Source organism: Lepidochelys kempii, chromosome 14, assembly GCF_965140285.1.
Source record: "Lepidochelys kempii isolate rLepKem1 chromosome 14, rLepKem1.hap1, whole genome shotgun sequence".
NCBI lineage: Eukaryota > Metazoa > Chordata > Testudines > Cheloniidae > Lepidochelys > Lepidochelys kempii.
This window is the reverse complement of record NC_136393.1, coordinates 1,300,375-1,865,060: the sequence shown is the minus strand read 5'-3', so window position 1 is coordinate 1,865,060 and position 564,686 is coordinate 1,300,375. Positions and strand designations below refer to the sequence as shown.

The 564,686-nt window shown below is 52.7% G+C and overlaps 8 protein-coding genes across 32 annotated transcripts; 4 read left to right on the top strand and 4 right to left on the bottom strand.

Annotated features, from left to right (window-relative positions):
* Window positions 1-3,230: 3,230 nt before the first annotated feature.
* Window positions 3,231-7,737, top strand: CBX8 (chromobox 8). The gene is made up of 5 exons (XM_073310291.1): window positions 3,231-3,384; window positions 3,852-3,895; window positions 4,100-4,165; window positions 4,264-4,330; window positions 4,540-7,737. Exons 1-5 carry the CDS (start codon window positions 3,316-3,318, stop codon window positions 5,371-5,373), a joined length of 1,080 nt encoding a protein of 359 aa, XP_073166392.1. The 5' UTR covers window positions 3,231-3,315; the 3' UTR covers window positions 5,374-7,737.
* A 9,332-nt stretch (window positions 7,738-17,069) lies between these two features.
* On the bottom strand, window positions 17,070-23,564 carry CBX2 (chromobox 2). The gene is made up of 5 exons (XM_073310722.2): window positions 23,379-23,564; window positions 23,235-23,278; window positions 22,251-22,316; window positions 20,739-20,808; window positions 17,070-20,185 (listed from the first exon to the last, which is right to left on the bottom strand). Exons 1-5 carry the CDS (start codon window positions 23,562-23,564, stop codon window positions 18,818-18,820), a joined length of 1,734 nt encoding a protein of 577 aa, XP_073166823.1. The 3' UTR covers window positions 17,070-18,817.
* Window positions 23,565-43,438: 19,874 nt separating this feature from the next.
* ENPP7 (ectonucleotide pyrophosphatase/phosphodiesterase 7) lies at window positions 43,439-56,240 on the bottom strand. The gene is made up of 7 exons (XM_078848682.1): window positions 56,194-56,240; window positions 52,589-52,608; window positions 51,227-51,424; window positions 49,082-49,227; window positions 46,170-46,790; window positions 45,666-45,882; window positions 43,439-43,560 (listed from the first exon to the last, which is right to left on the bottom strand). Exons 1-7 carry the CDS (start codon window positions 56,238-56,240, stop codon window positions 43,439-43,441), a joined length of 1,371 nt encoding a protein of 456 aa, XP_078704808.1.
* A 54,235-nt stretch (window positions 56,241-110,475) lies between these two features.
* On the top strand, window positions 110,476-462,985 carry RBFOX3 (RNA binding fox-1 homolog 3). 15 transcript variants are annotated; one of them, XM_073311008.2, is made up of 17 exons: window positions 110,476-110,618; window positions 205,806-205,932; window positions 247,964-248,004; window positions 309,698-309,819; window positions 375,679-375,723; window positions 382,114-382,594; window positions 445,592-445,894; window positions 448,221-448,358; window positions 449,015-449,068; window positions 450,018-450,110; window positions 452,143-452,203; window positions 452,898-452,951; window positions 454,672-454,804; window positions 456,336-456,375; window positions 457,446-457,504; window positions 458,307-458,385; window positions 459,670-462,985. In XM_073311008.2, the coding sequence occupies exons 6-17, from the start codon at window positions 382,577-382,579 to the stop codon at window positions 459,712-459,714; spliced, it is 1,077 nt and encodes a 358-aa protein (XP_073167109.1). In that variant the 5' UTR covers window positions 110,476-110,618; window positions 205,806-205,932; window positions 247,964-248,004; window positions 309,698-309,819; window positions 375,679-375,723; window positions 382,114-382,576; the 3' UTR covers window positions 459,715-462,985. The 15 variants fall into 15 exon arrangements, with proteins under 15 accessions (XP_073167109.1, XP_073167105.1, XP_073167104.1 ...); XM_073311004.2 differs by having other exon boundaries at window positions 379,165-382,594; XM_073311003.2 differs by lacking the exon at window positions 309,698-309,819 and having other exon boundaries at window positions 379,165-382,594.
* Window positions 462,986-465,495: 2,510 nt separating this feature from the next.
* Window positions 465,496-475,213, bottom strand: ENGASE (endo-beta-N-acetylglucosaminidase). 6 transcript variants are annotated; one of them, XM_073310988.2, is made up of 14 exons: window positions 475,053-475,213; window positions 472,379-472,455; window positions 472,027-472,228; window positions 470,376-470,524; window positions 469,897-470,054; window positions 469,584-469,732; window positions 468,933-469,098; window positions 468,368-468,471; window positions 467,581-467,716; window positions 467,234-467,424; window positions 466,712-466,854; window positions 466,441-466,546; window positions 466,221-466,335; window positions 465,496-465,920 (listed from the first exon to the last, which is right to left on the bottom strand). In XM_073310988.2, exons 1-14 carry the CDS (start codon window positions 475,139-475,141, stop codon window positions 465,516-465,518), a joined length of 2,190 nt encoding a protein of 729 aa, XP_073167089.2. In that variant the 5' UTR covers window positions 475,142-475,213; the 3' UTR covers window positions 465,496-465,515. The 6 variants fall into 6 exon arrangements, with proteins under 6 accessions (XP_073167089.2, XP_073167091.2, XP_073167093.2 ...); XM_073310990.2 differs by having other exon boundaries at window positions 467,581-467,689; XM_073310992.2 differs by lacking the exon at window positions 472,379-472,455 and having other exon boundaries at window positions 475,053-475,133.
* An 8,720-nt stretch (window positions 475,214-483,933) lies between these two features.
* C1QTNF1 (C1q and TNF related 1) lies at window positions 483,934-496,064 on the bottom strand. 4 transcript variants are annotated; one of them, XM_073311013.2, is made up of 6 exons: window positions 495,965-496,064; window positions 494,784-495,096; window positions 490,614-490,753; window positions 488,648-488,788; window positions 488,158-488,288; window positions 483,934-486,937 (listed from the first exon to the last, which is right to left on the bottom strand). In XM_073311013.2, exons 4-6 carry the CDS (start codon window positions 488,782-488,784, stop codon window positions 486,387-486,389), a joined length of 819 nt encoding a protein of 272 aa, XP_073167114.1. In that variant the 5' UTR covers window positions 488,785-488,788; window positions 490,614-490,753; window positions 494,784-495,096; window positions 495,965-496,064; the 3' UTR covers window positions 483,934-486,386. The 4 variants fall into 4 exon arrangements, with proteins under 4 accessions (XP_073167114.1, XP_073167116.1, XP_073167115.1 ...); XM_073311015.2 differs by having other exon boundaries at window positions 488,648-488,785; XM_073311014.2 differs by lacking the exon at window positions 494,784-495,096.
* A 214-nt stretch (window positions 496,065-496,278) lies between these two features.
* On the top strand, window positions 496,279-506,211 carry CANT1 (calcium activated nucleotidase 1). Of its 3 annotated transcripts, none has more exons than XM_073310993.2 (4): window positions 496,279-496,761; window positions 503,267-503,920; window positions 504,236-504,439; window positions 505,110-506,211. In XM_073310993.2, the coding sequence occupies exons 1-4, from the start codon at window positions 496,359-496,361 to the stop codon at window positions 505,478-505,480; spliced, it is 1,632 nt and encodes a 543-aa protein (XP_073167094.1). In that variant the 5' UTR covers window positions 496,279-496,358; the 3' UTR covers window positions 505,481-506,211. The 3 variants fall into 3 exon arrangements, with proteins under 3 accessions (XP_073167094.1, XP_073167095.1, XP_073167096.1); XM_073310994.2 differs by lacking the exon at window positions 496,279-496,761 and adding an exon at window positions 497,739-497,818; XM_073310995.2 differs by lacking the exon at window positions 496,279-496,761 and adding an exon at window positions 502,060-502,435.
* A 23,473-nt stretch (window positions 506,212-529,684) lies between these two features.
* On the top strand, window positions 529,685-560,734 carry TIMP2 (TIMP metallopeptidase inhibitor 2). The gene is made up of 5 exons (XM_073310150.2): window positions 529,685-530,033; window positions 552,987-553,087; window positions 553,397-553,505; window positions 555,861-555,985; window positions 557,912-560,734. The coding sequence occupies exons 1-5, from the start codon at window positions 529,898-529,900 to the stop codon at window positions 558,107-558,109; spliced, it is 669 nt and encodes a 222-aa protein (XP_073166251.1). The 5' UTR covers window positions 529,685-529,897; the 3' UTR covers window positions 558,110-560,734.
* Window positions 560,735-564,686: the final 3,952 nt, after the last annotated feature.

Here is a 564,686-nt window from a genome sequence, read left to right as displayed (position 1 = left end):
TCTGGGAGACAGTCAAATTGCAGCCATATGGGAACCTAGGTAATAGGAAGCAGCTACCTTATTTACTGAAGAGGAGACGCACACGAATCCGCCCAGGACCTTTCCTCCGTCGGGGGCTTTCGCCGGGGCTTCCGCAGGCGGTGGTTGCTGGAAGAGCGGCTGAAGCGTGACGTCGGTCAGGCGTTTTGCGGTTCCGCTCTCCACTCCAGCATCCACTGTATGGCTGGAAGGGGAGGGACCATCCAACCGAGGGGAGACACCAGAGCGCCCCAGTTGTGCCGGGGTGGAGGCAGGGGAGCGGGAAGCCGGAATCCGCTCCCGTCGGAACGTGCAGGAACCGAGGCAGCGTTTGGGGGGTGCTGGCGCGTCTCTTCTCCCCACAGTGCACATGGGGGCGCAGCCCCTGCTCCCGCGTGGGTCTGCCGCTGCTGCCTGGCGCTCGGGTCCGAATAGCCCCCGGGCAGGGGGCCGGTGAGAGCGGGCGCCCAGACCAGGCGATGCTGAGCCTAGGCGAGAGGTTGGGACGCTCCCGCCAGAGGAGGGAGAAATTTAAATTCCGTGTCTGGGGAGGTTTGAGTGGTTTGTTGTTTTATTTATTCCCACCCCCCCCCCCGGCTCCATCTGGAATTAACCCCACATTTGTTCATAAGAGATCAGACACCTTTGCACCTCCATGCTTCCCAAGAACTTGTTGAATTTCTCTCTTGCCCTACGCAGACGTAGGCAGGGAGATAAAAGAAACTCACAACTTGATATCTAAATAAAATCGGAGCGAATCTGTTTCTTCTGCTGTGATTTAATTTCGCTTTAACAGACACATGGTAGTGACTTGAGAAAGAAAATCTTTCCTATCGGCATCTCCCCAGCTCAGCAGCGTCGACAGTTCCGGCTTTTTTTTAGAAAGCACCTAAAGTAAACATACTTATGGGAGTAAGTGGCAGTAAAGTCACTGAGGGATGAAATACAGAGAAATACTATCTTAAAACAAATAACAAAACTCTTAAACAGCCATTAGTGATTTAAGGGGCTGGGGGCAGGAGAGAGGGAGAATTCTGCGGCAGATTTCGGTAACAGCAATCACCCGGTGATGAGCAATGCAATAATTACCTTGCCGCTCTGTTTACTGATAACCCTGCCACGGCGGCACCCACAAGAAGTTCATCTGGCGCTCCAGGAACCAGTGAAACCCAAGTCACATCTTCACCTCTGTCCTGAGACACCCCATCCCCCACCCCACATCCCTTTCGCCCGCCTGCTTGAGCAAACTTGGGGAAATCAAGCCCATAGGTTCCTGGAGGAAGGAAACCAGAAACTCATATTATAGGCTGTTGAAGTCTACTTTATTTTCACTACCCAAACTGTTGGAAAGTATTTAAACTTAAGCAGAAACAGCTGTACTCCTGGCACCATTCTACCAAACTATTTGTTACTGTGAATGACTTTTTATGATTATGAACTTTGCTGTTTTGCTGGCTTCCAAACGAACGGCTTTCTTGGCAGATATTGTCTAATGAGGTGATTTTTACGTAATCTTCAAGTACTTCGTTAATAAGATACAATTTCTCTTTGTTATATTAACCCACAATAGAGTTTTCTCCCTCTTTTCCCAACCCTCCGTCTCTGCACCTAACAAATCCATCTGTTTCATACAGTCTTTGATAGTCCAGTAACTAAGGAGCAGATCAGTAACAAAGACCAGGAAGAGGTAACAGGGTCATTTGCCATTATTTTATTTTTTTTACAATCGGCAAATTTTGCACGTATTCCTTTCCATCTTATTTCAAAGACAGTCCTGTCTGCATCTGGCGTGGAAGTGAAGCCCCCTCGTGCAGACACTTCGCCGAAGTCAAAGTTCGCAGTTTTGCTGCATTTGTAATAAAACGTGATTTTTTGTTTGTTTGTTTGTTTGCTTTTAATCAGCCGCCAGGCGAGAGCATGTTAAATCCCATGTCCTCTGCTCGAGTCTGAGCCATGTAGTAATTCCAAATCCAATGAAATCGCCGTCCTGCGCAGCGTTACACACGCGCTGTCCGACCCAGGGGGCTCAGAAGCGCGCGCTTTGACGCCGCTGTCAGCAGCCTGGACGCGGGGCTAAACTCGCACCAGGGCACCAGGGGGCTGGGACCCGGTGCGCCAGCCCGTGTGGCTAGAACAGTCCCCGCAACGCCGCGAGCGCCAAGCCGCCAGCCAGAAGACCTGAGACGAGACTCTGCGGCTGATTCAGCTCCTTCAGCCCTTTGTGCTTTTAAATTTCCTCTCTCTGCACAAACGTTGCCGAAGCTTTTCAGGAAACGCAGCCGCGGCGCGCACAGCCGGCGTGCTGGGGGTTGTCACAGAGCCTCCCCCCGCGGGGAAAATGGGCCGCCGAGTGGGTTGGAAAGCACGCACTGGCCTGCACCAGCCCGGAGAGCAAGTCTACCCACTGGGAACGGAAAGAAACCGGAGCAAGAACGCGCGGTCCGGCCCCGGGTTTGACAGACCCCCCGACCCCCCAAGAACACAGTCCCCGCTTCATTTGCAGCGGGCAGCATCCGCTGGGCTTGGGGGGACCTAGAGTCTCCCCTAGCCCCCAGGCCTGGGGGTCACGGCATCCCTTGGGCCGGGGGTGGCAGTGACTCCCGATGGGCGGCGCGCTGGGGCCGGGGGGTGACAGCGACTCCCGATGTCGCAGAAGTTGGTCTGAACTGGGGTTTGCTTCTTGCCCCTTCGCTCCAGCGGGGCGGGGCCGCGGCTCCGGGCTGGGGTCGAGCCTGGGCTGGAGCTGGCAGGTTGCTGGAGCAGGGGCTGGCGGTGGGTGCCTGGCACGGGGGAGTGGGGGGGGGGGGCAGCGATTTAGAAAGATGGGGCTGGATGGAGAGGCCGCGCGTGGGGGAGGGGGGAGGGACAGGTATGCCGCCCCTCCCCCCCCAGCCAGGCAGCTGGGCCCCGGCCCCTGGGGGCTCGCTCTGCCCCCCAGCTCCGATGGCCCCCGCCTCCCTCCCTCCGCCCCCCGCCGGTCTCTCGCCGCTCCGCTGGCTCCGCCCCCTGGCTATTGAAAGGCGGGTCACGTAGCAGGGAGGCGGGGAGGGGAGGGGGGCGGCTGGGGGAGGGGAGAAGGGGGCGGAGGCAGCGGGGGGGGAGGCGGGGCCGGGGCCGGGGCCTGGCCAATGCGGTGCAGGCGGAATATTCCACCGGCTCCGCCAGCAACAAGTGCGGGGGGAGGGACGCGAGCGGGGGGAGGGGGGGGCGCACGGGAAGGGCTGACGTCAGCGGGCGGAGTATTATGGTCTGGGCTGCGCTGGCTGCTGCTTTTCTGCTGCCAGCGGCCGAGTAAACATGGAGCTTTCAGCCGTCGGGGAGCGGGTGTTCGCGGCCGAGGCCCTGCTCAAGCGCCGCATCCGCAAAGTAGGTGTCTCGCGGGCCCCCCAGCCCCCGTGCATGCGGCCCCCCAGGCCTGCGGGAGGCCGGGATCGCCTCGGAGAGCAGCCCTGCTCCCTCCCCCAGCTGCTCCTCTTTGCAGCAGCAGTTCAAAGCTGCCTCTTCCCCGGGACTTGCACTGCACACCCTGCGTCTGGTTATTTTTTTGTCCTGCATGCCCATTTCTATACAAATGCTGCAGGCATGCTTTGCTGCATGCGTTTTGCTGCATGCATGTTTTTGCCAGATGCATTTTGCTGCATCCCTGTTTGGGTGCATGGATTTGCTGCACGCATATTTTTTGTTCCATGCATTTGGCCGTTTGCATATATTTGACACATGCCTATTGGTGCAGGCTTATTTGGTTGCATGCATATTGCTACATGCATATCTTTATTGTATGCATCTATCTCGATTCCCCCATGCTTATTTGTTTTCTCTCTGTGCAACTGCAGGGGCGCATGGAATATCTCGTGAAATGGAAGGGCTGGTCTCAGAAGTAAGTAGGTTATATGTACAATTATGCAGCCTAGCAAATACTCAGAAGATGGTGGTTATTGTCTATTTTATTTATTTTGCATTGTAATAGAAAGGAAAGGCAGATCCTGTTTTCTTTTAATTTTATAAGAAATTAAAATCCCCCCCTCACCCCCCCCCACTCACAACTGACACTGTTTTTCAATCTCTATGCGTGTCCTAATAGGTACAGCACCTGGGAACCCGAGGAAAACATTCTGGATGCCCGGCTGCTTGCAGCCTTTGAGGAAAGGTACAAGATCTTTGCTAGTCATATACATCACTCTTATAAACACGTTGCTCTGTTTTGTAGCAATGCTGAATTGAAACTGTTTTTTTTAATACCTCTAGGGAACGAGAAATGGAGCTATACGGCCCCAAAAAGCGAGGCCCCAAACCCAAAACCTTCCTGTTAAAGGTAAGGAGGCACTGACATTGTTTAGTTGGTGAGTGGAGAGGGCTGCATGCTGCAATGGGGAGCATCCGAACCAGCATGCTAATAGCAGGATCCCGCTCCAGTACTGATGGGGAATGCTTGTGGAAAGGCCAGTCCTTATCTGGGAAGTTGTAATTATGGAGCCGAATGGCAGGATAACAAAGTCACCAGTTGATTTATCTTCTTTGCAGGCACAGGCAAAAGCAAAAGCCAAAACGTATGAATTCCGCAGTGACTCTGCCAGGGGGATCCGGGTGCCATATCCTGGTAGATCACCCCAGGAGCTGGGCTCCACTTCCCGGGCTAGGGAAGGACTGAGAAACATAGCTCTGCCCGCCCAGGGCAGTCCCAGCACCTTGAAGGGTGAGAGCATCCGGGACCGGGTTGGGAGAATGGAAGATAAACCTGGGGAGATCCCTAAAAAGAGAGGCCCAAAGCCTAGGAAAGAGCATTACAAGGACTTGCCAGAGGCTCTGGATGTCTCCAAGAGGAAATTATGTGAGCCAGGGGACAAGATGGGGGACTACCTCAAAACCAGGAAAATAGAGGAGGCCGTTCCTGGGGTGCCGAAGTTTGGCTCAGGACACAGTGTGATCCAGCTGGCCAGGAGGCAGGAGCCTGATCTCTCTGGTGCCATGTCCAGCCCCAATAGAGCAGAGGCTGGCATGAAGCTGGGAGCTTCAGAGACTTACCCACCCAGGGTCACCAAGCACAGGTCAGACTTTTTGGACCCCAAGGGGCAAGATGGATTGGACCCTGGTGGCCCTAAGATCATGCACAGCTCCATAAACCAGGGCTCTGTGGGAAGCTTGTATCGAGGCAGTGTGGGGACTCAGTCTGGGAGGCCCTCCCTCATTGCCAGAATCCCTGTCTCCAGGATTCTGGGGGACCCAGAAGAGGAGTCCTGGAGCCCATCTCTCAACAACCTGGAGAAAGTGGTGGTGACTGATGTGACATCTAACTTTTTGACCGTCACAATTAAAGAGAGCAGCACGGACCAAGGATTCTTTAAGGAAAAGCGATGAGTGTTTGCAGGATAGATCCAGAGAGATAAAGGCTTGGTTAGAGCTTGGTGGTTATTTTTTTTCCAGGACAGGACCTAGAAACTGTCTTAATTCTTTCTGCTTGCATTCTTTTATTTCTCTCTAGTTTTATGTTTCATTGGAAAGATTATCTCTAGAGTTATATTTTCTATTAGATGTAAATATGTTATTTAAGAAAAAATACCTATATATATATATCTATATATATATATATATATTTCAACTCTAAGTTGTTTTATTTAAATGGAGACTGAACAGTGACTGCTCAGTTGCTCTTAGAAAGGACAATAAAACTGAGAACTAAGGAGTTCATGTATCTGTTGCAGGAGCCAGTGTATATAATGAATGATGTTTGTAGCTAATTATGTTCTGGGATTTTATTAATTATGTTTTTTTCATAAGATGCTCTGGATGATGAGTGGAGAAGTTGTATCCCTTTAGGGCAAAATGTCCTGATTTCTTGATTGTGATATAAGGTGTTGCTTGTACAATCAAGTGTGCTGTATCCAGACCTGTCAGTCTGGACAGCTGAAATAAGCACTTGAATTTACAGTATTGTTGGGTTTTGTTTCCAATTAAAAAAAAATTGGTATAAAATCAAAAAAAAGCAGAAGTCCATAAAAAGGCTGAAAGTTGTTCTAGGGAAGTATTAACTTGAATGAACTCTTCTTGCAAATGAAGAGGAGGCTTGTATGTTTAAGATTCCTAAAAGGAGTGATACTGAAATGCACTTTAATAGAATTGTCATAGCAGTTATGGGAGACAGAACTGAGCTGAGAAGCTGTTTTCATTTTGTCTGTTTGCTTGATTCTTTCCCCCACCCACTTAAAAAAATCTGTTTACATTCCTGAAATGCCAGAAAAGTTTGGGAGGATAAAGTGTCACTGCCCATATTTAGATGCTCATTCTATTATCGAAAGTGTTGCTTTTTCTCCAGGGTACAGTTCCCTTTGGACTGCTGGGAGACTCCAGATACAGTGTTCTGTAATATTTACATCTCCCCCCAACAAATTCCAGAGTCACTTTTTGGGGTTAGAGAAAATAAATATTCTCCCTGTCTTATGCCAGTTTCACAGTGGCTGAGAGGAGATCTGCTACTAGGCACAAAGTAGGTGCTGCTGACACAGGTGGCCGTTAGTATTTGTTCACACCCTTCTCTTTGGAAGGCATATGTGAATGTTTTGGTTTGGTTTTGCTCCAGGCTTAGTGGGATTTAATGACTGAACAAAATGCAGTGGCTTCCATCCACTAGCGTAGACCAGAAATCTTTTGCTACCTTGCAGAAAGCATGTGGGGATTCTAGAAGTGTGTTTTCTCTCTCTCTCTCGCTCTGAACTGCATACTCCAACTTTACCTAGTTGAGGGAGAGGTTGATTTTTTGAGCCTGTTATGAGAGAAGGGAGTAGGTATTGGGGTTGTTTTTCAAGGTGTAACAGGAGCTCTCCTCTTCTAACATATATTGGTTTAAGCACCTTTGTTGGTTCAAAAGCACAAAACTGTCCAGCAGCCCTGAAGGACCCGGGCCAGAGGAGCCTGGCCTTTCCCATCTTGTCGGATTGGCTCAGTGAAGGTCTTAAATGCTTCTTAATGTGGGGACTGCACATAAGATGAAAGCACATGGGGCCTGATGGGAAGAGGAAGGGGAAGGAGTACAAGGAGTAGCCTTTGCTACTCTTAGGCCCATTCTGGATAATTTTACCTCCTACCTCTTTAGACCCCTCTCCCTTCCATCCTTGGGACTATTGCTTTCATCCCATAAAATAAACAAGGGGACTCTGTTTAGGCTGTACATGGGGAGCTGCTTGTGTGTTTTTTAACTTAATATTTTGTAAAACCAAGATTTTAAACTTAGTTTGTACAAAGAATGGAAGCAAGAAATGTAACAATATGGATACTATTTTCAGGTCAAACCTACATGGGACATGTCTGTTACCATGTGTATGATAATGAGGATTTATCTGCCCCTCCTCCAACCTATGTACCTGAAGCCTGGAAAATACTTCCCCTTGTTAAACAGATCACAATGCAGCTCCCACCTCATTCTAAAGAGTCAGGGTGTGATCTTAGTTTGGCGTTCTTCACTCCAGACCTGTATAAATATATATGTGTCTAGATACGCACATATATACATATATAAAGCTAGACATACCTGTGTGTATGTACATATCTACATATATATTGGATGTGTGTGTGTGTGTGTTATTTAATTCTAAGACTTGTAAAAACAAATCTGGCTAAATCTCAGTCTCAGAAGTGAAGCTTAACTACGTGTCTTCTGCCAACCGTGAATGTCTACATAATTCCTGCTTTTTATGTGAGTTTAAATATATACTTTGTAAATAGAAACGTGTGGTTCTTACGTCCCCCCCTGCAATCTCCACGTTGCTTTGTTTATAGCTGGCTCATCTCTCTCTCCGCGTGATTCCCGGCCCCGTCCGCCTGCCGCTGAGTGGGGGGCTCGCCCCTGCATGTGGGCTCGCCTCCCCTCTGCCCGAAGCCCCCAGTACTGGGCGGGAGGAGACACAGGAACTTGCCCTAATGGGAAGCGCTGTTGAACAACGAGGAGCCTGCCCTGCCCTGCCCTGCCTCCCGCTTTTGCAGGGAAGGTGCCCGGGGCGGAGCCGAGCTCCGTACCCTTCTCCCGGCTCCCTGGATGCCGCGATCCCAGGCGCTGGCGTCCGAACGAGCCCCGCGTCTCTCTCGCCCTTTGTCTGCCAGGGCTCCGGAGGCCCCTTGCACCCGCCGGACCGGGACAGCTCTAGCTCTTGGAGGCCGGGGACAGCGTGACTCCCCCGCCGCGGGGAGGGTCCGCTTCCCTCCCCTGACGCCAGCGGCTGCTTCTCGGCTTCGCATCTAGAAGACAAAACCCAGCCCGGCACCTCGCAGCTCTGGCTGGAACGGGCCGGCTCCAGCCCGGCCCTGGAACCGGTTCCCTCCGCACGGGGACCCCTGGGTCTCCTGCTCCAGCCGCGCTTGATGGAAACCCAGCCTGCAGCCGCTTCCATGAACAGTCTCTGCAAATCATCTAGCTGCCAGGCATTAAAATGCACGAATCGATTTAGGAAATTAATGTCCAGATTGCTAGGCGGCTCCTGGTGGAGGGGGTGGCTGGATTAGTTACGCGGAGCCCACCACAGGTGATTCAAATGCCCAGCCATGGATCCTCCGCCCCCACCACTTGGCCTGCCCGCTACTGAATAGAGCACCCGGCTGGTCGGTGTTTCACGCTTACACCTCCGGAGGGGCAGCTGGTTTTGCCTTCGCTTGCTCGGTGTGATGGGACTGAATGAAAGCAGCCAGACACGACCCCGGCCCCCAGGAGCAAGCAAGGGGTGGATCTTGTCCAGGCTGCCCCAGGCCTCCCCAGAACATCCTGCCCCCTTGGGTGCTGGGGGTGTGTTGGTGCGCAACCGGCGCTGCACCGTCTGAGCGGGGCTGAGCTGCGTGTAAATGGCAGCTAGGAGCGGGCCGGACTCAGAACCGGAACAAAGCTGCACCCCGGGCCCTGCATTGCCCTGCCCCCAGCAGCCCCCCGCTTCTCTCGGCTGCGGAGTGGAGCTGGGGAATGAATGCGGGCATTTAAACCGAGATGGTTTGCTGCCCCCTGCCGGTGTCTGCGGCCCCCTGCGGCCCCGTGCTGCGCTCCCTGGCTGCTGAATCCCCTCCCTGCGCGCTGCGACCCATCCCGAGAGCGCGTTTGCTTGGTTTTACCGCACTGTAACTGCCTACAAGCGCAACCCTGTGCTAGCGAACCGGAGCCGGAGCCAGCCCAGCCCAGCCGCACGGTCCTGGCCATGCAGCAGCTGCTTGTTCCCAGGGCTGAGCACGGGCAGCCTCTGGGGTGGCCTGATTTACACCATCGCGTGTGTTGATCGCAAGGCTGTGAACGGTGCAAACAGCCCCGGGCCAGCTTCCCCGCGTGGCGTGGCGTGGCGGGGGCGATGCTCCAGCCGGTTCCGCCTGCAGGTGAGGACTGCCAGGGGCTGGGGCGCTGCTTTGTCTTACCAAGCCCCACGTTTCGGGCTCTGTTTGGACGGGAAGCGGCTCCGTTTGCCGGAGCCTGCGAAGTGCGCGCCGGTTCATTAATGTTCTGGGGCAGGTTTGCGTTCTGGTGTGTGTTACCCACACGCCTTTAAGAAGGGCTATCAGGGTGGGGCTGCCGGGCTGCCTAATTACTGCGCACCCGTTGCCACCACCTCGGTATGGTGCGTGGCTGGCGTTGCAAAGACCCTGCTGCGGAAGCCTGGCGTGGGACCTGAGAGCAGGACTTTGCACCTCAGCGGTATTTTAAGGCTCCTCCTCTGAATTCCGGCAGCAGGTTCTGCGCCCGGCGGCCTTGCGGGGGAGATGGAGGCTGCCCGAGCTGGGGGTCGCTCCATAATCTCGCTGTGGCGCTTTTGGTCAGGAGTCCAATAAGATCCAGCGGTGCCCCCCCCCCCGTCTAACCATCACCTCATTGGGCGCCTGGCGAGCATTTGTCTGCCTCCCTGGGTGCCCCGTAAACCCGCCGGGGGAGGCAGCCAAAGGGGCTGGCTGGGGGCCCGGCAAACCCAAAGAAACGCCTTTCCCATGGGGCTTTCGGGTCTCCCCTCGCAGGCAACGCAGGCCCGAGGCTGGAGACCAGCGGGGTTTCCCCTCAGTAAGAGCTGGGAGCCCGCGGCACACGGCTCATGGAGGGTGGAGGCCTCCACACGGAGGGCGGAGGCCTCCACACGGAAAGCGGACAGTGCCAGCAGGGCCACGAACGCCTCACCGGGCGCCTTTGCGGGGATCAGCGGCCCCCGTTTGCCAGGGCACTGACACGGGACGCAGCCTGGTGAAAGACCCTGGGACTCGCTCAGACCCGGTTTGTATCCCAGCCCGCGCCTTTCGCGGGGGGTGGTGTCTGGCTTTGCACGTCCCAAGTCTGGGTCCCGGAACGCACCAGAAAGACTGAAAACCTGCCCCGCGAGCTTCCCGCAGGGCGCCCAGAAATCTGTCCTTTGGATTCAAACCTTCCTTTACCGCAGAGCCGAAGAAAAGCAGGGGCTGGGCTTTTTAGCCGTGTCCTCATTAACCTCCCTTTGCTGCCCCGCTGAGTGTAGCTGTCCGCATCTGTGCGCGGCACGCTGGTGGCGAGGCGGAGAGGTAGAAAGGGCCGCACAATGCGGCTTTTCTCCTGGAGGTCCCAGCAGGAGACTCGCCTTTCACACGCGTTTACTTGCCTTCCACAGAAAAGGCTGGGAAGCAGGGCGCTTGGGGACAAGTGACGCTGAGGGGTTAGATCTGGGCACGGGAAGAGAGGGGCACCGCCCGGGGAGGGGACAGGAGGGGGAGACGGCAAAGAACCGAGAAGGGGGCCGTGGTCCTGCCGGAGCGCTCACGTGCAAAGGTGAACTGCAAAGGGTTCCACGCAGGGAACGTGACTCGAAGCCTTCAGCCAGCTCGGGTGGGCCCCGGGACTTTCCTCCTCCGGAGTCTTCAGGCTGCGGGCCAGAGAGTCCAAAAACTGGAGCGACTGGGACTGTTTCCTTCCTGCCTGGCCGAGTGAAATCCTGGCCCTGAAAACGTCAAAGGAACAGCAAGAAACTGGACCTACCAACCCACTTCCCGCGTGGGAGCTCGCTGCGACTCCGAACACCCTCCCAGCAAAACAGCCCGGGCCCGGAGCTGCCCGCGGAGCCCCCGCCAGTCTGGAGGGGGAGGCCTCCCTGCCTTGCGCTTAGCCCCTCACTGCAAGAGGAGCTGAAGCGCCTTGGGGAGCGAACTCCGTCCCTACCGGCCCGCGAACGGGAGCCCAGGCTGCCTGCCCTGGGGAGGAGAGGTCACACCTCGGGCAGAGACCCCCCCCCGGCTTGTCACCCCCGCCCGGACAGTCTCTTTGCGCAGGCCAGAGGGAGCAGCCGCGGGCCCCAGGCTCTTGGTGCTGCTGACCCGGGCTCCCGGCTCTGGAGGGCTCCCGGCTGGTTTCATTTTCGCTTGGCTGCTGCGCCCGGTGCAAGGTCCACGCTGCCCCGGGCAGGGTATTTTAAGAGGTGTTCTGGCGCAGCGCGTGCAAGAGAAGGGCGAGTCTGGGCCCGGTGCCTCTCGGGGCAGCCCCCGGCTCCCACCAGGGTTACCCCCACTCCGGGGGCGCAGCGGGCTCTCTCCGCCTGTGCGGTGCATTAGCGTCTCTTCTCCGGCAGCCGCGCCCTCCCCGGGCAGCCAAGCGCCCGCCCGCCCCCGGGGGCAGCCGGCTCCTGCCCCATTGCCCAGCTCCGCCTGCCCCCGGCTGGGCAGATAGGGCTGAGCCGCCCGTGCCCAGGCTGCAGGAAGGCGCATGCGGGGCGCGCTCCTCGGGCTGCTCCGCAGGTGGGAGATGCGCAGGCCCGGCTCCCGCAACGCCCCGCAGAGGGAAAGACACTTGGGGGAGCCGCGGAATCCCGCGGTACTGCGCGGCCCAGGGCTGGGCAGCGGGGTGCTGCTCGCCCTCCCTCGGCCCCGGAGCACTGTCCAGTGCCGCTCAGAGCCTGGCCCGGGGCCCAGCGCTTTGCGCCGCCAGCGCAGCGCACGCGGGGCCAGGCGCAGGAGCGGCCAGGCGAGGGGGGCTCCGAGACCAGCCCCTTCCTCCCGCGGGGCGAGAGGAGGGATTAAGCCCAGGCCCCGCCAGTTGAGCGAACCGGCCGCGTTTGCCGCGGCTGGAAAAGGAGCCGGGGCGGCCCGGCCCCCACCCCCCAGCGCGGCGTTGTGCTTTTTAACAGCTGAGGAGTAATATCAAGAAGGCCTCTGCCCCAGAACTGCTGGGAACGGCGAGGGCAAAGGGCCTTGTTGCTCCAGAAAGCTTCCCCGCTCAGGTGAGCTAACAGATCCTGCAGGAAGAGCCTAGCGAAGCTTTAAGCAGGCTGTCTGCACCCCCTGCTCCTGGCAGGTTTGGGCCCCGCGAGATTAGTTCTCCCCTGCTCCAGCAAAAACAGGGTTTGATACTTGTAAGTATCCTTGGAAGAGGGAAACACCTTCCAGGAGCAAAGCTTCCGGTTCCAGCCCCCTTCCTGCACCTGCTCGCTCACCTTTCTTTTCAGGGCCCCTTGAGGAGCACACCGGGTCCTGGGAGGCAGTTTGGGGTCTGAGTCTCCCTTGCTCTCCTAAGACGCCCCAAAGCACTGCAGCTGCCCCAAGGCAGGGCTGGTAAAAGAGAAGGGCAAAGGTGGGCCAAAATCATGGACAAAGAGGCCTCTTCTGCATTAGGTACCTTGACTAACTGAGGGTGGACAGGGTGTTCCAAGGGAATTCATGGCAAAGGCCATACTCATGGGGCTAAACATTGCTGACAGAATGATGTAAAGCTATAAATTGGTCAGAAAGTGGCGAGAGCCTGACTTGCACCCCTCCTTTGGTTTACGAAGCACGTGTCGCTGATCCCTTCTATTGGGCAGGGGCCAAGCCAACCTTTGTGGCCCCTCCCGCTGAACTCAAGAGAGGGCTGTGCGAGCTTAGACCAGGTCCAGATTTTAGCCCCAGATGCACTAGGGAGGATGCAGTGAGAGTAAGAGGGTGGTGGAAGGTGCTTTGTCACTTGCTTTTCTTGCTTCCACCTTTCCCCGCCTCCCCCTCATAATATCACCTCTGGTGCACAGTGACCCAACAGGGATTCACTGGCAGCTAAGCTACAGGAAAGCTGATTTCCCCCTTCCCTCTCATTGCAGAACTCTTTCTCTTGGGGAGCTGTCACACTTTCTCCGCATCCTAATCATGGTGGTTTGTTCCCCACTAAATACAGGCACAGGGTATAATGCTTAGCTAAGTCAGGGGGATTTGCCTGGTAGAAGTTGGAGCAAGGTGACTGAATTCCCATTCTCGTGTTCTAGTCCTAGGTCTGCGACTGACACAGTCTGTCACCGGGACAGGGAAAGGTCCACGTCACATGGTGTCTCTTGGCTGTGCCATGAAGCCTAATGTCCGGGAAAGGTTGTGAGACAGTCACCTGGAAAGTACAGTTACGCAGCCCATCACCCCATGCTGCACAGCAGTCTGAAAAGTTTAAAAAAATATTTATTGATATACTAACATGAATAAAAACATTATACAAAGTTGTCTGACATACCAACTTCTAGTGTTTTCCTGCAAAATAAATTAAAAGCAGCCTAGAGGTCTGGAGTCTACACTAGCATTAGTGTCCAAAAATACTAGAAAACATCACAAAATGCAAGGAAGCCAACTCTAGGGTCACCAAAGGAACCCCAACCACTGACGTGAACACACTGCAAGCTCAATGGGCAGCCAATGTCTTCAGGTAGGCAGCCCTTATTTAACCTCTGGGCTGGGCTGCGGTCTTGTTTCCAACAAAGAACTCAAGCTTTCCCCGGGGTTATAACATATCCAACGCTTGTTCTCTAAAAAGCAAACACATTGTAGTAGTTTAAAGCAATCAGAAGTGGCATACAGGAATGATTTGGCTTTTTTAATAATAAAAAATAATAAATGCAAATCAGGCAGTAATTGGCACTGTGAGAAGAACAATTGTTTTCACACACACACCTCCTCAGTTTCTTTTAGTAGAACCTTTTCTTTTTGGGTCCAGAGTCCTTCACATCTAGGTCAGCCTCAGAACCAAAACAAAAAGAATCAGCTCCCAAGAACTCCAGTTTTTTGGTACAATATATATATATAAAAATATACTAAACTCCTAAGGAAGATGACTGAATTGTCCACTTTTTCCAGTCCAATGAAAAACCCCTTTACTTCACCAGATTATGCCAGGATAAAATACCGATTCAATATACAAATACTGCAGTACTATTCCCGGGGAAACCCCTTAAGACTAAAAATAGTGACAAACCTCTAATTGGTTTTTTTGACATGCAACTAAAACACAAACTCATAGCAGCAAATTTTATAAAAGGTAGACTTTGAAGACTAATTTTATTGGTAAACACAATTAGCACCAGCTTTTTAAACTTCAGTCCACAAAAGATTAAATTAAAATGCACAATTTGCCTTTGAGAGGCTGACTTCAAAGTTAAACTTTCACTCAGACACACACACACACACACACTCACTCACATTGTTAAGGGGAGTCAACACATTTAATGCCAGATTAAAGGGGGGAGGAAGAATGAGATGAAAGCAAGGTGTTTCCAGATTATCACTTTCACAGTCTTTATAACTTTGGGATTGAAACAGCTGGTTAACAGAAAGGCACAATGTTAGCATTGGCAAAGCAGGTTCCCACTGCTACAGGAGGGGGGAAAACCCAGTTTTATAAGTGGCTGGTGCTAAAAGAAAGCCAGTTTCCATTTGTATTACAAGTTTCCAGGGCAAAAATTAAGAATCCCAAGAAAACATCACCCAGACTCTGAAAGGTCTTTGAGTGGGACCAAGCCATCAAATGTGAATACAATTTAATTTAGCACTGGAATTCTGAATGGGGACATCTTACGTAGAGCCCGTCTAGGCTGGAGGACTCTGCACCGCAAGTACGCAGATGTGGTTTGCACTGTTTGTAAAGGAAGGCAGGCATGCAGCATCAGTGCAAACCGGTACCCACCATGATTAGTCACACCCGTCCAAGCCCTGTCCTCCGCCAGTGCAGCCCTCTTGACACCCCAGAGTAAAACCACAGGCACTGACATTACACGAGTAGGGACGGAGAAGCAGGTTTCTATCATCTTGATACAGTCTCATCAACTGGCCCCTCTCCAGACCAGCGTCAAATGCCATTTTTCAATGGCCACCCCAGCAGGTTGTTTACACAGACCCATCACCAGCCTTATTCTCAGGATTTCTGGGTTCATCCCTGTTGAAGCAGCTTCTTCCCTCTCTGTGTTCAGATGCCAACCTCAGAAAGGATGGTGCAGTTCCCTTTGGACACACACCAGCTGCTATCATCACCAAAGCAGGTGTACCTGGGGATCCACATAAATGCTGGGTGCCACACTGCTGAGGAGGGTCCTCTCCCCTGCCCCTCACCTACGTCCTTGCTTTTCACAGGACCCTGGACTAACCCAGCTTTGCATAAGCACAAGACAGCTGTCAGTGACCTGTCCCATGGGCAAGGCTGGGACAGCACATTCCAAAAGGCACATTGTAAGTTACTTTCATTTGGATTTGCAAAGGCCAAGTAGTAAATATTTGGTGTGTGAGGAAGACAGCCAGCCACAGCCTTTGAGATGTCCAGACCCCTCTTGTTCATTACTGAAGGAAAGGATCTGCCAGCATCCCCATGTCTGGGGCTTCAGAACACATGTGGCAAAGGCCACCGCAGGGGTAAAGGCTTCTGAACCCACAAGCTATTTTTTTCTTGACGTTCTCAAAGTCGCAGTAGTTAGTTTGGCTGCATGTGAATTATGAGGTCAACTGAATAACAGACGTTACTTTTTGGCACCAGGGAGCTCCAAAGCAAACCCTCCTCACGGACAAAACTGGTCTGACCCACCTGACCCTTGTCCCACGCACTTGAGGAGGACAGCTCTTATGCTGGATAGTGCAGCCAGCCACACCACCGACAATCCCTGGGCTGGCAGAGGCTGCGGGAGCTCTGCTGCAGCAAATCTGAAGTGAGCTCCTTGCCCCTAGGTTGACTGTTAGAGCATCAATTACTTTGGGAGGGAGCCACAGCGAAGGCCGTCTGGCTGGCAGAAAGGTCACTGACTACAAGGGGGTGGAAACCCCCACCCCACAAATCCACCTGGTAATGTTCAAGGCAGGAACCATTCCATAAGATTAAGGTCTTGTCAACTCAAACTGGACCCAATCTTAGGTTTGTTAAAAACGAAACCTAAATCCATTAAGGTTTGTGAATTAAATACAAAACCCAGTGGAACCTTCCCTGGCAACCCAGACACCGCAGAACCAACAGTAATAGATTATAAACCTCCCTGACCTGAGAGAACAGTAGAACAGCCCGTCCAGGCCCAAAGGAACTCGCATTTTAAATGCCTGGCCACATCAGAGCAGTAAACCAGAATCTAAGAAATATACGTGCGCCTATATTCACCTAAGGGGCCTGCAGCCTTTGGCTCTTTACGAGTTGACAGCATCCCTTTGGTAGCCCAGCTGCTCCTGACACTGCAGGTGCTCCATACTGTGGCCGAGGAAGATGCACGTCACTGGGGCAGGGATGTAGCAGGTGAATCCACCCACTTTGAAGCGGCACCTAAACACACTGACCCGACAGCCCAGTCGTTGGCCACCCTGCTGCAGGGATCTTTCAAGGGCTGCCTTTTGCAGGCATGTTCTTATAGCACATGAAGGTACCAGGCTGCCCCTGCCACACACCCAGGAGAGTTCCAGATCACTACAATCGCAAAGGCTGCATTCAAACAGAGTTCAGCATGAGCCTCCTTGTCTGCCTGAAGCAGGCTCCATCCAGAGCCTGCCAAAGGCTGTCCCTGGGGAACTGCTGCTTGAGAGGCAGTGAGGTGTGTGCTCTCCTCACCCCAGTGACGTTGGGCCCCACCCTAGGAGGCTTTGAGCACCCGGAGTTTCCACTGACATCAATGTGAATTGAAGGCACTTGGCAGCACCCAGCTTGAGCCCTGCGTGCAATGCCTCCACCACGCTCATGAAGCCTGCTAGCAACAGGAGCTCGGCAGGAATTCTGATCCCACAAACGCTGTGTTTTAACCGGTTCCAGAGCCGCAGCCGTGTTAGTCTGTATTCGCAAAAAGAACAGGAAGACTTGTGGCACCTTAGAGACTAACCAATTTATTTGAGCATGAGCTTTCGTGAGCTACAGCTCACTTCATCGGATGCATACTGTGGAAACTGCAGAAGATCTTTTATACACACACAGCATAAAAAAAAAGGGTGTTTACTACAATCTCTCCCCCCACCCCACTCTTCTGCTGGTAATAGCTTATCTAAAGTGATCACTCTCCTTACAATGTGTATGATAATCAAGGTGGGCCATTTCCATCATACACATTGCATCCGATGAAGTGAGCTGTAGCTCACGCAAGCTTATGCTCTAATAAATTGGTTAGTCTCTAAGGTGCCACAAGTACTCCTTTTCCTTTTGTGTTTTAAGCCTCACTCATTCCTAGTGGTAGCATCAAGACAAGGCTAATGGCAAGTCAGAGCCCCAAGCTGCCCGCTATCCCCTGCCTCATGGCATCTACAAACCTCAGACCTAGTAGAAAAGGTTTCTCCATTGTGCTTGAGCCTCATAGTGGGTCTCCAAGTAGCAGGTGGCTTTAGGCCCAGGGCTGCAAAACCTACGCACAGTCCTGAAGGACCAGCAAGTTAAATCCTGCCACAAGTATTTGCATGTAGCATGTGAAGTGTTAAAGATACTGGGACAAAGAAAAGGCCTGGATTTGGAGAGCACTGGGCTGCCCAGCACTAAATTGTCCAGACTGGTTCCCAACCCTGACTTCTCTTCTTTCAGGCACACAGAGACATTCACAGCAGCAGCTCATACTGCTTGCAGCCCTGGCCAACCGCTGATCAGCCACCAGCTCACGCTGTGCACCTCAAACGTGCCACGTGTGGTGTGAATGCAGGCTGTGACGCCCATTCCCACCACAGCGGGTCTGGGTTTGCCAGCGACAGTAACAGGTTTAGTCTGAAGGCCCCTTGCCCCCCACCTCCCTTCTGAACAAGGGAGGATTTTGTATAAAAATGTAAACAATATTTCCACTTCATTTGCAAAACATCACAAGAGAACGAGCAGTCACTTCACGCTCATCACTGGGAGCAACCTAGCCCAGGAGGGTAGCTGGGCTTAAACTAATGTTCCCTGAAAACCCCCACATCTACAGGCAACTCCCCCTGCCCCGCAGCATGCAGAACCCTGTGGAAGTTGGCTGTCTGATTTGGATTGAGTCTGACTGTCCCAGGAGATAGTGGGCAGATTTGTGCTAATGCCTAGAAGGAAAAAAAACCCTCACTTTTTCTTAAGGAAAAGCTTTAGCCTGTTACATTGCATGACCCCATAGCCCTCTCCCCACCTGTCCAGGTACTTGTACACGTGGTGTTCTGACATTTCAAGAGGTACAGCAAAGAAACCCAAGCACAGAGAAACCTGGTTTACCAGTCACTTGCTAACCACTTTTTAGCAGCCAGCTAGCCAGTCTTAATCCCCACCAGAGAACCACTGCATTAACCTTACTCTGTGCCGCCTGCTATAGTGGTCAGAAAACCAGAAGGGCCTTTGGCAGCTGTTAACAGGTTTCACTGCATCCTACTCCTCCCAGCCTTCAGAAAAAAATCTCGACTGGCTCCAGGAGGCCTCCAGAGATACAATGACCCTCCAAGAACAATGTTGACCGGCAATGGCAGAATGCTTTGTTGGGGGAGGCCGGGGTCTTGTTCAATAGCCAATTGCTTATAGGGGCAGAGACACCTGATTTTTGCCTCCCCAAATCTCATTGCCATCTGGCATTCACTTGAAGAAAAACCAATGAAACAATGGGAAAGAGGCATCAGAAGGGGCTATGGGAACCCATCTCCCCACCTCGCACCTCCTGGTTCAGTAATGTCTAAGATTGAAGAACCCAACACTGGTGGGAGACTCCTTGACGGTCACTGTAATCAGGTTGGCTGTCACGTCTGTGACAAAGACGTGTTCAATCAGGCTGCGGGTGGGTTTCCAGTCCTGGCTGGTCTGGATGGAGACTGACATGTTCTGGCCCATACCAGGAAACGAGGCAGAATCCCGATCCGAATCGGAGCTGGTCTCCTCTTCGCCGGTGCTCATTTCAGACAGGGCTGCCGGCTTGCGGTTCTCCGTTGTGGGGTGCCCCTCTGGCGTACATGGGACTCCACTTTTTGTCACCTCTCTTTCCCCAGCAGCTGCTCTTTGCATGGGTTTCTCGTTTTTGCAGGTATCCACGCCTGGCGGCAGCCCAGCATTTTGGGCATGCAGCCCTGTGCCCACCCTGTTGCCCTTGGCAGCGGCTGCCCCCACATTCACAGCCTCGGCACCAGCACTTTTGGCCAGAGTCCCACAGACATGACGAGGGAGGCTGCTGCCAGCGGCTGAATTCGGCCCATTTTTGACACTCTGTAAGTTTAAAGCTTGAAGGTTCAGCTCCTGATGGGACGTCAGCTGGCTTCCTGGGGCAGGGGAATTCCCAGGTGCCTTGCTGCCATTGTGCAGGGTCTGAGCCCCAGCAGTGAAGCCGGATTTCTGATCCCCCCCAGCACCACTGCCGAGTGCCTTGGCTGTTTTGGACCCTGGCACATTCAACCCAGGCTCCCCAGGTCCTTTCTGGTTTCTCATTTTTAAGTCCAGTCCTAGGCTACTCTTGGTGGCTGCCTGTGACTTGAGTGCCAGCCTCCCTGGGAGCGGAGCCTCTGCAGAGCTCTGGTTTTGGGACATCCTGTTCATGTAGTGCACAATAGAACTCTGCCAGCTGATCCCGTGGTTTGGGCTCCCAGAGGAGCCCTTCAGTATATTGGGCAGGTTCTCAGCAGATAAGCCCCCTGGACCAAGCCCACTCAGTGCACTTTGGGGCTCTTTCACATTAGATTTAAGCACAGCAATACCTGAGCCCTGAGCATTGTGTTGGGGCTGTAATTTCCCCATTAATTTAGAACCTCCCCCCGTCTCCTTTCGGGTGGTTTTCAGCACCTTGGCCACATTCATGGTCCTTCTGGCTGCCTTCTGCTCCGGAGGCAGAGGTTTCCGCCCACGCTTCTTCCTGACAGGGTCTTTTATTTCCGGCTTCGCAACCAGAATCTGAGCTTTCTTCTGTGGCACTGGGTGAGTCTCTCTGCTCCGGGGACCTCTCTTTGCCTCCAGGTCACTCTCATCCTCTTCATCAGAGGAGGAGGAAGATGAAGAGGTAGAGGATGAGGAGCTACTTGACTTGATTTTTGGAGGCACCTCTGGTTCCTTTAAAACAAAAATAAAGAGGGAGCAGGGAGAACATTAGCTTGAATTAAGATAGCTGGCAGAACTGAGTGTGGCTACGTTCTTCAGCAAGATACGAATTTGTTCCTGGTGACCCCATGGATCACTGCATTACATGCACCAGTCCCTGACTGTGCGCAGGCCTCTACTCTGCAAAGGGTTAAAGAGCCCCCACTGCACACAGGCCAGATCTAATATATTGCCCTCAAATTCCATGTGACTCCCACTTTTCCGTCCCCATCATTGCTGATGAGCAATTACCAAAGTATCTGGATAAAGAGAAGCTCCCCCTATCCCTGCCCCTTATATGCAACCTCAGAGACACATTCCTGGGTACATTCTGCTCTCAGAACAGCGTCTCCTGGCAGCTCTGTGCCCTCCCATTCTCCAGTGGAAATCCAAGACGTAGGATCCATTTCAGCAACATTGAACACTCCACATTATGACACAAGAGGTTGTAAGGGACCTTTCAGACAAAGACTGTCCCAAGAACGGCCATTACCCCACCACTCCACACATCACCACTGTTACTTACCACATGTTTCCTGGGCCTGCCTCTGGGTCGTTTGCCCCTCTTCCGATTCTGCACCTCTTTCTCATGTTCCCTGCAAACACACCAATTGAGGACAATGCTGCACCCAGGAGCCAGTCTACTTCCTCTCTTATCAGCAGAGACCTTTTGTTTGAAATGCTGCACGACTCAGTTCTAATCCAAGCAGCAACAGATACTCGGGAGCATTATACTTGTGACAAACACACAGCAACCTTTCCTGGAGAGCTCTAAGCCTACAGAGTTCACACTGGCCCAGGCTGTTTGTTGTGGGTTTGGGAAAGCACCCAGCTCATTTTGTAAGTGCAGTGGGGGGAAGGAATTCTGCTGCGGTCTCTGGGAGTCACAGAATAGCTCTTCCAGCAGAGCAATATGTAGACTATTTACCCCATGGCAACAGATGCTGGTTACTGGAATAGAAAGTCTGCTATTGTAGACTGTGTGTGAAGTTCTTATAGCAGCCAAGCTGGCAGCATCGCAGCAGTTGCCAAGCTCTGCACTGCCAGTGTGATGAAGGAAAGAGACCTCCTGGAAACAGGATCACAGCGAGGTGGTGCTGGCGAAGAGGCATCGCTGTCCTCTGCTAGATGATTCCCTATGACAATAAGAGGCCACAAAAGGGCCCTCTGACTGTGAGGCAAGATGCCATATAGGAATGGGAATTATGGGATGGAGAAGAGGTTATAAGAACAGTGTCTCCAGAGCAAAGTGATGGCTGACTGAACACCAGAGTCCCTTGCTCACTTTTTAACTGCGGCAACCTATTAAACAGGTCACTGTGCCACCCACAATAATACCTAGTTTTTTTAAAAACAAAGGGGATTTAGAAACCCGCTATAATTAAGGCCAATCATGAAGTTCAGTGTTTTTATATTAGTGCAAAGGCAAAAGCTTTGCCAGCACTGCGACGAACGTAGCCAGGGGGCTCTGTCTGCACACGGCGTTCTAGTTCCCTTAGCTAATCATGCAATCCGACTGCAGAGCTGCACTCCCGGTACAAGCACTGAACATTATAGACAGCCCCTTGCCTCTAGCCCCGCCAGCCCGCCCAGTCACTGCCAGGGGACACCTATCACATTCCCCCGACAAGTATGTTTTCAGTGCATTTTTAAAATAAGTTTGTTTCTGTAATTCTGGAAACTGCCTCTGTCTGTGCATGCAGCCGGCAGGGAAGGACAACCAATGCCCAGACCTTCAGATCACAGGTCAAGTGCATTCAGCTCCCAGTGCTCCTTTCCAAGTTACATGTGGGAATGGCCTGCTAGGGCAGTCACATTGCACAGTCTATGTAAAATGCACTCTGATCTGGCCCCAGATTAACCACATTTATAACACTTGGTAGCCGTCTATGAACCTGAACTGTTAGTTTAGATTGTCACCATATTTTAGCCCAATGAGCTCTTCAGTATGCCCTTTGCAGGACTTCCAAAGACCGAATGATGGATCAGACATTGTTCATCCAACAACAACAACCAGAAGTATTTATAGTTTGCTCACTTCTTTTGGAAGGCAAGGAGCAGCCTTGGATCAAGAATATTCTCTTCAGGTTCCCAGCTGTTGTGTCTGGAAAAGAAGAGTAAACACACCATAGAGACCAGCAACATGAAAGCATTTTTTTAAAGTTTGGATGAATAGATGGAATATCATCGGCCCAAAAGCAGCTCACACGACAGCCTGAGAACAGTGAAGCTGAGAACAGTGCGCAGGCTCCAACCAAAGCCCCATCTTTGAATAACCCCGAAGTAATAATCCCGCAGGGGAAGTCGGGGTTCTGCTGCAAACGCTGCAGAAATGGCAACGCCCCTACGGAGGATGCAAACCCCATGCTCATGAGAGTGCTCTGAAGAAGATGCTCTGGAGAGCAGAAGTGACTCTGGAAAGGGGGTGCTGGATTTTGGGGGGGAAATAGCCTCCCCTCCCTTGCCCTGGGGTCAGAAAACTGCGACGGTGTAGAAAACGCGAAGCGTATTGACTGACAGGGGGCAAACCCTGGATGAGCAGAAGGATTAAGGACAACAATGTGTGCGCTGCGGGGAGGGGGCTGAAAGGCGAAGCGGAGCGAAAACCCGGAGAGGAGCCTGGGCTCCCAGGAGCAGCCGGCGGGAGGAGTGAACAGAAAGGGTCCCCGCCAGGCTGCCAAATCCCTCCCGTCCGGGGCACGGCGCAGCCCCACAGGCATCAATGGGAAGCTCAGGTTTCATTCAGCGGGCGAAGCACGGACACCCAGGCAGCGCCCCCGGCCCGTCCCCGCCGGAGCGGGGGCCGCTCGGAGCCGCCTGCGCCAGCCCGGGGGCCGGGGCCGCAGCACCAAGCGGGGGCCGGGGCCGGGGCCGGGGCCGGGCGGACACTCCTTGGTAAACAAAAGGGACCCGGGGCCGGGACGCGGCGCCTCCCGAACAAAAGCAGCGAGGAAGGGGCCGCAGCAAGTTGCCGCCCCGCGGCCCCCCGCCCCGCAGCCGCCCCGCGCCGCCCCGCACTCACTTGGAGGACCAGCCCCGCCACTTCACCAGATACTCCAGCTTGCCCTGCGGGGGGAGAGAGAAGCGGTTAGCGCCGGGCCTGGCGGGGAGGGTGCCCGGGAGCTGGGGGGGCGGGGGCCGGGGATGCGCGGGGCCGGGCGCCCACCTTGCGGAGCCGCTTGCTCAGGATGCACTCGGCGGCGAAGACCTGCTCGCCCACGCTGCTCAGCTCCTCCATGGCGCCGGCCGGCTCCGCTCCCCGCCCCGCCGCCCCCAGCGAGCCAGCGACACACAAGGGGACTCGCCGGACGGAGCCCTGAGGCGCGCCCCCGACCGCCGCGTGCACCCGCATCCCCCCCCCCCGCGCGGCGCGCTCCCGCGGCGGGGCACACAATGCAGCGCGCGCGCGCGCGCGCCCGGCTCCTCCCCCACCCCTAGCTCCGAGGCTCCCCAAATTCCCAGGGAGCCAATGGGGAGGGGAGGGCGGAGACCGGCAGCCGGGGCCGGGGCCAGGCTGCTGCGGAAAGGAGAGTGATTGTCTCCGCGCGACCCCTCCCCTTCCTGCCCCGCCGAGGGGACTCGCTCCCCTTGCCCCTCGCGTGGACCCGGGGGCAGGGGCCTTTGGCCCTGGCCATAATCCCAGGCATGAGAAGTGGGGCGCCCCTCGGTTTCCGCAGGGCCCCAAGGACCCTCATGCCGCACCCGCAGACCCTGCGTTCCTGCCGCACAGGGGCCGGCGAGGAGGGGCAGACGGGAAGCTCCGACTCCGGGAGCCCCGACAGCTGAGGCCCCCACACGCAGCGTGAGCCCGGGGCGCTCCCGGCCAGTGGCTGCTGGCTGCTCCCATCATTTTTCCTAAAATACGTAGTTAACTTTAGGGAAAACAAATAAGTATGCGCAGGCACATGTCCAAATCCTTGGAATTTATCTGCCTAGTTTCTTTTTTGCGGCAGACTCAATAATAACAATAAGGTACAGTGGTCTCTCTTCTTTACTGGACCCAAGCGGAATAGAAACAGGAATAAGGGACGTTGAGCATTCTTGTCCTTTTTCTTGTTGTTTCTTTTGCTTTTTTAAAAAGACATGCTAGCTACAGTGTGTGCTGTGAAGAGTGATATTAACAAACATACAAATCTCGCTTTCACAGCAGACTTACCGAGCCCTGGAGGGTGAGGTGGTAATGGGAACCAGGGGTAGTGGGGCAGCAGGGGGCCAGGGGTGAAGGAGGGTGAGCTCAGGGCCAGAGTCTGGCACCACATAGCCAGGGGACAGGGCCTGGGGATGAAGCCCTAATCCCCTCGGCGAGAGCCTGCCACCCGCCATCCCAGGGCTGAAGCCCAACCCCACCACCCCCAGGAAGGTGGGAAACTCACTGGCTGCCTCCTCCAGCTTGTGTGTCTCCAGAGGGGGGCAGGGTCCAACACTGGTTGTGGCCCATGGGGAGGGGCTGCTGCTTTGCTCCCCCATCACCGCCCAGGAGGCTGTGGCCGCAAGAAAAGCCCCTGGTGGCTGCATATGGCTGCAGTGGACGCATTTGAGAGAAGCTGGTATAAACTGAGTTATACCCTCAGCCGAGCTGATTGGAAAATGCAAAAGAAATCAATTCCGCAAACGTTTTTGACATTTTAAAGTAGTGTTTGTTTTTCAGGGTTTGAAATGGGCCTAGTCTTCATCTCTCTCTATTTTTTGCATATCTTTAATTGAAATTGTTTTCAAAATGGGTATCAAAACTTTTCATTTATCAAACCCAATTTTGATAATCATTTTGATTTAAAAAAATATTAAAAATGATGAAAAACCCAAAACACTAGATAATATTGGGCTACTTTTTGATAAAAAGACCTTTAGTTCAAAAATGTTTGTCTAGCTCTAACCATAAGCAATGGTTTATTAAAAAATTAAAATATTATATAACAAACAAGGAAAGAGGAAATTAATTGATAGTAATGAATTTAAATCAGGAATTATGAAAAAATGATAAGAGAAGCAAAGGTACATAAGGAGAAATCTATGGCCAGTAGAGTTAAGAACAAGGAGTTTTAAAAAATATTTTAGGAACAAAAAGCATTCTGACAATGGTACTGAGCCACTACTGGATGGACACAGTAGAATTATTAATAATAATGCAGAAAAGGCAGAAGTGTTCAATAACTATTTCTGTTCTGTACCTGGGGAAAAACAGATGATATAGTTTCATTATATCATGATGATAACTTTCTTTCCATTCCACAAGAATCCCAGGAGAATATTAAACAGCAGCTACTTAAGTCAGACATTTTAAAATCAGCAGGTCCAGTTAACTTGCATTCCAAAAATTTTAAAAGAGCTGGCCGAGGAGCTCGCTGGACCATTAATGTTGATTTTTCAATAAGTCTTCGGGCACAGGGGAAGTTCCCAGTACTGGAAGAAAGCTAATGCTGTGCCAGTTTTTAAAAAGGGTAAACGGGATGTCTTGGGTAATTATAGGCCTGTCAACCTGACTCTCATCCTGAGAAAGCTAATGGAGCAGCTGAAAATGGGACTTAATTCATAAAGAACTAAAGGAGAATAATTTAATTAATGCAAATCAACATGGATTTATGAAATATAGAGCCTGTCAAACTAACTTGATATCTTTTTTTAATGAGATTACATGTTTGGTTGATAGAGGTAATAGTGTTGTTGTAACTTCTGTAAAGTGTTTGATTTGGTACCCTGTGACATTTTGATTAAAAAACTAGAACAATAAATGGATTCAAAACTGACTCTCTGGTAGGTCTCAAAATGTAATTTTAAATGAGGAATCATCAATGAGCAGGCATGTTTCTAGTGGGGTCCCACAGAGTCTGGTTCTTAGCTGTACTCTTATTAACATTTTTATCAGTGACCTGGAAGAAAACATAATATAATCACTGACAAAGTTTGCAGATAACACAAAACTGGGGGAGTGGTAAATAATGAAAAGAACAGGTCACTGCATTAGAGCAATCTAGATCACTTGTTAAACTGGGTGCGAGCTAACAATAAGCATTTTAATACATCTAAATATAAATATGTACATCTAGGAACAAAGAACATCAGCCATACTTACATGATGAAGGATGCTATCCTGGGAAGCTGTGACTGTGAAAAAGATTTGCGAGTCATGGTGGATAATCAGCTGACCATGAGCTACCAGTGTGATGCTGTGGCCAAAAAAGCTAATTCAATCCTGGGATGTATAAACAAGGGACTCTCTAGTAGGAGTAGAGAGGTTATTTTACCTCTATGTTTGGCACTGGTGTGACCATTGCTGGAATTCTATGTCCAGATTTGGTGCCCACAATTCAAGAAGGATGTTAATAAATTGGAGGAGTCAGAGATGAGCTACAAGAATGACTAAATGATTAGAAAACTCTTCTTCAGGTCAGCTCTGTTTAAGGTTGAAAACTTGTCTCTCTCACCAACAGAAGTTGGTCCAATAAAAGATATTACCTTACCCAGGTTGTCGCTCTATTGTCTGGGACCAACCCGGCTACAACACTGCATTTAATAGATTATGGACCAGATTCTTATCTCAGTTACACCAGTGCAGATGAAAAAAACAATGAGGAATCCTTGTGGCACCTTAGAGACTAACAAATTTAGCTCACGAAAGCTTATGCCCAAATAAATTTGTTAATCTCTTAAAGTGCCACAAGGAATCCTCCTTGTTTTTTCTGATACAGACTAACACTGCTACCCGTCTGAAACCTGTCACAGTCAGATGGAGTTATTCTGGATTTACAACAGTGTAGATCAGATCAGACTGACCATATGTGTACTGTTTTCTCCCAAACACAGAACATGCCATATCCATAAGGCTATTTTCCGTTTAGGGCATTTTTTGGAGCATAGAGCGGTTAGCTCTGAGACTAGAATCTAACATGATCAGGATCAGAATTCTTGGAGAATCCCTGAAAGCAGGAAGAGGAAAACAATCATCTTTATTTATGTGCTGTGGTTTGTGGGCAGATTCTGAAGCTCTCTGTTCTTATAACAATAATATGTAATTCTCCTGCTTTGAATGTTATCACATTTTTTTGGTATTTGGTTTTTACAAATTATTTAATTTGTTAAGGTTAAGACAGCTCAAAAGAGCAGCCAGAAGCATGTTGGTATCCAACATACGATGCATGAACAGAGAGGGTCCAAAATCTAATAGAATTCATTTCTTTTTTGTTCCTTTCGTAAAGTAAGATGCATGGGCAATGCATCTTAGTATTTACCAATATGCAGAGGGAAAGAGCTCATACCCCTGCATGCATAGACTATGTGCTGGCACTGTGTAGTCTTCACACTGGAATATTATACATCAGCTCCAGTGACAAGCCAATCTGAATACTCAAGAGTGAGGAATGCATAGAAGTATAACAGCCTCCACCTGGGTGGCAGGCAATGTGAAAAATCCAGTCCTGGGACTACACACATACTCTTCGCCTTGCAAGGACTCTTTCCCTCTAATCTCAGTTATCTGTCTCTGTATTTGTACTGCACTCACCAGTGGAGTTTCTGAGCACTTCACAAGTATGTTAAGGTAGAAATAACAATCTTTTCTTTTGTCCTTCCCCTGTCGGAGAAAAGGCATGTTTGCATGCAGGTGTTTTGTTTGCTTATGTTTGCGAGTGTGTTTATTGAGACAAAGCTAACTCAAAGAGATGAGTTTTGTATTTAGTTCTGAACATGAGTGAAAGATCTGTGGTTTATCTTATCTCTTTCTGGGAGCGAAGGAGAGCACCCTGGGCTTGGGGGCTGACATCCAGATACCGAGACCTTTTTGTTCACTATCTCAGCTTTATCCCTCATGTCCAAAACGATGCCATCACTACAGGAATAACATACATCTCTATAATGCCTTTCACTCCAAAGTGCTTTACAGTTTTATCTGGCACTCTGCTCAGTCTCGGCATGGGGATTATTTTACCCATCTCTGGAGTGAAGTGCTGGCTCCTGGGCTGCTCTGTGTTCTTTCCTGAACTGAAGAGTTCTTCTGTGGCTTGAGAAGGGTTGGGACCAGATTCCCTGAGTCTGAAACTCCCTGCAGCCAGGCTGACATCTGTATATTATAGTTCTAGTTATTTTAGGGACTTGAGAAATCTCTTCTATGTTAATTTGCACAGTGATTAGGCTACACTCCATTGTGTCCACCCGTGCATCCCAGTGACACTGCTGGTCAGTTTGCCCAGCCTGGAAGCCAAAATGGTGATGGCTGAAGGCAGTGGCTATTTTATCAATCTACTTTCTATACAAGAGATTGCATGGAGGCCAGAGGGTTGTGGAGAGGACAGGGGGCCCTTCCCTGTGTTTTCAGCTGGAGGCCATAAAGAATCGCAGTGTCAATAACTCTCATGAGTTTATCATAAGGTTTGTGATATTTGGTGCTTTCTCTTAAAGCCCCAGCTCCTGGAGTCCTATGATTAGAAAAGAATCTCAGCTTCCAGAAAAAAGAACAAAAAGTTTCTAGCCCTCATGATTGCAAAGCCTGAAAAGATGACCCATGCCCCAAAAGGCTCATCAAAAGAATCCAACATTTATTATTATATTTTAAAATCTCAGCTTTGGGAGCGGGGCTGACTCTCAGTTTCGGAATGCTTGAGGCAGTATAACTTGCATGCTGGCAATATAAGTCTCTGCCCTTTCTGGACACTTGGAGTTTTCATTCAGCATTGTAATGGTTTCCCCTTGGAAATTAGCCACTTGAGGTTCAAAACAAGTTTTTTTAACGTGAGAAAAGTCAGAAATTGTCTGAGAGAACTCTTCCCCACATCTTTCCCACTGGGCTGTTACCTCCAGCTCCCTCAGGTATCTGGGGAATATACATGGAGGACGGAATCAAATATAGTCATAATGCATGTGGATGTTTTTCCAGCTGAACAGAGGAAGCACAGCAGAGAATTAAGGTCCATGCACAGTTGAATGTTGGCCTTCCTGTCGAGACAGTCAAAGGGTCCAACTGCAGTGGTAGTGGTGGGTTTTGTGCTGTAGGAATGGGACAGAGATCACCAAACTCATGTCACACAGGCCACCAATACTAATGCCTTTCCATCTCCTCTGCCCTTGTCAGGCCCAGAAACGGAGACGTACAGGAGAAAGGCTCAGCACCTTGCTGCCAAACTCTGGAACTCCCCAGCAGGCCTTGGGACATGGGTTGTAGCTGTGGTTTCCTTAGGAGTTCAATGCTGTTTTATACATTTGTGAGAAACTTTGAAAAATGTTGTTAATGACTGGCCTGTCACATTCCCCAGCTCCAGCAGAGCAAAGTGACAGTAAAGCCAATAAACTCAGCAGTCACTGAGAGAACTTTTGGCATCTTAAAAATGAGATTCAGACTCCTTGACTAATCCAGTGGAACATAATTTTATAGCCCTTCCCAAGTATGTCAGCAATCCCTGGAATGTTGTGTATCATGCTCCATGGCCGTAACGCAGGCCAATTATCTTATGGCTGGGCCAACGTGCATTTAGTGTCAGATGAAATCAATGTCTCTGAAGATCAGAACCTTCCTTGTAGAATTAATGACACTTCTCCTGGAGAGAGAGGAATACAGAGTAGACTTAACAAGCAAGGCCTGTTTAAACTAATTAAATAGTCTGAGTGGCAGCTTTGTTGGGAAGATATGTTTTACACAGAACAACTTTACCCTGAGTGGAATGGCAATTGGAACACTGACAGGTTTCAGGGGGTAGCCGTGTTAGTCTGTATCAGCAAAAACAACGAGGAGTCCTTGTGGCATCTTAGAAACTAGCAAATTTAGTTGGGTATAAGCTTTCATGGGCTAGAACCCACTTCATCGGATTGGAACATTGTGAAGCAGTAAAACAATGTGGGATTTTGCCCTACTTCATCCTATCTCCAGCCTCAATGCTGGATCCTATTGTAGTGCCCACAAATTAAAGCTGCAATTAAATTTTCAGCACTAAATGTTTAATAAGTTAATTTCATTTGTTACTTTATTTCTCAGCACCAGTACAGGTGGGAGACTCTCCTCTCCTTGCACCCTGTTACTTCATCAGGGTGACAAAATATTTTTTAGCTGATGAGTGGAGGGAAGAAACTCAAATTTACTTGTTTGCAACATAACCAGCTTTTGGAAAGGGGGAAAGCCTGTGGGAACAGACAGCTGTAAGATGGGGGAAAGGATCCTGCACACTGACAACCGCTGAGATTGAGGTAAGGTCATAAACGCTCTAGGATGGGGGAGAAGGAAATCTTACAGCACATACATGATTTTATGTTGATGTACTATCTGTTCCTGACAGCCCCCCCCCCCCCAAATATGCTTGGCCCTATACAGAAACAAGAGAAGGCTCTGTTCCTGCCTAGAGAGCTTACACTTTGGAAAAACCCAGCATGCAGACAGACATGATAGAGGGGAAAGTGGTACAACAAAGAAGTCAGGTTGGCAAGTGTGACACGTTGTTGGCCCCACACAAGAATAGAAAGGGTTAACCTCAGCAGGGAGCAGAGGAGGTGAGTCCTCCCAAAGGCTGTGTGAGGCACAGCCTATCAGAGAGAGGCTGCAAGGAGCAGCCAATCAGGGCCCAGCAGGCTCCCATAAAAGGAGCTGCAGAGCAGAACAGAAGTCAGTTTCTGTGGGAGCTGAAGGAGCTAGGACTGTGTCTCTAGCAGGCTGAGGGTCCTGTGGCACCGTGGACAGAGAAGTTGTTGGCAGGGATTGGGGGAGTGAGAGGGAGCTCCTGGCTGTTAGGACTGACAGGCTGAGGCCCTGAGGAAAGGATGAAGAAGGTGCTGGGGCCTATGGGGAAGTGGCCTAGGGAAACGCAATGAGCTGTTGGATGGGCCTGTGTGTCTCTGTCTCCCCCTCCCCACACCTCATCACTGGGGAAGAGACTGGACAGTTGGATTGCAGTATTGTCCCCTGGAAGTGGGGAGCACAGATGGTGATACAGCTGGATGGTTGTGTCCTGAAGAGGATGCTGTGGTCCTTGGAGTGATATGGATCTGAAAGCAGATGACAATGTGTGAGGCAATATCAGGAGAGGACATACCAAACTGTGGAGCTAATTCCCAAGATGGCCAGCAGGAGATACCCCCATGGTGAGCCATGCCCCACAGCAAGAGGCAACTGGCTATGCCCCAATAATAGTGTTTTAATAACACAATGTTTTTTACTTTTATTTTTTATAGAGACAATATCTCCATTATCAACCACCTCATTCCTTGTGTGCGTCAGTGTAGAAATGGGATTTCAGGAGGGAATTGAAGGAGGAGAGGGCAATTTAGTAGGAAAGTTGTGTTGGCACAATGGAAACATGGGTCTCTGGGAGGAAAATATTGGAGGGTCTGTGTAGTGTATAGGACTTGATCACTTTTCCTTTAAAGCAGGGGCAGGCAAACTTTTTGGCCTGAGGGCCACATTGGGTTTTGGAAATTGTATGGAGGGCAAGTTAGGGGAGGCTGTGGCAGGCTGTGCCTCTTCTCCCCCCCCCCAACAACCCCCCAGGACCCCTGCTCCATACACCCCCCCATCCCCTGACTGCTCCCTGCCACCCCATCCAACCCTTCCTCTCATTCCTGACTGCCCTACCAGGACCCCTGCCTCCATTTAAGTCCCCTGTTCCCTGCCCTCTGAACACCCCGACCCCTATCCACACCCCCTGACCACCACCCCAAACTCCCCTGCCCTCTGTCCAACTCTCCTGCCCCCTTACCGCGCTGCCTGGAGCACCAGTGGCTGACAGCGCTACAGCCAAGCCACCCAGCTGGAGCCAGCTGGCCCCCATGCCACACAGAGCACCGGGTCAGGCCGCCGGCCCCCGTGCTGCACAGGGCATTGCACCCGGTGTGCAGTGAGCTGAGGCTGTGGGGGAGGGGGAACAGCAGAGGAGGGGCTAGGGGCGAGCCTCCCGAGCCGGGAGCTCAGGGGCTGGGCAGGAGGGTCCCATGGGCCATTATTTGCCCACCTCTGCTTTAAAGAGTGTGTTAGCCCTTCAGTGGGCCCTTCCCACCTTTCCGTCTCTTACTGCAGAACGTAACAGAGCAGCAATGTCCATACATAGCTAGGCCTTGTGTGTTTGTATACAACTAGTAAACATGGTTATTTGAACCCCAAGGGTGTCTGGGGCATTCCCTTCTATTTGTAATCTTATGGAAAGAACAGGGAATCCACAGGATGCATCTTTTAACTCCTCCCTCGATTCTGTTCCTAAATTCAAGTGTGGACTTCAGCTTATGGCATCTGCCCTCCCCCTGGTTTTCACATTGAGATCTACTCTCAGTGGTGCTGGAAGCTGGGGGGCTGGGGGTACTGCCACATCCCTGGATTGAAGTAGTAATAACACCAAATACATGGTTTCCATCATCCACACCCCCCACTATAAAAACTGTTCCAGCCCCCCATCTCATCTCCTCTGATCACTGTTGTTACTGTTACGGTAGTGGCTAGGGATCAACCAAGAACAGGGCCCCCTTGTGCTAGAGTACGGGCCGGTCCCTGCCCCAAACACCTTTCCAGCTACACGGACTGGACCGCTGCAGCATGCGGGGACAGGGTAGAGCACGTACTATACTAGTGCCAGGATTTCCCCCCCTCCTTTTCACCGCAAGCATTTAGTTCCCATGGGAGTTAATGGGTGGGCGTGGAGTGGCACAGAAAGCACACACTTCAGCACGGCAAATGTGTGCAAGGAACTTGTTGCTATTGCCATGGATCCTGGTCTCCTCTTCTGCCCAGACGTTTGTTTTCAATAACACGGTGAGGGGCAAACTGGCATTTGGAATGAATGCCCACTCACACGGTGAAGATGCTTTGGCCTGGCATGGAAGGGGGGAGCATTGACAGCTGCCTCCGTGGCGGGGAGTCCATTCTATCCTTTCTGTATGTCGACTGAGTCAGGATTTTTGAGTAATCATCAGGTTAAAAACAATGGGATCCTAAGAGACGTGGGGCACCCGCAATAGCCTCCACTTCAAAGGGAGCTGCAAGTGCTCAGCTGCTCTCAGGATCAATCCCTGTGCTCGTTCTGCATGAGGTGAGATGCCATGGCAGCCATGTTTGTTGTGGGCATAAGGTGACGCCTCTTTTCAAGGAACCAGCCAATCAGAATGCAGGGATTTGCATACTGCATTGTCCCTGAAACCCGCACTGCAGCTGTGATTGTGAAAGTTTAGTTTCCATGGCTCCAATGGCCAGAGCCCCTGGCATGTCTATAACTATGCAGCGCCTTGAGCTCAGATGGGCAGAGACCATGTCTCACCCTAGGGGCACTTGGAGCATGTCCCCAGGCTGGTCACTCTAGCAGGCAGCTATTCTGTGCACGGCAGAAGTTTCCCTGCAATATGGATATTTTTGTTATTACATTTCCGTCTTGGAGTGGTTTAGACCCCTGGGCAGCAAACATCTTCTCAGCACAAGAGAGAAAGAAAGCAAATGGAGTGGAAATGCATAGCAAACTGGGATGCAATACCCAACAGGTCTCTCTCTGCTGTGTGACTCTTGTCCCCCCCACCCCCCGCGCCGCCCCCACTTTGAAGAGGGAAGGGCAAATGGGGAACAAATTACTCTGTGATAGGAAGGCTGGGGGAAAAACAAGTCTCTCCAAAATTCCCAGTTGAATCAGGAATCTTAGCTGAGCCCACTGGGCTGCTGACACAGCCAGGCCTGCTGAGGACTCTGCACATTAGCCCAATGGAGTTTCACGCTCTCCAGCATGTCCAGTCAGGTTTTTGTGCTTGTCTGTTAAATGCTTTAGCTGAAGTGTCACTTAACAAAACCATAAACTACATGAGATCCAGCGTGGAATGAGGGGCCAGGCGAGTTGCCACAGCCCAGGCTGACAGCAGCTCTGGAGAAAGCCGCATTTCTCAAATGTGGCCACCAGAGGCTTTTCTTGCAGCCACAGCCTCCTGGGTAGTGATTGGAGAGGAGGAGCAGTGGACCCTCTCCCGGGGCTGCCAGAAGGGGTTGGGTCCTGTCCCCCTCTGGACCCAGAAATGCCAAAGGAGCAAGCAGTCGGTATGAGTTCCCCACTTCCCTGAGGGTGGTGGGGATCAGGCTTCTGCCCTGGGGTGGCGGACAAAAGGCTCCAGCCGTGGGGCTTCATGCTCCAGCTGTGCGGTGGCAGGTTCTGTCCCGAAGCCCTGGGCTCACAACTGCCCCCATTGCCCGTGGCTGCTGCTGCTGCCTTGTCTGGCCCCCCATCCATCGCCCCTGGCCCCCACTGCCTCCTTATCTACCTCCCCATCCAGGGCTTAATTTGTTCCCCAGCTTGCCGGGGCTGAGTAAGTCTGCTGTGAAAAGTGATACTTGTATGTTTGTTAATATCACTTTTCACTGCCTCCCTGCTAGCTAGCAAGTCTTATTCTGGTGATCATTTTTCACAAACATAAATATCGCTTTTCACAGCAGCAGACTTACTAGCTAGCAAGTCTAAAAAAAAAAAAAAAAAAGCAAAAGAAACAACACAAGACAAGAACATGCAAAGGACCTCGTTTTTTGTTTCTAGTCTGTTTAGGTCCAGTAAAGAATAGAGACAGCTGTATGTTGTTGAGTTTGCCAAAGGAATAAAATAAATGATGACGATTTGGACATGTGCGAGTGCATATTTATTTGTTTTTCCTAAAGTTAATTAAGTATCTCAGGAAAAATTGTCAGAGTGGCCACCAGCAAGAGTTGGTGGCCACTTTCTGAGGCCATGAAAAGAATAGTTGAGAACACCCCTCTGGTGTAAAGTGTCATAATGTCATTGACATCAGTGGACTCTCGAAGCTATGTGAACCAGCTGTGGGTCTGCCCATGTCTTCATCTCTGCACTGTGAAATATGCCAGGTTCGCAGTGCACTGCTTCTCAAGCATCTCAGCCCTGGGATGTCCTCAGGAGGGCTGCGCGCAAGCTCTGAAGTTCAGCTTGGATGTGAATATGTCCAGGGCATTGTGGGTTTGTTGCATGTGTTGGTGCAGCCAAAGCCAGGCAGTCTGAATCTGGGTCTCCGTCCACACAGCCTCAAAGGTCAGGAGTAGCAGGATTTCAGATCCTGTCTGGTTTAGCTCCGTTTAAAGCTGCTGCATTTCATTTGTTACTGACTAGCATTGGGAGCACAGGGAATGCCTTCCAATGTAAATCCATCCTTTCAATCTCAAACCCGAGAGCAGCTTATTACCGACAACCCAGCATTATCACCCAAGAACCCAAGGTAACTCCGAGTTCCATAGCAACCAAACCTACAAGTTTTAACGTTCAGGGAAAAGTTCCTGGATGTGGTTTTATTATAAGTTTCTCCCCTGCCTTCTGACCCTGCAGCGGCTTCCTGCAGGGTTTGAAACCTTGTCCCAGTTGTTGACATCAGCACAGCTTGGGAGCCATCGCCTGTCTGCAAACAGTATTGCAGCACATTTGAAGGGCTGCAGCGCAACCCACACCAGTGTGTCTCTGAGCATGGAACCCCACGCAGCAGAAATCCTTGGCACCCCACATGGGTTTCCCCAGCTGGGCCTTGTTTGGCCCTGCTTATAGCACCCCCCCCACCTTCCCCAAGCTGCTGCAGCTTAATGCATTTCTTTTCCCCTCCAATCCCTGTATTCTTATTTATTATCCCTTTATTTATTATCAAGTTGCATCCGATGAAGTGGGCTGTAGCCCACAAAAGCTTATGCTCAGATTTGTTAGTCTCTAAGGTGCCACAAGCACTCCTTGTTCTTTATTCTTCCAGTCTCTTTCCAGAGGGATCTGTTCTGCTGGAAGGTATTAATGGCAGCCATCAATCACAGACCTGGTAACAAATTGATGGGTGCACTAACCAACTTCATTCAGGCTAAATGAGGAGCAGTTAGATGCCCCTTCGTTTAGTGATAGTTAAACAATACAAGCCATTGCCCACAGCATGGACCAGCATAGCAAGGCCTGGGTAGACACTTAGCCATGTAACCCGAGGGGTTTTCCTCGAAACTCATTGCAAATGCAAGTGATGGCGCATTTATTTACTTGCATGCAGCTGTATGTATCTGTGGGAAACCAGAAGGCGGGGAGAAAGCAAGCTGAGGAGGAGAGAAGCAGGGTAAGGGTGGCCCTGGGAGGAAGCCAACAGAGAAACATCTCATGTCTGAGGCTCTGGATTCCACTCACTCTTCAACCATAGGGGTCTCTGCCTTCAGGGTGTGTCTGGTACACTTGAGGGTTCCCTTGCAAAGTCCCTATCACCTTGTCTAAGAGTAAGCAGTGTCAGGATGAGCTCCACCCTGACATCTGGTGGTGAGGTGTGGCAAGTTGTGGAAAAGAACTTCAGGGGCTGATCTCATTTGCATAGGCACACCCACCACGCCTAGAATGAGACCATAGCTGCCCAAATGGTCACTTTGGCTGCTGTGGGATCCCCAGTGTCTCTGTTATTGGGGCAGGAAGAATAAATTGTTATTACCCTGATTATGGGAACTGTGCTTGGAACTGTACGTGGCCTTTTGTTATGATGGAGGGATTCACCATCAACTAAGTAGCACTCGCTAGGCAAGGGTCATGGGTTCCAAAACTGTGTGAATGGAGAGAGGCTGGGGACAAGTATTAATACTTGGTGGCATGGGCCCCTTGGTGAGGGCCTTACATGCTAATTGCACTTCCTCCTCTCTCCACTGTGGAATATCAGAGCTAATTTTGATTTCATTAGAAGTCTAGTTATAGGCTGCTGAGCTCACTTTGGGCTGACAGTGCACCAGCACTGGGCCTCCCCTATTATAAGCTGAGTTCACCTAAGAGCTGAAATCACTGAGTGTTGTGTTAAATAGTGGGGGAGCCTGAAGATATATTGTGGAGCAGTTTGCGGGAGGTCTGGTGAAGCAGTTTGATGGGGAGCAGTGTGTGGATGGCAAGCGCTGCTTGTGGGCCGTGGAGCTGAGCGAAGGAGTTCGTGCGGCAGCTGGCGTAGCGGAGTGCAGCTGAGCGAAGGAGTTCGTGGGGCGGCTGGCGGGGCGGAGCACAGCTGAGCGAAGGAGTTTGTGGGGCGTGCAGCTGAGCCAAGGAGTTTGTGGGGTGGCTGGCTGGCGGAGCGGAGCGCTGCTATGGGGTGGTCAGCTTCAGATCATGTAAGGTGCCTCTTACCCCCATCCCATTTCCACCCAAGTTGGGAGGTAAAGCTCTGCAGATAAACTTTCGAACTCTGGGGCTGCCCTGACCAGGGACAGAGACTTTTGAGGCATTGGACTTTTGGGACTTTGGGTGATTTGGGGTTGCTGGACTCAAGAACCAAAGGGAAAAGGGCATGCCCCAATTTGCCTGGGGTGGGTTTTTTTTTGCTCATGGGTTGTGTTATGAATCCTGTGGGTGGTGTTTCCCCAACATAATGCCACATTGTTTCTCTCTGTTATTAAAAGGCTTTTGCTACACTCAGACTATGTGCTTGGGAGAGGGGAAGTATTGCCTCTTGGAGGCACCCAGCGGGGGTGGTGTATATTTGTCCCAGGTCACTGGGTGGGGGCTCGAGCCGGTTTGCATTGTGTTATTGGAATGGATCCCCTAGATATTGAACCCGGCCCTTGTTGCTGCCAACTCTGACGGGCAGAAGGGTTACATAAGTTTCCAATCCCACTTCGAATGGGCAAAAAGGAAACTTGTTTGAAAAGGATTTAGAAAATCAGGAAGTTGGTCACTATAAGAAGCTGCCCATATGAGCAGGGCCCTTCCGTTTTCATGGCCATGAAAAACATGTCACAGACCCCGGAATAAGCCTTGTCCTTTGAAATCTGATCTCCCCAAAATCAGCCGGGCTGGGAGGGACAGGACTTGTCCTTCCCCTGCATGGCTGTTATGGGGAGAGATCAGACCCACCTCCATAGGCAGCGCAGAAGAGAGGGTGGTACACCCACACTTTTGTGCTGCAACAGCCCCAGAGCTGGGCTCTGGACTGCTGCCCCTCCCCCACCACCACCTCGCAGCTCCTGCCTGGGTCCTAGTTCCGGGGCTTCCTGCCGGGGCTTGGGGTGCTTGAGCTCTGGAGCTTCTGCTCCCTCTCCCCATGGGCTCCTGCCTGGGGGGCTGCTCCCCTCCTGTGGTTCCTGCTGGGACTGGGGGCCACCTAGGGTCCATCCAAGGTTTGGGGCTTCCACCTCCTGCAGCTCCTGCCTGGGCTCAGGGACCTGGTCTGGGGGCTGCCACCTCTCCACTGCTCCAGGTCCTGCAGCTGCCTCCTGCCCGGCTCTGGGCTCCCCTCCCGCGGCTCCTGCCAGGGCTCGGGATGCCTGAGCTCCAGGGCTGCAACTGCCAGCCCCTCTTGGCTTCTGCCTGGGCTCCGGGTGCTCAAGCTTGGGGATGCTGCCTCCCCATATGGCTCATTCCAGGGCTGGGAGTCCCTGGGCTCCAGCCTGAACTCAGGGCCTCCGCTCCCTGTGGCTCCTGCTCACGCTCAGGGACCTGCCACCCACCACACCTCTAGCCCTCGTAGCTCCTGCCCGGCTCAGGGGGCACCTGTTGTCCCTGATGGCTCCTGCTTGGGCTCTGGGCCATCCAGGCTCGGGGCTTCTGTGCCCCCTCCCGCCACCCCCCATCCCAGCTCCTGCCAGGGCTCAGGGCTTCCACACTGTGGCTCCTGCTATGGCTGGGGCACCCATAGGCCCATGTGTTAATCCACCACTGGCCCTGACTTGCAGCTAGGAGCCCCTGGCTGGGGCGCTCCCGGCAGCACTGGGGAGATCAGACGTACCTCCAGGAGCTTCCTCCAGCTGCAGGAAACTCTGCTGGGCTCTGAAGGCAGCACAGAAGTGAGTACGGCAAATCCTGCAACCCCCCTGCAACAGCTTTGGGACACCCCTCCCCGCACAATCCCCTTTTGGATCAGGACCCCCATGGTAACAACACTTGACATTTCAGATGTAAATGTGAAATTGACGAACGTTAAGATCCTGTGGCCGTGAAACTGACGCAAGTGAAGGGAGAACTTGGTAGGGCCCAGCCCTACAGAGGAGATGGGAAGCTTGGCATGCACACCCGTGTGGCCACGGCCCATACTAACATTCCCTACTCTGTGCTCCCCTCATTCCTCGTCTCTCTCCCACTCCAGACAGCTAAATTAGCCATATACACCACCGCGACCAGCTAGCATGGACTACATTACACACACACACCCCCACACACCCCCAACTGCCACGCAACACTTCCACTCTGGAATCCCAGCAGACCAAGGCTCAGGACACCTGGGTTATATTCCTAGCTTTGCCACTGACTAACTGTGTGTGTGACCATGAGTCCATCAAATCACTTTTCCATGCCTCAGTTTCCCTATATATGTCAAATGGTGCTGATAATACTGTCCTGTGCAAAGCAGGAGAGTGACATTACTGTAGAAGCTGCTAAACTGTGTTATCACTCTTTGGTTTTAATATTTGTAGTATTCTTGGCTCTGGCCCACGTTGCTCCCCCAGCAGGAACCTCCGCGGCATTTGCATAACGGGCTATTTCCATTCCGCATTGCAAGCCCGCCCCCAGCACACTTTCTTCCTGTTGTGTGCGTGGCTGGCTTCACCCTGTTCGTGGGTGAAACCAACAGAGTGAAAGCAGCTCCGCCAGTCGCTATGGCAACAGATGTTCATCAAGCCCCTGAACTGAGGCATGGGCTAGGGAGAGGCAGTTTAGCATCTGGGCTGGGGCTTGGTGCAGCTGCTATGCAGCCAGCAATGCCACAGCTGGGGGTGCAGGGAAAGGGTGCGAGGTTTTCAAAATGCAGCAGAGATGTCCGGCTCCCTGTCTCCCCAGCCCGGCGACCCTGGTGATGGCGCAAGGAAGTGCGGTTTCCCAGAGGGGCTGTTCGTACTGAAGGTACCTCAACTGCGTGACACTAAGAAGTTTGTGACGGCTGCTGCTGGCAGGAGTGACGGAGCACGAGCGCAGGCCGGCATGTGTCCAGCATGGCCCTGTGCACTGGAACCTCTCTTGTTAAGAGCAGGGAAGTCTGCCAGTTCTCTGGGCTATCCCTGTTTCTCTCAGGCCATTGGTTCCTGCCAGAGCCCATGAGAAGGCATCATGGTTTGGCAGGCCCAGTACTGCACCCTTCTGGCCCTTCCACCTCTGCTGAACAGTCGCTGGGCCTGACTCCCTTTGGCTGATGCAAAGGGGTCCCAAGACCAGTCTATGACACTCTTCCCTCTGCCATGAGCACCCCCAGGGCAGTGAGCCCCCACCTTCCAGTGCAGAGCTACCCCACTTCCCCAGCAGCCCTAGGTGCATGGGGCACACTGTGGCAGGGCAGACGTGTGCCACGGCCATTCTCCTCTCCTGCAAAGCCCCACAAGAGCCACCAAAGCAGGAGTGCGATTTAGGGGAGCTGTAAGGGCTGCCCTAACCTGCATGGATTCCTGCAGCTTCTGACTGTGAGGGGCAAACTTCCTCCCATCTGTCAAATTGTCCCTCCATAGAGCCGTGCCTGGGGTCTGGCTGGTAATGAATATAGTCATAGCTCAGATTCCCTACAAGCTTTCCAAGCCAATGCTGCAAATTATCCTGGAATCACTTTGATTGCTCCCAAAATGCAGTCACTTCTTGGGTGGAATACAGCAACTGTTGATCAGCAACACCCCTCCCAATTTTAGGACAGAAAGCAAAGACCAGCTGACAAGCTGCCTGGTGATCTACATAAGGGGTTTCACCAGAATAGCCTTGCTGATGCAGTTATAATGGTCTGAATTTCCTTAACGATGACAGGGCTGTAGAAGAATCCTGCTGGAACCAATCTGGCCTGTAGCATGTGCTGGGAGGAAAATGGGGCAAAAACATGATATGTGCTCTGGGGGAGAGACAGAAGAAGAGATCTGAGGCTGTGAAAAAGATAATCAGTGGAGAGTGCAGGGGCAGAGGCTGATGGGGAAGGACACACACCTGTCTGTATTGCCAAAGAGAAGAATCTTGGGGTGCACCACCCAGGCCATCTGCAGCCCCAGGACTTTGTTGTTTCCTGCAGATTCTTCAGCTCTTTGGAAGTTCTCCGGCCACTGGGAATGCGGAAGGCAGGAGATTTCCGCCCACTTCAGTAAACTCCTTTCTCTTCCCTGAAAGGCAGGTCACGCAGAAATTAGGCCTCTGGGCTTGTGTTTATTGCTCCTTCATCTGGCTTCTGACTGAGCCAATGCACCAAACAACAAAGCTGAGTCCAGGAGTTAAGGAAGAACCCCCTCCAGTGCTGGCACAAAAATTACCTTCATTATCTTCCTTGTCATCTCAGCAGATGGCCTCAGGTGCAAGAGTCCAAGAGTCCAAAACAATTTCTAGGAGGGAAGGACTCTGACCACGATGGGGAAGGTTTGGGGTGGTATTTGCCTGGGCACCGAGAAGGAAAGGTGCTGGAAATGTAGCTGCAGTGTAAATATGGTGACTACAGTAGCGTCAACCTCAGGTATCTGGGAATCGAGCCTCAGAGTCAGGAGAGCGTCTCAAACATCATGAGATTTAAAAAAAAATCGTCACAGGCTGGCTGGCCCTGTAAGGCGAAAGTCCGCTCGGCCTTGCCTGTGACCTACTAGCAAGCCCCAGCTGATGGTGATATGGCAGTGATAACTAGCCATCCCAGCTGCCGGGAATCGGCAGGGCCCTTAAACAGAGCTGGGAGTGCAGCCTAGAAGGAAGGACTGCAGAGAAGGTAGGTTTCTCCTGCAGGGTCAGACTCCGGAGAGGGCTACTAAGGCTATTTCAGGGGCTGCTGAGAAGGGTGGAAGAATTATTATTTGGAGGTTTAGCTTGTGCTGTCAGTTGCCCCTGTTATTCCCCAGACAGGGACTGAACTTCACGTGACAGGGCCACAGGGCTGAGCCCAGGAAGGCCAGGTGAGAGGCAGATGGCCTATGGGAGGTGCCAGAGACAAGGGCCTCTTGTGGCATTGCACTCCGACGTAAGGGGTGCTCTGGATGATGAGTACACTACCTGACAAATGCGTTCTGGGGCCTTTTTATGTGTTGTCGGGCTTTTGAGCCTTTCAGGGTCACAGTTACACTCCTCCACAAGCATCCATGGGCTTTCGGTGTTCAGCACTTCCGTTTAGCGGCCACACTGCTTCATGTTCCTTCACTGTCCCGCATCCGCGTGGGGCCTGATGCGTGTCCCCCCGAAGGCCTGAGGCAGGGAGCTGGAGAGACGTGGCCAGAGCCAGACAGCAGGTCCCTGTCGTGATGCCCGTTCAATAAATAATAAAGTCCCGGAGCTAGGAAAGGGGTGGCTCTCTCTGGGTTGCAACTGTAGCTTGGGCAGATAGTTCTGTCGCTCGGGGCGGTGTCAGAGAGGGCTGCTCTGGAACCCTGTGTGGGACTATTTTTTAAATCCCACTCCCAGCGCGACCTGCAATACCCACCCCACCCACTCCTACATTGTTTCTTGCATTTTTATCCTGCTCCCAGCTGTAAAAACCTTAGAGCCCGCAAGAGAGACAGATTTTTCCCATGCTACTCAAAAAAAACAAAACCGGTGGGTTATACAAATGGAATTCAGACGTAATTTTACCACTAAAAGAATAAAACAAATCTTGCTTAAACCATTGAGTGTTTTACCACAAATTACTTCAGTCTGAGGTTTTTTTGCCCAGCCAGTCCCACGCACAATAAAGTACATTTTACCCAGCCCCCTATTATTGCACGATCCCAGTCCCGCTGCAGGTCTCTGACTTGCTCGACATCCTGCAGTGAAACCGGGATTGGCTGTCTTCTCAAGATGTTCTTCCCCAGCTCTATGCACAGGGATTTTCTTCCAGGGCCATGGGGGACTCACTGTAACTGCCAAAAGATGAAAATACAACAGCACTTTTACTTATTGCATGCCATGCAGAGACTGTGGCATGCAGCTCTGGAGTTGGGAATATCTGGGCTCAAAGAGTGTGAGATAGAAAATCTCCCTTCTGTTAACGTGACCTACAACACACACATTTCCTCCCAGCCCCACTCACACACACCCTGGCTCTGGTCAGGTCTGGCAAGGGAGTCTATCTGGAGGCAGGTTCAGCCCTAGCTCCTAAAGAGTGAATGAGCCGGGCAAGGCTCTCGGGATGGTGCAACACTGAGCAGGGCAGTAAACAACCATGGCAGAAAGTAACAACCTACAGGGCGACTCCACCGAGTGCAGCAACCGGCGATGGCATAGCCAGAGCTTTGTGGAGGGAGGAGAGGACTGGGGAGTTGTCCCTGTTAGAACCAGCTGGTCTATGGCAAAAGGGAGAGAAAGAGCAGGGCGCCCAGGGGGCTGGCCAGCCAGCTGTTCCACCACTTTTCTTGGCATCGTTAGAACGAGCTACTCACCTCTGCATAGCAGGGCATTAGTATATCCCGAACCAGAGTCCCAGCACCATGGCAATTCCCACCACCAGCTGCAGCTTCTTGGGGCAAGTGGAGAGAGCACCAGATCCTAGAAACTGCTGAGCCACCTGATCAACATCCTCTACAACAAACAGGGCAAGATAAAGAATGAGCTCTCAAAAATGGATACTCTCATAAAAAAACAGCCTTCCACACAAACTTCCTCGTGGCTGGACTTTACTAAAACTAGACAAGCCATTTACAACGCACACTTTGCTTCTCTACAAAAGAAAAAGGACACTAAACTTTCTAAATTACTACATGCTACAAGGGGCCACAGCAATGGTTCCCTCAACCCACCCAGCAATATTGTTAACCTATCCAACTATACTCTCAGCTGGGTGGGTTCCCTCAACCCACCCAGCAATATTGTTAACCTATCCAACTATACTCTCAGCTGGGTGGGTTCCCTCAACCCACCCAGCAATATTGTTAACCTATCCAACTATACTCTCAGCTTTCAATTTTTTTGCTTAACATAGGGGTTAACAACAGAAATTTTGAGACAACTAGTGCAGTAACCTCTCCCTAGGTCTGCAGCGAGCCAGGTACAATAGCACTGAGGGGTCTGAACTGCCCAGCCCGCTCAGTGGGATCACTCTGTGCCTTGAGTATGGCAGGGTATTTAATTATGGAGGTCCATATGCTATCTCAAATAACATGATTAAATATCATAGGGTTTTGGGCACCTGTAGTACAATGTGGTACACACGTTTCTGTCCTGGTGGTTCACTTCCTGCACTAATTTGATTGTCAGAATGGTCCAGGCTATCTTTACAGAGTGATGTAGACGTGTATATGAGAAATTCTCTTCCCTCTCAGGTATATATTTGAACTACTAATCAGCAGCCCATGTGCTATCCAGTTGCTTGCAGCCCTCAGTACAGCCGTCCTTAGGTGCAGTTCAGAGGCTGCAGTGGTTAACTATGAAGCTAACTTAGTTGCACAATTAGAGGGTCTACATAAGCCTGGCAATGTTCACTATGGCTCTGTTACGCTTGTTATGTAGGTATCATTGAGCTCTTCATAGGTCCGATTTTAATGAGTGTTTCTAGTTGGGGAAAATTCCAGAGTGTTTCTGTACCCGTGCAGCTGTGCTGGGGAGATCGGCAGTGGAAATACGAGTTTCATAAAGTCTAAGGCCAGAAGGGATTCCTAGCTCATCTAGTCTGACCTCCTGTATATCACAGGCCATTACATTGCACCCTGTTACCCCAGAGTTGAGCTCAATAACTTGTATTTGGCTAAAGCATCTTCCAGAAGGCATCCAGTTTGGATCTGAAATCTCCAAGAGATGGAGAATCCACCACTTCCCTAGAGTAGACTCCACATGTGGGTGTGTTTAACCACTGTGTCATGTCTAACCCTGCTCAGAGCACCTCTGCCCAAAAAATGGTGAATGTCTTTAGTGTAATCAAGGCCTGTTCGCCTGGCACGCGCAGAGGAATGCATGTACAGCACTGCAAGATGCCAGGTTTTCAGCCTGCTGCCTGTTTACCCATCATTCACACAAATGGGGGGAGCGTGCTCAGTTCCCAGAGGAAGGAATTCTGGCAAGTCCTTCCTGCTAATGAAAGGAGTGCCCAGGGCAGATTTCTCAGAGAGACACTTCTTGCCTGCGGGAGGAGAGATGCGGGTGGGGAATGAGAGAAGGAATAAGAAATGGCAATGAAGGTGTTTTGCCACTAGGTGTCAATGTTCCAACAAGAATCCAACAGTAGCTGGTTTCTCCAGCCCACAAACCAGGAGGTGCCTTGGAAAGCAGCTGGATAATGTGCCTTTGGAATGGCTTAATCTTACACAGTGCCTGCCCCTAAGAAACAGGGATGCAAGTGAGTCCCCCCACAGAGACAGGGGCACCCTCTGGTTACCCTGGAGAGCACTGGAACGCTGTAATAGTGGGGATGCTGAAAGCCAGCCCCCTTACACCTGTTCGCCCCTTACCCCTGAGCTGGGGCTGGAAGCAGGACTGTGTCTCTGGGAGGGGGGATCCGGACAGGGGTAAGGGGGCTGAGTCTGGGGCTGCAGCTGGGGGTGGGTGCGGGGCCAGCAGCCAGGACCCACATAAAACCAGGGGGTGCTGCAGCATCCCTGCACCTCTAGTCCCAGCGCCTATGAGCCCCAAGCTCCCCGAGCACCGTGCTGAATGCGAGAGGAGTTGGTCACCTGCCCCAGGATTGGACTAACCAGACAGCATGGGCTGCATGATGCTCAGGGACCCGTCATGTGGCTCAGGTGTGATCCCCAGCAGGTTGCAGAGGAGGGCATAGATATTCACGCTCTCAAACGGCTCCACCTCCAACCCCTTCTTGAAGGCTGGTCCCACAGCCCGGAAGATGGTTTTCATGTTCATATCTTCATTGTCAAAGCCATGCTCCCCCTTGTTAAATTGGACCTTGAGTCTCTGCAGGGAAGAGAAGTGTCAGTGAGGACCCAAACCTTCAAGCCCCTTAATTTTTACTCAGGGAGAGGGACAGGGGAGAAGACAGGGAGAGAAGACTCTGCTTTCTAACACAGTGGGCAAGTTAATTTCACTAGAAGCTGGATTGTACATCTGTGTTCCTCTTTCTGTTTTCAGGGAGGGGAGCAGATCTGGAGCCACAAACAGGAGATCGATGCAGCTGCACAATAAGGAAAGAGGGTGAGAAAGGCAAGTCCAAGTTTAGACAATAGAATGAGTCTGCAGCTTACCCCATGGATCACATATCCTGGGTCACTGTACATCATCAGGGGAGTGATCCTGGTGTTGTTTGCATAGTGGAATCTCTTGGGGAACTCTTCCTTTTTGTAGACATGGAGCTTCGGGTGGGCGTTTTTCAGGACCTGGTACACCTGGTCTAGTTTACCTTCTTTTGGCACCAGTAGCCCATTTGGTCCGTAATCCAAGAGTTCAAACCGGATGTCCTGGAAGGAGAAGTTCTGCACTGTGCGGAGGTAAATTTCATTCTTCTTTATGACCGTGTCCATCCCGTGGTCAGATGTGATGATCAGATTGAGTGTCGACTCCAAGCCTTTATCCTTGATGCATTTCCTTAGGTAGCCGACAGCTCGATCCACCTGCCTGACCATGTTTTTCCTCTCTTGGGATTCAGGGCCATACTTGTGTCCCGTGGAGTCTGGCTCCCCAAAGTAGAGAGTGACTAAGTCTAGATTGTCTTCTACGAACCAGTTCATGACAGTGTCAATGTTCTGCATCCACTCAGTTTCATTGCTGTAATTGTGGAAAAGGGACTCCACTTTCTTCACATTCACCTGCTCACCTTGGTAGGTTGCTCTCCCCCCAGGGAAGAAGAGGGAGCCCGTCTTTAAGCCCTGTTAGCCAGAATGACATTTCAGGCCAGAAACTACCCCCAGTTACTCACTTCAGTCTGTCCAACCACCCGTGTATCCCTTCCTTCCCCCCAACCACCCACCTCCCCTTATGCCTCTCCCTGTGTCTCTAGTAAGGTTTTCCTTATTTGCCCTTTAGAAGAGTGATTAGTCTGAAACACTCCCATCCCAACATTCCTCTGCTCTGAGCTTTTCCCCACGGATGTTAGTAATACTATGCTGAAACTTGATAATTAGTGGTGTATTTGTGTACCCCCTGGGTTCTCTGGCCCCTCTCCAGTAAAGCACTTCAGCACGTGCATAACCACTGAGCCACATGGCTGGAGCTGGACAAGGTATACATGGTCGTACATGTCGGGGCGGAGTGGGGGACGGACTAGATGACTCCTTGTGGTCCCTTCTAGCCCGGTATGATTGTAGGAGTCTAAAAGGGCTCTTCTGAAGTAGAATATTTGAGCCCTGCCTTAGGTCTTGATCCAAAGTCCACTGAAGTCAGTGGGAATTTTTCCATGGATACAAGATCACATCCTAATGCTGCCACCCAAAAGTGGCTGGACAGGGCTCTGAGGAAATGAGGCCTGGCCTTTAAACACTATATTGCAGGCTTAAGGTATAGTTTCCAATTTTCATAATCCAGCTGCAGCTTCTTATATAAGATGTGGATAACCTGGAGAGCTGCATTAATGGGACAGAAATTTACCTCTTAAAGTGATTGACTTTTCTGCTATTTGTAACAGAAAGATCACAATTGTTGCAGCCACTTTGTTGGGGCGGGACGTGTGTGGTCTAACTGGCCTGGCAATGGCAGTGAGAGGTGCTAACGTGGCTGTGGCTGTGATGGGTCACAGATTGCTCTTTGCCTGCCACACACAATTGCAGCCAGGAAATGTCAAGTCATGTCTTGGGTTTTTATGTTGTTTGGATATTTTTAAAATCACACTAAATTGTGAGTTTACCTGTTATGCAATAACTAGAGGGGGCCCTGAGGGTGAAATGCTGTGGGCCACCACAATGTCTATGCACCAATTCCAGACGACTTAAGTCCCACTTGAGCCCTCAAACGGGATTTAAGTGGCCTTCTAGGGACTCAAGCGGGACTGAAATGGTGCATGGGCCTTGTGGTTTTAAGTGGTGCATAGACTTTTTGTGCTGTCTCTCTGCCAATGGTGAATTTCACCCAAGCCGTATGAGCATGCTTCACTTAAGCTGCAAAGGCACCCGGTGATGTTAGTAAAGTTTGGAAAAGCTTTGTTTAGGTGAGTTACTTGGATAATTCAGATGTCCCCCTTGTTGTCTAATTAGATGGATTTCCCTCTGCTTTCAACATTCTGGCATTTTTAACTCACATTTACTGTAGGATATTTGCAATGTGTTTAAAAAATACAACATCCATTGCTAAGTGGGGCTAAAAGCTTGGTGAGTAACATCAAGGATTCTGCCTTCCCTTCCTGAAATGTGACTGAACTAGACCCTGTGAAATCCCAAGTGAAAAACTGAGGTTCTCTCTTTGGATGTTGTTGCTGGGCATAGCACCAAGAATAACCATCTTCTGAAAACGGGGCAGCAGAGGGTTCACTGGAGTGAATGAAAGTGTTACAGTCCAGTGGAATATTATACACGTTGTGGCAATGCAAGCAGCACAAAACTGGAATAATGATTTCACTCATCTGGACTGGTGATGAAACTCAAACTTCTCGGGCCACATTTCCAAAGGGCTGCTGAACTGTGCTGGCAAGATGGCAGATATACCTGCCTGTATCCCTCAGACCTGTGCGTGTGTGCGTGCAAATTGGGTGGAACTGGACAGTTAGGCACATTTTGCCCTGGTGGTAAGCGCACAGATTTCTGAGCGTGCAAGCAGGCATGTTGGCACACATGCTGGGTGCATTTCTGGAGGCCTTTTCAAAAGGTGGCCACTAACATTCAGGAGCTGTGAAGTTCTCAAAGGTTCTAAGTAACTGTTTGGAGTCTCCCACTCCCTTGTGGGTCAGTAACAGTGTGAGTGTGTGTGTGGATGGTCTGATGGATGGTGCACAGGACTCTGAGTCTGGAGTCCTGGGTTCTAGTCCCGGCTCTGTCCCTAATTCACTGTGTGCCCCTGTTCCCAGTCTGTAGCCTGGGGATACTGCTTCCCTCCCTGTGCAGGGGGCTGTCTGAGGAGTGCCTCTGAGCCTCGTGCAGGGAAGGTGCAAGGGGAGGACAAAGTGCTGCTGGTTATTCTCAGGAATGCCAGGGAGGAGCGTGAGCCTGAGAAGGAGGCTGCAGCCACCGACCTGTCTCTGTGCTGTGATCCAGATGGGCAGGCTGCCGTTGTCCCACCACTTGGAGACCCCCTGTGTACTGTAAAAGGGTAACTTCTGGCCGGTGCTGGTGTTGTACCACATGTTGTGAATCACGCCGTGATTCTCTGTGTACCTCCCTGCCAGGAGAGAGACAGAGAGAGGTAGGGGTGGAGGCAGGTTCAGGGTAATTGCACCTGTATTCGCCTCCACCAGGGACACCCACTTAAAGGTTTCCATCTCCCAGTTGCCACCTCTCTTGGGTGGAGACCTGAATCTCTTTCCCTGCTGATCGGGATTTTTAAGGCCGTGCAATCTCCTGCCTCACCCTGCAACTCCCAGCAAGCCAGACTGCCTAGCGGCCAGCGCCTTCACTTTGCTGCCTCTCCAAAGGCGATGAAGTGTCTTACCAGCAGCTGCGAGTTACCCACGGTTCTAAGCAAGCACATTTATCCCCAAGGCGAAAGCATTACAGGGAACACATTAAACCCAAAGAAAGAACCTACGTGCATGCTAAAAAGCTTACCAGAGGTCACCTCAAGTCCAACCCTGGCTCTGGTAGGTGTCAGTCCTTCAAAACCCACAGCTGGCTTTTCCCCCTGGTCACAAATTTATCTCTGTTTCAGACTCAGAACCATAACCGCCACCTGGGCAGTTCATCCATTTCTTGATACAACTCAGTGCTTTGATCTCTGGGAACAGGTAATTAGCTGACACAGCCCTCTCCTCAGGGCGGAGCGCCAAAAGGCAGGGTTTTGCACAACCAGCGGTGGGGAATTTGTAGCGATCTCCCCCTAGGTCTTCCCCCCCTTCTGACTTACCTGTATTGTCCCCAAAGTCCTGTCTGATCCCGCCCATTTTTAATAGAGTCTTTGGAACTGCCATGCCTCCCGTCACATCTCTCCACCCTGAGCGGTTACATATAATCCCAGTCCGCAATTATACTTACATGTTGCTTTTAATGTAATGGACCCCCAAAGATACTGATACTTAGCTCAATAAGGGTTTTCAGGAATATTGCAGGAAATTGCCACATCTGGCACAGGTGGGAGGCCGGTGGCTACAGATGAGCAACTGGTCAATGCCAGGCTGATACCCCACCCCCTTCTGTCTCGCTCTCTCTGTCCTCCCACCCCTAAGCCTAGCAATTCACCAACCTGAAAGCAAACCTCACCAGGAGCAGAGGGTAGGCAGAGATATGCAGAGGGAGCTTCTCACAGGGAATGCCTCCCAGACCCCTCTGCCCTGCCCCAGACGCAGAAGGACTAGCCCAGGGCCCAGGGCCCTCCCCACCCACTACAGAGCAAACAGTAGCAGTGGGTGGAGCCTTCGGAGCCTCCTGCACCACCACTCTCGACCCCGCAGCTTGTTTGGCATTTGCTGTACTGCTGTTGGGTTTAATCCCCTTCACCTACCTCCTGCCACTGCTCCTCTTGGCTGCCCTGCATCCCCCTTCCCTCTCTCGTTACCACTCTGCTCTCCTGCTGTGATAATCCCTTCCTCTCCCTGACCTCAGCTCTGAGCGCACCCCCCACAAAAACTACAACTACATTTTTGCAATAAAAATAAAGCAAACCTATGGGAGATGGGAAAAACAAGCCCCATGCCTCCAGCATGCAGGTCCCTTTGCTTGCTCCCTTCCTTTTCCTTCAGCGGCTTGGCCTTGGACTGGAAGGCCTTGACGGCACGGGTCAGGTCTCCCGCTGTGTTTTGTACAGTCGCCATCCCCATGGGGCCTTTGGGGGTTTCTGCAATCAGATGCCACCCAGCGCACTGACATGGCCACAGAACTGGCGCGGCTGGGACACCAGGGCCACTGCAGTGGGAGCTGAGCAGCTACCTTGCCTTTAAGTGCAGTAAAATCCATCTTCCGTGTCCGCCCAAGAGGCCAGCAAAGAAACGTTGGGTGAGTGCAGTTAGGCCATTTGCTGAAGGCTGAACAAATAGGCAGGAGCAGCCTTGGGGATGCTGTGAAGTGGGGGCAGAGGTCACAGCAGGGGTGCCATTGGTGCAAGTTGGATGTGTCCTCAGTGCATGAGAAGGACAAAACAAAGGAATCCTTCTGTGCTGGGGGTTTTGATCATGCCCCTCCCCTAGCTGGCTCCCCATCTCTGCCTAAGGGGATTTAAAGGAGCTTACCAGTCACCAGGGTGAAGTGGCATGGGCTGGTCAAGGTGATGAAGGCAGGAGTCATGTAACGTGCCTTCACCCCATCTCTTGCCATGGCATCCAGATTGGGTGTCTCCACATCCTGGTCGTAGTTCCAGCGAAAGCCATCGAAGGAGACCAGCAGGAGTTTGTTGCGGTTTCCTCTGTCCTGCAGAGGGGCACAGGCTCCTAGCGAGAGGACAGCAAGCACCAGCCCCAAGGAAGTAAACATCTTCCTGCCCCTGCGTGGAGAGACTAAAACAAATTGCACGGAACCAGTGCTAATAAGGAGAAGCAGGGTGCTAAGTTCATAGCCCTATCTTATCCTGCAATTGTTGGGCTGCGTTCCTGGTGTCAGATGTCACCAGCGTGGTGCTCTGCTCTCTTCAACGTTGATAACAGTTGGCTGCGTGTGCGTGTTCTCTCTGCATGCTGCCCTGGCTCTGCGCAGATGGGGGACACAGCAGACCCCCAGAGAACCCCCAATGACCACAGACTCTGGTAGGGCACGAAGGCACCCGGCTAGGTTTATTGTCAAACGAAGCACAGTAATAGTTTCTGTTTTGGTGCCATCCTAGCACATGCGCATCCTCTTAGTTCTTGATACCCTTTGGAGATGTGTACAGGTGCAATTAGCAGCCGCCTTCTTGCCAACATGTGTGAGCAGGGCCTGCCTCTGGCTCACAGCTTAACTTTTGCTAAGCCCCTCCCCCATTTCAAGTCTCTTTCTTTCAGATCTTCGCTCAGGTGTTGAGCTGTGGAGGAGTGAAGCACCCCAGATGAGGTCATTCCTGGCCTTATAGAGTGTTCACATATAGCGGGAACCCTTTGTTACAGGTCCCAGAAAAATACAGGTACCCAAAATGGAGTCCAGAGTCCTAGCCCCATGCCCTTGGAGAGTCATAGCAGCCATTACTGACAGGCAGGCCGAAAGGTCCACAGGAAGCCTAAGCTACTTCACAGCCCATTGTCTTTGTTGATGAGCCATTAGCACTGTCTGGCTTCTGAACAGCCGGCTGGGGGTGTTTTCCAGAGTAAGCCCATCTGAAATACAGATCCACAGTCAATTTTAATGATACATGCATACAAATAGGATAATCATATTCAGCAAATCATAACTTTTCCAATGACACCTCACATGACTCATCTTATACAAAATGCATCATAATTATGCCATATTCATATCCTAATACTATTACTAGGATGAATATGGGGTGTAGTGTCACGCTGGGGTCTGAGACAGACAGGTCCTGAGCGAAGGAGTCAGACTTGGTGCATTGCAGTCCCTGTTGCTCTGGGGGTACCAAGTTCCTGCATGGCCAGGGGCCCTGGCTGTGAGTGTCTGCACTATACCTGGGGACAGTAAAGTGTGGCTGGAAGGGGTTCACCAGGCTGGAGCTGAGATAAACCAACAGGGAAGAGGAAGCTGTTCAGACCTGGACAGTCTGCCACCCCATGAGCTCTCCCACACTTGACCCAGAGGCCGGGGTGCCACATGGCTTTTAAAGGCATTTTTTCTCTCTTTTTGTGGGCTGTCCATCCACCCTCACCACACGGGGTGATCAGTGACTCAGAAACACCAGAAGAGGCAGAGTTTGTATTCCGACAGACTCCTTAATACTTCCCCTTGGAGCGATACACTGGTGAAGAGAAGGTCTTTCAGCCCAGGGACCCTGCAGTGCCATGGGCCCTTTACGTGGGCTCTAAATATCACACCCAGGATGAACTTAATTGTATCCATGTCCCGCTTTTAAAGACAAACTTTCCCTCTTGTCCAGTGTCTTGGTTCTGAAGAGCCCAGCTCTTGGCCCCTCGTCCCAGCTCCCCATGTGCACAGTTCAATAGCTTCCTATCCCATTTGCAGAGAGGGACCACGTCATCCTGTCTTGAAATACCCGTGCCTTGGAGCAGGAAACACACACTGAGCCCTGCTCTAATATGATGAGGAATCATCTCCCAGGGCACATGTCTCATGGGACCCTTAAAACTAGACTGCACATAGGAATGGCCAATGTGCTGCGGGCAGCAATCCCGCTTCCACCCTGAGGAGAGGAGTGGGGCTGGATGGCCTCAGGGGTCTTTTCCATCTCTTATTCCTATGATCTTCAAACTCCCCTGGTCCCCCCACTTCATTTCAGGATCTAGTTCAACACTGTCCCCTTGTTTTTGAACCATCCATGGCCTTGCCCAGCCGCTTCTCCTCTCTGCTTCCTCTGTTCATCTAGCACTGGCTGCTTCTCCGTCTCTCCACACAGTCCTCACTGCAGGTGCAAGAGCTTTCTCTGCAGCAGGTTCTGGCATCTGGGGCAACCTGCTGCTAACCAGCCACCTAACTTTACATCCCAGTTGAGAGTGTCGTTCTCTCTCCTGCACCTCCTTCAGCTTTCTCTCCCTCCACTATTTGTTTCACTTGCAAAACATCCTGGAGACATGCAGTGTGTCTGAAACACACTGCTCGATGTCACATGGGATTGCACGACCTGGTTCAGGAAAGGCCTGCTGGCTGTCCATGCACCAAACCCAGCAGAGCTGCAGCATGCCTGAGAATGGACCCTGGGAGAGACTGATGTGGACAGATTTGCTTTGCACCAAAGTGGGACATCCTGACCTGAGAATTAAACTATGACAGAGCCCTGGGAGCCTGTGCTGCTCCCCACTGTTGGGGGAAATGATGGAACCATGGTGGTGTGAGCATCGCTTCTGTTTCTCACTGCCCCACTGGCAACACCACAGCATGGCTTCCATTGTCTTTATCATCATCATGGGAATGTATCAAACAGCACAGTCTCTGAGCCTCCTCCCCGTTCCACCGCTGATAGCCATCAAGAGGATGATCCATCTGGTATCTGCTAATCCCTGACTGCAACCTTCAGCACTACTGAGCTTTATGATATCAAACCTCCACTTGGTCAATTGCATTGCATTTTATTACTGCTTTGGAGGATTATTGTTGTTGCTGACTCACTTTGCAGCAAACCAGGGATTAATGTTTTAACGGGATTACATAAAGTGGGTTTAACATCATGCAGTGTCCCTGGGGAGTTATCGACCTTTGTGTGTTTACCCCATCCCTCCTCATTCACTGGGTTCAGGTTCCTCCTGATTGCTTCACTTCTGGGCTGCTGAGTCTGGCTTTTCAGTTGCAGGCTAAAAGCAATTTGTCATGGCTCTCTGATTCCATGGTAGATTCTGGGTCCTGGGTTCTTCCCTTTGGTTTTCTCCCCTGTTGGTGAGTTATCCGCTCTCAGGGGGTTGTCTCTTTTCCATACCAGCGAGGTTCAGATCTATGGCTCCTAGCCCCCTTGCTGACACCAAGTATCCTATGAGATCATGTGTGGTAGGTATTGTATAAGTAATGTACCAGCATGAAACATGACTCAAACCCAGGGGCTTCCATTAATCCATGAGTTTATGATGCCTCCCTCCCTTCCCCTTACGTTTCCTCAGTTGCCGCCTGTACTGATGGAGTGATGCCTCTGAGACCTTCACAGCCATGATCTGTCCTTTCTAGCCCACAGTGATCTCATTCTCTTGTTTTGCAGACACCATCTAGTCTGCAGCTGCCTGGTCTCTCTTCACACCCTAATATGGATACATCCCTTGTATCCCAAAAGAACTCCGTGTCAGGACAAGAGGTGACCATATGCTATCTACCGCAGGGTTTGATATGGCCACCCATCACCCTACTATCGGAGCACCTCACTACTTAACATATGGAAGCAAAACCAACTGGCTCTGAACATATACATGCGGCGGGGGGTTGCTGGCCCCTCACTGACACTTAGCGGGGTTTCTTTAGGTTGGCCATCTCCCAGTACCAAAAGAAAGAGGAAGAGCACACAGAAATCAGGATCTTGAGATGGACAGGTCCCAGGGCCAATGGGGAGAGGCCATCGCTCCAGGTCAGCCCGATTGACAGGGCAGGCAAGTGGATGAGGGAGCCAGGAGCCTGGGGCAGAGCTAAGGGGAGAGCAGCATCCAGAGTCAGAGGGGCTGCAGAAGCAGTCCACAAGGCAGAGCTGGGCTAGAACCAAAGCAGCCGCACTGAGCCAGAGGAGTTGGAGCTGGAGCCAGAGCAGCACAGACCAGCTGCACCAACAGGGAGCCAGGGCTGAGCTGCAGGGGAGCTGCGGGCCCAGAGCTGGGGTAGCAGATGCCAGCCATGCCACACATAGTACTGGAGCTGCGAGTGACTGGGAGAGCGAGGAAGCTCTGGGCAGAGGGCCCGGCATAGGGAGATGGCGCCAGACAAGAGGGCCTGGAAGATGGCACTCGGAGCAGGGGGAACGTGACCCTGATGGGGCGCCGATGCTGGGGAGAAGGGTCCTGCCACCAACAGCCTGAGGGCGTGTGGCCACCGCCAGAGCAGGGGTCTGGTTTTGGAAGACAAATAAAGGGTTTGCTTTTTGTTAAGAAAGTTTATTGCTGTCACTGTGGCACACCTTTTACAGTGTGTGCTTTGAATAACAAAGACAAACACAACGGAAAGCACAAAGGGCAAGGTGTGTCCAAACAGCTTCTCATCTCTGTACATCAGTCAGCAATGGAAATGCCCAGTTCCCACTCCATTCCACTGCCATGGTATCCAAAATACCCTGCCCCCCAGTTCCTGGCATGGTGTGACCGTACCTCATTGACTGGCAGTGGGGCTCTACACCATTCATAGCTCTCCCTCTGCTGTGGGTCCCTGCAAGCCCATAATGTGGGAACATGCAGCATCCCTGAGTTCTGTTGCCTGGTGCATCCTGCTCCGGCTGTGATTGGTGCACGTTCCGATATGAACCCACGGACGGGTTCAGCAGGCCATTACTGTCATGTAGGTCAATGCACAAGCAAACGGCTCACCTCTGGTTTCACAAAGCTTGTGAAGAGCGCAGCAAGCCACAATAATGCAGACACCATTGATGTTGTAAACAGCACCCCTGGGATTTCAGTCTGCCAAATGCACATTCACTCACCATTCTGCTGAGAGTGCAATTAAACCTTTTGCCAGGTCCTTTGCCATCAGGATAGGTTTTCATAAGTGAGGAGCCTTCCAGAATAACAGTGGGGATTGTAACTGCAGTATGACAATGTCATTTGGTCTGAGTATTTTCCTAGCCTTTCCATGACTGTAGCCTCCCCACCAGTGGAAAACCCTGGCATAGTGTACTTAGCCAGTACAGCCCACGTTGGCATCCATAACTCAGCCTCTGTGGTCCACAAGGGCCTGCATAACCTTGGGGTAAACCACATGCCTGATTGCCTCAGAAACCACCCCCACCATTTCATCCACAGGTGGCTTTCCAACACCAAATGAATTGGCAATGGAGCTGTAACAGGCTGGGGTAGCCAGCATCCAGACCATTACAGCAGCTCGCTTCTGGACTAGCGTGGCTACCGTCTGTGTGTATTGTGGCACTGCAGGGGCATGGAAAGCTGCGTACAGAGCTTCAGGCATGCAGAAGTTGTAGACCCACTCTTGGTCAGCCCAGCTCTGCATGATACTGTGATCCCAGCGGCCTGTGCTTGTGGCCCTGCTTCAGAAATGCCTGGCTATACTGAGACTCACGCGTAGCATCAGTCTGTGTGAAACTTCCATGTCTGTATCGTCCTCATGTTCTGGCATTCGCTCCACCAGGTGCCGTGGGTGGGTCAGAAAACATGGCTGAAATGTCCACCGGCATCTCATGGAAGTTCTGCCCATTTCCTGAAAGAGGAGCAAAGCCCAAGCAGAGACGTTCTTCAAAGGTGACTCCTTCCTGCTGCTGGCTCCAGTTGCTGGGCGCATGCCGACCAAAATGATGGCTTGGCAAGAAATGTTGGCAGCTGCGAAAACTTCCTGTGTTGCGGGGGGTGGACAGTCACTTTCCCCACACTGTACCTGGACCAAAGGCCCAGAGAAGCCCCATTTCAGGACGGTGTCGGGTAGTCTGGAATACGGTTAGTTGGACATGGTCTGCACACTGCAGCGTGGACACTGGAGCACCAGGATGGGGCCTGGGCTCAAAAATTCTTAACTTAGGGTCACTGATGAGTGCAGATGCTTTCAAACCCAGGGTGCACAGACTCAAGCCCCCCAAATCCTGGGCTTGCGCTGTGCTGTAGACGTGCCCTCGGACAGTTTGTAAGTCGTTTTAATGACGCTTTCCTGTTCCTGGGCTTCCACCCTCAGCCATCAGAGATTTCACGCTGTTCTTGCCTATGAGCAAGCAGGAGCCTGGGTGGTACTAACAGCTTACTGGGACTCACATGCTACAGGGCAATATCGCTTATCAGCCTGAGAAAGAAGCCAAAATATTTGCAGCGCTATTGCGTGACTGAGCCAATGGGCAGCTGACAGCTGTCACCTGGGGGAATTCTAATCCCTTATCTTGGGGATTACAGCATCAGGGAAGGAGTGACCTGGGACCTCGGCCTTGGTGGGCTAGGGAGCATGTGATAATGGTGTTTTTCAAAAGCTTATTCAGAGATTCAATATCTGGGGAGCTTCAGGGGCAGATAAGGAATGCTACCTTTGGCCCACTCTAAATGGGGAAAGTCTGATTGATAAGGCTGAGGGGCAGAATTAACTCCAATTTATCTTGGCTAATCTTAAAGCCTGCAGGCCCAGATTGTGGGTGTATTAGGTTTATGGAGACCTCGGGGCCCATCCTCCCCCCACTCTGACCTTGAACACTCCAGTCCCACTGTGGATAGCAGGTTCTGCTCCCTGCTAGCACCATCCTGGCTGTCAGCTGCCTGAAAGGGGCGGGGGAGGGAGCATCTGTGCATCAACTCCCTTCCCCGTCCCAGCCATGGCCAATATTTAGTTCTAAAGTAATCAGAGAAGGAGTCAGTGTGGACGGAAGCGAAGACCTCTGGGAGTGATCATATGCCTCGGAAACATCGGGCATCAGCTGCAGGACAGCAGAATAGATGGGCCATTGAAGTAATCCAGTACAGTGGGAAGACAGCATCATTGAAGGGGGGCTGGGCACCAGGTGACCTGGGTCCTCGTCCAAATGCTTTCACTGACTTGCTGAGTGACCCTGGACAAATCGCTTCCCAACCTGTGCCTTTGTTTTCCCTCCCCGCTTTGTCTATTGTGATGGCAAGCCCTTCAGGGCGAGGCCTGTCTCTGGACCTGCATTTGTACACCACTCAGAACTACGGGACCTGGGTGAGCTACTACTGTCAAATGAATCATAACAATAATGATGGGCAAGCCAGGGGCCTCTCAGAACCCCCCTTGTCCAAAAGGTGCCTTTGCACTCGCTCTCAGGCCAAGCCCCTGTTTCCAGGCACTTAGAGATAGTTCAGGTTTCAGAGTAACAGCCGGGTTAGTCTGTATTCGCAAAAAGAACAGGAGGACTTGTGGCACCTTAGAGACTAACACATTTATTTGAGCGTAAGCCGATGAAGTGAGCTGTAGCTCACGAAAGCTTATGCTCAAATAAATTGGTTAGTCTCAGAGATAGTTCAGTAACTCTTGGGGCAGGAATGTGCTTGACTTGTTCTCAGCCCATAGGTTACCTTTTGGTTTTTATGTCCACCTGTGCGATAGCCAGGAGTTAAACCCCGGGGTTGCTTCTGAGCAAGTAGAGCCGAGCACTGTGCTGGGCATGGTCAGGCTGCTGTCTTCCCTCACAAGGTACCAGCATTTCCAAGGGGCAGAGAAACCCCTGCTGGACTAAGCTCAGCACTTACCCCGGGCTTGCTGAGGAATGGGGGTGTCAGAGGAAGCCCATTTATTCCAATGTGCTCTCAGTCAGATACAGTTTGGGGGCATGTTTCTTTTAGTGAAAAAGGACATTAAATGTAGACAAATATAGAGATGCAACGTGATGGTGCTATTTTAAGTACTTGAAAGATGGGAAACTCGAAATTGTGTCTCGCGGGCCCTTATTTCCCAGTCTTTGCTCTGACTGACGGCCCATGAAATACATGTGCTGAACGGCCCTCTCATTCCTCCCACTGTGGAACCCCGATAGACTTGCCCCATTTGTTCCAATGTGGGGTTAGTGGCTGCTGTGAAACCTCCATGCTTTGTTAGAGGACAGAAACAGGCTGCGTGTGCCCTGCCCCATAGTTTTCATGGCCCTAATGCTGCTTTAATACTTAGCCCTGCCACAAGTGCAGGCGACGGGACTAGAGGACCTCTCGAGGTCCCTTCCAGCCCTACGATTCTATGATTAATGTATCTCATTCTTTGCCTTTAGGAAGATAAAACTGAATGCAGCTGAGAAGTAGTTGGGCCAAGAGCAATGACTAATAGCAAATGGTTTTGCCTGACAAGGGGACAATAAACACAAAGGTGCCTCATCTGTCCCTAGGTGAGTTCAGGATGGCTCCCTGTGGTCCTGTGTCTCCAGGGCCTAGTACCCCTCCATGAAAGGACTCTAGCAATGGGGCTTCCACTGCTTCTCTTGGGAGAGGGTTCCACAGTTGGACAAATCTCAGCATTAGGGATTATTTACCTATTTGCCATGTCTCCCTCAGGCTACCCTAAGAAATCTCCTCCCCTCCCTTGGCTTCACCATGGAGTAATAACACCGAGGCAGAATAACCATACCATGCCACCCTGGACTTTGCAGAACCCTCCAAGCCAGACATGCTGGCACCAGACACTCTCACGAGGGTGGTTCTAAAGGGAACTAACTGGTTGTTCCCTTCCAGTTCCCCCCACTTTATCATCCAGAATCCCTCGATTCCATGGAGTGTGTCCTAACAGACAAAGAGGTGGAGCTGCCCAGCTCAGCAGAGAGCAGGGGAGAGGTGTCGGGGAATTGGGGGAAGAGAAGGTGACTGGGAGAGGGAAAAGGAGAATGAAATGAAGGAGGGAGGCAGAGTGAGCAGGACCAAAGGAAACAGAGAGGGAGAGATGTCCCGCTCTGCTCCCAAATGCATTTGCCTGAATCCCATCTCTTTCATCAACCAGCTACAGCTTGGACGTGGCGGGCAAACATCCGCAGTGCTCCTCTCGGCTCCTGCCACGTCATTAAGCCCCAGAGTACCACCGGTTTGGATAAGTTTGTGAATATGAGTGAAATTTAAATATCTCCAGCCCTGGAACACACAGACTCAAGCCCTAAACCTGCTTTATCTAGCTAAGACAGCTAAGAACCCTCCCCTGCCCAGCAGCACCTCCCACTGGGCTGCTTTGGGTTGGTGCTGGCATGGCCAGTGCTGAGTGCTGGGATTCCTCCTCCTGGTAGAGGGTGGGGAGTTGGGCACAGCTGATAGGAGCTGGGCAGAGCTACTGTGAATTGGGTGGGGCTGGTGGAAGCTGGGCGGAGCCAGTGGGAGCTGGTCAAATGGGCTGTCTGGAAGTTGCCCTTTGACATCAAACTTGTGCATGAAGATTGTACAGAATTTAAGTTTTGAAACTCAAATAACAAGGCCGAACAGACTCTCCTGCCCCAGGAGCCCAGGGGCTTGTGGTCTGGCAGAATGCAGGGAGGACAGGAAGCTGAAGGATGAGAGCAGCAAATCCTGCCACTTGTTGCTTGTCTGGGAGGCAGAGGTGAACTTGAACCCACAGTGTGTGCTGAGGCTGGCTGGAGGAATCTCTTATTAGAAGAGGCTGTTCTCAGGTGAAACACACGCCCCATTCTGTTCACAGCCACTGCTGCCCAGGGACCTTTATTACTGCTCTGTGGATGTTCAAGCTGCTTGTCTTCCCAGGGGAGGCCAAGGAATTGGGATGCAATTAAAGTAACTGCAGATGATGACCTCAAAGTCTACAGCAGAGCAGAGACAGTGCATGTAATGAAAAAGCAGGAGCAGCCCCAGACCCGGCCTGTACCCTGAGACTTGACGGGGGAGAGAGCAAGCCAAGCAGCCTTGGGGAGGTTTGGAGAGGAAGGAAAATCCCTGAAGAGGCAGGGCTTGGAGGCCTTTCTGCACAGGAGTCCCCGTCTGAAATACACAGGGACCAAGAGCTCCACTAAGCCCAGCAGAAATGCCATGAGAGGAACAGGAAGCATTTCAGAGAGCCTTTGTTCAGCTTCTTCCCAGTCAGCCACGGGAGCCACGGACTCGACTGCTAGCACCTGCAGGACAGAGTGCAGGCACGGATGCTGCCTCTCAGTGGCTGAAGCTCATCCTGGAAGGCAGGGGGTTGTGTCTTACCCCCCACAAAATGTGCCTTGGGCATTTGCAGAGCTGCAGCCGCTTTGAGAGTCCCAGGGTGAGCAAAGTTGCTTTCATTGCAAGCACTGAGCCTGTTTGCCAGCTCCTGCTCCTCGTCCCATCTAGAGACCAGGCCAAGGAGTGGGGAACCCTGACATGGGCAAGAAAATGGGCACTTGTGAAAGGTTTGGACTGGGCAGGTTTGCCCCACAAACCCACCCAAAGTGAGGCACAAACGGGCTAAGGACAGAGAGTGCACAAAAACAAACCTAGGGGCCTGATTCGCCATTGACTTGCAATCTTGCAGCGTCGTTGACACCTGTGCAAAGCGGGCGTGCCCCAGGGCCACACCCCTCTCACTTTGCACTGGGGTGAATGATCAGATGAGGTGCAGAGCAAGGGAGAATTGAGCCCAACAGGACGCTGTCGCTGTGCCCCAGCCTGCCCACCAGATGACACTGTTCAGCTACAGATCAGGCAGGCAGCCACCTTTCCTCCGGAGAGCACTCTGACTCCACGGTGGCTAGTGGGGGGCACACCAGTCTGAGCATGGTTCGCCCTTCGGGGGGGTGCCTGTTCCATGGCCCTGCTGAAGCCCAGCCTAGGCTGGAGTCATCCAGAGACAGTGAAGCAAAAGGACTTGCTCTGGGGAGATCCCAGGCCCTTGGGGTGCTGCAGGTGCAGAAGTGTTGGCAAAGGCGACATGACAAGTCCAACAGGAGGATGCAGCAGCCACCTTGGCTGTGTGGACATCCTGGCTACTCCAGCCCCAGCCTCTGCCAGCAGGAGGTGCTGTATGGAGTCAGGCAGGAGCACCCAGCTCCTCCAGCCCCAGATTTCGCCAGCAGCCTGTGCTACAGGACTGGTATTTTAGCCGGGTTCGCTAGTGACAAATCCCTGGGCTCAATGGAGAGCCCTGAGTTTTCAGGACCTTTCCTTTTCACAGGGCCTTTTTTCTTCCCCATGTGGCTGCTTGAGAAATCATCCATGAGGTGGTTGATTTCCAATCTGCAGCCTCCTCTGCCTCCCCGGGGCATTAACATTGGCTGGCTCTGACCTGGGAAAGACTTGGAGGGCAGGCATGTAATCTATGTGTGGAAGTAGCGGGGTGCATGTGTGAGGCCTGGGTGGAGCGGCTGGGCTGTTCTGCTAGTGAGACCTGCTGGTCTGACTTAACCCAGGGCCAGCACGGGAACAGGAAAGAGGACGGAAGTTGTAACACACTGGGAACAACTCCCCAGGGCAACACGGCGTGGGCTGGAGGCAAGTCAATGTCTCTGGTGAGCAGTGTACGGGGGGATGCACCTGAGCCCCAGTGTGTGTTGGGGGAGGGCACGGCCATTTCGGGAGGTGGGAGACCATCCCCACCCAAAGGGGCGGTCCGTTGCTGCACATTCTGCTACAGCCAAGAGGACTTGGTGGTGGATGCAGCTCCTGGCACGGCTTCATGAGCATGGCTGCCCGTAGGAGCAGGGTAACTGGGTCAGAAAAAGTCCCTCTCTCCCCTCATCTGGCCCTTTCCTTCTACCCTTCTGACACCTGTACCTGCCTCCCTTCTCCTCCTCTTTGCTCCCCTCCCCTGCCTCTTTCCCCTCCCACCCCAGCATCGTCCCTCTCCCCTCTAGCTCACATTCTGAGGTGCTCTCCCCCCTTCGCCCCCTGACCCACGCGCTCCCCTCCCTATCTCAGAGCTCTGCTGTCTGCCGTCCACTCTGGAAGGACAATCAAACCCCAGCAAAGCATCCAGTGTCCCCTGCGTGCTAAGGATGGATGCTCAGCTCACTGAGCCCGGGCCCATGTCTCCCCCACATTTGCACAACATAGGGAGGATTGCACGGCTTCACCCTCATAGGTCCTGAGCTCCTCTCCATTCGGATGGTGCCTCACTCACTGCCTGCCCCTCCCAGGGCTCCACAGCTCTGCAGGAGCCAGGCTGCAGATCCCCGGTCCGGTCTGGGCACCCCAGCCCTTCCTACAGCTCCGCTTCTGGGTTTGTTCTGGAGCATCTTGTCTGACTGGAAATGAGGTTCTCTGTGTAAAACTTCCTCTGAATGTTGCCTGCAGACTCTGCAGAGTCCCTGGGGAGTCGCCCCTGCTCACTGAAGCTTTCCTGGATTGGGTGCAAATGGGGCACTTTTCCTTGCCCTGGAGGAATGGGGGGCTGAAGCCAAATGGGGGGAGGAGGTGGGTGAGTATGTCAGCAAGTTTCATCCTTTCCAGACAAAACCAACCAGATCAAGCCCCTCCAAGGCCCGTGCAAAGGCAGCTCTGCAGTGTCACTGGGGGGTTTGTCAGCCCAATACGTGTTGTGACTCCCCACCACCCCAAACAGCCACTGCACAGTACACTGTTCATGAGGCCAGCAGCTTCCCTTTCCCCTCTTGCACATGAACCCTTTCACGCTTGACACCATGCACGCCACCTTCCATGTGCCTCACTCACCTCCCTTCAAGTCCCCGGCATGCATCATTCAAAAGCCATAACATTATTGGGCATAAAATATTTACTGAACTGCGCTTTTTGCAAATATTCCCCTCCAGTCTTTTCCCTTCTGTTGGGAGCAGACACTGCTCTGCCTGTGATCTCAAATGGCTTCTCTTAAATAATACAACGGGGAACATACGAACACCCAGTAGCCATTCCCCTTCTCCTGACATACTCATAAATATAATGGTGTCACCAACCCATTACAGCCACACTAGAGCCACTGCGGCGTGAGTGGCCATTAACACTAGTCCAGGCTGATAGTCAGCCACCTGGCAATTCTGAAAGGGACAGGAAGGACCCCTAGACATGCCTGAATGGCTCCATTGTTTAAGGCGATCAGAAATGGGACTGTTGTATAAACACATGAGGGCGTGCTAGAAATAACAAGCGAGTTTATCTTTCTAGTTATTAATTTTTTTCCTTCCTAAAGAGGCAGCAACAGCCTAGTGGAGGGAGTGCAGGGCTGGGAGCTCCAGTCCTGACTGCATGGGGCTCGGGCCCAGCTGCTCAGGTGAAAATTCTCCTAGGTGGCATGTAGCTTTAGGTGCCTCACATGTTGTTTGGGAGCCCAACTGGAGACACCGAGGGCCATACGCTCAGGGATGCTGAGCAAGCACAGCTCCAGCTGGCGTCAACGGATGGGCATGTGCTCAACCCCTCCTGAAAACAGGCCCAAGGTGTGTCTCTGGGCACCCAAACGGCATCGAAAATTAGAGGTCAGTTTTGAAAAACGTGGGCCCTAACCTGTGTGCGTGCGCTTGTGCATTATGCACCATTCTTCCCAGTGCTGACTTGCAGGCGTGTTTCTTCCCATACAGGCTGTGCGTGTCTGTTTCTGACTTCGTGGTTCATCTCACTGGGGCTGTGCATGCGGCCAGTATCCGCCCTGCACATTTCCCTTTGAAGCGATACTGTTCCCCACGTGGATTGTCTTGGGCTGAGAGCTCTTCTCTCCCGATTCAGATGTGGTGTTTGTCTGCACACTCTCTTGACCCCTCCTTTCCCAGCACTCTTTTCATGACTGACTGCCCTCCCATGCAGTATTTCCCCCCCAGCCCCCTCATGACCTTTGGAGAAACAGAGAAATGCCGACAAAACTTTGTCAAGAGCACTGGGATGTAAGTGTGGAGCACACAGGCTTTCAATCTCTCCTCTCTCTTTGCAGGGGCTGCTCTGTCCATGGTGCTGAAGTGGCTGGAGGTAACCCCATCCCTGCCAGCCTCACAGCCCTGCCGCAGACATGCCAAACCTGTGGAAAAAATACAGACATTGGGCTTGGTTTTGGCTTTATTGGCTTGTGAGTTGCTTGTTGGCTAGTTTTTGTCTTGTCGCTTGTTGCTTGGTGTAGCTTGTTGCTTCTTTTTTTGATCAGCTCCCGGCAAGCAGGGGCAAGGGGGGGCAAGCACAGGCAAGGGAGGGCAAGCAGGGGTAAGGGGAGAGAGAGTCAGGCATGCACAGCAGGCCCACCACAGTCCCAGATTGCACACCAGGGGGGAATCTAGTCCCACAGAGTGTTGGGGTTCTTAGGGACTGGCTTGTTTGGGCCTTGTTTTGAAATGGGATTAGCTTGATTTTTGGCTTATTGTGAAAGTTGGGGTGCTTATTTACTGTGTGAAAGTTGGCAACCATGCCCTGTGGTCCCCCCAAAATCATACCCCTCTCTAAATGACTACAGACTTGATGAACCTAAAAGAGAACCTGTGCAGTGCAGACTGCAGGGCCCCAGTGATGCATCCACGACCTTTAGAATGCAGACAAGCTCCGTCCCCTTTTGCGATTTCTCCTCGGTGAGTCAGACCCTTCGATAAAGTCTAAATGTGTTTGAATGGCATGTGCTGTCACTCACTATCGATTTGTCCATCTCTATCAATGTGTGCCCAGAGTCATAATCCATGATAATCCCCACTGTGGAAGGGGGAGGCAGGCCAGTGGAGGGCAGAGGGAGCAGCCTTTCCATAGGCCACAGGGGGACATTCATGTTTGGAAAGGATTGCTCCTCTCTGCAGTTCTGTCCAAACTTTCTGCAGGACGCCTGGACTTTTCTCCCTTCCTGGAGTCTCTGGAAGGGAGTCAGATCTGCTCAGAGAGCGAGAGAGCGAGAGAGCTGCAAACTGCACCAAAAAGAAATGCAAATAGAAAACCTCTGCAGTTAAAAATGATGCCATGTTCCCCTACTAATCCTGATGTGATCTCAGGAGCCAGGGTCATCTTCCTTGTAGGAGGATGTGATCTGAAATGGAAACCACGAATGGGCAACAGCAGCTGGAGTCACTCCTGCCTTGATGGGACTTGGCCCACAGGACTGTAAATCTAATATATTAAGTATCTACAGAAATATCCCCTTGGTAACAAACAATGTCACTCTGAGACAGGGTTGTCTAGGAAGGAGAACAGCTTGGAAAGCAATCATAAGGAAAACCCATTGCTTCTATTTATAAACTAGTTTCATTCAAATGAGGCCCATTTAGGCTCCTTTCTGCTTGAACTCCAGGCAAACTCAAGAGTTGTCAAACAGGCCAGATGAGTGGTCTGTCTAGTGTACTATCATAGCTCTTGCAATGGTCAATGCTGAAAACTATAGAGGGAAGGTAAAAGACCCTCCCTCCTCTATCTAATCTATCCACCTATCTAAGCACCTCGTGGGGTATTGTTATAGTGAGAACAGGTTTCTTCTCAGTCCTTTCTGGTGATCACTTAGGCTGCTTGCACCCGAAGAAGCATGAGGTTTGCTAGCCTTTGTCTGATCTAGTGTAACTCGGATGCCACTTGCCTCGATAATATCTTGTAGCGGTGAGAGCCGCAGCTTATTTATATGTTGCACAAAGAGTATGAAGAGTCTCTACTGCCCGCACTGCAAAGTCTCAGATGGATAATGCGCCCCTCAGCTGCCTATGGCTGGGGTGTACGGACTGTCCTCATGGCTGAGGAGGGGAGCTGAGGAGCAGGTTGCTCTGACACACAGCCCTGAAGAGGAGCCCGTGGATATGTACTGGGGCCAGTTCAGCACTGTGTCACACCCCATTTGTGTAGCAGGGCTGTAAAGCCAGCACACCCAGCCACCTTGGGGATTCGCCTGGCACAGAACTGGTGGCATGGCTCCCCCTGCACTCCCTCCTGTAAAGCAAATGTGTAGGGGATGTGGCTGCAGAAACAGAGTCTGCATGTGGCCCCGAAGGAGCTGTTCAGGCATCTGGGAATTGCTGGAGAAAAGAGGCAATTCCCTTGGGCCATGTAAAGCCTTGAGATTGCTCTGATTTACAGGCCGGGCTGGGTCAAGAATCAAGCAAAACAATACATAAAGCCACCTCTGCCTTCCCTTCCCCCCCTTCCTGCATTGAGCAGAGAAATGGGGATCATTGTCTATTTCCTCCATCCTTGTTTAGGATCCTCTCCCCTTCCCAGGATTGTGACTATTTGTGCTGTTTTTCCCTGTCCTGTTCCCATTCCTGCTCTGGGTTTCAGAGCGGGCTCTGGTGTCCAGGAGGGGCTGTGCCCACATTTCACTGAGTACAAAGGGAAGAGACCGGTCCTTGTAACAGAAGTAAATTCTCATTCCTTATGAATGGCTAATTGATTTCCCTTTTCATTGGTCTCATTCTCCCCAAGGGGGTGCTGACAGCTGGGCTGTCCAGAGATCTCTGCTCCTGAGCAGCGAGTCAGTGACTGTGACAGGCAGATCCTGAAATTATTGATAAACACTCATTGGGTGCTGGAGCTTGGTAAATTGCTATCAACCTCAGTGGATTTCTCTCTTGCCAGTATCATTTTTCTTGATGACAGCATGCTCAAGAAGTGGTTTGTTTTGCTGGATTTTTTTTTTGTGGGCGGTAACTTTTTCTTCTTGTTATGCATCAGTTGTTTTAAGAGATCCCTCCCGAAAGAAGAGACGAGAAGGAAAGCAATGTGGATTAGCTCCTGAAGCGCCCGCTGCTCTGGCCTCCCAAGGAGAGTTGTTGCTGCACTTAGGGCTGGGTTCACATCGGAGCTTTATCAGGAACTGCATCCTTCCCCGGCAGGCTGGCCCAGTGCTCTGCTGCCTGCTCAACAGCTTAGTGGGCTCAGCTCTCTTTGAACTGTCTGTAATGCTGACGTGGCCCATCACTGCTTGGTCCCTTCCTACCCCATGGCTTAGGGATGGCTACTCACACAACTGCATTCAAATATCCTTCTTCGAGAGGGTAACAAGACTTGTGGTTGGCAGGAGCAGCAGGTGTGATATATCTTGGCTTCTGATACTGTCTCACATGAGACATGTCTTTTCATAAGCAAACTAGGGAAATATACTGCACAACTGCTTGGAAAACCATACTCAGAAAGAGTAGGTATGAGTGAGTCACAATCCAGCTGGAAGGGCATAGCGAGTGGGATCTGGGTCTGGTTCTATTCAATATCTCCATACATGATTTGGATAATGGCATAGACAGCACACTTATAAAGTTTGTAGATAACACCAAGCTGGGAGGGGTTGCAAACACTTTGGAGGACAAGATTAGAGTTCAAAATGATCTTGACAAACTTGAGAAATGGTCTGAAATAAATAGGATGAAATTCAATAAGGACAAATGCAAAGTACTCCACTGAGGAAGGAATAATCAACTGCACAAATACAGAATGAATATGACTGCCTAGAAAGGGGTACTGCAGAAAAGAACCTGGGAGTCATAGTGGACCACAAACTAAATATGAGTCAACAATGTAACACTGTTGCAAAAAAGCGAACATCATTCTGGGATGTATTAGCGGGAGTGTTGTCAGCAAGACACAAGAAGTAAAAAATTCTTCCATTCCACACAGCATTGATAAAGCCTCAGCTGGAGTATTGTCCCCAGTTCTGGGCACCACACTTCGGGAAAGATGTGGACAAATTGGAGAAAGTCCAGGGCAGAGCAACAAAAACGATGAAAGGTCTAGAAAACATGAGCTATGCGGGAAGATTAAAAAAACTGGGTTTGTTTAGTTTGGAGAAGAGAGGACTAAGAGGGGACATGATAACAGTCTTCAAGTATGTAAAGGGTTGTTATAAAGAGGAGGGAGATCAAATGTTCTCCTGATCCACTGAGGACAGGACAAGAAGCAATGGTCTTAAATTGCAGCAAGGGAGATTTAGGTTGGACATTAGAAAAAACTTCCTAACTGTCAGAGTAATTAAGCACTGGAATATATTGCCTAAGGTGGATTCTCTGTCATTGGAGGTTTTTAAAAACAAGTTAGTCAAACACCCGTCAGGGATGGTCTAGATCAGTGGTTCTCAAAGCCGGTCCGCCGCTTGTTCAGGGAAAGCCCCTGGCATGCCGGACCGGTTTGTTTACTGGCCACGGGAAATAGCCACCCTTGCCTCTTTGGGGGATGAAAACACAAAGCACACGCTGTGTAGACATGCCCACACCCCCTAATCACAAGCAGAATCCTACACCAAACACACCCAGGAGACACAGCTCTGGCCTTGCTTACACCTGTGAAAATGAGGAGTGACTGCAGGGAAGTGAGTGGAGTTTCACATGAGTGGAAGCAGTGGGAGTGCAAAGACACTTGCACAAACAAGGAATGGGAGTGCAGCAGCAGCCCTGGTTCCAGTTGTGCACAAGCACCAGACACTCACTCCCCACCCCCTTCACACAGACCCACACAAGGTAGGATAGCAGCCCCCAGGCTTGTTTGGTGCTTAATGATCGCATTCCTGGACACATGGGCTCTCACCAACCCAGCAAATGCCCTAGTACAGTTGTCATGGAAATTCGAAAGCGTGTCTGTTTGAGTTTCCTCGGCACAGGGCTCCCTGTTCCCAGCAGTTTGTACATCAGAGAGCCTCTCACAGCCCTAATGCAGGAACAGCTCTCATTAGAGGGCTGGGAATCTCTGTGGGCAGCCGCCACTTCCCCCCGACAGGCTGGCACCGGGGCCTGAGTGCCACAATTGACCATGTCAGGCTTCTTTAAGCCGGAGAAGGTGAAGATGTTCACAGCAAACTGAAAGGTGCAATTAATCAGTGCAACTCCCCAGAGACCCTGGGCCTGTCAGGCACCAAAAAATCACCTGCCTCCCAGCAGGGGAGGGCTTTTTATTTCTCTTGTTTTATTTGGCCATTTTATTTCTGTGCAAGTGCCTGGGCTGTGGGAGGCTGAGCGGCAGCGGGCCATGAGCACAGGAAGCCAGTGCTGTGCACTGGGGAGCTTGGGGCCTGATAATGAGCCGCTGTGATTGATGGATGCAGCTTGGTGCTTTTCATGCGTTGTCTACACATCACGCTCCTTTGCTTTCTTTTTTGCTTCTTTTTTAGGGATGGGAGATTGAGCCGGGGCAAGTGTGAGGACGAGTCCCCTGCTTCCAACCCTAGGGGGAAGGACCCAGAACACAGAGTCCTCCTCACTTGGTCCACCCCCCAATAATAGCTATTTTGTGGTTTTCTTCTTTATAGCGTTTTCCCTTTTGTGATGTTTATGGGGCATGGGATTGGAGCTGAAGCATTTGCTTAATTGCTGTCAAGCAAGGAAATGGGTCATAAAATTGCCAGGGGAAAAAATACATCGTTTGGGGGAGAAGGGAGGGCAAGAGAGACGGGTAAGAAGAGGGAGCAAGAGGACGAATGGGAGAAAGGGTGGGGGGGGAAGAGTGAAAGGATCAGGGAGGAGCAGCTGGAGGGCTCTGGGACAGGGGAAGAGGCCAGAGGAGGCGCTGGATGAAGCGTTGGGAGATCTTTCTATCTCTGGTTCCAGCAGCACAGAGGAGGTGATGGGACCATCCACATTGCCCTGTTCAAACACACTGCCCTGGGGCGTGGGAGGGAGCTCAGGCTGTAAGTAGCCAAGCTGACTCACTGCTCTGTGTACTCCCCAGGTGAGCCAAAGGGGTGAGAGAACTGATTTTGGCCCAGGTGATTAACCAATCAACAAGGAAACCCAGCACATCAGTCCGGAGAGGTGAGAGTTCTCACCCATTCCTGTCCTGTGCCCAGGTAGCAGGTAAGGGCCCGGGGGGTGGGGGGGAGAGGCGGAATCTTCTCCTGTGGGGAACAAACACTTGCAAAGAGTGTTGTCGGTAAAACATGTTGTGCTGAACGTGCCCCTGGTGTGCATGAGATCTGTTCACAACAAGGAGGACTGAATGAGGGAACCCCGCCCCCCCCACACACATCCCCACCCCCGCATCTGCTACTGCAACCGGCTAGTCAAGCATTTCCTCTTGCTTGTGGCTGAGGTGGGACTAGCCCCTGTGCTTTCTAACATGATGCCTTTGGCGAGAGCCCTGCTCCAGGAGGAGGGGCTCCACCAGGCCGCGATTAACCCACGTTTTTGGTGCACTGCACAGGGCCTCATCTCAGGGAGGCCCTGACCACTGGATCTGGGGGGTACCATTGTGACCTGGTGCACGGGGTCATGCTGCTGCTCAGATGGGGCCCAGCCACCCCTCTGTCCTGATGTGGGGGTGGCCAGGCCAAACCTGAGTAAAGGTGGGGTGCCCCAATTTCCATAGTGCACAGGGCCCCAAGAGTCTCCATCTTGCTGACTGCCTGGAATCCTTGTCTCTCATCCACGAGAGTGTTTCACCTGTGGCGGCCCTGTGGGATGTACAGATTGTGATCCCAGTCCACAGGTGAGGAGGAGCAATGCACTTGGCGAAAGGCATTCTCCACAGACAGCCAAACCCTGCACTCATGGACAGCTCTGCACCCAACAGGAGAGCCTGGACTCACCAAGGAGTAAGCTCAGAGCAGGATTTAGGCCTGGCTGAAGGCTGTGCATTGACAGGCTGTACTTACTGGTGTCTCGTCTCCCTCTGGGCTGAGCGGGGTTCGTGGGGCAGTGCTGGGGGGCTCTGTGCTGACTTCGATTGGGAGGCTGTGAAGACAGCTGAGGTCTTAGCCTTGCAAATGGCTATGACTAGCTCTGTGCCTTACCCAGGCACTGCAGGCTAGCTAAACTTTATTCCTCGGGGCTAGCTGTTTATGGGGGGGGGTCAAAGGTCAGAGTTGTCAGCTGTAATCCCCTAGTATCTTGGGAGCTGGTGGGGCTGCTGACCTTCCTTGGAAGCCTTTTCTTTGCTTAATTAAAGCCACTGAGCTAAGGAGCTGCAGGAAGCTAAAGGCCAGTGTCAAATCTGCTGGTGAGAGGGCAGTCAGGTCAGGAGCCCTCCCAGGATCTGGTCACTGATTCCAACCCCTTAGTCTGTCCTTGCTTTGCCCTAATGCCTGGGGGCTGGGGGCATTGCAGTGACAGGAGCAGTGGTGATACAGGTGAGGTTCCAGCCTCACTCCCCTGCTGGGGCCTGGAGACGAAGGGAGGCCACCCCTTTCACCTTTGTCAATTTCTCTCTGGCATGAATTGTTGGAGATTTGTATATATCTGCTCCCGAGACCACGCGACCACACAGACCTTGTGACGTCACATCTTACCACAGTGATGAGGCTGATGTTTCCAACACATGCCCCATTACGGCTTTCAGGCCGAGAGCGAAGATCAACTGCAGAGCTCTGGGCTCGGGCTGGCTGACGAGACAAGAGGAGGCTTGAGACAAGAGGGGGCTTGAGTAGAGCCACAGACCTGGAGCTTGTGGGGGGGAAAATGTTTCCGAGGTCTCCTCTGCCTGCCCCACAGCCCCACAGCCACCATTATGTTGGATCCCGGAGTTTCAGCTACTTGTGCACAAGAGGCCAGGAGCCTAGCTGCCCTCTGGGGACAGGCAGAGAGTGCCACTAGACTGCAGCTCCAGAATCCCCGGTGGAGGGGAAGTTATAAACACTTGGGTTTTACTGTTAGGGTTGGGAGACATCTACTACTGTCAACAATGCGCCGACAGCTCTTGCTTTGATCTGTACGTCCTCTTGGTGGTGTGGGTTTGACGCTGGTTAAAGGGCCCATGCTGGAGCTCAAATCTTTCGCCTAGCGTCCAGGTGCCTGGCAGTCCTCGCATACACGGTGTCCCCCACCCCCACCCTCCTCAGTCCAGGTCTGGATTAGCCAACTCCAGTGGGGCAAGTCTCCCAGGGAGCCCCGATGGCCTAGCAAGTCCCCTGCCTTAGCTCCATCTTCTGACTGGCCATTGGGTCCATGGGCCTGGTATCTCTGGAGGCTTGGAGGGAGAGAGCTGTGGGGGGAAGCTGGTATCCAGAATGTGTCCTGTCCTGCCTCTTGCTGGGGGTTGGGAGTTCTGAGCCTTGGCTCCTTCTTTGGCCAGTTGGAGCCTCTAGTTAGCCTCCAGGCTGGTCCTGAGCATCTCTTCCCCTCAGAGCTGAGCCAGTTACAGGCCTGTAGCAAGAGGGGAGCAAATAGGCTGCAGTGGCTCCTGCTGGAGTGAGATCCGGGAGACAGTGACACCCCAGCTCGGAGGGTGTTAGCTTCCCTGTGGGGGCTTGACACACCCGAAGGCGTGAGGCCTAATGCCTGTCACCCGAGCAAATCGGGGTGCTCTGCTCACTCACACCAGATAGCCCAGGCAGCAAAGAATCATTCTCTCCTGCTGCCATTCAAGCCTGGTGGCCCATTTCTAGGACTCTTCACTTGCATCGCTCTCTTTATCTGCATCCCTTTCTTGTTTCTCTCATTATTTCCCCGAGTCTAACCTGCCACCATGTCACCCTCATTGGGCAGCTCCTCCCACTCCCCATTCACCACATTATTGCAGCCAGTACTCACTTTTCCCAGCTTTTAGTCTCAGTCCCGTACATAAAAGCGCTCTGATCACCACAGTGTGATAACAGCCAGAACTTCGTTGCATTTCCATGGAATACTCCATAAAACCGAGCACGTTTGCTGGAGTCCAAATCCATCTCATTATGCAGAGTCATTGAAAGAGAAGCTTTGAGATTCGGGGACTCGATGATCAGCTAGGGGATGATATAGAAGAGAAAAATAAGTAATTAGGTGCTGCTCTGTATCTTTGATCCTCCATTGCAAGGCATGTTAAATAAAACGCCTGGCTCATGAATAAATGCTGCTCCGAACCTTTATTTTTCAGCTCCACGCAGGCAATTCAAAATGAATCTTGGGGGGGAATCCCTACCCCAAACGTATCCCCTTTGCTTTGCTACAATATGCATGAAGGTCCTTGGGCGGAGCAGGGTAGGGGGCCCCAGGGCAGCACGGCAGTGGCTGGAAGAGCTGTGTGGGGAGAGGAATACAAGAGGGTGCTAGATGCACCCTGCTCTGCTTTAATGTCTCCTAATAAACTCCCCTGAGATCCCCTATTGGCCTGGCCAACCCCTGGGAGGGAAAGGAAAGGGAACCCTTCCTTGGTGCATCTCAGGCTGGCAGGGACAGCAGGTCCTGGTGCACGAAGCAGTGCTGGGCAGAGCCAGCCCAGAATGGCTAGTCTGGGACTGACACATTTAGGCAGAGAATGGGAACTTGGATGGGGGACAGGAGATTTTGTCTCTTCTAAACCAGACCCCGGTTATTCCCTCCCTATACACATCCCTACTCTGCCAGCTTTGCCTCCCCTCCTTTCTGTCACCACTCTGCTAGCCCCCCCGCTCCTCCCCCCACCCACCGAGGAGTAACATGTGTCCCACTGCACCTGTGCTAAGTGTTTAGCCAGGGGGTGAACTCTAGCCTGCAGAATCTCTCTGACACCTGCAACAGGGAGCTGCCTCGGAGTAAACGTTAGCCGGGTGAGCAAAGCCTGAGGGAGGGGTGCACACATGGGAGAGTAAGGAATCTTAAACCCTGAGCATCCATCCTGGGGATCCACCCCGGGACAGAGCCCCTCTTCCAAGGACTTGTCGCTGTTGCTGTGCTGCATACAGGTGTTTGTGTTTACAGTGACCATATGAATCGGTTTCTCGCAATAGCTCACACGTGGCCAGTTTCCAAGCCATTTTTAGAAGAGGGAACTGGACTGGGAATCGTCTGCCCTGTTGCCCATAGAGCTGAGGGGCCCTGCCCGGATCCCCTGAAACCTGCAATCTACATGTGGCAAGCAGCTGAGCAGTCTCCATCCAGCAAACCAGGATCTCTCTGGCGGCCTTGGCCATGGTTCTCTGATCACGTCCTGCAAGGGCCGGGGGCTTATCCCAGGGATGTTGACATGAAAATAGAACTGAGAGACTGGCAGACTAGCCAGCTTCTGGTGGTCTCACTTTCCTTAGTCTGAACTGTTCTTGACTAAGCCCCAGTCAGTGTGGGCTGGGCTTTCTGCAGGGATGCTCTGTGAATGAGGTCTCTTGGAAAGAGACCAGTAACCACATTCTTTAGCACTGCCAAGTAAAGACAAGGGGCACCTGATCTGCTGTGTTATAGGCAAATTCCTCCCCACATAGCTTTGCCAGTGCACCTTGAATCTCGCCTGCACCAGCCTTGCTATTCTAGCTTGGGGGCCCAAACTGTTAGTCCTTAGATGCCACCCCTCCTGCCAGCCCACTCCAGAGTATCTGGCAGATAGAAGCAGATTTAGGAGAGCGTTGGTGGTTTGCTCTCCCTGGGGACCAAGCGGAGATCACTGAGCTCATGACCTGTAGCCCGGTTTTCATTGTATCAGAGCGGGGGGTAAGGCAACCAGGGAATGCCAATGCTGGATTTCTAGACTGCCCCCCCAGAGCAGAGTTTGGGGAGCATCGCCTTAGGTATGGGACTGGACCCAGACAGATCTGCACCACTGTCTCCAAAGGTAAAATCTTTGGTATTAACCCCCCAAAAGGCTAAGATCCTAATTCTGCCATCCCCACTCAGGTAGAGGAATGAATGATGCCACTGAAATCCGTGTGATGTACAGGAGGAGTTGAGGACACTTGGCATTTTGCCACAGTGTTTGCAGGGGTCAGCTGGGCTGGTAGAGAGAGTCCATGGGGCTGGCACTGTTCTTTGCTGTCTCCTAAGAAAGCCACTTTCCCACGGGACGGCCTCCAGGGCTCAGAAGAGTCCAGAACTGCAGATTCCTATCCAGCCCCTCCCCCAAAGGAATGAATTCCCAGGGCTGCTTCTCAAGCTGTTAAAAGCTTGTTTCTGGTTGAACCATCCATTGTGGAAAGGACCCTACTTAAAGGGTGAGAAATCTTCCTGTATCCAGTATTGTTTTGCCTCTCCTGAGTCTCTAGCCCTTACAAGCAAGACAATCGGAAGGGGAAACCAAGTCAAGCAGCCCATGGAGTAAGTCAGGGAGGGGGGCGCACTGTGGCAGTTTCTAATGTGGATTGAAGCCACCAATGAGAAACAGGAGCTAAGAACCCTTGTGCCTTTCATCAGAGGTCTCTGAGCACTTTTCAAAGGTGGTGTTGTCTCACCCCCATTGTAGATATGGAGGAGCCAAGGCAATGGCAGAGCTGGGCAAGGACCAGGAGTTCTGGCTCTGAGTTCCATCTGCTGTGATCAATAGATGATGCTACCTCCCAAGTCACGTGGAAGTGAGGAAGCCGGCTGTCTTCTGGAGTCAGCTGGAGTGCAAGGTAGGTAGATTAAAAGTGTACAGGCAGAGCAATCCTGAGGAGGAGAGCACCTGCTTCCCCCAATAGAATTAATCAATCTCCAAGCCAATGGGGACACGCTCATCTGGTCTTTACTTAATCCATAACCCAAAAATCCTCGAATTATTGCATCTGTTCAGTACAGACGAAATTAATTACCCTGGGAAATAGGCAACAAGTTGCCTTTCTAATGCCCCTTATCACATAATCAAATCTACAAAGTGCTTTCGCAAGCAGCTACAGCAGCCGCCATGGGATTGTTCGTAGCAGTCGTTAAATAATAAGCTGCATCCCCCCATCAGTCTGGCATGAGGCTGGCAGTTACGGGAAACCCATGGCCAGGCCAGGCAAGGGACTGCAGAGCGGGAGGGGCTGTCAACCAGGAGCAGAAGAACTTCCACTGAACAGCCCGCAGAGCAGGGTGCCGCGAGCAGGGAGCACCTGTGGGTACGAGACGCGACTGGGACCAGGTGCAGTCCCCGCTTCTAATTCTGCAAACAGGCGTCTCTGAGGAAAGTTTCTGTCAAGCACATGTGTGATGCACTGCCCACCACTCTCCCTCCTTCACCAGTCCCACTGTAAGAAAGGGAGAAGCACAACACCCCTGACCTTGTGCTGGAGGATGAAGCACAGCCAAGTTGGAGGGGTAGCGATCAACGCCCCGCCTTGCATTAGGGGTGACAGCTGCACACGAGCAACACTTCTCGGTCTCTCCATTCATGCAGCATACAAAGGAGAAGGACCTGGACTGGATTTTGGCATGGACTCTGGGCTCAGCCCCCTAGCAGCAGGAAAGTTATTATTCTGGGCAGCACCCTTTCCCAAGTTAACTTTCTATGGTCCGAGACCCTGTTGCACTTGACACGGTCTCCCTTGTCCACCGATCCCTGGGGCTGGTGTTAGACAAGAGCAGCTGGGAGCGTTTTCTCTGCTTCCCCACCTCCTGGCTGTAGCTCTCTCCCTAGTGTAGACACAAGGCTCAGCCGTTGGCTTGTGAGAGCTGCACTCACTCCCATCAGACAGCACTGGAGCCTGGGAACCTTAAGCCTTGTCTACACAGGGAAATGTTAGTTACACCGATGTAACCCTGGTGTGGACTCTCCGATTCCAGTAGGAGTGGCTTTTTTCAGTTTAGCCTGAACCCCTTCCCAGTTGATATAAACTAAGCCAAACGAAGACCACTCTTATCCTGGAATCGGCACGTGACCCCGGGGGTTATACTGGTGTCACTAGATTGGTTTAAACTCACATGTTCGCTTGTACTGACCCCACCTAATGCGGCTTCATGTCGTACGTCATCCAGAAATGCTGTTGCAGAAGTTGGATGCTGTGCATTGGCACTGCGTTCCCATGGAGTCCACTCCCCTCTGCCACCCTGGGCCAGGCCCAGCCCTCCCACAGCATTGCTTATTAACTCCCTAGGGTTTTGCCAGCCTTAATGCAGAATTTAGAACAGTCCCTGGGAAACTTCAGTCCCCGTTGACACCAAGCGAGCGGACCCCTGTGATATTAGGCTCCTTTCACTGAAATGTCACAGAAAATCCAAGTCCCTCTGTTCCCAAAGGACCAGACACATACCACAGGTCCTCCTTAGATCTTCCCCTTTTACCCAGTGAGGAAGTATTCAGTCCAATCCTCTCGTAAATGTATTGAGGTTTTGGTAATTAAATGAAAATGAAGCAAGAGGTATTTGCACAATGATGGGAATACCAAAGACACAGACAGACAAAACCAAACCGAGCTTATTATCTTACAAAACTTCTGTCCAAAGTCCCAAAGTCCGATGGGTTCAGCTTCAGAGGCTTATCCCTGCTGGCGCAGCTGGGGGCCCTTTACCTGACAATGTCTTTGCCTCTTAGGATCCAGCCTGGTAAAAATAACCTTATTTCCTTCCACTCGGCAGCTTTTATCAGAAAACCCTGTTCCGACTGCAGGGCTCACAGACGAAAAAGGTGCTGGGGGGGCAGGGGAGGGAGCTGTAAACTGGTTTCTACCTACTGTAGTGAGAATCGAGGTGTTTCCTCTGGACGTGTTGCTTTTTAATGGGTGTCAGTTGACCACCCTCACCCCCTGGGGTGTAGCCGTTTCTATGGGCAAAACTCAGAATGGTTAATGGGTCGTTACCCTGGGCTGTGCCCCAGCTGAGTGAGAGTGACGTAACACACATGTACAGAGATTACGCTTAACATGAGAAATACAGAGATTCGCACATGAGTATTGCAGCCCTCCCTTCACCAGCATTTAGGAAAGTCCCCACACTACATAATTTACTGTGATTTCAATAACTTATTTTCAATACTGTCCCCCTAGCGTTAAGCCTGGCAGATTCTCAGTTGATACATGGGCCTAGAGTTGGCCTAACCCTCCAGCATCAGAAAGGCCGTGAGGTTTAGTGCCCAGAGGGCAACCCCCCCATGCTGGAGTTATTGCTCCAGGCTATGTCAGTCAGATGGGAGACACCAATTCTTGCTTTGTTACATGGTAACAAGGTTACCAAGGGAAGTTTCTAGGAAGAGGTGGATTAATACTGTTCCTCATTAATGTCCAGCATCTTGGAGAACCTGTGTTTCACACTGCCTGTCCCGCATGAGCCTATGTATCCTCTTCACTCTCCCTCCTTCAGATCTTGTACCACTTCTCCCCCATCACTCTGCCTTGGCCCACAGCAAAGCTGCCTTCCTTTAGATTTCATAGAAGTGCCCCTGGAGCAGGCTGCTGTACCCAGAACTGGGTCCTGCTTGCTATTGCTATTCCTGCCCTTGATTCTAATCTCACGTGGTAACCATTCTTTTTTTTTTTTTTTTTATGGCCTGGCTGGAAAACCACAGAGAGATCATAAAGCACTCCGGCAAGCAGCGATAATCTTATTCTGTGTGCCTGCTACCCCTTTGCCTCCTGCACATCTGTGTGCATCGCAGTGTCGGGCACCAGCAGGGGAAATGGGTTAGTGCTGCTAACATCCTGATGGACAGCTCTGTCTGCCCTGTTCCAGCAAAGTCATTTGCTCTGCCCCCCAAAGCAAATCTCCCTCCCACACATACCTCCCGTCTACAAGAGTATGGCCTAGAAATGTATGGTTAATTACCATTCCATGCTTGTGCTACCTGCCCTGTGCTGGCTAGTCCCTCTTTGAAGTGTCCTGGAATTTCCTTGTTAGCCTTCAGCATGGTGACTCACAGTCACAGCTGTGTTGTTGACTAAGAAGGTACCAGACAAACAAAATATTTAATTTAACAAGGAATCTGGGCCACCTAAAGCCAGGACACCTGTGAAATCTTGCTGATGACTGGAGGGGAATCAAACAAACAGACAAAAAAAGTCCTACAGAGTGACATCTCATAAATAAAAGCATTCAAGCTCAGCACTTGGATTCTCTCTCCCCTGCACTTACGCTGTAGCAGATAGTGCCCTCCAGTCTATACAGATCTTGGAAACATGGAAGCACCGAAACAGAAAAAGAGGAGGACTGGGGCACACTAGCAACCATCCATGTTCCTCTTGCCCTGCTGGATAGTCCAAGTTTGTAAGTTTCACCTTTGTTTACATTAATGTGGTTCAAGGGAAAAATTCCTTCCAAGATCCAGAGTAGTGAGCAGTTCGACCCTGTGCGTTTGAGTAGGAATTGCTTGCAAATCCCCCTGGAAATTCTTCCCTTCCATAGAGCTGGCCCAGGCCCTCTACTGGGATTGATGCTGCAACTTGTCACTTTCCCACGGTGCCCGCTGCACCCTGGCAGGCCCCGAAGTCCAGTTTTTTCTCTTAATTTCAAGCTAGTGACCACCTGAACAAGTCCCAGAAAACGCACTTCCTGCTTGTCTCTGGCAGGTTAATTGTGCCTCAAGTATCACACTGGCTGCTTTGCAGAAGAGCCAGTCATGCTGCTCCCCAAAGCAGTGGCAGGCAGGATGGCTCTTTGCGCCTGCCTATAACAGGTGCAAGCTCCTACCCGGCTGCCTGCAGCCATTTGGCTGCAGATTTTTGCCCAGACTCACCTTTTTTGTGAGTAGGAACTTTAAACTAGGGGACCCTGAAAGTGCTGCTGAGAAACTAGGACTGTCCCCTCTCTCAGCCAGACTGCCAGCCCCGGGGGCCTCTAGTTCTTACAAGGAAGAAGGAGCCCAGGGGCAAGGAAGGACAATACACTTTCTTCCATGCCTGAAGCCTCCTTTAATGGACTCATCACAGCAGGGATATTAGGGAAAGATCCAGGCTCTGGGGAGCTGGGAGTAATCATGCAAGAGAGGAATCTTCATGTGCATACAGTGCCTTCCCCACCCTGGCCACCAAAAGAAAAGAGAACTCCTGTTTTAGAGGATGCCAGCTGCCTAGCAGCCCAGATGGAGAAATGTGACCATTCCCAATAGCACAGCTGGGATGTCCTGGACCACAGGAATCGAAATGCACATCTAGGCACAAAGCAGGGTCTTCAGAGTCAGAGCCCCATATGTGGCAAAAAGAACCTCATTCACTCCCTGTGTCCACTGGACAGTTTCCCTCTTTAAATTTGGAGAGGTGGTGTTGCCTAGAGGTTAAAGCTTCATTAAAGTGAGTGAGTGATGGGGTATCTACCCCACACAGGACTGGAAGGGGTTAAAGTGGCCAGGTAGGCCTGTTAATGCCACAGGCTGCATCTGGAGGAAGACCCAGGAATTGATTGCAAGCAGGTTCAGCTGTGCAGTAAGAAGTGGGGTCTATAAAGCCAGGAAGCTGGCAACAGGGGCTGCCACTTCCTGGGAAGAGGGTTTGGTGCTGGTACTCCTGGAGAGAGGAGAATGAACCAGGTGTGGTGGGAAGGAGCAGTGAGGCCTGGGAGAGTAAAGCCCAGAACTGCTGGGTTGATGGTCTTTGGACTGGAAGCTGGAGTAGAGAGTGGGCCCGGTTCCCCTACCAGCCACTGAAGGAGTGGCCCCAGAGGCAGCGAACAGGAAGACTTTGATATACCCCAGAAGGGGGGAATACTGAGTGACCTGGCTGGAGGGTTGAGTCCTGAAGAGGACACTGCACTTTCTGGATTGAGAAAGGTGCTGCAGATCAGAGAGAGACAGAACAACCTAATGAGCTAATCCCCAGAGCAGCCAGGAGGAGGTGCTAGACTAGCAGTGAGTGGACCCCATTACAGCGTGTGTTGGGGGCGGGAGGGAAATGGGACCCAGGATGGCTGGGTTCTAGTCCTGGCTCTGCCATGGGCTTTTCTGACCTTGAGCACATTGTTCCACCTATAAGTGTCTCCGTTGCCACCTGTGTAAGTGGAGGACAATAACACTCTCCCACTCCCTGCAGTAGGACAGTGAAAACTAACAGCTGAGGTATTGAGAAATCTGGGGATGAAAGTGGCAGGCAAGAGTCTGAGAAGATCCTGCCTTTGAAGGAGGAGTGAAATCAAGACAAAAATCCTGGACCAGTGAGATTTCCAGAGCAATAACCCTCAGGCCAGAGCGGTGCGAGACCCTGCGCACTCCATTGGACAGCACCTCCATTCCAAACCAGGTAAACCGACCCTCTGCAGAAACGTCTCCCAGCTCAGATGCTGCAACCACAGGATCGTGAGGTATGGGACAAGTTCTCCAGTAATCGTTCTTAGTGTTTCTCCCTCCCAAAGGGAAACTGCTCCTGTTTTCACTGGCATGTGTCTCTTCAGACCCATAAATCACAGCTCAAGCTGGACTGTGACATTTTTGAGAAAGAGAGACCATGCCCAAGAGCAAAAGCTGCAGAGCCCCAAAATGCCTCCCTCCCTAAAACAGGGTCCATTGCAAATCGCCATAAATCAACCAAACTTCCTAGCAGGTTTCAACTGTAAACAGCACAAATCCCCATCAGCACTTTTAATTGAAGCCCCTTATCCAGAAACAAGTTTTCTGCAGCACAACAAGGCAGCTGCTCCAACAATGCTCAGGCAAGGAGGCCAAGGCCCCCCCTGGCTCTGCCATACCCAACAAGCTCCCAGCTGCTGGGGATTGCAGGGTATCTGTCTGATGCTGGTTGAAGGCTGTAAAATAACTTTTTCTGGAATGGTTTGGGTGGGTTAGTTTTCTGTAGGGAAAGATTTCCTGTAAGTGGTTAAGGCACATACCCGTATATGCATGGCTAACAAATTAAGAGCTGTTGTAACATAAAATCTATACTAGCTGTTTGCTAAAATGGCAATAATGAATTGAAAGAATTGCAATCTGATAAAAACAGATATTTCAGGGGCACGTTAGGGCCTTTAACCCAGCCCTTTAGCAGGCCTGAGTGACCAGACGGGGCAAAATCTATGGAGAGAAGATAGAAATGTAATTTCTCTGTGCCCTATCAATTTAAATAAATTAACTATTAGATTAACTGTGCTTAAAACAAAACAAGAAATCAATCCCGCCAGCCTTGGCTGCTATTAAACTAGGTTTTGCACCACTAAACCTATAATTGCTGAAAGTCCCCATGAAAGAAGAGCCGGCTGGCTGTGAGGGGCTGTAATTGGATTCAGTTTGTGTTCCCTGAATGTCCTCATAGTAGAGGGAGGTGGAGAGAGGATGCAGAGAGATCAGGGGGCATGGAGAAAGGGGACTGGGTTACTCCAAACCCTGCTCCCCTTCTCCCTCATTTGTTTGGTCTCCACTCTACCTTGGCTGTGCATGGGAGGGGAGAGGACTAGAAGGAGCTGGGAGATTCTCCTACAGTAAGCTCCCTCTAGCGCAGTGGTTCTCAGACTTTTGTACTGGTGACCCCTTTCACACAGCAAGCCTCTGAGTGCGACCCCCCCTTGTACATTAAAAACACTTTTTAAAATCTGTATGAACACCATTAGAAATGCTGGAGGCAAAGCAGGGTTTAGGGTGGAGGCTGATCACTCGCGACCCCCCCCCGTAATAACCTCGGGACCCCCTGAGTGGCTCCAACCCCCAGTCTGAGAACCCCTAACGCTTTTATCATATGACAAAGTGACAGGGAAGTTTACAAGTTTGAGAGTGTCCAATGTACAGGGGGCAGGACAGATAATGGAGGGACAGGGGTTTGATGAAGGAGGGGGCAGGTACAGAATAGAAGGATGTGCTCTGTAAACACAGCTGTCATTCCCGCAAGAAGCCCGCATGGCTGGGGGTGATGCTGATGGAGCTCCTTTAAAACTGGACCTTAGTGGAGTCTGCCTTTCGTCTGCTCCTCATTAGTGGGAAGGGCTAATCTCCAGCAGAAGGTGTCACGCTCTTCCCAACAGGAAAGGTCCATCCATACTAGACAGACTATTGTGGGACATGGCAACTGGAATTTCCCTGTGTCCTTATCTCCAGCTGCTTAGCCTGGGTTAGCCCTAAAGGACAAATATAAAGCTTGCTTATTACAAAAGCTTATATTATGTTTTGGAATTAAGATTGTAACCCATCTGTGTGTCTGTTTGCTCGCTTTAACATCGTAAATAACTTTCTTGTTTCCTTTTCAAATCTGTATAGTGTGTATTCTAGGATTGGCTACAAGCTTGTCTTTGGTGTGTGATCTGAGGTGCAATTGACCTGGAGTAAGTGACTGCCCCTTTGGGAATGGGAGGAACCTGAATACTGCTGTGATCCTTGCTGTAAGCGACCATGAATCACACAGGTAGGCTCACGTGGGTGGTGAGGCAGACTGGAGCGCCCAGCAGGGCAGTCTGTGACTGCACGCTAAGGCTGTTATTATGCCTGAGGAGTTGGTAAAATCCAAGTCTAGAACTCACAGCCAATGTGGGGTTTGGGCCCCGGTTATTAACAGTCTGTCCTGAGGTTGGTCCTCCTGCTCTTGCATCACCCTTGGGAGCACTGCACCCTCACTGGAGGGAGGTGGATCTACCTGGTGCCTGGACAGGACTGAATCTGCCTCCGTCTAAGTGCTGACCTTGTGCTGTAGCAGATGGGCATTTATGCCATGTCCAGGGCTGCATACCTTGCTTGGCACCTCCTGGCCTGGGGCATTCTCGTGACGTGGTAGAGCTGGCAGCCAGGAAGTGAATGCTTCCCCCAGAGCCTTTGTGCAGTTCTGGTCTGTTCCAGGGGCTTGCTGGGCAAAAACAGCCAGCAGGCCAGGCAGGGCCATACCCCGCTCTCCCCACCCCCGCCCCATGTGTCAGGAGGAGAGGGGCCGGCTGGCCGTGACTGGGGCTCTGGCTGCGCTGCCCTGGCACAAGGAGCTGTGCTGGCAAGGAGAGCTGGTGCAGATGCGTTCAGGCTGAGCTGGCATCACAACACCTGTGCATGGCTGGCGGGCCTGGCTCCCCCCTCACACCAGCTTTACGCTGTGGTAATGCCATTGACTTCACTGGCATCATTCTTGGCTCACGCCAGTGGGAGTTAAAATTTGGCCCTGCTGACCATGACCCGAGGAGAGTCCTCTGCAATCGCCCCAAAGGGGCGGGGCGGAGTTAGTGGTAGTGGGATGGGGGCAGGTGGAGAGGCTCCCTGCCGTCTAGCTCCAAACCCTGCCTTCCCCAAACCTCCCAGCCTAGGAGCCAATTCGTCCCTTTGCTGTCTGCCCCTCCCCCCCCATGTTTGCATTCTCCCATGCTAACTGTTTGGCCCTGCACCCTACCACTGTGATCCCGTTCGATGCCTGCCCCCAGCACCACCGGAGCGGGCTCAGTCGCTGATGCTCTCGGCTAGGCTGCAGTGACAGCATGGCAGTTCCCAACCCCCACCGCCTTTCGCAGCTGGGGGCTTGCTGCCCAGCTCCCAGGGCTCCCGGCACACCGGTCACTGGGCTGATGAAGAAAGCACGGCTCCTCTTCTGTTCAAATCGAGTTCTTATGCTGCCTACAACTGTCGTGTCTGAGCACCTAGGAGCTCCCAGGGGCTAGTTATTTAGGGTGGAGATTCCTACAATCCTGGAGTCAGGTTTTTAAAATTCCTCTGCCTAGTCGTCTCTATCCTGCTGGATTTCTCCCCAGCTCATCCCCACCTCCCTGGCCACAGCCAGCTGAGCTCAACCCTGACTGGCTTGGGCAGAGCCCCACAGGTCTCCAGGTAGAGCCCTGGGTGCTGAGAGGCACGCAGCCTGGCCAGCTGCCTCGTGGGCTGCACTGACTCCCTGCTCCACACAATGGGACACGAGCTGGTGGCTCTTTGCCTGGAGAAGGACAGTCCCAGGGAAAGAGGGAGAGTTTCAGCCAGTGCTGCTCCTTTTTCTCTGACTAAAGCTGCTGTAAACCTGCCCCAGCTCCTCAGATAAATGAGCATCCAGGGGAGCTTGCTCACCGCATTTTGTGCGACTGCACCAGGGGGAGGAACGCAGCAGTTCCAGCAGCAGATTGCTTTGTAGAAGAGCTTGGAACAGTGACAGACAGAGCTCCTGTCTTTGCCTGCTGCTCACAAATCTCACTCGGTTCAGCTGGATAATGGGCCTTTCTGGGGGAGGTGTTGAGTCTCTGCCACGTCTGGGAACATCTCTTGGGGGGGGGGGGGTGTGGGTTTGGTGAGCGCATGTGCAACTGTGACTAAGAGACCAGTGTGCGTTTGTGGGCAGTCAGGGCAGAGCTGCTCCCCACTCCCTGGCATCGCTGATCTGCGGCTCCCGGGGATTTTCAATTGGCAGAAATGCTTGGAGACATTAGAAAGCGAATAGCTGGGGATGACGCGGCCCAGAAGGAGGTGGTGCCACTTCTTGGAGGTGTTAAATCTCCGCTCACGGCTGATAGTTTGTGCGTGGCTCTTTCCTGCTGAAAGATGAAGAATCCCGAGGGGTCTCTTCTCAAAGGGGGAGGTCTGCTGCTTTATCTTTGCCATGCAAACCAGGCTCTGTGTGTGTGGGGGGGGGGGTGCACGTGGGGGCTTGGGGGGATTGCCGAGGCTTTGCAATAGATCCCATTCCCAGACAGAGAAGGTGGGTAGCACACACTCAGTTGCTGACCTAACCCCATTGATTTGTAGGATCCGAGTCTGAGATGTGTGAAACAATCAATATACCTGCAGTTCTGCAAGGAAACGTGGGTAGGAGGAGGCTGATGGCTGGAGATACAGTATTAACCCTTCCTGCTCCTCTACTGTATGTCCCAAGCTATCTTAAGGAATGCAAGGGTTATTCTCCTCCTGCGTTTTATTTAGGTTCCATTGATCTGGCTGTGCCTTGTACCTGGGAGACATGTGTCTAGCCTGATAGTGGATGGACGGGTGGTGAGTTGTGGCCACTGCTATTGACTGCTTCAGAATTGCACATGTCGTAGTATATTTGTTCCCTCTCCTGTCCTGCCCTACCCCATCCCACTTGGGTGCCCTGTCACAGACCCACAGGTTCGGTGCTATGCCTACAGTCACCAACAGTCCCTCGTTTCTTCATCTCTGTACGACAAGATCGGGAGCTGCTGAGTGCTGCAGGAGATATGGCTGGTGGATAGAGGGGGGTGCTGCTTAGTACTAACAATATCGGGAGGAGGGGTGCTAAGAAAACAGTCCCTTATTCTTGAACTACAATGGTGGCAACCCTCGCTATGCTCCAGCTTCTAGACGGTCTCTTGGAGGTGCCCTGTCAGTGAGCCAGACCCCAGAGGGCTTCCACACCCCTCCGCACCTCGGAGGTTGAGCCTCTGGGCTCCAGCACTCCTGTTTCTCCCCTGAATTCTGCTCCGTGAGGCCAGCTGAGCTAGACTCCTGGGAGGAGACTTTTTACCCCCCTCAGAAATTGGTGCATCTTACCAAGAATTGGCAGTGGCCCCAGGCAGCCTTTTCCAAACAGAGTGGGGTTTATCAGTCAGCTAGCACAGAACATTGGGAAGTCCTTAGGTTAGCCCAGAGAAGCAAAGGTTAAGACATGATCCATGCTGGCCATGCCAGGAATCCTGTGATTCGTGCTGCTGTGGGAACCATCCTGGTTTTCTTCTCTCTGTCCCTTTTTCTCAGTCCCATAAGACTCTGCATCTCTGTGCGTCCCACTTTCCCTATCACCACCTGTCACTTCTGCCTATTGTCCTCCTGCTGCAGAACGCTGCTGAGTTCACAGTGCTCCATCCAGCCAACCTGGGAGCCTACTGTTGACAGGTACCAAGTGTCCAGTCCTTTGGGTTCCTGTTTCTGTTTCCATTGATATGGGCTGGTCCCAGTCAGCCCTTAGCTGTCTGGGGCAATATGAATGGGTGGTTATGTGACAAAACACCTCACATTTCCTGGTCTCTACAATCGGTGCATAGCAGTACAAAGTACAGAGGGAAACTGAAGCATGCACTGGCATCACTAAAATATGAAAATTCCCAGATTCATCACAACTCCATCTACCAGTTACATCTGGTCTTTCAGATGGTAAGAGTTGGGGGACTGTTGTTTGTTTTTTTCCCCCATTTTGACCCAACCAGCTAGCCAAAAATTCAGTGTCTAGTAGCTTGCTCCAGTTAGGAGGAGAAACTGATGATGGAGTCAGGTATTTCTTTGATGCAATGTTCTTTGTTTATGAAGAATGGACAAAGTCTTCTTTCCCTGAACACAAGAGGAACCAAACAGGAGGCAGTGAACTTGTTCACAGTTCCAAGCCTCTTGTTGCTGGCACCCCGCCAAAGCCTTTCTCGAGGTTTCTCCCAAGGCCACACACCGTTCCAGGCTGCGCCTGCAGCTTCTCCATTCCTGCCTGCTTGGCTTCCTGGCCTCTTCTGGTTTTCTGTCTCGCACACCCCTAGCCAGGGAGACAAAACCAGTCCAACCAATCTAGGCTCTAGCCCTTGCATTTGAAAGCCCTTGGCCCACATGCTTCAGCATCCACTCAAGCTTTTTCTTGTGTCTGGGCTGGAGGCTGCTGATGTTGTTTCAATCATTTATGTACTTTTCTCCAGAATGCAGGCCAGCCACTGCACCCAACCCCTAACGCCGAGGCTCTGCCCTCCCCGCAGCACTGTTTGTACAGCACCCAGCACAATGGGCCTGGCCCATCTGAGCGCGTTCGGCAGAGCTGCAATTTCAGAGCTAAGTACTGCTGCTAGCAAGGTTCTGTGTGCCGTGAAGTCAGGCTCCCAGAGAAGGGGCAGCAGGCTCCTGGCCTGCTACAGGCTTTGTTCAGGTTTGTATACACACCACACTGGGAATTATAGAGCGGCCACCCACATTTCATAGTGAAACTTGCAGCCCCATTCTGGTTATCGGCCTTATTCCTGACCCCCTCCAAAGCCTGCCCCTAAAAGGGGGTGGGGGAGAAAGACCATTAACAAGAACAGAAGGTGTCGGTGGAGCTGCTGCCAGGGCCTGCCTGAGAGGGTGACCAAGAAACAGCAGCAGATGGCGGGCAGGGAATGCCCATGAGGATTTCACTCACTGCCTAGCACACACTAGGGGAATGTGTCAGCAGCAGCCCATGGCACCCATGCCTCCCTCACAAGGGAAATGACATAAGACCAGCCCTATAGTTTTCTGGGGACCTGAGCCCCTTTGCTCTACCACCCCCCATTGGGCATGGCAGCAGCGTTGCAGGAAGGGTTCTCAGCGGGCAGATGCGAGTGAGCGCACCAGGCTGTGGCTGCTATGGAGGAGTGTTCTGCCATAAGCACTTTAATAACTTTCACTTCCAGCTTTCCTGAGGCATAAGTAACACAGGTAAATAGGATTAGTGCACAAAAGGGAATGACAGGATAATAAACGTCTCCGTAATGGTGATGCCCTGCTAAATGCCACGAACTAGGGACAGTCAGCCTCCCGGCTTTTGCAGAGTCAGCAGAGAGGTTGGATACTCACCCAGTAACCACCCTAGGAAGGCATCGTTCATACAGCCTGCCCAGGGTGAGCTAGGCTTGGAATCCAGCATGTAGGAAAGCTACTTCTGCCCTTTAGCATATGGGGGATCATTCCAGGCCCCTGAGCTTGCATTTCTTGTCAATACAAAGGCAAGGGGAGACTTGGACTAGGGTTCTGCCTGGTGGTAGAAAAGGTGACAAGTAGGTGAATTAGTTTCAAGGAGCCCTACAGTAACACACCAGAGCGTTTGGCTCAGCTCTCGTGACCAGCCCTAGGTTCACGCACCAGGGCATGAGCTTGTGTTGGCAGAAAACCTAAAGAAGCAGGCTTCCATTCAAAGTTCCCAAAGTGATGTTACTCGCTAGAAGGGTGTGCAGCAGCCGAGCAGTGTCTGGTTACCTTCAGTGAGTGTCTGCCAGCTTTACCTGCCATCCCGGAGGGAGAAATGCACGCAAGCTTGGCTCAGGTGATTTTCTTTCTGAAGAGCAGTGTGTCTGCCCAAGAGTTGCCGGACCCGTGCCACTGTATCCCCAATGGCACGCTCAGTCTTCGCAGCATTTGGGGCCCTGGAACAGCGCATGTGTCTCCAGCCCCGGGTCAGACCCACGGTCTCCCAGCTCCAGCACTGAGGCAGAGCACTCTTGGAGCAGTAGGGAACAGGGGTGGCAGAACTGCAGGGATGGGGGGCTAGGGCCCCCACAATTGACATATTGGAGGGCACTGGGGGGGGATGTGTGTTTCCCCACACACCCCCCAATACCTGGGGAAGGTAAAAGAGGGACCTGACTATGTTTCTACCACCCCCGCACATGCCAGGAGAGGGCAGAGGTGGGAGCAGGGGCTGCTGCATCACAAAGATCAGGCCAAGGGGTGGGGAGCAGGCCGGAGGAGCTCTCCTTTTCCCACCTCCTTTCACTCAGCCGGCTTGAGTGGCCACCCGAAGTGGGGCTAGCATGCAGGGGCTGCACAGGGGTGTCTCGGTGTATGCCCCCAGCAGGCTGGAGGAGGGGGCCACTCGTGTGATTCCCCAGCCCTGCCCAGTCCTGCCCTCCAGCCACGGCAGGGCTGGTCAAAAACACCAGGTCCAGGGAAGTGGCAGGAGCTTGTGTGCCAGCTGCTGGGATAGGGCACCACCGTCTGGGCAGGGCACCAGCTGCCAGGGGTGTGGAGCGTGGGGCACCAGCCACTGAGAAACTGCCAGCAAAACAGCAACTGGAACTGTGGGGGTGCCCCTCCCCAGCCTGCAGCTAGCCACAGGAGCTCTCCCGCCTCTCTCCCCACCTCACCATTCATATTGGGCTCCCCCCGCGGGATGATTTGCCCATGGTGTGGGACAGCAGCCAGAGCCCTATGGGAGTGAAGCCAACGGTAAAGTCTGTGTCCCCCTGCTAGGGAGGTTCAGGCTGCAGGAACCCTCTCTTCCCAGGCAGTCAAATATTGCCTATTGTCTGTGCACTCCGAGATATTCCCATTGTACTTGACGTGTGTGTTCGTGCACACTAAACTCCCCCCAGATGACTTCATTATGGAGGCAGAGACTAATTCTTCTGCAAGTATGGAAAGGTTCTTTAGTTGAATTAACAAGGTGAAATCTGATGGAACAGTGAATAAACTCATCTTCCCTGCATCACTCACCTGAGACTCCATCAGACTCACCATGATTAGAAAAACTCACATTGAGGGCATCATTTATAATGGATCAAAATAATCAGAACCGTTTGGCCCAGAGGGAGGTGGAAATGGAATTTAGATCTGCCTCTAATCTTTCATTATTTGCCTTCACCCTCCCCTAACTTGGCAGCCCCAGTATTTTGCTTTGCCTCCTCCAGGTGACTAATCGTTAGACTAATTAGTGGCTAATCAATGTTTAATTAAAACGTTGCTGTTAATTACAGGAAGTGCTACTGTAATTTGGATATAAAATATTATTTAAGTGCATGTTTAAAGGACAGTTTCTATCTTGGAGACAAAGGAGTTTTAGCTGAATATGTTCCTTGCCTTGGGCCTGAGGGGAGGGGCATTAATTGGTCAGTGTCCTTTCACTAGTGAGAGTGGCCCATTAGGTGAGAAACTGGGACCTTTTCCTTCATTCTGACAGTGAGATCTGTCTCATCTCCTCAGTCTGTTTTCTGCAAGAGAGTGATTGCGTTTCATTCTTGCCCTCTCGCACCTCCAGCTCGTGCAATCCCAGGGTCTCCAGCCATGGCTCAACCAACGCATCTCAGGCCTGAGCTGCAGCACACCTGACATTCAGACTTGGGCGGTCAAGTCACTTCATCCCAATTTGGGGTACCCCCAGTATTCCCCCAATGTTATTGTTTGGTGCCTGCTCTTCAGTCTGGGATTGTATCTCAGGAAGGAGAGGGGTGTGGTGGGATGGTCGCTTTCACAAAGGACCCTGGCAGTTGGGATTAGAAAGGGAAAATTAGGAAGAAAGTGTCTAGGTAACTTGGGCAGTCAGCAGTGTAAGATGCTGGGAAGGTCCCTCCAGATTCTGACCCAAGACATGGAACAACCGAAGCAGGAAATCTCCTCTACCCAGTGATCCCAGCCCAGAGCCTGCAGGGACAGGGCTTTGGGAGCACCCTGCCTGAAAGGATGTGCTCAGTACGACTGTTAATTCTTTCTCTTCACATGGAGTTTTAGTCAGGTCATGGGAGATTCTCTGAAATCTGAGGCCAGCAAGTCGGGCTTTCCTCCAGAGCGTGAGGGTCGCTTTGCACCGTCCATTCTGCATGAAAGCCGAGAGAGTTTCAGTATATAACCCATAGTAACACAATTGTTAAATATCCCATCAATGGTGGATTTGTAGGTCACCCAGCTGTGCAGCTCCCTCCAGGTATCTGCTCATTCTGACCATGGCTGGGGTCCTGCTTTCACTCTGCTTAATTCTGTGGTTGCTTCACGCCCTACCCCGCTCCCATCCTAGTGTTATTTTGAGTTCAGGGTAAGTGGGCAGGGGCGTGATCGCTTTGCTCCCTTTGGGGCTCCAGAAGACAGGGCTGGGACACGTCAGTATCAGACGTTCTGATGTGATGGTGATGGGCGTGAGGGCAAAACCCTCCAAGAAAGAGAAAATACCCAATCGGTGCACTAGCAATTCACTGAAACCTGCTAAGGGAGTCCCTCCCCCTGACCTTTCACCCGCTTCCTTCTCTCTCATGTTTGTGAACGTTAAGGGGTTGCCATTTTTGGCAACGCCTGACTCCTCTAGCCCTGGGGCAATAGAGTTTGGGGGGTTCCCCTAGTACTATTTGCCCCAGTTCCCTAGACGTTTCCTTGGTCACCGAAAAAGCCAAGTCTCTCGGCTCTGTCCTGGGAATGACACCTGAGGGTGAGCCTCTTTCCCAAAACACCGGGTTCATGTGACTTTGCCTTTCATGCCCCAGAGCTGGTGGGAGGCGTGTGATGCTCCTGGCTGCGAGAAATGGGCTGCTGGAAGTTTGACAGGAGTCTGCACGGTGACTGGGGGGGGAAAGAATCTCACCATTGGAGTAGTTCGTCGGGAGGGAGTAGAAATCACAGGGCATGCTGATGACTAAGGGGATTAAGGATTCAATTGTGCAAGGTGCTGAGCACTCGCTGTCTCACTTGCTTAGAATGAAGCACATTCGTAAGTGCTACTGGACTGGAGCCAGCATGCTCCGCAACTTGCGGGATCAGGCCCTAAGATGTTACTCACCTTAACCCCTGGAGGCCTAGAGGTTACACTGCAAACGGATCAGATTTGACCCGTAACTGACTTTGCAGTGGACATTTACCGGCACCACAAAGCTGTTACAATTAGCCTTGGGCAAACCCAGAACTGGGGTTGTAGGGGGAGACACAGGGCAGGATCAAGGTATACCTGATCAGCTGTGTGCAGAGAGCCCAGCACTGGAATAACAGCAGGAGCTGCAGGGCAAAATCGAGGTGTATGTGAAGATGTATGTGTGCAGGGGCCAGGACTGGTGAATTGGAGAAACTGTGTGGTGGAGAGACCAGGCATGGAACAGGTCAGGACTGAGGTACCCTAGCAGAGAGGGGTGTCCGGGGGAAGCTAGGAAAGCCCTTGCCCACGCTACGTTTGGCTTCAGGCAGTGCTCATTCTCTTCGTTTTATGAACACTCAAGTCTCCGTTTGTTTACAAACCCAGCAGAATGTAGCCCACATTGCCGTCAGCACAAGGTTTCATCTGTCACTTTCCTAAGAGCACGAAGTGTTTTCAACCCCTCTGCTCCTCCATAAAGTGGGCACAAACTGGTAGCTTGGAAAGCGGGGTGACACCACACCCAGGGGGGATTTGCATACCAGAGCATGCTTCTGCTGCCAGAAGAGCCCCTTTGCCCTAGGGACTGTGTTGCTGAGAAAGTGGTGATCAGCCACTTTGCAAGTACATGGGAGTCACAGTTTGCTAATTACTTGATTTACATTCTTTCTGCTCTTTATGTTCCATATTCCATTTTCCTTGCCATTTTATTGCTATTTTAGTTCCTTTAAAGTGCACCACGGTATAATAATGTCTAGTGCTCTAGAGACTGCACAGGACACCCTGTGTATCCACTTGGGAATGAACGTACAATGTGTGGGGATGAAATGGTAAGAAAGTGCCATGTTATAATCATCTGGATAGAGTGCTAGAGCATTTTTTTGCTGAAGCAGATGAGCCCAGAAATTAAAGAGCAGCTGACACGTGGCCAGCTCTGAAAGTGCGCGGTTTAGGGAGAGCTCAGATTCCTGCCTATATTTTCTGTATTTCTCTTGCCTCTGCCTTCGTTCGGGTTTTGTGAATGCAGGATCTTTTGTTTTTTACAAGCTCACCAGCAGCTGCTGATTTCCTATCTAAGCCCCTCATCCTTTGTTTTGTGACATCACACTTGGTTGTTGTTGAGTTTGTTGTTGGGATGTCACAAGCGATGAAGGGAGAGTTATGAAGACCTTTGAATGGAAGTGCTGCAGAGGCCCATCTCTCCCTTCAGTGTTCACTGACGCTGTGCTTGTCTCTCTGATATTACAGTAAACATGAACCAGATGGGTCGTGCAATAATTGGACCCAACCATCTTCTCTCTCCTGGTCACATGGCTAAGAGCCCACAGAATTCTCACCCTGCTGCTGACCAAGTTCATTATTCACCTGAAGCAGGAATCATTTATGCATAAAGCAAGAGGCTGAAAATGGCTCCAAGCAGCACATGGTACAAATGTGGGTTCCATTGAGCCATTGCCAGGTGTACAACATCCTCCTCAGCCCAGATCTCACACTGACAGGGACTCTGTCTTCCACCCCACCCTCCGCGTCCTTCTGGAGAAATATGGAAAAGATCAGGAACCTTGTCTGGTTGTTCCCATGAAGTCTGAAACATGTGCCCCCCACCGCCACTCTGTCTAGCTCCTGCATCCATTCAGGCTGCTGCCAACCCAGTATAGCCACCCCTTGTCTCTAGTGGAGCTGCCCTTTCCATCTGGCTTAGACATTACTCTTTGGCCATTATCTTCACCTTCAGCAGGCCTATTGTAAGAGGGTGGCCTGCCCCTTTAAGAGCCAGAGGCCTGGGACCAGCCAGCCCTGGACAATTATCAGACCCAGCTAGGAAGGGAGTAAGCAATTATTAAAGCCAGCAAGTGACCCTGGTGAAGGGAACTGCAGGGAGAAGCTCCAGAAAGGGACAGGTCCTGCAGCAGTCCCAGCAGGAGGGAGACTCCAGGTTGTGAACCATGGCTGCTGTGATGGGGTAGAAAGCCCCAGATACAAGGTTTGCTTTACTTTTGTGAGTTTGTCACTTGGACAATAAATGGAGCCCAGAACGAAGGGCTAAAGCTTAATTTGGTGCAGCTGATCATTCCCCAGGCTCATGAGGAAGCCAGCATTTGGTACTGTCCTGATCACACCAAGCAATGCAGTGCCCTGTTCAGCCTTTGGAGTACTCTTCCTTTCCTACATGCATGCGGAGAAGGTGGGAATGAATCAAACAATGTGCTGTCTTTAAGATGTCTTTCTGTTGCATAACAGGAATGTATCCTGCTGGTCACAAAGGAATGGCTCTTCCTAGGCAGAGGAGATGGTAACATGCTAGAGGACAAAAAGAAAAGGAGTACTTATCCCAAATGGCCCTCACCTGCTGTCTGTATTTGAAAACAAACTCCAAAGCCCAAGGATTTCTTCCCACTGTGCTACTGTGTGGAACCTGCTTAAAGAAGGCCTGTTTCAGGAATGGACTAACCAAAGCATAGGACCCATGTGACTTGGACTTTCTCTTGCTACTGCTTAGCTTCCATGCCAAGTCTATCCAGAGAGTGGGAAGGGAGGTCTCGGCTTTCTTCTTCTCTTTCTCTTTTATCCCTTGCTAACAGGCAGCTGCTAATCTAAGTCCTTCTCTCCAGGCCATAGGTTTGCCCCCATTACCTGTAAGTGAAACACTACTTGGTCTGCATCCCCACTGAGCAGTTTTGTGATGTATTCAAACTCCAGAAACCTGGTGAACAGGGCTCTAGAGTTGCCTCTGAAATTGGGCTTCTGATAAGACTGGGGTATCTTTTTTTTTTTGTTTGTTTGCTTGATGCCATCAAATTAGTTTTCAGCAGTTCTTGCTCTCCTTCCCTGCTAGTTAGAGAGGGACCTTGACAATAGACCAGGGTTTCACCACATTAGACAGTGACAGGGTGGGGAACAGGAACTATGTTTAGAAATAATTACTTTGTCTTTTGCAGAGGTATTACTGCTTCCTCGCTGGCAGCTACAGGAATTAGCTGAAGGTATTGGTGACATAAGTAGCAGTAATTTTGCTTCTGTATTCATCATTGTCCTCATGTAGGAGAGACAGAGACAGTATCAGGGCAAAAGGGGGAGAGAGAAGCAGGTAGCCATAAAGGCAAAAAGCCCAAGATCACCATTGTAAGGTCTGTGCTTTTTGCAGGTTTTCTCTTGGGGTAGTTTGCAGCTCCTGAGGCTATGGGAGCGTTCCCAGATATACAGTATACTGCGTATGCTTCTGTTCTGTGCACGGTCAGTGCACGTGCCTCCAGTGTTATAGTGTGGACGCTCTAGGCCGGGGGTTCTCAAACTGGGGGTCGTGACCCCTCGGGGGGTCACGAGCTGTCAGCCTCCACCCCAAACCCCACTTTGCCTCCAGCATTCCTAATAGCGCTAAATGTAAAAAAGTGTTTTTAATGTATGGGGGGGTCGCACTCAGAGGCTAACTGTGTGAAAGGGGTCAGCAGTACAAAAGTTTGAGACCATGGCTCCATGCGCATGTAATATTGTGCTGGGCTCAAGGGACTTGGAGTCAGGGAATGTGGGTTCTGTCCCTAGCTTTCCCACAGACGGTGCGATCTGGGCAAGTCACTCCACTGTGTCATGGTTCAGTTTTCCCACCTATAAAATGGGGATGATAATATGTCTTGTCTCCTAGGGGAGACTGTGAGGCAAAGCACCTGGAGGCCCCCAGATGAAATGTGCTGTCCGTGCAAGGTGGCATAGATTCATAAGGCCAGAAGCGTAACACAGGCCATTGGGTTCCGTGCAGTGATTCATGTATCATTAGACTAGTTCAGGGGTGGGCAAACTGCGGGCTGGATCCGGCCCCTCAGGGCTTTGAATCCGGGCCGTGGGATTGCCACCCCCGTGGCACCGCGGGCCCTTGCCACTCCCAGAAGTGGCCGGCACCACGTCCCTGCAGCCTCTGGCAGGGGAGCAGAGGGCTCCGTGTGTGGCCCTTGCCTGTGGGTACCTCCCCCAAAGCTCCCTTGGGCTAGAGTGTATCTTTCAGAAAGTTCGCTATGTTATCACGGATCGGCTCTATAGTCGGGGTGGAAGTTCTCCTGGTCAGCATCCGGGTGGGCAGGAGAGTGACTTTGTTTTTAACAGCACAAGCGAAGAACCAGAAAAAAACCCCATCTTGTCACCTTCCCAGTCCTGCAGACTCCAAATGCAGCCTGAACCTGCAGCTGGGGGTTTTCTGCCACTAACGCCCTCACCAGTAATACAGGCCCTGTACGGACCAGTCAGCTGATGGTTCTGCCAACGGTGCACGAAGCAGGAGAGAATCCACCTGGCTGTGTCAGGGCTGCAAAGAGAGTTAATCCACCTGGGAGGCCCCTAGGGAGCATGGAATAATGACTTTTTCTATAGTAAATGTTATCACCTTACTGCACTTCTGAGAGAGGCCGCAAGACAGGTCACGGCAGATGCCTTATAGCACCAGAAACTGCTCTGCGTTTCTGCAGAGAAGAGCTGAAGTGGGTATTTTGTGCTAAAATGGTGAACAGTAAATTGCTCCTGCAAGTCAGTGGCAGCGTGAGGAGCTCGGAGCATTCCAGGCGGTCTCTGGGGGCGTAGGTGTGCTGTTCAGTGCTTTCAGCCCACGCAGATCCTAGTGACTGGCAGTGGAAGCAGCTCTTGGCCTTGGGAGAAGGTGGCAAGAAATGCAAGTAACTCGTGGGTGGGGGTAGGGAGGCAAGGTGACTGAACTCAGGGTGAAGAGGTAAAAGCTGAGGATCCCCATCTAGGCTGCCTCATAAAACCCATTAGTTACTGAGGAGGGCAGAAGTGCCCTGAAGTTTGTCCTTGTGGCGTGTAGGTTCAAGCTGGGAGGCGCCGCCTGGCAGAGCATGGTGGTATTTTGGCTGTACTGTCGAGGTTGGGGGAATAACCAATATTTAGGGGAGCAATCTAGGAAATCGCTAAAATTCAACAGCAAATATCAAGTGATACAAAGGCTGACGAATGATGTTGAGAAGCACAATCTGTCCTGTGCACGGAATTGGAACGTGCTGCTAATGAAAGGCGCACAAGGATTCAAATGAACGATGACATCGGGATGGGGATATATTGTTCAGCTGTATCAAAAGGATTATTATAAATGAGATGAGAGGTGACAACCTCATTGCACAGGCCATGAGGCTGGCCCCAGTTCTGGACACCTTAGCCCCATGAGGCTGCTGGAGAAGATCCAGAGAAGAGCAACAAAATCAGTCCCAGGGATAGGGTAGAGGGTCTCTGCTAGGATGACTATGTGAAGACCTGAAATCCTATGGCATTTGGAGAAGAGGTGGCTGTGGGACATCTAATTGTTGTGCAAATGGTACCTAGATCTGGGTAACTAGCAGCAACAGGGACACTGCTGGAAATTCAGTACCCAATGAGCAGACTAAATGTATGTAAGGGCTTTTGTTGTCTGAGGTTTGGTATTCTTTGATCCCAGAATCCACTTCTGATTCAATGCAAAAAAAGTGGACAATTGAACTGAACATCACCTGTATCTAGGGTCAGATGCTTTAATTATATAAGGCCAGATTGGGAACCTCTTAGCTGCACTGGTGAGTATTTACTCTTCTGAGTAATCCCATTGACCATAATGATCATACTAATGTGAATAGGTGCTCTCCAATGGGAGTAAGGGGGTCACAATCTGGTTCACAGTGATTCTCGAGCAATGCTCAGTGTGAAAGTAGTGATCTGAATTAGGACTGGGAAGGAATTTTCCCCTAGGAGAATTGGCAGAGACCATAAGAACTGCTCCCCTTCTAGATCATTAAGCTGGGATGATCCATTAGGAGTAGCTGGGGCATCCCACACAGTCAATCCCAGGTGCTTGCAAGAAGCTTGGTGGCATTGGAGCTCTGCCTTTCCCTGTTCTCCTCTGTATCTTTCTGTGATTCTGACAGCACTGGTCCTTTCAGACAGCAACCCCGCTTCCTGGCCCTCAGCAAGAGGTCTAGATATGAAATGTAAATCCAGCTGTTAGGAAGGAACAGATCTGTGATGAAACAAGGCCATTCATGCTTTCAGATATTAAATTCCATACAGAATATTAAATAATTTCCTCTTCAGTGATCCCAGTAAATTTAATTAGCTCTTGTTCCCCCAATAGAGTTGTCTCTCCATTCCTGAAAGGCTGCATTCAGAATGAAGGGGCCCTCAGCTCATCAGCTAAGTGCAGTCTTCCTGCAATGTGTACAGAGGGATTGCCACCTTCACTGCTCATCTCCATCCTACCACCATCTCCAGCCCAGGCCATTAGCTGCTGGGAATCACTGGATTCTGAAACAGGAGAGATTTATGCTTCCAAACTCTTGTTTTTTGGAGGTGACAGTTTATACCACGCCCACTGCCTACTAGGAAACTCTCCCAGAACAGGCAGCGGATTCTGCATGGAGGCCACAGGACAGTACCAGCCAGAGACCAAACCCAAGATGAGGGAGGAGTTTGCTTTCTGTGTTTGAGAGCAACGACTTGAGGAATCCAGGGCATGCTGGGGGTGGGAGGGGCTGTGTGGATGTTGGACTCATTTATTCCAGGCTGGGGACGGTGGCTAACTTTCTGAATCCAGGACCACTGGGGAATTGCAATGAGGATGGAGAGGCCCCTGGTCTCTGAGGCTGGAGTGAATAGGAATCTTGGGTAGGATATTTGGCCCTCTGGAGTACAGGACTGCTAGAGGTTCTGCTGGTGGACTTGACAAGTCCAGTGATTTGCGGAGCCTGAAGAATCCTGAAGCAACCATGTGGATCCCCTTAACAAAGTGCTTCATATTTGTTACACACACAAATAAATTCCAGAGAGGAGCACAACTGTGGAACTGCTGTCAAAGTGGCATGCTGTTCCCAGCCCCACGCTTAAATTAGTTAATTAAACAGAGATGGAAATTAGAACTGTATGTGCTACAATGTAACCTCTCTTGTCTGTTCCCAGCCCCTTCTAGTCAATAGGAATACAGCAGACACCTGGTCCTCCAGTTTGCCCAGGTTGTGTGCACTAGTTTGATGCATGTAGCCCTTTTGCTGCTGGATTATGCTTTATGCAAAGTGCACACCGAATAGGCAGGGCCCTCCTAAATTCACAGCCCATTTGGGTAAAAATCATGGTCATAGGATTTTTAGAATGGTAAATGTCATGATTTCAGCTATTGGAATCTGAAATGTCAGGATGTCGTAATTGCAGGGGTCCTGACCCAGGAAGGAGCTGTGGGGGAGAGGGTCCAGGAGGTTATTGTAGGGGGGTTGCGGTACGGCCACCCATACTTCTGCGCTGCTGCTGGGGGTGGTGCTGCCTCAGAGCTGGGCAGGTGGAGCGCAGCGGCTGCTGGCCGGGAGCCCAGCTCTGATGGCAGAGCCCCCGCCAGCAGCAGCAGCGCAGAAGTCAGCGTGGCCTGGTCTGGTGCTGTCTGCAGAGCTGGGCCCTCAGGCGGCAGCCGCCCCGCTCTGGCCGCCCCGCTCTGAAGGCTGCAGCGCAGAATCATAGAATCATAGAATATCAGGGTAGGAAGGGACCCCAGAAGGTCATCTAGTCCAACCCCCTGCTCGAAGCAGGACCAATTCCCAGTTAAATCATCCCAGCCAGGGCTTTGTCAAGCCTGACCTTAAAAACCTCTAAGGAAGGAGATTCTACCACCTCCCTAGGTAACGCATTCCAGTGTTTCACCACCCTCTTAGTGAAAAAGTTTTTCCTAATATCCAATCTAAACCTCCCCCACTGCAACTTGAGACCATTACTCCTCGTTCTGTCATCTGCTACCACTGAGAACAGTCTAGAGCCATCCTCTTTGGAACCCCCTTTCAGGTAGTTGAAAGCAGCTATCAAATCCCCCCTCATTCTTCTCTTCTGCAGGCTAAACAATCCCAGCTCCCTCAGCCTCTCCTCATAACTCATGTGTTCCAGTCCCCTAATCATTTTTGTTGCTCTTCGCTGGACTCTCTCCAATTTATCCACATCCTTCTTGAAGTGTGGGGCCCAAAACTGGACACAGTACTCCAGATGAGGCCTCACCAATGTCGAATAGAGGGGAACGATCACGTCCCTCGATCTGCTCGCTATGCCCCTACTTCTACATCCCAAAATGCCATTGGCCTTCTTGGCAACAAGGGCACACTGCTGACTCATATCCAGCTTCTCGTCCACTGTCACCCCTAGGTCCTTTTCCGCAGAACTGCTGCCGAGCCATTCGGTCCCTAGTCTGTAGCTGTGCATTGGGTGGGTAAGGGTGAGTAAGGGTGGCAATACCATGACCCTCCTAAAATAATCTTGTGACACCCCCCCGCCAACTCCCTTTTGGGTCAGGACCCCCAATTTCAGAAATGCTGGTTGCCCCATGAAGTCTGTGTAGTGTAGGCTTAAAGCACACAAGAGACCAGATTTCAGGGTCCATGATGCGTTTTTCATGGCCATGAATTTGGTAGGGCCCTGCTAATGTGACACATGGAAGAGGTGATGCTGAAGGCTTTCAAAACCAGAGTCCCTGAAGGGTGGGGATAACAGCTGGGCTTCCAACAATAGAAGATGTGCTCACCAGCAGTGGTTCCTGTTGCATGCCCTCCTAGCTGGCCAATAGTACCCCCAGCACAACCAAACAGTGGCTATGTCTACCTGCTTGCCCCTGTCACTGAAACAAACTCCTGCGGAGTAATGGTCTCTGCATCCTAGACTGTGTCTGGTAGCTGCCTTGAGCCCACTTTGAGCATCCCTGCCACGTTGGAATCCTGCACTCGTTGCAGAGGGAGCAACAGAACACTGGTGGTGTGAAACTGGGTAAAAGACCTCTCCCTATGTTGGCTTTGCAGCAGTCTTTAGACACAGTTCCCTACAGGGTTTGGCTGGCAAACCCCATTAAAGGCATGTTTTATAACGGGTGTTGGGTAGGAGCTTAGCTCAAGCCACGGCTTGGTTCCATCCACCTGAGTCAGCCCAGAGTGTGTTGGAAGCCAGGTTAGCTGAAGCCCTGCTGTGAGGACAGTGTCAGTGAGGCCAAAGAGACCACTCAGACTCAGGGAAAGCATACAGGGCGCGCGCGCTCTCTCTCTCCCCACTGCCACCTCTACCCTTGCCCATCCCCATGGTAGGGATTAAACCACAGCTTTCAGTAGATAGAACTGCTTGCTCGCGCTCTCTCTCTTTAAGTTTTAGAACTTCAATGCAAAGGAGAAAAAAATTCCTTTCCTGATGGAAAAGGCGAATAGAGGGTTATAAATGTGTCGCTGGCTTGGTTCATTAGCTGCAATGACACACTGAGAGCTATGAACGGTATGATACCAGCAAATCAATTTAAAATTTAATCTGAAAGAGAATGAGGGGAGGTTGGATCATGCAACGTGTTACTAAACATTTCTTATCAGAATAAATAGAGCAAATTCACAGCTTTCCTTACACAACACGTATTCTGCTGGGTTGCTATTTAAATAAATAAAAAGCTACCTGATTTACCAATGATTAATTTGCATAATTAGTCCTGTGTTGAACACACTTTGCTTTGAATGTTTGTGTGGTTGTGTTTGCAGGATCTCTGGAATTCTCACCCTCCTTGTTTACTGGTTTTAATAATTCTGCAAGAATGTCACATTAATGGTGCCTGCATTCAGCTGTGTCCGAATGGGAGATTTGAAGGGACTTTGTCAAGGCTGAGAGGTTTAGAGTCTGATAGCAGTAAAATCCATGTTGTTCTGTAGATGGGTGCAGTTTTGTTACCAAAACAAATACTTTTTTCACTTAAAGTCAGTGCCAGTCATTCAGTATTCATGAGCAACCATACAATAACAAAAAGTACACTAAGGCTTGGGCTTCAAATCTAGGTCTCCTGCAAGGCAGTGGAGAGCACTGATTTCTGGGCCCTTAGACCACCCTTCAGACTCTTCCCAGTGTGAAAACATCAAATCAGGGTCCCCTGCATGGTAAATCTGGATGTCTCCTTGCCCACACTTTAGGACTTGTTTGGGAAAGCTCATGAGTAGTGGACAATCAAGGGTAAATCTTTTGCCTTTAACATGCTCTCAGAGGGCTTCATCTGAGAACATTGCTGATGGTGATGTCTATAGTTAAGGATGACTAACACTTTCTATTATAAGACCCTGTTTTCAGTTGCTTAAAACTTTGGTAAACTTTGGTTAATTATTCAGACTGAAATTTTCCATGCTGGGTGTCTGCCTCAGGCTGGCTATTTTTGGAAAGTTGCAACTAAAATGGTTCTGCCATTTCCAAGAACAAGGCTAATGAAAAATGTATTTTTTTTCTTAGAACTGTTTCCTTGAGAAGCTTTCGTGTCTCCTTGTTTTGGGACAGGTACCTGAAATTTGGCAGGTTTCAGAGTAGCAGCCGTGTTAGTCTGTATCCGCAGAAAGAAAAGGAGGACTTGTGGCACCTTAGAGACTAACAAATTTATTTGAGCATAAGGTTTTGTGAGCTACAGCTCACTTCATCGGATGCATGCAGTGGAAAATACAGTGGGGAGATACAGGAGGGAGATTTTTTTTATACAGAGAGAACATGAAACAACGGGTGTTACTGTACACACTGTAAGGAGAGTGATCAGGTAAGGTGAGCTATTACCAGCAGGAGAAAGAGAGAGGGGAAAAAAACAAAAAACACCTTTTGTAGTGATAATCAAGGTGGGCTATTTCCAGCAGTTGACAAGAACATGTGAGGAACAGTGGGGGGGGGGGGGGAAGGGGATAAACATGGGGAAATAGTTTTACTTTGTGTAATGACCCATCAACTCCCAGTCTCTATTCAAGCCTAATTTAATGGCGTCCAGTTTGCAAATTAATTCCAATTCAGCAGTCTCTCTTTGGAGTCTGTTTTTTGAAGTGTGTGTTTGTTTGTTTTTTTTGTGTGAAGAATTGTGACTTTTAGGTCTGTAATCAAGTGACCAGAGAGATTGAAGTGTTCTCCAACTGGTTTTTGAATGTTATAATTCTTGGCGTCTGATTTGTGTTCCCATGTTTATTCCCCCCTCCCACACTGTTCCTCACACGTTCTTGTCAACTGCTGGAAATAGCCCACCTTGATTATCACTACAAAAGGTTGTTCCTCCTTGGGGGCACCAGGCATCTGAGATGAGAGCAGGCACCAGGCAGTGTGGAGAAAGGAGAAACAGTCCGAGTTGAGGGCTGTGGCAGCTGAAAGGAGGCAAGAGGCAGACAGGAACCTGGATTTGGAGGGATGGGGCCGGGGGGACAATGAATGTACACCATAAGTACATGATGGGGGGACTCTATCTTGGGAAGTGTAACTGAAAAAATGTGGGGGTCCTGATGGATAATCAGCTAAACATGAGCCCTCCATGTGACACTGTGGCCAAAAGAGCTAATGCAGCGGAATCTCGAGTAGGAGTAGAGAAGACACTTTACCTCTGTATTGGGCACTGGTGTGACTGCTGCTGATGCTGTGTCCAGTTCTGGTGCCCACAATTCAAGAAGGATGTGGCTAAATTGCAGGGAGTTCAGAGAAGAACCACGAGAATGATGAAAGGATTAGAAAACATGCCTTATACCAGTGGTTCTCAACCCGCATCCCATGGGCTGCTTGCGGCCCAATCAGCACAAGGCTGCGGTTCATGTGGCATCCTCAGGGCCATACAGGTGGTACGTATATAGGGTGGATATGGCCCACATAACACAGAGAGAGCTGAAAATACAGCCCACAATCAGTGGTGCAAGTGGAATTCATTTTTTACTGGTACGGCAGGGCACATGACCTCCTCATGTACCCCTCCACATGACTCCTCCCCGACTTGTCCCCAGCCCCCACACTCTCCCTGTCCCCTCCCCATGATTCACACCCCTTACCTGGGGAGGAGAGGGCTCTGTCCTCCTCCTGCTGCACCGGAGACTTCAGAACTGGAGCGGCGAAAGGAGCAGAACGTGGGTCCGCTGGGTGGCCCTACGCCCACAGCTCCTCCAGCACGGCTGTACCATGGCAGCTGGTTAGGGTGGATTCTCCATCGACAATTTTTAAATCAAGATTGTATGTTTCCTAAAAGGTCTTTTCTAGGGATTATTCTGGGGAAGTTCTAGGGCCTGTGCTAGACAGGAGGTCAGACTAGATGAGCCCAATGGTCCCTTCTAGCCCTTAAAATGTATGAATCTATGAGACGGGATGTGGGGGACAGAGGCAGAAAGGTTTATAACCACTTGAGCACGTGTCTCTGGAATCTGCAATTGAACTCAGGATTCTTCAGACACAACGTTCCTTTGCTGTCAGCAAAAAGCTATTAAACCTACTGGCAAAGTGTCTGTCTCTTCCCCTCCAGTGGCTGGTCCACATAGGATAGCAGCCTACTACAGCTATCAGTTACTCCATTAGTTAGAGTGCTAGAGGTCTGTGGTGTGGACCTAAAGGTCCCAACCCTGCTGGTGACCTATGTAGCAGATCAATATGGTTCCATGTGATGGAATTTTTTTTTCCATTTTCTTTTTTTAAAAAAATAGTATTTTTAATATAATTTTCTATATTAAAAGAATGTTTTCCTAACGTTTGAGTGCATTTAATACAGAAATGCCAGAATTAAGGTTGCCCATGCCCATATGTGATTATTTTGCCCCCTCCATCCCAGAAGTTTTGAGAACACACAATCTTTAAAAAAGGGAAGAAGGAAGATCCTGGGAACTACAGGCCAGTCAGCCTCACCTCAGTCCCTGGAAAAATCATGGAGCAGGTCCTCAAAGAATCAATCCTGAAGCACTTGCATGAGAGGAAAGTGATCAGGAACAGCCAGCATGGATTCACCAAGGGAAGGTCATGCCTGACTAATCTAATCGCCTTTTACGATGAGATTACTGGTTCTGTGGATGAAGGGAAAGCAGTGGATGTATTGTTTCTTGACTTTAGCAAAGCTTTTGACACGGTCTCCCACAGTATTCTTGTCAGCAAGTTAAGGAAGTATGGGCTGGATGAATGCACAATAAGGTGGGTAGAAAGCTGGCTAGATTGTCGGGCTCAACGGGTAGTGATCAATGGCTCCATGTCTAGTTGGCAGCCGGTATCAAGTGGAGTGCCCCAAGGGTCGGTCCTGGGGCCGGTTTTATTCAATATCTTCATAAATGATCTGGAGGATGGTGTGGATTGCACTCTCAGCAAATTTGCGGATGATACTAAACTGGGAGGAGTGGTAGATACGCTGGAGGGGAGGGATAGGATACAGAAGGACCTAGACCAATTGGAAGATTGGGCCAAAAGGAATCTGATGAGGTTCAATAAGGATAAGTGCAGGGTCCTGCACTTAGGACAGAAGAACCCAATGCACAGCTACAGACTAGGGACCGAATGGCTAGGCAGCAGTTCTGCGGAAAAGGACCTAGGGGTGACAGTGGACGAGAAGCTGGATATGAGTCAGCAGTGTGCCCTTGTTGCCAAGAAGGCCAATGGCATTTTGGGATGTATAAATAGGGGCATAGCGAGCAGATCGAGGGACGTGATCGTTCCCCTCTATTCGACATTGGTGAGGCCTCATCTGGAGTACTGTGTCCAGTTTTGGGCCCCACACTTCAAGAAGGATGTGGATAAATTGGAGAGAGTCCAGCGAAGAGCAACAAAAATGATTAGGGGACTGGAACACATGAGTTATGAGGAGAGGCTGAGGGAGCTGGGATTGTTTAGCCTGCAGAAGAGAAGAATGAGGGGGGATTTGATAGCTGCTTTCAACTACCTGAAAGGGGGTTCCAAAGAGGATGGCTCTAGACTGTTCTCAATGGTAGCAGATGACAGAACGAGGAGTAATGGTCTCAAGTTGCAGTGGGGGAGGTTTAGATTGGATATTAGGAAAAACTTTTTCACTAAGAGGGTGGTGAAACACTGGAATGCGTTACCTAGGGAGGTGGTAGAATCTCCTTCCTTAGAGGTTTTTAAGGTCAGGCTTGACAAAGCCCTGGCTGGGATGATTTAACTGGGAATTGGTCCTGCTTTGAGCAGGGGGTTGGACTAGATGACCTTCTGGGGTCCCTTCCAACCCTGATATTCTATGATTCTATGTGCACTTGACGTTCCTTCACTTGGACTGAAGCATGCTGAACAGCAGCAAAATACCCACCAAATTTTGCATTGTATCAAAAATGCAAATGCATTTAATGTTTTAATACATGTAGCAGCCATTGTGGGCAGCTCTGGTAGCTTGGTCTCTCTCTCTTTCCCTCTAATGGGTATCAGATTGTGCTAGTGATCTTGGCATTGTTTTAGTAATTGACTGATGCAATGCAGTGTTCACTGATTTAATAAGTTTGTTAGTATAATAGAGGTTCAGGATTTTGTTGTTAATGTGCAGCGACAATTACATTTTAGATTTGCTCATTATGTTGCATAACTTAACGACATAATCCATCATAAATTATACTTTAAAAAGCATTATTTCAAAGCACATTAGCATGACTCTGCTTTTGCCTCTCCAGTGCTTTGCAGGCTGGACTTACTCAAGACAAGGGATGGCTTGTTTGATGGTGTTCCTACAAACCCAAAGCTGAATGTGTCTAGGATCTCTCCCACCCCGTCCAAGGATCCTTGCCCCTGACACATCATGCCACGTTGTCCATGTTGGCAGAGGACTCTGAGGGCACAGGGAGTGTTCCTTTGGATATTATTATGGTGAGATGCTTCTAGTGCTGGTACAGAGAGGAGGCCCTGCACTGTCTGAAACGCTTACGAAATGGACCAGACTAACATCTAGTGCAGATATGACTGGGTGCAGCTCTTGTTGAAGTCAAAGGGAAGTTGCATCAACTTATGTCAGAGCTACATTTGGCTTCTAATGTTGGTATACATTCACTTTTCAGCCAAAAGGACCCTTTCTTTGCGTATCATTTGGCACGCTACCTCCTGACATAGGAAACTTTCTCTGTCTGAAAGATCGGGCTAAGACAGGGAGAGGGGTGAGTTGGTCCCTGAATGTAGAACTATAAGCCCCAGGAACTTCGGAGGTCTAGTCCAACTGTGGACACTTTTGCTTTTGGCAGGTCACTTCACCTCTCTCTGCCTTGGTTTTCCCATCTGTACACTGTGGATAGTTACCTCCCACGGTAAAGATTCAGGACTGGACTGTGTTGTAAGGCATTGTCCTGTGTTGCGTACAATGCATATCTGGCTGCCATGCCCCAGCAGGAACTCCAGGAGGAAACATCTCTATGACGATTATTCATTTATATTCCAGTAGTTCCCACAATGTGCAAGGTGCTTTCCAAGTACAGTTCACAGTCCTAAATCAGGTTTCAGAGTAACAGCCGTGTTAGTCTGTATTCGCAAAAAGAAAAGGAGTACTTGTGGCACCTTAGAGACTAACAAATTTATTTGAGCGTAAGCTTTCGTGAGCTACAGCTCACTTCATTGGATGCAACTAAATCAACAAGCAGCATATGATGGATGAATTAATTTAAAAATAGGAACAAATAGTCCCAGAAACTGTATCCTGCAGCTCTGTTCACAGGGGTCTAGATGAGGATAAATCTAATGCACAAACTTGGGTCCTGATCCTGCATGGCTCTGAAGGTGCAGGGGTCTGCCTGTGCAGAGCACCTTGCTCAATGGGGGAGTTAGTCTTCCCTGTATGTGCAGTGCTCCCACTCGCAGTAGCTAAATGGGTGAACACATGCACAGCTAGGGAAGATGAGGCAATTTACTACAGCATCTGCACAGGGGGAAGAGCCCTTGATGGATTTTGGAGCCATGGTTGTTTATTACCCTTTGATTTCTGCACCCCCACTTGCTAAGAGGAATTCCTTTCCAAAGTAAGCATATCACTCTTATGTTTGTTTTAAATAATGTAAAACCTATAAAAACCCCTCCTGGGATTGGAGGGGGGACCCTCTAAAGTGACAGACAGGCTGTGACACAAACTAAGAAAAACAAATGATTTTCCAGATGCTGGTCTGTATCACAATTTTAATGTTGCATAAAGCATGTTTTAGTTAGTTCATGTTTTTCTAGCTGCTTCCCCTTATCCAGCTGTCTCGCTCTCTGCTAATCTCTTCCTTTCTTTTCTCTCCCACTTCCCCTGGCTTGTGCTCCTTGAAATCCACAGATATTTTTAAAAATTTCCTCTGCATCTGTACTTCTCTTTCTCTGAAGCTCAGATGTGCATGTCCTGCAGGACACAAGCCCCGGTTCCATGGCACCAGCTCAGCACAGGCCTCTTTCCCACACTTAAGCAGGGGTTGCCTAGCAATCCCACACCATATCGCTGCAGCAGCTGCTAGCTTCTTCAGCTCCTGCACATGCACCGTCTGATTGGTAAGGTTTCTTCTGCGGGGTGGATATTATTTTGCAATCACATGCATAGATTTCAGTGGGGACCTACCCCGCAGGCTACTACAAGCTGAGCCATTTTCAGACCCTTCCCCAGGCTCCCAGCTTTCTCAGTTCTCCACGCCTGCTGCCTAAAGCAGCTTCAGTCCGAGGGAGCAGAGGGAGAACAAGCCATGTGGGACAGACCAAGAATTCATGTTGGCTGAGCTCTTCCATCATTTAGCTGCATTTGTGAGAAGTGTCATAAGAATGAACAAATCTTCTGCTTCCTTTCTTCACTCAGGAGGGAAATGGTGCTATCACCCAGCACTGACTCCAGGATGTACATTAAATATACATGTTGCTTGTGTAAAATGTGCATTGGGGAGGTGTAAGGTGTGTATTATAGTCCACAGGAGTGTGTTTAGTAGCACTGTGTGTTAGATGTAACCCCATCACCTTCAATGAAGAAACACCAGGAACAAATCTGGCTCTCAATTAAAAATCAGTGCTGGGATTGTGTGTTTGTGCCTAGAATCTTCTTCTCAAGAAAACTGAGGTACTGTGTCCCCTCTCTTGTTGTATGGTCTTTGGGCTCAAGCTGGTTATTGTGGTCTGGTGTCCTACAGCTTAGGGACATCCAGTTGAGAACACCTTAGCCTCTAGTTCCTATACCTGGACCTTGATTAGCATAGCACAGCATGGCATCTCTGACCAGCATAACTCTCCCCCTGGGTTATGGATGGGGTCTCTGAGGAAATCAGGCCAAGAAGAGCAACAGCAGGATCTCAGATTGGAGCAGTGAGAGGAATGAAATGGGATAGGCGGAGAAGGCAGAGACCGCTGTCCTGTCTGTCAGAAACATTCAAATCATTGCCTCGGTTCTGGGAAAGTCCTTTTCTTACTATTCTTGTAGTGCCAGAGTGCCTGGGAGCCCTTGGCACGGGCAGGAACCCATTATACCAGGTGCTGCAGAGCACAGCCAGTCCCTGCCCCACACAGGTTACAATCGGAGCAGAAGACAAGAGACAGCTGGTGACAGGCGGGACTACAAGGAGTACATCTTAGTCAGCACGATAGGAAATGGTCTTTTCCTGCTTTCTTCTTCGGGGGCGGGGGAATGGCCCCCACGTGCAGCCACAGGCCAGGGCGACCCCTGCCCAGGAGAAAGGAGGCCCAAGGCTCTGGGCTGCCCGCGGCTGGGGCGCTGGGGGGGGGGTGGGGAGGAAGCCCCCGGCAGCCCCGAAGTTCAGGGCGTGTCAGAGCCCGAGCCGCCTGCCCCCCAGCTCAGCCCGGAGCCCTGCCGGGAAGGAGCCCGTGGGCGGGGCCCGGGGCCGGCGGGGTGCGCGGTAAGCGGGGCGCGGCGCCGGGGGGGGGGCCCGGGCAGGGGGGCGCGGCGCGGGGCCCGGGCAGGGGGGCGCGGCGAGGCGCCGGGGGGGGTCTCTCTCTTCCCCCCCCCCCCGGCCCAGGCGGGGTCCGAGGCTCCGGGCGCCGCCGGCTCCGCTCCCTGCCCGCGCCGGGGCCCGCGCCGGGGCCGGGGGCGGGAGCAGGGGCCGGGGCACGTGTGGCCCGCGCCGCCCCCTGCGCTGCGCTGCGCTGCGCTCCCCTCCCCGGCGGCCGGGGGCGGGCGGCTCGGGCGCAGCCGCGTGCGCCGGGACCCAGCGCAGCCGGGTGGGCGCAGAGCAGCGCGGAGCCGCCGCCGCCTCCCTCGCCAGGCACCGACCCGCCGCCGCCGCCCGGTGCTGCCCGGGAGATGCCGCTCGGCACCCGGGGCTCGGCTGCGCTCCGGCCCCCGCCGCAGGGACCCGTGAGCAGGTGAGTGACCCGGGCCGGGGGCTCGGGGGGCGCCGCCGCCGCCGCGCTCGGGGCAGGGAGCAGCGGGGCCTGGGGGGCAGGGCGTGGGGAGGGGGTGCCGGGATGGGGGCAGGGCATTGGGGGGCCTGGGAGCCGGGCATAGGGGTCGGAGGGGGTGCCCGGAGGGGGGCAGGGTATGGGGGTGCCGGACGTGGGGGTGGGAGGGGGACAGGGGCTGGGAGCAGGAGGGGGTGCCGGGATGGGGGCAGGGTATGGGGGTGCCGGACGTGGGGGTGAGAGGGGGTGGTGGGAGGGGGACAGGGGATGGGAGCAGGAGGGGGTGCCGGGATGGGGGCAGGATATGGGGGTGCCAGACATGGGGGTGAGAGGGGGTGGTGGGAGGGGGACAGGGTATGGGAGCAGGAGGGGGTGCCCGGATGGGGGCAGGGTATGGGGGTGCCGGACATGGGGGTGAGAGGGGGTGGTGGGAGGGGGACAGGGTATGGGAGCAGGAGGGGGTGCCGGGATGGGGGCAGGGTATGGGGGTGCCGGACATGGGGGTGAGAGGGGGTGGTGGGAGGGGGACAGGGTATGGGAGCAGGAGGGGGTGCCGGGATGGGCGCAGGGTATGGGGGTGCCGGACGTGGGGGTGAGAGGGGGTGGTGGGTGGGGGACAGGGTATGGGAGTAGGAGGGGGTGCCGGGATGGGGGCAGGGTATGGGGGTGCCAGACATGGGGGTGAGAGGGGGTGGTGGGTGGGGGACAGGGTATGGGAGCAGGAGGGGGTGCCGGGATGGGGGCAGGGTATGGGGGTGCCAGACAGGGTGGGAGGGAGTGCCAGCTGGGGTCATTGGAGGGGATGCTGGGCAGGGCATGGGGGTGGAGGGGATGCCAGTCACCCTCAGATGAGTGGGAGCAGACTGTGAAGACAGGCGCTGGAAATGGTTCACTGGAGACACTGCGGGGGGAGGCACAGAGATACTCAGGCTCTCCCCCCACTCTGCTGTGCCCCCTAATAATAGTGTACATAGGTGGGTGGTGACCGGGATGCTGAGGTGGGATATAGGGTGCAAGTTTTGCTTCCTCTGCCTTGTTACTGTACCTCTGTTTGCATGTGGGTACCCTGCCTGCTTGTTAGCTAGGGGGCAGGAGAAGAAGGGTCAGCCTGTCCAGCTCCAGAGGTGAATGATGGATGCCTTGGGCAAGTGGAGAGCATGAAGTCTCTTCCCAGGGGTGATGCCTGGCATGCAGTTGTAAATCACAGGGGTGGGGAGAGAGGTGCCAGGTGTGAATTGCTCTGAAAGTGCTGGGGATGCATATGGAGTTAAGGTACCAGTGGTATCCTGTCCACGAGTTTCTGAAATGTGTTCAGGTGAAATACCTGTTAAAAATCCTGCTCCAGGAAACTGTCAGGCCTACCCTGGGCAGTGGAGTTCAGGTGGGACTGGGTCAGAGTAGCTGCAGTGGGGCGTAGGGGATTCTGCTTCCTAAGCTGATGAGTGGCTGAACTTTCTGTTCCTAAAGGGTCACTAAGGAAGCTTTTTGTAGGATGGAAGTTACTGTGTTCAGTGGATCCCCTCCTCCCTTCCCCTCTTTTTTCGTTGACATTGGGAGGTTACAGGCCGTAATAGGGGAGTGCAGTGCAAAGCCCTTTTTATTGTTTCTTCTGCAGCCTTCACAGAGAAGTTGGGTTGCTGTGCAGAATAACAATAGAGAGCAAAGCTCCCTCGGTGGCCCTGCAATACTATCCCAGGGTGTACTGCTTCGGAGGGGGTTGTGCCTCCAGCACCAGACCCCCACGGTTATCACACACTTTATTGCACCTCTGCAGGAAGCACACAATGAGTGTTTCCCTTGGAAATCATCCTAAAGGCAGTCTGGAGCAAAGTAGCTTCAGGGGAAATAGGTGATAACTTTAGCAAGCCCAGCTGCAGAGCCAAATACTAGCTGTGGTGGAAGATTACTGTACTGTGTGAATTTGTATCTTGTCTTTTTCTTTCTTTCTTTCCTTCCCAGATTTGATATGTAGTGTTTGCTGTCTTCCTGGTTTGTAAGATGTAATATCTCTGCATGGGTGGGATGGAGGAGAACGGGTTGAAGAAGATGGTTTAAAGTAGCTATTACCAGCAGGACAGTGGGGTGGGAGGAGGTATTGTTTCATATTCTCTGTGTATATATAAAGCCTGCTGCAGTTTCCACGATATGCATCTGATGAAGTGAGCTGTAGCTCACGAAAGCTTATGCTCTAATAAATTGGTTAGTCTCTAAGGTGCCACAAGTCCTCCTTTTCGGTTTAAAGATGGTTGAAGAAGATGGTTCTCCTAGTTGGAGAAGACATGGGTAGCTGAACCAGAAGAGTGCATGCTAGTTAAACCTGCCATGAACTGTAGTCTAGCAGCTCATGAGAGAGGAGCTTTGGGTTGGCGCCAGAAGTAGACGACGTCACAAATAAATCTCATAAAAATCTATAGCACTCTTGAGGATAATTCCCAATTATTTCTTCAAGCAGTGGAGTTGCTGTTGAGAAGTTCTACCAGGGGCAGGGAGTGATGATACTAGGTAGGCTTTTTCCTAAGTCCCTGTCAATTAATTCATTTAATATACCTATTAATAATTGTTTTTTAAAGTTCAAAGATGCAGCATTTTATTTGTTCACAAAAAAATCCCAGAAGAACTCCTCATTAAGTTTACATTATGGATTCTTAACGGATGTCTTAATTAGGCACTGTTGTTAACAGGAATATTACATTAATTAAAATCAGACCTTCCAGGTCAATGTAAATTATAAAGAAAAAGTTGCATGAAGTGCAGACTGATTAAAGAGGAGGGAAAAGTGGGTGGGGAGGGTGCCTGAGAACCCCGACCCCCTTCTGGCCTGCATACCTCTGATAACTGGGTGAAGCGGGTAAGGCAGAATACTACGGTTTGGAATAGAAATGTACAGTTTCTACAGTTTGCATGGGGGTGCAAATAAATCCAAGCTTGTGCAGCTTCCTTGGTTTTTCTTTTTTGCTGGAAGCATGCTCCTGTCTGTCGGAATTTCATTCTAAGCAAGGCTTGGCATGCTGCAGCGTTAATCTGAAACATTGCTTTTGGGAAAAAGAGGGTGCCTTTTTATTCACCTGCTTGATATATGCTGCAGATGTAAAAATATGGTGCACGTATTTAACCACTTGTATGACTGTGGGTCGATATTTACAGTACCAAAATAGAGAATGTTTCATCCAAAGCTTTTAATGTAGGCATTTGATGTGAAGAAATGTGCTTTAAGTGGTGAAGTGCATTAGAAAGAAGAGAACCCCTCCTGTTCCCTGTGGTGCTCTGTGCTGATGATGAAAGATGCTTGCCAAACCATGAGCAGCTGGGAGCTGAGGGTGCGTAAAATAATGCAGCTGTTCCAGTGGAAGGGAAAGGGGTGAAGTGCCCCTCACTCCAGCCCCCACCAAGTTGGGGCACCCAGGGTTTGCTAGCGTAGCACAACTCTTGCCTTGGGAAGAGCAGAAGAGACTTCATTAGTGTGTGTGGGGTGGGGGCAGGGATTTCTCTGCTTCTCGCTCCAGTAAGCATGACATTACTGACATTGACTGTTTTGAGTTGCTTTTGATAAAGGTTTGGAACGCACTTACTGCCTCTTTGAAAACCTGGCCTTGGGCAGGAGTGATTTTCTGCTGCTTCGTTTTGTCTCCCCCTCATTGATATGGTTGTGGTCTCTCGCTGGGGAATGAGGGATAAAAGGCTCTCGGGGTGGGGGTCAGAAGAGCCAGCGAGTACTTGTAGGTGGCTCCATATTTTGGGAGGCTCCTAACACTTAAGGAATGTCCTGTTCTTTCTCTTTGCACTCTGTAAAATCGGGATGGCATTTCCTCAGATGCCCCGGGGCTTGCGATTTATTTTACATCACATTGAAGGTGTATTATCATTTGTATTACAATTGTTCCCAGAGGTCCTAGTCAGTCCTGAGGTCTCAGGAGGCCTGCTGTTCAAACACCGATTAAGACAGTCCCTTCCCCAAAGAGCTTCCTGGTTTTTGGATGAAATGGTTGAGACATGATTAAACCACACAAAGCAAAAAATGGAGGCTATTGTTGTGTAGAATAGAAATGAACCTCAAGCATTATCTGTATGATTTTTGTAGGGTTAGGAGTTGTTTGCAAAGCATGTGGGGCTGGCTGGCAGGCCTGAAGGTTCTGCTGGTTGCTGGGAGCCCATTCCCAGGAGCATGGGGCATCAGAGGGGCTTTGTTTCTATACGATTCAGAGAAAATACAGAGCTGAGTTTTCCCCTGCATAAAATGATTCATAGTTTGTTTAAAATAAACTCTCCTCTCTGGGAAGTAGAAGCAGAAAGCCTTGGTAGAAAAAGGCACAGGAAGACTTGGCTGCAGGGTTCCAGCAGGTCCTTGCAGGGCGAGGGATAGATGGTTGCAGGGGTTTGCTGTGGGATGGGGTCACAGTGGGCCAACAGCAGTGCCATTAATCTCAAAGCATCAGAAATAGGTTTCATGAGTCTGCAGGTGGGTAAAGTCTGATAGTAACTCATTCAGAAGTTGGCTGATAGTGGCAGGACAGCCTTCCGTGACCCTGGGCTGGGGGGGCTCAGAGCTGCAGCTTGTATGTATTAATTTAAGGATCCGCAGGATAGGGAACAAAAACTTCCCTTCTAAAATGTTGGGATTTGAGGAGATAATAGGCGCATGCTGGAGGTGAAAATCCCCCCCTCCCCCGTTAGACTGGAGCAAAGCAATTGTAGCTGAAACAAAAGGTCTCCTGTCCCTTCATGGGGACTACCTTTCCTGGGGGTCTGCTGCAAGGCTGTGTGTCGTCCCCCACCCCCCGTAAAGACAAGAAGGAAACCGACAGAGTCCTGGATTTGGCAAGTGAGTTTTGGAAATAGGGCTGGTGGGCAGGGGAAAGCGTTTTCCATGAAGTCCCCACTCTTGGAAACCCAGTTTCCTTCGATCTCTCTTTGACCTATTCCTTCACAAGGAGCTTGGCTCTGTAAACATCCTGCCTGTCTGCATCTTAACACAGTTCTCCACTCCCCCCCCCCTTTTTTCCTTTTAAAAAACTCACTCTCTTTTGCATGTACTTCACAGGGCTTGTCAGCACTTAAAAGGCTGCAGTGAAGATGCTGCCTACACCGATGGGAGGGCTTCTCCCTTCAGCGTACGTACTCCACTTTCCTGAGAGGCAATAGCTGTGTTGATGGGAGAAGTCCTCCCGCTGACATACCGCTATTTATACCAGTGGTTAGATCGGTATAATGGCATCGCTCAGGAGTGTGGATTGTCCATGCCTCTGAGCAACGTAATTGCACCGACATACGTTTCTAGTGTAGATCAAGCCTCACCATGATACCTGAGCCCCAAGTATCACATTTATGTCACAGGCTTGTAGGATATTCAGGCAGAACAAACACAGCGTTGGCTCCTTCTCTGAAACATCCTCTCTAGGCTGCCATCATGACCACCTCTTTTATTATGCTTTCTCCCTCCAATATGTCTCGTAATAGCTTTTCTTCCGCATCCTGTCGATTAGGTCTCTTGTCTTCCTCGTTAGATGAAGTTTCTGGATGGAGCAGTTTAATGTGTTTGCCATTGTGTGCTAGGTGTGGGTGCCCAGGGTGTTTGCTAGCTTAGTGGTTGCATGGGCGCATGAGAACTAAACCCCTGATTGGATTTGCACAGACACACCACCCATGGGACTCCATTTGGGTGTCAGGGTCCTCATGCACAGAGAGGATTTTGGGATCAGGGCTGGATTGCTGCATCTGGCAGCACACGGATAAGTGTCCTCATTGAAGACATTTACCATGAGGTACCTCATTCAGTATGGGGTATATTCACTCATTCATTTACTTGCTTGCATTTACTAAATTAGTTTGTCATCACAGTTTCTCAGATGCGTCAGCTGATGGCAGATAAATGCCTTTGAAGGTTATTTGAGATAATACAAAACATGAAGGAAGTTCTTTAGTTTTGTTTTTTATTTAGCATGTCATGAGGTGAGTTTACAGCAAATAATTTCTCTTTAGATAACCATGGAAAGCAAGTAAGAAAATGATGGACAAGGTCTGAAGTTGTCACACAAAGGGAGATGCCCACCTATTGCCTAAAGTGGTGGTGCGGTGAGACATACGCACAGTGTAGGCGAAAGGAGCTTGGGGCTGTAGAGATTCGAGGGCCCATGAGTATCCTAGTGTAATGTTAGGTGTTTGGGAGATGACTATGTTGATGATACTTTGTACTGTGCACCTTTCATCTGAGTATCACAAAGCACCATACAAAGGTGGGGTGTGTGTGAAGAACAATAGAGGTCAACTCTCCCCGTAGCTTGTAGCTGGAGGAACTCCAGCCAAGGCCTCGTTGTCCTTCCTGCTAACATTTCTGGAGATGGCTGTGGTCTGTGTCCTCGCCTCCACCCCTTCTGACCCACAGAAAGGAGCCTTGAAAACTCCAGGATGTGGAGAGGAGACAGGCTGGTGAAAAGGCACAAATAAGTCCATTCACCTTCAGGAAGAGCCTGGTTTTTCCACTAGTTCAGGGAAGAACATATGGTTATGAACCAGAAACAGAACATTTTGCAAGAATCTCTACTTGGCTACAATTCCCAACTCTTTTCAGTGTACTCAAGGGGTATAGCTGCTGTTGGGAAGCCTGTCTCGTAAAAGTACACACTGCGTGCCTCTCTGTATGCTTTCAGAGTAACAGCCGTGTTAGTCTGTATTCGCAAAAAGAACAGGAGTACTTGTGGCACCTTAGAGACTAACCAATTTATTAGAGCATAAGCTTTCGTGAGCTACAGCTCACTTCATCGGATGCATCTGTACAAGTTTTTTCATGCAGTTGATAGATTTCCACTCCATACGGCTAAATGCAGTGCCTTGCATAATGACAGGTTTCAGAGTAACAGCCGTGTTAGTCTGTATTCGCAAAAAGAATCTGAGGAAGTGAGCTGTAGCTCACGAAAGCTTATGCTCTAATAAATTGGTTAGTCTCTAAGGTGCCACAAGTACTCCAGTTCTTTCTCTGTATGCTTTAATTTTCCCAGATACTAGCATAGGCCCCACTCCGATGTCTTGTCCATGTCTCAGTGAGGTCTTGTGGGGTTGGATTTGTTGGTACCCCTTTTTTCAGCTGGGGTAACTAAGTATTAGCAACTTAGGGACTTCCCTAAGGTTTCAGGGTGAGACAGTGTCTCAGCTAAAGGTGACCTGCAGGGGATTTTTTTTTAAAATGGCATGAGCTTCTTTGAGATGGATAAAAGAGAACATGAAGGGTGTGTGGGTGTTTTGTTTCTTTCTTTTTGTTTCTTTTTGTTTGTTTCTTTGTTTCTAAACATCTGATGAAGTGAGCTGTAGCTCACGAAAGCTCATGCTCAAATAAATTGGTTAGTCTCTAAGGTGCCACAAGTACTCCTTTTCTTTTTGCGAATACAGACTAACACGGCTGTTCCTCTGAAACCTGTTTCTTTTAAGAGTGTCTGAGCTGTTATGCCCTCTCACACTCATTCACAGTCCACAGTGACCCAGCTCATCCCCTTCCTGGAGTTTTGGGAATATTAATCGGCTCCGACCTTTTGTGGCTCCTTTTGTGGCTTGGCTGGCTCTGGATTCTTCACCCTGGGGACTGCTCAGCCCACACTCTAGTTCCTTGCTTCTCCAGGGAATGCCTCCCTCCCTTATCTCTGGGTGGGGTAATGAGCCACCTGCCTCAGTGAGTCAGCAGAGCCTTTTCCCACTGGATCTCCACTTGCTAGTAGGGTGTAATGTGGCAGGCCAGTGCTACCAGCCTTTACAGTTCCCTCTTCCCCTTGTTTCGTACCTTTGAAATAGCAGGCGTATCATAAGTGGTGTCCATTGGCTTTGCAGGATGATTTTTGTGTGTGTGTGGGGGTGTATTGTTGGCACTTGCGCTCTAGTTGAAGGGGCTGAGGTTGAATCTGTAACAAAGATTTTCCTTCTCTGAGACGTTTATTGGTCACTGGAGTTAAATTCGGTTTAATAAAAACAAAGTTTTAAATTGTCTGACTATGAATCTTTCCACACTCAACTCTCACGCTTTAGACTCCTGGCATGTCACCATTTCAGTAGCTCTCTAGGCAGCATAGTGTTTTCCAGGCTGGACAGGACCTAAATTTCTAATGCATAAAACAATCAGAAGGGAGGGAAGGGCCTCCCCTCCCCTCCCCCCCCGCCTTTTTTTCCATCCGTTCTTTATCCATCATAAAAAAACAAAACCAAAAGAAGGAGTCGCCGTCAAAGCCAGGAGTCTGCTAGTTCCTATTCTTTTCCTGTAGCTATTGATCCTCTTTGCCTTGTTGCATACCTCCCGACCCCTCCCCTCAATGCGGAACCATCTGTGTGGTGTCAGGAGGGAGAATTAGCAAATAAGTTTAAAGATGTAGGTTTAAAAACTCCTCTTCAGTCATTACTCCTGTCCCCAAAATACCCATGTGGATGCTGAGACCCTGTTAGCAAGAGCTGCCTTTCAGCCTGGGTTTTCCTTGCAGCACTCTAGCTGTGGCCATTGTGGGCAGAAGGGCACTTCTGTATTTACTTTGCTTACAGCTGTGGTATAAAGCCACTTGGCAGGCTGCTCTGCTAGGTACATGTAACACCACCACCACTCCCTGCTCAGGGGAACTGCTAGCAGGCTGCTAGCCACAACCAGTCTTGAAACCAAGCTGGCAGGAGGAAAGGAATAGGTTTGCTGGCTCGCTAGCCCCTTCAGCACAAGAGTGAGCAGGAATGTTCCTGAGCAAGGTGTGCTTCTTTTTATTTTCTCCTTGGACTTTTTCCTTAATTTGCTATTTGCCACTTGGATACAACACCTTTGCCATTTGGAAACAGAACCGCTAAAGTTTCCATGAGCTTACTGGTAGGAGATCCATGACTAGGGTCCCGATTTTATAGGGACACTCCCGAAATTTGGGGCTTTTTCTTATGTAGGCTCCTATTACCCCCCATCCCGTCCCGATCTTTCACACTTGCTGTCTGGTCACCCTATTCATGACTGCTACAGGGCATGCATCCATCCAGTTGTGCTAGAATGCTTTCAGCACTCAGCAGCAGCTTATTTGGTTTCTGTTGAAGATCGTGCAGGAGAATCCATCTTGCGTATACTTATAAAACCCAAACTGGTAGTGGTATTCAGACCTTGAAGCTCCCGCAACTACTTTGGCTTGGAGGAGGTGGAGGATGTGTGTGTGAGAGGAAGAGAAGAACTGAGATATCATGATGATAGGCACCATACAGGAAAGTATGTCCTGATCCTGTAATTAATTCTGCCTCGGGGAGCCCCACAGGGCCCTGCAAGGATGCGGGGGTCTGTCTGGGTGCAGTTCCTTGCAGGACTGGGGCTGGAGACCAGACTGACATTACACAGGTTTAATCACTTGGAAAGGCTGGCGAACTTTAAGTATGTTCCTTTTGCTTTTGCTCAAACTTGCCAAGACTGCACTCAGCTCCAATCCAAACTGGTTACAAGTAATTACTGGCACACTCTTGTTTTAAGAAAAAGGACTTTTTATTATCTGAAGTAATAACATTTGGTTACATAGACACATTACAGAAAACACTTATTGCAAAACACGTTTGAGAGCAGGGTGCTGGAACAATGTGACGGTGGCGGGGGCTGAGTGCCATTGACCCAAGCTGTAGACCCTGCATATGATGGAAACCACTTCAAACTCGGGGGTGCAGCAGCACCCCTGGTTCTAGCCCCTGTGTTTGACGGTGGATGAGAGTTAAAGAAGTATGGGCTGGATGAATGGACTATAAGGTGGATAGAAAGCTGGCTAGATTGTCGGGCTCAAAGGGTAGTGATCAATGGCTCCATGTCTAGTTGGCAGCCGGTATCAAGTGGAGTGCCCCAGGGGTCGGTCCTGGGGCCGGTTTTGTTCAATATCTTCATAAATGATCTGGAGGATGGTGTGGATTGCACCCTTAGCAAGTTTGCAGATGACACTAAACTGGGAGGAGTGGTAGATACGCTGGAGGGCAGGGATAGGATACAGAGGGACTTAGACAAATTGGAGGATTGGGCCAAAAGAAATCTGATGAGGTTCAATAAGGACAAGTACAGAGTCCTGCACTTAGGACGGAAGAATCCAATGCACCGCTACAGACTAGGGACCGAATGGCTCGGCAGCAGTTCTGCAGAAAAGGACCTAGGGGTTACAATGGACGAGAAGTTGGATATGAGTCAACAGTGTGCCCTTGTTGCCAAGAAGGCCAATGGCATTTTGGGCTGTATAAGTAGGGGCATTGCCAGCAGATCGAGGGACGTGATCGTTCCCCTCTATTCGACATTGGTGAGGCCCCATCTGGAGTACTGTGTCCAGTTTTGGGCCCCACACTATAAGAAGAATGTGGAAAAATTGGAGAGAGTCCAGCGGAGGGCAACAAAAATGATTAGGGGACTGGAACACATGACTTATGAGGAGAGGCTGAGGGAACTGGGGATGTTTAGTCTTCAGAAGAGAAGAATGAGGGGGGATTTGATAGCTGCTTCAGCTACCTGAAAGGGGGTTCCAAAGAGGATGGATCTAGACTGTTCTCAGTGGTAGCAGATGACAGAACAAAGAGTAATGGTCTCAAGTTGCAGTGGGGGAGGTTTAGGTTGGATATTAGGAAAAACTTTTTCACTAGGAGGGTGGTGAAACACTGGAATGCGTTACCTAGGGAGGTGGTGGAATCTCCTTCCTTAGACGTTTTTAAGATCAGGCTTGACAAAGCCCTGGCTGGGATGATTTAGTTGGGGGTTGGTCCTGCTTTGAGCAGGGGGTTGGACTAGATGACCTCCTGAGGTCCCTTCCAACCCTGATATTCTATGAGAGTCTGCCTGGAGCTGTGCCTACTGGGCAGGGTTCCAGATGTTCTGGTGCTAGGTGCTGTACCACAACCCTAGATAACTAGTGCCTTGGCTTCCCAGTTCCCTGTCTCAGATCCGTCATGCACCGTCAGAAGCCCGGCCTCTGTAGCGAGGGTTCATTTATTCGCGCACAGATTTGATAGTGCACCCGTGGCCAGCCCCCGGTGTAGCCCTGCCGGTACAGGCTGCGCTGCTCTTGGCCACGATTTGTTTGAAACTAGAGAGAACTCCATCAGCGCAAACAGCGCCTTTTCCTCTCTGCGCTCGGGGGCTGCACTACGGCTTGACAAAGCCCCAGTGCAGACAAGGCCTCGTCGGGTTACCGCGTGACTTGTGCGTGTAGAAAATTCCACCAGGCTTCTTCCCCCCATGAGAATTTCCCTGATACAGAGTGGACGGACTGCGAGGGGAGGTGTGGTCGCTCAGAGAGTGCAGCCTTGTGCTGTAGCTCCTAGAACACTGCAGATCTCTGCCACCCCTTTTCCCAGCTGCACTGATAAACCTCATCTGTGCAGCATTTCTCTGCAATGACCCCAGGGGTTGGGAGAGTCTAGTGATCTGTTTGCCAGGAGCCTTCCCTCCCACCGTCAAGCATGGGTGCAGGTGAATGGGATTGGCAAGTGGAGGTCAAGCGGTGTTTAGCTCCAAGGAACATGGAACAAAGATTTACAACTCTTTCCTGCTCCACTGATGGACAATTAAAGTACTGCATGGTTGGAAGAGAGCAATAGTCAGAATAAATCAGTCACCTTCACTTAAAGGTCTGAGCAGGTCTGCTTTAAAGGCACAGAGCATGCTCTGTTTGAAATTCATGCAAGTCTGAGTTACAGAAATTCTAATGCACTCAACTTATTTATTTTGGGGACTCAAATTCTTCTATCAAATTAGGATCAGGAGACCTTCCCATCTCACTCCTCCCAGGGCTGGAACTGTACAGAAGAGTAGGTGGGAGGGTAAATGGGAAGCACAGAAGAATTTTGTTGAAACATCAGTGTCTTGTGTTTATACAGCATCTCCAGGAATGAGCCCTGGACATCAGTTCTGATTGCACATGTGCAGTGCTATACAGGTAACTGCCTACCAGGAGGGAACAAAGTGATTGGAGATGCTGTCAGTGCTCTGAAATATGTGTAGGTTTATTTATAGTCTTCCTGTGGCTTTGTTTTCATAATTGATCCACATTGCACGTTTTAATTGAGCTTTATAAAATTCTGCTTTCAAATGATGGGGGGAGGGATAGCTCAGTGGTTTGAGCATTGGTTTGCTAAACCCAGGGTTGTGAGTTCAATCCTTGAGGGGGCCATGTAGGGATCTGGGGCAAAAATTGGGGATTGGTCCTGCTTTGAGCAGGGGGTTGGACTAGATGACCTCCTGAGGTCCCTTCCAATCCTGATATTCTGTGCTGCTCAGCCCCTAGAATGCTTTTCAGTCAAGCTCTCCAAGTGCTTTCCAAAGGAGGGCAAGTGTCCTCCCCATTTACAGACTGGAAATGTCTTTGCTTTCCTACCAGTTATTGGTTTGATCTCCGAAGGAAAAAAGTTTGGGTGTCTTTAACAGCATATGGTTTGATTTCAGGACAGTGGTGGAATTGCTTTTTGAGTGATAGTGGTGTGACATCAAGATCAGTGTGCACTGATTGGAGAAGTTGTCATTTAATTAACTGCTGCCTTATTGGCTGAGACACTATTAAATGTTCCAGGGTTTTCTGCTCTTTAAAAAGATGACCTCACACATCTGTGATGTCACAGTTGTAATGTTATAGCTATGGTTTGGCTAACGGGCAGCAGAATTGCAGTGCTTTTTGTATCTGTGGGTGTCCGTATGGATGGTGGACACATACCATTAAGAGCAATGGATCCTGGCCTCCCAATGCACAAGGTTCTAAACACCCTTTGTAGATCTACCGTTAGTGTGGAGTCATTGAATTCGAGGGCCTGCCTGAATTAACTCTGTGTCTGTGTGTGAACACGTTTTATATAATATGCGTATGTCCATGTATAAAGAGGGGTCCAACTGTATTTACAATCTACCTATATACAATGTACTGCAAAGGTAATTAGGAATCCTGAGCTAGCTGTGTCTTGATCTGTGTAGCAGTGTGGCTGATAAAGCGTGATTCAGGGACCTTGTTATCTTTTTTTTTTTAAAAAAGTAGTTTTTATTTAACTTTTGTGAAGTTGCCATGGTTACTCCCAGGCATGGCTTCCATGCCTGTCTTGCCTTAAGTGCAGCTGTTAGCATTAAGAATTAAAACATCTCCATTTGGAGCTTCCCTAGTCTAACTCAGTCGTAAATCCTGTTTGTGCTCTTGTGTGGAGGAAAGCTGCAGTTCAGAGATCATGGAAGGGGATATTCTAATGTAGTGTTTTGAGAGATTGGGGGTGGCAGAATTTCTCTCCCACTCTAAAATAATTATTTCTAGCCAAGAACAGAGAGAACTTAAAATGCAGTGTTCAGGTCCTGATGAACGGAGGGTGGACGGGGGTGGAGGAGAGAAGTTTCCTCTCTCCTCTCCTCCCAGCAGAGCTATCATACTGCCTTGTTGTCTTTGTAAATTCAATGCAAAATTGATGCACCATGCTCAGCTGGCACTTTTCTAATGCTGCTGCTCACACCCTGGTGTAGTTAATGGCATGCTGGTTTCCTTGCTTCACGTTAATGTCCATGCCAGCCATCAAATCCTTGCCCGACCCCCACCATATCCTGCCTTGATAACTGAAACCTCCTCCTTGGGCTTTGGAGACGCTTGCCTGGCCTTCTTCTTTCTGTCTGAGGTGTGTCCATGAGACTTGACTGTCTCACCCACTGCTATGGCTGTCCAGTCCTCTCACCAAATCCATCGGCCGACTTCTCACCTTCTGCATCAGGGTTAAGCTCCATATTGTAGCCTGCAAGGCCTTGCACTCTCCAGCTCCTGTTTGACCTGTCAGCAGCTCACCGCCCCGCTGTCCTCTTCCTGCCCCATCTCCAAGCCTAGTCCTGTGCCTAGGCCCCTATCTGATGGGACCTGTAATGCCTTTTCCAGAAAGCCTATGACACAGTCATGCCCACAGGGAGGGGTGAACATAACTCCTAGATTGACAGGACATATGAGCTAGCCTTGTAACTTGGGTGTCTTCGCACACTGCTCATTCTCACCTGCACTCCTGCTTTCCATCTGTTAGGTTTGGGGGAGCTCCTTGTTCTCACAGAGCCTAGTATTGGGACGTCAAATGCAGTGTGTTGCTGCTGGCTGAGCCTGTCGCCGTTTGACTGGATTTGGAATTCTTTTGGATGGGGCCTCCTGTGGAAAATGTGGGATGTACGGAGGGGAACAATAGCAGGTTGTGAGCTTGTTTGTGGGAGCTGGTGAGGGGAGAGGCTGCTTTGCAAATGGACTGGGACTCCTGTCCCAATAGCCCTTCTCACATGGGCACCAGGCATTCATTGAGGAGCTGCTCAGAGGATGGGCCTTAGGGGGCATACTTGAGAACTGGGGGTGGGGGTGGACACGGTCTGGCTGGAGCTGAGCAGGTGCAGTATTGTACAGATCCAGTGGGAGAAACTGGCACCCATTGGGTGCCATTCTCTGTGGGAGCAGAGCACCCCAGCCAGTGACCTAGCTGTCTGATTGCTCTGTGTTCATCGGGAGCATGGGGAGGGGCTGGCTATTACATTTCTTTAGCTGTAAGTAGTAGAGAAACACGCTGCCGTAACAAAGTTCCGTTGTTTGAGCCCCGTTCCCATACCGAGAGCACCTACTTTGGAGGAAGCTGAGTTCCAGTCTGTCCAGATAGATGGGGCTTCCTGCTGGGGACCTGGGGTTATGGAAATGGCTTCTTGCTTTCCCTGGGCCCTCTGGAGCAGGGGGGGCCAACCTGGGGCTCCGGAGTTAACGTGCGGCTCCTTGTCTAGGCACCGACTCTGGGGCTGGAGCTACGGGCGCCAACTTTCCAGTGTGCCGGGGGGTGCTCGCTGCTCAGCCCCCTGCTCTGCCCCAGGCCCTGTCCCCACTCCACCCCTTCCCACCCCCTCCCCTGAGCCTGCCATGCCCTCGCTTCTTCCCCCTTCCCCCCCAGAGCCTCCTGTACGCCGGGAAACAGCTCATGGGGAGGTGTGGGGAGGTGCTGATCGGTGCAGGGCCGGCTCCAGGCACCAGCGTTCCAAGCAGGTGGTTGGGGCTGCAGTCAGAAAGGGGCGGCAACGTTTCTGCAGTGGTGGCGATTCGGTGGCGGCTTCTCTCTTCCGCCGTCTGTGGTGGCGATTCGGCGGCGACGGTTTTTTTCATTGCTTGGGGCGGCAAAAACGATAGAGTCGGCCCTGGATCCGCCTGTGGGAAGGAGGTGCTGGGACCTAGGTCAGGGGATCTGATCCGGGGCTGCTGATGTATTACTGTGGCTCTTTGGCAACGTACATTGGTAAATTCTGGCTCCTTCTCAGGCTCAGGTTGGCCCCCCGTCCCCGCTCTGGAGTGTTGGGGCTCAGTGGAGTGGTTCGAAGGGATGGGCAGATTAGCCTGCTCTGTGAGTGCCTGTCTGACCATTGCTGTTGGTTTGTAGCTCACGTGCATGAATGTATTTGCATCAGCCTCCAGAATGTAAGTTAGCTTTTGCAGCATGTTGTTTATGCTGATTTCATACATGTGGCCTACTTAGATGCTGCAATTTGCTGCATGTTGCGAAGCTCCTTGCGTGCTGTGGTAGAATTTCACTCTGGCATGAATTGGGACGCGCTCTGCTGCAGTGGGCCTTGGCTCCTGTGTTGTCACTGCAGGGGTGCAGCATTAGAGGTGCAAAGTACTTCCAAAGTAACTTATTTCCAAGCTGTGGCTGTGGGCACCAGTCATCATTTATTGGCTCATACTGGGATATTCTCCTGTTCATGAAAAGACCCTTTCCTATCTGTGCAGGGGGAGGCTCTCCGCAGATCTGCCTTTCTGACCCCAGGAGGGAACATAGTTTGTTGTGCTCTGAAGAACAGAGGGAAACCAGAGGAGCAGCCTGCTTCTAAAACTGGAAAGAAAGCGGGGAGCTGCTGTTCTACACCAGGTTTTGCTCTGGCCCTCTGCTGGTGCAAGGAGGATACGGAGGAGGAAACGGTCCTGGCTGCTTCTGATAACCTGCTGCAGGAGACCCAATGCCTTTGGGGCCTGTTTTTAAAAAGTGGGGGCTGCTGGGTTCTGAGCACTTCTGAAAATCTAGTCCTTAAGCAGCGCAGCTGAGTGAGGACTTGAGTGGATGTTTGCTCTCCCCAGGAGTTAGTTTAATGGCTTCCATATGTATAGCCATCTGCAGAGCGTTCAGTCCCTTGTAAATTAGACTCATCGATCTTAAGGTCAGAAGGCACCACCATGATCATCAGTCTGACCACCTGCACATGGCAGGCCACAGAACCTCACCCACCCACTGCTGTAATAGACCCCTAACCTCTGGCTGAGTTACTGATGTCCTGAAATCATGGTTTAAAGACTTCAAATTCCTTCAAGACTTTCACTTGGCAAAGCTCACGCTTAATGTATCTGCTCGCTAACACATGGGCTCAAACCAGTGTGGAGTTCATAGCTTCTCGTATTCGTGGCCGTGTTCCTGTGGCTCACTGGCTCCTGTAGAGAGAGTGGCTGCCCTCCTCGAATATGCAGTGTGTGTGGTAATGTATTCCGTAACATTCCTCCCAAAGCCCAGGGTCTCTGAGTGCTTCACAAACTTCTAGGCCTGGCATCACTTCTGTCATATTAACCCCATTTTACAGATAGAGAAGCAGGGAGGTCACAGCAAGTTGGTTCCAGAGCTGAGTATAGAACCCAGGAGTCCTGGTTCAGACCTGCACAGAAGAGTGGTTCCCAAACATCCCATCCCCTCCTCCTCCCCTCCATGGCAGAAGAGGCTGTGTAGTATAACAATCTAGTTAAGGAGACGCAGGGAGATAGGGTATATCCGTGTTTCCATGGTGATGGCTGTGATGTAGGACAGCAGAGGATGGCTCCTCTGGAGAAGGAAGGGAAAGCAGTCCCCAGCTCCTGCCCAACACAGGAGATTTTTGGGATAACTTGTCCTGAGCCAGGCAAAACAATGTTGCAGTGCTATTCCAGGGCAGCAAACCCCTGCTTCTCTGAAATCTGTCTGACCAGGATCGTGTGTGTTGGTGAAGGGGGGTGGGGGACTTTAAAAACAAAAAATGGTGGGGATTGGATGATTTTCCTCCCTAATGGAAAACAAATTGTAAATCTTCCCCCCCCGCCACCCCCGAAAGTCCCAATCAATTTTGTGGGCTCTGGAAAACTGGCCTTGCCGGTGCGTCGAGCTGCTGCTTCCCCTGTGCTGCTTCCCTTCCCTGCTGCACCGGCCGGTGAATTCGCTCAGGTAATGTGGAGTGCACTGGACTAGTAATAACAGCCATCTGTCCAGGACAGAAGCTGAACTTTGTCCTCATTATGTCGATCAAAGTTTTGTCATGCTCCCTCTCCAGTTTCTCCTGTCACTTTTAAGCAGCAAAGGCAGGGGGAGGAGACCCTAACTAGAAATATTTCTAAGAATTTGGGTGTGTAATTGGAGCCCTGGGCAAACATCTCTCCCCTCTCACAGCCACACTGCTTGACCGTTCCCTTCTTTCACTATTTTAAAAATTTCCCCAGATTAAGCGAATGACTTGCTTTTATTTCTCTCTCCTTTAGCCCTCTTTCTTTATTTTTTATCCCTTTTCCTCTCTTGGTGAAATATTTTCTTGCAGTGTCAAGGCAATGTGACCTGGTTCTGTAATGAAGAGGAGGCTTATTAGAATTAAAGCCCAACAGTGTTAAAAAAGCAATCTTTGCAAGATTGAGGCCACAGGGGAATTGTAAATTCTTGGCAAAGATCTCCATTTAAAGACTGGAGTAAAAACACATGCGCATGCATGTGTTAAACCTTTGCAACACAAAAGTAGTTTAGCTTCTAAAAAGGTGGAAGAAGGGTAGAGAGAGAGAGAGAGAGAGCTAAGCAGCTAGCACATGCTGGAGGTGCACCTGTCCACCCCCCAAAGGTGTTGAGTTGGGGGTGCAGCTGCTTTGCTGAGACTGGGGTATCAATGTTAATTTTCTCTAGATTTTTTTTTTTTTTTTGCATCTGTCTCTCTCAGGCGACCCTCCTACCCCTCCTCTTCTCATATCTGCACAGCCGCCCACCCACTTTTATCACCGTGTGAGCCATGACAGCAGCCGCCAAACAAGCAGCCAGGCTGTTTAATATGCAGTCCTGTGAGACAGAATGTCAAGGAACCCAGTGTTAATTATCCGGCTTCTTGTGGCTCTGAGAGTAGTGATTAGATGCTGGAGGTGTTGGGGATCCTTCATCTCTTTGCTCAAGGTGCAGAGCAGGGAAGTTTCTAGTGAAGTTGGTGTTGTAAGCCCTTGGTTTGCACATTATGGTGGGGACCGGGGAGCGGGGACGGCAGGACTTGATCGCAGGGAGTGGGAAGTAGGCGTGTATGCAGCAGAGCTGGGTTCATGGTTTTGTCTGTCCTGCTTTCCCCTCTGCTGTGACCCATCCTCTAGCGAAGATGCCACAGGCTTATTGTCTCCAAGGTTACTCCCCTGGGGAGAGGGGTCCAGCTTTCTTATAAGCAAGCTCCTGAACTGCTGGCCAGCTGCAGCATATGTGGGTGGTGCCAGTTTGAGACTCTTTCCAGTGCCCTCCTCAGATGCCCTGCTCCAGGCCCCCCACCCCATGGCTCTTTGAGAAGCCCAGCCAGAGGACTGGTTCCGGCCCAGTGAGGAATTGCCTGAGCTAAGATCTCGGGGATGCAGGGTTTGAACAGGAAGGAGATAAAGTGGCCTCCTTTTCCCCCCTCTGAAGTGCTCCTCCCCGTCATTCTCCAGCTCTGGTCCCTGCTTTGGCAGGGTCCGTGGTGACAACTCCCGAGGGGGGGCAGATGAATGTGGAGTCTGTGTCCCTGGAGCAGCACCCCTCGGTGGTCTGTTATAATTGTTTCCTGGTAGCAGTCTCATTTAGAAAGTAAGCTCTTGCGGCAGGGAGCTTGTCTGCTCCTCTGCCTCTGATGTGCTGTGCGCACCTGTGGTTCAGTATAAATGATGGTATTGTAAATGAGCAGAAGAGGGAGCTGATTTATGAATGCTGCTGCCTAGGGGTGGGACCATGGGGAGCTGGTACTCCCCTGCCAGCAGGTGATGAGAGATGGAAATGAAACAAATGTGAACACTCCTCTGGCCTGCAGAGGATCCAGGAGAGCAAGGGCCGATTACACCCAAGGGCTCTTGTTCAGTGTTCACGTGGATGGCCTAAGCTTGGTCAGTAATTATCTCCATGTAGCAAATCCTTTAGGTTTTGGAACTAGAACAGATCTGGTCCTGAATCCAGTCAGCTCTGCCTTCCAAAGCTTTATAGCCATGGTGCCATGAGCGAACGCCAGCACCGATCATTTCAGTTATATTTGGTGCTGGAGTCAGACCAAACCTTCACAATACTTTCCCCAAGTGTTGTTACCGGTTTTGGTAAGAAAGTCGTTGTGATGGTGCCCAAGGAGAGGGTTGGGCTGAAGGGGCAAGTGAGTGGGGCACGCAGGGGGAGTAGGAATTGTTTGTTGGCTCTTGTTAACATGTGAGAGACATCAAAGCAGTCTTCCTGGGCCCCTTTAAAAATCTGTATACCAGGCTGTTGAGAATTCAGTGTGCGTGCGTCTATCTCTATATAATCTATAAAATGCAACTGACCTATAGCCCTTACTGTCACTCTTGGTCTTGCATATTTAGGTATTTATAGCTCTGTACACACGGGGTGTGTCATGTATAGGAGCGTGTTTATATGTGGTGTATACCTACCAATGCACATACTTGGGACACTGGAGTCTGAGTCCGGGCACAGAAGCGGCAAGGATTCTGGTCCAGGCTCGGAGTCACTTTGCTCAGATGGGATGTCTGTTCACACGAGCAGTGAGCTGAGCATCAAGGCTGTTTAGATCAGCTGTACCTTGAGGGATGGAACTTCAGTTGGAAAGTCCTGATGTGTCAGGGACAGGACCATTCAGAAACACACCTCTTTTCCTTCCTGTGCGCTGGAGAAGCAGCTGGAATGCAGAGTCCGTTGTGCAGGGGCTAATTGCACAACGCAGCAGGTTCTGTCTAGTGCTGTCGTCCAGGAGGGAGGTTCTCCATCGCTGGGACACATCCTGCTATTGGTACTGAAGCTTTCGTAGCTAGTGTCTTAGGCTCCCTTTTCCTGCTATAAGGGTGAACCTCTATGATGTGTGTGTGTGTGTAGGGGGATGCCACTCACTGCTGCTGCTTTCTCTTGCTCGAGTGCTGTAGCTAGCCACAGAGCGTGAGCTAAAAGCACTCTCCCATTGACCTGCAGGGACTGGAGGTGCCCGAGCCCTGTTGGAATGGGAGGTGGTGGATGCTGGCTGCTGCAGCCAGGGCTCAATAACCAAAACTTGTACGGTTGCATGTAGAGTTTGGGAGCCACTTAGCTAGAGGTCCACGAACCTGTTCCAGAGACAGGTGATCTCTTTGGCACGGTTTCTTGCATTCCATGGGCAGAAGAGTGTCTCTTGAATGCTGGTTGCCTTATGGTAGCCCAGGAAGAAATAGTGATTTGGAGTTGATGCCGTGACAAGCAAAAGGGTCTGCAGCTGCTGCAGCAAGAGCCTGAGCCAGTGAGAGAGAATTCTCCCTGCACAGTATTGAAGCCTTTATGGCGTGGCAGTTAGAAGGTGAAGGCTGCTCAGAAAGACCATTTTGCTTCACGGCGTATGGGGTGCTCCTGAGGGTCATAAATCTGTGGGTGTCCTTGACTTGTTATAGAGCAAGGGCTGTCTTCTGCAATGGCCTTGGTAAGCATTGTCTGTTATCCACCTGCAAATTGCTTGGTAGAGGAAGCAGCATCCTTATTCTAGGCTCTGAAATCTGCATGCTCTCTCCCTCTCCTGAGCCGCCACTTCACTTCTAGAAAGATGGGGAGGTGGGAGAGGGGAGAGCGTAAGGAACACTTTGGACTTTGCCTCAACATGTTCTTGATTCTCCCCAGGAGCTGGAAGATGGTATTCCCTTCAGCTCTGATCCTTGGGCAGGGAGTCAGATGAATTCTGGGATCTTATTTAGAATGAGCTGGAGACTGACTTGCGTAGCGGGTTTTTTGGGGGTATCCTGCCCGTCTCTTGACCTCTGTTATGTGTAGAAACATTTGACTGTGGCGACTTCCTGCCGGTTTCTGCCCAAAGCGGAACACGAGCAGCTTTTCACCCCACGTGAGAGGTGCTGGCCCAGGGCTAGGATGCGTCTGCTCCATCACCAGTCCCGCTGGGCTGGGAGCCTTTTGCTTTAGAATAAATGGATGATGGGAGGCCTTTCCCTGGTGGGTAGCAGGAGGGGCGTGACATTCTGTAGTTCAATAGACGTGAATGGTGGCGAGTAGGGTATTTGATTCCCTATTTTTGGGGCTGGGTGAGAGGCCGTATTTATATTGTGTTGCTGTTGGTTGTGCTTCCACTTACTTACTGTCAGGGAAAGGTAAATCGCTAGTCTCATGAGCTGGTGCAAAATGTGAATGTAAGAGCCAGATCCTCCTGCTTTGCTGTGTCGTGAAACTGGACTTTTACTGGCTTCTTGCCGCTGCTTTTCTTTGACTGCTGCCGGGTCAAGGAGCGGTTGCCCTTGACTGGACTGTCTCAGGGCAGCGTCCCTGCCAACCATGGAATTGCCGGGGGAGGCTCAGAGGGAGTGATTGGCATCTGCCTGTTCTTAAAACAAAACCAACTAGAACATGGTGTCTGCCTGCCTTTTCGGGATGGTTGGTTTGTGGGTTTCTGCCTCTGCATATACGCATACCCTCTGCAGGGAGACTCTCCTGCCTTCTGAAGAAAGGGCAGTTCCCTGCAATTCTCAGCCTTGCACGAAGGACTAGTTGGTGACCCGCCCACCCCCATCCTGAAAACTGGAGGGGGCAAACACATTGCAAAAAATGTTCTTGGATCTCTTGGCAACAGCGTTCTCCCTCCTGCAGCCACTCAGCATTCAGTGACAAGAGACTCGGTCAGTAAAACAAGGGGGAAGGAGACAAGGAATAGTTAAAGGGAAGCGGGGTGATTGAGTGAGGAGGGGGAGCATGAGTGTGAAGTCAAACCAGAGAAACCCGGGCGAGGGGGTTGGTGCAGCTGGGGAGATGCCTGCTGGAGCTATGTGCTCCCTGACTCCAGCCTCGTGACTGGGAGCTGCGTGCAGGCTGGCATGGAGCAGAAATCCATTTTGGACTCACTGAGCGGAAGCCTTCTCTTCGCTTTTGTTTGTACCTTTTTTTTTTGTCTGAGTGCTTCATTTTCCAGAAGCTGTCATTTTACATAAACCTCTCAGTGAGGTACATCCATTCCCACTGCCAAAATCTCCATATCAAACACTTGTAACATGCCGCTGAACTGACAGCCCTGACTATACACGCTCCATGGCTTTACAAAGGGATGCTGCGTCTGTGAAGGATATAAATACATGCATTGAAATGGCACACCGCGCACGCTCTCCATCTTGCGCTCTCCCCCATTCTCTCGCTGCCCGATGTATCGGCAGCCTCTGCATATGGATGCGAATGTCCCTCCCGCTCGCACCTCTGTGAAATGAACCATTGTGCAGTGGTGCTGGGGATGTATGGTGTCTGGACAGGAGGAGAGGCTGCAAAGGCATTCTCCTTCTGTGTCTGACTGTTGAATTCTCTAGGTGTCATGTGCGCCCATCAGCAGTGAGTGAGTTTCCTTTGGTAAATGAAGGGTGGCTGAGAGAGACCCCAGGGCAGCAGAGTCTACAGACTGCAGTCAAAAAATGCAAATTCTGGTGGCCTAGCTGCCCCTCTGATTGATGTTCCTTAGCACTGTGCTTTAGAGGGGAGCAGCAGGAGAGGTGGGCCTCCCCCTTGGGCTGGCTATGCAGAGGGCATAATAGGTTGCAGGTACCGGGGATGAAGTGGCTTGGTGGGCTCACGTGCTAGCCTTCTGACTGTAGATCGGGGTTAGGTTGCAGGGAGTGGAGCGTGGGCTCAGTCTGACCGCCACGAGGATGTGTGCCCACTATAGAAAAACCCACCCTGGAGCATGAGGCTGGTTGGACACGGGTGCGCACGTATGCTCAGAACTGGAATGCTGGGGGTCTCAGGGCAGTGCTGAGGTGCGTTAGCAGAGCCATGTAGAACTGGATAGGAAGTAGGCTCTGCAATGGGCTTGGTTCTCACCCTTTAACAGTCCCTCTCTTCCACGAATGTGAGACTTCTCTGCATGTGTTTCTAAACAGAGGAAGCAAATGCAATAATGATAAATCCCTAAACGTGGTAAGCGTCTGGAATCCAAGGTGGCAGTTTTGGGTCAGCCATGGTCAGGATTTAGTAATGGGTTCCCAGTCACTGCATAGTGAATAATGCCTCTGAGCTAGCTGTTTGTATGGTCCTGCGGTCCCCAGACTTCCCGGAGCTGCTAGGGAATCCTTTTCAGACTGGATACTGCTCTGTACACACCTTCTGCCTTGCAACATATGCATATTGGATAGCCTCCCAGCTTTGCTCTCTCCTGGATTCAGTTGATTAATACAGAAACGGTTGCTTTGGGACATGTCACATCTCTCTCTCCTCCAACACAGACTCCTTTCTGGTTTGGTTTTAAATGCGTTTCTCTTTCAGCGTGCAGTCAGGCTTCAAGGCTGGCTAAGAATCTCCTCGTCTCTGCGAGCTTTGGGGGATGAGCTGGCCTGGATTTTTTCCCATGGGGCAGGATTTCCAGCGCTCTGCCTCCCAACCAGGTGGTGATCCTCACATAGGATTTTCATGGCTGACTCATTTTTGAATGAGGTCCAAGCACTAAGGAGTTTCCACAAAGCAGTCCTGTGCTGTCCAGCTACGGAGTGGGAACGGGGTTCTCCACCGGCATGGAATTTACCATTGGATCAGAGTCTTTATTGAGGACAATCTTGCTGTTGCACAAAGTGTGTATCTCCTACGATGGAGCTTCATTGCTCTCCCTTCCCTTTCTGTTTCTGCTTATCCCCCTTCCCTTCTGCTGTGAAACATCACCTACTCTGCAGGCTGGTGCCCTCCACACAAGTCATGAATCCCAGGGCCTGTGTCCAGCCTGCACCTGACATAGGAGCATGGATAGTTGATGGTGGTCTCCCGTCTTCATAGCCCTTTCAATCCACATGCACCCCAAGGCACTGATGATTACAGTACATAGAAATAAACAGCGAATGAGGCATTTCTCCCACCCGTTGAAAGGATTGAAAACATGGCTGTGTCTGACAGCACGAGAGCTGGTTGGTTGGTTGGTTTTTCCACAAAAAATATTTTCATTGAATGAAATGCGGTCTCTTGATTAAAAAATGAAAAAAGTCACAAATTCAGTGTTCTTTGAATTTTTTCATTCTTTGATGAAATCTGAACACACAACCCCCACCCCCGTTTCGTCTCTTTCCGTTCCACGCTTTCAGTGGGGGGGAGGAGAGAGAAGTGTGTGTGTGGGGGAAGAGACCCAAAACCCTTAACATTTTCAGTTTAGAACAAATGAAAAGTCATTCTCTTTTGAAACCTGTGGAATGAAAATGACTTCAAAATTTTGGGGGAAAATTTGTTCCCACTTTCCAACCCTCTCTGAACAGAGCAGCGCCTGGGAGAGGCTGTGAGGAACACTGCTGCTGCATCCAGATGAAATGAATAGGGTTGTCCAAACGCGAGCGTGGCTGGGCGCTGGGGCTAAGACCCTGCCTTGGATGAATAGTATGGCAGGGTTTTAAAGGACTGTGAGGCACTGAGGCCTGGGTTTTGTCTTGTCCAAAAGCATTGTCTCCTAGTGGGCTGATTGGGAGGGGGGAGCGAGCACCTACTCAATGACCGAGGCCCACTGATTTCTGCAGCACCTGGATGCTCTACAGAAGTCTCCCTGCTAATACTGACCCATTCTGACCTTCCCTAGCTTGTGCATGCTGACAGGAGCACGGCCTGTGATATATGGCAGCAGGCCAGAGAAGGGCAGCAGAAATAATTAGAGGTCTGAGTGCAGGGGGATTTGGAGACCAGGACGGTGCAGCTGAAGAAGTGGTTTATACAGTAGCAAATGGCTTGGGGGAGCCATGCTCCTGCTCTCTGGTGCAGAAACGGGGGCTCTCCCGTTAAAAGCCAGCCGGCAGAAATGGATACAAGAAAGCTGTTTATGCACAGGATATAACGAGCCCGTGGCATTGCCCACCACAGAATGTCCTTGAGGCAAAGAGTTTCGTAATTCTTAAAGAAGCCAGATTGTGTTTGGATGAAGGGTTATGTCCTGACTTGGTGGGTGGCCTATGTCAGAGGCTTAGGAAGGTGTAAAATGCACCTATCTGAGCAGTCCTCCTCTGGAGGGGACTGCTGGTGGGGTCCTGTAGCGTGAGGATTGCAAGCTCTTGTAACTTTGTCCTAGCGAATCTAGAGCGGTTGCTGTTCTTATTGGCTTGCTCCAGTGAGGCAATTGTTACCTTCTCATGAAGGCCTTGTTCTCCTTCCCTTCTTGTTAACAGGCCTCGCTTCACTGCAGCCCTTCTGGTGTCAGGAGGGATGGAGGATGCTCCCTTCCATGCCTAGTAACTGCTGCACCTGAGTAGAGATGGAGTGCTGCTGAGCAGACCAAGGCAAAGTTAAATCTCCCTCTCTGGAGTGAGAGCACATGGGGCTCAGAACCTGAGCAGGGGCTTGTTCTCAGTGGATCAGGTTCAGAACGATAAACGTCTGGCTTGCCTTATAACCCAGTATATGAGGCACATAGACCTGCCTTGCATGGCTACAGAGAAGGACGTAAGAGGGTTTCTTCATCTTTAGGTTTTCTTGTCATAGGGGGAGGGAATGACTACAAGCCCAGGGAGCTGTTTTTTGGGTGCTCCTTGCATATGTGTGGGCACCCAGGAAGGGCTTGCCAAGCCCTGCTATTCCTGTACCGCCCGTACTGCAGGTTGGGAGTTTGTGATAGCTTTGAGCGTTGAGTGAGACCTGCACAACCAGCGGCGTGGATGTGATTGGGCATCCTTTGAATGCACTGGGGTTAATAAAACATATTGTGTGGAGTGGTGTTGGTCTCCTGTGTGTAGAATACAGTGTGTCCCTCACTTTTGTGTGTGTGGGAGAGGGGGAGGGGGTTCTCCCTTCACACACTGCGAAAGCTCACTCTTTGCATTTTGCTTTGGGAATAAAGGGAGTGGAGCGATAACTTCATCGACGCCTCTTTGGAAATAGGACACGTGGCAAGAAGCGTGCTGGCTGGTAATGGAGGCTTTAATTGGCAGAATATGTATCCATCACTTTTAATGCTGCAGTTGTGGGAATTTCTGCCTCTCTTATGCAGGGGAGCCTTGACACTAAAAATACAAGAGTTATTTTTTATGTAGTATCATTAAAATGGTTTTTAATTGAGTTCATTTCTGCAAGTTCGATGATAAATTTTTAAGCACTTCGACTCACAGAGACACTTTTGCAGTAAGCTGCTTTCCTCTTGTGTGCGGCTCTAATTGATTCTACTTGTGTATGGGAAGAGTTTAGTTCTTTCTCTCTGGCAGAATGCAGGGACTTTGTCTGCAGCTGTGCCAAGGAGGAAACAGACCCTTGAGAAGCCCAAGGACTTGAAATATATTTCTTGCTTGCTGTTGTCTTTATTCATAGCCAGAAATGCTTTGGGGACGCCTCAGTCAAGGGGCAAGGGGAGATCTAAGAGGGGAGGAAGGGGTGTGCAGGGGCCATCCTGTCCCCCATTCTTCCATGTTTTTTCTGTTCTGGCCCCATGTCAATGAGAGATTAGCTGGTGCTCTGGGTCAGTTGTTCACCTGAGACGCAAGTTTGAGTCTGTTTGCTTGCAGCCACAGGTTGCATTTGGGTTGTCTCAGTCTGGCCTGTGGCGAATGTCTGTCTGAAATGCTACTTCGTGGTTTGAGATAATACACTGCTTACAAGAGGTTCAGGCTTGGAACAAGCAAGGGAGGAGATGGTGGGGCAGCTGCATCTGCCAAACTATGGAGAGCTGAGGGCTGGAATAGTGTGGGGAGCCTTCAGGTCAGGATTGAGGTGCAGTTGGCAGAGTTGCAAGGATGAATTGCAGGTCAGGATGGAGGTGCCTGAGGAGAGCTGTACTTGGAAACCTTGCTCGTTGCCCACTCTGTGTTACCTCTGGCTCCAACCAGGGTGAATCAGTCTTTCGGTTACAAGCAATAATAATTGATCTATAATTTGCCCTCAGATTTTAACAAGAGAAATAACTCTCCCCAGGCTTTGTTTCTAAGCAGAGCCTGAGAGTTGTACAAACTAGGAATGGCCTTGGGTGCTCGGCGTGTAATGTTGTCTGCTGCCCTCTCTGGCAAATATCCACAGACCTCAAACCCCCCAAACCGTTTTATTTTTATTTTGTATTTGACTTGAAAGCTCTGTAGATGTGAATGGCTAATGACAGCCCTTCCCTAGCATGCACACGCCATCTCTGGTGAGGAAATGCCCGGCAGAAAGTGTGTGTCCTTTTCCTCATGTCTGTTTTCACCCGACTTGTGCCACTCAGCGCACATCACTGGGAAGCGACAGTCTGTGCCAAGTAAGGGCTGGGATTGCATCTACCCAGCCAAAACATGAATAAAAATAAAATAAGAACCCTGCTCTCTCTCAGTGTGAGTGGAGGGCTGTGTGCTGGGCTGCGGGGTGTGAGCGGCTGTGTGCGAGGGGAGGGCTGTGTGCTGGGCTGCGGGGTGTGAGCGGCTGTGTGCAAGGGGAGGGCTGCGGGGTGTGAGCGGCTGTGTGCAAGGGGAGGGCTGCGGGGTGTGAGCGGCTGTGTGCAAGGGGAGGGCTGCGGGGTGTGATCTGGGATGTGGATTGTGAGCTGCTGTGTGTGAGTGGAGGGTTGTGTGCTGGGCTGTGGGCTGGAGCAGGGGTAGGGGAGAAGTTACCGTTTAGGCTGATGTTGAAGATGGTTTATTGAAAGAAATGGTCTGATGAGCTAGAGGCCAATCCGGGGAGTCTGGCGTGACTGGAATATCCCAGATGCAATTCTCTCCGTGCTGATTCTCAAGGTTTGAGTGGCCACAGCTGTAAAACCAGAGATGGCTGTTGCTTAGCAGGGCAGTTCTCCGAGCAGATCCCTGGCTCATGTACTGCGATGTGAAAGGATGCTGGACCCAGCCAAGCACCAAAAATGTTTGCAGGAGGTGGGTGGAAGGCACTTGTCAGGAATTGGCTGCATATGAAAGATCCACATGTTTGCTGGGGACGTTCAGCTGGTCTCTGGTGTCCCGAGAGCATAAAGCCATATGGGAAGCCTTGGCTTGGTCACACAGGCCTGGCTGGGGATTTGTGTTCCCCACTATGACCTTGGTGTGGAAAGTGCATTGGGTGCAGACTGCGGAAGCCAACTGGGGTACAGCCCTTCTGGTCTGTGATTGCATTCCCCATGGCATAGCTCTCCCCAGCCCACCTGAGCCCCTGCTCCTGAGGGCCCTGCGGGTCAGAAAAGAGAAACTGAGGGCTCTTGCTGGGAAACTGAACCCAGATCCCAGAATGTGGCACCATCCGTTCCTCCCTTGCCTTTCAGTCCTGTCTCAGCCACATTCCCTTCTCCTTCTCCACTGCCTCTGTGTGGGCACCCGCCGCTTAACATCGGGCTGTATGTTGGGGTAACTTGTTTATCTGTGTTTTGGGTCTTGGGAGGGCTCTGTGTTTTGCAATAGCCCCAATCAGTTGTGCGTCTGCTAGCTTGACCCGTGGGATTCCGTCCCATTGCAGGGCCTGGCAGGGCTGATGCTCTGCTGTACTACAGGAAGAGAGTACGAATGGGGGATACTCCATTCTGGCGCTTTCCAGTCCTGATCTATCACTAAACTGTCCCCTGCCCCTGTGGGTGGCAGCAGCAGCCGCTGCTATTAAAACTAGACTAAAGAACAGTCCTCTGGTGTCAGCTGTCTTTTGCCTTTGTCCTCTGCATTTCGTCTGTCTCTTCGGAGTCCACTTCTTTTTTTTAATGCTGGTGACACGCTTGTGTTCCTGGCAGATTCCAAATGGGTGTTTCTGGAAGGTCAGGACAGAACCTGAATGGAAGAGGGGGTGGATTAAGCTGTGGTTCCCTGCGATGAGTGATGGGAGGAAGATAGTCTCTCCAGGCAAAGTTCATGAACGTTCATCATTGGCGATGGGAAGTTTTTGTACGTGCTGATTAACTGCCTCCCTCTGACGTGACGCGGCGAGATAAAATATGAGATGCTTCATTCTTTGACTTAAAACTTAATTAAAACTGTAGATCAAAAATGTAAGACTGCAGGCTTAATAAACCCTGATCAAGCTGTACTAATTCCCTTCACTTTCAATCCAGGGCTCCCTGATGGAAGCATGTGAGAGGCTGAACCCATAACTAGATTAGAAACTCCTCCTATGCCGTATTGATGGGGCTGTCCTGCATGAGATGCATGGCTTCTGAGGAGCCCTGGTACTGTGATGAAGAGTAGATGTCAGCCCTGCTTACATGTAAATAGGAAAAGGGACAAAAATAGGCAGACATCAGGGACTTGGCCTTGTTGTAGGCCCAGGTATCCTGTCTGCTTAGAGTGTTGGGTGGCCAGGTGGAAGGGGAAGCCGAGTTGCTAGGACAGTTTGACAGTTGTGGGTACGTTTCAGCTTTTCCATTGGGGGGCAGGGGGCGGGAAAAGGGATAAATGAATTTAAATTCCTGATCTTTTGCTTGTTGAATCCCAGCTGTATTTCTAGTGCCCCAGGAAGTTCCCTGTGTTTCTGGAGCGCTGATGTGGACCCCAGGCCGTCGCAGCTCCTGTCTGACACTGTGGCAGAACACCAGTGGCCATCAGAACAGTTGCATAACATTTTGAAGTGGCTAAATATTGATTAGGACCATAATTTGTCTGGTAAGACTCTGACTGTAGTCCAGTCGAAATCTCAGCACCAAGGATAATTGGGGAAAATATTTGGGGCTTGGAATTTGGCTCTTTCGAGCACCAAATAATTCCACAAAGTTACAGCTTCAGTCCTTTAAATTCCTTCTCCCAGTCTCCGTGCCTTTCTTGCTAGCACCATTTCATATGCTGCTTGCCCCACCCTCCTCTTCCATATTTCAGGTAGTTGCTTTTCCTGAGCATGTGGCTATGGCACTTCTTTTCTGGTCACACGGGTTCCGTAGCTTCCTCTTCCTCAACCGGTGTTAACTTTCCTGCATGGACAGAAATGAGGGTCATGCTGGTGCAAGGACTTATTGTTTGAACGTGGCAGTCATTTAATAAAATAGGCCAGTGGTTTTCAACCTTTTTCATTTGCTGACCCCTACAAAATTTCACATGGAGGTGCGGACCCTGTTGGAAATCTTAGACATAGTCTGTGCTCCCCCCCGCCCCTCCCCCCCGGGACCGTGGAGTACTGGTTGAAAACCACTGGAATAAGCAAAATATTAGAAAAACTACTGCAGGGAAATGTCCTGTCTGAGATGGCTGAGAATCTAGGAGCTGGATCAGTGGCTTGAGGCTCCATTTCCAATGTCTCCTGCATCACTGTGTGGTTTATGGATGACTCTGTGCCATGAACGACAAACTGTGGTTTGTAATCTATCATTTAAATCAGCTTCTGCACCAAATGACTGGAGAATAGGTAATGTGATGCCAATTTTTAAAAAGGGCGCCAGAGGTGATCCCGGGAATTACAGGCTGGTAAACCTGACTTCAGTACTGGGCAAAGTGGTTGAAACTAAAAACAGAATAGTCAGACACGGTGATGAATGTAATTTGTTGGGGAAGAGTCAACATGGTTTTTGTAAAGGGAAATCCTGCCTCACCAATCTACTAGAATTCTGTGAGGGGGTCAACAAGCATGTGGACAAAGGGGATCCAGTGGATATAGTGTACTTAGATTTTCAGAAAGTCTTTGACAAGGTCACTCACCAAAGGCTGTTAAGCAAGGTAAGCTGTCATGGGATAAGAAGGAAGGTCTTCTCATGGATCAGTGACTGGTTAATGGATAGGAAACAAAGGGTAGGAATAAATGGTCCGTTTTCAGAATGGAGAGAGGTAAATAGGGGTGTCCCCCAAAGGTCTGTACTGGGCCCAGTACCGTTAAACATATTCATAAATAATCTGGAAAAAGGAGTAAACAGTGAGGTGGCAAAATTTGCAGGTGATACAAAACTACTCAAGATAGTTAGTTCCAAAGCAGACTGTGAGGTGCTACAAAGGGATCTCTCAAAACTAGTGACTGGGCAACAAAATGGCAGATGAAATTCAATGCTGATAAATGCAAAGTAAAGCACATTGGAAAACATAATCCCAACTATACATATACAATGATGGGGTCTAAATTAGCTGTTACTGCTCAAGAGAGAGATCTTGTTGTCATTGTGATAGTGCTCTGAAAACATCCACTCAATGTGCAGCGGCAGTCAGAAAAACTAACAATGTGGGGAATCATTAAGAAAGGGATAGATAATAAGACAGAAAATATCTTATTGCCTCTATATAAATCCATGGTACACCCACATCTTGAAAACTGTGTGCAGATGTGGTCACCCCATCTCAAAAAAGATGTACTGGAATTGTAAAAGGTTCAGAAAAGGGCAACAAAAATGATGAGGGGTATGGAACCGTTTCCGTATGAGGTGAGAGTAATGAGACTGGGACTGTTCAACTTGGAAAAGAGATGACTAAGGGGGATATGATTGAGGTCCACACAATCATGATTGGTGTGGAGAAAGTAAATAAGGAAGTGTTATTTACTCCTTCTCATAGCACAAGAACTAGGGGTCACCCAATGAAATTAATAGGCAGCTGATTTAAAACAAACAAAAGGAAGTGTATTTTTCACACAGTCAACCTGTGGAACTCTTTGCCAGAGGAGGTTGTGAAGGCCAAGACTATAACAGGGTTCAAAAAAAGAACTAGATAAATTCATGGAGGATAGGTCCATCAATGGCTATTAGCCAGGATGGGCAGGGCTGGTGTCCCTAGCCTGTATTTGCTAGAAGCTGGGAATGAGTGACAGGGGATGGATCACTTGAGGATTCCCTGTTCTGTTCAATCCCTATGGGGCACCTGGGATTGGCCACTGTCGGACCAGAGGATACTGGGCTAGATGGACCTTTGGTCTGACCCAGTGTGGCCGTTCTTGTGAGGCTGCTGTCTGTCTAGGTTCCCACATTGGCTGTGTTTCAGGGAGGGAGGAAGAGTTCATAACCTGCTGTTGGCTTTGTCACTGTAAGGAAAGATCTCTGAGCAAGAGTCTCAGAATTTTTGCCGACAGGTTCTTGACAACAGCCTGTTGCCATTTGCTAGTTTGCCGTTGCTGGTGATTTACGAGTGAAGTGCAGGGTGCTGGATTAGGCTTTAGAGCTGGGGTCTCCTGACTAGGAACCGAGTGGAACAAGTTAGCCCGTTAGGTCACAGGGCAGGGCAGTTAGTGCACAGGCGCTGGAAGTAGAGGAGCTGGGGGGCTGCCTCACCCCCGGCTTGAAGTAGTGGATCCGCAACCCTCCCGCTCAGCCCCAGACCCTGCCCCACCCCCACTCCACCCCTTCCCCAAGGTCCCACCCCACCTCTTCCCGCCCCCGCTCCACCCCGTCCCTCCTCTTCCAGGTATCCTGGAGCTGCTCCTGGCACTGCTTTCATGGCTTTAGTGGAGGCAGAATCCTCTTTCTGCCCCCTCCTCCCTAAACAGTTAGAGAGGGAAAATAGTTTTCAGTGTAGCCCCTTGTTTTCACTTGGCGATGAACTTTCCAAAGCAGTCACCTTTGTCTGAACTCTCCCATGTTTAGCCTCTACCCAGAGGCAAGTCTTCGTATTTAGAAGATTTAAAATACCAGTTTTTTAGACTCTGGGAAACTTTTTTGTCTCCCACTTCCTATCTCTGGAAGTGAGGGAGAACTGCTCCTGAACAGTCATGAACTGTTTTCAGGGAGGGGAACAGGCGTGAAGATGCAGAAAGTTTGCATGTAAAATATAGCCAATATTTGAAAACCATCCCGGTCACATGTGCAGTTGCAGTATGTATCTGAGCTGTGCTTAGGGATGTAAAAGGAAGAGTATGTGTGGTTAATTAGCTAAGTGAATTCTGCAGGATCAGGTAGGCGAGCAAAGTGTGACAGAAGGGAAATCTCTCTGGGATTTCACTCTCTCCGCCTGGGTGGCATCTTGTCCTGTTCGCCAGTGGAGCTGTTGGTTGCTCTGGGAATAATTGGTGCCGTTGGTTTTCTCTGCTCACACTGAACCCACGTTGCATGGGCCTGGAGAGAGGGGCACTGTGATCGCTGTTGTGACGTCTACATGCTGAGAGTCAAGGCAGCCTCGGAAGCAATCCCTTTAACACGAGGATTAAACTTGCCAGGGATCCTCCTTCCTGAAAGGCCTTGCCAGGCTCCATGGCGCTGACCTGCTGACTTTGAGCCAAGTCTTTGCAGTGGCATTCCTTGGCTTATGGGTCTGTGAATTTGAACGATCTGTGTTAATGGGGTGGGCTTTGCTTCTGCCTCAGCCTCCGCCAAAACTGTGAAAGCAGCAGCTCCAGGACACCTGGGACTTTCAACACAGCTGCAACAGCAGAGCTTGCAGGCTTCCAAGGAGTGTCTTCTTGCACTGTTGGCACGAGAAAAGGCCTTGGCCGATTACTAATGTGCAGCATAAATCGTGGTGGAGACAGGGTAGGTCAGAGGAGGGAGACAGGATCAGTAAAGCATTACGGTCAATGAGAGACAGTCCTTAGAGAAGAAACAGCCTCTAATTATAAAGAGAAGGGAAAACATGATGAGATACATTACAAAGACAGAAAGGGCTTTGCAGTTGCTTTCCGACCTTCTCCCTACCATCCATCATGTCAGTGGAAGAGCAGCTCCTAAATCTGTGTGCTGGGTGAGTGAGAAGGTGCGATGCCCAGGCCCAGAGGCAGAGTGTGGCTCACACCTGCAGGCTGTCCCAGACATGCCCTTGGAAGGGAATGCCCTGACCGAACTTAAATCACCAATATACAAGGTGGGTAAAAGTGGATTTAAATTTTAGAAAGACCAGATATTTTAATTTAAATTAAATAATTTTCTTTTAAAAAACCAAACCTGTTTGAAGTTAAATTTGAAATTAAGACAAACCTATGTTAAGGCCTAAACTTACTACAGTAGACTATAGTCTACTAAAATGAAATTAAAAAAACATTGCATCAATGAGCCCTCTGCTAATTTTAATAAATTAAAGGATGCTACTTTTAAAATTATATACAGAATCATGGGGGAAACATCTTTAACTTTTGAGGTCAACTCAGGCTTTATAAATATGTTACGATGTCATGCTACGTTAAGTAAAATACATTGTCATCTTTAAAATAGAGATAATGCTGGTATTTACATCTTTCCACATGCAAGTAATTTTTAGTTGTGCAGAGAAGCTTTTGCCTTAATTTACTTTTGGTTTCAGTTTAACTAGCAAGTGCAGAAAGAATTTTTTTCCCCATTTGGATTATTTCATTCAAAGTTGAGAAGCTGGCTGGGAGTTGAAAAAGCAAGAAAGCTTGTTTTCCTCTTCCAGTCTATGAATTAAAACCAGGTGGGAGAGGATGAGACTTACTAGTTCTAAAAACCTGAAGAACATAGGGCCAGATTTTCAGAGATGCCTAAAGATGGAGATAGGTGTCTATGGGGATTTTCAAAAGCATCTAAGCAGATTACAGGTGACTAACTCCCATGAGCTAGGGACCTAATGTTCAGGTACTTTTGAAAAGCCCCCTCAGCACCTAGCTCATCTGCATCTTTGGGTGCATAAATGCCTTTGAAATCTGGCCTCTGGTAACAGTCAGTTCACAAACTACGTCTCATACCGCCTTTGTTTAATTAATCAGTTTTAAATGCAGAACATGGTTTTATAAACTTTTCTTATATATCCACGTTTAAGATAGCTTTATTTAACTAATAAAAATACCCTTTAAAATGCTGGTTTTTTGCATTTTTAACTAAATTCCAATTCCTATCCAAATGCAGCTTGACAGAAATCACAAGTAAAACCATCATAATCTGGTAAATAAGAAATGCAACATTTTTACATTTTTTTTACACAGAAAATAGTGAATTAAGAACTTCATTCAATTTATGCTAAGCTATATAATTGCTTAAATAAATGTATGTAGCTGTAGCATATCCTGGTTAGCAAAAAGAAATACCATACTAAGTGCAAACGCTTATATTTAATTGGAATTGACATGTTTGAGTGGTTCATTTTCATTAGTTTGATATAACGATTCTTTGGAAAGATAACTAAAAAAGAACAAATACAAAACCAGATTAAAATCAATTAATCAAATCAAGGTTTCCTGCTTGGTGATTTAAATCATGATTTAAATCAGTGATATAAGTCACTTTGATTTAAATCAATCCACCCTGCCAACATATCCCCAGGTATGGGGGGCCTAGGGGTGGCTTGCTGCGAAAGGGTGGATCACCTTGCTGTGTCTGGGATTGGAGTCCCCACAATTGATCTTTCCACAATCGGGCAACCGTAGTTTAACTCAGCCGAGGACTAGGAGTAGCTCCCTTGGGCCCAGAACTGAGGGCAAGTGGATTTAACTGGATGTAGGGGGCATGTCCTGTGTCCGTCCTTCCTCCTCCATGAGTCTGTGAGGAACAGTTACAGGAAGCAGAAAAAAACCTGCTGCCATCTCTTGAGGGTACAAAGCAAAGGCGATGGGTGGAGGAAAATGCGGGTCCCTTGCCTCCCCAGCCCCTTGCACCAGCCCCTTGCACTGATTTGCTGCTTGGCTTGTGCTGAGCGTGCTCACACGGGCTGAGGATGCTCAATAACTAGGGCCTATCAAATTCATGGGCCATTTTGGTCAATTTCATGGTTATTGGATTTAAAAAATCATAAATGTCATGATTGCAGCTATTTAAATCTGCGATTTCCCAGTGTTGGAGTTGTAGGGATCCTGACGCAGAAAGGAGGGGTGTGTGTGGGGCGGGTGGGGGATGTTGCAAGGTTATTGTAGGGGGGGTTGTGGTTCTGCTACTCTTACTTCTGGGCTGCTGCTGGCGGCGGTGCTGCCTCGGAGCTGGGATCCCGGCCAGCAGCCGCCACTCTTCGGCCGCCCAGCTCTGAAGGCAGCACAGAAGTCAGGGTGGCAATACTGTGACACCCCTAAAATAACCTTGGGCCCCCCTGCAACTCCCTTTTGGGTCAAGACCCCCGGTTTGAGAAACACTGGTCTGCCCCGAGAAATCGGTATAGTACAGAGTAAAAGCACACAAAAGACCAGATTTCACAGGGGGAGACCAGATTTCAGGGTCTGTGATGTGTTTTTCATGGCCGTGAATTTGGTAGAGCCCTACCAATAACACTGCTGAAGCCGGCTGCCCTCACTCTGCCCCCGGCTATCCAGAGGCATGGGTTGCCTCTGGTACAAAGTAAGACTTTTTCTTCTGACTCTAACTTGTTTGCTCTGTGAAAGACCCACTTTAACCTGTTTCAGAGTAACAGCCGTGTTAGTCTGTATTCGCAAAAAGAAAAGGAGGACTTGTGGCACCTTAGAGACTAACCAATGATGTTTGTCCTGCATCTCAGCTGCTTTAGCTTGGCCACTGCTGCTGCATTTGGTGTTGCTTTACAAAGAGTAGATTTCCGGGCACTGACTCTTATCTCCCAAGGGCCGTTCCTAGTTTAAACAAACACTCGGTATGTTTGTCCTTTACCAAGGGGAAGGCAACAGGGACTTCTCACACAATTAAAGATTTTTACAGATAGGTGTTAAAGTCCCATCAGTACTTGGCACTGTTGTTTTATTCTAAAGCTTGCCTCTGATGACAAAGGCTTTCCCCCTTTGCATCCAGGATGAGTCCACTTCCATTCCAGGGCCTGGGGATTAGTGTGGCTAGCAAGCCGTGCTTGCTTCACAGCTCCTGCACGATGTTGAAAATGCAGCGCATTGTGCAACGTTGGGATGTCGGCTTTGCTGTAGCTGATTGGACCTTTGTTGTATGCGGTAAGAGCAGAGTTGCTTCTTGCATTGGGTGATCTTTAAATACAGCGCCAAGAATGGAGAGGGTTGCAGTAAGCTAGTCTGGTGGCGCAAAAGCTGCGGGTTACTCTGGCACAGCCCATGCCTGATGGGAATGGGCCATAGTCATCTTGCTGGATAGATGGAAGAAGCACTCTTGCCTGCTGCTGCTCACTGGACATCCTGGAAGATTGGGGTTCCCGTGGGGAACACTTGACATAGTGGAGCTGACAGCTGCTCCTCCATCTTTTCCAGTTGCTTCCCGCCACCCAGCCCATTCCCATAACCTAGCTGTGGTCTTGGTTGAGTTTCAGCAAGCAAGCTGTTTTTCCAGCCCCACTCTTAACTTGGAGCTAGCCGTGCTGTCTGAACCCGAGGGGCAGAGGAGAGGGAGGAGTGTCAAGGTCACCGTGTGCCCCAGTACTCGCTCTCCGCTTGTGGCAGGGTAACCAGCAGGAGTGATGGAATAGGAGCTTGAGGGACCCTGCATGGCAGCCTTTGGAGCAGAAGAGCCAGTGGTCCGGTTTTGCCATCCAGCCCCTCTCTCTTATACATGACTGGAACCAGTCCAGCGCCCCGACTTTATCAGTTAATGATGTCAAAGGACAGCTGACAATTTTGAGAGTACTGGCTTGGACCCTTGGCCTTTTCTACATCACTGGAAGGAGTTTCAAGCCATCCTGAGGTGTAAAACCAGGCCTCAAAGGGTAAAGGAACTGAGGACTCCAGATGGTCCCAGAACTGCCCTGCTTCCCTGAAGAGAGGAAGAGCCTAATTGAGACGAGTGGACGCATGAAGGGTTGGTTTGGGAAAAATGGTTCTTTTGATGATAGAAGCCGTGTTGTGGCTTTTTGCGCATTGTGATGTTGAAGTGGAAGGGTTTGGATGTTCAGAGTGTTGTAGTTCCGTGGAATCCATCCCCTGCAGGCTGGCAGCAACACCTGTCTTTAAGCAAGTTTGTCTAGCAACATTGGTACTGAGCCGTGTTGTCCATCTCTCTGTGTCACTAGGTTCCCCTGTTCCCGTGCCAATGACCTTGTGATATCTAACCCTAAAATCTTTCTGTTCTGTGGGTCATGACCCTGGGGCTTGTCCGCACTGTGTAGCAGGGAAGGCTCCCAGGGAGTGAGGAAGGAAGCCACAGGCACAAAGGGTTAAGTGAAAAGATGCTCTGTTCGCTCTCCTGCCAAGTTTTACTTTAGGATTCACAGTAGAAACAGCGAAGACCTGGGACCATGGGGGAAAGGCGGGGGTGCCTCCCTGCCACTGGCAGATGGATGGGCAGGGAGCTGCTGATGCCACCGGATTTATTCCCTTTTTTCCACTATTTTCTTCGATCCTTTGTAGCCTCTCTTATGGCGAATGACAGGCTCTGCCTCCTGGACCTGCGGCTAAACAGGCCTGGCTTTGGGGGTAGGTGAGGCAGGCAGGCAGTGGGGAGGGGAAAGGGGTGGCTGTTGCTCAGACTCGTCACGTATCGTTACCCTCCGGTTGACTGTTTTAAATCGCCCCATGCGTGCACATGTCCCATGTGGGCTGGGAGACTGGAAATACTGTGAACTGGCTCCCTTCATTTTTAATCCCGCTGGGGATGAGGGCAGCTGCAGTGCAGCCCCCATTCCGCCTCTGCCCTAGAGTGCTCCCACCTGAAAGGCCACCCCATTTGCTACGGGGCCAGGACATCTTTGGGGTTGGGGGATGCTTCCATCCTGAGCTGGCAGCGGGGCCTTCCCTGCTTCTGCCTGGCAAGACGGCTTGGAGATTATGAAACCCTTTCCCCCCAACCTGTCTGTCAGGTTCTTGTCTCTCCCTTCTCCTTTCCTGGTGACAGGACTGTTCGTTTTCATGACTCTCTTGTACTTTGGGTATTTTTAAAGGGGAATGTCAGGCATTCATCTGCACTCCTCCCCGAAATTGCTAGGTTTGACCCCTAGCCCAGGGGGTAGGAGGAGGTGGAGAAAGGCTGCTGGCTCAGCCCTGCTGGGATTTAAGAACCATTCTGGGATTCCCTTTTTGCCAGGCAGATGGAGGCTTGGCGTGCAGCAGAGCCCTTCCCTGTGGAGAGCAGCTCTGCCATCTGAAATGCTTTCCTTGCTGGAGGAATCAAAGTGGAGCCTGTGGGGCTCTCCCTGCCCCTCTCTCCCCCTGCCTGCTGCCCACAGTGGCTGTGAGTAGAGGTTAAAGCAAATGGGGAAGAAAGTGCATGTTTGTAAATCAGTGCAAATCTCCTTCCTTCTCTGCCATGCTGGGATGTCTCCACCCAACCCTCCTTCCAGGTCTGTCCTAGGTTCCATTCTCCCTGGCCCATCCTGGGCCCCCAGAACCTTGCCCTGGGCCGTGTGGCTCGTTGTGCAGTATGTCTGTATTTTCAGAGGCTGGGGGGGATGTTGTGTGTGTAAAATTAGCATTGTCTTGTTAGTCCTTTTCAGGCTAATTTGGAGTGAAATGCTTTAGCAGCATTGGGCTGATTCTATCCGGAGAATAAGAACTAATTAAATTCACTCTGACCATCAAGCAGTACATTATTTATATCCAGACAGATGCAATCTAATCTGTAGCATCCAGCTCAACTGAACATGCATCCTACTTGAGTCTGAGACGGGGGAAAAAGTAGATTAAAGGCATAAGAGTAAAGGAGCGAGAGAGTGAGGGGAGAGAGCAAGAGAAGGGAAGAAACAGAGCAGCATCCGGGAAAGGGAGGATGGGGAGCTAGGCAGCCGGCAAATTGTTCTCTTCTTCTTTCTCATTGACATTCAGTTTCTAATCTTGCATGGAACCCTCCCAGCAAGGGCCTGTTTGCCGAAGCGGTGCAGGCTGCGTCTGGGAAGGGGTTTTCACTAAAGTGAGCATTATAGACGTTTGATGGTGCCTCTCCTCACTGCGCAGAGCTGTGGCTTGCTCGTTCACTCTTGCACACTCAGAGACAGAGGTGCTTTTGAATTTTGGCTGCTTGATTGGTCAGTTACCGCGGGCTGCTGTAGTGACCCTCTCGTCTGTGACTGGTGCCACATGGAGCCAGCAGCTCTCACTTGGGTCTTGCACTCCCTGTGTTGCAACCTTCTGTACCACAAACTTGGCCTCTAAAGCTGTAGGCAAAAATGGAGGTGACATTCTCAAACCAGCATCCTAGTGCTTTGCCCAGCACCTGCCTCCTCCCTGCTTCATCAGGAAGTGGTGCAAACAGTGGCTCTCAACCAGGGGTACGCAGAGGTTTTCCAGGGGGTACATCAACTCATCTAGAGATCTACCTAGTTTTACAACAGGCTACATATAAAGCATTAGCGAAGTCAGTACAAACTAAAATTTCATGCAGAGAATGAATTGTTTATACTGCTCTATGTTCTACACACTGAAAGGTAAGTACAATATTTATATCCCAGTTGATTTATTTTATGAGACGGTAAAAAGGAGAAAGTCAGCCATTTTTCAGTAATAGTGGGCTGTGACATTATTAATCGAGTCCTGTATCAGCCATTCCATTATCTCGCACAGGATCCATGTTAGGCTGGCAGGCCTGTTCCTGGGTCATCCCGTTTACCCTGTTTAAAAATTGATACTACTTACACTTTCTTCCAGTCTTCTGGAACTTCCCCAATGCTCCAAGACTTACTGAAAATCAACATTAATGGTCCAGCGAGTGCCTCAGCCAGCTCTTTCAAAATTCTTGTAGCATGTTATTTGGACCTGCTATTTAAAAATGTTTGACATTAGTAGGTTCCTTTTGACATCCTCCTGAGATACGTGTGGAATGCGAAGAGTGCTATCACCATACAATGAGACTGTATCCTCTGGTTTTCCCCCAAATGTCTTTGAAGCCCATCAAGGTTGGCTGGTGGAGTTCTTCGAAGCGCCCTTGCCCCCTCAGGAAGCTAATCGTGATCTTTGCAGAGCATGTGTGGCCCAGGAGGGAAGGGTGTTTTGCAGTGTCTGTAATGGATGGGCAGGTGGAAATATTCTTCCTGCTCTGGATAAAACCGTGTGAAAGTGAGTAGGTTACTGGTTCCCATTATTGCCTCGTGAATTTCTTGCCTCTTGCCATCGTAGCTGGCTCTCTATTTCTCTCTCTCTCACTAACTGCAGTGTGATCTCTCTCTTCCATGAGGCACCCCTCCACTTGTCACCCGGCATGGCCCCCCCAAAGTCTGTCTTTAGGATGCAGGCAGGTACAGCAGCCTAATCTCATAGCAGATACAAACTGTTATGATCTCTTTAAAGATTTTTTGGGGTTATCTGACCCCAGTGTCTGATTAGATCATTCTTGTGTCTCAGTGGTAACATGAGCTTCAACTGCTTAAAAGCTGCAGTTCACTCTAATTACTATTGAGCTGACATACCTCTCCTTCTCTCAAATCGAAGGGAAGAGTGAACAATCATTTGCTAATCCTTCAGGGGGTTGTGAAGGATTCCAGCAACCTCGGAGACTGCTTTCAGCTGGTAGCTGATTAGAATATTATGTTTAAAAATGATCTGGCTATTATTTAGATCAGACACATATAACCAAGTCAGTGCATTTCATTATTGTTTTGAAGTATAAAGGAGAGAGATCCTGAATGCACACAGCTTGGGGACCAGCAGTCCAGGTGTTGTAAAGTGCAGCACTAAACATAAATTGGGGAGCTAAGCTGGGCAGAGCTGCTGGGGTTGTGTCTCAGGTCATCAGGAGATCTTTGGGTAAAAGCACCAAGACTTGGTGTTGACGTACGTAACCTGATCATCAGCTTTGATGAACATGTCAGCACAACCCCGACCTACCCAGCCTGTACTGGGCCCTGTGTAAAAGCCAGGCTGGACTCTTTGGGGATGGTGAGTTGTTTCAAAGGCTTGATCAGAAATAATAATACCACCTAGCTCTTGTGTAGTGCTTTTGAGCTGTAGCTATCAAGGAGCCCCCCCAGGGAACAGGGGGGATGAGTGGGGGACAGAGAGAGAGAAGAGGGGTGTTGCTCACAGACCGTTTGGGAGCAGGAAGTTAATGGGGAAGGGGAGGGGGCCTGGTGGTGAGGAATTACAGCCTGAGAGTCTAGGGAAGGGTGGGGCATGAAGAGAGGCAGGTAGTCTGATGATGACTTTGAGGCTAGCTGCTCTGACTGCGTTTATTAAGGTCTCAGAGAATAAATCAGCTGTTAATCAGTCTGTGTCCTTTTATAGGCTGAATTCCTCAGGTCCCCCATGCAGAGAGCTGGAGCAGAGGTTTCTTCAAGGCTGCTCAATAATTCTTCCTCTTAAATAGAAAACGCCATCCAGCTCCAGGGCTTGCAACATGCTTGCATGCAGTGTTCAGTAGCTCCTGAACGGACGCTTTCTCCAGCAAATTCATTTTTCCATAATATTCAAGGTAAAGGTGCAGGCAAGAGGCTATGAAAACATTATGAGTAGCAAAAACTCTGCTATCAAAGCAAAGCCCTGTGGCAGGCAGGGAGAGGGGAGTCTCTAGGAAAAGCTTCCCGCCTCCTCCTCCAGTCATGGTGCCTTTTGGAAAGACTGAACGCAAGGGTCATTTACAATCGCACTGGTGATTGGTCTTTGTGGCAGGGAAGGGGAGCCCCCATTCTCCGTGCTGTTTAACTACATTAATAGTCACAGCTCCTGGGGCAGCGGGCCTGGGGGAGATGGAACACCTAGAGGTCCAAGTCACTCTCCTAGCCAGTATCCGAACTCAGGAGTTGCTGGAGCCTAGTCTCCAGCTCCCTCCTCTAGAACACATCTTCTCTCAGTGAATAAAAAGAAGGCAGACATTCTGCTCTGCCTTGTTCACTCCAGCTGCAGGCACCTGCGTGTTTGCTGGCAGCTCTGGTAACTGGTTTAGGGTTGGTCTGGCTGTGCTGGAGAAGCAGTACGTTGCCTGGGCCTAGCTGTGTGTGTTGGAAGAGGCCCCAGGAATATCTGACATCCTGCTAAATGCCCTTGGTAGCAGCAGAAGCTGATAAAGGGAAGAACCGGCACCAGGCAGGGATAACCTTCAAAAAGCTGCAAAACTCCTGTTCTAACCCCTGAGCATGTGTGTGTGCAGACACGGACAGAGCCGGCTGGTTTGATCCCCTCTCGGCTCACTGTGTGTGAGTTAGTGAGGTGAGGACGCACGACGCAGCTTCAGACAAGCAGAAAGGCTGAAAAAGTAACATGAAAAGCAAGCCACAGTTTCAACTTGTAGCCGAATTGGATAATAGGAGGTTGATTAAACAGCTTGTCTTGGAGGAAGGCATTAAGAATTTCCCTCTGGGTTTGATGAAATTGGTTGGAAGGAAACACTGGCAGAGAGCAAGAGTCAGCCAGCTGGAAGAAAGCGAACTTTGGAGTGTCAGTCAGTAGGGCTGGCAGTGTCTGATTCCACTGACCTCCTTTGCCCTGGAGTGTGACAGCCACGCAGTGGTGCGTGTGATCCCACCACAGAGGACACTTTAAATGCAGCCTTGTGGGTGAGGGTGAACTCCCAGAGAGCTCCAGGCTCTCTCTGCACTGCTCCCTCCAGAGCAGCAATGGCAGCAAGCCCTTTTCTGGTGAGTTAGTGTTACCATCTGCTCTCTGAAGGGGGGCTGAGACACAGGGAGGAAATGACTTGCCCAAGGCTGCAGTGGGAGGCAGTGTCAGGGTAGGGTTAGGATGGGCATTCTTGGCTCCGAGTGCTGTGCTCACACCTCTGCTCTGCCCCCTGGTGCTCACAGCACAGAATTTCAGCTTCTGATGACACTGACCTCACTTCAGAATGCAAAAATAAAAACAACTCCGACCCTGGAGCATTTCCCTGCTTGGGCCTGGCTCCCCTCCCCCTGTTTGGGGAAGGAGGAGCTATTTCTTTCCTCTTTGAACCTAGGTTAAAATGTCATTCCTTCCACCCAGCAGAGAAGCACAGGTAGCTTATCAGGACCTGGGAAAAGCAGAGACATTCCTGCATGGTAGCAAAAGAGATTAAAACATGGAGCTGCCAGCAGCTCCTTCCCTGCGCTCTGGCTCCAGGGAGGTTGCTTTTCTAGAGCAATGGGGCAAAGGATGTGTCGTCTATGGAGAATTTGCCCTGGGGGAGGGGGGGGTGTTTGCTCTAGGTGGGTGGGGAGGGGGCTGGTTTGTGAGTGAGCTCTTCTCAGAGTACTGAGAGCTAAGACTACATCCCAGCCTCTATGGAAAAAGTTTGTAGAGAAAAGGGGCTCTTCAGCGGAAGCTTGGTCTCGGGCTCTGCAGCAGGGTTGCGGGGCCTGTGGGGAACAGTGGGCTAAGCAGCAGGAACAATATACCGCTGTAAGGAAAAGAAGCAAAGCAATTCCTGCTCGTAGCGAGTGGAGAGAGGATCTCGCTACATGTGTACTTCATAGGCAAGTGGCTTTGCACTTTAACAGGCTTGTGGCCAAGAATTGCACTGGGCCCTTGAACTCCGTTCTGTCCCAGGAAGGCAAATTAATGGGTTTTATGCTAGGCTACAATGTTGGGCTAATGTTCAAAGTGGCTAATCCTCAGTGATCTTTATTCTCCGGATTCGTGTTCAGGGTTTGGGCAGAGGTGGTTCTGTTGGCTGTGGGCAGGGGAGGGAATGTTCGAGATGCTCTGTACCAGTGCTGGTGGCCGTTGGCGTGTCCTTTCCTGGAGTGGCTATGGAGCATTGAGCGTTAATGGTGACTCTGTTGCTTGGGAGACGGGGGGTTGGAATACATGCAGGTTCTCTCCATAAACCCTTGGGGTTGTTTGCTTCTGGCTGAGGAGTGGCATGGAAGGTGCCTTGGCAGAGAAAGGCAACGTGCTGGCTTCTGTGTACTTAAAGCTACTTTCCCTTATCTCAGGGGTGGGCAAACTTTTTGGCCCAGACGCTACATCTGGGTATGGAAATTGTGTGGTGGGCCATGAATGCTCATGAAATTGGGGTTGGGGTATAGGAGGGGGTGAGGGCTCCGGCTGGGGGAGCGGGCTCTGGTGTGGGGCCAGAAATGAGGAGTTTGGGTGCAGGAGGGGGCTGCAGGGTGCTGGGGTGCGGGTGGGGGGATGAGGGATCCCCTGAGGGTGCGGGCTCTGGGGTGTAGGAGGATGGGACCAAGGGGTTTGGAGGGCGGGAGGGGGATCAGGGCTGGGGTAGGGGGTTGGGATGCAGGGAGGGTCAGGGGTGCAGGCTCCGGGTGGCACTTACCTCAAGCAGCTTCTGGAAGCAGCGGCATGTCCCCACTCCGGCTCCTACACGGAGGCACGGCCAGGTAGCTCTGTGCATTGCACTGTCCACAGGCGCCGCCCCTGCAGCTCCCATTGGCCCGTTTGCTGGCTAATGGGAGCTGCGGGGGTGGTGCTTGGGGTGGGGGCAACGTGCAGAGCCCCCTGGTTGCCCCATGCGTAGGAGCCGGAGAGGGACGTGCCGCTGCTTCCGGGAGCTGTGCGGAGCAAGCCCCTGACCCCGCTCCCGGCAGGAACTCGAGGGCTGGATTAAAACGTCTGAAGGGCCGGATGCAGCCCCTGGGCGATAGTTTGCCCATCCCTGCCTTATCTAGTGTCAGTCCCTGTTCAAGTCCATAGCACCCAGAAAAACATGTTAGGAAGGTAAATATGAAGCTAGTGAACAGGAGCAGCAAACGGGAGTTTTGCAAGGGATTTTGGAGACTGAGAGGAAGATAACCCTTAATATACCTTCTGTCGAAACGTAGGGCAATAACCCCCTCACCCACAAAAGCAAACCAACCAAAACAGAAACCACACATAGAACAAACACCAGTACCCCCTGCAAGAGTGCAACTGATGCAGGCAGAAGTCCTGCAGCGAAGTGGGAGCTGTCCAGTGCATTGCACGGAATGCTGTATGTATGATTCCCTGCCTTTTGGGCAGGGGACGTGTGTGCGCGTTCAGTGCGAGCAGCTCATGGCCCTCGGTGACCGAGTATGGGCTGAACTGGAGGAGCTAAGGGAGACAGAGAGATGCACAGAGGAGGCTTTTCAGGTCACGGTAGAGTGAGTCCCAGCCCCAGTCTGCCAGCCTCTGTGCTGCGGAGGAGGATGAAAGTCTCGGGGAAGGAGAACATCAGGCTGGAGCGCAGGGAAATGATCCCATAGTTGGGACCCTCCTTCAAGATGATGTTATGTATCCTTTCGTACTGAGGATACCTCTCCAGGGGAGGCTACCCCAGTTACTAAGAAGAGACAGGTAGTAGTAATGGGGGGATTCAATTATTAGAAATATAGATAGGGTTTGTGATGACAGCAAAATCCGCAGGTAAATTTCCTGCAGCGTGCGAATCTCACAAGACAGCTAGACAGATTTATGTACAGTGCTGGGTGATCATGGTACATGTAGGTACCAATGCCATAGGGAAAGGTAAAAAAGAGGTATGGGGGCCAAATTTAGGCTGCTAGGTAAGAGATTAAAGTCCAGGACCTCCATGGTGGCATTCTCTGAAATGCTTCCAGTTTTGCACACAGAGCTAGTTAGACAGGCAGAGCTGCAGAGACTCAGTGCGTGGATGAGACAGTGGTATTCAGAGGAGGGATTTAGGTTTATTAGGAACTGGGGAACCTTCTGGGAAAGGAGGAGCCAATTTAGGAAGGAGGGGCTCCACCTATACCAAAACAGAACCAGATTGCTGGCATGGAAAATTAAAAAGATCATAGAGGAGTTTTTCAGCTAAGGGCTTGGAGAAAGGTGACAGGTGTGGAGGAGCGCGTGGTTCGGACAGACACATCCCTTAGGAAGGGATTTAGTAAAGGGGGTACTCTATAGCCTAGTAAAGAGGAGAGCATTGAAGTTGAGAAAGTACAGGTGCAAACTGAAGAGAAACAGTCAAATGAAAGAATCCCATTCAGTTACATCACATGAAGGCAGATAACTAAATATTGACACTTTTTTATAAGTGCTTGTATACAAATGCAAAAAGTCTAAATACTAAGATGGGTGAATTTGAGCGTTTGGTATTAAAAGAGAATATTTTTATAATAGGCATCACAGAAACTTGGGGGAACAATGTTAATCAACATGTCCCAGTAATACCAGGGTGCAAAATATATAGGAAGGACAGAGTAGTCACACTGCTGGGAATAGGCACTATATGTGAAAGAAGGCATAGAGTCAAATATAGTAAAAAATCTTAAATGAATCAAACTGTTCCATCAGATCTCTATGAATATAAACTCTGTGCTGGAATAATAAGAGTATAGCAGTAGGAATGTACTGCCAATCACCTGATTAGGATGGGGACAGTGACTGTGAAATGTTCAGGGAGATTAGAGATACTATAAAAACAGAAAACCCAATAAAAATGGGAGATTTCAACTATCTCCATGTTGACAGGGACCATGTTACCTCAGGACGGAAAGCAGGGAGAACATTTCTAGACACCATAATGGCTGATTCTTAGAGCAGCTAGTCCTGGAACCCGCAAGGGGAGAAGCAGTTCTTGAATTAGTCCTAAGTGGTGCACAGGATGTGGTCCAATATAGCTAAACTGCTCAGTGATAGCGACCATAATATAATTAAATTTAACATCCTTGTGGGGGAAAAATACCAAAGAAACCCACCACGGTAGCATTTAACTTCAAAAAGGGGAACTCACAAAAACAAGGAGGCTAGTTAAATGGAGATGAAAAGGAACAGTCACAAGAGTGAAATGCCTGCAAGCTGCATGGAAACTGTTTAGAAACACCACACTAGAGGCTCAAACTATAAGTATACCCCTAATAATAATAATAAAAAAAAAAAGCAAGAGGACCAAAATAATGCCACAGTTGCTAAACAGCACTGTAAAAGAGGCAATCAGAGGCAAAAAGACATCTTTTTAAAACTGGAAGTCAAATCCCGCTGAAGAAAATAGGAAGGAGCATAAACTCTGGTAAGTCAAATGTAAAAGTATAATTAGGCCAAAAAAGAATTTGAAAAGCAACTTGCAAAAAACTAACAAAACTAACAGCAAATTTTTTTAAGTACGTCAGAAGCAGGAAGTCTTTGAAACAATGAGGGGCCACTGGACAATCAAGGTGCTAAAAGAGCACTGAAGGAAAACAAGGCTGTTGCAGAGAAGCTAAATGAATTCTTTGCATCTGTCTTCGCTGCAGGGGCTATGGGGGAGATCCTCACCCTCGCCATTCTTTTTAGGTGACAAATTGGAGGATCCCAGATTGAGGTGTTAGTAGAGGAGGTTTTGGAACAAATTGATGAAAAAAACCAAACCAGCAATAAGTCACCAGGACCAGATGGTATCGCCCAAGAGTTCTGAAGGAACTCAAATATGAAATTGCAGAACTACTAACTGTGGTATGTAACCCGTTACTTAAATCAGTCTCTGAACCAGCTGACTGGAGGATAGTTAATATAATACTGATCTTTTTAAAAAAGGCTGCAGAGATGATCTTGACAATTACAGCCCAGTAAACCTAAGTTCAGTATCAGGCAAATTGGCTGAAACTGTAGTAAAGAATGGAATTATCAGACAAATCAACACAGTACGTTGGGGAAGAGTCAACAAGGCTTTTGTGCAGGGAAATCATGGCTCACCAATCCATTAAAATTCTTTGAGGTGGTGAACTAACATGTGGACTAGCATGATCCAGTGGATAGAGTGTACTTGGACTTTCAGGAAACCTTTGACACAGTCCCTCACCAAAGGGTCTTAAACAAAGTAAGGAGTCATGGGATCAGAGGGAAAGTCCTGTCATGGATCAGTAACTGGCTAAAAGCTAGGAAACAAAGGCTAGGAATAGATGGTCAGTTTTCACAGTGAAGAGAGGTAAATAGTGGCGTGCCCCAGGGATCTGTTCTGGGACCACTGCTGTGAAATGTATTTATAAATAGTGAGGTGCCACGGTTTGCAGATGGTACAAAATTACTCAAGATAGTGTGATAGGGTTGGGCCAGATAGCTATAGGAGAGTAATAGAAGGCAGATATATTAGCCCCAGGTTAAGTAGGTCCCTTTTCTCTGGCTAAGGTAACAGGGAAGGTTCCAGAACAGTCAGGAACTTTCTGGAAACAATTAAGGCAGGCTGATTAGAACACCTGCAGCCAATCAAGAAGCTGCTAGAATCAATTAAGGCATGCTAATCAGGGCACCTGGGTTTAAAAAGGAGCTCGCTTCAGTTTGTGGTGTGTGTGCGAGGAGCTGGGAGCAAGCAGTGCAAGAAGCTGAGAGTGAGAAGGCGTACTACTGGAAGACAGAAGTACAAGCATTATCAGACATCAGGAGGAAGGTCCTGTGGTGAGAATAAAGAAGGTGTTGGGAAGAGGCCATGGGGAAGTAGCCCAGGGAGTTGTAGTTGTCACGCAGCTGTTACAGGAGCCACTGTAGACAGCTGCAATTTACAGAGCCCTGGGCTGGAACCCGGGTTCCCCCATCCCTCCACCCCCTCCCAACTCCCTACGTGATGCCAAAGGAGTTGAACTGGACTGTGGGTTCTACACAAGGGGAAGGTCTTTGGCCTGTTCCCTGATCTACTAGGTGGATCAGCAGAGACTGCGGGGATTGTTCTTCTTCCTTTCCTGATGCTGGCCAGTGATGAGCCTAACTGAGTGAATGGCAGATTTGAGCCACGAAAGTGGCCAATCTGAGGGCTGCCGGGAACCTCTGAGGCGAGAAAATCCGCCAATAAGCGCAGGACCCACCAAGGCAGAGGAGGAACTTTGTCACAATAGTTAAATCCAAAGCAGACTGTGAAGAGTTACAAAGGGATCCAATTAAAGTGGGTGACTGGGCAACAAAATGGCAGATGAAATTCAATGTTGATGCATGCAAAGTAATGCATATTGAAAGAAATCACAACTATACACACAAAATGATGGGGTCTAAATTAGCTGTTACCACTCAAGAAGGAGATCTTGGAGTCACTATGGCTAGTTCTCTGAAAACATCTGCTCAATGTGCAGTGGCATTTGAAAAAATAAACAGGGTTAGGAACCATTTGGAAAGAGAGAGATAAGATGGAAAATATTATAATGCCACTGTATATATCCAGGGTACTCCCACACTTCAAATACTGCGTGCAGTTATGGTTGCCTCATCTCAAAACAGATATATTAGAATTGGAAAAACATTAAGGGTATTGAACAGCTTCCGTATGAGGAAAAATTAAAAAAGACTGAAGTGGTTCCTCTTAGAAAAGAGGTGACTAAGGGGGGATACAATAGAGGTCTATAAAATCATGACTGGTATGGAGAAAGTGAATAAGGAAATGTTATTTACCCCTTCACATAACACAAGAGGCCAGGGTCACCCAATGCCATTAATAATCAGCAGGTTTGAAACTAACACGTCTTCACACAACACACAGTCAACCTGTGGAACTCATTGCCTGGGAATGTTGTGAAGGCCAAAAGTATAACTGGCTTCAAAAAAGAATTCTCTCCAGACTCAAGCAGGAAGGCTATCGTGCTCTGCACTAGTTAGCCCCTCGGTTTGAGTTAGTTTAACATTTTTGAATCTTTTGGGAGCAGCCTGCAGACTATCCATATCATGGGAAAACCACAAACCCGCAGTAAAGAGTGACTTAAAACAACAGCGGTTTTTGGTTCCCCAAGTGGTAGCCAACACACACTGTACTGGCCTCAGTGGTACCAGCATATTACGGAGGAAGCTCAAACCAAGAGAGAGCCCGGTTGCTTTGAACTGCAGTGTTTGCCAGCTGGAGAACAGTTAAGCCTGCAGGGGAAGGAATGTAATTTTTAAACTTCTCAGAGCCAGTCATGGGCTGAAGAGTATAAAGAATGTGAAGGACTCTCAGTCTTGCCACAGTTTGTGAGCAGTGCAGAGCTCTGCATGCCTGGGGATGGAGGGAATCGCCATAGATCCCCGCTCAGCCCTCTGCTTCGATTTCTGTGTGCTCAGAATCCCTTCAGGCAATGGATTATTCCAGAGGTGGCCCCGCCGTGGCTGCTGGGGTTTCGGGGAGGAGGGAGTTGAGCCAAGCTCTGTGGCAGGCAGCAGTGCAGTTCAAAGAGCCAGTGTTTAACATTTTTATTCTTATTTTCCATTTTTGACATTGTTGCTCAGTCCCTCTTTCCCGGCCCTTCGTAAGCTGTTAAATCACTCCATTGATTTCGTGTGAGCATCGCTGAGAGCTCATTTTTATCTTGGTGAAAACCAGACTCGCTCATGGGCACATAATGAAATTGTATAAATATACCCTTAGCTGGGAATCTAATTTATTTTTCCTGTTCATTATGGGGTAGAAGGCCACTATGAAATGTCTAACATTTTTCCCCCCAGTGCTGGAATTGAAAGGCTGGTGCAGGCTCTTTTCATACTGATGATTTCGTCCTGATTCAATTTAAAGCTGGTTAGAGCTCAAATACTGTAGCATCATTGACAAAGATCAGTGTGGGTTGTAATGCTAATATCGTCTTGGCTGCGGCTTCAGCATCGCCAGAAGAACGCAGGTTAAAAACCGCTTCCATTGGAGAGCAGCTGGGCCTGTAGTGTCCACATGGGTCTATCTGGGCAGGACTGGGAGTAGAAAGGAGGTAAGTTGTTTGCAGCTGCCAGGCCAGTGTGCTGCACCGGAGATAGAAGGGTGACTGGGAGTGCTGGTCACCCCCTCACTTAGAAGCTAAATCTTCTTACCTGGCAGCATGTAGAGGACATCCAGGTTACCATCCTTGGCAGCAAGAAGCTGGGCTGAGTTGGAAAGAGGTGACTTCCTGCAGGAGACCTTGGCAGAGCCAGCTGGAGTGGAGGAGTTTCTGCAGTGGAGCAGAGGGAAGGAAGTGCCTGGGAAGAATGGTCCAGCTGGTGGGGTCAGCAAGATGCTAGGCCGTCCATTTGTCCGTCATTGGGGTTGATTTTTGACTGTATTGAAATTGCTTTAAAGTCATGTTTTTGAGCTATAATTAAGCGGGGCCATTTAGATGGCAGCGTTAAGTGCTAAGCAGAATTATGCAACTGCTCAGCCTTCCTCAGCGTGTTATTTCACCATGAAGTACACCAGGTTTGTGTGTGTTCTACAGTTGTATTTGTTTGGGAGTGATTAGTACAATGGGGGTTTCCAGGGTCGTGTTGCCAAGCTAAGGAAATGCCAGTTATATCCCTGCTGCAGTATCCGCTTAATTGCATTCCTTTGAGAAAGACACAAGTACTGGTGTACAAGAGCAGCTGGTAAGCTGAGCCAGTGATAGAGGCAGGGGAAGTGGGGTGGGCAATACGCTTAGCCAGCCAGGCCGCCCTGAGCCTCTCTGTTCCTAGTATAGTGTTGGGAGTTGCCTGTCATGCAACTTAGGTTGGGCAGGGTGAGCCGTTTTACCCTCACAATGGCTCCATCTCCCCGAATGGCTGTTCATGGAGTTTATGTGCTGTCAAAGGTACTGCCTCCGAGTCAACACTGGGGAGAGGCACATGCCATTAGCTTTCATCAAAGTGGCACAGCCTAGTGGACCATGCACAGAACTGGGAGCCAGGAGTCGCTGGGTTCTGATGGATTCTGTGAGCCTTGCTCTTTGTTCTTGCCTGAGTCTCAGTGGTCCTGTCTTCTGTATGACATTTCCTCATGCCAGTGTACACAGGGCAAATGGTAGCTAGCTGGCCAGGGACCCCCATCCAGGCTGTGTGGCGGCCAGCTAGCGCAGCTTCAAACCATTGCCCGAATCGTAACAGGGTTTCCTAATTGTGTTAACTTAAGCCAAGATAATTGATAAACACGCCCTTTTTCCCATCCAGGAAAGCCTGTGAGCTCTCTCCGCCGTACTCTGTGAAGCGGAGTACAGGTTTGCTTGCTTAGCTGGCAGGGCATTGAGGATTAATTATTGAAGACTGTGAAGTGCTTTCCCAGTGTAAGTGCCAGGCGTTGTTACCGTTTCGTCCCAGCCACACTTGAGAGGCAGAGCGCTGGGTGTCCGGACGTGCATGAGGAGATGTTACTCTGCAGAGCTTCCTGGGGTCCCTGGGAGCCAGTGAGCAAGAAGGGCTCAGCATCAGCTGTGTGGCTGCCGGCACAGTTGCTGTGCAGATGTTGGGGTAGGACTCGCCTTTGGAAGGCTCAGGACGAGTAGCCACCTTTCGCACAAATGAGTAAGGCATTCACCTGGACAAGCTCTGCCCCCTCTGCCAGCGTGCCCTCTCCCCGGGCTCTCTGCTGCCTTCCGCCCTGACACTGGTGGGTCCCCCAGGGGCACAGCTACACTGCATTCCACGGGCCGACTGCAGCACGGGTCGGCATCCCTGTGCCAGCTTTCACCTCGTTGGCGTGGCCAAAGAGCAGTGACGATGTGACCGCAGTGTCGTATGGGCTCGGGGTCCCAGGCGGGCCCAGGCTCTGCACTCTTGCGTCTCTGCTGCTGATTTTACTCATGCAAACTAGATGGAAGCTGGTGTGGGGGTGTAAACATGCCCTCGGCGTATCTCTGCACCGCCTGCCCAGCGAGCTTCCAGCCCGGGCCAGCAGACTCGGGCTCATGCTGCCACGCTACAGAGAGCTGTGGAGACGCTGCGGCTCAGGCGCTGAAGCCTAGAGCAGGGGGGATGGACCTCAGAGCCCAAGCTCCAGCCTGATCTGCAGCTTCCAAGTGCTGCTAACAGCTGTTTTCAGAGCAGTGGTGCAAGCCCCATCAGCTAGGGCTGGGGGCGGGCTGCTGCAGGCCGTGTGAGAGGGCAGCAAGCTGCGGCAGGACGGAATTGGGTGCCTGGGATACTAGAAGGGCCTCCCCCACTGAAGGCTTCTTGCGTGCGTTCGTTGCGCAGAATCTCGGCTTTCCACTTATCTCACTTTCTTCAGCGCTTTAGAGTGTCAAGAGTCATCTCTGCCTCGCCCCCAAGTGCTCAGATACAAGCACATGAGCCGCTTCCGCGCTGCATTCTGCTGTGCCCCCTTCTAACAGGCACAGAAGAGCCCAGCAATTCAGCTTTAAGGAACCAGCAAGGGGCACTTTTGTGGGCACAAATGAGGTAAATGGGACCCTGGCTCTTCCCAGGATCAGTGTCCGTTTTGGCACCTAGTGCTTTGCTTGAGCAGCTTTTGGGGCTGCTGGAGGCAAGGTTCTCTGGAGAGCTGTCAGGGGCCTCCTGTCTCCGGCCCCTTGGCTGCTCTGATGCTCCCCTGACTAGACTTGGGTTTGTTTCTGAAGAGCATCATGGAGCAGTAGGAGGGAGGATCTATGACCTGAATATTTACACTTCTGTCCTTCACCCTCCCTCCCACCGGAAAGCTGGGATAATTGGTGAGAGCTCCAAGCCCTGTGTGCCAGCGGACACATCATTCCAGCAAGAGCAGAAATTAAATATCTCGAGGGGAAGAGAGGGGAAATGAGCAGATTAGAGGGTTAAAGTGCCAGCAGTGAATTTGCAGCAGTGCAATTAGTGCTAACCTTCATGTGCACTTGTCAGCCTCTTCTTTGAACTCTCTCCCTGACGGCCTTCCTGAGATCCATAGATTTTCCAGCTAAGTCATTCACCATCTTGATAAGACTCGCTGAGGTTTCCGGGGTACAGTTTATCGCGGAAACCCAGTTAAGCTCTCACTCACTAGCCTGTAAAATTTCCTTTCTTGAACAGCAAGGGAACGTGTGTGTCCTTTAACAAGCATCTCCCACTCAGTAGCAAAACATGGGGAGCGAACGCAATGCAGGGGAGCCATCCAGGGACCTTCTTGTGACACCCACCCACCCCATGTGGGGGGTACAGAGTGGTGTCCACGTGCTGTGATTTCTCCTGCAGCACAGCTCTCTGGTGGATCCCTAAATCCAATTTGTTGAAAGATGAACAATTTTATGAGCCGGCTGTTCCCCTCACACCTTCCCAGCACTTCCATTCGCAGCAACTCTTCTCTGAGAGCAGAATTTATTTAGCACCTCCCCCCACCCCCGCCATTGTGCCTGTTCTCCTCTCTGAACACAATGTAAATCAATCGACCCTATAAACAGCCTTCCTGAGCCCAAAGGGCCTCCCCTAGGGGCACCTACCTCTGCCTTGAAGCCTGGCGAACAGGTGATTCCTACCCCAGGCTCCTGAAGGCCGGGCTGGTTCTCTCTGGCATCTTTCACACTCCAGGGATCATAGAACACTTTCCAAAGCAGTGAGTTAGGCCCCATCAGTTCATAGGCACAGGCAATGTGGAGACTGCTGTGTGCTTATGCTGGTGACGGGGTGAAGCGTTGATGACTTTTGTGAGGCAAACATTGGCTTGGATTCCAGGGTTCTTCCTGTCCTGCTCTGGAAGTTGCAGGATCTTTAACTGTCTGATGTGCCATCCAGGGAGTTTCGCTTGATGCCCTCTCTCTTGCAAAGGATGGTGCCTAGAAGGCTCGAGCTCCTTTGTGCCAGAGAGTGTGTTAGATGATGTGTCCTTGTGCATGACTCAAACGCTTGGCCTTCTGACCTAGTAGCAATAGTGTACCAAGTGAACCACATGGGTGCTTTTTGTGTGTTGTGTAAGAATGCAGCTCATGAGTAGCAGAGCCACAAGTGAATTAATCCTGTCTCTCTTCATGAATGAAGTTCAAGTCATAACAGATCAGTTGTCCTAGCTAGAGATGGGCAAATAACTGATTTCTTTGGTTTGCTGGCAGTTCAAAAAACAAACAAAAACCAGTCCAACCCAAACTGAAAATAAAATGTTTCAGAATTTTTGGTGAATCAGAAAAAATTTGTTTAATCTTGAACAAAATGTTTTGTTTGGGGCATTTTTAAACTTTTTTAATAAAGCAAATGAAATGAAAGGCTAGAGTCACAAAATGGAAGTGCGGGGAGTAGTCTTCAAATACGCGAAGGGCTCTTAGAAAGAAGATGATGATCAATTGCTCTCCATAGCCACTGAAGGTAGGACAAGATGTCATGGGCTTAATCTGCAGCAAGGGAGATTTGGGTTAGATAATAGGAAAAAGTTTCTAACTCTAAGGGTGGTTAAGCTCTGGAACAGGCTTCCAAGGGAGGTTGTAGGGTCCAATCAGTTTTAAAGAACAGATAGGAATTTATCCAATCAGGGATGGTCTCCATTTACTTGGTCCTGCCTCAGCATAGGGGGCTGGACTAGATGCTCTCTTGAGGTCTCTTCCAGCCTTACCTTTCTATGAATCTATGATACCCTCATACCCAAGGCATCCACCTGGGAGGGGAGATACCTAGGTTCAGTTTGCTGCTCCTAAGCCAGGGTTTGGAACCCACGTCTCCTCCATCCCAGCTGAGTGCCCTAACCACTGGGCTATAGGGCATCCTAGGATGGATTTGTCTGACTCTCCTATTGAAGCAGTTCCACTTTGGTCCACAGTGAGATTGTGAGAATAACTATTGTGGTGGTTAGGCGCTCATTCTGGAGTGGGGTGGCCCTGTTCCAGGCCTGGCTCCAGAGAAGGGATTCAAACCTGGATTTCCCACATCTGAAGTGAGTGCCCTAAGCATTGGGTTACTGTTGTTATAAAGGGGCGGGGGCTCCACCAGTGTTTTGTGAATGGTACCTAAAGCCTCTTGTGAATCTAGCCCACAAACTCAAAATGTTTCATTTTGATAATGTTGAAATGAATTGTTTGGATGTTTCTGAATTATTGCTTCTGTTTTCATTTCACTTGAAACAGTTTCCCAAAATTGACGTACATTCATGAACTGTTTTCATTGGCTAAATCTGCATTTTTTTGGCCTGGAAAAAGTTTTGGATGAAATATTTGTCTGAGCTCTATTCAGAGATCCTATTCCACTGCATGCATCCGACGAAGTGAGCTGTAGCTCACGAAAGCTTATGTTCAGATAAATTTGTTAGTCTCTAAGGTGCCACAAGTCCTCCTTTTCTTTTTGCGAATACAGGCTAACACGGCTGCTATTCTGAAACCTATCCACACACTGTGCGTTCTCCCATTTCTCATCAGGACTGGATTTACTTTTGATGAGTGTTGTTAAGTGATCAGTGCTCTAAGTACCTTTCTAGTTGTAATACCACTGCCATGAAACAGAAATGACTATAAATAAATTTAACATACCTATCCCACTGCCTTCCTGCAGCATCACAGAGCAAGGAAGCTGGCAGGTGACTTGTGTTAAAACTACAAGCACCAGCTCTGATTTTTATATCTGACAATTCTATGCAGCTTGTCCTGTTTGAGTGGGTGTTTCAGCCCCACCTCTCATATTGATTGGCCTCTGTGTATGTCTACCGATGAGCATTTAGTACTGCAGTGGTTGTTGGTTTTACGTTTACAAGAGAATTAACACCCTCTGTTTGGGTCCATCCCAGCTGGGGAAGTCCCTCTTATTCCCCAGGTGTGAAAGGCGTGATTCTCTGTGTCTCCTTGTTGGTGCTTGCTGGAGATGTCTTTGGTATGTCTTGTGATTCCCTCTCTGACGGATTATCTGGAGCTGTGTTGTTCTTCCAGTCCATGGTTCTGCTGATGTGAATCTGTAACAGCCACCCAGAAATGACAGAAAAGTCTGAATCATTTAACGGAGAAGCAGAAAACCTGCCTGACATGAAAGGGAAATAACAGGGGTATTTCCACATCAAAGGCTTCTGCTGCTTCCCTTCCCTCCCCTCCACAGATTCTCAGCTGGCTGGAGAGCGTCTGAGAGCACACATGCATGCCTGGCTGATCAGGGAGTATGTGGGGACTGCCAAGCAAAAGGGATGGTGCACCACTGCTCTTGTGAGGTGGCACTCCCAACCCTTAGCCACCATTAAGTGTAACTCACCTTCTGAGTTTTCTGTGCTTGGGAGGCAGGCTGGATAGACTAGATGGCAGTGGATAGGATGGATGCGGCTCAGATCCCACTATTTTTACATTGCATACAAGCAGTGAGCTCTTTGATTCTCTACCGTCACTTGCTGCTTATCCAGTGGAGTCACCTCTTTGAGGTGACCAGGTAGGGCAGAAACAAGGAAGGCCTCCTTTGGCTGCGGGGGTTGCTAGGAGGCCCCACCGTTTGCCAAGGATGAGGGCTTAGGCTCTGTGGCAAACACTTGGGTCACTGGCCTACTCCCTCTACATAGGCCAGTCAAAACATCCAGCTTGTATGATGTGGCAGCCAGAACTTTCTGGTTGGGACTAGCAGCTGAGAGCGCCACTCCCTGTGCATCCTGGTCCTAATCCTCAAAGCTCTCCGTGGTCTAGGACTGGGCTACTTAAGAGCACCCTCTGTCCCTGATCAGGCAAAACACAAACTAGAAGCGCCTGTGATGAGACTCTTGGGAGTCCTTGGTACAGCATCTTAGACCGTGCAATACCTGGCCCCAACGGGTAGAGTGAGCCTGTTCTCACAGCCTGATGCTACACCCACCTCCTTGCAGAAACTGACCAGAACTAGCAGAAAATTCAGGTTGAAATGAACAGACTCCAAATGGTGAACAGCAAATTCCATGTACAGGCTTTTTATGCTTCTCTTGAATTTGTATTTGTGCCTAGATTCCATGGTGATTGGAGCCCTATAAATACTTTAAACAGATGGATTTCCCACCAGATTATCATGAGTCTCAGGCATGTCAGACTGAGTTTGAACAGGCAAAGTGTAAGTGTGCGTGGTTATCACTTACAGAAAACACTGAAGATGGAGTTACAATTGCTAGCATGCCGCAGTGCCTTCTGCTCTTGAATCCCTTCCAGAAAACAAGGAAATGCTCAGTTAAGTTCTCCCCACATCTCTCTCTGCACCCCCCCTCCAAAAAAGGTGGCCCTCCAAACCCTTAGTCACCATTAAATGTAATTAACCTTCTGAGCCTTTTCTGCCTGGGAGGGAGGCAAGGCAGATTAGGCAGCCGTAGATTGGATGGATGCAGCTCAAATCCCACGATTTTTACCTTCCTACAAGCAGTGAGCTGTTGATCGGTTCTCTACTCTGTCACTTGCAGCTTATCCAATGGAGTCACCTCTTTGAGAACTTTTTTGTCACCAGGTAGTGACAAAAGCAAGAAAGGCTTCCTTTGACTGCTTTGACTAAAGGCTTTTGATACTGTCTCGCATGACCTCCTACTAAACAAACTAGGGAAATACAACCTAGCTACTATAAGGTGGGTGCATAACTGGTTGGAAAACCGTTCCAAGAGAGTAGTTGTCAGTGGTTCGCAGTCAAGTTGGAAAGGCAAGTCAAGTGGGGTCCTGCAGGGATCAGTTCTGGGTCTGGTTCTGTTCAATGTCTTCATCAATGATTTAGATAATGGCATAGAGAGTACTCTTATAAAGTTTGCGGCTGATACCAAGCTGGGAGGGGTTGCAAGTGCTTTGGAGGATAGGATTAAGATTCAAAATGATCTGGACAAACTGGAGAAATGGTCTGAAGTAAATAGGATGAAATTCAATCAGGAAATGCAAAGTACTCCACTTAGGAAGGAATAATCCGTTGTACACATACAAAATGGGAAATGACTGCCTAGGAAGGAGTACTTTGGAAAGGGGTCTGGGAGTCATAGATAGTGGATCACAAGCTAAATATGAGTCAATAGTGTAACACCGTTGCAAAAAAAAGAACATCATTCTGGGATGTATTAGCAGGAGTGTTGTAAGCAAGACAAGAGAAGTAATTCTTCCGCTTTACTCCACACTGATTAGGCCTCAACTGGAGTACTGTGTCCAGTTCTGGGTGCCACATTTCAGGAAAGATGTGATCAAATTGGAGAAAGTCCGGAGAAGAGCGACAAAAATGATTAAAGGTCAAGAAAACATGACCTATGAGGGAAGATTGAAAAAATTGGGTTTGTTTAGTCTGGAGAAGAGAAGACTGAGAGTGTACATAAGAGTTTTCAAGTACGTAACAGGTTGTTAAAAGGAGGAGAGAGAAAAAATGTTCTCCATAACCTCTGAGAATAGGACAAGAAGCAATGGGTTTAAATTGCAACAAGATCAGTTTAGGTTGGACATTAGGAAAAACTTCCTAACTGTCAGGGTGGTTAAGCACTGGAATAAATTTCCCAGGGAGGTTGTGGAATCTCCATCATTGGAGGTTTTTAAGAGCAGGTTAGACATTCATCTGTCAGGGATGTGTGATGGGGTAGTCAAGATCTGGAGGTCCCCAACTGGAGGCCATGTGGCCCTGCCCCAGAAAAGAGCAGAGGAGAAGTCTTTTAGGCAGCCAAGAGCGGCTGCAGGTGAAGCAGCCAATCAGAGGGGCTGCTGGAGCAGCCAATCAGGGGCCAGGAGAGCCATATAAAAAGAAGCAGCAGAGTGAGACAGAGCAGTCAGTTGCTGCCTGGAGCTGGAAGAGGGAGAACCGGGTTTTTTGATGGCTGGAAGAACAGCAGGACCACAGACAGCTCAGCGTGGGCAGGGTTGAGCCCAGGGAGGGCTGCTGAAGACTAGGGGAGTAAAGAAGGCTGGTTGAGAGGACCGAGCAAGGACTGAGCCCAGAACCTCGCCGGACCAAGCAAAAGGTACTGTTGGACTGGTATAGAGGGCAGTGTCTCCAGGGAGGAAGCCTTGGCGGAAGTCAAAACTGTATGCCCCGGAAGGGGTTTGTTCTTTCTGGTCCACCTATGGACAGTGTGAGAGACTCGGCTGAGTCACTGAAGACCCGCTAAAGCAACCATTGGCCCGGGGGCGAAGGAGGGCTCACCAAAGCGGCGTGCCATCCTGTTCCAAGAACTAAGAAACAGCAAGTAATGGCTGATGGGAGGTTTCCAGTGCTCTTGAGCTTGTGGAGATGGCATGGGAAGGGTGAGTGTGAGAGCCCTGGAGGTCTTTACCTGCCGAGCTGGCCGTTTAATATGGTCAGGGAACACCACGGGCTGTTGGTTCATTCCTTGTTAGGTTGCTGACTGTGCCTGATTGTTTGTAATGCCTTTTCTGGATTTCTCTGTGTGTTGCGGGGCAGGGGGACTTGTCCTGTTCTACCTGTCGCCTACCGGGACTGTTTGGGAAAAGCCTTGGGTGACGCAGAGAGGGGGGTCCCCTTCAGCCTGGGGCTGTATCTCTGCAATCACAGCTTGTTGCTGTTTTGGAGTTACCCCAATAGCTGCTGATCAGGTGAAATCCCCAGTGGGTGGGAGGGAATCAGTCGGTGTTGTTTGCTGCTTTTGCTGCTGTTTTCCTTCACCCAGCCTCCTCCACGCAGGCAGAATGAGGCTTATTTTAATGAGACCTCAAACTGCTTCTCCTGAAGCTGCAGAGAAGGGCTCCCGCGTTACTGTTGCGGCTGCTAGCGTTCCAGGCCAACTGGGTTTGTGAAAATAAAGTTCTGGCATCTGCTGCATGCTCTGCAGCCCTCAGCCAGGTGATTATGGGGACGTGGGGAACAGTGGTAGCAGATGGAGGAGTGCTTGATTAGCATAACGTGTCATTTTCATGGCTTGGGAGCCGCAGCAGCAGGAGCGATGCTATAGAAAGACACCCACCTAAAGTCTCCGTTAGGGGAGAGAGGAATGCTCACTAATCAGCTACTGACCTGGGGGTGGGAGGCTGTAGGCGGGGAGACAGCGCAGGGGAGGAGATTAAACAACCAAATCCACAGCCCTGGTGGATACAGCTGCAGAATTCTCTTCTCAATGTTCATTTTCCCATTTCTAGTCCTTCCCTTTGATTGATACGTGCAACCGCAGGGTGTTACCAAGTGCCTTTTTTCCCTGTCCTCTGAGGGGCGATTGAAAGTAGACTTTAAGGCTGCTAGAAAACTGCCTGGAGAAGGAGGTGATTTAACCTCTGAGCATTGCACCAGCTTCTTTTCTTAACAGCAGTACTGGGGAGAGAGTGGATTGCTTTATCTGCTGCTTCGAATGAACCTGGCACAAAGAGGCAAGAGCCTCATGTTATCTTTTCTGTGCTCCGAGGGGCAAGGGCAGGGAGGGGAGAGTGGGGTGATGTGTTCCGAGGGTAAGTGGGACCAGGCTTGTGCACATGGGATGGCAGCTGGGGTGTGGTGGGTTGGCGCGTGCGTGTAGGTGTGCTCTGGACCCATCCCCACCCGCTGTGACCAGTCAGCTGTCCAGGCTTGTGCACATGGGATGGCAGCTGGGGTGGGGTGGCGCGTGCGTGTAGGCGTGCTCTAGGCCCATCCCCACCCGCTGTGACCAGTCAGCTGTCCAGGCTTGCAGGCTGTAGGGATAAGAAGTGAGAAGAGGCTGGTTATGGTTGGTGCGCACTGATTTTTATTCCTGGACCCACCGGTTCTTTGTGCCCAGCTTGGCCTCCAGCAAAGAAAAGCATCCAAACCTCATGCCTTTCTGAAGGGAAACCTGCATTAAATTGGTCCTGAGCACAGTCTCTTTAAGGGAGGCCATTCCCCTCATGTCCTCTCTGGGGAGCAGGGAGAGCGGGCTGGACTCTCCACCTCTCCTTTCTGCTCCAGGCTGGAATCATTCAGGCCTCTCCCTGCACCTTCAGCTTGTAACCAGGCAATCCCCAGTGCTGCCACCTGCTTGGAACTCTACGGGCCAGTACTGACGAGAGCTGGCCAGCCTGGACCCCCACCAAGGCCATCCACCCTGCTGGGAGTGTGCTCCCCTAATGCATGTCAAGCTCTGCTTTGGGAGCGCCTGGTATTCACGGAGAGCTGCTCCAGTATGTGCTGCTGGGACATGCTTCAGACCCATCCCTGGAGGTAATCTCCTCCCACTGGATTTTGACAAGGAGAGCTTTCCAGTGTCCCAGGCCTGTAAGCTAGGAACCCCCCTTCAGCTGCTTCCCCTCTTTATCGGGGTAGGCTGAGTGAGGCATACGCATACTGCCTAAGATTTCCAGTGGCTAAAGCAGGACAGCTTCTGCCACAGGGGCCTAGGAGGCCCAGGGGAGTTGCACAGCGAGTCTACAGTGGTGCCTACCATCTCCCGTGGCTGTCTGGGCTTGGCTCCTTGCTCTGGGTATTGGGACCTGGCGCACAGGTTTGGCCTGGCCCCTATGATGGGACAGCCCTACAGAACTGAGGCCTCAGTGGGCTGAGCAAGACGATGGGAGCTCGGAACGCTGGCCTTCTCAATCCCATTTCTGCCACTGATTCACTCTGTGTCCTTGGGCAGATCACTTAAGGTCAGCCTGTGGCTTCTGGCGCTGGACCCAGGGGCAATAAGGGTTGTCTGGAGGCCAGAAGCAGCAGAATGCAGGAGAGCTCTCGTCCTAGAGGCCGTGCACATGTTGCCCCTAGCGCAGCCCCAGGGGGCCTTGCTAACACACAGGGTGGTTCCCGGCAGCGCTCTTTGCCCAGGAGCAGCCTTTCCCTGTGGCTGCGTTGCGGCAGCTCCCTGTGCCCTTCTCCTCTCTCAGCACAGCGCTGTGCCTGTAAAAGGGAGATGATGATTGCCAGCCTCCACTGGGCCCGTGTTTGTACAGCGTGTCTGGGGTACGAAGCGCTGTGCAAGTGCGGAGCATGATCTACATACCCAGCCTCCAGGGGGACCTGCGGGGGAGCAAAGCCCCTGGAAAGAACCAGTGCTGTGTCAGGCTATTTGCTCCTAGGCAGCCCGGCCCATGAGGGCCAGTTCTTCTGTCGCTCGCTGTGGGGCAGGAATCACCATTTGGAACAGCCAGGTCGCAGAGCTGCTCCTCGCTCGCCAGGTCACCACTACTCCTCGCTGGCCCCCTCTTCTGTGCTCCCGCTCCCTGGGCCTCAGTGGGAGCCTGCTGCCAAGCAAAGGGAAAAGCAGCTCTGGGGGAGGAAGGGGGCACTGCTGTGCCTGCCTGCCTGCCTTAGGTTGAACACTGTTCATGATGCTCTGGATCAGTACAGTGGAATAAGGGGCATGGGTGATGTCCCACAATTCAGGATGAAAGGAATTAATCACTAGAGAGAGCTGCCTCCTGACGGGCTGTTAGGCGGATCTGACGTGAAGGCAAGACTGCCTCCATGTTCCTTCCTCACCCAGGGTCTGTCTGACTGGGGCTTTTTGTCCTGGAATAACTATCCACATGTAGCTGACCCCCTGCTACTCCTAGTGTTGATGAGCCAGGCTCGTGTAAAATGGGGCAAGTATTGGGTTAGCTGCACCACTGCAGAGATGGCTACTGTGGAGAGGGCCGTAGACTGCCAGAAGGTTCTGTCTGGCAGGTTGGGAGCCTAAACTTTCCAGGATGTTGTGGTCTGTCGGAAGCTGTGCATGAGGGCAGACCTGAGGTTGTCTGCAGAGACTTCATTTCTGAGGTCTGGTGTGACAGAACACTTGGGCTGATGAGAGCAGGTTACAGTTCCTGGGGGCTAGGAGATTTAGGAAAGAGTGTTTTAGAAACAAGTCCAAAGGGAAACCACCCAACCCAAGTCCTCTGGAGCTTCGGCTCTGGAAATTCCCCCCATGCAGGGAGTGAGAAGGGAGTGCTTTCCCTGTGAATCTGATACATTTCTTGCCCTGCTCCATAGCTGGGAGCATCTACCTCTAGTTGCTGAGTCCCACGCTCATTTCCAGCTGCAGTGCATTCAACTTGAAGCAACAGACCTTGAACCATATTGTTCTGGCACATTGTTGGAGGAGCAAAAAAAACTCTTCACACTGTGGATTTATAACTTGAGGCTGACTTCCTGGGGAGTGAGGACATTTCTGCATGTATTCAAGGACATCCCTTGTCAATTAAATCCCTGCGTGGTACTAAACAAACTGGCTGCTGAGATCAAAGGGTTTTCTTTTACCTTTTTAAAACCATTGAAAGGATGCATCTGAGGGAGAGTGCTTTTGTTTCCATTAGCCTGGTGGGAAGGAGAAGCTTCCATTAAATTCACATAAAGGCATTTGCCTATGTTAATGTAGAAATGGAGTGTTTGTAAATATTGGTTCTAGGATAATGGCCTTGGAAGGCTGTGCTGTGTACATTCATAAACCTGCTGGTGTGTTGTTTCCTTTCATACGCTTACGGAGAAGTGGTATGAATCCATTATATACAATAAGGAGTCATTTTACTCTAACTTCAGTGACCTGGTGCAAAGGACAATGTGTTCAGTCCACTGTTACAGTGGAATCTTGGCTTTCCAGATTTTATTTCCCCAGTCGTAAAAGGTTAATAATTAACTGTCACATGACCTGTTTCATTCCCAAGCTCCTGTCTGTGTGTCTGTCGGTGTGTGAAATGCAGGCATCTTGGTGGTTGGGGGTGGGAGGGCAGCACTAAATGGGCCACAACCCAATAGTGAAGGCAGGAGAAACTTTCTCCCAGGGTAGTCTATGGGGAAATCCCACTGCTATATAAAGGGCTAATATTGGTGGAAGCAGGGCATGGTTTTAAAAGTCTCACCTGGAAAAGCCCCCAACACATATGCACAGAACTCAGAGTCTTGTTTGCGGGGTTCAGGAGCCAAGGCAGCCTGAGTCTCCAGAGACCATTGTGTGTGTTAAACCTGTGGGTTAAAGCAAGAACCTGTCCCCTCCTGAGTACCCTGCTGGCAGGCCTGTGACCGTATGGTGCTACTCTGCCCGAAGCCAGGAGGAGGCAGCTCTGCAGATCCTCAGGGATTGACGAAGTGTTTTACCTAAACCCACACGCTAACTATGGATCACAGCAGGAGGCTTTGTTAGTGGGTTGCGGGGGGAGGAGGGGTTCAATTTCGGTTCCTTTACATGGTCTGTTGCAAACGTGTGTGTGAGATCCCTCCCAAGGTGCTGGGATTGCCCAAAGCAGCTGTCTCCTTCCTTCACTGCGCTAAAAGGGCAGGACAAATGCCAGGCAGTTCCCTTCTTCAGAACGAGGAATGGCGCATTCACGCGTATGGAAGCATGTAAGGGGAGAGTGACATCATGTTTTGTGCCTCAGGCATGATGCTGTGGTCAGCTCTCTCTTTGGCCGGGGAGGCATTTCCAGGGGCTCACGAAGCATCCCAAACAGTACACCCAAACCTGAGGAGTCTCCCAGCCCTTGTGCTCCATGGGGCCATATCTCCCCAGCTGGGGGCTGAGCTGAGGGCTTCATTTTTAGCCATCAGTGGAGAAGTTTAGGGACACACTGCCCTAGCTTGATGTCCCTTAAGGGGCCCAGCACCCTCGTTCCAGTCCAGGGGCACCCTACTTTGGTGCAATGAGGAGGCAGGGCTGCCTTGGGAGTTACAAGGGAGAAGCAGTCCAAAGTTAAGGGTATTCTGGAGAGGAGAGAGAGAGTCAGAAGACCGCTCAGAGCAAGGCTGGGCTGGGCTGCCCTGAAGGAGGGAGTGGCGAGGGCCCCTGCTGAGCCGTGGAGTCAGGGGAGGCTGGTGAAAGCAGGAGGCAGCAAGGCAGTTGGGGGGGGTCACCCACAAACTTGCCCAGGCCAGAGCAGGCTGAAGGCTGAGAGCTGCAGAGGGAGGTACCTGCTGGCTCGTTGGGGCTGCAGAGGGCTGAAGGCTGGGGAATGATGGACAGGTGAGTGCGCTGATGTCTCTGGGCGAGAGCTAGGACCAGACCGGAGAATGAAATGGGCATAGGAGCAGCCCAGCTAGAGGGGCTGGGTGGGGTGTGAGAGAGGCCAGAGCTAGGCCAGAGAGCCTGGCTGTGGCGGGGGAGGCCAGAGCCATGCCGGGGAGCCTGGCGGTGGCGAGAGGGGATGGGGCTGAACTGGGTGAGTTGATGAGACTGTTGGGAGTTGAAAGGTTGAATGTACTTTGTGGACTGTGCTGGGGAATTCTGGATTAGGGTTGTGGGACGTTGGTGGTTATTTGTGTGTGACCCACGGTAGCCCTCACTGGAGATGCCAAGGTCAGGGCAGCCTGCAAAAAGGAGAGCAGATACTCCCAAGACTGGTGGGTAATACTGAAGTTAAACTCCCCAACCAGTCACAAACTGTGCTTCTGATCCCTCGGTTATCAAGAAGCAAAAAACAAACCAAAAAAAGGGGAATCGCACAGCCCCCTTATTGCATTCCAGTTCTCTGGCTCCCAGTCAGCACGTAGGTCCAGTACAGTGAGAAGTTATTTTAAAACGTTCTTCTGACCCCAAAGGGTCAGCCATGTTACCAGGTCAACATGAGTTTGGATCTTACCCCAAATACCAAGCTGCCAGCCAGTCCTTTAGTAATGAAAACTAAGGTTTTATTAGAAAAGAAAAGGAGGAGAGATGTTAAATGGTAAAGCAGTCACATACATACAGAGACTATCAAAGTCCATAGATCAGGTTCTTAGCGTTATTGGTGAGTTTGCTGGCTTGAAAGTCCCTCTGGAACAGATCCACAGCTTGTATGTGTCATTCAGTCCTTTGTTCAGAGCTTCAGTTTGTAGAGAAGTCACTCTAGGTAAATAGCAGGATTGAAGAGAAAATGGAGATGATGCAGCTGCCCTTTATATTCCTTTTGCCATGTGGCTTGTACTTTCTATGTTGGAAATACAATTTACAGCACATGGCTTGGAAAGCCATAGAGTTCTGTCCATAGGCCTGCCCCAGCATGCCTTGCTGAGTCATAAGGTGCAGCCCCTGGCCCTTTCAATGGGTTCGTTGTAGAAATGGGCCATCAAACTGGCTAGGCAGTGCTAACAATCTATCTAGGAGTGTCGCCCAGAAACACAGCACAAGTTTGGAGATACAGGTATACCCTACATATCCATAACTCATAATACAAAGGTAATACAAACATATAAACAAGATTATCATACTTGGCAAATCATAACATTTTCATAGATACCTCACACGGCATATCTGGTCAGATTCCTTGCAATTTTATAATATTGGTGTCAACAATATAATAAAGTGTCCAACGTATTCCATACAGTGTCACAATGTGCACAGGGCTTTTTGGTGACCAATTAACTGCGCAAGGGCTATTTATTCTTGGAAAGCTTGCAGGAGTCACTGGGGAATACAGAAGAGGGAAACTGAGGCCGCAGCCACTTGCAGGGCCACCTTGAGGTTACAAAATAACAAATGGGCGAATGGGTAGTAAGCCCCTGCCCCAGATGTTGCTGCTGAGGAGGGAGTCCTTCCCCTTTGAGTTGGGAGGGTTTCACGGTTTCATGTGCCAAATTCAGGCCTGGTGTATGGAGGAGTTGGGACCTGCACCTGCTTATGCAAGGACTGAACTATGCCTTGTACAGAGCGTTTCCATTGTGCCCCAACAACTGGCTGGCGATCGGATCCCAGGGAGGAGGGTACAAGATGTTTCTCTCTCTCTCTCTCTCTCCTCCATTGGAGGACGTGGCAGATCAGACATGAGTGGGGGACTAGCCAGAACTCCTCAGCATGCCCTCCCCTCTCGCTGGGCTTGGCAGTCCTAGTGCACACTCTCCCTTGCATTCCAGCCCCAGCAGCAGCAGGTTCCTCTGGAATTGATGATCTCGTTAAAGTGTCAGGCTGGCCAGGGACAGTGCCACCGTGAACTGGAATTTATGGCGGAGTCTGCCTCGGCAAAGGGTTTATCACAGGCTTTAAACAGAGCCGAGGGTGCGCTCCAGGGCCAGCGGTAGCAGGCAGCTTCTCCCTTACCCAGCCAGTCTGGCTGGGGGAGCTGCAGGGTGAGGAAGAGCCAGGGTTTTATTGGAGACGCAGTAATGTTCATTTGCAATTATCATGATTGATTGATTGGGGTCTGTAGCCCTGGCCACTGTGAACTGGAGTTTGGCTGAGGAGGCGGGGGGGGGGCTGGTGAGCTCTGTGATGCTGAATCCCCTGCTGAACACATGTCCTTTCTGCTCCCCACTCTGCTGCAGAGCTCTGGGGCTGGGACCGGAGGGGGAAAAGAGAGAACCATGGCCAGTATGGATCCAGGAACATTGTCTGTCCCAAAGCTTAGTCTCTCCAGCATCCTCTCCAGCTCTCAGTTCAGGGAGAGCTTGGGCCCTCCCCTTGGATTGTAGAACCACCAGAACCTGAGTGAACCACTTATGGGTCTTCCCCACCCTGTTGGCCCCCAGGGCTGGTTTAGGAGCAGGCCCAAGTAGGGTCGGAGACTTGGGCTGCAGGTGACAGTCTGCAGAGGTGCGAGATCCCTTCCCCTCCCTTCACCCCTACATAAGAACGGCCATACTGGGTCAGACCAAAGGTCCATCCAGCCCAGTATCCTGTCTGCTGACAGTGGCCAATGCCAGGTGTTCCAGAGGGAGTGAACCGACCAGGTAATGATCTAGTGATCTCTCTCCTGCCATCCATCTCCACCCTCTGGCAATCAGAGGCTAGGGGCACCATTCCTTACCCATCCTGGCTAATAGCCATTAATGGACTTAACCTCCATGAATTTATCCAGTTCTCTTTTAAACCCTTTAAAGTTTAAACCCGTTATAGTCCTAGCCTTCACAACCTCCTCTGGCAAGGAGTTCCACAGGTTGACTGTGCGCTGAGTGAAGAACTTCCTTTTATTTGTTTTAAACCTGCTGCACATTAATTTCATTGGGTGGTCCCTAGTTCTTATATTATGGGAACAAGTAAATAACTTTTCCTTATTCACTTTCTCCACACCACTCATGATTTTATAGACCTCAGTCATATCCCCCCTTAGTCTCCTCTTTTCCACGATGAAAAATCCTACCTCTTTAATCTCTCCTCATATGAGACCCGTTCCAAACCCCTAATCATTTTAGTTGCCCTTTTCTGAACCTTTTCTAATGCCAGTATATCTTTTTTGAGATGAGGGGACCATATCTGTACGCAGAATTCAAGATAAGAAAAGGAGTACTTGTGGCACCTTAGAGACTAACAAATTTATTTGAGCATGAGCTTTCGTGAGCTACAGCTCACTTCATCGGATGTATTCAGTGGTTTTCTAAGGTGCCACAAGTCCTCCTTTTCTTTTTGCGAATACAGACTAACACGGCTGCTACTCTGAAACCTGTCAGTATTCAAGATGTGGGCGTACCATGGGTTTATATAAGGGCAATAAGATATTCTCCATCTTATTCTCTATCCCTTTTTTAATGATTCCTAACATCCCATTTGCTTTTTTGACTGCCGCTGCACACTGCATGCATGTCTTCAGAGAGCTATCCACAATGACTCCAAGATCTTTCTCCTGATTAGTTGTACTAAATTAGCCCCCATCATATTGTATGTATAGTTGGGGTTATTTTTTCCATTGGGCATTACTTTACATTTATCCACATTAAATTTCATTTGCCATTTTGTTGCCCAATCACTTAGTTTTGTGAGATCTTTTTGAAGTTCTTCACAGTCTGCTTTGGTCTTAACTATCTTGAGCAGTTTAGTATCATCTGCAAACTTTGCCACCTCACTGTTTACCCCTTTCTCCAGATCATTTATGAATAAGTTGAATAGGATTGGTCCTAGGACTGACTCTTGGGGAACAAGAGTTACCCCTTTCCATTCTGAAAATTTACCATTTATTCCTACCCTTTGTTCCCTGTCTTTTAACCAGTTCTCAATCCATGAAAGGATCTTCCTTCTTATCCCATGACAACTTAATTTACGTAAGAGCCTTTGGTGAGGGACCTTGTCAAAGGCTTTCTGGAAATCTAAGTACACTATGTCCACTGGATCCCCCTTGTCCACTTGGTTGTTGACCCCCGCGAAGAACTCTAATAGATTAGTAAGACATGATCTCCCTTTACAGAAGCCATGTTGACTTTTGCGCAACATTTATGTTCTTCTGTGTGTCTGACAATTTTTACTATTGTTTCAACTAATTTGCCTGGTACTGATGTTAGATGTACCGGTCTGTAATTGCCAGGATCACCTCTAGAGCCCTTCTTAAATATTACATTAGGTATCTTCCAGTCATTGGGTACAGAAGCTGATTTGAAGGACAGGTTGCAAACTATAGTTAATAGTTCCGCAATTTCACATTTGAGTTCTTTCAGAACTCTTGGGTGAATGCCATCTGGTCCCGGTGACTTGTTACTGTTAAGTAACACCCCTCCGCCGTCACACTGCAGGCTTCACAGCAGCAGTAGAGCAAGCAGATGCTGCTGAAAACAAGGTGACAAAAGAAGCACAGGCCCCTTGTGCATCTGGTCTCTGCCGACAGAGATTGTTTTGTAGCTGGAGTGCATTAAAATCCAGCCTGGGAGCTGAGCAGGAACTGTCTGAGCTCTAACCCGCTGGCTCCAGAGGTCAGTTTCTGCACTCTGTGCTCCCCTTGCAGTGTGTAGCTCATGCTAAACCCTTGGCTTCCAGCCTACAGATCATGCCCAGCATGACAGTGGTTTGGTACCTTGGTGTCCCTTCCCTGTCTCCGTTAGGGGGTTCTTGGTGACAGGCAGGAGGCTCCCGGGTCTGCAGCTCAGAAGACATTAAGAAGGGACTGTGTGTACCTGGAGGGGATATGCTGTGGGATTCCTAGTGGGAGGGAAGGGAGTGCAAGCCTTTGACAAGACCAGTTAACCCCTGCATGTCTGCACCATGCGATAGGGACCTCACAGACTTTCAAGGTTCCCTCCCCACTCTGAACTCTAGGGTACAGATTTGGGGACCAGCATGAAAGACCCCCTAAGCTTATTTCTACCAGCTTAGGTTAAAAACTTCCCCAAGGTAAAAATCCTTCCTTGTCCTTGGTTGGGTACTGCTGCCACCACTAAGTGAGTTAGACAAAGATTCAGGAAAAGGACCACTTGGAGTTCCTGTTTCCCTAAAATATCCCCCCAGGCCCCTTCACCCCCTTTCCTGGGGAATCTTGAGAATAATCTACCAACAAAATAGGTAAACCAGGTGAGCACAGACCAGACCCTTGGTTTTCTAGGACACTAAAAACCAGTCATAGAATCATAGGGTTGGAAGGGACCTCAGGAGGTCATCTAGTCCAACCCCCTGCTCAAAGCAGGACCAATCTCCAATTTTTGTCCTGATCGCTAAATGGCCCCCTCAAGGATTGAGCTCACAACCCTGGGTTTAGCAGGCCAATGCTCAAACCACTGCGCTATCCCTCCCCTAGTCAGATTCTTAAAAAACAGAACTTTATAATAAAGAGAAAAAAAGTAGAAGAAAGACCTCTGTAAAATCAGGATGGAAGGTAATTTTACAGGGTAATAAGATTCAAAACACAGAGGATTCCCCTCTAGGCAAAACTTTTAAAGTTACAAAAACACGGATAAACCTCCCTCTTAGCACAGGGAAAATTCACAAGCTAAAACAAAAGATACTCTAGCGCATTTCCTTGCTATTACTTACTATTTCTGTAAATTGGGTGTATCATTCAGTAGGAGCTAGATTACTTGCTTGGTCTCTCTCTTTGTCTCAGAGAGAACACACACAAAGAGACAAAGCAAAAACCTTGCCCCCACAGATCTGAAAGTATCTTCTCCCCTTATTGGTCCTTTCGGTCAGGTGCCAACCAGGTTATCTGAGCTTCTTAACCCTTTACAGGTAAAGGAGGGATTTTGTGATACGCTTAGCTCTATGTTTATGACACGGACCTACACAGATGCCAGCTGTGCCACTGTATGCCGGGTGAGCTGACCCCATTACACAGAGTGGGGAGCTGAGGCGGCTTGCCGGAGGCAGTGGCAGGAGTAGCCCTGAGAGTGCTGGCTCCCAGTTGTGCATGCCATCCCATTGCCCTCCGTGGGGTGCTAGTGGGGTGGAGGGCTCTGGTTTTGGGGCAGCTCTCCCAGTCCCTGCTCTCACATGCGTATGGCTGAGCTCTGCTGACAAGTGCAGCCCAGCTAGACTCCACTGCTCTGGGGAGTCTCGCGGCCCCTGCCGGAGTGGCACAGTCGGCCATCAGAGAATCCCCTGCCCTGCCCGAGGCTCCGTACTTGGCCCTCTGTAGAGCATCAGCGTCAGTGCTTTGAACCTTCTCTGCTGGCTGCTGTGTCTCGGGCTCAGTCTCGTGGCCCATGTAACACAGTCCTTGCCCCCTGGGCCTGCTGGCTGTCTCAGTTAGGGCGGCTGATTTGCCGAGTGACAGTGTCTCTTCTGCTCCCTGGGAGCATCGTGGTTGCCAAGACGTTTGCTGTGGTCAGGACTGAGTCAGTGCCAAGCTGCCCCCTCCCATCCCACGGCTCTGAGTGGATGGAGCTTCCCTCTTGGGGATCTGGGGCTTCCCGTCGGAATGTTGCCCATGTGGAAGGCTGCCAGGCCCTGCTCGGTATTGTTTTTCAGCTGTGCTTGAGTTGGATGTGTGTTAACCTAGCCAAGGGGCTTATGAGTGCCCAGAACCAGGCACAGCGCAGGCAGTTGCAATCCTGGGCTCCCACACAGCTCTGATGTCCCTCACGCCTGACGCCCAGCCGTGGGCTCCTGCCACACCCAGCTGTGCCAATGCCCCTCAGACCTAACCTGCAGCCTCCTGCTATGACAGTGCTGCGCTGCTACCTCATGGATCTGCTGGTGTCCTTCAGTTTTGTCCTGTGGCACCTTTTGTTAATGCACAGGCTCCTCATGAACCGGGATTGCAAACTGGGGTGGTTTTGTTCCATGAACTGACTTCCCGGAGGACTGGCCACAGTCTCTCAAACTCTCTTACCCATGAATCTCTACATCCCAGCGAGACCAGTTCATCAACTCTGTGTGCTCCCCAGGTCTTTATTCAAGAATCTGTCAGTTAAGAAATCAATCCCCTTTGCTGCTAGCCCAGTCTCCCTCTTCCTTTTAAATGGTGTCACTCTTAAATTTCCTGGCCCCTCTAATAGATTTTTATATAATCACTTCAGTGCACTTTTAAAGAGAGATAGATCACGTTCATTGCTTTTCCCCATGATTAATTTCCCATAATAGTCCTCTAACACCAAGGCGAAGAGAGGAGAGAGAGAGAGGAAAAAACCCCACATTATCCACTTTGTGCTCAGAGTATAAATGAATTAGATTTAATTTTGTTTAATTGTTTCCATAGCTCAGCCCCTGCTAACTTTGCAGGATAATTTATTTTGCAGTCTTGGGGAAAAGAAGGAAGAAAGTCTCTGCAGCCAAGCGGTCTGCCTTGGGTAGTGGTTAATTACAGCTGATAGCCTTATCTCCTTGTAATTATTGGAGTCTCCTTGGCCTTGCTCCTGCTGGCTGCTCCCCCTCCCCATGGTGCAGATCGGGACAGGCAGACCTTGGACAGGCAGCCTGTGGGGAGGGTGGCTGTGTGGGGGAAAGGGATGGGATTGAAGGGTGGAAGGGAGTGTGAGGAGAATTGAGCATTTTGGAAGTGGGAAGTTCTGGCATACTTTTTTACCCAAAAAGGGAGGGAGGGAGGGAGTGTGTGTGTTGAGGGGGGGAGACAACCTTGGAATGACTGTAGAGATTTCTTGTTTCTTTTGCAATAATGGCCTGGCTCAGAGGCAGCAAATGTCCAGGGGCCTCAGACCTGCCCTGCCCCCCTTCTGGGGCCTGTATATTGGACAAAGACCCCCAGACTTACAAGGAAGTTATGACATGGGGAGGGGTGGCTCATGGCTACAGCAAAGGGAACGCTTTCTAGCCTCTGCCCCGCTCTCCCCTGGATGGAGAGAGAGCAGCTGCGTGGGGTATGTGTGTGTGGTGCGCATGAGTCCACCTCCTCATCAGAGCTGCTCTGGATTTCCTTCCCCCTTTTGACTCCATGTCCCACTTCCTGGGATGGATGGAGGGAGACCACAGGCAGCAAACAGGAGCAGCGCCCCTGGGCTGGAGTCAGGCTGGGGTGGGACCCCCTTATTCCTGTGGACCCCTCTGTGCATGCCGGCTCTCCCAGCTTCACTCCCATCAACCGGCCCAGAGTGTCTCTTTGCCGCAGCCGTGTCTGACTGAGAACAGCAGCTCCCAAACTGGATTGGCTCATGTACCATCTTAAAGAGCTGCTGTGAAGTGAATGGCTGGGTGGCCACGCTCGCATCCCACCAATGGGACGTGTGGCACTCTGTGGGCATGGGGTAGGTAGAGGGGGAGGACCAGCCCCAGAGCTCAGCTCAGTATGGCTGTGTTTGCAGCCAGCTCCTCAGGATGTGGATCTTGTGCCTTCTTTCAAAGGGAGCAGCCAGTTCTGCATCCCCATCCCTCCCTGTCCTCTGTGCGGAGGTTTGGTAGTGGGATTAGAGAGCAGAGCAGAGCTCCTTTTCTCTGCCTGTTAGTTGCCGTGGAAATGGCTGTGTATTCCCTGGGGAAGAATCTGGCTTCAGGATTGGAAGTGGAGCAGGCTGATCCCCCTATTTATGTGTGGGGGAGGAACAGAAGCAGGGCTGCTTTCAGCCAGGGTTTGCGGGAAGCTTCAGCAGGTCTCTGTGTGTCTCCTGAAGGGATTGGGGGCTGATCTTGCTCCTTCATGACATATGGGGAAGGCCTGAAAGGTGGTCTGGGGGGACATGCCTTCAGCCTTGCCTGCTCTGTGTGTCTGGGAAAGCTCGGTGAAAGGTAGGGGAGCTGGGAAGGGCTGACTCTCGTGAGAAAAGGAGCCTCACGTGGCTGAGAGGTGGGGGTGTATTCGGACTGTTGAGAATCACGTTGAAAGCACAGTTGAAGAACGCTATTTGAGCAGCAGCCCTTTGCCGCTGAGCTCTTTAGCGCGGGGACTGCTCTCGTAGCCTGTGACCATAGTGCTGAACAGTAAGTGGTTAATGACTTCAGGAATGACATGGAGTCACCAGCTTCGCCTCCTGCAGCCCTAGGGTTTTCTGGGTGGTCTCCTACTCACCAAGGCTCAGGAGACTTGATGGGATCCCAGGCCTGCATGTTCTGCAAATCTGCTCGCTGAGCACCATGGACTGGAGGAATAGATATAATCTCAGAGCTGCTTGAGTGCTGGAGCTCACGGACCAGAGAGCCGGGCTCTGGAGATCAGTCCCAATCCCGGGACTTGGTGCCAGCTGGAGAATGCGCTCTGCCTTCCATGACGCACTGCCCCGGTGTGACGTAACGGCATGTCTGGAGGAGCATGTAGGAGGCTAGTAGGAGTCCTGCATTGATTTCCTCATGCCCAGTGCATGGAGTGAGTGGGCTAGTCCCGCAAGAGTCCTTCCCTTCCAGCATGGCACGCTCAGTGTTAGAGGGAAAGAACCACTAGTCAGGGATCTTGCAGTGTGGCCTCCATCTCTGCCACTCGCCATCTGCATGGCGACCCTTCTCTGTCTCCAGGCCTCCGCATGATCGTCCCTCACACCCCATTCTTCCCAGGGGCCCAGGGCTCAGTCAGCTCCTCTGTTGTTGCTCATCTGTAATAGAAGGTGGACGACAAGCACAGGAGAGAGCAAACCAGGCCCCCGGTATATCCCATCCCTTCCACTGCACGGATCAGGGGTAGGCACTGGGGGTGGGGAGGTGTTGTGGTCCCTGAGCAAGAGCCCTGTGATGGGAGCACAGAGGTACCAGGGGAGTGGAGCTGGGATTGTGCCATGGGCAGAGCAGCAATGTCCCGACTTGCTGGCCACCTTCCCCGGGCCCTGAGCGTTGCCAGCCCCTTAGTGCTGATTTTTAGCCATTCTTCTGCCTTCTTCTGGAATTGGCCTTTGTTCACATAAACCCTGGCTGCCTGAGTGCATCCGCCCCCGCCACCTGAGCCAGAGGGGGAGCACCAAGAGGGGGCACCTGGGGGCAGATGCCACCGGCACATACTTACTCCTCAGCCTGCCCATTAATCACAGGCTGTCGGGGCATTGGGTCCCTGTTTAAAATGCATCGATGGTGCTGAGGTGAGAGTAGGAGCTGGAGGGCGCCTCTGTTAATCTGCTCCTTGGAGACAGGCTACCTTCAGCCTGTTAATCACTTGCAGTAATTACAACCCCCGCTTTACATGTGGAATGTTAATTAATGCATGGGATGCAGGGACCTGCAACCTGGCAGCGGGGCCTCTCAGTGACGTGACGGGGCAGGCCCGCCTTGGAGGGCTGCAGGGATTAGCCCTTCCAGGCTGTGTCTGCTCCGCCCTGGGACAGGCATCAGTCTGAGCAGAGTCCCACCCGGGGATGCAGAGCCCAGCATGCTGCTCCAGTCTCTGCCCAGGCTGCAGGTGCTGTTTGTAGTTCTGTGCTTCCCCCTTTGTTCCCAAAGGGCTGCTGGAGACCCTGCCCTGGGGCTGCAGTTCGATACCCTTTCCTCTGAAATGGCCATCGCTGGCCTGGGGACCAGGCATCTCAAGACTTGAGGGCAGCAGAGGAAACAAAATCCCTGCTTGCTGGCATTCTTTCACTTCTGTGACATTACCAAAGGGGGCTCAGATTCCTTCCCTGGCAGCAGCCTACCCCCAGCCTGCTTGCGGCTGTCTCTGCTGACAGCGTGCTGCCATGCCCGGCTTGCTGCTGGCCTGGGACTGGGTTGTTCAGGAGGCCTTGGAGTGCAGAGGCATCTGAACAAATGTTAGTGACCGCCCTGGGGCAGGGCTATGAGGACATCTGATCCTGGCATGGGTTTGTCAGCATTGTGTACAAGAGGGGCATGGGGGTTATTAGTGAGTTCCCGCAGCATTGGGGGAGGGGTGTCTTGAGATGAGTGGGGTGGGGGTCAGAGGCAGACCTGGGGGGATGTGCACGTTCCCCACAAAGGCAGGAGGAGTCATTAAGCCTCTGGTCAGCCCCGGCAGGGGATTGCTGCTGAGTGATCTGCAGGGGAGTTACCTACTGCCCAGGTGCTGGTGTGAGCTGAAAAAAATAACAAAGAGGGAGGGAAAAACACTGAAAGAGGAGAAGAAAGGGAGTCAGAAGCCACACTGTCTTCAGTGTGAGGTGGCCCAAGACTCCCCAGGATCTGCCTGGGCCCTGGTGAAAGATCTTCCTGTCTCAGTTTTGGGGGTAGACTGCCCCTCTCTTCCCCCTGTCACTTGCCTCTGGGCAAGGACCCTGATCCACTCCCATCTAACCCAGGTTTTCAGGCTGCACAGCTCCCTTCCATGCACTGCCTTGGGATTTTGCATGAATCACCCCATAGCAAATCCAGATTCTGCAGGAACACCCCAACCCCAGTGAGCCAGGGGGACACACCTGCACATCAGAGCTATGACTGTTGTACCGCTTGTACTGCCTGGGCCATCTCAGTGTAGTGGCCTTGGGAGGTTTTCATGCTTTAAATGATACAGTATGATCCTGACAGATACTGCATGTAGCTGCAATATCTGTTACATTTCCCTTCCACAGCCTCTCCTCTTCCCCTCGGCATTGGAGCGCAGCCTCTCCCTCCCAGCCCGGAAGTGCTGTTGGGCACCTTCTGCCTTTGCTATCTCAGCCAAGCCTCCCTCTCCTGTCCCCCCAGCACCCCCCTGCCTGTGCTTGGTGATCACCACTCTGGCGAATAGCCTCAGGCGCTGTGTTTAAGTCACACCTGTCTGTCCTCATTGAAATCCTCCCGACCCAGATCTCCCCTTCCCAAAGCCAGCTGTTTCCTAGCTCTTTCTGACTCCCTCCTAGAGACTAGGGTGTTACCTGGTCATGCCAATCCATCACTGTCTGTCTCTTTCCAATGAGTTTTTAAATAGATTCACTAATGCTTCTATGTTCTCCTCATCCACATTGGTCATAAATCTGGGGCTTGTCCCTTGGGCTCTGGACATTTGCCAGTCTCCAGATGAGCAGGCAATTGAGAAATCAGATCCTTGTGGTGATCTTAAGTCCTTTCCCCCTGTGCTGAAGGAGGTGGAAAGGATAAAAGGGATCTGTATTTGGCAGTGGGGCAGATGTCTCCAAGGAGGGGGAGGGGCAAGATAGAAATACGGGACTAGGAAACTGCTTTTAAATCCAGCAGTAAGGAGGTATAATAATGTGATGCTCTGTGTAGGGATGATAAATGACACTCAGATACTGACCTAGGAGGTCTAATGGTAAGAATATAAGAATGGCCATACTGGGTCAGACCAATGGCCCATCTAGCCCAGTATCCTGTGTCTGACCGTTCCTATGCCAGATACCCTGTTCTGTTCACTCCCTCTGAAGCAATTTCCAGTGATCCCTCCCCTGTTGTCCAGTCTCCGCGTCTGGCAGTTAGAGGTTTAGGGACGCCCAGAGCATGAGGTTGCATCCCTGACCATCTTGGCTAATAGCCATTGATGGACCTGTCCTCCGTGAACTTATCTAGTTCTTTTTTTAACCCTGTTATAGTCTTGGCCTTCATAACATACTCTGGCAAGGAGTTCTACAGGTTGACTGTGCGTTGTCTGAAGAAATACTTCCTTTCGTTTGTTTTAAACCTTCTGCCTCTTAATTTCATTTGGTGACCCCTAGTTCTTGTGTTACCCGTAGTTTGTGTTATGTGCAGGGATAAATAACCCTTCCTTATTCACTTTCTCCATACCGTTCATGATTTTACAGACCTCAATTGTACACCCTCTTAGTCTTCTCTTTTCTAAGGTTTACAGTCCCAGTCTTTTTAATCTGTCCTCATGGAAGCTGTTCCATACCCTTCATCGTGTTTGATGCCCTTCTCTGCATCTTTTCCAATTCTAACATATTTTTTGAGATTGGGTGACTGGAATGGCACTCGGTATTCAAGGCGTGGGCATACAATGGATTTATATAGTGGCAGTATGATATTTTCTGTCTTATCTATCCCTTTCCTAATGTTTCCTAACATTCTGTTTGCTTTTTTGACTGCCGCTGCACATTGAGCAGATGTTTCCAGAGAACTATCCACATTGACTCCAAGATCTTTCTTGAAGTGTAACAGCTAATTTAGACCCCTTAATTTTATATTTGTAGTTGGGATTTTTTATTCTAATATGCATTTTTTTGCATTTGTCAACATTTGAATTTCATCTGCCATTTTATTGCCCACTCACCCAGTTTAGTGAGATCCCTTTGTAACTCTTTGCAGTCAACTTTGGACTTAGCTATTTTGAGTAATTTTGTATTGTCTGCAAATTTTGCCACCTCACTGTTCCCCTACTGTTCCAGATCATTTATGAATATTTTGAACAGCACTGGTCCCAATACAGATCCTTGGGGGACCCTGCTGTTTACCTCTCCCTGTTGTGAAAACTTGACTGTTTATTCCTGCCCTTTGTTTACTATCTTTTAGCCAGCTATTGATCCATAATTGCTTCTTCCTCTTATCCTATGACTGCTTGCTTTGCTTGAAAGTCTTCGAAGGACCATGTTAAAGGCTTTTTGAAAGTCTAAGTACACTGTATCAATGGTTTCAACCTTTTTTCATTTGCATACCCCTAAAATTGTTTGATTGGAGATGCAGACCACTCTGGAAATCTTAGATATAGTCTTCGGACTCCCAGGGGTCTGTGGACAACAGGTTGAAAACCACTGTGCTATATCAATTGGATCACCTTTGTCCACATTCTTGCTGAGATTCTCAAAAATTCTATTAGATTAGTGAGGCATGATTTTCCTTTATGAAAGCTGTCCTGACTCTTCCCCAACAAATCATGTTCATCTATGTGTCCAATAATTTTGTTCCTTACTATAGTTTGTCAATTTGCTGGGACCTGAAGTTAGGCTTATCAGCCTGTAATTGCCAGGATCAGCTCTGGAGCCTTTTTTAAAAATTGGCATGATAATCAGTTATTCTCCACTCATCTGGTACAGAGACTGATTTAATTGATAGGTTGCATACCACAGTTTAGTACTTCTGCAATTTCACATTTGAGTTTCTTCAGAACTCTTGGGTGGACATCACCTGCTCTTGGTGAGTTAAATTAAACAGCAATATCCATTGGTTCCAAAATTTCCTGTGCTGGACATCTCAATTTGGGACCATTTCTCAGATTTCTTACCTAAAAACAATGACTGGGGTGGGAATCTCCCCCATATCCTCTGCAGTGAAGACTGATGTAAAGAATTCATTTAGTTTCTCCACAACAGCCTTGTCTTCTGTTGGGAAGGACAGCTGTATAAATGCTCCCTGATATACGGGGTTGAAGATAATTCGGTAAGAACTCCCTGGCTGAGCCAGGCATGACTTTAAAAGCCAACCTGAGCCTGCCGTGCTGGAAGAGGGGACAGAATATGAATGGGATCGACAGTCGGGCACGTGCTTGCCAGAGCTGACAGTCCCTGGGGTGCGGCCAGGGGTCAAGAGTCCATCCCGAGTCAGAATTATGAATTCTCCTCATTTCCAGCACCTGAATTGACGGGGTTTCTGGAGGGCTGATCAAAGGGAAGCTGTCACTTCCTTCTTTAAAATATTACTTGTGAATGGCAGATGGTGGCGAAAGAGTTTAAGCTCTAATAAGAGGAAGAGGAGTGAGAAGGATGTAATAAATACATCCCTGTATTTCCAAGGTGTCACCTTGAGAGACAGGTTGGGTATTTGTCAGAGGATGGGGAGTGGAGGTCCCTCTCCAGGCAGCATGCTGGCCGTCATCTGAATCTAGAATGAACACAGGGACCTGTTAGCAGGTGATATTTGCTTGGTGCACGTAAACGGGTGCATTCTGAGCGCTAACGTTCCCCAGCACTATACCACCCCCCCCCCCCCACTGCAGGGGGAAGCTGGTGGAGCTTGGGCTTTCCTGCCTCTTCTGGCAGGCTAGTGGCAGCATGGGCTGGGGCAGCGCTGTCTGTCTGGTGCTGTCCCTGACTATGTAGGAGAGCTGGGTTTGCTGGTGTGTGAAAGTCAGGAGATCTCCCATGCCCGGTGGCGGTGGGGGGTACTTAGCACAGAAACTCCCAGTGCTGTGGGGTTTTTGCAGCTGTGAGCAATTTCTGCCTTTTCAGCCTTTGTCTAGGCAGTCCAGTCCTGGGTGTGTCCTCCCCTCCCAGGATCCGCCTTAGGGCACTGCTGCTGCTCTGATCCCTGCTCTTTGAGAACGGGGTCTCCTGGGATCCCTGCAAGTTGGCCAGCGGCCGTGCCTGTCTGCCAAAGAACTGGAGCTTTGCCTTGGTGCTCAGCATCAGGAAATGCACCCCCCCAAAGCCGGGGGGACAAAGGCTGGTGGCTGGCTCAGCTGCCCTCTTTCCTTCGCCTCTGACCTCTTTCTCAGACTTGCTCATTTTTACGTCTTCAATCCCTCTGGTACCCCCTCTGCCAGCCCTCATGCCACAGGAGTAGGGCAGTGAGACAGGCATTTTCCATTGGCTCCAGGCTCTGTGCGCCCTGGCCTAGCAGAGCAAACTGTGTTGGGGGAAAGGCTGTGTCTTGGGTTCTGTGGCAGCACCTGGACCCTTTGTGTTAGTCACATTCAGCCTTCGGCGCTGTTGTGTTAAAGTGGGTACTCCACGCAGCCAGAGTTGTAGGGTTGCTGTGCTTCATGGTTCCGCATGTTCCCTCTCATTGCTTTTAGAGGGAGTGAGGAACTAATGAGCCTGGCTAGAACCAAGCATTGTGTGGGCAGGTGCAGACATTTATCCTGCACAGCTCTGTCAGAGTCGCTCCCCTGAGGGTCCAGTCCTGGGCTTACCCCCATCAGGTCTGCTGATGGCTCTCCCTCCTGACCCACGCCCCTCCTGCTATTCCGGTCCTCTCTCTCTTCCCCGCCTCACGCCCTCACCCCGGCTGATGGGCCTCCCCCCAGCTACTCCAGTTCTGGGCTTCTCATGCATGCAGCTCTGCCCATGGCCCTCCCTCTTGAGCTGCAGCCCCCACTTTTGGTGATACTTTTGGCTACCTCTCTCTGAAGGGCTTGTCGTTATTTCTCCTAAGGCCGTCTAGGAGGTGGATCTTGGGAAGGTGTATTGACAAACACTGCTAGGATATATGCAGCCTTCGACAGTAGAAAACGCTGGCATTTCTCCACACAGCTACTTCCTCGTGGCACATTGCCAGCAGGCTCATCAGGAAAAAATATAGGCTGAATATGCGTCTCCCTAATGTGTCATTTGGGTCCTGCTCATGGGTGATTTAAGCCTGCTGTTGCCATCTCTGGTGGCCATTTGATCATTTGATGTGGCAGACAGAGCTCATTATTTCACAGATATGCATGTTACATTATTACGCAAATGTGCATTTCCTTCTCCCCCACTCAGTGAGCCCTCTGCGCTCTTGGGGTGGGGATGGCGCCAAAGCAGCAGATCACACCTCCAGGCCAGCTTTCAATGGGAGTTGCTATGATCCATGCAACTTCTTGCTTTTTCTCCCCTCCCTCACCCACACGCTTTCATTGGCTGGGAATAAATCATCTACAGTCCTTCTGTCCTGTCAGCTGCTTCCCAGAGAGGGGAATAACAGGAGGCATCCCTGTTTTGAGCAGGCTGCTCGTTCCCAGTTCTGACTGGATCCCCCTTCTCCTAACGAGGGAGCTCTATGCTCCCAGTTGTTCTGACACATACCCCAGCATCCTGCCCTTCAGCACCTGTCTAGAGAGAGCACTGGGAAAATGCCCCTGGAAATGTGCTTGGCCGACCCCAACTCAAGCTTCTTGCTGGGGGATTCCGCTTCCAGGGGCAGCATAAGCTGAACCTTTCCTCAGCCCCTTGGCACTCTTTGGAGTTGCATCTGGCTGTCCCAGTGGGAAGTTGGAGTGCCCCGCAGGATGCAGGCAGGCAGCCAGCTTCCGAGAAAGCTGAGCCACCTCCCCTTTCAGTCCTCTTTGTAATCGATACAGGAATTCAGCAGTAATTCCATCAGAGAGACGCCAGGGTCCAACAGCAGGAGCAGCTCCCGGGGTGAGGTGACTGCTCCAGACCCAAAACCTTCGGGCTCCAGCCTTGCTATGTGTCGGCTCATGGTGGGAAACTGAGCTTTGAAATTGTTCCAGGCACCACAGCTGTGCCAGTTGGCACAGATGGACTGGGCATCGCTTTCTGAACGAAGCGTTTGTAATTCAGTAGTCTTGAGACTGAGGAACAGTTAGTCTGGTCCACTTTGCACTGAGGTCAAGGCATTTAAAGGAAACAGAGATGTTAGACAACTGATACACCCTTCAGCCCATGTCAGCTGCTAATGTCATTGTAAACAGATGCTTTTATTACAGTTCCATGGTGTTCCATCTTATTTCTTTCAGGGTTGTATAACATTAATTAAAATGTTTTTTTTCTTTGTTTACATAGCACGCATAAAACCTCACATGGATTTAAGGGCCACAGCTTTGTTTATGTCAGTGACATTTATATTAAGTGTTTATGTCCAAAAAAAATCCCATAAAGAATAAAGGTCCCATCCCCCACAACTCTTAGTGTTTGTATTGTGATGGTTGTGCTAGAATCAGGGCCCCAGCGGATGGACACTCATAGAATCATAGAATATCAGGGTTGGAAGGGACCTCAGGAGGTCATCTAGTCCAACCCCCTGCTCAAAGCAGGCACAATCCCCAATCTGTATAGACACGACAGAGCTTTCACTCCAAACCCTTCCTGTGCCCTGCAAACTGATAGAGGCTGCTTCTGTGTCCAGAAATAGCTGGATGCAGCATAATCCACTTCCTGAGATTCATCAGACCCCAAATGCCAGCGCTTCCTCCGATGTGAGTTGCTAGCAATAACTTGAAAAGGCAAGTTCATTTGGTGCTTTTGGATGAAGCCTTTAATGCTGTGTCAGGAGGTGAGTGGGTGGCCAGTGAAACGAATCAGTAGTTTCTAAAGAGAATAGTATGATGTGGAAATATATTAGAGTGAACCCCTGGGAGCTGGGCAAGTTTGTGAGCTTGTCTCTGGAAGCTGAGTTTCTTCTAAGTCTTTCTCTGCCTTGCTTACTGCCTGGGATTCTGCTCGGTTAATTCATTCTTATCGGGAGCTTGGGAAAGGGGGGAGTGAAAGAAGAAGGAAAAAAGAAGGAGGGGGAAGTATGATTTTTTTCAAATAGATTTCAGCTGCTGGATGCTTTTAAAGTTCTCTTTTTCTTACAACGGGTCAAGTGGGAAGCAGCCTGGCCTGGGGCTCTTTGAGTGCACCATTCTCCTTTGTCAGCATGTTTGCTGGGTTTGTTTTATTAGCTAGAATATGAAGACCTGGAACCTCAGATCTTGTGTGTGACTGGTGAGAGAAATAAGCAGAGCTGCCTTATCACGCTCATTTAACTGGTTAATACATCTTCAGAGCAAATAATGCAGTCCCTGGGTGAATTGCTTAACCAACCTCATTACTATTGTGCTTTTAGCAGCTTGGAGGAAGAGAATACCTTTCAGGTTTGACCCAGTTTTAGTTTTTGTTGTCATGACCATGGAAAATCGACCATCGGAGGCCCTCGGCAGTGAGCCTGAGCAGGAGGAGTTTTACAGCGAGTATGCTGTGGGAATACTCGATGCACTTGTGTAGAAAAATAGACTGTGACCATCGTCTTGGCCTCCATGGTCTCCTGTGAGCAGAGCTTCACCGCTGCCTCCCTCCGCGAAGGGCCCTGCTTCCCAGGGCGTGTTCTCATTGTGCTGTCCTGAGGCGTAGTGCTCTCCATGACACTTCTGCAGGAAATGGGCTTCCTGTTTCTGCAGCTCCTCTTCCTGCCTTCCGAGGTGGCGTCACTTCCTTTCTCGGGGAAGGGCACTCCAGGGTGGCTCCTGCCAGAACTGGCTGTGGAGGAAAATCTGCTGCACCCTCCCGTTCTCCTCTTTGAGATCTGATGGTTGCCCGAACATCTCTCCTAGCATTTGTTCCCACCCCCCAGGTGTGTGTGTCTGCCCTTCTTCTTCACCTGTGCTTGCATCACAGGCTCCTGCCATGTGATGGCAGCTACAGAGAGGACTCCTGCCTTCTACTTGGCCGCAGTGTTCCTCTTGGGGGGACGCCAGTCAGGCTGAATCCCTGGTGACTCCTTTACCTTTGCTCTGTCTGCAGTGGCAGCTGGGCATTTGCCATCTGCCAGGGTATGATGTGGCACCCTCCGTCTCCTTGGGGACAGGGAGGGGAATGAGGCATGGAGGTGGCAGGTGGTTCTGTGCTCTCTGATTTGATCCCTATCTCTGGCTCCATGTTCCTGTCTGAACATGGTGGTCCCCAGAGAAGTGTGTCTGGATGCTGCAGTGCTGACAGGCAGCTCTGGGCGGTCACGGAGGGTGGGCCAGGGTTAAAGGAGTCATGCTGCGAATCCCCAGCACGAGAGAGCATATGCAGTAGTGCTGGGCTCCAGTTCCCTCCTGCTCGGCTTCCAGCCCCACATTGCATTGCAGCCCCAACCCCACCTGGTGTTACGAGGGCCTGGCTTGGGCCTGAGCATTTCACCTCGGGAGCTCTGACTAGTGTTGGCAGGACTGTGGGCTTCAGGTAGAACTGGGCCGCAGACCAAGCTCTGGGCCCAAACACACTCAGACTCCCAACTGCCTAGCTCCCTGTGGGGGGGACACCCCCAATCTCTGGTCCTGGCTAGCAGCTTCGTGGCTCAGGCCCTTGTCCAGTCAGCGTGCCCTGCAGTGGGGTGACCCTTCACTCGTTGGGGTGTGAGTCCTCAGGCTGTTTTAAGAGAGACCTCACCAGACTAACAGCTGCCACAGAACTGATGGGCAGAGCCATCCAGGGGAGACCAGAGCCCGCTAGCATTAGCACTAGGATTTCAGGCCAGACACAAATGGGAGGGTACATCCCCAGAGAAGAGATAAAGGGTCTTTGCTCTGATACCTTGCTGAGTCCCTCGGGTGAGTGGGGTGAGGAAGCCCTGTCTGGATTTAATTTCTCCCAGGTGTGTGCTGTGGCATCGCTGCCCCCCGAGGTGGTGTTGTGTAGCTGGGTCTGAGACACCAGGACTCTGAGGGGCAATTGTAACACTGCTATCTAAGATAAATGGAGTAAAGCAATCTCGCTGCACTGGAGAGCCCAGCCACCTCTCAGTTCAGGAGCATTCCTCCCGAGGGCTGCTTGGGTGGCAATGGGCTACTGGAGATGGGGGTGAGCGGGTCTTGTTCCTGGGGTTTCTGTGTTACGCCCGTGCTTTGGGCATCCCTTGGAATGGGCTTATGGCAGGTGCTGTAGTCACGGCCCATAGTGTGGTATTGGAGTGTTTCCCCAAAGGTCAGCGAGGCGTGGGTCCGAGATGCAACCTCTAGAGCCCAGAAGCAGTTCTGGGGCCCCAGCGGGTGATGTGAAGGGGGCAAGGAGCAGTCCCACTATGGTGGAGAGGGGGTTGCTGGGATGAGCCTCCTCTAAGCAGGATCTGTAGCAGGGTTCCCATATGCTGTGCAGGAGCCTAGACTGTTGTGGAGGAGTGCAGACAATGATCTCCAGGAGCAGGGCTGCGGATGATACGGTGGTTGGGGGTAGCTGCGTGAGCCAGGAGAGTGGGGAGCTGTTTGGCCCCCATTAGGCCCATTTCACCCTTTGCACTGGGACAAGGGTGGTCCTGCAGCACCGGCACAGATGGGAGCTTGCTCTGGACTGGCAGTGGCCACTTGGTGTGCTCTGCCCACTTGTCCGGTTTTACTTTTGTAGCTGAGACTGAACCACCATGACTTAAAAACACCCATGCTTCCTCTCAGTGAAGCCCCGTGGCAGTGGTGTCGTGCATTGATAGCTGAGCTCCAGCCCTTTAGACGTGAGTGAGGGCAGGGAGTGGGAACTGATGGCCACCTATAGTGTCTCTGCAATCCCAGAACTGCAGCACTGCTGGTGAAGGATAAGGCAGCCAGCCTGCCAGGCGGCCGTGGGCTTCAGTTAGAAGAGAGGCTGGTGCTTGGATGTCCTTGTTGGATTACCAGCTGCACCTGCCATGGTGGAGAGGGGACATTGTGATGGGCAGCTTAAGGCTGAAATAAATATGTAATAGTTCTGCCAAGTTCACAATTAAATACAAAGTTATCCTCACTCCCCTCAAGTAAAAGTTCTAACTCTTTAGCATTCTTCGGTGGCACCTGATAGTCGTGGTTATTGTCGCATGTGACGTAAAGTGAGACTCAGGAAAGCATCTTCTCTTGAACATCAAAATCCCATTACCAAATGCCATGTTCGGTCGCACAGATACCAGGCTCAGAACAGATAAGTGGGAAATAGCTTCTGATCTCAGAGCAGGCGACCATATCTTGGGCTGCACACACTTAGAGTGCTACCTTCTGCTGAAAGGCCCCCTCCCTCCACTCTTTACTGCTGATGGCATTTGCCTTCACAGTCTGTTCACAACTGTCCCCTCCAGTGCCTGCCTAGCTCTAAAAAAGCTTTTCAATAGTACCATTGTGACGGTGAAATCCAAGCCACAGATTCCCATCCTCTGTCATCACCACCTCTTGTGAACCTTATCCCTACTCCTACGGCATGAGTGTGTGTGTATCTGTGTGTGTCGCAAAGATATCTCAAGTCAAACAAGCAAATAAAAAGGTAGCATTGGGCTGGGTTGGCAAAATATTATGAGCTGGGTGAAACCTCCTTATGGGTTGGCTTAAAACCCAGTTGAGGTTGATAGGTGTGAACTCACCTTTCAGTTAACATAACTGTAAGTATAAGCCCCTCCTAAGACAAAAGGTGAGCAGCCCAGGAGCTTTTGTGCTGCATATTGTTTTGGGCATGTGTGTGGGGAGTGTGAGTAAACGCACAGATACTGAGGTCACAGATGACAAGAACAGAAGGAAATAGAGGAATAGAGGCAAGAAAGGCCAAGCAGGAGCCTGTGAGCCGTGCAAACCTGGAAGAAGCTAGAGAAAGAACTTTGGGGGCAGGTGTAGACCAAAGAGGCTTGGGGCTGTAAGCTAAGAAACTGCTCTTTTTGTTCTTGGTTTCCTCTGAAATCAACTGTCTAATCACACAAACCCAACCCCCCTTGCCCCACCCTTGTCCCGCCCCTTCCACTAGGTCCCTGCTCTGCCCCTTGCCCGAGGCCCCGTCCCACTCACTCCATCTCCCCTCCCTCTGTCACTTGCTCTCTCCCATCCTCACTTTCACTGGGCTAGGGCAGGGGGTTGGGGTGCAGGGTGAAAGCTCTGTAGGGGAGTTTGGGTGCTGGAGGGGGCTCAGGGCTGGGGCAGGCGGTTGGAGTCTGGAATGCAGGCTCTGGGAGGGAGTTTGGGTGCAGGAGGAGGCTCAGGGCTGAGGGTTGGGGTGCAGGCTCTGGGAGGGGGCTCAGGGCTGGGGGTTTGGGGTGCGGGAGGCAGTGAGGGGTGCAGGCTCCGGCCAGGTGGAAACCAGGAGGGTTTGGCAACCCTAGTTCAGAAACCAGCGAAACCGGGAGGGTTGGCAACCCTAATTCAGAGATGCAGCACTTCATACATTCTTTGCAAATAAACAAAACTGCATCTGTCTACTTCCAACTGGAACATTCCCAGAGCACCAAACTTTGACTCACTGCTCGGGACAAAAGGGCGAGATATTTTCCTGGGAATGTTCCCTTTTTCTGTCCCTGGTGGGGCATGGTCTGTGTTAGAGAGAGACAGGCACAGCCGGACCAAACCCAGGCCATGCAGCACCTCCCAAATTCCCCTTTCTTACCTGCATCTGCTGGGTCAGTTTTGGGATTGCCAGTGCTGCAAGTGGCTTCCCTTATCTCTGTCCCTTCCTTGGGGTTCTGCTGGCTTTGGTTTGTAGAACTAATCACAATGTTTTATTGTGCAGTAAAAGTTTGTAGAGGGAGCTGCACCACCAGGCTTGGCAATGGGCTTCCAGCCCCACTGTGTTTGCACACTGTAGGCAGAGGCTTTCTGGTGGGTCTGAACACATTTCTGCATAGGGGAAGATTTGCTTCTTTTTAATGAGATGCTCTCCTGTTGGAAATAATAGACTCCCACTGCTCACAGGCTGGTGGTGCAGATCATCCCAGCCCCAATTCTCCACCCTCACTGCCCACACACAGGCTTGCATTAGAGCATGGAAGATACTGAAAAAATAATCCTATTGTATTTCATCCCGTTTTAAGGTTTGCAGCTTTATTGCACAGTAGGAGTGAAGCAGCAGTGCCTGGAACTTGGCCCTGCGTTAAACATGACCGGCATTAACAATGGTGTTTGTAGGTCTGTTCAGCACCACGAGTCTTTGGATAACTAATGAGAACCAATGTCTGGAACCTGAAGCTAGAAGCCAGATTAGAAATAAGGGCTACATTTTTAACAGGGAGGGTAATTAACTATTGGAACATTTTACCTAGGGATGTGTTGGGGTCTCTAGCTCTTGAAGATGAGGTGTTTCTAAGGCCTGGTCCACACGAGGAAATTAGGTTGGTATAACTTTGTTGCTCAGGGGTGTGAAATATCCACTCCCTTGAATGACACAGTTAAACCGACCTAACCCCCAGTGTGGACAGTGTTCGGTCGTTGGGAGAATTCTTCTGTCAGCCTAGTTTCTGCCTCTTGGGGAGATGGAGGAGCTCCGCTGATGGGAGAAGCCCTCCTGTCAGCATAGGTAGGGTGGTCTCCGAAGTGCTGCAGCTACACCACTATCATGTTTAAAATGTAGATGAGCCCTCAGACAGTGCCTTGAGCTCGGTCCATTGCAGCGTCCCACTATGGGCCATCGGGGAGGTGAGCTGTTGGTAGCGAGTCTCGGAGCTCTGATTAAAAACCCTGCACACCTTGTAGAGCAGTGGTCCCCAAACTGTGGAGTGTGTCATCCTAGGGCGCAGAGGAATGCGGGGCGGGGGGCACAGCAGGGCCCGGGCCAGCCCCCATAGGAGGCTGGGACAGAGCGCCATCCAGCCCCACTCTGTCCCCAGCTCCTCTCTGGGCCCGCTCCCCGTCGTGGCTTCCTGATCCCAGCCCAGGGTGTGTGTGCAGACACATTCCATTACTGGTAAGGGGGGTGGGAGAGGAAAAGTTTGGGCCGCACTGCTGTAGTCACCCCATATTTACCAGAGTTCTTTAACAGGCTCAGATGTTGTCCTTTGGTCCTTTACCTCCAACTGACAAGCGGCTGCGCTGGCTTTTTCAAATAGGGGTTAGGCGCCCATGCGCGTTCAGCTGAAATGGTCTCTGGGTGCCTTTCCCTGTGTCTGGAAGGCTGGGAAGTTCTGGGGAAGGCCCTCTTTATTTGCAATAGGACTTTGTTCAGCACGGGGTCCTCCCCCTTATTTATCAGCTGGCAGAATGTCTGGGAGAGCGGTTCTGTGCCGGCTCTCCCTAACCCTGCAGTTGCTGGTATGTGATGTGCATGGAACCTTCTTACCCTGGCGCTGTCAGTGAGCTCAGAGCCCAGCATATGGGTTTGTGGTTTTCTTGGTGATTAACAGCAGCTGTGTGAGATATTGACAAGAAAAGCTTGATGTGTGATCAAAAACCCCTCTAAAAATCTCAAACAATTGAATCCCCATTTAACCCTGAACTTGGAGCTAGTTTCTTGTAACTTAAAATTAATCAGAGGGAGAGGGAAGAGGAGCCACAAACAGATTAATTTAAGGGAGAACAGCAAATGGGCTTCTCTGCAGAGTGGTTTAGAAAACTGGGCCATGACAAATTGACTTCAAAGGTGGATCTGATGGAGGGGGCTGGATGAGAGGCATGGAGTGTGGGGGCGGAGGGAGGAGTGAGCTTTGGTGAAGCTGGAAGCTCTCACCAAGCTGCCACCTCGCTGTGCATGTTAATCAGGAGTAGGCAGACTAAGGAGGGGGTGTAGTTAGGTGAAGGGGAATTCCAGTGAGTTTGGGCAGGTCACAGCTTTTTGTTAGAACAAAGTTACTTCCCAGGTTTGTTCTTTCTCTGGGTTGTGTGTCATGTGTTCTGCAGTGGGATGGAAACATTAACACTTTCTGCAGTGGAGCTTGGCTTTGTACCTTGCAGTGCCGGAGAACTTCTTGAGGTTCTTCATTCCCGGGAGGGCAGCAGCCTACTCTGCCCAGTGTCCTTGTGCTGGGTGGTGAGTTTTGATTGGATGCTGTGGCAGGAATCTAGGTTCCCTGGTGCTAAATCCAGGAGTGGGGATTCCAGGGTCTGTGTTTGTATCTTTCAGTCCAACACCTCCCTCCCCTTCTCTCCCCTCCCCTCCCCCCGCCCCCATGTGTTATGTCATGGTCAGAACTCATGTGGGTTATTCAGTCTGTGATAGCACATTTAGGAGAGGACTGGTGCTGTTTAGTGCATTTGCCCCAAGTCCAGGGAAAAGAGGCTGCCTGGGTTCAGTGACAGTGGTGGATTCTGATGCTGCCAGGCAGGGATGGGTGACTGAGTTCAGCGTGTGATGAGCAGAAGATGGTTCTTAATTAGTGAGGGCTTGGAAAGGGCTATGAAGGGGAGCAGGGTTGGGAGTTCCTGCTGTAACCTTTCACCCTGGCTAATTAGTTATTGTAAAGCAGAGAATGGCTTCAGGATCAGGATAGATCCGTTCCCTCCACTGACAGGCTTAGCATCACCCTTCCGCCCAACAGGGCTTCCCTGCGGCCTCCCTCCTGTCTACAGGGCCCCGTGGGCACAGCTTCCTCCAGGAGCAATTTCCTGTTCATGTGAAGAGACTCTGTGACTGAATTGTGCGGCGGGATCGCAGGGCAGGGGACGTTCTGGGATTTGAACACTGAGAAGAAATACATGAATTTGCTGCTTTGTTCTCGTTCTTGGAAAGCACCTAAAAGTTTCCAAGTTTGCTGGCTTCTTCATTACAGCACATATTAAACCACTGTAGGGCTGGAGCAAGCTATGGGGAGAGAAAGAGCAGCCTGGCAGGTTGGTGGATAACCAATGCATGTAGCAGGGGGAGGGCTGGCTGCCATAGGCAGTGTTAACTAATGGTCAGAACAGGGAACAGAGAACCAGGACTCCTGGGTTCCATTCCAACCTCTGCTGGTGACTTTATAACCTCGGCCCAGTCACTTCCCCTCTCCATAGGCTCCTGTCTTTCAGTGGGAGGCCAGCTGTGTGTAAACTGCTTTAACCCCTCTGAAGAAGGATCCTCTTGTAGCAGGTACTGCCCATTGTTCCCTTCCCTGGCTGGTGAGGAGTGCAGGCCAGACAAGACAATGCTCTGTCTGGGAATGGGCAGATGGATTTTACTTGCTGATGACTTTGTAAACAGCTGTTCCTGGAGTGGCTGATGGGAATCTGCCTGTGACTGTCATGGCAGCTGATGAGCCATGCTGCGGGGGTAACAAGATGGGTGTCCGCCTTACCTTTGCTATTGCAGGCTCCTTGCTGCAGTCCTTGGGGGTGGGAATTCTAGAACTGCCCCCAGGTTGGTGGTTGCTGGAGGAGTGGGGCCTCGGGTGGTTGAGCTGTCTGGCCATCTTCTGCTGGAGTCACCATCTGAGCAGGCTCTTTCCAGTGGCCCTCCTGTTGGGCCTGGCCTGGTGTCTGGCCGAGTGCCAGCATCTCTGTCCAGGCTCCCCTCCGCTCCTGATGGTGTATCCCTGTTCTCGTTTTGCCTGTGCCTCCGGCTCTTCCTTCCAGGCTCCCTACAGGTCCAGGGCCCTCTCTCCTTGGCTCCTGGGGGCTGGGGAAGAGCCCCGGGGTACCAGCACCCTGTCTGCGTTCTTTCTTTGGATTTCTGGGTGTGTGTGGTGTGGAACGGGTCTGGGGGGGCCCATTGCTGCATGTGAGAGTGCATGGGGCAGGCAGCCTGGGGCGGTCCACCAGCAGCTTCTCACCACCCCCATGCAGCCAAGTAAGTGCCGTTTCCCAAGCCAGACCCCATCCTAGCTGGGGCGAGGAGGGCACAGAGCCTGGCAGTTGGGGATGGAGAGAAACATGAAGAGCAAAGCTGCCCCCACTTGGAGAGCGAGTTTGTTCCCTTCTGCTGCCCAGCACTTCCGTGTCCCACTGCCTCCTGCTGGGAGCTGGGCCGGCGCCGGTGCTGGGGGCTGCATTGCTTCGCTCCGGCCATATGGAACCTCCGCGGCCTGAGGTTACTTCAATTACCGAGCCCCTCCGGTTCCCAGTCAGAGGTTTAATTATTTAGCCAGGGAACACGATTGTGCATAGCAGGCCACACGCTGCCCTTCAAGACTGCGCCAGTCTCCCAGGAGGGGCTTCAGCCCAGGCCAATAGCTCAGCTGCTGCAGGAGGAAGAAGGGAAGAATCCCACCAGCCCCCCGCATGGTACAGCTGCTGGTTAGGGATTGGGTGCAGCACAGGCTTGCAGGCAGCAGCCCTACTGTTCCTACTCCTGTTATGGACCATGAGGGGTGAATCCCACAGAACTGGTCCCTGCCTGTTCCTGGGGGTGTGGGTTCTACTCTGGCAGCTGTGTCAGGGTCTTCTGGGGAAGGAGGGGTGGGCATGACCACTGAGGGAGGGATGCTGCCTTCTGTGCCATAGTCAGTGGGATCTGCCTTCTCCTGGGCCTGCTGAACAGCTGGTACTGTGTATGATGAACAATTTCCACCCAAGGCAACACCTGCTCCCATTATCCTGCCCTTCGCCCTTGCAACACTGGGGGCAGGAGAGCGAGCTGTGCAGCTCTGGGGAAGAAGGGAGCTGCTCTCCCAGCATCTCCTCCGAGATGGCAGAGGCGGTACTGTGCGTGGTGTGTGGATTCCACCTGCCCTGCTTTGCGTCTGCCCCCTGGCTAGAGTCCGAAGGGCTGCTTGGGCTACGAAATGGCTGTTCCCCTCTCTCTTCCCTTCCGCCAGTGCCACGGCAGGCAGTGCAAGATGGGGGCTGTCACGCTGCTGCACCAGATGGAGCGTGGCAGCCCCCATAGGAGCACTGATGGGGTCATTTCCTGGCTCCCTGATGAGATGGGTGCTCGGGGAGCTGTCCATTTCACAGCTTCTGCAGCCTAGGCTCTTTGCAGCACGGCCTCCCAGCAGGTGTTTCCACGGGTGAGCTCAGCTGGCGTTGCTGCAGAGCCCGTCCCAGGTGTGCCAGGCTCCCTTTCAGCTTTTCTTTTATTTGAAAGCTGGAGGGTTATTTGTGAGCTGCGCTACTGCGGGCATTTTTTTCTCCTTTCCTTGCTTTTTAATGAGCCAACCTTGGAGGACCTTGAGAGAGGCTCCTGCGGCTTTTCTGTGACTTATCTTCTGGCCTCTGCCCCCTATTCTGCCAAGGGGATAAATCTCTGCTTTCAGCTTGAAGCTGGAGCATTGAGCCTGTCCCACCGAGCGATGCGGTCTCCATAATTCACAGGTGGGGGGTGGGGGAACTGCATGGCTGAGGTCATGGGGTGAATGTATTCCATTCAGTGCTGTGATTGATGGTCTTCCTAGTGAGGAGTAAGGGAAAAAGTCCCATTATAATACGGGACAAGCTGTTAAATTATTTTCCATTCCATTGGGTCCCGAAAAACAAAACAAACTTGTCGCGATCAATGTGGGATGAAGCTGCAGCTTTCAAAGAAAGGAGGAGAAATGGGCAGGCAGAAGGATTTAAAGATGCTATGCCTTTCTCTGGTGTCCACAGCACAGCCAAGAATCCCCCAAACACTGCTCTGTGGGACACCCTCCACACATCCAGCCCAAGAGTGCCATCCATACCCTACAAAGGGAGGAATTGCCTTGGTACTTGCACTCCTGGGGCTGGCTGAGCTAGGGAGCAGGGCACTGCTTCTCCCTTTCAGACCTGGAGGCTGAGCCAGAGATGTTAACACAGGGAATGTTAAGCCCCCAGACTTATGCAGGCTTGTGCTTGGAATGAAGCGTCTGCTGTTAACCTGCTTTGTGCCCAGGGACAGCAGGGTAGGGGCGAAATGTGCTTCTCCAGGGCGGCCTATGTAGCAGGGTTGTATAGGGCATCATGTGTCTCTCTCCTTTCACTGATGTGACCACACGTGCCAGAGGTCCCCGACTCTTCCCATTCACAGTGGGAGCTTGGGTTCCTGGATTCTTAATGCTGTGTTGTAGCCAGGGGTGAGTGGCCAGGAGCAGCAAGTGGCCAGGGCTGCGGCAGAAGGCACCTGTGGTTTACATTTGGATCTTCTGAGATACAAGCTCAAAGATGATGCAGGGCTTTGCTTGGGACCATCCTGTAGGGCAAGAAAAGCGGATGGTAGGCCCACAATCTCAGGCGGTGGAAGTGTCCCTGGGTAGATGGGGCTGTTGCATTTCTGCTCACAGGCCAATGCAAGTGGGATTCAGAGCGGTTTGCCACCCATGAGGCACTCATATTCTAATAATAATAAAAGAGACTTAATTAAGTCTGTTGCCACATGGAAACTGTGCCATTTAGAAACAACTGAGCTTTTCTGCCGTCTGCATCCTCCTCCCTCCTTTATTACTGATGAGGACACTGGGATGGGAACAGGATCTGGAGTTTCCCTCTCTCTTTCTTTCAGGTTCAGAAGTTGCCACGGAGACCCTGACGGCTCTTGCCTCCGATTCTGAGGGCCAGCAAAGTTCGTGAATTAACGGCACCAGGCCCAGACCCACAGTGCCCTCAGTGAGAGGTGCCCCTCCTTGGAGGTGAGACTCTTCTGCGGAGCAGAATGGAGGTGGGGGAAACTGGGTGTTGTACAGCTGGGACATGAGATTTTACCTTCTAGGTGCTGTGGGGAGCAGGAGTGTGCGTGCTGCACTCCCCTGGGAAATCTTACACAGGTATTCCAGTAAAGGGGGGCTTCACATCCACGTTTATGCAGGTGCCCTGGTTCCAGCCCCTTGTGAAGGGAGCTGGACAGTGGGAACCTTCAGGGGAAAGACTGCAGGAAGGATCTGGCCCCATGAGACAGTGGTCAGGTCCTGGTGGGAGGATGAGACATGAGGGCACATCCAGGGGGCATTTATCCTGCTGGCTGCTGTCTCCCCAGCTGGTTGTAGATAGTTCTCAGCCTGGGGAGAAGCTTTGTTCCAAGTACAGACCTGGAAAATCTTACTGAGAAAGAGGAGGAATTACCAAGGTGCGTGCATGCACCCATGCGCAAACACCCCTGCACCGTCACGCACAAATGTGCATGTGCCATTACCTACATAATGCAAAACTAACGTTCTATGTCCACAGCCCCTCTGTGAGATCCACTGTCAAATACTGTCTCTGTTCCCTGTGGCATAGCTCCCCCCGCCCCCTTCCCCTGTGTGTCTGTGGAAGTACGTATATGGCCCCTTCTCACTGTGGTATCCCCCCTCCCCTTATTTCATCTCCCCTCTCCCGTTCGTTGCTCAGTTACACCAGTTTAACAAGATGGATTTACATTCACACCTTCGGTTACACTACTGCTACCTTCTCCCCTAGGCCAGCCCTCAGGATCTTTCCTTTCCAGACTTAAGCATAGCAGTGAAGTGCGCTGTGTCCTGGGAGGATTGTGGTGTGGCCAGGCAGAGCTGGGCTTCTGACCTACTGGTTGGGGTGGAGCAGGATCACAGATGGAGCAAGGCCGGGTAGAACGGTCTCTGGAAGTTGTGACTTTGAGAGCACTGACCTCAGCTGGTGGCGGATGGAAAAGATGCCTAATGCCAGCAAAAGGGGTTTTCTGTCCATTTTCATTACCTTTAGTGCAGCAGAATTGGTTGCCCCTCCCCTCTGCCCCCAGTTGCAAAGACCTGTTTCACAGTCCACCCCGAGTACTGATGCTGGGCCTGTGTCACGTCTTGGGTGGGTTTTCCAGAAATGTCTGAATTGTTTGCTTGGGGCGACCTATTGCACATGCAGAAGGACCCTTTTGCTCCACTGTGCCTGTTTGTCCAGGCAAACCACACATCCGGGTTTGGAAATGTGGCCTTTCCTTACAGGATCTGATCTGGAGAGCTGGCTGTAAGGGCCTCTTAGATGCTGAAGTGGCTATGTCTTTAGTGGCCCCTCCCCCCCCCAAAGTGTCTTTACTTGGAGATCGTGATCTCACTGTGAAATCCTAGCAGAGACCAGGTAATTTTTACATTGACATAGCTAGTCGCAGCCACCCCAGGTTAAAAAAAAAAAAAAAAATCTAGTGTAGACATCTCCTCAGAAGGGCCAAAGCCAGACCCAGTGGCTCTGTTCCATCACAGCCGTGTAACCTTTTGGCAGCAGGAGTTCGTGGTCCCTTTTGTTTTTGGGAGGTGGGAACAGCCTGGCCCTCCCCAGCTAGCCTGCTGCTGTGTATCCGAGGAGCACGAGGCTCGGCAGGCTGGCTTTTGTGCATCTCTCTGCCTTGCAGTGGCTGCTTTTTGCACGTTAATTTCTCCGTTCTTTTGTCAATCTTAAGTGCATGCTGTGAAATCGTAAAATAAGGAACGAGATTTTAAGAATCTTCATCCCTGTGCTGGGGGCAGAGGTCACCGTGAGAGACAGATTAAAGAGAAGCCTTGCCTCTGTGAAGAGGCTGCCCAGGCATATTTCCCTAGCTGCATTAATCAGTCTGAAGGGAGCAAAGGACGCTGAGCTCTGTATATCACCTTGAAGCTTTTTAGTCTCTTACCAAACTTTGGGTGGATGATGTTGCTCATGCAAGTGAGGTTCTGATCACGCTGGCTACAGGCAGGCGTCGTGTGGGCAGGCATTGTTATGCAAGCTTCCCACACACAACTCTGGCGGTGCACCTCGGTCCAGAACAGCAGCACTCGGCTATTCCTGCCCTAACCCCCACTCTTACTCTGCCAGTACACTGCAGTCCTCTCGTAGCCCCGCTAGCTATTGTGGTCCAAGGGCACCCCACACACAGCTCTGCTGATGCACCTCAGTCCTAGCTTGTATCCTGCATCCCTGTTCTTGCAGTCGTGAGTGTTTCCTGAGCAGAGGCTGCCAGTCATTCTGAATTGTACCAAAGCTTAGAGGTGTCTCAGTCACTGGGCAAAGGGAGTAGGCTCAGATCACCAGACTTGCATCCCATGGAGGTGGAAGCTTAGAGCAGGGGATGCTCAGACTTTTTCACCCAGGGAGCACATCTTAGGGCTGGTCTGCACACAACCTGGCACCACATAATAAATGGATTTTAGCTCGCACAACATGGTGTTTCCGTGCCAGACTCTTGCGGTTGGTCTTGGCCCAATATAAATCTCTTACGTTGACTTAACTTGTGTCGTTTTTTACCCACTTAAGCAACACTGAAATAGGTCACTTCTATTCCAGAGCAAGTTAGTGGCTGAGCTATTTTGGTTCCATCTGGTGTGTAGGGCAGCCTTTGATTGAGTGTCTTGTGGGCACCTCCCCTTCCATGGGCCATCCAATGGACCCCCCTCTCCTCCAGTTTACAGTCACATCATAACCCGGGGGAAGTGTTTGATGTACAGGTAGCGTCTCTTACTATGATTCAGGCTAGGTATTCACTGCAGCAATAGGTGCGTATTTGACATCCAGTGAGCTCTCCCCTAGTGGAGGCGAGGTTACCTCCAAGTAGGCAAGGTTAACACCCCAGGTGGGGAGTATAGGGTTGATCTCAACTACACTGAGGTAAAATCAACCTGTGTCTGGGCTTCTCTGGTTTTTCCCATTGAGTCAAAATGTCCCTGTTCTTGTGGTGAAGACCTAGCCTTAGCCACTGGAAACAAGGAGAAGGAGCTGGCTGCGTGTGGCCAGTCAGGCCTCCGTGGTCCACAGTCTGGAAACCTCTGGGCTCTAGAGCATTACACCCCATTACTCTCCAAACCCCTAGCATCTCCCCACCCACATTTTCGCTGTCTTGTTTTCCTTGCTATCCTTCAACCCCCTCTCACGTGGGGGGCGGAGGGGCTTGTTCTTGCTTGAGGCCTTGCAAGAGGGCATTGGTTTCTAAGCCACAAACTTCAAGTGAGGATGCTGGGTGCTTTGCATGAAGATCGGGTTAATGGGGTGGAGAAACGGCCTGGATCAAGGAGAGAACACAGTGTAACTTAGCTTTGGCAAATATACTCTCTGTCAGTCTGAAATGTGATGGAACCCCCTGGGAAGAAAGTGCTTCTTGAAGGAAAAAACATCTAAAAGGGGAGCCCTTGAGGTGCTTTTGTTCTGGTGAGTGGGAGTGCTAGATCCTCTTAGACATGAAAGGCTGTGCAGCTCCATCCCCAAAGTGGCTGGTGAGGCTGCAGAGAGGAGGAGGAGGGGGAGGAGGAAGGTGTGAGCAGCTGCAAAGAGAGGTCGTCTAGGTATTACTCCATCCCTCCCCCTCAGCTCCTCCCCCTTCTTCAAGAAAGTAAATTAGGTCACGCTTGAAAGTCAGTTTCTTGGCTGTGGATTTAATTTAGCTTTTCCAGGCTAGTTATCGTATAATAAATTCCAGGAGATTTATAGAAAACATGGCCAGGGAGGCTTAGCCCCTGTGTAACAAGACTTGAGTCTATTTCCTACTGCAGTGCAACTTCAGTGAACGCCCTGTGCTCCCAGGGTCGCAGAGGAGCCTGAGCTGGCAGCCTGGATAGCGGGCAGCTGCCTTCCGCCGCTGACCTGTCAGCCTGTAAGATGTAGTCGGGAGCCGTGCTGCTGCTAGTTCAGCATGTGCGGGTAAGAACAGCCGGTCCTGTGCACATGCAGGCCAGGCCTCCACACCCCCTCCAGACTCCCTGAGCCAAAGGGCCTGGCCTTGAGGGGCTGTCTGCTCAAGGGCATATCCCCCAACAGAATGATCTGCCAGCCCAACACCCTGGGATGAAATGTAATCGTGCAGAGTCATGCCCTATAATAAGGCTTTCTGCTGTAGGCTGTGGGTTTCTCAGTTGGAAACAACAGAGAAGGAGAAAGACCTGGGTGTACTTGTCAATCACAGGACGACTGATGCAGCTGTGAGGAAGGTAAGTGCGATCCGAAGATGCATTTCCAGTACAGACAGGGGAATACTAATGCCATTGTACAAGGCACTGGCAAGTTCTCACCTGCAAAACCGTGTGGACTTCTGGTCCGCCCACTTCCAGAAAGCTGAATTCAGAGTGGAGCAGGTGCAGAGAAGGGCTGCTAGGATGATTGGGGCAGTGGAGAGCTGAGCTGACCAGAGGAGACTAACGGAGCTTGGCTTGTTCAGCCTAGCAAAGGGAAGGCTCGGAGGGGATCGGATTGCTCTCTATAAACACGTTGGGGGTAAACCCCAGGGAGGGCGAGGAGCTATTGACGCTAAAGGACAATGCTGTCACCAGAACAAATGGGGACAAACTGTCCAGGAATACGTTTAGGCCACGTCTATAAGTACAGTGCTGCAGTGACTCAGCTGTGTTGATACTCTCTGCCGGTGCAACGCTGTACATATACACCTTCACCAGATGCTCTATCCGATGGGAGAGCTCTCCCCTTGCCGTAAAAACCCACCTCTGTGAGCAGCATAGCCCTGTGCACATGAGCGCTTACGTTGGTGTAACGTGTGTCACTCGGGGTGGGGATATTCACAGCCCTGAGTGACATCGGCTGTGGTGTAGGCAGAACCGTAGGCTGGAAATTAGAAGATTTCTCATTATTAGAGAAGGGAGGTTCTGGAACAACCTCCCACTAGGAAGAGTGGGGGCAAACAACCCAACTATTTTGAGGAAGGAACTTGATAAATGTATGAATAGGATTATATGGTGGGGTTGCCTGCCATAGCAGACGACTAGACCCAACCCAGGAGGTCCAGCCTTCCAGCCCTGTCTTGCTCTGTTCCCTGTTAGTTACATCTTAGGCTGGTCTGGAGCAGATAGTACCAGTTGTGCTAGCTAGTGTTGCACTCATGGGGTGTGCAATAATGATGATTATACTTAGCAAGCCCCTGGGAATCTCAAGATGCTTTGCAAAGATGGCTCCGTGGCATCCCCGTTTTACAGATGTGAAAACTGAGGCTCAGTGACACTAAGTGGCTCACCCAAGGTCACACAGCAAGTCTGTGGCAAACCTGGAATAGACCCCAACAGTTCTAACTCTTGGCCCTAAGCTCATAACTCACTAGACCACTGCAGCCCTATGCCAAATATCCACAAGTCCGTTCCAACTTCATAACCTGGTAGTAAAACCCTGAGCCCTTTTGTTACAACACATTTCTTCTTCCCCAGCAGTGCCATCCTGCTACCCATAAATCCTCTGAAAGTTACTGTGCCCCCTGTGCCCATCTATCACTTGTCTTCTTGTGTCTGCTTGAGGTCAGAAGGTTAAACCAGAACCCAACGCAGGGGGTACCCAGCATGTAAAAGTGGGTTGAGCAGGAGTGGAGCTTTGCCTGCATCAGCAGTAACGGTGAAGTGTGTGCTTCCCCAAATCCTGTGCTAAACGCCCCTGGAGAGAGGTCCTGTGCTGTGGGATGTTGTTGAGGGAGTGATGGAGAATGGCATGTTCTGGGCACAAAGGAGCCTTTTTCGGAAAGTTAGATTGTCGGGGGGGGGGGATCCAGTCAGGCTCTGTGTGGAAGCTGACTCTCACTTGTGGAGCTTCAATGACAGGTCCAGAATGCACAGCTCATAACTACCTGCAGTGGAACCAAACGTCCCTGAGCGAGTGGCTGCCGTGCGATGTGAGTCAGCGCTGTGATGGGATGGTTTTGAGGGGTGGCGTTGTGAATAAGGCTATTGTGATGGTTTTGGAAGTAATGAAAGTGGTCAGAGAAGCTGTCTGCTTCTGTCTCAAGTTGTCTTTGCTGCACTCAGGGTTCAGGCTCTGTGCCTCTCTTTGCAGAGGGACAACAGAGAGAATTAGTCTAGCTTTTTTTTTTTGCTGGTGATTTATGATGTTTGTAATGTGATGGCAGATATACGGCTGGGAGAATACCAGCTCGGCACAGAGGGCGCAGCCAGCCATGTTCCTTGCATGCTCTCACTGCTAAAGCCACCCAATTAGTGTCTATTAGTCACTCGGTGTGTTAAAGCATTAAGAACAATTAAGGGTGAGAAGAGTTTCCAGATGTAGCGTTAAGCACTAGAGCTGGGAGCTGGCGGCTCTGCTGGCTGCTCCCGTATGGAAACAATCTCGCAACACAACAATGGGACCACAAAGGCGAGTCCATGGGCTGGGGTGCCGGTGCAGGATTCCTGGGCTAGGAATATTCAGGGCACCACAGACCTGTGCAGGACACAGAGATGGGAGAATCCCTTGCCCTAGCGTTGCCAAAGCACTCTGTTCCACTGGATAAGACACAGGACTCCTGGGTTCTGTTCTCACCTCTAGTACTGATTCACCATGTCTCCTTGGGCAAATCACTTTCCCTCTGTGTACAATGGGGAGAATAGTGTGGTGATCTCTGGATGAAAAGTGCTAAGAACTGATTATTACTACTGCTCACAAAGAATAGCTAGGTTTCAGAGTAACAGCCGTGTTAGTCTGTATTCGCAAAAAGAAAAGGAGTACTTGTGGCACCTTAGAGACTAACCAATTTATTAGAGCATAAGCTTTCGTGAGCTACAGCTCACTTCATCAGATGCATATCGTGGAAACTGCAGCAGACTTTATATATACACAGAGAATATGAAACAATACCTCCTCCCACCCCACTGTCCTGCTGGTAATAGCTTATCTAAAGTGATCATCAGGTGGGCCATTTCCAGCACAAATCCAGGTTTTCTCACCCTCCACCCCCCCCCCCCCACACACACACAGGAGAGTGAATTTGTGTGGGGGGGTGGAGGGTGAGAAAACCTGGATTTGTGCTGGAAATGGCCCACCTGATGATCACGTTAGATAAGCTATTACCAGCAGGACAGTGGGGTGGGAGGAGGTATTGTTTCATATTCTCTGTGTATATATAAAGTCTGCTGCAGTTTCCACGATATGCATCTGATGAAGTGAGCTGTAGCTCACGAAAGCTTATGCTCTAATAAATTGGTTAGTCTCTAAGGTGCCACAAGTACTCCTTTTCTTTTTTTAAAGAATAGCTAGCGCTGCTGGTTCTCTCATCAGAAGGTGTACTTCACAACCGCGACACGTGAGAGTAGGGCTTTTTGGGAGACGTTGAACATTTCTGAATAGCTACACATCCCGTTGGCTTTAAATGGTATGTGTGCTCCTAAATCCATTAGGCACTCTTGAAGAACTTCCCTCAATAAGATGGCAACTAAACCAAAGTCAAACGCTTATTTCTTGACTGAGTTATCTCTGAGGTCACAGTTTGCCATCTCTTTGTTCAGAACTGGCTTGAACTCAAATTGTTAGTTTAGAAGAACCTAAAGCAACCCAGCCTGAAAGGTTTGTGTCCTGGCCAAGAGAACAGGAATGGTAGGGGGTGGGCAGCTAGTGGCTATGTGGGTGCAAATGGGGCAAAGAGGTGCTGTGTGCAAGGCTTTGTTAAAAATGGGTTTCTCATTGCGATATCCTTGGATATACATATGGCAACCCAGGAATGGTGAATATGGCTTAATACCCATTTCAGGGTGCAGGTGACTACAACTCCCCATAAATATCCCACTTCCCTGGCCTGTCCGGTAATGTGTTTCTGCCTGGGGGCAATGCCGAGGCAGCATGGCCAGAGATGCTGCTCCTGTGGTGTCTGTGAATGGTCAGGATGCCATGGGAGCTCACGCTGTGGCTTGCTTTGGGTGTGAGTTGAATTATAAATAATACGTGTGGAGTGGGCATGATGTCTGAGGTCATTCCTGCCCCCTCTCTGTGGCTCTGAAGGGCCTTATGACCATGGTTTGTGCAGGGGGAGGGGTGTGTTTCAGAGTTGGGGATGGACAGGGCAGGGCCAGTGTATCCCGCAAGGCTGCTCCGTTGCCCCTGCGAATGGGGTTGTGCAGGAGGCTGGAGAGTAGAGTGGTGGCTGCAGGGCACTGTTTCACTCGGCTGTTTCGGGGGGCAGTCCTCCCTCCCCAGCCTGGCGGAGCGGGCTGTGCATGAGAGCCAGAATTTTGGCTTTTGTGAATGTATTTTGTCTTTGGCAATGTGTAACGCTCATGGCAAGAGCTAAAGGATGGGTCTGAACAAGATGCTTGCCCTCCCCTCTTGGCCTGGAGCTTTTCCCAGCACCTGTCTGGCTGGAGCATTCATATTTAGAGGCAGCCTGTCTGCGTCCCAGCAGCTCTGCTCACTTGAAACACTTTCTCCTAGTGTTGTTTGTCAACCAAATGTGCTTCCTTTTGGGCAAGGGTGTGGGTAGGGGGCATGTGTTGATGTCAATGAGGTGGTCTCTCCAGCACCACAGTGGGCCTGGACTGCCTCTGTGGGTGGGCTATTGCTTGTAGAGTTGGGGTGGCTAGCTGCTGTGCACACTGTGGGTATATCTACACTGAAATATAAGTCTGGGCTTGAGCCTAACCCCCTTGTGTCTACACTGCAATTGTGCTAACCCAGGGCTCGGACCCAAGATCCCAGGACTCTGCAGGGCTGGGGGCTCTGAGCTCGAGTTAAGCCAGGACTCAAGGTCCAAGCCCTACTGCTTTGCAGTGTAGATGCAGCCCTGCTTGACACGGGTCCCGGGAGTCATCTGGAAGTATCCCACAATTCCACGGGACAATTTCCTTAGTCCTCTCTAGCCCAACAATCTGCGATCTGCTCTATTGAAAACAGAAGCCACCCCCACTTTGCAAACGGCAGCAGCTCAGGTCTGCATGAACCCATTCTGTTCTGATCACCAGTCGCAAGTACACAGTCAGAGAGCCTCCTGGGTTTGCAATGGAGAGCGAACCAATCAAGCCTTTTGCAAAGTGAGCTCACTTGAGTCCAAATAACCCTGGGTTTACATTGCAGTGTAGACGTACCCGAAGAGCCTCTCTGCTCCTTGGGGCTATGCTCAGCTGCATGGTAAAAGGGGGTTTTCCATCCCCTTTGTTTGATGTCTTGGGACTTTGTCGGGTGGAGGCTCCTGTGTTTATCCTTTGCCTGGAAGCAGCAGGGACTGGAGGGGAGGCTCTCAGGGTGGGCGTGAGGAGGCGAGACTGTGCACTCTCCTTCATGAGCACAGAGAGTAGCACCTGCCCTGTCCCAGGGCCAGAGGACTGTTATTTCTTCCGACTTTGTAATTGGGTGATGATGTAGGAGGGGGGGATCTCAGCACACCTAGTGCCAGAGGGCTATATGGGGAGTTGCAGATTGGCCAGGGGATGTTGTAGCTGCCTTAGGCTCAGCAGCTATCTTGGTGTCAAGATCCACAGGCTCTCCCCAGTCCGGACCAAGCTAGCACTCTGTAACTGCAGTTGGACTGACTTTGTGTTGGCTGCCTCTAGAATGGAGGGTGGGGGAAAGGGGAGGGTGGCCTTCAGCATATTGGAATAATTTCTCTCTCGCACACTCTCTGGGGGAGCGGCATGCAGTGCATGGACAGATGGTGTTTTTGAGTGACCTTGGAGCACGGAGTGATTCCCTCCCTTGCTGAGTAATGGTTGGAGCAGCGGGAAGCCATTGTGCTACAACCTGCTCTTACCAGTGGGAGTTAGTCAGGAAACCAATCCTGAGGAGGGATGTGGGGTGGACCAGGGGAAGGAGCCAAAGCCCGGTAACCATTACGTAATGGTTACAAGGGAATGAACTATATATTGTGTTTACCTGCCTCCCCCAACATGTTACAGTTCTATAATGAGAGCCAGATAATGCATGTGTGCTTAGGGTCTTCTTGGAAATGTCTTGAGAGCTCCCAAACATTGTACCACCACTTCCCCAGCCTGTGGGGCAATCTCTCTCTCTCTCAGGAGAAGTTCTGGGCCAGGCTGGGCTTTCTCTAAAGGCTAGAGATGGTGCTTCTGCAGTGTGTATGATTGGGCAAGACATCACCGTGGGACGTGACCTCATTGAACTGGCGCGGTGGATTCCACGGGGTGGTGCGGCTGGCTGAGCTGGAAGCCCCAAGTGAAGGGAGTGATGAAGAGGTAAGTTAAGATTATGGCAGCTGCAAGCACTGGCCCATGTTTCCTTGCTCACATGAGCTGTCTCACCAGAGCCAAAGGAGCAGGTTTGTGAGTCAGGTGGGCAGAGCCAGGCTCTGAATCAGTTGCGAAGATTTAAAATATATATATATATATCCCTCTGTAACTTCATTTTCTTAAAAAAGCACCCTTCTGTGGTACCAGGCGGAGGGCCCTGAAGACCAGGGTACACCCACCTGGTCTGTCCCCAGAGCAGGACAGGGCTGGCAATGGCTGGGCAAACTGCTCCCTGCCAGTGCATGTTGGCCCTGCCCGGCTAATGCTGACTGTGCTGACAGCTTTTGTGAAGAGGACCCTTGTGCCCTGGGAACTAGAATAAGGTCCCTACTTGCTTCGCACCAGACAGGAACTGGCTCTCGGATAGCGGCGCCTCTGTCTGACCAGCGTTTGAAGCATGGGGAAGCATGAATTCCCAGTGCCATATAGGGCTGTGAGGGTTACTATCACCTCCCACTTGTACAGCGCCAGCATCCTGCCAGGGACGTGCAACGGCTCGAGTGAGATGGTGCCCCGCTGTCCTGATAACCCACCCCTCTGAGCCGGGGGGCTCATTGTGAAGGCACTTCTCTCCTGTGCGGCGCGCAAGGCTGGCTAGGGAGTTCCAGTGGCGTGACGAGAGCAGAAGGATGCAGGGAGCAGTGATGGCTTGGGAGCAGATACGCGTGTTAAGCCCCCTTCCTCGCCCCTCTCCTGGATCAGCTCGGGAGCAGCACTGCGGCAGGTGGAACGTTGGCACCTGAAGGTTCCGTGGCAGTTGGAAGTGGCAGTTGGTCAGAGCGGGGGGGGAGGGGAGCCTCAGCCCTGGCCCAGTTTGGGGGAGGGGTAGCGTCAGAGACAAGGGCAGATGCGTGGGGGAAGCCAGGGCGAACCAGCGGGCCCATGAGCAGGGGGCAGAGAGAGCCCCGGCCTCCAGGAAATGGATGGGGAGGGGTCTAGAGCCTGCTGGAAGAGAGAGTGGTATTCTCCTTCGGCCCCCTCAGCACCTGCGGGGAGGGTCCCCTTGCACCCCCTTCCACAACCCCGTGGCGACAGGAGCGATTCTTTGCCCCAGAAGTGGAGGGATTTGCTCCTGGAAATGCAGGTGAAGAGAGAGAGGGGGATCTCTGCAGCCTCCGCAGTGTCGGGAGAGAAGGGGCCACATCTCGCTCTGCCCGGCGTACTCGGACAGCAGTGTGAACTCGGCACGCGCCGTTTCACCAGTTATCCCAGGGGCGGGGCAAGAGAACAGGAGTCACTGAGGTCTGACATGTAAGCCCTTGAACCCCGCATGGGGAGTGGAAGCTGCTTCACATGGTTTTCCTGCTGGAAATTAGGGGGTGTGGTGGGTGGCGATGCGGGCACGGTGCGGTAGCAGGTGAGGCCCTGGTTGCACAAAGGCTCAAGGGAGAGACCGTGTTTCCTCAGCAGTAGGCGTGCGCTGTAAGACTTGTGCAGCATGGATCTGTTTTGCCAGGGAGACCCAGAGCTCCTCTGCTCTTTGGGGTGAGAGATCCCATGGACTGGGAGCAGGAGCCAGTGCTGACAGGTGGGTTATAGTTCCATGGTCACCCAGTAATGGTGTGAAGGGGATTGCTGATGCTTTAACTTGTAAATTTCTTACCAGATGAGCTATTTTAACACCGATAACTTTCAAAGTAACTTGTTTATGATGTCTTCAAAAAGCTAATGCTGTGACTATCGAGTGACGCTTGTTTCGCATCGGGAAAGGTATTTGGCACTGTGCAAAGTGCACGATAACAAGTCCCTGCCCTGACGAGTTTACAAAAACTCAGAGGCAGGGCTGACTCCTGTGCCTAAGGGTCTGTCTACCCTGTGAGGTGGGAGGGTCCCAGAGCCCGGCCTCCAGACCAAGCCCAGAAGTCTACATAGCAATGAAACAGCCCCACAAGCCCAAGTCAGCTGGCCTGGGCCAGCTGTGGGGTTTTTCTCTGCTGTGTAGACATCCCCTTATAGGCCTCATGGGGGAGCTGGATTTTTTTTTTTACTGAATTGTTGATCCCTTGGGCTGGAGTTAGTGACACCAGGTAAATTGGGGCCTGTGTGGTTTCCACAACCAAGTGTGCTCACCAAATGGTACAAGTGGACTGAACTAACTAACTTCACTCCGGAACATACACATGTCTGCCTGCGCAAGAGCACGCTAAGTCTGGGATCAGCCGGTGCTGCTCAAAGGTGGTGGTGGTGGTGGAGTATTCCAGACTAGAGCATGGGTTTGATCACAGATTGATAGCTGATACCCTGTCCTAGGCAAATGCAGAGGATGCTGCTATTTCATATTTTAAGGTGGTGGGGTCCCCTTTCAGCTCCAGATGAATGCTGCACACTTACTGTACACTCCAAGCATTACCCTTCCTGAGATCTGGCTTGCAGAAAGCTACTTCCAAGCAAACACCTAAAATCTGCCCCCTTGCCTTGCATAAGCCTTTTCCTTAGGTGTGGCTGTGCCTTGGGTTCCTTCCCTGAGAAGCTGTCTGCCTCAAATCCTAGCTCCTTTGGCCAAAGGACTACTTCCACCTCCTTATGTTCCTGATGGAGTCCGATGTGCCACACCTGCTCCAGTGAGCCAGCAAGAGTTCAGCTGCAGTTCTCTGTGGGGTTCCCACCCTGCTAGCAGAGCTAAGGCCCCTCCCACATTACAGAGTATTAGGTCAGATATGACCCTTAATATAACTTCTGGGGACAGAGCTGATAAATCATGTTGGTGCCATTTTTGTTCTTTGATATGCTTTGCCAGAAGCTGGGAATGGGCAACAGGGGATGGATTCTGTTCTGTTCATTCCCTCTGGGGCACCTGGCACTGGCCACTGTTAGAAGACAGGACACTGGGCTGGATGGACCTTTGCTCTGACCCAGTGGGCCATTATGTTCTTATGTGTGCTCTCTGGAGATATAGTAACATTTTGCTGAGTCTCCTTGTTCCTATATTGTGGATAATGTAGAAGGAGCAGGACTAGGGGTGGGTGCTCTATATTCCAATAACTCTCAAATGAAATAGATCATCTCGATGTTATACACCGTTGACCCAAACCCATTAGTACAAGTGCCCCCCTTTTTAGAGGCTTTGGAGAGTTTTTGTCAGCCTCTGCTGAGGACACTCTGCTTTACAATAGCAAGAGGTACTGCAGGGAAGGACTATGGAGGATTAGCCGAAGGTGTTTGGAGATCTAATAAGCCTGGAAAAGCAGGGGTTGCCAAAGGTCAGGATTGAGTTGCATAAAAATATCTAGGGCCATTATTATCTGAGTGCCAACAATGTGCTTGACTCTCTATTGAACATAGAATATGAAATGGTCCCTGCCCCAAAGATCTTGCACTCAAAGATATGGCATACTAGACATTATTCCCTGGGACCCCTTGGCAGTAGGCAATAGAGCGCTTCTGAGGTAGCTTGAACTTGTGTTGCAGAGTCGTGTTGGAAAAATCTGATTTTTTAACCAAAAGGAGTTGGTGTGGGGAGGGAGAGAACCACACCAACAATAAACGTCTTAGAGTTCATGGACCAAATTGGCACGAGGGGGTGTAAATTCTAATAGGAATGTGCCCCTGCCCATTGCCAGGTGGGAGGGAAGCTGCAGAGGGGGGTTTTAATCAGACAACAGAGGAATACCCAGTTATCCTGAAGAGCTTGTAGAGAAGCTTTAGTATCTTCCCTCAATCTGCATTTTAGCAGGATTCGTTCCTCTGATGTGCACCGGATGCTGAAATTTAAAGAGACATGGCTCCTGCTTGCACTGGAAATTAAAGAGTGGGGCCAGTTGGTGTTGTGATTTCAAATCCCAGAAATACAGAAGGAGGAAAGGGGAGCAAGAGACTACCATTCCTTTCTAGCTCTCAAGCCATTTGCATTGCACTGGGTAAGCTGGGTAAGTCCAGCCTGGGCGTGGTACATCTGAACTGTAGCCACTCATAACAGGCTGGCTTGCAGCGTCTGAGTTGCTCCAGTTACTTAGCATGCAGTGAGTGTTGTGCTCAGAGAAATTTAGGCGTAATTTTTTTGTGCTTGCATGTAAATGTGGGTAGGTGCTGTCCTGATTGACGGCAATTAGCATTTTCTAACGGTAACAGATGTTCATATTGCCAGGAGGCTGGTACCTAACGCCCACACTGCCATCTGTTCCACTGGGCACTGCCTGAGGAAGCGATACCAGCGCTGCAGACCTGCGAGTCCTTGGTGGGGTGTAGTTAAGAGTATTGTGTAAGATTTTTCTGGGGGAAAAATAATAATAATAAAGACATTTTCAGGTTTATAAATAGTTCATGCTGTTTATTATGGGATGGAGGCTTTCTGTCTGAGTAGCAGCTCCGATTTCTGTGCCGAGCTAACGAAGAGCGATCTGAATGGAATACAGAGCACCAGCTTGTGGTGGCAGGTTCTCACGTCTAGGAGGGGGAAGGTGGCTTTTGGTGCGTTGTCATCACCATACAGTTTCAATGCACAACGAGGATGAGGAAATAACTTTGGGTAAATGGGAGACTCCGCATTCCCCCCTTTGAACTCTCGCCACCTTCTGGTAAATCCCTCTTGTCTGCTGACCCAGTGCCTGTACAAGAGTTGTAGGCCTGTGTGTTTGTGTAGTGCAGTGGTTCTCAACCTATTTACCATTGTGGTCTGCATGCAGTACTACCTCTGTGGCCCTGTGGATGTCACAATGGCTGCAGCTGTGTGCTGAGTGGGCTGCAAGTGGCCTGCAGGTTGAGAACCACTAGTGTAGTGTGACTTGCACAATGTGCATGGGCTACATGCTCCTTGGAGCTGTCTGCCCTGGCCAGCGGTGCATGGTGTCCCATTGGTAGTCACGAGGGACAGATTAACTTGCACTTTCCCTCTGTTCTCCCATCTTATTAAAACAAGGTGTCTGCCTAGCACCTCAGCCCCCTTCTACGGTTGGCAAGTGCACTGCGTTCAATTTTACTCAACTCATTTCAGAGTATCTACCGGAAATAAGAGCGGGCCAGCTGAGGGCTCCTGATTGTCATCTGTCATAATAGAAGAACAGTGAAATTGAAAAGCAACACATTTAAACTGGGATGAAGCAATGGTTTTTATAGCATAATTAGTCTGTGGAACTTGATGCCACAAGATACTATTGAAGCAAAGAGCTTAATGGGATTTCAAAAAGGATGAGCTATTTATATGGATGATCACAATATCCACAGTTATATTCATAGAATCATAGAATATCAGGGTTGGAAGGGACCTCAGGAGGTCATCTAGTCCAACCCCCTGCTCAAAGCAGGACCCATCCCCAATTAAATCATCCCAGCCAGGGCTTTGTCAAGTCTGACCTTAAAAACTTCTAAGGAAGGAGATTCTACCACCTCCCTAGGTAACACATTCCAGTGTTTCACCACCCTCCTAGTGAAAAAGTTTTTCCTAATATCCAGCCTAAACCTCCCCCACTGCAACTTGAGACCATTACTCCTTGTCCTGTCCTCTTCTACCACTGAGAATAGTCTAGAACCATCCTCTTTGGAACCACCTCTGAGGTAGTTGAAAGCAGCTATCAAATCCCCCCTCATTCTTCTCTTCTGCAAACTAAACAATCCCAGTTCCCTCAGCCTCTCCTCATAAGTCATGTGTTCCAGACCCCTAATCATTTTTGTTGACCTTCGCTGGACTCTCTCCAATTTTTCCACATCCTTCTTGTAGTGCGGGGCCCAAAACTGGACACAGTACTCCAGATGAGGCCTCACCAATGTAGAATAGAGGCAAACGATCACGTCCCTTGATCTGCTGGCTATGCCCCTACTTCTACATCCCAAAATGCCATTGGCCTTCTTGGCAACAAGGGCACACTGTTGACTCATATCCAGCTTCTCGTCCACTGTCACCCCTAGGTCCTTTTCCGCAGAACTGCTGCCTAGCCATTCGGTCCCTAGTCTGACTAGAATAAAATGAGCCTGTGATATTTACCATCCTGCTTCAGGACAAAAGGCAATCACTAACTGCCTGAGGATAAGGCGGAAGTTTGGGAAGAGTTCTGTCAGTATGTAGTTGCATAATTGCCCATTATAGGGTCTTACACCCTCCTCTAAACATCTGGTATTGGCCTTGGATGCTAGATGAATCATTGATCTAATCCCTTGACAGTTGCTGTGCTCCCTGTTGGTCCATGCAGCTCTAAGGAGTTTGATCACCAAACATTTAAGAGCTGGGAATTTGTCAGGCTGGTAAAAGCATGTTGAAGCTGTTGAGGTTTTCCCAGTGTTATGGGGGAAATTCATCCCTGGAGCTCTTGGATGGATGTAGTCAGTGAATTGCTAAGTAACCTAGTTAAATACCTGTGCCCACTCATACCCTCTGACACCTATGCCTGACCTATCGTAACTCCAGTTACGATGCTGTAGTAAAAGGAGACACACGTACTCCTGCCACCTGCTCCCCAGACTTATACGCACAGACCAAATGAGACATAGCTGCCCTGCCATGGGACTTTGATCATGTAGTGGTATGAGACTGGCACAAAATTTTGTCCGTGACACATAATTAGCTCTTCTCTGGGCATCATTAACATTTCTCTAAAAAGAAACTCTGGCATTTTCCCACTGCTTCATAAGCTCCTTCAGAGGAGAGGAAATCTCCTATCCTTGGCAGGGCAGAACAGATCAGGGAGGGAAAGTTTTCTGACTCAGGTTAGCGTTTAGTGAGGGGGAGCAAACAAGCATGCATTCCCTAGATTTCCCAGCATACAAGCCTGTGACCCAGCAATTCAATGGATCCTTGCTGCTGACATCACGGGGGTGTGATTAAATGACAAAAGGTGAATTACATAGAAAGCACTTTCCTCTTCCCCGTGGGGCTCCCCCACTTTCTCTGATGCTTGGTACGAAGGCATTTTTTCTGTCCCCGTCCCCCCCCAATTTTACTTTTAAAAGTGTGAGTCAGTTGTGGTGCATGTGAAAGCAAAACATCAAGAGCCCTTGCTAGAGGCAGGTACAATGTGGGCTGGTTCTCCTGGCTCTGCCCATGCTCTTCTCTCTGTCTGGGAAAAGGGGAGCCCAAACACAGAGAAATTCCTGAATCCTGGGGGAGCTGGAAGCTGGTTTAACAATGTTTTTCCTCTTTTGAGGCAGCCCCCTCTTCTGTTCTAGTCCTGGCAACCTCTCCCCCCCCGGCCAGCTCTGTCAGTGTGCCCGAGTCCTGGCATGCAGGCCCCCCCACCTGCTCTCCCAGTCCTGAGGAATCTCTTGAGCAAATTCTGCCTCTGTGTGAATTATTTGTCCCTGGTAGCATCCATGATGTGCAGTATTTAGATATTCAAAGAGGGGTGGTCTCTGCCATGAGGCACTCAGTTTATACTGTAGGCAGGTTTTGTGATGTAGGCATGTGTGTTGAAAAGAAAAGGAGTACTTGTGGCATCTTAGAGACTAACCAATTTATTTGAGCATAAGCTTTTGTGAGCTACAGCTCACTTCATCGGATGCATTCAGTGGAAAATACAGTGAGGAGATTTATATACACACAGAACGTGAAACAATGGGTGTTATCATACACACTGTAAGGAGAGTGATCACTTAAGATGAGCTATTACCAGCAGGACGGGGGGCGGGGGGGGGGAGAGAAAACCTTTTGTAGTGATAATCAAGGTGGGCCATTTCCAGCAGTTAACAAGAATGTCTGATTTCAGAGTAACAGCCGTGTTAGTCTGTCTTTGCAAAAAGAAAAGGAGGACTTGTGGCACCTTAGAGACTAACCAATTTATTTGAGCATGAGCTTTCGTGAGTAGTCTCTAAGGTGCCACAAGTACTCCTTTTCTTTTTGCAAAGAATGTCTGAGGAACAGTTGGGGGGGGGAAATAAACATGGAGAAATAGTTTTACTTTGTGTAATGACTCATCCACTCCCAGTCTCTGTTCAAGCCTGAGTTAATTGTATCCAGTTTGCAAATTAATTCCAATTCAGCAGTCTCTCGTTGGAGTCTGTTTTTTAAGTCTTTTTGCTGTAATATAGCGACTTTTAGGTCAGAGATCGAGTGACCAGAGAGATTGAAGTGTTCTCCGACTGGTTTATGAATGTTATAATTCTTGACATCTGATTTATGTCCATTTATTCTTTTACGTAGAGACTGTCCAGTTTGCCCAATGTACCTGGCAGAGGAGCATTGCTGGCACATGATGGCATATATCACATTGGTAGATGTGCAGGTGAACGAGCATCTGATAGTGTGGCTGATGTGATTAGGTCCTATGTGTTGAAATGGGAATGTTAAAAAAAATGTTTATGCCCCTATGTGTATGCGTCTGTTTCCGCCATATGTTGCATGCCTACCCAGTGGGGGAAAACAGATTAAGCTTGCTCTCAGGGCAGACTTGGAGAGACATATATGTGTGTCACCTTCTTGTCAGGGTAGAATGAAAAGTCATTAAGGAACTAGTTGAAATCAACCCAGAGAGACAATGCATGCTGTAATGACTCATGGATTTCCCCACCTCTCAGCAGGGAAGCTGAGCAAAGAAAGGCCCCACTTTGAGAATAATAGACTGAGGTGTGAGGTGGGGGTGATAGGTGTTGGCTTCTGGAGGAAGCTGGTTGCTCTATCAGCTGGGAACTGACTAAGGAGTTCAGACAGAAAGAGAGACAGGTCTGGTCTACACTACACCGTTAGGTCAACCTTGGCTGCCTTGCATCGATCTAGCTGTGGAAGCGTCTTCACTTAAATTCAGCTCTGTCCCTCTCCATGCTGATTTAGTAACACCACCTCCCCAAGCAGCATAGAGTAACAGTTAATGTAGTTAGGTCAACGCAGTGTCAGTATAGACATGCATTGCTTCCGTTGGCTGTTACTGGCATCCGAGAGCTGTCCCACGATGCCCCGGACTGGCAGTACAATTGATACAAGTGCCCTTGGTGAGAATGCGCACAGCTGACACAGGAGCCAAGGGTGCGCACACAAGCGATTTAATAACTGTGGTAGGTGTATGCTGACATGAGTTAGGTCGACATCATTTTGTAGTCTAGTCCTGGATTTGTGCTGGAAATGGCCCACCTGTTGATCACTTTAGATAAGCTATTACCAGCAGGACAGTGGGGTGGGAGGAGGTATTGTTTCATGATTTCTGTGTGTATATAAAGTCTGCTGCAGTTTCCACGGTAAACATCTGATGAAGTGAGCTGTAGCTCACGAAAGCTCATGCTCAAATAAATTGGTTAGTCTCTAAGGTGCCACAAGTACTCCTTTTCTTTTTGCGAATACAGACTAACACGGCTGTTCCTCTGAAACTAGTCCTGGCCAGAGACTTAAAATGGAGTTCCCTGCAGCTTGGCTGTGCTCTGGGCTGACCAGAATGGACTTTGCTGTAACCTTCATTTCTCTGTGCTAACCTGAAGATGTCCGGAACTGTGTGGCAGGTGACTAATAAACCTGACTGTTTTGAAAACACTGCTTGAGTGTCACTGTGAATAACTGGTGAGGTGCATTAATGCTGAAAGTACCCAAGTCTCTAAGCAGGTGTCTAGCTCAGTGGGAATTGCTGAATGGAACTCAGTGTGAAAAAGGAGGGCTGAAGCCAGAGGTTCAGTCTCAGGAGGCAATGCGGCTGCATGGCCTGCCTGAAGGAAGGGGCTGACACACTGTCGGGGTCCTCCAAGAGACTGTTCCAAAGCTGGGGGCGTGGCACCAACCCTGTGGATTCGTGACCGCATGTCTCCTAGCGCAAAGGCTGTCTGTCACTTAAGCTTGTGACCTATGACCAAGACAAATCCAGTCACATTAGTGTGCTGTGATTTTGGAGTGGGAGTGACTCATCTTAATGAGGTTGTTGGGACATTGTGCAAGGCCTTGTAGCCAATGACTTCTGCCTTGGCCCCCAGGGCCCATTTATTGGATTCTTCCTGTAGAGCTTAAGGGCAGGTTTCCTAGTGACGGGCTCAAACAGCCCTTTGCACCCCAGCAGCCCCTAGGAAGCTGCTTTGGAATTTCCATCTCCTCCTCTAGTTACAGTGATCCCCACAAGTCCAAGGTCCTTCGCAGCAGAAAGAACCTTGCCTGGTTGGGCCCTTGAAAAAGGTGAGAGCCTTGATCTGACCCTCCCAGCTGTTGTAATGGCACCTCCCTGGGGTGAGCAGGGCAACCAGGTAAAGGGGGAGAGACAGAGGCAGCATTTCCCAGGCCTTCTACAGCCCTTCCCTCCCACCTGGCGAGGGGAACAGCAGTGGGAGATCAGCTTCCTCCTCAGATATTTTCACAACCTGACAAAACAGATTTGGTGACCATGCTGCAAACTCAGTCAGCACTGAGGCAGCAGGGAGAAAATGGCTTGATGAACAGGGAGTGAGGGGAAGGTGAGTAGCAGCGATTTTCTAGTGGCATGTCCTGCATATGGATTCAGGCTCTGTTTCTTGTTCTCTTACTAATTCTTTCTGCTTTCCTTCCCCATGCAGCCCACCAAGAGTCTTTGGACACCAATCAATTGTTTTTTCTGTTCAACAGTCAGACGGTGCTGTTGAACCCCCATCTAGACAGAGCTGAGCCTCCCATTTAGCTGGTGCTGTCCCCAATCAATACGCCAATCTTGAGCTGTCTTTCTGTTTTTCTAAGTATGTATCCAGTATTCATGACAGCAGGAGCCGAGTGAGAGGAGCCTCGCCCAGAGAAAGGTGACCCCCACGCTGATTACTACTTAAGTTCTGGTGGAGCTGGAAACTGGTCTAGTAATCCCCCGCCCCCTTTGAGGCACGACTGCACGTTGGGATGTGGGGAGGGGGAAAGGAGGGTGAATGTGGTACAATAAATCAGCTGCCACATTCAGGGCCAAGTTGGAGAATTCTATAAAATCCTATCTCAAGGTGCTTTTCCCGCGGCAGCATCCTTCAGTGTGACGCACGCAGCATCGGTGGTGCTGAGCTGCCCTCCCACAGGATAAGCGCATGGACTGGTCATGGAAGATGGGCACACTGCATTCTGTGGATAGCATTGCTATTGGCTGGAGGTTTCAAGCTGGACCGGAGGGGCCCAGGGCACCCGCAGCTCCATCTGGTGACTCTGGTGAATTCAGAACCATTGGTCTAGGGCTTAGGTCATCAGACTGGATCAGTTCAAATATTAGAAGGTTTGGGAGGGGGAGCCCCATTGGGTGGTGGCCTGTGACGGTGTGTGGTACTACATGTATGCAGAGAAGTCCAATTAAAAGATCAGATTCCATAGTGATGTGGTGGTGTAAGAACCTGAACAAAGTGGGAAGCAATCAGCAGCTATTCTGACGTGGTGGTGAGAGATGGAGTACCTTCTCGTCACTTTTCTGTCAGTTAAGGCCATCAGGTTTGCTGTTGTGATACCTCTGCTTCCTGCCATATCTCTAGGTCTGAATCTGAGCACATGAAGCGCTTCTTTGGCCCCTCGGACCCTCCCACACCTTTGGGCTCAGGTAGGTCCTAGTGACCCGTCCTGATCAGTTTGGTTACAGTGCAGGGGGACTCAGACATGGGAAAGGGGGACAGAGGTGATGAGGAAAGGGATCTTGACTGTGAAGTGTGTGATGCCCTCTAGTGGTGCGTTTGTATACAGCAAAAAGCCATCTTAATTCTGGGCACAGGAATGTTTAGAGCTCTGTACCCACTCTTCCTTCCCACCTGCAGCCTAAGGAACCACTGTCCTCATGACATGAAATGTCCCTGTATTTTTTATCTCTGATGATCAAGGGTTTTAAGGAGCCTTCCCCATTTCTCCCCCACCCTACCCTCAAAAAAGGGGCTCCATATCCAAAGCCCTTTCAGGAGTGTGGGGCTTCCCTGATTAGCATTTCAAAGATAGGAAATAACAGCAAAATAAACAGATTGCCAGAAACACCAAGAACCCATTTTTAAGAAGCCTTTCTTGTGTGTTCTCTCCAGCCCTCGTTGCCTCCCCCATGAAATAGAAGGCATGTCCCGAGCCTTGGAGGACTTCCCCTGCCCAGCCAGTCGTGTGGTCTGCAGCAGAGTTGGGGGAACCCTAGAAACCACTCAGCTTGACATTTGAGGGTGACACGAGGTGGCATCAGCAACAGGAGCTTTGAGCACAAAAATGGAGCCGCCTTGCCCCTGGCTTGTCACTCTGCACTCAGTGCCCTTTAACCCTGTGCACAGCTGTAACCGCATCTTCCTCACCACACCCTCTTGCAGCCATGGAAGACTCCACTTCTAGCACTGGTCCTCAGGCTGTGGGCTGTGGAGCTGCTTTTGTATCCATGCTGAGGCACTTGCTGCAAGGTGAAGCATAAGCAGGACTTTGTTTCATGGTTTGTCTTGCCGTTCTGCCCACTGCTGTTTGCTTGGTGTCTTTTTGAAGTGTGTTCCTTTGGTAGGAGTTCAGCACCAACTCTGTGGGTGGGTGGTGCCCAAACTGTAAGGGACAGAGCCAACTGCAAAGTGGCCTGGAGAGGTCACAGTAGTGAGGGCTGCAGGTACTAAAGAGAACTGGAGGGGAAGTAGCAGGCACAGAGCATGGGGCCCAGCTAAGGAGCTTGTATGAGGAGTCCTTAACATACATGAACAAGTTGATTTTCACCATTTCTCGTTATAGAACCATAAAATAGAGATCTCTGGTGCTACAGGCAAAACGTGAGGGGATGTCTGAGAGAGATGCTCTCCTGAAAAATGGTGGTTGTGCTATCCTTCTCCATTCTTCTCCACACCGGCTTTACAAATACAGGCAGAAAAGTTTTCTCACAGGTGTCACCAGCCAAACACCTGAGGCGGCTGTAATAAAATGGCTCCATGGCAGAGCGTCTGATCTATTTTTGAAGTGAGCTAAGTGCAGTCTCTTGCCGTCCTCCCACTAGCAGGCTAAACTAAACCCGAAGGCTCTTGGGAGCAAAGCGCCAGAATGGCAGCTGCTCCCAGAGCCTTTATTCACAACAGGTGTTCCTTCTGGTAGCTGTACCAGTGTCTAGGGCAGCTTGCCCTTGCTCCTATGGGCATAAGGCTGAGAAATGCACCCGTGCATGTTAGGGCCAGAGATCACAGAGAAGGGCTCCTTGGGCTCTTTGTGGGATTGTTACCCACACGGGCAGCAATGAGGTGTATGCATTAGCATGCGAAGACATTTAAACTCAAACTTCCCAATGCATTTTTTTCCTTATTTGCTGTCCAGATGTTCAAATTTAGTTTCCAGCAAATATTGGCCCTTAAATATCATGTCATCCAGAACTGAGATGAGCTCCAGCATAGGGGCAATCCTTCTGCTTGGATCTCAACTGCCTGATAGTGTCGGTTATTCCTGGGGTAAATGGGTGTAAGATGCTACTATTTTGGTTTGGTAACTTCTTTACACTCACTCTGCACAGGGGTAAGTAAACACACAAAGTACAGGATGGTGGCAAATCAAGCCTAAGTCAGCACGAACCCTGACCATGCAATCCTGCTAGCCACTCAGTGGGCATCAACCCTCTCCTCCCAACGGCTTCTAGTCCTTACCCTGTGATCAGGACTGAGACAACTTGGCTTTGCAGCTGGGAAGGGCATTCTGTTCCCTTCACCTTTTCAGGCCGCATGCTCACTGCACAATGACACATCCCTCACTTCTCCCACCTATCACCCCCACGCAAGCCACTCCCCGAAAACATTCCTTGATGTCTGAGAATATTGATTTGTAAAACACTGATTGGTTATCTTTGCCAATTCAGAAGCTAAAACTAATTCTGAATGGCCTGTCAGTGTATGCTCTTACCATACATGTGTGTCTGGGTGTGATGTTGAGGTGTGAGTGCGCACACTTGCCTGCCTGGTGGTTGTGTGCACAGCTGATTGTGCCTTAGGCCCCATTGTGCTTGGTTCTGTACAGAGTTAGAGAGAAGACGCAGTTCCTGTCTCATAAGTTAATATTTATTAGACATGTATTGAGGTGCCCCATTGTGCTGGGTGCCACTCCAACATGGTAAATGACGGTCCCCGCCCCAAAGAGCTTTCAATCTGAAAGAAGAGACCTAACAGCTGGGTGAGACACACAGGCTGGGGTGGAAGGTAGGGAAGACTGGGGAACAGGTGGTTGCAGACTGCAGGCTCAGTGAGTTGAGATAGGATGCTAATTGGTGGAGTGGGGTGCACAAGAGGTGCACAAGGCATGTTTGTATTGTGAGGGGAAGAAACCTGGGGCAGGTGACTGGGGTTAGAAGAGGCAAGCTAGGAAGGTGTCTGACTGGGACGCGGGAGAAGGGGACAGGGCAGGGGAGGCTGCATCAGGTTTTGTAGATTTTTTCCAAAGAGTTTGTAGAAGACAAAAACCAGCAGGAGTGTTTGGGAACAGTACAGCAAATGGGCTGGGGAATTTCAGGTGAGCAGCTCACTAGTTCCACTTCCGAACAGCAGATTCTGGGTTTTCTCTGTTCGAAACATATCAGCGCATTGCCTTGCCCTTGCCTATTTTCCTCTGTGTCCCTTTGTCTCTAGGCATTTGCACCTTTACCTGCCACTATGCAGTGCCGGGAGAGGCGTAGGAGTACCCAGGCCTGGCGTTGGGAGGGGTCGGCACGACTGCTCCTGTGTGGTTGGGTTGGTACAGGAAATTTCCTGTCTCCCAGACTTTCAGTTGCGTTTTGAGCCTGACGTTCTGCTGTGCTGACATCTCTGCCCCCCTTCGCCCCCCAGTGGGAAATGAGAAAGCTGTGATTAGCCTAATGAGTGGTTAATTAATGAGCAGGCTGGTTGTACAGTAGAACCTCAGAGTTACGAATACCTCGGGAATGGAGGTTGTACGTAACTCTGAACAAAACATTATGGTGATTTCAAAAGTTTACAGGCTGCTGAACATTGACTTATTACAGCTCTGAAACTTTACTGTGCAGAAGAAAAATGCTACATTTAACCATCTCAATTTAAATGAAATAAGCACAGAAATGGTTTCCTTACCTTGTCAAATCTTTTTTTAAACTTTCCCTTTGTTTTTTTTAGTAGTTTTATGTTTAACACAGCACTGTGCTGTGCTGCTGATTGCATACTTCCGGTTCCAAATGGGGGGTGTGGTTGACAGGTCAGTTTGTAACTTTGAGGTTCTGCTGTGTGGTGGAAGTGTGCTGACCTTGCTAAATAATGGCAGGGTAACAGCCTGTCAGGGACAGGGCAAGTGTGTGCACTGATTTATGGCTTTAAACCTTCCGTTGCCTCTTTGTCATGGTTTCTCCTGACTCCACTCACTTGCTGCTCTTGTCTTAGTATTCACTGTTTATACTGACCTCTGCAGTTCTCCAGGGTTGGTTTATGGTCATTGATGTACCTCCTGCCCCCAGCCCTATGCTTTCCCACCGAGTGACCGCCCGTGGGGGGTGTAGGAGAGAGGCTGGGGTGTCTGCAATACAGGCAACTAGGTAGTCACATTTAACTAAAAAGAAAAGGAGGACTTGTGGCACCTTAGAGACTAATCAATTTCTTTGAGCATAAGCTTTCGTGAGCTACAGCTCACTTCATCGGATGCATAAGATTATGCTCAAATAAATTGGTTAGTCTCTAATGTGCCACAAGTACTCCTTTCTTTTTGCGAATACAGACTAACACGGCTGCTACTCTGAAACCTGACATTTAACTAAATGATGAATACTCAGCTAATTGCCAATTATGCAAAGTTTGCAAACTGTAGAGGAGGAAGCAGCTTGGGAGAGAGCCTGTGCTGGATGGTCTCAGGGAAGGGAGGAGGCATGGGAACAGGGCCTTTGGTATGGCCTTGCTTCCAGGAGGTGCAGCCGCAACTGAAACCTGGTATCTGGTATGGGATGGGGATGCGAATGTATTTGGCATGTGGGTGCCCCATTTCATTGCTGAGTGCCACCCTGTTAAGCGTGCTGGGAAAGTGATTTTTGAGTCCCATGGTCACATTGGTGAGGCTTCTCATTTACTCCTTTCCCAAAGGGCCCATGATGGAAAAAAATCAAGGCAGCAACTTTGCAATAGCTGTTTGAGTTAACATCCTTGTCCTGCCTGGGGGTGTGGGCACACGCTCAGTGTATGGATGAGGAAACATGCCCAGTACTACACTGGTTGTGTGTTTGCAAATGTATTTTTGATGATGATCGTTACGGTAGTGTGTAAGGACCAACCAAGAATGGGACCCCATTGTACTAGGCCTTGTACAAACACAGAGTAGCAGATGGTCCCTCTCCCAAGAAGCTTACAGTCTATATAGCCCAGACACAGGGTGGGAGAAGGGATGTGACATGTAACGGAGGGAGCACTGTAGCAGCACCAAAAGGTGTGTTAATGTAATTTAATGTATGTATTGGGATGTGTTGAGTTAGAAGGAGAGCAGCTAAATGGAAAGAAAAGTGAAGGTGGGGGGAACACTGAAGGGAATGGGAGTGGGTGTAGTGGACAGGGCAGGGGAGAAGAGATGAGGGGGACAGGTGTGGAGTGAATCTGAAGTGAAGAGACTGCAATGGAGGGCAAGGGTTGGAGCAGTCAATCATCACAGGGCAGAGACACAGTACAGTAAAAATTCTACAAAGTTCTCTGAATGTGTGAAGGTCCCTGCTTTGCTGCTTTGATGGGCTGCAGTCTCTGGCTCACTTCTCCTTGTAGTTCTTCCCCCAGACCTCAAAGGAGACACCACCTGTGTCAGTGTGTGGAACTGAGTTGTCTGCTCTCTTTTACCCCCACCCCAACAGGCAGACTGGCCTATGGATCAGATAAGTTAGTAAGTGCAGAGCAGCCTGGAAGGCTATTTGATGCCTTCATTCAGAGGTGTGAAATGCTGCATGAAATGTGTAAATAGAAGAGGCCCATGGGGGGGCCTCCTCTTCCAGCAATGCATCTTAATCTGTTTCTGCTTTGCACTGCAGCTGGGAGGAGCAAAAACTTTCTACTTCTGCTTTTGCTTGTTAGCCAGATCTCTCCCTTCCCTCTGGCTAAGAAGATGTCAGGGTTAGTTCAGGCCTATGAGATGCTTCCTGTCCTTTGCTATGGGTCTGGGAGCTTTCATCAGGGCATAGCTGGGCATGAGGAGTGAAGCTCTGTGAATGTTTGAAGGCCCATGAAAGAGGCAGATTTAGCAAGTCCTTTCTGAGACATGAATAGCTGGCAACATCTTTCCCTGACTGTACAAAGTTTCAATATCAGATCAAGATCAATCTGGATTTTGAACCACCATCAAAATGTGTCCCCAAGGAAAGGAGCATTTCTGGGATAATGGGGATCATCATTTTCACTCCCTGGGCTCCAAGGGACCTGTATTCCTTTCATGTTGGTTGTGAAGACCTGTCAGGAAGATGGCCCTTTGGTACATAGATCTCTAGTAACGATTGGAAAGAGTCTCTGTAGCGGGACTGCTACTTTGAGGATTAGGTCCCACTGTAACTGATGGATCAATTGTTTATTCTCCTCCCTTCCCCACCCCCAACATTTTTTATTTTTTTAGGAAATTGGGTTGGAAAGGTTGTTTTGATGAGGTCTAAGCACCTCATTCACCAACAACAGCTGGGTCACATTTCTGGGAGGAGACCAAACTCCCAAACAAATACATTCCATGGGGATAATGGCCTGTTTCTAAACCCTAGCCAGGTAAAAAACTGATCTGAGCAGCTTGTTCCCACCTCCTGTGGATATCTGCCCTGTTCTGGTGCCAGAATGCAGCCTGTTTACTGTGTTTTCTTTTGGAGGACATGGAACTGGTCATGCAGTGTGGCTGTAACACTCCCGGACAGAGCCTACATTTCACATTTAGCCTGCCTGCCCTTCCTTTGGGTGGTGATTTCTGCTGTCACTTGCTAACTGGCAGGGCTGTCTGAAGACTGCCTAGTCACCATTAGCATGTATGATGTTTTACTGTGTACTTAAATCCATATTGAGTTCAGGAAGTAGAATTCTCTGGCCTATGTTCTGCGGAAGGTGCCTTCTGGCCTGAAAACCTATGAATGGAGCAGTGCTAGGAAGGAGGCGGTGCCATGGAGCACATTGAACTAATGATCTAGTTTGTCACTGCTCAAGTCTTGGGCTTAAACCTTGACAGGAGTGAAATGAGTTGGCTAGTTCTGACCTTAGCTCTTGTGTGCATATCCTAGAACCGTCCCAGTTGACCCAGACTGCTTCCAAGTTGTTCTTGACTGGAACAACAGGGGATTAAGTAGGAAAGCACTGAAGTTAAGTGGCAAAGCTGTGGCTGGAAGGAGTCAAACAGGGGTGTAGGACATAATTGAGGTGGGTGGGCGAGTTGTGGGAGTTCAAGATTGCAATGTCAGGTGGGTTGAGGTGGAGGGGCATTGGCAGAGCTGTGTGTGGGGACCCCAGGGCTAGAATAGCAGCGGGGCTGTAGGTCAGGATTGACAGGGCATCACCAGAGGTTTGGTGGGGTGTTGAGGGATGGAATAGCAAAGGGAACTACAAGTTCAGACTGAGGGGCAGCAGCAGAGTGGCGGGGTGCAGAGTAGAAGCCATGCGGGACTGAACTAGGATAGCAGGGTTGCTGCACGGTAGGATTGAGAGATGTTGACAGAGCTAAATTGGGCCTGGGACTGGAACAGAAGAGTGCTCCAGGATGGGTTGGGGGGCAGGATAGGAGCTATGGGGTTCTCACCACAGCAATGTGTCCTTCAGTGTTGTGAGCACTAAACTACACCTGGAATTCGGTTGTGGGGGAGTGTCTCATTGCAACACTGAATGTTGGGCTGGAACATTTCAGCAGAGAAGCCCCTACATTATCTCCAGGTAGTTCTTGAGCTGCCTGCAAAAATGTTTTTTCGGATCCCCCGTCCACCTCTCTGGGAAGTCACTTGCTGTGGTTCAAAGTTTTCTTATCATGATTATTATTCCTTCTGGTTTGGCATCTGTTAAAATGACAGCAGCCAGGGAGAGTGAAGGGATTGGAACAAATTTCTCATAAAAAGTAGCGAAGTTGATGAAACCATTATGGTGCCTGCATTCTGCATTTAATCATTCTGACATATCAGTAGGGGAGGCGAGTGTGCATGTGCGCTCGCACACGTACACTGAGCTTTCCTTCAGGCAGTCTGGTCATCCCCTCATTTTTCTATTGCTGCCTCTCCCTCCATCCTTTTACACACACACTCACACACACACACTCACGCACGCGCGCCCCTACCTGTCTCAGGTCCCTGCATTTAATCTCATCCACAGACCTGTGTCTTATGCAACTCACTAGTGTAGTTGCTAACGTGTAATAATAAGGCCACACCAGCTGGCATTCAATCTTCATAACAGAGCAGGACACCTTTACCTGGCATCCTGACAGCAGGGAGAGAAGTGCCTGACAAATTCCTATTGCTGCCACAGTTATCACTTTGCAGAGGCTGCTCCAGCTCCCACCCTGATTCACCTTGCCTCTTTCTGCCATGATACCTGGCAGCTGGTCCATTTTGATCCTGGCTGTATTCCTTTGACATCATGCAAGCTGTGGGAAGAAAGGGGCAGTGTTTGCATATTGCACGTGGCTAGTGGATATGCAGGCTAACTTGCAGCAGTGAATTCAGGAGGAATAAAACAATAAAGAATTTATTTATCCATAAATTGTGGATAAATTGGAGAGAGTCCAGTGAAAGGCAACAAAAATGATTAGGGGTCTGGAACACATGACTTATGAGGAGAGGCTGAGGGAACTGGGATTGTTTAGTCTGCAGAAGAGAAGAATGAGGGGGGATTTGATAGCTGCTTTCAACTACCTGAGAGGTGGTTCCAGAGAGGATGGTTCTAGACTATTCTCAGTGGTAGAAGAGGACAGGACAAGGAGTAATGGTCTCAAGTTGCAGTGGGGGAGGTTTAGGCTGGATATTAGGAAAAACTTTTTCACTAGGAGAGTGGTGAAACACTGGAATGCGTTACCTAGGGAGGTGGTAGAATCTCCTTCCTTAGAAGTTTTTAAAGTCAGGCTTGACAAAGCCCTGGCTGGGATGATTTAATTGGGGATTGGTCCTGCTTTGAGCAGGGGGTTGGACTAGATGACCTCCTGAGGTCCCTTCCAACCCTGATATTCTATGATTCTATGATAACCCTGAAAGTGTTAGTCTATAAGGTGCCACTTTGCCGCTTTTACAGATCCAGACTAACATGGCTACCCCTCTGATACTTAACCCTGAAAGTGTTGGACTAACCCTGACCCCAGGCTCTTGGCCTGCCCCTGGTCTGACTGGCTGTCCTCAGCCCAGTGCCCTGGCCTTGCATTCAGTAGCGGTGTAGGCATGCAGGCAGCACTGGCAAAGGTATAAACAGTAATGACAATTTTCCCTTGTAGAGCCCCTTCGATTTCAGGCCAGCACTTAGATCCAATAGTGGGTAAGCTCTCAAAGCACTGTAATAGCTGTGAATTACGCCACACCAGCTTCCCTCTGAGGTAGGGAATGTTGCTCCATTTACAGAGGCACAGATTTAGTGACTGAGCTGGGAGTAGAAACCAAGGCTCAGTTTTAAAAAGTATTTAACAGTTGCTGTGTTTGGTGTTGCAATGCCTAACCGATTTAGGAGCCCAAAACTCATTTTCAGAAGGGATTTAGGCACATAGCCTAAATCCCATCAACAGTCAATAGGATTTTGGTTCCTAAGTGCTTAAATCCCTTTTGAAAATGAGATTTAGGCTCCAAAATCAGTTAGTTGTTGCAACGCTGAGCACAGCAACATCTAAATACCTTCAGAAATATGGGCCCAGAAGTCCTAACTGCCATTCCTTTGTTATAAAGACTAGACCATGTCCCCTGCCAGTGCGAATGCAGGCTGGGTAGGGTTAACACTGAGAGCCACGTGGCTGGCATTTCACCAGCACTTTCAGGAGTGATCAGTTTGTGCAGACTACTCTGGGCAGTGGTTCTGGTCTGTCAGGGTTTGAGGATGTGCTCTGCCTGAGAGAGAGAGACATGCTTTAGCCCCATCTTTGAGTAATTTGTTTTGAGTGTAGGGTGAGTGCTCTGTGCAAGAATGTGTGGCTGTCTGATACAAAAGAAAAGGGTAGTTCCCATGTAGGTCTAAATTCCTGAAGATACAAGACAGCGCTAGGCTGTCCAAGAGGAAATGCTTGTTTCAGGGGCAGAGCATCTCACTCAGCTTGTATTGTGTGCTTTCTACCATGAGGGAAAGCGTGAACGGGGACCGAGTTGTTGGACGCTATGCATGCACATATGTGCATGGGAAGGCAATTATATTCCCATTCTCCGGGGACATGCAGAGAGGGAAGAGTCCCACCACCCAGGAGCAGAGCAGCAGGTCATGTCTGTGTGGAGAAAGAAATATAGTTCTGCTGTGTATATGGGGGAGGGTGAATAGCCACTTAGGTCATGTCTACTCCAGACACCTTATGGAAGCACAGCTGTACCCATGCAGCTGCACTGCTGTAAGATCACTCCCGCTCTATGCCAATTGGAGAAGGCGGAGCAGGTTGGGGACAAAGGGGCGAGCCCAGGAAAAAAGGGAGGAGAAACCTGGTGTGTTAGATGTTCAGTCTGTTACCTGCTTTCATTAAAAATCAGTGGTGCATTCGCATACTTCCACTCTCTCTCTCTGGACTTCTACATAGAGTGCTTCCGCCGACGTGCACGGGCTGAAATTGTGGAAAAGCAGCATCACTTGCCCCATAACCTCAGCCATGCGGAACGCAATGCCATCCACAGCCTCAGAAACAACTCTGACATCATAATCAAAAAGGCTGACAAAGGAGGTGCAGTTGTCATCATGAATAGGTCGGAATATGAACAAGAGGCTGCTCGGCAGCTCTCCAACACGAGTTTCTACAAGCCATTACCCTATGATCCCACTGAGAGTTACCAAAAGCAACTACAGCATTTGCTCAAGAAACTTCCTGAAAAAGCACAAGATCAAATCCGCACAGACACACCCCTGGAACCCCGACCTGGGATATTCTATCTACTACCCAAGATCCATAAACCTGGAAATCCTGGGCGCCCCATCATCTCAGGCATTGGCACTCTGACAGCAGGATTGTCTGGCTATGTAGACTCCCTCCTCAGGCCCTACGCTACCAGCACTCCCAGCTACCTTCGAGACACCACTGACTTCTTGAGGAAACTTCAATCCATCGGTGATCTTCCTGATAACACCATCCTGGCCACTATGGATGTAGAAGCCCTCTACACCAACATTCCACACAAAGATGGACTACAAGCCATTAGGAACACTATCCCCGATAATGTCACGGCTAACCTGGTGGCTGAACTTTGTGACTTTGTCCTTACCCATAACTATTTCACATTTGGGGACAATGTATACCTTCAGATCTGCGGCACTGCTATGGGTACCCGCATGGCCCCACAGTATGCCAACATTTTTATGGCTGATTTAGAACAATGCTTCCTCAGCTCTCGTCCCCTAAAGCCCCTACTCTACTTGCGCTATATTGATGACATCTTCATCATCTGGACCCATGGAAAAGAAGCCCTTGAGGAATTCCACCATGATTTCAACAATTTCCATCCCACCACCAACCTCAGCCTGGTCCAGTCCACACAAGAGATCCACTTCCTGGACACTACAATGGTCTAATAAATAAATGGTCACATAAACACCACCCTATACCGGAAACCTACTGACCGCTATTCCTACCTGCATGCCTCCAGCTTTCACTCTGACCACACCACACGATCCATCGTCTACAGCCAAGCTCTGCGATACAACCGCATTTGCTCCAACCCCTCAGACAGAGACAAACACCTACAAGATCTCTGTCAAGCTTTCTTACAACTACAATACCCACCTGCAGAAGTAAAGAAACAGATTGATAGAGCCAGAAGAGTTCCCAGAAGTTACCTACTACAGGACAGGCCTAACAAAGAAAATAACAGAACGCCACTAGCCGTCACCTTCAGCCCCCAACTAAAACCCCTCCAACGCATTATTAAGGATCTACAACCTATCCTAAAGGATGACCCAACACTCTCACAAATCTTGGGAGACAGGCCAGTCCTTGCCTACAGACAGCCCCGCAACCTGAAGCAAATACTCACCAACAACCACATACCACACAACAGAACCACTAACCCAGGAACTTATCCTTGCAACAAAGCCCGTTGCCAATTGTGCCCACATATCTATTCAGGGGACACCATCACAGGGCCTAATAACATCAGCCACACTATCAGAGGCTCGTTCACCTGCACATCCACCAATGTGATATATGCCATCATGTGCCAGCAATGCCCCTCTGCCATGTACATTGGTCAAACTGGACAGTCTCTACGTAAAAGAATAAATGGACACAAATCAGATGTCAAGAATTATAACATTCATAAACCAGTCGGAGAACACTTCAATCTCTCTGGTCACGCGATCACAGACATGAAGGTCGCTATCTTAAAACAAAAAAACTTCAAATCCAGACTCCAGCGAGAAACTGCTGAATTGGAATTCATTTGCAAATTGGATACTATTAATTTAGGCTTAAATAGAGACTGGGAGTGGCTAAGTCATTATGCAAGGTAGCCTATTTCCTCTTGTTTTTTCCTACCCCCCCCCCCGATGCTCTGGTTTAACTTGGATTTAAACTTGGAGAGTGGTCAGTTTGGATGAGCTATTACCAGCAGGAGAGTGAGTTTGTGTGTGTATGGGGGTGGGGGGGATGTGAGAAAACCTGGATTTGTGCTGGAAATGGCCCACCTTAATTATCATGCACATTGTAGGGAGAATGGTCACTTTGGATGAGCTATTACCAGCAGGATAGTGAGTATGTGTGTGTGGTTTTTGGGAGGGGGGTGAGGGGGTGAGAGAACCTGGATTTGTGCAGGAAATGGTCCAACTTGATTATCATGCACATTGTGTAAAGAGTTGTCACTTTGGATGGGCTATCACCAGCAGGAGAGTGAATTTGTGTGGGGGGGTGGAGGGTGAGAAAACCTGGATTTGTGCTGGAAATGGCCCAACCTGATGATCACTTTAGATAAGCAATTACCAGCAGGACAGTGGGGTGGGAGGAGGTATTGTTTCATATTCTCTGTGTATATATAAAGTCTGCTGCAGTTTCCACGGTATGCATCCGATGAAGTGAGCTGTAGCTCACGAAAGCTCATGCTCAAATAAATTGGTTAGTCTCTAAGGTGCCACAAGTACTCCTTTTCTTTTTGCGAATACAGACCAACACGGCTGTTACTCTGAAATCTCTCTCTCTGCCAGCCAGGATCCTGCACCAGCTGCCGGGCAGGATCAGAAACCAGGCATCATTATTATTATCAGCTTATCCTCTCTGCTGCTTCCCCCACCCACCCATAAACTAACCAGCTCATCTCCGGCCCCATCAGAACCAAGATTTACAGACAGTCCCTGCCGATTGCCTGTCTCTTCCTTCTCTCAGCTTTATTCCTGCAATCTATCATGCCCGGCTCCCGTTTCACAGCCACTGGGACACTTCATCAGGCAAAATTTCTACCTTGGCAGCCCTGGCTTCAATGGAGGGAAAACGTGAGCAGTAATATTAAAATAATGGAAAGGCAGCAGGGTGGGCAGGATGGTGCAGGGACATGGAAGGTCAGGCCTCGCCCAGAACAGGGCTTGGCAGAACAAAGTGCTAGGGACAAGCACAAAACTGGATTCTGCCTCTACCTACTTGGAGGTGTGTCTCACTCCCAGCCCATACTCCTCCCTCCCTCATGTTTACTGGGGCGACATGCCCCTGTGCAAAGGGCCAGAACAAGGCCTAGGCACCACTGAAGTCCCACCTAAGCACGTAGGGCCTTGTGTTGAATTTCAAGTGCCCTACCTCACTTCTTTAAACCCCTTTGTATGATGCCCCCGTCTGCCACTTAGCCTTCAAATGCCAGTCTCTCCTCTGGCATGGTCAGCTTGCCCTGCTGTGTCTGGCTAGTCCACACTGTAATCTCTTTGGGGCAGAGATGTTATGCTCCTGCAGGTGTATAAAGCACCAGCTCCCGCATGGTACTGTGTAAAGAGACTGTGATGCTGGTGTGAACAACTTCCCCAGTTGTCTCCCATGGCTTCTGGGAAAAACTCTGCTGCATGTGTCAGAAGCAGCAGGTGCTGAAGCTGGTAGCATGGGGAGGAAGTGCAGCCTGGTGGGGTTTTATAAACAGTGCAGTCATTAAGATGAAGCTGGGTCCTTTCACTTGCTTTAGACCTCACTGAGGGTTCTGGCACCCAAGCAGGGAGAGTCCTATTTTGATCAGGTAGAAAATACAGTGAATTTAGGTTAAGTAAATAAATTCCTGCTTTGTTCAAACCCCAGGGGTTAGATCAGTGCCCTTTAAATAAGGGGAAACAACAATTCTCCAGCTTCTAAGAGGATGAAGCCAGAATGACACATGGTCCATTCTCTCTCGGGGGTGTGCATTGGTGGCCCCTACTTCCTGGTCTTGGAACAGTTGCCAATTCAAAACACATGGCCCCATCGTTTTGCCCGGATAACCCTAAGTCTCCTCTCTTTCTCTCTTGGGATATCTAATTTTTGCTTTTAATAAATAAATCATAGCTCCCACTGCCATTGCCATGACTGACTCCCTCCCACCCCCACCCCTCTCCCATGCCCTGCTTTGCTTTCTGGGGTAAGCTGAGTGCCTAGACAGACACATGCCCTCAGCTAGCTCTATTCCCTTGTGAAGTGGGGTGAGAGTTGATCAGCTGTCCCAAAGGTTCAAAGTCCTGCCCATGCCCCCCGTAGCAGGATCAAAGCTGAGCAAAAGACACTGCAGCTGTTGTCAGCTGAAGCTCTACTTCCCTCCCAGGCAAATCTTTGTGTGTCCCATAGCTGTGAGAGCGCATTGTTCTAAGGTAGTGCCAGCAGCCTGGCTAGGGCCTGCAGGTGCCTTCAGCCTGAGACTCCCTACCCAACCCATCAGACCTGCTCTGACCGTCTCCTTAGCCGAGGGCTGTGTCCCTTTGTTGGTGTATAGGGGCATTGGAAGGTAAGAGACAAAAGCTCTACCTGGTGGAGGAAGGGGGAAGGAAATGAGGATCAGATGGAGCGCTGGCATGGCTTTGCTTACTTGAGTACAGTGCACGAAAGAGCAGCCTTCCCAATCATCCTTGGGCCTGCGGGCCTGGGTTAACACCCAGTGCACACATGATTCAGGGTGATACTGATTGGCAGCTGCTGCTCACAGGAGCCTGAGGCTTTCCTGTCCCTCAGTTGTCTTTCCTACCGAACATTATTAATGTAATGGGCTCTTTGTGTTTCTGGAAGAGTGGGGAGAGGGAGTCACTCACATGGAACCTCTGCTTTAAAAGTATTTAGATGGACAGCTGTCACGTAAACATATTGGAGTTTTCCAAGCCCGCAGGTCAGTGACATGCTGCTCTTGCATGAGAGAGGAAGGGAAGGCAGCAGGCTTGGTGTTGGCCTGAAGGACCTGATTGGGCAGAGCACTAAGAAGGGTTTCACATACTGAATCTGGGGTGAAACAAATGGCTAGGTGTTCCCTGAGAGGATGGGCCCTTTGGGAAAGCACAAGTCCATGGCAGACCTTGGGCAGACCTCAGTATGCTGCATGCTTGTCTGTGCAGTGTACTAGAACAGGGGGTGGAGCTGTGCTGTCCTGGAGCGTGTAGCATCCCTGAACAATACTCTTTATGGAGATCCCTGTACACGCCCTGTGTGGTTCTGTGGATAGGGTTCATATATTGTCCAGGGAGGCCTGTGGATGCTGTAGTGAGGAGGGCCATAAGTAATTTAAATAGCCAAGCCATACCAGGGTATGCAGCATGCCTGTTTGTATGCTGTACCTCCATTATACAATATCCGTATGTGCGGCACATTTGTCTGTGTGACTCGTCTGGCTTGGCAGTGCTTTTCGGGTGCCTGAGCAGCCTGTGGGAGGCCAGACCAGGCTTACCTGGTGTGGTACATGCTGTAAGAGCTTGCTCAATAGATGAGAGCCCCTGTGGAACATGCAGTGCCAGGATTGCCTCCTTGGAATCACGACTTAGTCTCCAGAGGAGTTTTCAGAATTGTTTCAGTCCCATTCTCTCTCTGCATGCCACAGGCTGAAATGGTTCCTAAGCTCCGGATCCTAGCCCAGCTGCCTTTGTAGTGTAGCCAGGGTTTAAATTCAGCCGGAGCTGTCCAGAGCAGAGCTCCAGTAAATATTTTCAAACCCGTGGGGAGCCCTGGTACACCTCACAGGGCTGAAGCCCCACGCCTCGGTGCCAACCCCCTGTTAGGCTAAAGCACAGAGCCTTGGTGCTGCCTCCCCCACTGGGCTGAAGCCGTGAGCCCCAGTGCCCCACCCCGGGACTGAAGCCTGGAGCCCTTCCATGCCACCCCAGGGCAGAAGCCCCGAGCCTCCAATCCCCACAGTAGGCCCTGGCGGTTTTATAGCATGGCGGGGGCTGGAAATAATTTAAGAATTTAAGCCCTGAGTGTAGTCGAGGCCTCAGGGATACTGAGGGTGTTCCATTCCTCCTGAAAGCGTTGATCCATTCCTTGCTCTGGCCCACGTCAGTTGAGTGCTGGAAGGAGCTTCCTCAGGAAAAGCTGCTGTGGACACTGTGATATCTAGAGGTACATCTGCCCAGCAAGCAGAAACCCGCAGCCGTCAGAGCCCGGGTCTACAGACCAGCTCACGCTACGGTGCTAAAAATAGCTATGTAGATATTTGGGCTGTCTATATCAGTAGATATTTGGGCTCAAGCTAGTAGGGTTCGGCACCTGAGCGCCAGCTTGAGCCCAAATATCTACACAGCTGTTTTTAGCACTAGCCGGAGTCTGTAGGCCTGGGCTCTGAGACTTGCTGCTGCAGGTCTCTGCTCCGTGTGCAGCATACCTAGATAATGCAGGAACTTAGGTGGAGCAGCAAAGTGCAGAGCCCAACTCAGCAGAAGCCTTTTAGGGCCTGTTTACACTAGCTAAAAAGTGTTGCAATAGCCTGTTAGTTGGAGCACCTTGATCTTGCAGTGAGGAGTCGGTGGCACCTTAAAGACTAACATTTAATTGGGCTTAAGCTTTCGTGGGTAAAAAATCCCACTTCTTCATGCATCTGAAGAAGTGGGGTTTTTTACCCACAAAAGTTTATGCCCAAATAAATCTGTTAGTCTTTAAGGTGCCACCGGACTCCTCGTTGTTTTTGTGGATACAAATTAACATGGCTACCCTTCTGACACTTGATCTTGCAGTGCTGGTAGATGTAGGCATGGTCCCGTCCCTTTAGGGACGCAGGGAGGGAGCAGGCCCCTGAGTGCAGAGGGTGAGAGAGTGCATGAAGTGGGGTTAGAGAAGGCTCCTTGACCCCTTCCCCTCCCTGTTCCCATCCAAGGGCTGGGCAAACTGGCAAATCCGCAACAGACTGGGATCTGGAATGCCGATATATGAGCCCTCACACCTTGCCTTGTGCTTGTGGCTTTGTTGAGTTGCAGTCCATGTCATCTACTTCTGACTCGTCCATTTCGTCTGAAGAAAATAATGCACTCTGGGCTTCATGAAGTGGTTCAATACCAGAGGCTGTAAAGTTTCGCAACAGGTGTTGTGTTTCGCAATGACAAGCGCTGGGAGCTAGGGGGAGGAACAGGGACATGGCGCACTCAGGGGAGGAGGTGGAGGTGAGATGGGGTGGGGAGCTGCCAGTGGTACAGAGCACCCACCAGTTTTTCCCTGTGGGTGCTCCAGCCCCAGAGCACCCATGGAGTCAGTGCCTATGGGCTGCATCTACACTGCAAAGCAATAGGACTTAAACTGGGAGCCAGGATCCAACTCAAGCTCAGAGCCCCCAGCCCTGCAGGGTCTTGGGACCTTGGGTCCGAGCCCTGGGTTAGCGCATTTGCAGTGTAGGCACGAGGGGTGTTAGGCTCGAGCCTGGGCTGAAGCACAGGCTTACGTTGCAGTGTAGACATAGGCCTGATCTACACTACAGACCTATATCAGTGTAACTACATTGCTCAGGAGTGTGAAAAATCCATACGCCTGAGCAACATAGACTGACCGTACTGCACTGTGTAGGCAGCTGTGTGTCGGCGGGAGAGCTTTTCCAGCTGCCATAGCTACCGCCTCTCCAGAAGATGGATTAAATACACCGATGGGAAAGCTCTGTCCCAAAGGCAAAGAGAGTCTGTTAAAGTACTAAGTGGTGCAGCTGTGCTGCTCCAATGCTGTAAGTGTAAATAAGCTATTTAAAACCATTTTTGTGTGCATTGCAGTGCTGGTGAAAGGGGCTAGAGTCCTCTAGTTATCCCCAAAACAGGCAGGACATTTCACCACCAGCGCTCCCTGTCAGTGTGCTTCGGGTCTGCCCTGGCGCGAACAGTCTTCAGAGATGGGAGAGAATTCAGACTCCCAGTTCTTAGCACCTCTGTTCAGATTGCCAGCGGGCGACGGGAGGAGACAGTTAGAGCTGATGGCAATGGTGGGTTTGCACTGCGAACATCTGTCCATTTGAACAGTAACAATCTGTGACCCACTAACCCCTTTTAGTCCCATGACTACAGGGGTGTTAACGGGCCACTTCACTTTGCATGGGCCCTTGGAATATGCGCTAACTAGTTATGCTAAACTGTCCATCTTGTGTTTAGCTGTGAACAGTCTAAGTACATTTCCCAGACCTGAGGAGGAGCTCTGTGTCAGCTCAAAAAGCTAGTCTCTCTCACCAACAAGGGTGGGTCTAGTAAAAGATGTGATCTCCCCCACCTTGTCTCTCTAATATCCTGGGACCCATACGGCTACAGCAACGCTGCATACGACACTAGGGGCTGGACATTTTTCCCCTTAGTAGGGGAAAAGTAGCCCTGGGATGGGAAGAGCTAGGACTCACTGTTGTTCAAATTTGGCCTAATACTCCCTGTATGAGGGCACAAGCCCTGCCCTGAAATCTGCTTCTCTGCTCCAGGGCTGTGCCTTACCTTGGAGCCCTCACCCTAGCCTTGTGAGGAGCTTCCTGATTTCCTGTCTTCATCTTGGGGTTCCAGGAGGTCCCCAGGACAGAGTGCACATAGGGTATAGAAAGCAGCTTCTCTGCTTCCATCTTACTCGTGCTGGTGCTGCAGCAGCCCGGTGCTCCCGCCTGCTGTTTGGGGCTGGAAGTCAGCAGCCCCAGTCTGTGTCTTTTCTAACTTCATCTGGGTAATATTTTAATAAATCATTTTGGACAGTGCTGGGTCCATACATCACTTGTTCAGCTCCCTAAAGGCTTTCAGGTCGGTGATGGATACATTGCAAGCATGGGGGTTGGCTGAAATTGTATCCATCCAGCCAATCTCCCTCTCGCATCCTAGGGAGGGGGGAAGGAGACTGATAGGAAGCTGGCGAGAGATCCCTCTACCTGATATTTGACAACATAGTCATCTGTGGGACAACAGGGCCTAATGAAACTAGATTACATGGTTTTACTTTGGCAGATCAGTTTGAAGAATGTGGCGATTTCATTCGGTTTCTCTTATTTATCATTATTGTGGTGCTGCTGTGTGGACGGTGGAGCAGGAAGCAGCAATTCTGTACAGCTCAACTGACTCTCAATTGCAGAAGTGTCAGGTGGGTGGGAAGTGAGAATGTCTCTGGGGCCCAGGGATGGGCCATAGGGTGTCACCCTCCTCCCTGCCCACCATGGGACAAGGTGAAGGAGTGCTCTGGCTCCTCCTCCTCCAGGAATGCTTGTGACATCTGGCTTTGAAATCCCACTGCTGCACAATGTGAAAGCTGCTGTGTACTCAGGAGGGAAATAATTGAAGGAAGACAGCCAGGTCTGGTGGGCTAAGCCTTGGGCTAGGGGCCAGGACTCTCTTGGGTTCTTTTTCCAGCTCATTGTTTGCCCTTTGATGCAAGTCACTCCCCTGTTTTGTGCCTCAGTTTCCCCATTTGTAAATGGTGGTAAGACCTCCCTCCTCCTTGGGGTGTATGAAGAATAGTTAGTGTTTGTATTGTGTTTGGAGATATCAAGCACCATGTACATGATACTTGGTTCTGTCCCTATAATGCTTCCCTCTGCCCAGTACAGGGAGAAGACTGTGTCCCCCACAGCTTGCTCCAAGGACTTCTTCTGCCCCACACTAGACAGAAGCAGATTTGGCACCTCCTGTTCACAGTGGATTCACACAATTACTTTCCATCCTTCTCCACTTAGATTTAATAATGGCTAAAGGCTTCCCTCCCCCTCATCCTCTTGCCCCCATCCCTTTGCAGGTCCCAATCCTGCATTGTCTCGGCTTCATGCACATGATGTAATAAATGACTGCAGCCTTACCCCGCCCTTGAGCATGTGTGCATGGAGCCATCCCGCTCCTTGAGTTGTCAGGCCAGGCCGGGTCCTGTCAGGGTCCCTCCCCCCCTCGTATCAGAGCCTTCATCACGAACACTGCTGAGCACAACAGTTGCCACCAAAAAGTTGACGTTTTCATTTTTCGTTGCCATACAACAGATTGTTCCCCCCATTGATGATTTAGAGTCAAAAGTCTCTGGTCTGACACCGAGAGAGGGTTCCCAAGATAAAATAATCTCCACCAGCAGATGAAGTGACAGAAGCCCCATTAACAGCAGCATATGCCTGAACACACACACACACAGTGGGGGGGAGAGGGAGAATGCAGTAGCCCAGAGAAAGAGGAGAGAGTGAGGGGGGGAAATGAAATCGCTGGTAATTAGTCTGCTGCCCTGCTAATTTACAGCATTAGTGGAACTGGGATGTGCTTCTTCCTCCTGAGCCCGGGCAGGGCTGTCCCCTGACGCAGGCAGCCATAATTACCCACATTTAACTGAGGGCTTGTAAAATCTATTTGTCTAGTAGAATGCAAATATAATTGCTGTGAATTAAATAAGGCTGCAGTATTACCTGGGCTGTGGCCCCCATCTGATTGAGAGTGTAGAAAGTTCGGTCTCCCCCCTCCTCTCCTTGCCAGACACACCCAGAACTGAGAAGGATACTGCTTGCTTTCTCCCTCTCCTTTGGAGGTAAGGGAGGACTTGTGGGATTTCTGTGCCTCACAGCATTCCCAGCACAAACCTTTCCCCTCTCTCTTTTTCCAATGGCAGGTCTGATCGGAGTGGATTTGCTGTCTGGGTCCATCCCAACTGTGAGTATTGCCCCTGGATGTTAACAAAAACTCTGTCTCCTCATTCACTTGGTTTGCAGGCGAAGTATCAAATGGAACTGGTGTCTGTGCTAGTGTGGTGGGACTTGTATTAAATTGCTTGCCTTCGGTGTCTGCGGGGGTGAGAGAGAATCAAGTGTGGCCTGCTTGCCAGCAGCATCACCAAGAGCACATAGCTTAACATTGCTCTTACTCAGCTCTTCAGCGAATGCCCAGTTTGCTGTCCAGGAGCAACGGGGGTCCTATGAGAATGCAGACTTGTTGGAGACCAGAGGGAATTTAGCGCCTTTAAGGGCTGAGCTGGGGAGGCAGAGGATGCACATGATGTCTCTGGTGAACTCTTCAGCTACACAGTAGTACGAGTGCCACACACGTGCTTTCGGAGTGTTAGTGGGAGGTGTCTCCAGGGGGGACTTCCCGCCCCCCCCCCCGACTTCCTACACCTCCTGCCAGGCTGTTTGATGATTCTGAAAAGCTAAAACACACCAGAGATTCTTTCTGTATTAAAAAGCCCTGACAAACTCCTCCGTTCCTGTTGTTCTTTGGCTGCCAAGCTCCTGTGTAGATGAATTCCCAACATACTTTGCAGTAGTTTGGGGGTATTGCTTTTTCATTTCTGCTTTGTTTGGACAAGTTGCTTCTCCTATCTGCTCACAACAAAAATGCCTGATCTGTTGTTTGAGCAAGCTGAGGAGAGAGGAAGTCCTGCTGATGCCACAACTGCATCAGCTCAAGGGGATGGAGGACTTCTGCTCCCTTGCTCCCCATTCAATCACTAGCAAGGTGTGGTGTTTTGGGAGCTTGCTTCTATGAAACTGACACTGCCAGAGCAATTGGGGCAAGGGGGCTCCCTACTGATGCCTCTGGCTGCCCTCCAAACTCCTTGGGCCTGGATGCAAAGAACAAATCATGTGTCTGTCTTTGCTGTAGCTGCTGTTGAAATATTTTAATAGCCAATATTTTAAGCATAAAGGATTCAGAGCCTCCATCCACCAAGAGAGCAACATCTCTTCAGCCTCGGTGACTAAGTCCCGGACACATGCCCAGAGTGGGCTCCTTTTTCATATCCACTCAGGCCAGTAGGTTTTGACTCGGTGTCCTTGACTGTTAAAATGCTTCCCCTGGCAGCCCATACTCAGGATGAGTATAATGAATGTCCATGATAAGAATATGCAAGTAAGAGTAGAGAAGTGGCATGACTTCTGTATATGGCATTAGTGAGACCATTACTGGATGCTGTGTCCATACTTCAAAAAGGATGCTGACAAATTGGAAAGGGGTCAGAAAAGATCTACAAAAAATGAGGTCTGAAAAACCTGCCCCATAGGGAGTTTAGTTTACCCAAGAGAGGGCTAAGAAGCAACTTGGTGGTGGTTTAAAAGTATAACTACATTGGGAAGAGATTTCTAATAGTAGATGGTTCTTTAATTTAGTGGAAAAAGGCTTAATGAGATCCAATGGTTGGAAACTGCAGCTATTCAAATTCAGACAACAAATACAGTGAATGTTTATACTAGTGAGGGTAATTATACCCATTGGAACAAATTACCTAGGGACATGGTAAATTCTCCAACACTTGAAGCACACTGATATCTGTCCAAAAGATACACTGTGGCTCAAACAGGAATTCTGGGCTTGATGCAGAGATTATTGGGGAGGTTCTCTGGGCTGTGCTCTACAAGAGCTCAGACTGTGGTCCCTTCGGGCCTTATCAGCTCTGAATAATATTTCTACAGCATTTTTACTTGGGGGCCAAAGTTACGAGTCAGACCGTGACAGAGGAAACTGACCTCTGAACTGCCATTACTGAAACTAAAGGGGTTCCATGTTTCTGTTGGGGTGTATGGGGATTTGCGCAAGAAAGGGGGTGGTGTCACGGCGTCCCCGGGCGATGCTCTGGAACTGCTCCCTACGAAGCCAGGCAGGACTCTGAGGAAGTCTCCTTTCTGGGAGCAGACTGTCTGCAGGGCAAACAGCTCACACGGCTTCCCCCTTCCTGGGTCTGACCTCGGAGCATTCAGCATCCTCTGCCCCTCCGTGCGCTTCCCCCAGCGAGTCCACCCAGGTGGAGTCCTGGGGAAGCCAAAGGGCCCTGCACCCCAACTTCGCAGTCAGACATGACTCTCAGCCAGCCAGTAAAACAGATTTATTAGATGACAGGAACACGGTTTAGTACAGAGAACAGGACCCCTCAGCCGGGTCCATTTTGGGGGGCAGGGAGCCAGACAACCACGTTTGCACTTCACTCCATGTCCCCAGCCAGCCCCAAACTGAAACTTTCTCCAGCCCCTCCTCCTCTGGGCTTTCTCCTTTCCCGGGCCAGGAGCTCACCTGATTCCTTTGCTCTCCAACCATTTAGCTCTCACCTTGCAGGGGGGAAGGGCCAGGCCATCAGTTGCCAGAAAACAGGGTGTTGGCCATTCTCTGTGTCCAGACCCCTGCACACCCCTGCCCTCTAGGGCTCTGCAATGATCATACACCTTATTCCACCACCTAGATACTTCAGAACTGCCTAGGGGAAACTGAGGCACCCCCACACTATTCAGAGGAAACATTAAGAACAGTCCCGCTTCGTCACAGGTGGGTATCATGAGGCAGTGCACTAAAAATTGACCTAAGAGAAACAACAGGAGGTAATGAAATCATGTCCCCAACTCTTGTGAGAATCTTGCTTTACAACAGTGGCTCCCAAACTTTTAGTTCATGTACCACTTTCTTAAACAAATTATGAAGTGAAGGATTGGCTCGTCAAGCTCACGTACCACCAGTGGTACACACAGCCCCATTTGGACCCCCTCCTCTGGAAGGCACCAGAGCACTCCCTCCGTTCTCTAAAACTGGAGCTGGTTTGTAGAGGGCTTTGAGATTTGTGCAGTTCTTGAGCTTTGTAACTTGTTCTGTCATTCTGCCCATGCAGACAACTGTCTAGTGACTCCTGTGTGAGATCTCTTCATAATCTCAATCCAGTGGCTCGTGGACAGGTGCCCACCTTGTACAACCCACCTGCACAATCAGCACTTAACAGATTCAGCAGAGTTTAGGGACTGAATGGACTATGGAGACTGAATTCTCCTCTCATCCCTAGAGGTGGGCGAAGGGGAAACACAATGGCAGGGCAGTGTGTAGGAAGCTTGCCCTGCTGCTGCCTTTGCTTTGTCCTGGGGATAAAGAGTGTTGGTTACCAGTGTTTGTCCATCTGGCGCTCTTTGTCAGCATGAAATTCACTTAAATCTAAAATTAAAGCCTGGTAAATAATTTGCCACAGGGTAACCAAGCAGCTTTCATGATCTCACTCTTCCTTCACCCTTGGATAGAGCCTTGCACTTCCATTTGCTAGCAGACATGCTGCACTGGGGGATGTATACACATCACTTCCTGAATTCCTGGCTGTGCTGATGCTGGGCAACAGATGTTCCGTGTGCTCCAGTCCTTTGGCATCATTCCTGATTGGGAGAATTTCCTGTACGGAGACTTGCAGAGTGCAAACAATGGTTGGTTCAGTGGTTCCTCCAAGCTTTGGAACAGGTCTCTGGGCTGAGCCAGGCTAAAGCAGACATTTTATTGGGCTAGACTGAGTTCTGCATAGAAAGGGGTATGATAGGAAAGTGGAGGATTGCTGCAAACACCCACTCTGGTGTGTTGGGTTAAGGCTGAGAATCCCAATCCTCAGAAGAAAGCTCCAGGACAGAATGATTAAATAGGATTTTGTTGCTCCTCAGTAAGACAGGAGGATAGCAGCACCATTCCCATTGGGGCAGCCTGTCCCGCCTCTCTCTCTGCTTGGTCCTTGCCCTGTGGGTAGCTTAGTGCTGGGGACACTGGGTGGGTGGGTGTGAAGCCTTGAGCAACAGTGGTGGTGTTTCTTATTATATGAGCACCCGATATGCTGAGTGCCTCATAAACCAAGGGATGCAGGGTCCTTGGCCTGAAGAGCATACACACTAAATGTAACTGGACCTAGCGAGTAAGAGGTCATATCAGACAAACAGGAGTGGAGGGGAAGCGGGCAGGCAAGGGTGACCATAATACAATCATGCACAAACTCCACAGGGTTGAAGAGGGACTTATGTGGCGCTTGAGCCTTGTGCTGATCCCTTTGCGGAAAGGGGCTTCACCGTAAGTGTCATAGTTCCTGAGCAAACTTTGTTGAGGTACAGGTGAAAGCCAGCTAGCTTCCTGGATGGAGAAAAAGAGAAGCTTAGAGGAAGCATGGAATGAGAAGGGTTAATTGCAGAGAGATTTTTACCCTGTGGCATAAACACTACAGAATCTGGGCTTGCCTTCATTGGCATATTGAAATACATCCTAAAGGGGCTTCATGTGGAAAGTTCTGAGTTTTAATCCATCTTCCTATAGAAGGGAGGAAATTATTCATAATTAAAAAGTAATAATAATGTGGAATGAAGGAACCCAGCTGTATAAAACCCAGCACAAAGAGGGGAGTGTGGGGAATCTATTTTTAATGGTTTCCACAGCAACAGAGACTTTGTTTACAGTGATTTGCGTCCTGCTCTGAGAGGCTGTTCCCAATTTACATTTACCAGAAGTTCTCTGTGGAAGGGTTCCTCTTTGTCACTGGAGGGTACTGTGGGCTCTTGGGAATGATGCCCATTGTTGTTGGATTGGGTTCCTGAAATGATGACTGGTGCTCATGAAACAGAGTGACTAAAAGCACCACCTCAAGCCAGGCGTCTGCCAGCGCATCTCGATCCTGACTTCTGACACCCTTTGGCATCTTCCTGTTCTGGGCTGACACAGTTCTGCTAATGACATTGTGGTTGTGTGATGTGGAGAAATATCATTTTCTAAGGGGTAGCCTAAGACTTGCAAATTTATCACCACCTTCAGGATTTGAACCCAGGGTCCCAGTGGCTGGCATGTGAACCTCATGACACTTTGTGAACCCCTGATTGTGTACACCCTTTCGCCTTCCATTTGCAAAGCAAATGTCGGTTGGATTCATTTGCCAAGAACATCAAATGCAAATGCCTTGGTTGTTGCACAGATGGAGTAGCGGGTATTTGCACCTATGGGAAGGGAGCTGGGTAGCTGCTAAAATTCCAAAAGAACATTTACAGTTGGACTTCAGGGCCTGGCATCTCAGGCTGGGCAGAGTGAGGCTGCCAGTTGTGACTTGCTAGAGAATAGTGCTAAAGGAGTTGGCGGATGTGATTGCGGAGCCATTGGCCATTATCTTTGAAAACTCATGGCGATCGGGGGAGGTCCTGGACGACTGGAAAAAGGCTAATGTAGTGCCCATCTTTAAAAAAGCGAAGGAGGAGGATCCTGGGAACTACACACCAGTTAGCCTCATCTCAGTCCCTAGAAAAATCATGGAGCAGGTCCTCAAGGAATCAATTCTGAACCTCTTAGAGGAGAGGAAAGTGATCAGGAACAGTCAGCATGGATTCACCAAGGGCAAGTCATGCCTTACTAATCTAATTGCCTTCTATGACGAGATAACTGGCTCTGTGGATGAAGGGAAAGCAGTGGACATGTTGTTCCTTGACTTTAGCAAAGCTTTTGGCACGATCTCCCACACTATTCTTGCCAGCAAGTTAAAGAAGTATGGGCTGGATGAATGGACTATAAGGTGGATAGAAAGCTGGCTAGATTGTCGGACTCAACGGGTAGTGATCAATGGCTCCATGTCTAGTTGGCAGCCGGTATCAAGTGGAGTGCCCCAAGGGTCGGTCCTGGGGCCGGTTTTGTTCAGTATCTTCAAAAATGATCTGGAGGATGGTGTGGATTGCACCCTCAGCAAGTTCGCAGATGACACTAAACTGGGAGGAGTGGTAGATACACTGAAGGGTAGGGATAAGATACAGAGGGACCTAGACAAATTAGAGGATTGGGCCAAAAGAAATCTGATGAGGTTCAACAAGGGCAAGTGCAGAGTCCTGCCCTTAGGACAGAAGAATACAATGCACCGCTACAGACTAGGGACCAAATGGCTCGGCAGCAGTTCTGCAGAAAAGGACCTAGGGGTGACAGTGGACGAGAAGCTGGATATGAGACAACAGTGTGCCCTTGTTGCCAAGAAGGCCAATGGCATTTTGGGATGTATAAGTAGGGGCATTGCCAGCAGATCGAGGGACGTGATCGTTCCCCTCTATTCGACATTGGTGAGGCCTCATCTGGAGTACTGTGTCCAGTTTTGGGCCCCACACTACAAGAAGGATGTGGAAAAATTGGAGAGAGTCCAGCGAAGGGCAACAAAAATGATTAGGGGACTGGAACACATGACTTATGAGGAGAGGCTGCGGGAACTGGAATTGTTTAGTCTGTGGAAGAGAAGAATGAGGGGGGATTTGATAGCTGCTTTCAACTACCTGAAAGGGGATTTCAAAGAGGATGGATCTAGGCTGTTCTCAATGGTAGCAGATGACAGAATGAGGAGTAATGGTCTCAAGTTGCAGTGGGGGAAGTTTAGGCTGGATATTAGGAAAAACTTGTTCACTAGGAGGGTGGTGAAACACTGGAATGTGTTACCTAGGGATGTGGTGGAATCTCCTTCCTTAGAAGTTTTTAAGGTCAGGCTTGACAAAGCCCTGGCTGGGATGATTTAGTTAGGGGTTGGTCCTGCTTTGAGCAGGGGGTTGGACTAGATGACCTCCTGAGGTCCCTTCCAACCCTGATATTCTATGAATAGCTGTCAACATAGTAAAGTGGGCAGTGTCCCTGCCATCTTCTCTGTATTCTATTCCCATACAAGAAAGTTGTCCATGAGTGTTTTTAAAAAAGGCAGCTAGGTCAAGAATCATGCTTTGCTGGTCTCTGACTGGGTTTTCCTTGAGTAACTGGGAACCTTTGGGAACTCCACCTGGTCCCTGTGCTGGGAAGCAGGGAAGTTTGTTCCATGCTTCAGCAGGCCGCCTCCTTGCTGCCGATTGTGTTCCTCATTGGTGGGAGTGCACTCTGTCTTTGCTTTTCAGCACTCCCTCTGAGTGGAAACTTTAGGGATTCTCCATCGGATGGGTGCTTTACGTCAGGACTGGTTCGCTTCCTAAAAGAGATGGTGTAGCTCCATCACAAGTTGTTTGGATTGCTGCAGCAATCACTAGGTTCTCTGGTTGGGGATCCCTGGCCTGGGGTATGCAAGAGGTTGGATGAGATGGTCATAATGATCCCTTCTTGCCTTGGAAATCTATGAAATGATTCTGTGCCAGGGAAGCAAGGAAGCAGGCAGGTCCCTTTCTACCCTGGGGACCAGCCTCATTACTCCTGCTTTACTTTGTTCCCTCTTTCTCTCTGGAATTTCACTGATGGGCAGATTTCCCTTTCTGTGTGCCCTAGGGTTGCCAGGAATCTGTTTTTTGACCAGAACGCCTCGTCAAAAAGGGACCCTGGTGGTTCCGGTCGGCACCACTGACAGGGCCATCAAAAGTCTGGTTGGTGGCGCAGCGAGTGCCCAGAACTAAGGCAGGCTCTCTGCCTGCCCTAGCTCTGCACAGCTCCCAGAAGTTGCTGCCAGGTCCTTCTGGGCCCTAGGCTCATGGGCAGCCAGGGAGGCTCCACGGGCTGCCCCCACCCCTATTGCCAGACCCACAGCTCCCATTGGCCAGGAATTGCAACCAATGGAATCTGTGGGGCGTGGATGTGAGGGTGGTGTACAGAGCCTCCCTGGCCACCCATGCACCTAGGGGCTGCACTGAAGGGACCTGGCAGCCGCTTCCTGGGATCTGCAGTAAACGCTGCCAGGACCCCTCACCCCAATCCCCTGCCCCAACCAGGAGTCCCCTCCTGCACCCCCCCCAACACTCTGCCCCAGCCCTGAGCCCCCTCCTGCACCCCAAACCCCTCATCCTCAGCCCCACCCCAGAGCTCACACCCCTGCCCCAGCCCGGAGCCCTCTCCTGCCTCCCAACCCCCTCATCCCTGACCCCATCCCAAAGCCCACACCCCCAGCCTGACCCCTCCCCCACCCCTGCCCCAGCCCAGTGAAAGCGAGCGATGGAGGGAGGGGGATGGAGCAGGGGCGGGGCCTCAGAGAAGGGACAGGGCCTTGGCGTAGGGGGCAGGGCAGTGTGTTTGGTTTTGTGCGATTAGAAAGTTGGCAACCCTAGTGTGCCCCCATGTATTTCTGCCCTGCATGCCTCTGGCATGTGCTCAGCTGGAGGAGTCTTGGGTGTAGCAGGTTTGTCATGGTGTGACGAAGTGGGACAGTTCTTAATGTTTCCTCTGAATAGTGTGGGGGTGCCTCAGTTTCCCCTATGCAGTTCTTAAGTATCTAGGGGGTGGGGTAAGGGTGTATGATCATTGCAGAGCCCTAGAGGGCAGGGGTGTGCAGGGGTCTGGACACAGAGAATGGCCAACACCCTGTTTCCTGGCAACTGATGGCCTGGGCCCTTCCCCCCCTGCAAGGTGAGAGCTAAAGGGTTGGAGAACAAAGGAATTGGGTGAGCTCCTGGCCCGGGAAAGGGAGGAAGCCCAGAGGAGGAGGGGCTGGGAGTTTGTTTGGGGCTGGCTGGAGACATGGAGTGAAGTGCAGACGTGGTTGTCTGGCTCCCTGCCCCCCAAAATGGACCCAGCTGAGGGGTCCTGTTCACTGTACCTGCAAGCTCTGTGTTAGACCATGTTCCTGTTGTCTAATAAACCTCTGTTTTACTGGCTGGCTGAGAGACACGTCTGACTGCGGAGTTGAGGGACAGGACCCTCTGGCTTCCCCGAGACCCCGCCTGGGCGGACTCGCTGGGGGAAGTGCACGGAGTGGCAGAGGATGCTGAATGCTCCGAGGTCAGACCCAGGAAGGTGGAAGCTGTGTGAGCCGTGTGTCCTGCAGACCGGCTGCTCCCAGAAAGGAGACTTCCCCAGAGTCCTGCCTGGCTTCATGGGGAGCAGTTCCAGAGCATTGCCCAGGGACTCCGTGACACATGGTCTCCATGTATATGTGGGCCAACACCAGTTATCTGTTCTGCTTATACAGCACGTGGCCAAGGTACTTGGGAACCCTGCCCGTCAGAGACAGTGTTCCACTAATCTCTAAAAGAAAAGGAGTACTTGTGGCACCTTAGAGACTAACCAAGTTATTTGAGCATAAGCTTTCGTGAGCTACAGCTCACTTCTGGTGCTCACCTTGTTGCTTTAGTGGGTTTCATTCTAATTACAGGCTTAGTTTCTTGTTGACTGCGCAGGATGTGTGAGCTTGAACAATGAGCCCAGTTTTCTGGTGAGTCAGAACTTGAGTTTAAGCCACACAGCAGGATAAACCCAGAGTTTTCCCAACAGATATTTCCCATCTCGTCTTTAAGAGGAGTAAATTGGCTGCAAGATGAAGGATCTTGACCCCTTGTGAATGCCGGGCATGCTGTGGACTGCAGGGCAAGGATCTGACTGTCCTGTGATCAGCTTATTTTGTGAATCTATAAAAGAATGTTCTTATCACCTGCTACAGCTGATTTTCTGTGATTTGTAATGGCTTTGGGAAGCAGGTAATTGCAGCAACTGTATTACATGTGTAGGCATTAAACGGAATTGAGGGTACTTGTTTGTTAAGTAGCTGTGTTTGGGTAAAACCAGAAACATATAACTTGTATGTAATTCCAAACTCCTAGGGATGAGGAGGGGATTTAATGATGGGAGAAACAGAAAAACAAAAAGGCATTCAGGCTTTTTCTCCCAGCATTGCTGCCACTTCCAAATTGGAGAGAGAAGGGGTGAGAAACAGAGGAACAGCTACACAGGTGCAGTTCAGAAATTAGGGAAGGGAAGGCTGGGAGGGTAACTCTGTGTTGGCACCTGGGGGATGGCAGGAGAACTCTGGGTGGGTACCCATTGCTAGGATAGCAGCCCGGGCTATTACACACTAGCAGCAGCAGGAAGAGAGTGGGACTAAATATCCGCAAAAGGTTCTTGGGTCTGCCAGGGGCTAGTATAAATGTCTACAAAAAGAAAAGGAGGACTTGTGGCACCTTAGAGACTAACGCATTTATTTGAGCATAAGCTTTCGTGAGCGACAGCTCACTTCATCGGATGCATGCAGTGGAAGTGAGCTGTAGCTTACGAAAGCTTACGCTCAAATAAATGTGTTAGTCTCTAAGGTGCCACAAGTCCTCCTTTTCTTTTTGCGAATACAGACTAACACGGCTGCTACTCTGAAACCTATAAATGTCTAGCTCATTTGGTGGAACTATTCCTGGGTAGAGGAAAGACCAAGCAGAATTGCAGGGGCGACCCCATTTAACCTCCTACAGCTGATTTCCCCACATTTTTAGTTCTGCATCTTCTGGGCTTGGAAGCAGCTATCTAGTCACCTTTTCCCAGTGCCACAGTGATAGATGTGTGTGGCCGAGATGAGCTGTGGCCTTGCCTGGCTCTCTTCATGCAACTCTCTGTGAATGTAGAATGCTGAATATTCTCTATGGCTTTAAGGTCTGCTAAGCAATAGCATGGGGCAGCCAGGGATGTGCTAGCACAAGAGCTCATCAGAGTGACGGACAGCAAGCGCCTCCAAGCTGCTTATGCACCACAGAACTTCATTTGCCAGCCTGAGCAGGATGCTGCAGAGACTTTAATCAGCATCCCAAGCTCTGGGTGCTCTCTCTGGGCCTCTGAGAGAACCAGGGTTTTTCCTAATCCAGGACCACAAATGCTGAGAAAAATCTGCTCCCCAGAGCTGCCCTAGAGTTGAATCCCTGTGCCAAATGAACTAGGCTCAACATTTGTAGCCATGTAATTACAAGAGCGTCACCCCAGTGGCACCGTAGGCATGAGCTGAAACCTAGCCACCACCTGTCTTTCGGAGCAACGCCTCTCCCCTGGTCGAGTAGTTATGAGATGGGGTAGCTGCTGTCTGGTGAAAGTTGGAGCCAGTTTCCCATTATAGGTCTGTTTTTTCTTTAATTTCTCACCACACCTCATCACACCCTCCCCGCTGCCAAAAGAAACAGATAACAGATCTCCTTGAAATTCTGCATTTCCTCCCAGGGCAAGTTTTTTTTGGGAGTTTGTTAAAAATGAAGGAAGGGGGTGTAAAGTGCCGCTGCTCTGAATGTTTCCCTGAAAGCTGTTGTGGAAAGATTTTCACATTCTATTTGGCTCATGAAATCAGTGAACTGTTCCTCCGCGACAGGCAATTCAGAGTCCATATGGGGGAGAAGACGAGTGCTTGGAGACAACAGAGCAATGGGTTACCCCAGGGCTCTGTGCTTTCTCCAACCCTCTTCAACCTTTATATCAGTGACTTGCCAACCACAGAGTCACAAAAATTCATTTACACAGACGACTGTTGCAGTACCCAGGCCCTGTCGTTCCATGAGCTTGATGCCACCTTAAACTGGGACATGGTAAAGTTAGCTGGCTACTGTAAGACTTGGCACCTCCAGCCAAACATCATAAAAACAGTGTCCAGTTTGTTCCATCTTCATCACACCAGCGCAACCCGAGAACTGAATGGTCAGAAGGTGAAGCATGAAGTAGAACTGGTCTATCTAGGTGTGACCTTAGACCACACACTGAGTTACCATGCCCATCTGAAGAAGACAGCAACTAAAATTAAGACACGCAACAATCTTCTTAGCAAACAGGCAGGTTCATCATGGGGTGCTCGTGCTCCAACTCTGCGGACATCAGCTCTTGCCACCTTATATTCAGTGGCGGAGTACTGCACGCCAGTTTGGAGTTGATCATCACACACCAAACTGGTGGATACACAGTGTGACGGGGCAAGGCCAGATGGCTATAGAAAAGTAGTGGGAGATAGATATATTAGCTCCAGGCTAAACAAATCCCTGGTACCAGGATAAGTGAAATGGCAGCTGCCCCAGGTCACTTAAGACACCTGGGGCCAATTAAGAACTTTCCAGAAGGCAGGGAGAAGGCTAGGTTGATTGGGACACCTGAAGCCAGTCAGGGGCTGGCTGAAACTAGTTAAAAGCCTCCCAGTCAGTCAGATGGGGGTGCATGTCAGGAGCTGTGGGAGGAAGCTGTGCTGTTGGAGAGGCTGAGTAGTATACACCATATCAGGCACAAGGAAGGAGGCCCTGAGGTAAGGCGGAAGTGAGGGCTGCTGTGGGGGAAGTAGCCCAGGGAATTGTACATGTCATGTTTCTAAAAGGTCAGCTACCATAGCTGATACTATTAGGGACCCTGGGCTGGAGCCCGGAGTAGAGGGTGGGCCCAGCCCCCCCGCCCCCCTTTGCCCCCTGGTTAATCACTGAGACTGGGAGACAACAGAGACTGTGCAAGGAAGGATAACTTATCATAGAATATCAGGGTTGGAAGGGACCTCAGGAGGTCATCTAGTCCAACCCCCTGCTCAAAAGCAGGACCGATCCCCAATTAAATCATCCCAGCCAGGGCTTTGTCAAGCCTGACCTTAAAAACTTCTAAGGAAGAAGATTCCACCACCTCCCTAGGCAACGCATTCCAGTGTTTCACCACCCTCCTAGTGAAAAAGTTTTTCCTAATATCCAACCTAAACCTCCCCCACTGCAACATGAGACCATTACTCCTTGTCCTGTCCTCTTCCACCACTGAGAATAGTCTAGAACCATCCTCTCTGGAACTACTTCTGAGGTAGTTGAAAGCAGCTATCAAATCCCCCCTCATTCTTCTCTTCTGCAGACTAAACAATCCCAGTTCCCTCAGCCTCTCCTCATAAGTCATGTGTTCCAGACCCCTAATCATTTTTGTTGCCCTTCGCTGGACTCTCTCCAGTTTATCCACATCCTTCTTGTAGTGTGGAGCCCAAAACTGGACACAGTACTCCAGATGAGGCCTCACCAATGTCGAATAGAGGGGGACGATCGCGTCTCTCGATCTGCTCGCTATGCCCCAACTTATACATCCCAAAATGCCATTGGCCTTCTTGGCAACAAGGGCACAGTGCTGGCTCATATCCAGCTTCTCGTCCACTGTCACCCCTAGGTCCTTTTCCGCAGAACTGCTGCCTAGCCATTTGGTCCCTAGTCTGTAGCGGTGCATTGTATTCTTCCGTCCTAAGGGCAGGACTCTGCACTTGCCCTTGTTGAACCTCATCAGATTTCTTTTGGCCCAATCCTCCAATTTGTCTAGGTCCCTCTGTATCCTATCCCTGCCCTCCAGCGTATCTACCACTCCTCCCAGTTTAGTATCATCCGCAAATTTGCTGAGAGTGCAATCCACACCATCCTCCAGATCACTTATGAAGATATTGAACAAAACCGGCCCCAGGACCGACCCCTGGGGCACTCCACTTGACACCGGCTGCCAACTAGACATAGAGCCATTGATCACTATCCGTTGAGCCCGACAATCTAGCCAACTTTCTACCCATCTTATAGTGCATTCATCCAGCCCATACTTCCTTAACTTGCTGACAAGAATACTGTGGGAGACCGTGTCAAAAGCTTTGCTAAAGTCAAGATACAATACATCCACTGCTTCTCCTCACCTCCCTCGCTGGCTTATGATGAAATGGCTCAGTAGACTGTAACCCTTGTCTCTAGAGAGAGAAGGGTTACGTGGAGGGTCACAGCCTCTGAGTCTAGCAAAATCCTCCAGGAAACGCGGGACCCATGGAGGCAAGGACAGAGCTTTGTCACAACAGTTACATGCCACCATGTGCATCATCTCTGGCACCCTGCGTCTGACTCCACTCCCATGGCTTCCATTTCTGAGCAATATTGCTCCTCCTTATATCAGATGAGAGGTTGCCACTGGCAAGTTAGTTGAGAAGTTCGCGCCAACTCAATGCACTTGCTGCTGTACAATGACCTTTTTAAACCACGTTTGCCGTCACATCGCCCATCCGCCATGCCAGGATGTTAGGGCAGAAACACTCTGGCAAGAGGAACGGATATCTGTTATAATCCGCAGCCAGTCTCTTGTTGCCGACCCCACAATTTGCCCACCTGGTTTTGACCTGCCCCATCGCCAGTGGTCGCTGTTGAGCACATTCCGGACTGGGCAAGGTCTCTGTGCAACCAGCCAGTATCGCTGGGGCCTTCGTGATGCCCGTTTGTGCAGCTGCAGCACAGCACAGCCGATGACATGTTGTCAATGAATGCCTGCTGCCTAGGTTCAGTGGTGGCCTAGAAGAACTGCGTCACGCCACTGAAGGTGCCATCGCTTGGCTAGATGACTGTGCACATGCTAAATAAATAAATAAATTGCTACATAAAGGTTTTGGGGGGCCTGGGCAAAATCTGAGTGGCACGGCAGCCCTGTGTGCAGGGTTACAACACCACTCAATCTGGGGGGAGCTGGGCCAAACTGCACCTTTTGCCCCTGCTCTGGGCAGCCCTTCATGATATCCTAGAATGGGCAGGCCTAGAAACACCATGTTTGGTTTGGTTTGTTGCATTGGCTGAGGAGAAGGGCCTTTCAGTGGGAGTGAAGAGTACAACCGGGGAAATGGCAGAGATCTCCAAACATCCTGGGAGAGAGGGGTTATGGACAGCAGGCAGGCAGGCTTTGCTTTCTTTTTTTCTTTTCCTGTTCCCTATGGCTGTGGTCGAGCCAGCACTCGCAGAGCTGTCGCCCACGGATACAGAGCAAACTTCCAATTGCGTGTAAAAGTTTATTATAATCTGCTACCGACTCCAGGTATGGAATTGGGGGTCCAAAATGTGGGGGGAGGAAGAGTCTGAGAAAGAGTCTGCTGAGCATGCAGTGGAACGGATGGCATGGAACAGTGCTCCCTGGTCTTGAAAGGGGACTCTGGGGTGGGGAATCAGGAGAAGAGGGGATGCATGGAGTGTGTCAGGAGACAGTCAGGGCATTGTAATGGGGGGAGGGGGATGAAGAGGGATGCTGTGGAGGTGAGGGGATGGAGTCATTTATTTGTCTTTGGCATGTAATTTGCAAATGTTCTATAAAGCACAGCTAACCACGAGCAATGGGGGAGCGACTGCCGAGGGAGAGCCCTTTGCTGTCTATTTCCAGATGCCCTAAGATGTGGCCGTTAGCTGGACTCGATTGAAATCATTATATATAGTGCAGCTGTTTGATTGTGAATAATGGTCTAAGAGCAGAGCTCCTGGAGGGCAGGGAGCTGTGTGAGACCCGAAGGGAACACACAGCCAGCAGAGATGGGTGCCTCTGACACTGGGATTGGACACTGAGGAATCTATGGGGTGGACAAGGGAATCAGCATGGGGCCTCGTTGGACTGCCAGGGCAGGCAAAAGAACTGAACCCCCATATCACTCTAGGAAAGTGTAGATACAGTCCACTGTTTCTATGGCAACTGTTCAACATAAGCTCCCTTTTCTGATCATTGAGCTAACAAGATTCAGAATCAGCCTCAGGCTGCTTCCCCCACCCCCTCTTGGGAAAACCCTTAGGTGTTGGGTATGTCTTATGGTTCTGTATAGTAGGTGCTGTGACAATCTCTTGAAAAGTGTGTGTATATATAGACCTTGTTCTATCGTATTTAAACTGAATACTGCATCTGCATATGAAATAAGAGAGCCTAATTAAATACAGTCAGTACCATGAAGGAGACCATGGGGACGGGAGATCCAGAAGCCAGAGAGGGGTCCTGAAACCAGACAAAACCCTCTTTCCAGGGTAACAGAGGGGGGGCAGATTTTTTTTGTTGGATTCCACTGCTCAGTGGACTGGACAATCTGCAGACAGCTCCCAATAATTAGATGATACTTTCTTGTCTCGCTTAGGGGGCATCAGTTCTGAGCACAAGACCAGGAACCCCCAGTAAGATTCCTGGAGCCTGCGTATCTGGCTTTGCAGCCTGTTAATTGTTTCCTCCTTCCTTCAGCCCATGTAGGGCTGTGGATGATGCTTCTTCTGGAAAGAATCCTGGCTTTGTGTATGCACAGTAGTTGCACTTAGTTACTGTTGCAACACTTCCTGCACGATTGTCAAGGCCCAATGGGGGGGATGAACGCACTGAGGCGGCTCTAGTCTCCCGCTGGGAGCCCTGGTGTCTTCACCCGGAATTGTTAATATCCATCAGCATCGTGCAAACAAACGCCTCGCTCCATTTATTCCACTCGGCTCCCGATTTAATTAGGTTTTCCAGTTTTCCGCTTGTCCTGGGCCGATCGCTCCTCAAAACAGCGGAGAATTAATTTGCACCTGCTGCCAGAAAGCGTCTCTTCCCAGTTAGAAAAATAATTAAGCCATCATCACACATCAGGAATAATGAATCATTGCATTCCATTCCCTTCTCAGGTCGTTTGTTTCTTTCCAGAGTGGCAAAGTAGGTGCAAACTAAATGTGAGCAGCTAACAAGTCGATCCCACTCCCTTTTCATCCCTTCCTCCCTGTTCGCTTCCATCGTAGCTTCACCGTGGGGTTCCAGATAACCCAGGCTATGTCTACAGTACACACTTCTGCTGGCACAGCTACGTCTGTCTGAAGTGTGGAGAAGTGAGTCCTGACTCTGAGCTGTGAAGCTCAGTGCTTTGCACAAGTGGCTCAGTATTCTCAATCCTGAGGCACAGAAGGTGAGTGACCTGCCCAAAGGCACCCAGTGCATCAGGAGGGAACTGGGGCTGACTCCCAGCCCTCTACTCTAACCACTAGAGACATTGTATGTCATTTCCTGGGGTTGTTAAAAAGAGAGAAGGTTACAGAAAATCGGTTACTGTATGGGCAACTGTAACAGCATGTCCCATCTCATGCAACATCAGGACTTGGCCCCTGAACGTTCAACTACTAAATATATTTGCTGATATCGGGGTAAGATAGGGAATGGGCTACTAGTGCCATGTGTTGGGTCCAAGGGTAGTTGAGAGGAACCTGGCCTGGCCTGGGTGTCTCTATTCTTTCCCCCTCCCACTTCCAGCCCAGGAGGTTGGGTTCTCCTGCCTCATATGGTGCCCCTGGCCTGGTTCTCTTCTCTCCCTCACAGCTGCTATAGCTACTCTGATGGCTCCCAGGCTTTCCCAGTACTATAACTCAGTTAAACCTGAATGGAAAGGGACAAGTGACAGGCACATCTGGTCTCAGAGCTTTGTCCTGGCCACATTTCAAAGGGCAGTTGCAAAGAATGGAGATTTCAGAGTAACAGCCGTGTTAGTCTGTATTCGCAAAAAGAAAAGGAGGACTTGTGGCACCTTAGAGACTAACCAATTTATTAGAGCATAAGCTTTCGTGAGCATCTGAAGAAGTGAGCTGTAGCTCACGAAAGCTTATGCTCTAATAAATTGGTTAGTCTCTAAGGTGCCACAAGTCCTCCTTTTCTTTTTTTAAAGAATGGAGACTTGCACAAAAAAGGTCACAAGAATCTTTTGTGATAAAAAGTTTTGGGCAAGCTAAATTTAGGAGTCGGTTCTGTCTCCCCTGTAATACAAAGCCTCCCCATGCATGGGCTGTGTGCTACTGGGTGTAGGTCAGGCAGCATCCAGGAAAGTCCTGTGCAGAAGTGCTCAGTAAACCCTTCTGACAGAATACCCTGGAAGTGTAACAACATAGAGTGATAGCGAAAATCTGCTGGCTTCTGTACGGCACCAACCTGTACAGATAAGATAGCTTCATAGTTAACTGCCTCATCCCCTGAGCTGCACCTAAGGAATGTTTAGCTGATGGTTGAAATTAAAATGTGTCTAATACCTGGCTTCTGTCTAAATTATTAAAATGCATACTGAAGGGAGAATAATTTATCATGGAAAAAGTCAATAAAGATGGATTGGACCATTACCATTATGGCAATGAAGGTAGAATCGAAAAGACATTGAGGTGCTAGACCTGTGAGTTAGGATGCACCTACACTTGTTGTTAGTTGTGTGTTAACTCACATGATTGTGAAGTCTAGCATAGACAAGGCACAAATGTTGACAAGCAACAATGGTTTATGTCATGAAACAAACAATTGTGTGGAGCTTACGCTAGAATTTTCAATTGTGGAAGTGTAATACATGATAAAAGATTACTTAGAATTCAAGTGTGGACATACTCTAATGCTGGAGAGATACTGGTGTGATATTGTATTCTTTGAGTTTGTGTGGTCATTTAATCTAAGTATTCATTGCACTGTGTTCATGGTAGAGGGCAGAGTTAAGATTCTTGACTCTTCAGTGCTTACATTTGTCACCTTCATGTTCTCTCAGTGTAGTGTTTTTGTACATGCACGCATGCGAACAATCAGATTAGATACACACAGATCAATATGTGCATGTTTCTTAAAGCAACAGTTTTTCAAATCCTCCTTTCTTTGCTAGATACATTGCCATGTAATCTTGGATGGGGGCTACGCACATCAGGAGCATCGGTGATGCCAACCCTTTGGTGCCACTGAAGAGTTTTTATTCTTGTTTTTAAAAAATCATATTTATTAACAGATCCACTCTCTTATAACAGAAATCTTATAAAACATGTTTTATAACTTCAAGATAAATTTGGTATGTACACAATTATAAATTGATGAAGATATAGTCAGTTGTTGGCTGTGTGTGTTTCTGGTGTATGCTGTCCCAGCTCTGCGCAGATAGCTGACGCAGCAGACCTCGATCGAACTTTCCAATAAGACCACATGGCTTGGGTTAGCAGCGAAAGCACCTGGCCAGGTTTATTGTCAATGAAGCACCGTCCTAGTATCCCGTAGACTCTACAGGACCACTAACATTGTATGCCCGTTACAATGGACTAGCTCAGTGAATGGTGGGGGATTCCATTCTCCCCTAGGATAGACAAAGACACCCCTTCTGAGACCCTTCTTTATACACCAATACAAACAAGTTACATATTGCCCCTCTGATGTGGTTAGTTACCACCCTTTACCTTGTTGGTTCGATCAAAACATCTCTCTCCATCACCGTATCATCCTGACCTTATCTTTAAGAGAGGTGAACGTGTTCCTGTTATCTTTGGGGAGTGTGCTTGTACCATACTGGGTATCGGGGTGTTCTGCTACCACCCTTCTGGAATATGCTTTCATGAGTGTCCTGTGCCTCGTACTTCTCAGGAACGTGTGTGTTTTTGCAATACCAGCCCTGTTCTTGCTGGGTCTGTGAGCCTGCCTACAGACAGAGCCTGACCTCTGCTCACAGCCTGACTTGCTAACTTTGCTTTATATTAGCAGGGCTGACTACTACTTTAGCTCAGGCTTCATGTCTCAGGCTCTCTCTTTCTACTAGATAAGGAACTCCCTAAAGCTATATTGATGAGGCCGGTTACCAGTCGCTTTCTTCAGCTTTTGTGGTCTTGATCTTGATCACATATTGTGATGATCTTCTGCTCTTCTTCTTCTGTCTGGTCAATTGATAGTGTTGATTAAAGTCTTTGATTCTCTCACATTTAGGTCCAGACTTCTGTTTTTTCTTACATTTAGATGCCTAACCTGTTTGTTAGTTGTCCTATCGCAACTCTATGTGATAAGCTTTTCTCCTTTTTCCGCCTATCTGTTTTCTTTATTTTAATATCTTAATTTTGCATATGGTTGAAGGGGTTTCTCCCCTCCTTATTATTCAAAAAAAGCTCTCAAACTATGAGGTTTGGTGGCAATGACCCTCTTCCAGTAAACTCCAAAAAGTTCTGCCAGATTTCGAAGTAATCTTTTTTCCTCCTACCCAGTAGAACTGACTTGATGAGTTAATTTTTCTAGTATCGGAAATTTCCCAAACTTTTTGATACCAGTTAATAGTTCTAGGGGAGACGCTCTACTTCTACCACTTTGCTCTGATAATTCTAGCAGCAAATGGGAAATGACTGAGCATTTTCAGGACAATTTAATAAAAATATCAAGGGGTTACCTGACAGCTAACACTTTGCTGAAGAGTTTCTATTCTAACAGGATTAGAATAGAAACCAGGGTGGCAGTGAATAAAGCCCTTTCTTTCCCTGTGCTTGTCTCTCTTGCTGTCCCTTCTTCCAGGTGCCAGAGGCTGCAGTGTTTGCACCTTCTTACTTGCTATGGGGTGATGAGAAAAGCTCTGCAGTGGATGACTACTAGAAAAACTGTGTGATTGTGTCTTACTCTGGTGAATATCCCTGCAGAGAAGGGTTCATTTCCTGGCAGGGCTCTGGTTTCTGCATGTTGGGTTTGAATTGTTTTGCATCCCCTGAATTTGAGCCGAAGTCTGTGTGATGCATTTTCTTCAGAGATGGGCGAGGAGTTGGGTTAATGAAGAACTGACAGTGCTGTTTAGAGCCAAGCATAGTGCAGGCAGATGCTGTGTGTCTTTCCCCGGCACATAACTCTCGCAAAGCATATCAGTCCCAAGAGTGCCCCAGCCCCTGCTGGTCCAGACCTGGGCTCCCCTTACAGCTCTGATGCCTGCTATTTCAGTGGTGAGCCTCTCCGGAGCAGACACTGCCCATCAGTCAGAGTGGTTCCCAGTTTTGTACAGCCTAACAAAGACTATTTGATGTGATCAAGTGCTCACCACTTGAAACCAAAACCCCGTTTGGCCTGGCATCTCTGCAATGTCTTCTCTGCACATTGCTGATGAGTTACTTTCATGTGTGACATTGCTAAGCACCCTCCAGTAGGTGGCAGAGTGTTTGAGAGGTCCAGAGGGTCTCCTCATTACACTGGTGAGGGTTGCTGGTGAACACACCGCTTTTGCAGTGTGCATTATGCACTTGTGATGAATGGAGGTGAAATACTCTCCTCCTGCCTCACAGATTCCTCTTCAGGCCTGCACTCCGAAACCCAGTTCCAGCTAATTAAACTAAAGTCCTAGTGCGTTGAATTATTTTTCCCTGAAAAAAGTGGCAGATGGCTTCTGTTAGGCATCTGCTCCCAGCATCTGCCCAGATGTGATCGTCCCCTCCTTGAGAAACATATAAAAGGGGAGCGGAGCTGGAGAAACCTGGGGGAGGGAGACACTCCCTTTATCTGCAAAGATGAAGTCAAGTAGTTTGTAGCAACTCGTGTTGGAGAAACGGCTCCTGTGCTTCTCACCAGCCCCTCACTGTAGCTGCTGCTCATGCAGTGGCAGAAAGAATTCAGGATGGGATCAGAGTGCGGCGGCTTTACCAGCAGTGGCGATCCTGTCTGGTGGGTTACAGAGCAGAGTGCTCCATGCCATCCCATCATCTGCTCTCTCCTCCTAATAACCCTGTTCTGAGGTGAATCCCACACCAGAGCCTAACAGAGTGTGGTGGGAAGGGGGTCCCATTCTGAACTGTGGCTGTGGGGGAAATCAGGCCATGCCCCAGCTTCCAGCTGTTCTAATTGTTGAGTTGGCTGGAATGTTTCTACCAAGGGACCTGGGAGGCGGAGAGCCAGTGTGTGAGGTCTGTGTGATGGGAAGCACTCGGTGGTCTCCTTTCCAGGAACCCAGTTTCACCTGCAAGTTGGAGAGGAGTTCTCTAGTGGCACAAGCAAATAGGGCTTCCTCCCTGGCTGGTGCCTCTGGCTTCTGAACCTCAAGCCATAATCCCAGTTTCAGATGCATGCAAAACAAACTACAGGGAGTTCAGAGTGCTATATAACCCTAGAGGTGCAGTTTCTGCCCCATCCACCATTGGGCAGAGTTTAGGTGCAGATCCCCTAACCAGTCCTGCATGTTGTATGCAGTGAAGTGTTCGCAGGTAGGGGAATTGCTAGCAGTGTAGGAAGGGAAGGGGAATGGGAGTTCTTGGGCCAGTGGAAACCATGCCAGTGAGCAAAACAATTTTGTACTTAAGGGAGCAAAATGACTGAGTAGGAATAGCCCCAACCACCTTTCCACACACACACACTCCTTCAGGCTGTGGGGTAGCAGGGGATGTGTTTGTGTGAGCAGGCTAGCCACCTGCTGGTTGTGCTGAGCCCCCCAGATGGGAGGAGGCTGTATGGTAGACACCCTGATCATGCAGGCTCCGGTTTGAATCAGCATTGTAGGAAGTGTGTAACTGGGACGTCATACACCTTGAAATAACATCCCCACCTCTTTGCTCACCCAGCTGTCCCTGGGGCAAACACATACACAGGCATGCTCACTTTTCTTCGGCTACCTTGTGTGTTTCAAAACCTCCCCCCAGATGCGCGCTGTTCATGTAGTGATTTGTTTCCAAAGTGCTCCATACGATCATCAGCTTCTGGTGACACCCTCCCCCCAGGTGCTTCTGTATTGTAGGTACAGAGGGGAAGCAACTTGCCGCTAGCTGCAGCAGTCAGAGGGAGAACTGGGATCAGAACTGGGGAGCTTCTGGCTCTTAGTGTTGTGCTCCTCCCACTGGCCATGCTGGCTCTCAGCAGTCAAAGTCTGTCCCTGCTCCATTCAGCTGCCATGAACAGAGACTGGCCCAGCAGCAGGCCGGAGGTTCTGGCTGGTAGTGCATGCACTGTTCTGCTGTCCCTCCACTTTCAAAATAGTGGTGTTAAGGAGCTGCCAATGCAGCCTGAAGGCCAGTAGCTTCCACTGATTGCGCTGTGGCCTTAATGGCAAGTAGTGTAGTCATTTGTATCTGGTCACTGAGCGGCCAGTGGGAGGTTACTGGCTTGTAGCCATTTATAGGCACATTGCCCCACTGGCACTGGGGCCTCTCTAGTTTTTTTGTGATGGGTTCAGAGGCCTTGGGTGCCTCTGGGGTTCAGAGGCCTTGGGTGCCTCTGAATTCCAGTGCCTTTTATTTGTTAACCTTCTGCCTGGGTGCTGTACCGTGCAGCCTCAGTCCCCTAGATGGCAGTGCGGGGTGAGGAATGAACTGGGGCTACAGGGTGCCAGGTTCTCAGTCCCTTTCACTTGTTGCCTCTGGTAGTTTGCAGACAGGCTTCCTGCAATACCTCACCCAAGCAGAGGCTGAGAGGCAGGGCACAGTTCAGGTATCTAAGAACTTTTTTCCAGCTGCTTGCACCAAGCCAGGCCAGTCTCCCACCCATTATATTTGCAACAGGATAATAATATACCATGGGACTCTTTGGGCTTGTAGAAGAGATGCCAGGTAGCTATCTGCCCCCTGTAAGTGGTAATGGCAAGGCTCCTTCTTATCTTGCCCTACCCATGGTGTGGCACCGTTCTCTTTCCCTGATTACTTCTAAATTTACTGATAATAGCAAAACTTCATCACACATGTTCTGCCTTTGCTGCCACGTTACATGGAGTCTCAGCTGCAGAGGCACCTCTTCACCCAGGGTGCTAGGCAGAGGTGGGAGGAAGGGGTGTTAACATGAAAACCTTGGGAAGCCGAGGGTTCCTGTTAAAAATCCCTTCCCATTAGTTTTGAAATGGGAGCTGAGAACCTCTATACCATTCTCAGTAGGGGTATGTACATTGCAGTCGATAGGAAGTAGGGTAGCACCTATAAGCCCTGTAGTGTGGCACTTGCTGTTTTGTGTTGAAGAAGCTGCCTGACTCAAATCAGAGCAGCAGTTGTGTAACATGGTATGTCTATGTAGATGAATAAACACAGTTAAACTTGGGTCCCACCAGTGCCATGTGCTTCCTTCATATTATTTTTGTTGTGTAAAGCACAAAAGAGCAGCATGTGCATGTGGTGGGATTCCCAGGCTTTGATGCTGATCATCAGGAGTCTAGGGGGCCCTCCCTTCTGGCTGAGTTAAAGTACTAACTGCTTTGACGTCTCTGTTAAGTGAAGATACTCTAAATGCTGTGATCTGCATGGACTTTCTCATTTTATGTCTGGAATAAGCGTGGGCAGGGCAGTCGGGATCAGGGGTGAGATGAATTTGGAGGGGAGCAGAGAACGGGACTTGTGTTTACACGAAGGAGAGGGAGAATTTTAAGAGCATGTTGGGAACTGAAAAGGTGATTCAGTGTGGTGGTGGTGTATCCTCATTGGTCCCAGGATATATTAGAGAGACATGGCATGGATAGTGAAGTATATTATATTGGACCAGCTTCTGTTGGTGAAAGAGACCAGATTTTGAGCTGCACAGACCTGAGGAAGACCTTGTCTCTCAGTGGCCAATGGTTATTTTACTTCTTATAAAGACTTCCCCTAAGGCCACTGGTCTGGGCCAGCATTCTCTCCTGGTCTCTTGGATCACAGTTTGGAGAATAACAGAGAGACTGTTGGAAGGTGTAAGTTGGAGCAGAAACGCAAAGTCTCGCCTTTCTTCAGTATGTCTCAGTGATGGGAAGATAGGAGGAGTCCAGGGAGGTTTTTCCCAGTCAGTAGTCCTTTGTGGCCAGTAGATGGCAGCAGTTGTCTGTGCAGAATGCTCTGCGGGTCTCGGGACCCTGCTTAGGTGCAGAAAAGGCTTAGGGGGCGATAGCGAGTAGCAGATCAGCCGAAGCTGGCAGCGCAGCCGCAGCAAAGGCTCTTGCAAGCTGGGCTGTACCTGTGTGTCAGGCAAAGGAAGGGACAGTCCCATCACCAGCCTTGCTCCCCTGCCTGCACCGGGAGAGCTGCAGACGGCGCAGGGGGCTGGCTGTGAGGAGAGCCTGAGGAAAAGGGAGTGAAGGAGGGAGACGGCAGCAGCTTGAAACTTAACAAGGATGGGAATGAGCTGCCCAGTGAAGTGGCTGAGCACAAGCCCAGCACCCCTCTGAAGGATGCTGGGGTAGGGCATTCACAGGAGCAGGGCGTGACACCCGTCAAAAAGGGAGCAGGGCCTAATTCAGAGAAAGGTGTGAGGTACCTGTCTTTGTCCAGGCCTCTCTCAAACTGTGTGTAGCATGCACTGGCTGGGTTTCCTCCCTCTCAGCTTAGCCAGCTCAGTGCTGCATGCAGAGGCTGTGTGTGCTGGGGGGGAGCGGGGGTGTGTGGGGTCATGCACCCCCCAGATTTCTTCGATCATTTATATGCCCTGCCCTGAACCCCACTGCATACAACCAGAACCTTAAAATTGTGTGTCCCCCCCACCAACAGTTACGCATTGTCTCTGGCTAAGTGGGTTGTGGGCTTTATGTTCTCTTCTGGGCTGTGTTTGCTGTTGAACCTAACCTGGTGCAGTGCAGCCTGGAGGCAGTGGTGGTGGACACCTTCCATATGCTCACAATAACATTCATTTTTTGTAAGCAAAATGCACCTCTTCCATCCTCCCTCCAAAATGCAGGAGGTCCAAGTAGTCATGGTTAGCACAGCTCTGAGCCCTGCTGCTCTGTGCCTTGTAGAGATCATCTGGCTGAAAGGCCAAGGTACAGCTCTTGGGAAGGACCACTCTGCCCTGAGCACGGTACAAAAAGGGTTGGCCAACCCTAGCAGATCCTGTTCCCCTCCTGTCCACTGCACTGTGGTGGCTTGCTGCCCTGAGTGCTGAGGACAAGGCCCTTTAGCCACTAGGATGTGCTGCAGCACCATGGAGAAAGCCAGAGCCAACACACTGTTTAAATAAATGGAAAAGGAGTACTTGTGGCACCTTAGAGACTAACCAATTTATTTGAGCATAAGCTTTCGTGAGCTACAGCTCACTTCATCGGATGCTGAAGTTTTTCCACTGCATGCATCCGATGAAGTGAGCTGTAGCTCACGAAAGCTTATGCTCAAATAAATTGGTTAGTCTCTAAGGTGCCACAAGTACGCCTTTTCTTTTTGCAGACTAACACAGCTGCTACTCTGAAACCTGTCTTTAAATAAATGGTTACGCTTACTTTCCCCCTCTACCCGCCCCAGCCTGTGTGCTGGAGTGCAGCAGTAATTCCCTCTGTGGGAACAGTAGGAGTATACAGGAGAACTCTCCGGGAGCCCTCCCAGTCCCTTTAATGCAGCATATAGGACGTCTCGGGGGAGGAGGGGTTGGGCTGACAGGGATGCTGGGCCCACTGGCCACTCCAGGTTTGGAAAAATTAACTTGCACTATACCAAAGAGCAGTAGAAATTTCCAATGGAACCAACTGAACAAAAAACAACAAGCAAACAAATAAAAGCTTCCCCTGCAGTGTTTGTGACCCAGCCATATGGAGCTAGAGCCTGGGAACTAGCAAATGAAATTGGCTGGAAACCAAGGAGGAGCAAACATAAAACTGACTCCTCCATTCCCATTCCCAACAGAGAGAGAGAGAAAGAGAAGGTGACTATAGCGCATCCTTGTTGTCTGTGATTGTCGAGAACTTGGGTGGTTGTTTAAGTGTAGACAGTGGGTACAAGATACAAATAAAAACCCAGCCCCTGCACCAGTGAGCCTGGAAACTCAACAGACAGGCCCAACAAAGGGTGGAAGGGGAAACAGAGATCCAGGGAGGGGAGGTAACTTACCCTCAGTGGCAGAGCCAAGAGGAGAATCCAGGTCTTCTGACTCCCAGCCAAGGGCCTAGCCACTGGACAGCACTGTCTCTCTACACATCTTAGTGCTGCTGGCTCTACTCTACCTGGGTGGGTTTGTTCACCTATGCAATTAGCAGTTGGAACATTGTTCTTTTAATTAAATTAGTTCCTTTTAATTCATTTTGTTGTGCTGTGGGGCTTAATGTTTCCTCCAGCTGCAGATGCCTGAGCTGCTTCCCTAGGGCCCACCTTAGCAAACCTGCCCATGTGAACAGCCCTGTTGAACTTCCTTTTATTTGTTTTAAACCTGCTAACCTGCCGCCTTGCTGGAACCTGCAGACACGGTGTGGCAAACTCCTGCCACCATTCCCCCAACCAATAAATGTATGGACAGGAAATACCAAATGACAAATAAAGGAATGGATTTCCTGCTCTCACACCCACAACCAAACTCCTTTGTGGAGTGGTTAGCAAACGGGGCAAACAATCTCAATTCAAATCCACACCCCTAGATAAGGAGTGGAAGAGATTGGACCTCCTAGGGCACAAAGTTTACACTTCAGCGATTCTCCGGTTCCTCTATACGGCTAACTGTACAGCATTGCTCTTAAATTATGACCATGACAATTATACCAAATGGACAGATTTCATACAGGATGTTCCTGAGGAACAAAGAGAACAATTTGGGGCCATTGTCAACAAGGGACAACTTATTGCTAGGACAGCGCTCCAGGCAACCCTTGATGTGGCAAACAAAGCAGCGCGCATGAAGGCAACAGCCATCGTCATGCACAGAGCATCATGGCTTCATTCATCGGACATGCCCAGAGAACTACAACACAAGGTTGAAGACCTTCCCTTTGACAGGGGCAAGCTCTTTTTTGCTAAGATGGACAAAGTCCTCCATTCCATGAAGGGCTCTAGAGCAACACTAGGAACCTCGGGATATACAAACCCCGCAACAGGAGACAGAGATGGCAACCATACAGTCAGAACAGAGACAACATGTCACAGAGCCAACAGAGACCATATGATGGACAAATAAACAGACCATAGAGAAGTCACCATAACCAATCTCAGACTACCTACCTGACGTCCCTACCTCCACCAAATAAGCTGCAATTTTGAAAAGTTGGTCGAGGGTCTGATTGACCTCCCCTGACCACCAGTGCCAATGGACAGAACCCAAATTGTTGGTCCTCAACTCAGGCCATTTTACCATACAGACCACTGGATTTTAGAGATCATCTGAATGGGTTATACCATCCCCTTTATCTCTTGCCCACCTACCCACCCCCTTTCCCCATCCTTCTTCAGGGACCCTTCTCACAAGTACCTACTGAGACAAGAAGTACATCATCTTCTGCAAATAGGGGCCATGGAACAAGTTCAACCACAATACAGAGGGGAGGGATTTTATTCACATTATTTCCTGACTCAAAAGAAAAACGGGGGGTGGAGACTCATACTAGATCTCAGAAAACTCAACAAATTCATCTGTACCCACAGATTCAAAATGATCGCCCTGAACTTGATAATCACAGCGCTGGAAGAGGGAGACTGGTTCTCAGCCCTCGACCTACAAGATGTTCATTTCCACATTACCATTGATCTCGCTCTCAGACATTTCCTACGATTCACAGTGGGACAAGAACGTTTCCAACACAGAGTACTACCATTCGGGCTATCAACAGCTCCATGAGTCTTCACCAAAACACTAGGAGTAGTAGTGGCTCATTTACGCAGACAGGGAACCTTGATCCTCCCATAATAAAAGGCACCACATTGACAGAGACTGCATGAAACAGCCATCAAACCATCTCTCTTTTTCACTCCTGGGGCTTCAAAACAACGAAAAGAAATCTACCCTAACTCCAGTAAAGCAGTTAGATTTCATAGGAGCACACCTGGACTCAGTTGTGGCCAAAGCATCGCTACCGATGACCCGATTCACAGCAATGACCTCCCTCATATCGGGGTCTCAGATAGCCCGGGAGCATCTGCACACACCTGCCTACAACTGTTGAGACGCATGGTGGCCACCACTTTCGTTGTCAAACATGCCAGGCTATGCATGCAATGCCTTCAGAGATGGCTGAGTTTGGTATATGTCCTACGAAAACACAGCCTAAACCAAAGAATCACACCAACCCCAGAGGTTCTACATTGACTACAATGATGGACAAACCCAACAAACGTCTGCTCTGGCATCCCATTTCAACAGGATGCACCATCCATACAAATCACAACAGACGTCTCGCTGATCAACGGGGGGACTCACTTCAATCAGCGCACCACCCAGGGCAAATTGTCCCCCACAGAAACACATCTATACATAAACCTGCTCGAATTATGCCCAGTCTGAAAAGCATGCCTCCACTTCCTCCCTCTTATATGAGATAAAACAATAAGGATCCTGACAGACACTATTGCATGTATGTTTTTTATCAACCGCCAGGGTGGAGCACATTCCCACTCCTTATGCACAGAGGACTTAAAACTATGGAACTGGTGCATAAAGCAGAACATCGCTATTACAGCATCTTACCTCCCGGGTCGACTGAATATAATGGCGGACACATTAAGCAGACGTTTTTCCCAAGAGCATGAATGGGAACTGAATGATGAAATAACACATCATATTTTTCACAGGTGGGGATCCCCACACATGGACCTGTTTGCGATGCCAGCAAACAAGAAATGCCCAAAGTTCTGCTCATGAGTAAGACGAGGAACACGATCCCTAGGGGACACTTTCCTCATCAAATGGAATGCTCCTTTTCTATATGCGTTCCCACTGATATCTCTAATCTCAACAGTAGTACACAAAATATGAACCGATAGGGCCAAAATAATACTCATAGTACCAACATGGCCCAGACAGACTTGGTTTCCTTACCTGATACGCATGGCGATATGCACACCGTTCACTCTCCCTCGCCTACCGAATTTTTCTCTCACAGGACAACAATCAGGTTCTCCATCCGGACCCATCTGGAAACTTCACCTGAAGGCATGGCTCCTTCATGGTTTCAACACTATGAACTAGCCTGCTCAGAACAAGTAAAATACATGTTAATAAACAGCAGGAAACATAGTACGCATACTACTTACCACCAAAAATTGAAAAGATTCTTTGTATGGTGCCAGAACAAATAAATATCTGGAAGCCAGGCACCACTCCCACTAATTCTGGAATATCTACTATCCCTAAAGAACTCGGGGATCGCTACGAGCTCGCTGAAGGTTCATCTCATGCACATAACAGCCTTCCATCAACAGGTGGATGGGACCTCAATATTCGCTCATCCGATTATTAAGCGATTTTTATGGTCATACAGAATATGTACCCGGACATCTGTGAACCAACACCAGCATGGGATTTAAATCTTGTGCTCAAAAGTCTAACCAGAGCACCATTTGAGCCTTTAGCCACCTGCTCATTACTTCACTTATCTATGAAAATGGCATTCCTGGTCGCCATTACATGGGCACGAAGGGTCAGCGAGATAGGGGCTCTCATGGTTCACTCCTCATACACAATGTTCTTGAAGGATAAAGTGACACTTTGGGCATAAATTTTGGGCATGTTCTAAGTATAAATCTCAACCAGCTAATTCACTTGCCTACATTTCATCCTAACCCTCATAATAATGCCCAAGAGGCGGTCTTGCATACACTAGATGTGTGCCGTGCCTTGACCTTTTATCTGGACAGAACGAAGCCCTTCTGAAAATCCTCCAGACTATTTGTATCAACAACAGAACGATCAAAGGGATCTCCCATATCTACACAAAGATTAACTAAATGGATATCTAGCTGTATACATATGTGCTATTCACTACACATCACAGAAGCCCCTCCAGGCAATTCAAGATCAGACACAAGACTAGGCCTCACTTGTGACGAAGTGGGACTGTTCTTAATGTTTCCTCTGAATAGTGTGGGGGTGCCTCAGTTTCCCCTGTGCAGTTCTTAAGTCTCGAGGTGGTTGGATAAAGGTGTGTGGTCGTTGCAGAGCCCTAGAGGGCAAGTGTGTGCAGGGGTCTGGACACAGAGAATGGCCGACACCCTGTTTCCTGGCAACTGATGGCCTGGCCCTTCCCCCTGCGAGGTGAGAGCTAAAGGGTTGGAGAATAAAGGAATCAGGTGACCTCCTGGCCCGGAAAAGGGGAAAGCCCAGAGGAGGAGGGGCTGGAGGGAGTTTCAGTTTTGGGGCTGGCTGGCACATGGAGTGAAGGGCAGACATGGTTGTCTGGCTCCCTGCCCCCCAGAATGGACCCAGCTGAGGGGTCCTGTTCTCTGCACCTGCAAGCTCTGTGTTAGTCCATGTTCCTGTTGTCTAATAAACCTTCTGTTTTACTGGCTGGCTGAGAGTCCCATCTGACTGCAGAGTTGGGGGGCAGGACCCTCTGGCTTCCCCAAGACCCCGCCTGGGCGGACTCGCTGTGGGAAGCGCAGGGAGGGGCAGAGGATGCTGAATGCTCCAAGGTCAGACCCAGGAAGGTGGAAGCTGTGTGAGCTTTGTGTCCTGAAGACAGGCTGCTCCCAGAAAGGAGACTTCCCCAGAGTCCTGCCTGGCTTCATGGGGAGCAGTTCCAGAGCATCGCCCGGGGACTCCGTGCCTCCTCCTCTGGGCTTGGGATCTGCCATATCTACGCAAAGATTAACTAAATGGATATCTAGTTGTATACATATGTGCTATTCACTACACAACACTGAAGCCCCTCCAGGCAATTCAAGATCAGACACAAGACTAGGCCTCACTGTACTAGCCTCAGCAATGAACACAACTCTGAAGTCCCTTCCCTCCTCATGAGGGCACTGCTCTACATTCACCTAAAGTGGAGTACCCCCAGGGACAGCACTCAAAGAAGAAGAGAAGGTTACTCACCTTGTGCAGTAAATGAGATTCTTCGAGATGTGTGTCCCTGTGGGTGCTTCACTACCCATCCTCCTCCCCTCTACTTTGGAGTACGAGGTAAACACTCCACAGTAGAGAAGGAACTGAAGGGATTGGGGCATGCACATGCTACCTGAGGCACCAGTGGCTCCGTGAGACGGCTACTGCACATGCGCCCCCTGACCAGACACTGCTAACGAAAATCTCCCATCAACGGCGCCAGGACGCACCGACACCTGAAGTGGAGCACCTACTGGGACAGCACTTGAAGAAGCTCAGTTACTGCACAAGGTGAGTAACCTTCTCTTAAGTGCAATGTGAGAGGGATAACTGTCCAATTGTGAATGCAGGGTCCTTGACCAGACTGAGGTGTCCTCCCCGTCCTGATGGGCTCTCTAATTTGGTCTGCCCAGAGTGTAAAGATGGCCCTGGCACTGCAGCCACTGGGTTATTTCCACAAGGCCCCTGGAGGAGCCTGCTTTCTTTCTGTCTCCTGCTCGTTTCCTCCTGTTCTCCATGAATTGCTTGCTGCCCCAGGAGACTGTGCTACCGGTGTTTTGGTGGCATAGCAGTGCTGGCAGAGCCTCCTGGTGTAGATACAGCTTATGCCAACAGAAGGCGTTTTTCTGTCAGCACAGTAACACCACCTCCACGAAGAATCATAGGACTGGAAGGAACCTCAAGAGGTCGTCTAGTCCAGCCTCCTGCACTTGTGGCAGGACTAAGTATTATCTAGACCAGAGGTGGGCAAACTACGGCCCGCGGAACCCTCCTGCCCGGCCCCTGAGCTCCTGGCCCGGGAGGCTAGTCCCCAGCCCCTTCCCTGCAGCCTCAGCGCGCCACTGGCACAATGCTCTGGGCGGCCGGGCAGCACAGTTGCAGAGCTGCAGCCTGACCCAGTACTCAGGGCGGCGTGGCTGTTGGGCCGCCAGCCACCGGTGCTCCAGACAGCACGGTAAGGGGGCAGGAGGGGTTGGATAGAGAGCAGGGGAGTTCGGGGGTGAGGTCGAGGCGGTCAGGGGGTGTGGTCGGGGCCCTCAGGGGGTGGGGAACAGGGGAGTTGGATGGGACAGGAGTCCTGGGGGGCAATCAGGAATGAAGAGGGGTTGGATGGGGTGGCAGGGGGACGTCAGGGGTGGAGGGTCCGGGGGTGGTCGGGACAGGGAGCAGGGGGTGGTGGATGGGACAGGAGTCCTGGCGGGCCATCAGGGAACAGGGGGGGTTGGATGGGGCAGGAGTCCCAGGGGAGCTGTCATGGGGAGAGAAGCAGGGGGGTCGGATAGGAGGCAGGGGCCAGTTGATGCCTGGCTGTTTGGGGAGACACAGCCTCTCCTAACTGGCCCTCCATACAATTTTGGAAACCCGACGTGGCCCTCAGTCCAAAAGGATTGCCCGCCCCTGATCTAGACCATCCTTGACAGGTGTTTGTCTAACCTGCTTGTAAAAATCTCCAGTGATGGAGATTCCACAACCTCCCTAGGCAATTTATTCCAGTGCTTAACCATCCTGACAGTCAGGAAGTTTTTCCTAATGTCCATCTTAAACCGCCCTTGCTGCAATTTAAGCCTATTGCTTCTTGTCCTAGCCTCAGAAGTTAAGAACAAACAATTTTTCTCCCTCCTCTTTGTAACAACTTTTATGTACTTGAAAACTGTTATCATCTCTCCTCTCAGTCTTCTCTTTTCCAGACTAAACAAACCCAATTTTTTCAAACTTCCCTCATAGGACATGTTTTCTTGACCTTTAATCATTTTTGTTGCTCTTCCCTGGACTTTCTCCAATTTGTCCACATCTTTCTTGAAATATGGCGCCCAGAACTGGACATAATACTCCAGTTGAGGTCTAATCAGCGCGGCGTAGAGCGGAAGAATTACTTCTTGTGTCTTGCTTACCACACTCCTGCTAATACATCACAGAATGATGTTCTCTTTTTTTGCAATAGTGTTACACTGTTGACTCAGATTTAGCTTGTGGTCCACTCTGATCCCCAGATCCCTTTCTGCAGTACTCCTTCTTAGACAGTCATTTCCCCTTTTGTATGTGTGCAACTGATGGTTCCTTCCTAAGTGGAGTACTTTGCATTTGTCCTTATTGAATTTCATCCCATTTACTTCAGACCATTTCTCCAGTTTGTCCAGATCATTTTGAATTATAATTCTATCCTCCAAAGCACTTGCAACCCCTCCCAGCTTGGTATTGTCCACAAACTTTATAAGTGTGTTATCTATGCCATTATCTAAATCAGTGATGAAGATATTGAACAGAACTGGACCCAGAACTGAACACTGTGGATCCCCACTCGTTATGTCCTTCCAGCATGACTGTGAACCACTGATGATTACTTTCTGGGAACGGTTTTTCAACCAACCAGCTATGCACCCACCTTATAGTAGTAGCTCCATCTAGGTTGCATTTCCCTAGTTTGTTTATGAGAAGGTCATGTGAGACCGTATCAAAAGCTTTACTAAAGTCAAGATATACCACGTCTACCGCTTTCCCCCAGCAATAAGCTGGAAATCCTGGGCGCCCCATCATCTCAGGCATTGGCACCCTGACAGCAGGATTGTCTGGCTATGTAGACTCCCTCCTCAGGCCCTACGCTATCAGCACTCCTAGCTATCTTCGAGACACCACTGACTTTCTGAGGAAACTACCATCGGTGATCTTCCTGAAAACACCATCTTGGCCACTATGGCTGTAGAAGCCCTCTGCACCAACATTCCACACAAGATAAACTAGTCGGAGAACACTTCAATCTCTCTGGTCACCTAAAAGTGGCAATACTTCAGCAAAAAAACTTCAAAAACAGACTCCAAGGAGAGACTGCTGAATTGGAATTCATTTGCAAACTGGATACAATTAACTTAGGCTTGAATAGAGACTGGGAGTGGATGGGTCATTACACAAAGTAAAACTATTTCCTCGTGTTTATCCCCCCCGCCCGCCCCCCCCCCCCCCCCCACACACACACTCTGTCTCTCTCTCCTGCTGGTAATAGCTCACCTTAAAAGTGATCACTCTGGTTACAGTGTGTACGGTAACACCCATTGTTTCATGTTCTCTATGTATATAAATCTCCCCACTGTATTTTCCACTGAATGCATCCGATGAAGTGAGCTGTAGCTCACAAAAGCTTATGCTTAAATAAATTTGTTAGTCTCTAAGGTGCCACAAGTACTCCTTTTCTTTTTGCGAATACAGACTAACACGGCTGCTACTCTGAAACCAGTTTTTGGGGAGGTGTTTCTCTGCTCCCTGTCAAGGGAGAGGCTGACTCTGAGGGTCTGTCAGAGGCATGCTGGCAGAGAGGCTGTTCTCTCTGGCTCACTCCCCTTTGTTCTCCTGGCCCTACTCGGGGCTTTAGGGGCAGTGCGATTGTCAGGCTATTTGTGCCCCACAAACCTCCTGGAAGTTGTCTCCAGTGCCGACTCTGGGGACTAGGGGGTAGGGTCTTTGAGGGAATGGTGGGGCAACTCCCACCACAGGTGCTTTAGTCTCTGTCTCGGTTTTGTGGCTGATACAGAGAGCATGCTGCAGGAAGTTTCTCGTGCAGAGGCGCCCGTCCAACTGTGAGCCGTGGAGAGACCGGCCTCCTGGAAGGGAGATGCAAGAGCCCTAAACGCAGCTCAGAGGTGATGCCACCATGGGGAGGCTTCCATATTTATTTCATTTTGCATCTCTGCTCCAGTCATTTTGCGCTCTAATGAGCAAGAGGAAAATAAATGGGAAGCAAGAAGAGAAGGGGACTGGTGGTCAGCATGCCTTGGTTAAGTGCGGGAAGCACCTTAATTGTTAGTCAGGGCTTGTCAGCTGCATCACAGGAGCTCTGGATAAAGTGTTCCAGTGAAGAAGATAATTGAAAATCAAAAAAGACTTTGTTAATTTGATTAGGCAGAGCCGTAGTTGAATTGTTCTTCATCAAAAGAGATTTAATTTTGACATGCAATTAAATCCTTCTGCTGTATTGCTGCCCTGCTCATTCCCAGCAATAGAGATGGCTTGGCAGAAGGGGAGAGGGAGCTTTAAAGGATGGAAAAAAGCTGAGTGGTGCGGAGAGGGGGATGGAAAGGCTGTCAAAGAGGGGAAGGCACAGGGAAAGAGCAGCTGGAAGGAAACTGAAGGAATAATGGGACTGAGAATGGGATAGAGAGACGGTGTGGGAGAGAATGGGAGTCATTGCACAAGGAGGCATGAGAGGGCAATTTTTCTGGGGTTGCAGAGAGCCTGCTCTGCCTGGGGGGCATGGCCACATTCCGGTGTCATTAGCTTGGTGCTGTGCGCAATGAAAGGGTTAACCTGAGCGAGTCCTGTGCAGAGGCCATTGCCAGAATCCATTTGCTGTCATTAGCAAATCTTACCAATTAATGCTGACTTTGACATACGTGTTATAATTGTATAAAATAATTGAATTAGTGTAACATGCTGGGGGAGTGCAAGGCAGCCCGGCCTCCATTCTGTCTCCTAAACTATTCTTCAAATTTTAGCTGCCCTGGTCTCCCCTCATCCCAGCCTTGATGGTTTCCAGCACAGCTGTCTGCTATAGGGAAGCCTTTAAACCGGCCTCAAAATGGCAAACAGACCCACTCACATGGTGTGACTCCATTTTCTTCACTCCTCATTTCCTCCTTTTGGGGACTCTGCTAATAATAACCATGGTGGAAGGGCTCTTGGATTTTAAATTGCCCAGGGATGGCTGCCTTGAAGGCCCAGACCTGGCTCTGGGTGATGACGAGTATGGATTTCACAAGACAGCTGACCTGGTGCCCCTCAAAGGGCAGCAGCAAAGGACCTCTCCCTACATGTTATTGTTTTAGCCTGCAATCTGAGCCATGCCCCGTCACCATAGCCCAGTCAAGGCAGGAGGCCAGAGACACTGCAACAGTTGCACTTGGGATATGTCTACACACAGGGATAAAAGACCTGCAGCGTGGCCGTTGCTGGCCTGGATCAGCTGACACCAGACTCGGGCTGTGGGGCTAGAAATCACTTGTGTCGATGTTTGGCCTTGAGCTCTAGGATCCTCCACTCTCACGGGATCCCAGAGCTTGGGCCCTAGCCCAAGCCCGAATGTCTACACAGTGATTTTTCAGCCCCAGAGCCTGAGTCCCAATAGCCCAAGTCAGCTGACATGGGTCAGCTGGTTTTTGTGTTTTTTTTGTTTTTGTTTTTTTTTATCCCTGTACACATCCCATTGGAGACCAAGGGTAGAAACCTTTGAGAACTGACCCTGTTTTTGCTGCTTGCGTAGTGACACAGTGCAGACAGAATCTGTTTGGACAGGGATGTCCGCAGGGTACAGGTGTTCCATGGGACTCTCCTGTCAAGACCAAGTAGCCCCTGATGGCTGGAGGTGGGGGCTGAGGAGGCAAGGTCCGAGGGAACATGGAAACTGCCTGCCGTGGTTAGAGAGTGGAATTCCAGCTGAAACTGTAAGCTGGGCAGCAGAGGAGGTGCCTCGGAAAGGCACAGCCATTTGGAGGCTGGACACTGCTCACTCTGTTCCCAGTGCAGAAGGAAAACCCCAATGAAGGAAGAGGCCCAACTGTGTTCTGTGCCTTGCCTGGCAACCTGCCACATGATGCTTCACTTCTTTCTGTCTCTAAATGGGCAATGGACTTCAGCAGCAGCACCATCCTTTCCTCTCCATCCCTCAGCTGGGGGGAAATAATTGAGCAGGGGACAAAGAGGCCAGGCTTAATTTAGTGGAGTCATTTTGTTCGCAGGGGAATGTTACCTCTCTGGCAATATTTTGAGAGGAATTTGACTAAACAGTTGGTTTAGCGCGGGGGCCACAAGCTGATTTATCCCAGGCATGCGAGGCCTCCTGCAAGACTGCAGCTCCCTACTGGTGCAGGGAGATGGGAGAAGCTGCAGTGCCCAAAGCAGGGCTCCCCACAAGCTCCTGCTCCTCACTGTGTTGGTGAGGGCAGAGGATTATTGCTGGAGCAGTAATCTCTCTGCTGCACAAACAAGGGGAGGTGGGATTGCAGGCTAAAATCCCACCATGGGGGCTGCGGTTTCAGAGCTAGCAGTGAGAGCAGGAGGACAGTGGGATGTGATGCTATTTTAAAAAGCGAGAGAAATGTTTTAATTTAACCTGTAGTCAGAGCGAAAAAAGGCCCTGCAAAGGGTTAGGGGCTTAAAGAGAAAATCCAAAGGCGTCTGTTTACTGCAGTTGGATTTTCACTCCATTTTCACCCATAGCAACAAAGGTCACAGTTAAATGGAGTTTGCAGTTCATAGTCTACATCACAAAACCACTGCAATTTGACACAACTTAGCATAGTTAGTAGTGCCTCTCTATCCAGGCTGCAGCATATCTGTATGGGTGTGGGACTAGACTAGCAGGCAGCACTGCAGGTCAGGATTGAGGGGTGTCAGCAGAGCTGGATGGATGGCTGCAGGGCTGAAATAGCAGGGGATGCAGGAGGTCAGGATTGAGGCATCGGCAGAGCTGGGCAGGAGACTTTTTGGCTAGGGGATGAATTCTCTCATTTTTCCAGATTCTCTTTAAAATTCAACAAACCTCAACACAAACAAAACTCTCCCATTTTCTTTGCTGTCTCTAGTTTCTCAGACAGCTAATTAGCTGGTTGAGTTAACAAGTTCTCGGCCATTAGCAAATCATGCTGCCGTACTAGAGATGGGCCCTGCGCTGTACCAGCTCATTGTACCTGTGCCCTTCCCTCAATCTTGGCACTAATGCTTGGAGTTCTTGGCACCAGGGGGTTGAGGCTGCTCTGATTTAATTCCTCTTAGACTGTGTGGAGCCATAAGAAGACTCCATTTCTATTGCTGTTCTACCTGCCGGACCGGGTGGAGCTGCTTGAAGAGGAGATGGACTGGACTGAGCAATTTCACTGTCCATTGAAGGGCCATTAATGCGAATGAACACCTGGCAGGAACTCAGGCTTCTCATCTCGTGGCAGGGCAGGGAACAGCATCTTGCTGCTCACTGGAATCCGTTCTGATCATGCATACCAGGCCGCCTTCTGTGGCACAGACAAAACACTCCACTGTGCACGCAGTTCTCCTCCTCAGGAGAAGATGTGGGAGAGAGTGATAGATGTTAATCGCGCAGCTTAGTGCCAGGGTTTTCAACCTTTTTTCATTTGTGGACCCCTAAAAAGTTTCAGATGGAGGCATAGACCCCTTTGGAGATCTTAGACATATCTGCAGCCCCCCAGGGGTCCGTGGGCACAGGTGGAGAACCACTGTCTTAGTGCACTACTGGAAGATGCTCAGACACTACGTGATGAGGACAGGTTAAGAATTTGAACAGAATAGAATAGAGAACCCAGGTGCGAGAATCCTTCCTTCTTCCTCTTCCTGCCTTACCTCACCCTGTTTTGCCAGGTTGGTACTGGATGTAATCCTGCTCCTAGTTACTCCTGGGTAATTCCAGTGGCTTCAGCTCTCACTGGTTGCCCAACATGTGGATTGTTCTACTTCCCAGGGGTAAGAGGGCTTGTCACGGATCCACAGGATCGGTGCTATGCCCCAAGCATTGGAACAGTTTCTAGGAGGGACTTTTTCAGTGGGCCAGACCTCCAAGGGGTCTCTTCCTTCGGGGTAGGCCATGTGGCCTCACTGCCTCCTGAGTCTGAACCTCTGGAGCTCCAGCACTCCTGCTTCAACACCGTGAGCTGTGTTCAGTGATTCCTGAAGGAGACATGTGCATGCTTCAGGGATTAATGCACCTCACCAAAGATTTGCAGTGACACTTAAACACTGCTGTCAAAACAGTCAGGTTTGTTAGTCAACAGGCACAGAGCATAGGAAATCCCTCGGTTAGCATAGAGAAAGGTGAAAGCATCATCCAAGTCCATTCTGGTTAGCCCAGAGCCCAGCCAAGTTGTAGTGAACTCGCGTTCAGGCTCTGACTCGCTTGGTCTGACCTCCATGGTCATTTCCCAGGTGAGACCTCAGACTCTTTCCAGTTGCCAACTCTTATCCACCATCTCACACCTTTGCAGTCCTTTGTTCTCGAGCTGGGGGATGTTGCTCAGCTTTCCTGCAGAGAGGTGGAAAACTCCATTTCCTTCTGAGGTGTCGATTGCTAGGTGTCAGTGCCCTGGTGATTGGATTTGCCCTTGTCTCTGTTGATGTGGGGTGGGCCTTGGACAGTCTTTTTTTAATGACCCATTCAAGCTCAGGGTCATTCCTATGTCTCATAGCCTCCCTAAGAGCAAACAGTCCTCTGAGTGCGTGCACGTGTTAATTCCAATGTAGGCGTGTGCATGCCCCGAGTACAGTTGCTGGAATTTTTCCCTTAGTGGTGTCTGTCGAGTCAGCTCCAGCGCTCTCTGGTTCCATGCGCTCATAGCACCCATATAAAGGGCTCTGTCAACCCCGCACACCCCTTCAGTTCCTTCTTATCAATTGTGATGATTGTTGGAACTTCCCTCATTGCTCAGGCAATTTTTCTCAGTGTTTTTTTCTTCTCTTTCTCATGTATATAGTTATTGTAAAAAGAACAAGGAGGACTTGTGGCACCTTAGAGACTAACATTTATTTGAGCATAAGCTTTCATGGGCTAAAACCCACTTCATTGGATGCATGCAGTGGAAAATACAGTAGGAAGAGATACACACACACACACACACACACACACACACAGAAGATGAAAAAATGGGTGTTGCCATACCCACTATAACGAGAGTGATCAGTTAAGGTGAGTTATTGTCAGCAGGAGAAAAAAAACCTTTTGTAGTGATAATCAGGGCAGCCCATTTCCAACAGTTGAAAAAAAGTTGTGAGTAACAGTAGGGGGAAAAAATAAGCATGGGGAAATAGATTTACTTTGTGTAATGACCCATCCACTCCCAGTCTCTATTCAAGCCTAATTTAATGGTGTCCAGTTTGCAAATTAATTTCAATTCAGCAGTTTCTCGTTGGAGTCTGTTTTTAAAGTTTTTTTGTTGTAGTATTGTGACTTTTAGGTCTGTAATCGAGTGACGATGGAGATTGAAGTGTGTTCCGACTGGGTTTTGAATGTTATAATTCTTGACGTCTGATTTGTGTCCATTTATTCTTTTACATAGAGACTGTCCTATTTGGCCAATGTACATGACAGAGGGGCATTGCTGGCACATGATGGCATATATCACATTGGTAGATGTGCAGGTGAACGAGCCTCTGATAGTGTGGCTGATGTGATTAGAACCTATGATGGTGTCCCCTGAATAGATATGTGGACACAGTTGGCAACGGGCTTTGTTGCAAGGATAGGTTCCTAGGTTAGTGTTTTTGTTGTGTGGTGTGTGGTTGCTGGTATTTGCTTCAGGTTGGGGGGCTATCTGTAAGCAAGGACTGGCCTTTGTCCCAAGATCTGTGAGAGTGATGGGTCATCCTTTAGGATAGGTTGTAGATCCTTGATGATGCGTTGGAGAGGTTTTAGTTGGGGGCTGAAGGTGACGGCTAGTGGCGTTCTGTTATTTTCTTTGTTGGGCCTGTCCTGTAGTAGGTGACTTCTGGGTACTCTTCTGGCTCTGTCAATCTGTTTCTTCACTTCAGCAGGTGGGGATTGTAGTTGTAAGAATGCTTGATAGAGATCTTGTAGGTGTTTGTCTCTGTCTGAGGGGTTGGAGCAAATGCGGTTGTATCGTAGAGCTTGGCTGTAGACAATGGCTCGTGTGGTGTGGTCTGGATGAAAGCTGGAGGCATGTAGGTAGGAATAGCGATCAGTAGGTTTCTGGTAGAGGGTGGTGTTTATGTGACCATCGCTTATTAGCACCCTAGTGTCCGGGAAGTGGATCTCTTGTGTGGACTGGTCCAGGCTGAGGTTGATGGTGGGATGGAAATTGTTGAAATCATGGTGGAATTCCTCAAGGGCTTCTTTTCCATGGGTCCAGATGATGAAGATGTCATCAATATAGCGCAGGTAGAGTAGGGGCGTTAGGGGACGAGAGCTGAGGAAGCGTGGTTCTAAGTCAGCCATAAAAATGTTGGCATACTGTGGGGCCATGCGGGTACCCATAGCAGTGCCGCTGATCTGAAGGTATACATTGTCCCCAAATGTGAAATAGTTATTGGTGAGGACAAAGTCACAAAGTTCAGCCACCAGGTTTGCCGTGACATTATCAAGGAAACTGTTCCTGATGGCTTGTAGTCCATCTTTGTGTGGAATGTTGGTGTAGAGGGCTTCTACATCCACAGTGGCTAGGATGGCGTTTTCAGGAAGATCACTGATGGACTGTAGTTTCCTCAGGAAGTCGTGGTGTCTTGAAGATAGCTGGGAGTGCTGGTAGCATAGGGCCTGAGGAGGGAGTCTACATAGCCAGACAGTCCTTCTGTCAGGGTGCCAATGCCTGAGATGATGGGGTTTCTAGGATTTCCAGATTTATGGATCTTGGGTAGCAGATAGAATACCCCTGGTTGGGGTTCTAGGGGTGTGTCTGTGCAGATTTGTTCTTGTGCTTTTCAGAGAGTTTCTTGAGCAGATGGTGTAGTTTCTTTTGGTAACCCTTGGTGGGATCAGAGGGTAATGGCTTGTAGAATGTGGTGTTGGAGAGCTGCCTAGCAGCCTCTCGTTCATATTCCCACCTATTCATGATGACGACAGCACCTCCTTTGTCAGCCGTTTTGATTATGTCAGACTTGTTTCTGAGGCTGTGGATAGTTACTGTAGTTTACTTTGTTTGTTAGTAGTAGTTTTACTAGTTAATGAGTTTTGGACGCCTCTGCACTTGGTTGGAGTTGGAGAGGCTTGTAAGCTCCCCAGTGCTGGGGCATGCCTCGGTCACTGGGCTTCAAGCCCTGCGTTTCATGTGGCAAGTCGGTTCCTTTGAGCGACCTGCACTCAAGCTGTCTCAAGTGCTGAGGGGAAGCTCATCAGAAAAATCATTGCCAGATCTGCAGAGACCTCAGACCCCGCACCAAGAAAGACCAGCAGGTGAGGTTGGAATTCCTTCTTATAGAGGCAGCCCTCAGACCAGTGCCGGAGCTGCACTTGGACTTGGCACCAAGCACCTCAGCTTCAGTGCAGAGTGCTCCTCCTGCCAGTCGAGAGTCACGGCACCGATCTTTCTCCCCGGTGCCTAAGAAGCAGCACCATAAGCACCAGGAGAAGAGTTGTTCCCCAGTGCTGAAAGGAAACAGGCAAGGGATCTGGATAGAGCGAGACTTGTGTCAGGCTGCTGTCCCTCTCCGGAACTGCAGCAGCCACCTCCGCCAACCTTGGTACCCCGCAAGCTCTGCTAACTCTGGTACGGGAAGTGCCATCCTCCAGCAGACACTGTACTGATCAGTTTTCAGTACCGTCAACCCCAGAGGCATTGGTGGCTGCTAGAGGCCTGCTCCCTCTCCCAGAGTCCCCGGATATTCGGGACTCTGCACCACTGGTACCACTGAGTGGCAGAAAGCCATTCCCCAGCTTTCGTGCAGCACCATGGCCACCCTCTAGGGGAAAAACCCCTTGGGGAGCCTCGGCTCACATTTCTCCATGATGCCGTTTGCCAGCTCTGAGAGGGTCAGCACTGCCTTAGTCTCCTCACTGCAGCTCGTCTTCCTCATCAGAGTCTGAAGTGGGGTCCTACTCTCCCCACCGTCAGGCCCGCCCACACTACTCCCCACGCTATTACTACCGTGCTCTGGCCTCAGGCTTTTTGGTGCCCCTCAATGTTGGGCCTCCGGGACCAGGGGGATTGGCACCTGTGCAATGGCCTTTTTGGAACCTGTGAGGGTTCCAGGGCACTGTTTTGAGGCATTCATATTCTGTGTCCTCAGAAAGTAGGGCACCTCTGGTATCTCACTGCGAGATCCCCAACCCAGGCTCCAGTGCTGAGCCCAGTGCCAAACCTCAAGAGAAGGTCCCACAGGTCTCAGTCGAGACAGAGGAAGTGGTAGAGACCCCTTAACCAGCCGTAGCATCTTTTTCCTCTTCCCCAGATGAGGCAGTGTGTCCCCACTTCAAGATGACCAGAAGGCCCACCAGGACCTATTAAAGTGGGTGGCTTTGAACTTGGGTATCCAAGCTGAAATTGTAAAAGAGATGACACATGCGTTACTAGATATTTTGTCATCTGCGGGTCACTAAAGAGTGGCTCTATCCTTTAATAAGGCGATCATGGACCTGATTAGAGTGCTCTGGAAGACCTCCACTTCCCTCCCTCCTACAGCCAAAAAGACAGAGCGCAAATACTTCGTAATGGCCAACTGGTATGAATTTCTGTTTTCACAGCCCCTCCAGGTCCCTAGTGGTGGTCACCAATGAGAAGGACCATCAAGGTCAAGCGGTCCCCACACCAAATGCAAAGTACCCTAAGAAGAAAAGGAGTACTTGTGGCACCTTAGAGACTAACCAATTTATTTGAGCATGAGCTTGCGTGAGCTACAGCTCACTTCATCGGATGCATTCAGTTTTTCCACTGCATGCATCCGATGAAGTGAGCTGTAGCTCATGAAAGCTTATGCTCAAATAAATTGGTTGGTCTCTAAGGTGCCACAAGTACGCCTTTTCTTTTTGCGAATACAGACTAACACAGCTGTTACTCTGTACCCTAAGAAGCTGGATTGTTTGACCGAAAAGCCTTCTCAGCAGGTGGACTACAACTCCAAATAGCAAACCAGCAAGCTTTGCTAAGCTGCTATGATTTCAGTATGTGGGAGGCGATGCAAAAATTTAAAGACAGGCTCCCTTAAGAGGCTGGAGAAGAGCCTTGGATGCCGCCGATTCTGTGGCGAGATTGATGGCCACGACTGTTACCATTCTCAGAAGCTTGTGGTTATAGTCCTTGGGTTTTCCTCAGGAGGTACAGCAAACCCTCCAGGATCTCCCATTCGAAGGGCCCTTGCTCTTTTCAGAGTAAACAGATGCCACACTCTATGGAGTTAAGGACTCTAAGGCAAACTTTACATCTTTGGGTCTGTATATGCCGGCAGTATCCAGAAAACGCTACAGGCCTCAACGGACTGGACGCTATTTTGCGCAGTCTGCCAGGCAAGACCAGCGGAGGAGGAAGAACAAAGAGTTCAAGCATAGACTCTCTCCACCGACCTCCTCCTCAGAGCCAATGCAATTTGCCCCTAGACACTCAGGCAGCTCAAAGCACTTGTTTTAACAAGACGCTAAAGGACGATATCTCAATCCCCTCAGTTCTGGATCCAGTTACCCCTTTATTTTCCATCTGACTCTCCTGCTTCCTCAATGCCGGACCCACATTACTGCAGACTGTTGGGTTCTAAGCACAATAGAATTAGGTTATACGCTCCAATTTTTATCCACTCTGTCTTCCCATCCTCTTCAGGGACCCTTCTCACAAGCAAATATTGGAACAAGAAGTCCAAATCCTTCCTTCAGGTTGGAGCTGTGGAAGGGGTTCCACACCATTTAAGAGGAGAGGGGTTTTATTCCCATCATTTACTAATTCTAAAAGCCAAAAGCTGGTCCAGAGCTCAGATGGAATCTGACATCCCTCTCATCTGATTGACCTTCCGGGCCTTAGGCCTACTAATAAATGTTCAGAAATCCACCCTTATCCTATACAAAGAATAGAGTTCATAGTGGCAGTTCTCAACTCTGTATGGGCGAAGGCCTTACTTCTGGAGAATCGTTTTCACTCAACCTTGACCCTGATAAGTTCCCTTCAGACGTATCTAGTCACCGCAGTCTGGACATGTTTGAGCCTACTGGGCCACATGGTATTATATGTGCTGAAACACACAAGGTTACATCTCAGACATCTCCAGACCTCGCTGGCCACGGTATATTCACCTTTGCATCAACACCTGGACATGGTACTCGCCATCCCACCACAGAGCCTCAATTCACTGATTTGGTGGCTGAACCAACACAAGGTCTGTGCAAGAGTACCTTTTTCGAACCTCCAATTGTCAGTGTCCCTGGTCCAATGCCTCGGTGCTGGGTTGGGCAACCCACCTAGGGCACCTCAGGACTCAAGGTCTGTGGTCCCAAGAAGAGCTCTCTTTTCATATCAATATCAGGGAGCTCGGGGGGCCTGCCTAGCCTGCCAAGCATTCCTACTGGACATTATGGTTTTGGTTCTCACGGACAATACAACTGCCATGCGCTACATCAACAGGCAGGGCATAGCACATTCTTCCCCCGCATGTCTGGAGGCAATCTTGCTGTGGGAGTTCTGCATCACACACACACAATTTATCTAGAAGCATCTTACCTGCCAGGTACACAGAACCAACTCGTGAATCACCTTAGCCGGTCCCTTTCCACTCACCACGAGTGGCCCCTGCAACGGAACATCTTCCAGTGGTGGAGGACTCCCCTGATTGGCCTGTTTGCTACCTGTGACAACAGAAAATGCCATCCTTTGTGTTCCCTGTGGGGCCACAGCCTGGGGTCTCTTACGGACGCCTTCCTGTTAGCATGGACAGCTCACCTGTATTATGCTTTTCCCCCCGTTCCATTAATACACAAGGTTCTGACGAAGATCAAGCAGGACTGAGTATGGGTCATCCTCATAGCCCTAGCATGGCCCAGACAGCACTGGTTCACCACCCTGTCAAGCCTTTTGGTGGAGACCCCAATCCGGCTTCTGCTATGCTTAGACCTGATCTCCCAAGACCATGGTTAGCTGCTCTTCTGTAACCGCAGCTCTCTTCGTTTGATGGCCTGGAACTACCTGAAGAGCATGCTTGCTTCAGAGCAGATCCATAGAATCCTAGTAGAGAATAGAAAACCCTCCACCAAGGCAACTCACCTGGCAAAGTGGAAACAGTTCTCCACCTGATCTTCCCAGCATGATGTCCCACCTGCACAGTTCTCATTGAAACTTATTTTGGAGTACCTTCTGACCTTGAAGCAGCAAGGTCTGGCCTTTTCTTCAATTAAGGTCTACCTGGTGGCCATTTCAGCCTTCCATCCTAAGGTCGTCAACAGGTTGATCTTTTGGCACGAAATGGTAATCCGTTTTCTCAAAGGCCTGGGGAGGGTGAACCCTCAGATAAAGGAACCAATCCCTCCTTGGAGCCTGAACCTTGTCCTGTCAAAGTTGATAGGCCTACCCTTTGAGCCCCTAGTGACATGATCGCTGTTGCCCCCTCCTGGAAAGTAGCCTTCACTTCAGCCAGGAGGGTTTCGGAGATCCAAGTCCTCACATCGTAAACCCCATAAACCATCTGCTTCAAAGATAAAGTACAGCTGCGCCCGCATCCAAAATTCCTCCTGAAAGTGGTCTCACAATTGCACCGCAGCCAAGCAATTTTTCTACCTATATTCTACCCTAAACCGCATGCAAATAGGGAGGAGCTGTGTCTGTGCTCCTTAGATGTTAGACGGGTCCTGGCGTTTATATTCAAAGGGCCAAACCATTTTGCAGATCGACTCAGCTGTTCATAGCAATAGCTGAGAGAATGAAGAGGCTCCCCATCTCTGCCCAGAGGATTTAGTCTTGGCTTACCTCATGTATCCAGGCATGTTACAAACTTGCAGGAGTCCCTCCTGTGGCTAACCTGAGTGTTCATTCCACAAGATCTCAGGCCTCTTCGGCTGCTTTCCTAGCTCAAGCCCCTATGCAAGATATCTGCATGGCAGCAATCTGGTCCTTGGCACAGATGTTCTCAGCGCACTATGCCATTATCCAACAGGCCAGAGATGATGCCAACTTCAGCCGTGCAGTCTTGCAGTCAGCTTGTCCTTGAACTCTAAGCCCACTGTGCAACTGCTTGTGAGTCACCTACCTTGGAATGGACATGTGCAACACTTGAAGAAGAAAAAACGGTTAGTAACCTTTCTGTAACTGTTGTTCTTTGAGATGTATTGCACATGTCCATTCCAAGACCTTTCCTCTGTCCCCCCTTATTGGAGTCAGCTGGTAAAAAGAAACTGAAGGGGTGCGGAGTTGATGGGGCCCTTTATACTGGTGCTATGAGAGCATGGCACAAAAGGGTGCTGGAGCCGACCCAGTGGATACCACTAAGGGAAAAATTTCCAGGAACCAGGAGCTACTTCACTTTAATCTCTCTCACAAGAGCTTTCTGTGATGGTTCTCAGGGTACCCAGGACTGAGAGTCACGTTGTTATCCCCTGCCTCCAGCATGAGAGAGTCTCGCTTGTGCATAGCTGGGTGTCAGCTCTCCATCCCTACCAGTCTGTCAACCATTCAAATATTCTCCTCAGGGTTATGCCAGCCCTTTGTTTGCCTTGCAGTTTGACAGTAGGTCCACCCTAGTTCCAAAGTCCCTTTTGAAGCATTTCCTGTGAGATCAAGTCCCTGACACTGTTACAAGGAACAGCACACACCAGCTTAGAATCATAGGACTTCTATCCCCTGCACTCAAGGCAGGACTAAGTATTATCTAGACCATCCCTGACAGTGTTTCTCTAACCTGCTCTTAAAAATCTCCAATGACAGAGATTCCACAATCTCCCTGGGCAGCTCAGGATCTGCACTTTGCTTAATATCACAGCACTTAAATATATTTATAATGAAAACAAGAATATGTTTATTATCAAATATTCAAGTGATAGTGAGTAAGGATATTGGAAACAAATGGTTACATGTAAAACAAAATAATAACACACTTTTCTGGAGATTAAACTTAACTAACAGGTTAACCCCCTGTCTAAAGAAGTATTATCTCACCCAAAGTCTTCTGCGGTGTTTTCAGCCAAGACTGGTTTTGATCCTCTTTTCATGAATGCAAACACGCTGTCTGTTTACTTCCTAGGTGCAGCGTGAGGGGTGTTGTCTTTGCCATCCAGCCATACCCCCAAAGTTCATTGTCCTTGCTCACAGACAGGGTAGTCACCAGCGGCTTGTTTTTCCTGTGTGCTGTTGATTTCACATCCCTTCATTAACAATTGACTATGTATATAAATGGGTATTCATTGTGTTAGTTTACAATGCTTAATGTACATCCTGACGCAGAGTGAGGTGAATAAACCTCTCTTGTCTCACAGAAAAACTGTTAGTCTCCTCTGCTGGTGACTAACACCTTGATACAGAATCTAAGGACACATTTCCAGCATATCTCCATAACTCCATAACATAGCGTCAGTACATGCATATCATAATGATGTCAATAGCCAGTTTGAGACCAGCTTTCGTTTGAGATCTCACATGACCTCCTTTGGTGAACCAGAGTCAGGATATACCTGTACCTCTCTGTATCCCCTTGTCAGTTGGCATTAAGAGGTTTGTGGATCGTACCTTCCCTCAAATATTTAGAAAAGCTGGACCTTCACAAGTCCATGGGTCCAGATCTAATGCATCCAAGGGTGCTGAGGGAGTTGGCTGATACGATTGCAGAGCCATTGGCCATTATCTTTGAAAATTCGAGGTGATCGGGAGAGGTCCCAGATGATTGGAAAAAGGCAAATATACTACCCAAATTTAAAGAAGGGAACAAAGAGAAGCCGGGGAACTACAGACCAGTCCGCCTCACTTCAGTCCCTGGCACAATCATGGAGCAGGTCCTCAAGGAATCCATTTTGAAGCACTTGGAGAAGTGGAAGGTGATCAGGAACAGTCAACATGGATTCATGAAGGGCAAGTCATGCCTGACCAACCGGATTACCTTCTATGATGAGATAACTGGCTCTGTGAATATGGGGAAAGCGGTGGATGTGATATATCTTTAGCAAAGCTTCTGAGACGGTCTCCCACAGTATTCTTGCCAGCTAGTTAAAAAAGTATGGATTGGATGAATGGACTATAAAATGGATAGAAAGCTGGCTAGATTGTCAGGCTCAACAGGTAGTGATCAACGGCTCAATGTCTAGTTGGCAGCCCGTATCAAGCGGAGTGACTCAAGGATCAGTCCTGGGACCAGTTTTGTTCCACATCTTTATCAATGATCTGGATGATGGGATTAATTGCACCCTCAGCAAGTTCGCTTATGACACTAAACTGGGGGGAGAGGTAGATACGCTGGAGGGTGGGGATAGGGTCCAGAGTGACCTAGACAAATTGGGGGATTGGGCCAAAAGAAATCTGATGAGGTTCAACAAGGACAAGTGCAGAGTCCTGCGTTTAGGAAGGAAGAATCCTATGCACCGCTACAGGCTGGGGACTGACAGGCTAAGCAGCAGTTCTGCAGAAAAGGACCTGGGGATTATAGTGGATGAGAAGCTGGATATGAGTCTGTAGTGTGCCCTTGTTGCTAAGACGTTTTGGTCCCCCCACTACAGAAGAGATGTGGATAAATTGGAGAGAGTCCAGCAGAGGGCAATGAAAATGATTAGGGGGCTGGGGCACATGATTTACGAGGAGAACCTGAGGGAAATGGGGTTATTTAGTCTGCAGAAGAGAAGAGTGAGGGGGGATTTGACAGCACCCTTCAATTACCTGAAGGGGGGGTTTAAAGAGGATAGAGCCACGCTGTTCTCAGTGGTGGCAGATGACAGAACAAGAAGCAGTGGTCTCAAATTGCGGTGGGGGAGGTCTCGGTTGGATATGAGGAAACACTATTTCACTAGGAGGGTGGTGAAGCACTGGAATGGGTTACGTAGGGAGGTGGTGGAATCTCCATCCTTAGAGGTTTTTAAGGCCCAGCTTGACAAAGCCTTGGCTGGGATGATTTAGTTGGTGTTGGTCCTGCTTTGAGCGGGGGGTTTAACTAGATGACCTCTTGAGGTCTCTTCCAACCCTAATCTTCTATGATTCTGTTCCTGAGGGTGGTGCTCTAAGCAGCAGCACCTAGCGCCGATGCCAGTGGGTTGATTTGCCGGGGAGGTGCAGGGCATGCATCACTAAAGGTTCTGTACATCTTGCCTGGATAATTGGGATGGCAGATGAGTGCCCTGGGAATTGAGGTTCTCCTCTGGGTGGTAGGAGGTTTGTATTTGCCTGGCTGTAGAAATGAGGGAGGGAAGAGAACTTAGGGGGAAAGGAAAAACGTGCAAAGCTAGAAGCTGCAGCTGTCTCTGGTTTGGACACAGCAGCCCTTGCTAGCTTTGTACAGTGTTTACCTTGACCATGTTGGCTTGTTGCCTTATTTGTTCTCCTCTAATTGAGAAAATGCGCTGTAGGCAGTGAAGCTAGGCCAGCATTGACTTTATTAGAGGAAAGCATCAATAAAACACTGCATATTAGGAGGCTGACTCTAACACTGTCAGACTACTGGAGTTTTGAAGTTGCACTTTATTCATGATGTTTTGATTTCTCTTGCTCTGGGGACTTCGACTTTGATAGGTTGTGATGCAGTACCAGAACAACATAATATACAAGAGCAGCTTGCTTCCAAACCAGACGTTTGCCACAAGAGCCCGATATTTTCTTCAGGTGTTTTTTTTTTTGTTTTTGTTTTTTTTTTAAAGTAAAATTGGTGGAGTAAAGAAACCCTAAGCCTCATACAGTTCAGTCAACCAGATTTAGCAGCCAGAAAGTTAGTTTTACTGGTGGCTGGTAGACTGTTGATGTTAATGTTTTAAAATCAAATTTACACAAGTTAAGAGGGAAGGTGCTGTACATCTGGGGTCGGGCTTGGGTTATGGGGGATTGCAAGTATCGGTTCCAAGGTTCCCGAGGTACATACATGTCACATAACCGGCATAGATCCAGATGGGGGTGTGGGAGTTTTTCAAACGTCAGTGGATAAGTAGGCTCAGGTACGCCACCCATGGAATGGATGAAGAGTCCAAGTCAGTAGCTGTGTAGAGAATAAGCACGTGGGTGGGGTGCATCCCTCAGTTCGTCAGGGAAGGAAGTGGGTTATTTAGTTTATGTTACAGTAATGCTGGGTTCACTGTGTCTCTTGGCTGCTTAGACTGCAGCAGTGCTGGTAGGAGTTGCTTTTACTCCAAGAGTTTGACTTTCCACTCTTGTTAGTTATGCTGCTGACTATCTGTTACCTAGTTTCTCTCTTGCTAGGGAGTTTGTGCTCGCGTTGCTATTGTTAGTGAATTTTAGTTGTGCTGCTATTTCTACACAGTGCGTTCCTGCACAGCAAGCCCCTGAGCGACCGACGTTTCCCTGACAGACGCGCGGGTGTGGCCAGTACTGTGTCTGTGGGAGGCCCTCTCCGGCCGACACAGCTACCGCCGCTCGTTGGGGGTGGTTTAATGATGCCAATGGGGGAGCGCTCTCCTGCCGGCACAGCACGGGTCCACAGGAGCCCTTACAGTGACACAGCTGCAGCGGGGCAGCTCCGCCGCTCTAAGGTCCGCAGCGTAGCCATAGCCTGAGTGTCGTGATTCAGGTGATGCTGCTCCTTAGATAGCCCTAGCCTGTGCTTGCTTGCTTTCCACTGTTTATCTCTGGTTGAAGTGTGCATGAATGAAGTACTGTATTTAGTCTTTTCTGCTCTCCCGAACTCCTTCCCGCTGCGGAAATCCTCTGTTATTCCCATTGCTGGTGCTATAGTTCTTGCACTCTGTGCTATTCACTTACCATTAACATTGGATTGGGAAGTGTTGAGGCTGTTCTGTTCTTTAGCTGTGGGTGTTGGTTCCAGTGTAGCTATTTGTGATCTGTTCAGGTTACTGATTATTCAGTTCTCCTTGCACCTTGTGAATTTCACAGGCATGAAATCCATTAGAAAAATTGTAGATACAGACTCCTGAGCATACCTGTTTAGTCCCTGTTGTCAGTATACAGATAATCTATCTGTCCCTTCAGTTTGTTTTCTTTGGGGCATGTTATCAAACAAGTGGAGATTCATGTACAGAAAATATATTCTGTTAACACATTTTTCATGTGCCATTGTCCAGTATCCATTGAGAGTTCATTGTCTCAGCACTAAACATAATCCATTTATCTGCTGTTCATGTGGATGCCATAGGAGCGTCTCTTGGAGCGCCATTGGACTTAAGTGTGAATTAAATGTACCATTACAATAAAGTGTTATCACAGCCATTTAATGAGTTTGATTCTTTAACCGTTTCGTTTTGCTGTGTTTGATGCCCAGGCCCCTTCCTGTTTCTTTTGGTTTTAGCACAAAGAGGCTGTTGTGTTACTTAACCATAAAGGGTGTGTTATCCTGCTCCTCCCCTTAGGGTGCTTTTTTGTAGGTTGTACCTGAGTTGAAAGAAATCAGAAAAAAGGGAGAGAAACGAGAATGAAGAAGAGCAGGCTTGCAAAAAGTGTAAGAAGAGAGGCTCACCCTGACAAGGTGATACTGGTTTTTCTTTCAACATTTTTTGGTAATTTTGTGTTTCCATTTCCAGTGAAGTTGGTGAATTTCAGGTTTCCTAAAAGCAAAGCTCTAAAAGTACTGGCCAAAGCTGTCATTGTGCAAACTCCTCCCACATCCGGCTCTGCTAATGCCCCGAGTCATGAGCTACAGCCCTACAGCCCCACTTGCTCCATCAGTCTTGGACCTCTCCAGGACACAGGCTGGGAATTGTGCTGAATTGTGCAGTGGCAGGACTATGGGCAAACATCCAGAAAACAGGCAGCTGAGAAAACTGCAATACTGTTCGGTGTTTCTCCTGTGACACAGAGTGCTGCCAGCCAGACTTTGGCAGCAATGAGCTTAAGATTAGCCTGTGCTCAGAAGGGGCTCTCTTCTCTCAGCCTTCTGAGCAGTGAATGCTGGGAAGCTCCTGTATTTGAGTTGCTTTGCAACATGCAGAATGGCTGCGGGCACGGAGGGCTACTGGCTCCAAATCTCCCCATCCTCCTGTCAGCTGGTCTAGGCTTAATGTGAGCAGCTCATGGAAGTGGGCCATTCTGTCCAACTTGTAGTAGTAATGGATTGGTTGGTACAACGCCCCCATAAACCTCAAAGATACCTGAAAGGCTGGGTGGTTCTTTGAGTGCTTGCTTGTGTCTGTTCCACGCTAGGGGTGTGTGCCACATGCACCGTGGTTTTTCCTCAGTGGTATCCGTTGAGCTGGCTCTAGCGCCCTCTGGTGCTGCGCGCTCATGCGCCAGTATAAGGGGCCCAGCCAGCCCTGCACCCTCAGTTCCTTCTTACCGCTGTAATGGTTGCTGGAACAGCTTCTCTTGCTTTGGCAAGGCGATTCGCAGTGGTTCTTGCTGTTTTTCCTCCATCCCTCTTTTCTTTTTCCTAAGAGTTGTTGTCTTCAGTTTATCTTCTTAGTAGTCACTGTAAATAGTTATTCTCTCTCATCTGTCTAGCGGGGCGTTCTCTGTTCCTGGAGCTGGGCATGCTCCAGGTTTCAAACCCTGTGCATCCTGTGGCAAGCCCATGCTAGTGAGTGACCCACACTCCAGCTGTCTGAAGTGTCTGGAAGAGACTCACCTACGAGAGTGTTGCCAGATCTGCCGCCAGTTCAAGCCTCGTACGAAGGAGGACAGGGAGGCTAGGTTAAAGTCCATCCTAATGGAAGCTGCACTCAGACCAATGTTGGCGACAAGCTGGTTGGACTCCGTACTGAGTACCTCGGCGTTGGTACGGAGCGCTCCTCCTGTGGCATGGGACTCTCGACACCTCTCCCCTTCACGATGCGGAGAAAGAAGCACAAAAAGCAGCAGTCTGAGAGGGGACGTTCCCCAACCTGAGGGAGTGCGGCAGGGTGTGACCTTTGTCGGTCCACTCCCCGACCCCACTCTGCAGGTTGCACCATTGACTCCTCCCTGCTTGCATGTACTGTTGAGTCTGGTGCAGGATCAACTGCCAGCAGCAGGGGGACATTGCGGTGCCATTAACCCCAGAGGCACTTGTTGCAGCCAGGGACTTACTGGCAGTCTTGGTACCACCGGCACCAGTGGTAAAGACAAGCAGAAGGGAGCATGTTGCCCCAAGCTCCTATTCAGTACCGGGTCTTCTGGTACTGTCCAGAGGGAAACTGACCCTGCTGAGGTTGGCTAAGGTTTCCCTGCTGCGTCGCCATTTCCTGGACCCTCAGCACTGGCCTGTGGAATTGATGGGTACTGCTCCTTCATGGTCCCCGCAGGCTGACTCGTCATCAGAGTCTGCGGTGGAGTCATGCATTCAGCTGAGGGGCAAGTACCAGTACCCCGTCAGCCCTACGTTCTGGTGGATCCTGGGGCGGGCGTCTTTCGGAGTACCCTCTGGGTGCATGGCCCGGTGGATGGTGGCTAAGTAAATGAAATCAAGAAGGGTTCTGGTTATTGAAGGGGGTCTCTGCATTCTGGGGACTTTTCTGAATGTTCTTCTACACTTCCCAGCTTGGACTGGGATTCCACAATGTAGTGTGAACTCCCAAAGCTGCGATCGCTGACAGCCACATGCTGAGGTTTGGGGATGGAGGAGCAGCCTACCTCGAAGAGGCTGTTCTGCTATCAACCTTCTTTGTGCTTTGATGGCAGTAAATACACAGTAGGCAGCTCACATTGGAGCCAGGCGGCTGTATTATTTGCAGAGGGGCTTGGGGAGTCTCTGAGGAGAGCCAGGCCAACTTGCATATTAAAAGAGAAATTGCAATTAACAATAAAAAAATTAACATTTTTATAGAAGCCTTAATAAACAAAGAAGCAGAGAAATCTGCATATGCATTTGTGAGATATAAAAGTGACTAAATCAAGATGAAACAGTATGAAACCTCGACATTCCTTCCTTTCCAGTTAGATAGATAAACATAATATGGCAGAAAGAGAGAAAAACAAAGGAAAGAAGTGAAAGAAATGGAGTCATGAGGCTTCCCATCTACTGAGAGCTCCACAGTCCCCATTGCTTGTTTCCCTTTGAATTCAGGAAGGCTTCCCTTGCTTTCCCCTGGGAGCTGTGCTGAGAGGGATTTTAAAAGAGACATTGGAAATGTACCAGGAAGCTGAGAAAGGAAGAAAAGCCAGAGCATGGACTTTAACCCAGAAAGTGAATGGGAGCTAGACACAGTGTGTCCTGTAGGGCAAAGGTTCAATATTTCCATATGTCCTTAGAAACTCAGAGCCTCCCAGTTATGAACCATGGAAAGAGACTGAATGTACAGTCAGCAAAGGAGCTGATGAGATGGAGCAATGGGTTAGGAAAAAGCAGGTGGATTGACCACCATCTCTGTTGGTATATTAGATGTCAGTCCAAAGATATAATAGATGGTGCAAAACACAGATCCGTCCGAGAAGCCTGCCACCTCCATCATAAAGATATGAAAGGCTGGTTGACGTAGCAATGGTGCCTGTAAAGGCAGAGATGGTTACACCAGTGCTGCCTATTGGAGAAGATAATGATTTTAATACATTTTTAGTGCCACAGGTGCACATGACACTTTACAGTTAAAAAAAAATATAGATAAACCAGCAAACAAGGCCCCTTCCCCAGCAGTCTAAATGCACAAACAGGTGCCGTATAGTTAACACAAAGATGGCTGTACTGGTGGTGCCTGTATGGGAAGGAGTAGAGATGACTCTAGGGAGAGACTGTGGCCTAATGGTGAAATATTTAATAATGGACTTGTCAATCTAGCAGAGAAAGGTATAAAAGGATACAGTGGCTGAAAGTCGATATTTGACAAATTCTGGCTGGAAATAAGACATACATTTTCAACAGTGAGAACAGTGAACCAAGTATCATGGTGAATTCTCCATCACTGGCCATTTTTAAATCAAGATTGGATGTTTTTCTAAAAGAACTGCTGTAGGAATTGTTTTGGCGAAGTTTTGTGCCCTGTGCTATGCAGGAGGTCTGACTAGATGATCACAGTGGTCCCTTCTGGCCTTGGAATCTATGAATAAATTGATGAAAAAGTGCAGAGTGGAGAATTAGAAGACTGTGCTGCTGATTGGTGGTGTGACCTTGAATAAGTCTTTAGGCCAAAATGTTCAAACTTGGGCTACGTTTAGCTGCATAAATCTGTATTTAGGCACCTAAATACTGAGTTTCCAAATGTTGGCTTCAATCAGATGAAGTGATCTGTAGCTCACAGAAGCTTATGCTCAGATAAATTTGTAGGTCTCTAAGGTGCCACAAGTCCTTCTCTTCTATGTGTCCTGAGTTTTCCCTGTCTGTGAAATAGGGATATTTGCCTATCACCCAAGGGTGTGATGTTCATAGATTCCAAGGCCAGAAAGGACCGTCGTGATCATCTAGTCTAATGTCCTGTATACCACAGACTTAGAGTAAATCTTTTGGAAAAACATCCAATCTTGATTTTAAAATGGTCAGTGATGGAGAATCCACCATGATCCTTGATAAGTTGTTCCAATGGCTAATTGCTCTCACTATTAAAAATGTATGCCTTATTTCCAGTGTAAATTTGTCTAGCTTCAACTTCCAGCCATTTGAGTATGTTTTGTAGCTTTTTCAGCTCGATTGAAGAGTCCATTATTAAATATTTGTTGCCCGTGTAGGTACTTACTGACTGTAATCAAGTCACCCTGTATCTTCTCTTTTTTAAGCTAAATAGGTTGAGCTCCTATAAGGCATGATTTATAATCCTTTAATCATTCTTGCAGCTCTTCTATGAACCATCCCAAATTTATCAACATCTTTCTTGAATTGCGGGAACCAGAACTGGACACAGTATTCCAGGAGCGGTCAAACCAGTGCTAAGTACAGAGGTAAAACAACCTCTCTGCTCCTACTTGAGATTCCTCTTTATGCATCCCAGGACTTCATTAGCTCTTTTGGCCACAGTGTGAGTTTGGGAGCTCATGTTCAGCTGATTATCCATCATCATCCCCAAATCTTGGAGTCCCCCAACCTGTAAATATGGCTTATATTCTTTGTTACTAGATGTATACATTTTACATTCAGCCATATTCAAATGCAAATTGTTTGCTTGCACCCAGTTTACTGAGCAATCTAGATCACTCTGAATCAGTGATCTGTTCTCTTCATTATTCACCACTTGCCCAATTTTTGTGTCATCTGCAAACTTTATCACTAATGATTTTGTTTTCTTCCAAGTCATTGATAAAAATGTTAAATAGAGTAGGGCTAAGAACCAGTTCCTATGGGACCCCACTGGAAACAGACTTGCTCGGTGACGATTCCCTGCTTACAGTTATATTTTGAGATGCATCAGCTGGCCAGTTTTTTATCCATTTAATGTGTGGCATATTAATGTTATATTGTTCTAGTTTTTTCATTAAAATGTTGTGTGGCACCAAGTCAAATGCCTTACAGAAGTCGAAGTATATTACATCGATACTGTTACCTTTATTAACCATACTAGTCATCTTGTCAAAAAAAGTGTAATGTTTGTAAAGTGCTTCAGGATCCTCTGACTCAGGCCTGGTCTCCAGTAAGAAGATAAATCAGTCTAAGAGTATGTCTTCACTACCCACCAGATCAGCGGGCAGCAGTCCATCCAGCGGGGATCGATTTATCACGTCTAGTCTATAAATCAATCCCCGAGCACTCTCCTGTCGACTCCTGTACTCCAGTGCCGCGAGAGGCACAGGCAGAGTGGCAGCAGTTGACTCACTGCGGTGAAGACACCGCGGTAAGTTGATCTAAGTACATCGACATTCAGCTACGTAGCTGAAGTTGCGTAACTTAGATCGATCCCCCCCACCACCCCAGTGTAGACCAGGGCTCAGTTACGCTACTTAAGTTGACAAAGCTTAGATAGACATAGAGTGGTATCTGTGCTGGGCTCTGTCTATAGGAGACGCTCTCCTGTCGACATAGTTTCTGTCTTGCAGGGAGGTGGAGTACTGAAGTCGACAGGAGAGCACTCTGCCATTGATTTCTTGTGTCTTCACCAGATCTGCTAAATCGGCACCGCTGCATCAGTTTAGCCAGTAGTGGAGACAAGCCCTATGAGATATAGAAGTACAAAGCATCGTTATTCTTGCCACTGTGTCAGTGGTGCCTGTTGGTGAAGGGTCGTTTCTGCCAGCACACTATGTTTATCGTGTGGATGGTCAGAGAGATGTTCTCAAAATCTAAGGGATACAGAAGCCTCTATAAAAAGAAAAGGAGGACTTGTGGCACCTTAGAGACTAACGTGAGCTACAGCTCACGAAAGCTTATGCTCAAATAAATTGGTTAGTCTCTAAGGTGCCACAAGTCCTCCTTTTCTTTTTGCGAATACAGACTAACACGGCTGCTACTCTGAAAGAAGCCTCTGTGTTAGACAGAAAGGCTTATTGGCTATATAGTTGGATGAGACATATTGATCAAAGATCTAGAATACTGTATTGTCAGATGAGTGGCCACATAGCCCATTGACTGTGTGGCTATGGGAAGAGATGACTTAGTAGTAGCTTGTTGAGCAAAGAAGCAAAAAGAGAGAAATGACCCACAATGCAGATGTGTTGATGACGAGATGAACAGCTGGAGAGATTTACGCATCAGGCAGACACAGCCATGCCCGTTGATAGATTGGGCTGGTCTGGAGCTGCACTCTTGCTCTCCACCGCATGTAACAGAAATCCATTTTGCCATGCAGATGGGCCCTGTGGTATTTCAAATCCAGGTATTTCAGGGCTCCACCCACAGCCAGCTTGAAATAATACACAAATTGACTGCCACCCATGGTTCCTGACCATACACACATAGGTTTATAATCCTACCTTAGCTTTATCACACCCAATTTAAAACACCAATTGCTGTTTCTCCTTCTTTCCAAAAGAGTTTACCAAAAAAGAACAAATAAAAATCAATTAGTTTGATTCTAAGCAAGTTTTCTCAATTAAAATGTGTGATTGTATTTTAAAGCTTGCACTGTGGAGTTTTTAGTGGTTCTCTTGTATAATCTCACTGCTTCTAAACTGCTGACACCAATAACCCTGTAAATTGGCAGATGGTGGAGGGAAATCTACTGGCTTCTTACTTTTGTTTTTATGGTTTGATTTGATGGTAGAGTTTTTGGGTCAAAACAAGGAATTTCTTAATTGGCAAGAGAGAGAATTTGCCCCAATTCAGCGTTTGTGTAAAACTGAATTGCACATGAGCTGGTGTCTGGGAGATATTGTATATGTGGTCATGTATGGGCATGTGTGAGTGGTGGCTTTTCAGCTGTTTGTGGTTTGTAGTTGTGTGTATGAGATTGTCCCTTGGTGGTGTGTGAGTGTATTTCAGGGTCTGGCTGTTCAATGGGGGCACTGTGTGGCTAAGGAGCGGGAGGTTGTCTGTGTAGGGTGAGGGATAGATGCAAGTAGCATGACCAATGCCCTGCAGAATAGAATATTGATGGGACGGCATACAGTCATTAAGTCTTGGCATGGGTCGGTTCTTTAGAAAATGGCTGTTCTGTAGGAGGCGGATGGGGTTGGAGATCCCAGCACAGCAGCAGAGCAGGCTTTAGCTGGGCAGCGTGATGGGAGTTCGGGGGCTCCCACGATGGGGATGCTCAGAAGGTGGATGGGTTAATTATACTGTGCTCTGGATTTTGCTGATTCTTCCTCAAGTGGAGGGATTCTGCTCCCTTACTCTTGGTGGATTCAAATAAGTTTCTCCCATCAACTCCTCCTGGCCTTTTCTGTGTAACCCCCTTTCATCAACTTTGATTCAGGAGTGAGACCAAAACAACACTGACTGGCCTAAGTGTCCTGACAGAGAAGGAGTTCGTTACTCACCATGAGCCATCCATTATATTGTGAGATGGTGATCAATGGGCTTGAGTCTCCTTGTGTTCCTTTTGCACCTGGGCAAAGGGAGCGTAAGAGACTGCCAAATGCGAATGGAATTGGAAGTCCATGCCCTCGGAAGGCATGTGGTAGGAGACTACCAGGCCGAGGAACCTATCAACTGCTGGACATATTCAGCTGTGAATTCACAGCAATGTGAGAATACGGGGTAATCTGCGATCAATCATGCTAGCCGTGTTATAGCTTCTACACATTACTCCATTTGAAAGGACATTCCCCCCAGTCTTAAGCCAGCACTGACTGAGCACCAGCTACTACTATTTAGTTCAGAAAATAATCCTTGTAACTCTGAACAAACAGTTATTGAAATAACAAGTGAGGCAGTGAAGTAGGTCCCAGGAAGTGTCCCTGCTGCAGTCACTGGAACACGTGGCAGGAGCCTGCGCAGAGCTGAGCTGCAAGTTGTCATCCTCATCCATCCTGTTTCCTTGGGGGCTCACTGTTATTTCTGCGTGTGACACTGTGAGCCAGGCATTTTATTACAATGAATGTTTTGCAGAAATGAAACTACTGTACAAATACCTTAGTTCCCCAAACCATTCTACTTGTATGCGCTGCCTCCATTTCCCTGCAGGTACACAGCACCCCCTGAGACAGGAAAACCAGAACAAGCCCACTCTGCAGAAGACACAGGACACTGTGAAGCCCAGCTTCATGATGGCTCCTTCCACCTGCACCAACGGGAGATACAGGGGGCAAGGCCGAGGGAAGGTCAGGGCTGGTGCATTCTCTGTCCTCCTGTATACAGGGCTGGGGAGAACAAGAGTTTGAGGAGCTATTGCAGTCCTGAGAGTTCGGGGAGTAACCCCCAACCTCTGCTTTCCAGTGAGCTAGCTTGCTATTTTTACCCAGGTGTAGGAATCAGTTTGCCTGAAACAGAAGACCGATGACTCCCCTAGGTCAAAAGCAAAACAGTTGCTTGGTCTTCTAGTCCTTTGCTCTGGCCACCACACCCTGCATAGTATATTTCCTTTGCTGTTGCTGAGACCAGAAATCAAGCGTTTCTCAGTGTTGCACTCAAATTCCTCACCGTGCTTTAGGGGGCACTTGTTACAAGAGTTTATCCTGAGTTCTTGCTCCTTCTTGATATCTCCATAACATGCTTTTTAGAAGAGCTGCCTTCCTGAAAAATGTTCTGATTGAAGGTTCCTGAGGATAGCAAACATTGAAACCTTTTCATCATAATCTGATAAAGATATCAATTATAGAGAACACATGTTTTTATTATAGTCCCAAGACCAGTCTAGCTATTCAGTAGTGCACATTGTAATTTATAATTTAGCTGTCTTTAAACCTGGGAAAGGAGGGGACAGGCCTCTGCTTGCTTCTGTGAACCACATGCACCCCATTGTAACCTTTGGATTGAAAGCCACAAGTCACTAACCACAGGTGTTTTTGCTCAGGTGCCTACATTAATTTATTATATACATTTGAGTGAGTCATATCCATAGAGATTTGAAGACATTATTTAGAGCCAAGATACAAATGAGCGTAATTGCAATTAGAGAAAAATGAATAAAAAAACACATATAAGAATAAATGTAGCAAAGCAACCAACTGCAAAGTAACTCTCACTGAATCATGCATACTTACAATTCTATGGAGATTGTTAGAAGTTAGGATAGAAAACCAGTAAGTGGAGAAGGCACCATAAGTGTGTTTGACGACCTAGTTTCCAGCATCCTGTCATCTCAATCTCCCCTGCTAAGGATAGGTCTTGACCATCTTTTATAACCTTATTGTCCTTACCCCCCACTAGTATTCCGGGCCATCTGTGAGTTGGTCTCAGCCTTTTGCTGAGAGCAAAATACAATATACTTTGTTATTCTGGGAGACCCTCATTAGGATTCTGTCTGTTATCATAAACTGTTTGTGTCAACACATCTCTCAGTTGTTTTGGTACCTGACTGTGGTTTTGCTCCATGATTACAATACCAAAGAGAAAAAGGCCCCTAATCTCTGTAATTTCAAGCATAAACAGTTCTTTTGCAGTTTGCTGGTTGATCACAAGATACGTGCTGCTAAATCGTATAAGCTTAGGTCAAGCACTTATGCTGACTACATAAGCCATATGCTGGTTAGGCTTTATGCTAACTGCTAGGCTCTGTTAGTCCCCAGACTTGCTGCAAAGCCTATTTCCAATATTGATGCACTTTATTCTTCCCTGCTTGCATTTCAGCTTTAATATTCTCATCTTTAACATCTTAGCTTTCCTTGTCATTGAGATTGTAGTTTAAACATCAGCATAAACCTTCCAAGATCAGGTCATGGTCAAGAGTCAACACTCGGATGACATGAATGAAATAGTTACGGCTCCTCCTTGAAGCCGTTAAGGCAGCACCGGCAGAGCCAAGGCCAGCTAGCCCAACTGGCACAGTCTGAATCACCTCTGTGCCTTCTCATTGCAGGCTTCAGGCAAGGGCACACTCCTGTCGTCAGCCCCAGCTCAGCCCCTGTGCAGTGGTGTAGCTGTGGAAGCTCAAGGGGAAGCAGAATCAGGCCATTAATTATTCATTATTACTCGTAGATGGTAAGTACGTTAAAGTACACTAGAATCCTTTAGATGCTAAGTTCTCTGGGCAGGGATCATGTCTTCCCATGGTTTGGGCTGTGCCCGCCTGAAGGGGACCCTGGTCTGGCTTGAGGCCCCTTCGTGCTGTTGAAATACAACTACTGACTAATCCTAACATGACAGTGAGGGCACTGCAGTCATATAACCCTCACTGTCCCATTGTTTTCTGAGGGCTGGCGGGTGGCAGGGAAGGAACCTCCTAGTTAAAGGGGATGGAGCGCTCCCTGCTGGCATTAATTACCAGCTGTGCAGCATGGAGACACTTCCCTCTGGAAAGGCCAACCTGCACCTTTTGATTTTGCTTTCAAAGGCTTTTGGGAAAGGGAACATTTTGCAGTAAACATGAAGCCTATGACAGGAGCTGCAAAAGTGGCACTGAGCTGGGCTGACCCTGGTCAGGTTTTCCAATCTAGTCCGTTTTCTAGCGTAGTGTCTTGCCCTGCCCTGCCCTGCCCTGCTCTTTGCCTCCTCCGTTCTTCCCTCTGCCTCTCCCACACCTTTCTGCTCAGAGAGGGGAATTGTTGCTGGAAGGAGATTCATGAGGTGGGATAGGAATGAGCCTATGGCTACATTCAAAACCCCCATGACTAGGGCAGTCTACATGGGTCACACCCTCCCCACCGCCATGCTCTGCCTATGGCTTAACGCAGTGTGTGCTGTTGATGGTTTTAACCTGGCTTCCTACTTTTGCTTTATACCGTTTATCATAAAGTGAATGTTTCTTTTATTGCAAAGAGAAAAAATTCATGTCTCCCCGCCCAAAGTAAACCCAAATACAAATACATTTCTCTCAAAGTGCAGTCGTTGGAGAAAACCAAGGGCCATTCGTCAGGCCGACATCAGAGGAGCCGCATTTGCTCTGACAAGCAGCAAAGGCTTATGTTTTATTCACCAGGCCTGAAAAATACCTTCCTGAAGAGGGGACCATAAATAACCTGGTGTGATGAATATTACACAGGATAAAACTGATAAAGCAAGGCCCCTAAACACGAGAGATGCACAATGAGGTTAGGAAAGCACATGGTTTTCATTACAGCTAATCCTGCATGACAGGCTGGCAAGTACAGAGGAGAACTGAGAGAGGGGAAGTCAGCCCCAGAGACATTTTCCATCCCCCTAATGAAAGGCGCGGGAGTGGGAGTTACTATGCATGTAGCATTCCACTGCACTGTTTCAGTGCTGCAGGTTTGCCTGTGTACAGTTCTAGGTGTCAATACAATGCACGCCGGTTATAAGAATCACTGATAGAACCGTATATAGTGATCAAGCTACTGGGACAAAATCATTTCTATACCTGACCTATACTCTGCTTGTAAGAATCGAATCAAATAATCCAGCATGGATGTGGTCAGGGCTGGCTCTAGGATTTTTGCCACCCCAAGCTCCGAGAGCGCAATTGCCCGAGCAAAAGGGTGGCCGGAATGCCGCCCCTGGAATTGTGCCCCCCCAAGCACGTGTTCGCTTTGCTGGTGCCTAGAGCTAGTCCTGGATGTGGTTCTTATAAAAGGAGTGGACTGTACATCCCAAATGTGGCTGCCCAGGTTCAGTGAGCAGATGGGGCCCTGCCCGTCAGTTTGTAGAGAGATCCCCATTTAACAGAGTAGGTGGATTACCGATTCCTTTGGCCTCTTAGCTTCAGTCTGAGACATAATTTTCTATGTCAGGGCTCAGTCAGAGACCTGCCCATGTGGCAGGCTCGTTGGCTGCTTAGCATGCAAGTTGGGGAGCAAACCTGGGGAGGGATAGCTCAGTGGTTTGAGCATTGGCCTGCTAAACCCAGGGTTGTGAGTTCAATCCTTGAAGGGGCCATGTAGGGATCTGGAGCAAAAATTGGGGATTGGTCCTGCTTTCAGCAGGGGGTTGGACTAGATGACCTCCTGAGGTCCCTTCCAACTCTGATATTCTATGATTCCTGGGCCAGTATAATTTCCACCCCCCGTCCTGTCATTTGGCAGTAACATGAACTTGGATTCAGGGAGCCTCCGTTACACTCACAGCCACCTAGGTACCTCCTGTTCTGCATCACCTCTGAAGTAGCCCAGCAGAGGCACTGACGAAGGTTTGTGTTGGTGTGGCCTGTGCACTGAGGGCCCTGAGCCTAGCGAGGGGTAAGTGTTGGAGGCTCCCACAATGGGAGAGGACAAAAGAACAGGATGGATAAGGTCCTGTGAGATTTCCATCCCCCCGTCGGACTTCCAGGGTAGGCTGGAGATCTTGCAGGATTTGGAGCCATAAAGTCTCTCGGGATTTGCAACAAGATTTGGAGCCATGATAGTAGCCCTGTGCTCAGGGATACCCACTTCTGTGTGCTGGTTTCCAGCAGTTAACCCATTCTCCCCCCAGCCTTGCAGCGGGCTATGCTAGTCACTGCTTTGGTGCTGGGAAGGAATTTTTCCCCATACCGCCAGACTGGCTGAGACTGCTTGGGTTTTTCACCACCTTCGCAGCGAAATCTAGGGACTGGGTTTTGGGCAACAGGCAGGCTGGGGTTCTCTTCTTTCTGGCGGCACAGTTTGGACCTAGGTGAAAGTCATTTAGTTGTGTCTACTTTTCGCAGGTGCCCAGTGTAGGAACTCGCTGATTTGGGCTCCAGATCAAAAATGGTAACATAGAGGGCATCCCAAGAGCATCTCCTTACAAGTTGGGGGTATATGCCAACCAGGGTTGTGACACTACTCTGGGGGATCCACCCTATCAATGCACTTAATGGCAGAGCTGGCAGGGGGTTGAGGTCCCCCCTCGCCTCAACCCCCCAAAAGAGGAGGGATCCTAGCTAATAAATGTGGTGTCCATAGACACCCTCCCCTCCCCCCTGGTTGGTTGGCTTTGCCTGCATGGGAGCCCCCAAGAATTGGCAAAATGGGCTGTGAGTGACTGCGCTGGACTGTCCCCTGATGGAAAACGAGGATGTAATTTGACTAATAAAATTGCAGCCTGGTTAAAGCCCCCACCACATGACCTGCCTCTTTCTGTGCAGTGAGCACCCCAAAGGGGTGATCTGCTTGCCTGTTAGTTGTTCTCCAGTGACAACTTCCCATCCAGGTAGGGTGGGCACTCATGCATTCCCAAAATACCGGAGATTCCAGTACTTCAGGAATGGCATGGGCCTGCTCCTGCCAGCGTGACCTCGGACACACAGAGTATGCCAAGTTGCACTGCATAGAGAGGTGCCATTTATAAGAGCGTGCCGTCCTGCCGCCGCTGGTGTGACTTTGTACCTGCCACATGGGGGCAGGGTGGCACGCTCTTAAAAATGGCGCCCCTCCATATGGGGGGGGGCACCATTTTGAGGATCTTGCCACTTTGCTCCCACCAGCCTGACTTTGCATGCAAGGTCACGCCAAGAGGGGTGAAGCCGCGTGCTCTTCAAAATGGCATCCTCTCTCTGACACCAGACAAAACCACGTCCAAATGGGGGACAAATCCAGGGACGGCAGGAGTGTCCGGTGGAATGCCAAATGAGTGGCCTGCTTACATCTTGGCCTTTGGCATGTAAACGACTCCCCCAGCTATCCACACAGAGAAGGGACCTATGCCTAAGCTGGCGTAACGTACATGCTGAAGAAGCTAGAGAGGTGTAAATTACACCTTCTAGGCTGTCTCTTCACTGCCAGGTTAAATGGAGTGGCTGCACTTGTTAACTCCTCTAAGTTTGCCTAGCTGCAGTCAGAACTGCCCCACTGCGAAAGAACATGAGGTACACACAGTGATGTGCTGGCCTAGAACTCAGCTTAGAGTCCTTGAGGGGCCTGCCAGCTCCACTTAAAAGCAGCACCAGGCTTGAGTTCAGGCTGTTATGTGTGGACGGGACTTGAGTTAAGGGCAACACTCGAGTTATAACGCGGTTTAGCTATGCGATGAAGACAAGGCCTTAGACTCACATATTGATCTGGCCCTTAATCCCTCATGTGCCTACGTGTCAATTCAGCTGAGGGCCTGATTCTACCCCCAGCTGGATACAAGTTACTCCCATTGAAGCAAATGGGTGATACTTTACCTAGGTTCTTCTCTGACTCTTTTGCCCTTAGTATCAGGCAGGGAAATATGAACCCCATTATACAGGTGGCACTGAGAGTGCAGGGAAATGAGCCCAGATCCCTTGAGTCCCAGGCCAGCACAGTCCTTGCCCATGTCCTAAGGGTGGAGGGGAAGGGGACCAAGAGGCCTTTGAAAGAGCTTTTGGTGTCAGTTGAAGCGGGTTTAGCAGCGGTGTCGCAGTATCGGGGAAAAGCAGACGGAGGAGCTAAGGGAATGCAGATGCAGTTTGTGTCTCTGATTCCATGGGGCAGAATGCTAGTGGCCCTTTGGGTACCATAACAACAGCACCAGTGTCTTTTATGATGGCATAAAACCCTAGCTTTCATAACTCCTGGAGTGCCATGTTACCTCAGCAGATCTCCAGGCTGGGGTGTGTATGGTGTAGGCATGCGCTCAAAACCCTGTTTGGCTGCACTCTGTTCTCTGCATCTTTATCGCTTTGGTTGTAGGTCGGAGGTATATGTATGTGTCTGCACATGTGAGTGCATTGTGCATTAATTCTTTCGGTGATCTCTCAACTATCCACAGTCTCATAGTTCCCCCTGAGGGACAGCTTTGTTGCTGGGAGCAGTAAAAGTTGTTTGTTTCCAAGGCTGTGATGCTGCTGTGCTGTGAATCAGCTTGGAACAAATCTGAGAAGCATGTATAAGGTCAAATTCTCCCTTCAGTTACAACTCTGCAAGCCTGTGTCAGTCAGTGGGAGTGTTAGGGTGCTTCAAGCATCTGAGGAGGGGAACATGGGGGGAAGCTACTGGCAGCCTGGAAGAGGGGGTGCAGGCTGATCCCTGAATAAAAGGATCTTTCTGCTTTTGCTTTTTGTAGACAAACCTCCTCAGATATTGTTTTGGAAACAGCTGCCAGAAGCCAGAGGCTGGGAGTGTGATGAGAGGCTATGCCCAGGGTATGATGCTCTCTGGGGCAGTATTCAGTTAATGAAATCTGCCCTTTGCAAGCCCATTCCTCACTGATATGCATGGTGGTTGTTTAATACAGATGTTCTCATCTGACTTATTGTTCATTCAGGCATCCAGGCCATCATAAAATACCATAAGCCCTTGCTTGTCATGATTGTGTGTGGTAGGTCAGCTCTGGGCCAGGCAACATCTGGAGGAGGAGAGTAGTATTTATTTATTGTATTACCATAACACCTAGGAGACCTAGTCATAGAATCGTAGAACCCTAAAGTTAGAAGGGACCACAAAGGCCATCTAGTCTAACCCCCTGCCAAGATGCAGGGTTTGTTATGTCCAATCCACTCAAGACAGATGGCTATCCAGCCTCCTTTTGAAATCCTCCAGCAAAGGAGCTTCCACGACTTCCCTAGGCAGCCTGTTCCATTGTCCCCCTGTTCTTACAGTTAGGGAGTTTTTCCAGAGATTTAATCTAAATCTGCTGTGCTGCAGTTTGAACCCAGTGGCAAGCCCTCAGTGGCAAGAGAGAATAACTTTTCTCCATCTTCTTTTATGGCAGCCTTTCAAGTATTTGAAGTCCGCTATCATATCTCCCCCTTAATTTCCTCTTTTCCAAACTAAACATACCCAGTTCCTTCAGCTTGCTCACATGGCGGCATTCCATCCCTATGATCATCTTTGTCACTCGCCTGTGGATCCTTTCCAGTTTCTCTACATTCTTTCTATACATTGGTGACCAAAACTGAACGCCGTACTCTTGCTGAGGCCTAACCAGCGCTGAGTAGAGCGGTACTATCATCTCCCGTGATTTGCATGCCCTGTCTCTGTTAATGGAACCTAAAATTGCATTTGCCGGTTGTTGGGTTTTTTTTGTCTTTTTTTTGTTTGGTTGGGTTTTTGCAACAGCATCGTATGGGTGACTCATGTTGAGGTTGTGATTCACCATAACTCCCAGATCCTTCTCAGCAGTATTGTTGCCAAGCCAGTTATCCCCCATTCCGTATTTGTGCATTTGGTTTTTCTTCCTGAAGTGACATTTGTCTTTGTTGAATTCATTTTGTTGTCTATAGCCCAGTTCTCCAATTTATCAAGATCCCTTTGAATTTTAGTTCTATTCTCCAAAGCATTGATAACCCCTTCTCCCGCCAGCTTTGTGTCATCTGCTAATTGGATCAGTATGCTCCCTATTCCTACATCCAAGTCATTAATAAAGATGTTAAACAACACTGGACCCAGAACAGATCCCTGTGGAACCCCACTTCAGACCTCCCTCCAATCTGGCATCATTATATTAATAGTTACTCTTTGTTTGCGGTTGCTTAACCAATTATGTATCCACTTAATGGTAGTTCTCTTGAGCCTGCATTTCTCCAAGTTACTTATCGGAATGTCTTGTGGGACTGTGTCTAAAGCCTCGCTGAAGTCCAGGTATGTTATGTCCACTGCATTCCATAGTCATGGACCAGGACCCCATTGTGCTATGTGCTGAATGAATGTAGAATGAAGACCGTCCCTGCCCAAAGAGCTTCCAGTCTAGGTGTAAGACAAGACAACAGGTGAATACTGACAGATGGGGGAGTACCAGGAGACAATGAGATAGTAATAGTCACAGCCCTTGCTGCACAGGTGGGTGTTGGTTTGTTCCTTTTCATAGTGCTGTTTGTGTCTGAGGATCTAATGTAGAGTCTCACAAAGTGAGACAAGTGCAACGACTTAAAGGGGGAAGCAGTTTGGCCAAAGACACAAGGTCATACACAGCAAGTCAAACTTCACCTTTGGCAGCAGAATCAAATTCATTTCACAACTGGGTGTGGATTTTACCACCCTGTGAAGCTGTGTCCATCTAGGGCTTCTGTTTCCACTGAACTTGTGCTGCAGCCCATGGTAGCCTACTCTAGAGTGTTTTCTCTACCTGTTCTCACACCATGTCCCACCTGACCAGCAGCAGGATAAATGCTTCCCACCACAGTCCTTGTGGGGAAGGGAGGAACATTGCTCCTTTCCCCTCCGTCTCCTCCCCTTTCCCCCAGTGTGAGAATAAGAATGTAAATAGCCTGCAGAATCTTGCACAACTGGTTGGTGGCCCCTTGTTATGTGCCTTGGGACTGGTGATGTTACTTTTGGTGACTAGTACATCTGTGGCAGGGGGTGGGATTCTGTTAAAGTCTGCAAAAACACAATCTAAATAGAGAGTAAATGTTTAATAAATAAAACTCTGACCTGATAACAAGTGGTGTATGAGAGAGAGGCATTTTGATAGATTTTAATGCAGTTCTGGAAATGCCATTTCACAGAATCATTACTTCATCTCCGCACAAACTCTCTGAAATTCCACAAAATCCAGTAATAGAAGTGTCACAAACCTTTCCCTGCCTAATAAATATTCACCGCTTGGTGCAGCACCATGGTCAGTTACACACCCCACAATCACACTCATTGCTCCCATCATTACATGCAATAACTGGAAAGAGCAAAAACAAGTGCCTGGTCTCTTTATGAATTTGTGTGTGAAGAATCTCTGGCTCTGCGTAAACAGCATTAACTCCTAGGTACACCCCCCTCCTTCAAATGCCTGTGTGGAGTTAATGGCCAAAGACAGAGGTGATGCTAAAAAATATTCTGAGAAGGGACACTGAGGTTTGCTTCCAGATGCAGAGAACAGAAGCCACTATGGGAGGAGTAGGAATTTTCCATGGATATGGCAGAGTGGTTGGAGTGGAAGGGATTCAGCCCAGGGGGAAGGGAGGTTAATGAACCACTCCTTGGAGACATGGTTTCCAATTGCAAATGGGACTTGGAAGAGACAGAACCCAACTATATAGACTTTCCTGAAAGTGCTAGAGCAAGAGGAAAGCTGATCTGAGCAAAGCTGCATTTCCTCTCAGTTATAGTGTTCCCCAGGCTGTGAAATGAGGTGTCCACAGACTGTCTAGCCCTCAGCAGATCTATTTCAGCAGGAAGGATGCTCTTGTGGTTAAGGCCCTGGGGGGGGGGGGGTCAGTAGTTCTGGGTTCCATTCCTTTCTGTGCTGCAGACTCTGCTTGAGCCTGGGCAAGGCATTTAACCTCTCGGCACCTCCCTTGCACATCAGTAAAATGGGGATGGTAACCCCTCCTCCCGACCTTTGTCTGTCATGTCAATTTACACTGTAAACTTTGGGGTGCCAGGAATGTCTTCTCTGTGTCTGGGCACAGCTAGTGTCAGGCTCTGCTTCCTGGCAGTAGTCCTGGTGGTTGGTGCAATGGTTGAAGCCAGCCAGAGGGTCAAGGCTGGGCTGAAGGGAGTGCTGAAACTGGAGTTGAGGGACAGGCTGTGGGTGAGAACTGTGGTCAGAACCCGTAGACAAGCCAACTCAGTATTGTTGTCAGAATCCAGATGCAGGCCAACAATTGAAGCCAGTTTGGAGTCAGCTCAGAGGTCTGGGGTCAGGAGATGGATGCAGGACTGGAGACGGTCAATAACAGGACTGAAGCATGGTTGGAATAGGGCACAGACCAGGCTGGAACAAGACTAAGGCAAGGCTGGGACAGGGGCAGGAACCAGATCAATGGTAGGCTGGAAGCCTAGGGAGTCTGTTACACGGAGCAGCAGTGGAAGGGTTCCTGGCTGAGTAGCGCTGGTGCACAGCCTAACTTGCAGGATGGGGTGGGGTGTCAGAGAAATACCTGTGCCGGGGGGTCATCAGGGATAGACGGCTGCAGCAGCATGCCTGAGTGATGAGTCCCTGCAGGCTCTGTTGGAAGGGTGAGTCATGGCAGCCCTGGTCTGGCCACAGGTTTACCTCCCAGCTAGGCTGTTCCTAGAATACACCTAATGAAGTAAGGCACAGTTAGCCCAAGCACAGTGTTTGAGGAGGCCTAGGGACACATTACAACCGAGGTGCGTTAGCGGAGCTCTCCAGAGGGTCGTACCCAGGGCGGAATAGTGCGGCTTGCATTGGTAGAGCTGTGGAAGAGGGACAGAGCACCACAGCTGTAGGCGGCAGGTCTGGATCCGCCTGCTTGGCAGCACGCCTGCTGTGTGCGTGAGGTTCACACAGCACTTGCACAGTGCCAGGCTCCCGTCATTTTATCTGCCTTTAACTTTCCTGAACATTCGTGTTTCCTCTTCATCCAATTCAAGAGAAATAAAAAGAAGGCTCCTTGGGAAAGAACTGCAGGGCACATCTTTAAAGGGCCCTCCATGTCTCTGAACAGCAGAGCATGAACAATGCAAGAAGCAACTCATTCACAGCCAGCCCATTCACAGGCTGCAGCAGGTTTCCACTCTGTAATCCCGGGCTTGGCGAATTCTTTGTAAACTGTGAGCAAACTTCCCTGTGAAAAGGTCTTTCCCTTTTCACCTGGAAACAAGGGTAGATCACACAGGCAGCTGAGGCGGAATGTCTGCAGTGCACAGGCAGGAGCCTTGCAATGTGAGCACTTATCTTTTTACTGCACCATGTAATTGCCGCCTGATAGTCTAATCAACCGTTACAAACACGAACCCTCAGGAGAATTCACCAGTGTTGTTCAATATGTATCTTCCCCCACCTGCTCACCACCCTAGGCTCTGTCACTCACCCAGATACAATCCTCCTTTGGGAAGGCTGCTGGAACTGGACTGTGTGTACGCTGCCTGGATTCACCAGTCTCTCCAGTAAAGAGCCCCTCGCGGTGGGAGCTGTGGAGGCAGTGCAGAGCAAGCCTGGAGCAGGCTGAATTCTCCATCCTTTCCCACTGATACCAGTTTCGTAATTTGATAGCAAGGGAGATGCAGTCTCTCACTTCTGAAAATGCGTATATGCCTGGACTACTTTGTCCCTCCAGCCCAGGGAGATGTGTGGGTATTCTGGGGGAATATTTCCATCTGCATTACTAGCCAGACTGCCTACGTGGCCTCCGCTGGAGGAGTGTTTCCGAGACACAAGGCCTAGGGTCTGGCCTGCAGAATTCCCAAGGACACGGGTGAGGAGCTTTGTACATGGAAATCTGGCTTCTGCCTTGGAGAGTTAAATTTGCTGCTCTTTTCCTGTCTTCGCTGCTATAGCTGGGACATGTTCCTCCCTCCCAGCCTGACAATGCAATCTCCTTCCTTCATTAACGCCTTAGCACCTTCCTCCTGGTTGTGTCACCTGCACAAAATGCCTGCTCACCAACAAGTCAGCAAACAGAAATTCTGGGGTTGCTTCCTAATCTAGGTCTCTTGCAGGGTGGTATTGTACACAGCTTTCCTCCTCTTTAGAGAAGGCATCCTGACCACTGTCAGCCTAAGAGATGGAGACATCTCCATCAGTGCACATCTCAGTACCTAAGGCTTCTGCCTTTCCTCACCATGACTTTGGAGCAGAAGGTGAAAGCAACATGTGCTAGAGCTAGCTGGAGTCTCCCACCAGTTGGCCACCTGTAGCTACTGACAGAAAGGAGTTCTGGGAAGGGACACTGCCCAGGCCCACTCCAGCAATAGCTTTGATGGGGAATGAAGATATTGCAAATCCTTTCTTATGTGACCCGTAGAATCTTTGTGTCCATGCACATGGTGTCCTCAGATGCATGTTCTCATGCAGAGGCATATTTGCAAATACATGCATGTGCATTCACATCAGGATTTGGTGCTTTGAGAAGAAATGGAAAGCACAGTCTGAGAGTTCCCTGAGTCTACCTGGCATTAGCCACCAGATGGACTGTCTGGCGATGCCCTCTGCCTGTCTGAATCTAGTTGGGAGTTAAAGACAAATCCCAGCCTTAAGGAGCCTTCCTCCTATCTGGCCTCAGTGCAGGCTACAGGAGTCCTCTCCATGGGCTTCAGGGCCCCAGCCAAATGCATTGTGCTGTCCATTGCCCACCCCACGTGCCCCAGCTGCTTTTCCAGGGAAGCCTGCGTGTAGCAGATTCAGCCTGTTGAGGAGCGCTGGGCTCGGCTGTGTCTCTGAGCGATTCTCACTCACACTTTCTTAAGTAATGATTTGTCTTTTTTATTTTGCTTTTCTCTCTTGGGTAAAACTAATGGCCCTGGCTGACATGACAGGGTGTATTGATTGGAGAGCGTGAATTAAGCAGCGCTCCATCTCGGGAACAATGAGAGCGAAGGTGGCGTGCTGGGTAAGAGCTGTGGAGGCGAACCCCAGCCTCGCCGGGCACTGCGTGCCAGGTGACATCAATCTCTGTAAAGAGCTTTTCAGCCCCTTCTCCGGTGCAGGTGATGGACAAGCCTAATTATGGCTGCAGCCATGATCTGCTGTCTCCCATCTGCTGTCTGCCATTGTGAAGCCTCTCTGGGGACTCAGCCTCCCTGATGTGGTTGTAGTTTATTTACTCCCTCTGGCCCTTTTGCCCCCCTGACTGATTGACTCAACTGCACAAATTGACCCCCTGTAACTGGCTTTTATCTCCTTTGTCCCTCTTGACTTCCCCACCCCCCTCAAAGCGCATTGATTTATCACCAAACTCCTTGCAGGTAGCTGTCAATGGGCCAGTCTCTGCACTGCTGAGCCACAAACAGAAAATAAAATCAAAATGATAAACGTGGCTTCTTTGCCCAACACTCCAGGTTAGGCAGTGGGAACGCAACATTGGTGCTTGCCCACATGCATGGCGCACCAGGGCCCTGCCTGTTCCTGCAGCCTGCATGTGCTTTGCAGCCATTGATATGACTCGAGGCTTCTCTGTGCCCTTGTGATCAGTTTGTAGATGAATCCCTTGCAAAAGTCCAAGGGAGTGTGTGGGACTAGTGCTGTCGCTGTGAATCTTTTCCCTACCACAACTCCATGTTACAACAGCAAAAGTTATACCCCCCACCCTCAGTGTGTCCATAAAGAAAGGAAAAATGGCCGCATCCCCCTGGGCATGGCTGTGAGGGGACTGCAGACCAGGATGGAGACTCATGGGAAGTGCTGCGTTTGATGGGCATTGGTAGAGCTGTATTGGGGAAGTTCACACAGCAGCTGTCTGCACTTCAAGTAAAAGACAATGTTGTCCAGTGGTTAGAATACTGAAGGGGCAGTCAGGAGGCCTGGCTACCACTGAGATCTTTTGGTGAGCAGCATGAAGCATCATTAGGGATGATCACTGTAGATTGTGTCTGGATTGTCTCTGCCCACATCTCTCTCTTCCCAACAGCCAAAACACACCCACTACAGGGCTGTGATTTCCCCAGCCATGTTCTGTATATGTCCAGAGAGGCCCAGGTCACTCCACCACTTAGCTCCTTGTGGAATTAGGGTGGGTAGGTAGTGCTAAGGAAGAGCATGCAGTCCACCTGCCAAAAGGGGAGGGGAGGCAATCAAAGGGCAAAGGCACTGAGGAGAAAGTCCCCAACTTTACTGAGACCTGGCCATTGCAGTGAGGCCCACAGCTTGCTCCCACTGCTGTCAGGACAAAATTGCCATTTATGGCAAACAAAGCAAGAGGTGGAGGGAAATTAGGCCCTGTCCCCTGAGACAGGAGGGTGGTGAGTTGGGCGCCCCAGCCACCATGTGCAGCACAAGGGACAGAGACAGCTCACGGGCGTCACTTAGGGGTATGGTCCTGAAAAGATGGACCCTCCTGCCAAGGGACAGATGGCTTGGTAACCCTCAGGCACTGGGATGCCCTGATCATAGAATATCAGGGTTGGAAGGGACCTCAGGAGGTCATCTAGTCCAACCCCCTGCTCAAAGCAGGACCGATCCCCAATTAAATCATCCCAGCCAGGGCTTTGTCAAGCCTGACCTTAAAAACTTCTAAGGAAGGAGATTCCACCACCTCCCTAGGTAACGCATTCCAGTGTTTCACCACCCTCCTAGTGAAAAAGCTTTTCCTAATATCCAACCTAAACCTCCCGCACTGCAACTTGAGACCATTACTCCTTGTCCTGTCATCCGCTGCTACTGAGAATAGTCTAGATCCATCCACTTTGGAACCCCCTTTCAGGTAGTTGAAAGCAGCTATCAAATCCCCCCTCATTCTTCTCTTCTGCAGACTAAACAATCCCAGTTCCCTCAGCCTCTCCTCATAAGTCATGTGTTCCAGTCCCCTAATCATTTTTGTTGCCCTCCGCTGGACTCTCTCCAATTTTTCCACATCCTTCTTGTAGTGTGGGGCCCAAAACTGGACACAGTACTCCAGATGAGGCCTCACCAGTGTCGAATAGAGGGGAACGATCACGTCCCTCGATCTGCTGGCAATGCCCCTACTTATACATCCCAAAATGCCATTGGCCTTCTTGGCAACAAGGGCACACTATTGACTCATATCCAGCTTCTCGTCCGCTGTCACCCCTAGGTCCTTTTCTGCAGAACTGCTGCCGAGCCATTCGGTCCCTAGTCTGTAGCGGTGCATGGGATTCTTCCGTCCTAAGTGCAGGACTCTGCACTTGCCCTTGTTGAACCTCATCAGATTTCTTTTGGCCCAATCCTCCAATTTGTCTAGGTCCCTCTGTATCCTATCCCTACCCTCCAGCATATCTACGACTCCTCCCAGTTTACTGTCATCTGCAAACTTGCTGAGGGTGCGATCCACACCATCCTCCAGATCATTTATGAAGATACTGAACAAAACCGGCCCGAGGACCGACCCTTGGGGCACTCCGCTTGATACTGGCTGCCAACTAGACATGGAACCATTGATCACTACCCATTGAGCTCGACAATCTAGCCAACTTTCTTCCCACCTTATAGTGCATTCATCCAGCCCATACTTCTTTAACTTGCTGACAAGAATACTGTGGGAGACAGTGTCAAAAGTTTTGCTAAAGTCAAGGAACAACACGTCCACCGCTTTCCCTTCATCCACAGAGCCAGTTATCTCGTCATAGAAGGCAATTAGATTAGTGAGGCATGACTTGCCCTTGGTGAATCCATGCTGACTGTTCCTGATCACTTTCCTCTCCTCTAAGTGCTTCAGAATTGATTCCTTGAGGACCTGCTCCATGATTTTTCCAGGGACTGAGGTGAGGCTGACTGGCCTGTAGTTCTCAGGATCCTCCTCCTTCCCTTTTTTAAAGATGGGCATTACATTAGCCTTTTTCCAGTCGTCCGGGACTTCCCCGGATCGCCATGAGTATTCAAAGATAATGGACAATGGCTCTGCAATCACATCCGCCAACTCTTTTAGCACTCTTGGATGCAGCGCATCCGGCCCTATGGACTTGTGCATGTCCAGCTTTTCTAAATAGTCCCGAACCACTTCTTTTTCCACAGAGGGCTGGTCACCTCCTCCCCATGCTGTATTGCCCAGTGCAGTAGTCTGGGAGCTGACCTTGTTCGTGAAGACGGAGGCAAAAAAAGTATTGAATACATTAGTTTTTTCCACATTCTCTGTCACTAGGTTGCCTCCCTCATTCAGTAAGAGGCCCACACTTTCCTTGGCTTTCTTCTTGTTGCCAATATACCTGAAGAAACCCTTCTTGTTACTCTTAACATCTCTTGCTAGCTGCAACTCCAGATGTGATTTGGCCTTCCTGATTTCACTCCTGCATGCCTGAGCAATATTTTTATACTCATCCCTGGTCATTTGTCCAATCTTCCACTTCTTGTAAGCTTCTTTTTTGTGTTTAAGATCAGCAAGGATTTCACTGTTAAGCCAAGCTGGTCGCCTGCCATATTTACTATTCTTTCTACACATCGGGATGGTTTGTCCCTGTAACCTCAATAAGGATTCTTTAAAATACAGCCAGCTCTCCTGGACTCCTTTCCCCCTCAAGTTATTCTCCCAGGGGATCTTGCCCATCAGTTCCCTGAGGGAGTCAAAGCCTGCTTTTCTGAAGTCCAGGGTCCATATTCTGCTGCTTTCCTTTCCTCCTTGTGTCAGGATCCTGAACTCGACCATCTCATGGTCAATGCCTCCCAGGTTCCCATCCACTTTAGCTTCCCCTACTAATTCTTCCCGGTTTGTGAGCAGCAGGTCAAGAAGAGCTCTGCCCCTAGTTGGTTCCTCCAGCACTTGCACCAGGAAATTGTCCCCTACAGTTCCAAAAACTTCCTGGTCTGTCTGTGCACCACTGCATTGCTCTCCCAGCAGATATCAGGGTGATTGAAGTCTCCCATGAGAACCCGGGCCTGCGATCTAGTAGCTTCTGCTAGTTGCCGGAAGATGTGTGGGCATGATAGCACGAGGCCAAATCAATACCACACATAGGTGAGAGAAAGGGTCTAAGAAAAACCCTTTGGCCAGGTTGTCGATGTGTAAGGAATGCACACAAAGAGCCATGTCTCAAAAGCCAGTGGGGAGGAATGGGCTAAGCCTGCCCAACCCCTCCAGCCAGTGGCACACGTGTGCTGCAACCTCCCCGTCCCCACTGCCCCTAGACATAGCTAGCAACTCAATCCTTGCTGAACCTACATTGCTGAATTTCCATGGACTAGCTTTCTGGGATCCCAGGAGTGTGAGAGCATAAGAACGGCCACTCTGGGTCAGACCAATGGTCCATGTAGCCCAGTGTCCTGTCTCTGACAGTGGCTGGTGCCAGATGCTTCTGGGGGAGTGAACAGAACAGGGCAGGAGTGATCCACCCCATCTTCCTGTCCTGGCTTCTGGCAGTCAGGGTTTAGAGACATCGCAGGCATGGGATTACATTCCCAACCATCTTAGCCATCGATGGACCTGTCCTCCATGAACTTATCTAGTTCTTTTTGGAACCCAGTTATGCTTTTAGCCTTAACAACATCTCCTGGCAAAGAGTTCCATAGACTGACTGTGTGTTGTGTGAAGAAATACTTCCTTATGGGTTTTTTTTTTAAACCTGCTGCCTATTAATTTAATCAGGTGACCCCTGGTTTTTGTATTGTGGGAAAGAGTAAATAACACTTCTCTATTCACTTTGTTCACACCATTCATGATTTTATAGACCTGTCATATCCCCTCCTTTGTTGTCTCTTTTCTGAGATGAACAACCTAATCTTTAGTCTCTCCCCCATGGAAGCCATTCCATACTCTTGATCATCTTTGCTGCCTGTCTCTGAACCTTTTCCAGCTCCACTATATCCTTTTTGAGATGGGGCGACCAGAACTGGACACACTATTCAAGGTATGGGCACACTGTGGATTTATTTAGTGTCATTATGGTAGTTTCTGTCTTATTTTCTATCCTTTTCCTAATAGTTCCTAACATATTGTTAGTCTTTTTGACCACTTCTGTGCATTGAGGTGAAGTTTTCAGAGAACTATCCATGGTGACTCCAAGATCTCTTTCTTAAGTGGTAACAGCTAATTTAGAATTCATCGTTACATATGTGTAGTTGGGATTATTTTTTCCAATGTACATTACTTTGTACTTATCAGTGTTGAATTTCATCTGCCATTTTGTTGCCCAGTCACCCAATTTAGTGAGACCCCTTTGCAACTCTTCGCAGTCTGCTTTGGACTTGAATATCTTAAGTAATTTTGTATCATCTGCAAACTTTGCCACCTCAGTATTTACCCCTTTTTCCAGATCATTTATGACTATAATATGTTGAACAGGACTGGTCCCAGTATGGATCCTTGGGGGACCCCATTCTTTACCTCTCTCTGTTGTGAAAACTGGCCATTTATTCCTCCCTTTTGTTCTTCTCTTTTAACCAGTTACTGATCCATGAAAGGATCTTCCCTCTTATTCCATGATGGCTTAGTTTTCATAAGAGCCTTTAGTGAGGGACCTTGTTAAAGGCTTTCTAAAAATCCAAGTACGCTCTATCCACTGGATCACCCTTGTCCTCCTCACAGCACAGCAGGGCATTCCATGTAGTCTCGCAAGGTGCCAGCCACTGCATGAACTGTTAGAAGGAATCTGTGCACTCCTCTCCCTCTCCTGTTTGCACCCTTTACAGCAGTGATTTGGTTTTCAAAGAACTTAGGTCAGGGAAGGGGGATCCCAGTTATTGCTGGATTATGGAGTGGAGGATTTAATGAAGGAAGACCTCCACAGAGGTGATGTGAGTTTATGGGTTGGCTATGTAATATCATTGGCAGTAATTTTCAGTGTGGGAGAAGGGGCTGGAAGATCAAAGCGTTGATTCTGCTCCTTCCACCCTTTGGCTGGACCAGGCTGCAGCCAGGGGAAGTTATAGAGCCTCCCAGGTGCTCATAATGAATCCTAGATGCTGTCGCATGAATAAAGATGATGCTAATAAAGCAGGGAGGGGAAGGGGCTTGGAGTCTGAGAGACCAAGGCGGTGCTGGGCTGGAAATAAAAGTCATGTATAACTTCTCCATCCTCACGTGATGGTTCAGAGGAGGGTGGGAAAGTCAGAGCTGGGGTTAGTACTGGGAGAGATTTCTCTGCAATGGGGTCTGTTAGAAATACTGCAGTACGGTGTATGTGACAACGCATCTCCGTCCTGGCCCCTGGCCCCCTTGCTAGTCTGGTCCTGGGCTCCCAACACAGCTGACAGTGCACTGATCTGCATCCCCCACTTAGGATTTCTGTCCTCTCCCCACCACCAGCTCTGGTGGCGAGACCGTCCCAGAGAGCATGCTCTGAACGTGTGTCCATCCCAAGCTCTTACCCCTTACCCCAAACTTGAGTCCTTAAATAACATGAAAGCACTTCTGTGCACTGCACTGGCCCTTTGCAATGATCCACTCCTGCCATGGTGTCCATTAACAACCCTTTCCAGACACAGAGAGCAGACTGGCTTTCACATAGCACTCTTCAGCCAAAGCGCTCTCACGGAGGCAGTCAGCACCATTATCCCTATGTTATAGATGGAGAAACTGAGGCACGGAGTGGGGAAGCAACTTGCCTCAAGGTATCATAACCAGACAGTGGCAGAAGCACTAATAGGACCCAGGTCTCCTGACTCCTACATCCACACACTGCCTTCTAGATCATTCTGCTTCTGACGCGCTCAGAGCTAGAGCTTGATGTCCTTTTGGCTGAAGCTGAGGAAAGGTTGGAGGGGGCAAGGAGGTTCCGAAAGCTTCTCGCCCCATGCCGTGCTCCACTAAGGCTGTGATGTCCAGCAGTGCTTAGCTACAGGGAGGAGAGGTGCCTCTGGTCAGCATGTGTTGTGGGTCAAGTTCTGTCCCACCTCCTCCTGACCCCACTGCCAACAGCGTCTTAAAAAAACAATTGATTTTCCTTGCTGCTAGTGCTTAAGCTGGACTTCGCAGCAGCAGCAGGAGAAGAGGCCTGATTAGAATCTCTCTGAAGAGGGCAGTGAGTTATAATAATGGACACTCTTCTAGCTGTCTGTGCTGCTCATAAATCTATCCCCTTCCGAAAGTGCAGATGGTCCATAATCGTCCATCATTCCAGAGTCCAGCACTGTACAGCTCCTGGGTGGGTTTCTCCTCTGAGGCTTCTTTTTCTGCAAGCTAAACGGAACTGCGACTCCATGCAAGCTCTTTCTGTAATGGAGTGCAAGCAGCCCAACCGTCAGCAGTGATTTAGGAGAGAACGGACAATAAATATCCTGAGGTTGGTGCTGGAAGCAGCCAGCATGAGAGGGAGGGAGCCAGGCCTGTAGCTGTACTTACACAGACCAGTGTGGGTGGCTACTTAACCAGGGCTTGGGCAGCTCACTGGGTGTGTGGGAGCAGGGTCTGGACTAGGGGAGACTGAGGGATCTTTCGAAGGATCCTTCCGCTTGCCATTTTCCCTGAGCCCCTGGGGATGCAGCATTAGCCTGGGCTGAAATGCTGAGCTGTATGGAGGTTTGGTCCTGCCATCCCCTGAGAGTCTGCACTGGGTCACCAGGGTGGTGGTAGCTCAAAGTAGTAGCATGGTGGTCCTGTAAGAGTGGGCCCTCAGGATACTCCTGTGGCACAAGAGCAGACCTAGTGTGGCAGGTCCCCGATGGCTCCAGCATGGCATCGCTGTGGGAATCAATGCAGTGCCATTCCAAGGGGCTGCTTCAGCTTGGTACAGTGATTTCAGCCAGTGCCAGCAGTAGCAGTAAGGGTCAGAGTAGCCTTCCCAGAGAGGAGGAGGTGAGTAATCAGGTCAGGGAGGGCCCTGGGCATGTCTTGAGGAGTGGACAGTGTTTCAGTGTCTCATCTCTCCATCCCCTCTCCCACGTTCCTGACAGCCAAGGTGAGAGAACTGATGGATTACTCTCTGCATCCTTGAGCTGGGGGGCTGGTCTCCTTCCTTGCCCCTGCTAACCCGCATCTTGCCCGGGCTGAGTTTGAGGGGGAAGTTTAGTTGGAGAGGCAGAGACAGGAGGCAGATATCAGGCACCTTGTACTGCTGTCAGCTGGAGCCCAAGAGGCTGCTCCTAACCAGGCTGTGAGCAAAGCAGTGTGTTTTAATTACCTTTTCCAGCCCAGGAACCAGCCTGCCTCTCACACTAACCCATAAAACCAGAGTTTCCATCACAGGATTCAGTCTGCCCCTCTTATCAGTGCTACTGGTACAAAGTGTGCGTTTTGAAGGCTAAAACTGCACCCCTCAACTCATTTGCCAGATGTCAGCTAACATCAGGGCTGCCACTGGCCCATGGCTGATTGGTTGGCACATGGAAACGCTCTGCTGTATGGCATGCACCCTCCTGGCAGAGAGAATGTTACAATGCACAGTCCAGGTCACTCAGTGCCACTTACTGGCTGTTTGTTTCCTGTGTTGTTAGCTTCTTTTCCTCCCAGCCCCGCTTTGTGCTGTGCTGCTCTTGGGGTAACGTGTGCTCTCAGCATTTGGAGTGCAAGGCAGCCAATCTCAGCTGCTCTCCTGCCTTTTGCTGCTGAGAGGTGCTGTAGTCTCATGCCTCATGGTGTGTTCTCCTGGCCTTGGAGGCTGTCATGCTCCATGCCTCAGTTCTCCTTAGCAAGTTCTTTCCCATCCCTGCACCTGTGGTGGGTAGGATTGGGCAAGCTGCTGCTGCTTCTCAATGGGAACCTGAAGGACTGCAAACAGATTTAACCGTGTGGATGCAGAGTTCTCCCCTCCCCAGCTCTGCAGTGGAGCAGCCGGGTATGACATCTCTCTGGTCACCGATTAAAAAGTTCTTTCATTTGCATTTTAATGAGTTGCTGGAACTGCCCCGCGTTTGTGCTACCCCACACCTCTCGCAAGCAGCAGGCAGATTGAGCATGGCACAAGGTGCAAAACTTAACAGCTTCTCTGCAAAGCCAGCACAAAGGAGAGCAGAAGACTTCTCAGTACCTGCTGGTGCGGAAAACAGGCCAGGAGTTGAGAAGAGCTTGTGAATTGTAACCTCTCACACTCCAAAAGTGCTTCACGGCCTAATTCAAGCAATGGCAGCACCTACCACTGAAATGTTCCCATGGGACGCAGCACAGCTGTCTAAGACAGGAAGTGCAGGAAAGTTCCAAATCCACTTGAAGCTGCAGGGAAATGTAGGGAGACAAGCTAAGGGCAGCTTGCTGTCTCCTTCCCTGGAACACTACCTTTTGCAGCTCCATTGGAGCTGCTCATGGACCCGTCTGGGGTCAGAACAGGTTTGGAATGAGAAGCTAGAAGAGGATTCATGTTCTCCCTCTCTCTTCCATCCCCACCCTTTCTCTTCCTTCCTACATCTTCCTGCTTGCTCCCCAGAAGATCTCATAGTACCTTTCCCAACACGCAAAGCGAGGGGCTGTGTGTGCAGCAAGTTACCCAGCAGCCCATTGTCCCTAACGAAACAAATTCCTTTGTGCTGATCTGCCTTCACAGTAACTCAGATCCAACAACTTTCTATGCCTGGCAGAATTGTTCTCTGACACCTCATCAAGCAAACAGTCACCAGAATTCCAAGTCATTGCTCTGCTGCAGCCTCAGGACACAGAGAACCCAGGGAGGCAGAGTTTGAAAATAAAGTGTGCGCGTCAAGTCTCCATTACAGCAGTCTTTCTCTCGGCAGCTTCAGCCTCTGCTTGTTATTGGTTTAAGGTGTTAAAGGTGCTCTGGCTTTGGGGCTGGTTACAGGCACCTCTCCACAGTCTCTTCAGCCCTTGCTTTTCCCTCTTTGCGTGTGTTTTGGTGTCTCTTGGAGTTTGATGGTTCCCCGCTCTCTTTGGCTCCTGCTCTCTATGGGATGCCAGAGGGCCTTGTTCCCCCTGGCTGGTCCCCGCTAGGGAGAAGCCTGCGGACACGTGCTGCAGTATTGATGCTGACGGTGGTGGTGCAGGCAAAATGTGAAACCCAGCTGTGTTGTTAGGTATCTTTATCGACTCCCACGCAGGAGTTAATAGCAGCTTTGTTATAGTTATTGTACTTGGTAGTTAATATCTGACACTTGTCTGAGTCTGTAGAGACCAGGGGATGAGGGCAGGGGCTCATCAGGTTCAGATCCTCCTTGGCCTAGAGTCAGGGCACAGATTCCTCTCCATGGGGCTCGAGCCATGGGCCAGAGGATTTCATTCTTCAGCCTGGCCAGCAGCCTGTAAGAGCATCTAATCCCAGCCTTCCCTGGGGATGGAGTTTGCCCCGTCACCTCCCTTCCCTAGAGTTTTGGCTTTCCAGCACATTTCTGGGTTCTGGAGGTGAATGGCCCAAGTGCTAAGCTGCACCTTCCCCAGCCAATCTTGGTATGATTTTTTCTGCAGCAATCCCATTCTGTTTTATTTGGGTTAATTGTCCCCTCTGGTCTCCCATGAAGAAATGGTAGATGGCACATTCCTGCTGCCAACCTGGCCTGCACAGAAATCTCTGCAATAGCCCCAAGTGGGAAATGGGGCCTACCGTTTGCCCTGGCAGGCAGCAAGGGGCGCTAATAGGAAATATCAGAGCTTTCCTCCAAGGATCCCCCCACTAAACCTCTGACTGCCAGAAGCTGGGACTAGATGACAGGGGATGGATCAATGAATAAATTGCCCAGTTCTGTTCACTTCCTCTGAAGCACCTGGCACTGGTCTTAGAAAGACTGGCTGCTGGGCTAGACGGACCATTGGTCTGACCCAGTGTGGCCGTTCTGATGTTCCTGGTGCCAAGCAAGCTGTATTCAATTCAATCTCCTTTTTATTGGCGCTGCCTCCAGGGCAAGCTCCAGAGGCTGTACCCACCTCTGCCGAGTGGCCTTATTTACAAGAGTCCCTCTGGCATGGCATTTAAGTGCCTCTATTAACACTCTGCATTTTGCTCATTGCAGGCCTGGGCCCACTGAGACCCTCATGTGGCAGGCAGCGGGCAGCTGCAGAAACGCTAGGTTGCTTTAATTGGTTTGAAGCTCTTGCTGCCGGCAGTGGACCTGGAATTTGATCAAGCAGCTTTTATTAGCTTGTAATACTAGAAGTGTAAGTGTATGGAATCAAAGCAAGGCAGGCTCTGGCATGTGCTGAGAACCACAGGGCTGGAGGGGAGAATGGCTCTCACTGCCAGGCGCCCCAGCAAATTAAAACAACCCAGCATCCTGTTAAAGGAATTGAGGTCCTAATTATGGTGCTGCTCTCACATGAACAGGCACATGCTGCGAAAGCAGCCCAGCTGCCTCCACACTGTGGAAGAAATCCAGCCTCTGCTGTACAGGTGATCCTTCCCATCCTGGGAGAGCCTCCCCGTTCCATGGGCAGAGCCCACTTTGCCATGGATATGTGCCCCTCCCAGTGCCCGTATGGTTGGTAGATCCATGGTGCTCTTTGCAGACCCTGTGCCTGCTGACATTCTGATAATCGTTTGCTAAAGAGCATCTAGGCTGAACCATGTTCCAGTGCTCAGTCTGTTCAAGCATGTTCTAGTCTCCAGGGGAAGCAGGGAAAGCTCCTTCTCACTGGAGCCGTTTAAAGATAAATATGCCCTAGGGAACAATCCTGCAGGGAGCTTTGGGGGAAGATTCCATTCCCATCTCTGGCAGCTTTGATTCCACCTGTGAGACCTAGAGCTCTGCACACTGTCACCTGCACTCAGACTTCCTCCTCTGGCACTGCCTGGCCTTCCTGTGCCACTGGGGTGCCTCGTCGGGTCCTTTCACTGATGCTGACTCTCTCCTTGCTGAATCCAGCTGTCAGCCTGGCTGTGCATGTGCTGGGCACGTTGACAAGGGGGTTAGCTGGCCTGATGGCTCCTGCTGTCACAGCTGCACAGAACTGCTTTCAGTGAGAGGCTGTGGCTGCAGCAGTGAGTTCTTGGGGCTACTGGGTATGTCTGCACTGCAATCAGGTGGTGTGATTGCAGCACATGTAGGCATGCCCCAGCTACCTTCCATCTAGCTAGATCAAAGCTCTCTTAAGTACCAAGAGCAGGGTAGCTGCGGTGGCAGGGGTGGTGCCATGGGCTCACAGCTTGATCACGTGTGTACCCAGGGTTCTGGGCAGGATTGTCCTTGGGATGCTTGCCTGTGCTTCCAGCTGCTGCTGTTACTCAGGCTAGCTTTGATGTCGCTCGGGTGTGTCTAAACAAGTTGCAGTCACGCTGATTGCAGGGCAGACATGTCCATTGCCCGGGAACAGGCCCCAGGGACTGACAATAGCCACAGGGGGCTGAGCCAGCGAGAGGTGTGTCACTGTCAGGTCTCTGTGTGCGGAAGGTAGTGGTAGAGAGATCTAGGCAGTGACATGGGTGGCATTGGAGGTGCAGAGGACAGCACTGGGTAGGTGCCAGAGTCAGGGTTATTGTGGCTGGGGCACAGGCACAGAAGTCAGGGGTGCCCAGGAGAAGCTCAGGTGGCAGAGGGGGAGTGTGTTTCAGTGGAGCGGGTGGAAGTGCAGGGGTCAGGGTTATCAGGACTGGGGCACAGGTGAGGAGGTCAGGAATGCCTGGGTGTGGGGAGAGATGCAGGAGAGGAGTACCCATGTGGGTGTGGGGAGGCCGGGATATGTCTGTCTGGGGAGGAGGCAGGATTTCAAGAAAGGCAGTTCCTGTGGTGCGTGCCAGTTTGTTGAATCTCTTTCATCAGTATTTGTCATCTGGCTATGCCAAGAGCAGCACCCAATGCGGGACTGTCAGTATGGCTGGGTTCTCTCATACAGGACCCTTTGGCAGGGCATCTGGACACGCCTCTGCAGAGATCTGCACAGAGTCTGGGTACGTCTCTAGAGTTACTGTGGCTCACCTGGGGTTTGCACTATGTGTCAGTGCTGTGTAGTTGGCTGGGGTGGGCCTGTTTGGCAGTGGATCCTGCTCTTTGGCTTTGGCGCGTAACAGGCACTGGGGAATGTGGGTTTGAACAGGAATCTCAGTAGCTCCAGAGCCATGGGCCTAGCCTGTTGGCATTGCCAAATGTCGTTGCACTGCCTACCCCGCACAGGAGAGCAGCAGAACTGCTTGGCATTAGCCTTGGAGTACATGGCTGCTGAGAACAGCAGCGGCACTGGGAGTCCACCTTGGCAGAGGAGCAGGGCAGGGGCAGCAAACCCAAGGGTGATTATTGGGTAGGTTCGTGGGCTGGCACCTCGCTTTGCCTGCAGTAGATACAGGCAGCTGGATTCTCCTGACCAGCTGTTTGACAGGCTTCTGCCAGAACAACTTCCAGCGTTGAAGTCTTGTGCCAGCACAAAAGCCCCTGCGCTGACTCTCCCTGTCCATGAGGTACCAGCCCTTGTGCTGGCTAGTAGCTGTGAGGGCAGCTCCAGCCCTGTCGTTCTCCCTGTCCCAGCTACTTTCCCAAATGGGGAGGGCTTGAGGCCAGCGAGGAGGTTCTGGCAGCAGCTGCCAGGTTTATTAAGCTGATAAAACAATGTTAAGTATCCACTTGCTGGAGCCCCCTGACGTCTCTTTATGTGCGGAGAGGAGCCTTACGCCTCTGAACTGATGATTGTTTTGTAATGCTAATAAATAGAGAGGAACAGGTAGCTCTGCGACAGGCTGCAGGAGAGCCGCTGCCTCCCTCCCCCGGGCCCCTAACACAGTGCCTTGCCAAGCAAAGGGGCTGGGCGGGGAGACACACAGCAGCAGCCCGCACCCTGGCACACCAGGAGCTGCTCCACAGGCCTCTTCCTCTCTCCTCCCTTCTTCAATGAGTCACTATTAAGTCAATTACCCCAGCCCTGGAGCCTTCTCTGGCTATTAATCTCCATTGCTTTGGTCCATAAATCTCTTGGGAATAGGTGGTATTCCTGGGTCTTGTCACGGCAGCCCCCTGCTCAGTGTCCTCTGCTTCGCTGGGTGAGTTCAGGAGCAGACCCCCTTTGTTCTCCTGGCACTGCCCTCCGAGAGTCGATGGGAGTGTGATGAGCCTTGTGAAGCCAGGCACCCAGCAGCCGCTTGCTGCTATCTGCTTGGCATGGGGAGGAGGAGTGGCAGCACTGGCTGCCCCAGGCTGGGCCTTTTCTGACTGCCCCAGAGAGTGGGTGGGAACATGCGCTGTAATGGCACATACTGTCAAGTCTTGGGGAGTTCTCCCCAAGCACGGAGAGGAGCCCCGCTGAGGTTGCTTGGCCCACAGGGAACCCTGGTGTGTTATCCAGCTGTGGGGGTTAGTGACGCTGTTTGCTGCCCAGATTCCAGCCTAGGGAATGGCATCTGGCTGGGCCGAGGTCCCCTGCAGTCTGGCGTGAATAGGGGGTTCTGAACTGCTAGCATAAGCTGTTGCCTTCTGCCCCAGTGAGGCTACTTTTCCGGCTGGTAAGAAAAGTGATGCCTATGTGTAGTTTTGCATCACCAATTTGTAAAACGCTTTGGGACGCACCTGCTGCAAGGAGGGAGGCAGTTCCTGCCTGGAGTGGAAATGTAGGTGTAGCAGAGGGTCATTCTCTTCTCCCCCCCACCCCTCCCACACACATTATGCTATGAGGTTCTCTCAGCAGCAGAATGAGTCGGAAAATGACACAATGGAGCCAGAACTCCAGGCTGTCCCAGGCCAGTTTGCAAAAAGTTGGAGGATCAGGAAAGCAGAGGGGTCTTTAGAAATCCATTGTTCCAGTATTTACACATGTGATGTTGCTCATAGTTACCTACCTACACTGTTTCCCAGCTCGAGTGTCCACACTTCATAGTAAACCTGGGTTTACAAGTGCTAGACCCAGGTCTCCCAGCCGAGCTAACGTCCATACTGCCCCGCTCAGACCTTCTGACTTGGCTCAGCGGCTTGAGCTGCATCAACGCTGCAAAATTACAGTGCTTGGACCTGAGTCACAGCAGGACTCAGGCTCTGACCCATTCCCCCAAGGAGGGTCCTAGGACCTGGCTCCTGAACACTTGGTGGATTTGTGTGTGGATGGAAGCAGGGTTTGGGCTCAAACTTGAGTCAGAGCCCAGGCTTAGTGTGCAGTGTAGACATACTTCTCTCAGGGCTTGGCCGAAATTGTCCTGAGCCTTCCCTTTGCTGCAGCATATCTGTACTGAAGAGTGTTATTAGCCAATCCTCTGGCAGCATGCAAAGCAGGCTGTGTATAATAGATAATAATTAATAGACTGCTTAGACGGCTAGCTAGGTAAGTAGATAAATAATTTTAATTATCCTTGGGGAGGCTGTAAATTCGCACACAGCCCTTTATTAAACTCTCTGTTTACAACAGTCATTTATATTGTGTGTCATTTTGCATAAAACCCCCTTGGGGTCAAATAACACTGTATAATAACTGCTCCTTTATTACCGTCTCCTCTGCTTGAGAGCAGGTAATGAGGAGCTGTCAGAGCAGCGCAGGGCGCAACATGCAGGAGCCCTAGGGCTCCACTCAGTTCCCCTCGGGAGCGGGGCGGGCAGTAGCCTATATTTAGGTCCGTCTTGAATACCTGTATTACACTTGGGCCTTGTACTTTAGGCAGGATTTTCATTCCACTCCCCAGCGATGGCCTGAGCCTATTAATGCCCTTGGCTGTTTCCCTTTATTGCACCAGATGCCACACTGAATTTGGGCTGCTATAAAGGAAAATCTTTCTGGAGAGGCCTGGGGACTGACTGCGAGTGATTGATTCCCAGGTGGACAGATCGGGGATCTCCCTTATCTCCTCCAAAAATAACCAACTGCCTGTCCACGGGGCCAGGCACAGGATGGATTGGTTAGCTTTGGTCTGTTGCCTCCTCCTTGGCTTGGCTGGCAGGGGAGAAGGATGGAGGGTGACGAGGTACCAGAGGACATTAAACCATCTGTGCTAAGCAGCCTTCAGCAACTTGCAGCCTGATCCCAACCTGCTCTGAAGGAGCAATCTGCCTTGCAGCCTTTCTAAACCCAGCACCCAGATAGGCCAGATTGCCTTTGATTTGATGTCAGATGGGCATCAGCAGAGCTGGGTTGTGGGGAGGCCAAAAAAAGTACCTTTGCTTTCATGAGCACCAAGTTCATACCATGAAATCCAGACCCAGCTTCCTTCCAAGCCAGCCATCCAGGGCCTTGTCTACACTCAGACTTGAGGGGTTATGTTAGCACATGTTCTAATCGTCTAATGTAGACAAGGCCCCTGGCCATTAGCATGGGCAAGGCTGGTGGAGTTAAAGCCCAAGAGATCGACCTGTTCAGTGCCTGTGAAAGTCTCTGCACTGCCCTGTGTACACTAACATATTCTCCTGCAGGGAACTTGGCCATTCAGAGCTGTTGAGTTACCACTTCTCAGCCAGAGGATGCTGGAAACATCCTGTCAGAAGAACACTCAGGGCAAGATCAGTGAGGACACTGCAACAAGTGGGCTGAGTTTGTCAGGTGATGGAGGGGACAGAAGCTGGACTGGGGATGCAAAGCTCTTTCTGGTTTTACTGAGAGCAGACTTTACTGAGAGCAGTAATTCCCTGCAGGTTAGCTCTGCGGCTTCCCAGCCCCTGCTGTTGAGCCAGATGCTACAGGGGCTTCAGCGTTGCCTGTTTTAATGAGCTCTCTTATGGGCCAACTAGGGGAAGAAGGAAATGAGACTAGAAGTTAGTTTCTAGGGGGCTTTCATGCTCTGCCTCCCTTCCCCATTAGCCTCTGCCTTTTCTAGGGCTCTTTGTAATTGTGGAGATGAATTTTGGTGCCTGCAAATGAGGGGATGTCTGGCCAGAGCTAAACAAATGCAGCCAAATGCTGATCAGACTCCTTTCCCAGGCATGTTTACATGCTGCTCCTCACTCCCGACCACTAGCCTCCCTGCCCTTCCAGTCTTCAGTCCCCCAAGCTCTCTGATGCTTCTAAGTCCACGGAGAGACTGTGACAGAAGCACTGAATCTGAGCCCTGCTGAAGGCAGGGCAGGTGAGGACTTTGCCCGCAGTTCGAACCCCAGTTTCCACTTGTTTGTGGGTAGAAGCCGGAGGTAAGGTGAGGCTTTTCCAGGAGCTATAGTTTAAACCAGTCCTGTATTTGTAGTACAGTAGTCTTCCCTAGACCATTTCCAGTCTCTGACCCCTGAGCTCTCTGCCAGCTAACAGAGGACAAGGCCTGGGAGAGGGGAAAAGAGGGCTCAGATAGGGGGGTTTGACACCTGGGCAAGGGGAAAGAAATGCCGAGCATGCAGCTTCTGGCCCTGCCAGGGAGGAAATCTGAATCAGCTGTCCTTTGTAAACACCTGTGGAATGGAGCTTGCATGTGCTGAATGCCAGCTGCCATCCCTAGGAGCATCTTTCCCCTCTGCCGCTCAGGGTGCAGCACCTTTAGGCCCAGGGGGCATGGAGAGCCTTCCTGGAGTCCTCCTGCAGTTGTGTCCCATGAAGAGAAAGCACACGGAGCAAAAGCTGCCTGCATCTTCCACTGATTGAGTCATCTATTGGAAGCAGCGGGAGACAGTCTGCTTTGGCAGGGCCCTGCAGCTCTGTACATTTCCAGGAGCTCTGAGTACTGCACAGGACAGAGAGCAAACACCCAGAGGAAACTTCAGATCCATCAAAGTGCTGGCACTCTCCAGCTGACGGTCTTCATTTGCACATTGCTGGGGGTCTGCAGATTGGACCCAATGTCTGGCACTGAAGGAGAGCTTGAGCAGACTGACTGCCTCTGAGCTGAGTGGCGTTAGCTACTTGAAGTTGGAACTCACTAGCAAAATCTTAACCACCTAATCAGAGCCATTGCCGTGTTACAGAGAGATGTCTCTTCTGATGGATGCCTTGTTGTTCCCAGGGTATTAGAAAGACAAGGTGCAGGAGGTAATAGCTTTGATTGGTGAGAGAGTCAAGCATTCTGCTGGAGGCATGCACCCGTCAGCCCGTTTGTACATGTGTGTGTCACTCAGACTCACACCCTGCAGGCAGCAGGTATCTGTCACTCCTTGCTGCAGCTTGTGCTGGCCATGAATGTGGCACCCTGCTCAGTGTGAAAAAAAACTGATCGGCTACACTTCTGGCGCTCTGGAGTATGTCTACACTGCAGCCGGGAGTCTGCTTCCCAGCTAGCATGTTACAAATAGCAGTGAGGACGTTGTGGCAAGGGTCGTAGCTCAGTCTGACCACCCAAGCTCAGATCTGAAGGGCTGGGCAGGCTTGGACTCCAGCAGCTAGCGTGAGCTGCCACCAGTGCCCACACTGCTATTTTTGGCATGCTCCTTCGAGCAGAGCTAGTGCAAGTCTGTCTACCTGGGCTGGGAGGCATGCTTCCATGCAGTGTAGACATACCCCCTAGAATGTCCCTGCAAAGCCACAGCCTGAGTGATGGCTTCTGAGCCAATGGCAGCCAAGCCCCACCTACCCATGTATATCAAGAGCTTAAATGAGCTTTAAAGACTAACACATTTATTTGAAAAAAGAAAAGGAGTACTAGTGGCACCTTAGAGACTAACCAATTTATTTGAGCATAAGCTTTCATGGGCTATAGCTCACTTCATCGGATGCATTCAGTTTTTCCACTGCATGAGCTGTATCTCATGAAAGCTCATGCTCAAATAAATTGGTTAGTTTCTAAGGTGCCACAAGTACTCCTTTTCTTTTTGCGAATACAGACTAATACGGCTGCTACTATGAAACCTGACATTTATTTGAGTATAAGCTTTCATGGGTAAAAACCCCACTCCTTCAGATGAAACCCCACTCCATCTGTTTTTACCCACGAAAGCTTATGCCCAAATAAATCTGTTAGTCTTTAAGGTGCCACCGGACTCCTTGTTGTTTTTGTGGATACAGACTAACATAGCTACCCCCTGATACTAAACGAGCTTTGATCTCCCAAGACCCCACCCTACCAACTCCAGCATGCTCCAGGCTAGCCCAGACTGCCGCATACATATTCAGTGCCCTGTAGGGCATGTGGTGTTTGCCCCATTAGCCATGGTGGTGTATTAGGGGAGTGTGGATTCTGTTCCTGTGATGGTGAGCCCCATAAGGGATCATTGTGTCCAACTCCCCTTCAGCTGTGAATCTGCTGCCAGTGAGAACTGGTGTCGTTTCAAATTCCCCCCAGGCCACATTCCCAGTTAATATCCTATAAAGTCTCTGGCCAGCCCCAAACCTGTCTCATTTATACTTCTGCAAAGCAAGTTTCTGGCTCTTGATGGGGCTCCAGGGGGAGTGGATTGGGGGAGCTCTATAGGAGTATGTATTTTAAAGCCATTTAGGAAACCATGGGGCCGCATGTGAACTGCCAGACTCTCCCATCCAGGGCTAAGTAACAGCCTCGCCATTAGCACCTGCTGTAATCATCCAGGAAGCTACCCTCCCTAGCCCAGGAGGTAGAGAAATCAAGGCGCAGCGAGGGGGAGCGGCTTGTCTGAAGTTAGCTAGTGAGTTAGTGGCACAGAGAGGGGGACTGGCCTACCAGTCCTGGACCATAACCTCTGGGCTATCCTCTCTATTGAGAGAGCAGAAATAGGCCAAGCAATGATAGGATAACGGTGTGAAAGCCAGAAGCAGGGCAAACATGTGGGTTGAGACACACGGCTGTTGGGCAGGAGCCCTGCAGCATTTATATCAGCCCCTTGCTCACACCCTGGGAGTGGGGACCATGTTAAGGACAGATGGTATTCAGGGCTGGTGTGAACAGGTGCAACTCCATCAGTTTCAGCAGAGATGCTCCCACTGAAACCATGGCCAGATCAAGCCCCTGAGTGTGGCCAGGCTGCTCCAAGGGGGTTCTGAATAACATGCTGCCACCATCCAATACTTTGGGATGAGGCTGCTCAGGGCAAGGGAAGCCCATGAGCTCCCTAACATGTGGCCTGAGGCAGAAGTGCCTACCTGCTAAAAGCAGAGGCTGAGGGGAGGGACGGGAACCTTAGGGTGACTCTCCATGTGATACAGGGAAGACTAGCATAGGCACAGTGAACAAATCACATGTGAGTGTGTCCTCCCCTCTCCTAGGGGGCTGGGCTGTCTGATGAACTAATGGCAAGAAGGGGCTGGGAATGCAGAGGGCACCCTACCTGCCTGTGGGCCTGACCACATTCTGTCCATGCAGATTGGCACCTCTGTGCTTGCTGGGAGGGGATGCTTGGTCTGTTCCCTCTGAAGCGAATTCAGCCTAGGGAATGGTCCCTGACTCAGTGCCCCAGCCCTGCTTATCTCCACAGTAGGGCACTGCTCCTGCTGGGCTCTCCCTAGGGGCTGCCTCTCCTTTCCAGGATTGTTGATATTTTTGTGCTGATTGCAGAACATTTTTCTCCTTTTTTTGCTCATGCGCTCTTGAGAGAACCATAAATTCTGAGATGTGAAATCCTGCTGTGTCAGCAGTCTGCAAAATGAATTGATATTAAGCATGACAAAAGTCTCTCTAATTCACCCTGCCTAGTTCTGCCTCCATCCCCGAAGATGTAATTGAAGAGTGGAAGAATGGAGATTGCCGTCATCCCTGCCCGGCCTAACGCCAAAACAGCTATTATTGAGAATCTCATTAATTAAGGATTATTTACAAATAACTGCAATCTCCCACTTGCCCTGCTTCCTCCTCCCAGCCACAAGTGTTCCCAGTCACATGGGCAGGTTCTTTCTCTCCTATACACACACTCAGTCAGCATGTGGGGGACTCGGAGACATCAGACCAATTCCTACATGGTCCTTTGAGAAATGTTCTTGACTTATGAGACACACACCCAGTGGGGGCTCTCCTTGGGGCAGAAGAGTGATCTCAGTGCTGAGTGCAGTGACCCCAGTCCGCTAACTCATTGGTTTTCAATGGCAGTTTCAGAATCGCAGGGCCAAGTTCCATTTTGTTGATTATGTTTAAAGGCACAGTGTGTGTTTGGGGCTCACTGAGGATGTTTATAAGGGTCTTTTCAGCAAGGGAGAGGCTGAGCCTCCAGGGGAAGCCATGAGGGCAACTCTGCATAGTGGGCTGAACTGGAGAGAGAGAGAGAGAGACATTATTTCCTCTTCCCCTTGCCTTAGAGTATGTGGGACCATGGAGGGGGCACCTTTTCAGAGCCCCTGGTGATCTTCAAGTTGCTGGTGCCCCGTTAACCATCTAGCTGTTGGACAAGTTCAGGGCGGCAGTTAGGCACTGTCAGCATTTTTGGTTTGCAGGGGCTGGGGACCCATTTCTCTTCAATCTGAAACAGCCACACAGTGCCCCCAGCCAGGCATGCACTTGGCATTCACTCCCCTTTACCAGCCAAAGGCTTCTAGTTACAAAATGACAGAGGTAAAGCAATAAGTTGTTTCTGTGTTTGCTACAGACGTGCCCATGCTGTCATGCTGCTCTGGGAAGATTCGTTCCCTTACAGGGAGAGCGGACTTTCTGTGCCCAGAGCTGTGTCTTCAAAATGTGCCCTGGAGCAGGCGGAGATACAGCGTCATTTCCCCTTCCTGAGGGGGCTTTCACCTTCCTCTACCTCCAGATGCTTGAGGCAAATGGAGAGAAGCCAGGAGAACGGCTGCCCTGCCACAGGTGCCTGTCCCTCCCAGTGCTGCTTGCATTCCAATGCCATGGAGTTGGGAAACTTCTGAGATTATCCCCACGATGGGGAATGGCTCCTAAAGAAACTGTTTCCTTGGCGTAAGGAGGGGAGCTGCCTCCCAGAGCTCTGGCAGTCAAGGTGCAGTGAGCTGGTGGCTGAATGTGCCACACAGCCTCTGCGTTCAGTCACAAGTGCCCAGAAAGATTGGGCAGGTTTGAGTCACAGAGCAGAGCGCTTGCTCTCTTTGCTCTGCCTCTGAGGACATGTGAAAGAAACTAACTTTGTAGGAGTACTCCAATAACTAGCTTAATACCCCAGCCATCAGGGCTGACATTTAGGTCATTAACTTTAAAGCATTTTATTTCTTCTCTGTTCAGTTACTTATTTCCAACAGACTAAATCACTTTCCCTCTAAGTGCTGGTTGGTACTTTCTCGTTGGGTTTTTTCCCCTCTTTCTCTTTCTGTGAATGTTGACAGGGCAGAGGAGGTGAGGCGGGGTGCTAGAAAGCTGATTGCAGTGAGTCTGGGGGAAACTGACCAGAGTGACCGGCCTGCAGCATCCAGCTGTCAATCCAGGAGTGATCGGAGCAGGATGGTGCCTGCCACACAGTAACCACCCTGTTCTTCTTCGAGTGATTGTTCATGTCCATTCCAAGCAGATGTGTGCACGCTGCTTTTTCCCCTAGGAGCATCCATAGGGTCAGCCTGGGTGCCCCCTGGGGATAAATATCGGGCTCAGCTGACCCCCCCACCCCCTCAGTTCTTTCTTACTGCCCGTGACGGCTAGCTGGAACTTTGCTCGCTCTTGCAGCAAGCGCCTTAGCAGTGTCTTTGTTCTTAGTGTAAATAGTTTTTCTCTATAGTTAGTTAGTAGTGTTTGGTAGATAGTTTCTCCTCCGGGGGTATGCCCGGGTTTCCGGGGTTTAAACTCTGAGTGTCCTGCGGCAAGTTTATACCCAAGAGTGATCCTCACTCATCCTGCCTGCGGTGCCTTGGTGAAACTCACCAAAAGGACAAGTGCCGCATTTGCAAGGGCCCAAGGGCCCAAGATCCCTTAAGGATAGAGACCAGAGACTGAAACTCCTGCTCATGGAGGTTGCTCTGAGACCGCAGTCCGACCCAGGACCCAACGACCCGGCACCGAACACATCCGCTTCCGTGTGCAGCGCTCCGGTGCCAACGGCACGCAAATCGGGCCAGACTAAGGACTCTAAAGCCCACCGGCACCGCCACTATTTGGGACATAGGGCATCGGCATCCGTTCGGCACCATTCTCCATCCCTGGTGCCAGTAAAGAAGAAGAGGCCAGCGCGGGACCGATCACCACCCCTGAAGCCTAAGGGACTGGTGCCGTCTGCGAGTGGCTCAGCACAGACCACGTCCACCTCGCTTCCACCCAGGGTCTCGTCGACTCCTGCCCCGGCCAGGGTCCAGTTGAGTCCGAACGCTCCTCGGTCCCCCGACCATCTGGTGGACGTACAACCACCATCGACGCCAGAAGCATTCGAGACGGCAACGGACCTGATGCTCCTCCCGGTGCTGTCCTCCCACAAAAGGAGGGACAAGTCTCTGGCGACCGCATGGCCCCTGTTTCACTCCAGGGGCAAGCCAATCATGATGGCTTGTTGGTCTCCATCTCTGGCATCGCCTGCATAGACGCAGGAAGCGCGCCGCTCCTGGGAGTCGAGTCGTCGTTCGTTGGCGACCCAGGGGACTGCTCCTCCGCGGTGGTCTTATTCAGAGACCTCGGAGTCAGAGGTAGACTGGGCTTGATCGAGCAGATCGCGCAGCAGAAGATCCCGGTCCCGGTGCAGTCACCAACCATACCCAGCACCGTGGCAACAACAGTGGCAACCACCTGCTCAATGGCCCTTCTGAACACCCTGGACGTACCGTCAGAGCCAGGGTCAAGTCCATGGTCCGGGCTCCAGAACGGCGTCGGTGTCCTCGGCCTCGTTTGTGCCACAGTCAGCACCGGCACTGCCAATGACGGCACCGCCCTCACCCGGAATGGCCCCGCTGACTCGCATGGTTTCGGCACCTATGCCTCAGCCAGCCCCGGCACTGGCTCCTCTACTGACGGCACCGGTGGAAGCCTCAGCTCCGTCCCTACCGACCTCAACAGTTTCGGCCCCACCGGTTTTACCTGCCCCAGCACCAGCTGCGATGCAGAGTTCTTCATCGGTTCCAGTTCCACAGACCAAGTACCGCGTGCCGAGGGACCCCGGGGGGGCTGAAGGCAGTGAACTGGGTCCACCTCTGGTTCTCTCTTCCTCATCTTCACGCGACGAAGCGGTCGCGGGGACTTTGACGGCCACAGCTTTGGAGGACAACCGGGTTCTTCAACAGCTTTTGAGGCGGGTCGCCCAAAGCCTGGGGATTCAGGCAGAGGAGGTAGAAGAGGACTTAGACCCGGTCATAGACATCCTGGCTCCCTCTGGCCCATCCAGGGTTGCATTGCCATTTATCAAGTCAATAACTGAAACGTCTAAGAACTTGTGGCAAACCCCTGCTTCTCTGGCACCTACGGCCAAGAAATCTGAGCGCTGCTACTTTGTTCCCTCTAAAGGGTATGAACACCTTTATACCCGCCCTCCGCCAGACTTTTTGGTGGTCGATGCAGCCAGTCAGAGAGAACGTCAGGGATTTCAAGGCTCCACCCCTAAAAACAGGGATGCCAAGAAACTGGACCTGTTTGGCCGGAAGGTCTACTCCACAGCAGGTCTACAGCTTCGTATAGCCAACCAACAGGCCATAGTAAGCTGCTATGGACATAACACCTGCTCATCCATGGCAAAATTTACAGAGCTTCTGACCCAGGAAGCTTGGGAGGAGTTCTCTGCGCTCGTGGAGGAGGAGGAGGAGAAGTTGGTCTCCTGAGCTTCTTTACAAGCGGCCCTGGATGAGGCGGATGCGGCCTCTCGCACTTTGACCACAGGGGTGGTTATGAGGAGAGACTCCTGGCTACAGGTCTCTGGTCTTCCCCTGAGGTCCAACAGACCATTCAAGACCTTCCCTTCGAAGGTGTAGCTCTGTTCTCCGAGAAGATGGATAAGAGACTTCACAGCTTGAAGGACTCGAGGGCTACCCTTTGTTCACTGGGGCTTCAAATGCCTGCTACCCAGCGCAGACAGTTTAGGCCTCAACCTGCTCCTTGTCCTTATGAACACCAGAACCGCCAGGACGCTCCACAAAGGCGGAACAGGAGCACTTGGGGGAGGCAACGTCCTCCCTCTGGGCAAAACTCGGGCCAGCCTAGGGCCCCACAGGGCTCTAGACCACCCTTTTGAGGGTATGGTTGAGGACAGCTTGCCAGTTCGACCTTTGGATCCTTCCCATCTTATTTTCTCGTCCTGTCTATCCCCTTTCTACCATGCCTAGTCTCATATTACTTCGGATTGTTGGGTGCTCCGCACAGTAGAGAGGAGATATTCCATCCAATTCTGTACCCTCTTGCCCCCCCAACCCCCTTCCCCATCCCTCTTCAGGGACCCCTCTCACGAGCAACTTCTGTGTCAAGAGGTGCAGTTCCTCCTCTCGGTAGGGGCAGTGGAGGAGGTTCCTCAGGAGCTAAGGGGCAAGGGTTTTTACTCCTGGTACTTCCTAATACCGAAGGCCAAGGGGGGCCTCAGACCCATACTGGACCTGTGACAGCTCAACAAGTATGTAAAGAAACTCAAGTTTCGCATGGTCTCGCTAACCTCCATTATCCCTCACTGGATCCAGGATATTGGTACGCCGCCCTCGACTTGAAGGACACGTATTTTCATATGAGGGGATGATTTAGTTGGGGATTGGTCCTGCTTTCAGCAGGGGGTTGGACTAGATGACCTCCTGAGGTCCCTTCCAACCCTGATATTCTATGATATCGCAATAGTCCCACATCCACAGATGCTACCTCAGATTCGTGGGGAACACAGGCAACTACCGGTTTGCTGTCCTCCCGTTCGGACTGTCGACTGCCCCGCGAGTATTCACAAAATGCATGGCAGTCGTTGCGGCGTTCCTGCGCAAGAGCCAGATACAGGTTTTTCCATACCTCAACGACTGGCTGATCAAGGGTTGCTCGAGGGCCCAGGTGGAGGCTCAGGTCGAGTTTATAAAGAGGACCTTCCTCGACTTAGGTCTCCTCCTGAACGAGGAGAAATTCACTCTGTCCCTGGTGCAGAGGATTGAGTTCATAGGCGCGGTCCTGGACTCTACTCAAGACAGAGCGTACCTCCCGGAGACCAGGTTTCACTCACTTCAGGACATCATACAAGGCCTCAGACAGTTCCCCACGATGTCGGCAAGAAACTATCTAAAGCTGCTGGGACACATGGCCTCATGCACTTACGTGGTGCAGCATTCCAGGCTCAGGCTGCGCCCACTCCAGTCTTGGCTGGCGTCGGTGTACCGACCAGCCCGAGATGCTTTGGACAGGGTCGTAACCCTGCCCTGCCTGGTACTGGGCTCCCTCCTATGGTGGCTCAACCCTCGAATGGTTTGCTCAGGGGTACCTTTTGCCAGCCCTCGCTCATCTTGGTTTCAGACGGCTTGGATCTGGGTTGGGGGGCTCACGTAGGGGACCTCAAGTCCCAAGGCCTCTCGTCTCCGGTGGACCTCACTCTTCACACCAATGTCAAAGAGCTGAGGGCAGTGTGTCTGGCATATGACACTTTCAAAACGCACATAATGGGCAGATGTGTTTCAATCCTCACAGACAACACCTTGGCGATGTTTTATATCAACAAATAGGGGGGTGCAAGCTCCTCTCCCCTGTGCCGGGAAGCCCTTGTGCTGTGGGATTTCTGCATAGAGCACTCGATCCACCTGCAGGGGTGCGAAACACACTGGTGGACAGCCTCAACCAGACCTTCAACAGCCACAAGTGGTCCCTTCAGCCAGATATGGTGAGCTCAATCTTCCAGTTCTGGAGCTCTCCCCAGATAGACCTGTTTGCCACTCCAGGCAACAGGAAATGTCAGACATTCTGTTCTCTCGGGATGGCTTGTGGTCCATCGGGGACGCGTTCCTTCTCTCATGGGAGGGCTGCCTGCTATATGCTTTCCCACCCATCCCCCTAGTCCACAGGGCGCTCCTCAAGATCTACAGGGACCGGGCTCAAGTCCTACTAACAGCGCAGGGTGGCCGTGTCAGCACTAGTTCACCTCGCTCCTGGAAATGTCCATAGCGGCCCCACTCACCTTACCGCTGGTTCCCGACCTGATCGCACAGGACCAGGGGCGACTCCGGCACCCAAATCTGGAGTCGGTCCACCTTATAGCCTGGTTGCTCCATGGCTAAGTGCCACAGAGCTCTCTTGTTCGGACTAGGTCAGACAAGTCCTCCTGGGTAATAGAAAGCCCTCCACCAGGGCTACTTACCTGGCTAAGTGGAAAAGGTTCTCCATTTGGGCGGAGTAACATAGTCAGCTGCCGTTCCTCGCCCCCATACCATTTATACTGGACTACCTCCTTCACCTAAAGCACCAGAACTTGTGCCGGTCATCAGTAAGGGTCCACTTGGCCACTATCTCCGCCTTCCACCCGGGTTCAGACGGTCTCTCGGTCTTTGCAAACCCTATGGTCAGTCGTTTTCTCAAGGGTTTGGTCAGGCTCTTCCCACACAGGCGTCAGCTGTCCCTGCCTGGGACCTCAATTTAGTCCTCTCCAGGCTTACAGGCCCACCATTTGAACCTCTGGCCACCTGCTCCCTGCTATATCTCTCGTTCAAGGTTGCGTTCCTTGTGGCAATTACCTCGGCTCGATGGGTCTCGGCGCTCAGGGCCCTCACGTCTGAGCCCCCTTGCACAGTTTTTCATAAGGATAAGGTTCAGCTGAGGCCTCATCCGGCTTTTCTCCCAAAGGTTGTCTCCCATTTTCACATGACCCAGGACATCTTCCTCCCAGTGCTTTGTCCCAAGCAACGCTCCTCCAATAGGGAGCGCAGGCTGCACTCACTGGACGTGCGTAGGGCCTTAGCCCTCTACATAGAGAGAACTAAGTCGTTACAGAAATCCGTCCAACTCTTCGTAGCCATGGCAGACAGAATGAAGGGCCTTCCGGTATCATCTCAACATATATCGTCAAGGATATCGTCCTGCATTAGGGAGTACTATACCCTGGCAAAGGAGCCTGCTCTGCAGATAACCGCTCACTCCGCAGAGAACCGCCCAGGCCTCCTCTGCGGCGTTCCTGGCACAAGTCCCCATTCAGGAAATCTGCAGGGCAGCCACGTGGTCCTCGATAGATACATTTACATCGCACTGTGCAATTACACAACAACAGTCCAGGGACGATGCGGCTTTTAGGCAAGCCGTGCTCCTTTCTGTGGATAACTCCGACCTCACCTCCTGAGCTCTAGCTTGTGAATCACCTGCTTGGAATGGACATCAACAATCACTCGAAGAAGAAAAAATGGTTATTCACTTTCTCGTAACTGCTGTTCTTCGAGATGTGTTTTTCGTGTCCATTCCAATACCCACCCTCCTACCCCTCTGTCAGAATGGTCGGCAAGAAGGAACTGAGGGGGTGGGGGGTCGGCAGGGCCCGATATTGGGCGCCATGAAGGCGCCACCCCAGGGGGCACCCAGGCTGACCCTACGGACGCTGCTAGGGAAAAAATCTTCCGACTGGCGTGCACGCGGCCCACACACACCTGCTTAGAATAGACACGAACAACACCTCTCAAAGAACAACAGTTACGAGAAAGTGAGTAACTGTGTTTTCTCTCTGCAGTAGGTCCAGAAAAGGTGTGGGAGAGGCTAGGAACACTGTGCTCCCCAGGGTCTCTCCCCATGCACAGAGGTCTGTACTTCTATACTGAGGGGTTCCGTGTCTGTGCTATGTCCACCGTGGAGTGAGGAGCACTCTGGGGGCCCATGGAGAGCCAAACGTTCTGTGCCTCACTGGCACCAGCTGCCATCTCTCTTTTGAGTGTGTGTTGTGTTCCCTTAACTCTCCGGGCTAAATTCATCCCTGGTGTGGACTGAGTGAAGTCCCCATGGGATGGGTGTGGCCTTTTCTCTCCTGTGTGGGGCTGTACACTGTGCCAGACACTAGTCCCTGCTGTTAGCCCCTCATTTGGAAGGGAAATGTCTGCTTAGAAACAGCCCGTCGGGAATGTCTTGGCTGGAGTTTGGTGCCAAGACTGAGTTCTTCAGGGCAGGAGCCATGCCCAGTCCAACGGGGCCCTGATCTGGGCTAGGGTCTTTGAGTGTTTCTCCATAGAGTTCAAAACTGACGTCTGTAAGTGACTGAAAACTAAGGGTCACAATGGAAAGTGTTGGTGGCCTTAACCGTAAAACATGAAGCAATACCTGCCTTTAGTAATGATCATGGATAGGCCTCACTCCATGAGACTTCTCAGGGGCTGGGATACTTGGCATCAGGAGCATTTGCTGAGATCAGTCAGGCTGAGCTGCGGTCAGAAGTACTGTGTTGCGAGGGAGTTGTCTGTCTGGTTAATTCCTGATGTATCACAGGGATGGACAGCTCTCACTGCATCTCTTGGGAAGAAAGCAGAGGTGTGTCCTTTTTTAGAAAACGTGTTATAATTCGAGAAGGAGAATTAGAAAAATCAGAGCTGGAAAAGCCATGCCAGTGCCCATCTAGTCCTTTCCCAAGGCAGGATTGTGTCTTACTTTCTGTCTTCCAGGCCGTTCACCTTTACATATCTTGAATGATGGGTTTTCACTACTCCCCTTGGGAGACCATTCTACTGCCCAGCAGACTCATGTGCCTTGTACCAGTGTGCAGACACTTGTAAACATTAATGCTCACACTGGCCATCTTCTGTTAGAGCGTCATCACCGACTTTATCATTCAGAGAAAGAGGAAGGATGGTGGGTGGTTAAGATATTGTAGTGGGGCCAGGAGACCTGGATAGAAAGGCTCTAAACGAAACAACTGGAAACACATGTCAGATTTTCTGAGTGAATGGGAAAGTGTGTTCCCTCTCCTGCGCACGGGCCTTACTCCAGAAGGTCAGTACCCCAGTGCTTCATGAATCCAGAACTTTCACAGCATCCCCTTCCAGTGACCCTTTGTGCCAAAACCGTCTCCAAGATCACCTTTGCTGATGTTGATTTTTGTGCCTTTTCCAGGGATCTAAAATCTTCCTTTTCTTTTTGTCACATTCTCCTAACTTCCTTCATCCATCCCATCCAGGATTTCAACAGGGCGTGGCCACCTGGCTGCCCTTAGGAAACTAGCTGAAATCTTTTCACCCCATGCTTTGTGCTTCTGTGCCCATCCCAGTCTTCATGCACAAAGAAGATTGCAGCACACTGCCTGCCTTGGCTCCTGAAATAGCTACCCTTGCACGAGTTGAGGCTTCTCATTTGTGCAGCCCTGTTAGTCCTGGCATTCTGCGCTCACTCAGCTCACCTGTTTGCAGTAACTGCGTATGTCCATGTGGGGCTGGTTTTTATTATCCTACTCGGAGCAGTCCTCAGCCATGCCAGTCCTGGGTTATTAGTTAGTTTTAGCAATCGATGTTATTGATGCAGTGCTAGCCGGAGGAAGCCACTGGAGGGCTATTCTTCCAACTCATTACATTTAGAGCTGAACTGTCCCCTTTTATATAAATCCTGACACATCAAGGTAAAATATGCCACTTTCTGTCGTGCTCCAGCCCAGACTCCGAGAGGGGCTGGCTCTGCCCCATGCCAAGTTGTATGTGCATGATTAAATATCTGGGGGGACTGAGTCCAGTATAAAGGCTACACGGCTCTGCGTGGCATGGATGAGGGGAGGGCCTGGAGTAAACACTGATACATGCTACAGACAGATTGGAAAACCAGTTTGATTAGGCTGGTGGTTTTCACCCAACAATGGTGAAGCCACCTCCTTTCTGCTGCCTCCCTCTCTGTGGCTGAGGAAGCTTCCTGGAGATATTATTGTCATTGGTGACTCAGGCAACTTCCCTCTCCCTCTGGAACAAATTCAGCAGAGCAAGTCTCCCCGTGTGAACCTAGTGAGAGCCACTCATGCACCAGCATCCAGGGCCTCGGAGCCTGAAAGGAGCCACAGCAGATCAGGGATAGAAGCCTAGTGAGGTGGGCGAGGGTTGATGTGGCAGAAGCAGGCTGGGATTAGCTCTGCTGGCATTCTCAGCAGTGCTCTCCTTGCTCTCAGACGCCCCAGCCCCAGGAGAGCCCAGCCCGCAACCCCCCACCTTTCGCAGGTGATATTCAGAACCATCTCTGTGATGTGCCAGTGACAGCAAAGCCAAACAGTGGGTCCTGATAGTCACTGGTGTTTGCTTCTTCCATGGCCACTGCTTGCCACTGTTGCTGCAAAGCTGTCCCCTTCGAGCTGCCCTCGGAGCTCAGTCGGAGTTCAGCTCCTGGAATGTGGTGGGCAGTGGTTAGCAGTGTGCCGGGCTCTGCCAATGCATTGCTGGGTTCAGGTTATTATCTGTAGCGTCTTAAATCTCAGGGGTTGTCCATCACCACCTGCTCTATGACTGGGGGAGCTTTGGGTTTTGGTCTCCAGGGCTGATCCAACAGGGCATGGACTGGTGTCTTCATTAGCTAGTCCCCAACTGTGACATTTGCTCATGCCAATGAGCCATCATAGCCCACACGTCGCTGCTTTAGGTTGGCACTGCCTCCATGCTCTCCTTGCTGTTGGGTCTCCTGCTTGAGACCTCCCAGCTCTTTGTCCGCTTCATTCGGTATTGTCACTCATGCCCTGGTGCCATGGTTACAGTCCCCCTCCTCCTCAGGGCATTGTCTCAGCTGCCTGTTCTTTAACTCTGGTTTTGGCCAATCTCTTTGATTAACGCTTTGAGAAGAGCAGGAGAAGCTTGTGCTGAAATGAAATGCAAACTCCACACTTCCTTCCAGCACAGCTCCCCTGCCCTAGCCCCCTCACTCGATAGAAACCTAATCCCAGGGAGGAGGGATCGATGCTAATCCAGTTCCTCCCCTCACTGCACAGTTCCAGAGGCATATTGGAAATATTGCTATTCAGGGATATCCTCCCTGGAGAAATGTCACTTGTCCATACACACACATATCCCCACCCCAATGCAACTAGCCTCCTGCAAATGCATTCTGTGCCACGGAGCCCAGGCCACATCTGACAGTGTCACACAGTGGCCACTGCATGACCAGGCATGAGAGGGAGCAAGAAATAGCTGCTGTCCGTTGGCCTATATGTAATGTAAGTTGGGAAACTGTGCACCCAGAATGTGGTCCTGAGTCCTGCCCTTAAATAAGGAGTGACTCTGGGGAATGGTTTCAGAGTAGCAGCCTTGTTAGTCTGTATCTGCAAAAAGAAAAGGAGGATTTGTGGCACCTTAGAGACTAACCAATTTATTCATAGATACTAAGGTCAGAAGGAACCATTATGATCATCTAGTCTGACCTCCTGCACAACGCAGGCCACAGAATCTCACCCACCCAGTCCTGCAAAAAACCTCACCTATGTCTGTGCTGTTGAAGTCCTCAAATCGTGGTTTAAAGACTTCAAGGAGCAGAGAATCCTCCAGCAAGTGACCCGTGCCCCATGCTACAGAGGAAGGCGAAAAACCTCCAGGGCCTCTTCCAATCTGCCCTGGAGGAAAATTCCTTCCCGACCCCAAATATGGCGATGGGCTAAACCCTGAGCATATGGGCAAGATTCACCAGCCAGATACTACAGAAAATTCTTTCCTGGGTAACTCAGATCCCACCCCATCTAACATCCCACCACAGGCCATTAGGCCTATTTACCATGAATATTTAAAGATCAATTTATTTGAGCATAAGCTTTCGTGAGCTACAGCTCACTTCAGTCCCAGTCTATACAAGTCAGGGTTATCCTAGGAAACTAAATTGGAGTGCTGGATGATGTTATATAGAGCTCATTTTCCTCAGTTTGGGTATCGAGCATCTCTGTGTTTCCACCCCAGGCTGGGGAAGGGTTCAGGGAATGGAGAAGCCACTCATGTGCACATCCCCTCAGACCTGCTGTAGTGTGTCTCTCCATAGATGAACACGCAGAGACTTCCCCCTGGAACTGAAAAGGTAACGGTCCTTCAGAGGCAAGGAGAGAGGTGTTGCATTTTCAGCTAAGCAAACCAAACATTGCGAGGCAGTGGCTCAGACTGGCTGAAGAGTGCTGCTAAATTCACTTTTGTAGTTTTTCATTTCAAGATGAAATTAAGCTACAGAAAGGGAAAAAAACCAAACCTTTTTTTAAAGTAATGCATCAGCAAATCCCTTGGGGGGAAAATATTTCTACATGGAAGTTTTCTTGCACTTCAGTTATCCTCCATGTTTCAGGTCCCCTGCACTTTCAAAATTCTCGCCCCTGGCCAATTCCCTATTTTTTACTGTTGTTTCCAATCAGACTTACAGAAGACTTGTATTTATGATAAAAGCCCTCCCCTTTCCCTGCTCTCTCCATCACGTTCTGTGTCAGTTATAGGCTGAAAGTCCCCTTTTAATACCAGCTCAGGGAACAAATGAGAAGAGGAAGAAAACACTATGGCCTTGCTCTCTCATGTACTGCTCCAGTGCAGGGTGGAAATCTCAGGGCAGGCGGGGAGTGAGCACAGGATAGTAGTTCTGTTGCCTTCTTGCAAGTCACAGATGTGGAAAGCTCTGAGTGATTCCGTGTGGGGGGCGTGCGGCATGTGTGTGTCGGAAAATGCTGACTTCTCTCTCCCTGCAAAGCCAGTCATCCTGAGCATCACGAATTCAACTGCCCAGGGCTTGGAGAAAAACTAGCACTAATACAATGTTAGAGACCTTTAAAACTAAGCTGAGCGAGATGTTCTGTACACAATAATGCCATGGCTTTAAAATCCAGTTCCTGGGACTTTCCTGGGAGAATCTGCTCTGTGACCTGCTAGGATTTCCCATCTCTAGTGGCTTCATGCTCCCATTTCTAGCTCTGAATGGCATGAGCTCTCAGACCTTCAAGCTGTCACTGGGTCAGGGCTAAATATTGCTATCAAATGCCTTTGTCCATGTTGTCTTGTGGGGAGCTCCCATGTTTTGGAAGGAAAGAAGGAACTGTGTCTGTAGCTGATTACTTTTTAGGTTTGTTTGCAATGGGTTTGTTTTAGTGGTGGCTGTTTGAATCTGTTCCGGGGCTGAAATCTTGGGGTAAGTCCCAGGGTAGGGAGAAGCATGTGTATGATGGATGGATGGGCAGAGTGAAGGGAAGACTGTCAAAGGGTGTGAAAAATGCAGTTTCTCACAGGATTCTGCACCCTGTCCCATAGGGATGTAGGGTGTGTACCTAGCACACTTCCTGCCTAGGACGAGGCGGGGTACAGTACAGTACATGCTGTGGGAACAGGCCTGCTCTGGAAAGGAGGGGGCTCCCTGACTTACTGTAGAAATGCTTTTCAGGACTGACTACTCAGAGTCTGTGATCAGGCCCATTCTGCAGGGGCCACTTTCTACTTCTTGTAAAGGCTGCTGTAGAAGCTGTTAGTGGAGATACAGGTTATGCAGACACAGCCATCACGGAGGAGCCTCTGCTCAGTGTCCCTTTCATTGCAGCAGTATATTGCATGCTTACTATTGGGGCCTGGTGCTACTGTGTGCTCTGAACCAAAGGGGAAACAGTGTGACGTGTGCACTTGCTGTAGGTCACTGTACATGAGAGCAGAGTTTGTAGGATTCCATCCTATTGGGATGCATCCGAGGGGTCCATGTATGTCCAGCACGTGGCACTCATGCTTTAGAAGTTCTTGTCTGTTTGCTGTCCTGCCTGCTCCAAGGCAGAGAGCAGGAATGGGCACGGCCTTGGCCGGTGCTAATAAGGGTGGGCCCTAGAGCCCCGTGGGAACACTGGAGCCCTTTGGGCTTTATGTTGTCACAGATGGTTGGAAAGAGAGAGCGAGCGGAAAGGCGCTTCCACAGGCCAAGAAAAAGAATCGCTCCCTCACCCCACAACGGCTTCCTCCTCTCTCTCACCCCCCCAGACTATTGGGGGTTTCAGAGGCGCTGGACAGTCACTTTGAATGAGGGGCAGAGGCACACAGTGACCCCTGAATGTACCAAGCATCGTATTAAGCATGGGGAGTGGGCGAGTCAGAAAATGGGAGGAAGTCAGGATATCCGGAGAAGGGGGAGTTGTGGTGTCTTGGATAGGAGGGGGAGCGGGTGGGCGCTCTGGGGAGCGAGGGGAGCCACTCAGCTACTGAGACTCGGCCTGATTGCACCGATTCCTCCCTGATCCTTGGCCTGATCCTGGGTGCCACAGCAACTGCCCCAGCACTTCCTGCCCTGTCTCGCCACCACCCCCAGCCACTACAGAGCCTCACCCAGCCCGAGCGTGCAGATCAACTCGCTGAAGAATGACGCTCAGGGATGGAAACGTTGATCAGCTTCCAAGTATTCCGCGGCTCCTTCCCCACCTGGTTTGCTGCCCCTAGTGGGTTTACACCACTAGTCAGTGGAGGTCACAGAATGCCATCTGGTTCAGTGATCTTTCATCCATTTTCAGTCAAAGGCAAGTGAGAGCACCCGTTCTCCTTTCTGGGGGTCTGTTCTGCACCCCTCTAGTGCAGACCCCTGAATGCTGCACAGAGAGAGCGGGATAGAGAGTCACACATCTGTGTGTGACTCCCCAGGCTGTGGGTGCAGAGCATGTAGGGAGAGGTTCTTGTGCTGAGTTTACATGAGATTCTAGGTGTGCAAGCTGTGCCCATCGACGGTTGCTGAGCAAAGTTTGCTCCCCCTTACCCATACGGGCTTGACAAAGTGAGTGTTAGGTTCTCTGGAGTAGCAGCCAATTTCTGGCTTGTCCTCACCACTGTGTTGCTCTGGGCTCCTCCCACATCCCCAACCCCTTTTGCACAGTAGGTTTTGTCTCATCCTAACTCACTTGCTGTCATGTTCCTTCCTCCCCCTACTTGGTAATCGACCGAGTCAGTGGGTTGGTGTTGGCAGACCCCTTGAAATGGAATCATCCCATTTGGTCATGTCCCATCAGGTTCTTACTAAAGAGGTTGAGCTGCAGGTTAATTTATGGTGTACAAGGGAGATGAGGCTGGGAATAATGTCTGCCCTTTAAATAAGTCATGAAGCAGGATCCCAATAGCACAATTAGAACCATCGGTTAATGATTATTTATGGCGCCGGGAATGGTTATTTAACCTGACTATATTAAATATTAAACCAAATTGTAATATTTATAACTGTATTTACCACAAAATGAAACAGCCAGGTTGTAGAGGCAGGGGCCCAACTGCACAATATCTGGGAATGGCAGCCCAAGCCCAGGTGAGACAGGTTGGCATGCAGGCAAAGGAGAGGGAGAGAACATATGGAAACGGCTGGTGAGATGGAAAGAGAAGTGGGAAGCACGTCTTAGATGAGCAGAAGAAAGGGACATTTGTTGTGTTTTCCACCCACGCACCAGTGTCATCCTTTTATGATCTGTTTTGTCCAAAGAATTGTCTGCCATGATCACGAATGGAAGAGGTTCTCCCTGCCCACCGAGAGGAGTAAAGAATCTGCAGTAGAAGCAAGTGCTAGGAGAGAGAATAGGGAGCAGACCCCCCGGGACACAGTGGAGCTCTTTGCTAGGAGTTTGATCAGACCCCACTAGTTTCTAGCAGCTCAGGAGGAGTTTCTAGCCCCAGCAAGCTGTCTGTCTGTGCTACCAAGGCTGCAAACTGATGGCAGATGCTTTTGAGAGTGGGCTTAGTGATAGAGCAGGCAAGCCTGTCTAAGCACTCCCCTCTTACTCCCAGCACTCTGCGCTTTTCCTAGCAGAATTGCACACCATGGATAGCACTGTGGGCGTCATGGGAGCAGAGCTCGTGTAGCTCCATTGCCCGGAGTGCTGACCCCACAGACCCAGGAGTGGTTGTGGGGGTCCCTTGACTCGTAGCAAGCACAGCCGAATGCATTTCTCATTTCCAGTCTGCGCTCTCAGTGGATTAGCAATTTACCCCTGCTGTTCTTTGTGATGGATGCCCAGGATCTGAGTTTATAAACAGCCTCTTCAGTGTGCCAGAGCCCCAAGAGGTCTCACATTTCCTTGAGGGCTGGCCGTGCGACCACAATCCCTCTGAGACTGAGTCTCTGGGCTCCTGCTCTCCTGTTTCACGCTTTGAGCTCTGCCCAGTGGATCCAGCTGAGCTAGACTTCTGTTCAGAAACTTCTTGCCCTCTTCAGAAATCCATGCACATCACCAAGAATTTGCAGTAGCATCAGCCATCCTCTTTCCAAACAGAGTGGGAACTGGAACAGAGCATTGGGAAGTCCTTAGGTTAGCACAGAAAAGCAAAGGTTAAGTCATGATCCATGCTGGCCAAGCTGTGGCTCCCTGAGCTATGCTGTTGATGGAACCATGTTGGTTTCCCCTCTCTGTCTCTGTTCCTTTTTCTTTCAGTCCCAGATGAGCCCTCTTGTCTCTCCAAAGGCCAGCTCTTATCCTACCTCCTGTCACCTTCGTCTGTTGTCCTCCTGCAGACCCATGCTGAGTTCACATGTTTCATCTGTTGGACTTTCCCTGGCTAGGTGTCAGTTCCATCCTTGGATCTTCCATTGATATGGCCTGACCTTTAATGACTCAGTGTTGTTGTAGCCAAGTCTGTCCCAGGATATGAGAGGGACAAGGTGGGGGAGGTCATATCTTTTATGGGACCAACTCCTGGTGGTGAGAGAGAGAAGCATTCAAGCCACACAGAGCTCTTCTCTAGGTCTGGGAAAGGCCCTCAGGGTGTCACTGCTAAATACAAGACTTGTACAGATTGTTTAGCATAAGTAGCTAACACATATTTCAAGAGACCATTCAAGGTGAAGAATATGTGTTAACTTCTTATGATTATTTCCCTCCCCTCCTTGGCTCTGTAGTGACACATTGCTTCCACCCAGACAGTTGTAACACACACACCTCATGTCTCCAGCTCTGCTCAAAGAGCAGGTTTTAACCCTTTTGCACCCACTCCGGAGCATCCTTAGTCACGTATGTCACTGCCATGCGTCTCATTCATAAAAACACCACAGAAAATGTCCACTGTCCCATTCCTGTCCTCCCAAGGCTGCCAGTGCCTTTGCCTGCCTGTGTTTGTGCTTGTGTCCCAGCGAGGGGGGAGGACTTTGCAGAGCAGGGAGGAGGAAATCTCGCTCCTTGGATGCTTTACAAGAGAATAGATAAAACCCTGGATTCCTGCAAAAGGGCTGACTGACTGCAATCTGTGCTCTGGCTCCCATCACAGCAGCTCAGGGGAGATGGGCAGCGGAATCAGCTGTGCTAGCAGGAGTCCCAATTGAGTAAAATACCCAATTGAATTGATTTCACTTACAGTTGGAAAGTCTATTGGCAAAGCAAACTGTGTTATCAGCCTGAAATGAGCTGAAAGACGGGCTCCTCCAGAGAACACATCGGGGGCTGCACTCCTGCGTGCTAGGCTGTGTTAACCAGTCACGCTTCCCCCAGCACACACTCATAAGAACGGCCACACTGGGTCAGACCAAAGGTCCATCTAGCCCAGAATCCTGTCTGCTGACAGAAAAGGAGTACTAATGGCACCTTAGAGACGAACCAATTTATTTGACAGTGGCCAATGCCAGGTGCCCCAAAGGGAATGAACAGAACAGGGAATCATCCAGTGATCCATCCCCCGTCACCCATTCCCAGCTTCTGGCAAACAGAGGCTAGGGACACCAGCCCTGTGCTGGGCCTTGTGTCATCAGAATAAAAAAGCAAAATGAGCTGTTTGTGCATCCTGCTCTTATACGGACGTTGCTCCAGGGGCTGTGGATCCCAGCCACCCTTCCATGGTATCCAGCCCCCTGTAGGGCGAGAGGAGCAGGAATTCTGGGCTAAGGGCTGTTTTCCTCTCCCCAGTTTGCCTTCCTTCTCTAGCCTTGCCCTCCAGAGCCCCACGTCTCCCTCTTTCCTCCCTCTTAGACCTGTAGCCCATGCTGGCACTTCAAGCATTGTGCAGCTGGGGTGCTCAAGAGAGACTCCCAGAGCCCTGGGGCTTAGTGTGGTCTCTGTACGCTGCCAGAAAGGTTAAACAAGGCCTAGGAATAAAACTGCTCTGCTTTGCGCAGCAGGGTCCTGCTCTGTGCTCTGTTCCTGCAGGGAAGACTGGTCCCAGGCATGGGAGCACAGCCCTTACCTGCATTTCAAAATTGCCTAGCACAGCCCAGACTGGGCCAGTACTGAGGCCCCCAGCACCATTCCAAACCCATGCCACTCCTCTGCAGCCTGTGTTCATCTGCCTGGCCTCAGCCAACCCTGATGTGATGTCTCACACTGCACTGTGCCCCAGCCAGCCTGAAGTTACTTGGGCCCACGTGGCAAAGGCTGGCTTCCAGGACCTGATGGTGATGGGAGTGTAATCACAATAGAAAGAGTGTGACCACGGTGAGTGGAAGTCTGCCCCTTGGAGCTGTGTTTGCAGATGGGCAGAGGAGAATGTGCTGAGGCCAGTGATGTGGGAGAGCTCCTGAGGAGTTAGGGACAGCTCAATGAGTGCTTGACAAAGCGCAAGACCAGCTCTGTAATTAGAGGATGAATAATTAAAACTACATTGGAAACATCCACCTTGAGCTGGCACTGTGCCATGTACGCAGGGGAGCCAGGCAAGAGACTTGGGGCAGGGACTTCTCAGGGTGAGTGAGGCTCTTCAGTGTTTCCCTGTTCTCTGCACATGTTCAGGGTTCGGAAGTGCCATGCTGGCGTGAGAACATAGAGATGTCTGTGAAATAACCCACAGTGGAAGATAACATGTGTGAGCCAGGGCAAATTCTGCAGTAGCTGCACAGCAGGCTTTGAGAGGTAACCACAGGCTCCCTGACATGTCTGGTACCAAGGGTGACAGTGGGCATGTCTGCACAGCGAATGGGAGGTGCGCTTCCTAGCATGGGGAGACAGACTCATGCTAGCTCTGCTGGAGCCAGCCTGCTAAAAATAGCAGTCTAGACATTGAGGCATGGGCGGTGGCTTGGACTAGCCACCTGCACTGGACCCAGGAGCTCAGGCAGCCTTGGACGTGGGCCGCTGCCACAGCATCCACACTGCTAGTTTTAGTGCACTAGCTTGAGCAGAGGTACTGGGAATCCCACCTCCCAGCTGCAGTGCAGTCCCCTCAGGGCAAGAGTGCTGGTCTAGACAGACCATCAGCACTGTCACCACTGTGGCATCTGGCCTTGGTCAGGGCAGCACTCCCCCATAGCTAGTGCCCGAGCAGCTGCACTGAGGGGACTTTCACACATATCTCAGTGGGAAATGGAGACCCTGACGTGGCTTCTCCGAATTTGGCTAAGTGTGGTATCAGGCAGTGGCTTCCCCTGTGTCTCCAGGAGGGAATCAGTGCTAGCTCTTGTCACCCCTCTCCATTTTATGTCCCAGTTGCTCATTATCTGGCAGAGGAAAGAATCAATTAGCTCTTGAGCTTGAGTTCCATGACATGTCATCAAGAAATAAAGTGACAATCCCCCTGTGCTGCAGGTACTTTAATTCCAGTGTTACTGAGATAACCTGCCCTGGGGCAGCCCACAGGAGCCCTGGAGCCAAACCGCCCGGACAGACCCAGACCCTCCCTCGCCCTTCCACAGGAGAGGGTGTGCTTCCAAAGAGGAATCCTGCAATCCCTCCCCTGTCCCAGAGATACAGGCCAGCTGGGCAGCAGAGCACTGATGGAGGCCCCAGGGCTAGTTGCCTCTATTTGGTTACAGGGAGATTGTCGTGTCTGATAGACCCCAGCTCAGGTGAGCCAAATGCATGAAAAGAAAACAGGGAATTGCCAAACCTGCTGGTGCAAAATCTTGACTTGAGCTCCCCCTCTATTCACTGGCTGGGTGATACATTGAGGCCCAATTTATTACTGAGACCAATAGCTGGTTTTTCCAGTCGTTTGTTGTGGGGCTGGAAGAGGAACAACCTGACTTCTGTACAGGCCTGAGTCAGTCCTAGACGTGGGTGCGAGGAGCGGGCTCTCTGCACCATGAAGTCTGATGTGGCTTCAGATGTTGATTCTCCAGGGGTTAATAAGTGGACAGTGCACTTAAAGGACCAGATCTAGCAGGGGATTTTCAAAGCATCTCCATGCTTTCAGAGCACAAGCCCCAGTGAGAGTCAAGGGTTAGGTTTCCAGTGGGGTTTGTGCTCGTAAGGCACTTGGGTGCTTTGAAAACGTACTCCTTGTTCTCAGCGAAGTCAAGGCTCGCTCCCTGCCATGGATCTGGCCCCGGATAGGGCACTGTTTAAAATTAGGAGGAAAACAGTGTGTCAGGGTAGAATAAGCCTCCTTCCAATGCACTAACACAGCCCAGAGGCTATGCAAGGGGCAAATGGTTCAGGCAGTGGGGTGCAGCTGGTAAGTGAAAAGTAATGCCCAGTGGCAAAGCTCTGAAGAAACGTTGCCTGGAGGCGTCTGCTTGCCCAACCCGCACCAGCCATGGAAGAGGCAGAGGATAGACAAGACTAGGGAAACTCCCCTGGGAGATCCTATTGCACTATGGTGCATCCCAATCTACAGCAGCGTGCCCAGGGCTGATACCTCTCTTGAGAAATCCAGCAGAGAAGGGCAAAGAAGGTGGTCAGGACTCCAGGCAGGATTTAAACCAAAGCTAGGGGAAATAGACCAAATTCCTTCCTGGTGTAGCTGCACTGAGGGCTCCCAGCCCCAGATTCACGGGGGAGTGCAGCACATGCTCCAACTCCAGGCCAGGGAAATTGGGATGATATAGAACATCTCCCCAGTGCAATAAAAGAGAGGAAAGGCTCAGACCATGAAATCTGACCAGCACTTGTGTCCCATAGAACACCAGGGAAAAGGGCCCTTGTGAAATTAAAGGACAGCACATTTCCAATCAATAAAAGAACATGGAGCTTTATGTAACATATGGGCAGCCTGTGGGATTCCCTGCTGCCAAGGGCAGGGGAGACCAATACTGTGGCTGCATTTCTCAAAGAGTTCAATACCATTGTGACCACTAATGATATTTGCAGGTATGCAATTTAAATAAAGACGGGGCTAATCAAATCTCAGGCTATGGGCCATAGGGCTTTCAGGAAGGCGTCAGGAAGGAACGTTCTGTCCCCGGGGCAGCATCACATCGTTGGCCAGGTGTGTTATTGAGGGGTTTCTCCTCTCTGTGAAACAGGGGAGGCTTCCAGGCTAGGTGGTCATGGGTCTGAGTTAGGCCTCACAGTTGCATGCCGCTGGGTGGTTTCTCTCTGGTAGAATTTAGCTTGTTTAGAGCACAAAGAGCTTCTGTGCTGCTGGCTCTAGCAATTGCAAGGGATAATGAGTAAAAAAATCCCCCCGCACTCCCAGAAACAGCGTGAGTGGAGGTTCCACAGCCTCCTGCCGATGAAATGATGATTAAGGGGTCTTACCCTATAAGCAGACAGCCATGTTGACCTTATTTAGGATTCTAATCAGTTTGCCCCCTGCATGATTAATTGAGATGCTTTGCATTGATTTTCCGTGAGACAGGAGCAGCTAAGGTGGGATTCGCAGAGACGCCTGCAGAGAGATCCCCAGGTTTGTCTGTGGAGCTGGGAGATGCTGAGCCAGACTGAGTCTTGCTGCCAAGGAGAGGAATAGTTCCTCTCTGCTGCCTGCTTAGCCAGTTGCTTGAGGTTACTATGATGGCTTTGCTTCCATGCTTCATCTCACCCCTGTGTTTGCAGAATGCTGGATGCTAGATAAAAATCCAGTGGGGTGGAGAGCCCAGCTAGTCGCCAAGGCATGTGCAGAGAGGGCTAGCACACTAGGAACAGCAGTGCAAGCACCCAAAATGCCGTAGGGCCAGAAGAAACTGGCACAAGGTCTCTTGTGGTGGCTTAACATACCCCCACTCCCCCAGGGGTGCCATGTACTCCTAGCCTAAGAGAACACGGGGTGGCGAGTGCTAGGGCAGCGACACTCAGGCTGAGGCTCGCGAGCCTCCAGTGGCTCTTTAATGTGTCTCCTGCGGCTCTTTGCAGCCCATGATATTAAAACACTGTGTGGTTTCCTTATGAACCAATCAGGAGGCTTTTACTGTGTTATTAACCAATTGTAATTGATAAAATAATAATGCTTGGTCAGTCACTTTGCTGTGAGAATAATATATGTAATACAAAATCTAACTAGTTCCCTGGCGTGCTGTTTAAATAGGAGTACACTGCTCTATGGTAAATGAAGCAATGAATTCACACTCCTGTGGCTCTTTTGGGTAATGTGGTTTCTAGTTTGGCTCCTGAATCACTGAGGTCTGAGTATCACTGAGCTAGGGGAAGACATGGAGCTAACTCGTGGCCATTGGCAGGGCTCTGTGTTGGGAGCAGTGGGGAGCCATGCTGTCCTAGCAGGTGTGCTGGGGGCTGTTGGTCTCCAGGATGAACAGTGCCTCCCAGAACTGATAGAGGGTACAGCATACGCTCCCCTGTGGGCATGGGAGTGAAGGCTGGGGCTATGGCCTTGCCTTCCCACCCATTCTAGGAAGGCTGGCAGTAGTAGCCCGCAACAGTCTACGTGCACCTGCATGTGGGTCAGTCATATGACACACGAGAGAGCACCACAGCCTGCACTAGACAGCCTCTGTACCTTGGGGGTCAGAATATAGATGTGGCAGCATGCAGCCCCCGTGGATGCAAGGGTGCTTGATGGTGAGTGCAAGTGCTCAGGCAGCATGATGTGTGCTGCCCTCTGCCTAGCTCCTTCACCTGCAGGAGGCGGCATCCACAGATTGTGATGGATTTTGACTGCATTCAGTGGGTCTGCACGAACATGCCCATCAGATTCGGATCCCTGCATGCTGGAGAACTTGCGGGCAGGCCAGCTCACTCCATTTTTCCTGGTCGTCTGTCCATGCTGCTCCCTAGGAGAGGGCTTCCTGGGACTGTCCCCCTCTCCCCCACACAACCCCCCAAGTCCTAGGAGGCATGTGTCTCTGTCAGAGCTTTCTAGGGATTGCGGGATATTCATGTGACCCTCACAGGAGTGGGACGGCTGTGGCTGTGCAGAACCCCACAGAGCTCTCAAGGTTTGCTACTTGGTATCCCTCCTTCTCTGCTGATAGCTATACAGGAAAAGTTGTGTGCTGGGAGAGCCAGCACTCTCATCAGTAAAACAGCCCTTCAGTTTCCTTTTCCCCCGGCAAAGCTAAAGAAAAGCCTCTTGTGTTGAAGGGTCTAATGACGTGGCCTTCTCCCCTCTGTCCCCGGTAGTTGGCCAGCCGCATTGCTGGAGCCAGGTACCTCTCCCATCCTGAGGAAAATGGGACTCCAGGAGGGTCTCTGGCTGAGTCCCTTAGGGTTCTCTGGTGGGCTTGTTCCAAAAGCAGCCAAGCTTTCGAAGGGGCTGAAGAAGTGTGTCCATCCAAAGAACGATGTTTCCCCTCCCCGCGCTTCATCCCCTCAGTGCAGAAGAGATTCACCTCTCCCCCGCTGCTGGGATCCATCTCTCTCTCCTGGCTGGCCGTCACAGCTGCTTTTCTGGTATCCGTGCCCTCAGAGCAGGATGGTCAGGCTGGAAGCTCTTGCTCTTGCTGTTTTTCCCCTTTCTGTCTTCCTTTCCTGGCATGAACCATTCCCTGCTCTGAGTTCAGGTGGATCCAGAGTTCCTCCAGGACCAGGGCAGCCCCCTTGCTACCTCTCAAGCAATCGCACTCCTTGGCAGCAGTGAGGTCTGTGGCACTTGAGAGGTCACACACGCAGGTGATCCAGCAAGTCACCTTTGTAGGAGTCTTTATGTTCTCTCCCAAGTCGCACCAAGCAGGGTGTCTCCAAGGTCATTTCTGGCCTGGACAGGGAACAACTGAGGATCCACAGTAGATCCTTTAAAAAGGGAAATGGGCAGGATTTTAAAAACATCTATTTCTAATTATTTTTGCTGAAAATTTGGGACTAGGCAGATGTTAAATGAATTGGGCAAATATTAGGAAAATAAAGAGCAATTGGAAAGGGTTCAAACAACTATAGCTTATAAAAAGGGCTGAGTCAGACCCCTCCAACCACCTAGTGGCTGCATCCCCCAATTGCTGTCCCCAAGCCTGCCTGTCACGTCCCTCCTGTTCATTGCGCCTGCACACCTGTTGAGTCCTGGCTTTATTGGACTGAGAGTTCCGTGGGCCAGGGACTCTGTTGTTCTGTTTGTGCAGTGCCCAGTCAGTATCCGTGGAAAGGGCACTATCCGCTCACTTCAGGGCACCCGTGTTCGGATCACAGCTCAAGCCTCCTGCATGTATGTCCTGGAACTGCCACAGAGGCATAATTGATAGCTCAAGAGACCCAGGGTGCATCCCCAGAGATAGGACGGGAGGTGTGGCCCAATACGGAAATATAAGAGGGGTCGTTGTGGCTCAGGATTGAGGGCCATCACCAAAGCTGTCTGGGCCCCAGGACTGGAATAGCAGGCAGGCTGCAGGTCAGGATTGAAATGCCTCCCAGGCAAGGCCGTCCCTACCCATACGCAAAGTACGCAGCTGCATAGGGCCCCAAGAAATTTGGGGCACGAAATTTCCTGGTGCCCTGCTCAGCTGCATGCTGCTCCATCCCCTGCTTCGGCTCTTCCCTGTGGCCCCTGCTCCGCCCCAGCCCCACCTTTCTCTCCACAAGTCTGGAGCTGTGAAAAGCCAGCCTGGCTATGTCATAGCAAAATGCCCTCAGCTCCTCCCTCTCATGTTGATCTGTGCTGCATCTGTGCTCCAGGCAGAGTCCATGTCACCCTCTCTCTCCATCCTGGAGCAAAGGCTGGCCGAGCTGTTGGCAGCCTGCTGGCTCTGTTCAGGCCACTAGCATAGCTGCAAAGTGTCCATCATGCTCCTCAGCTGATAGTCACAGAATCTCAAGCTGCTTGTTCAGCTGCTCCAGAGCACTGGGCATGGAAGGCTGTCTCTTGGAATATGAATGGGAGACTTCATGGCCAATGGGAGTTTGGGCCATGCTAGTGAGCGATAAGGCCCCGGGGAAGGTCCAAGGGGCCTTATACACCATTTCCAGAATGTCTTCCCTGTGCCAGAGTGGAGCACTGGAAAGGGTTTGGAAGCAAATTGCTGAGCAGGTGAGTCACCCTGGACTGGTCCTGGTGGACTTGGAACATTTTCTCTTTTTATGGCCTGCCATTTGGTCCAGCAAGCGAAAAGGAAAAGGGCTTGGTGGCCACGCTCTCACTCAGGAAGCCTGTCAGCATCACTGCTGAGAGTTACTAGCTCCTTTTTGGAAACATCCCCAAGGTCTGGGATGAAGCGCCTTCCCGCCCTGTGCACCTCTGCCTGTGAAAGTCGTTAGTTAACTAGCATTCCTGCCCACCAACTCCCCAACTCCCCTGTGACATGTGGAAGCAGACAAGCTCGGGGCTGTGCACCCATCAAATCTCAGCAGGACTTGGGTGGAGACCTCTGGCTGCTGCAGGTTGTGGTGCTGGCGGGTTGGTAATGGGCCCATCTCCCTCTGACTTGGTCCTGAACTCGTTTGTCACTCTACTGCTAGGGCAGGGGTGGGCAAACTTTTTGACCCGAGGGCCACATCTGGGAATAGAAATTGTATGGTGGGCCATGAATGCTCACAAAATAGGGGTTGGAGTTCAGAAGGGGGTGAGGGCTCTGGTTGCAGATGCAGGCTCGGGTGGGGCCAGAAATGAGGAGTTCAGGGTGTGGGAGGGGGGTGCGGTGTGGGGGTGAGGGCTCTGGCTGGGGGTGCGGGCTCTGGGGTGGGGCTGGGGATGAGGGGGTTGGGGTGGAGGAGGGTGCTCTGGGCTGGGATTGAGGGGTTCGGAGGGCGGGAGGGGGATCAGGGCTGGGGCAGGGGGTTGGGGCACGGGGAGAGGCTCAGAGGTGCAGGATCTCGGTGGCACTTACCTCAAGTGGCTCCAATAGGCAGCGGCATGTCCCTTCTCCAGCTCCTATGTGGTGGTGTGGCCAGGAGGCTCTGCACGTTGCCCCGTCTGCAGGCACCATCCCTGCAGCTCCCATTGGTTGTGGTTCCCGGTCAATGGGAGCTGCAGGGGCAGTGCTTGGGGCAGGGGCAACATGCAGAGAAGAGGCCTCTGGCTGCCCCTAGACCCTGCTCCCCGGCTACAGTGCCGGAGCAGGGGAAGCCCCAGAGCCCACTCCCCAGTGCGAGCTCGAGGGCCAGATTAAAACGGCTGTCAGGCTGGATTCGGCCCATGGGCCGTAGTTTGCCCACCCCTGTGCTAGGGGATGCTCTGCTGCTGCTGGTGTCATTTTTTTGAATGAGGTCAAAACCAAAGTAGTGACCATCTGTGGTCGTTAAAGATCCCGCGGTGCTTTTCACAAGGGGCAGGGATTTTAAACCCCTGGTCCTGACCAGAGTACAATCTGGCTGCATATGTTCTTTCTACAAATCCAGCTGCAGTGCCAGCTGAGCATGGGATTCTTCACTTTGGGCTCTTCTAGCTCCTTGCTTAGTGCAGTGAGCTATTAGTCCTGTCAGCCAGCTGCCGCATCCCACACAGGAGAGGTAGCTGTATTCTGTTGTCAGTGCAGAGACCCCTGCAGGTATTCTCTTGTTTTGAGGGGGCAGACTGTTTTGCCTTCCATTAAATGATGTAAAATGCAGCCAGTGCCGCATCAGTGAGAACTGGTGATAAGACAAAAGGCACAGCATGGTGTGGTCCTTTTAACAAAAGGCGTGATAGAACTTTGAGCTCTTTTTATTATTCCGGCCAATGCAGCGGCAAAGGGCTAGGGAAGAAGTCCCGTGCTGTAGCTCAGGTTATCACAGCAAGTTTGATTTCTCTTTCACTGGATTCCTGTCTGGTGGCCCATCCGCTCCGCTAATTATACACAGAGCTAGTCCTGGCCTGGGTCCAGTTAACTTACAGCAGTCCGTTCCCATGGCACCTGACTGGACCTCTTGCCAGTCTTTTCTGGTGCAGAGTTTATCTTCTGGCCCTCAGTCATTTGCACAGGATATAGTTTGGGCATCTGCAAATTCCTGTTGGAGATCCCTTTATTTCTGTGCATTTCCTGCTTTTAGTTTCTGTCTCTGTTTTGAATCTCCATCTGCTTGTGCATTGTACGGAGTATTCTGAAGCAGATTCACACAGCAAATCCAATGGCTCTGCCTTCCCTCATGTAATGTACTGTAGTTCTCTCAGGCACTCCCAGGTGCCTGGCTGTGTTGTGTAGCACTTACGATCCACATCCGTTCCCAGATGGTCGTTCGATACACTCCGGTTGATAGGTATTTCTTGGTGGGGTGTTTCTACCATGTTAGCATGTCCTTTGGTGCTCATCGTTTCTCCGAGATGTGATGATGCATTCCTGGGTGGGGTGGGGCATGTGCAAGGTGTTGTACAAGCATGTGGCATAACACATTCCTTGATTGACGGAGCTGGTTACTTAGGCTTCCTTTGTTCTTGTTTATGGCTGATATTTCTCTTTCTTCGAAGGGAGAAAGATGACACACTATCTTCCGCCTAAAACCTTTCCCCTTTCTCCAGCAGCACTTCTGCCATTTACATTAAGGGCTATAACGGGTTGGAGTAAATGGAGCAGGTCTGCAATTAGTTTTCAAAGTACTTATCTCATTAAAGTAAATGAATTATTGATTTAGTGACACTCATGCTTTTAGTGAGCGGCACGGTGCCATCACCACTCTGTTCCCTGGCTCACGGAAGCAATGGCCGGCTCAAGCAAACTTGCTTTGTATGTGGTTTTTACATTTTTTAAATATTTCCTGCTTGTTTTGGGGGGTTTGTAATTAAAGTGGCTCCATGTTAGAAATGAGAGCCCCATTTATGGGAATGCAGGCCTGGGGTGCCCGAGGGGGTGTCCCTCCTGCACAACAGGACAGAGATACGACACGAAGCTGTAGGTCTGGGCAGCACAGATGGCTGAGGGGTGACCGGGCTGTGGGGAGAGCTCTGCACTGCCTTATGGGAGATGCTGGGTTGAGAAGCAAGGTCAGGAGCACTCCTTTCACAGTCCTCTGGCATGTCAGGGAGCAGACTCCCTAGGAGTGATGGGGATTGGACGGCTGCAGTGCTGGGCGGTACCTTCTGCCAGCTGATTCCTGGAGTGCCAGCAGTGCCCTCTGAAAGATGAGTTTCCAAGGAGGAAACAGACTACATGCTGGCATGAATCACTGATGTTGCCTTGATGCCTGGCAGAATGGGAGAGGAGGTGGCTAGGACTCTGCTAGCTCTATATAGTCCTCAAACCTGGACAGTCAGGGTCTAGGGTCAAGCCCCTGGTCTCATTGGCTCAATGTATGGTGTTTGGCCAGTTACCACCACCCCACCCTGCTTCCCCATCTCACGTGTGTGGGGGCAGGGAAGATGGGGTCACCAACCTGGTGTCAGCTGCTGAAACTGTCAGCTCTGAGGGAAAAGCATGGCTGCGGGCGTGTGAGGCCCTAAACCAGCCTTGCTAAGCCAAGTGCTTATGGCTGAATCGCACACCCAGCCCCCCGCCCCCCTGCAACTAACTCATCTCTTTCCCACTTCTTTGTACAGAGATTTAACCTCTGCCAGGAGATAAAATACCCCATGAATGGGAACCACCTTTCTCCCCTCTTTCGTTCTGTTCCAAACAGAACTGAGGGTGTCACCTCAGGGAAGAGGCAAAGAAGGCAGGACTGCCTTTGGTACTCTCTAGGCAGGGCCCATTATGGTGCCCTGACCAAGGTGGGGTCTTAGAGTTGCTGTAATAAATAATTTGAAGACACAGTCCAAGCCCAGCTCCAAGGGCAGAGAGCATTGCTTTGGTGTGATGTTGGAATGTCAGGTCTGTGAACTAGGGGTGGATAGCGACATGTGCACTCAATGTCAGTTTCACATCATTATTGACCCTGCGATACAAGCGGATCCCACACCAATTTCCTAACCTATTTCACAGACTGTACATTTGGCAATCCCATCTTCCACCGCCGAAGTGCAGCCACTTCCAAGGGGAAAGGCAGTAGCGGCTTAAAAGCCCATAGCAGCGCTACACAGCATCTTAGGACAAATAGTGAAGGCTACAGTAACCAATTGGAATGCCAGGGAGACTGTAGGTAGCAGGACACATAGCAATTGCCCGAGTTGGAATTTAGTTGGGACACTGGATTTAACATCCACAACTCTTGAGTTTGAATGCTGTAGGCTTTATAGCGGATCTGATAGATGGCGCCTTAAGCACCTTACTGTGCCCTGGCACCAGGCTGGGACCTGGGCTCTGTAAGGACTATTAAGGAAGAGCATTACCTGTTGAGTCTACATTTCCTGCCCCACCCTGGATTTCCTTAGGGGGCATCCCATCCAAATAGGGACCTGGCCCTTCTTACTTTGTGAGCTCTGATATGGTCCTGGCTAGCGAGGCTACAGCTGAAGGCCCCTCTGTGGTGATGGCCAGAGCAGTGGCCATTTTCCAAGCAGACTGTGTAGGGACACTCCTGGGGGCATTCGGCACCAAAAAATTACAAATTCGGCAAGTTTTGTTTGTCAAAATAACACTACATAATCATGCCAGTTTCAATTATTTTGGTAATTTATTTCAAAATACCTGTCAGCTAGTACGTCTGTAACAATACACAGACACACAAATTCCCCCAGTAGTAGAGAGTTGAAGAAACCCCTATGACAACCCAGCTCCTGTTTCTCTGCCCCTTTCCCCTCCCCCCTCCCAAGCCCAGCCAGGGGGCCAGGCACCCACAACACTTCCCCCCCACAGAGCCCAGCTGCTCCCCACCCCCAGCCCAGATACCCACACCCCTTCCCCAAGAGCCCAGCTGTGGCCCACCAGCCCAGACACCTGCCTCCCTCCCCCACAGAGTCCAGGGATGCAGAGGGAGAAACAGCCAGATGCTGGGTCCCAGGCTTGCATGGCGTTTCCGTCTGCTTCCTTGGAGTGTGCTGGGAACTGCAGCTGCCAGGATCCCTCTAGTTCCCTCCCTCCCCGCAGCAGTGTCTTCTGTGTGGGAGCTGGGCTCTGCCAGGTCCAGTGGCCCCTAGTGGCGGCCAGCAGCAGTGCAGCCTATTTCTGTGGGGGAAAGGAAATTCTGTGAGCTCATTAATTTCTGCAAAATTCTGCATCGTGCAGTAGCACAGAATTCCCCCAGGAATAGTAAGGAGCTCTGAGCAGTGGGAGGGATGAACAAACTTGGGGCTTCTTGAGGCACTTGTGGGGTTTGTCCCAAGCTTGGCTGGGATTTGTGGGAGGCACAGGCTGAATTTTCTCATTAAGCAGTGCAAGTCAGGGACTTGGGGAGGCCTGCTGATGGGTTCTGAATAGAGGCCTTCACCATGATCCTCGGGGAACAAGCCTAGGGTAAAGCAGCTTGCACTTCTGCCTTTCTAGGACTGACACTCAGAAAGAGTGGTGCAGGGCACTCAGTAAACCCTGACTCATCTTGCTAGGCCCTCTGGCAAGGAAGAGTCTCCCTGTTTGGAAGCAGGGGAGGTGGGAATCTCAATGCCTGTGGGTGAAGGAAACAGGTGAGCTCTCTCCCCCTGGCAGCCTTCTGCTTTCTCACACACCTTGGGCAGTGCCATTCTGCCAGCTCAGCTGAAGCAAAGGCCTGCCCGCTCCTCTGCCAGCACCCTGTACTTGCTGAGCCTCTGCCACCTTGATTAGCTGCTGGGAATGTGGCTTTTTTATCTTTCTTTGTTTAAAAAGAAAACCCTTCTCATTTAATTAAAAGTGTTGACATTGTGCCTGGCCATCCCGCCCGCCAGAGAACGCAGTTATAAATTAAACATTAAAACTTTAATGGCCCATAAAGAAATATTCGCCACTGCTTATATATAGAGAGGATATAAATAGAGAGGTTTGCTGCGGGTAGGGTCAAGTTATTATTTTTCCTTAGCCAGATAATCTTTGCTAATGAATTTAATTAAAAGCAAAATTAATTTAGGATTTGGGGGGGCGGGGGGTGGCTTTAAAACATCACTTAGCACGCTGCTGGTAAATTTCCCAGCAAGGCTGAATGGGAGCCTTCCCCCAGTGAGGAGCCAGCAGGGTCGCCCCATTCTACCACGGGGGAGATTCCACCTCTGTCAGGCTGCACACATGTTGGGCAGTCCTAGGGAGATGCCCAGAGAGCTCCCTTCTGCCTCCCCCTGCATGGAGCTCGGAGGGTAGTTTCCATGGCTCTGCCAGGGGGAGCTGTTTTAACCAGTGTCACCAGGACTGACTCTTCTGAGTTCATAATGAGCAGCTCGCTATTTCTGAGCCTCCCAAGGATCGTTTCATGTCCAAGTAAAGGCCCAAAGCAAGCTCCTGTCACCCCGTAGCACCTGGACAGGCAGCCCAAGCTGGCGCGAATGCAGCTGCTCAAAACTAGCTGTCTCCCTCCTCAACTGCATAAACCTCCATGGTTCTTTTTGTCCCCCTGGGACTCTCAGGATCCATTGAGGCTTGCAGAAGCGCATTCACCCCTGCCCTGAGCACATCCCCTGTACACACTGCTTCCCAGAGCATGCCTGGGGTGAGATCTCCTGGGCACCTCTGCAAGGGAGTGGGGTTGGAGTGTGCCCTAAGGTGGGCAGCCCAAAACCTCTCTGCTGCAGCCTGGCATCTTCCATCACTGGCTGTTTTTTCAGGGGAGTGAAAGCAGAGACTCCCCTTCTCCCAAAGAGAGTGGAGAACCTGACTGGGTGGGAAGTGGGGATGTGCCACACTGCTGGAAGTCTGGCTGTGCCTGTCACCTTTAATTGCCTCCCTGCAGCAGATTGAGGGAGCCCATTTACATTGGTACTAAGCACAGAGAGCAGCTCTTGGGCAGCAGCTTTTGAACTGCAAAGCAGCACTCGCATCTCCTGCGGGCCGCTCTTTGCCCGGAGTTAATGCTGTGCCTTGGCCTTCCTGCTCCTGCCCCAGCAGATACTGCAGGGGTGGCAGGTCACAGTCTCTCAGGCTGACCCAGTCCCCCAGTGAGTTGCCTGCCCGTCCACTGTTTCCTGAGCGCCGTGGCCTCAGGTCTAGTTGTGAGGGGTTCTGAGCAGGCGCAGACTCAGCTGGCTTCTTCCTTGACTGAGACTTGTTTGGGAAATGAGATTTTACCCATCACTGCACTTCCCACAGGAGAACAAGCAGCTTTCAGTGATACATCTTCAAACACACTATCTGAGTGCCCAGCGAATCCAAGCCCCAGCTCTCAGGATGATGGCCACGGACTGGAGGTTTCTCTTCACCCCTGTTCCAGTAGTCTCCAGTGACCAGTTTACTGGTGAAACTGGGCACAGCCTGCAGGAGGTGTCTGTGAGCTCAGAGAAGCAGGAAGGAGTTTGGAGGAGCAGAGTGAGAATGGGCTGGATCAGGAGGTCAGTGGGAGCTTTGAGATTTCAGTGACACAGCAGCTCGAGGGGGCTCAACAGCCAAGTCCCTTGCGTGAGGCCCTGCAGAGTAGGGGATTATCTTGTCCCCACTGGGAATTACAGTTTCTGGAAAACATGCTTTGCCCACGTGGCTTTCCTGAGTTTGTCATGTTACTGGCAGGCCAGGCTGGGGAAGAGGAAGCCGTTTCAGGCTGGTGAATGTGTCTGGCTGGGTTAGAGCTATCTGGAGGGTTTTTATCCTAAGAGTGCTAATGGAAGTCCTCCCCAGCCTAATGAGCTGTGTTCCTCCATGAATCTGATTCATTGAGGCAGGAATTACCATAATTGATTATCCTGCTGCGTGGCTGAAAGCCCTGTTTGCTAACAGAAGTGCCTGGGAATCACTTCCATTCCTCCAGCACAACAGGGGAGCCCTCCGCATGCTCTGTATAGGGCGTATGCACAATCGCAGCAGCATCGGTGGGGCCAAAGTTCTCGAGTGGATCTAAGTAGTCATCCCTGGGGCAGCACAAAGTCCTGCAGTGATCCCAGCGTAAGCAAGCACAGTGTTTCAGCCCTTGGCTCTGCATGTGTAACTCACTGGCCAGTGTCATGTGGCACCCTCTGCACCCAACTCATAGAGGATGGGAGTCTCCTATGGTCACTGGCTAGTGAACTTGGATCCTTTCTCAAGCCATGGTTTCTGCTCTGCAGGTCGCCAGTTCAGTCCTCGATGTTCAACAAGATGGCAGCTGTCAGGCATGCCTCCACCTGAATCCAGTTCCTTTCTCCTCTGGCCTCCTCTCCCTGCTCGCAGCCCTTCCCCTCTCTGTAGCTTGAAGTGCCATGTGGCTGATCTTGTGATTGTATTGCCAGTCTCACAATGTAGGTATTCTTCTCAAAGCTCCCGCTTCTGGAGTCAGGTGTTTATGTGAGAACTGCAGCTTTGGTTTTCTAGCAAGCTGCAAAATGTGACCCCTAAGGGCTCAAAAGCCAGAAGACACAGAAAGACCCCAACTTTTTTATTTTTAAAATCTCATGATTTGGGTGGGATGGGACTGAGGGGCATTGGCAGAGCTGTGTTGGGACCCAGTACAGAGCAGTGGAGGGGCAGGGGGTGCTGTGGGTCCAGGCTGAGGGGCATTGGCAGAGCTGTGTTGGGACCCAGTATGGGATATGGTAGACTGGTGTGGAGAAAGTAAATAAGGAAGTGTTATTTACTCCTTCTCATAACACAAGAACTAGGGGTCACCACATGAAAGTAACAGGCAGCAGTTTAAAACAAACAAAAGGAAGTATTTCTTCATACAACACACAGTCAACCTGTGGAACTCTTTGCCAGAGGATGTTGTGAGGGCCAAGACCATAACAGGGTTCAAAAAAGAACTAGATAAATTCAAGGAGGATAGGTCCATCAATGGCTATTAGCCAGGAAGGGCAGGGATGGTGTCCCTAGCCTCTGTTTGCCAGAAGCTGGGAATGGGCAATGGGGGATGGACCACTTGATGATTCCCTGTTCTGTTCATTCCCTCTGGGGCACCTGGCATTGGCCACTGTCAGAAGATGGGATACTGGCTAATGGACCATTGTCTGACCCAGTAGGGCCATTCTTATGCACATCTTTTAACTTTTAAAACAGCAGACAGTACTGTACAGAACTAGTATGGGGAGAGACAGGGCTGCGGGTAGAGACTGATGTGCACTTGCAGAGCTATGGGAAGGCCAGAATAGAACACGGTAGGTGCAGGTGCTGCAAGTCAGGATTGAGGTGTATTGATAGCATAGACTGGACTCACAGACCATGCTGGAAGTGCGTTGACACATGGGAGACGTGCGGCACCAACCTGCATCATGTCTGGCTCCACATAGTCCTTTCAGCTCTTCACTGCTTGAGTGCGAAAATCCACCAAAAACTAGATCTAGAAGATGCTGCTTCTGGTAGTGAAATATACGACGTGGAATGTGCCTGTATGGCATGGACTTCAGTCCGCCCAGGAATGAACCTGAGCAGCCTGACTGCTGGTTCCTTGGTGTTCTTTAGAAAAAACTAAAATGTCTCGTTCACCCTTTGAAACGTGGAGAGCAGCAAGCGTTTAACCAGGGCAGGTTTCCCGGAACTCCTAGGGAGATAATACTTCGTATTCAAAAATTTTGCCAGTCAGTGAGCAAATGGCATTGACTGTAAGCAAGTTAGCGATAATGATCATTGATTTTAATTCTTCTTCTTTCTTTCTTTCTTTTTCTTTTCTTAGAGAGTCCAGTGTGCGCACCACAGGGGAAACTTTGCTGAATAAAAGGTACAAAGACACTTTCCTTTTCTGAATAGATATTGAGAGATAAGAATGTGTTTTTTGTGTCTCCGGCAGCTACGTCTGGGGTCCCCATTTACTCATCTGTGCAGCATGTGCCAGTGCGCTCTGATCTCCAGGCCTGCTGTGCTGGGCTGATACCAGCTGCTGTGTCTCTGCCTTACTGGCACAATCCACCCTGTTGCTCCACAGGTTATGGGTTAAGCAGCTGGATCACACATGTGGACTGGGGAGCTGCTAGCTGGAGAAAGCGAGGTGGATGGCCTGCTTGGTTCCCTTTTGTCTGCCACTGCTGCTGGATGTAGACAAGTAGCTTTTCATAGCTCCAACCAGTGGCAGGAGGCTGAGACTTTCTGGAATGGTGCATGCAAGTGCAGGGAGCTAACTGGGGGATGGGTCTCTGGAGAGGAGGCTTGGCAGCTGGCATGGGTTAGGGATGTTGTGCCCATGAGTTGCTTTGTGCGTGCTGACATTGCTGACTCTTCGTGCTGTATACAGCTATCAAGAATGAGCTGTGCAGGGATTTGTTGAGAGCGCTGGGGAAGTGGGGGTATCGTATATCTTCATCAAGCGCAGTGCTGGGGCAACTTCCGCTTTTCAGGGAGGCCCCTGCTTTCTGTACCCAGTGGTATGTAATCTATCACTTAAATCAGCTTCTGTACTAGGTGAGGGCAGATAGCTAATGTGATGCTAATTGTTAAAAAAGGCTCCAGGGGCGATCCTGGCAATTACAGGCCAGTCAGCTAATTTCAGTACTAGGCAAATTGGTTGAAACTATAGTAAAGAATAAAATTATCAGACACATAGATGAACACGATTTGGGTTCCACATGAAGAGTCAATGTGGCTTTTGTACAGTGAAATCCTGCCTCACCAATCTATTAGAATTCTTTGAGGGAGTCAACAGGCATGTGGACAAAGGTGATCCAGTGGATATAGTGTACTTGGAATTTCAGAAAGCCTTTGACAAGGTCCCTCAGCAAAGGCTCTTAAGCAAAGTAGACAGTCATGGAGATAAGAGGGAAGGTCCTCTCATGCATCAGTAACTGGTTATAAGACAGGAAACAAAAGGTAGGAACAAATGGTCAGTTTTCAGAATGGAGAGAAGTAGCTAGTGGTGTCCTCAAGGATCTGTACTGGGACCAGTGCTATTCAACATTTTCATAAATGATCTGGAAAAAGGGTTAAACAGTGAGGTGGCAAAGTCTGGTACAAATGGTACAAAATTACTTAAGATAGTTAAGTCCAAAGCAGACTCACTGCAAGAGTTACAAAGGGATCACACTAAACTGGGTGACTGGGCAACAAAATGGTGCATGCCAGTGAAATTCAATGTTGATAAATACAAAGCAATGCATATTGGCAAATATAATCCCAACTATACATACAAAATGAGGAGGGGCTAAATTAGCTGTTACCACTCAAGAGAGAGATCTTGGCGTCACCGTGGAGAGTTCTCTGGAAACATCCACTCAATGGGCAGCGGCCAGCAAAGAAGCGAACAGAATGTTGGGAATCATTAAGAAAGGAATAAATAATAAGACAGAAAATATCCTATTGCTTCTATATAAATCCAGGGTACGCCCACAGCTTGAAAACCACGTGCAGATGTGATCGCCCATCTCAAAAAAGATCTGTTGGAATTGGAAAAGGTCCAGAGAGGGGCAACAACAATGATCAGGGGTCTGGAACAGCTTCCACAGGAGGAGAGATTTTAAAAACGGAGACTTGTTCAGTTTGAAAAAGAGGCAACTTTTTGATTTAATTGGGGATTGGTCCTGCTTTGAGCAGAGGGTGGGACTAGGTGACCTCCTGAGGTCCCTTCCCACCCTGAGATTCTAGGATTCTACGACTAAGGGGGGATACGACAGAGATCATAAAATCGTGACTGGTGTGGAGAAAGTGAATAAGGACCTGTTGTTTACTCCTTCACATAACACAAGAACTAGGGGTCACCTGATTAAATTAATAGGCAGCAGGTTTAAAATGATCATAAGAAAGTACTTCTTCATACAACACAGTCAACCTGTGGAACTTGTTGCCAGGGGATGCTGTGAAGGCCAAAAGTATAACCAGGTTCAAAAAAAGAAACAAGAGTGAGGCAAAGAGAGCGGACGTTGGCTCCAGTCACAGGCACGATTTCTAATAAAGGCAGGGCTGGAAGAAGGGCTTAGTAGTGCTAACAGGCAGGGTCAAGGCCCCAGCTCATTAACATCTAGACTGGCAGCCCCAAAGGGTTCAGGCCCCTTTATATACCCCCAAGCAGGCAGAGCACCTAGACCTCCCCACCGCTCAGCCTCTCCAGCCCATTCTTTGCTCAGTGACAGTTTTGTGAAGTAGACGGGTGCCCCATGGGAAGAATGTTCTCACCCCAAGTGGTGTCACGTGCATCAGAGACGAACACCGTTTGGCCATCCTGGCCTGGGGCAGTTCGGAACCAGAGACCTGGCTCCCACTCCCATTCCCAGCCTCTTGAGCAATCAGTCCCCCGCTGCCCTGCAAGGACAGTTCCCAAATCTGCTAAGAGCCTGATGCGATAAGGAGCTCCTGCACAGTCACTCAGGGAATGGCTTCAGTGGCTGGACCTTTTGCAGAAGTGCATTTCTAAAAGAGCTCCCATTTGAAAGCCAACTTTCAGGTCTTGTAGGCTGGTGGCTAAAACCCACTGACCTTGTGTGTGATTGTCCCACCTCCTCCGATATCCCGTACTGGATGGATTCTTAACCAAACTCAGCTGTGTCTATAAGTAACACTCATCTACCTTGATATAGTGCCCTTTGTACTAAGGGACCCTAAACTGTGCAAGCAGTATACTCAGCAATCTCTCCCCTCATCCCTCAAATGTAGCTATCTCTGGGGTGGAATGTACCAGCCATTTCTGCAACAACAATATTTCAAAACAACAAATGCAGCAGAGGGAATTGAAGGAAGGCAGGATGTTTGCTTGGGACTTTAGAGTCCATAACACTAGCAAAAATTGCCGAGAGATATTTAGGGGTAGATTTTTAAAGAGTTGCAAAAAAAACTTTAAAAAAATGGAATTGTACACCCAAATCAGGTTTTAGATGCTTACTCAGATATTTGCATATGCATATACCCAATTCCTGTCTGTCTATACAGGCTTGTCCCACAAAGATAGGCATGCATTGTGGCGTGCACCCGTGGGTCTCCTTTGTAGAATACGTGACTCTTAGTAAGTGCCAGTCTGGTCTCTGTCTCAGCCAGCGATACTATATTTTGCTGCTCAGTGTCCCTCTGGGGCTGTTCTGGGCTACAGGTCCAGGACTGGCTCACATGTGACAAGCACTACCTATTCAATTACCAAGGCCTCATCCCCAGGAGGTCTTGCATCCAAGCACAGGTCTAGCCCCTACCTGCTGAGATGTGCTCGGGTCCCAGCACAAGGCATCTGGCCTGTTTCTTCCTGTAGAGAAGTCAGGATGGTGGGTTGGGGAGATTGCCATCGACTCCACGGCTCCGTAATGCCCTGCCTCGGACAGAGGGAGCAGCAGGAGAGCCTGGGCCAGGCAAGGCACAAACCGAGTTGGGAACAGCAAGGTAAACACTGTCAAACAGGAACTAACCGTGGTTTTGTGGTCAAGTGTATTATGGTGATTTGTGTCAAAGGGTCCCAAAGTAGTGACGTAAGGTCATACCCAGGGATCCCTTCTAATGCCCACTGAGAGCCAGCCACCTCCCTGTTCAACACCACACGGTTTAGATGGGAAGGGAGGAAGCAGAAGTAGAGGGAGTCAAATCCCTGCTGGTAATGCTGGCCATGGAATAGCTAGGAGAAGAAAAAAAACCCACAGCCAAACAGTGACCTGCCTGTCTCTTAGCCTCTTCTCCCCAGCAGACAGCGCAAAATCTCCCTCTGCTGCATGGGCTCCCCTTTCTGACCTGGGGAGTCTTGTTAAGGGGAGAAAGGTTTATTTCTAGGCTGTCCTATGGTCCCTCTCACAGACACTGAGGGCTTTAGGCTTGTGTCCCTGTGGCAGGGAAGGGTTCCTGGCCCCCTCTTACAGAGGGGGAGGGAACTTACCCAGGAGCCCATGTGAGGATGTTGCACCCAGTTTCCCCTTGACTCACTCTAGGTCTTCACCACCAGGCCCTCCTCAATTTTTGTGGGGGGGGAGCAGCAGTGGGGACTCGCTCCCCGAGGTGAGGGGTGCAGCTGTGCTTGCAGGGCTCTGGGAGGATGCGGGGGGAGGCCTTGGACACCAAGGTAGGAATGAGTGAAAACCTGGGCTCTCTTCCCCTGCCTGCCGTGGTGGTTCTTTTGCTTGATCACCCTCTCCTGGTGCTGAATTATTAAGTGTGTTGTTTTCTTTTATTGCTGTGCTGGAGGAGAACTGCCTCACACCAGCCCCGCTTTGAATGTGATTATGTGCTGCGGGGGGGGGCTGTCAGCGGCAGCTGGGCCCCACAGAACTATCTTCCCGCCCTTGCACGCCTTCGCCTTCCCTTGCTCTTATTTATTTGCCTGCTCCTGCAAGTGGCTCAGCGCGCATGGTCCCCTCTCTCCGCGGCACAGTGGGTCCCTTGGAGGACGGGAGATTTAGTGTCTGAGAGACATGCTGCCCTGCCTGCAGAGCTGCTGTACCCGTCGCCTTGGCTCAAGGGCCTGCTCCGTGCAGGGATTGTTTATCTTACCCTGAGGATTCTGCTACTTTCCTCTGCGGGATGGAGCGTGATCCATAACAGGGCTTTGCCCCAAGGCCAGGCTCCTCCAGAGAAACAGGGAACTTGCCAGGGCAGCAGCAGGGCTCAGGCAGGCATGTGGTAATTCCCCAGAGCCTCTCATTGGAGCAGCAGGGCATTCCTGGGGATCCAGGCCCCATCTCAGGCTGGAGGAGGCGTTGCAGGCGTGGTCGGGGCAGAGCAGCATGCAGGAGTGGTGGAAGCACAGCACGGGATGGTTATTTTATCGTAATAGCCCCTTGGCAGCAGAGCTAGACTGTCACGATTCTGCCCTTCCCCCGCCTATCCCACGAGGGCCCTGTGCAATGTGAAAAGCTACCACACAGGGGCCTTGTCAAGTCCCCGTCGTTCTGTCCCTCAGCAGGTCAGAATGTCCCTAGAGCCATCCCGAAGGAGAACTGAAGTGCTTCCACCAGATCCATTTGTTTGCACTCCTCTGGCCAGAGCCAGCCCATCCCTTTGCCCCTGCACTGCCCCCAGCCTAACAAGTGCCTGGCCCTCACAAGTCACTGGTGGGGCCAAGCTGCTGAGCTCTAGCCATTCCCTGGACTTAGAACTGGCCGTTGGGCTGGGCTGGGCTGGGCTGCCCGGGGCAGGTGAATGAGCGAGCGGGGTGCAGTGACGGAGTCCGAGCGGCTGGGCTGGGCTGCCCACAGCACATACCCAGGGCAGGTGCCTGCTCTGCATGGGTTCCCAGCTCTGCCTTGGACTCTGTGGCTGAGGGCAGCCCTTTGAACTCAGCCCCTCGGTTCCCCCAGGGGCGTTATTGCTGTTTAAGATCACAGAGTAAAGCATTGTTCAAGGGTTGCCCCTTCCCTTCCTTAGGCTCACTAATCTCAGGTCCCCCAGCCTCCGGGATCAGGCTTTACCAAGGCTGCTCCTGCTTTTCCTTCCTGCCTCCCACCCCACATCTGTCTGGTCTAGTTAGGTTGTGAGCGCTTCAGGATAAGGACTCGCTCACTGTCTGCAGCGCCCAGCACAATGGGGCCTCGAGGTGCTGCCCTAATCCAGGCAATAATAATTATTCCAAGAATTTTCACTCCCTAAGCAGCCTCGGAAGAAGGGGTTTGTGCAGAAATGACCGAGGCCGTAGCCGTTAGAACGAGAGGGCGGGGGGCTCCTGTAATGACCTCTCTCCCTTGGCCAGGGGTGGGGCAGCCACTATCCATCCTGGCCCATGAGAAGCCAGGAGCTGGGCCTAGCTCAGGCTGTCAACCTTGGATGCTGGCTGAGCCTGACCCAGGAACAGGAGAGGAAGAGGAAAGGAAAAATCACTCCTGCCAGAGAGCAAGCGCAGTCAGAGCTGGCTGGCACCTCGCAGGTTAATTGTGAGAGCAGCCGATTCCCTTATTGACAGGGTAGCTTGAAAAATGCTGAGGCAGGACATCCATTGCACAGAGTGTCGGAGCAGGAGCCTACACTCCCAGCTCCCTGCCATGCACGCTCTCGCTCTCCCCGCCACACGTTCCCCTCCCTTCCCCGGCAGCCCATCCAGCCCCTTACAACAAACCTGGCAACTTGGCCCCCAGTCCTTCAGCCTGGCTCCTCGCCGCTGATTGGCCTCACACTCCCAGCCTGAGTCCAGCAGCCCCTGCACTCCCAGCCAGCTGTACTCTACCTCCGCAGGAGGAACAGGTCCAGCCTCGCTCGCTTTTTCTCTCTTCCTTTTTCTCCTAAGGACACCCAAGAGGATTTATTTTTGGTCCCTCCCCCCGTTTTTAATATCGAATCAGCTCCCCTCACCCCCACCCTTCCTCGCTCTGTGACTCGTGCTTGGGATCTGGGGGCTCGCTCCTTTCCCCTGCCCAAGTTGGAATCCTTTCTCCGATCCTCGCACCACGAGCAGCTGAGCACCAGCATGATGGACACTGATGGCCAGCTCTGACGTGCATGGCGGCCTGTGGCGAGTGACCGCGCTGTGCCGGCGAGGGACCCGAGGCGATAGGGCACTGCTGCCAAGCCACCCACCAGCACAAAGCCCAGAGAAATCCCGGGAAGAGAGAGACTGCGAGGGAGCACAGTGCGGGTCACCTCCGCCAGCTGCACGGGGAGTGGAAGGGGAACCCCACACCCTCTCATTGCGCTGCTAGGCCAGCTCACCTGATTGCTCCTCTCTGGTGCTGCACATCCCCGCTGCCGACATGATGATGTATTTCTGGGTAGGTACCAAACACAGGATTTTCCCCTTTCTTTACTGGGAGCTGGGGGCTGGTTTGTTTCACAGCATTCTTGCTTCCAGCTTCTGGAGCTCTGATGCCTGCCAGGGAGATGCTTTCTTCTTCCAGCAGGGATCTCTCTGCTTCCTGGCTTCCATACAGCCAGAGGGGATCAGGTGTCTGCCTGTTGGAGGCAGGCCCCCAGGAGCAAGGAGATGGGAGCTGTCTTCCCCCTCCCAGAATGGGCAACTCCAGCATGGGAGCTGGGCAGGGCTTCCTGGTTTGAATTCAACTAGCGAAAGGCCTGGTGACCCCTCCCCTCTAGGAAAGCTTTCTGAACAAATCCTGACCCAAAGTTCTGCCTCTTCCTGCAGCTGTCCCCTCTGAGCCCCAGGCTCACTGCGGGCTTTCTATAGCACAGCCCTGGGGGCTCTTAGACTCAGAGCTGTTCTCTAGGCTCTCTGCAGATCACCAGGTAACAGGCCACGGGATCTGGAGGTCCTGCTCAGAGGCATATCCCTCCACTAGGAAATCTTTCTGCACCTGTTCCACCCAATCTCCCCTCACATCACTCTCTGGAAGAGGAGTGGAGGATAGTTAGCAGAAGCAGCAAATCTTTGGCTGCTCAAGAGAATTTGCTTTGTTGTTTGGTTTGCTTTGCTCAGAAGAGGCTTGTGCTGTAGGTGAAATGCCAAAAGTACTTACCCAGGGATGGAACCCTAGAGAACGTGGCCCAAGGTGGGAGTGTCCTGGAGAAAGGGGCATCTGCTGCTGCTTGTTTGGCCTGGCTCTGGGAAGTTCCTCCTTCGTCTCTGTACCCAGCATGTCTGAGTTTCCCATGCTCCTTTCAAACAGCTCAGCTTGACTGGCAGCAAGTCCTGCTGGAAATAAGGAAAGAGGCCTCTCAGTTATGAGTCTGTGGTATTCAGGCAGCAGCCCAGCGAGCAGCTGCAGGGACGTGGACTGGCCTTGTCCTTAAGGCTTTGGACAAGAAACTTTAAATGTAGCTTGTCCAATAGAGCACAGAGGAGGGGCATATGAACAGTGGGAGCAGGTATTGGAAGAGCATGTGAACTGACCTGAAAGCACCTTCACAGGGAGCTTCTAAGGCCAGACAGCCAGAGGTTAAAGCCAGGGCAGTTTGGCCAGATTCAGGAGAGAATGAAGTAACAAGCTGAGGAAGCAAATGGGCTTGAGACAAGAGCAGCAGACAGCATTCTTGTGCTCTGCCAGGGCCGCCCTTCTCTGGGAGTGCCATGAACTTACCTGGGGGGTGGGGCCTCTGGAAGCTCAGTGGGGTGCCTCCTGGCTTTTTACATTGGCTTCTCCCTCTTTCAGGGCAAGTTTACACTATGGCCTAAGTCAATCTTACTTACATCGCTCAGGGGTATGAAAAAGCTGCCCCCCAAGTGACGCAAGTCTTGTGCTGTCCACAATGGTGCTATGTTGGCAGGAGACACTCTCCTGCTGACACAGTTTCCGCTTCTTGCCAAGGTGGAGCAATTATGCCGACAGGAGAGCGCTCTCCCATCAACATAGCGCGTCTTCGCCAGACAATGCAGCTACACCAACGTAGCGCTGTCGTGTAGACTTGCCCTGAGTCTGCCTCTCAGATTTCCCATGAGATAGGGTGGGCAGGGGGTGGAGGGCAGGGGGTTCTTGGCTCTCTGGGCATAACCTCCTGCTTATTTCACATGGTATAAATGGCTGTGGTTAGTGCTTCTTTCCCACCCCCACTCCTCACCTTATTATCTTTAGAGGAGCCAGCATCCCAGCCCAAGGGCTCTGCAAAGGGTATTTAGCTCTCTGAGTGCCTGGCACAGCCAGGGTCCCAGTTCTCTGCTCTGCATAGTGGTGGCATTGGAAACAGGCTCACTGACCATGCTCCTGGTGCTGTCACCCTTTGTGCCCATCCTTATCTATGGGCTGCAGTGAGCCATTGTACCTGGTCTCCAGGATGATATAAGCCATTTTAAGTAGTAGGTGGCAAACTCTTTTAATCTCATTTCAAGCTCAATCCTGTGAATGGGGGCTTTGCACATCGAGCTGAGGGTGAGTCCCAGCTCGAGGAGACGTATTCGTGTGAGCTCGACAAAAACAGAATGTAGGTGCAGTGGCGCAAGGAGCAGGACAGGCAGCCACCCTGGGGCCTAGGCTCCTTGACAGCTACATATACTCAGGACGGCTGCCTCTCCCATACTCATGCTGCCATGGTTGCATCCTGGCTTTGGCCCACCAGTTCCATTAGAGCTAGTACAGAGATGTCTCCCGGAGCTGGGACTCACCCCCGGCTCAAAGGCAGGCATGCCCTTGTGGGCTAAGACACTCCGTGCAGACTCTCATGTTACTGGGCTCAGGTGCTGTTTAGGGAGAGAGTGTAAGGAAAATGCAAAGACATGATTTAAAGAACATAACACAGAGGAGAAAAGAAAACCATGGCAGAGAGAGACGGAGACACATGGCACAGCAAGGGGGAGATGGGGTAATAGATGCAAATGGTCTCCTTGACTGTGCAGGGCAGCACCTGTGTAACTGAGCAGAACCTGCTCCAGATAATGCTGCTCTAGAGACCGTCTCTTGGCAATCTCACCAGTTATTGCCCTGCCTCTGAGTCCATCTTCCTGGGGAAACTTACAGAGACGGTTGTGGCAAAGGTGACTGGTACCATCTGGACCGCTCAGAAGCCCTTGTCTCTTTCAGCTTGGGCCTGGTGCAGTGACTGTGCTGCTCTTGTTGGTTGATGTTCTGCTGCCAGCACTGGGCCGTGGCCTGGTGTCCCAACAGCCTCCAAGACTGTTGAGTGGCCTCCAAGGTTTGTTCATCTCCTGCAGTCCTGCGGAATGATTCCGTTTGTTCGCCTGAGAGGGAGCAGAAGGGAAGGTTTGACCCAGCTGCTCATCTGCACGGTTCTGTTTTGTCAACCCTCCTGTTGAACATGTATGTGAGGTCACTGGTGAAATTGCCAGATGTTGTCATCCGTCTGTGAAAGATACCCAGCTCTGTGTCTCAGCAAAGCCGTATGGAGGGGCATCTTTGTGGGTTTTGTGCCAAGCTGCAGTAGGTGCCTGGCTGAGATAAAGCTGTCTGACCCCAGACTGAACAGCATGGAGGTGATGCCAGTGGATTGGGGGAGCATATGGCCAGGTAGTTCCTGCCCCTGTTTTTGATGGCACGCATCCTTTGTCTAAGCGGTTTGCAGTTGGGGATGCCTCTGGAATCCTGGCTGTGCCTGGAATCACAGGTGGCATCAGTGGCCAGGAATGCTGTTTTCACCTGCTCCGAGATAGATGTTTGTGATCATTTTTTTTTTATCTGGGTCTCCCCATGTAATCCAGATTGGCTGACTGCAGTCCCCGGGATCTCCTCCAGAGTGGTTTTCTTAGGTCTTCCAGCTGCCCTCCACACTATTGGCTGTGTGTCGCTGTGGTGGGGCTGCGGCAAGGGTTGCTCATGAGTGGCTCCATTCCTTTCTTTCTAAGAGAGCCCAGAGCACTGAGCCACTGCTCATCGGCCCGAAAGACTCTTACAGGCGACTCCACAGAGCCCTGTTCTCCAGCTCAAAGCGTGTATGGGGCTACTTGGTTAATTAAGTATGGGCTGCCGTGTCTTCATATGTAGAGGAAATCCAGCTCACTGCATGTCTCCACCTCTCCTGAGCTGGTTGGAGCAATGGCACAACTTACCTGGGGTCTAACAGGTTGGGGTCTGGCTGGGGGCTAGCTGGTTCAATCCAGACAAGACTCAGAGGCTGCAGGGAAGGTTCTGTCAGCCCTGGAGGCAGGTGAATGTCTGCCATTTGCTGTATGGGAGGCAGCCCAAGGCCTGCTCCTGGATGCTGAGGTAGCAGCAATGGCCAGTGCAGCTTTTTATCATCTGTACTCAGTAAGGAGATTACAACCTTTTCTTTCAGCTTCAGAGCCTCGCCAAAGATACCAAGGCCTTTCAGGAAGACGTGGCATGACGGTAATGCTGTGTGCTGAGTTACAGCCTTTGTGGAATGGTGCACAGTGTGCCAGATCCCTTCTCCAGCGGGGTTTCCCAGCAGCTCCCATCTCTGCCCCATAATCTGCACTGGCTACCAGTCCCAGCCCAGGGGAAGTTGAAGTGTTGGCTTGAGGAACAAGAGCAGTGAAGGGCAGCAGCAGCAGCATGGGGTCCACTGGAATACATACCCAGAATCACGGGCAGGAGGCACTAGCCATGGCTTCACTGCTCTGAGCTCTGGTACCCCTGTATGTCCAGGAATGCTGCGGTCACACCTCCTGACGGCAGTGTAGACATGCTCTGAGGACGTGCCTCTTCCCTTACTTGTGTATGTCATACGTGAGCTATTTGGGCACTGGTTTCAGTGACCAGGCGGTTCCCAGGGAGGGTCCCCCGGCCTGGTTAGTGTTTTGGGGAGCGACTCTGATAAACGAGGTGGTAGGATCACGTCAATGGGCTGTCGTTCCTGTGCCCAGGCAATCGAGCTCATTTTTATATCTCTGAAAGTAAAGAAATAAAACCACAGAATGTCTTTTCCTGATAGCCAAAGTGCTGAGCCTTACCCCGGCTACTGCAAGGCTGTGCTGGGGTGTAAACTGAATTACCCATCAATGTAACAGTGCCACAGACACAGGGTCTTGACCTAAACCAGTCCCACCAGTGTTTGTGCCCCTTTCCTCCTGGCAAAACACAGCAGCTAAACCTGCCCGTTTCCGTAGGCCAGGCAGCTCTGGGGCTCTCCCCGCTGCCTTGCTCTAGCCCTCTGAAGGCTGCCTGAGGCTCTGGGGCTCTCTGAGTGGCTAGTGAAGGGGGTGCCCATCTTCGCTCTGCACTCTGGCACAGAGTAAGCATTTAATAGACATTTGTGGTGTTTTCCTGCGACTTTTTTGCTTTCACAGCCCCAGAAAGAAATGAGACCCACAGCCCCTCAATGGGGCAGGCCAGCATGGGGGCTCACTCCATTTGGAAGCACAGTCTGGAGATGGGGAGTTCCCCACTCCCAGCCTGCTGCAGGCTTCCAGAATTACAGAGAGGGCACTCCAGCAGCTGCAGGGAGGAGGTGGAGGAAAGGAGCTCAGGGGAGAGAGGGGACTAGTGTGAATTTAGGGTTTCTCAGGGAAGCAGATTTTGGTCTGAAGATGCTTTGCCATCTGAAGTCTCTGTGCAGCCCCTTTCCTGCGCTAGGCAGGAGCGTGGCAGGGCCCAGGAGCCCCTTTCTACCAGGGTTTAAATTCTGCACAGGACTGGGGGGGTTCCCAGCACTCAGCTTGTGTCTCCACTCCAAATTCCTGACACTGGTCAAGGCAGGGGGGGCCACAGCTGGGATGGGAGGTTCCTGAGTGCGGCTGTCCGAGGAGGGGCATAGTGCATTTGGAGAATGTGTTTCTGAAGGGGAAGCTGTGGGCTAGCTGGGTTGGGATAAAGGGGCCTTGATTTAGGATGAGATTTGGTGCAGCTAGGGGAGCCAACCGCATGGATACAGGGCAGGGCTGCAGTGGGTGTCTGTGCAGCAACTCCATAGGCCCCAGCTAGAGTTTTGCAGAGCCCTGTGTGCAGCCCCAGGGCTATGGAGTGGGGCTCAGGGAGTAGCACCTTGCCTCTCCTGACTCCTAACCCCTGACTCTAACCACGAAACAGCTCTTTCTCCCTGCTCAGTGATCTCTGTCCTCCCAATAATGCCTAGCACAGGCAGCTCTCTGCTGGCTCTGCCAGGGAGTCTGGGGAGAGAGATGGGCCTCAGCTCCTAGGAGGGAGGATTGGTCTCCCCAGGCTGTGCAGAAGAAGGGCCCAGCAAGGGCTCAGCTCCCAAGGGCAATGAGGTAATAGCTTGAGAGTCGTCCCCAGCTTGGGCACGGCAGGAGTTTCTCAGTCTCTGCTGTGGGGGGAAGCGTAGGGGTTTGGTTTCCTCCTGCGGCTGGCGTTGTGGTCACTGTTGGCAGCACTGCAGGGAAATTCTGCAGTGGCAGCTACCAGCGGGCCGCTCAGTAATTGACACCACAACAGGCTGGGATGCCAAAGCAAAACGTCTTCAAATTAGCAGTGATTGCAGGAGAAATAAAGAGCGTGGGGGGCGAATGAAAGGAGGGTTTCTATAAATATTATGATTTTTAAAGTTTGCCCTGGAGTCCTAGAAGCTCTTTAAACGCTTATAGTCTGTGCATTTAAAAGGCCTTATAATGAGAATTTAGTGTCGCCTTTTGGAGCACCTCCTGCCTCGTGTTTTCACGTGCCACCTGTCTTCTGTCCTGATTGGCTTTCCTGCCTGGGCTAAGCCATGTGACTGGCATCATCTCTCAGTCGCAGGGATGTGCCAGCCCCCTTTTCACTCTCCTGCTGACTCAGCAGCCTTCCCCCATCCTGGCTTTTTGGCCCCAGAGTGATAACTGAGTCTCATGCGAAAACACTCAGGCCTAAAATTTCCAAAAATTGCACCTGATTTTGGGAACCTTCTTTCCTTGGAGCCCAAGTTGAGACCCCAGAGGCCTGTTTTTCAGAGAAGCTGAGCACGCACAGCACTCCAACAGGGCGGAGTTGTGGAGACTCAGCGTTTCAGAAAATTGGCTGTTAGAGCCAACTTCTCCCTTACCCTGTCCCTTGCGTCACCATTCACCCCGTGCAAAGTGTGTGGAGTGGATGAAAAATGCCACCATTCTGATTCAGTGGCATTTTACCTCCCTTGGTGCTGATGTAAATCAAGTTCACAGGGTGCATGGCCGTAGAGGAGGGCCCATGGTGTCTTGCCCAGAACCAGAGGAATTATCTGCCTTAAAGTCTGAAAAAAAATCAGTCCAGAAACTCCCCAGAAAAACTCGAGTCAGATGTTTATTGCCTTGAACTTTTTTCACGTGCTTTTCTTTGTGACATTTTTTGTTTGTGTCGCCACTTTCATACAAACTCCCAAATCCTCTTGAGAGTTAAAAGGTGAAGAGCAGCACAGGGAGACAGAGAGAGAGCAGTGATGCCTTCAGCTGAGCTTTGGGGTGGTGATGAAAAGCTGCCCGGGGTGAGAGGGACAGGGAGGCTGTTCCAGGTGTCAGGAGCTGCAGACAAGAAAGCTCTGGTGCTGGGTATAGGGAGATTGTGAGGAGATGCAGAGAGGGGGCCACCACTAGACAAGTGACGAGGGGAGGGAAGAGGCACAGAGTGCAGTATAGACAGCTCCAGTTCCTTGTCAAGAGCCTGGTCCCTCCCCTGGGAGCCCATCTCCAGGTCAGAGAGAGTGCAAACTCCATGGCCCGTGCACTCTGCTGTGACTGCCAGTTGTGACAGTGGGTTTGCAATGTGGGCACCAAGTGACTCTCGAGGTTTGGCCACCGCCCAGCGGGGCTGGGTTTGAATAGACAGCCGAGGAGTGACACATTCCATAGTCCAATCCCAGCCCCCTGAGCCCTCCATTCTGCCATTTGCTGTCTGACCTCTTCACTGAATGCCCCGCATCAGCAGAGAGAACTTGCAGAAGGACCCTAGGGTTTTACTAGAACTAGTTACCAGATTGTCTCTCTGTGGGAGGTTTCCTGGACTGCTGATCGCCGGATGGGGGCAGCAGCTCTTTCAGGGGAGCAGAAGACATGCATGGATGACACTGGTGTATGGTGATGTCCAGTCCACCCCTTTATTAAGCCCCACAAGCTCCAGAGCCCCTTCCCATCTTCTCCCATGGGTGCTTGTCAGGCATAATACTGAAACCAAGAGGGTGGGGGATGCTGCTGTTCTGGTGTTGCTGAGGCACTTTGGATTTCCTTAAGCTGCCTGGGAAGGGCCTGCTGCTGCTTGGGGCAGAAGGGAAGGCACTGTGCATTGCTGAGTTGCTTCATTATCTGCATGCTTAGCTCTGTGGGGGAAGGAGAGTGTGATCTGCCCCAGTGACCAGCGCATTCACGTGCCCTGCTGGGCCATCAGAAAGATGCTCTGAACTTTCTCACCATCACTTCTGTGGCTTCTGCACTGACATTTCACCAGCGGTGTCTTGGCTTTTCCCAGTAGGAAATACTGCAGAGCAGCGGCTCTCAACCTTTCAGATGATGGTACCCCTTTCAGGAGGCTGAGTTGTCGTGCATACCCCAAAGTTACACCTCACTTAAAAACTACTTGTTTACAAAATCAGACATCAAAATACAAACGTGTCACCGTGCACTATCACTGACAAATCGCTGACGTTCTCATTTTTACCATATAGTTATAAAATAATCAATTGGAACATAAACACCGTACTTACATTTCAGTGTGTCGTATACAGAGCAGTATCAGCAAGTCATTGTCCGTATGAAATTTGAGTCTGTACTGACTTCGTTAATGCTGTTTATGTAGCCTGTTGTAAAACTGGGCAAAGAGCTGGATGAGTTGATGTACCCTCAGAAGACCTGTGCATCCCCCCAAGGGTATTCGTACTCCTGGTTGAGAACAACTTCTGCAGAGTCTGAGATTGGAGCCCAGGCAGAGGGGAACCAGAGCAGGAGGTGTCAGAGCCCTGGCTTGGGGAACTGCTCCATGTGACACTGCAGCTGTTCACCTGTGGAAGGCCCTGCCCTGTGCTGCTCCCCTGGCGCTGGGAGGCTGAGTCATTCCCGAGCATCGGTTCTGCCTTGGTTCCGCTGCCTGTGTGTTCAATCTCATTAAATCCGCGGTGTCAAATTGTCATTTCCTACAAATATTGTGTTGAATGAAGGGGCTTCAGGAAGGATTGTATTGACTGAAGGAGAAAAGCCAGGGATTCTCGCTGGCACCAGGGCAGGGCCATGCCTGCTCTACTTAATTAAAAGTGTAAACTGTGGGTGATCCTGAGTGCCCAGCGCCCACTCTGCAGAGGCCAGGAGCCCAGGGCTAGGGCCAAGAGAGTCTCATTGCCCCCTGTTTTTGACCCATGTGATTCACATGCAGCATCTCCTTCACCAGCTCCTGGCTCTTGGGGCCTCAGTGCAGGCGACTGGGGATTCTCATTCTGTGGTGAGAATGTGGCATATATTCCTAGCAGCGATTGGTGGGATGAAGATGGTGAATCTTCAGTAGGTCTTGACCTGTTACAGGGCATGTAGGTTATTTGACACACACACACACCCTTCCCCTGCAGAATAATTGGCTTTGAAGAGACTTGGTTGTTCTGCTTTCTCCCGAGCCCTCAGCAGCATGAGTTAGGGGCTGGCTTCCCTCTCAGGGCCCAGGTTCCTTCCTAACTATTGGACACTCCACGCAGGAGAAGCCCAAAATCTCTTCCCCCTTGACATGCTGCGTTTGGGAGAGTCGCTTCCTTATTACAAAGTAACTAAATTGCTGGGTCTGGATACGGAGTCAGTACCTCTCGTATCTTGGCGGCTGCTAGCTCCTCTCTAGCCCAGCTCAGCAGTCGGGTTTCCAGCTCACATCCTACCAGAGATGTCCCCAACTTGGTCGTCAGGGCAGTCAGGCCAGGGGCCAAAAGGGCTGAGGAGACAGAATTCCCCCTGCAGCCAGTTCTAGCGCTGTGATCCTACGTAGCACAAACTGCTGAAACTCCCAGCAGGGCTCTCTGGCTGGAGAAGCAGGTGTTGGTGGAAGAGAGGCATTCTCTGGGGTGGGAGGCTTGCTTTGAAGGGGGGCAGGGGCTGGTGGTTTTGTGGCTGTGGATGCATTAGAAGGAGAGAGCCATTATCTGTCTGCATATTTGTTGCTTGTGTTGGCAGGTGGGTATCTCAGATTCCATGAGGCTCCTGTGTCTGATCTCTGCCTTTGCCTTTGGCTGTTTGGGATCATTGGTTCCCGTGCTGGAAGAGCAGTTCCCTATATCATGACTGAAAACTTAATTATCCCAAGGCAAGAGGGTGAAGTCACACGGCTGTTTCCTGTGGGGGTTGCTGCTGTGCATGGCTGGTTTGCGTGACGAGGATCTGGCAGAGAGTGGATCCTGTTGCAGTGGGGCAGGGTGTGGATGGCAGCCCAGGTTAACATTTGAGGGTTTTGAACCATATGATGGTTCTTGGGGTACCCACGACTGGGAGTCACCTTGTTACCCCCTTGGCCTCCAATGAGGAGGAGATCTGCTTATGCTTAGCTGGGTGTCAGCTTCCTGATGCCACCAACCTGTCAGCTGCCCAAACAACTTCCTCAGGGTTCTACCATCCCTTACTTTTCCTTGCAGATTAAAAATAGGGGTACCCCTGTCCCTGCGCCCCCCTTGGAGCATTCCCCAGCCCCATCTCCACTGAACCCTCACAGAAATACCTGGCCTGCTGTCCCCTAGGGAACAGCGTACCCACCAGCTTGTCCGGTTCAAGTCAGGATCAGCACTTGGCTTACCACCATAGCACTGAGCTATAGTTATAGTGAATGGAAGGATGGTCCTGCTCCTGCAGAGACAGGGGCATCATGCACAACAGGGAATGCAGAATCCCACACTTTGCCCCTATCCAGCAGCTTTGAAAGGCTCAATGTCTCCAGACACTATGTCGCTTTCATCCCTTCCCTCTCCCCACCATTCAAATATTCCTGTACTCAGGCACTTTACTAGAATGCAGCTCCCTTCCCCCCAAAACCAAAAATTGGCCATTGTGGGTGCAAGAGCCATCTCCTCTGCAGCTCCCGGGATGTGGCCCACATTCTCCCATTTTCCTGTCTCGGTGATTCTCCATCCCTGCTTAAACATTCTCATTGCTTCTGGATTTCTCTGTCAGTCTGCTGCTCCTCTTTGTTATTTGGGGAGGCACTGGGATGAAAGGTGCTATGTAGCACAGAGAGCCTGTTACCACGACAGGCTGTAAGGTCAGTGGTGGTGGACCCATGAGAGCAGGCAAATTCCCTTGCAGTAGTCCCCTTTTCCTCTAGTGTTTCCAATAGAACAAAAGCCCCTGGAGTAACCCTGCTGTAATGGAAAGACCAGCTTGCGTCTGCTGGACATGCTGCCTAGAACTAAGCACCTCTGGCTCCATCTCTGTCTCACTCAGAAAGAAGAAGCTATTGCCCACTGCTGGCAATAAAGCACCCATGCTGTGTTGTTCAAATGCATGCACTGTTGGTTTCCTTTTCACAATGCTATGTGCATCAGTGGGCTTTCCCTCAGGCTTCAGACCAGAACCAGTTAGGAACTTACAGCTCCTAGCACGCAGGTATTTCTTCTCTCTTCCCCCGCTGAAGCTCTCAGTCTCCTGAGGCTCATTCTCCAGGAGAGGCTTTCAGAGAGCGTGGAACTCAGTGGCGTTGCTGTCAGTGCAGAGCGTGCGCTCCTGCCGAAGGGGGGAGCCAACAAATGGCAAGGTGGGCCCAGAACTGGCTTCACCCAAGCCTCATGGAGCCTGTTCTCACAGGCATTCAGGAGGGACGTACTAGATCCTTTCCCCACATTGTGTCTGTAGACATAGTGCTTAGCTCGGGGAAACCCTGATAGCACTAGCTGGAGCCTGGCAGTGTAGACAGATGCTATACAAGATTCAACCCCCCAGGCTTTTCCACTGCTATGTAATGCTGCCCTGCCGCATCCCCAGCTATTTCAGCCCCGAGTCCTGCCACACACAGCTCTGCCAAAGTCCCTTTCACCTCACCCGCAGGCCCCCTGCTTTGCGAGTCCTGGACTCCCCACCCAGTTCTGCCAATGACCCTGCCCAGCGACCCCGACCAGCACGTCCTGCACTCCCAGGAGGATGGGCACGGGCTCTGCAGCTCACACATGCTCTCTGGGGCTCATCTGGGAGGATGGTGTATTTGCTTCTCTTGGAAGGATCTGATCCCTGGAGTTTAAACTCATTGTAAGATAGGGTCTGGTGGCCTGGGCCTGTGTCGCCCTGCACCACTGGGATCTGATTCGACCTTACACCCACTTGTGCTGCTGTGAATGAGTGTACCGGGGCAGGACAGCAGAGAGACAGGCCCAAAAAGGACATTATTTCCCAAAGTGATGATTTGGTGCAGAGCAAGGGAGACCCCTACTGCCAAGGAGGCTTGGGCAGAGCAAAGGGAACTAGGACTGGGTCAGAGTAGAACATCCTGCATTTCCGTGTGGAGCTTATTTGTGTGTGTAATGTTTGAGGGGGACCCTGCTGTGCCATCCCCTGTTCTGCCTTCGTACTCCCTCCACCTGGGCTGTCCCTGTGTGGCAATCGAAGGCGTAATTGCAATTCAGGCAGGCATATGCGCACTAACTTTAATCTCGGTAGGACGGGTAAGAGAGCAATGAAAACGCAGCGTGCAGACCCTGGTCTGGGCTAGCAACGTGAGTACGTACCCAGAGTCCTGGGTGGGCTTGTACAGCCTCTGCCATTACCTTTCCACTGCTCCTTTGAGCCGTAGTAGCTAGACTAACGCTGTGGTGGGTCTGCCTACCCACGCTGCAGTCACACCTCGAACTGCAGCGTGGATGTACCTGCACTGAGAGAGGGTTCCTCATCCCCTGTGGAACATTAGCTGCACAGCTGTGTCCCAGGCGAGCAGGCTGGTGTCTCAGGCCTAACGAGAGTTCCTGAAACTCTCGTTAGCACCCTGAGTTGGGAGAGCAGCAGACTCCAGCCCGAAGGGACCTGAGAAACCTTTCCCCTCCCCCCGGCTGAGTAGAGTCATTACTGCTACCCTCTTTCCAGGGCAGCTCAGAGGCGAGAGCAGACCCCTCACCAGCCTTCGCCGAACTTCTGCACATCTGTGACGACCTGCTGCTGCGCTTGTCATTAGTGGGTGCTGTAACTGTCGGGGCCCTGGAGGAGGGGAGGCATGTGCTTTGCTGCCTGGAGGCTGCAGGGGCTGAAGTTAATGGGAGCGCCCCTGCTCCATCCCCATATCCCTCTTTCGGAGCCTCCGCCTTTGGGTTTTGATTTCTTTTGAGTACTGAGTGCCCATCACCGGGCACACAGTCTTCAGATTATTCCTGCCTCATGTTAGCTCTGCCAATGTTCCTTAGTCCTGACCCTAATCCTGTGCAGGGTCCACATGCAGCTTGGCCCAGACTTCCCAGCCGTAACTACTGGGTAGAGAATTTCGGCAAGTTGTGCCCTTGTTTCGGGGTGTATAAGACTGTCCAATGGAGAGAGCTGGGTGAAATCTTTCATTTGCAGCCTGATCACATTTGTTGCTGTGCATTCCATCTCCACATTCTATCAAAGGTGCATTTCTGGCTCCCAGCACCACAGCAGCCGAGCTCCTTACAAACTTGAATGTATTTGTCCCCCAGCCCCCTGTGCAGCAGAGCAGGGCATTTGTCTCTTGTTACAAGGAGGAGGGAGAAAAATTGTTGTTCTTAATCTTTGAGGCTAGGACAAGAAGCAATAGGCTTAAATTGCAGCAAGGGAGGTTTAGGTTGGACACTGGGAAAAACTTCTGACTGTCAGGGTGGTTAAGCATTGGAAGAAATTGCCTAGGTTGTGGAATCTCCATCATTGGGGATTTTTAAGAGCAGATTGGACAAACACCTATCAGGGATGGTCTAGATAATACTTAGTCCTGCCTGGAGTGCAGGGACTAGACTAGATGACCTCTCGAGGTCCCTTCCAGGTTTATGATTCTACATTGTATAGGTGGGCACTGAGGCCCACACAGATGGGACGGGGAGTCTGTGGCAGAGGTCTCCCAAGTCCCAGGCTAGCACCTGAAACACTGACTGGATGTTTGATAAGGGTGGGAGGGCAACTGTTCCCCTGGCAATGGTGAAACTTTCAGTAGCACAAAGGGCACTTCAAAGTCTTTCAGCACCCGGATCAAAAGCCAGCAGAATTCTGCTGCCTTTGAGCCAATTGTTGCAGAAAGAAAATTAGTAAATTAACTTTCATGGTGAAAATCCAGCTCCTGAATGTCTAGGCTGCCACAAGTGTGTAATGGGCTAGCAGAACTGCCTTTTAGGAGCCCGAAGGACTGCGGTGCTGTCAGCCCATATGTTCCCTCTTCAGCTTGGAAGTGACTCTCCCTTGGGGGCACCAGTTTGCTGAGGCTTGGAATTGGTGAGTGAAGGAGTTTCCTTCTTTCCCCAGGAGGAATACATCTTCCTATTGCAGGAAACAAAATTGAGGAACCCTCGGGAGTTTACTTAAAATAAATTAAAAAATAAAATCGTGCTGATCGGAGAGAACGCCAGCTCCATCCTGTGCATGTGAGCGCGTTGCCACCCCATCCCCAGAGGGCAGAAAGAAAGATGTGCTTAGAATTGCAACCCTGTGCAACTTCTGCCTTTGATCACATAGCTCACATGTGCCCTTCGCTTTCCTTCTTCGGATATTTATTATGTTTAATTTTCCTGGGACGTGGCTGTAAGTGAGACAGATGGAACAGAATCTGTGCGCTGGGTGAACACATCTTAATTAAACAGATAAATAAGCTTCCCTTCCAGGGAGATTTTCCTTTTTCCGGGGTTTCCGCTGGGGCTGCAGCACATGCTCCATAGAGCTGAGCAGGGTCCCTCTGGGAAGTTCTGGAGACCAGGTTCCATTTGCAATCTGGCCCCAGTGTTCGGAGGCTCCTGCATTCCCAGTGCAAACTTTAAGCTGCACTAGAGAGCTTACGGCTGAGCTGCTCTAAGCCAACGGCAGAGAGCGCTTCCCTTGGCTTCATGGATCCACCCCCAAAGAGCGATGGCCACCATATTGGTGGGAGAAACTCTCCTGCCGACACAGCGCGGGGCACACCAGCACTCAGGTCGGTGTAATTTACGTCGCTCAGTGGGTGGCTTAGTCACACTGACCTAAACTGTAGCGTAGCCTTAGTAAATTGTCACTATCACGCACCCCCATCGCCAAGCCAAACGAAGGCGCTAACTCCTCGGAGTGATCGTGCCCTCTGCTGGAGGCCTGTGTTGTGGCAATTGTAGCTGAAGTGGCAGTTATTCCCCTGGTGGGTCTGTCATTCCATCCCTGTCCCACCCCTGCGTGCTGCTGTCGCTAGGGGCGCTGAGAGCAGCGGAGGGAAAAGGTGAGTACTGAGCTCTATAGACCATTGGTGAGTGTGATCCCACCTGTCAAGCCACCTCCGTGGAGTCTGACTAGCCCTGGAGCCAGAGGGGACTCACTCACCCGTGTCCTGGGCAGTGTTTGCTTGTGGGTCCCTTCCCGTAATGGAGACACCTCTGCAAGAGGCCAAATACAGGCACCAGCTGGGAGAGAGGGGACCTCAGAGCTCCAGCTCCCTGAGTCTTCTGTGGTTTGATATTCTGCATGATTACTTCTCCCGTCTCGTAACTGAGCTGGGGAAGGGACCTAGCCATGTGTAAATGTAAATGTGAGTGAATGTTACACTGGTGAAAGTGGTGTGGATTGAGAGCCCTGGAGGCCAGGAGCTCCTAGCCTCAAAATGGAGGACAACAGGGCAGGTAAGCTCACCCATGACCAGCCCCATCCCATGCCTTGACCCTGCAGCTCAGAGGGCAGTTCAGTCACCAGGGCCCACTTTGCCTTTCTCTCTTGCCAGCTGGTGTATGGATGCTTTTTGTGACATGGGCTGTTACTCTGGCAGAAGTCCCCTTAGCTTGCTCCCACTGGCCACCAGATGGGAATGTCTTTGAGTCATTGCCATCCTGGATCGTAATCAAGCCAGTGATGCAGAGGGGAAAGGCTCTGCGTCCTTACCCCTGAGCCATCTGGTCTCCTCTGTTTGTTTCCTCACACATTGTATGTAGCATTTTACAGCTCAGTCTCTCGCCTCCCAGGTGGGAAGCACCAGGCATTGCCCTCCACTGTCCCCACTCTGGCTGACTGAAGAACGTGCAAAAGTCAGTGGGGCCTTAGAGGCAGGGTGTACAGGCAAGTATGGAATTCAGAGAACTCCCCCTTTACCCACCAAAAGAATTGCCTGCATATGGTGAGATAAAGCATATCTCACCATAGCATCAAGCCACTGTATCTGGGTTAAGCACCCTGAGTGCCACGTAGCTCTCCAGCTCTGGGGTGCGTGGGTCCCCAGTGGAAGGCCCAGGTCACTCCTCCTCCCTACCATAGGTTTAATCTTTGGCCATTAGAGCATATGTCCCATCGTAATTCACTTCCTGCCAGGCTCCCGGGGACAGAGGTGAGTCTTGCAGCACAACCCAAAGACAATGAGGGAACGGGTCTCCCTCACCCTCTTTGGAACGATCTTTGAGAGTCCTGGGCCTCCAGCTCCCCCAAGCCTGCATCTGGACTCTGATAAGCACAGGATATATTGCGATCTTAGCTGTTGTGACAGTGCCTATAGGAGAGGTGTCCCACCAGCACCTGGACTTGGAACTGGGAGTGCAGGGGAGCCAGTGCATGTGTGGAGCACTGGGGTGATAAGATCTCTGCAGCTGTCGGGGTCAGGCTGCTGTGGTAGTTTCCTTGTCTGGGTACTGAGGTAGGGGGAGTAGCAGTCATCCAGCCTGGAGACGAGGTTTCCTGCAGCCAAATCCCCATGTCAGGAGTGTGGACAGAGGCACCTTTCATGAGTGCTGCTGTGTGATCCCCTGCAGTTCCCAGAGGGCAAGGTAGGGCCAGCGTTAGCCATTTGCAGAAGCAGTCTGCCCCTTGGCATTGGACCTGTTTGCTAAGATGCTGTTCAGCATTCCTCTTCTGAGGCTGTCTCAGTGGCTTTCACCCCCAGAAGAAATGCAGCCCACTTGTGCTTTGATTTTCCCTTTGCTCAGTGGCCACAGGCCTGCGTGGTCATTGCTTTTATTGGTGCTGTTTAACAACCTGTCAGCCCCATGAGACTCAGGTCAGCAGCTTTGGGAGGGCTTTGGAATTGTGCCTTGCCTGCCAGGTATCTGCAGCATAAACTGGAACCGCTGCAAATGCCCAGGATGTGGCAGCATGGCAGTCTGTGTGAGGGGGGTATGGAAAATCCCAGCTTCTGAACGGAGCTGTCCATATGCTGGAGGTGCCAAAGGAGACTTGGAATCAGCAGCTGCTAACAGAAACAAACCTTTGGGCATCCTATTCAGCCAAGATGGAAATTGAATCCAACCCAGGACTCAGTTTCTCAAATATATGAGCACAAACCAGTCCAGGCTGCTTTGTAGCTGGCTGTGACCAAAGCTAAGATCCATGTTGAGCAGGCCCCTGAAACGTGGCCACACAACACTGGTGGCACTGAATTGTCATTGGCATGGACAGCTCAGGCAGAGATCCCGCTCTGCACACAAGGCAGCTGTGTGTGCACCCCGCTCTGAAGCTCTTTGAAAATGTGGCCTGGAATTTGTATGGCTGCGTGAGTGCTAGGGCCACATGGCGAGAAGTGACAAGCACATCAGTGGTTGGACTTGGAAGGGAAGTAACTGCAGTGAAGCTTGAGGAAAGACGGGATGGAGTTCTGTCGGGCTGGAAGGACCAAAGTAATTTTTGTCACAAAGCCACAAGCATGGTCCCTCCCTACGGTAGCTGTCTCTCTCCCACACAGACATACAGGCTATCACTGGGGTAGGATAGACTCACACATTAGTAATTCACTAGTGGTGTGCCTCGGACCAACGGTGCACTAGAACAAGATTCAAACTGTGTGTTTTGATCCAGGCTGGGAGGGGGTGGGAACATTGCTGGGGTGGACCTGAAAGTCATGAGTAAGGCTGTGAGTTGCTCACGGAGGTCATGGATTCCATGATTTTACATGACCATCGCGACGTCAGCCCCGGACGGCGGGGTTTGGGCCGTCAGCCCTGGATGGCGGGATTGGTTTTCTGTGATTTATTGTTTCTTGCCCACATCCTGTCCATGACTTTTGCTAAAAGTAGCCATGACAAAATCTTATGAGCCTCTGCTGCTGCTGCAGTGACCCCTGCTGGTCGCCTTGGTTCATGAGCTCATTGCACAGCCGAGGAGAGGATGGTGTCTTGGGAGCAGTCTGGGGTGGGCCTTTGTTGAAGGCCAGAACCATCCCCCCTTGAGCAGGAATGTTTCTTGGAGAGAGCCATGTAACGGGAAAATATGAGAGCCTTTCCGAAATACTCAAGGTAAAGTTCCCTGTCTACATTGCACCGATGCATTGGCCAGTTCCTCAGGGACCCTGCTCTGCAGGAGGCAGCAGATCCTGTGCCAGGGCCCATTACATCAAACTGCTGGGAACTAGCCCTGCCTGGGGAGCTTAGATTTATTTACACTTATTTGGGACAAGCCATCCAGCACTTGAGAGTAATGCGGTCACCACAGACCTTGCCAAACACAACTCATATTTCAAGGTCGGCTGGCTTCCATCTGTGTGGGTGTGCGACTTGGTGTGTGTGCGTGCATGTCTGCCAGAGTGTGCGGCTGTGTGTGTGCACGATGCATGGCTGCCTGTCTGGGTCTTTGTGCACATGGGAGCAGATAGGTGTGTCTCTCTGGGTGGGGAGATGAGTTTCTGTGTGTACAATGCATGTTGCCATGTGCATGCGTGCAGATCTGTGTGTGTCTGTGTAATCAGCGTGGCACTGTGTTTGCACATGTGCATCTCAGGGGCGAGGGGTGATGCTGTGTGCACATCTGGGTGTGTTTCTCTCCCCGGGTTGGTCTGGAGAATCCCGAAGCTCAGGGCTGTGCGGCATGTTAGTGAGGTTTCTCTTCCGGGGGGCTGGCTGCCCTCAGTTTGGAAGTGCAGGCTTCCCAGCTGCAGCAGCCTTCCCATGGCGTATGTGGCTGGATTACATCACCGAAACTCCTGGTAAGATCTTTCTTTTCTTCAGAGTTGGTGTCTGGAAAGGAGGCCAGCTCCTTCCACTTGATTCCCCAGCCAAGCATAAAACCAGCCCAGCAGCATATTTGTCTCAGGGCTGTGAAAGAGGATAAGGGGGAGGTGGGGAGAACAGTCTGCAAATGTGCTGCAGCATCGGAGGAGTTAAGTGCGGGATCAGCTGTTCTCATGTCATTATGGATTCTCTTCATTTTATACAGAGCTCAGTCTGATGTCTGAATGCACAGGGGACTCCCCCTCCTACTCCACCTCCCGCCCCTTTCTGTTTCATTCCCTCACCCTCTCTCTCTCCTCCCTTCCCTTTCAGCCCCCCCTCCTTTGCAGACCATTCATTCAGTGCCAGTGTCTAATGGCACCAAAGTAAATAGCCGAGCATTGTTCCTTCATTGTAAGAGCAGAGGGCAAGGCAAGCGTTCCTCAGATGTATCCTCTCAAATAGCACCACAAGGGGGAGGGGAGGGGACAGAGGAGGAGGAAAAGCACTGAGTGGGAGAGAGAGAGAAAGGGAAAAAAGAGAATAAGCAGAGTGTATAGAAGAGGACGAAACTGACTGCAAGCAGCTCCACGGCTACCTGTCAACACATGCTGTGCTCCATGGCTAACTCGGGCTGCCTCCTTGTCTCCAACTCAGGCATGCTTCCTCACTCTCTCCCCTGCCCTCCAGCCTTCCTCTTCCTCCAGCAGGTAAGTGACCCCCTTCTTGGGTTTTTGCTGTGAAGCTTGCACGTGCTCTCTGGCCAGCACCCACTGAGCTAAAGATCAGAGCTGAACCTCTTCCTTCCACCCCCTGATTGGCCATACCCATCTCATCAACGCTGCCTGCTGGCACCGGGGGAACACTGCTTTGTTCCTTGGTTGTGAGTGTCATTTTTTTGGTTCTCTAGCTATTCTGTTGGGGTTTCTGCTCCATGCCGGGGTTCTGTGCCTGACCAGGGGCTGAGCTGCTGGCACAGTGAAAAATGCAGAGTCCAGCACTTTCGCTTCCTCGCAGCTGCTATTCAGCATCAGCAATGAGGAGAAATCATTTACACTCAACTTTTAGAAATACAGGATCTACATAGTGTGGCTGACATACAGGGAGAAGCAGGGAAAGAGAGAAATCTATTACACACACATGCCGTACACATATGTGTGTGTATGAGAGACAAATAACATTAACTATAAATCAGTGTGTTTCAGATGTTCATACAGAGACTCACAGATGCATTTCAGTAGGTCTGGTTTATTCAGGAGAATGCCAGGAGTTTGGGCAGCTCCTGATGCCATCTCTCAGAGCTGGGGAATTCATTCCCTGTGCATTAGTTAGTTCCTTAACTTCTCACTGGGGTTTCCTGTGTCTCGGTTCTGTTCTTGGCTTGTCTGTTGGTCCTGGTGCTGCGAGTTCCCCACCTGGTGATCCTTGGGGAAACGCTGCTCGGGAGAGGAAGTGTTCTGTTCAAAAGCCTCTTTGCTGCGTCGAAAACCCTGTCTCCCAGCCAGGCTAACCATTCCATTTGTGCTTTGAGTAATTAAATTCATAACATTCTACCTGCCCTCTCTGCATGGCCTGCGCATCTCACCTGCCAGCTGGCTCCTGAGGGCTGGGGGTTCCATTTGTTGGGATTAAGCTCTTGTATGGGGAGGCTGCATTTGTTTCATTTCTTTAAAAAATTTTAAAGACTTTAAAACTCTTGGTCTGAGTTGTCTCGGAACCAAAGTGTGTCCAGGCTAGAGAGTTAAGCAGCATTAGAGCCTGGCTTCTAGTTCCAGAATTCATTAGGAAAGGGGAATTCTGAAAAACGTGGGGTTACTGCTGGTTAAACAAGCATACATGCTTTGGTCAAATCTCTGAGCTGTGACTGTGTGCGCATGCTAGAAAGCCATAAGGGCGAAAAAGCAACAGGAGCTACTCTTCAGACTGGACAGCGCCTTCCTGAAGAGAAGGGCTTAGGGAAAGCCTGAGGGGCTTTGTATTTGAATCTCAACCTCTCCTTCCTTGTTCAGGGGACTCCATGGGACTTCCTGCTCTGCTCTCCAGGCGTGAAGCTTGGGCATTTGGCATCAAGCAAAAAATGTCCCAGAATTCCCACTAGTCACTGGAGAGCTTTGTTGAGTGTCTGAGGGCAGCACACTGGGGGATTCTCAGGCTTTGAACCTGCAGCCAGTTTAGGTCCAGGAGACTTCATTCAGGTAATTCAGAGCCATGGGAGTGTTTAGTTTCTAAATGTAATTCCTTTTTCCCTCGCTCCCTTTCATGAAAGGCGCTGCTGCTTTCACTCATATTTTATAACAGTGTAGTCTGCAGACCTCTATGCTGGGCTGCCCAGATACTGGGGTGGCTCTTACCATCCATCGCACTTGCAGGAAGTACTGGGAGCAGGCGGTTTGGGCAGGGTGGATTTGCTGCCTGGCAGTGACTGAAGAGCGCACAAAAGTGAAATGTAGGGTCTGGGAAGGAGAGGCTTTCATCTCATTTGCGGCTCTCATTTGCTCCCAGTGAGTTCTTGCTCCTTTCATCACCCTGTTTGTTTGAATTGGGATTCTCTCTCTTTGCTCTCCCAGAAGCCTCTTGCTCTTTGGCAGCAGTTTGGAAATGTTGGTCAGAAAGGAGGGTTTGGCATTGGTATTTTACCCAAATAATGAGTGAGATACAGGCCTAAATCTCTTTCCTCTTCCCTTATGTTTGGTTGTTGCTGAGATTCTGTGTTCAGGTTTGGGGATGGACTATTTGGTAAACGTAGCAACAAGAAGCCGGGCAAAGAGACATCAAAAATAGCACAAGAAGCATGTGAAAAGGGACCAAAGAGCCAGAGGTCACCTCAGTCCCATTCATAGCACGCAGCTGTACCATACTTGGGTCCATAGTAGTGGATCTACTGTATATGGCACGTTGTGGTTATTGACCATAGAGTAGTTCATTTATTGTGCATCACTAGTTTATTTCTGAAATTCACTATGGATTTTACATGTGAATTACATCAATAAACCTATGAACAAAGCACACATACGATAATAATACCATCTACCAGTGTATATGCCATCCGTAGCCAGGGAACTATGCTTTACGGGGCAGACTGGACATATTTCACCTGCACATAACCCAAAAACAATGGAATTAATTTAGCTCAAACTTCTTTTTCTTTTTTAAATGTATCTTTGCAAAAAGGCTGGACATGGAAAGTGAAGATAACTTAGATATTCATAATGTTTCTGTGATAGATCTAACATGTTTATAATATATGTGTATATATATATGTACAGTATCAGAGGGGTAGCCGTGTTAGTCTGGATCTGTAAAAGTGGCAAAGAGTCCTGTGGCACCTTATATACGTCTGTTAGTCTATAAGGTGCCACAGGACTCTTTGCTGCTTTTATATATGTACAGATATGTGTATATCTCATAGTGTATATGTGTAAAGAGAGAGAGAGAAGATATATGGGACTTCAGGACTTACTTGATTTTGAAGATGCTCCACAGTTCTGAAAATCAGAGTCATTGTGCATATGGGTGTGACTGTTCCTAGGATGTGTTGATAATGCGCATGGATCATTAAGGTGTGTGTTATCTATACACAGACAGAAACACAAATACAGTAAACGTCTGTCATACCACGAGTCATTTTAACTAAGCCCTACATTCAATGGTTAAATCCCTAGGAATGGGACATGTACGCTATCAGCCAGAAAACTACTCTGTCCCTTGGTTTTTTTGGTATAAAGAAGCCCTACTGCCCTTCTCTGGCTTCTTAGCACCAATCTTTTTTCTAGTGCTAATATTTCATGGGACAGCCGCAAAACGAAGTTGTCTGCAAAACTTTGATTAACTAACGCCAGGGAAAATCCAGCTGCAGTTTGGTCTTTGGTGTTTGTGAATAGCTCATCAAAGGCAGCTGCATGCTCCTTGTGGTTCGCTCAGATCAGCTCTTCGGGAGCAGCTGTGCTGCCCTTCCTCATTCCCAGCAGCTGGTAGCCTTGTTACACAGCTCTCTGCATGGTGCAGATCCATCTGATGCACTGCGTAGAACAATCACCAGCTGGGCTCCGGATCACAGTCCTCAACCACACTTCCCTAGGTTGAGATTGCGGCAAGGTGGGGTTTTCAGGATCAAGTTGGGAGAAGAGGGACTGATAGCGTGCATGCTGGGGGCCCTGTTTGACTGCAGGATTGTGTGCAGGAACCAGAATAGCTGAGCACAAGTCTGAGGAGTTCACCCAGAGCAGGCGGCATGAGGAAAGGTAGGAGCAAGAGTTCCAGTGAGGCTGTGTTATAATAATTGGTTCAGTGGGAACTTGAGCGCTATAGGGAGAGACTCTGATTGTTCTACCAAGTTACGCTGTCAAAAAGTATCTTAAACGTCATGATAAAAGAACAGTTAACAGTAATGGAGGGAACAGCCATCTCGCTGGCCTGGGGGTGCAGCCTGGGCTCCTGACTTCACAGTCACCGTTAGAAAGCTCTGGAAATCTGGGCTCAGGGCATGTTGTGCAGTAACTCCTCTCTGCGCTGGCTAGAGAGGTTAATGGGAGTTAATTGACAGAAGGGCTAAACCAACTGCTCAATAACCCCCAGGGATTGTTTAATCATTAGAAGGCACCTGCCTTCTCACACAGGGCATCAGCTCAGGATGGTCACTGGAGCAGCCATTGCTACAGGCTGTTTGGAAAACCCTATCCTAGAGGTTTCAGAGTAGCAGCCGTGTTAGTCTGTATTCGCAAAAAGAACAGGAGGACTTGTGGCACCTTAGAGACTAACCAATTTATTTGAGCATGAGCTTATGCATCCGATGAAGTGAGCTGTAGCTCACGAAAGCTTATGCTCAAAGAAATTGATTAGTCTCTAAGGTGCCACAAGTCCTCCTTTTCTTTTTGCCTATCCTAGAGGGTTGCTGTCAGGTTAAAAATCTTGTGTTTTTAGAGAGCAGGTGTTCCATTGTTACTAGCAACATTGTAGCCACTAGATAGTTTCTAGTTAAATCTCATTGCCTTTCCAGCCTTTGTGCCATTTGTTTGCTGCTTCTATTTGATTTAGGTTTGCAAACCAAAAGCTGACTCTTTGGTTGACGTTTCTGGTTCCAAGCCTTAGCCCGATGCTGCAGAGCTTGCGCTCCAGACACAGCCGGGGAAAGTTCAAGCCAAAGAAAATATTTGTTAATTTTTTAAAAATATTATTAAAATATTTATATTAATTTTAGTATTTATAAAACCAGTTTCCCCCCAGCAATGACATGTTCAGCCTCTGCTGCCTGGCAATATCCCTGTCATAGGTGTACTTGTGTTTTAATACTGTGGTGCTGGGTGACCAGATTAGATTTTGTAACTCCGGAACTCTCTCCGGTATTCTAGTTGATCAGTGGAGGGATATGTTTTAACAAAGCAGAAAGGGTAATTGTGATTGCAAACTCAGCATGCCCACTCAGACTCTTGCCACACACCACCTGCCCACCCTCTCCCTCAGAACTCAATGCTAAAAACAGAAGGTGCAGTATCGAAACAAACTATTTATCAAATTGCTTGGCTACACTGTTTGTTTGCAGCATTGGCTCTGGGGGTGGAGTGGGCCGGGGTGTTTGGTTTGGCGGCTCGAACTGAGCAGCCTTCCCGGTCCACCCCAGAAGTACGTAGTCTGTTGGTTTAGGTGGGGTATCAAACTCAGCATACTTGTCTCCTCCAGGGGGTTACCAAAACCACAGGGACATTGAGGCTTCCTAATTCATTCTTCCATGAGGGGTCTCTGAATCCTCCCGCTTCCTCCCCCCCTCCAAAAAAAAAAAAATCCTGCTGACAGCTGTAAATGGGATTTTGGTGATTTAGCACACAGGGCTTGTTGGGCTTTAAGGACCTTTGGCCAAACAAATAACAGCTCGCTATCCAGGCCAAGCCGCACAGAACTGCTCCATCTTCAGGGCCAGCAGGAGACTCTGCAGGGAGAAGGAGAGGTATCAGAGGTGCGCCTCCCCTCTGGGTCAGAATGGCCTGCAGTGCAAGAACACCTTACAGGGGCCCAAAGTAGCTGGATCAGCTCAGGAGACGAACCTGGGCATCACTGCAGACAGCTCAGTGGTGACCTGCTCAGCGTGCAGCTGCAGCCAAAAAGCAAACAAGATGTTCAGATGCACAAGGAATGGGATGGAGTAATCCGGGAAATATCCTAATGCCCTTCCGTAAATCAATGGTGCAGCCTCATCTGGATACTGTGTGAAGTGCTGGTCAGCCCTTCCCAGAAAGGACAATGCAGAGGGCTCAGAGAAGGGAGATGAGAATAATCAATTTGGATTGTTTCCTTTAGAAAGGAGATGAATACAGAGGGACATGATGAAAGTGTATAGGAGGGGGACTGGTCTAGAGAGGGGGGATCGGGAGCTGCTCTCCCAGTCTCATGACACAAGACCAGGGGGACATTCAGTGATAGGGAAGGTGGCTGATTCAAAACTGATAAAAGGAAATACTTTTTCCATATCACATAGTTAGGCTATGGAACTCACTGCCACAAGATGTTGTTGAGGCCAGCAATTTAGCAAGATTCAATGTGGGATTGGACAGTAATATGGATATCCAGAATATCTCAAGTTAGCATAGCTAATGCTGAAAGTCTTGGAAGGGATATTAAAGCTCAAGGTTCAGCCAGTCTCTAACAGTGGTTAAGAAGAGACTTCCCTGTGTGCAGGTTTCACCACCTCTGCTACTGTGGGGTTCTTGCCTTTTCTCAAGTGCGGTGCTGGTCATTGGCCGAGACAGGATCCTGGGCGAGATGAGCCTGCTCTGCCCCAGAATGGCCGGGAAGTGTTCTGAGGAAGTGGAAGACTGATAGCGCCCTTAGCGTTCAGTCAGAGCCGTGTGCATGCTCATGAATAATAACAGCACTTAGCACATCTTTAGCATGGGGTCTAGATGTGAACTTGTGTGTGAAGAGCTGTGGGTGTACAGGTGTACTTGGGCATGGGGGTGTGTACACAGGAGGTGGCTGTGTAGATGAGCACACGTGTCTGTGCCTAGGAAATGTATCTGAGGCAGGTCTGTGCCTAAGACTATGCAAAGGTGTGTACGTGCAAGTGGGTGAGTACATGGATGGGGGATGGGCACATGCAGGCAGAGCTGAAGGTTGGTAAGTGCATGGAGGTGGGTCTGGGATGCTAATAGAGGTGCAAGACACATGGGTGGGCTGGACTCCAGGGAGGAAGGGTGTCCCAGCTGGGACCATGAACATATCCTGCTGCCATTCCAGCATGTCCATGTTTCATAAAGCAGGCCAGAGATTACTGGCATGTTGGGGAGCAAGCGGAGAGTCCCACACCTTGTTGGGTCTGTCAAGGGAACGGCTCTAGGGGAGCACAGGCAGCACCTGCACCCACCCATCCGGAACGATGAGGCCTGCGGCAGGGTTTGGAGACCTAGGCCACTCACGTAGGGTGAGCAGGAAAGGGCAGGAGGGGGCAGCAAGGGACCTGAAATGTCCCTTTAAGTGACTCAGGTCTTGGAGGCCTCTGAGCACCTAGGAAGTGTCTGAGGCTGTGTCTTCACTGCAGAGTTTACTGGAGTTGTCTGAACTTGATTTAAGAGCTCTCAAGTTAGCCTAGCAAGAGCGGCCACACAGCAGGAGTACCCCGACCGGTTGGATTACTGCTCGGAATGATTGTGGTAGCAGCCAGCTGGAGCTGGAGCCTAGTCAGGTCAAGGTAGAAGCCCCCCCCCCCCCCCGGCACTAAGGGGTTTGTGTGTGGACAGGGCTTGAGCTTGGGGCAACACTCGAGTTAACTCCAGTTAACACAGCCACAGACAGAGGCGGATTTACAGTAAAACACAGGGGACCCTGGCAAGGGGCCCCCCAACCCAGGGCCGGGCAGCTGTGGGGGCAGAAGCTTGGTCAAGCTCCCCCCTCCCCTCCTCCTCCAAGTGTGCCATGTTCCCACTCCTCCCAGCACTTCCCCCACCACCAGACAGCTGTTTGCCAGCACTCAGGTTGCTCCGGGAGGGAGGGGGAGGAGCGGGGCCGCAGCGCGCTCAGGGGAGGAGGAGGAGAAGAGGCAGGGGCAGGGCCTTGGGGAAGGGGGTAGAATCGGGGCAGGGCGGAGCAAAAGCGGGGCCCCTGCACTCCCCATACACATATCCCCCCAAACCCCTGCAGTGAGCTGCTCAGGGCAGGGGGCTGGGGTGGGGCAGGCAGCATCCCCACATCCCCAGCCCCCTGCCCTGACTCCTGCACCCCACACACTCCATGCCCTGACTCCTGCACCCCCCCACATGCCCATCCTGAGCACCAAATGGGAGCTCCTGCACCCCCCCACACACACATTCCCACCTGCACCCCTTGTATTAAATGGGAGCTGCCCCAGGTAAGCGCTCCATACCCCAACTTACTGCCCCAGCTTTGAGCCCCCTCCCGCACCCTAACTCCTGGCCAGACCCTGCACCCCAATCCCCAGCCTGTTCCTGCACCTTAACTTCCTCCCAGACCCTGCACCCCCAGCCCTGAGCCCCCTCCCTCGCCCTAAATCCTGGCTAGACCCTGCACCCCAATCCCCAGCCTGCTCCTGCACCTTAACTTCCTCCCAGACCCTGCACCCCCAGCCCTGAGCCCCCTCCCACACCCTAACTCCTGGCCAGACCCTGCACCCCAATAGGTTTTACAAAGGGCTCTTTTCCAATGCGCTTTACAGTCGTTCGCTAACGGTACAAACAGTGTTTGGAAAGATCGTTAAGTGGCCCGCCGAGACCCCCCGCGATTTTCAATGGGTCTGTGGAAAAATAAGCGGGACGACAAGAGCAATCAAGGTCCTGCACTTTATTTTCATTTACTTGCTATTACTTACAGGAGGAGGATGAAGAAAAAAAGAATGGAAAAGGGGGGATAAGAGCGAATGTTCTTTTTCTTGGCTGGGTCCTGAGGAGGGGCCCCAAAAATGAAGCTGAGCCCAGGGCCCCAGTAACAAAATTGGCCGCGGAGAAGCGGGAGCACTAGGCGCAGTGAGGGCGAGGGGTTGCATTAGAGCCTGCCGCAGGTGTTTACTTCTGAGGCTGCCTGCAGGGGGTGGGGAGGCATTTCCTAAAGCCCAGTCCGGGACCCTGCCCACCTCAGGCCTGTATGTTCTTTGCCTCTCTGGTAGCTTCCAGGCTGGCGCATCTGGCTCCTGGATTTGCCAGCTCTGGAGATCCCCTTCCAGCTCAGAGCCAGGGCCTGGCAACCCAAAGGGCCTTTCACTCTGTTGGAGTGGCACATACATTACAAATTGGGTTTGCGCAGAATCAGCAGGATTCACTCCAGGCCTTTGTGGAAGCAGCGCTGCTGAAATGCGATCCCTGGCACCAAGAACCTATTAACTAGAGTGAGGCAAGTGCGGGAATGAGAGCCAGCCTGAGGAAGGAGTTCACAGAGACAGTGTCAGGATGCTCTGGCAGCCCCGCCAGCGCCAGGCTGCTGCTGCAAGAGCTTTTGCTTTTAGAGCCTGACTTGTGCGTTTAGTTTTTACACAGTAGAAGGCGCGGGTGGTGTAGATGGAGAGGGCTGGGGACCTATCCTGTCTGCTAGCATTGCCGAGCGTCCCGCCTGCTGGTTCCTCCACATCCCTGAGGCAGCCTTCAGGATATTCCTGTTTCCTGTTGAACCTGCTGCATGGAGATGCTGAGTCACATCCAGCCACCCAGAGATTCCTTTTGAAGCCCCTATGTGCTGCTCCTCCAGATGTCTCTGAGGCCTCCCATCCTCGCTGCCCTCAGGAGTAAATGAATGAGAAATAGGGATGGACCCCAGGCTGCCTCCTCTGGTTGTGTAGAACGCCAAGCCCTATGGTCCAGGGCTGGAGCCTGGCTTGGACTCCAAGGGCGAGTCCAGTGCCTGGATGGGAACCTGCCCTCTTTGCCCTGGGGAAGCTCAGGCCTTGGACCCATTCCTGCCCTGCTGCTGGCCCCTCGTTCTCACTCCTCACTGATGGAAGACAATCACCTCAAGCCTCTGGCAAGGTCCTGGGAGGGTGAGAGGAAGAGGGTGCCCAAGAGCCACATAGAGCTTGTAGCGGCTGTAGTTCTATGACAGGTTTCCCCTCGCAGGCTGCCACCCCCCTGCCCAGCTGCCCTCCCACAGCCCTGGGATCCTGCAGGAGGCTCACTGCAGGGTTTGATTAGTGGTGTTTCTTTCTCCCCGGAGGAGGCTTGTCAGTGGACGGGGTGGGGAGCGGGCCTGGCCACTCCATCTCCCCCTTGCTGAAGTGCTGGGCTTGCAGCACTTTGTCATGATTTTCCTCCATCTGTGAGCAGCGATCCGTCACTCCTCACATTACCCAAGTAGAAAATGACACATAAACTGACATGATTGCTGCTGTTTCTCAGCACCATGCAACATCTGTTTCCTTTATTGCACAGTGGAAGGTGGACAGGGGCTGGGGATTGGCCGGTTACTCTGCAACCGAGCAAAGATGGGGTGACTGCAGTCGGGGGTAGCTGTGACTCTGCCTAGGGCTGGGAATTGGCTGCCCTAGGCAAACTGGAAAATTACCCCACCCAGGCCCTTGCCACCCATTCCAGGGTCACTTCCTGCCCCTAAGGCAACTGCCTGCTTTGTAAATACAGTACTGCCAGTCGTGAGGGTCTGTGTGACACTATGTGAGAGGCTGGGGGCATGTTCGTGGGGTGAGGCTTTGCGTGGAGCCTGCGTGGCCATGCATGAGCCTCTGTAGCCCTGGCCTTGGGAATGTGAGCCCTGAATAAGAGCAGGGGAGTGAGGGTGAAGTTCTGAAGGGCGGCGCTTATCCCCTCCAGGGACCCAGGGTCCTCCTCCAGCCCCCTCAGCCACACAAGCCCCTGCCCCACTTGTGGTGAGGAGAGTGAAACCTGAGTAACTCCAAAGAATATTTGCCCAACCAGCGCAGCCCTGTGCTCCCCCGGGGATGCTCACTGGAGCTCGAACCAACATTGGTTAGAACAGAAATCAGGGAAGGGCCTCTGGGGGCCCAGTGGAGAGGATTTAACCCCAGACATCAAAGAAGCCCAGCTCTGCTCAGGCTCTAGTCTAGGGCATGGGAGTCCTGTCCTGGCTGCTGCCACCCTCCTGCTCCTCTGCCCAGCTGTGATGGGGAGGGGCTGTTGGCACCCCATGACTCTCCCCTCGCGGGCTGTGATTTACTGAAGGGGCTGAAGGGTCTTTGGTAGTTTGTCCTTCTCCATCTGTCACCAGCTGCTCGGCTACTTTCAGGCACCAATAAATTCTGGGTTTACTGACAGGCCTTTCTTCATCCCACCCCCACCCCGCTGGCTGCAGAGCTCTCAGTCTGGACACTGATGCTCAGAACAGCACCCGGATATAGGCTGCAGAGCTCTGGCTGCTGGTTGGGAGTACGCAGGCTGCTTCCAGACAGGTGGTGGCCACACTAATGTATCTCCCAGCTGCTGGGCTGACCTGGGAATGCCAGGGATGGGTGACAGGAGGCCTCCAGTCAGAGGGTTAATTCAGAATATACAAGCAAAGAAACCTTGCAGGGAGCCCCCCAGGCTGGAGCAGGAAGCCACCATCATCTTCTGTTGGGGGGAGTCACTGCATATGGCTCAAAGAGGAGGAGCCACCTCTGTGTTGATGGATTTGCAGTGGGCAGGGAGGTGGTCTGCTGGAGCTCAGGGGTGTGGGAATTGCTGCTCTTCCTCCATGCTCGCTTCTCCATCCGGCTCAGGTTGGGGGAGAGCCCTTCCCCACCTGCCCATCTCTTGTTCACTCATTCCCCGGGACCTGAGGACTGACCTACAGGGTTGGCTTGGGTTGGTTTCCTGCCCTACAGACTCCCTCGCTGTGTGAGTCCATGCCTCAGCAAGAGAGGCCAAGCCCTTGCATCGCTAAGCCTGCAGTGCTATGCTCACATTGCACCCCGCTCCAGGCCAGGAGGGTTTCAAACCTGATACCAGTAAATCAATCCAAAGTCTGTGTGTAGAGCAGCCAGGCTGAGAGGAGCTGGAAGCTCAGGACAGGATTTATCTGTCGGTGTTTAACGGAAACAATGGGAAAGGGCGAAGTCAGCATCTCTTCCAGCCAGGGTATGAGGAACCCTGGCCTCTGGCTGTACAGGTGGCTAGCTGGTCTGAGCGCGCCTGGGGCTGCTTTAAGGGGCTCGGCAGGCAGGTCCCTTCAGACGTGATCTCCCCTCTTGGTTTCTCTCTGCCACAGTGTCTGTACGGCTCTGTATTAAACCAAAAATGGGGAGGAGCAGGCCATGGTGGCAGTTCATTTGTGATCTGCATTGTATGGGGAGCTCTTAATTAAAGCTAGTTAGCTAATTAACTTGCAAATGAGAAACTCGCATCTTTCTTTCTTTTTAAAAAAAAATAGCAAGACAAATATTTAAACTAATTAATTTGTATCTGATCCCATACCAGTGGCCTTTGCACTGCCATCAGCGGGTCCCTTTGTACCAGCAGGGGTTTCTTCTCAGGGTGGCCCCCCTGTTCCTACTGGCTCTCTCTGCCCTGCAACTCAGGCAAAGAATCTCTGGAGAGTGATAATAAGCATCAGTGCATAGGTATGACTGCGTGTGTGGTTGTGTCTGACTGTGCAGCTGTGGCTGGAATTGTGCTTCAGTGTGAGTCTGACTGTTAGTGAGCTTGTATGTTTGTGATTGAGACTGGGGTTGTTTCTAGTTGCAGGGGTGCATTAGCAATTTGCATTGGGTATAGTTGTCCCCACAGTCTCTTCAACTTGTCCCCCAGTTACACCCACTGGTCCCTGCCACAGTAGGCAGGAATGCGGCTCTCTGAGCTCGTTTATGTCACCTGCACCTCTAGCCATGCCCCACAGGCCAGGCACAGGCCCAGAGGATAGACAGGGGATGGGGGTGTTACCTGCATGCTTGAGGGTGCCTTCCTTAGCATGCCTGACTTAGGGAACGTCTGCTGTCTGTCAGGACGTGCCAAAGCTGATTGGTCTCTCCCTTCACCCAGCCCCTTTCAGCCTCAGGAGCAAGGACACCTAGAGTGTGGCCTGCCTGGCCCCTCCCTGCTCACCTGTGTCTGGCTGCTGCCACTATAATTTGATCACGTTAATAGAGTGAATTGGCCAGCTCCAACCTCAGCACTTTCAGAGCTCGCTCTCCCCGAACCCCACGCCTTTCCCTTCATAAATCCCAACATGGAAGAATCCCTGACGCTGACACCTTCTCGCTACTTATTGATCACCTCTCCGTTCCAATCAGAGCTGCCATGGTGATGAATCAGAGCTGCTTCTCTGGGAGCCACAGCCCTGCGCCTCCCCTCACTGCTGACATGCCGGAAAGTTTGGGAGCCTGCGAAGGAAATGGACCAGCCCCCCCAGAGCCAGGAGCCTCGGGCAACTGAGGGGCCTGGGCAGGCAGAAAGCAGGCGAGAGACTAAAGGAAAGGCCTGTTGTGCAATCAACTTGTCCCTGCTACTCTGCCTGACAGGCTGGCTCCTGGCTGGGGATCCTGGCTCCACGGAGCTCAGCTGTGTTGCAAAGAGCATCCTTCCCGAATGGCTGTGGATGCTGGTTCCCCCAGTGGTGCTCTTGGAATGGTCCCTGCAACATTTACCCTCTGCTCCCGAGACAGCCCCAGTTGAACCTCACCCTTCTTACCCCATAGTCACTTCACTTGGGCTAGCAATGCTCACTGCCCAGGCTCAGGAGCATGATCTAATCCTAGTTACTGAGAATCCTGCAGCCAGGGCAGAATGTGGGCACCCCTGGGCCAGAGGGGGCTGGATAAAGCAGTGAGTGAAGGACAGGATGGAAGGAAACTTCCCCCTTTCGTAAAACAGTGTGAAATCCCCTCCTCAGCCCTGCATTGGGCTCCAGGACCCACCAACCTCTCTCCCGCACGCTCTCATTCACACTGTTTCTGCAACAGCCTGAGGGCTTTGTTAGCACAACTCAGTTCAAATGTCTGATTAGTCTTTAGGAGATCAAGGGGTCAATTTTCCACAGCTCCTTCCTCTCCATTTAACTAATTTAACTGTGTGATTGTTGCAAATTTCATTTTATTATAGCCCTGCTTCTCAATCCAATTGAATTACCAAAATCTCATTTTCTCAGAAGTGCTGAATATGTAATTAGAGGAAAAATTATGCTCCTGACTGCCTATTAGGGTGGTTTGTGTGTGAGAGAGCTTGTCTGTGCGTGATTACATATGTGTATATGGTTGCCTGTGTATGAGCATGCATGTAGTAACCTGTGTGTGCATACGTGTGCATGTGTGTGTGTTTTCACATGCATTTACAGTGTAGTGATTGCAAAATGGAAATCACTTTAACACACAGATCAGAAATTAATGTGTGGACCTCTATACTAAAAGGAACTTCAAGTCCATTCCAAACCTCCTTTGTACTTGGTACCCAGAGGTGACACCAGCTTCTAACAAACAAATGCAGCAGGAGCTGAGGTTAGAAGTGGAAATGAACAGCCCAATAAATTGTTCTTTTTCCTTATAGGATTTATATGGGAAAGGCTCTTGCTGATGCCAAAAGGTTCCTCCCAGCAGTGCCTCATCAGCTGAAACTCTCAGCCCATGTGAATGCAAACATTGCATCACATTCTGCTCTCCTTTGCACCAGGGTATCCCCAGGGCTATTCCAAGGGAGCTAGTGACTGGATTCACAGCACTGTCACTGAAAGCAGAATTTGGCCCCTCCAACTGCAACCTGACTGTTCAGAGCCATGGGAGCACACTGGTAATCTTTGGGAATTTGCTTTTTTTTTAAATCACCATCAAGTGGAGACAAGAAGCAGCTTGTTTCTCCCAAGTGCCCTTCCCCTCTCTTGGTCTGGGGAAGCACTGGGGGCAGGCTGTGACTGCCATTGACTTAACTGAAGACAGGATTTCAGCCCTGCCTCTGCACTTGGTCTCCATTCCATGGGAGAGAATGCGGACATCTTCACCTTGTACCACACCCAGAGCTTCCCACACTTGCTGTTGGGAGCTCTGCCCTCAAGGTACAAGGAAAATTACACCCTCCCTGTCACAAACACAGCTGAACCTCACTAATAACTGGGAGCCCCAATGTGATGAGCGAACAAAGGGGAAATTCACCTTGTGCTGGGCAGGGCCTGGGCACCACTCCAGGTCTGTGCACTTGCTGAACCACATGGGGCAAAAGCAAGGCCTAGATCATGGGCTGGCCTCTCTGCAAGGAGTGGGCAAGGGACCATACACTCTAAAGCAAAGTTCAGACCACACAAAACAGACCCGATTCTCTTCTTTGGCCCATTGCTGGTTAGCTTGAATGATTTACTGAGGATCCATCATAGCAGATTCTAGCAACTGGTCACAAATATAGTCTGTACAGTAATGAGCTCTTAGTACAATGAGACTTCCCTAGCGCAGCTGCTATTCAGGGTCTGAGTCACTGTGCAAGGGCTGGTGAGGCAGGGATGAGCCTGTGTGCTGTGTACTTGTTAAAGGTGCCAGCCCCCTGCAGATAAAACAATGGGGTCTTTCCTCTGATCTGTGCACAGCAGTCCAGGAGCAACCTGCTCATCTCTCTTACTGGGTCCCTTTCATATAGGACTCTGCCACAGCAGAAGAGCCTATTGTCCCAGTGGGTTTCTGTGAGTCAAGTCCTAGTTCTAATAGCCCAGCTAGCCAGTCCATTCCCTCGGTTTCACTTTCTCTGGGTTTTCATGAGCTTCCCAAGAGGAAGTAGTCTCTGAGTGGAGAAGTGTTGCACAATGAATGGCTAGCGACAGTCTAGCAGGATGATAGTCTCTGCTCGGGAGATTCCCAGGGCTGGACCAGCAGGGAAATTGCAGATCAGGATTGAGTGACACTGCCAGAGCTGGGGGAACCCAGAACAGAAATAATGCATGTGGGATGTTGGGGTTTCGGGACATCAGCAGCATGCGCATGAGAAGGAGAGTGGGAGCATGAGCATGAGAAGGAGAGTGGGACAGAGCACAGGAGCTAACTTGCCAGGTCCCTGGGCAGTTGAGTCTAGTTCCTATGTTTTAGAAAATAAACCCCTGGCCTTGCCCTGCCCTGTCTGCTTTCCCCAATCACTGGTGTTTGCTGTATTCCAGCCCCTCCTTTGGGCTGTCTCTTTTCACATTGCCAGCTCTTTGCAGCAGGCTGGGAACATGTCTGGGTGCCGCACTGCCAAGGCAGAGCAATCCAACCCCAGCTCAGAGGACAAGAGAGGTCATGCTGGGGCCCTCTGCCATCTGGGGGTGAAATGCTGCCCCAGTTCAGGCAGTGGGGTTCCATGGTGGCAAGTATCTACTCTATGGGGCCAATTCAAGCCTCCCAGCAAATTGCTCCGTTATCTGACCAACCCAACTGTATGTTCAAGTGAGCACTTGCCATTGGCTGGGTGGGGCTCTGGGGGAGGTGCAGAGGGCCTGTGGGTGGGAGGGTGCATGGACTGTGTGTATGCGGGGTGGGGAACAGGCTATGGGTATATGGTGGGCAGGGGACAGGCTATGTGGGGGGGCTGTAGGGGAAGGATGCATGGACTGTGTGTATGGGGGTTGGGGGACAGACTATGGGAAGCGGAGGACAGGCTATGGGGGTATGGGGGGCTGGGGGACAGATTATGGGGGGCGGGGGACAGGCTGTGCGTGCATGGAGTCAGGGGACAGGCTCTGTGTATGGGGGCTGGGGGTGTCTATGGAGCAGAGCTGTGGGAGGCTGCGTGTGATGGCGGGGTTGAGTGCCTGTGCCCTTTGGGAATTTGAATGCAATGCCCTGTTAAACTCTTGACTTGTGCCCAGTGCAGAGCCACTGGGTGTTTCTCGTGCACCAGAAGCGAGTGTGCGGCCACGCTCAGCCCCTCTTGCTGAGGCTGCCCTATTACTTGCAATAAGCAGCGGTGCCTGGAGAAGCACCAGACTGAGCGCCTCCTGTCGGGGGTACCAGAGCTCCCTAATCCCAAGCATTAGCTCCTCACTCTCCAGGCTGCAACCCTCTCCCCCACCCCCACTCCAGACCATGCCAGATACTCTCACTCAAGTGTTCTGCCTCGCAGGCTGTTCCCGGCTATCTACTGCCCCCAGCACTAGGGCAGTGGAGGAGCAAGAGTCCTCCCCTTCCTGCCATGGCACGAAAAAGGCTGACTGGGCACATGTGAGTGTGTGCGCTCCTGGGCGTATGTGTGTGCACTTAGGCTGTTGGGGGGGGGGGCGTGATCCATGGCAGGCTGTCACTGGGGGGAGCCGTGATCCACGGCAGGCTGTCATGGGCAGGGAGCTGTGATTAGTGGTAGGTTGTTGCAGGGGGAGCCGTGATCCACGGCAGGCTGTCATGGGCAGGGAGCTGTGATTAGTGGTAGGTTGTTTGTGAGGGGAGCTGTGATCCATGGCAGGCTGTCGTGGCGGGGAGCTGTGATTAGTGGTAGGTTGTTGCAGGGGGAGCCGTGATCCACGGCAGGCTGTCGTGGCGGGGAGCTGTGATTAGTGGTAGGTTGTTTGTGAGGGGAGCTGTGATCCACGGCAGGCTGTCGTGGGGGGGGGGAGCTGTGATTAGTAGTAGGTTGTTTGCCAGGGGGAGCTGTCATCCATGGCAGGCCGTCGTGGGTGGGGAGCTGTGATTAGTGGTAGGTTGTTGCGGGGGGAGCTGTGGTCACTGGTGGACTATTATTGGGGAGAGGAACTGAGATCCGGGGGGAGCCATAATCTATAGCAGGCTGTCTTGGGGAGAGCTGTGATCAATGGTGGGCTGTTGTGTGTGGGGAAGAGGGGGAGCCATTGTGCATGGTGGGCTATCGTGGGTGGTGGAACCGTGATCTATTGCGGCCTATCATGGGGCAGAGGGAGAGCTGTGATCAATGGCAGGTTATTGTTGGGGGGGTGACGCCTTTCATGGCTCCCGAGTTGCCTGGGGTGCATCACTGTCCCGTGTTCACAGCGGGAGGGAGCCCTGTCTGTGCCCACCAGGGGACGCTCTCCCCAGCCTCCAGCTGCTGGCAGCATGGGTGCTCCGCTCTGGGCTCCGCGAGCTCGCTCTTTCCGCCTGCGGGCTACCCAGTGACACCCCCCATGGTTACACTCGCGGGCCCCGTCCGCTGTCTTGTGGAAGCCCTCGGTGCACAGACACCCGCTCGCTGCCTCGTTGAAGGAGTGCACCCCAGGTTGCTGGTGTCAGCTCAGGGCAGCCCTCTCCTCAGTACCAGGCACGGAGCCGGGTCTGGCGTGAAACCAGAGAGAAGTGGAGTTAACAGATCTTGAGCTAGAGCAGGGGTCGGTAAGCAAAGGCGGCACGCAAGTTGATTTTGAATGGCACGCTGCTGCCTGCTGGGTCCCAGCCGCCGGCCCCCAGCCGCCGGCCCCGCTCAGCCCGCTGCTGAACCCAGGCCGGGACCCCAGCAGGCAAGTTCCCCCTCCCCTGCCTCTTCCCCCAGCGTGCTGAGTTCCTGCCCCTCCCCTCTCCCTCTCCCTCCCTGCCGCAGCACGCTGGCTGCTCCAGGGAGGCCTTGGGGAAGGGGGGTGGAATCAGGGCATATCCCCTCCAGCCCCCTGCCGTGAGCCACTCTGGACAGGGGGCTTGGAGCACCCCCACGACCCTAGCCCACACCCCCAACCCCCTGCCCTGACCCCTACACCCCCTCACACACGCCAGCCTCCTGCCCTGACCCCCCCACGACCCCAGCCCTGACTCCAGCACCCGCTACACACCCCCAGCCCTCTGCCCTGACCCCTGCACCCCTCACACCCCAGTCTCCTGCCCTGACCCCTGCACCCCCCAAGACCCCTGCCCTGACTCCAGCACCCCCCACACATACCCAGGCCCCCCACACCCTCTGCCCTGCCTCCTGCACCGTCCTCACATGCCCCCAGCCCTCTGCCCTGACTCCTGCACCTCCAACACATACCCAGCCCCCCCACACCCCATGCCCTGACTCTTGCACCCCCCACATTCCCACCCCCATCCTGAGCACCAAATGGGAGCTCGTGCACACACACACACCCACATTCCCACCTGCACCCCTCACACCAAATGGGAGCTGCCCTGGTGAGCACTCCACACCCAAACCTCCTGCCCCAACCCTGAGCCCCCTCCCTCATTCTACCTCCTGCCAGACCCTACATTCCAACCCCCTGCCTGCTCCTTCACCCCCAGCCCTGTGCTCAGTGCACTCCCACCCTCAGCTCAGTGCAGAGAGAGAGGAAGAGAATGGGCTAGAACTAGGGAGAAGGTAGGTACCCCCTCTATGTGGGCAGGGCCGAGATCCCAGACCGGCAGCAGGCTGAGCGGGGCCAGCAGCCAGGACCCTGGATGGCAGGAGCTGGCGGACAGAATCCCAGACCGGCAGTGGGCTGAGTGGCAGCGGGCTGAGCCACTCAGCCCACTGCCGGTCTGGGGTCCCTGCTGCCGGTCTGGGGTTCTGGCTGCCAGCCCCTTGCCAGCTGGGGTCCCAGCCGCAGGCCCTGCTCAGCCCGCTGGTGGCCTAGGTGAACGGAACCCCAGGCTGGCAGCGGGCTCAGTGGGCCGGCGGCGTAAGATCAGCATTTTAATTTAATTTTAAATGAAGCTTCTTAAACATTTTGAAAACCTTGTTTACTTTACATACGACAATAGTTTAGTTATATAATATATAGACTTAGAGAGAGAGAGCTTCTAAAAAACGTTAAAATGTATGACTGGCACGCGAAACCTTAAATTAAAGTGAATAAATGAAGATTCAGCACACCACTTCTGAAAGGTTGCCGACCCCTGAGCAAGAGAGTACAGTAAACGCTAGTGGCAGGGTTTGGAAACACGAGGTTACAGGTAAAAGGATAACCCAAGACACAATCTACAGCCGGCCCTTGTTAACAGGCTCCTGTCCTCTCTAATACGGCATTCCTCCCCCAAAGGGCAGTGGGACCAAGAGCTGAGGCATGTGGGAAGCCAGTATCTTCCCTGGGAGATCTGTCACTGAGAGATCTGTCACTGTCATGTGGGAAGCCAGTATCTGTCACTGGGAGAGAGCATAGACTCTCCTTCCCTTTGCGTGTGGGTCACCTTGGAGGGCTCAAGGGTCCAGGCCAGGAATGGGAGATACACAACCACCACCACCGGCAGCCTGCTGTCACAGTCTGGCTGCAGGAAGAAACAGTTTCATCCCTGCTGTCCATGCAGATGCATTTGACTGAAGCCCACCGGAGCTGCAAGGCCTGTGGTGTGAGTGAAGTCAGTGCAGGGAAGGCAGTCCTGCCTGAGCAATGCAAAGTGCTTGGTGGTGTCCACATGCAGTGTCGTTGGCAGGAGCAGCGCTCAGGCAGTGGGCCGGAGCTGAGAGACTGGGGCAGGGAGCCCAGTGCTGATTGTGCAGTCACTCTTGGAAACCCAAGCCAGCGGTCCCTTCATGCATTAGTAATAGACCTCTCCTGTCCTCACAGTGGAAGTGCGGAGGGGCTTCTTAGAGACCACTCTGCCCTGGTGGGACCCCGCCCTGACCAGGGAGAGGTGCTGTGCTGAGGTAAAAGACAGGGAGTCCCCGTTTCTCAGTGGAGGTCCTTCCCCAGTCCTTGCCTGTACATACCTACTCACCCTGGTGGGCTCTGTTTCTGGCATGCCTGGGGCTGGCACAGTGGGGAAGGGAGCATTGGCACCCCGGGGACACCAGCATGTAAAATGATGGTTTCCTTACAGTGCCTCTGCTAGCCTATCAGCCTGGTGTCCAGACACCCAGCCAGGGATGGCCTGGAGCTTCCCTCCCTTGACTAGACAGCCCTTTTCTACCTTCTTGGCATGTACGCAGTGACCCTCTTTCCTCCCTGGGGCAGTTAGTGTGCCCACAGCCTTGCCTTCAGAGTGGCAGCTCCCTCCCCCAAGTCCCAGCTTCTCTGCACTGGTTTCCCCCTTGGGTGCTCTGGTCAGCAGCAGCTAGGCCGGCCTGACCATTGCACTTTGCTGTATGTCTCGGGGTATGTCTCAGCTGCAGTTGGACTCCTGCAGCTGGCCCGTGCCAGATGACTCGGGCTCCCAGGGCTGTTCAATTGCAGTGTAGACGTCTGGTGTCGGAACGGACTCTGGGACCCATGGATCTGGCCCGAGCCTGAACATCTACACTGCAACTAAACAGCCCTGCAGCCCAAGCCAGCGGGGCCAGGCCAGGCGTGGGGTTAGAGCCGGGTGCAGGCATACCCTCGCGGTGCAGCTCCTGGTTCTGTGGATGGACAGCCACTTAGTCGTATTTATTCTTGGTGCTGCAGTGCCTGAGAGCCCCAGTCACGGGCCAGGACCCTGTTGCATTAGCAGCTGTACAAGCAGAGCGTATACGCCTGCCTACTATGATATTTTAGTGTGCTGGCCGGGGCATGGCACCCGGTTGCTTGGGGCAGAGGTGCCTCGCAGGTGCAGTTCCTGGTGGGCACGGGACAGGCCATGGAGCACTGTGGTGTCGGGCAGTAGGTGCTGCGCCGGGCATGGCTCCCTGCATGTGCCTGGAAGAAGGGGTTGTTCCCCCAGCAGCAGTAAGGCTTAGGGCTTGTCTTCACTGCAGTTTTAGCTCGGGTATGACTCAAGTGTCGCCCTTATCCTGACTCCTGCCCGCACACATGTCTCTGGCAGTAGTTCACTGGGGCTGTAAACTCGAGAGCTGGCCCATGGGGTCAGTATCACAGTGGGACACAACTCTGCTGTACTGCTCACAGATACTCCACACAGCGCCAGGGGGCTGAGTGCGGAGCCAGGCTGACTAAAGAGCACCAAGCCCTGCAGTGAGGACAAGCCCTTTTCTAGCTGATCGCAAAGATCCAGGACTCAGGGGCTCAGCACCTGCCACGAAGGAAAGATTTTTGACAGAGCTCTGCAGCCAAAGTGCTGGCTTTTCTGAAAATCTGCCCACTCGTTTGTGGCTAACTGGAGGTGAGATCCTCTGAAAATCCTCAAAAAGAAAAGGAGTACTTGTGGCACCTTAGAGACTAACCAATTTATTAGAGCATAAGCTTTCGTGAGCTCACGAAAGCTTATGCTCTAATAAATTGGTTAGTCTCTAAGGTGCCACAAGTACTCCTTTTCTTTTTGCGAATACAGACTAACACGGCTGTTACTCTGAAATCTGAAAATCCTGGCCCACAGGCATTTCCCAGGCTACAGAGCTCCCTCAGCAGGGGTGGGTCAGGCCCTGGGCTGGCCCCTGGGCAGAGCTCCTGTCTAGCCTGCACTTGGGGGCATGTGCTCCCGATGCAAAGGGGATGGGACCTGGCAGTGTCGGTTCTCTGGGCAGGAAGGGAACAGGGGGTCCAGCACAGGGCTTGTGGCTCCATGAGCTGGAAACCTAGGAGCTGAGGCAGCATGAAATATTTATGCAGTAAACGGTGCAATGTCATCTGCATTCAGCCAACTTCATGTATATTGCAGAGAACTGTGAAGTGAGAATGCCATGTAACTGGAGCGAGATGGTGATTCTTGGGGCTGTGCAGGACATAGCCACCAGCAGAGGGGGATTTCCAAGGGTCACTTGCTCACAGGCTGTGGAGCTCATAAACAGGAAGGCAGCACAGAAGGCTGTGTCTGCGGGCGTGGCTCAGCAGGTCGTATCTGGGGGGGGGGGGCGGCGCAGAGGGCCACGATGGGGGGCGTCACAGAGGGCTCTGTCCTTGGGGGGGTGGCGCAGAGGGCTGTGTCTGAAGGGGGTGCAGAGGGCTGTGTCTAAAGGGGCGCTGCATAGAGGGCCATGATGGGGGGGCGGCACAGAGGGCTATGTCTGGAGGAGTGCCGTATCTACGGGGGGGTGGCGCAGAGGGTCATGATGGGGGGGACAGCACAGAGGGCTGTGTCTGTGGGGGGCAGCGCAGAGGGCCATAGGGGGTATCAGGCCATGCAGGGCGTATAGGGGTCATTAAAAGTTGTGTCTTATCCCTCTGGGTTCAAGCACTGCAGCCCCCACCCACCCTCTCCCCTTGGGATGAGCCCTGGTCAGATCCGTCCCCTGGTGGGAAGTGGTGGGGTTCCCAGCCTGTCCCCTGGAGGGACCAATTCCCTCCCTCCCCTCCCCCCCCCCCGATGCATCTGTCAGGACAGCCTTCCTGAGGCTAAAGCTTCCTTTCTTTCCTCACTGCACCACCCCCCCACGCCTCCTTCTGCCTGTTGGCCCCATTTGTGGCCCTGCTCCCCAGGAGGAGCTGTGGGGGGTGAGTTGTTGCCATCTTGATTACTGCACCAGCCCCAACAGACCTCTCCCTCAAGCCCCCAGTTCTCCCGAGGCTCTTCCCTGGGTGGCCTCCTTTCCAGAGTCTGCAGAGGAAGGTGGGCCCAATGTTTGCATGAGAGTCAAGGAGGGGTCTCTCTCCCAGGGCCCTGTGGAGCTGTACACTCCCCACCCTGCCCAGAGCTGGGCCCACTGGAGCCTCTCCCCAGGGCTGGGTAGAGACAGGAGAGACCCCACCCAAAGTACTGGCCTTTTTGGTCCGTTACCCACGGCAAACTCCCAGCCACATTGCTTCCTTCCCCTGGCCTATCCTGGTTCTCCAGGCCTCTCCCCGCAGACAGTGGGGTTTGGATTTGGCTCCCCGGGCTGGGGGAGCAGCACTTCTCCAGGCGGAGTCTCCTGCTGCTGTTCCTGCCCCTCCAGGTCCCTTTCTCTGAGCTGCCCCTTGGTACTGCTCTCTGGAGTACCTGCCAGTCGAGCATCCTCTGCAGGGCTGCTCTGCCCCTTCCAGATCCTTAGAGAAGATGTTAATACAGCCACACCCAGCTCCAGCCCCTGTAGCTCACCAGCTTCAACCTTTGCTGCCTGCAGGGCTAAGCAAGTCTCCGCAGCCCAGAGAGATCCCAGCTCTGTTGGGCAGCCCAGCCTGCTCCCCTGGCAGGATTTTCTCTCTAGCTTTGCTGTCACTGCTCAGTGTTCAGCTAGTCCCATGCAGCCACACTTCCATGCTGTCCAGCGAACCTGGGCAAGGGAGCACTCTGAGGCTGGCTGCCTGCTCCCTCTCCTGTCTCCAATAGCCCAGGCCTGACAGGGCCTCTGCCCCAGAGCTGGAATGCAGGATGGGACTGCCCTGGCAGATAGGGACAACATGCTCCCCTGGGGATAAATTATCCCAGGATAGGGGCAGAGAATGTGCTCCTCACGGGGCCTAGATGTCCAGGAGCTGGGCACAATGGGGCCATTGAGAGTTGAGGAGAGGAGAGTGGACAGATCTCACAGCTGGTGCTGTATGGCCCCGGCTGATGGTGTTGGCCACTGGGATTGGGGCAGACGAGGCTGGCAGTAACTGCTTTGACAACCCTTCTGCAGTGTGTTTGTCAGGTGAGTGCCCCAGCTCCAACCCGCTCCTACCCTTTCTCACAGGTAGGGGTGAGGGTTGGCTCATTTTGGAGAGTCCTTCCCAGGCGCTCACCAACCCATGAGCAAGTCTGCGGCATGGCCACCACCTGAGGCCACACTCCCCCTCCCCATCCCAGGGTTGTGGTTCGCACAAGTTCCCAGTGGCCTTGGAGCACAGCATTGTGGGTAATGGAATAGTCACAGGCCAGTGATTCCTTGAGAAATAGTGGGGATCAGTCAATTCCTTTGTAGGGAGTAATTTTCTTCTCCTTCACGGCCTCTGTTTCTCTTTGACAGTCATTAGCATGAGAGAGAGGCTGGGTTGAATGGGAGGCATTGCACTTGTCACAGCCCTCACCCACAGGAGAGTTCAGCAGGACGCGGGGTGCATAGCCTGGGGCAAGCGGGCCTGCACATATGGGAGTGCCTGGCAGTTAGGAGAGGGTTGGTGTGAGTTCACTGACACACACAGGCTTTGTTCCGTTCAGAGCTACACCCATGCTCCCGAGAACTGAATGTACCCTCCCTGTAGCTGAATCTGAGGAGCCGCACATGAGGGCCAGCAGTGTACATACGGCAGCTCCGAGTCCATCCCAACAACGCCGTCCCACTGACAGCCGGACTCTCCACAAAGGTCCCTGGGCAACACCGGTATCCCTGAGGGCGGACTAGGCGTTTCCTCCCCAGGCCCGCTCCCTGATTCCCTGTGGGGCAGTGCTGTGCTCTGCCCTCCCCTCCTTGACTCACTGCAAACCTGTTGCAGTAAAGAGAGGCTGCCCTGGTGCCAGGAGAGGAGACTTGGGCTCAAACCAGCCTCTTGGAATCACTTCTCCTAGCTGGAAGCTGGTGCCAGGCCGACTGGTCCATGCAGCAGCACCTGGCTGCAGGAGATGGGGGCACAGTGCGACATCTGACAAGCAAGCAGAAATTAACCAGCACCAGGGTGGAGTACACAGTGCTCATCACACACGTGACCTGTGTCCGGCTGCCTGGGCCTCCTGCACAACACCTGCTTTTGCAGCTCGTATAGGAATTTTCTATGCTCTTGTCTCCTGTGCTGCTTGGGGCTTAGGACCCAGCGCTAGATTTTAGCCTTGATAATATGAGTGTCTCTGTGCCACTCCCAGGTCTCTCTGTCTCCTGGCTCACCCTTGCTCTCGTCTCTGCTTGGCCTCGCCATCAGACACACTCCGGTCCTGCCTTCCTGGGGATCTAGTTGCTCTCTGCTATTTTCTGCCCATCCCCAGCTGAGGAGCCTGGTCAGTTCCTGTCGCGTAATACTCGCGATGGCACAGAACGCTGTTGCCTGGCAGCAGACGGCTTGGCCTCTTCTGTGGGGGGTGCTGTCGTCTGTAGCTAAGAGGCAGCTTCCCTCTGGCAAGGGCAAGGCTGGAGTAGTTCTCTCCTCTCCTGAGCTGGCTGCCCTGCTGAGCCCAGAGAAGCCCACTGCCTCACGTGGCATTGCTCTCATTGCATTCCCACTGGCAGCTTCCAGATTCCTGGTTTGTCCCAGGTTTGCTGGGGAGGCAGCACATACCAAATTACGTCTTCCCAAGAAGGGCAGAGAACTGAGCACAGTCTGCCTGTCAGGATGAAAACTGACCTTTTGCATCGGTGGCAGTGCCAGGGAGCCACCCAGGCCAGGGCCCAACCCCTTTGAGGCCAGGCCAGACCTGAGTGGGGCCACTACCCCACGCGCCAGATAGCAACACCACCACTCAGATGCGGCTCAGCCGCTGACAGAGGAGTGGCCCCAAGTTTGCGTGAGTGGTGCTGCCACCCAGAGCGTGAGGCTGGGATGCCATTCAGGTTTGGCCCAGCCACCCTTCTATGACGATAGAGGGGAAGCTGGGCCAAATTTGAGTGAGTAGCATTGCGACCTAGCATGTGGGGTCACAGTGCCAGTCAGGTATGGCCCAAATCTGAGTGGCACTGCAGCCCCATGCACCAGCCTGCAATGCCACTCACTCCGATTTGGAGAGGGTGCCTGGAGGGGCTCATGAGCCAGGGGCTTCAGCTGCTGGGTGGGACACCTGAGTGGGGACGAGGAGGGTCAGGTGGGGGAAGCAACAGCCCCCCCCCCCCCCCCGCACTTTAAATTGTCCCTGACATTTTGGACCAAGTTCTGTGGTTAATTGATTTTGTGTTGGGCACATAAACCTCACACGTGGCTTCATTCGGTGGGTGAAACATAGCAGGAAACATAGACGTGTCTGGGGCAGGCTAGAGTCAGAGCATGCAGGGCATGGTCACCACCTGTGCCTCTAAAGCCAGCCATGCCAATGGCAGTGTCCTGCCCCTCTCTCCAGCATGTGCCCAAGTATGTCAGCAAAGAATAGGGAGAACCTCTGCCCACAGCCCTGCAGCACCTGGGGCTGGGAAGGAGGGTGCCACTGCGTCCTGACCATCTTCCCGTCCTAGGGCCTGGGGGATGCCACTGGTAATAGAACCCACCAGGAAAATGGCAGTCAGCTAGCCCGCAGCGCTGCCCCATGCTGGAAGACCCACTCCACTAAGCAGCTGGCTTTTGTCAGGCCCCTGAGGGTGCACCTAGGCGGCAAAACAGACCCGTGGCAACGAGTTTCAGAGCCTGGGATAATTGAGTCAGACTCGCACGATGGGACTAAAAATAGCAATGTAGACACTCTTGCTCGGGCTGGAGCCTGGGCTCTGAGACACACACACACATCCCCACACCAGGTTCAGAGCCCGGACTCCAGCCAGAGCAGTAACATCTACACTTCTATTCTGAGCCCCATAGCACAGGCTGGACTCACTTCACCTGGGCTCTGAGACTCACTGCCGCAGGGTTTTTGCAGTGCAGATGTGCCCTGAGTGGTCACAGGAGAACTTTCCCTGCTCCTGCAGTATGAACCCTTGAGTGCTGAGCAAAGCACTGAGCACATCCATGGTGCAGACAGCCCCGAAAAACCCCGTCTTGGGGTATGACGTTTAACCCCAGATTCCAGGATGAAAGGGGGCCCTGGGGCTTGAATGAGACTGATGATGTGAATAGCTCACTGGATTTGTTACTTTACCTCACCTGGTTCAAGAATGAATCCTTCCTTGGCAGATGCATGGCTAAAGTCTCGTCCTTACAGATGTTTTGGCCACATGTGTGAATAAAAGCCAACAAGAGCAGGTGCCAAGAGCAGCTGCCAAGTGACTGGTTGTAGGAAACCAGAACGGTGTGTGGTGTAGCCTGGGTGGGCAGAGAGGGATGTTCAAGGGAGAGCCCCTGAGCCATGCTATCAGAGATGGTTGCTGAGGGCTTGGTTACACTGGGTGCCCCAGCATGGGATGTGTTTATTACAAAGCTGTCTGGAGTGGAGGCCAGTGCAGAGAGGAGCCTAGCTGCAGTAGCAGATGTTTAGGGAATGTGTGATGAGGGTGGAAATGCTGAAGGTGTTTTGTCCAGGAGATGTCGGGAATTCTGTGGGAACATTCAGTGACTGCTCTGCGGGCTCAGGGGCCTGGTTCTCAGAGCTCTGCAGTCTCTCATGCTCTCATTTCCCCCTGTAATAAATAGATCTCATTAGCCAAGACTGACTAATTCAACTGATGGCATTTGGCCTCCTGGACTCTACAGTATAATGTATCCCTCCACTGTGCCAGCATGACTTGTCTCACTCCTGGGTCACTCAGATCCTGGGAGTGAGAAGCAGGAGAGCACAGGACCAGTGATGCCTTTCTTCTGGGGGGATGTTCCCTAGAGCCTTTTGGAGACAATCAGTGCCTGGTGGTGCCACCTGTCTTCCCTCTGAACTGGAGTGGGGTCTCTTGGTGCTCATCATTGTGCCCTGTGTTTATCCACAGGAAAATATCAGTACACAGGAGAGCTAGGCCTGAGCAGCACATTCCCCCTAGGTGCTTGCCTGCGGCTCTCAGAGCTGGGTGATGGGAAGTCTCCTGCGGGCACTCTGGTGTGTCTGGTTGTGTAAGGGCTGCAGCAGGTTCTCCTGCAGTGTCCCATAGCCACGCAGGGTATGTGTGTGTGGTGTGCATCTCCCTAGGTACCATCCCCACAGCATCTGATGACCTCCCAGACACTGAGCTTGTCTCCTGGGACTTGGAGGAGCTGGTCAGCTCTGTAAACGTGCAGAGCCGAGACACACGGGGATCTGGAACTTGCTAAGCCACATATCGGGAGCTTGTGGAGGAGCCGGGAATTGAACCCAGGTCTCCAGAGTCCCACCACCACTCTTCCTATCGCCCGTATCGCTGCTGCTACGGGGCGGGGGGTGCGGTTGCTGCGGAGGGGCTAGTGATAGTAGGGTGTGTGTCTGTGCAGCCTGTGTTCTACACCCCACACCCACCCTACGGCCGTGGCTCTGCGTGTGCGCGTGTAGGGTGGGTGTGGGGGTCCATCTGCTCCGCTGGTGCCTGTGCTTGCCCCTGGCTGCGCTGTATATTTTTAGGCTTCACTGCCCAAGCAGTTGAGCCTGTGGTGGCCGGTTTCGGCATTGCTTGGTTCACCATTTAACGCACTTCTGGTGCCCCTGGCCCAGGTCTCTGCATCTCCTTGGCAGGCCACGCGCTGGGAGCCGCCGGGAGCTCCTGCCTGGCCGTCAGTCGTCATTTGGCATGTGATCACAGTGCAGCGAACAGGTCCTGGGCACAGCAAAACCAGTAGAAATGAATCACAAATAATCCTGTCATTGTGGTGTGTGGCTTAGCTGTGGTGGGTTTGGACTCCCTGCACATTCACCCCATCCACTCCCTCTCTCTCCCACACTCAGCTCTAGGGCTGATTTCCTGAGGTCCCCTGCCTGCCCCCTCGTCTCCGTTCAGAGCTGGTGTTCGTGATATTCTGCTGGGAGGGAGGCGGTGCAGTGTGGTGCCTGAGCACAGGCCTGGGAGCCAGGAACCCCTGAGCACTTGTGGACTGGGGCATTTATAGGCTAGAGCAGGCAACTCTTGCCTGGTTTCATGGGCTTCAGGCCTGCACACAGCGACTCTGTTTGTCACACCCCATGGCTGGCTTGGGCAGAGGCCTCCTGTCCTGTTGCTCTGGCTCCTGCACTGGGAGCTGCTGTGCACAGTCAGTACCTGGGAAGGGGTCCTGCTCTGCACACCGCAAGGCCACCTTGCAGGACCAATTGCTGCTGGCAGGGCTGGCTCGAGGCAGACGGAGACACCTTTACCATTTGCTTTGCCATCGGTTAGCCCTCTTTGCAAGGAAGGGACCTGAGCAATGGGGGCTGTTTTCTCTGACTCAGTGAATGTGAGATCCCGTTTAACTGGAGACATACAGATCGGAGTGGCTCTGGGTGCTGCTGCCAATGACCTTCTAAACACCCCATGGCACCTCACCCTCGAGGACACCAACCCATCCCACCTCCAAATAGCTCCCATGAGCGCTAGGGAGGGCAGCCCTTCTCCTGGGAAGCACCCCAGGGGAGGAGTAGGAACAGGTTAATTTCTGTCCTGAACCTGGGGGTGGGAAGTGATTTCACATTTGTGATGATCCACCTCCATCAGTGCGGGGACGGGGAGCACGGCAGGAGATTCTATTAGTGAGCAATGAGGGGCAGCAGGAGCTGCTCACAGAACACATTCAATTAAACATTGATTTTTCACTTTAGTCTCAGTCATGATGTACCACGGTGCGACTCTTCCGTCCGTCTCCTGCATGCCCCTTCCCAAACTGCCCATTCGTCCCGTGTCCGTCCCCCATCCCCCCTCGGCACAGGGACTGGGGGGAATCATTACCTAGAAGCAGAGGGGGTTGTTAAATGGAAGTGTCATGGGCTAAATCGTGTTTTTATTTACTGCGTGGTTGTGTTTTCTGTGAGGCTCTGGTGAAAAAGCTGCAATTGTCTGTTCTCCTGGATCCAAAGAGTATTTCAAATGCTCATCAGATAAGAACAGTGCTAAGGTTTAATGTAAAGGACTCATACCTTTACAAGCAGGAGCTCCATGGGCTAGGTCAGTGGAGACCCCAGTAAAGCCACTCTAGATTCATCCTGAGCGCAGCAGATAGGTCTAAATCAAAGCACATTAAATCACTGATTTTAATCATGATGTAAGTCATTAAGGAGGAAATCTGGATTTAGATGATCGATTTTAATCCTGATTTGCATTTGTACTTTTTAGTTATTTTCCTGAAGCAGCGGTTCTCAAAATGTGGGACGGGATCCCAAAGTGCGTCCCAACCCCTTTTTAATGGGGTTGCCAGGGCTGGCGTTAGGCTTGCTGGGGCCCGAAGCCTGAGGGCTTTAGCTCTGGGCAGCGGGGCTCAGGTTACAGGCCCTCTGCCTGGGGCTGAAGCCCTTGGGCTTCTGCTTTGACCCCCAGCCCGCCTGCCTGCCGGCCTGCCCAATAATTTTTGCTGTCAGAAGGGGGTCACGGAAGTTTGAGAACCCCTGTCCTAAAGAAAGGTTGGAGCTATTCAAACGTTGATTTGCAATTAATTACACAGCCTTTGCACTGAATGTGGTGCTTGTTGTTAACCAGAGGATACAATGTATCTATAACATCTATTTATGGAATTATGTAGCTTCACTTTTTACTAGTGGATGATTAATTTTTTACTTCCAATTTGTGTTGAGCTCTGTGTGGCTAGCGTAGTCGGCTGACCCTCATCCTGGGCTTGATCAGAGTCTCTTTCAGTTGCTTGCCACTGAGTCTTGTACGGGAGACTCCCCACACCTGGGCATTCCTAGCAGAAGTTCAGTTAATTCCTGGAGTCTCTTTTGAGACCAATTACCTCTAGTCCTGGGGAGCAGCCTGCCAGGGCCCCTTACCCATGCCTGGCTTGTAGTGCCAGTCTTCCCCACAACAAGGGCACAGGGGAGGTAAGACCAGCCACTATCCCAGACTGGGCTACTAGAGCTCACTGGCAGCCTCTTCTTGCAGTAGCGAGCATCACCTTTTTAAGCTCCCCTTTCCAGTGGCACATGTTCTGCAGGTGCGCCTAATTGCACTTCCTGGTGCAGGAAGGCTTGTTAGTCTGTCTATCAGCGGTGTGGGGGCATGTCCTATCACAGGTGGAAATTCAAATTCAATTAGAAATGCACAAAAACAATATTTTATATTTTTATTAAATAAAACTACCTTAAATGTGTTGGATACATAAGAAAAAAGTTTATCAACTCATGTTTTGCATCTAAAACTAGCTGATGTATTAAACAGAGGCAGTATCATCTGTAGTTAGTGCACTGAACTGACTGTTTCCAGTCACCATGTCCTTAAAGATTTTAGAACTAGTAGAGCTCATCCTCTCACACCTACAGTAGTTTTCATTCACAGCTTGGACAAGGAAAACAAGCCTCCCTGCTCTTTCAACTCCCAACTGGTTTCTTAACTTTGAATGAACTACTCATTGTACTGATCTAGTTAAATAAACTGAAATGAAGAAAATATTCCCTCAGCACCTGCAAAAGAGGCTACTGCTGTTATAAACTGGTTTAGCCCTTTAGCAAACTCAGGTTCCAGGTTCTTAGCCAGTGGCTTCCACCAGTTCAGCACTGGTGGACTTTCTTTAAAACGTCAGCAGCAAACATGGACCGCGTAATACTGCTTTGTGTACAATGTACATTTGACTAGATTATAATAAGTTTAGGACTCAACATAGGTTGTCAATTTCAAATTTAATTTTAAATAGATTTATTTTTAAATAATAAACCTGTATTTAGTTTAAATAAAAAATGCAAGTTTTTTTAAATCAGATTTTATCCATCATGCTCCTAACCATCAGAATAGCCTTCTCCAAACCTCCTATCTCATTTCTGCTCCTGAGCCTAAAAGGAAACAGCACAGGGCATAGCCCAGAAGGAGCAGCTCTAGGGCGGGAAGGGAACGCAGGCTGCTGTGGGTCCTCATAGCCAGAGCAGTCCCAGCCTTGCCCAGCAGGCTGTACAGAGGGTGATGACATTTCTGGTCTCACTGCGGGAAATGGGACAGGTTAGAGCAATCGATAGACCTGGCAGGGGTCTGATCCCAAATGCTGGGACACCGCTCCAATGAGCGGCTCATTTACAGAGTGGTGCCCTGCCCCAGGGAGCCATAGAGCCCCACCCCTAAGTCAGCATGGCAGAAAGGAGAGGGGGGCACTTGCACGCTGCCCGGGAAGCAAAACTGCCCAATGTTGGCATTTCACTGGGCCGAGCCCAAAGCGCGATGCCATTCGTTAGCTGCGGAGCTGGAAATGGGCCTCAGTCACTGGGGAGCACAGCATGGTCTCTCTGGGTCAGAGGGCTGCAGCAGCTAGGGAACAGGGCTGTGATTGGCTAATTCAGTGCCACCTGCTGGCTAGGGAGCAGCACCCCATTGGGCTGCTCATCCCTTCAGGTCCCGGCAGCATCTGCAGAGCTACCTAGCACCAGGTGCTGACATGCATGGGAGGCACCATTCAAAGGGCCCAAATCTGCATCCCTGGGGATGAGCCCCGAGCAGCCGCCGAAGGTGCCCAGCCGTGTGGGCCGCCCGCTTGTTCCTCTGGGCATTGCCATGTAGCTAATGGCACAGGCCCTTTCTCCACTTGTGGAGGGTGTTTTCTGAAAAACAAGAAAAGGTTTAAAATGGAATTGTCAGCCCCAAGCTGACAGGAATCATCAGCAGAGTGCGCCATCGGCAGGAACCGGCCCCACGCGCTACATTCCTGGAAAGGCAATGGCCCTGGATTGTGCTGAGGAGGCAGAGTGTGGCAGGGATAAAGCAAGTGGAGCAAACACAAAACTTCATTAATTAAAGAAACTCGTTAATGAGGGACATTTAATCAGCTAAAGATTAGATCCACTTCTCGCCTTGCGGTGAGTGAGGCAGGGAGACAGCCTTGGCACGCAGCAGTCTGGGCAGGGGCTGCATGCAGCTCCAGATGTAATGCAGGGAAGACAACGGGTAGTCGGTGGCGGTGGGACTGTGAGCTCCAGGGCAGCACAGCTTCTGCTCCGCAGGCTCCCCAGTGCCGCTCAGCGAGGTGCTCCGGGGGAAGTGGAGAGCTGGCAGGGGGTGAGCGCAGGGGGCTGTGCTTGGGAGAAGCTGCCCTCTCGTCATTCTCCTGGGTCTGTTCCTGGATCTAAATGGAGAGTGGGCTCAGGGAGCTGCGGGAACAAGACTGATCTCTTTATTTTTCCTATTATTCCACCCACCTGCCAGCCAGGCCGGGTTACACAGGGCCTGCCTGCGCGTGGGAGTGCCAATCCCACCATGGGGCATCACAGACCTTTCGCCAGCCCCCAAAGTACTCCCCTCCAACACAGGGCAGAGTGTTTCCCAGAGCTTGACACCCAGCGTGCTGCCAGCCTGCCCACGGTTACTGCTGCCATGGGCACTACAGATAAAAGCATTGCTGCCCTACCCACAAGGGGCATCCTTGTGCCACCGTGTGGGTCGTGCATGGCAGCCTCTCACCCCACCAGCTGTGCTCCTAGCCAGCCACTGGGGTTCTCGCCTTCCTCCCCTCCCTGCACACCCAGCTCCGGAGGGTGCGACGCCACACCTGGCACTCCTCTGCCCACAGTAGCGGGGTCGCAGTCTTGGTGGGGGAAGGTAACCCACTGTGGGTGGGAGGGGCTGGCGCAGGGTCCGGCGTGGGAGCGGAGGGCATGTTGTGTTTGTTCAGGTGGTGGGGCGGGAAGTGCAGAGACTTGTCCTGAGCCTGGAGGGCTGGTCAATAAGCAGCAGTGTGGGTGGAACTTTCCCCCTGCCCTAGCCCCCTTCCGTGCTGCCCTCAGTGCCTGCAAGGGTTCACCCAAGCTGCCCCACCCTCTCATTGGCCTGCTCCTTGGAACGGGGCCCCTGTTCCCGGCTGGCCTTGTGCCCCCAGCCCAGGGCCCTGTTGTTCTCAGGTGAATGCTCCATGGCGCCTGCTGATAGCTGTGCTCGCCTGGCCACCGGCTTGCTGCAGAAGGGCCTTGCCAGGTCGCCCATCTGCCAGGAGAAGCGGAGGACGGGCAAGGGAGCTATTCCCCTCTGTGGCACTGGGGGCTTCCCCCGAGCTGGACGCTGTCTCAGCCCACCAGCCACAGCAGTGCCTCGGAGGTGCTGCTGGCTTCCCAACCACCAGGCTGCACCTCAGGAGGGGTTCTTGTGCCCCATGGCTCTCCTGTCGCAGCCCTGGTGCTATGTGATGCCAAGTGAGGATGCCGAGTGAGCAGGGCCCAAAGGGCTGTGTCTTGCAGGGGCTTCTTGTCCCCTTGTGAGGACATCTCAGCCCCAGCATGACTGCTCCAGCCACCCCAGCCAGCTTTTCCAAACACGGCTGCTCGCTTTGAGTGCTGAGCTCGAGTCCCGGCCATGGGTGAATGCCGACTGTGGCACAGCCAGTGTGCACGAGAGCTTGTGGGCTGTTGGGCATGCCACTGAGCATCCTCTTGACAGCCACGTGTTGCCCAGACCTGCCCAGCACTCCAGGGCTCTATCGCCCTGCTGTCCCTGGCATGACCCCCAGCCCCTCCGGGAGTCCTGCTCTTGGCTGAGTGGTAAGATTAATTGATAGCTGTTGGCTCTCAGTTCCAGCTGGGTCTCTGTTCAGTTTTAAATACTGGCTTCCTTTCTCTGAGCTCTGTCTCAGGCAATGTGCTTAATCTCCTGTCTCATTTATTAAATGAGGGCCATGGGCCATTAATAATTAGAATATCTTTTAATGAAAATGCAGAAAATCACCATCCAAGCTGCCCTCTGGGAGCATCCCCTGCGCTCACACCAGGGGAGGGACATGCTGGGTGCAGTCCAACCTGCTTATTAGAGAGGCCCAGTGCCCTGTGATGCCAGGGGTCCAGCTCCTCACTGCCTGGGGCAATCTCTTGGTGTGTCTGTCTGTCTCGTGGCTCAGCAAAGCCCTCAGGCTCAGCTCACAAAGCTGACGTTGAGCTCAGAGCACTGTGTGGCCCTGGGCCGGGAGCTGAAGGGCAGGGATGGCTGGGGCTGTGTTATCACTCCAGCTCCGGATCTCAGGCCTCTCTGGGTGTCCAGCTCCCAGACTTTCCCGCTAGAGCTGGGTTTTGCTCTGTTAGCATTAGCCCCTGTCACATGGGCCTGCTGCTGTCCTAGTACCTTATGCATTTCCTGCTCTCTCTGGCTTCTCTTTCCTCACCTGGATCACCATCTGTCTCTCTTTGGTCTGTGAAGTTGCTCGTCGCAGGAGTGGTCGGTTTATTGCACAGCGGGTTCTCTGCAAACCATAGAGTACAGAAGTCAGGCCCAGCCCCTGGGCTGTCATAGCTGGCTCACTGTCCGTCACGCCCCTCCCTACTTCATCCCTGTCAAACTCCCAGCTCACCCTACCTGTTGCCCTCACTTGTCTCTCCCCACCCCACCTCCTTCTTTTCCTGGCTCAGATCCTGTGGGCTCAGTGCCTGGAATTCAGTGCCCTCCTCCATTTCTACCTGAACCCACACAACCCACACATACTTGCCCCTCTTGGCAAGTCAGGACCTCAGCTCTGCCCCAGGCAGATGTGAAATTGGGCTTGTGAACCCTTCGTTTTCCAGAAGTGTTTTCATCTTAAAATGTGTTTGTGGTGCTAGGACTGCCTGCTCGGTGCGAGGGGCTGGCACAGAGAGTGCCCATATGCAGCATGCAGACCAGGGCACCGCTATCGCTGGGAGGGGCTGGCACAGAGAGTGCCCATATGCAGCATGCAGACCAGGGCACCGCTATCGGTGCGAGGGGCTGGCACAGAGAGTGCCCATATGCAGCATGCAGACCAGGGCACCGCTATCGGTGCGAGCGGCTGGCACAGAGAGTGCCCATATGCAGCATGCAGACCAGGGCACCGCTATCGGTGCGAGCGGCTGGCACAGAGAGTGCCCATATGCAGCATGCAGACCAGGGCACCGCTATCGGTGCGAGCGGCTGGCACAGAGAGTGCCCATATGCAGCATGCAGACCAGGGCACCGCTATCGGTGCGAGCGGCTGGCACAGAGAGTGCCCATATGCAGCATGCAGACCAGGGCACCGCTATCGGTGCGAGGGGCTGGCACAGAGAGTGCCCATATGCAGCATGCAGACCAGGGCACCGCTATCGGTGCGAGCGGCTGGCACAGAGAGTGCCCATATGCAGCATGCAGACCAGGGCACCGCTATCGGTGCGAGCGGCTGGCACAGAGAGTGCCCATATGCAACATGCAGACCAGGGCACCGCTATCGGTGCGAGCGGCTGGCACAGAGAGTGCCCATATGCAGCATGCAGACCAGGGCACCGCTATCGCTGCTCGGTGCGAGGGGCTGAGAAGGGCCAGCCCTGCTCTAACACCCAGGGCACTGCATATGGACCGTTGACTAATCCAGTGCTAATGGCCTGAGCTCCCAGTCCCATGCCCTGGCCACAAGCAGCCTGTTGGGTTCTTCCAGGCAGCAGGCAGAGGAGAGAAGAGCTAGGGCCATATGAACCAGCTCTGTGCCCTGGGGGAAGTAGATACAGGGTGTCCATGGCAGCACAGGCAGAGAGGGGTGTCTTGCTCAGAGCGCCAGCTCAGGAAGGTGATCTAAGTGTAGTGCTTTGGGGGGTCTGGAGGAGACACTGAGGGTGCTGGGGAGTGGGAGGGGGCTGCAGTGCTCTGGATGGGAGGCATGGATGAAGCAGGGGGACAGCTCTGGGGTTCCTGTGGGTCGGGGCCTTTCCTGGAGCACGGCCTGTGCAAAGCAGCATGTGTCGAGGGAAACATTTAGTGCAGCCCATGGGGAGCAGAGCAGCGGCCAGGTTCCCAGTGATGTGAATGGGCATTGCTCAGCTAAACTGTTATCTGTCTCCCTTCCCTTCTGGGACCCCCCCACCCATCCCCTGTGAGTCCACCCCTCCCACCTGGGACCCCCCACCCATCCCCTGTGAGTCCCTCCCCTTCCCCCTGGGGCGCCCTCCCCTCCCACCTGGGTCCCCCCACCCATCCTCCTGCAAGTCTCTCCCCTCTGGGATCCCCCAGCCTCCCTCTTCCTGCAGGCCCCTGTGTTCCTGTCCTTGAGCGAGGGAGCCCCTTCCTCTGCTCAGAGCTCGCTGAGCAGGTGAGTGGCTCCCCATCCTTCTCCCTGGCAGGTGCCTGGGGATGGATGGGCAGCGCCTGGTGGAGGGATCGCAGCGTGAGCCATAGATCAGTGCCGCTGCAGCACCAGAGACAGCAAGCAGCAAAACAGGGGAACCTAATGGGCCCTGAATGAAATAATACTGGGATGACAAGCACTGCGACAGCCCTAATTAATAACCGATATGAATGCGGCTGTCAGTGGACGAGCTGGCTGGGCGCCAGCTGTGGGGACCTGCTGAGGTGGGGCCGCTCCCCAACCTGTGCTCTGGACGCTCCTGTACTTCCTCCTGGTCCGTGCATCCCAGCTCGCCCTCTGCCCCTCGTCCCTCAGCTTGCCCTGCCCTTGCCATGTCCCTGGCAGAGAATTCGGCATGCTCCCCAGTGCCCTTCAGGGACCGGAAGGTTCCTCACCTTAGGGCCTTTGCGTGTAGCACTGCCATGGCCCAGACCCCGCTCTGAGCTACGCCGGCGGGATCATCCCCGCTGAACAGGGCGCTCTGGGCTGAGTGAGTCTACCTCCTTGAAAGCCCTGGGAGAGCCAAGCCTGGCCATGTGTCTGGCAGACCCTCCCAGCTATTGTGGGCTGAGGTGCCCTTTCATGGGAGCTGTGGTGAGGAGCAGCCTGACCGATGGCTTGGCCCCGCAGGTGATGCATGCTGGGGAGCGATGCTGGGATGGGGAAAGGAAAGCAGGCCACAGAACTGCTGCTGAGCCGGGGCATGGGGCCTCTGGCTGGTCCAGCCACTGCAAGGAGCTGGTAAACAAGGTAGGAAGGGGCCGGCTGCCTGGGCTCCATCCTCAAAGGCCCAAGGCACGACAGGGGTCAGCAGGGCTGTAGGGTTTGCTGAGCCTGCTCCCCTTCTTGTGTGCGGAGGCTGTGATGTGTGTGTTGCTTGTCCCACGAGGAAGGTGACTGAAAGCTGCTCGAGTCGATATCTTTGGGGCACCTGCCCGGCAATCTGGCCAGGCCTACACCGCCTCATTGGTGGGTTTAGCAGCTCACGGCACTGGGTTCTGCCCCAGCTGCTGGTTGTGGTAATGTGTCTGGTTACTGGGGGATGGGGCTTATTGCAGAGTGGTGCTGGATTTGTTCTGCTGTGTCTGAGATGGTGATGCGGGATCCAGGCACTGTCAGACAGGGCCACGGGTCCACGTTAGCATGAGCCCCGCTCCGCTCTGGAAGCCAGAGACTGCTTTTTCTTTTCACTGGCCCCTGCCAGCTGTCTCAAACGCTTGGCAGTGTTCCCGAGCACTGGAGCTCACAGAATCTGCTGCGTCCCCAGCTGGGGGCAGGCTCTGGAGTCTGCTTCACCCCCAGGGCCGTGCACTGTGCTGCTGGCCTGGGCTGCATTGTTGGGGCCCATGGGACTGTGCCAGAGGCACCAGTGCCCCTCCTAAGAGCCCTGCTCCCTCCCTGGTAGTGGTGTTGTTCCTTCAGACACTGTTCAAAGCTCTTCCTCACTTGGTACAAGGCTCCTAGCTGATAGGGCAGGACAGACTTCCCAGTGAGACAGAGCCCTGCCCCAGTCAGGGGCATCCCATTTCCATCTGCAAAAGGGTGGTTTGGAGCAGTGACCTAGAAGCCCTGGGCTTGGACTATGGCAATTTTCTCTGCATGGGACTCAGGAGGAAGGTGAGGAAACCCTGCTGGGATCTGATTTACTCTTGAATCTGGTGATGGCAAAGGACTTTGTGATTATGTTGGTTGTGTCCTGAAAACTATGCAGCTCTTGGCTAGCTCCTTGTGTTGGAAGGGTATTCAGCAGTGCACTTAACTCACTGGCCTCCCTGCTGACCAGCTGTGTAGGGGCACAAGTGAGGGCCAGGTCTGGACTTTCAGTCCTAACTAAGTACATGGCTGTTGCTTCTTTTGACGGACACGCTAGTTGGTATTTGGAATCTGACTAGATCCCAAATGTGGTCCGTGCTGGCCGAGACAGGCTTGTGGGAGGATCTGGCATCAGCTGAGTGTGGTAACTGGCTGCCTAACCCCAAGCTGAAAGACTCCACAGGCTAGTCCCAGCCCTCCAGGGCAGGGTGTCCTTAGAGCAAAGTGTCTGCAGTGCCTCCCTCCACTTCCTGCTCTGCCTCCTGCTTCGGGAGCCCACTTCTCTGAAATGGCGAGCAGAATCTGCCATGTCCGGTGGTGGCACTTTGTCCCAGGCCCACCGGTAATAGCCTACCCTTGCACAGATCCATCTCTCCCCCAGCCTGGCATGTACCCTGTGTACAGCAGCACCACAGTGCCAGTCTTTGCCAATGACACCTATGGAGATGCACTGGAGGGTCACAGTGTAGCCTGGAGCTTGGTGTTAGGGCTGTTGCTGGCTGGTTCCAAGGTGCATTGGTGCTGCCAGCCTGAAGCTCAGATCACTCTGGCGAGCGTCTGGCTGCTGCATCCCTAGGAAGCTGCAAGTGGCTGAGTCAGCGGAAGAAGAAGCCCGTAAGCCTTTGAATGACTTGCAGATCTTTAGTCAGACTGGATTTGTATATAATTACCCACAATGCCCTGGGTTATAGGTCTCAACTTCCTCCATTAACAATTCAGTTGCCAGTGCAAGGTCCCAGTAATGGGGACGGCCGAAGCTAGAGTTTCCCCTGCCCACCCACCCACCATCACCCCCCCCCAACATCTTGTCTGCATCATAAATTGTTCACACCCGCAATGAAGGAGCTTGTCTCCGCAGTCCAAGCCACGCACACAACAGGAGAGACCCTATCCAGAGGGGGTGTCAAAGCTGGCTCCTGCATGCTGGCTAAAGGGTTTGCAGCTGTTTGTCTGTCAGCATGGGGTTACTGACACGGGGCGGGGGAGGGAGCAGGGGGGCGGGTGTTGGACCATGACTGAGAGCCCCTAGGTGAAGGTGGGCCTTGGGTTCTGGGCGCACTATCACCGCTGGTCGAGTAGTCGTGTTGACCAGGAATCCATAGTAAGAGTGGCCTGGAGTCCAGACCTCCCCTTCCCATCCCAGGTCCCACTCTACAAGGAACCTGCTGGGTCCCATGGCTGGGAGCTGGGACAGAAGGGCTGGAGAGGCAGGTGTGTTAACTTACAGCCCCCAAGCATGGGTTGGGGTCTGGGGAGCACCCCTCACCTGGGCAGCCCTGAGTGAGGAGCACAGCGCAGCATCTGCTGCGAAGGGATCTTTCCACTCCAACAGGGACTGATGATAAGCATCCGATGAAGTGAGCTGTGGCTTACGCTCAAATAAATGTGTTAGTCTCTAAGGTGCCACAAGTCCTCCTTTTCTTTTTGCGAATACAGACTAACACGGCTGCTACTCTGAAACCTTCCTAGGAGTGTGCTCCTTTGTCCCCAGCCCCCCCGCCAGCATTACAGCCCCTGCTCTGCCACTGCGCTGCTCCTCCTTTGGATAATAGAGTGTAGGTGCACACACCCATCCCCGGACAGGGCACAGACTCAGTGACTGCTTGTCACGGAGTCCCCGGGCGATGCTCTGGAACTGCTCCCCACGAAGCCAGGCAGGACTCTGGGGGAGTCTCCTCTCTGGGAGCAGCCTGTCTTCAGGGCAAGAAGCTCACATAACTTCCACCTTCCTGGGTCTGACCTCGGAGCATTCAGCCTCCTCTGCCCCTCCCTGCGCTTCCCACAGCGAGTCCACCCAGGCGGGGTCCTGGGGAAGCCAGTGGGTCCTGCCCCCCAACTCCGCAGTCAGACGTGACTCTCAGCCATTCTCTGTGTCCAGACCCCTGCACACACCTGCTCTCTAGGGCTCTGCAATGATCATACACCCTTACCCCACCCCCTAGATACTTCAGAACTGCCTAGGGGAAACTGAGACACCCCCACACTATTCAGAGGAAACATTAAGAACAGTCCCGCTTCGTCACACTGCTGCATTTATTTATGTTTCCAGATACGTTACAGCTAGGCAGGCACCACAGGACCCCCACCCTATCCTAGGGCCCAGGACGAGCCCAGGCAGGGAGAGCTGTGGAGCCCTGCCCCAGTGCAGCCTGCACAGGAGGGCCCCAGCTGGCCCTGGGTGCAGGGAGGGCTGCTTCAGCAGAGCCCCCTGCCCTGGGAGGACTCCACCCCAGGTAGAGGATTCCCCAATGACAGACACACCCACCCTCCAAGAGCAGCAAGGGAAGCGCACCCCCAGGGCTGGCACTTAGCACTGGGTCCTCCTATTCGCTCTCCCTGGGGTCAGCCTGGTGCCCCCTGCCTATCGCTCTCAGCACGCCTTCTCCCACGCCCTTCTCCAGCCTCACATCCCCTCATGGTCAGTGACTGAGTGTTTCAGGGCTAGGCTTGGCCCCGTCTCTGGCTTTCAGCCCTGACCCCACAGGACAGGGGGAATTTCCCCTGCCTGCCCCAGGAAAGCGGGTAAATTGGGTAAGTTAAAGCAAAGGGGTTATTCAGTTCTTTGATATCTGCCTTGCGTGCTAAGATGCTGTGACGAAGTGGGACTGTTCTTAATGTTTTCTCTGAATATTGGGGGGTGCCTCAGTTTCCCCTATGCAGTTCTTAAGTATCTAGGGGGTGGGATAAGGGTGTATGATCATTGCAGAGCCCTAGAGGGCAGGGGTGTGCAGGGGTCTGGACACAGAGAATGGCCAACACCCTGTTTCCTGGCAACTGATGGCCTGGGCCCATCCCCCCTGGAAGGTGAGAGCTAAAGGGTTGGAGAACAAAGGAATCAGGTGACCTCCCGTCCAGGGAAAGGGACAAAGCCCAGAGGAGGAGGGGCTGGAGAGAGTTTTCAGTTTGGGGCTAGCTGGGGACATGGAGTGAAGTGCAGACATGGTTGTCTGGCTCACCGCCCCCCAAAATGGACCCGGCTGAGGGGTCATGTTCTCTGCACCTACAAGCTCTGTGTTAGACCATGTTCCTGTCATCTAATAAACCTTCTGTTTTACTGGCTGGCTGAGAGTCCCGTCTGACTGCGGAGTTGGGGGGCAGGACCCTCTGGCTTCCCCAGGACCCTGCCTGGGCGGACTTGCTGTGGGAAACGCACGGAGGGGCAGAGGATGCTGAATGCTCCAAGGTCAGACCCAGGAAGGTGGAAGCCGGGTGAGCTGTGTGTCCGGCCGACAGGCTGCTTCCAGAGAGGAGACTTCCCCAGAGTCCTGACTGACTTTGTAGGGAGCAGCTCAGGAGCATTGCCCGGGAACTCGGTGATAGATGCCATTTGACATTTCACACCTCTGCCTAGGCCTCTTTCCCCTTTCCTCCCCTCCCTGCTCCACTCCATTGCACTGGCTCTCCTCTCCTCTTTTCCACCCTTTTCTCCCCACCCCCGTGGGTCTGACTTACCTGGCAGTGTGTTTGCTAATCATGGATAATGATGCTCTGCAATCCTCTTGGGAACAATGATGCCAGAGCGGCTGGGCTTTCTCCCTTGCTGTTCTCCAAGTTGAAGCCTGCTCTAGTTTCTCTTTCCGGAATGTCCAGACTTCCTTCTCTGAGGATCCCTGCGCAGTAGGAGCAGGGGCTGCTGACCTTGCCAGATTCAGAGTTGCACCAAAGCTCGTAGGTCACCACTCGCCCCCTATTCAGTGGCCCCTGGTGAGTCTGAGTCCAGTTCCCAGTGCTGCCCCACTGCTGGCTCGGAAAGCAGGGGCCTGAGGGCTGATGGAGCAAAGGAGACACAGACCAGAGCTCTGCAGAGCAATGCTCTATAGATGCAGCAGTAGGTCCACAAGCCATTTCAAGGCCTCTTCTGTGACACTGTGGATATTGTCCAGTTCACCTCTGAATCCGCTCTAGGCACCAGCACAGCAAGCACGGGCTTGGGGTGGCATGTTTCCAGGGGCGGCCTTCCAGCCATCCTTTTTTTTCCCCCGGCCCCGCTCAGACAACCAGGGAGCCCCTGCGTGGGGTGGGGCGGTGGGCTCAGTGTGGGGGTCCTGGCCCGGGGGCGGTTGCCCTGGCCCCCCGCCACCATGGGAGCGGGGCGATGCGGCTTCTCCCTTCCTGCCCATCCCTGCCGCAAGTGTCACAAGTGGTGGAGGAGCTGGAGTCAAGTGGAGGGGAGCCCGGGATCGGGGCAAGACCCTTGGCCGATAAGGGACCCGCTGCCCCGGGCGGCTCGGTGCTGGGTGGGTGCCCCTGGTCTGCCCCCTCCCTGCAGCTGACCCGCCCCCCAGCCACTCTGTCAGTTACTGTCCCCTCTGCTGGGGTGGGGCTGGGGGCCCACGGGCGGGATGTACAGCCCCAAGCACCTCACTCCAAACACTGCTATGGCATTACACATTCTTTAAACAGTGGCTTCTGGTGAGCGCAGTGTCTCAAAACTGAAATTACTAAAAAATTATTTGAGTCCACTATGTCTCAAAATCGTCTGTCAGGACTTGGATTAATTTCAGTTGAAAGGACCATTGCGAAAAACGTAGATGTCACTGAATTATTAAAAGGACGGAAGTATAAACCTAGAAACATCCAATTCATATAAATACTTTTAATTTATGAGAAACTGGGTGCACCAGAAGACACTAAGGTTATTACAGTGCATAGTTGAACCCAAATTGTTTGTAATTGTGATTTTGCTAAAATTAAATGAGTACACTAGTAGGAAATTGTTTTATTTCACTAACTACAAATTCTGTTTTCATTTTTTTAAAATTGTAAACAGTTAAAAAAAAAACCAAAGCAAAACAAAAAAACATTGCAAAGTGCAAACGTGTAAAAGGCAAAAAAAAGGTGGGGGGAGGGATTTTTTTGCTTGGGGCGGCAAAAAACCTAGAGCCAGCCCTGGTTCTGCTGTGTTCAGTGGCTTGGCTGTTCTCACCACAGTCACATGAAGGGGAGTCTTTGAGTTTCCACTTGTGCATCAAGTAGCTGTATCTTCCCTGGTGTGTTTGGATGTGGTTTGGTGTGGCCCAAAGTGCGTGGCCGGTGGAACCTGGGAGGGCGGTGTGTTGGCTGGTCCCTGTCCATCAGGCCTGAGGCTCACGGACTGGTTCAGGCTGCATCTGTCCTGGCAATAGTTGGCAGCCATCCATCTGGCTGTTCCACTCAAGACATTTCTACAGCCAGGGTTCCCTGTGAGAGGACAACAGGCCATGAGCCCTCCTGCTGCAGGGCATGCGCCAGCCATTTCCCTGTGGGGAGCTTACCCCAAGGGACTGGACATGCGTGCATACAGGTCTGAGCCTCTCTGCCCATTCCTAGGGTCCTGTCAATAGAGTTACAAACCCCTGCAAACACCTGTCTCCAGTGGGGTCCCCCCCAGGACTGCCCTGCTTTGGCCTGTGGACGGTATGGCCTCCAACCCTTGGGGTCTCCTGGCCTCACTACCTGTGGGGGCCCCACTTGCTTGCTCTGAGGACTTCTCAGGCTCTGCATGGGGCTGGACAGTCAGCAGCCTTCTTCTGTCTCTGCAGGGTAATCAGGACGCCACGGCTCCTCCTGAAGCGATGGCTCAGCCCTACCCCCCAGCCCAGTATCCTCCGCCTCCCCAGAATGGAATCCCTGCAGAGTACGCACCCCCGCACCCGCACCCTCACCCCACGCAGGATTACTCGGGGCAGAGCACGGTACCGGAGCACGCCATGACCCTCTACACACCAGCACAGAGCCACGCTGAGCAGCCAGGCACCGACGCCGGCACACAGTCCATAGCAGGGACGCAGACGGTATCGGTAAGAGCCCCCATGGAGCCCCGGGTGGGCAGCGGGGCTTTTCAGGTGAGAGGAGCAGTGATGAGCCACGAAGGGATTCAGGGTCCTTTGGCCACAGGCTGGCGCTTGGGGCCAGTGCCGTCGGTGTCTCTTGGGAGGCAGGGCAATATGCCAGCGTGGGGAAGGGGGCGAGATGGTAGCAAGTGCTCTGAGAATGTGTGTATGAAACAGTGACCTGGGGAATCCTGGAGTCACCTGCCTGGCAGCAGGGGGCTGTGGGTCAGGACTGAGGGGCCTGGTAGAGTTGTCAGTAAGGTCCCAGGCTGGAAGAACAGCCTTGCCCACCAGGAGGCAGGTGGGTCACGCAGCCCCTGCCCCCCCGTTCCCAGCGTTAGCCTAGGCTCTCAGTCCCAAGTCTAGGCCTCTGCCCCAGAGCTGAGCAACCTGTGGCTACAAAGGGAGAGCCATAGGCTGAGCCTGCAGCTCCAGCACCCCTGGGGGCTGCTGTGCCCACAGCACGGGCAGCGGCAGTTCGCAGTTGCCAGTTCCTCTCCCAGTTTACGGGCTCCCCTGTCATTTCTAATCACTTGTAATCTACCTGCTTGGCTACTGTCCAATCAGATAGCTCCCATTAGGTGGTTGTAATGCAGCTCCAAGCGGAAAGTGCTGAGCTCTCACTTCCCCGCCAGCCCCCGTCAGCGAGTGCCAGCCCGCACCACACAGCACAGCTGGGCCCGCTCCCTGGCCTTGCCTCCACACGCACGTCCACACTCTGGCTGCACAGGCATGCACGCTCATCCACACGCACTGCATGCACACACGCATGTCCACGTGCACGCTGCACGCACACTCATCCACACGCACTGCACGCACACACGCATGTCCACACTCTGACTGCACAGGCATGCACGCTCATCCATGTTCCTGCTGCACACACGCACACTCGTCCACGTGCGCGCTGCACGCACACTCATCCACACACACTGCACGCACACACGCATGTCCATGTGCACGCTGCACGCACGCACGCACGTCCACACTCTGACTGCACAGGCATGCACGCTCATCCATGCTCCTGCTGCACACACGCACACTCGTCCATGTGCACGCTGCACGCACACTCATCCACACGCACTGCACGCACACACGCACGTCCACACTCTGACTGCACAGGCATGCACGCTCATCCATGCTCCTGCTGCACACACGCACACTCGTCCACGTGCACGCTACATGCACACTCGTCCACACGCACTTCACGCACACTCATCCACACGCACTGCACGCACACACGCATGTCCATGTGCACGCTGCACGCACGCACGCACGTCCACACTCTGACTGCACAGGCATGCACGCTCATCCATGCTCCTGCTGCACACACGCACACTCGTCCACGTGCACGCTGCACGCACACTCATCCACACGCACTGCACGCACACACGCACGTCCACACTCTGACTGCACAGGCATGCACGCTCATCCATGCTCCTGCTGCACACACGCACACTCGTCCACGTGCACGCTGCACGCACACTCGTCCACACGCACTGCACGCACACACGCACATCCACACTCTGACTGCACAGGCATGCACACTCATCCATGCTCCTGCTGCACACACGCACACACGTGCACGCTGCATGCACGCTCGTCCACACGCACTGCACGCGCACACACATGTCCATGTGCACACTGCACGTGCACGCTGCATATGCAAATGCTCGTCCACATGCACGTTGTGTACACACACACTTGTCCACACACTCACGCTGCACGCATGCACACTCATCCACACACACATTGCACACACTCCTTTAAACTTATGCTGCACACTCGCACACTCATCTGCATTCTGCACACATGCATGCACACTTATCCACACTGCACATATGCACACTCATCCCCATTCACCTTGCATGCACTCACACTTGCACTCTCACCCTCTCACATAACTCTCTTGCACATACACATGCACCAGCTTGCACACCCTCACTTAATTCAGTCTAGTGGGGCTGTGTTGGTGACAAGCTAGACATGTGCTGCCAAAGTGCAAAAGGAGATGGAGCCCGGGGGCTGTGGGAGGGGGCCACACACTGTTTGGGCTGACCCTCTGGCAGGCCTCTCTGCAGCGCCAGGCCAGCTCTTCTCCCTGGGGTCAGGCACAGCTTCGCCCTGCACCTTTCACGAGAGGTCTCCACCCCCTCTCCCTCGCACGCCCTGTCTGGGGATCAGATACTGCAGCAGGAAGGGTCTGGCTCAGACCATAATGCCAGGTAGGGGGTTAGTGATGCTGCATGGAGCTCCTCGGGGGCAGTGGCCCTTGGCGGCATGTCCCCTTCCCAGCACGAGTGCTGCAGTGGGCTGATGGTTTTGGGGTCCTTTTTTCCAGCAGACAGATGAAGCCGCACAGACAGAGAGCCAACAGCTCCATTCCTCAGAGAACTCAGACAAGCAGCAGCCCAAGAGGTTACACGTCTCCAACATCCCCTTCCGATTCCGGGATCCAGACCTGCGGCAAATGTTCGGGGTGTGTATGGCCAGTGTGTGCACCAGCCCCGTCGTCCCCGGTGGGCCCAGGAAGAGGCAGGGCAGGGGACTTGACATTGCAAACATAGAACTAATGGATCCTAACAGTGTCCAAGTGCTCACCTTATCTTGTCTCTTGTTCGCATGCCAGGCTCTCCCCCTTTCCCCAGGGCATATCCCAGGCTGCTACCTCCGGGCAGACTGACTGGGAGCCTCTCATTCCTGGCCTGGCCTGGCAGGTTAACTGGGGACCCCAGGGCTCTGGAGCTCCGACCCGGCAGGTTAGCTGGGACCCTCAGGGCTCTGGAGCTCTGACCCAGCAGGTTAGCTGGGGCCCCCAGGGCTCTGGAGCTCCGGCCCGGCAGGTTAGCTGGGCCCCCAGGGCTCTGGAGCTCTGGCCTGGCAGGTTAGCTGCGCCCCCAGGGCTCTCCTTGAAGGGCTGCACAGCAGAGCATTAAGTTGGCAGTCCCATCGCTTGGGGCTCAGCTCAGCCTGTGTGAACATGGGTAGCGCTGTGCAGGGTGGGCCCCTTGCCTGCTCCGCCAGCGGGAGATTTGCAGCAGGCCTGCTCCCCGTGTGCCTGGGGGTCGGGGATGAGGCAGGCCCCTCTGCAGAGCCCGGGCACTATTCTCACCCCTCTGCTCTCTCTGATTGCAGCAATTCGGGAAGATCCTCGACGTGGAGATTATTTTCAATGAGCGGGGCTCCAAGGTGGGTGCTGCCCGAGGCCGGCGTCATTACAGCAGCCCCGGGAGCAGGCCAGGCTGACCTGTGACATGTGCGTTTCTCCTGGCGAAGGCTCCACTCAGGGAGGGACTCAGGGGCTCGTCTTCCCTGCTCTTCCTGACTCACTCCTGTCCTGCCCAGCTGTCTGTGTGCTGCTGCTTCTCTCTCCCGCTCCCTCCCTCTCTGCGGCCAGGGGCCTGCCCCACACTCCAGTCCCCTGCCTCTCACCTGCACTCAGGTGCCTCCCAACTGGCCGCAGCTCAGACCACAGCCATGGGGACAAAGGGCACTGGCCTAATGCCAGCCCCTTTCCAGAGGGGAGCAGCCACTGTTCACCCTCATCTGAGCAGAAGGGATTTCACTGGGGGGTGGCTTGGTCCCTCTGCCCCGTGCCGGCAGGACACGATGGCTCGGTCCCTTTATCCTGTAATAGGGAAAACACGGGGGGGAACAGCTTGGTCTCTCTGTCCCATGCCAGGCAGGAGGGGAACCACGGCTTGGTCCTTCTGTCCCATGGAAGGGATAGCATGGGGTGGGCAGTTCAGTCCCTCCGTCCCACACTGAGGGGGGTGGCTCGGTCTCTCCGTCCCACACTGAGGGGGCTGGCTCGGTCCCTCCGCCCCACACTGAGGGGGTGGGCAGCTCGGTCCCTCCGTCCCACACTAGTACAGGGCAGCCCATGTCCCTGTGTGTGTGGATGTTTCTTTTGGATCTTCACTGCTTCTCTGTTCCCCTCTCCCCATTTACTGGGGTGACTTGGGGGTGGCCCCGGACAGGATCCCTCTCGCTCTCTCCACGCAGGATCTGGCCCTGAACACACTGCCTGAGCCTCCTGTGCCAGCTCTCCTGATTCACCTGCTCTCTCTGTCCCCATTCCCCTTCTCTCTCGCTCTCGCTCTCTCCCTCTCCCTCCCCGTTTCTCCTCTGCTCACAGGGTTTTGGGTTTGTAACTTTTGAAACTAGCACAGATGCCGACCGGGCACGAGAGAAGCTGAATGGCACAATCGTAGAGGGACGGAAAATTGAGGTGCTCAGATAAGTGTGACTGCCATTGCCTGCTGTGTGTCGCCCACGCGGGTGCCTGGGCCTCCCCTGCCCCCAGGCTGCTTGCCTTGCACACGCCCTTCCCGGGGACTGCGGGGGTCCCAGTCATGTCGCATGCCTTGTGCGTTCACCCCTGCTTTCACCTGTCCTGTTCCTTTGAGCCAGCTGGCGGGAGGGATCCTGGCATCTGGCACAGAGGGAAATCCAGGCCCTGTCCAGGGACCGTGGAGCGGTTCAGCAGGGGAGTGGGCTTTGCTGGCTTCCTTCCCTCTCAGTGCCTGCTCCACCCAGCATTAACTGGCCCAGGTCCTTGCCACCTGGCCCCTGGCCATGCCAGAGTCTGGCCCAGAGCAGAGTCCCCATCATGCATGTTCTCCTCCTTGTGGTGCTGATGGTGGAATGTTTGCTGAGTGCAGCGCATGTCCTTGGCCAGTGGTGCATTGCGCTGGGGCTAGGAGGAGAGCTTACCGCCTGAAGCAAATGGCACAGGAGCAGGAGGGCAGGTGAGGGCTGGACCCCAGGGAGTTCTGGGGGGAGTTGGAGGGAGCACTGAAGGCCAGCATGCCAAGCCTCAGCTCTGGGGAGCACAGCTCCAACTTGACTGAAGTTCACCAGTGAACTGAGCGTGAGGGTCCCTTTCATGCTCCCCTCCCAGGGATTGTTGGTCAGCACCAAAGAGCAGCCAGTCAGCTGCATTAGCTCTGGGGTCTGCAGGACAGGACAGAGGGACACGGGCAACGCTGGGGAAGCAGGGGGTAGGTCTGAGATAGCAAAAGATGCCACAGGTCAGCAGTGAGGAGTCAACACTACAAAAATGGCAGAGTGGGAGCTGAACAGATGCTGAACAGAACAGCATCAGCAGAGCTGGGGGGACCCAGGACTGGTGTAACTGGGGATCTGCAGGTCGGGACTGAGGGGCACTGACAGTTGGGGGACCCAGGACTGGTGTAACTGGGGATCTGCGGGTTGGGACTGAGGGGCACCGACAGCTCGGGGGGGCAGGACTGCTGTAACTGGGGATCTGCGGGTTGGGACTGAGGGGCACCGACAGCTCGGGGGGGCAGGACTGGTGTAACTGGGGATCTGCGGGTCGGGACTGAGGGGCACCGACAGCTGGGGGGTCCAGGACTGGTGTAACTGGGGATCTGCGGGTCGGGACTGAGGGGCACCGACAGCTGGGTGGTCAATGTGCACAGTCTGCTACTGCATGTTGCCTGGCTCTGACAAGGACTGTTGGACCCTCCCATTCATGGGCACCAAGATTGTCCCCTGCCCCACTCCAGTGCAGACCTGTCCCTTCCCAAGGCCCCTCTGAGTGGTGTAAAACAGGAGGCTTCCTCCTCTCCACACGTGCAGTTCAGCAATCCTTCCAGGCTTTGCCGCTCGCACTGGCCAGGCAGTGAGCCTAGCACAGGCCTCTCCTCCCACTGCCTCGTGCCCGAGGCCCCTGTACAGCCCCCAAGGCTGAAATGAGCTTGTAGCAGGCCAAGGAAGTGCCAAGGCAGCCTGCTCAGCACACAGCACCTTGTCAAACTCAGCTTCTGCAAGCTGGGGCTCGGCTCTGGATGTGGGTCCGAAGGGAGCTGGCTGCTATCTGCAGTGTAAGCTCTCGAGGCCTCAGGACCAGGTATTGGTTACCCCAGGGGCTGCAGGTCAGGACTGAGGATCACCAGCAGAGCTGGGGTTGGGGAGCCAGGGCTGGAGTAGCAGGGGGTCTGCAGGATGGGAGCCCTGGGCTGGACCAGCAGGTGCAGGAGCTGTGGGTCCAGATCATGGTGCAGCGGGAGCCCGGGGGAGTCAGAATTGCAGGGCAGAGTAGAGCTGTGTGCAGATCCCTGGGGTACCAGGCAGTGTGGCAGTGTCCCCCGACACTGCCTGGCCTGGTGATCATGTCACTGACATTGCCCCCAGCCCCAGGCTGGAAGAACTCCACATAAATGCAGCGGAGCAGGCCCCTGGGGCTGCAGCGTCTCTGGGTGCAGACAGCGATCTGTCCTGTGCCCTCTCTTCTGCAGGTGAATAACGCCACAGCCCGAGTCATGACGAACAAAAAGGCTGCAAATCCCTACATCAATGGTAAGGGCTGGAGGATGTGGGGCAGCAAGGGTGGGCTTGGCAGTGTGAGCAGCTGCGGGGAGCTTCCCTTGGGGCCTGGGAGCACAAGCATTGGGAGCATGGTGTGGGGTTTGGGGCTTTTATTCTTCCTGCTCCTAGGGCCTGAGGCTGTGTGGGTCAGATGGCCCCTCTGGAATTCCCAGCAACAAGCAAGAGCCAGGCCCACAAGTCCCAGCTCCTCTGGCTCAGGCCAGCCCCCAGTCCCGTCAGCATCTCTGCCCAGAGGACCCCAGGAAGGAGGGTGTTAGTCCCAGGGTAAAGGGCTGCACTGAGCATCTGGGGCAAGCACTGCGCTCCATGGTAGGAGCGGAGTGGGACCCTGGCCTCTAGGGGTAAAAGGCTCAGCGACTCCTCTCCCTGCTTTCCTGAGACATTTGCTACATTATGTCCAGCTCCCCCCCTTGCAGTAGGGGTCCCCTGCCATGGCCGCAGTTTGCACTGGGAAACATGGAGAGTGTTTGCCAGCAGCTGGGCCTCCCTGGGGTGGGCTCGGAGGCAGCCGGTCCCACAGGCCTCCTGCAGGCTGTCTCCCCATGGCCCATGGAGGAGGGTGGGGGTGCTGTGGCAGGGACGGCGGAGAAATCTGAAATCTCGGCTTGTTGCTCTCTGGATTCCCGCTGCGGGGGGTCTCACTGGCTCGCTGTTTGTGTGGCAGGCTGGAAGCTGAACCCGGTGGTGGGAGCTGTCTACAGTCCTGAATTCTATGCAGGTAAAGTCTGGATCAGGTCAGTCCCTTTGGCAGAAGGGCTGCTTCATGTCCCACTTGCCACAGAAGGAGCCCGCGTGACTCTGATTGCCCTTGGGCCTGCTCTCATGCCAGCCTCTCAGGTGGCGGGTTACAACCGCAGTTAGCGCCAGCCATCAATAATGCTGAAGCCAGGCCCCAGCCCTGATGCTGGGCAGTGCCCATGTGCCCCATGGTGATAGGTAGGTAGGTTTCCATGCCAATGTCCATGTGCCTTGTGGTGGTGAGTGCGATGGGTTGGATCACAGAAACCCCCTTGGGGCTGCCAACTCATGTGCCAAGACTATCTCTGCCCCTGCTTTCCCTGCCAGCTTTGGACTCCAGCACCCTGTCTTGCTGAGCCAGACACGCCAGTCTGCTCCAACACAGACCCAGGGTCTGAACCACGTACCCCAAAGCGGCAGACTTAACTGAAAGCAACTTAAGAAGTGTTCCTGTCTTTAACACTCAGATGCTCAACTCCCAATGGGGTCTAAACCCAAATAAATCCATTTTACCCTGTGTAAAGCTTATACAGGGTAAACACATAAATTGTTCGCCCTCTATAACACTGATAGAGAGGTATGCACAGCTGTTTGCCCCCCCCCCCCGAAATTAATACATACTCTGGGTTAATTAATAAGTAAAAAGTGATTTTATTAAATACAGAAAGTAGGATTTAAGTGGTTCCAAGTAATAACAGACAGAACAAAGTGAATTTTACCAAGCAAAATAAAATAAAACATGCAAGTCTAAGTCTAGTACAGTAATAAAACTGAATACAGATAAAATCTCACCCTCAGAGATGTTTCAATAAGTTTATTTCACAGACTGGATGCCTTCCTAATCTGGGCACAATCCTTTCCCCTGGTGCAGCCCTTGTTCCAGCTCAGGTGGTAGCTAGGGGATTTGTCATGATGCCCCCCCCCTTTGTTCTGTTCCACCCCCTTATATATCTTTTGCATAAGGCTAGAATCCTTTGTCCCTCTGGATTCCCACCCCGTCCTTCTCAATGGAAAAGTACCAGGTTAAAGATGGATTCCAGTTCAGGTGACACAATCACATGTCACTGTAAGACTTCATTAACCACTTGCCAGCCTACAGGTATACAGAAAGACTTACAAGTAAACAGAGCCATATACAGGTAATTGTCCTGGTTAATGGGAGCCATTAAGATTCCAAACCACCATTAATAGCCCACACTTTGCATAATTACAATAGGACCTCAGAGTTATATTTCATATTTCTAGTTTCAGATACAAGAGTGATACATTTATACAAATAGGATGACCACACTCAGTAGATTATAAGCTTTGTAATGATACCTTACAAGAGACCTTTTGCATGAAGCATATTCCAGTTACATTATATTCACACTCATTAGCATATTTTTATAAAATCATATAAAGTGCAACGTCACAGTGAGTAACACCCTGTGGCAGTGGACAGGGCTCATAAACCCCCTGGGAGTACCCACGTGCCTCATGGCAGTAAGCAGGGCTCTGTGCTTGGTGACAGTGGGTTCTCCCAATGGTAGTGCCCCATGGCAGCAGGCAGCAAGTCCCTACTTCGGAGCAAGAAGTGCTGCTGAGGTGGGCGAGTGCTGCGCAGGAGGGGCCCTTCCATCTCTCTCAGGATGGCCCATGGGCAGGCGCTAGCCGGAGAGCTGCTCTGGGATGCTCATGTCTCTCTCTCTTGCCTTCAGTAACAGGGTTCCCTTACCCAGCCACGGGGACAGCCGTGGCATACCGAGGGGCGCACCTACGGGGCCGGGGCCGTGCTGTGTACAACACATTCCGCGCCGCACCCCCACCTCCACCTATCCCCACCTATGGCGCGTGAGTATCCCAGGGAGCCAGGCTTCCTCGAACCAGTGGGGCCCTGGGGTCTGGGGCAGGCAGCAGCTTTCCCCCTTTCTTGGGAGATGGACTTGAAGGAGAGGGGCTACTTTTCCCAGCACTTCCTGCAACTCAGCTGAAAATTGGGAGGCTGTAGGCCTGTTGTCCCTGCGCGGCTGGGGAGGCCCAATACCCTTCCATGGAACTGGGGTCTCTGTGTTCAGATCTCTGCACCCCACATGTGCAGCCTGGGGTGGGAGAGCAGACCCGGCATGTGGGGTACGGCTCAGCAGAGGTGGCACTGTTCAGAGTCAAGCTCTTTGAAGGTTCCTTGACTCCTTCCATCTCTTGGTGTCTCCTGGGGAGACAGGGTTTATCCCTAGAAATAGCCCTCCCCCGGTTTCATGCCCCAGGTGCAGGGTAATCACAGGAGAGGACTTTGTCCCTCTGTCTGGAGCGGCTCACAGCCATAAGTGCCGGCCTCAGGACAGACACCCCAGGCTGGAGGTGTGTTCTGTCACTAGATTTCACCAAGCCAGTAACAAGCATGAGCTCCTGGATCACTGTAACCGTCTCACCATGTAATCACAGACAGTCCCCTCAGATTCTCCAATCCACCTTGCCACCCAGATAAACTGGACTTAGTGATAAATGGTCACCTACACCACAAATCACCCGACATTCAGGTTGCTTCCAATCCCAAGAGACCGGTCACTTTGCCCAAATCAGTTGGGGTCTAAACACTAAATACATTCTTAAAATAGTAATACCTACTTTGAGCAAAGCTAACATCCAGGTGACCTGGTCTGGTCTCCAGCAACAAGGTTGTCAGTTCTTCGTTAATGCCTGTAGCTTGGGCAAGAGCTGGCATCTGGCCTGCCAGCGTCACAGACTCCAGGTTTCTAAAACTGAACTGGCTCTACATTAAGAGAGCTATGTGCAGACATGCTGTAACTGCGGCAAGCATTCCAGCCATGTGCACACAGACTGACTTCCTGTGCCTACGCTACACTCTTGTCTCCTCCCTCCAAGTTCTATGCAGGCTTTATACCCTCTCTCTGTAGTTGGGTACCAGCCCTCTGATGTCATGGGCTCCTGCATACTTTCAGCTGGGACAGCACAGAGCAGCCCCCAGAGGAAGTGGCTGCAATCTCATTTCCTCAAGAGCACTTGTTCCTCCTCAGCTTTTGTGAGGTGTCACTCTCCTCCCCCAGCTTCTCCCTGCTTTCAGCCCTGTTGGCACCTGAGCATCCACACGGGCAGATGTGGCCGCAGTTTAATTGCAGGTACACGCAGGCCAGCCTGGAGCAACCCAGACTAATCTCAGCATGGCTGGGACCAGACTGCCACCCAGGAACTCCAGAGCATCATCAGACACCCAACTGCAAGCCAGGATGGGGAGACGGGTCTGGCCCACAACGAAACAATAAACCCACCTTCAAATAGCCTGGCCACTCCCCACCCACCATGGCACTGGCAGCTTCCAGGCTTGCCCTTTGACGCACAGCCTGTCTCTTTGGACTGTTTGCAGGGTCGTTTATCAGGATGGATTCTATGGCGCTGAAATTTACGTAAGTGCTGCTCACTCCTCCTGGATGTTGTGTTTCACGTTTCCTTGCTGATGCCAAAGGAAGCAGAGGCGGATTGGATTGAATCCCGCCACAACGCGGGTTGGGGCTGAGAAGACGTAGGGATGGCCCTGGGGCCTGCACTGTGCCCTGCTGGTCGCAGCTGGGAGTACACAGCTGGGCATTCCCCGCCGCTTGGCACTGAATGAAGCTGTGGTTCTGATGGTGGTTTTCCTTTCTCTCTATTGTCCCGTATTCTGCAAAGTGAGGAACTTTACAGAAAATGTGCAGAATGTTATAGACTGTCTCATGAGCCATGATCCATCTGAGAACTGTGATCTCGCTACTCTAGACAATACATGCCAGACAAGCTGGTGTTGCCAGAGTTAAATTCCCAGCCATTAGAAGGTTTCCGGAGTGAGAAGAGATGTGGGGGATAAAAGAGGTGCCTGGCTTCTAGGAGCAGAGCAGAGAGGGGCTGCAGAAGAAGTGCTGCAGGGGTGGGGGCTGCAGTGGGCAGGGGCTGTGGAAGGAGCAGGGCTGGGGAACGGGCTGAAAGAGGCACAGGGTGCAGTGTGCAGGGCAGGCGAAGGGGGCACAGTGCTGACTGCTGGGCCCTGAGCAAGGACCCCTCACCAGGCAAGCGCTGCGCTGGATTTATGCTCTCGGACAGTGTCAGCACAGTGCATCACACCAGCATTTAACCTCCATATTTAAAAGCCCTTGGCCCTGGCTCAGGTGGGCAGCTGAAGGATTTATCTCATGTGACACCTCATTAAAGCGATCAGGGAAGTGACATTTAATTGTTTCCGGTTAACATGTTTGCAAGCCCCCTAGGAATGCTAATGAGCCTGGCATTTGCCTCATGGTGCAGACACCTGGCTCCTAGCAGGGTCCCAAAGCTCCTACCACTCACCAGCTGCTGGGCACAGCCGAGGGGAGCCAGGCTCCCTCCTCAGGGGTCTGCTAGAAGGTTGGGCTCCTTTCCAAGGGAGCTGCTCCACCAGGCCTGCCTGGAGCCCTCTGGGACTGCCACTCCCTGCCTGACGACGTGTCTCTTCTTGCTGGCACAGGGGGGTTACGCAGCCTACAGATACGCCCAGCCGCCAGCAGCGGCAGCATACAGCGACAGGTAAGGTGCTCCTCTGCCACCCTTGCCCAGCCAGAGGCACCTGTGGCCTGGCTCCCCACCAGCCCATTGGGCTTGTGTCAGCAGCTTTCATGCATCCCTGGAGAGAGAGGCCTGGGGACAGAGCCTGGGACTCTTGTCACCTCTGCTCCCAGAGAGGGCAGATGGCGAGGAAGGGACATGCTCAGAACTGCAGCCAGCGCCCCCTCCACGTCCAGAAAGTGGCTCCTGGTCACCCACTTTCCTGGCCCTCACCAACCTGCTCCATGCCCACAGCCCCCTCAGTCAGGAGCTGGGCATGTCCCTATCACGGCTATCACGGCCCCGAGGCAGCGCTCCAGCTGGTCCCTTCCCTGGGCGGGGGGAATGGGGTCGAGGTGCCCTGAGTGTACAGCGAGCAGAGCTGGCCTAGGGACTAGAGCACAGCCCCTTTTTTCCCTGCCTGCTGCCAGGCATTCTCCAGCTGTGTCTCTCCATGCTGTACAGCACCAGCCACCCCACGGGAGGGCTGGTGAAACACCGAGGGGCCGAGGGAGTGACTCTCCGACAGACCTCTGATCACGCCTACAGGCCGCCCCCTGCAGTGTGGAGCACCTGCTTCCTGCTCCTGCATTGCTGGCAGAAGCATCAGATAAATGCAGCACTCCTACAGCCAAATCCCTAGGCCCCATGGGATAGGCCCCTCAGATGGCCCAGAGGAGGGCCAGCCTCCCCCACCCCCCTGGGCATGGCCTCCACATGGGGTTCAGCAGGGAGGTACCCGTATGGGTGGGAGGTTTCTAATGCCCGCTGTGTTTGCTCCTAGCTACGGCAGAGTGTATGCAGCTGCGGACCCATACCACCACACCATCGGCCCTGCTGCCACGTACAGCATCGGCACCATGGTAAGAGCTGCCCCGCCCCCTGCATTCCCCTGACACTGGCTGCAGCTGGGGGGGGACCACACCCAGTGGGACGCCTTGACTGGAATGAGTTTGCATGTGCCCGGGGAGCAGGACGTCCCTGCCACGATCTGACTGTCGGGGACCAGCAGGGGAGCATTTCACTGGTGGGAAAGCCCAGGAGAAACTTGACTCCGTCTGACCCCACACAGCCTGTCCCCCCACCCACCCCCTCAAGGGAGCCCCCAACACACAGAGACCCATTCACACCCCCCCAGCCTGCGGGAGCCCCCAACCCACCTTACACTGGCACAGAGATCAGTAACTCCTTTCTACCTAGGCTGTATGGGGGGGTGAAGCTGGAGGTCTGTGGCCCCCCTCTTGCCCTGGTGCCCACCACACACGCACATCCAGCATGCAGAGAGCCGACCTGCCAGGGAGCGTGTGCGCACATGTGTCTGTGCAGCCTGGCACCCGCCGCGGCTCCCTGGCGCGATACACCGTCCCACACAGCGCAGTGCAGGGGCGGTTTAGCTAGCTTTGCAACCAGCATCAAAGATGAAAAGTCCCGTTTGTGGGCAGGGTCTCCAAGCCAACCAGGCGTTTTCTTCCTTTTTTTAACCCTCCCTAATGCCCTGGCCAAGGCCTGAGCTGCAGCATGTCAGGGCGGGTCCTGCCAGTGCCCCTCTGCACACCCAAGGCGTGGGGCTTGGCTGGACAGGAGTGTGAAACTCAGGCGGCCCCCGGGCTGAGAGCCGGGCGTGCAGCAGCACTGTGCAGAGTCGGGGCAGCGCTGCCAGCAGTCCTGGGCGGGGAGCTTGGTGGAGAATGGAGGGGCCCTGACAGGGCTGCAGGACGTGTCCCCCCGCTCCGTGGGGCAGAGGGGAGGGAAGCCAGGCAGCACTTAGAGCAGGGGCCTAACGCCAGCCCCATGGACGACCCCGGCAGCGGTGGGCTCAGGAGGTATCAGCAGCCCTGGGGCTGCCTGCCCTGCTCCAGGAGTACGGGAGGCTGCAGCCTCTCTCACACTCAGCCCTTCCCACCCCAGCCAGAAGGAGCCCTGCATGCTGGCGCCCAAAGAGCGCAGTGTCCCAAACGGAGCTGATGGGAACAGCCAGAGCCCAGGCAGTGCTGGGAGCAGCGTGCGCCGCTCCTGGGACCCCTTGGCGCCTCCGCCCCACCTGTCCTCCAGGGACAGGCCCGTGGGATGTCATTAAAAAAGGGAAGAAAATGGGCCTTGCCTCTCTCGAATACTGATTGGCTTTTCTTTCATCTTTGATGTTGCAGGCTAGTCTATACCGAGGAGGGTACAGCCGCTTCACTCCCTACTAGCAAGACACCCAGCCCCTCACCACACTAACACTGACTGCTCACTAGAAACCAAACAAACCAAACTAAGCAAAGGCAGAGCCTCCCGGAAGAACACGGTGCCCCTGCCAGGGGCCAGGGCTCTGCCCCGTACCTAGAACCATAGGTCTTTACCTCAAGCTGCTCTCATCCCGCGTCTCATGTCTCTTTGCTCACCCACCTGTGTCTGTCTGTGACCTGCCCTGGCTGAACTGACTGTGTTGCAAAGCAAGCAGCCTGGCCACTGCCCTGCTGCGGGGCTGGGGCGGGGTCCTGCTCTCCCTAGACATACAACCAGCAGCAAACCATGGGAGAGAGCCCGGGCTGAGCCCCCTCCTCTGCCCCCGCTGCCAGGAACACGTGAAGTCCAAAAGCCATGGCATTCCAAGAGAGCTGCCTTCCTGCGCAGAGCCGCACCTGGGCCTGGCACAGTCTTCCATTCTCTGGGCCTCTTCATTGCCCCAGCTCCCTCCAGCACACCCTCTGGCAGGCAAGCCTGCTCCTGCTAGGCCAGGCTTGTTCTTCTTGTGCAGGGGCCTGACCACAGCCAGGGCCCCTGGGCGGGGCACTGCTCACACAAGGGAAAGGAGCGGAGGGTTTGTCCCTTAGGATAACAGGCTGTCTGGCAAAATGGGCCGGGAGCTGTGGGCAAGGTGGAGGGTGCAGGGTAGCTAGCACTAGCAGGGATAGCTGAGACTGGGGGGCAATGAGCATGGCCCCACCCCAAGACTACACTGGGGAATAACACCTGCATCCCTCTGCACAGCCTTTGGCCGAGACTTGGAACCTCCCATGTGCGCCTGGCTCTGGGGAGCTGCACATCATCATCGTCACAGCTGGGTGGGGGGGCAGCCTGTGTTTCAGGCCATGGGATGCCCTAGTGCCACAGGCCAGCTGGGGTTAGCTTGTCGTCCCTGGCCCAGCCACATCCACCCCCTTCAGTCACTACGGGGGGAGAGGGAGAGACTGGAGTCAAGAGCCAGACTGCTCTGTGGGCCAGGCTAGGGTAAAGGACAAAAGCCGCCTAATGAGAGAAGAGCTGCTTGGGGTGCAGGCCCAGCCAGGGGGCGAGCTCGGCCGTCTGCCTGGGCCTTTCTGGAGCAGGGGCCTAACGCCAGCCCCATGGACGACCCCGGCAGCGGTGGGCTCAGGAGGTATCAGCAGCCCTGATACCCACTACACAGTCCTGGAGCCACTTTGTGCCAGCCCCACCCACCTGCCCCTGGTGTTTGCTGAGCTGCCCCGGCACTGGCAGTCCATGCGCACAGGGCACATGGGACACTGTGTGGCTGAGCTGGGCCCCAGGGCTGAGAATGGCCATGGGGTCGGGGGGGGCTGGAGTCCAGCGGCCCCGCCTGCCTGGCTGCGCCCCGTGGCCCTGCTGTGGGGCTGACCCTGGGCGCTGCGCTCAGCTCCCGGGTGGCTGCACAAGTTCTACCTTTCTGTTTGTGTTGTAGTGAAACCACAGCTGTTTCCTTCTGGGACCAGGAAGGGCAAAACAAATTAAAAACAAAGCAACAAAAAACAAAGCAAAGAGGCAGCCAACCAACCGAGTCCCATACTGTCCACACACATGCACTGAGCAAGCAAGTCCAGCAGGAGGCGCTGCACCCCGCCTGCGTCACGGAGAGTACACACCAAGCGGACAGCGCCACGGGCCAGCTGGGCAGAGAGCGGCCCCTCTCCCACCCTGCCCCGGCCAGCAGCCATGTTGGGAGACTTGGGTCCCCCTCCCGCTCCACAGCCTGCTGGCGCTTCCAGCCTAGGGCAGGGAGGGAGAGAGCAGTGCGGCGTGCTGGGACAGCCTCGAGCGAGGACTCTGCAGGCCCAAGGCTCCGGGCCTGGGCACCGTGTCTTCCTTTCCACCCTCCCACGCCTGTGCTGTGGAGGCCAGGGCCAGCGGCACAGCCCCGCAGCAGCTCACGCCCTCCTGCAGGTTTGGGGGACTTGGCCTCAGGGGTAGGATTCTTGCTTTTTGTTTTCAGAGCTCCAGTGCTTTTGTGCTTGCCGGCCATCAGTGTGTTGAGTGTGTGAGGCCTCGGCTCTCTGAGCAGAGGTGGGATCGTTGATGCAGCAGCAGCTTTGCCTGGGCTGCTGGGTGTTGCAGGGGAAGAACTGCTGGGTTTAACAGGGATGTTCGCTAAGCGGAGGTTGTAGCTCCCTTGCATTGTCATCACCCCGGGGCCCTGCGCTCCCGGCTTCCCACAAGCCCATGGGGCTAAAGCCAAGCCGGAGCTGTTTCCTGCTCCTTCTCCTAGGCACACCTACCCAAGGCAGACAGAGTGGGGAAGGGGCTGCTTGGGTGCATCTCTAGGCCACAACGCGGCATGCCAGGGATCATCTCAGCCCCTGCCCCCCAGCATGGAGCCAGAGGCGGCCATGTGATCCCACAGTGGCTGTCTCAGCCACCCCATCACCACTGAGGGGCAGGGAGCCAACCACACGCCCCAGCCATCCCTGGGGCACACACACCTTTAATGGGGCTGCAGGGTCCCTGCTCAGAGCCAGGCCTGCCTCAAGCCCCAGTCCCAAGCTGGCTAGGCGCCGGAGAGGCCCAGCGCCGGAGAGGCCCAGCGGCATGAGGGTCACTATGGGCAGTGAATGGGAAGCAGTGGGCACGGTTGGGCAGTGAGGGGAGGACAGTGCTGGCTCTGGCCAGGAGGTCCCTGCCTGGCATAGCCCAGCTCTGAACCAGAGACAGGTGGGGGCAGCTGGGCTCTAAGGCTGGGTGCGCTGCTAGCCAGGACACCAGAAGCATCCAGGCCCTTGCCAGCTTCTTTCAACTACTCACCCACAGCCTGCCCCATGCCACAGCTGGCACAGTCCAGTTGTGCCAAAGGCCAGAGAGGCACTTCCCCCCAGCAGCCTGGCAGCGTCAGGGTGGGTCATGGAGCTGTTTGCGAGGCTGTTGGGACAGCAGGCAGCTGGCTGAGCCAGATGGATCCAGCAGGTCTCCCAACATGGCTCTGTCATCTCATGAAACTTCACTTTATATTCAGCATACGCTCCTGAGGCTCCAGCCATGAGATCCTCCTTTTCTATTCCCGTTGTACATAGCCCCATCCCCGCCACCCCGCTCCGCTGTACAAAGCTCCTTCCATTCGCCGTGCTGTCACCTCCCTGGTGGCCCCCGGCCCCAGAGCGCAGGCTGGCGCCCGCCCATTCTGTGTGCTTCAAAGGTGTGATCAGCCGACTGAACAGTATTAGTATGAGGATTATTATTATTAAGATTATTAATAAAGATTTCTTTCTTCAACCAGGATGACTCAGGTTTTGAATGGGAGCATAGATTGGGCACGGCCCAGAGTGAAGGCTGCTGGAAGTGGGAGGCAGGGCCCAGGCATCTGCCCCCCACCCTCCTAGCAAGGGGAGCCTGGGCCTGCTCTGCAGATGTGTCCCTGCCCTGGCGGCCTGGCATTGACCTGGAGCTGGAGTGCAGGACGAGCCTTGCAGGAAGGGGCGGAGTGGACAAATTATGCTTCTGGTGTCAGGCACCCTGGCAGCCTGCTGCTGGTGGCCAGTGTGTATTTGGCCACAGCAGGCACCCAATGCCAGCTTCTACCCTGGAGCCCCTCTTGGACTCTGGCATGGTGCTGTGCCTCAGACAGCACCCACACCTCGCTTGCCCACCCTCTGACAGGAATTTTCCCAGGAGGCTTTTCTGGAGGGCTGCCCTGTTAAATTTGCCAGGGCTAGGCCCCTGCACTCAGTTTGTAGCTAGCTATTCTGGCATTGCTCCAGCAGGCAAGGCCTGGCATTGCTCCGGCCTTGTTCAGCCGGGTGTTGTTCCGAAGGAGCGGGGGGGCAGACCCTCCTCGGGTTTATGTTGAATTTGCCTTGAACCTAAGCCCCAGGAGCCCCCTACCCAGCCAGCCCTGCTGCCATCCAGCGCTGCTGTCATAGCCCCAGCGGTGCCCCCCCCCAGTATTTGTGTGACCCCTGCTTGGGGTACTAGGAAGTCTGCCCTCGCCGCTCAGGGCCAGGCTGACCTGTGACTGGCAAACGCGTGTTCCTGGGACGTCTAGCGCACAGCCTAAATGCGCAGAGCGGGCTGGGGCCCAAGGGGGGAACTCTACCACCCCGCCACTCTGCCCACAGGCACCTCCGTGCACCAGACTCGAGCTCCTGCAGCACCTCTGTGGGTCGCACTGTACAGCTGGGTAAGCATCATGTTCTGCCCCTTATCCCTGCCTGCCGGCGGGGCTGGACTGTGAGACCCCCACAACAGGCAGCCTAGCAGGGCTCCAAGCCATTGCCTCTGCCAGTCTCTTCCTAGCCACAGGGCTTCCTGCTTCAGCAAGAACGCACTCCAGGCAGACCTGTGGGGCACAAGCTCCCCCCAGGTCGTGGGGCTCAGGCACCAGGGGAGGGAGGCCCCTCAGCACAGCCCAGGCTGCACGGGGTGGGTAAAGCAGAGCAAAGCGCCATAAAGAACTAAAAGCCTCCCGGGGTAAGAGCCGGCGAATTGCTCCCTTCCACATAAACCCCCAGCCTGGCAGGCACGGCCTGCCACACTGAGCCCTTCGTTATTCACCCAGTCTGCTGGTTTAGTTCAGGGCGATTCCACTCGGCCCAGCAGCAGTTCCAATGCCACCGTATGAATGTTCCTGGCCGTAAGCTTGGGGCCCACCGGCGCAGGGAGCTGAGCTGGTGAACCTGGCGTTGCAGCATCGCTACCCCCCTGCCTGCTATTCGCTCGTTCACGAGCCTGTGAGGAAATAATCGCCACTGTCAATTCCTCTCCTCAAAGCATCCAGGGAGCCAGCCTTAGAGAACCACTGCCCTGCAACAAGCAGCTGCAGCCACCTCTGCACTCGCTCAGCTGTTCCATGGAGCTTGCACGTTATCTGAGCTAGACCCCAGCCGGGGACGGGCACTGGCTATCTCCCCGCACCGTACCCAGCACGTGGCGTACAGCAGCTCAGGACCAGGAGCAGCCCTGCCGGCCCACAACCATTCACCGCGCCCGCCCCTTGCAGCCGGCAGCCATGGCTATCCCAGGCAGGCTCAACCATGCCCTTCCTGGAGCCCAGCCGCCAGCAGCGCAGAGAACTGAAGAGTGGGGCTGCCTGGGCCTTTGGGGGCTGAGGGACCCAGAGCCACTGCTGGCTCTGGGCTCTTCCAGGACCCGCTGCCCAGCGCCACCAGACCCGGGGGTGCAAAGGAGCAGGGAGGTGGGCCCGCAGCTGGCTGCCAGGCATGTGCTACATGCAGGGCCATGCCCCAGCAGCCACCTGACCAGCCGGGGGCAGTCCCCCTCCCCACGCAGGCAGAGCACCCGGGCCTGGTGTGAAAAGCCGCAGGCGGCGCGGTCAGGCTGTAGCACCCGGCCGGGCCAGGCGATGCCGGGAGCAGGCAGTGTGAACGGAGCAGGGCAGGGTCTGGCTCCAGCCGGGCTCTGCCCAGGTTCCCCACTTCGCTGCCCAGCAGCTCCAGGGAAAGGGGGGTTGAGCAGCCCTGGGCTCCCCAGCGGCCCCTTGCCAGCCAACGTGGGACTCTGCTGCCCCCCCGTGGCTCACCCCAGCAGTGCAGGGTTCAGTCCCAGCCCCAGGCTGGGCGAGGCGGCTGCCCGAGCGGTGATGCCAGCAGCTGGCCAGGAGCCCTTCCAATGGGACAAGATTGGAGAGGAGCCAGGTCGGGGCTACCCAAGATCTCTGCTATTCCCATCCAGAGCACCCCCCAGCTCTGCCACTGCCCCCCCATCATGCCCCCAGGCCAGCCCTGCGCTCCCCCACGAATGCCCAACTCGAAGGCCGAGAGCCGTGGCACTGTGCCAAAGGTCACATTTAATAGGTGCTCGTGCTGGCTGGGTCGGAATAGACCAGAACCAGCCGCCCCCATCTGGAACGCTCCACGGCAGCCCCTTCGTTCGGAACCGGCTCTACGAAGAACTCCACATGGCAGGACTCCTTGGGGGGCGGCTCTGGCAGTGCCAGGCCCACCACACGGTAGAGGGTGTTGTGTGCCACCCCGAGGAGCTGCTCTGGCAGGGGCAGCACCTGGCCCCTAGGGCGTGCCGTGCCCTGGCAGTGGATCCGGAAGCAGCGGGCTTGGCTGGAGGGGTAGGACCAGCGCAAGGTGAGGCTGAGGGAGAGCTGGTTTGTGCCAGGCCCCTTGTGCCACAGCACCTGGGAGGCCTCGAGGCTGGGCACTCGGGGCAGCGAGGAGCGCAGGTTGTCGGCATCCAGCACCTGCAGGGGAGACGTGTGCTTAGACACAGCCCAGGGCCCGCCCGGGCAGAAATGGGCTCTCCAGGGCAGCACCCATGAGGAGGGATCCATGCGGGGAGGGCACCTCACCTCAGCACTGCCCCCACCCCCAGCCAGACCCCCCCAGAAGGGCAGCAGCAGCTGCAACTATCTGCAGGGGGCAGGGCTCCCCGGAGACACTCCTTTCCCTTCCCCTCCCCTCCCCCAGGCTCCATAGGCAGATGTTGCTACAAGGGATGGCAGGTGGGCAGTGCCGGGCACTGTGCCGTGTGGCCCCCTCACCTGGATCTCCCCAAGGCAGCAGGAGAAGCGCCTTTCTTCTAGGCCTGGCTGGTGGCGTGACAGGATCAGTGACAGGTCGTGCAGGGCGCAGTCCCGCAGCTCCAGTTCATAGTACCTGGGTGAGGCAGAGAGGGGAGAACTGGCAGGGCCGCTGGAGAGACCAGCCCCACGGCCCCGCTCAGGCCTGAGGCAGGACGGCTCCCTGGCTGGGGACACTCACCGCCTTATCCAACCTGCCATGCTTTGCCGTCCACAGCCAGTGAGCAGCCCGGAGAGGTGAGGGGGCGGGGTGGGGAGGGGCGGGGGCTGATGTCGGGTGGCCACCCCTGCGGGGGGAACAGAGCAGTTAGGGCAGGGGAAGAGGGCGCAGGACACATGGGGTTGGGGAGGAGCAGAAGTGTCACAGGCATCCCACCCTCCAGCCGCATGACGGACCGATTCCCAGCCTGCCCGCCAGCGTGAGATCCCCGCGGAGGGGCCGGGCTCCTCACCAACGTTGTTGCCAACATGGCAGGAGCCGGAGTTCCATGTGGTGAGTTCCAGCGCGACCGCCACCTCGGGCAGCTTCTCCTCCAGTTTGTACAGCAGAGACAGGAAGAGTTTGGGGGGAGCTGGCATCTTGAACGAGAAAAGGCTGGTGTCCCCCAATCCACCCCGAGAGACAAGGGGGGGGTAAGTTACATGGGGTACAAGGCAGGTTGCAACACACACAGCACGCAGCTGGCCCGCTGAGCATGCATGCATGCCACAGGCTGCACGAGAGACACAACCCTGGCCCGTGGGCTGTGTACACACACCGTGAGCTCACACGTGGCGCACAAGAACCACAAACTAGGTCTGTGGCTGCCCACTCCTGGCCCAGCGCCCAGCAGACGGTGCGCCCTCTGACGCACCCCCTTGTTCCCTGGTGCAGTGCCATGCCCTGGCTCCCCAGCCTTTAGTGAGAGAGAAATGGATCTTTGCCACCCCAGCTGCCCAAGTGTCCCCAACCCAACGCCCCAACCCGCACTCACCGGACAGCCACATGGCCCGCATCAGGCGGGATGATCCCCTCGATCAGCAGGCAGCTGCCCCCGTTCCAGGCATCCTGCAGGGAGCAGCGTGTGTGCAGCCAGCTGCCTGCTCCTCCCGTTGCTTGCTGGTCCATGAAGAGGGGCTGGATCTCCTGGGCACTCAGGTTGTACCAGGGCCTGACTTCTTCCTCCTGCAGGAGAGAGCAGCCCCGATGAGCCAGGACATGGGGCAGGCGCTGGCTGGGCCCTGTTGCACACGGCACCCCGAGTTGCGCTGGTGGTTGCTCATGAGCCCATCTCCCCACACTCCAGGGCCTGGGACCTGCCCTCCCCGCCCCCGCACTCACCTGCCCAGCTGAGAATCTCCCCGTGCCCATGCCCAGACAGAAGCAGGTGCTCAAGGGCAAAGTGCTGATTCTGTGAGTGGGCAGCAGCTCCGCCAGCAAACCCCAGAACCTGCATGGAGAGGAGAGGAGAGGCTGGCTGGGGGGAGGGAGGGAGAGCTCAGTGGTTTGAGCAGTGGCCTGCTAAACCCAGGGTTGTGAGTTCAATCCTTGAGGGGGCCATTTGGGATCTGGGGCAAAAATTGGGGATTGGTCCTCCTTTGAGCAGGGGGTGGGACTAGACAACCTCCTGAGGTCCCTTCCCACCCGGATATTCTAGGATTCTATGGTTGTAGCCATGCCCCCTCCTGGCATAGCTCAGCACTGCCATCTCCCCAGCCCCAGGCACCAAGGACATCCCCCAGTCAGCATGCCCCTGGCACAGGGGGAACGAAGCACAGCCCAAGGTGCAGCCACCCAGGGCGTAGCATCCTTCCCGCAGGTCTCTCAGCAACTCTGGACCCCACTGGGGTCCCTACAGCTCAGCCCTTCACAGAGCCTGGCACCAGCACCCCAGCACTATAGGGCAGCAACTAACCTGGGCAGCCCCACACTCCATGGCCTTCTCAGCGTTCCCTTCCCCCTCCCACACACACACATCCCCCAAGCCCGGGCACCCCCCTCCCCGTGCACCCATCCTCCCTGCGTGGGCACCTCCCCCCACATACCCCACGTACCCATCCATGCATTCCACCCCCTCTCCACCCTGGGCACCCATCCAGTGCTCCCACCCCAGCACCACCAAGCTCACCTGTTCTCATTCTGCAGGAAGTTCTCCTTCCCCAGGTGCTCATAGACCCAGCCGGCTGCGAAGATGGCAGCAGAAAAGCCGTGTTTGCAGATCAGGCGCAGAGCCTGCGGAAACACGGGGGTGAGACGCTCCCTCCCTCCCGCCCCGCTCCGAGCCCGGACAGGGTGAGCCATAAGCCCCAGGGGCTGGTGGCTTCTCAGACTCTGCCAGCAGGAGGCTCAGAGAGGGGCTGGACCCCCTTGGCTGCCAGCACCACAGCAAGCCAGCCTGGTGCCACCCACAGGGGAGGGGTGCTCTGCCCTGCCCCCAGGGCACCGTGCCCCTGAGAGATGGGGATGGATCCCGGGGGGAGGGGGCAGAGTGTGGGGTGGGGGGGAAGCACCAATGGCCTCACTCAGTCCTTGGATGCCCAGCACAAGCCACGCTCCAGGGACACCTGCCCCGGAGCCCAGCTCACTGCATGGGGCTGCCCAGGCTCAGCCCAGCCGGGGCCCGGGGCCTGCCGGAGGATCCCGCTCTGGGCGAGGCCCTGCCCCCAAGGTGCCCTTAGGCCAGGCTCAGGCACCTTGTCTGTCTCAAAGCCGCCGCCTACGACCTCCCCACGGGCAAAGACGTCGATGCCCACGTAGATGTCAGTCCGGCGCTCCCCGGCCTGCGCCCCCGTGCGCTCCAGGTGCTCCTCCTTCCAGTTGTAGTTCGTGAACAAGCCGTCGCAGGCATCAAAAAACACCCTAGGAAAGGGAGAGCCACAGTGCTGGGGCACTGCACCCGCACCCAGGCCCACCCCCTCCTCCCTGAGAACGGGCCCTCCGGGGAGGGGCCCCACCCCACAGGACGGCCCCCAGCTGCAGCCCCCAGGCACGCTGCCGCACGCCCAGCTCTGGGGGGGGCACTTGGGCAGGAAAATCAGAGCTGCCAGGCCTGGGCAGAGCAGCGGCTGCTGGGGGTGGGGCTGGTAGCCACCCCCCTGCCCGAGAGCCAGAAGGGAAGGGTGCCTTGCTACGCATGGGGCTGATGCCCAGAGCTCACAGGCTGGGCCGGGCCAGGCACGGGGGGTGGCTGAGCACCCCCGCATGGGGCAGCGACCGCAGGCTGCGCGGCTGGTAGATGCCACCCCGATTGCACTGTCTTTGCCGGCTGCCCAGGGGAAGGGGAGGGGGCTGCGCTCCCAGCTGCGTGCCCGGGGCTCCTGCTCTGTCCGGCGGACCCCCCTCACCTATTCTTCTCGTTCAGCTCGTTCTGCCACTGCAGCTTCCCGCTCTGCAAGACGCTGTCATACCAGAGCACCAGCCCGCCTGGCACGTCCCGACGCAGCTGCTCCCGCAGGTCACGCAGGAAGAGGGGCAGGTTCCGCACAGCTGCCTCCTGCATGGGGGAGGGAGAGAGCAGGCGTCGCCCGGGGGCACCTCGTCAGGGGTCCCTGCACCCCAGGGGCTGGGGGAGGCAGGACAGTCCGTGGGGGGAGGGGAGGGGCAGTGAGGGTGGGCAGCGAGGGCTGGGGGAGAGGCAGCATGGGCGGCTCTGCTCACGCTCAGAGCGTTCTCGATGTTGACCAGCCAGCCGTCGAAGCGGTAGAAACGGGCGATGCGGCCCAGCTGCACAGCCACGGCGTGGTACGCGGCTGCCTCCCCGGCCAGGAACGACTCGCACAGCTTGCCCCCGCTAGTCCACTCGGTGATGAACGTCCCTAGAGCCAGGGCACAGATGGCAGCGTCAGTCTCTCTGCTCCGCGCGCCAGGGCCCCAGCCCACAGAGGGGGCGCTGGCAGGTCCCTGTACAGGGTCCCCAAAATACCTGCACGCGTGTGAGCGAGAGGCGTGGGCCCTTGCCAACCCCGGCCTGTCCCTGGGGAAGGGGGGCGGGCTGGCCACAGCCCGTGCCCAGGTACTGCAGGCCCAGCGGGAGGTGCCAGAAGAGCTCCCAGCCTCTCCCTGCAGGCAGCGTTAAAGCCACAAGTTCTCCCGCCTGCCCCACCCGCGGCGCCTGGTCTCTCCTGGCATCCCCTCACCCAGCACAGAGACGCCGTTCCTGTGGGCGGCATTGGTCCAGGTGACGGGGGGGATGGTCACAGGGTGGTGGCTGAAGTACACAAAGATGTCGATGTACTGCCAATGGTAGAACACGTAGGGGTCCCGCGAAGCTGAGCCCTGGATGAACCTGCGGGCAGAGGAAGGGGATGGCCCAGTGCTCCAGCCCCGACAGGGCAGCCATGGAGCACGTGTGGCGAACAATGCCCGCAGAGCGCGCGCGCGAGAGCTACGTGCACCCGGGGCCAGGGCAGGCGCGGCCCCCACAATCGATTCCCCAGGTGCCAGGCTGCTGCTCTTCCCCCAGGAGACTCCCCTAGAGCAGGGAGAGAGCTGGCTCGTACTGTGTCAGCAGGTGCAGACATGTGGCAGAGAATCGTTCAGCCTCCTCTTGCAGCGGAGGGGTTTGCCCCTTCTCTCTGAGCTCCAGGGATGAGGCTGGAAACATTGCCTGACTTTCTGGGGGAGTTTTCAAGCGGGACATTATCAGTTATCTCGATTGCAGTGCTGCCCAGGGCTCCAATCAGGGTCTGCCCTGGGCATGGCACAGCCAGCCCCTACTCCAAAGAGCTTCCAGGCCAAGCTGGAGAGTTTCTCCCCATCTCAGGAGCCACTCAGTAGCAGGTGGAGACATTCCAGCTTCGCCCACCAAACCTGCAGGGGTGCAAACATGCCTGGGGAAGCCTGCAAGATGGACACCAGGCTCCTGTGCTCATGCCCAATCTCTGAGGGTCGCGGTTCCAAGGTGCTGGGTCACTCAGATACAGCAATCCAAATGGCGGTAGCCCAAATGGTTTCTCAATAGGCTGCACCGTGGGTCTCTGGATCCGATGAGGAGACATACCCCACAGCCCAGCTGACGGGAGGAACTGGCCAGAGCCCCCAGCATGAAGCTGGAGTTGCACTGCAGATTAACAGGGAGCAAACAGGCTCCGACCTGATTGGGAGACAGCCCGTTCTTCCTGGGGGCAAGGAGCATTCAGTCTCCCTGTGACTTGCTCCTGGGGTTCCTCCTCTGCTTGGCTCCAGAACAAACATATTCCACTACCCTGGCACACTGAGAACATCTCCGCGGCGCTGAGCTGTCTGCAGGCAGGCAGCCTGGGGGAGGCCAAGGCTAGCCCCAAGCGTGTCTCTGCCCAGATCCCATAAGCAGCTCGGACGGTAACCCACACACCTGCTGGGTGTAGTGTTCTGTCCCATCTCGTGGCACTGAGGCGAGAGAGGAGGAGAAGGGTCTGTCAGCGTTACAGAAGCAGAGGACAGAAAGCAAACCCAAGATTCCCCTCGACAGCAAACAACACACGTCACGCTGGCCTCGATGCTCAGCATCACTACACGCTGCCTGCCAAACACGCAGCCATGACGCTCAGCAGACTCGCCAGAGACCAGTGTGGGTCCCCGTGGGACAGCAAGCCAGGCTCCTAGGTTCTCTTCCAGCTCTGCCGCACCTGGGGCGAGTCCTTTCGTCCCTCTGGACAAGGGGAAGGCTGTTCCTGACCCGCCGCCCAGGGCCGCTGCAATTAAAGTTCTGGAAGCGTGAAGTGCTGGGTAAATGCCGAGTCCCATCAGCAGAGGCCCACGTGCCCAGCATGCTGTGCTCCGTTCTGAGAGCCGTGAAGAGGATCCTACCTGTCCTCCAGGTACCCATTCTTCATGTCGTGGCACACCAGCGTTCGAGGTCTCTTGCTGTGGAGTGGAGGTTCCCGGTTAGCCAGTGGCATCGTGGCAACGTTGAAGTCATCATCACTGGTGGGTTTCCATGCCAGCAGCTCCTCCAGGCTGGACAGGTAGAAGCTGATCGGCTCCGTGGTGTTCTGATCAAACTGCCTCGCTGGGAGAAGGAGAGAAGGCCAAAGATTGCCGGTCGTTAACACTCAGCCAGGGGAGCATAGCCCTCACTCGCGGCACCATGGCACCGCGGCTGCACCAGCATCCGTGGCAGATGAGGCTTGGTGTGTTGCACACCTGGCTGGGCTCTTACCTGGCAGGGGGTGGGGGGCGTAGCAGACTGTCTTGTGGAGGATGGTGGTTCCTTGGCTCTCCAAGGCAGGCAGGAAACTGCAGAAGAGAATCAAGGACACCCTTGCAGAGACTAGGGGGCCTGGGGCAAAGAGCCTGTGGCTCACACCTCACTAGAGCCCCACACTCCATGGAAGGAAGGAAGACCCGGCATTTTGGGGGGAACCCAGCACAGCTCACCGGGGCTGGGACATGCACGCACCACCAGCGGGAGCCCACTGCTGTGTGAGCTGGCCCTTTAAGCGGGAGTCAAGGCCCAGATTCAGCTCAGAAACAAAGCATTCTGGGACAGCTAGTTCCAGCAGGACCCTGGGAAATGCAGGCAAAGCAAAGCATGCTGGGAAGGTTACCAGGATGGTCATTCATAAGTAGCCTTCCCTCAGAACACGCTGGCTCCTAGGGAGCCTGGCTGGAGGAGGTCTCTGTGCCGGGGGACAGGCTCCTGAGCCAAGCCTGGGAAAGCTGGACAGACTGGACTGGTGAGTGGGAGGGATGAGGTACCTTGCTAGGGCAAGGGAAACTGAGGCAGGGGCTGCGTTTCCCCCTCGGGCAGCCTGGGCTGAGAGCAGACTGGGCAGAAGCCATTTCTGAGCAGGGGGAGCCCTGCCTGGTGCCTCGTGTTTGTTCCGGGTGGTGGAAAGTTCTTGCCTTGGCTAATGGGCTCTTGCCTGCTGGGCTCTGCGTCTAACGTCACCCGCTCAGCCGGGAACAGGAGTGCGCACGCTGGTCTGCTAGCTCCTCTGATCTCGCCAGCCAAGCAGCGTCAGGGCGAGGCGGCGTGGGGGTGGCTGGGAGACTGCAAAGGAACTCCCAGGGCCACAGGAGCCAGGCGTGGCGTCCTGCCCGCCCCATCCACGCACCCCCAGCCGCCCAGCAAATGCCCCTTGCTCACACGGGGACCTTCTGTTCCCCTCCGATGGGGAGTTTGCGCCAGAGGCTCTCAGCTGGGGGCCGGGCAGGAGCGATGGGACTGCAGTGGGAACACCAGGAGGGGTGGGACATGAGAGGAGGCTGCACCCTGAACCAGCAAAACTCCTGCTTCCCCATTCGGCCTGGGCCCTAGCCGCGGGAGGAGGGAGAGAGACAGGACCCTGTGCCTGGGGACCTGCTCAGCAGAGCCAGGCCAGCGCGAGGTTACCACCCAGCTGGTCTTTGACTGGCCTGGCTGGATTATTTTATGGCTTCGCCAGGAAACTAACGTAATCTGCTGGGAGGCAGGAGGCGGTGTGTGGGCCTTCAGATTTGCATTTTTCTCACAACACAGGGGGCTCGCTAATGGTAAGAGTTTCTGGATCCAGCCAAAGACGCTGCAGCGGTCCCACTTCCGCAGCTTTGGCAATGACCGAACAAACTGCTGAAAATACAGCAGCTAGCTGTCTGCCCGCCACCGTGCACACGCAGGGCACGGGTGAGAGCAGGTCTGAGTGGCCCAGACCTGGGATGGCCTCAGTATTCGCTGTCCCACACCGAGAGAGGCTGTTGCCAGCTGGGGCTGGAGTTGGCTGGGGGGGGGGGCTGGAGATGCCTTGTGGGGGGGTTGCCCTGGAGGGAAAGGGGACGGTGCTGGGTTATTTTCATTTCAGGGCGGTAACTCCAGCACTGAGAGGGGTAAAGGAAGGGGTGCTCTGGGCAGCAGGCCCTGCGGTGAGGCTGCTGCTGGGCCAGGGGCCCAGGGACACAGCTCAGGCTAGGAGGCAGAGGGGGACAAAAGCCAAACCAAGATGCCGCTCGGCAGGGAGAGTGAAAGAGAAAGTGAAACCAAGGTGGGAAGCAGCAGCAGGGCGCCGAGAAAACAGAGAAGAACACAGTGCCAGAGAGCCCCCGGCACGGGCAATGCGCCCCCCCCCCCCGGCACGGGCAATGCACCCCCCCCGCACAGATCCCGCCCCCCCGGCACGGGCAATGCACCCCCCCGCACAGATCCCGCCCCCCCGGCACGGGCAATGCACGCCCCCCGCACAGATCCCGCCCCCCCGGCACGGGCAATGCACCCCCCCGCACAGATCCCGCCCCCCCGGCACGGGCAATGCACGCCCCCCCTTGGCACGGGCAATGCGCCCCCCCCCCCGCACAGATCCCGCCCCCCCGGCACGGGCAATGCACCCCCCCCGCACAGATCCCGCCCCCCCGGCACGGGCAATGCACCCCCCCCGCACAGATCCCGCCCCCCCGGCACGGGCAATGCACGGCCCCCCTTGGCACGGGCAATGCGCCCCCCCCCGCACAGATCCCGCCCCCCCCCGGCACGGGCAATGCACCCCCCCCCGGCACGGGCAATGCACCCCCCCCGCACAGATCCCGCCCCCCCGGCACGGGCAATGCACCCCCCCCGCACAGATCCCGCCCCCCCGGCACGGGCAATGCACCCCCCCCCGCACAGATCCCGCCCCCCCGGCACGGGCAATGCACCCCCCCCGCACAGATCCCGCCCCCCCGGCACGGGCAATGCACGCCCCCCCTTGGCACGGGCAATGCGCCCCCCCCGCACAGATCCCGCCCCCCCCGGCACGGGCAATGCACCCCCCATGGACACCCACACACACTCCCCCGGCACAGATCCCCCCCCCCCGGGCCATGGGGCACAGGCAGCGCCACCGACCCCAGGGACCGGCCCGGCTCGGCTCGGCTCGGCTCACCTCCTCTGCTCCCCCCCCTTCGCCTCCGGCTCCGGCTCTCTCTCCCTCTTCTCCCCGCTCTTGGCTCCATCCCGCCGCGCTCCGTCCATCTCCCGGCCCGGCTCGGCTCCGCTCCCGCCCCGTCACATGGCGCTGGCCCGGCCCCTGCTCGGCCCGGCTCCGGCTCCAGCCAATCGCGGCGGCGGGGCCGGCCCGGCGGTGGCTGCAGCGGGCTGGGCCCGGGGCCCCTGCTCCCCGCCCAGCCCATGGCCCGCGGGCTCCAGATCATCTAGTTTAAGGTCCCTGATAGGAGCCCTGGGGGGCGGGGGGACTTTCCCTCTGCCCCCCTGTGACGAAGTGCGACTGTTCTTAATGTTTCCTCTGAATACTGTGGGGGTGCCTCAGTTTCCCCTATGCAGTTCTTAAATAGCCCTAGAGGGCAGGGGTGTGGACACAGAGAATGGCCAACACCCTGTTTCCTGGCAACTGATGGCCTGGCCCTTCCCCCCAGACCTAAAGGGTTGGAGAACAAAGGAATCAGGTGAACTCCTGGCCCGGGAAAGGAACAAAGCCCAGAGGAGGAGGGGGTGGAGGGAGTTTCAGTTTGGGGCTGGCTGGGACATGGAGTGAAGTGCAGACGTGGTTGTCTGGCTCCCTGCCCCCCAAAATGGACCCAGCTGAGGGGTCCCGTTCTCTGCACCTACAAGCTCTGTGTTAGACCATGTTCCTGTCGTCTAATAAACCTTCTGTTTTCCTGGCTGGCTGAGAGTCCCGTCTGACTGCGGAGTTGGGGGGCAGGACCCTCTGGCTTCCCCAGGAGCCCGCCTGGGTGGACTTGCTGTGGGAAGCGCAGGGAGGGGCAGAGGAGGCTGAATGCTCCGAGGTCAGACCCAGGAAGGTGGAAGCTGGGTGAGCTGTGTGTCCGGCAGACAGGCTGCTCCCAGAGAGGAGACTTCCCCAGAGTCCTGCCTGGCTTCATGGGGAGCAGTTCCAGAGCATCGCCCGGGGACTCTGTGACACCCCTTCTTACCTCCCCCTCCCTGCCCCTCTGCCCCCCTTGTTACCTCCCCCCTCCCTGCCCCTCTGCCCCCCTCTCCCAACCTCAGCTGCCTGAAGGGGAACAGGTGGCCACCGCCCTGCTCTGACAGACTAAAAGTGAGACAGGCTGGAGACAGGGAGATGAGAAAGGCGGGGGAGAGACAGGCAGGAGAAAGGCGGGGGAGAGACAGGTGAGACAGGCGGGGGAAAGGTGGGGGAGAGAAAGGGGAGACAGGCAGGGGAAAGGCAGGGGAGATAGGCAGGGGAAAGGCGGGGGAGAGAAAGGTGAGACAGGCAGGGGAAAGGCGGGGGGGACAGGCAGGGGAGAGGCAAGCCTTCCCCCTGAGAGCTGCCGTCAGGCCTTGGCACTAGCCAGCGCGGTTCCACAGACAGGCTCCTGGCTCAGGACAGCACCCCCTTTTCTGCACCAGGCTCCCCACGGACAGTGAACCAGGAGCAGCCATTTGTCGGGAGTTGGCGAGTCTGTTTCTCAGCCTTGTCCCTCCTGCCCTCTCTGGCTGCAGGCTCAGCACAGTGGCCGGGGTTGGTAGGACCCTATGGGAGCTCCTAGCCTTCTCCGGGAATAGACAATGCATGAGATTTTTAAAAAATCCCTCTGTCTTCTCGGGTAATTATCTGCCCCCACCCCGACCCCCATCACCGTAGAGTCTGGGCATTTTGCGGTATTTCATGTTCCCCTCCCCCTGTGCAGTAGGGCAGGGCTGTGATCCCTGGGGTCCATCTGGCAACTGAGGATTTGTCCAGAATCACTCCGGGTGTCTGGCAGAGCAGGGCCTGGGGCTTGAGAGGCTCTCTCAGCTCAGCCAGTGGGCACCCCTGAAGTCAGCATTGCGGGTCCTCGGTGCAGCAGCGTTGGCTCATATGCTGCCAGGAAACGTGTTTGCTTTAAAACAGCTCTTCTTGGGGCTATTTTAGGAAACACTGGAGAGACAGCTGCTTGGTGTGTCAAAGCCAGTGTTTGCAGCCTGGCTTTCGCTGGCAATGGCCCTTTAAAGACACAGCTTTGCCCACAGAAGTCGTGTTTGGATTTCTTTTTAATGTTCCTGGGAACAGGTCCGTGATGCATAGCCAGAAACGGTTAAACATCCTGCAAAATAAATAACCCTCAAAAGACATGTGGGGAGATAATGTTTGTGTTTTTGTGTATTTACATATGTATGAGCAGAGTCATACATATACAATCAATGTACAATGTAAATCATACAATGTACAAATCATACAATGTAATCAACAGTCCCTCTCTATGCTGTATTCTGATAGTTCAGAGATCAAAAGAACACCCTAGCATTAAAATGAATTGTAAACACGGGATATCTCGTGTTCATCTCTCTTTGAAATGTACTGTGAATAGTGGAGGAACAAACAAAGGGCCTTATGTTACTGGTGGTGGACCTCCTTCAAAGGCATCCTAATTACCTTTTGTTCCCCAAGGAAATTCCAACTTCTCAAAGAGGACATGAAATGGTATAAAAGATCCTTGGGTCCTGATTCAGTCATCTCAGATCTGCTTAGGCTTCGTCAGGGGAAGTTTGAGTCACAAGACTGAGGTCCGAGCTATGCTGGTATGCCCTGAATATGAGATTTGGACATTGGACTATAACCTGTGAACTATTTCTGAAAGAACTCTGTGCAACTACAAAGCTCACCATCTCTGCTATGAATCTGCACCTCAATGAATTGAACTCATGTCTGTCTGTCTATTCAAAAAGAACAGGAGGACTTGTGGCACCTTAGAGACGAACACATTTATTTGAGCGTGAGCTTTCATAGGCTACAGCTCACTTCATCGGATGCATAGGAGGGAACATGTAGTAAGAAGATATATATACATACAGAGAGAGTATGATTAAAAGATCAATATACAGACAGGTTTCGGAGTAGCAGCCGTGTTCGTCTGTATCTGCAAAAAGAAGAGGACGACTTGTGACACCTTGGAGAGGAACCTTGGAGGGTTTTGTTTTTTTTCTCCTGATGATAATAGCTCATCTTAATTAATTAGCCTCTTACCGTTGGCATGGCTACTTCCATCTTTTCATGTTCTCCGTATGTATATATATCTTCTTACTATATGTTCCATCCTATGCACCCGATGGAGTGAGCTGTAGCCCATGAAAGCTTATGCTCAAATAAATGTGTTCGTCTCCAGGGTGTCACAAGTCCTCCTCTTCTTTTTGCAGATACAGACGAACACGGCTGCTACTCCGAAACCTGTCTGTATATTGATCTTTTAATCATACTCTCTCTTTATTAAGAAACAAAAGTTTAGTTTAGTTGATAAGAATTGGCTGTAGCATGTATTTGGGTAAGATCTGGAATATTCAATAACCTGGGAGGCCTGGGAAACAAGCAGGGAGAACTGGAAGTCCTGGCACAGTCAAGGAATTATGACGTGATTGGAATAACAGAGACTTGGTGGGATAACTCACATGACTGGAGTACTGTCATGGATGGATATAAACTGTTCAGGAAGGACAGGCAGGGCAGAAAAGGTGGGGGAGTTGCACTGTATGTAAGGGAGCAGTATGACTGCTCAGAGTTCCAGTATGAAACTGCAGAAAAACCTGAGAGTCTCTGGATTAAGTTGAGAAGTGTGAGCAACAAGGGTGATGTCGTGGTGGGAGTCCGCTATAGACCACCGGACCAGGGGGATGAGGTGGACGAGGCTTTCTTCCGGCAACTCACAGAAGTTACTAGATCGCATGGTTCTCATGGGAGACTTCAATCACCCTGATATCTGCTGGGAGAGCAATACAGCGGTGCACAGACAATCCAAGAAGTTTTTGGAAAGGATAGGGGACAATTTCCTGGTGCAAGTGCTGGAGGAACCAACTAGGGGCAGAGCTCTTCTTGACCTGCTACTCACAAACCGGGAAGAATTAGTAGGGGAAGCTAAAGTGGATGGGAACCTGGGAGGCAGTGATCATGAGATGGTTGAGTTCAGGTTCCTGACACAGGGAAGAAAGGAGAGCAGCAGAATACGGACCCTGGACTTCAGAAAAGCAGACTTTGATTCCCTCCGGGAACTGATGGGCAAGATCCCCTGGGAGAATAACATGAGGGGGAAAGGAGTCCAGGAGAGCTGGCTGTATTTTAAAGAATCTTTATTGAGGTTACAGGGACAAACCATCCCAATGTGTAGAAAGAATAGTAAATATGGCAGGCGACCAGCTTGGCTTAACAGTGAAATCCTTGCTGATCTTGAACACAAAAAAGAAGCTTACAAGAAATGGAAGATTGGACAAATGACCAGGGATGAGTATAAAAATATTGCTCGGCGATGCAGGAGTGAAATCAGGAAGGCCAAATCACACCTGGAGTTGCAGCGAGCAAGAGACATTAAGAGTAACAAGAAGGGTTTCTTCAGGTATGTTAGCAACAAGAATAAAGTCAAGGAAAGTGTGGGCCTTACTGAATGAGAGAGGCAACCTAGTGACAGAGGATGTGGAAAAAGCTAATGTACTCAGTGCTTTTTTTTGCCTCTGTCTTCATGAACAAGGGTCAGCTCCCAGACTACTGCACTGGGCAGCACAGCATGGGGAGGAGGTGACCAGCCCTCTGTGGAGAAAGAAGTGGTTCGGGACTATTTAGAAAAGCTGGACGAGCACAAGTCCATGGGGCCGGATGCGCTGCATCCGAGAGTGCTAAAAGAGTTGGCAGATGCGATTGCGGAGCCATTGGCCATTATCTTTGAAAACTCATGGCGATCCGGGGAAGTCCCGGTCGACTGGAAAAAGGCTAATGTAGTGCCCATCTTTAAAAAAGGAAAGAAGGAGGATTCTGGGAACTACAGGCCAGTCAGCCTCACCTCAGTCCCTGGAAAAATCATGGAGCAGATTCCTCAAGGAATCAATTCTGAAGCACTTAGAGGAGAGGAAAGTGATCAGGAACAGTCAGCATGGATTCACCAAGGGCAAGTCATGCCTGACTAATCTAATTGCCTTCTATGATGAGATAACTGGCTCTGTGGATGAGGGGAAAGCGGTGGACGTGTTGTTCCTTGACTTTAGCAAAGCTTTTGACACGGTCTCCCACAGTATTCTTGCCAGCAAGTTAAAGAAGTATGGGCTTGATGAATGGACTATAAGGTGGATAGAAAGTTGGCTAGATTGTCGGGCTCAATGGGTAGTGATCAATGGCTCCATGTCTAGTTGGCAGCTGGTATCAAGTGGAGTGCCCCAAGGGTTGGTCCTCAGGCCGGTTTGTTCAATATCTTCATAAATGATCTGGAGGATGGTGTGGATTGCACCCTCAGCAAGTTTGCAGATGACACTAAACTGGGAGAAGAGGTAGATACGCTGGAGGGTAGGGATAGGATACAGAGGGACCTAGACAAATTGGAGGATTGGGCCAAAAGAAATCTGATGAGGTTCAACAAGGACAAGTGCAGAGTCCTGCACTTAGGACGGAAGAATCCCATGCACCGCTACAGACTAGGGACCGAATGGCTCGGCAGCAGTTCTGCAGAGAAGGACCTTGGGGTTACAGTGGACAAGAAGCTGGATATGAGTCAACAGTGTGCCCTTGTTGCCAAGAAGGCCAATGGCATTTTGGGATGTATACGTAGAGGCATTGCCAGCAGATCGAGGGACATGATCATTCCCCTCTATTCGACATTGGTGAGGCCTCATTTGGAGTACTGTGTCCAGTTTTGGGCCCCACACTACAAGAAGGATGTGGAAAAATTGGAAAGCGTCCAGCGGAGGGCAACAAAAATGATTAGGGGACTGGAACACATGACTCATGAGGAGAGGCTGCGGGAACTGGGATTGTTTAGTCTGCGGAAGAGAAGAATGAGGGGGGATTTGATAGCTGCTTTCAACTACCTGAAAGGGGGTTCCAAAGAGGATGGATCTAGACTGTTCTCAGTGGTAGCAGATGACAGAACAAGGAGTAATGGTCTCAAGTTGCAGTGGGGGAGGTTTAGGTTGGATATTAGGAAAAACTTTTTCACTAGGAGGGTGGTGAAACACTGGAATGCGTTACCTAGGGAGATGATGGAATCTCCTTCCTTAGATATTTTTAAGATCAGGCTTGACAAAGCCCTGGCTGGGATGATTTAGTTGGGGATCGGTCCTGCTTTGAGCAGGGGGTTGGACTAGATGATCTCCTGAGGTCCCTTCCAACCCTGATATTCTATGATTCTAGGTAACATGTCTGATTCTTTGGGATTGGTAGAACCTTTTATTTTATATGATGAAATAAGATTTACAGAAATTTTCATATTTGACGTGGGTACCTGGATGGAGGCCTGAGGCTGGATCACTTTAAGGGAAGTGTGTTGTTTGGACTTGTGAGTAACCAGTAAGGTAATAAAGAAGCTGTTTTAGCTGGCTTAGTAAATCTAAGTATTGGAATATCCACCAGCTTTATGGGGATTGTCTGCCCCATTCTTTCTTTGCAGGTCACCCTAATTGAGTGACCACAGCTCGCTCCCCACTAGGACCCCGGTCACAGTGGCGTAGTCGTGCTTGGATACGCATTACCACAGGTTAATTGGGTTTTTGGATCAGAACCACACGCTTGTCAAAAATTAATTTTGATATTAGAGAGTTTAAGGGTTAAAAGTCAGTAACAGTGTGTGACGAAGTGGGACTGTTCTTAATGTTTCCTCTGAATATTGTGGGGGTGCCTCAGTTTCCCCTATGCAGTTCTTAAGTATCTAGGTGGTGGGGTAAGGGTGTATGATCATTGCAGATCCCTAGAAGGCAGGGGTGTGCAGGGGTCTGGACACAGAGAAAGGCAGACACCCTGTTTCCTGGCAAATGATGGCCTGGGCCCTTCCCCCTGCCAGGTGAGAGCTAAAGGGTTGGAGAACAAAGGAATCAGGTGACCTCCTGGCCCAGGAAAGGGGAAAGCCCAGAGGAGGAGGGGCTGGAGGGAGTTTGTTTGGGGCTGGCTGGGACATGGAGTGAAGTGCAGACGTGGTTGTCTGGCTCACTGCCCCCCAAAATGGACCCAGCTGAAGGGTCCTGTTCTCTGTACCTGCAAGCTCTGTGTTAAACCGTGTTCCTGTCATCTAATAAATCTGTTTTACTGGCTGGCTGAGAGTCGCATCTGACTGCAAAGTTGGGGTGCAGGACCCTCTGGCTTCCCCAAGACCCCGCCTGGGTGGACTCGCTGTGGGAAGCGCAGGGAGGGGCAGAGCATGCTGAATGCTCCAAGGTCAGACCCAGGAAGGTGGAAGCTGTGTGAGCTGGGTGTCCCCCAGACAGGCTGCTCACAGAAAGGAGACTTCCCCAGAGTCCTGACTGGCTTCATGGGGAGCAGTTCCAGAGCATCGCCCGGGGACTCCATGACACAGTGAGTGACCCCTGATCAAGATCCTGACAGAAAAAGCCTGGAAGAATTGTGCTGACAGCAGGGGTTGTCTTTTAAGAAAAAGGCCCCAGAGCAGGAACTGAAAAAATCTGTTAATTGCCAGTGATAAGGAAGCAGACCCAGCGAAAATGCTACTCTGAAACTTGTCATTATGAGTTCACTGTAAGTGTGCCTTCAGCCAGAATCCATCTTGAATGCAATGGTGTTAAACATGAAGTTATAGCTGGTGTAAGGAAGTTATTGCCTAAGGATCTTTTGATTGGGGATGATATTAAAGCTTTGTTCCGTCAGGTTGACATAAATCAGTCACAGGAAAGAAATAATCTTGAACCTGTGTCTGCTAGGGGCAAGGATTTACCTATGGAGGGTTTCTCCGAATTCTTGTCTGAGAAAGATGGCCGTTTATCTGTGCAAAAAGCCAGTGCATATGTGGAAGAAATTGCTGAGTGTCTGTCTGGTATCTCAGAAGTGAATCTGGCATTGGCTAGGGCTCAGGGAAATTAGGCCTGAATAGAGACTGGGAGTGGCTTGGTCACGACAAAAAGTAATTTTCCCTCTGTTGATACTCACCCCGTCTTGTCAGCTGTTGAGAATGGGCCACATCCACCCTAACTGAATTGGCCTCCTTAGCACTGACCCCCCACTCGGTAGGGCAATTCCCATCTTTTCCTGTGCTGTGTATTTATACCTGCTCCTGTATTTTCCTCTCCATGCATCTGATGAAGTGGGTTCTAGCCCACGAAAGCTCCTGCCCAAATAAATGTGGTAGTCTGAGGTGCCACAAGGACTCCTCGTAGTTTTGCCGATACCGACTAACCCGGCAGCCCCTCTGTAATCAGTGCAGTGAGACACTATTTGTGGAAAGCATCAGTTTATCTGTTGAAGGAAAAACTGTTTCCAGTTGTTTGTCTGTTGCAAATAGCAATGTGCCCAATGAAGGAGGCTTTTGTCTGTGGAGCAGACAGAAAGGGCTTCTAAGTTTACGGCTACTGAAGAATTGGTCAGTTGGCCCAGAGTTGGTTCTGGATACAACTAAGGCCCAGGAGGGGCAGGTTCCTAAGTGTGTGTGCTAGGGAGAATGACGTTGTGACCACACGTGACTCCAGAGGCTGCTCCTGGCATGTTTTCCCTGGCCCCATGAGGCAGACTCTGGCGTGCGTGACGCGTGACCTCATCCCTGCTCTGATCCAGAACGCCTCTCCCAATATTATTCTTGGAAGGCCACCCCCAGCCAGCTGCCTGGCCCATCCCCCGGCTTCCAAGGACCCACCCAGCCCAGGACAGCAGGGCTGCCCCTGCTCTCTGCTCAGCTGCCAAGGCCAAGCACCGGCAGCAGGGAGTCCTGTGCTGAGCCCAGCCACAGGCACCAGGACCTGGTTCTCAGATCAGCAAAGGAGCTCCAGGGGTCCAGGCTAGGCACCCAGAGCTTAGCTGCCACTCTTGGTATTTCAGGTTTCAGAGTAACAGAAGTGTTAGTCTGTATTCGCAAAAAGAACAGGAGGACTTGTGGCACCTTAGAGACTAACCAATTTATTTGAGCATGAGCTTTCGTGAGCTACAGCTCACTGCATCGGATGCATACTGTGGAAACTGCAGAAGACATTATATACACAGAGACCATGAACCAATACCTCCTCCCATCCCCCTCTCCTGCTGGTAATAGCTTATCTAAAGTGACCACTCTCCTTACAATGTGTATGATAATCAAGGTGGGCCATTTCCAGCATAAATCCAGGGTTTAACAAAAACGTCTGGGGGGGGGGGTAGGAAAAAACAAGGGGAAATAGGTTACCTCTTGATATTGTGGCTACAAACTTTCAACGCCAATGCACACCCCCTCCCTAGCTCTGCCCAATGGTTGTGCAGTACTCCTCGCCCTGCCACTGCGTGTGCCTGTCCCCCATCTCCTTGGCATCATCCTGTCCCTGCATGTGTCCGGGCCTCCCCCAGCACCACGTATCCTTACTCCAACTTGTATCTGGAGTGGCCCTGTGCCGCTACAAGGTTCACCTCCCTGGCCATCTGTCGCCCTGTGGGACTGCTTCTGGCTGAGCCCAGGTCCCCCTGCTTCCCCATGATGCCTTCTCCTCTGAGGACCAGCCGTGCTCCCAAGCTGCCCTCTGCCACCCTGCGCTTCCTCCCCATGGCAGTCCGTGCTTGGGGCAAAGCCTGCAGGTACCTGGCTTAGCTGTCACTTCAGGAGGGCTGCAGGCCTGAAGCCCCTTGGAGTGGGGAGGGAGGGACTTTATCCCTGTCTCCAGCCAGGTGGGGAGGGAAGAGCATAAGAGCGATGCCCAGCTCCTAGCACTGGGTCCCTGCCCCCACACATGGGATGCCAAGGGCCATGTACCTAAGGAGGGATGTGCAGCAAAGGTGTGTAGTGGGAAGGCACAACGGCGTGTGTGTGTGGGCGCTGCCCCCAGAGTAGAGAGGTTCCTGCACTCCCAGCAGGGGCTGTGGGGCTGGAGTCCTGCCGCTACTCCAGAGACCAACTGGCCCAGTTCAGGCAGTTTGCAGGGTTCCCATGGAGGAAAGGGAGAGTCCCAGCTCAGCCAGCCAGGCCCAAGGGTCCCCTCACAGGGACTCTGAGTGTGGGTGAAGCAGAGAAAGGAGCTGAAGCCAAGACCCAGCTAGAAATCCAGCCCTTTCAGCGTTTAATGTGGTTACAGAGCAGTGCAGAGAGCCGGGGGGAGCAGCACGCTGGTCCGGGCCCTGCTCTATGTAGTACCGACAAAAGTGAAAAGCCTGACCAGCAGAACTAACCAAGGGAGGAGGGACTAAGCCCAAGCCCATTGCAACCAGCGCTGCCAGCTGGAAAGCAGCTCCCCAGCTGAGGGGGAGCAGCTAGGGTGGTGATCGTCAGCCACTGGGGAGCGCGGGGCCAGGGTGAGGGCTATTCCGCACTGTGCCCTGAGTGGGGGGAGCTGCTGGGGTCTCGTGGCCTGCTGGACTCCAGTGCAGAGCACCGCTGTCAGCACCCACCCCTGGCGTGCATCCCGAGAGCCTGCACAGAGACATGCCCTGGCAAGACCCTGTGCCGCTGGTGGCCTGGCCACGGTGTGAGGGTGGGTGGGGTGCAGAGCAGAGCGGGAAGGGGAAGCTGCAGCAGGTCAATCTACCAGCTTCTCATTGAAGGAGGGTTTATTGGGAGCCGTGTAACTCTGCACGCACGGGGATACACGCTGCTCCCAGGCTCCACTCACAGCCAGCAAGGCAGGTCCCTAGAGCACCTGCTGCTGCTAGATGGCATCTCTGCACCCTATAAATCCTAGGGTCCCTGTGAATGAAGCAGAGGCCTCCAGGGAGCTGCCATTTCCCTGTCCTTCCCAGCAGGGAGCCCTGTGCCTCCTTGGTGCTCCTGGGCAAGGACAGAAGAAGCACTGCTCAACCAGGGATGCTGGCCCCTGCCGTGAGGCCATGTCGGCACCCACGTAACTGTACCAGAATGGGGCACCATTAAACTGCTGTAAAAGTGTGTGCCAGGACTTGGATTTGTTAGCCACTAGGCAAATGTGTCCAAAGCGCACACCTGTGGGAGGCTCCTCACCCCAGCACTGGCTTCTGCGGTGGCTGTGTTGAGACCCCCCCACCCATCCCAATGAATACCAGCCCGTGCCATCTGCCTGTTTCCCTCGCTGGAATAGCTCTTCCTATCACAAATCACGCCAGCAGGGAGGCTGGGGAATCCCGGCCCATACATCTCATCCCGGTTACCTGAGCATGGCACGTGGGGGGGGGAAGGGGCACTTCCATATTTATACAGCCACTGACGGCATTAGAGCACCTGACCCTGGAGAGGGTTGTGCCCCAGCTGAGGAAGGGGAGCAGGGAGCGGGCACAGGCATGACAGGGCTGGGTGGTCTGCGACAGGGTCTGCTACCAGGAAGAGGAGAGAAGCAGGAGAGTGGGTTATGGCAGGAGAGGTGAGCTCCGAGGTCAGCCTTGGGGGAGGACTAGCCGGACAGCCCAGGCCTGGGGTCAGGGCTCCCCGCTGTGCTTGATCAGGTAGCCGCTGAAGGTGACGTAGGTGTCGTACTCATCGCTGAAGACGGCGTTCTCCCGCTCGCCTTTGAAGAGCCGCACCCAGACCTCGTCCTGCTCCTGCAGCTCCAGCATGACGCTCTGGCTCTGCATGATGCTCCGGTCGCTCATCTGGGCATAGAGGATCACGACCTCCGCCCCGTTCTTCACGATGTGCAGGTAGGTCTCCTTCTGGTTCCAGGTGTGCACATTGAGCGCAAAGTAGTAGATGCCGGGCACGTAGCAGTAGAACCTGCCTGTGAACATGTTGAAGTGGCCGTAGAGGTTGACAAACTCGGTGTCGAAGATCAGCGTCTGGTAGTAGTCGTTGCTGTGCAGGGGCTTCTTGCGGCCCACGGAGAACGCAGCGTAGTGACTTTTGCATGGCTCCCCCATGGCCCCGATGCTCCCCTTCTGTCCCTTGGGCCCCATGTGGCCCCTGCTGCCTGCCGATCCGGCTTTGCCAAACTTCCCCTGCAGGCCTCGCTCGCCCCTGTCCCCCTTCTCACCTGGGCAAGGCAAGATGGACATTGTTTGCACTGGAGAGCCCAGCACCATCCTTGCCCACTCAGACCAGCCAGCCGGGGCTGGATGAAGCAGACAGCCATAGTGCCAGCCCCCGGGCGTGAGCCGGGCCCAGCAAAATGGGCTCCCAAGCAGAGCCGAGAGCCTGCTCAGCCTCACTGCAGCACCCCACGTGATACAGCTCTCTCCCCGGAGGCCACCCGCCCCCCAGGGCTTTGCTTGGACTGCGTTGCCACCCCCAAGACTCGGTGCCCTGCCAGCCCCACTCTGCAGGGACTCCAGCTTTCTCAGCCACCGAGCTTCCCCCTGGGCATTCCTGCAGCTCCACGCACAGGCTGCCAGCTCCGGCTGCCCTGCAGGCCCAGCGCATCCTTGCAGCCGTGCCAGGCGCCCAGTGGTTTTAACGCCCAGTGTCTTTGCTCAGATTCTGGGCTGATTCCCACCTGTACCCTCCAGGCTGTAGGAGAGTCCCCTTCCCTGCAGCCCTGGGGCTGAGGCTGAGTCCAGTTCTGCCCATGGATGATACCGAGAGGGCCCAGGCCAGAACAAAATGCTCCCTGTGCTCCCAAGTCCCCTGACCATGCCCAGACCCATGTCCTCCGCTACCCCGGTGCTCCCTGGTCGATGCCTGCACCCCCAGCTTTGCTCTGTGCAGTGACTTGGATTGGGGGTTCTAGCCTCTGGCCCCTGGCTTTAGCACAAGGAGCGTTTCCAAATCTGGCCCTTTGTGGGGGGGTGGTGCTAAAGAAACTGAACCATGAGGTTTGTCCAAGAGCAGCAGCCCCAGTGACCAAAGTGGTGGCCCAGGGAGACAAGTGACGGCAGCAGCTGGAGCCCAGCCCTACATGTGGTCCTGGGAAGACGCTCCAGATGTGCAATGCTGCTCGGTGCCCTGGTAACATGGAGGCCAGGTGGTGTTTCAGGCCCTCCCTAAAAGCCAATTTCCCCCTGCCCAGCACTCAGGGGTGCCAGGGGCCCCAGGATGAGCTGAGAGCACCTGACACCCACTCTGCATCGCAGGGCAGCACTGGCCGCCTTGTGGACGAGGCTATGAGGGAAGGTGGAGACGCAGAGCTCTGTTCTGCCCCAGCCTCTGGCCTCTCACTGCCCTCCAGTCCAGACACTGCTATGGGGAGCAGGATTTCGCCTGTCCTCGTGGATCCAGGATTCTGTCCCAGGCCCCCCTGTGGCTGGGTCCTCTTACCTTTCAGGATGGTGATGTTGATGTGGGGCAGGGCAGAGGAGTGCGTGGGGGGGTCGCAGCAGCGCACACACTGGGAGGGGGGAGGCTGCTCATCCGGGTTGCGATGATATTTCTCGGGGTCCCGTTCGGCCCTGGGAGGTACCAATCAGAGAGCAGCTCTCAGGGCGGGAGCTGGGAAGCAGGCTCAGCGACTCTGGGACGAGGGCGCTGCCCCGGGGTGCACTGTGGAGGCGAGGGGAGCTGCTGCCCTTGGGATCTGCTGTGTGTGGAGGAAGCTGGCCACCCCAGGGTCCTGCCCAAGCCCACTCCCCTGAGCAGTGGAGAGGTGAGCTGCTGCCCTCCCGCCATGCGCCCCAGCTGGGGAGTACCCCACCGCCTATTGCCCCACCTGGGGCAGGGCCTGCTCCAGCTCAGGCCATGTGCTGGCTGTTCTGTGAGCCAAAAGAGCCCAGTGGAAGCCCCGTCAGAGTTGGCGCCCCTGCCCCCTAACCTGGCAGCGTGGCGGTGAGACGGTGCCCGCGTTGCCTCTCCCTGCTCCTCCTCGGGGCGGCTGGGCTGGCTCAGCATGGAGTCGGGCAGCAGCAGGCAGGCCAGCAGCAGGCAGCTCAGTGTCCAGGGCCCCTCCATCCTACTGGGGGAAAGGCCAGCGGGGAGGTCAGCCCCTGCCAGCTGCAGCTGCCAGGCGCTCTGGACAGGCCCCAGAACAGTGGTGGGTTTGTCCCAGAGCCTTCCTGGGTGGGGGAGATGGAAACGCAGTGCACCCCCCGCTGGGCTGGGTGTGGGGAGAGGCAGCCTGTAGAGCTGTGGGGAAGGGCATGGGGGTCTGGACTGCCTTGGCCTCACCTAGGGTTGCCAGTTTTGGTTGGACGTATTCCTGGAGAGTTAATCACATGACATAATCTTTAATTAAAGATTCATCTTTAATTCCTGGAGACTCCAGGTCAATCCTGAGGGTTGGCAACCCCACCCTTGCAGCACCAAGGAGCTGCTGAGAACTGGGTCACAAGGTCTGTGGGTGCCCTGGGTAGGCCCAGCTTGGAGAGGCTGCAGGGCCCTTCCTGGCCCCAGAGCCCCCTGCCCTGAGGGCCTAAGGGGTGCCCTAGGCTGGGGTGGGCACGTTGCCAGGGCCCGCAAGCCTGGTACATGCCCTGGCAGTGCAGGCAGGGCAGGCAGGGTTGGTGTAATTGCTGGTCTCCTGGCTGCAGCTTGTCCTTCCTGCAGTGGGTTTGGACTGGGCTAGAGTCCCATGGGGGGGTGCAGCCTCCCTTCACCCCACCCCATCACTGCACCAGGAGCAGTGAGCAGGCTCTGGCCTCTCCTTCCCCGTGAGGAAAGCGTTGCCAGGTGCACATGCCCGCCCAGGCCCAGGCCCAGCCCCCGGGTCAAGTGCAGGAGTGCGTGGGGCCCCGGGCTGGGCTGCAGGCATTGCTGCTGGTTGCAGTGGCTGTTTATGGGAATGCTGCCGCCGGGCTCCAAGAACTGGAGCTGGAGCCATGATGTGGGGAAGAAGCTGCTGTTCTTTGTCCTTAAGGCACCTCCCAGTTGCAATGGGGAGCATGAGCCTGGCCCAGGAGGGGCTGACAGCTGGCGTGGGGTGGGGCAGTAAGGGATTGGCAGCGTGCCCACCTGGAGGGAGAGGCGCCAGGAGCATGTCACCTGGGGGCAAGTCAGACCCTGAGCGGGGAAGCAGCCTGGCAGTGAGCTGCACCAGGCAGGGGAGATGGTGGAAGCTCCATCACGGGGATGGGCATTAGGGAAGCATTGCACCGGGCAAGGGGTCTGGTCGGCCGCTCCCACCTCTGGCTCCTCAGAGCTTCTGGCAGGTCAGAGCCAGGCACCACATCCTGAGCTGCTGCCCACTGCATAGGGGGCAGGCAGGAAGAGAGACCCTGCCGGCCCCACCCAGCAGCCCTAGCTCCGGCTTCTCCAATGAATTAAAATCCACATCACCCTTTCAGGAGCAGCTCTAGGCTCTGTCTCCCCTTCCCCAGTGCTGGCCTGGGTCTCTGCAAGCCCAGGACGTGGTCACTGTGCTGGCCTTGCACAAAACACTTCTGGCCACAGCAGGCTGCTCCAGCTGTTCCTTCCCTCGAGCCAGCCCTTCCCCACAGGTGCCAGAGGCCTGGCCACAAACCTCCCTCCCCGCTCAACAGCCTCAACCCCGCTCGCCCCCAGCCCCAAAGGAGCTGCACTAGGAGGACTAGTGACAGTGAGTCATCGGGCCCAGCACCCCGAGCCAAATGCCACTCGCTGACCCGGGCGGGCCTGCTACAGCTTCACACAAGTGCCTGGAGTCCTGGGCTGGGCGGGGGCTGCTCCGGCAGAGCTAAGCATAAGGCTCCCTGGGACGGCACTGCTCGCCTGCAAGCCGAGGGGAAATCCGGAGCAGGGAGGGCAGATGCTGTGTCAGCTCGTCCCCACGGGGCCTTCGCACTCAGCGCTGGGCAGGGAGTTACCTGGGTTGGGAGAAGGTGGGGCACGGCTCGCACGCTAACTGGTCTAACGCTGAGTCAAGCCTTCCTCAGGCTGCTGCCATTGGCGTCGGGAGTGATGACTGCCGAACCCCTGGCCACGGCGCTCGAGCTTCGCCTGCTGACTGGAAAAATAGTAAGTGGATAATGGCATCTCTGGGGATGACTGTGAAGATCTGTAGCCTGCAGAGGCAACCGAACGACTGGGCAGGGGTGGTGGGTCACTAGCAGGTGTCTGCAGGGCGCCATGGGCTCAGCATGCTTCCCCCAGTGACCCCCTCCGGTAAGGCCAGGCCTTCCCTGCGTAACGAGCCCCTTGCCTGACTGCCCCAGGGACGCACGAGCACCAGAGCCCTCCTCAGACCCGGGTCCCACCAGCCGCCTGCCTGAGCAGCTCCAAGGGCCCAGGAGAGGGCAGAGCTGGGGGTGGGGGCGCGTCTCTCATTGGGGCGCGTCCCTCCTCCCATGCCCCTCCCCTGGACAGTGGCCATGTGGGCAGCAGCACCATGGTGCCGCAGGGCGGGCTGGGCGCTCAGGAGCAGCATCTCCCCAGCTCAGCCCCCTTGTTCTCCTCCCAGCCCCCCAGTACTGGGCTCGGAGAGGAGGCTTTTTGCTAGCACCTGCCTCTCTGCTGCCACCAAGCCCTGCCGAGGCACACAGGACTGCTTGTCCCCTTCCAGCCCCAGAGGACAGGCCACAGCAAGGAATTCCCTGCAAGGGAAGAAACCCCCTGAATGGGAAAGGGGAAAAGGGAGGGCCAAGGGGGAGTTCAGTGGGAGAGTGGCTGGAGTGGGAGTCTGGAGTGTCTGGAGTGGAGTGTCTGGCATTAATGGATGGGGAAAGGGGCTCTCCCTCTCTGAGGGGTATGCACCTCTGCCTGTGGATGCGCCCTGTCCCCTAGCTGAGGGGCACTTCAGCCCTCCCCACAGAGTGGGGTGGCCCCCTATGCAAGCAGCACCCACAAGCAGCCCAGATCTGTGCACTCAGCTATCCCCCCACCTCCCTATCTGGCACCCCGTGTCATCGCTTACGCCTGGCAGCGTGGGCGAGAAGGGGCACATTGCACTGTCAGGGCCAGGCCCTCTCCCCACAGAACACAAAAGGGGCAGCAGCAAAGGGGCCAGCCTCCACCCTGGGATCAGAAGCCAGTGGCTCAGCTGGCTGCCAGCATTCAGCAGGAGCCTGCCCAGGGTCTCTTTTCAGAAAGAGGTTTAAGGAAACAAAGCCTGTTTTTCCAGAGACATTGAAGTCTTCTGGCAAGCAGGAGCCCAGCTGCGAGCCAGCAGCCGAAGGAGAGCGGCTCTTGGCAGCTTGGGACCGTGTGCTCAGCATGGGGCCAAGGACAATATTTGCATTCACCCATGGCACCACGCTCCACGCTGGGCAGACGCTCTCCCTCGTGCTTATCCTGCTCGGCCCCTTTTGTGTCGCGGCAGAGTCCAGCCGACGCCAGGGAGAGGGGCAGAGCCCTCGGCATCTCCTGGCCTGCAGCAGCTCGGCTGGCACACAGGGACCCCCGGGCCCTCTGGAGTGGGTGACGAGGGGCATGGACAGGGCCCTCTGCAGACACGCAGGCGCAGATGGGGGTAGCAGGATCCAAGGCTTTTCAGGGGGACGTGCCGGAGAAGCCAGGCGCTGGCGTGGAGAGCACGGCCGCAGCTACAGGCCTCGTGCTGGACAGCCCGGGGACGGGGGGGAAGAGGTGGCATAGGCACTGCCTAGGCATTGCTAGCTAAAGCTGCTCCAGCCCAGGGTGCTGCAGCACTTTTCCCCCCACGGCCCAATCCAGAGAGGTGCTGAGTGCCCCCAGCTCCCCTTGGCCTGGTGCCTCTGGAAACCAGGCCCTGCCGGGACAGGTAAAGGCAGAGGCATTGGGGTCAGGTGGTTACGGCAGAATTTGCTTTTGCTTTTAAAGCCAGGCTCAGAATAGGGACACTTGGATGCACGGGACACATGGGCTGCATGAGCACTCAGACACATCAGGGCATCTGCAAATTCCTCAGCTCTCTCGTTTGTGGAGGGAGCTCAAGGGCAGAATATTTGGTTTCTGAGTCCTGTTAATTACAGCTGAGAGCAGCCCAGAGGGAAAGGGGAACAGAGGTGGGGAGGGGAGGGCTGGGGATGGCGGGAGAGTCACTGAAGGGAAATCCCAGCTCACGTGTACTCTTGGCAAAGGTTCCATCCCCTCACTCATCCCCCCAGGTGCCTGCCCCACCTTCTAAAGGAGGGTGTGGGGGAGGCTGGGTGCCCCCGGCTCCAGCACAGCAGGGACACAGGGCCCTCTCCAGCGCTCTCAGCTGCTGAGCAAGGGCAGAGGGCACAGACTGAGACTCTCAGGGAGGCCCCGTGACCTGAGCTCAGCCAGGCACCAACCCCCCTTGCCCTGCCTAGGAGCCTTCCCAGTGCAGCTTAGCCACTGCAGAGGGTGACCTGAGTGCACACACTCCCTGAGCAACGCCTGTGCCCTCCCATCGCCCTCGCAGGATGCACGGCGGGGGTTGGAGCTGGGGTGCCTCGTGCTCTCTTCCCTGCTCCCCAGCCTCTCCCCACCGTGACTGTCCATCACTCCCCCGCTGACCTGCCCCCTCCTTCCCCTCTCTCAGGAATAGAGACACAGAGCAAATCAGCTGGAGAATGTCAGGGAGAGAGAGAATTCCAGAGGAGCCCCCTGGGAAGCAGTGATGCCCTGACAGGCCTGGTTTCCTTAACCCTATGCTGCCCTTTGGCTGTGTGCTTGGGAGCATGTGCCAGTGTACTCGTGCATGCACATGGGTGAGTGTGCAAGGGTGCCTGAGTGTGCAGAGACGCACACGCTGTGACTGTGGAAGTCTGTCTCTCCCTCTGCTGTATAATAAGCCAGGGCAAAGAGGCTTCCAGGTAAGTTAGGCGTTTCCTGGGGGTCTGTTCAGCTGGGCTGACGATCCTTAACCAGGAAATTCCCACTGAGACAAAGCTGTTCGTTTCCCAGGCCATCCTGGGGCAGGAAAAGGAGGCAAGCACGTGTACACACCCCTCGCATGTTGTGCACCGAGCTGGCAGAGCTCACACTCACCACCTTGCACAGCTACACACACACACACACACACACGCTTACACGCTTACTACCGGGACTTTGTTTTTTCCTGCCCAGGCTGGAAACTCTCCAGGAGGAGCCTGGGATATGTAAATTTACTTCCCGATAAAGCATCAAGCCTGTAAGTCAAAACATCCTGACATAAATTCTAGGCAGCATTAAGGACCGGGCTGAAACGAGCACAGATCCCAGTGAGTGAGAGGAGGAGAGGCCCAGGCAAGACCTGATAGGCATGGGGAAGGGGAGCTGGAGAAGGGCAGCTGGACTGTGTGCCCACCCTGCTTCCCCTGTCCTTGGGTGGGGGGAGACATCAGGTTCCTAGGGTGCAAGGACATGATGCAGACACAGGCCTTCCCTGGCCTCTTGTGACACAGCCAGGCAACGAGATCCTCTTACCCAGCAAACACTGGAGAGAAACACTGCAATGGGCATGGGATCAAGCAAGCGCATCACTCCCCCGCCCCCCCAGACATGCCAGAGTGTGCCCGGGAAGTGGCACTGCCTGTCCTTAAGGGACTTTGCCCCAGGTGTCTGGTGTAAGGACTGAGTAGGGCCGGGGCACCTTGGTTGTTGACGCCAGCCCTGCCCGGGGAAGAGTGCAGGCCGGGCACCGCCAGCGACTGCTGTGGGAGCGCAGGGCTGAGCAGAGCTGCTCCGAGCCGTGCTAGGGAACGCGGAGGTGTGTGCTTAGCGCTCCTGGCCCTGCCTCTGTCAGCCCAGACGGAGCGGCACGGGACAGCAGGAGATCTGAACAAGCATTGCCAAACTCTGAACAGCCATTTCCCAGCCTGGGCTCCAGGGCCGCAGACCTCAGCCCTCCGGAGCGGGCCGCTCCCCTGGAAGTGCGGGCTTTGGCCCAAGCTGAGGGCTGCGTGTGTGCCCTGCTGCTGGCGAGCTCACGCAGTGGGGAAGCCGTGTACCTTGATCCCAGGTGAGCTCCAGCTGAGGCCCCGGGAGCTGCCTTTGTTTGGCTATTTGAACAGGGGCAGCCCCTGGCATCTGGCAAGCTGCTAACCATCCCTGATGCCCACAGCACAAACACCCAGGGCCTTGCCAGCCCACCCACCCGTCCTCACACGTACTTGTGGCAGGTTTGACGCCTCAGTGGCTGGAGCCCAAGGTGCTGGCTGTGCTGGAATCGTTTCTCTCGCCCTCTCTCGGTGCGTTTCGTCTCCCTAGAGCATCCCCTTTGAGCTCCCACTTCCACCCCACACTGGGGTGCAGGGAGGAGGGAAGTGGGGGGCCTGGCCCAAGGCAGCTCTTCTCTCTGCCCCTCTATCGCAGCCTCTGCGCCTCCGACGGCCCGAGCGGAAACGCACTCTCTCCAGCGTAAAGGAGGAGAGGGAAGAAAAGGGACAAACCCGGCAAAGCAGCCCTCCCCCTGCCAGATGTGAGCTGCGGCAGAGAGCAGGGCCTGTGTTAACCATGTGTGCGCCCAGCCCCTGCCAGGCCCAGCACTGCCGCCCGCTCTGCCCAGGACAACGATGGTAGGTTTAATGGGCCAGGACATAACTCCAGATGTCTGAGGCTGGAGCCAAGGGGGAAGGACCCCAGCAGGCACCATCCTCCAAGTGGTTCAGCTCAGCAGAATGACAAGTCCAAATCCCCTGCAATGTCACAAGGTTCTTGGCCAAGCCCCCAGGCGTGTCCAAAACCTGAACGGTGCCGGGCAGCCCAGGAGCTGGGGAAGTTATTTTCACAGGTACAGCCAAAGCCTGTGCCAGCTGGGCACAGAAATCCAGGGCCAGCTCCTAGGGTGCTGTGCCAGAGCCCAGGTTGGGCTGGCTGCAGACTGCAGCTGAGACAGCTGCCCTGCTGCGTGCGGGAGGGGAGGCTGCAGGCTGCTCACGTACAGGGAACACAGCCTGTGCCCCTCGGTGTGTGAGGAGAGGGCTGGGCTTCTCCAGGGCATTTGGCAGTAGGGCTCCCCAATCCCCATGGGTGTATGGCACTTTGGGGAGCCGCCGCCACAGCTCTCAGCTCCCTATGGGGAGTGAGTGCCAGGGCAGGGGGCCTATGCTTTACTGATCTAACCCCGGAGCCATCCCTGTTCCACCCACCAGCTGGGACTCTGGGTTCTCCCCAGGAGAGGAAGGCTCCAGGCCCAGAAGCAGGGTTGGCCCACATTCTCCAGTTCATCCCTGGGCCCAGGGCAGGCCCGTCCCCTAGCGTCTGTTCTCTTGGGTTGGTTTAATGAGAGCAGCAGCTGCTTGGGCCCAAGCCCTGGCCTGGGAGCAGCGTCTGTCCCTCATTGTATCTGTACCTGGCTGCACTCTCCGGTCCTCCCTGTCCTCCAGCTGCTGGGCGAGTGCAGGGGGAGCAGCCGGGAATGCTGGGCTGTGCTCACACCCTTGCCTGGGTAATTCCTTAACCCCTGTGAATGCCAAGAAAAAGCAGCTGGGAGCGGGGAGGAGCCAGCAGGCTGGGATTCTGTCCCACACGTGTGGTCTTGTCCCGCTGGTCCCACCTGCAAGCTGGGGCGTTGGCAGGGGCCTGCCTGGGAGCTACCGCGGTCTGAGCAGCCAGCTGCAGCCCAGGCCCTCAGCAGGATCAGGGGCTGCTCCGCTGTGGAGCGGGAGAAGGATCCCAGCTAGCCAGGGCAGAGGGCAAACTGGCTTCTCTTGCTCGCTCATCCCTGTGCTGGCAGAGCAGGCTGCATGGGAGCAATGAGCCCCCATCAGAAAGCAGCCGGAGTCCCAGCAGCCTCAGGCCAGTCTGCAAGTGCTGGGGAGCCGAATGTCCTGCAGGGAGAAACGCAGCCAGCACATTCCTGCAAGAGGCTACCTGGGACACACAAGCTCCCACCCCTCATCTCTGCTGATACCAGCCCAGCAAGCGTCCCCTCCTTGCCCTCTGCTGAGCTAAGGACCCCGACTCGCTGGGCTTCATGGGATCAGAACATCACATGGGAGACTCGAGGCTCTGCCAAAGGAGAGGCTCCTCCTAGCAGGTCAGGATCCTGGGACCCCCACCCCCAAAAGGCAGCTCTGGACACACCCTGGGTTTCATTCCCACATTGTGCAGAAGAGAAGTGGATCCTGGAGCCCATCCCTGTCGAGGGTGAGTTCCCTACCTGCCCCATTCCCACCCCTTCCCCCCCTCACAACCCCAGCGCTACCTTGCCCCTCCCCATGCTGGCATTTCACCCTGTTTAAAGCTGTGTCTACACAGTGCCCTGCACAGCCTGGCCTGCCACACCGGGCCCCCGACAGATTTTCTCCACCTTCCTCGGAAGCACTGGGTGCCAGCTGCTGCCAGAGACAGGGCACAGGACTGGGTGGGACCTCGGTGTGTTCCTGGCTCTCTTCCCTCGTTCTTGGTCACCGAGCGAGAGCCCAGTGGGATGTGCTCTCTCGGGGCGTGCAGGGCAGAGGGTGCTCAGGCTCTGTGCGCATGAGGCTGGGCTGGAGCAGGCTGGCACAGCAGGGCGCTGAGTGGAACTGCCACCCCGGCATCGGTCGCGCCTCGGCTCAGGGTGCCCACCTCTGAGGGCCAAGCAAGTGGGCGGATCCTGAGCCCATCACACGGCACAGCGGAGCCACGGGCTGAGCGCCCGGCCGGCCTCCTGGGCCGGGATCCTGGGGCAGGGGCGACCCTACGCCAAGGCCTAGGGCCGCGCAGGGCTGGGCCCGGGTGATTATCGTGTGCCGAGGCCCGCAGCGCCCGATGCCTGAGCAGCGTGTGCCGCCCATCACCGTGGCCTCGGGGCGCCGGGCTCACACGCAGGAGGGGATCCCCCGCGGTGCTCATGGGGCCAGAGGAGCTGGGGGCACAGCGGGGTGCCCGAGGGGGCCATGCCCTGGGGAGGGCCGGGGTCTCAGGGCAGTGCGCCGCAGGGCGGGACTGTCACATGGGGGGGGGCAGTGGCCCCCGCAAACAGCCCCACGGGCAGGGCCCTGCAGGGGGCGGAGCCTGAACCGCCCGGACTACATCCCCCAGCGGCCTCCGGGGTGCCCGCGCAGGGGGTGCCGGGAGCTGTAGTGCGGCGCGCGGGGAAGGCCGGGAGCTGGAGTCCCCGGCCCGCGCCTGCGCGCTGCGACGCGCTCCCCCCTCCCCCTCCCGGCCGGAGCGGCGCGTCGCGAGAGGCCGAGTCGCCGGCGCGCGGGGAGGAGCCCGGGTGAGTGGGGGGCTGGGGGGCGTCCTTTTGCTGCTGGAGTCGGGGTCTGTCCCCGGAGTCCTGCCCCAGGCGTCCTGGGCTCCCCCTCCCCTCCCCCGCGTGCAGAGCTGGGGAAGGAACCCAGGCGTCCTGGGCTCCCCCTCCCCTCCCCTCCCCTCCCCCGCGTGCAGAGCTGGGGAAGGAACCCAGGCGTCCTGGGCTCCCCCTCCCCTCCCCTCCCCCGCGTGCAGAGCTGGGGAAGGAACCCAGGCGTCCTGGGCTCCCCCTCCCCCGCGTGCAGAGCTGGGGAAGGAACCCAGGCGTCCTGGGCTCCCCCTCCCCCTCGTGCAGAGCTGGGGAAGGAACCCAGGCGTCCTGGGCTCCCCCTCCCCCTCCCCCGCGTGCAGAGCTGGGGAAGGAACCCAGGCGTCCTGGGCTCCCCCTCCCCCTCCCGCAGAGCTGGGGAAGGAACCCAGGCGTCCTGGGCTCCCCCTCCCGCAGAGCTGGGGAAGGAACCCAGGCGTCCTGGGCTCCCCCTCCCCCTCCCCCAGAGCTGGGGAAGGAACCCAGGCGTCCTGGGCTCCCCCTCCCCCTCCCCCGCGTGCAGAGCTGGGGAAGGAACCCAGGCGTCCTGGCCCCCCCGGCCCTACGCCCTCCCCTTTCTCGTGCTTGCTCTGGTTTCTTTCGTGGGGGTGTTTGGCGCTGGGAGACTTGGGTGCCCCATTGCACCTGGTCCCTGTGGCCTGCCTGACCCAGCAATGCGCTGCAGGGTGGAGGTGAGAGCGCCCTGCGGGGTCTCCTTGGCCTATGTGGGGTCATTGTCTCCAGGAATGTTCTTCCTCCCCCGTTTGCCTGGCCACCAAATGCCCAGACCCTTTTGCTGCTGGAGTCGGGGGTCTGTCCCCAGAGTCCTGCCCCAGGCTGCACCAAGCCTGAGCCTCCCTTCCGTGTCCATTGCAGCGTGTGTGGTGCGGACTGAGGGGCACGGGCAGAGCTGGGGGGGAGGCCAGGCCTGGGATAGCAGGGGGCTGTGGGTCGGGACTGAGGGGCACAGGCAGGGCTGGGGAGGGAGCTCAGGGCTGGGCTAGCAGGGGCTGTGGGTCGGGACTGAGGGGCACAGGCAGGGCTGGGGAGGGAGCTCAGGCCTGGGATAGCAGGGGGCTGTGGGTCGGGACTGAGGGGCACTGGCAGGGCTGGGGGGGGCTGTGGGTCGGGACTGAGGGGCACTGGCAGGGCTGGGGGGGGCTGTGGGTCGGGACTGAGGGGCACAGGCAGGGCTGGGGAGGGAGCTCAGGCCTGGGATAGCAGGGGGCTGTGGGTCGGGACTGAGGGGCACTGGCAGGGCTGGGGGGGGCTGTGGGTCGGGACTGAGGGGCACTGGCAGGGCTGGGGGGGGCTGTGGGTCGGGACTGAGGGGCACTGGCAGGGCTGGGGAGGGAGCTCAGGCCTGGGATAGCAGGGGGCTGTGGGTCGGGACTGAGGGGCACTGGCAGGGCTGGGGGGGGCTGTGGGTCGGGACTGAGGGGCACTGGCAGGGCTGGGGGGGGCTGTGGGTCGGGACTGAGGGGCACTGGCAGGGCTGGGGAGGGAGCTCACAGCTGGGCTAGCAGGGGCTGTGGGTCGGGACTGAGGGGCACTGGCAGGGCTGGGGGGGGCTGTGGGTCGGGACTGAGGGGCACTGGCAGGGCTGGGGGGGCTGTGGGTCGGGACTGAGGGGCACTGGCAGGGCTGTGGGGGCTGTGGGTCGGGACTGAGGGGCACAGGCAGGGCTGGGGAGGGAGCTCAGGGCTGGGCTAGCAGGGGCTGTGGGTCGGGACTGAGGGGCACAGGCAGGGCTGGGGAGGGAGCTCAGGCCTGGGATAGCAGGGGGCTGTGGGTCGGGACTGAGGGGCACTGGCAGGGCTGGGGGGGGCTGTGGGTCGGGACTGAGGGGCACTGGCAGGGCTGGGGGGGGCTGTGGGTCGGGACTGAGGGGCACTGGCAGGGCTGGGGAGGGAGCTCAGGGCTGGGCTAGCAGGGGCTGTGGGTCGGGACTGAGGGGCACTGGCAGGGCTGGGGAGGGAGCTCATGGCTGGGCTAGCAGGGGCTGTGGGTCGGGACTGAGGGGCACCGGCAGAGCTGTGCACACTTGGGGAGGAGCTGGGGGCAGGTTGGAGGTGGAGTTTTACGGGGGAGGTGGGTCTGTGCGTCCCTGTGGTTTGTGGTCTCACTGTCTTTGGTTCTGTCCCTGGCTTTCATGGGTGTTAAAATCTCCCCCTCTTCCTCCCGCTGGCCGCTCCCTAGTTGCTGGCCAGCCCCACACGATCTACAGGGGGAGTCTCGTGGGGGAGCCGCAGTGTCCATGCTTGTGCCCTGAGGTTTCTGCCCCAGTGCTGACTGGGCTCCAGAGTGAGCAGACAAGGCCTCCCCCGGTCCTCCCGCTGCTCAAAGAGGCCTCTCTTCGTGCCCTGGGCAGCCTGCTGAAGGCACGCAGGAGTCGTGGCTGGTCTGGGGACTTGGCCAGCATCCCCTCCCCAGGCAGCAGAGCCATCTGGGGGAGCTTCCCAGGAGATCAGCTAGGCTATCAGTCCAGGGGGGCTGGAGAGTCGGGGGATAGCACCGGATCCACACCCTCTCCGGAGAGCTTCTGTTAAGGCATATTGATTGCCAGGTTCTCGGGCCAGCCTGCTAGGGGTGTGCCCCTCACAGGGCATCACTGGCCTGGGGTCTGCAGGGCCACGTGCTAGACGCAGGCACTCGGCTGTCGCTCCCAGCCATGGGGTGTCCTGGCTGTAGTTGCTGTTACTACACGTGGGGGTCAGCGGGCTGCTCCATTACAAGGGAGTCTCCCTGTTTCCAGGCAAGCCAAACTCAGACCCTGGGTGACTGGGGCCTGGTTCTTCGAGCTGGGCCTGGCTGAAGGAGCAGCCTCCTTGGGGCACAGCCGGCTAGGGAAGACAGGTGGCTGGGCCCCACCCTCCCATTGATCCCTGTGAGAGCTGCAGGCCCCCACCCCCCAAATAAAGGCTGTTTCTGCCTCTGGAGCCCTAGAGCAGCTAAGAATGGGCTGGGAGGCAAAGGCACCAAGGCACCAGAGCAGGTTTGGCGCGTCTGGCTTGTCAAGCAGGGGCTCTGCCCTTGTCATTAACTAGTGAGTCCCTGCCCCGCTAGCTGGGAGGCAGGCAAAGTGCCTTCCCCAAGGCCTCACGGGGCCATGCTGCCACGGGCAGTGTTCCTGGAGCACGCTGCAGGCATGGGTGAGCAGGCTGGGCTGAGAATGGCCTCTTGGCTAGGCCGGGGAGAGGAGGGAACAGGCTGCTGTGTCTTTAAGACGACGTGGTTGGCTAGGGCTGGATCCCCCGAGCGGTCTGCGTTTCCTGGATCCTGCTCAGGGAGGGGCTGAGCACCCGTAGCTGCTTGTTCCGGCACCTGTTGCACAGCTCAGCCGTGGGGCCGCGGCAGAGCGCGGGGGCGGGGGCTGGGCCTGCTCCCCGGACCCTGCCCAGCCGGCTGCTTGCTCCACAGGAAGGGTGGCCAGGCTCCAGGAAGGCAAGTGGCTCCTGAGACAGAGGCCATTCCTGCTGGCTGTGGGGCAGGGTCCCCTGGGCTGTCCGAGCGGCCTGGGAATCTTCGTCCTCATCTGGGGTGTGTGTGATCTGACTGTTCAGAGCAGGTGACTTGGAGTCAGGGCTCCTGGGGCCCGTCCCGGGCTCTGGGGGGGATGACCAGGGCTCCTGGGGCCCATCCCCGGCTGTCGAAGGGTGGGGGGCGGGGGACCAGGGCTCCTGGGGCTCGTCCCGGGCTCTGGAAGGGTGGTGGTGGGGACCAGGGCTCCTGGGGCCCGTCCCCGGCTCTGGAAGGCGGGGTCGGGGGTGGGAGGAAACCAGGGCTCCTGGGGCCCGTCCCCGGCTGTTACGAGTTTCCTTCATGCGCTTAACCAGAGAACTTGGCCTTTCTCTGCACTGTTAGGCCAGGGCTGGGAGCCCCCGAGGTGGGTTCGTGGGAAGGGCTGTGCATACACCTGGGCTGGCTGCTGCACTCCTTCCCACACCCCCTTGCAGGGGCTCTCCTGTGGTGCTCCTGCTGTTTCCCCCTCTTCTTGCCCCACATACCTGTAACTCTGGGGCAGTGGGGCCCCTTCCCTAGCCATGTGCCTGGGGAAGGAGCTGGGATTTCTGGGCATGCTGTGTGCGGCTCTGTGGTCTCTGGCGTTCACCCTGGGAGCCAATAAAGAGGCCCTTTCGGGACCCTAGGCAGAACTGGGGGGCTGGGCCCAGCCCCCACCAAAGCCCTGCTGGGCTTCGCTAGACTGTTGCGGGGCTCGTGCAGGATTTGGCCGGGGGAGAGCGGCTGGTGCTTAGGCTCTGCCATGTGGCGAGCTGCAGAGGCTGTAAGGGGAGTGGGGCCTGGGGCTCTAGTCTGTCTTCTGCTTCCCTTGTCTGGTGCAGACAGCCATAGGGCAGGGGGCGTCAGGCCCTCTCCTGCCACCCCTCCCTACCCAGGGAACCCCGATCCCCTCCCCCGGCTCTCGGTACCTGCAGCGTTGTCAGGGAAGAACTGGAGACACTGCGGCTGTTTCCTCTTGTGCCGGGGACCCTGGGACCCAGCTGCAGGGCAGCGTGTGACGGGCCGTGTGCAGGGCATGGTGCCAGGCGGCAGGTATGGGTTATGGGGCTTCTCGTGCCTGGCAGGGATGCTGCCAGGGCTGGTCACCCGCAGCTCTCGCTCCCGATGGGTGGGCACCGGTAGCTGGCTGGGCGTGCGCCAGGCGGTATTTAAGTCAGGTGGGAATGTTGTGGAGGAGCTGTGGCTGGGAGTCGGGGCTCCTGGGTTCCGGCTCTGCCGCAGACTGGCTGTGTGAACTTCACCGGGCGTCTGCCCATCGTAGGCTGCGGTGCACTGGGGATCTCTCCTCGCCGGGGGCTGCGCTTTCCTGCAGAGCTGCTGGGTTTGGTGTTTACAGCCCGCAGGGCAGTACCCGTGGCCAGGGAGGCCAGGCCTGCTACAGTTAGGGCGATCCCTCGGCAGGGCCCTGGCCATCCCGCCCAGGGTCGATTCTCCTTTGTTCTGGATGCTCCCATGCTTTCCATCCCTCCCAGCTTGAGCAGTGGAGCTGCTGGGCAATCGGGGGGAGGGGATGCTCATTCCCAGCCAGCCTTGGCCCCGCTTCCCCCTTCCCCAGTGGAGCTCCCTGGATGGGGCACCCCGTCTGCTGGGCCCTCTCGCGGGCTTCCCACTTACCCTGTCAGTTGAACCCAGATCTGCCAGCAGAGCAGGGCGCACCAGCGGCTCTCTGAGCGCGTGTCGGGGCCAGGGATGTCAGCAGAAAGGCCCACCCCATGGGTGCTGCTGGTGGGGAGCTGGTGGCAGGGCGGAGCCTGGGGTCCCACTAACTACCCTGGGGCAGGAGCGCAGCCCCACCGAAGGGTGCAATGCGAGACCCCAGCTCTGGCCCTGTCTCACCCTGTCGCTTTTCTTGCTTGGTGCCAGGTTCTGCTGCCCCCAGGCTGATGCGCGTCCCGCCCAGCCAGCGCCTGGAATGGAGTGAGTCTATGAGCCCTCTCCGGATCAGCGTTGGTGGCCTTCCCGTCCTAGCGTCCATGACTAAGGCTGCTGACCCCCGCTTCCGACTGCGCTGGAAGGCCATCCTGGTGTCCTCACTCAGCGTTGCCTTGGGGCTGCTCCTGCTCTGCTTTCACCGCTCGGCCACGGGGAGACCGGCCCCAGCCAACGCCCACAACTGGCGGCTCAGCCCGCTGCCCGGGGACAGGTACAATGACACCTACCCACTGTCCCCGCCCCAGAGAAACTCGGAAGGGGTGCGCTACAGGATCGGGGTCATTGCCGACCTGGACACCAGCTCCAAGGGGCCACAGGAGCACACCTGGTTCAGTTACCTGAAGAAGGGCTACCTGACCCTGTCGGCCAGCGGGGACAGAGTGACGGTGGAGTGGGACCGGGCCGACAGCGTGCTGGAGTCCCATCTGGCCGAGAAGGGGAGAGGCATGGAGCTCTCGGAGCTGGTTGTCTTCAACGGGAAGCTGTATGCAGTGGACGACCGGACGGGAGTAGTCTATCTGATCGAGGGCACCACAGTGGTCCCCTGGGTGATCCTATCGGATGGAGATGGCACCGTGGGCAAAGGTGAGCTCTGCCTCTCCTCTCGTCTTCCCTGTCGCAGCCCTGATCCAGGACAAACTCTGCCGCCAGAGCAAAGCTGCCTGGTGATCACTAGCCCAGCCCCTGCCTTCGTGCCCTCCTGGGCATCTGGATCATGGCCATGGGAATCCCCCCAAGGGGCGGCGGGGAGAGGCTTTCCTGACTGCTGCGGGAAGCATAGCCGGGGACACACACCGCTGCCCCAGTCGGCCCCTGCCCCCTGTGGGTGCATCCACCCCTTTCCTCTGACTGCAGGGCTGAGGTCCCCTGTTCAAGCTAACCCTGGGTCTTTCTGCCTAGGCTTCAAAGCAGAGTGGCTGGCAGTGAAGGATGAACACCTATACGTGGGTGGCCTGGGGAAGGAGTGGACCACGACCACCGGGGAGGTGATGAATGAGAACCCCGAGTGGGTGAAGGTGGTCGGCTCCAAGGGGGACGTGGGCCATGAGAACTGGGTGTCCAACTACAACGCACTGAGGTCAGCGGCTGGCATCAGGCTCCCAGGTAAGAGGTGGGGCTTTCCCCCAACTGCCCCATAGCCCTGGGCAGTCCCATCTGCGCTTGCAGGGAGGGGCTGGAAGGAATTCCTGATACTGCACCCTCCAGGCTGCGGGCGGGCAATGTGAGTGCTAAAGGAACTGGGGGTTTGAACCTCCCCTCCCCTCACCCATGGGGAGTGGATATGGGTGGGGCTGGGTGCCGGGGCTAGACCCCTCCTGCCCATCGTGCTGCGACCAGTCTTGTGCTCGCAGTGGTGTGGAGAGCCGTGTGCAGCATGCCGTCCCTGGGCGCACTGGCAGCCTGTCGCCCCACGGCGCTGTTGGAGGCAGGGCCGTGGCTTGTGCTGCCCTCTGTGTTAGGGGAACTGGGAGGGGGAATCTGCTCCTCGCAGGCAGGCGACTTCAGCCAGGCTGGCCCCCCACCCTGCCCAGATTTGCTGGCTGCCGGCTCTGCACCATCCATGCAGCATAGCGGGAATCCCAGCGAGGAGGGCTCTGCTGACACCCGCTCCCCTGCCCCAGGAAAGGGGAAATCAGCACCCAGGTGACGCATAGAGAGGGGCTGTGGCCCAGGGCATTCGTCACATTCAGACCGAGCACTGGCAGCTCCTGGGTCCCAGCCCTGTGCTCTGCCGGCCTAGGAGTTGCTCTCACCCTGGCCCTGCCCTCCCCAGGTTACCTGATCCATGAGTCGGCCGCCTGGAGCGAGACGCTGCAGCGCTGGTTCTTCCTGCCACGCCGGGCCAGCCAGGAGCGCTACGACGAGAAGGCCGACGAGCACCGGGGTACCAACCTGCTGCTGCGGGCCACGCAGGACTTCAGCGACATCGCCGTCAGCCACGTGGGGGCTGCCGTCCCGACCCACGGCTTCTCCTCCTTCAAATTCATCCCCGACACTGACGACCAGCTCATCGTGGCCCTGAAATCGGAGGAGGACGGTGGCAAGATTGCCACCTACATCATGGCCTTCACGCTGGACGGGCGCTTCCTGCTGCCGGAGACCAAGATCGGGGCAGTGAAATACGAAGGGATTGAGTTTATTTAACAGGGACTCTGTCCTGGGCTCGAGAGACAGGGGCAGGGACGCCCTGGGGTTGGGCGCGGGGCTTTGCCTGAGCGTTGTCACCACTGGGGGGCGCACTGCTCCCGAGCTGGGCAGGACAGCCGGCCTGGATCAGCTCCGGGGAGGGGTCCCAGGCTCCTGCAGTTACCATGCTGGCGAGTTGCTGCAGCACACGTGGCTTGAATGGCTGCACCCCAGCACCTGGTGGTGAAAGGCCACCGCTGCAAGCTTCCACGTGGCCCTCTGCAGGGCTGCAAGCCCTTGTCCTGCACCCCAGGGCCCTTCCTGGGCTGCCCCGCTGGGCGCTGGCAGGGGAGGTCCCCAGGGGGCTTCGCGAAGCTGTGAGGTAGCTGCTTGGGGAGCGTTTCCTTTACTGCCCAGCCAGGTCAGTGGCATTGCTCAGCATCTCTGAGCCTGGCCCATGGTTGTCTGCCCCTCCCACAGGCAGGGCCTGCACCTGCTACGTTACCCTGGAGTTTCCCTGCAGCACAGAGTTGCAGCAGCTCGTGCCGACAGGGCCGTGCCCAGTAGGCTGGTGTGTAGCAGCCAGCCCCCAGATGCTGCTCTTCTGCCTGTATGGCTGCAGCACGGCCTGGAAAGAGCCTGCGGAACAGCCGGGGCAGGTGCACAGGGCCCGGCTGGGTTGGAAGGGAGCCATGCTACAGCCCGGGTCGTTTAACGGATTAAATTAACCAAAGTGAAACGTTCCCGAACTCCGTGTGAGGGTTTCACTCTGCTCTGTGGCGTGGGGCCTCCTGCTGGGAACCGCTGTGCTCAAGAGGTGGGGATCCCTGCCAGGGAGTCCAATTCCCTCCCTTACAGCCAGTGACCAGGCATCCCCTCTGAATCTGCCTGCCCAGCCTGGGCCTTGTTCCCTCCCGACTGGCTGGGGCAGGCGCTGAGCTTGGCAGGTTAAGGCTCTGACTTGCAGCTCTCCGTGGGATGGGAGCAGTCCAGCACCTGACTCTGCGATGAGCCCTGAGAGCCCTGCCATTCTCATCTCCATGCTCCTTTGCCCTGGGAAGGGGCCGGGAGAGTGGCCTGGCCCTCCTGACACAAGCTGCTTCCCCCACATGCCTCACCTCTGGCCCAAGGAGCCGTCTCTAGGCACTCTGCCCTTGCGGGGCCTGAGCAAAGGCCCTTTCCTCTTCAGATTTCCCTGGGGTCCTGGTCTCTGTTGTGCCCCTGGGGAGGACCCGGCCCCACTCTCTGGTTGGGCAGGGTAAGGGAATGGCAAAGTGTCTTTGTGCCCCTGTGTCTGCCCTGCAGGCCAGGAGTCCCTCTGCCCTGGCCCCTTATGCCTGTAGCAGAGGGTCCCTCACCAAGGCCTGCCCGACTGTGCTGTACACACAGAGAACAGGCCAAGTCGGGCAGGAATCCATCCACACAAGCTCTGGCCCAGGCCTAGGCCCCTGCCCTGCCGGCTGATGGATGCAGCATTTGCAACTGGTTAGTGACTTTCCGGCCCCTCCCCTGTGACCTGGCTGTGCTGCTTGGCTACTGCATCTGTTCGATAAACCAGACGGTTCTGGGGTGGGTGTGTCAGCCTCCAGCTCTGTGTGGGCAGGGCATCCTCCAGCGCTGGGTAGGAGGGCAGCGGAACGGGACAGTCCCACCCCCAGAGGCACACAGCTTTCCAGCCACCAGTGCAGCGCGGCCTGCCCCCTGGAAGTGGCTGCAGGGCCAGGCATGTGCACAGGTGAGCAAAGCCTGGCAGAATGGGATTGGCCTCCCCCTGAGTCCTCCGCCCTCCTGGTGAGGCCCTGGCTCTGCAGGAGCTAGGCATATGTCACTTTATGAATCAATGCTGGCAGTGTTGCTGAAATGGGCTCGCTGGCACGTCTCCAGCAGGGTTCCTTCATCCAGGCAGCAGGTCCGTTCTGTAGGCAGCCTTCCCCTGGCTGGAGCCCCGATGTCCTGCCCGTGGGCCAGGGCCTGGTGAGCCCCCTTCACACACCTCAGTGGTACAGTGCAGGGAAAGGGGAACCCACCCTATGTGTCTCTTTCAGACCAGCACATGCAGGGCCTTCACTGGCAGCAGGAGAGCATCCCACGCCCATGTGAGCGTCCCAGGGCCTGGGGCAGGGTGGCCTCGGTCAGGAGACCTAGCAGAGCCCTTGGCTGCCCGGTACAGAGCAGCAGCTGGGGGTGCGCCGTCCTGAGGGCAGGAGAGCTCCGCTGTCCCGGCCCTTGCCTTGCCCCGTGCCCGGGGGTGCTCAGGCCCTGACTGGGGTTGGGGGAGTGCCTGGCCAGTTCCTCTGGCAGAGACCAGCTCCCCTTTCCTGTGGCAGGCCGGGCTGACCTGACTCAGGCCTTGGCTCTGTTCCCTGGTGGGGGCTGCAGAGGCTCTAGGTCGGGGGTAGTCAATTATTTTTTGTCAAGGTCCAGACTTGAGAGAAACGCTTTCCACACCACACTAGCTCGAACAATAACAAGAAAATAAACAGATTTTGCCGTCTGTTCAGAAGCGTCAGGTGGTCCAGATGTGGCCCGTGCTATGTCTGTTGACTAGTCCTCTAGGTCCTGCAGCTAGTCTCCTCTCTGTGGGGAAGGGTTCGCCGATCTCTTCGCTGCAGGGTCTGGTGGGCCTGCCTTTCCTCATGGCCTGGCCCTCTTGCTCTCCTGAGGCCCCATTCCTAGCAAGCTTGGAGCAGGACACATGGTTGAGTCCCTGCCCTGAGGCCCCAGGGGGGTGTTGGCGCTGAACCCAGAGCGGGTTCCCGGGGGTCTCTGGGGCCGACGTCCTGCTCTGCTGGGAAACCAACTTGCGTCAGTAGGTGGCAGCATCCATCTGCTGGCTGCAGGGCCCCTGTTGCAGGCCTGAAGCGCTCTGGTTTGGGGGGTGATTTTTCCCTTAGGCGTCCAGGGAGGCCTTGTGGTCAGCTGGAGAGCTGGCGGGGCCCCGGCCTCCTAGAGCAAGAGCAAGAGGGATTTGCTGTGTTAACTCTTGCTGAGGACAGTGGGGCCGGGGATCTCTGTGCTGAGGGTTTGTGCTCCTGCCAGCCTTGGAGCGGTGCTGAGGATCGTGGCTCCTTTCCAGCTCGGGCTGGGTGCACAAGGCAATGGGAGCAGAAAGTCAGCTGTACTGCTGACTCACTCCGTGCCTCAGTTTCCCCAGCCTCCCCCCCCCCCTTTGGGAACCGCTTTGAGGTCTCCAGGAGAGAGCTGGCTGCACGGCTGCTTCACGGAGTCACCAGAAGCTGGGCCAGTGGCTCTCCCTTCGGCATGTCTCGCGTGCCTGCACTGTCCATCCATACAGCCCTGGCCCTCTGCAAAGCAGGTGGATGCCCAGAGCCTCCTCTCAGGTGGGAGCGGGGGCTGCCCAGCCCCAGCATGCTCCACTGAGGGCTCAGCTGGCCCCCTCTCTCTGCTTGGCGGGGAAGGCATATGGCGCCGTGCACTGACGTGGGGTGCTTGTCCTCCACTTGCTGGTGCTGCTCCCCTCCCCTGGCTCGTGCTCCCCTACGGGGCTATGGATTGCTAATGCCCACGTTCACAAGACCCCTCCTCTTAACAGCCTCTTGTCTAACACCCTTCGTTCCAGGGCTCTGGGCAACAGGGCCAGCGAGTGCGCCTGAGCGAGCACGCCCAAATGCTGCCAGCCAGCCGGGAGCCCATTATCTCTGTCCCCCCAACCACCACCCCAGAGCACCTGCAGAGTTCGCGGGACTGCACCCAGCACCACGGGGCCTATGGTGACCAGTAACGGCTGGCAGCAAACAGAACAAAGCAGGCTGGGTGCTCACAAGGGGCAGAGGAGCCCTGTGCTCGGGCTGTGGCCTCAGGCCTTCGCCCCATGTCCAGCTCACGCTTGCCCCATGGTGCTTGGCTGGCCCCTCGACTGTGGGAGGACCTGTGAGCCGTCTGTGTCCTGCACAAGTGCACAGAAGGCTCTGGGGCCTCGGCCCTGTCTCACACTCCTTACATTTGCTCCTCATCACTTCTTTCATAAATGTGGCAGCTGGGGTGGGATTTCCTGCAGCTGGAAAGCCGTGCTACGGGTGTCTGCTGTGGGCAGGCCCAATCGGGGGGGCCAGGAGGGCCATTGGGCCAGGGCCTCAAGCTCAAAGGAGGCCTCAAATTTAGACACTTGTTAATTTTTTGGCATTTGATAAGTTTCGCAACTTGTTTTTGTGCGCATCCCTATCGGACCAAAACATGACACACACTCAGTGTAGAGCTGCAAATTTAAGCAAATAAGAGATGGGATTTGGTAAAAGATGTAATGGTTTTGTTTTCATGTGTTCTCGTTTTTTACTATTATTATGGCTAGGGGCTGTCACGGAGTCCCCGGGCGATGCTCTGGAACTGCTCCCCATGAAGCCAGTCAGGACTCTGGGGTAGTCGCCTTTCTGTGAGCAGCCTGTCTTCAGGACACACAGCTCACACAGCTTCCACCTTCCTGGGTCTGACCTCGGAGCATTCAGCATCCTCTGCCCCTCCGTGTGCTTCCCCCCAGCGAGTCCGCTCAGGCAGGGCTCCTGGGGAAGCCAGAGGGTCCTGCACCCCAACTTCGCAGTCAGACGTGACTCTCAGCCAGCCAGTAAAACAGAAGGTTTATTAGACGACAGGAACATGGTCTAAAACAGAGCTTGCAGGTGCAGAGAACGGGACCCCTCAGCTGGGTCCATTCTGGGGGGGCAGTGAGCCAGACAACCACGTCTGCCCTTCACTCCATGTCCCAGCCAGCCCCAAACTGAAACTCCCTCCAGCCCCTCCTCCTCTGGGCTTTGTTCCTTTCCCGGGCCAGGTGGTCACCTGATTCCTTTGTTCTCCAACCCTTTAGCTCTCACCTCGCAGGGGGGAAGGGCCCAGGCCATCAGTTGCCAGGAAACAGGGTGTCGGCCATTCTCTGTGTCCAGACTCCTGCACACACCGGCCCTCTAGGGCTCTGCAATGATCATACACCCTTACCCCACCCCCTAGATACTTAAGAACTGCATAGGGGAAACTGAGGCACCCCCACAATATTCGGAGGAAACATTAAGAACAGGCCCACTTCGTCACATCTCTCCCCCCTTCGAGATCGAACTGAGCGGGGTCACTTTACCCGGTGACCTGGGGAAGTTCGAAGCCACCAATGTTCCCATGGATGCCCCAGCATCTCTCCCATTCCTTGGTAGGAGTTACACCAGGCCCTTCCAGTTTCACGCCCTCCCTTAGGTCGGGGGTGGTCGATAGCACTAGCAGGCTGCATGTGGTAAGGTTTCTGCAGCCCATGCCCTTTGGCCACCCCAAAACCCCAGGGGGTCAAACTGGGATTGGGTTTTCTCCGAGTGCTCCAGTCTGGAGGGCTGCAATTCGGGCTCTCTTGGTTAAGGGCCCCCATCTTGACCTGGGCCACATACTGTTCACTTACAGAACTAGCATGGAGACATCCCTTTCTCCACAACCTTGTCTCCCCAACAAGCTGGCCAAACACAGCCACTTGGTTATAGGACGGTGTACCTTTCTTAACAGCTTTCACTCCATCTGAGACCTTCTCAAAGCTATCCACACTGGATCTTTCAACAGGAAAGTCAGTGGATCCATTCACAACAGAAAATTTCTGGCTGTTAGGAACTGAAACTTTCTTGATTAAATCATTTTCACACCCTTCAGTTGCAGTAAACTGCTTGCAAAGACTCCATGAGGATTCCTTTCCCTAGGGCTTCTCTATGCAACAATTCACCCCTCCCAGAAATTCTGCTCTTACCCTCTTTACCTAGGGCTTGCTCTAGGGGAACACTTTCCTGAGCAACAACAGACTCTTTCTGGGTCTCCCTTACATCCAGAATCACCTCTGGCCCATCAGGCGGATTCCTACACAATCCCCTTTGAGGCAAACTTACAGACTTCCTAGATAAAAGGTTAGAAGCATTCTCCTTCCCTTTGCCACACACAAGTTCAGGAATCTTTTCCTTCTTGCTACAGGTTTCCACACCCTCAGTAGGTAACACAATCACACACCTTCATGCTCTCCTTGTGCCCTGGCTAGGATCTCACCCTGATTAGACAGAGTTGCTCCACCCTTTCCAACAACACACTAGCAACAGGCAAAATACAAGCACCAGAATTGTCTGGTCTCTGGGATTTTACATAGACCCTAACTGGATGCGACCTAGTTACAGGGCCATTCTCCCGAGCAAACAGAAACTTAGGACCCTTCCCTTCCTGGGCTTTAGCTGAATCCAGAACCAGCTCTGAGACAACTGCACGACCCTCAACCATCACAGGCTGAAAGGCCCCTTCTGTCTGCTCCACAGACAAAGAAGAGCCGGACACACTTTCTCCTTTACCAGACACACAGGTTGGGATCTCATTCCCTTTGTCCCAGCACACAAGGCTGGTCACAGACAACTGCTTGGAGATCAGGGTAGCTCCCTCCATAGGCAAGTCAATACCCCTGACAGACAGAGACCCATTTCCTTCACTGTCCCAATTCTCCACCCAGCTAACAGGTAAGGTCCAGGGACACTCATCTTCCACTCTCCTCGCCTTCCCACCCTGCTGACTGGACACAGCCATCAGATCACAAGGCTGCCTAGGCTCATCCAAACTTTCCTTACCAAGCACCTTGCCACTCCCCACAGATCCCCTGCCCTGCCTGTGTCTCCCCCCACTCTGCTGGGGTCTCAGCTCCCACTGTGCTCAGCGCTGCCCTTGCTGTCCCAGTGGGGGCAGGCCACTGCTTTCCTCAATGCATCAGAGCCAGCGAGAGTCCCCACTCTGGTGTGCAAGGGGGCAGGGAGCATCTCTCTGTCCCACCCAGCCCCAGGGGTCTGGTTACAGGCAGGCAGGTATCCTGAGCCTAGCGGCTCCTCCCTGCTGCCAGCCAGGTCATCTGCATTTTCACTGACCATTTCCCTCTCCGCCGATTGGTTCCCTGGATTCAAATTCAAACCCTTGGCAGTTACAGGAACAGGGCCTGGATCCTGTCCCAAAGAGACACAGTCACCCCACAACAGGGTCTCGCAGCTGGTGTCCTGGGGCACCCCAACGACCAGCCAGCCCCACCCCTCCTGGGTCTGCACAGGGATCTGGAACCATAGGGAAGGCGAGGGGCTTCGTCCCTGGGACCCTCACACAGCTCACGCAGCCCCTCAGCATCTGAGGCTGCACCACCCAGGGTCTGACACCAGTTCTCTCTGTCCCAGGATCTCGCCACCCCAGGAATGTCTCCCCATTGACCATCACCTTCTGCTCCCACTGGGGGTCCGAGGGGCCTGGCCCCAGGAAACTCCACACAGACATATAGGTTGGGGTCAGGAGTGGGAGCGTGTCCACCTCCCCACCCATCTGGCTGATGGAGTCTGTGGCCTTGGGACCCAGCAAGGGAGCTAGACACCGGGGCTTTTCCGCAGGGTCCCCCTGGTTCAAATCGCCAGCCTGCTCAAAGGCAGTGAGGTGGGCATCCACACCCCCCCCTCCTTAACTAGGGGCAGCAATTTAGTCTCGAGGTTCCCTGCGGAACTGGCTCCCCGGGATCTATCCCCACTCACCCCTGGGAGGTCCCCTAGGCCTCTCCACCCCACCACCGCCAGTTCATGCTGCTGCTGCTTCTGCAGCTCTTTCTCGGGCTCTCGCTGTCTCCCACAGTCCTCTTGCTCTCTCGGACTCAGCTCCAATCCCGTCCATCTCCGATCCCCCGATGGGGAACCCGATCGTGAAGACCCCCGTCTGGTCGGGGACAGGAGTCTTGGCGATGCCTGGCTACCACTCCAGCTGCTCCCAGATCCTGCTATAGCCCCATTGGGGGTCAGGAATCTGTTCCTTAGAGCGGTCATCCTCCTCCAGCCGCACGATGAACTGTGCTTTGGTGAACTTTCCAACGCTCAACCCTCTCTTTTTGCACAGGGTTACAATGTCCTTCTTAAGGAGACGGGGACAGACCATCACTCCGCTCCTCCCAAGGTGTTGTGGACTCACAGGCCCGTGTGTTCTCAGCTCCCCACGGTTTCCAGGGAGAACCCCTAGTGTGCCAGCCCTTCTCGAGGTCACCACCTCTTTGCCAGGGTCGAGCTGCAGACTCCTCCGCCCCTTGGACTGCTCGCTGCAATCCCCAGGGGAACCCTGTTACTGCACAGTCCTTCTCGCTGGTCACACACTCCCAGGGGTTAACCGCCCCCCGAAACCGCTCCTCTCCGAGCCTTCAGCAGGCCTGGTCCTCGGCAATCCCCCTTCGTGTTACTGCTCCCCAGTCACTTACTGCAGGAAGTGCCATCCACGGGGTGCAGTACATCCCACCGCTGCCACCAGTTGTCACGGAGTCCCCGGGCGATGCTCTGGAACTGCTCCCCATGAAGCCAGTCAGGACTCTGGGGTAGTCGCCTTTCTGTGAGCAGCCTGTCTTCAGGACACACAGCTCACACAGCTTCCACCTTCCTGGGTCTGACCTCGGAGCATTCAGCATCCTCTGCCCCTCCGTGTGCTTCCCCCCAGCGAGTCCGCTCAGGCAGGGCTCCTGGGGAAGCCAGAGGGTCCTGCACCCCAACTTCGCAGTCAGACGTGACTCTCAGCCAGCCAGTAAAACAGAAGGTTTATTAGACGACAGGAACATGGTCTAAAACAGAGCTTGCAGGTGCAGAGAACGGGACCCCTCAGCTGGGTCCATTCTGGGGGGGCAGTGAGCCAGACAACCACGTCTGCCCTTCACTCCATGTCCCAGCCAGCCCCAAACTGAAACTCCCTCCAGCCCCTCCTCCTCTGGGCTTTGTTCCTTTCCCGGGCCAGGTGGTCACCTGATTCCTTTGTTCTCCAACCCTTTAGCTCTCACCTCGCAGGGGGGAAGGGCCCAGGCCATCAGTTGCCAGGAAACAGGGTGTCGGCCATTCTCTGTGTCCAGACTCCTGCACACACCGGCCCTCTAGGGCTCTGCAATGATCATACACCCTTACCCCACCCCCTAGATACTTAAGAACTGCATAGGGGAAACTGAGGCACCCCCACAATATTCGGAGGAAACATTAAGAACAGGCCCACTTCGTCACAGGGGCCTCAAAAGCCAGAAGTGGCCTGGGCCTCTGAGAGGGCCTGGCTGTGGGGCATGCCAGGGTCGAGCCCTGGGGCAGAGCTGATCGAGTCCCTGCTGCCCATGCCCAGGGCTGCCGGCCAGGGCGGTGCAGGGCGGCTGGTTGCTACATGCTCTCTGGAGCATGGTGGGCTCTCCCCTGGGCGGCAGCATGGAGCTGTCTTGGAACGGCTCTGGACCCTGGTAAGGAAACCCCACGTGGAGGAAGCTGCTTCAGTGGTTTCCTGACCTGTGGGAGTGACCCCTTGGCCCCTTGCGGGCGATGTAAAAGAAGCTGGACCTATTCAGCTGAAGCACCTCTGAATGAATGAAACTATCAAACGGTTCAAGGTCAGGTTGACTGCAGCGATCTGCTTCCCAGTTGAGCCGGTCCTGCCCTCTCAGCTGGGCCCCGCACCCTCGCCGGGCCGCTCTGCACTCAACGGCCCACGGCAGTGCTACACGCTCAGGGCGGGGGCGTGAAACCCCCCCCCCCCCGTACCACAGGACACAGTTCTGCTGAGCCCCCCCGGTGCAGACAGTGCTAGGTTGACAGAAGCCGCCTCGTCTCGGGCGGTGGATTTACTCCGGCGGCGGGAGAACCCCTCTGTCGAACTGAGGCGCTGCTGCAGCAGTGTTGTGAGTGTCGACACCCGCCGCCGGTACGGTCATTGCTCCGAACGCCTACGGCTCCCCTGCAAGCCCTGACTTCCACGGTGACCCAGCCAAGCAGGAGGGACTGGAAGAGACCCCTGGGCGGCCTAAACACTGGCTGGAAGGTCCGGCGAGATACCCGTCCCTCACAGGCGTCCTGCCCTGTAAGGCAGCAGACCTGGCTCAGGGCGGCCTCTTAGGCTTGTGGAGGCATGTAATGGCCTGGTGGCTCTGTGCTGTCCAAGCAATGACAACCCGAGAACCAAGCCGCCACCGGAACAGGCCCCTCAGTCAGCGCTCTCCCAGAGACCCCGTGGAACCAGACAAAAGGAGGCTCTGTAGGTACCAAGACTTGGGGCACCCGGCCCTCTCCAGCCTGGGGCTTGGAGCTGCTGCTTCGCGCTCCCTGGGATTCCTCTGTGCACTTTGTCTGCAGGGACCAGGGCTGCTGGCTCTGGGTTTGTGCATATTCCAGCGATGGTAGGAACTGGTCAGCTGGAGGCTCACACCATGTGCATGCTAATCAGCATCCACCAGCTCATTGGAGAGGTCTCCCAGGGAACCAGTTTTAGCCTCCTCAGGATGGTGAATGGTGTGAACTGCTGTGCGAGGCTCTGGGGTGGAATCACCAGCCATCCCTCATGCTGGAGTTTAATTCATTGCTTGTTGGTTCAGTTCCTGTGTAGAGAAGCCCAGGGCTCTGCCTTGGGGAGCCACAACGGAGTCCTGGGTCAGGCCGGCGTGTCCAGGCGAGTACACGTGGCCTGAGCTCGCTCGAGAGAAAAGCTCTCGTGTAGTGGAGGGGTTCACTAGGGGGTGGTGAAGTGTATGTGAGACGTGGTGGCTGGCTCATGTCCGTGCTCGTCTCTGCTGTGGAAGGTGCCAGGGGAGGATGAAAAGCAAGTGAATGTGGCAGATCTAATCTCTGTTCACTAGAGGTCTTGGTTTAATTTTAGGCCCCCAGTCGTACAGACAGCCCCAAGTGAGGGCTTGTGTACGGTTCTGTGCGGGCTGGGCATGAGGGGAGTGAACCCAGCTGTCTCCCATATCTCACAGCGTACGTACCCCAGGAGGGCGGCGCTCACAGCAGGAGCAGGGTGGCAGCTCTTCCCTCTCGTCCGTCCCCAGGCCAGCAGGCCCCATCCAACCATGCCCTCTCCACCAAAGACCAGACTCAGCCTGGCTCCGCAGGGCCCTGCTCTCCACTCCAGACATGGCTCTCCAACGTGCAGGCTCTGAAAGGCTGGTACAGGAGGCCCCACGAGTCCTGGCAGGGAAGATCCAAGTCCCCATGAGCCTGCCCAGAGCAGCAGTTTGAGCTTCAGTTCACCCCATCCAGTAGCAGGGCGACTCAACCCTCCCAGGCAGCTCATGGGACTCTCCAATACCCCCATCACTCTTCAGCCGGTGCCCACGCACACGGAGCAGCTCGGGAGCCTTGCTCCAGCAGGGCGCCAGGCGACGCCAGGTGCTACAGATCTGATCAGTCTCACTCGTTCTGATCCCTGGATGCCCCAGCTGGTGCCCTGGAATTGAATTCGCCTCCCGCTGAGCACAGCTCCTGCAGCTCTGGATTCTCCTGCTCCTCTGGTGCCAACCCAGCGATAACGGCACGCGCAGAGAGTGCATGCCAGCTTGCAGTTTCAGAGAGCCCGGCTGGGTTGGGCCAAGGGGGGGCCCTGCCATCTGAAGGGGTCACTTAGGGCTCCATGTCGGCCAGTGTCTGAGAGCAGCTAGAAGCAGCCGCTCCAGAGGAAGGTGCAAGCTCTCCAGTGGCAGGGGGTTCCCCAGGTTATGCATTGGCTCTGGAAGTGTTTCCTTTGGTTAGTTTTCAAGGTGTGGCCTCTTCTTTGCCTGGTTCTCTGAGCAGGCCCCAGAGCAACGTGCTGCCCGCTGCCCTCCCTGTTTGATCCAGCTGGGGGCTGGTGCTGGGGTCACGTTCAGCCCCCCGGCCATGGCAGTGCCCCACTGTGCAGAGTTAGCACCCCCCTATCTGCCTGTGGGGCTAGCCTGGTTCGGGTCCTCGCAGGGGCTGTGCAAGGAAGGGGTGTCCCCTGGCAGCCCGCTGCAGCACCCTGGCCTGTTCTCGGGGCTGGGATTGGAGATGGGACATGGCCATATCTGCTCCCAGAGCCACAGGGGAGCCCAGTGGCACCAGCCCAGCATACTGGTAGTGGCAGAGTTGGGGGGCGGGGGGATAGTCCCGCAGCTGTGGCACAGTTTGGCATCCCCCTCCGCCTGCCTTTCCGGCCGGGGAGGGATGGAGCCCGCCAGGGAAGTTGTGAAATGAGAGGCTGCAGCTCTGCACAGGCTTCCAGCAGGCGGGATCCACGCTGGCTGCAGAGCCTGGCTCCAGCCCACAGGCCGCCGGGCCAGAGTCAGTCAGGGCTGGGGGGACCAACGGGGGCCAGAGGCCAGTGCCTGGGGCTCCCTGCCGTACCAGCTGTGGGCAGCAGGAGCCACCCTGCGCCAGGACTAGGACTGTGGTTTGAAGTCCAGTCACAAGGGCAGCACGTGAGGTCCCTGCGGCAGCCGGGCTGGCTGGGAAGCCGGAGCTGCACCCCCATGCCTGCACCCTGCTGCTCTCCCATGCGCTGGCTCAGGGCAGCAGCTGCCTTGGAGAGTGAGTGCTAAATGCGGTGGGAGGACTCTCGGAGGCTTTGCAGTAAATGACTTACTCTGGGCAGCCCCCCACTGTGCCCGCGCCCCCAACACAGCCTGAAGGGGAGGGAGCCCCTGGCCTGCCTTGCCCAGGGACTAGGCCAGAGGCCCCCGCTCCCTTCCTGCCAGCACCCATGTCCTGGGTACGGCTGGGTTCTGCAGGGCGGGACTGGGAGGCTCAGGCCAAATCTCCCCCCACCCCTGGCTACCTGTGACCCTCCCATCACCGGGCCAGTTTACACCCCCTGGCGGGGGGCAGCTACAGCACGCTCAAAACAACCAGCGGTGTTCCCCCCTGCTTCCCCCAGGGACCGGAGCAGCCCTGGCCCATGCACGCAGCCCCCAGGGAGCAGGCTGGCGACACGTGGGGCCAGCCGCAGCTCATCCTGGCACCAGGCGCCCAGAGTGTGAACGCTGCCCGGCGGAGACCACAGGGACTGGAGAGCGCTAGGTGATCCCCCCTCTGCACCCCCCCATTACAAGGTGCTTCCCCTAACCCCACTGCTGCCCTGTGTGTATGGGGGAGGGAGGGGGTTAGCTGGGGGGGCTGAGCCAGGGGGTGTCTGTCTGCTGCCCCCTTCTGGAGGGGACGAGCTCTGGGGTGTTTGTGTGTGGGAGAGCTGGCCTGAACTGTGTGGCTGTGGGTTTGGGTCCCTGGGATGCTCCCTACTGCTTTCCAGGCCTTCCCTTGGGGGCTTGATGGTCCAGTGGCAGCTGGAGGGGCTGGGCCAGGGGACCAAAGGCCTCGGACCCCTCGGACAGACCCCCAGTGCAGCCCTGTCTTGCTTAGTGCCGGAACCAACTTGCAAGTGTGTGGAAGAAACTCCCAGCTGGGGGCTTGCACCACAGCTGCTCCCATCAGCCCAGCCCGTCCAAGGGCATTCATGTGACTGGCCTCCAGTTCCAGCGGGCTCAGACCCACGCAGGTACAGACATGCCTGGCATGCTGACTGTCATGGCAACACAGCATGGTGCCCTAGTGATGTAAAAGCGCCCCCACATCCCTGAGTCCTGCTGATGGGGGGGAACAGGTGACCTGGTCGAATAGCTCAGTCCCAGCTGTGCCAAGGCCCGGGGCTGCATCTCTGCAGAAATTCAGCTGGCCCCTGGCTGCATCTTGCTGTGGGTGGTTCCCTGGTCTGGGATCCTCTGGCTCAGCGAGACCTCACCCATTTATCTAGGGGGTCACTGCTCAGGGCAGCTCAGAGTCAGCATACAGGATATAATGCGAGGGAGGGGGCAGCCTGGTCCAGGAATTAGGGCAGGACTCCTGGGTTCCATTCCCACTGCCACAAGCCTGCCGGGTGATCTCTGACAATCCCTTCTCCGCCCTATGTCTGTGTCCTCTGCTGCATGACACGGCCTGTAAGTCTAGGCAGCACCTGGCCCCATGTGATGGGGAGAGGGAAAACGTGCCCCTTTAAGAGTCCAACTTGCAGGAGGAGAAAACAAAGAGATGCTCATAAACAACCGAGTACTCTCAGTAATGACTAACAGCTGGCAGGGGAAGGGAACGCCAGCTCGGGGCCGGGCCTGGGCCAGCGCCCAGACAGACATAGGGGATTGTGGGGCCTGCAGAGCAGAAGTCAAGTGGCCAGGACTAGCCAGCTTGGGAAACCAGCTGCCGCAGCCAGGTCCAGGCCCTTGCTAGGACACACTCTGTGCCTAGACACAGATCTGCCTTGCGCCAGGGGCAGGAGCAGTGGGGAGCCTGGGCCCCACCCAGCCTGGGTTGCAGCCTGGGCTTGGTTCAGGGGCTTGGTGAGTTTCCCATCCCTTCTTCTGGGCACAGCGCATGGCAGGCAGAGCACTCACTGCCCAGCTGGGATGGTGCCACTGTGGAGCCTGGCCTGCAGTATTGGCACCTTCAGGCCCCCAGCTGGCGCCGTGTTGCAATGGCCAGCGTGGTGCTAAGGGATCAAGCGAGGGAGTTTTGGGGAGGCAGAGGGAGCCTTGCCGACCATAGCTGCAAAGGCCCCGCTGAGGACCTGGGGTGCAGGGATCTGGGCTGCCTTGGCTCGCTGCAGGGCACCCTATGTTCCTGACTGGCCCCCTGGCACAGGGTTTATAGTGGGGGTGCTGAAGGGGGAATCCGTGTATTTGGGTTATTACTACTTCGAGCCAAGGGGTGTGGCAGCCCCCCCGCACCCCAGTTCTTGCAGCACCCGGGCCTGGCGCTGGGCATTAGCCTGTTTTAGGCAGGCTGAACGTGCTCCCAGTAGAGGCTTATTTCAGCCTCAGGTGCCGAAGCCTCCCCCATCCCAGACAGGTGACTCTCGGGGCACGAGCAGCCCTCGTCGCGCAGCAGCGCTCCTCTGTAGTCGCATAGCTCAGGGCAGCCCAGCTCGGCCAGGCTGGGCTAATGAGTGGCTGGGCTAAGGCCTGGGCTCATCCTGCTGGTCACTGACAGCCCATGTCCTCCCTCCAGCAGCTGCTGCATCAGATCAGGTCTCTCCAGGGGCTGCTCAGGCTGAGGCTGGACCTGATCTCAGCAGGTCTCGGCACCACGGCTGGGGTCAAAGGGCTCTTGGCTTTGTGACAGGTGTTTGACACAAGCCAGCGCTGTACTGCAGGGTGCTGGCATTGCAAGTCCCTAGATGCGGGGCCCTTCCTCCCCAGAGCTGTGGGGGTCGGCAGTCTGGACTTGCCATACATGTGGGGCTGGTTGGTTCTGAGGGGCCAGTTCAGGAGCCTCTGTAAGGACAGGCCCCACCTGGGAAGGTCCATCCAGCTGCAAACTGCCTCCAAGTCCAGCGGTCAGCGCAGGGGATTGGGGCCCTGCTTTAAAGCAAAGGCCCCAATTACACCCCCGAGCGGAGGCCACTGCTGACCCCACGTGCTCCACTGATCTGAGAGCAGGCAGGTGACTTTGTGCTAGCCCAGCTGATCAAGGCCTTTCCCTGCTGGCTGGCTGGCCACCTCACACCCTTTGCAGTGCGCTTTGTACCTTCAGCCGCAGGGAAGTCTAGTGGGAGCTGCCCCTGCTAAGATTCTGGTCCGCTCACTGGCTATTTCTTAGGGTTGGAGCCCTTCAAGTTTCCCTGGGTGCATGCTAGCGTCTCCCGGCACGGCAGCTAGCTGTCCCTGGAGGCACCCTGATTGTGCCATCTGCTGCCAGCTGGAGACAGCTGACCTCCTGCAGTCTGGTCCCGTGACTCATGTTTCTATACCACAGACTTGCCCAGACATACTCTGGCAGGTATGTTACCCCTGTGTCCAACCATCGTCTCACTATTGCCCCGATGGGGGGCACGTGCGGCCTCTGCCTGATGCGAAGCACTAGCCGATGGGCGTGGTGAGGCTGAGAGGTTTGTACAGAAGATAACTAGAGTTCTGTGACGTAGGACGTTGGCTTTCAAAACCCTTGGGGTGAGGTGGGCCGCTGGGTAGCTCGATCACTGAGAGCACCGGACACCTCTGGAGCCAGTGCTGGGGGTACTGCCTGGACCAGGTGCAGGCTGAGGATTTACAAAGACAAAAGACCCCCCAACGTTCTCTGAAGAGGGGACCGCCAGGGCAAAAGACAAAGGGCTGCAGGTCTATACGGGATGAAGAAAGCACCCACGTGGGTGTTCATTACGAAGGAGACACTCTGCCGGCGGTAGGGTCTGATGAAAGGTGGGGCCCAGCTGTCTGGCCTGGACAAGCGCTGCCAGGACTGCCCTGTGGGGGAGGAACACCGTATGGACAGGACAGGAGCCGGTTAACAAGGGCCGGCTGTAGACTGCGTCCTGTGTGTTCCTTTTACCTGTAACCTCGTGGTTCCAAACCCTGCCAGTGGTCTGTTAACTCAGCTTCACTTTGGTTTTACTACAGACCCGGCTGCATGCCGGGTACTAAGGAGAGTGTACTGAGGTAAGCCAAGTCATAACCAGTGACCTGGGGTGCTCTGCTCCCATGGCTCGGGGACGGGGCCTCGAGAGTAACAAGGTGGGGGGTGTCACTGGGTAGCCTGCAGAGGGAAAGAGCGAGCTCGCGGAGCCCGGAGCGGAGCACCCGTGCTGCCAGCAGCCGGAGGCTGGGGAGAGCGTCCCCTGGTGGGCACAGACAGGGCTCCCTCCCGCTGTGAGCGCGGGACAGTGATTCATTCCAGGCATCTTGGGAACCCCAAAAGGGGTCACCCCCCCAATAACCCGGGCACCTTCGCGGCCCCCCCAGAACCGTTTGCCCTGCACCCTGGAGCCGGAGGTTGAGTTTGTTTAGGTGAGCGGTGATGTCAGTTAGAAACATGAGCTTACACAGCCATTTGTCATCATCCAGTCTGGGGTAGTTTTGTCCTTTTTCCGATAAAAAGGCCTTGATTGCATCAAACCAGTTTACAAAGCGCACCAAAACCTTGCTGCGACTTTCCCACCAAATGGTGCTGTGAAGTGGAATGGCATTATAAGCACTGTCCATCGCTTCCGGCAGTGCTTGAAACTGTCTGTGAGTCAAAGCAGATCAAGCAACAAGGAAATCCATAATTCACACCACTGTATTTATCACATTATTAAGCTCGGAATTAGAAATTTTAGCACACAGGTTTTCTTGATGGAGGATACAATTAAATTTGACTGTTGGGCGGCCAAATTTGATCTTCAAGTAACTTTACAAATCCCTTCTGTTTTCCGATCATGGCAGGAGCACCATTTGTTGTCACACAAAATATTTTTCTGATGTCAACTCCTCGTTCTTCAAAATGGTTTACAAAACTTTCCACTATATCTTCCCCCTTTGTTGTAAGAAGAAAAGGAGGACTTGTGGCACCTTAGAGACTAACCAATTTATTAGAGCATAAGCTTTCGTGAGCTACAGCTCACTTCTTCAGATGCATATCGTGGAAACTGCCTTCAGATGCATATCGTGGAAACTTTTTGCGAATACAGACTAACACGGCTGTTACTCTGAAACCCCTTTGTTGTGTCATGCAAGGGTTTTAGGCAACAAAGTTCCTCTTGAATTTCATTGGAAGCACAATATCTTGCAATAACTGCCAAACATGGAACGTCGTTTAAATCCACAGTCTCATCAACTGCAACTCCAAACACTGCTGTGTCTTTTAATGCAGTCGTCTGCTTTTTGTTAATGTTTTCTGCCATTTCACTTTCGCGTCTCTCAATTGTTCTGGCAGAGACAGGCAGTTCTTTTATTTTAGATACGATCGTATCTTTATTTGGCAAATCATTGAACAAAACCTCTGAACTGCTGAGAAAAACTTCTTTTATATATTCCCCATCTGTAAACGGCTTTCCGTTTTTTGCAATGCACTGTGCAATCTTGTAACTTCCTTCTGTGGCTTGATTTTTTACTTACACTTAAGCATTTAAAAACACTGCTTTGCTTCTCATATCCTCCTACTGTCTTTTGGATTGATTCACTCTTGACTGATTCGTCAAGAAAGGTTTTCTTGTGCTTCGTTTGAAAATGCCATTGAACCCTTGGTGTGTGACAAACAACACTTTCACAACAGAAAGCACAAACAGCACGGTCCTTCTTTTGAATAAATCCAAATGTGTCCATCCAAGAAGGCTGAAACGAACAGACATCGAACTCTGCTTTCTTAGGAGCTGACATTTTGTCAAACGTACCCCTCAACTTACAATGGGGAAAAATCATGACAGATGGCACGCACAATGTCAAATGCAGCATGCTGTTCCACGTGGCGTGATAGGGATATAAGAAGCAAATCAGGACTTAAAAATATCCCCGTACAGTGGTGCTGGAACAATTTTTAAGGTGGGCTGCTGAGCTGCGCCCCCTCTTGCCCCTGTCTGCACCCCTCACTGCCCAGGCTGGGGCCAGTGCATCACAGTTGGGGGAGGCTGAAGAGCCCCGGGCCAGCGGCCGGGACCCCAGGCTGGCAGCAGAGCCCCTGGGACCAGTGGCTGGGACCCAGGGCCGGCAGCAGGCTGAGTGGGGCCGGCGGACGGGACCCTGGGTGTCAGGGGGCCGGCGGTAGGACCCCACGCTGGCAGCAGAGCCCTGAGGCCGGCAGCCAGGACCTGGGAAGTGTGAGTGCCACTCAAAATCATCTCACGCGCCATAGGTTGGCCACCCCTGTGCTAAGGAGATGCTTTGCGACCAGACAAGCTGCCGCCACACGTGATCTTCATCTTGCGTGAAGAAGGCTTGGTCTCCTTCAGAACCGGCCCCCTTCCCAGGTTGCCCTGAGTGGAAACACTGAGCTCGCCCCCCTGCCCTCCCCACAGGGGCACTCGGGTTCTCTTCTGGGCATCACCGTGGAGCTTACGGAACACGATGGAGCCCAACTCCCAGGAGATGCTCCCTAGGGCTGGTATCTAAAGTCATCCTCCCCTGGGATCTCCAGCCCATGTGCAGGCCTTGCCTGGGCCCATGGTGTGCTGGCTGGCGTGCCCTTCTCCCGGGGCCCATCCACGCTGCCTTGTGCGACCTGGGGAACTGCACGGCCTTGCACTAATCTGCTGGGCCTGGTCCTTAGCTGGCACCTTGGGAACCCCTCGTTCCTTAGTTAAAGGGACGCGCTGGGTGGCCTGTATCAGGGCATAGAGAGGGCGCTTGTGGGGCTGGCCTGGCCAGGGGCCCATTTGTCTGTGCTCCCGGCTCTGACAGGCTCAGTGGCTCCCGAGCAGGTACCAGGAACCCTCTAATGGGGGTTAACGGCCTCACCTGCCTGACCCCACGATTGGTGCCTGGCTCCTGTCCAGAAGCTGGGGGTGGGGGTCGGGTATCTCCTTCTGAGTTAGCTTCTCATTTAACCCTAGCTCTGCCAGCTCGTTCAGTAATGACCATGCAAAGGCTGAGACCCCATGAGATAGCAAGGGGTTTGTGATGCACCCCCCATCCCAAGGGGCACCCTCATTTGCACACTTGGTGCTTGGCCTCCAGATGAGGCTGGTCACACTCCTGTGCCCCAACACCAGCACCCCCTGGGCCCCAGTGCTTTCTCCCAAGACTCCAGCGTCCCTTCCCCACCCAGCACCCTGTCCCTCTGTTGCCTGCCCCCCAGGGCTGAACTGGACAGGGGGAAGTAATGGTGCTCTGCCAGCTCTGCCCAGAAGCCATGCTTTGCCCTTTGCCAGACCCTTCTTGCAATAGATTCAGCAGACTTTCAAAATATGATCATACATGTTCTGAGGGAACTGCTGGGCTCCCCAGGCGGGGGCCCTCCTCAAGCAGGGTCTGGGTGCTCCTGTGGGCTCTGCTGGGCTCAGCTCCTTAGTTTGGAAGGGTGGGGAAATAAATGGTATCTCCCAAATGCCACCTGCCCCGCTCCTCGCTCTAGCCAGATCATGCTCCTCTGTCTCCTTCCGTCCATGCTGTGCTGAACAGGGATAGTTGGTATTTAGCTCAGCGACCCTGGGCACCTGCATTAGTGCCCACTGAGATGAGTGGGGCAGTTCCCACCTCTCCGAGCCATTGTCTTAGACTCTCTGCAGACTCAGGCAGGCCGCTGCATTGACTCACAGCTTGCTCGCTGAACCCCGAGTCGGGAGTGCAAGGAGGCCGCTTGAAAGGGGCAGCACTTGCTGACTTGCCATCGCCCTACTCCCCTGCCAGCAGTACCCTGAGTTCTCCACCAGGTCCCATACCCCTCTGCACCCTGCGTGGAAAGGTGGCAACACTGTGCCGCTGGCTGCATTCTACGCACTGGCCTGCTCCAGGGTGCAGCCGTTGCCCTAAGAGCCCAGCGTGCTTCTCCTGCCTGTGTCATTGTCATGCTCTGCTCACAAACGTATTTCCTTTGGCAGCTGAGGAAGGAGCTGCAGGGCTAGCGCATGCTGCTGGGTGAGGTAGGGGCCACACTGCCACCGCCCTCTGCATCACAAGAGCAGATGCGTCTCATGCCAGCTTCGCGTCAGCGTTCCCTGCTCTGGTCCCTGGGACAGGCGGCACTTGGTACTCTGAACAGCCTGCCAAGAACAGGGCCCGGGGACAGGCACAGCGGGGGCAGGAGTGGCAGATGCCAGGGCTGGGAGTGGCCCACGGCATGGGCACAGTGGGGGCATGCCTTGCCGTAAGTGTAAACGCTGGATCCATTCTCCATCCAGCAGCCCTGAGCAGGGGATGATATTTGAAGCCTGAGGTCAAGGAGCTGCTGGCAGGCTGAGTGGCACCAGCTGGGACCCTGTGGGTATGCAGCCTAGGGGACTGTGCAGATGGTCTCCGGGCAGTGTGAGAAAGGTCTGGGCTCTGCCAGTTTGTTGGGTACTCCCCTTCCCTGGCCCAGGAGGGTGAAGTGCCAGCTGGGACTACAGCACCCTCTTTATTTTGGGGAGAGGGGACAGAGGCAGCCAGGGGGACCAGACCTGTAGCCTCGGGCCAGGCTCAAAGCCACTGAACCACAGCACAGATCTAGAGAGAGCCAGGGCCAGGCATGCCAGGAGGGGGCTGGGCTTTTGCGAGCCAGGACTCTGGTGGCAGCCATGACTTGCCTCACTCAGTCTCCTCTGGGGAGTGCCCCTTCTTCCCATCAGAGCCAACTTCCCCTCTCCTGCTCCACCTTCAGGAGCCAGGGCCCAGCCACCCAGAATTGCCCTAATGCGGCCTGTGTGCTCAGCCGGGACGTGGGGCAGGTTGGTCTGGGATGGGAGTGGCTCTTTCTGAGATGACCATTGCTGGGGTGTGGGGTGAAACTCCCCTCAGCCTGAGGTGCTGATGTGCCGGGGCCGGGGCCCTCTCCCCAGGGCAGAGCCAGGCAGGCAGGCTCCTTCCCCTCCCCCTGCCCGTGTTTACTGAATGCCTCTGGAGAGCGGAGCAATGAGCCAGCATGGCGCTGGACATGTGTTTCCATTTATCCCAAACAGCCGTGACTCACCGCTGGGCTGGGGGGAGCTTCCTCCAGCGCCTCAGCGGAACATTCCCTGCAGGGGCCTGCTGCCCCCCGAAACCATCCGAGAGCAGGGGAGCCCTATCCCGGCCCACTCTGGACCCCAGAGCCACCCGGCTCCCAGCTCCAACAGTGCTGTGGGGCCCCCAGCGGCTCCTCTCTTGCCGCTGGCTTAACTAAGTCAGCTCTGGCTTTGTCTCGGCTTCTCTCTCTCTGGGCCACCCCCAGCCTAGCTTTCTCTCGGTGGGCCTAGCCCATGCCTCCCACCCCACCACCTTGGGGCCCTTCTCTTCCTCCTGCTGTAGCACCTGGGTTGGCCAATCCCTCTGTTGTCACTCCCACCCCATCCCACATCCCAGGTACCACCTCGGTTTCCCTGCTGAGCTCCTTAGCCACACCTGTCTCCTGCAGCTGTCACAGGGCCTTGGCCTCCAGCATTGCTGTGATTGACAATAAGGCAGCACCCCAGGCTCTGGTGCGGACCGGGGTGCCACCCTGCTATGTGTGCTCCAAACCCCCTCACCCCCATTCCAAGACAGCCCCATGGCCATTCCAGAGCCAAGTTCCCAACTGTCCTCCCCCATGTGGCCCCACTGGTCTTGAGGGCTCGGCCCCTCTCTAGAGCCATGCCCCGTCCTTCCGTGATGCTCACTGCCCCCTTCAGTATCAGAGGCCAGTGCTGCTGTTGAGGGGGACTGTGATGGGGCCTTCACCCCACACCGGTCCTGAAGGGGTTAAGGTGGCTAGATGGGCCAATTAACCACATAGGCTGCTCCTTGAAGGAGCCAGGGCTCAATAATGCTTAATTAGGGCTGAAGCTCCCCTGGACAGGGCTTGTGAAAAGCTGAGAACAGAAGGACAGGTGCAGGGGGCAATAGGCTGTAGTCACCCCCTGACCAGAGAGAGGGGTGTTAGCAATTACAGGCTCTGGTAAGAAGCCCAAGGGTGGAGTAGCCACAGGGCGGAGGAAGCTCGGCCAGGCAGAAAACGCAGAGGACGGAGGGGGGAAAGTAGGCTGGAACCCAGGGAAGTAGCAACCAGGTCTGGGAGTGAGTAGCCCACAGCTGCAGAGCATGGGGTCCCTGGGCTGGCACAGCTTGGAATGGCAGAGAGATGCTGACGGACCCTGAAAGGGGAGGACTACAGAGACCTGGCTAGAGGACTGAATGAGAGTCCTGGAGGGGAGAGAGAGAGCTGGAGGGCAGCCATGAGACCCTGGTGAGCTAATCCCCAGATGAGCCATGAGGAGGCGTGGTGGGGGTGACTCATGAATCCCGTTACAGGGACCCAGTGGGGAGGGCTTCCTGTGCATCCCACCGCCCAGGGGACAGCGCTGGCAAAGCGGGGAGAAAGAGGAAAGGTGCAGCTCACTAAACGTGATACTGATTCCAGCTCCGCCCTGTGCTAGCTCTCAGGCATGCTGATATTTAGTACCCGGGCATGAGCACCTGGCTAGAACAGACTTCTCCTTGTTGAAAACCCACATCTCTGGGTGTTTTAAGTTATTGGGACTCCAGAGAACGCTTGAAAATCGTGTGCCTGGCAGTGAAACAGCAGGAGTGCTGGGATATAATGCATTGTCTTTGGGTTTCAGAGTTAATACCCCACTGAGGTGAATGGGGCAATTCATCCTCCTCCAAACGATTGTCTCAGACTGCCGGCAGACTCAGGTAAGTGTTCGCCCAATGCTCACATGTAGGCTGCATCTTTGTTGTTTCCTGCCATCCAGGAGAACGTGGCCTTTTCTCCAATGCATGCTGAGATGGGAGCCCAGTGCCATGGCAAGGAGCGGGGTCGTGGCTGCTTGTTCGTGATGTTGAGCTGGAGTTCTGAGCAGACTGTCCCCGCGGTGTAGCGGGCAGCACTGAGTCCCCACAGCCCTGCCAGGTACAGCCACAGAGCTGTGTGTCCTCCCCATTCTCACGCCGAGGCAAGAACGGCTGAAGAGCCTGAGCGTGGAGTGACCAGGAAAGCTGTGTCCGCTGCATGTGGCTGTCGGTGTGATCACAAAGCCTGCCTCCTCCAGTGCTGAAATGGAGGCCTGTGGGGAGCCAGGCCCAGGCTGTGTCCGGGGGGCGGGGGCTGCGCTGAGGGCTGCCGGGCCCAGAGAGAAGATCTGAGCTTTGTGTGCTCAGTAAAGGACGAGGGTCTGGAAAGTGGCACGTTGATGGGGGTGAGCAGTGCTCGGTCCCAGGCTGTGGTGCTCAGGGGACCAGAGATGGGGAAGGGGGGGCAAGAGCTGGGAAGAGACCAGCAGGAGAAACCAGGAAATGCTTGGGCACAGACATAATCCCAGCCCTCGGAGGAAATGTCCTGCTCCGCTCAGCACTGGCCAGGTGCCAGCTCCACGTGAGGCTGTGTCTGGGCTGGTGCTGATGTTGCAGCCGTGGGCCCTTGGCTCCTGAGCGCAGGGGAATGTGATGGCCGGAACCCTGCCCCTTCCCCCAGCGCCCACATTTCTGGGGAAGCAAAGAACCCCCTGGCCATGATCCTCTTCCTAAAATACCGGCCAAGACGGCATGCCATGGCCCTGTGCTGCCAGGGCGGGGCACGCCCCCAGTGCGCTGGGGAGGCACCTGTCTCCGCGATGGTGAGGTTACTCCTGCCAGCAGCGGGGGGCTCTCTGGAAGGCTCTGCCCCCCGGGGTGGAGCGGAGCCCCACAGGAGGGGGCACCCTGCAGCTGTGGCCTTGCTCTCATGGCCAGTGCTGGGAAAGGCGCTTGGCTGTGCCCCCTCCCCCCGCCTTGGGCACCCGGCTGACTGCGGCCCAGGCCTGGCCATTGCTGGGCGCTGGCAGGGCCAGGGGCCGGGGCTGACCCAGGGGCCGGTTCCGCGGGGGACGACCCTCCCCCAGCCCCCAGCAGAGCTGACTCCCCAGGTGGGGCGGGGCAGAGGGGCCCGGAACTTGCCCCAGCTCGGCGGGGCCCTGCCCCTCCCAGGGGAGCGGCGCTGCCGCAGGGGGCCGGGGCCGGGGCCGGGGCCGGCCGGCCGCGGACACACGCCGCAGGGCCGGCGGAAGGAAGGGGCGAGAGCGAGCGGCGGAGCGCAGCGGCCTGGCCCGGTGCCACGGGGCGGAGCAGCCGCCAGCCCCCAGCGCGTTAAAAGCCGCTGTCGCCGAGCGGCGCCGCAAACCCTCGGCGCAAGGGAGGCGGCCGCGGCGTCTGCATCTGCTGCCCGCGGGGAAGGCGGCGCTCCAGGCCCGGCGGAGCCGCACTCGGGCGGGAGCCTGGCGGCAGGGGCGCGGCGGGCGGGCAGCTCGCGCCTGGCTGGGTGCGGGGGCCCCCCCGGGCGCTCCGAGACCCGCAAGATGCGCGCGCCCGTGCCCAGCCTGCTGGCCTGGCTGGCGCCGCTGCTGCTGCTGCTGGGGAGGGCGGCGCGCCCGGCCGACGCCTGCAGCTGCTCCCCGGTGCACCCGCAGCAGGCCTTCTGCAACGCCGACCTAGGTAAGGGGCGCCCGCGGCCGCGCGGCGCCGCCTCCCGCCCCAGGGCCCGGCCCGGGCTGCCTGCGGCGGCCGAGGGGCGCTGCCCAGGAAGGTTGGTGGGGCTGGGGGGGCTCCGACGTGCGGCCGCGGGGGCTGGAGCCCGGGCTGCTGGGGGCCGCGCTGGGTTGCGGCAGGGCGGGATTCACCTTTTTGCGGCCCCCGTGGAGGCAGCGGAGCCTGGCGCGGGGCGGTGGGTCCCCGGAGCAAGGGGGCAGCCGGGGGCACTCGCTACAGACCGGCCGTTGCCAGACACACAGTGGCCCGCCCGGCCCTGTGATGCCAGCGTGCCCCTTCCGCTGGGGGGGGGCCACGCCGCGCCACACAGCCCCCAACATCTTCCCTATGGCCAGAGACCCCCCAGCCCCCCCACAAATGCACAGCGCCCTGCACCCCCCCTGCCCAGCACCCCCCCCACAGAACCCGCACTCCCTAGTGCCCCAACCCACACATCTTCCCTGCCCCTTCACAGCCCAGCACCCCCGCCGCGAGAAACCCTCTCCCCCATGCCCTGCCTCCCGGCCCCGGTGCGATCAGCCAGGCCAGGGCCTGCCCCGGCCGGGGTCCCCCAAGACGCACTTCCCCTGGAGGGGCCCAGCCAAGCTCCCCACACTGTTCCCCCCCCACCCCCGCCACTGACACTGGCCAGGCTTCTGCACCAGTCCCAGGCGGCTTGGGTCCGGGGAGACAGGTGGGGCCCCACCAGTGGTGGGAAGCCGAGACTGCCCGGAGCCAGAGGTGCACTGGGGTCCGGCCAGGGGGCAGAGAGGAGCAGGGGGGTGGGGCCGAGGAGGCAGCAGGCAGGTCAAGAGGAGCAAGTGGTGGGTGGGGGGAGCCAGCGGGATCTTGGGGCGCAGTGCAAGTGGAGCAGGCCGGGGCCCCTTCTGAGCATGGGCCCTGTTCCATGGAGCCATTGTAAACCTGGGACTGTTATTCTCGGGGAGGCGGGGGGGTATCGATGAACTCTGCTGCCCCCTGGCTCCGAACTGCCGGGCAAGGGTGCCCGAGACACCGGACGGAGTGTGGGAGGCTGTGATCGCTGGGCCGTGACCTGCCGGCCGGGCCCGGGAACTCGTTTATATGCACTTAGCCGTATAAACCCCCTCGGGGCAGGCTGCGGGGGAAGTAGTAGGAGGATGGGTAGTGCAGGATGAGTTTAAGTGTGCCTGGAATAGGCGCCCGCCCCCCACTTTCCAGCCCTACTGGGTTCATTGGGATCTATTTCTGGGTCCAAGCTTAGGCAGAGCCCTGCGCCCGCGTCTGGTAGCTGCACCCACGGGTAGCACTTTCACCGCATCCAATCAGCAGAGTGGAGCTGGGAAGCTGTTACCTGCCGAGAGCTGAGTTCAAGGGCTTGCTGCTTCCCTGGTAGCTGCTGGGGAGCTGGCCCATCCCAGCACAGTGAGCAAACAGAAGCCCTGGCTGCTCCCACCCCAGTTAAAACCCATGAGAGATTAGTCTGCCGAACAGAGCCATTTCCATGGAGTCCTTGGCAAGTCACTCCCAGTCCTGGACCTGGAGGCGTTTGTGATGGAACAAGGCACTTGCAACCCCCACCCTGCCGGGGAGCCTGGAACTGGATAGGGTGGTGCTGCCTGGGAGGGGCATGGCAGGACTCTCAGGGACTGCCCTGATTCAACACATCTCCCCAGCAGCCTCAAGCTCCCATGGTGCCCTCACCAGGGCAGGAGCTGCTGCTGTCCCATCTCTGCCCAGCAAGCGTGGAGCCCACCTGTGCACATGAGAGCTGGACTGGGCCTGCTCCATCACAGCCAGCTGGCTCTGGCGAGAGACAGGAACAGGAGCCTGCTGTCCCCCTCGTGTGCCATCTGCCTCTGACGCTCGGGCCATTTGGCTTTCAGCTGAGAATCATTTGTGCTTTAGCTGTTGCCATCACCGCCTGCTACCTAGCTAGCGGTCGGTGCCCTGCCCTCACTCCCTGCTCCCTCAAGCCCGTGGGACCGGACACACACGGCTTAAAGTGGGGCCTCCTGTCTTATCTTGCAGTTATCAAATTTATTGCATGTTTTATGGTTCCCTGCGTCATCCTCCAGGCCTGGCCGAGTTGGCCTGCTGGCGTGTGGGAGGCTGCGTAGATGAAGCTAAAACAGCAAAGCACCCAAGAGTGACGTCTCGTAGCTCTCTCCAGACCCAGCGCCAGTCTCAAACGGAACTTGAGCTTCTCAGGGTTTGTGGCCTCAGGGCTTCTGTCTGTTTAATTTGAAGTGGTGCTGGGTGGGAGAGTGTGTGTCAGTCTGTGCTGCCAGGAGTGTGTCTGTCTGGTAGGGTGGGACTTCCCTGGGCCATTCTCGCTCTCTGGGGTTCTGAATCAGGTAGCAGAGGTGGGATGAAGATCCTCCTCGAGAAGTCTGAGCTTTGTTCCCTGCATCCCTGCACACCCCTCCCCCAGGCTCAGCCTGGGCACTGGGCCTGTGGAGGGCGAGTACCAGGCACAAGTGAAGCTGTCTGCTCTGGTGGGTTGGGCTCACTGCAGCTGAGCCCCTAATGACAAAACCTAGCATTGCATGTTGCCATTTTGATTTACTCAAGCTCGCTGGGGACACCCTGGGCAAGGCGAGAGCTTTGTTAGTCCTGTTGCTGACTGGACACTGTTCCCAAAGGGTCCCTGGCACTCTACAACAGGCTGGGAATGCTGAGCAGAGAGCCGGGCCCGGCCTGGGGAGTGGGCCATGTTGGGCTGGGTCACCTTCTGTCGGTTCCTTACTTCCAGGCATTTCCTTTCCTCTATCCCAGTTTTATTCGGCTTGGATGCTGCTGAAAGGGAGGTCTTGGCAGGGCTGGGATCCGGATTCCTCTTTCTATGAATAATACCCTTATTGCATTTAACGTATAAAACAAACTGAGCCCAAGCCCGCTGCCTGCCGCACTCAGGGGCAGCGCCATGCCGCAGCACCCAGGCTTGGCTGGAGGGAGGCATTCTGAAATACTTTGGCAGCTCCGCTTGGCTGACAGCCCAGCCCCCTTCCATCACTGCACACCCTGCGCTGCCCCAGATTCCCCCTTGCTCCTGAGTGCCCAGTGCCCTGGGTGGCCTCCCTGCTTTGCAGGTCTCACCCCTGCCTGTCCCTCAGAGTCCCTCGGGGCCCCGCTGTTTGTTCGGGGGCCTGTGCAAACTGATTTAGGGACAGGAAGATTTTAGACAAAGTGAAGCCGCGTCAATCCAAGCTGCTGGATTCCCTGAATTTTTCAGCGGGAGCTGGGCTGGGTGCTATAGCTGTAGTTCACAGCACACATCAGCTGGCCCCTGTGTCACTTTCCTGCCCTCATCCTCCCAGGGTCCCCACTCCTCATGCAGGCTCCAGCCTCAGTGGTCCCTCTGGATGGTTCATTGGTGACAGGGCCTTGGGGGAGTGACTAAAGCGGGAAATGCTGCCGGGAATTGGGCTAGGGGGGTGGGCACTCACCTGCCCTAGTTGGGATCCTGGCCATGGTTGCACCACCCGTCTGGCTGCGAAGTAAAATCCACCTGTGAGTGAGGAGAGAGAGCTCCCCAGCGAGCAGCCCCCAGCAGGGCAGAGACCTGGCCTGTGGCCCAGTGAACACTGCCAAGGAAGAGGCAGCTGGTGCCCTTGGCTCTGACCTGTCCTAGCTTCTCTCCCACATGGAGGAGAAACGCTTTGGGGCATTCAGCCCGGCTGCCTTGATTCCGTCTATCTCGGTTGGGGGGAGGGGTGTGTGGAGGGCATGGCTGCAGTACAGGCCCAGGATGTCCGACTTCCAAGGTTTATTCTCTGGCCCATGTTATAGGGGTGTTACCTGCACACTCTAGGGCCCCCCACCTTTGCCTTTCCATGGGCTCAAGGCGCAACCTGGTTAGTTTAGGCACCCCCACCCTTTCCCAGTTCCTAGGGCTCTGGGCAAAAGGCACCTATCCTTACCCAGTTCCTAGGGCTCAGCCCACTCATACCCAGTTCCTCGGGCTCAGGGCATACTCTTCTGCAGGTTTGCAGGGTCTTTTACTAGTGACAGAGCCTTACACAGTCATATTCTTAATCTCTGTTTATTAACAGTCCTCAAAACAGACTGCACACGCAAAGCATACAATGGTCACCACTCCCAGTGAGGCAGACAAACTTTTCCTGGGGGCCAGTCAGGATCAGGTCTTCCGGGGACTCTAGCTTCTGCACAATATGGTTGGCAGGGTGCTGAGGTCTGGCAACTCTGATCTTGGGCTATGTCCTGGAGTTGGTTCCAAGGAACTTCCTTTTGGACCCTAGTTTATGTAGTTAAAACTTGGGTCCTGCTTAGCTGTATGGTAACCAATCACTGTAAACTAAAGTCCTACAAGACAGTATTTTTCACCAATCCTAGCACATTATGAAACAATTCTTTACCCAATCAGATCCCACCATCTTAGTTGACTTAAATCTTACAAAATTAGTTATGCAACAGACAGAAACAGTTAAAGAGCTGGACAGAGACCCTACAGATGAACAATAGAGAAGTAGGGACCATAAAGGCAAAACGAGACGGGGAGATTTCACAATCACAACCGTTGAAGCGGTGCCTTGCCAGACAGAATGCATCAAACAGTGTTTTCGTTCGACGTCCTGCGATCTGTTTATCTGGTGGTGCTGCTGCTAGGACAGGAGCCTCCTTAACAGCCTGATGTGACGCGGTTGTGATGCAATTTAGATGGAATGTGAGGATGTGACTTTCTGCTCCTTAGCTCATGGCTGCTGCTGCCCTAATGGGGCTGCAGAAAGAGACTGGGACTGGACGATCACCGTGGTCCCTCTGGCCTTGGGCTATGTGATGCTGCTTGGGTGTCTCCCTGCACGGGCTGTGCCCGCTGGGAGGGGCGCGATCGCTCAGAGGCCAGGGAGCCAGCTCTGCCTGGGCTGGGCAGAGACGCAAATGGGCATGAACAGAGAGCCTGATTTCTGGGCCCTGCTTTAGGAAGGGGGGAGTAGGTTTTGAGCTTTGGGTAGTGGGGGCAGCAGGGAAGGGTACCAGACCTGGAGCCAGGAGGTCTTGAATTCGTATCTTGGTTGCGGGTGACTTTGGGCAAGTCACTTGGCTTCTCTGTGCATCTTTCCCTGCCCCACATCCCCCTCATCCTGAGTTGCCTGGTGGAGACCTCAGGCCCATGGCCCATCAGGGTATGAGACCAGTGCAGGGAGTGCTGTTCCCCTCCCCTCTGGGGAAGCCAGCCCAGGGTTTGCCTCATGGCCCTGGGGCCACTTACCTTTCCTCTATGGCCCTGATTCTGCTGCCTTGTTCAGGCTGGAGCTCTCCTGGGCTAGTCTCCAGCCCAGCCAGCCCCACACAGAGAACAACAGATTTTCAGAGTAGCAGCCATGTTAGTCTGTATCCGTAAAAAGAAAAGGAGTGCTTGTTGCATTCAATGAAGTGAGCTGTAGCTCACGAAAGCTTATGCTCAGATAAATTTGTTAGTCTCTAAGGTGCCACAAGTACTCCTTTTCTTTTTACAGAGAACAACATGGCCTCTGGGCAGGCTGCAGCCCCTGGCTTTGTGCAAGGACTCGCCCCGTGGCCCCGGCCCCACTTGCAGATTCCTTGGGGCCTCTGGCTGGTTAGTCACAAGCCCTGGGGAAGTGCCCGAGGCCAGCAGCACATGGAAACAACCCACAGGAGGAGCAGAAGGGGGAGGCTGGGCAAGTGGGGACTCCAGCTCTGATCGTCCCCCAGCATTCGTCTGAGGGACGGGAGGCCTGCAGCTTGCTCTGGAGTGGTCTGCCTGCACTGCAGCAGGGCTGGGAGAGCGTGGCACGTGGCTGGGGAGAGAACGGAGCCCCCAGGGGATTCAGACGCACAGGGGAGCCGCAGGGGAGTTGTGTGTCTGAAGCCCTGTGTCACTGCTGGAAAGCCCAGCCTTGGCAGCTGCTTCATGTAAAGAGTGGAGCAGCCCAAACCAGTACCAGCAGGCATGCCTGCTGTGGACAGCCTGCCCCACTGCCTGGGGCCTTGGCCCATCCTGGCCCTTTCCCGGAAACTCCCTGTCACCTGCCGGGTCCTGTCTTTCCCTGACTGAGCTGTAGAGAGCCTTCCTTCAGATCCACCCCCAGCAGCACGTTGGCATTGTCTCACTTGCCTTCTTCAGGAAATCGCTCCACCCGGAGTGGGGGTGCTGGCCTGGCCCGGAGCGGGAGAAGGGGGGGGCGCTGGTCTGGAGCGGGGTGGGGGGGGATGGTGGGCGGTGGCAGGGCTGCTGGTGGTTTCCCTGTTCTGTCACATGGCCCGTTCTGGCTGGGGATCGAGATGCTGGTGGGCTAGGGCAAGGGAGTCCCAGCTGCAGGGCAGGCTCTGGGTTCCTGCTCTGCAGCTGGGCTCTTTTCCTGATGATGCCGGTTGGCACCCCAGAGCAGTAACAATATAAAATGGCAGGTTTCAGAGTAGCAGCCGTGTTAGTCTGTATCTGCAAAAAGAAAAGGAGGACTTGTGGCACCTTAGAGACGAACACGTTTATTTGAGCATAAGCTTTCGTGAGCTACAGCTCACTTCATCGGATGCATTCAGTGGAAAATACCGTGAGAAGATTTATATACGTAGAGAACATGAAACAATGGGTGTTATCATACACACTGTAACCAGAGTGATCACTTGAGCTATTACCAGCAGGAGAGCAGGGCTGGGGGAGAGAAACCTTTTGTAGTGATAATCAAGGTGGGCCATTTCCAGCAGTTGACAAGAACGTCTGAGGAATGGGGCGGGGGGAATAAACATGGGGAAATAGTTTTACCCATCCACTCCCAGTCTCTATTCAAGCCTAAGTTAATTGTATCCAGTTTGCAAATTAATTCCACTTCAGCAGTCTCTCGTTGGAATCTGTTTTTGAAGTGTTTTTGTTGAAGAACAGTTGGAGAACACTTCAATCTCTTTGGTCACTCGATTACAGACCGAAAAGTTGCAATTCTTCAACAAAAAAACTTCAAAATCAGACTCCAACGAGACTGCTGCTCTCCTGCTGGTAATAGCTCACCTTACCTGATCACTCTGGTTACAGTGTGTATGGTAACACCCATTGTTTCATGTTCTCTATGTATATAAATCTCCCCACTGTATTTTCCACTGAATGCATCCGATGAAGTGAGCTGTAGCCCACGGAAGCTTATGCTCTAATCAATGTGTGAGTCTCTAAGGTGCCACAAATCCTCCTGTTCTTAATATAAAATGGGCTGTGAAGAGAGATCCGTAGAGGTTTCACTCCCTTCAGGCTAGCCTATGCTGGTGTAAATCCAGACTCCAATGACCCCAGATTTACACCTTAGAGAAGGGTCTAGCCCATTGCCAGGATTTGTCGTGCACCAACAGAGCCATATAAATAATGTGCAGACCTTGCAATGAAAAATAACCACCTGCAACGCCTCCTTCTGCCAGGATCCCTAAGCTTAGCAGCCTCTGCTTCCCTTGCAGCTAATGGTTGAGCCCAGGGCCCAGATCCGAGCGTTTCCCTGTGGCTGACGACACCGGCTCATGCCCAGGGAAGCCCCGCGCACAGGTCTGTCCTGGCAGGTCGGTCGAGGAGGAGTTGCTAGGGTGGAGTGTGGCTGTGATCTTTGTGGCACCTTTCAAGGAATCCAAAATGCCTGTGGGTGCTTCCCAGCAAACCCTCTGTTGGCAGTGCCAAGCCTGCCAGCGCTGGGAGGAGACGCCAGGGGCTGGGATGCCTCATGCTGGCCACGCGAATGGCTCTCCCTCTTGCCTGAGTCAATCTTGCTGTGTCACAGCTGCTTGAGATGGAGTGAGCTCACTTCCTGTCCCAGTGCCCCTCCGAACTGGGGCATGCAGGAGCCAGGGAACCTCCTGCTGACCCCAGGGAAACACCCAGTGCAGGAGGAGCGGGGAGGCTGGCAAGCAGCTGTTCTTCTTCTTCTGGCTCATCTCTGCCATTAGAAGCCGTTTGTGTTCTGCTGTGCGGGGCCACACCCTACCAGGCCGGGCCGGACGGGGCCACACCCTACCATGCCAGGCTGGGCTGTGCGGGGCCGGGCCGGGCGGGGCAACACCCTACCATGCCAGGCTGGGCTGTGCGGGGCCGGGCCGGGCGGGGCCACACCCTACCATGCCAGGCTGGGCGGGGCTGGGCTGTGTGGGGCCGGACTGGGCTGTGCGGGGCCATACCCTACTATGCCGTGCGGAGCCGGGCTGTGCCGGGTCTGTGGTCCGTCTTAGAAAGCTCACTTGTTTTGCTGCTTTGACTCAGCCGGGTCAATGACTTGTAATTCAGTTCGTTCTTGTCTTCGTTAGCTGAGGACTGTGGGGGCAAACCCGACTGCTGCTCGCACGCGTGCCCGTGGGATCTCCATGCAGGGCCAGCTTTGCCAATGTATCTGTGCCTGTTATTGCACATCTGTGACTGCAGGCAGGATTTGTGCAAGTGGTGACTCCTGCTGCCATGGTAACAGCCTGTGCCGGTGACCTGTTACCCATCTAATTCCTCATCTGGGGGTGGAAATTAACCCTGAAAGCGAGGGCCCCGGGCAGACCGCACCGCACGCTGCCAGGCTCTGTCCCAGAGTCCCTGCAGGGAGCTCTGCGTGGCTGCACTGGGGGTGGAACCAGCCCGTGATTCAGGAGTTTGATGTTGGAGAAGCAGCCAGTCAGACAAGCAGCCGTTAGCCAGGAGCCACATTGTCCAGTCCCGGGGCTGCCCTGGAGGTAACTGCGCTCTGCAGAGTAACGCTGCGGGGCTGCCTGTGGGCCCCCCCCAGGGCACTGCCTATAGCTACGCTGCAGCTCAGGTCAGTTTGACTCAGCCACCCCCGAGCGCTGCAAGTTACGCTGGCCTGAGCGCCGGTGTGGCCCGTGCTGTGTCCTGCTGGTATCACTATGGCTGCTCCTTGCGGGTGGACTGATTAGGCCGGCGGATGGGAGAGCTCTCTCCTGTCGGCTTCAAGCATCTCTGTGTAGCCAGAGTCTAACTGAGAAGCAGCAGGGCAGGGAGCAGCGGAGACCCCCCTCACGCCGGCTGGCTGCAAGTGGAGGGTGGGCCGCTCCCTTTCCCCATGTGGCCCTGCTCAAGGGCCCCTGGGCCAGAGCCGTCCGATCCCAGTGCTGCTGCCTCTGGTCCCGGTGCAGGGCGGAGGAGTCGGGGGGCCGGCAGCTCAGCCCCGGCAGAGCGCTCCCCTTGCGGGCCCCAGGCTCTAATTAAGCTGCAGATTTGGAGCTTGCAGTGTCTGAAGCTTTAATGCTCTCCAGGGCCTCACCATGGTAACCAGTGGGGACACAGGACCTACCAGCTCAGTGCCTGGGAAGTGGCCTTCAGGTGGCGGGGGGGCGCAGCATCGCAGGGTGGGGGGAGTTTTTCGCTCATGGACACATGCTGATCAGCCCCTTGCTCAGGGGAGCTGGCGTCTTAAATGAATTTGGGCCCAGCAGCCCGGTTCCAGTCCGGCTACACGCTAGTTTGATGTCAGGAGGGCAGGGCAGCCTTGGCCGGGGGGGCTGGAACGTCTGCGGTGGGGGTGCTGAGAGTCTGTGATGGAGCGGGGCGGATTGGCCTGGTGATGTGGCCGGGGAGTTTTACTGGGACTGTCTGCATGGGGCATGGGAGAGCAGGGGGTGGCTTCACTGGAGGGACGATACCTGAGCCGGGGGGCGGGGGGGGGGTTGGACCCAGGTGACACCTTTGCCCCGGAAACTGGACAAAGGCTGGAGGAGGAGCCAGGGGGAGGCTGGGTGAGATGGCTGGAGGGGGTTTCAGTTTGGAGCGGTCTGGGGAAACGGAGGGAGTCCCAAAGCTGGGGTCTAAGCTCCTTGACCCCCAGAGGGACCTGACTGGGGGGTCCTGTTTGTACCCACAAGCTCTGTTTGGACTGTGCTCCTGTCGTCTAATAAGCCTTCTGTTCTACTGGCTGGCTGAGAGTCATGGGGAATCGCAGTAAGGGGGGTGCAGGGCCCTGAGTCCCCCACACTCTGTGACAGCTGGTGGCAGCGGTGGGATGTACTGCACCCCGCAGACGGCGCTTCCTGCAGTGAGTGACTGGGGAGCAGTAAAACGAAGGGGGATTGACGGGGACCAGGTGTGCTGAAGATTCAGAGAGAGATGGTTTCAGGGGGTGGTTAACTCCTGGGAGTGTGTGACCAGTGAGAAGGACTGTTTCAGTAACTGGGTCCCCCTGGGGACTGCGGTGAGCAGGCTCAGGAGTGGAGGAGTCTGCGGCTTGACCCTCCGAGAGAGGTGGTGACCTCGAGAAGGGCTGGCACACTAGAGGTTCCTCGTGGAAACCATGGGGAGCTGAGAGCACCCAGGCCTGCGAGTGGCAGCAGGAAAATGTGTAATAAGCCCCTTAAGAGCGACCTGGTGGAGCTGTGCAGGCAGAAGGGGCTGCACATTGGGAGGCTCACCAAGGAACAGCTGATTGCCCAGCTGGAGGAGGGAGATCGCTTGGATTAACCGATCCCTGTCTCTCAGGGGAGCAGCCCGGCAGATGCAGGGTGGGCACCAGTGTCTGTCCCAGCTGGGAATGGTCAGACAGCTGCCGAGGGCATCCCAGGACCCCTCCTATCTATACCTAGGGGAAGGGCTGGGAGGAGCCCAGCAAATACTGAGGGCACTGTGACCCCCGCAGCCAGCAGGGGATCCTCCCATCAGAGCTCCCCATCCCTGGAGCTGAGGCAGCTGAAATGGGAGAGGGAGATAAAACTGAAAGAACTGGAGCTGAAGCAGCAGGAACTGGCAGAGAAAGAGAAGCAGAGACAGCATGAGCTGGAGGAGAAAGAGAAACAGAGACAGAATGAAGAGAGATGGAGACAGCATGAGCTAGAGTTGGCAAGGCTGAGGAGCAGCGAGCCCCTGGCTGCGGTGAGTGGTGGGGGACCCAGGACTGCATGGAGATTTGATAAGTGCGTCCTGGGCCGGCGTAAGGAAGGGGAGGACATAGATGACTTCCTGAATGCCTTTGAGATGGCCTGCAAGCTGCACAGGGTTGCCCCGGAAGACAGGCTCCAGTTTCTCACCCCCTTACTAAACCCCAAACCTGTGGCGATGTACAGCCGAATGGAAGGGGTGGAGGCAGGGGACTACAAACTATTCAAAAAGGCCCTGCTATGCGAGTTTGGGCTGGCTCCCCAGATGTACTGGAAAAGGTTCCGGAGTCAGCATAAAACCCCTGAGGTCACATATCTAGAACTGGTCCTCCGGATGCAGGAATATGTCCACAAGTGGGCAGATGGGACCCAAACTGAGGAGGACCTGCTTAACCTGATCGTACTGGAGCAACTGTATGAATAGTGCCCATCCGACCTGAGGCTATGGTTGGAGGACCCATGACGTGCAGGGCAGCTTGCCTAAGAGTTTGTGAACAGCCAGTCAGGGGGTGGCAGGGAGGAGTCCCAAAGAAACAGGCCCTCCATGATGCAGAGAGAGAGTCACCGTGGGACCTCCCAAAGGGGGAACATGGAGAACCCCCTCCCAAGGGGAACATCCAGCGTCAGGACCAACCGACCGGCTCAAGGGGACCAACAAGACATGAGCTGCTATTACTGTGGCCAAAGAGGCCATGTACAGACCCAGTGCCCCAGGCTCAAGGACGGACTGAGCAGACCAAACCCACACAGGGTTAACTGGGTAGGGACCCAGCTGGACAAGGGGCAGGCTTCCTAGGCAAGAGGGGCTGGCAGTGTACCAACTGCTCAGGAGGGAAGAGTAACTCAGGATTCTCGGTTTACAGGGTGGGCGCGGGGCTGTCCCTCCGGAGACAGTGCCTTGTTCCCCTAGAGGTGGATGGGAGGAAGGTCAATGGATACTGGGATACGGGCACTGAGGTGGTGCTGGCCTGGTCTGAGGTGGTGGCCCCAGATCGGGTAGCGCCCAACACCTACCTGATGGGTGTGGGTGGGACTCCATTCAAGGTGCCCGTGTCGAGGGTACCTCTGAAATGGGGGGGCCAAGGAGGGCCCCAAGGATGTGGGGGTGCACCACCATTTGCCCACTGAGGTGTTGATGGAGGGGTGGGGGGAAGATCTAGAGAAATGGCCAAGTAACCCCCAGAATGCCCTGGTTGTGATCCGTAGCCAGAGCCGGCGAAGGGCACTACATCCTGACCTTGGGGAGGGTACCTCACTGGAGGCACAGGACCTTACCCCGGTGGGGAGGGAGTGCCCAGGGACAAGGCTGAGAGGGGCTGCGGCTTCAGACCCAGCCAGCGGGAGGGAGCAGGTCCCCATCCCTTCCCCAGCCACTGAGTTCCAGGCCGAGTTGCAGAAAGATCCCTCCTTGCGGAAGCTCAGGGCCCTGGCCGACCTCAGTGTGGTACAGACCATGGGGAGAGGCTGCCAGGAGAGGTTCCTGTGGGAGAAGGGGTTCCTGTACCGAGAATGGGCTCCCCCAGGGGAAGTGGAGTCCTGTGGGATCAGGAGGCAGCTGGTGGTCCCCCAGAAGTATCGCCGCAAACTATTGTACCTGGCCCGTGACATCCCTCTCGCAGGGCACCAGGGAATCTGGCGCACCCGGCAGAGGTTGCTACAGAACTTTTACTGGCCTGAGGTCTTTACCACTGTCTGGCAGTATGGCCGATCCTGTGATCCCTGTCAGAGGGTGGGGAAGGCCCGGGACAAGGGGAAAACAGCTTTGAGACCCTTGCCCATCATAGAGGAGCCTTTCCAGAAGGTGGCTATGGACATCGTGGGGCCTCTCAGCAAGATGACCCGGTCGGGAAAGAAATACATTCTGGTGGTGGTAGATTTCGCCACTCGCTACCCCGAGTGCCCTTATCATTGAAGCAGACACCGTGGCCGATGTGCTCCTGACCATTTTCAGCCAGATGGGGTTCCCCAAGGAAGTCTTGACAGACCAAAGCTCCAACTTCATGTCGGCCCTGCTCCGGTGCTTGTGGGAGAAATGTGGGGTCCGGCACAGCTGGGCCTCAGCATATCACCCCCAATCCAATGGGCTGGTGGAGAGGTTCAACAGAACGCTAAAGATGATGCTGAAAACCTTTATGAACCAGCACCTGCAGGATTGGGACAAGTCCTTACCTCACCTGCTGTTTGCGTACAGGGAAGTGCCCCAGGAGTCTACCAGGTTCTCGCCTTTCGAACTGTTATATGGAAGGAGGGTAAGGGGGCCCCTGGACCTGATGAGACGAATGGGAGGGGAAGGCCATTCCCGATGGAGAATCAGTGGTGGAGTATGTCCTGATCTTCCGAGAGAGACTTGCTGAACTCATGGGTCTGGCCAAGGAGAATCTGGCCAGAGCCCAGAGGAAGCAGAAGGTCTGGTATGACTGCATGGCACAGGCCCGTGCCTGCGCCACCGGGGATCAGGTGATGGTTCTCATCCCCATGAGAAAAAACAAACTACAGGCCACTTGGGAAGGTCCCTTCAAGGTGGTCAAGCAGCTCAATGAGGTAAACTATGTGGCGGAGCTGTCGAACTGGGCGCACCACCGCCAGGTGTACCATGTGAATATGATGAAGCCATATTGTGACAGGGGGAATGTGGTGTTGGTCATGTGTGGACAGTGGGAAGAGCAGGGAGATGACCCTTTAGTAGACCTATTCCCTTGGACCAGAGCTGGTTCCCCCCTGAAAACAATTCCCCTCTCGGATCAGCTAACCCCTGCCCAGCAAGCTGAGGTCAGGGGGCTGCTGCATCCGTACCGACAGCTGTTTTCCAACCAGCCTGGACTCAATCTGATTGTCCACCGGGTGCAGACAGGGTCACACCCACCGATAAGATGCTCCCCCTTCCGAGTCATAGGGAAAACTGCTCAGGACCTGGAAAGAGAGGTCAGTGACATGCTGGCTTTGGGGGTGATCTAGCCAGTTGCCAGCCCTTGGGCCTCACTGGTGGTGGAGGTCCACAAAAAGGACAGGTTGATCCGGTTCTGTGTGGACTATCGGAAGCTCAGTGCCATCACTGTATCTGATGCCTACCCTATGCCCAGGCCTGACGAGCTCCCAGACCAGTTGGGAGGAGCTCGGTACCTTACCACCATGGACCTTACAAAGGGCTACTGGCAAGTGCCACTGGATGCAGATGCCAGGCTGAAATCAGCCTTTATCACCCCTCTGGGGCTCCATGAGTTCTTGACCCTGCCTGTCGGCCTCAAGGGAGCTCCAGCGCCTGGTGGATCAGCTATGGAGGGGGATGGACAGTTTTGCCGTGGCGTATATTGATGACATCTGTGTCTTTAGCCAGACCTGGGAGGACCATGTGTCCCAGGTTAGACAAGTGCTGGACCTGACTGAGGGGTCCTGTTTGTACCTACAGGCTCTGTTTGGACTGTGATCCTGTCATTTAATAAACCTTCCATTTTACTGGCTGGCGAGTCACGGGGAATCGCAGGAAGAGGGGGGGTGCCCCCGGGAATCCCAGGAAGAGGGGGGTGCAGGGCCCTCTCTCCGTGACAGAGCCATTGAACCAAACTGTAAACCCTGGATAGGATGGAACCACTTCAAGTCAGGGAGTGCGGCAACACCCCCAGCATCTCTAGTTCCAGCACCTATGGCCCTGGGAGTTACAAGGGAGAGGCAGCCCCAAGTTAAGGGTATTCTGGAGAGGAGAGAGAGAGTCAGAAGACCGCTCAGAGCAAGGCTGGGCTGGGCTGCCCTGAAGGAGGGAGTGGCGAGGGCCCCTGCTGAGCCGTGGAGTCAGGGGAGGCTGGTGAAAGCAGGAGGCAGCAAGGCAGTTGGGGGGGGTCACCCACAAACTTGCCCAGGCCAGAGCAGGCTGAAGGCTGAGAGCTGCAGAGGGAGGTACCTGCTGGCTCGTTGGGGCTGCAGAGGGCTGAAGGCTGGGGAATGATGGACAGGTGAGTGCGCTGATGTCTCTGGGCGAGAGCTAGGACCAGACCGGAGAATGAAATGGGCAGAGGAGCAGCCCAGCTAGAGGGGCTGGGTGGGGTGTGAGAGAGGCCAGAGCTAGGCCAGAGAGCCTGGCTGTGGCGGGGGAGGCCAGAGCCATGCCGGGGAGCCTTGGGGTGGCAAGAGAGGCCGGGTGAGGTGTGGTGAGAGAGGTTGGGGGTGGCCGGGGAGTCCCAGCCTGGGTGCAGCGAGAGGGGCTAGGGCTGTACTGGGTGTGGGGGTGGACTGTTGGTGTGAGCTGGGGGATTCTGGGTGGTGGGGCTGGGTTATGATCTACATACACAGGCCTTTTATTATAATAAATGAACCCGGCAAGGGTTATCGATGCTCGGAAGTTTGCCTGGAGTTACTGGGGACTCGGAGGGAAATTGAGGCAGGGGCTGCTTGCAGGGCCACCCTGAGGTCATGTAGGGGTGTGTGGGTGGTGGTCACCAGGCCACACGCTGTCACATGGCGGTGTAGGCCTTGGGGGCTGTTGGGGCCCATGGTGTTGGCACCTCGGAAATGGCTGGAGTGACCGGGTGCTCTAAACACAGGTGCAGAGGCTGAGTAGCACAGTGCCCCTCAGCGCTCTGTTGGGAGAGCCACGGGCCAACTGCAGCGAGGAGCGATTGGGACTCAGGACTCCTGGGTCCTGTTACTGGCTCTGCTACCGAGCTTGGGCAGGTCTCTGAACCTCCGTTTCCTGACCTGTAAATGTGATCCGTGGCAGCTATTGTGCTTTGGGATGCTGACTGTTATCCTACAGGAGCCCAGAGCTCTGCTCCCCGCTCTCTTGCCAGCTCTCTCAGAGGCCTTGGGAAAGTCACTTGGGGCATGTCTGCACTGCCATTAGACGCCCGTGGCTGGCCCATGCCAGCTGACTTGGGCTAAGGGGCAGTTTAAGTGCAGTGTGGATGCAGTGTCTTTGCTTGTGCCAGTAGAATGGAGCCTGGCAGGGGAGGGCGGGAGTACTCCCTTCTAGGTGCTGTTACTTTGATCACCCTTTCCTCCGAAGAGGGTGAATCTGGCCTTGTGTCCAGTGACGTGGAGCATCCCAGTGTGGGATTCCCCGCACACAGGGCGGGACCTGGAAGGGAGCCTCTCTCGTAGCAGGGAGGCAGGTGGGTTTGGCAGCGCAGTGCCAGGGACATGGTGACCCAGGACTCGCCCTTGCCCAGGTTACAAATCGCAGCAGCTGCGATGATTCAGACTCTGCATGCAGCCTGGCTGGCTTCCCCTTGTTCCTAGCCCTGATTTCAGGCACTAGCACGGGGCGGGAAGTTTCCATTTAGAAGCACACCGGTGTTCCTGTTTCACTGGGGGGTTATTTCAGATGTGGATTTGTGCCCATAGCGGTAAAACCCATTCCCACAACCCCTGCGTGGTGGTGGTGCCTCTGCTTTAATTCAGACATCCCACCCAGAACTGCACCGCCTCTTCCAGGTTCTTCTCTTCTCCCTCTAGGCTAGATCGGGTTGGTCAGGGGGTTACTAACTTTGAGGGAGCCCCTGTTATCTAGGTGCCAAGGACTGGCTGTCAGTGGTGCCCAGATATAGAGCTCATGCCCCCGTGGCCTCACCTCTCATCCAGCTCTGTGCCCCAGTACCAACATGCACCATCTCCTCCGTGTGTTGGCCTGGGAAGTGGCTAGCTCAGGCATGACGGTGCACTGTGATGCCTCTCCCTCGAGGTCCCTGGTACAGATCCAGCCCAGGGCAGTCGGGATGGAAAGTTACCACTCACTGCTGGCTGCTCAGCTCCCCCTGAACGCCCCCAATGTCAAAAACACAGGGGTTTAGGGAAGTTTTTGCAGGGAAGCCGAGGACCGAATGGGCCATAGGGAGTGAGTTTCCTGCTCAGAACCAGCTGGAGCAAGGGCACTCTGGTTTAGGCATGTTAGCCGGGCAGCGCTGGACAAAGCTAGGCAGATAACTCCGGAGACTCGTTTTCTGTACATGTGCGTCAGCACGTGTTCACACACAGGTATTGCACACACCTGGCACAGCGTCCTGCCTTGGCAGAGTCTTGCTGGGTCAGCTGCCACGAGGTCAGTTTGGTTAGCAGAAGCAGAGGAGGGAGGGTCCACATCCCAGCGCCTCCAGCAGCCAGCGGGGAAATCCGTGGGGGCGGGAGACGGGGCGGGGGACAGCTGCGCCCATCTCTCTCTGCATGGAGGCTGCTGCAGAGGCAGCTACGGGCAAACGCTTGAAAGCTGCCCAGAATACACGTGTCTGTCTGCCGGAGGTGCTGTTAGCAGGACTGGGACGGGGGCGGCTTTTGGCTGGCTAGCGATTCAGACAGCCCAGGAGACGGCAGTGTGGGGATGAGAAGTGTCTGTTTGCTGGTGTCCTGTTCACAATCCCAGGTCCCCCTTGCTTTGGGGCAGGTCTGGGGGACTCTCAGATTCATCCGGGATGGAGTGGGGGGGTTGTGAGCTCAGCGGTAACAGCCAATCGCCACACTGCATCAGTGAATTTCCATGGTGCAATCCTATTGGTTAAAATGCTGTAAGGTGACTTGTGCCCCCCCACCCCCCAGCATTATAACAGTCCCTTGGTCCCATCCACTGGCTCTTGCGGCGGACCTCGAGCCACACCCTCTTGTTGCCATGGTTTCCGAGAGCCCCAGACAGGCCCCCCATTAACATCTCACCCAGCCAGGTAGCCACCTGGCAGTGGGTCTTGTGCCCAGGCGTGCAGACACATCCCTGGATGCCCAGTGCTCACTGCAATGCAGCTAATGAGGTGTGAGTTGGGATCCCAGTTTGCCAGGCCGTCGCTGGCATCTTTGCCAAGGAGGGGTGTGTTTTATCTCCAGGGTACTGGGCTCTGCGTGTCCCATTCCCCTGCCTGGGGAGGGCACCTTGTCCTTCCTGGGGAGCCTATATGGGGCCATCGTCACTCACCCCGGCCTTCACCAGCTCTTGTGACTTTAGCATGAGTCGGAGGGTAGCTGGGATTTCCATTAAAGCTCCAGCTCCTGGAGTCAGGGAATTCTGTGGGGAACTCAGCTTTCGTTGGGAAGTCCCAGTATGTTTGCAACCCCCCTGGCTGCAGAGATGTCTGAAAACGGGACCTGAGCCGCTCACTCAGCAGAAATGGAAAATACAAAGGGTTTCTTAGCATTAAAATCTCCTGACTTTGTGAGTCTGACTCATGGTCTGAGTGCTCGGAGCTGCCTCCCATTGAGGGACTGGGCAGGCCTGGATTTCCCTGGGCTGACTCTCCCTCCCTCTCCTTCCCACACCACCCTCCCCTCTGGCTCCTGGCTTTCAGCGTGGAGCTTGGCTGGGCTCTTGGCTGGGAAGTGCAATGCAGTCCGCTCCACAAAGCCGCACTGTTCAGAACAAATCTGCCTAGATAGGGCTGCATTTTTGTCAAGTGATTCATCAGCACGTGAATGGAAAAGGCCGGAGCCCACCGAACCAGGAGCCGTTTTCCCGCCCACAGCTGCTAAGCCAATGTCACTTCCCGCCCTCTCAGGCCAAAGGCAGGAGCCACCGGCAGCAGCTGCTCTGTTTGCTACCCTACCCGAAGCAAAGCTGGAGAGGCTTGTCCTCCCTGCTTTGCTTCCTGGGGCAGCTGGGGGTCCAGGCAGGAGCTGGGCAGTGGCTCACGGGAACACCTCTATTTCAGAGCCATCCCCAGGAGCCCCTTGATGTGACTTGGGGGTGCCAAGAGGGGCTGGACGATCAGTGGGGGCAGGGAGTGGCAGTAGGGCAAACAGCCGGCATAGGCCTTGGCCCCTACACCAGCAGTTCCTGTCCCATCCAGCTCGGAGTCATGAGTGGCTCCAGCTGGTGAACCCCTCACTCCTTGGGCACCAACCGTGCCGTGAGCACTGGGCATGGCTGCGGATCGCTGCATTGGGCATGGCCTTGATGCTTCTGTCTGGTAACTAGGACCACGCCGCCCACACCATCAGCTGCTCCCGGCCCCAGCGCTGCAGTGCCAAGAGCTGGTCAGGGTGGTGTTCTGCCCGGGGAAGAGGGAAGAGCAAACAGCAGACGGGAGGAACCTAGACCAGTAGCTGCTCTTCCTGCCAAAGGCCCGACTGCATGGCTTGTGTCCCGGGCGCGGCACAGCCTTTCCCAGAGCAGCAGTGGAGGGGAGCTGAGTTGGAGTCTGCCCCGTGGGGCCTGTAGCTGGGTTCAGGGCTGGTTAGAGTCCCGATCTGCGCTCAGTAGAGGCACAAGGAGCTGGAGTCAAGAGTACATGGAGGGGAGCTGGGCTTGGCATCCGCAATGGGGTGGGAGGCAGAGCCAGAGTCTGTGCTAGGTGTGGAGGGATCATTGGGGCTGGGAGCTGGCTAGGTTTGGGGTTAAATTCCCTGGGCAGGGCAACAGCTGTGAACTTAACCTTGGTGCCCCATGTGGCTCCTCAGGCCCAGTGAGAGCTGTCTGTGCTGGCCAGGGCTCCTGTAGGAATTCCTTAGCCCTGGAGTGGGGCCCGCAAGCTGCCCCCCAGTCCGAACCCCTGGGGTTTTACGGACCCCGACGAAGGACTGATACTGGCACTGGTTAATTACTGTGGACCGCTCCTGCTCTAGCACCTGGAAGTCCCAGCCCCAGCCCCGGGCCCAGGAGTGCTGTGCAGATCCCAGCCCCGGGCCCAGGAGTGCTGTGCAGATCCCAGCCCCGGGCCCAGGAGTGCTGTGCAGATCCCAGCCCCAGGCCTCGTCTACACTAGGACTTGAGGGGAACGTTTGTCCATGTTCGAATAGGCCAGTGTGGATGAGGCCCCCGGCCGTTAGCATGGCCCAGGTTGGTGGGAGGGGCCCTAGAGGGAGCCTGGGCTGTAACTCGACCCGTTGGGTGCCGGTGAAAGCCTGCGCTGCCCTGCGTGAGCCGCACTCCCCACACGCAGTGGCTCCAGGGCACAGCTGCTGGTGGCCCCCCCAGGGCTCAGCCCTAGCTCCGGGGCTGTCACAGAACAGCGGGGCTTTGAGGGGGTCGTACAGGGATGCTCAGGACACATTGTGAATGCTGGGGAGCGTCTTGATGGGTGTCAGCTCGCCCGAGATAACGGTCGGTTAACTCGAGTTCTCAGCAGGCCACAAACCCTCCTGCAGGTGATCTCTGCAGTGATCGGGGGTCCCGTGCCAATACCCTGCAGTGGCCAGTGGCCTGTTCCCTCTCGCGCTTGCAGTGCAGCAGCGTGCTGCTCTGGGCCATGGGAGGCCGTCTGCGTGCTGCCCTTGCCTGGGCTCTTGGAACCAGCTGGATTCTGTCCTGCCCTGTGCGTTACCAAGAGACCGGTCAGCTCGGCCTCAAGGGCAGGGCCTTGTCTGAGGCAGAGGGGCCGTGGCTGGCTGGCGGAGCCTGGCTTCCTGCAGCTGGGTTCTCTTGCTGCTTGGGCGTCCCCTGGATCCTGCACCGGGAGAACTGGCCTCTGGGGAATGAGCGCCTGCCCTGTGCGTGGTTCTGGCATCCTCAGCGGGGAGCGGGGCAGATCACGGAGCCCCACGGCTCTAGCTGTCACTGGATCGCATCCCCCCGGACCAGCAGAATGGACCGGGTTTAACCCCTGCCCCTCCACCGCTCTCTGCCCTCCACCTGTTCTGGCTGTTCACCTCCCCCAGGCCCTGCCCTGCGCTGTCAGCAGCTGGCATCAGCCTAAATCCAGGCTTGGAACCTGAACCTGCAAAGGTCTCGCCCGGCCAGCGGGGCAGCCGTGCTGCCAGGTGAGCTGCTCTCAGGGCAAGTTCTGCCCAGTGCGGCAGGGCAGCGGGAGGCAAGGACCCTGCCCTGGGGAGGGGACACCGAGGGAAACCACTCTTGGGAAGCCAGGCTCCTGAACCTGCCTTTGGGAAGGTAGTGGCCCTGCCCCTCCAAACTGGCCACGCCTCGCCTCAGTTTGCCCCTCTCCGTCCTGCATGGAGGGCACTGCCCGCCTTTCACTCTGCTGTGAGAACAAGCCCTTCTCTTGGGGGTGGTGAGGCCTTGGCCGGTGCCTTCTGCCTCGCAATGGAAGCGGCGCTGTCCATGCTGTTAAAGCAGCACTTGCTCCCCGCTCTGCGGGAAAAGCCTCTCCGGGTGCAGATCGTTAGGCTGGGGCTCCTGGGCAGGTGGAGGTGGGTGCCAGCAGGGGAGAGCCAGGGGAGGATGGGCTCCTCAGCGCAGGCCTTGCAGTGTACGCAGGGGAGTGGCATCACCACAGGAAAGCTGCCAGCTCTGGGGTGGGGCCCTCCCCCCATCAGTTGTGCCCACCCCCCATCAGTTGTGCCCACACATGGGCCCTTGTTCCTGACACTCACTCGTGTTGCAAAGCGATGAGGCTGCATTGGGCGGAGGGGCACAAGGATGCGGAGCAGCTGATGCCACAGGGAGCCAGGGGAGGCCGCGGGTCCAGGACCCAGGGTTGGAGCCTGCAGGTCTGTGGTGTTTGGCCAGGCCCGTTCCTACCTGGCTGTTTTTCCAGAGCCCCAGCCCTTGTTTCCCATGAGTCCTGCTGTGACTAGAGGGGTTGTTTTTCCAGGCGTCTTGGGGAGGAAGTGACATCATGTGGTTCGCGCTGCTTTCGGCCTGGGGGGAGGATGCGGTTCCTCGTGCTTTGAGTTGCGTGGCCGCCCGGCATTCCAGCAGCCGACATCTGGCAGGAGGCTCCTCAGCCAGCGCGTCCCCTTGATCTCGGACACAGATGCTGGTTTAAGAGCGGCTGCTAGGGGCAGCACAACGAACAGCTCAGGGGCAAGGCCAGGCTGTGCAGTTCGGGCAGGCTGTCAGTCCGGAGCGGGGCTCTGTTCACACCAGGGCTGCTGCTCCTAAAAACCTCCCCACTCCATGTGCCACCTCTAGTGGCCTCATGGAGTTACCCTCCCTTCTCCTCCCCATCCTGCCTCTGAGCTATGCTCCTCGCTCTCTGCGCAAGGTCCATTTGGGCTGAGGGATCCCGGGCTGTGCACTCCGCTTGATGGCAAGTAGCTGTGCGTCTGTAACATGACGCGGCACCCGATCGATTCCAACATTTCAGGGAATGGTCTAGTCACCAGTGGGCAGAACCTCATGGATTTTGTGGAAAATTAGTGAACCAGAAGCAAGAAACTGAGGACCTCTGTTGACAAATGAAGAAGAGCCCCTCTCCTTCTCCTGCATGTGCCTTCCCTTCTGTCTCCAGCCTGCTCTCCTTTATCCTCATCCTCCCCTGCTGCTCCTGGTGCTTTTCTCCTAGCTCAGCATTCCCTCAGTGCTGCTTGTCCAGCTAGTCTGATGCTGCTTATTCAGCTCTTTGCCCAGCTTCTAGAGCCAGGCAGAGATGGGGAGCAAGGAGACTGCGATCAAAGCAATGTCTACGCAGCTGTGTGCAGGAGTCCCTAGAGAGGTAGCAGCCTGTGCTGAGCAGTCCCTGGAAGCTGCTCTTGCTCTGGGCTGCGTGATTGTGTTTCCCCTGCTGTGTGGAGTCTCAACACTGGCTTTTGCATTTAATATAAGGCCTTTGAAAGGAAAAGAAAGATGTGGAGCTCTCCAGTCTGCAGAGTTTGCAGGCTCGGCCAACATTGTCAGCAGACCTAAGCTCCCTGCTGTGAAGGACTTTACCTCCCCTCCTCCCTCCCCCCATGGGTGGGCCCTCACCCTGCAGTGGGACCTTACCTGTGCAGGAATCTGTGCGCACATGAGGGTCACTCCACCCAGACCCATTTGCAGGATTGGGGCCTTACAGCTGTGCACACACTGGAAGCAGCTGTGTATAAGGGTGAGCCTTGGCATGCCATGATGGTCCCGTGTCACATGCCCAGCACACACTTTTCACACGCTTCTCTGTAAATCCAGACCATTTTCTTCCCAGGCTGACCCTGGTGCTAATGGCTTCTTACCTCCAGACCAGGCTTCAGGCATTTTGCTGCGGCTGTTGTCAAAGGATGGTTAGAATGGGCTGCAGTGGAAAGACTCGCTCACCCAGAGGTCAGACGTTGCAAAGGAGATTTCAGTCATTAGGATCACTCTGTTAGCACAAGGTAGATGCTCCACAAACAGGAAGAGCCAATCCCTGCCTGGGAGCTATGAGAGACCAAACCTACAGGTGACCAGCTTGGCAAGGCTGAGGCTGTGGGACTGGCCTTGCATCGGAGCCTGTTTTGCTGCTGGGGAACGGAGGCTGTTCCTGGGTCTCTCCCACTCATGCCCATCCTATCTGTTTGTTGCAGTGATCAGAGCAAAGGCTGTCTCCGGAAAAGAGGTGGATTCTGGGAATGATGTTTATGGGAATCCGATCAAACGGATCCAGTATGAGATCAAGCAGATAAAGGTAAGGATCCCAGCCTGGGGTAGTCTGGCTCTGGGGGGAGCCGGTGGGAAGAGGGTGCTAGGGAATCGCAGCATGTGTAGGAATGAGAACAGGGTCAGGGGGTCCCCACAGCAAACCCACCCTCGGATCCCATCTCCGTGGGCTGCAAGTGCTGAGCTCCCACAGCCGTGACCCGTCCGTGCCACCCAGTACTGCAAGAGATCGGCTTCCTCACCCCTTGCCGTGCACGTGCTCCCGGCCCCATCTCCCACAGCGTGTGTAGAGCTGAGCGTGGCCACCTGTCTGACCGCGGTCTCTCTCTCTCGCTAGATGTTTAAAGGACCTGACAAGGACATAGAGTTAATTTACACAGCTCCTTCCTCGGCTGTGTGCGGGGTGTCACTGGACACCGGAGGGAAGAAGGAATATCTCATTGCAGGTAGGAAGTGAATTGCCGGAGGAGCTGGCATGGCCCCCGGTGCTGTCTCCGGGGCGGGAGGAGCTGGCGTGGGCCCTGGGGCTGTCTCCGGGGCGGGAGGAGCTGGCGTGGGCCCTGGGGCTGAAACCGAAGCAGGACACTGGGGCACTTCAAAGGCTCTCTCGACCTGAGTCAGTGTAGGCAGGAGGAGGCAGGCGAAGGGACAGGGACCCATGTAGGGAGGTTTCCTGGAGCTGTGGGAATCGCTCAGGGAAAGGCCGTGAAACTGGATTCTACTCCAGCTAAAGGGCTTGCTCTCTGCTGTGGCCATGGGACCTCCGGAGCAGTCAGGATTGCAGCACTGCCCATAGGGTTCCCCCCGCCCTCCCCTGGCCACAAGGCCCTGCGCTGGACCCCAGCGGCCTTAGTGCCGTTCTGATCCTGGCCAGAACTGGGGCAGTGAGCAGGGCATGCATGGGGCTCCCATCCTGGCCACAGGGCCCTGCCACGTGACTGCGGGCTGGCCTGGCCTGCTTCTCATTTAAACCCTCTGCCCCTGCCCATCCAGGGTCCCTGATCATCTGGGCCCCTTCTGGCACCATCTAGTGGCTCCTAGGGAAATAACAGCCAATAAAGCCGGTAGCGTTTCCTGACCAGTATGCAAGCTGGTGCTTAGGCCGTGCTGGCTTGGGGGTGATGACCACGTTCCGAGCACAGGGTCGGCTGCCAGGAGCACTCACCCCAGCTCGGATATCGGCGGCTGCTGCGCCCTGGGCCTTGTGTCGGCCTCGGCTTCCCTGTCTGTGCAATGGGATGATGCTCCTGTCCTGCCGAACCCACAGGAGCATTTGAAGCTGCAGCCCTTGGTCCCAGTGGCAGGAGCACGGGAGTCTCCCTCTGTGTCCGTTTCCATGTCCGGCACTTGCCCAATGGCACTAATGGATAAGGGCACCGTGCCCCTGGGGCCAGAGAAAAGTCTGGCTGCAGTGTGAGTGCGATCGCACATGCCTTCACCCAGGTGTTTCTCCTGAACTCTCTGAGCTCTGCTGGATCCATCTCTTGGTCCATTCTCCTGGCCGCTCCGCTCCCTGTGGGCCCCAGTGTCTGGTGCTGCTGGAGTGTCTGGTTCTAGGTGTGACGTCCATCTCCTCCTCTCCCCGGATGGGGGCTGTCAGAGAATGTCCTGCTCTGTAGCCTCTTGCTTGTCCTGGGATATGCTTGCTCAGAACACAGGCCCTAGAGCGGGGCAAATTCTCAACAAGCCCTAAATAAAGTCCTCCGGATCCATGCAGACAGCAGGGGAGGCCCTGAGCCTAGAGGCTGGTTGGACTGCCTGGCCAGGACTCTGGACAGCCCCCTCTGCTGTATCCCCTCTGCATCGCTGCCTGCGGAGTGGCCCCTTGGAGTGTGACATCACAAGCATTGTGATCTCTCCAGTGGGGATGGCCACCTTTCCAGGGACGCCCAGCTCATCTTTCCCTTTGGAGCCTCCTGGAAAACCTGGCCGAGCAAGCAGCTGGGGCGTGGGCCAGGACAGCTTCCTTCTGTCTTTGTTTGCAGAGCAGAACCAAGCGGACAGAAGGTGCTGATCTGAGGCAGGAGAGCTGACCCAGTTAATAAAATAAATTAATAAAAAATGGAGATATACCTATCTCATAGAACTGGAAGGGACTGGTCATCCAGTCCCAGTACTCTGCCTTCACAGCAGGACCAACTACTGTCCCTTATTTTTACCCCAAAGGGCCCCCTCAAGGATTGAACCCACAACCCTGGGTTTAGTAGGCCAATGCTCAAACCCCTGAGCTATCCCTCCTCAAGAGAGACTCCTGGGGTTTGAATTAGTCCTGCCCAGAAAGCCCTTGGGTCCTGATTTTCACCACAGTTCCCTGGCAAACACTCAGGCCACTGCCACCTGGCACTGAGGCCTTGAGGCTCTGGGGAAAGCGTGCCAGGAATTGTGCCTGCTGTGGAACATTACCCCAGGTACTTGGGCAACTCCTGGGGCTTTTTAGAGCAAATTCTCTATGCGTGGTCTCGGGGGCTGGGAGGGAATCCGCTGCCTCGCACCCGCACTGCGTGGCTCTATGTCAAAACGACGTTCTGCTTCTCCTGGGCTCCTTGATTTGTCAGTCTTCCCCTTCCCCTCTTCTCACGTCTCCAGTCTGCTGCTTGTGACATGGCAGTGTTTAACTGCGTTAGCCAAGAGGGATGGTGCCCCAAGGAGGGGATTGATGTGTGCTCCAGGCACAGTATGTCCCTAGAGCCCCCCGGAGGGGCGGGCTGCTCGCCTAGGGCTCGTGCTGTTCAAACTCCCTCAAGGTCCTGATGGGACGTGTGTCTCTAGAAAGATTAAAGCACTGTGTGGCCTTTCCGCAGGCAAGTCCGAAGGCAATGGCAAGATGCACATCACACTGTGCGACTTCATCGTCCCTTGGGACTCCCTGAGTGCCACCCAGAAGAAGAGTCTGAACCAGCGGTACCAGATGGGCTGCGAGTGCAAGGTAGGCAGAGTGGGAGCGCTCATGCCCGGAGCCTGCCATTCCGCGTGGTGCTCTGAGGTTTCTGGGCTCCTTGCTCACAGCCGTTGGAAGCCTTGGTGTCGAGTGACCTTGGCTGGATTCAGTGCTGCAACTCAGGAAAGCACTTGCTGAAGTGAATGGCAGAGATGCTTTCCTGAATCGAGACCTGGGTTTGCATCTGAAGGGGGATCAGTGCGTTGCTGGGGCAGTTGTCTCCCCTAGCATGGGTAAGAGTCTTGAGGGCAGCATAAACCCAGTGATTTTTGTCTGGAATGGCCAATGAGGGGCACTTCTAGCAAGGACATGAGGCATCCCAGAGAGGCAGACAGTGGGCTGTCTAGGAGTGATGATCACCTGGCCTGTTGTTCTCCTTTTGCAGTACTGCCCACAGGCCCCTACTCAGAATCTGGCCCTCCACAGCCACCTAGGGAGATACTATCCCTGCCTTGAAAAGTTTACTACATAACTGGGGCTGTTTTCTGTCCCTTATCCCCATGGGATGTAAGCATCCCACATGCCCTCACAACACCCTGCTAGGGATGAAAGAACTAACATCCCCATTTCACAGCCGGGAAGTTGAGGGGAAGTGAGTTGCTGAAGGTCACTAGGGAGTCTATGGCAAAGGTGGGGTCAGACCCCAGTTTTTGGGAATCCCAGAGCTGTTCCCACAAGCCCAGCCTCCCCTCCTGGCTTTTCCCCATTCTCCTCATCTCTCTCCATCCCCTCATGTCAGCTGTCTGCTCAGAATGCTGCCCTCTTCTCCCTGGACTCTCCGTGGCCAGGCTTCTCCCACGCACCCACCCTCGCCCAGCCCCCACATCTCCTGCTGTCTGTAACTTGTCTGGAGGCTTATATTTGCATGTATCAGTTGCAGTCAGATGTGGAGTATTTGTCTAAAGGATGTAATCTAAACCCACCTTGCATCATACGGTGTGGAGATGAACTGCTGGCCTCATTCCTCAGACATGCCAACATTGGGATGGTTTGCAGAGCTAGACTGTCCTGATTCCTCTGTTAGAGAGACTTCTTTGCTCTGCATGTAGCTCTGTCCAGGCAAAGATCCCACGTTTGGCTTCAGCACTGGGAAATTCCTCTTATTTAAGGTGAAGACCCAATTCTGCATCTTAAAAGGAGCCATGTGTCCAGTGGCTGGAACAAAGGGCCTGGAACATCTTGAGCCCAGATCCCAGACAGGCCTCTGCCTCACTTATGTGACCCTGAGAAACTCGCTCAGACTTTCCTGTGGCATAGTCACCATCCCTGGGGTTTTGGGTAAAAGCGCAGATGCTTCTGGAGAGAAGCGACCCATTCTATTCATGTTAGGCAAAACTTTCTCACTGTCAGGAGAGCTAAGCACTGGAACAGGCTAGAGAGCTGTGGAGTCCCCCTCACTAGAGGTTTTCAATAACAGGTTGGACAAACTTCTGTCAAGGACTGGATGAGGTGCTTGGTGTTCAGCAGGATCCATCCCAGGTCTGACTCCAGTAGAACTGCACCAGGACTGAACTGTCCTTCACAGATGCTTAGACCAAGGCACAGCCGCTGCCCTGAAGAGTTTGCAGGCTAGGTGGACAAGGGGTGCAGTGGAAACAAGTGACAGTTGGGGACAGATAAGACAGTGGCCTTAGAGCCAGCCCTTTCTCCTCATGTGCTGTGTTAACAGTGCTTGGAGAGGGGACTAGGGCCTCTAGAGTGGGTGGGAAAAGGAGGGCTTTGAAGGGGGAGGGGGACATTTGCCCCATCTTTGCACCCCAGAACTTCAGAATGTTGCTTTCCTTGGCTCAGGGTCTCTCTCCATCCCCCAGCCCAGAGTGACAGAGGTGGGAGATGGAAGAGGCATGGCAGGTCCCTCTCTCCCCCAGACAGAGCATCAGTGTGTGCTCAGCAATGGTCTCTGTTCTGACCTAGATCTCCCGCTGCCCCTCCATTCCGTGCTTCGTCTCGTCTTCGGATGAATGTCTCTGGACAGACTGGGTGACGGAGAAGAACATCAATGGGCGACAGGCTAAGCATTACGCCTGCATCAAGAGGAGCGACGGCTCGTGCGCATGGTACCGTGGCATGGCCCCACCCAAGCAAGAGTTTCTCGACATCGAGGACCCCTAAGCTGAATAGCTGCATTCCAGTACCCAATAGAAAGGCCTGCAGGAAATTAGACTGGTCCACCTCTGACATCACTTCCTGGAAACAGCATGAAAATTCAGTATCCCAAGTGGGTCCTAATCGGGGAGATTAAATGCCACGTGCTTCCAAAGCGGGGTGAGGGGCCACACCATTGTATTTAGTCCCCAGCTGTGCTTTCCCGTTCCTTCCTTTCACAGGTGCAGTGGGGCGAGGGATGGCTTCATACTGTTCAGGGGAGAATCCTGAACCAGCCGGACTTTGATCCACAAGATCCCAGTGCTGTTCTGGAGGAAACCAGAATGCTGGAGGGTTGATGTCTCTCACTCTGTGTAGCAGGCCTACCAGGTTCCCCTCACCTGGGGCGGGAGTGTCCCTTGCTTTGGGTAGCTCCTGCCCCTCGATCCCCCAGCACATTGGCGTCTCTTTTCAAACAGGCTTCTCCACTGCCAGCAGATACACCAGCATTCCTCAAATCTCCTTTGTGAGCCCTCTAGTCCTACTGCCCCCCTTGTCACACGCACCCCCACCTCTTGGGCTAGAAGGGAGAGCCAGTGAAAGGTAGCACGGGCTGAGAGTCCCAGCTGGACCGCAGGCACCAGGAAAGGATTTGGCTCTAGCGAAGTCTCCTTAGCCCTTTGTCAAGTAAGATAAAGGCCCGTTGCACTGACACAGTGTCCCTGTGATCCCCAGCATCAGCAGAACCATCTTTTGAGGGGGACCAGAGAGTCCCCTTCTCACTCATTTGCAAGCCCTGTTGTTATTTCATGCTTCCCTCCAAGTCAGTGGGTGCTGAGGTTGGACCTCTGGGGTGGTGCATGTGTGAGCCCCCTGTAGGCTTTGGTCCTGTGCCTTCATCCTGGCAGTTTAGTAAAGAAAGTCAGTCCCCTGGTGGGCATGTGTGTTCCCTGCTGTGTGTAGCTGCTGGATTTGTGTCCTAGTACGTGCTTGTGCCGTCAGCATAGTGCTAATGCCACGTTCCAGGTTAGGGGAAGGGTTTAGCCTGTCGGACTATGCAGACAGCAGAGGTATTATTGTGAATTCATCGCTCAGCAGGACAATGAACTGAGAGTGCTCTAGCCCCACAGACAGTGGCATGCTGACAATGACCCAGAGCAGCTTCCCTTGCCGAGAGCCTTTATTCCCAGCAAATTGTGTGAATGCAGGAGCTGGCAAATGGAAGCTTATTCCAAGTGTTCTGCCGAGAAACACAGCGCAGTGAGAGAGACCCCACCAGGATGCGGTATTTTTATACCCACTGATGGCTGTTTGCTGATCTCAGCTGTGAGGCTTCTGACGGCGAGCTGTAATAAAAGTAAAGCTTTTCAGACCCTCTTCTCCTACGCAGTGAGGGTGCACCCGCGCACACACACACAACAAACCTGGCCTCTGGCTGCCTACAACCGAAGGCCCCACATCCTTCTGTGAAACCCGCCCAGCCAGCCTCAACCCCATTCTTCTTCGGAGCCCGTTCCATTTTGCTGAGGCACTAGAGAGCGCTGCAGAGCTAGCCCACCTGGAACGCAGACAGCACAGACCTTTGTGAGAGAAAATCCGGATCTCCTGGCTAGAGCAGGTTTGGGCATGTCCTGAAATTATCCCTGCAGACCAGCTTCAGGGGCATTTTCATGCTGTGCATCGGTGTAAGATTTTAATGATGTCATATTGGACCAGTCTGGGTGACTTCAATATATAAAAATGAAGAGGGAAAAAAACTAATCAATTCAATATAAGACTCCTGTTTGCTTACTGTATGGTTATATCATAGGTGACATTTACTCCTGTCTCTGCTCTATCTTTGATTTTAAGGTTTCAGTTCGTTTTGGCATCCGCTGTATCATTCCTGTGCTGTAACTTTTTAATTTCCTTGTTAGCTATTAGAACTGCACTTATTTTTTTTAAACGCATTTCTGCATTGGAAGCATTCAACATGAAGTGGGAAGAGTGTCGAGAAAGTCTGTGGAGGGTTGAGTCCTCCAGATTTTTCTGTTTGTTATTTTCCCTCCTCCCTATCCCCCTCTTCTGCAAAGTGCACAAGTCTTCAGAAGTTGGATTTGAAGATGGGATGTACCATACATGTGCCTCTTTCTAGTTTGTCTCCAAGGCCTTGCTGAACAACAATATCACGACTGTCGGCAAGCACGATAGGTGAGCCTCACACAAAATAACTGCAAAAATCTCTTTCTATATGTCAGGTATATGAAGGATGCTTGATTGGCTTTTTTAATTTATGTCTTCTGTTCTCGGTTCCATTCTCTGCCCTTCCTTCCTAGCTCCAGTCTCCTCCTCCATGCAAGCAATTTAAAATATTTAAAAAAATAAAAAGTTTACATTATAGTTATTTTCAAATCTTTGCTTGATAAGTATTAAAAATAAGGAGTATCTAACTTGCTGCCATAATTTAAAGCTTTTGGGTGGGGTTTTTGTTTGGGTTTTTTTGGAGCAATATGTTTTTGCTGGAATCTGAAGTCTGAGACCTTCTTGTGCTGGAAACACATGAAAGTTGTTGAATAATGACAAGCAGACTGTGCATGTCTCTGACGCTTTGTATAATTCATATGTGGACGTTCAGTCTTTGGACAATAAACAGTATTCTAAAAAATTAGATAATTTTCTTCTTACTGAATTCACCGTACATCTATAGTGCTGTATAAATAAGTAATAAGCATAATTCTGGACGCGAGACAGGCACACCAGTCCGCTGGTGCGTATGAAGACAGCCTGTGGGGTGGGTGTGTAATCCGTTCATCCTTGGGGGGCATACGGCACGGACGTTCCCCCCACTTCCCTCAATGCTGTAGTTCTGCTGGAAAGGTTCCTTATGACAGAAGCTGGTCCACTGCATCAGCCTTCTTCATATACAGCAATTTTGGGAAACGCAGCCACAGGAGAGATCCACTGGAGAGAACAGCCCCCGCCTTGCTGCTGTTATAATCACTGTGTTTGAGAAAACCCACAGCAACTGTAAAACCATCCCTATCCCCTATGCTCTGCTCCTGCTTGCTCCAAACATGGCTAGGGGCTGACCTGGTAAAGCTGCTCCCCAAAGCACGCTGTGCTACCCCATTACTACTAATCGTATGGATTTAGCCTTGGCAGAATTCCATTTTTATTTTTGTAATTTCAATGGATAATATCAGTGTTTGTTTTTAAGCTCCCCCCCCCCATTTTTATTGATTTAAATAAATAGTTGCAGGAAATTATGGGGGGGAGAGGGTCAGACAATAATGCCAGCAGACCAGTGGTTTTCAACGTTTCTTCATTTGTGGACCCCTAAAAAATTTAAAATGGAGGTGCAGACCCCTTTGGAGAGCTGACATAGTCTGCAGACCCCCAGGGGACCGTGGAGCACAGGTTGAAAACCACTGAGATGCAAAAAAGTTAAAGTGTCATAACCATTAAAACACATCACATGTGAAAACAGACACAGTCAATACTCTTCAATCAAACCCCAGTAAGTTCTCAAGCAGCATTTTTCTTAGTTTGCCTATTTGAAATTTTCAATTGTTAGCGAGTTTTCCCCCCCCCCCCATCGCTTTGTGTCTGCAGTGAAATCAACACGTACCCACGCTTTCCGATAAAACCCGGATTCTTCCACACCTGTTTTTATGACAGCCGAGACTAGGGCCCCCCTTTGCTACCAACGCAGAGTAAAAGACACTCCAGCCACAAAGGGGGTGTAGTCTAAATAGACAAGACCGACAAAGGAGGGGGAGGGAAAACAGGCACAGAGAAATGTGGTGAGTCGCCCAGGGTTGCTTGTCTCCCAAGTTCACAGTGTAACATCACTAATCTTGCTAAACACACTTCACTTATCCCCATTCTATGATGACAGGTGACCCCCCCCCTTTTCTTTTTTTTTTACCATATTGAAGCTGGATACATCTGTTGTGAGCAGCAGCAAATCTGTCAGCAACTCTCTTCAGAACAAGACACTTTGACAACTTTTTCCTCAATAGCCTCACAGCGCTACAAGCAGAAACTTACAATGCCCAGTGAGTGTCACAGAGCTTCTTTAATTTCACAAGTTTATTTCGGGGTTGTACTTTCTTTAGAAATGCTTTGAATGTAGCATGTGTAGCTGATCCAGAGAGAAAAGTGTGTCGTTTCTCCAGGATAGTGGGAAAAAATCAGCACATGTTGGTTTCCTTTGCATACCTCAACAATAACTACATTGAGCCTGTGATGGAAACAGGCGGAATGCATCTTCCTGTGAGAGAGACAGCACACCGTAAATCTGGGCGGTACAGTTCTATCAGTGCCACACTGTGCCCTGTTCTTCAAGTACTGAAGGAGAGACTTTGCATCAAGTGACTCAGCAGGCTGGAAACCAAGAAATCTTTTATATATACTGCCATGCAAATAATATCTCAACACAACTGACACTTATTCTACTTAGCTAATTTCTTCAGTTTTGTCAACCGTTCGAGAGAAAACATTAGCCTCTTTCACTTAACTAATGCATTCAAGTACCATTTCTGACACCATGGGAACGATTTCATTCTGTATTGATGAGCAGTGCATTTTGCCTTGCGTGGTCCACTTTCAATTCTGTTTCTTACCCCATCATTGTATTTGACTATTGGAGTCGAGTGCTCAAGAAGTTGCTCTTGCATAGCTTCTTTCACTCTCATCTTTTCTTCTTTGAGCAATCCCCTGGCCTGCAGTGAGTCCCAGGATAGCTGCCTCAGCTTTGATATACGTGCTGTTCTCTGACACTAAAGCAAAATATGCTTCATCTGATGGAACATCTAGCATCAGATCCTTCATGTCTGAGGCTTCTATGACACCATCTTTGTCGTGTCTCAGGTACAGAGTTCAGCCGTAATACTGGCGGAGCACTCTCCTGCTGACCTTTCCAAAATGAGGCCTATTTCAGAAGTTGCGGGTAGGTCTTGTTGAACTTCAGAGTACTGGTACCCGAAATTGGGCCAGCTAGTGAGCTTAGGGAGGACTAATGACCCACCAGAGTTCGGCAGAAAGCAGCACGTTTATTATACTGATAGCTAAGCTCAAAAGATGGGGGGGGGGGGAATTATGCTCACAGTCGCATACTCACGCTCCCAGGACAGGCCCGGCACTGGAGATGTCAGGATCCTTCCAGGGAAGCGTCCTACAGTGCGGCAATGGGCGGGGCGATGGAGGTCAGTCTTCCCGAGGCACGACAGAATGCAAGGCAGCGAACCATTGGCCAGGCGGTTCGGGCGAAGGGCCTTCACGGGAGGTACAAGCATGTGAGTGCCCTCCTGAGCACATGGCCCCTTCCCCTTTTAAAGACCTGCTCCTCATGGCCTGCAACTAGAGAGGACTTGGCTGTGTCTGGTTGGTCAAGCTCCACCTCGGACAGTGTCCATGCATTGGGCGTGGGATCGCTGCCTAATTAGAGTCCCAGACACCTTGTCTACCTGGGAGCTTTTCTGATCTTCCAGCTGTTTAAGCAGCCCATTCATCCCACAAGCATTCCAGGAGGAAGGGGGAGGGGGAAAGCCACTCCACAGGTATTCAAAGAGGGAAAGGAGACAAAAGGGGGGGAAGGTGTAACAGACCTTTTGAACATACAGGTTATACATAGCATACAGATCACTGCTGCTCCTACAACAAGTACTTGTTTATCTTTGATGCGTTTTGTGTGCTGAAAAGTTCTGAAATTGTCAATGATTGTTTGCTTGACATTTTAAAACACTTTTTTAGCTACTTATATTCAGAAACAGGGGGAAAGGGGGGCTCATAGGCAGGCCAGGCCCCTCTTGCAGGCTACTGTTTTGGACAAATTGGAGAGAGTCCAGCAGAGGTCAATGAAAATGATCAAGGGGCTGAGGCACATGACTTACGAGCAGAGGCTGAGGGAACTGGGCTTGTTTAGTCTGCAGAAGAGAAGAGTGAGTGGGATTTGATAGCAGCCGTCCACTACCTGAAAGGGGGTTCCAAAGAGGATGGAGTGAGGCTGTTCTCAGTGGTGGCAGATGACAGAACAAGGAGTAATGGTCTCAAGTTGCAGTGGGGGAGGTTTAGGTTGGATATTAGGAAACACTGTTTCACTAGGAGGGTGGTTTCAGAGTAGCAGCCGTGTTAGTCTATATTTGCAAAAAGAAAAGGAGGACTTGTGGCACCTTAGAGACTAACCAATTTATTTGAGCATGAGCTTTTGTGAGCTTTTCGTGAGGGTGGTGACGCACTGGAATGGGTTCCCTAGGGAGGAGGTGGAATCTCCTTCCTTAGAGGTTTTTAAGGCCCGGCTTGATGGAGCCCTGGCTGGGATGATTTAGTTGGGGGTTGGACTAGATGACCTCCTGAGGTCTCTTTCAACCCTAATCTTCTATGATTCTATGACTAATCTAGGCCAGACCTCCCAGGCTAGCTTCCTCTTCCTGGCCAAGTCTAAGCAGCAGGAAAAAGAAGAGCTGGGGGAGGGTGCGGTGCCAACCCATAGCCTAAGGCAGTGGTTTTAAACCTTTTTTCTTTTGAGGACCTCTACAAAATTTTGAATGGAGGTATGGACCCCTTTGGAAATCTCAGACATAGTCTGCAGACCTCCAGGGCTATTAGAATTCTTTGAGGGTGT

Excerpts from the sequence above, each read along its gene's own strand:
- RBFOX3 (XM_073311003.2), top strand. Across the intron at positions 449,069-450,017 it reads TCAATGAGCGGGGCTCCAAG|GGTTTTGGGTTTGTAACTTT; the intron begins GTGGGTGCTGCC and ends CTCTGCTCACAG. Across the intron at positions 454,805-456,335 it reads CCTATCCCCACCTATGGCGC|GGTCGTTTATCAGGATGGAT; the intron begins GTGAGTATCCCA and ends GACTGTTTGCAG.
- ENGASE (XM_073310987.2), bottom strand. The coding sequence starts at position 471,963 with ATGGGACTCGGCATTTACCCAGCACTTCACGCTTCCAGAACTTTAATT. Across the intron at positions 470,055-470,375 it reads GAACGGCGTCTCTGTGCTGG|GGACGTTCATCACCGAGTGG; the intron begins GTGAGGGGATGC and ends CCCTGGCTCTAG. Across the intron at positions 466,855-467,233 it reads GCGGGCCATGTGGCTGTCCG|CCTTTTCTCGTTCAAGATGC; the intron begins GTGAGTGCGGGT and ends GGGGGACACCAG.
- ENPP7 (XM_078848682.1), bottom strand. The coding sequence starts at position 56,240 with ATGGCAAAGGACCTGGCAAAAGGTTTAATTGCACTCTCAGCAGAATG. Across the intron at positions 46,791-49,081 it reads GGATCACAGCACAGAGACAG|GGCTTAAAGACGGGCTCCCT; the intron begins GTCGGTGGCTGC and ends TCTGGCTAACAG. Across the intron at positions 43,561-45,665 it reads CATGCAGCCCATGCTGTCTG|AGGATGTTGATCAGGTGGCT; the intron begins GTTAGTCCAATC and ends TGTTTGTTGTAG.
- CBX2 (XM_073310722.2), bottom strand. The coding sequence starts at position 23,564 with ATGCGGGTGCACGCGGCGGTCGGGGGCGCGCCTCAGGGCTCCGTCCGG. Across the intron at positions 23,279-23,378 it reads TGAGCAAGCGGCTCCGCAAG|GGCAAGCTGGAGTATCTGGT; the intron begins GTGGGCGCCCGG and ends CTCCCCCCGCAG. Across the intron at positions 20,186-20,738 it reads GCAGGCCCAGGAAACATGTG|GAACCAGAGGTGCCTCCAAA; the intron begins GTAAGTAACAGT and ends TTTGTTTTAAAG.
- CBX8 (XM_073310291.1), top strand. The coding sequence starts at position 3,316 with ATGGAGCTTTCAGCCGTCGGGGAGCGGGTGTTCGCGGCCGAGGCCCTG. Across the intron at positions 4,166-4,263 it reads CTTGCAGCCTTTGAGGAAAG|GGAACGAGAAATGGAGCTAT; the intron begins GTACAAGATCTT and ends TAATACCTCTAG. Across the intron at positions 4,331-4,539 it reads CCAAAACCTTCCTGTTAAAG|GCACAGGCAAAAGCAAAAGC; the intron begins GTAAGGAGGCAC and ends TCTTCTTTGCAG.
- TIMP2 (XM_073310150.2), top strand. The coding sequence starts at position 529,898 with ATGCGCGCGCCCGTGCCCAGCCTGCTGGCCTGGCTGGCGCCGCTGCTG. Across the intron at positions 553,088-553,396 it reads ATGAGATCAAGCAGATAAAG|ATGTTTAAAGGACCTGACAA; the intron begins GTAAGGATCCCA and ends CTCTCTCGCTAG. Across the intron at positions 553,506-555,860 it reads GAAGGAATATCTCATTGCAG|GCAAGTCCGAAGGCAATGGC; the intron begins GTAGGAAGTGAA and ends GCCTTTCCGCAG.
- C1QTNF1 (XM_073311013.2), bottom strand. The coding sequence starts at position 488,784 with ATGGAGGGGCCCTGGACACTGAGCTGCCTGCTGCTGGCCTGCCTGCTG. Across the intron at positions 488,289-488,647 it reads TCTCACCGCCACGCTGCCAG|GGCCGAACGGGACCCCGAGA; the intron begins GTTAGGGGGCAG and ends GGTACCTCCCAG. Across the intron at positions 486,938-488,157 it reads CAACATCACCATCCTGAAAG|GTGAGAAGGGGGACAGGGGC; the intron begins GTAAGAGGACCC and ends TGCCTTGCCCAG.
- CANT1 (XM_073310993.2), top strand. The coding sequence starts at position 496,359 with ATGGGAGCAATGAGCCCCCATCAGAAAGCAGCCGGAGTCCCAGCAGCC. Across the intron at positions 503,921-504,235 it reads AGATGGCACCGTGGGCAAAG|GCTTCAAAGCAGAGTGGCTG; the intron begins GTGAGCTCTGCC and ends CTTTCTGCCTAG. Across the intron at positions 504,440-505,109 it reads GGCTGGCATCAGGCTCCCAG|GTTACCTGATCCATGAGTCG; the intron begins GTAAGAGGTGGG and ends TGCCCTCCCCAG.